This window comes from Sturnira hondurensis, unplaced genomic scaffold (genome assembly GCF_014824575.4).
Source record: "Sturnira hondurensis isolate 20B ecotype Veracruz unplaced genomic scaffold, ASM1482457v3 Scaffold0001872, whole genome shotgun sequence".
In the NCBI taxonomy this organism is placed as follows: Eukaryota; Metazoa; Chordata; class Mammalia; order Chiroptera; family Phyllostomidae; genus Sturnira; species Sturnira hondurensis.
Genome location: NW_028074503.1, coordinates 30,316,794 through 30,796,739, shown reverse-complemented (window position 1 = coordinate 30,796,739; position 479,946 = coordinate 30,316,794). Strand labels below are relative to the sequence as shown.

Genomic DNA, 479,946 nt, shown 5'->3' with positions numbered 1-479,946 from the left:
ACCAGCTCAGGTCCAGATACCGGGTTCCAGGGTGGCCAAGTGTGAACCTGCGTTTAGCCATTGGAGGTGGGGGGGGAGCGGGTGGAGGGGCTGGGAGGGTGGCAGGAGCAGCACCAGGAATCCTGTAAGCGTTATGTGGGGGCAACTGCAATTGAATCGCAGTGATTTTTCAACCTTTTTCATCTCGTGGCACAGATAAAGTAATTACTAGAATTCTGCAACACACCAAAAAATATAGTCTCCGGCAATCTGGCAAAAAGATAGGTGTAATTTTGATACATTCACAGAGGATGGCTGTCATGTCGGCTATAGTCCTTTTTTAATTTGTCAGTCTAAGGGAAAAGAGATCAGTGGCCCTGACTAAATAGTCAAGTGTTGCATGTTTTAAAAATTCTTGTGGCACATCAGTTGGCTATCGCTGACCTCAGGGACTGCCCAGAGGAGCGAAAGAGACGTGTGTTTGTGTTCTTGGGCCACCGTCACAAAGCACCACCACCAGGCACTTAAACAACAGAAACGTATTTTCTTACACTTGTGGAAGCTGCAAGTCCAAGCTGGGTGTCAGCAGCGCCCAGACCTCTGGAGGTGCTGAGGGAGAAGTGTTCCCAGGCCTCTCTGCAGTTTCTGGTGGTCGCCATCCACCCCGGTGTTGCTTGCCTCGGATGTCACTTGTCACATGCTGTTCCTCCAACGCGTCTTTGTCTCTGTCTTCACATGGTGGTGTTCTTGCTGAGACGTCACCCTATCCAGGGTCACTTCATCTCAATTTAACCAATTGTATCAGCAGAGATTCTGTTTCCAAATGTCACATCTTTGGGTTCCAGGTAGCCATGAATGGAGGGGGTAGGCACTCCAACATGGTACCAGAAGGAAGTTTTCTCTCTCTCAATGAGTCCTTATCACCCTGCCTATTTCCTTTAGTAGGAGTTTTCCCATCTGAAATTTTTATTTGCTCACTTCACTCAGTAAAAACGTATGGAGGGCCAAGGGTGTCAGGCAGTGACAGCTCAGAGTCCCTGCTCTCACGGAGTACAGGTCCTGGTCCAGGAAAACAGACATGTGTGTACTCATCCAGGTTCCAGAGAAATGAGGCCAGTAGGATGGATGCCTGTGTACAGGGTGGGGCAAGTGTAGGCTGACAGTTGTTCCTATGGAAAATAGCACGTAGTCACACAAGAGTAGCCCCTGTGTTTCATGTACGCACAATTGTGAGTGTATGTTTCTACTATAGGTGGATGGATAGCTATAGATGTGTGTGGATTTATTTCTACAGAGAGAGCTATTTTTTTTAGAGGGGGCTATTTTATGGACTTGGTTAATGGGACCGTAGAGGCTGGTTCCCAGACATGGGAGGGCAGAAACAAAGTCCCCACCCCCCATCGGCGCCGGTGAACTTGCTTCGCCTCCTGTTCCCGCATGGCGCGGTGTCTTCACCCGCATGCCCAGGTGACTGAGGGACTGCTGATGATCGCCCATGTCTGGCAAGGTGACTATGTGGCGAACTCTCACTTCTCCGCCAGCCCGCTGTCTGTGACTTTTCACACTCTCCCATCTCTGACGTCACTGCCAGTCACCCCAGGAGTGGGGCTGGGGGGAAATGATTAAACCAGAGGGAGAGTCATATCTGTGGAGTCCCGCTTTGCTTTGTAAGTAGTGTTTATGATATATGAGGATGGAACTCTTTCCAAAGTCAAGTTCTGTTGTGTTGGGGGCGGTTTTCACCGAAATCCACGGCGTTCTTGGCTCTCGCTGCCTGGCCTGTCTCCCCCACAGAAACCCAGTAATGTGCTGGACCTGCCCTGAGTCAGCTCAGGGACAGCTGTCAACCTTGTTCCCCCGGCACTCTGTGATAACACACGGCATGTTGCTAGACTGCCATCGCACCCTGTAATTGAAAGACCGTATAACATGGGATACTTCTACTCTGTCTGTACAGGATCACTGATGTCAGATTCAGTAAAAGTCTCGGACAAACCAGGGGACACACAGGTGACTGTAGAGAGCTGGAGGCAGGTTACAGGCCTTCTGAAACAGGGCTGGGAGAGAGAAAGGAGCCACAAATTGAATTAGGCTCAGATCATTCAGAAATAAAATAACAGCTGGAAAACATTTCAAAAAGAGGTCTCTTCAAAACAGGCTGCCCGGGACAGCGGCCAAGTACATTTTTCTTTCCGGGCTGATTCCATGGCGCTGCTGGCAGCTCAGCTCCACCACCACCCACCAGATTGACACGCTTTATGTATAAATATTCACACAGGGTGGGAGGAAAGCCTCTGGGTTGATATGATTTGGTTTTAGTGTTCAAAAAAAGAAAGAAAGAAAGAAAGAAAGGATTGACTGTTCCAGTTGCACAGGCGTCTCCCTGCCAAGTTAAGGTAAAGCCCGGGATCACGAAGCAGCGTGCTCTCTCTCAGCGAGCCTTTGTCGTCATCGACACCCACTTGGTTGCTCCTGGGTGTTCTGGTCAGCGCCACTCAGTGGCCTGTCCATGGTCAGAGGGGTCTGGAGGGTTGCAGCCATGCTGTCCTCCAAAACCCATTTTGCAGAGAGGTCACAGGAAAATTAGTCTCTTTTGCCTTTTTCTTGATTCCCAAGTCTCCAGTGAGACCAAGGAATCTGGTGATTGTTCTCAGGGGAGAGTTGCCTGCCCACCTCCCCAGAAAATCTCTCAGGACTAAAAGGGGGATCCCATTCCTCTGCCAAGAAGGAGAGGGCCACCATCTGCGGGAATGGGAACTCTGCAACTGACAACCCAAATACCAAGCCCTTTGTTAAGAGTCTGCCTCAAGTCTACAGTCTCACCACTAACTTCCCTTCTTAGGGACCACTCACTGGCGCTGCAGCTTTTGGTTATGAATACTGGTTTATCCATTAACCAGGGGGTCCGTGGAGAAGTTAATGACTCCATATTAAGACCCAACAGAAAGCAGTTTTAGCCCTGGCTGGTGTAGCTCAGTGGATTGAGTGCAGGCCTGCGAACTAAAGGATCACAGTTCAATTCCCAGTCAGGGCACATGCCTGGGTTGCAGGCCAGTTTCCAGCAGGGGACACACAAGAGGCAACCGTACATTGATATTTCTCTCCCCATCTCCTTCCCTTCCCCTCTAAAGGTAAAAATAAAAAATCTTTAAAAAAAAAGAAAGCAGTTTTATGGGAATTGGTGAGAGAAGTTGAGGAGAAAGAAACCGGTCTCACCTGAGAGCTAAACCCAGGCATCGCTAGTTCCCAGGGAAGGCGGGTGGGTTACAACAGGCCAAGAAAACAACCCATGCGCTTTATCACTTCAAACGCACTTTCTCTTCCAGTTCAATGACTGGTCTTTCCACTGACCACATCTAAGGTCTGGGGGTTTCCGGCTCACTTCCATTACTAGCTGGGTGACCCCCAGGTTACACGAGAGGAATATGAAGGAAGGACTCAGCCTCACCTGAAACCACTGGGATCACTCTGTGTCCAGGCAGAAGCTGTGCAGAGGGTCCTCCACCTCCCACTCCTTGCTGGCTTCAAAGGCGGGGTCCTTACTTTCTTCTGAATGAAATCCGAAGGCTCTATGGGTAGGTAGTTGTGCCCATCTGTCTCCTACCCCATCCATAAACTTCTTAAGACCGAAATTTTATCTTAACCGCCTTCATAGCTCCTAGGTAACCTAGAACAATACTCAGTGCACAATAAGAGTTCAGGAAATGTTCTGAGGAGGCAACTGATTGCTAAGAATACAGCCACTAATGGCCCCCATTACTTCTATCCATTCAATCACCAAACGAGCCTGTACTGCCTGCCCTGATGTGACATACACGTTCCTGAGCACCGGAAATAAAGTAGATACCAAGACCAGCACCAGTCCCTGCGTGTATGGGATTACAGTCCAGTGAATGAAGTCACATACCTGTATGACTACACACTGTAGCCCTATCACCATTTTCATTTTTCTCTGTACAGAATTTCCTCAAGAATCTTTATTTTACAACTCAAAACTGGATTCTTCATCCTAGATAACCCCACCTGTTCCGACTTTCACCCTTTTTAAGGAAAAGGAACCACCTTTACACACTGGCCAATAAGATAAGGCTTCTCCTCCGGCTGCCTGTTCCTCCACCAAGTACCTACTGCAGGTGGGTTTAGCAAGCTGCAAGGCCTTCCCACCAATTTTATTGGAGAGCATCTTGTTTCATCTTTGAAGCCTGCCAGGGTCCAGTCACAACCTAATGCAAGTGCCCAACAAGCTGCGGATCTGCAAATGTCAACCCGTTCCTCCATCTTTGTGACATACAGCCTCTTTTCGCCATTAGCGCCTTCCGTGGGAACTCTGCACTGTTTTCGGAGGGAGAGAGAAATCGCCGCTCTAGCTGTTCTGGCATTTTCCAGCGTGTGTTGCCTAGAGGGGTGCACGTGAGGAATTCCAGACACAGGCAAAGATGTCCTTCCAATGCCTGGGCAGCGAAAATGAAGGATGTGGACGGCAAACCAAATGTTGAGGTTATTTGGTTTCAAAATGGGAGGGACACATGCATGTGTGGACTTGCCTGCAAAGGTTCACAGTTTTTGGAACTTTGACGTAGGGGAAGTCCAAATAGCGCCCTACTTATTCCTGGCCGAGATGACTCACTCTGCGGGAAGGTGCAGGGAGAGGTGGGGAGGAGAAAAGCAGATTTCTTTCTTTGGCCGGGCTTATCTAATTCTGATTTATGAGTTTAGGGAGGTCAGTCCCTGACACCATTGAAACATATACGACTTATGATTTTAAAACTGTTAACCTTTTCAACCTCCACCTGAGAATATATTTATCGATTTGAGAGAGAGAGAGAAAAACATCGATCAGTTGCCTCCCATACACCTCCCATCCAGGGATCGAACCTGCCACCTACATGTGTGCCCTGACAGGGAATTGAACCCGCAACCTCTTGGTGTATGGGATGGTGCTCCAACCAACTGAGCCACCCAGCCAGGGCAAAAATATTTTTGAAATATTTTAAATGTTATGATGTCTGTTACGTGATATCTTTAAAATAATCCCATGGGGTGGAGGGAATGGGTGTGGATACAGATAAAATCAGATTGTCCACAGGTTGATAATCGTGGGTGGTAGGTGCATGGATGTTGATTATAATATACCCTCTGTTTTGGGATATGTTTGAAAGTGAAAATGTCTGTAAGAAAAGGTCTTTCAAAATTGCATGAAAACTTCGTAGCTTTAGAAACTCAATGTTGGTTAACAAATGGAAGCATTATTTATTCTGAGGTAGAGAATCGAGGTTGAGCATCCACCTGGGCTGCAGGGACCCGTCCCTTGAGGGCAGCTCTGAGCCCTCGCCCTCCTTAGAGCAGTCCCCATCTGACAAAGCTGGCTCTGTCCCAGAGAAATCAGAGCCACCCACTTTGGTTGAAATGTCCCATCTCTCTGTGTTTTCTTTTCTTACATAATGAGCCCAATATTTGTGGAAGAAGCTGAGTTGTGTTCCTTTCACTGCCCTGTGTGGGCAGGGGTTTTCCTCTAAGAATTTCTAGTGGGCGAATCTATTTATGTGGGGATTGGTCACAGTCATTTCCTGACCTTCCCTGGGCCACAGGCAAAACACTAGGATTAGGTTCGGTTCCTAGAGAAAAGAATTTCTCAAGTCCTAGCAAGTTAAAAGTATTGACCTGGAATCTGCCGTGGGCCTTTTTCCACACTACCAGGCTCCTCGGGTCTGCGGCAGCTTCTCCCCACTCCCGCTGACCCTGGACAAAGGGTGCGTGGTAGAGTTAAACTTTGGATCTCATTGGGAAAGATTCCAAAAGATTTTCCATAGCTTTTTCTCATTCTATCGGTCAACTCAGTAAACTCTAATTATTCTAAGCGAATTAGATACTTTGGTCTTCTGTAAACAAACACAGTATCTGCGGTGGCGAGAGGGCGTCTCTGCTGTTGATTATCCAGCAGTTCTTCCCCTCTGGTTACAAAATCTGCTTCCCTTGGGAGCTCCCATTTGATAGGGTTGGAGTATGGCCGGCCCTCGCTTGCAGCACAGAGCGGGCCATGTACTTGACCCAGACCTATCTACATGGCATCCCTGATGCCAAGCAGTGCATAGAGCACACAGGTGAACAGTCATAATTAAACGAAGAGGTGGATAAGATTTTCACTTGTTCGTGGAAGAAATCTTGGCTCCAATGATTGATTCATTAGTAAGTATGTATCCTACCAGTTCTTAAACTTTAACACCTCAACACCCTGTCATAGTTTTACCTACCATTGAGGACCCCAAAGAGCTTCCATTATGGCAGCAGGTCATCCTTTCTGCCGCACAGAGAAGCCTGCCTGAGAATGAAGTCACCATAGAGGAGAACAGAGGTAAGAGACTGAAAAAAAGAAACGAAACAATATGATTTGAACACCTGGGACAGACCCAAAGTGAGACCTACCCCAGTGGTTTTTAGTTATGTGAACTGGTAATTTCTCTTGTTGCCTAAAATAGCTGAATTGGATTTCTGTTGGAGTTGGTGGTTGCTGCAGAATAGCTTAGGCTACATCATCGTGACTCCTTCCCGAGTGCGCTCTCCTGGGTCTAAGTGAGCATTATGAACGGGTCCACATGGCTGCGGCACTTACAGTGAAGTGGACCCTAGGGTCTCTAATATGTGCTGGCTGCCACTGGAAGTTTGAGACATGTGTGAGACGTAATGTTTGTGAAACATAATGAACCAGACCAAAGGCTGGGAGTAGTGGTTAGAATACAGTGCAAAGGCATTTTAAGAATAGGCAGGCTCAGGGACAGGGTGATGATGCTAAGCTACGTTCACAAATGCTAAACATTAGAAGTTGTTTTTGGACTTAAGGCATGAGGGTAGAAGCTTTGAGTGGAACTGTCTTAATTCCCTAGAACACACGTGACGGTGGGTAGAATCCAAGCCAAATTCATGATCGGATATCTATGACCCAGCAAAGACTGTTCTGCTTTCATGTTCTGACAGGAAGAACTATGACAATATGCCCTTTTCCAGGAAACCACAGAATAATTCTTGTACCTCCAGAAGTCTCCAAAGTGAGTTGCATAGAATAATGTAAAGAATTAATAAGCAATTGTGAATTTCCTCACTAGCCAAAAGACCCACGTGATTTCCTTCAGTTGGTGATTCTAATTAGAAGAAAAACAGAGATAAGCATATCAGCACAACAAGGCCCAAAAAACTCAAGCAAGAGCCAGAAGTTATGGAGTTGTGACCAACAGCCCTTATGTTTGGACCTCTATGGAGACTGTTCATTGTCCTTGACCTTCTAGATCCTTAGTAAGAAACCCTGGTTTGTAGCTGGGCTCATGTCCATCCTCAAAGAAAACTACATTTCCCAGACTCCCTTGCAACCAGAAATGTCATATGACTAGGTACCAGTAAGCAAAATTTTATGTTTAACTTCCAGACCTGTCCTTAAAGGAAGGAGTGTGCTCTTTTCCTCCTCCCTGTTGGCTGGACCATAAATATAAGTTTGAGAACTTAGGCAGCTATTTTATACATGAATTGGACCATTAAGGATGGTAAAGTACAAAGGAAAAGGAGCCAGAATCCCCAACAAGCATGGAGTCATTACACTCATTTTTGGCTGCCTGCCTCTGGCCTTATATGTGAGGAAAATGAACATGAATTACTGAATTCCTGATATTTTTTTGTTGTCTGTAATATGCAGTCACTTAATCTTACCTGATAAAACCCTCAACAGACAAGTTCGTTGCAAGAGAAAATTAGCAAGCCCTCAGATCCAGTTAGGAGACCCTCAAAAAACCTGCCTCAGGTCTGGGATGGTCAGCATTTCATAGCATGTTTCCATGGAGAAGAGACAGTCAAGCCTCACCTTTTACCCAGGGTTGGTGAGATCGATTCTGAAAAGGTGGGGACTGAACATATCCCACTTTCTTTGATGGTGGCATTGAGCAGCTTTGAGCAGCTGCTTGCTCTCAGATTTGCTTTCCTTCCCATCCAAAGGCTAGTCTGGGAAGCGGTGGTGGGGAGAAGCCAAACTAACAGGTCCGAGTGCTGCTCTTCGGGAATCACTCTCTCCAGACCCAGCATTTGGAAGAAAACGCTCCCGTGCCCATCAGCACCTTCAGGAGCTGCAGCCAGCCCCAGTAAGAGAAGAAAAGGAGAAAACGGAGACAGGAGCCCTGCGGTTCTCAGACTTGGGTGAGCATCCTAATCACCTGAAGAGCTTCTCAAAAACAGACCGCTAGACCCCATGCCCAGAGCTTGCCATCCAGCAGGTCTGGGGCGGGGCCAGGACATTTGCATTTCTAACGAGTTTCAGGAGCCGCCCTTCCAGCACCCCTGCCTTCCACTATCCACAGAAGTTACATACAGGTGGCTCCTTTCAATATTGGTTTTCTCATTAACCAGTGGAAGTGTAACCAGACAAAAATAATGAACAGGAATCAAGGTATTCTACCCACAAGCAGAACTGAAGATGAGAAGGGTGAACAAAGAGAATCTTTCAGAGTCTCATTCTTAAAAGTACTGAGAGTGGGAGGAAATGGTCCTTTCAAGAGGCTCTGAGGAGGCATGACCAAGGGAGAGAGGTACAGTTCTGGGGACAGGGCAGTGGGGTGGGGAGGGGAAGGGGAAATGGGGGGGAAAGCTAAGGATTAACTATGTTATTGTGAATCTTTTAAATTGTTAAAAGGCAGCATTTCTCAGATTCAGGAAGCCAAATAAAATTCAATTAAGCAGAAAAACTACCTATAAATAGTAAAATTGAAGAACTCCAGGAAATTCAAAACGACAAATGTAGGAAAGACACCCAAACTACCATTATTCACCAAGTGCCAGCCGTGAGCAATAAGATAATTTTTTTTAATATTTTATTTATTTATCTTTAGAGGGGAAGGGAAGGAGAGAGGAAGAGAAACATCAATGTATGGTTGCTTCTCATGCATCCCCTTCTGGGAGTTGGCCTGCCGGGAACTGGCCTGCAACCCAGGCATGTGCCCTGACTGGGCATCGAACCGCGATTGTCTAGTTTGCAGGCCCGCAATCAATCCACTGAGCCACACCAGCCAGGGCTGCAATAAGATAATTTTTAAAAGATTCTGTTCACCATAGCAACAAACATGATTAAGGATCCAGGAATAGACCTAGTGAGAAAGGTATGTGGCCTTTATGTAGAAACTATAAATTTTCCTAACATTTAAAAACAAACTGGTCAAATGATGACAAATACATGTTCTTGGTAAGAAGAGTCAATATTGCAAGAGTTTCTATTTTCCAAAAATTAATATATAAGTTCAAAGCAACCTCAAACAATATTTCAACATAAGTTTCTTCGAACTTGACAATCTCATCCTAAAACTTCTAAAGGAAAGTGAAAGCACAAAATTGGTCATGGCAATTTTGGAAACAAAACAAAAATTTGTCCAATCAAATATGAAAACATATTACATAGCTACATGATGAAAAGGGTTCAGTGTTTTTATACTGATAAAGGAATAAATAGAAAAATCAATCAAGGATATAATTGGTATCAGAAATAGACTTATGTCTGTATTGAAATTTAGTCTAGCCCTGGCTGGTGTAGCTCAGTGGATTGAGCGTGGGCCTGTAAACCAGAGGATCGCAGTTTGATTCCCAGTGAGGGCACATGCCTGGGTTGCAGGCCAGTTCCCAGCAGGGACCCATGAGAGGCATCCATACATTGATATTTCTCTCCTTCTGTCTCCCTTCACCTCTAAAGATAAATAAATAAAATCTTTAAAAAAAAGACATTTAGTCCATAATGAAATTTCACTTCAAATCATTAGCTAGATCATTAACATATGCTGTTAGAATATAGGCTTTCTATTTGGAAAAATGGTTTGGTTCATAACTTCACATCACTAATCACAAGTTAAATCCAATTAGATTAAATATAAACTTAACTCAAAAGGGTTAAAAGATAATGTTGTATGGGAACCTATAGGTTATAGGTGGCAAATACAAGGCCCCCAGACTGAATCCGGCCCTCCACCTTGTTTTATCCAGCCCAGCACCTTGTTTCTCCCCAGCGGCAGCACCAACTTTCTTGCCCCTAGTTAAGGAGCAGTTACATTTATACAGTCCTAGAATTACATTCGGCCCTTTGAAGGCAACGGTGAGGCTGATGTGGCCCCCAGTGAAAATGAGTTTGACACCCCTGCTATAGGTAATGGCCTTACAGTATGTGAAGCCTTTTAATCAACCTATAAAAAATTAAGACTCACCCTGGCTGGTATAGCTCAGTGGATTGAGCACTGGCCTGTGAAGCAAAGGGTCACTGGTTCGATTCCCAGTCAGGGCACATGCCTGAGTTGCAGGCCAGATCCCCAGTAGGGGACACATGAGAGGCAACCACACATTGATGTTTCTCTCCCACTCTTTCTCCTCCCCTTCCCCTCTCTCTAAAAATAAATAAATAAAAGATAGTTTAAAAATCACAGCCTAGGTATTAGCTACAATTTAAAAAAATAAAATAAAATAAAAGTTAAGACCCACAGAAGAAAAAGTTTCATTTGACTATATTGAAGTGCAATACTTTCCTTTAAATAAAAAAACATATATATAACGATAAAAAGAAGAGTGTTTTATGGAAAGAAAGGCAGAATGGGCAGGTCAGGACAGGACTGGCTGATGAGCAGGATATGCCCAGACTCACTAAGAATGGGAGAAATGCAACTTGTGTTTAAAACTCGAGGCAACCTCACGCAAAATAATGCCAAAGTTTTAAAGTGACAACAGCAAGAGTTGGCAAAGCGACGGGAAAGGCACGCGTTACTGGTCAGTGTATGCCGATTGGAAGGGCGATTTCACTCTGCCAGTATTTAAGGTGCACACCCTACTGCCTGGCAATTCCATCCTGTATTCGTCCTCAAGAACCGTACATGTGGGCACGAAGAGGTGTGTACAATGACTTTCAATGCAGCAACATGTATAACAGGAAAAACAACCTGGAAGCAAACTCAATACCCATGAGTGCAGACACAGTGTGTGTACTGTGCCGTAGCCATTCCAAAGAGCACATGTACACTGAAAGAACAATGAGGCTGACCTGCACACTCTGGCAAGGAGAGGGCTCTGAATCATATAAAGTTGGGGCGGAGCGGGAGAAAGCAGTGTGTGGACTTTGCATTGTTTATGTAAAGATACGCAGAATGCAATTCCATATTTTCAGTTTTGGAAAGCAAATGCATAGGAAAAGATTGTAAATGTACCACATTTCCTCCTGGGAACTGTACTTGGACAGCGTGGAGGGGATGTTGTGGGATGGGGGGCAAGTGACTTTATCTGTAATTTTTTCACTTGTATAAAGAAAACATACATGTGAATGCATATGAAATGTATTTTTAATTGAAAGCAAATGCAAAGTACAAAAACCCATTCTTATGAGAAGCTAAATTACAATTTTATTATTTTCTGCAACAGGACTGTTTCCAATGGAATTTGTTTCAGTCATGAGCCTTCTTCCTAAAGCATTCGGTTCACCCTGATTCTGTTCACACGCGTCTTCTCTCATTTACGTGTGCTGTGCGAAGCAAAGTAGATCCGCTCATTGGACAATGGTGAGAATCGCAGCAAATCCAGAATTAATACAGTGGTGCGGTCCTTGTTTACAGGTGTGACATTATTCTGTCTCTATTTGCTCACCTTCCCCTCTGCGTGTGTGAGGGCCAAGCTTTGGCAGCAGGCAGAACGCTGCTGTTCAGTGACTCTGGGACCTCAGGCAAGTTATCTCACGGCTCTGCGTTTCAGGTTCCACCTTTCTCAAAATCAGGAAAACACGGACTTCAAAGGCTTGCTGTCCTAAGTAAGACATTAAAAATGAAATTATTTAACCTGGTGCCTGATCATACTACAGTGAGTGGAAGGCCTTGAAAAATCAAGCATGCCAGGTAACAGGAGTGTAAACTGGAGCAAAGGAATTCAACTTCTCTGTCCCAGTTTCTTCATCTGTGAAATAACTCTAACATATTTTCCTTCTGTTTATGGGTTTCTCTGTACAATAAATGAACAACTCTATGTGGGACCATAGTGTTGGAGATCTTGTCATTCTGTTGCCTTTTTTTGCTGTCTCCCACTTCCCTTCTCAAGCAGCTTCTGCATTTCCTGGCCGACGCGGCAGGCGGAGCGATTGAATTGCAGGATGAGCCTCCACACAGCTGGCCGGGCCCAGCAGCCGCCCTGTGCTCCTTCCACTGGGGCCAAACCTACGATCCTTTTTCCTTTTAGGATATATGAGAGTCCCTCACACATTTTAACACATTTCTTTTTAAATTTTTTATGCGATTATAGTTTACATTCAGTATGATTTTGTATTAGTTTTAGGTGTACAGCATAGTGGTTAGACAATCTTCTACTTTACAAAGTTCCTCCCCTGGTATTCCAGTACCCACCTGGCCTCGTACACAGTTATTACAACATTTATGACTTTATTTCCCTGCACTGTACTTTACAACCCTGAGGCCTTTCTGTAAACACCAATCTGTACTTCTCAATCCCTTCACCTTTTTCATGCCTCCTCTAAACTCCTCCCGTCTGGCAACTGTCAGCCTGTTCTCTGTATCTATGAGTCTGTATTTGTTCTCTTTGTTCATTTACATTCCTTCTAGAATGTCTGTCCAATGAGGACACCTCTCCCAGTGGGAAGAGCAGTGTCAAAACACATTCTGACATTTCCAGGAAACACGCAGCCACCTCCAGCTCCCATAGATGTGGGTCAGCTGACCTTCATGCCTGGGCCGTTAAGCCAAATACCTACTGCTTTTCTGCAGGCTCTTGGGCAAGCCTCAGACGCACTTCTTTTCTTTTCTTGTTTTTAACCATTTTATTTATTTATTTTTAGAGAGAGGGGGAGGGAGAGAAAAAACCATCGATGCATGCATGAGAGATACAGCAACCAGTTGCCTCTCCCACCCCCCAAACTGGGGATCTGGCCTGAAACCCAGGCATGTGCCCTGAATGGGACTCAAACCAGTAAACTTCTGGTTTGCAGGCCGGCACTCAAACCACGGAGCCATGCCCCCCAGGGCACACATGCGCTTCATTAGGATCCAACTTCATATCAAGAATTATTTTGTCTCTTAGGAAGACTCTGTTAATTACCTGGGTTTTGTGAAAATTGTTTTTGCTTTTGGAATCAAGCAGAATGTTTGGCTCCCCATTTTTCGGTCTACTTGGGTGAAGGAAAGTGGATGTTCTAGGTTGGACACAGACTAGCACAGGATATTCAGAGGCAGCTCAGTATAAAGGGCCATCTTTCCCACGCCAGTCCTCAGAAGTTCATGCACTTGAATGCAGCACCAGGGTCCAACCACATCCTGGTCTGCCCAGTGCCAAGGGGCTGAGTGAGCCCTGGACCCACCTGAGGAGTCAGGGACACCCGTGTTACAGCTGCGGACCATCCAGTTCATGCGTGGTCACCACCGAGAGCCAGGGCAGAGCCCCCAGCAGTAATAACCCAGAGCACAGCGGATTCCAGATTATTCCAGCACAGCAGAATTGCTGGGGGCTGCAAGTCCCATTGGGATAGCACTTCCCCACCCTACCAGACCCAATGCCCCCTTTCATAACAGATACGGTATGCCTCTCCCCTATAGTGCCCTAAAATGAAATGCACAGATACAACTCACCTACACAGGTAATATCCTACTCACTCTAATATCCTAACAGCACTACAAAGAACAGACAAAAACAAAGTCACTATAATAAATTAATACTCTTTGAATATGGAAATGCTGAGGCATGATTATAGGTAGGAGACATGGGGAAGTAGTCTGAGTCCTGTGCCTGCTCACAGACTCACACAAATATGACAGCCCCCAACGGAGAGTAGTGGGGTGACCCAAACACCACGAACTGCATTGCACTGGTGAATAACTCTCAGTCAAGTTCCAACTGAATGTAAGTACAATCTTTCCTTAATTTACACAGCTATTATTGATTAAAGCCATAAAAGATAAGTTGTGTGTATATGTAAAAAAGTTTTTCATAGAGAAAAACTAGAGACAACAATCTAGTTTTTAGACAACAATCTGTTGTCTCTCTACTAGAGACAACAATCTCTCCCTCTCCTCCTCCTACACACACACACACACACTCTCTCTCTCTCTCTCTCTCTCTCTCTCTCTCTCTCTTTCTCCCCCCCCTTCACAATTCCCTCAACAACCCCTAGGAGGCAGTATTGCCCAGTGTTAAGAACACTGGTGTGGAAGGCCAGGGAGTGCCATTAGCTGCCTTCCAGAACTCCTAGAAAACATCAGAGTTGCCAGATAATTAATTACCTAGCATCGGTCTCAACTGCAAAACCCAACACGTTTGCACACCTGGTGCTGGATTTGATTACAATGCAGAGGGGAGACCTATCTCAGGTGGCTGTGCCCAAGATCCTTGTATGAAGATGCAGCTATGATCTCAGACCTCACATAGAAACTGCAGCCCACCTCAGTCACCCTGGAAAATGCAGGGGAAAGGGGACACCTGGTGTATACCCTGAGCCACCTTCCACCCCACTCCAGCTTGCCAGGCCACCAAGGAAAGGCCTGGAAGCCGGGCCTGTAGCAGATTCATTCAGAAGAGGACTCGCCTTGGCCTCCAGCAGCCACTGCAGGTAGTTGGGAACCTGGGGCCCGGCTGCTTTGGGCTCTAGTTAACTGGGTGCTCTGGTCACTTGACAGTGAATATACAATTCTGTTTGCTTTGATCCTGGTAAAATATTTCTAAAATTCATGAACTTACCCTTCACCAAAGCACCAAAGGTAATGTTCCTCTTTCCTTCCTCTCTTCCAGTCTCACATAATGGGGTTATAATATTTCTATATTAGTAGAAACGCAGTTAGTAAATACCCGAGCCCAGTTTCCTGGCTTTTTGAATAGTACGTACAAGAGCCCCGAGCTTTGGTCACATTTAAGAATACTGAAATTCAGGCTCCTCTTTCTGGACAGTTCGCACCACTGAAGGCACCTGTGGAGGCATCAGAGGTTGTGTTTATGTGGATTCTGATCTCAGGAAATCTCCTGGAAGCTTAATCAATTCTCTGTTTCAGTTGTCATGTGTGTTCCTGCCACACTAAATTTTTTCTGCAGTGAGTATAGTGTGTGCGGTGGCAGCCAGCATTCTCAGAAGCAGATGCAAAGATGGAAGTCGGTGGCCCTGGGTTCTACTAGGGGAAAGGCCCCTAGGAGACTGTGAGGAAGGAGCCAGCACTGGTTGAGAGGGGTCAGCCGGGATGCCAATGTATCACTATGTAGCTAGTGAAATATGAACTAAATCTGGGAACAGATGAGTGCATGAAAAAAAGAAACCAAAATTGAACATTTTGAAGTCACTTGGTAAAAACAAATATGTAGTCACTAAGACATATTTTGATCAAATCAGATACACTATCAAGTTTAGGGGAAATTTGTTAGTATGTAGTGAAATTCTGCACTGTTATTATGTTGTAGTAACTCCGCAGTCTAAAGAAACCAAAACCAGACATGATAGCCAACACGTTAAGGATATGATTTGTGCTCATGATAAAGAGTTCTAATCAATGGATCTTTTGCAAAGATGATGGGCTTACATCACAAGATCATTGTGAGTACACATGCCTGTGCTCTAAGTGAAATGAAGATGTTTATTTTTCTAGAAGTCTGTGACTTGATGGACTTTCTCAATTAGCCGACCGACTACCCTGACCTGGGAGGCGTCTGAGTGTGTTACACACAGCACAACAGCATTTACCACTATTTTTCGCACGTGAGATAATAGCGAGGGAAAAAACCAGATGTTTCTGGGACAGAGAGAGTACGGGAAGGTCAATTTAGGGTCAAGATTAGGTCCTTTCATTCCATAAATACTTGTTAAGAATGGTTTTAGGACCTTGCCAAAATCATAGCTGGTCTTCTTTGATTCCATAGCAAAGGTATATGTGTATACATGTACGTTTCAAGACCCCCAAAAGATAGAGACAGAGTTTCTCTACTCATACATTCTCTACCCAAAGACATGCTACGGGATGTTCAGGCTGCCACCAACATTACTCTCTGCTGAAGGATTAGTTTAAAAATTTGATTTATCGAAGGCCCACCTCCAGCCCCAAACTGTTTTCTGTGGTTAAGTCATTCATGCAGAATGGCCTGCAAACCCCTAACTGTGCCCCACTCTCCCCGCCCCTGCCGCCCCGGGTGGCATGGGGAGAACACACGCTCTGGAGCCACACAGACCCGAGCCCCACAGCCTGCCCCTGCCACCCAAGGGTGGGTGGTGTGATCGGGGCAGGGCCCTTTGCCTCCCTGCTGCTCCAGTGCCTCAACCCTAAACAAAGGTCCTCATGGCCCCTTTGAGGTCTTAGTCTGAGGTTCACGGAGACCGGTCGTTAAAGCTCCGGGGTCACTCTGAACTCCAGGGGTAGATGCGCCCTCCTCGCTGGCTGTCTCCTCACAGCACCGCACAGTTCTGTTCTGGAAGAACCTTGGTCTTTGTCCCCTGGGCAGACCTCCCTCCCCAACCTCTAACACACAAAATCATATTTTATCAATTCTTCCATGGCATGCACACTGTTTCCCACTTTAACATCTACAAAATCATATGCCCTTTACAAACCAAAGGCATTTATAATTGTCGTCAGCCAGGTACTTGTCATCGCCTGTGCACCTGCCAGCTTACCCACAGCTGTTCACATCATCCTCTCTTCCACGGAGTCACGTGTGTTCTTGGTACTCCCAGGCCCTGTAGGATGGCTTCGAAAAAATCCAGTCTCAATCCAGACTCAATTCTGAAACAAAAGAGTATCGCATCCGCATGAAGGCACAGAACCAGAAGCGCTGGTGTGAATTTGCTATTAGCAAAGCAAACACTCTTCGATGGCAGTATGATCAAAATTCTACATTTTCTTGCAAGTCACTTTAGAAGATTTAAGAAACGTACATACCCACAAACAAGTGAAGCTCTGGTGCCTTTTGTCTACTGAGATACAAGCGAAAAGGTTGCTTATCAGGCTCCAAGAAATGCAGCAGAAGTCAGAAGAAAGGGCCAAATTCCTCAGAGTACATGAAAGAAAGGTCAAAGCCATAGGGGCCAATGATATCCACTTTTGCATTGCAAAGGACTGTTGTTAAAATGGTATCAGGGCAGTGGTTTTGCCTTTTTAGTGAGACTTAAGTCTTGTCATCTAAGGCATCCTAGAATGGGTAAGGCATGGTACTTTCCTGTTTCTAAGGAAAATAAATGAAGTCAGCATGATGTGAATGTTCTGAAATCACACCAATACCCCCAGATCACATGAGAGGCGGAGTTGTAAACCATGCTGCCCCAGAAGGAGTTTGGGGTGCAGGGGAAGAGGAAAAGAGGGCCTCTTAGGATTTCTCTTCCCTGTGAGGCTCAGCTCCGAGACATCTTTTTCCTTGTAATAACTCACCCTTTCACTCTCTCCGGTGATGGGGCTCTGCCTCTTACCATGATAACAGTCTTGCCACGCCATGACTGCTGCATGTATAGCCTCACCTATTGGCCTACTTCTCCTGTTCAGACATGGCCTCTTTCTCAAGGTATGATCATGAGTTCTACTGGGCCACCCACCGCCTCTTGTGCCGGCTTCTAACTGCCAGCACACGAAGGTGGAAGTCAGCAGGGAGCAAGAATCATCCGCATGAGACTTCCATGTATGTGCTCTCTAGGAATCACTCAGGCCCTCTCCACTGACAGGCCTGTGGTTTGGGGTGAGATACTGCCATTTAGCATTTAAATAATCATTTAATATAAGTCAAGGACAACAAGTTGTATGATGTGACTGAGTGAGAGGTGGTCTACTTAGGTAAATATCCTGATTATTAGATAAATACATACACAGAAAAAGGAAAAAATCAGAGAACTAGACAAAACAGTTTATTCTGAGCACAGGACGTTACCACTGCTTTTTCTAATACCAGTTGTCTTCACCCAGTAGGGTTAAAACTTCAGGTCTAATAAAGAGGCCTGACTAATAGAATGCCAAGTAATCAGCGTTTCATATCTGGGTTTTGGAAGAAATTTCTGGGAGGTTATTTGTATATTTGGTGTGCCTTTCATTGGTTTCAAGCTTTGTATCTCTTCCAAAAGTAACATGAGGCCCCAGGTCATTTCCCTTCACCTGTTCCCCACAAAACTGAAAGAGCTCAGAACACCCCCTCCTCTCTGAAGCAGGTCCCCATTGCCGGGGTGCAGGCTGGAGATGCAGTCCTCATTTCCAAAGAGTGAGCCCTGGCTGCCCACTGACTATTCGGAGCCGGGCAAGCTCAGGCCAGCTCTGAGGGCAGGATCAGGGCACAAGCTGCTGCCGTGTCTCACTGTGGCCACCACAATTCCAAGGGCATGGGGCAAGCGGGAAAGACTGGGACTGAGGGACACTTCCAATCACTGCTCATGGTGGGTTTGAAAGAGCTGGGGGCAGGGCCAGTGGGGCCAGACCCGGAGAGTCACTTGGTACAGGGCAGGGTGGGGCGCTGCTAAGAAAGCCAAGTGTTCCGGCCGACTCGGAGATCAGGAGTTCCGACCCTCTCAGGAGGAAAAGGATGTGGCTGAGTGCGCACTGGAGCACACTAACGCCCACATGCAGAGTGGATGTTTGAGAATTAAACCACCCATAAAGCAAGGCATTATGAATGCGCTGTGAGTGTGGCAAACATTTGCTTTGGGCCACAGAGGTCTGGGTTTGCTGAGTGTCACAGGTGAGTTGGTGACAGGGTGGGAGCCAAGGAGGTAACCAGGGCCTCCTCAGTGCTCTGGAGGACCTGCAGGGCAGGCAACCCCGCCCCATTCCCGGCCTCAGCATGACCTGGCAGCCAACTAGGACAAGACACACACACACACACACACACACACACACACACACACACACACACAAAGAGGCTCCAGCCTAATTCTCTTTTTCTATAAAGTTGGGTGCCTGAGGCAGGGGGGTTCCTAGGAGAAAGTTTCATGACGCATTTGTAGCAAATTATAAATTCCACTTAGGAATCAAACAGAACAGTTTGAACGCGCTGCTTTCTGAAGCTGGAATAGGCCAGTCAGGGCCGGCTTTGCTCACCTCCTCAGCGCAGACACCCGCCTTCCCCGGGAGGAGACTAACTGCCCTGCAGATGCTGTGGCCCCCGCTCCCTCTGTGGGAACCTCCTTTTCTCTCTTTCCTTCTGCCCTCCCTTTATGTCCACTTAGTTCCCACCGGCCTCCTTGATTACTATTTCAATTGGTTGGTGCTGACCTATGCTTGAATCCAAATATTTGCCCTATTCAGTGTGAACTGTGCATTCAGCCAAATGCTTGATTATGTCCGTGCCCTTTGGTGCACTGAATGGGCTACTTGACTAGGTGATGCCGATACAGCCTGGTCATTAGTGGTGTTTCTTAGAATTGACCAGATGCAACAAGGAAGGAAGGAAGGAAGGAAGGGGAGAGAAGAGGGGTTTGTGTTCGGCTTTCCTTCCACGCAGCCACAGTGAGGAAGTAAAATTGTGTCTTTCGAAAGCATCGTTATAAAGTTGCCCCCTGCTTTCCGAAACAAACCTCTGGTCTGCTGTGAATCAAGCAGGCCAGCAAGCAAAGGAGGCGGCTCCCCCTGAAGGCTCGCGGTCTCATTTACTCCTTAGAAAAGGACGCCCTGTGAAAGGAAAGTTGTGTTTCTTTAGTGGTGGCGAGCATCCTTCTTTTCTTCTTTGTTGATTGTCCTCAGTTAATGCCATTCCCTATACTGCCCTGCAACCGTGGCATTTTTCTCTCTAGACAAGCTGAGGTTTTTATGAGCATCAAACGTCACAGGACTACACAGTTTATAACTATGATATGCCAAACCGTAATGCGTACAATTATTTATTGACCTACCAGGCACCCCGTGCTGAGCTACGTTGTAGAAACGCTTCCTGTGGAGTGAGCTAGAATTCTCAGCTCTGACCCAAGGAAGGAAACCAGAGCCGATCCAGCAGGGTTTTGCTGGAAATAAGAGTGATTTTGAAATGGGCAGGCATGAATTTGGCCAGGGGCCAAGAGCAGGGAATAATAAGAATGTACCTGTGTGTCTGTACTTGCCCTTGAGGACACGGGAGCCAGACACAAAGTGATCTGGTAATTATGGCCCAAAACGAAACATGAGTAAAAGGACTCCTGCCCTCTAGGCGCTTACTGTCTGCTAGAGAAGCTCATTCATGGACACAAGGAAACAGCGTCCAAGGCCAGCGGTGCTTAAAGGGACAGCAAGGCCACACGAGTACTCAGAGCTGGGAGAGGTCACATCCAGGTGCCCTGGGCATGCCTAACCTAGGCTTTTGTCTAAAGAGTTTACAAAACTCTTTCAGCACCTCCCACATGCCTCTTGTATCACAGGTGGATTTGCTGCCTGGCCTCTGCTTCTACTACAGGGATCCCAGTGCCCTGGTGGATAAAAGGGAGGCCCGGGGAGGAGGGAAGTGAACGTCCCTGAAGCACCTACTATGTACCAGCTGTTGAACTAGACACCTTCAACTTTGTTTCTCTTATGTATGGGGATTTTCACTTACTCCTCAGTTCTTGGTTCTGTCAATGCTGTAAGTATAATTTCTCCTATCATGTTGGAAATGTACATATTATCTTAATTTGAACGCAAATGGGAATGGCTTCCTGTTAATGAGAAGGTCACCTGATGGTCAAGAACCCCACAGAGTGAAGCAAGACAGGGAATGGGCCTGTGTACATGCTGTGTGATTTGGGAAGTGAGGAAGGAGACAGTGTCAGATGCTGCCTTGGAATATTTTTTTATACATATCTAGCAATGACCAAACTGTTATTGCTTAAAGATCTTTGGGAACAAAAGATTATATGAATAAAAAATAAGTTATTATTCTAAGAAAAGCATATGAACATGACGTATATAATAAATCACTGCATTACTGATTATCATGACATAAAGGCAAGGTCCAGCCCTGGCTGGTATGGTGCCGTGAATTGAGCACAGGCCTGCAAACCAAAGGGTCGCTGGTTCAATTCCCAGTCAAGGCACATGTCTGGGTTGTGCAACAGGCCAGGTCCCCAGTAGGGGGCATGTGAGAGGCAACCACATATTGATGTTTCTCTCCTCCTCCCTTCCCCTCTGTCTAAAAATAAAGAAATAAAATCTAAATAAATAAATAAATAAAGGCAAGGTCTGGCACTTATCACAAGGTTAAATGATAAATTCTAAAAATATTTGCATTGAACCTGTATTAATTTCCTCAGTCTGCCAAAACACAAGTTGGATGGCTTCAAAGCAGAAACTTACCCCCCAATGCTGGAGGCCAGAAGTCCAAAGTCAAGGAGTTGGCCGGGCTGCGATCCCTCTGCAAGCCTGTCTTCTAGGTCCGGGGTGTGCGTCAACAGTGTTCGGTGCTTGCAGATGCATCCGTCGCTCCAATCTTCTGTCTTCATGTGGTCTTCTCCCTGGGTCACCATGTCATCTGTCCTCCCTGTGAGTCTGTCTCTGTGTCCAAATTCCCCCTTCTAATAAGGACACCAGCCACACTGGATTAAGGTCCACACTGTTCCCCGTAAGACCTCATCTTAACTGATCACTTCTGCCATGACCCTATTTCCCACTACGGTCACAGTCCAGATGCTGGGGGTTAGGACTTCAACAAGTCTCTTGGGAGGAACACAAGTCCACCCATAACAGCACCTGTTTTCCAGTAACTTTGGAAAATTTGGTATTCCCCAGCTGTTCCAAGACCTGAGTGTGTGTTCCATGTTTTCAAGTCCAAAAAATAAGAGTCTCCACCAAGAACACTGTGGCCGTTTCAACAGTGCCCAAGCCTAGTGAATGATAACCAAAAGCCAGGGAAATGCTGGTTCTCACATGGGCAGGATGGATTACTTTCTAAAACAATATTATATTAATTAAGGGAGATACCTTGCTTAGATTATGAAAAAGGTTTACAAACAACATACTTGGCTGTAACAACAAAAAAGAGGTTAAATATGTGTGAATTATGTGAACGAATCACATCGACTTGATGTAGGAAAATACATTGTTTCCCCTGGTATTTTCTACAAGGTCAGAACTCTTGTATTTGATGTTTGTTGCCTAAATCTCAAGTTCTCAGAAATGTATAAAGTATTCCAATGCCATGCTTAGTATCTGGTGGATATAAAGTAGTAAATGATGATGAAAGGAAACTTGACTTTGAGGTGGTGAACACATGATACAATGAAACAGATGATGTATTAAAGAATTGTACATCTGAAACCTATGTAATTTTATTAATCAATGTCATGCAAATTAATCCAATAAATAAATAAATAATAGTTCTACTTAAAATATTGTCTCATAAATACTAAACACATGAAGTAATGCAAAAATACATGAATTAATGCATCCTGAGTCTTTTCCAAGGTGTAGAAGGCATTTAACTTGGTTCAATAAATGGTTAAGCCACTGTGGCATAAAAATTTTTTAAAGATTTTATTTATTTATTTTTAGAGAGAGAGGAAGGGAAGAAGAAAGAGAGGGAGAGAAACATCAATGTGTGGTTGCCTTTCACATGACCCCTACTGGTGACCTAGCCTGCAACCCAGGCTCATGTCCTGATTGGAAATCTGACCAGCACCCTTTGGTTTGCAGGCTGGCACTCAGTCCACAGTAGGCATACTAGCCAGGGCATGTGGTGTAAAAATTGGGGGGGGGGGGGCGCTGAAAGCATTTAAGGTCCTGCAACCCTTATCTGCCTAAAGACAGGCTTCTAAAAGAACTTAATTTTCATAAACCCTCTTCCCAGGAGCAGCCAACCTCTTCCCAGAGAGGAACTTCTATCCCACCCAGACGTTGTGAAATCACCACACCCCCCACCGATTCTCCCAAGGGCCTGCTCATCTTTCCAAAAAGCTCTGTCGTGGTTCATAACAGCCTTTTCTCCCTCTGCCCAACCCTGTTTCTCAGAAGTCACTTGTTCTCCCAGCAGCACCTCTCTGCCCTTCCCCACTCACTATTAAAAGGTAAACCCCAGGGTTCTCCTTGAGTCACAGTTTTCTATAAATAAAAATGTCTTTTCTCTTGGTAATCTACCCTTTGCCAGTTTTATCTGCAGGCCTCAAGCACAGAACCTAAGAGCGTAGAGCACAGGTTTTTCCCTTTGCAGTACCGCTTACTCTCTGACACTCACAAGGGACTACTTGTATATTTACCATTTTCCTGTGTTATCGTATCATCACCAGTGGGTTTTATTATCCCCAATAAACAAATGGGGTAGCTCAGACTGAGACACGGGAAGTGAGCTGTTGGTGGCAGAGGGGGATCTTTAAAGCAGACCCGTCTGCCCCCAAGTTCCACCTTCTTTCCATCGAACCTCGACAGTGTTCGGTGCTTGTGTCACATCGTTGTGGACCTGGGCCTCTTTCTCGGTCTCTTTCTCGAGTTGCTTGTGCATAATGATCGAACACCACTGTGCACCCAGAAAGACCTACTCCATCCATTCACGATTCATTGACATGTAATGAACTGTGTGTTATGTGATTTTATGTATGTATGTGTGTGTACTTTTATTCCAGCTAGAATAGTATTGCCTGATACTATAGACTCTTTATATACAAGTTGAGACTGAGCCAACCCAAACATGCCTGATGCTCCAGGGGTCACAAAGAAGCAGTGCTGCCCTCCAAATCAGAGCCTTGTGTGTCCCCAGGGCTGCAGTATGTGGCCTCTGGTCCTGCATTTGCCACTCACCGAGAGTTTTGAGGAAATTCCCCAGATGCTCTGAACCTCTGCTTTCTTCATGGGCACTTCATACCTAGTCCCAACTTCACAGGATCGTCCTAGCAAATGAGAAAATACCGTGGAGGCGTTTCTTAAAGGCTAAATCCCCGAAGGGCTGCTTTGGAAATCATTACGAAATATTATGATGGTAGAGCCCACATAGCTGACTGTGGAGCTGACCGAGGTGTTAGGGCAGCCACCCACTTGCTCAGTCTGCGCACTTAAGGGTTTATTTTCCCCTAGAAACAGGGGCCCGCGTGGCGCCCCTTCAAAACTCATGTTAGAAAGCCCGGATAATAAATTATTAAGGGAACAAAGGCTGCGCTCATCGAAAAGCTATTGCTCTGTGGGTAAATACAACCCCACTGTGTATTAAACAAAAATTAAACCCCGTTTTCTTTTTCCTAGTTAAGTTGCCATCAATTCCAATAGAGAGAACAAGGCCATGGACACAGTTAATAGTCTGCGGACGGGCCAGGCAGGGCTTTGAAAGCAGCTAAGCCTCCCTAAAGTGCTGCTTGTGCCCAATTATAACTCACTACTTACCGTCTCCATAATTTAAATCTGTCCACCCCTTGGTGGGGGGGGGGGATTTTTTGCTAATCAAAGCCATGAATGCACCTTTTTCCTTTTGACAGCATTAAATTAAAGCTAAATGGTTGGGTTTGAATGAGTTACTGTGAAGAATAAAGGCATTAATGAGGTAATTTCATTACGGAGACTCATCCAGGCCTATGTGAAAACGAGGGAAGTAAGTGGAGGGAAAGCTGTGGAGGAAATTAGGGTTCCTTCCACCCTAATTAATGTTTGGGGGCATTTAGGACAGGCACCAAATTAACTGCTCCAAAGAACTCTCATTGGGGGAAAAAAAATACATTGTGGCCGTCCCGTGTAATTAGAAGACAGTACAAGAACACTCTGTGAGCAGAAAGCCTCTTTAGCCGAGTCCGCTGCTCACAGGGAACCGGCCATTAGGGAGGCGGAGGCTTAAGGAAGCACTGGGCAGACAATGTAGGATTGTGTAGGTCCTTGAGCCTGGGAGCTGTAAACAGGTAGCCTCTGAATAAGGAATTATGAGATTCCTGGGAGGCCTGTCTTCCCAGCAAAACAGTCTTAAATGCATCCAAAAGGAAGAAAGAAAGGTGAATGGGCCCAGCGCAGTCAGCAGAGAGAATGCTCAATGCTTGTCTTAAGTGATTACATGAGGTTGTGCTGGCCTCTCTCACTGAGTTATCTTTACATGGCTTTTGTCTGCTCTAATTGGAGCTGATGAGGCGCTAATTGGAGGCCTTCGTTAAAAGCCCACTACTTTAATCATTGGAGAATCTAGGGAGACTGAGGGAGTGGAGTTAATGAGACAAAGAAAAAAGGAGAGACAAAGAAAGAAAACTTACCAAGTGTAGCTTGACAAAAATAAAGCTACCGTTTGTCACGTCTGGGGGGGGTGAACAACGGGAGAGAAAGGTGAACAGCTGAGATATTTAAAAATCTTTCCGAAGCATCTTTTTAAAAAAACTTTTATTGTATTTTTTATTATCATTTATCTACCTTACACCCATCTCTCACAATCACCGCAATGTTGTCCATGTCCATGAGTCCTTTTTCCTTTTTGCTCCATCCCTCCCCACCTCAAACCGCCCCTCACTAGCCGTCTTCCTGCTCTCCATCCGAGTCTGCCTCCATTTTCCTTGTTAGTTCAGTTTGTTCATTAGATTCCACATATGAGTGAAATCATATGGTATTTGTCTTTCTCTGACTGGCTCATTTCACTTAACATAATGTTCTTCCTTTTTACAGCCGAGTAGTATTCCATTGCGTAAATGTCCCACAGTTGTTTTATCCACTTACCTCCTGATGGACCCTTGAGTGCTTCCATATCTTGGTGAAGCACCATCACAGGTTAGCTAGACTAGGAATAATCTGACTGGTCCAGCGGTTTCTTCCTTTTAATCCTCATATTCTGTTCTCCTAATTCTCTAAATTCAGGCTCAAGCGCTTAGGCTCAACTCTCTGGCTCCTTTTCCGAACTGGAAGGAGAGAGCGCTTGGAGCCAGGCACACACGCTTCATGCTGACCTTGCCCTTCCTCTAAGAGCAAAAGTCCTTCTCCTTGGGTGTCATTCCCCATTTCCCCAGGCCACAGAGAGAAGCCTTCCCTGCCTCACTGGCCTGAAACGAAGCATGCTCAGGAAAATGTCTTTAAAGCTAAGAGTTGGGGAAAGAGGGCAGGATCAACTTCCCACAGTGCCTCCAAGCGTTGCATGTGTTCTACTTTTGTGGTGGTGGCTAGGGGAGGACTTTTCCTTTATACTTTTCTTGCCTTCTAAATCTTTAGCATGAGCCTGTACAAATCTTATCACCAGAAAAAATAACATTTTAGGATCTCCATTTTAAGTAACTTTGTTTAAAATGTGTAAGTAGCAAAGGCGTCAGAAGGAATGTGCAGCAGCGAGAAGAGAGGTGTGCTGGGGAGGGGGGGGACACACCCTCAGGACACGGCGCCCATTCGCCTGAGCCCACGGAGTAACAGTAACAGGGCCGCATGGAAGGTAAGGGTGCCACAGACAGGCACAGAGCAGCACCAAGCCAAGGGTTCCTCCAGCTCACACTCAACCCTCCCCTGACCTCTTGGCAGATTTATGCCGCATGCCAAAGGATTTAGCTCTGCATATATATAGTACCTCTGATTGTTGTCAAACACTTCCTGAAGGTTAATTTCCTGGCACATTGTAACTTACCTTAGGTGGTGACCCTGCCATCCGTCTTCCGTCCCTACCTAAGTATTCAAGTGCTTAAGTTACTTAATGTAAAATGCAGCCATGCTATAGACCATCAATCAAAGAAATATGAAATCGACAGGCTGCCAGTCAAGCACGTGATGCAAACCCTAGTGGGATCGCATTTCATCCTTTGCAAAATGAGTTGATACATGTCAAGTACTTGGAACAGTGCCTGGCACACAGAGTTAGGAGTCAGTAACTTAAAGCTGACACATGGAGACTGAGAGTAAGAGGCAACCCTGGGAAGCAGACGGAGCCCTAAAGGGCAAGAATGACGTGCAAGGGAAAAGGAGCCTTCATTTGGTTTGAAAACTGTAAATCTAAGGGAGAGGCTGGTTCACGGGGAGACATTCAGAATGAACAGGATTGACGGCATTGGTGGGCTGAGAAGGCAGCCTGCCAGTATCTTGGCTCCAGGTCAGGAGACCACACTCCCCACGAGGAGAATCTGAGGACGACAGTACTACAAAGATCCCTGCAGGTGCAGCTGTTCTGCAGACAAAGAAGTGATGTGCTCACAGTCACCCAGGTCACCAAGCGTGGCCGACTCTGCACCTCCCCGGCCCATGCTTCCATTGCCCCATAGGACCAGGAACCAGCCAGCCTCCTGCTCCAAGGCTCCAGAGAATGTTAGGTAAGGACAGGAGGGCTCTGGTGTCCTTGTGCGCACACACACACACACACATTTGCACACATATATTAATATCTAGACCTCTTTGTTGGCCCCAGTTTGGGGGGAAGTTCTTCTTTGAACCCACATGGACAATTTGAGAAAGTCTGCCGTGTCTGGGTGGCTCTTCAGTCACTGGTGCACCCACACATTCAGCATCCAGCAAATACTGGGATACCTGCCATGTGCCACACCCTAAGCTGAGTACTGGGGACCCAAAGGTGAAAAAAGCTCCACACAGCCCGACACAGCCTGCCTTCGTGGAGCTTCTCACCCAGTGCAGGAGGCAGGCATGGGGCCAAGATTCGACCAGGGAGTGCTCCGATTCCTGGGTATCTCCGATGCTCTGCTGAGTGCCCCGGACCCCGGATGGAAAGTGCAGTGTGATGTCAGAGCAGGGAGATGTTGTAAAACAGTCATTTACCAAGGTCTCCAAGTGACGCTGAGGCAGGTGCCTCGGGAACCCTGAGCTACAGTCAGCAGACAGGAGAACCCCCCTCCACCCCCAGCCCATTAAACCAAATTAGAACAGGAGAGCTCTGATGTCTAGTGAGTTAATGAGCATCCTGCAGATGGAGGGTGAGGAGGCTGGGGTGGGGGAGCCGCAGCAACCTGAGAGCCTCGGCAGATGCCGGGGCAGGAGGCTGGAGGAGCGACTTGCCCGTTGGCCGCAGCTGCTGGAGGAGCCGCAGAGGTGTCCGTCCGTGTGGCCGCTACCAGGGCAGCGAGCATATCCTTCAATAATAATTTTAAAATACAGAACACATAACCTAACAGATTGTTTCATTTTACACATTTCCAGAAGGTGGCAGGTTCAATTCCGGGTCAGAGCACATACCTAGGTTGCTGGTTCGGTCCCTGGTTGGAGTGTGTGTGGAAGGCAACCCTATCAGTGGTTCTCTCTCTGGCTTCCTCTCTCTCTATAAGCAATGACAACAAAAGTCCTCATGGAAGAATTTTTTTAAATGTGTTTAACTTAAAAAAAAAGATTACCGTCTTATCAAACCTTGTGAAATCATGGATCGGGGAAATAACCGTCAGTGGTTGCTGACGGAAGTACACATTCCCCACTGCCTGAGAACTGTTCTTGCCCAAAATTCCGGCTGGGTTGGCCAGTGCTCCTGATGGCCCGGCATGCTCCAACGTGGCCTTCATCCAGGCCTTAGCAGTCCTTCCTGTTTTGCAACAAACTCCCAAGTGATCCGCCAGCACGTTGTGGTCTTCGAGTCTCCTCACCTCAAACCTCCAGGGCACTCCCTGTAAAAGTATATTCAATGCCTCTCTCCTCTGCTCTAACTGGTCAGTCCCTATTGTGGGTTGAATTGCATCCCCTCCCCTCCGAAACCTAACTACCAGCACCTGCGAATGTGACCTCCTTTGCAGATACCATCCAGTTAAAACCAGGCCATCCTGAATTAGGATAGACCGTAACCAGTGACTTGGGGGCCTGAAAAGAGGAAAGATATTCAGACCCAGAAACACCGAGGGAAGATGACCCAGTGAACCCAGAGATAGAAATTTGAGTGAGGACATAGCCACAAGCCAAAAAATGCTTTCCTGCTCATCGGCAGAACCCCTCCCTCCCACCCTGCGCCCACTGCGCCAGAGCTCCACACGGGAGCCAGGTCTTGCACACCTCTGACCTTTGCACACTCAGTTTTCTTTGGCCACAGTGACTGCCATCCTGCCCCTGATCTGCTCAGATGCCTACTTGTAACAGGGTGCAGCCAGGGGTGGGGGGCCCCAAGGAGGGATTTGTAATGGGGTCCAGAACTCAGGGTGTCTAGGAAATGTGTGTATATATATATATGTGTGTGTGTGTGTATGTATATATATATATGATGTGCTCACCCCCACAAGTCTGGGCTGGGGCATGGGACACATGGAGTGGGGCCATTGAGAGCTGTTTTGAACAGCAACAGCTTTGCAGCTAACCTCTAGAACGGTCATTTAACAAATCTATAACCTCTCACGGGTTTCATCGATTTGTTAAACAGCTGTGGCCTTGCTTTGAGCCAGGGGGATGGGACTGACCTCAACCCTTGACGTAACTGGGAGGCATCTCCCTCTGGTTACAGAGCCTGCATAAGAGCTTAGACGATTGGTTCCACACCTGCCCAGTAAAGCTAGAAAAACACGGGAATGCTGGCAGCTGTGGACAGTTGTGGGTGGAGCTGGAAATTGTGCGACAGAGGAACATTGGCGCTGGGATTTAAACCCAGGTGCGACAGCCATGAGGGGGCTTTTTGGGACCATGCAGCTTGGGCAGAATAGAACCATGGACTTCTATTTCTTTTTCTGAGATACGGTACCTGGGACTAGGCAGAGGAGGGAAGGAAGGACTGTGCGTTTGTGGGTATTCTAAAGGATTTTGGGGTCTCAGTGAAGACGTTAAGTTATTACTCTTAAGTTTGTATAACGCTTAAAATAAATAATCCCTTTCCTTTTCGCTGATCTCTGGCATTGAGAGACGTCTTTCCCTGGTGGCAGGCAAGGTGAACCCAGTACGGGGTGGGGGACCCCCGAGCACAAGGGTGGGTCCATTCAGCAATAGTATATCATTCACACCAAATCCCCAGGTCTGTTCTGTAATATACTCACGTTTCCTCCTGGGCAGAATTAAAGCTCTTCTGGGAGACAAAGGCACTTGGTGCCCACCTCTTCCTTTGTATTTGCCAGGATGCATGGCAGCCCATTCCCCACCGGAGGGGAGCTCTGCCATAGCAGGAAGAACACCTTACTCTCTCCACGATCCCAGTGCCCCACTGAGTAGCAGTAATTGCAGCTACTAGGGCTGAGTGATGCCTAGGTCCCAGGCATTGTTCCGAGCCTTTTTCATGTATTGACTCAATTATCACAATGCTGAATCGTTATCCCCATTTTACAGATGGGAAAACAGAGGCACACAAGGTTATGTGATTTACGCAGTGTTTCCTGCATCACACAAGAAATAGCAGTGGTGTGGGTCAAGATCTCTGCAGACACACAGCTCTCATGCTTTACTGCTTCTCAGGACGCAGAAAGGCTGGATGCTGGTGGGGAGTGGAAGATAAGCAGATGGATGAATATGCAACACTTCTCCTCACAGGCGTTCATAATCAAAGTCTAACCAATTCACGGTTCCCAACTCACCCCAAGCTGGAAGCACAGTTTGAGAACATGTCCGAGGGACTCTAAGTGGAATGGCAAGGGACCCCAGTGGTTTGTAGGTGACGTGTGGTTCACCAGTACATGAATCCAGTTACTGGGGCCGGTTTCTGTCCACAGTGCTCTCTTTCGCCCTGCTCGCTGACCCCTCAGGGCTTTTGTGGGATTTTTTTATCTCTTATACTTTTCTCACCTTCCCACCCTCAGCAACTGTTCAGTTCCTCTGCTTGACCTTGTTGAACTGCATTCTACTTGATTCTGGCCTAATTTAGCCAAGTTCATTTTAGCTTTCAGCCACATGCAAATAGGTCTACCAGCTTGATGGTTCCTCAAAGCAACATAAGTGCACGTTAAAGTTCTAGGATCCTGCTCATCAATGGGGTGTTACGACATTTAAACAGTCAGCAACTACACCCCACCCTCAAGTGGCCCTTGCAGAAATGCCATCTGGTGTGTTTTTCACCCTTGTTCTTCACTGTCTTTTTAAAAAACTTAATATAATACACATAACATAAAATTTACTATTAGTGACATTTAATACATTTACAGTGTCATACAACAATCACCACCGTCTAGCCCCTAAACATTTTCCTCACTCCTAAAGGAAATCTCATATCCATTGAGAAGCGACCCTTCAGGAAGGCCCCCGCCCCGCCCCTGGCAACCACCAACCCGCTTGCTGTCTCAGTAGATTTGCCCATTTTGAATGGTTCGTATGAATGCACCCACACGACCTGGGGCCTCCTGTGTCTGACTTCTCTCGCTGAGCACAGTGTTTTCAAGGTTCACCCACATCATAGCACGTATCAGCACTCCATTCCTTCTCTGGCTGAATAATGTCCCACATTTTGTTGACCCTTCATCAGTTAACGGACATGCGTGTGGTTTCCACCTCTTGGCTGTAGCAAATCGTATCGTTAACCATCAAGGACACCTGTTTTCAGTTCTTTTGGGGATGTGCCCAGGAGTGCAGGTACTGGATCATATGGTAGGTTATGTTTAAGTTATTGAGGACTAGCCAAGCGGGTTTCCACAGCGACTGCCCATCTCATGTCCCCACCTACAACATACAGGGTCCTGATGTCTCCCCACCCTCACCCACACTGACGTCCCTTTCTTAAAGAGATTAAAGCCATCTTAAGTAGGTGTTCCTTAAAGTTTTTTCAAAGCATTGATATGATTGTAGCAGAGCCTCTCACAGCTTCGCATACCTGTGGAGCCCTTGAGGATCTTATTAGAACACAGGTTCCAATTCAGTCTGCCTGAATGGGATTGGGATTGAAATTTTGCATTTCCAACAAACTCCCAGATGCTGCTGATGCTGTGGCCCACAAGAGCCATTTATTGGCAGAGATCACAGAAGCCAGACTACAGTTGCTGTAAGTGCCCCAGTAGCTGTCATCAGTGATTAGAATATAATTCGAACTCCTTGCCATGTTCAGAAGGCCACCCTTCCAGTCTCCCCCTCGACCGTCCTCCAGCTACTGACCACACTCCAATCATTCTGGGTTTCTCTTCTGCTCCTTGAACAAGCCATGGCTTTCCTGCCCCGAGGACCTTGTCCTTTCTATCCCCTCTGCCTGGGACACTCCACCCTGATCCTCACCTGGCTGCCTCTTCGTCCTTCAGGCCTCAGATCAGATGCCCCACCCCCACAGAGAGGCTTCCCCAAAGCCCTCTCCCCAAGTGCCCACCCGCCTGCCTACCCACCCGCCATCACTCTCAGTCCCATTGGATGTGTCTTTGTTGTCTGCGCTGTCGGTTGGTGGGTTATCAATGTCACAACTTGAATTTTTCTTTTTAAAACGTGTTGGTAGCTTTATTTTTACTCCCGCGCTGGCATGTACAACAGTGTGAGACCAACGCCTCCTCTGTCTGACTCCTTTTTTATCCCTAATGTTTAGAGTGGTATTCAGCCCACGGGGGTGCACAATAAAGGAATCATTAAGTGAATTAATGCATCGATCGCAGTTTTAGGCCCTTCTGGCCCATCTCCCTGGTTGTCGGATGTAGCCGTGCACATCTGAAATTTAACCCAGAGATGGTTATCCATTACTACCATAATTACAGACGTGAAATACCTTCCCTCAAAGTTCCAGGCCATTTGCACAGTCATCCCACCAGCAGCTTCAGTTTATCTCCACCTCCCAACCCGCTTCATCGCTGTCTCTGCTCTCAAACCCACTTGCCTGCTCCCCCCAGTCCTTTTCCATCTGCTTACGAGTACTCAGAGAAAGGAAAATAAGGTACGTCCCTTGTCTCTGCTTCTTCCATGTCCCTTTGTAAGTGTCCACAGCTGTATGCACAGCTCTACCGAGTGGCATCTCTCTCCAGGAGGGCTGTCCCTCGGGGCAGCCGACAACGTGGCGCTATTTCCCCACTACAGGAGGGCGTGCTCTTCATATCCTTTCGAGCCGGCGGCTCTTCTTTTTATTTATTTATTTATTTTGCCTTTGGACCTGAAGACTCTAAATTTGTTTGGACCTTCCTCGGGGCCCTATTTCTAAGTCGGTGATCTTATTCGGGTCTGAATTTCCCAGAATATTCCCTCCCTTATTCTATGAGGCTTCCTTTTGTCTGGTATGCGCGCGCACATACACACACACACACACACACACACACACACGGACATAGGGTCAGGCACAAATAATGCCCCTTTGTTGATCTACACCAAACCTTTCATTACAAAAGCATGAGCATGTCATTCAGTAACATAACAATGTCACGCTCGAGCACACCATGTGACATTTTAGGTGAAACGTCCAAATTGCCGTCCATCTTGTGTGAGATGCCACCAGCCACACTCAATGGCATTCGTTACTCCTGCCAGACCCTGTATGTGTGTGTGTGTGTGTGTGTGTGTGTGTGTGTGTGTGTGTGTGTAACAACAGTGAGTGTTCATCCCTTTCTCTTTAAAACAGTTTCCTAAATAAACATCCAACCTTCTTAAGTCCCACCAGGGTTTGGATCTCTTTCAGGAAATCTTACGACCAGTTCCCAACTAGACTGTGAAATCAGTCTGTTTCCAATGTAATGTTCAGTTCAACGCAAGTTGTCTCTTTCCATTTCCTGTCGCCTCACCCAGGTCAGTTTGGGATCACTTTCCTCCCTCACACACTCAAATCGGTCCTGACGGAAGAATTAGCTCAAAAGGCTGTGCCCCTCTGGGGTGCTGGAAATGTCACACTGGTCTTATTTTCCTGGTGATGAGGAGGACGTAAACCTTCGACACCGTATCTTCCTTGCTCTTTATCTTTTCGTGCCTTAACCCAGAAGTTCCGTGCTCTGTGCTTTTCCTCTGTTTCTTGATTTGGTGATTGAATCTTCACTGCCAGTAGTTCCTAAAACTCTTTCTTCTGGTGCTGGGTTTCAGTCAACCGTGCTGTCAGCCTTGGTGATAAATTGTCTTTCGTGTTACTAGGTCTCCTTCTTGTTACTGAATCTCCCGAGAATGTTCAGCACCAGATGTGTGTCTGGCTGTTGCCTCCTCCTCTCTGAGTGGACGGCACACTTCTGCTTGCTCACCTGCCTTGCACTAGGACTGAGCACCTGCTGCCAGACGCCACACCCCATTCATCGCTGTGTCTCCCACACCTAGCCCACTGCCCACCTCACAGTCGACTCTTAGAAAATGTCCATGGAATATTGGACACACAGACCACACCTTACAAGCCAAGAGACATAAACCGGTGAGACTATTAATGAACACTGAGAAAAGAACCTACAGGTGAGTGTGAAACGAGCTTTGGGAAGTGTTCTGAGAACTGGAGGAATAAGGGCTCCCAGGGTGTGTGGAAAGCTTCGTGGGGCATGTAAGGCCCAAGCTTGGTCGTTGGTGAACAAAAAGGGAGAAGGCGATGAGGAATCTGGGAGGGCACTCGAGTCCCCCTCTCTGCCCCTCCCAGGTGTCAGCGTGGGGCGGCTACCTTTGTATTCCCCTTTTTGATCTCAGCACTCTCTCATTAGGTTCCCTGCACGTTCCTCCTCCACCTTTACCAACCTGGTCTAAAAACCTCTTCTGTCCTTCTCTGTGCAACCTTATCTTATTTTCTAGCCCAGCGAGAGAATCAAAGACTCTGATCAACAATGCCACTTTTGTCTCCTGTTCCAAAGGTCCCCAGGGCCAATCTCCCAGCCTGGTGTGGTTGCTGAGGCTGTCCCTCTGGAGAAACAAGGTTGTGGAGTAATTAGGTCATAGGAAACACTGAAACCAGTGGATTCAGCTGGAGACCAGGCTAAAATTCATAAATAAGGATTGGCATAGCTGGAGTTCAAGATAAGCTCATTTTAGCTCTGTAGGCTTGGTCTAGCAGAACAGTGACAATTATATCCTTTCTCTAAATGTGTCGCCTCCCCTGACTTTTGAAGCGTTTATTTTCTATCGCCGAATCATTCAATAGCCATATAATTGCTATTTCCATTTCTCTGGCTCAAATGGGTCTGGGAGGCAGTTACCACTCCCAGTTCATTAAGGGACTGGCCTTAGCATTAGCAGCCCCCTCCATTGGGGGTTGCCTTGGAAACAAAGCTTCCTGTGGGTAATCCAAGATTATCTAGCTCTTTATCCTCCATGTGACTCTTAATTACTTGCTAAATTAGAATGGTTTTCTGAAAATCACAAGTGGAGGTTAATATGTTCTTCCAGAGCTGGTCAAGCTAAGATGACACCGAATTCGCTGGGAATTCAAGTTACATGATCCCTGAAGGCGCCTCTTTGAGTAAGAAGATGAACTCTCCCCCTGGGGGGTACTGCCCCCCCCTATAAAGGCCCTGTCACTCACCATTCCTCCACCAGCTTTTCTAGCTGTGGTTTAATCTTCCCAGGACAATTCACTATGTCAATATTGAGCAGATTCATTCTGGTCAGGATCCTGCATCCATTTGTCTTTGATAACTGCTTTAAATTTAAGGGCCTATTTTTTAAAATCATAATTGCAGGGTTTTGCTCTTTGCATTTACACAATTACAAGGCTTCACGTACCAGTTTTGGACAAACAAGGGAACTGATGAAGCTACTCTTAAAAAGTAAATAGGAGAAAAAGTTTGGTCACTAGAGTGTCCTGCCTAACCCGTTACATTCTCAGAGGGGGGTCAGTGGGAGGGAGGGGCTCTTAGAATGCACCTAATGAGTGTCTCTTCACATGGTTTTTGCAAATAAGTAAAATATGAGTCACTGCAGGTAGTGATTGGGAATTACCATAAGAAGTTACACTTAGTGTTACTTGGTTTTTTATTCACCTAGATTATAATGAAATGATTGACTGTAGTTCCAGGAGTCAAGAAAAACGCTCTTAAAATTTCAAATGTTATGAACAATCCTCAGCATTATAGTATCAAACTAGAAATAGCCCAGAGCCTGGAATCGGGAAGGCATCCATCTGAAACATGTTTAGGAAACTGACACGACCTGGATGTGTTCGAAATAAATAATAAACATCGGTGACCCAACACCTCCAAATACTTATTCAGATTTCAGAAGGAGTCGTTAGCAAATCACTAAAATGCTATTCAGAATGCTTGGCTGATTGCATATAAAGCTTTGTGTGTGCATGATTATATCCTTCAGCTGTGTACCACCTTTAAAAATACTTAAACATCTATTGTGTATAAGACATCGTGCAGCCCTCATTTTGTTCAACTGCAGTAGCCAGAGCTAGAATTACCAGAAAAGTCCAATGAAAATCATGTTATTACATTTGCTCACAGCTTAATCCCAGTTATGTGTAAAGCACCAGGAAATTGACTTTGACTATGGCACACTCAGATTATTAGTCGTCAGAGTGAATTCCTTTGAAGGACAAGTTTGCTAAACCTTGGAGTGGTAACCAACAGAAACCAAGATTTTCTTTGGCAGGGTTTTGAAGTACTTGTGTTCAGCATTTCCTGAAGTGTGTTCCACAAAACAGAAGTCCTGCGATCTACTAATCGGTGCTGTACAAAAGGATTCCATGACCAAACAAGCTTAGGAAATGTATGAACACAAAATCCACTGGGCTCTCCCACTAGAGAACTTCCATGAGCTTCTAACACTTCAATGTGCACATGGAAAACCAAGTCGCAAACTTCTTTGATTCTAGAATTCTTGCTCTCGTAGTTCCTCATAGCAACTTTTGGAACCCGTGAGTTTAAAGGAGCACATTTTGAGAAACAACTTTTTCACTTTCTTACCCTGCTTTGGCTCCTAGGTGCAGATACAACTGATTTAAAAAAAAAACTGATGAACCAAGCATTCCATTATCACATCCTCACCTATAAAAAGGTACCTTACTTAAAAGCCTCCTGAGATGAGTTTCAGCAAATCGCTTGCAGCCCTGCCCTAGCAGTTCCGAAATAGACAGGCAGAGACATCTTAGCTCCGTAAGCCAGGAGGAGAGGCGATCCACAGACTCAACCCAGCTCCGTGTTCACCCTCCTCCGACACTTGTTTTCCTGTTTATTAAAACGTGTCTGATTATTTGAACTGTGGTGTAGTCTTGAGCTGAAGACTCTGTTCTTGGATTCATGTTATTAGGTCCTCCTTCCTAACGTAGATCACTCTTGTGTTTTGCATCCTTAATAATAATCTATAAAATCTGTAAGGCCTTACTATGTTCTTGCTTAAACATGCGTAGGAGACACTGTTGGTTGCCTTTCCATCCTTCGTTTCAATCTTCTTCCTGAACTGCTCCGGTAAGATATCCTCCCCTCTCAGACCTCACCCATGTGAGTCGAGAGGCGCGTCTATCCCCATCTCCTGGGATATATCATGATTTGTCTAAGCCAAAAAGAGCAGCCCTCAGACAAGCAGCATTAGCACCACCTGCAGCGTGTTAACAATGCAAATTCTTGGATGCTATCCTCAACCTACTAAACTAGAAATTCGGGGATGGGCTCTGCAGGGGATTCTGAATCATGCTGGTTCGAGGGCCACTGTTCTTTACCACACCTGGTAATTCTGCCCTCTCCACTTGTCATTGATTCAGTGTGTGGCCTTCCCCGCTTACTCTTCATGTTCCAAAGATGGGTGTGTCGCCTAAGTTGACCTCATCAGAATGAAGGGATGAAGGGTGGAACTTGTATTTCAAGGATGGAAGAGCTATTCATTCTCATTCTCTCTGTGTGTGTGTCTCTGGGATCATGAGGAAGGAACTGCCCTCTTAGAACTGGGAGAGAAGCCTGAGGACTGAGTCATGCAAGGTGGAGGCGGGGTGTTTCAGAGATGCCGAGCAGAGCCTGGTCAGCCCTCCCATACCCACTCCTGCCTCTAACCCGCAGTTCTGTGAGATAACAGGTTCCCTATTATTTCAGCTGCTTTGAATTGAGTTTTGTTTTTTTTTAATTCTTGCAGCCTAAAACATCCCATTTACTTAAATATGTATAATAATTTTCTAATTTTTAAGATTAAATCTGAAATCTCCAAGGAGGTCATATTCCTACTGCCTTGTTTCTTAAGTAGTGGAGCACTCGGGGTTTTTTGATGAGTGAATGTGGGTGAGCACATTGCAGGAATGAAAAACAATCATGCATTGAAGGAGCCAGCGAATATATTCATTACTCCTACAAAATACGATTGGTTCAAAGTCACGATGAGGTTCCAGTAATAATTAACCTATGAATGCAAACAGTGAATTATTATGCAACCTTAGTTTTAACACTATTTTTGTCACAACTAAGTGAAACCCTTTCCATCCGGCCTAAGCAAAAATGAGGGTCAGTTACAGGGCTGCTGAAGTGTTTCACAGACCATAGGTTTTACCTCTGACGTTAAGCATCAAGACCGTGTGCCGCCCTAGCCAGTGCGGCTCAGTTGCTTTGGCGTCCTTCCACAAAGCGGAAAGGTCACAGGTTCAATTCCCAGTCGAAGCACATGCCTGGGTTGCAGGTTCAGGCTTGGTCGGGGTGCATACGAGGAGCAGCTAATCTATGTTTCTCTCCTTTCTTCCTCCCTTCCCCTCTCTCCAAAAATAAATAAATAAAATCTTTTAAAAAAAAAGAATGTGTGCCACCAGTGAAGAGAGTGTTTGAGAGCTCCCGTTTCTCTATATATTAGACAATATTTCATGTTGTCATACTTTTAAATTTTTACCAGTATAATGACTAGGAAATTGTACCTTGTTTTTTAAATTCAAGTTCCTATGATTTAATTCACTTAACTTGGAACAAATTTTTTTTAATTCAATTCTTATTCAAGTACAGTTTTCTGTCTTATATTCCCAGCCCTGCCCCCCCCAGTGCTCCCCACCTCCCTCCCATTTCCGTCCCCCACCCTTAGTTATTGTCCGTGTGTCCTTTATACTTATTCATGTGAGTCCATCCCCTTTTCCCCTATGATTCTCTCCCCTCTCCTCTCTGGACCCTGTCAGCCTGTTCCGTATTTGAGTGTCATTGGTCATATTTTGCTTGCTTGTTTGTTTTCTTGTTTAGATTCCTGTTAAAGGTGAGATCATATGGTATTTGTCTTTCACCGCCTGGCTTATTTCGCTCAACATAATGTTCTCCAGTTCCATCCATGATGTTACAAAAGGTAGGAGCTCCTTCTTCCTTTCTGCAGCATAGAATTCCATTGTGTAAATGTACCATAGCTTTTTGATCCAGTCATTTACCAATGGGCATCTAGGTTGCTTCCAACTCTTGGCTATCGTAAATTGTGCTGCTGTGAACATCGGGGTGCATAGGTTCTTTTGGATTGGTGTTTCAGGGTTCTTAGCATATACTCCTACTAGTGGAATTGCTGGGTCAAAAGGCACATTCATTTTTAGTTTACTTAGAAAATTCCATACTGTTTTCCATAGTGGTTGTACCAGTCTGCAAATATTTTAACATTTATTTCTTGGCAATTCAGATTTCCTTTCAGGGATGGCCTGTTCTAATACTTTGTTTTGTTTTGTTAATTATGTTGTATGTTTTATTCCTATTGATTGCAAGGAGTTCTTTTTGTGCTCTGGATTCTAATGCTTTGTTAGGTTTATGTACTGAAGTTATACTCTTCCTGTATGTAATATTTTCTTCCATTTTCTTTAGTATATCTTTTGTTGAATAGAAGTTTTTGTGAATATACAGCAGGTAAATGTATCGATCCTTCCTCCTTATGGGTTCGTGTACGAAAGAAATATTTTCCTACCCCGACGTCATAAATATATTCCCTTGCATTTTCTTCTAAAAGATTTATAATTTTTCTTTTTTACATATTGATCATTAATTCACCTGGAATTTAATTTTCTGTATGGTGGAAGGTAAGAGTCCATTTTATTTTCTTATTTCAAATGAATTGATGATTTTTCCCAGGACCGTTTATTGACTCGTCTGGCACTTCTCTAACACTTGTTAATAAAAACACCACAGGTGCAGAGACATAGACGCAAGGGTCAATGGGCTTTACTCTGGCCTGTTGGACTATTTAGCCCAGTGCCAATACCACTCTGTGTTCATTATAAAAATGATCATAATTAGATAGTAGAGTTGACAGAGCAATCTAACAAAAAAAGTCCTGCTTCCTTGGTTGAGTTTTTTAATCTAATCTTGGATGGTTGGGGCTGGTTGCTCTTCCACACGGACTGTAGGATCAGCTAGTCAAGTTTCGTTTTCCTCATTTATTAAAATTGTTTTTAATTATAAACCAATGGAGAGAGAATAAAGACCTTTATCATTTAAGTCTCCTCAAACATGAACATGGTATATATTTTCATTTATGTAGGTCTTCCATTATATCTTTAAATAATGTTTTTCTTGAAGTTTTTTAACATTTCAAAATGTACTGTTTGATAATTCATAGTTTTTGTCCATAACATAAATGGCATTCTTTCATATTTTCTCATTTGTTATTACTTGGTGTACAGATGGTAACTATCATATTTGTACTAATAGTTTATCTCTGAATTCTCTTGAATTTTCTGTGAAAGCAATAACACAATATAAGGTATAAACAAGGACATTTTTGTGTCTTTCATTCCAATTTTTTTCCTTTGTTTTCTTGGGCAATTGTATTATTTAAAACCATCAATACAATAGTAAATATTAAATAATAAAGGTAACAAGAAGAATATTTTATCATTTCTAACTGTCGTAAAAATGGCTTCTAAAATTTTACCATTAAGAATATAGTGTTTGCTGTAGGCCTTTGATAGATCAATTTTATCAGGGTAAGGAGTTCTCTTTTATTCCTAAACTACTAAAACTTCTTGCCATTAATGAGGCTTATCTTATGGAATTCTTTTCTGCATCTACTGAGATATTACCATCGCTTACTGTGGCAAATTACATTAGTAAATGTCCTAATACTGAAACATCCTTGAATTCTGGGATGACATAGATGATTTAATAAATGATTTATATTCATGCTTTAAAACTTACAGTAAAACTTCGCTCAGCATAACAAATTTTTATTGGAATTTTATTTATTTCAGTTACATATTGTAACAACGATAATAAGTGGAAGTCCAAAGTTGTTTTAACCACCAAGCCAACTGATCTGTAATTACCAGCATGTATTATTTCTCCTGAAATAAACTGGTCTCTAAAATGGGTGGCTTTTTGAAGTAGATTTAATGTGCTGCTGTGAATTTGCTTAGCAACTTTAAATTGCGTCACATTTCAACCCAACTCTGATTTGAGTAAAATATTCTGTGTTCCAAGTTATCAGAGTTTGAAATAATGCATGATTTTACCGTATGTTTGCTGTTTGGGGGAGGGCTCAGGAAGAAACCCCTAATTCTGACCTAAATTGCTTGAAGCATTTGTTTGTCTGGTGGGAGATTTGCATTTCTGGACATTCATTATTGACAATGCTCTCTTTCTAGTGTCGTCTTGCCATAGGTGGCGCCATTAGAACACTGTGGAAGAATTAGATACAAGAATCCTTTACTTCCTGAGCTAGCCAATCACAGACAAGTTTTTATTATTACCTCACCTGCCACTGAGATTTCTTTGAGCTTCCATACCGAATATGCTCCCAATGTATGCAAAAGACTCTGTCTCTAGGGAATGGGTAGAAAAAGGCCCTAAAAGCTCTGGTTCAGTTCTCCGTTAATGTAGTGGAGGCGTGTGATTGTTCCCTGTCTACGTACATGTCCCCTTTCTTCAGATCCAGCTTTGATTCACAGTTTAAATGTTTTGCTTAACCTCCCTTTGACAATCCATTGTCACTCTGCACTGGGAAGTCAATATCTACAAATATTTATTCTGAGGCCAAATGGTGCAACCTATCATTATTTGGATCAGAACATTTTTCTCCCCTCTCCAAACATTTCTTTCTCTCTTGCTTTCTGTTCTCCTGCCTACTTTTACTGCTCCCCCTTTCCCTCTAAACTGTGCCTTGAAGCCCTGGCTGGTGTGGCTTAGTGAATTGCGTGCTGGCTTAGGAACCAAGGGGTCACCGGTTCAATTCCCAGTCAGGGCATATGCCTGGGTTGTGAGCCAGGTCCCCAATAAGGGTGTTTGAGAGGCAACCACAAGTTGCTGTTTCCCTCTCTTTGTCCCTCCCTTCCCCTCTCTAAAAAATAAATAAAATCTTTAAACTGTGCCTTGAGTTTGTTAAAGGAATGAAAGATTGTTTTATCCCAGTGGAGGTATTAAGGGACATGTTACTGCTGACCTTTTCATATATGAAGAAAAATTTTAAAGTTTTGTTTTATAATAAGTGACATACCCTCTTTCCGGTGCCAGCCCTAATTTTAGATTTACTAAGTAAACAAATATATACAGTAAATGTTGGAATGGGGTCAACTAGTGTATCCAAAAATAGCAGGACCAAGAAAAGTATCTTCACATATACTGACTGCATAGGAGAAAAACTATTTGATAGCTTAACCCATACATAACATGTTAACACACAGGCAACAGGTATTAATACATACTGCATCAAATACAGTACCCTTCTCCCTTCTTTTTCCCAACCTAAATTGTATCCAACGCCATTCTTACCTACCTGTTTCATTTATTGATTAAAAGGTAAACATAAAAAAAGTATATTGAAAATTTAATTATAATTGACAAATTCTTTAGCACTGAGTACCATAACATATATGGGTGGTGGGGCTCAGCAGATTGAATGCCAGCCTGCAAACTGAAAGGCCACAGGTTCGACCCCCAGTCAAGGCACATAGCTACATTTTGGGCCAGGTCCCCAGTTGTGGGGTGTGTGAGAGGCAACTGATCAATGCTTCCCTCTCACATCAATGTTTCTGTCCCTCTCTTTCTCCTTCCCTTTCCCTCTTTCTAAAATATAAAATAAAATCTTTAAAATATACCAAATTAATCACATTGGCTCTACTCTGTCCAGATCTGTAGGATGACCCTCGGGCCATTTGTAAAATATCTGCTGCTTACCTAAAAGAAGTTGGGCAGTTTGTGTTTATATAAAGTCAACAAATACTTCAATCCAAATATGGCTGCATTGGCTGTTTTCTTACCTTAAGGAGAAAGTAAGAGATGGACTGTGTGTTGTGATGAGTGTAGCCACGATGTGACTGACTTAATGGGGCTGAGTTAGGCTTGTTGTTGCTGTGGGTGGAAGGGTGAAGAAATGTCACTAGAATAGCTCCTGTTTATTGGAGCTTCCCGGCTACCAGGCACTGAATTCTTTCTAAAATGGAATGGCATAGGTACTCCTATTATCCTCCCTCACCCAGATGTGGAAACCAAGCTTTGGAGAGGTTAACCACCTTACCCAAGACTACACGCTGGGAAAACCAGGATTTACCACTAGTCAGTTGATTCCCAAAGCTTCACCACTGATTTATCATTGCTGAAAACTCGGAGAAGAGCTTTTAACATGTTCAACATGTTATTTTAGAAAAAATACACATATGGATTGAGCACTGGCCTGCGAACCAGAGGATCGCGGTTCGGTTCCCAGTCAGGGCACATGCCTGGGTTGCAGGCCAGTTCCCTGCAGGCCAACTCCCAGCAGGGGACGCACCAAAGGCAACCGTACATTGATGTTTCTCTCCCTCTCTCCTTTCCCCTCTAAAGATAAATAAATAAATAAAATCTTTAAAAAATACACATATGATTTGAGAAAAAGGATTGTTCCTCATAAATGAAACAGCTAGAGCAAAGCCTGATAGTAAATAAAAACCTGGGTTACTTTCCTCTCAATTGACTGAATGGATGTTTGCCACCCAGAACAGTGCCTGATATGTATGTAGTAGCAGTCCATACATGTGAGCTATCCTATCAGGAGTGAAGGTAACAACACTGGAGAAGATGGCTTAAATATGTGAAGGTCTGAAAAAATAGAAGTCTGGAGATAGGCAGAACTGGCCGGCTGGAGAGGCTCAAGGAAATCCTTCAAATAGAGGCTCCTCTGGCTTCCTGGGCCATCATTTTAGGACCTTGGAATTAAATTTTGAGAGGTAAAAGTCTGAGTGCAAATTTATGGAAACCCCCGATTCAACCCCAACCAAAAGATACTAAGGCTCCGAGCACCTAATCCAAAAAAGCTACTGAACAATCGGAATCCCCGCAAAAGGAATGCCTTTCTTCCAACTACTACTGGAAAGGTTTATCTCGGCCATGGAGAACCGATGGGATGGGTTTACAGGTGTTAGGGTTCTAGAATTCCACCACTAACGAGGTAAGACACCACCCTCCGGCTGGCACAGCTCGGGCTGGTGGTGCTCAGTGGGTTGAGCAACGACCCAAAGGTCCCCGGTTCAATTCTGGGTCAGAGCATGAGAAGCAAGCTCTCGCATATTTGTGTTTCTCTGCCTCTCTTTCTCCCCTCTCTTTCTCCCTCCCTTACCCTCTCCTAAAAAATAAGTTTATAAAAGACGCAAGAAAGGGATTCAGGGATTCTTGTAGGTAGGCATGGGTCATCTCCTGCAACACTCAGTTGTCTTGTGGAAAGGGCAGGATGGAACCTTTCCAAACCAGGGATTGGACTAAAGATGGGCCGCACTGTGCTCCAGGTCCCGCCCCCTGCGGCTTGGCCACGCCTACATATGCTCCAGTCCCGCGGCCGCCCAGTTAGGGGAGGCAGGGGGCGGGGCTCAACCTTGCCCTCAGGGTACCTCGGACTCCGCCAATCAGTGGACGCCCTGTTGGCCCTCCGCAGCTCCCTCGCCCCTCCCCCTCCGGCTGGCCTCCGCTTTCCAGAATCCAATATGGCGGGATCCAGGCATAGGGGTCCTGAGACCAGAGCTTGGCTGCTTTTCTGCGCCTTGTTGCTGTCGCTTAGTCAATTCGTCGGGGGCGACGCCATGGGAGGAGACCCTGCGCCCGCCGGTGCCGCGGGCACCCCAGGCACGCTGCCACATCGCCGTTTCGAATACAAATACAGCTTCAAGGGGCCGCACCTGGTGCAGAGCGACGGGACCGTGCCTTTCTGGGCCCACGCGGGGAGTAAGCCAGGGCAGAGGGCGGGAGGGCCCGGGACCCATTCTCGCCTGGCGCCTCTTGCTTTTCATTATCTCCCTGCTGCACATCCTATGCGCAGTGGAGGGGACTCTTCTAGGCAGCCCCTCTTGCAGGTCGGCTGTGGTCCGTAAGGTCCCCTCCACATGCTCCCCAGTCTTTTCCCCATTCTCTCCACCCACCTTCGGCCTGTCTCCTCCTTGATCTCGTCGGTTCTTTCCGTTTGTTCTAAGGGTGTTTTGTTACTTCTTACACTTGCAAGCACTCAAACTCGTTTCTAGGCATCACGTTTCACCCTAACGCCACATCTCTAGAGGAAACGTCCAGCACACCCCACCCCAACTGGAGACGTGTCCAAGCAGCCCACCTGCCTCCTTTCCCGCTTCCCTTCGGCCCTCCCTTGCTTCTTTTGTGTGTGTTTAAAACCCGGTGTTAGCTACGGTTAATGCTCCAGTTTGTACCGGATGCCTCCTGATGGCTCCAGAGATGGCATACGTTGATTTTGTAGTAACACTTTTAAGTTTTTATGTCTGGATACTTCCCACCCCGTTGGAACGAGACTTTAAATTTGCCACTCTTAGTGACTTGGTGTGGTCTTTGATCTTTCCTCTTGTATTAACACATTATGTAACTAATAGTCACATGTGTCCCTTTATTTACTAAACCAAGGAATATATTTTTGATATTATTTCAGAACTTGAGACTAGCATTATATCTACAGCTCTTTTTAACGTTTTTTTTTAAATCAAAATAATCTAAGCTCCGTGATTTTTACTTAACTGTGTGTGGCACTGTTAGTAGATACGAGCTTGGCTTGCTAGACATTTACATATGTGAAAAATGTATCTGTGCTTCAGTGCTGATGTGTCATTGCTGGCTAAGGAATCAGCCATAGCACTTGACAGCTGGAAAATCTGCTCAGTGACCACCAGGTGTGAAGTTCTGGCAACTTGAATTCCATCTTGATGTGTAATTAGGAAGTCATTTCTATGAGCTCTGTATACGTCATTTTAGACTGTCCATACTGGAAAATCTAGAGGTGTTCCATTTCTAGAAAGTAGTTCTTGAATAGGAAGCACACTCCCAGGAAGGTCCATTTCACTGAAATTAATGTATAATTAAAAGGTATAAATTTCAGTCTGACATAATGACCAAGCCATTAAGTATTTGAAGTAGAGTGCAGTTAATTTGTTACTCAACAGGCATTAATTATGTACCCACTCATCAAAGCTATATTCCTCGGCTTTTGTTATCAGAGTAACGTTCTTAGTGTACAAAGAAGATGCCGATGTACTAAACACAATTTTTGGAGTTTTTGGTTTTTCTTTTTGGAATGACGATGAATTTGTTCACCCGTTTTCACTTCCGCATCTCTCCACTGCCTGCTTGCTCTTCTCTTATGCTTGTGCCCCATAATCAGCCAATTAGCAGTGTTAATTAACTACCCACATTAGTTATCATGGCTTTCTTTACAAAGCTTGTAACCAACTAAGTTTGTCACAGAAATGTCAGCTAACATGTCTGGGTTAATTAAAGTTGTATGGCTGGACCAAATTGGAGTGATCAGTGTGTTAGCCCCAGTACTTCTGTCTGCTGACTCTGGAAATCACTGCTGTGCGGATCCTTTGCTTTCACTGTGATTTCATTGCACTCTTTTCTTAACTCCATTGATTACTTTTTACCTAGTCATTTTGCTCTGAGATTTGTTTTTCAAAACAATAGAAATTTAAAACTTAGTTTAAACATGGCCCTTTACATTGATCCCCACATTAGGACTAAATCTGTGGTGTTTCTTTTTTCTTAACTTGAGTGTCCTTTTGCACTCTCTGTACACGTCCTTGGTCCATAAGGGCAAAAAAAATGATAGCAATTTATAACATTTTACAGCTCTCAGAGCTTTCACTTCTGTTCTGACCTGATCCTTAGTAGGCAGGGCAGATGGGTTCTGTTTTACAGGTACAAGATCGATGTTCACGAAGGTTACAGAGCTAGTGGCCGTGGAACAGAACTCAACTTCAGGATCTCTGGTTCTGTATCCAGTTCTCTTTCCAGGATGCTTGCCCCGTCCCTTAAGTGCTGGAAAGTGATGGTGACGAAAGGTGGCCGATCTGACTAAAGTATCTTAACTTTTTGTACATTTTTCTTGCCTCTAAAGAGACAGTGTAGTTATTCCCCAACATGGAAGTCAAAACCAGTTAATACCTGAGAGGGTGTGCTGCAATTGTTCAAATGTAGGCCTGTTGGGTGCTTTAATAATTATTCTGTCTGGTGATAGGAATAGCTAACATTTATGGACCTATTTATATGGATTTATATAGGAACGTACACGCCTCCGAGGTTGTTGGAGAAATGGAGTCACTTGCCTATGATAAATAGCTAGTAAATAATGAAGCTGACTTGAACCTAGCTTGGAGATGCGAACCCCCATCTTGGGCCTCTCCTCTCTGAGAATCTGCTAGTGCTGAAGTGCTACTTATTGACTTGAAATTCAGTTGACCCTCTCCCTAGAAGAATGTATATATATATGCACAGCGTTTTGCATATAATTTTTGGCCTTTTTATGGACATTATTGAGCTCAGCCCCTTCATTTCACAGCTGAGCATACGGTGAGCCCAAGAGAGTAAGAGAACTATTTACTCAGAGCTAAACTAAGACTAGGAGTAAGTCTCTTGATTCCTAGTGGTATGTTCCTTTCACAGTTTGAGCTTTTCTAACATTTGCAAACTAATTTTTAAAAAATCACACTTAAAAGTATTTGAAAAATAATATGAGCATCAAATATTTGGTTTGTCTTTTAAGCCAAAATGTCCTCTCTCCTGCCCCTTGCATTTTTAGTGTGTGGTTACAGCTTTATTTTTATGTTTTTATTTTTTGCAGATATATTTCACTATTCAAAAGTTGAAACTGTCAACATGAAATATTTTCCTAACAGAATTCCTGTACAGGTTACTTATTTAAAATTAAACCTCTATATGTAACAGTTTGGTGATGATCAATTGAGTTTTACCTAATTATAACTTACAGCTTCTTTGTTCTAGATGCTATTCCAAGTTCAGACCAAATTCGAATAGCACCATCTTTAAAAAGCCAAAGAGGGTCAGTGTGGACAAAGACAAAAGCAGCCTTTGAGAACTGGGAAATTGAAGTGACATTTCGAGTGACTGGAAGAGGTCGAATTGGAGCTGATGGCCTGGTATGGTAATATTTTTAACTTAGAAAATGTATATAAATGCATACACCACCAGTCTCTGAGTGTTCCTCGTGTGCATTTACAGGCAGTCTGGTATACAGAAAACCAGGGTTTGGATGGTCCCGTGTTTGGATCAGCTGATATGTGGAATGGTGTTGGAATATTCTTTGATTCTTTTGACAACGATGGAAAGGTACGTGACTTGTTACCCACTTGAATACACTGAAGTCTGCTAACAAAGTTAAACCATGAGAATACAACTTATTTTAACACTGCTGTCATTTTGATAGTAGAGAAATCCCCGAACTAAAAGTGATGACTAGTCTTTATATAGCTGGGAATTTATACATGTGAAGCTGTAAGTTCCTGATTTGTCATACTCCAACTTGGGGTTATAATGGAGCCCTAACTCTGAGAAGTTTGCGAGCCCCCACTCCCTAGCACCCTTTCTGTGCACAGTAATTTCTGTGGATATGCATGGTCATGTAGATGCAGGTAGCGAAACCAGTAGTGTTCAGAGTCAACCATCATAGTTTGTTTTCATGAAAAGACCTATGTGTGTTACTACTACTCACATGTTATTGTCTTTTCATACATTAGTTACTCTTTTTGATCAGCCAGTTTCTCTGATCTCTCCTAAAACAGTTAAGAACAAAGTATACTTACAAATTGGGAACATGAACTTGTGCTTGAGCAGCCGTAAGATCGATGACCTTGGTTCCAATGGATTGTTTCTCTACTGGAGTCAGTATTAGAAATTTAAAGGAGAACTTTAATTAATCCTTGAATGCTGAGGGCTTGTTTTAGCTTCTACAAGTCCCACACTTGTCCCCTGTTCACAGTGTGTCCACAAATACATGTCGAGGTGATTATTCAAAGAGAGAACACATTACCAGTCTTCACTGAGGTGTTAAGTGACTGTTTTTAAATGATTATGTAAGAGTTTACTAAATAAGTAGAAATTTCTTCTATTAATTATTTTTAAATTTTCAGTTGTACAGTATTAGAGATGAAAAAACCTTATAGCATATCCAGAGTGATCTAGAATTCTTTGGTCTAGGGACTTTAATACAAATATATTTTCTTTATTTTTAGAAAAATAATCCTGCTATAGTAATTATAGGCAACAATGGACAAATTAATTATGACCATCAAAAGTAAGTATGTGTTTACATTATTATTAATTTCAGCTTCTTTTTTGGAGACCTTATAAAATACGTTGTTTCAAATATGAACATTTTCCAGATGAAGTAAGATTATTCTTTTTCTTGAGATTTATTTTATAACTTCATGGAAAGGTCTTATTGTAACTTGGTTATGTTTCAAAGTTCTTTTTGTGAACCATGTCAGATTTTAAGGCTAAAAATGTGTTGTTATATTTCACCTAAAATTATATAATACTTTAGAAAGTTAATAAAATGTTCTGGCTTTCAGTGATGCCACTAGTCGTGTTTTTGCATGTCTCTTAAGAAGGGGTCTTTCAAAGTAAAGTCAGAGCCTTGACTAAACTGATGACTAAGATTTTTATGCCACTTTGCCCTGGCTGGAGAGGCTCAGTAGGCGGCCACCAGCCTTCACGCCCGGGGGCTGCTGGTTCCGTTCCTGGTCAGGACGTGTGTCTGGGTTGCAGGCCAGGTGCCCCAACAGCTGGGGGCATGCTAGAGGCAGCTGGCCGATGTTTCCCTTTCTCCCTTGCTTCTCCCTCTATAAAAAATAAACTAAATCTTTAAAAAAAGATATGTATATCACCTATTCACGTTAGAATTGCTATATTTAAAGATTCTTGGTGGGCTACAAAGCTTCTGAGTATTTAGTATATTTGTAACATGTAGTAATTTGGTATCTACATTTACCTTTTAGCCAGTCCATGAACTGTATGAAAAAATTATCTGTATTCCTGTTTACTGAAGGAACTTTTTTACTCTGGTAGTTGCCTGTGGGCCTATTTAAAATAAAGGTGCCAAGGCCCTCCTGTGATAACGATCGTACACTAGGGTAAAGGACTTCTGCCCACGCCATGGCGCATGCTGGCATTGGCTCCTCGTGTTTTCCAGAGTCCTGAGAAGCCACAGGAAACACTCGTGTGTCAGCTTTGTGCCTTCTGAATAAATAACTTCAAACCCCCCCCCCATGACTTCATCTTCACTTGATACTATTTTAATCTTTCTAGACATGAGTCATTTTAAATAGTGAGTTTTAGTCCCCGGCTGGCATAGCTCAGTGGATTGAGCGCGGGCCTGCGAACCAGACAGTCGAGGTTCGATTCCCCAGTCAGGGCACATGCCTGGCTTGCAGGCCGGTTCCTTGCAGGCCAACTCCCAGCAGGGGACGCACAAAAGGCAACCATACATTGATGTTTCTCTCCCTCTCTCCTTCCCCTCTAAAGATAAATAAATAAATAAAATCTTTTTTTAAAAAAACTAACATTTAAAAAAAAATAAAAATAAATAGTGAGTTTTAAATATTGGAAAGCTTACGTTTCTTGTTTACTGTGTTCCTTCCCCCATCCTATAGTGATGGTGCTACCCAAGCTTTGGCGAGTTGCCAGAGAGACTTTCGTAACAAACCCTATCCTGTCCGGGCAAAGGTCATATATTACCAGAAAACACTGACGGTGAGTACCCCGTGTTTAGTGATAGCAGTAATCAAATGAACGGTATCCTGGTGTGACTTTTTGTTTTGAGTCTTGGGTAGGAATTAAATGCATTTAAGTTTGGGTGGTAGTCATGTATTCATCAGGGCTACTGGGAGAGAACAGGAGGGTTTCTTTTTTTTATTTTTTTATTTTTAGAGGGGAAGGGAAGGAGAGAAGGAGAGAAATATCAATGTATGGTTGCCTCTCATGACTCCCTTGCTGGGAACTGGCCTGCAACCCAGGCATGTGCCCTGACTGGGAATCGAACCACGATAGTGTGGTTCACAGGCCCACGTTCAATCCACTGAGCTACACCAGCCAGGGCCAGAACAGGAGGGTTTCAAAGCCTGGTGTGAGTGGCTGCGTGTTCTGACACCTGGCTGCTGGTTTGCATTTAGTCAGTAAGTGTTTAAGCATCCTACTATGTGCTGCATATTATGTGCATGCAAGCCTTTAGGATACAAGTGAGTTTAAAGCAAAGGTCATTTTCCAAAGAGCTTGTAGTCTAATGCAGGAGACACTTGCATGACAGTACTAGACTGTCATAAATGCTACAACACAGATACTATTAAGGGACCCATGGGCTAGAACACTGTAACTGCCAGGTGGGAGGAGGAGGGTCAGGAACAGTTTCTGAGTGCAGTTTGAAGAGGAGTAGGAATTCCCCAGTTGGGGTGCATATTCCAGGCAGAGAAAACAGGCCTAGGGACTGCTGAAGATTTGGGAGAGGCAGTGGTTTGGTGTGACTGGAGGGTAGAGGAGATGGTAAGAAGCGAAATGAAAGGTGGGCCGTAACAAGTCTTGCAGGCTCATCATTCGAGGAACGGTTTAAAGAGTTTTAAGGAGGACAGTGAAATGATCAGGTTTGCAATTTAGGAAGACTTGGGCAGCAGTTTTCTTATAATGGCATTTGTGGGAAGGAGAAAAAGATACAATCATTTAGACTCCTTGACTTTTAATGGGCCGTGCCCTGTGCTGGATACGGTACACACAGTTTCTCGTGTATTCCAGCAGCCCTGGGGGTGGGCATCCCCACGTTACATGGGAAATTGAGTGTGGGAGGTTTTAAGCGACTTAGTGTCATAGCAGTCAAGTAACAGAACTGATTTGAACCAGCAGCATCTTCACTGTAAGACTACAAGGGGTGCTTCAGATTAAGTCATACAGAGAAGATGCTCGGTCCAAACTTTTGGCAAGATGCCTGTCAGTGTGAGGAGTGGATCTCGACGGTATACTCCCACCCTCCATGCCAGGGACTCCTCCTCGGGTGGAGCTGGTGGCCGGGTGGCCGGAACTGACTGGGAGGAGGAGGCCAGGCTGCTGCTGGGCTGGGGGCGGGAGAGCGTGCTCCTGTGCCGCACGCTCGGGGCTTCCTGCGGGTTCGGTGAGCGCCGAGACCCGGTTAGAACATTTAGGGTCATTGCTTCAGAATAGAAACCTGTGTCTTTGTAGTGTTTTCATCTTCTTCCTATTTGGTCAGTACGACTTCTGGCGCTTCTGCTGTCTCTCTGCTAAATTAATGACAGTTTGTATACCTGCCTAATCTAATGAGGAGCTCACTGCTGAGTAAGGTGATCTCTTTAATTTGTGACTGGCTACCGTAAAGATCGGAACTCAGTCTGTTCAGCCCTGCCAGTGGCGCTACAGAACGAGTCTGACCCCTCTTCTGTGTGAGGCATCCGAAGAAATCATGGTTCCCCGAGAATTTTTGAGAAAAGATGAACCATGTTCTGTTTCAGAAAGATTTTCATGGACAGTTAACAATTTTTTGTTTCAGCCTTTAGCACCTAAAAAGCAAAAGCCATTTACTTAAGTGAAATATCTTGTATAATGTACCAGTAGTAAGTGAGGTTATTTAGCGGACAAGAGATTAATTACCCTTTATAATAATGAGAGAAAGCTGATAGCTTTTTGACCCTTAGTTATTAGATCAAATATAAAGATCAAATAGGACCAGTCGTAAACCGACCGACTACTCGACATCCCTTCCCGGTGTCGGCGGTGAAAGCTGCAGCTCCTGTCTGTCTCTCCAGGTGATGATCAATAATGGCTTCACGCCGGATAGAAACGACTATGAATTTTGTGCCAAAGTGGAGAACATGATTGTCCCCGCGCAAGGGCACTTTGGAGTATCTGCTGCAACTGGAGGTCTCGCAGGTAACTCGCTGTCTGCACATGAAGCGTGTGTGACAAGGGGTTCGTTGGGGGTAGTATATTTGGGGGATGGGTGCACTTGGTTACTTTGAACTTCTTATGAGTAGTGTAAGGCTCCCATAACTTGCCGGGCCGTCTTTTTCTCTCTTGGGACTGCTCGTTCTCCCCCACGCTCTTCTGCAGGGATGCGGTGTGTGGGGACACGTGCAGCAGCAGACGTCAGGGCAGCGTCTGGGCGCTGTTTTGTAGAGCAGGAGTCGTGTAAAGTCGAGGCTGTAGAAGGTTGATTGCCGAACCTTTAGGGTCCTGAGAGGTGTCACAACACATGTAGGTGAATTTGGTGGTCTGAGGAAATGTTATTGAGAACTAGACTTCAAACAAGATATGTGTACCATTTTTTCTATTTGTGGGTAAATGAGCTTATCATTTCACATGAATACATCTTGGGTTTACATGGTACATTATATAGTTTTACTTTCAAACATATGACTTGTTCTTACACACACAGAGGGAGGAGGGGCGGGGAGAGCTTTTCGCCCTAACGTTAGCGGGTTTGCCAACCCTGGATTAAAGGACCTGGATCTGAAGACCACGTGGCCGGTGATGGTCAGACCCAGGCAGGCCTTGGTCTGGGTCTCTGACTCCTGGGCACAGTGCTCTGTTACATTGCTGACTGTCCCCGAAGTAACCTGACCCACACGGAACTGTTGCCATTTTCTCTTTAATTGCCACGTGTCTGGATCTCCACGACAGTGGCAGACAGTTGGAGATCGTCACACAGTTGAAATTAATTGCTCTTGCTTTTTGGATGTGACTAGTCAGGATTTAGTTCGATGTTGTGAGGTTGATCTTCTAGGTCCCTGTTTTCAGCTTAAACAGCTTGAAATTAATTAGTTTTTATATGACCTCAGACAAAATTGTTAGTGTCTGCTGTGTGAGGGAAACAAGTGTGAATGCTGTCTGGATGGAGTGATCACATTATCTGAACCTGGGCACTTTGAGAGTAGAAGGCGATGCCCTTAGGAAGGCCAGGACGACGTGTGCGAATCCAGACAGCCCTGTAAGCCAGGGGCGGGCAGGGCCACGTTCCTGACGCGTGGGTGCTGCACGGCGGCCAGGTGCAGACAGAGGTCCAGGAGCTGCGTGAAGGACGGCGTTTTCTTTTGCTTGCCTGAGACGTACCCATGAGGATTTGTGGGGAAACGTGGAGGGACCTCGGTGCAGGCCTAGGAGTTTGGACTTCCTCTGACCCTTCCTTTGCTTGTCCCCTTGTCAGAGACTTACCGAATAGCTGCCTCAAGTTAGACACTGCCAAGGGGTCTGGATTGGGGTTAAGAGAGTGAGTTTCGCTTATCTCTGATGTAAATCTTTCTGATGAATCTTTGTCTAAGCTCACAGAGCACCATTGCGTTGACCAAATTAGAGCTCATTTTCATTTCCCTAATTGATGTTTTTTTAAAGCAATAGCTATGTATAGACTCACACTCATAAAAATGACCTATTATGGAACTTTTTCTGATTTTTTTTTAAATTTATAGATGACCATGATGTCCTTTCTTTTCTGACTTTCCAGCTGACTGAGCCTGGGAAAGAGCCAGTAAGTACAGTTTTTCAGAAAGTTTATTGCCAGTTTAGTGGTGAGAACTTGGGGAGAGTGACTTAGGCTTGGCTCTTGCTTCTGCCGGTCACTGCCTTGTGGCCTTGTGGCGAGTCACTCAGCGCCTCCTCACCAGTGAACCGAGACGTGCGCTGGCCATTTCCAGGCATTTGCAAGTGGTAAACGAGACGGCGCCTCTAGCGAGTACTCAGTGAGGATGTGGCTGTCAGCGTTTTTGTTAGAATTATTCATAACGAATAAATTGGTTATGATTTAAGTAAGAAATAGCATTTTCATGTTAACCTTTCAACTAGTGGTGGAGTAGTTAAGATGAGAAAAAGGACATATACTGAGGTTTATTATTTTCTTTTTTTTTTAATTCTTTTTAATGACCTGTTCTTACACTCCAAAAAAGCCTACACCAGATAAAGAAATTTCAGAAAAAGAAAAAGAAAAATATCAGGAGGAATTTGAGCACTTTCAACAAGAATTGGATAAAAAAAAAGAGGAATTTCAGAAGGGCCACCCTGACCTTCAAGGGCAACCCGGTGAGTTGCATCGCAGCTGTCCTCCGGTGACAGCGTTCACAGTAGTCCTTGGGTGTCCCCGCACACTTCCAGTCTGCGCCTCCTCTCTTGTCTGGGATGTTGCGAGTGTTTTCTGGACACAAGCTTGTGAGCAAGTCTTCAGTCTTGAGGGGCTTGGAGAGTGATGTTTGTACCAGTAAGAGGGCTGTAGCAGAGGGTGTGGTAGGGATGCCCCTGGTGCCCTGGGCGGGCAGCGACCCCTGCAGTGGAAGCTCCATGAGAGCGAAGCTTTGTTGCGTGTACTGCTCTGCCCCCAAACCGAAAAAACCGTGCCAGCCTGGGAGTACAAACTCAGTGATATGTGTTGAATCAAGTCTTCCAAGGTTGATCTTCCTTCTAGTAGCCCGCAAATTACCTTCTTTATATGGAGATAATATTTGAAAACTCAGTTATTGGGAGAGTAATGTGAAATGATTATCTGGCTCTCCTCTTACTACTCAACAGAATTCTGGGCTTTAAAAAGTCGAAAGTTTTGAAATACTTGTCTAAGCTACTTATTAAGAAGTTAAGTGTGCTACATGTCAAAAATAAAATATGTTAAGGCCAGCCTCAGCCAAGTGGCTTAAGTGGTTGGAGCATCAGCCCATGTACCAAAGGGTTTCGGGTTCAACCTCCCATCAAGCACATACCTAGGTTGCAGGTTCGATCCCCAGTCAGGTGGCATATAAGAGGTAACCAGTCGATGTTGCTTTCTCACAGTGATGTTTCTCTCTCTCTCCCTCTTCCCTCCCCCCTCCCCTTCTCACTCGCTCCCTCCCTTCCTCTCTAAAAATCAATTATTAAAAAAAACCCAATAACATATCCTTGGTTGAGGATTTAAAAAAAAACAACCACAACCTGGTAAGGCCCAATAGAGTAACTTTATCCTATTTGCTAGCTTTTGTTAGCTGGTGCTTCCGCATCAGCACAATTGACCTCTTTGTAGTGCATGAGTCCTGGGTGATCACCAGTATGATGCAGACTTAAGCTGAACATGGAAAATAAACTATACTGTTTCACTGGATTTGTTTTTAATATCACATGAGCTGTGAGTATGTTGAAACTTATTGTAGTGTTAGAATGTAATCAGTTTTCAGCCTGATCAGGTATTATAGGAAAATGGGCCCTTCTTCACTCCATTTCTTTTTTTTTTTTTTAAAGATTTTATTTATTTATGTATCTTTACAGGAGAAGGGGAGAGAGAGAGAAACATCAATGTATGGTTGCCTTTTTGTGCATCCCCTGCTGGTAGTTGGCCTGCAGGGAACCAGCCTGCAACCCAGGCATGTGCCCTGGCTGGGAATCGAACCTTGATCCTCTGGTTCGCAGGCCTGTGCTCAATCCACTGAGCTACACCAGCCAGGGCTCCATTTCTTAACCTTTTACACAAGTAAAATGCACAGGTTTGTTTAAGAGTATAGTTTGTTGAGATACTCATTTCCCCGTAACCCAGATCAGCACCCAGAGTATTTTTGTCTCCCCAGAAAGTTCCCTGGTGCCTCTTCTCAGCCAGCCCTCCTCCACAGAGGCAACCGCCGTGCTGACTTCTGTTAACGCAGACTAGTTCTGCCCATTCTTATGAGTAAAATCCCAGTGTATCTAAGAGAGAAGATGAGTTACGTGACAAAATTCAGACCAAATTTATAGTAAATGTGGAACTGCCAGGCATAGCAAAGGCAGAGAGTCACTGCGAACTTACACCACTGCATTGATGATGTTCTGGCTTTAATATGTATTGGCACCTCGGTCACTTACTGTATTTTATAAAGTACATGTGCATAGGTGAGTCTAATAGCTTTAATTTCTAATTTCCATTTCAGCGGATGAAATATTTGAGACTGTGGGAGATCGTGAACTGAGACAAATCTTTGAAGGACAGAATCGTATTCATCTTGAAATCAAGCAGCTGAACCGCCAGTTAGACATGATTCTTGATGAACAGAGAAAATATGTGTCTTCCTTGACGGAGGAAATCTCTAAAAGAGGAGCCGGAATCCCAGGGCAGCACGGACAGGTGAGCTTTCCAAACGTGCGGGTCGGCCGTGCGAGTCGGCCTGGTGGAGGGAGGAGAGGCGGAAAGGAAGGCCACCGCGCTGCGCGCCCTGCAGAAGTGGGTTCTTGAGCCGGCTGCACATTTGTTTTCCGCCAGGTCTCCCAACAAGAGCTGGACACTGTTGTGAACACTCAGCATGAGATTCTGAGACAAGTAAATGAAATGAAGTAAGTATGCAGGGGGAATGTCTTGGTGTTCTGTGCTGCCTTTATTTTAAATGTGTGACTTCTCTGGTGCAAGCTCATTATTGTTGTCAGATTCCTGTGTACGACTAAGAATTAATGTTCTAGATTCATTTAAATAAGGGAATGTCAGGTACAGGAACTTTGGACACTTAGAAACTACAAACATCTAAATTTTTTAATTGTTCTAAGCTAGAAAAGAAAAAATGCTGTAGCATCTTTAAAAGAATAGGTTTGTCACAGTTACTTGATAGCCAGGACTAGTCATGCATTTCTAAAATATAAAAAGAATATGGGTAGTGTATAACAATTCTTTGAAAAATGCTAGGGCAGTAAGCATGCACAGCATTGTGAGGCTGTAATACAAGCATGCCTGGTGTGAGAATTAGGGTGGAATGAAAGCATCTTAAAGGAGATATGCAATGCATGACCACCTCTTTTTCTTTTTGTAAACTGAAGGGGACTGAACTCCACACGTCTGCTACAAAGTAATTCTACAATTCCCTGAGAATATGAAAACCCATCTTGTAACCTAAGAGAGACTGGACAGTTGGAGCAGAGTGGAGAGACTGTGTCCTTGAAACGTTGAGTGCTGAGTTTCTGAAAAGGATTTACTTGTGCAGATCGTTGGTGGCTTTCAGTGCCTGGAGCAGAGAAGGGGCCAGAATGTCATGTTTCATAAGCTCATTTTAGAGCACTGTCCCAGCCAGTCAGCCCTTGACAGAGAAGGATGTCAAGATGCGTCATTTAGGACTGGAAAATGGAGCAGGATTAGGTCAAATAGAAGGTGAAATTAAGCTTCACCAGTTTTCCACCAGTGTCTTTTTTCTGTTCCAAGATCCAGTCCAGGATTTCACATGGCACTTAGTTATTTCTGTTTAGACTTGTGCAGCCTGGAAGAATTCATCTTTCCCTGTGTCTCGTGACCATCACGAGTTCCAGGTGCATGGACTGGGTATTTGGTCCCTGGCTCCTCGGTTTGGGTTGGCTGGTGCTTGGTCGTGGTTGGAGGGAGGCTTCGAGTCTTGGACAAGACTGCAGCAGTGCGCCTCGTTCACGGTGTCTGTGCGTCTCGTTACCAGTGAGGTTGTCTCTGGTGCATTACTTACAATGCTTTCTTCGCAGTCTCTCTACTTGAAAGTTGCTGTCTTTTTCGTGGTGGCCAATAAATAGTTTAGGAGAGATACTTTGAGACTGTAAAGATCCTGTTTCACTTTAAACTTCAGCTCCCTGATTTAGTGTCACTGATGGCTTGCCTGAAACAAGAGTATGGTATTTGCCAAATGCCTTTTTTTCTATTTCTGTCATTTCCACATTTATTTGGACCAGCTATTCCTTCTGCCCCACTTACTTAATCAGTTACTTATATCAGTGTTTATTCTATGGGTTACGATCCAGCACTGTTGCTGTTTACTTACAATGTTGTTTACATTGTCCCCGCTCTGGTCACTAGAAGCCTCTCCCCGTTGGCTTTCATGGTCTTTCAGCAGGCCCCCGTCGGTTTTTGTGCATTTTGTACTTTCTCTTGCTGCCACACTATGTTTCATGCTCATCTTGTATTTTCTGTGCTTCAGCTCTAGAATCAGCCGCTTTAGTGAGCCCCGGTTTCTTGTGTTGGAGAAAGGTGTTAAGAAACCAGAATCTGGGCACTAGGTGTGCTCATTGCTACTGGGACGTCATTGCTTCCAGGCCCTCTCAGTGAGCAGGACTAGGGAACACAAGAATGTGTACTAACACGCACGGGTGCGCACGTCTCTGTTTTTGTGTCCATCAGTTGACACTTGTTTTAAAAAAATCATGGGATCATGTGGATTCTTAGGGTTCTGGTTGGACCGGACTGTACTGCACAGTATAGGCAGTACAAGATTGATTGTAGCCTTCTTCCTTTTCCCTGCTTGAAAATTCTTTCTCCAGCAGGCAGAAAACTGGTTCTTAGTATCTGTAATGTATTTAGTGTGCACATACAGTATTTCAAATTGTTAACACACATGCCTGTGAGAAACACATTTACTGATGGATTTCCATAACATTCATTTTGCCTCTAGCCTGACAGTGTCTAGTTCAGGCACTGTTTTTCCAGATCGTTCAGTTCTCTTCTTCCCCACTCTCTTCATATGTTTATGGTATTTAGTCATAATAAAGTTCAGTGTTTTTTAGTGGCTGCATTCCTTTGACATCTGGTTAATTTTTTAAGTCTGTATTTTGGTGTACGAAGGGTAGGTGACTACTGTGGTTCGAAGAGCCTGTGTGTGTGTGTGTGTGTGTGTGTGTGTGTCTACCCACACATGTGTATTTCCCTAGATTTCCTTCCCTTTGTATGGATGAAAACACACTCTAGATTCTCTTTTGTGATTTGCTTGTCTTACTCAACAGTAACACTAAGAACATCTTTAGGCTCAGTCAATGGTTAGTACACCTTAGCCATCCATTCGAGTTCTCCAGGAAAGCTCTCACTCAGGGTGGTCGGCGGTCCTTGTGACCCCCACTTGCTGAGACCAGGTGTCGTGTGTACAGGAGGTCAACGCGAAAACCAAACTCAGATGTCTGGCTGTGTCCTCCAGAGCTTTTCTTCATGATTACGTTGCAGAGGGAAAATGTAAAGAGATAATATGTGCCTTTTGTGGTCAGGGTGGTTTGTGTCTTCATGGGTTTTCATATTCTCAGGGAATTGTAGAATTACTTTGTAGCAGACGGGTGGAGTTCAGTCCCCTTCAGTTTACAAAAAGATTTTTAAAAGACCCTGAATGGCAAACGATCACAATCTGAAAACAGTCAGAATTTGTTCTCATTATCTCTTCACGTTAAGTGCTATTTCTAGCATATCATAAAGCCATGCCAATTTTTGTTTCATTAATTTTCAAACCTACAAAAAAAAGTTGAGAGTAAGAGCCCTCCATCATCTCCCTGTACCTACTTTCAGCAGTCACCAGTAATAACTCCTGTTGGGGGCCTGGGCCATTCACTGCGAAAGGCCTCATCGCCCACCCCTCAGTTTTCGTAGCCAGTGAGGGCCACCCTTGCATCCGCCACCCCTGCATCCGCCACCTCCTTGGAGGCTGAAGAAGGTGGACACTCTCCATCTACTACTGCCTCTCGGTTCAAACAGACGACTTTTCCTGTCCCCTGTCATCCCGAGCTAGTTCAGGAAAGGCAGATAAAGACCTGTTCTTTCTCCACGCCGCATTGATGTCAGCACCCTGGCAGTCTTCAAGGTCATGGGATGAGGTAGTAAAGGGTGATTTTTTTCTACAACTCAGATTTTAATGTATTTTGTTATCTTGAGCCACTAGTCTTTGTCATTAATGCTGACACCTAGAAAGAAAGACGTTGACTAAAGATTAGATCCAAGGTGTTATTCGGTACCCTTTGGATACTGGCTTCACACAAATTATTTAGTAGTGTTCTTTATGTGGTTAGGTGACCTTTTGTAAAAGATGAAGGCATAATATTAATTAATAGTTTTATAAATTACTTTCCAATGTTGAAGACAATTCAGTTTTCTAAATATTGATACTCTTTGTCGTTTTATGATCTGATACATTGAGCTTAGAAGTGTATCTAACCGTTGGAAATCTGTGACGAAAAAAATCATTTTTCTAGTGGTTCCATTGCCCAAAGGGATTTTCTTTTTTTTTTTAGGATTTTATTTATTTATCTTTAGAGGGGAAGGGAAGGAGAGAGAGAGAGAAATATCAATGTATGGTTGCCTCCCATGCGTCCCCTGCCAGGAATCGGGAACTGGCCTGCAACCCAGGCATGTGCCCAGCATGTGCCCTGAATCGAACCCCGATCGTGTGGTTCGCAGGCCCGCGCTCAGTGCACTGAGCTACACCAGCCAGGGCCCAAAGGGATTTTCTGTTTCAGGAATTCCATGAGCGAAACTGTCAGGCTGGTGAGTGGCATCCAGCATCCTGGATCTGCAGGGGGCGTCTATGAGACCACCCAGCACTTCAGCGACATCAAGGAGCACCTGCACCTGGTGAAGCGGGACGTGGAGAGCCTCGTGCAGCGGAGCGCGGTGAGCACCCTGCCTTCCCACTCTGACAGACAGCAGGGCTTCTCTTAGAAAGGCGGGGCTCCTCCAGAAAAGGCGGAGCTTCTCTAGAAAAGGCGGGGCTCCTCCAGAAAGGGCAGGGCTTGTGTTCCGCTCTGTCCCGCAGCAACTGCTTCAGCTGTTCAGTCAGTGCCAGGTGCCCTCCCTCTCCTGCAAACCCATGGTCGCCCACCCCTGTGCTCAGGTGGGGTTGTTCAGGTGTGTCCGTAGGTTGTGTCACGCTTCCACAGCTTACTGAATAGAATTTTTTAAGTTAAAATTTTTTATTGTTGTTCATTTACAGTTTTCCGTATTTTCTCCCCGCCCCCTCCATGAATAGTTTTTTTCATTGCACTTCCAGTTAGTGGAACCATCAGAATCCCAGGCTTTTTTTTTCCCCTAGATTTTTTCCTATAAGTTTTCTTTAAAAAAAATTTAAAGCAACAATAATATCAGTAACATCTTGGAACAGCTTTGCAAAGGTTAATGTCTGTCTTGACAAACTCTTATGTTGGACGGACAGATGGCACGAGCAGCTCCTACTTCTCTCGGACGCCAAAGAGGCCCAGAGCTGAGGCCAGCGGCAGCGTTCTCTCGGCAGGATTCTCCTCCGGCTCCTTTCCTGTCTTGTTTCATTTTTAAAGCTTGTTCATCTGTTTTGTTTTTGGTTTTTGTTTGACTTTATTGGGTATTTTTAATAGCATAAGCCCCATTTTTTGGAGACTGACAGTAAATACTAAAAATAGATAACTTTTTAAAAATTTAACATGCATAAGAAACAATATTAGAAGATAGACCCCTGGTACTTTTAAGTTTTTTCTTAATTCTTGGCTTTAAAAATTCTTATAAAATTCACAAATGCTAGTGGTGTTTGCCTCTTCCCCTTCCAGTTCTCCACATGCAGCTTAGTTTCCTTCCTGGCCGCCACGTCTCCCCTTAAGCGTTACACCTGCTTCCGTAACTCGGTGTGAGCTTAGCCCCGCCCCGCCTACTGCAGCCTTTGCTGAAAGGGCCCCGCCCATGGTTTGGGTGCTGTGCACAGGCGCCCAAGAACTCTGTCCCGCGGCTGTGAGCATTTTTTATGTGAGCGTATTGAAAACACATCATCTTAGCAGCCGTTCTGTCTGCATACCTCGAGGGAATCTTTGTCCCTGGTACTTACCTCCTTAAAGTAGGAGGAATACTTGGAGAAATAGGGCAAAAACATATTTCAAAATATTAGTTAGTAACACGGGGTGACATGGGGTGCTGGGAGCCAGGGGAGGATGAGAGCCAAGACCGTCAGATGGTCAGGACGTGGCGAACCGCAGGACTCTCTGACCCAGAGCACTCGGCAGAGTGGAGCGGAGCTGAGTTCTGGTTCAGACAGTGACGTGGCAACCCTTTCGAAGGTGACACTGTTAATAATTACTCCAGTACAGCAGGTGTCTGCCGGGAGTGCCCAGGGATTCGTGGTCTGTCACCTTCAGGGATACTGAAATTATTGTCGCTGTGACGAAGATAGGAGCCAGATGGCAGGGAGGCAGTGACTGGACTGTGGGACGGGGCCTGGCCAGGGTCGGCTACTCTTCCGGAAGGTGTGGTGGTGCAAGCAAGGGGGTGGAAGGTACAGGATGGAGAAGCCAAGGTGCTGGAGTCCACACAGTGAACCACGTGTTTTATAGGGCTCCCACGTTTCTTCTTCCAAAATACTGATCTCGCTCGTTGTGATGGAGAGTTCTTTGCCTTACAGCCAGCAAATGAAAGACCAAGGTGCCCAGAACTGCCGCCGTTTCCATCCTGCTTGTCCACTGTCCACTTCGTCGTGTTCGTGGTGGTGCAGACGGTGCTGTTCATCGGTTACGTCATGTACAGGTGGGTCTTGGGGCCGGCGCGGTTCGCGTGGGCCTGTGTGTGCGGGGTGTGCGCTCGTCTGAGTGTGCTTGATGCTTCCGAAGACGCTCTGTGTTTTCATTTTAAGCAATCCTGTTCCTCTCTGAAATACAGTGTATAGAAATTCTGGTTTTTTCTTTCTCTTTTTCCTCAGAACTCAGCAAGAAGCGGCTGCCAAAAAATTCTTTTGACCACCATTTTCATGTGTACGTCATGTATGTATGTATAAAATGTTGTCTTTTTGAGGGACTGTAAGTATTTAAATTGCTTCATAGGCTAAATTATTCAGTTTTGTATAAAATAACTTTGAACATTGATTTGCAGTAAGAAGAGACCTTAAAGACAACCACATGTAAATTTGTGCATAGTACCTAAAATCTATTTAAATTTCAGTGGATTTCTGGCCAGTAGAATACAGCCACTGATCTTCAATATTCTTACTGCTAAATAATAGGGTAAATAATAGAAAATGGGGAAAACCCCAAATATGAAAGTTACCCCTATGTTTTGGATGTTGGAGGTTTCTGTATCTCATAAAACACACTAGCCCTCCTGCCCCCCAAAATGGGAGGTCAGACGAAGAGCATCTCATCATGATTAGTTTGTAGTCCTGGTCTTAAATTTTAAGAGGTCGGAATTTCGTGCTCAAAGACCCAACCCTGCAATCCCGTAATCAAGTACTGTTCCCTTTGAAATTGAAGACTGTTGTCTGAGAGCTTTAGGATCTGGATAATGGGCTTCAGAATGTTTATTGAAGTACTTTTCCCTCTGATTATCAATGAAATTTGTGGGGGGGGGAGGTTAAGAATTGCTGTTTGCCAAAAAAAGAAAAAATTGGTGAACACCTTCCTCTGACAATAGTTGTGGGTATTTTTCCTGGTAATATGTTCCTTCCATGATCACTCAAGCTTGAATGTCTTCATTCTAACATGTCAGTTCCATATTATAAAAATAACATTTTCATCTGCATTTGTAATTTAAGGAACTCCTACCCTGTTGTGCAGCTTCTAAGTTCAGCTCAGATTGCACGTTCAGAGGGTGTCATAGTTCACAAAGCCGCCACTGCGTTCTGGTTTACGTGGCTCGGTGTCTGCGACTCTGCATGCTCCTCTACACCGAGGAGGCTGGCCTAGGAGCAGTGTTCAGATTTCTGAAGGCAAAATTTGGAAAATGGAGTTAATGCTTCTGCTTTTTTTTTTCTTTTAATGCCAGAACTGAGGATACTGTACGACACTTGTCAAAAAACTTAACCCGGAAATGTCAGACTGGAAGGGGTTGGTAAAGTCTTTGTACAGAGTTCCAGGGGTTATAGAAACAGCCTGTCGATGACATTTTAAAATGCACTTCACTTTGTTCTGACAGCTGATGTACTTACTTTCGCCGCCTCCAAACACTCATCTCTTTTAGCTAAAGTCGTTATCTTCCTTAGCATTCAAAATAATACTGTTTTGTAAAATAGTACTTCTTAGTTCTTCCAAGTCATCAGAAATCTACTCTCAGATGTCACGTACAGATTGGGCTAACTGCCCAAAGTCTGCACAAAGATGCGGAAGGGCGCTCCCGCACAGCAGCACCCAACTCGACCTGTGTGTGCAAGCGGCCCTGACGTTGCTCTTCGTGTGAGCACTTGTCGTGGGAGCTGAACAAGGGCCATTTAACGGTCACTGACTCACCTTCGGTCACTTCAGCGTGCCTCGCCAGTGCTTTTCCTTGTAGCGTTAACATTTCCAAATCCTTGTTTCGGAGACATCATCACAGAACCTACTCCTCCCCCCAAAAATTAATGCCTTCAGAAGAGTGATTCAGTTGCAGACTGGACTTGGGAAATCCTTGAGATGAAGGCCTTCAGAGTGTTCAGTATTAAGAAGTTCATGGACACACGAGCTTGAACGTGTCAGAGGACGCAGATCCACACAGTATGTTTTCCAGGCTGAAGCCCCAGAGGTGTCATTCCGGCCACGCCCGCTGGGAACGCAGACGGCTGTTGTGCAAGAGCATGCGCGTGAGTCTGCCCTGCGTGGCACTCCCTCTGCGAAAAATCACTCAGCAAAGTGACTCACACAGGTGTTTATTGTATTATTTGAAATTTGTTTTACTTTCCTCAAAACAATTGACTATAGTTCATTTCTGAAGAAAAATATTTGCTCTCTGGAAAAATCAGTCACTGCCAGATTCTTTCATTTCTGTACTGTTTTGTAAAATTTGTTAACTTCTCTCACACCAGCAAGTATTTTACAGGTGCCTTAGATTAAAACAAAAATGATTTCAAATTTTAGTGTAAGTTTTACTTACGATGCCACTTTTAAACAGAAATGCTATTACATAATGCCCAGTACCCTTATTTAATGTACTTATTGTGTTCCAATTGTTTGGATGTTTTGCTTGGCTTGCAACTTTACTATGAAGCTGCAAACAAGAAACAGTCTTTTGTTCTGTATTAAAGGAATATCGATGTTTCTCACAGTGTGGTCCGTCCGGGTCATGGAGTGCTGGTTAAGAATATAGATGCCAGGGCTCCATTCCAGACCACCTGAACCAAAACTCAGGGGTCAGCTGCAGAATCAGGTTCAGCAGGCCCCTCGGGTGACTCTGAGCACACTGGTGTGTGAGGACCACTGAGAAGGGCGGTGGGGACAGTAAGCGCCGTTAGACTGGCCTGCAGCGGAGCTGAGAGCGGAACACACTGATCACCGTGAGGGCGCACCCGTGCACTGACTCATGGTTTGCTCCTGTTCTTTTTACTGGGACCCTTGGTTTCCCAGCAGCTGCCGACCTAATGCAGATCATCACCTGTGGCTCCTCGAACTTGGGGTGATGGCTTTTAAACGGACAAAATCTCTTCCAGATCATGTTCAAGCCGTGAAAAACTCCCATCTTCATGTCTGCTAAAGCTTCTCGCTCTCCTGATTGGAGTTTTGCAACATTTTATCTCAGACAATTGTACTTTTTGATAACTTGGGGAAAACAAAAATTACTTGAATAAGGGATTGTCAGATCTGCTGCATCGCAGAGACACGGGGTCTTTGTCGAGAACCTAATAACAGTTGTGAGTACTCAGATGTGATCGTCTTTTCCTGCCCGTGTGCTCCTCGCAGGGAGATGGTGAACAGATGCTTATATTGGGATCTTTCTACACATATCCACGATCTAATGTGAAATCGCCACTTGCAACTTTTTAGATCTGTATGTTGCCTTTTTAATATATTTCTTTTAAAGTTTTAAAGAGTTTTCTATCCACCGGTAATTTCAGTTGGGTAACATTTTGTCAGGTATTTTTTTTTTTGGATTGTTATTTGATGCTAGCTGGAATTCCAGAAATGACCTTGACCTTATTCAAATAAAGAAATATTTTAGTAAATTTACCTTTTTCTTCATTGGTCTCGAGTAATAAATAGCTATTTATTTTCCACATAGGCCCTGACTTGTGATAGTATTTCATTTAGGATCTTCTATGTGCTCTGCCCCAGGTGGCGTACCACCTGTGGAACCCACACTTGAAAGCGTAAAAAGTAGAAATAGTAATGGATAAATGCTAACCTTTGCTGGTAATGAAAATACAAATTAACTAAAACAATGTGTTTGATGTTTTCACTTTTAATAACCAAACACTGGTTTAAAAGTAGTTAATTTGGAACTCTTAGCCCTTACAAATGGCAGTTTAAAAATCTTTTAATCTTTTTAGCGAGCACCATTTGAACCAAGTAATCCCAGTTCCCAGAGTCCACCTACTATGAGAAGAGAAGAGTAGAGCTTTGGGCTCAGACGGCCTGGGGTTTGAATTTTGGCTCGGCCACTCTGTGAAGGTGACCTGCAGTTTCCTCCTTGCACTCCTCTCCCAGGTAGCTAGCCTTGTAAGAGAGAATCCTTGGAAAGTGGGCTCAGGAAATGGTAGGCAGAGGTCATGGACCCCTCTTCTGAGACATACTGGGTAAAACTAAAAGATTTCAACACATCAGGTGGGCTTGAAACAAGTTGAAACAAAGCCTGGCGAGCCAGCCCGTGGGGCAGCGTGGTGGAGATGGGCTGTTGCGGATGCCCGAACACTGTCTGGGGCCCTGGGGCCACAGCCTCACGGGCCACAGTCCAGATGTGGGCCTCGATTCAAGCAGGCTGGGAAGCCTTTGAAGGGGTGACCCTTAGTGGTCTCATTTCACGGACCCTGGGGTATTTTCCCTTCCTGGAGGAATGAGCCGACCTACACGCAGCCGCAGGTACAGTTACTGCACGTCACATGAGAAGGCCATTGTAATAAATCGAGGGGTAAAAAGCTGTGCGCATTTCATTTTCAATGGAATTGTCTGCTGGGGAGACGTTGAAAGACCTGGTTTCATAAAAAATACCAGAGTATTCAGTTGTAGCCCTGGTGTAGCTACCACCCGAGGGTCTCCAGTGTTCGCCACCCTCCCCCCACCCACATGTAAAAGGACCAGGCCAGGAGGCCGCTTCACACACTGACGTTCGGGCGTAGAACGCAGACAGTACTGCGGTCAGTGTTTCCCCGTGCCTAGTCAAGTGGGATTTTAGTGGTAGACTTTATAACAATTTACAGTAAAATATAATGAAATGGACTTTTATTACTTTGGGTTTTTCTTCTTTCGGAGATATTCACTGGTTCAGACCTACCAAATTCAAGTTGGTTTGGGGGATTTTATTTCCTGACCAAAACTGTTCTACAAGCCAGATCTTCCACAAATCGACCCTATCTATGGGAAACAAAGCTTTTGTTTTTAGTGTCCTGAGACAGCTGGGCAGCGTTTTCTGAAAAGACTGGTGCTGAACTGAGAAAACACAGAAATACGGGCTCTCGAGCTTTTTATCGTCTGAAAAGTTTTGTAAGACCTGATCAGTGAGTAGCACTCCTCAGTGGAGATGAAATGTAGTAACTCACACAATGGTTTGAATGTGGAGTTCCACGCAGTGCATCGAGAGTGGGAGCGGAGCTGTTCGTGTGCTCCCTCAATTAGCACTGATCAGGCACAGATAAAGTTTCTGTTTTATCCTATTTGTCTGTTAGTCTTTCAAACTGAGACCATTTTAACAAGATGGCAGCATAGGTAAACACAGCTCGCCTCCTCGCACAACCACATCAAAATCACAACTGAAATATAGAGCAACCCTCACTCAGAACCATCAGAAACCAAATAGAATGGAAGTCTGACAACTATGAAATTAAAGAAACCACATCCGTCCACACTGGTGGGAGGAACGGAGATGCAGAAAGGGCTGGTCCCACATCCACATGGAGTGGATGAAAATTCAGGAAGGATACCTTGAGAGCAAGGAGTCCTAACCCCACAAGGCACCCCCAACCGCCGGCCCAGGGTTCCAGCACTAAGATAAGTTGCCACAACTTCTGGCTGCAAAAACCAGCGGGGACTGAGTTGGCGGAAGAAACTTCTGAAGTCCCAAGTAGTTCCTCTTAAAAAACCTGCACACGGACTTAATCAGACTCATTCCCTCTGGGCTCTAGCTCCGGGGTAGCAGCTTGAAAGACAGCAGTGGCACCCAGGAGGAACTGAAGCATCTGGCATCAAGTCAAGAGCTGGGGGACAGCTCTTTCCCAGACAGAAAGGCAGGCAGAGGCCATTGTCCCTTTTCTGAATCCTCCCCCCACATTGCCACAGAGCCAGCAGTCTGGTGCTGTATCTGAGACTGCGTCACTGTGGCTAACACTGTTTGCCCCACCTAGGAGATCCCCAGAGACCCTCTCTCATCCAACTTCCATGCCCACCCAAGCTGCTTTTCCAATGGTTAGTCTTGGCTCATGCTTCACAACTTCCTAAATCCTCTCAAACAAGCAGCAGCTGGCTTCAGTGAGCCCCATTCCCAGATTCACAGCTTGGCTTCACCTGGAAATCCCCAATCCCGGCACAAGTAGCAGCCATCTCTTATTGCTTTATAGCTCAGGCAGAGTGGCCCTGGGCAAAGCACAGATGGGGGCTGACCTTGGCCTGCACCTCCTGGGAAACCCCAGGGCCGGCGCACCCAGTAATAGCTACAGACCACATTGGGGCACCACCTCCCTGCCCCCCACCCCACCCCGCACAGCTGATCCTCCACTGAGGGCTGAGGTTGGTGGCCAGTGGCCACAGCCAGTCCTGGCAGCTGACTTGCATCATTTGCACCACACAGGTGCCAGAAGGAGAAGAGAAAGAGCAAGAAATTGGACATCTATTTGAAAAAATAATAAAGAAAACTCTAATTTGGTGAAAGAAACGGACATGCACGTCCAGGGAGCATAGACAGTCCCAAACAAGATGGATACAAAGATGCCCACTCTAAGATATAATTAAAATGCTAAAGGTTAAAGAGAAAGAGGAAATCTTAAAAGCAGCAAGAGAAAAGCAGTTACCTACAGGGTAATTCCCATAAGACTATCAGCGGATTTCCCAAAAGAAATTTTGCAGGCCAGAAGGGACTGGCAAGAGATATTCAGTCATGAAAAACAGGGACCTACAGCCAGGATTGCTCTACTGAACAAAGCTGTCGTTTAGAATCGGAGGGCAGATAAAGTGCTTCCCGGACAAGAAAAACAACTAAAGGAGTTCATCGTCACCAAACCATTACGTGAAATGTTAAAGGGACTTATTTAAGAAAAAGAAGATCAAAACTATGAACAACAAAATGGCAATAAGTACATATCCGTTAACAATTCAACCTAGAAAGCCAACTACGCAAACAAGAAGAAGAGAGACAGAATCATGGATATGGAGAGAGTTTTGATGGTGGCGAGATGGGAGGGGATGTGGGAGAACCGGTGAAGAGGTGCGGGGAGTAAGTACAAACAGGTAGTTACAGAATAGCTGTGGGGATGTAAGGCACAGTATAGGGAAAGGAGCAGCCAAAGAACTTATACAAAGGGCCCATGGGCACAAACAATGGTGAGGGGAATGCCTGAGAGGGTGGAGGGGGGCCAAGGGGAAAACTTGGGACAATTAATCACATACCAGTTTTTTGGGGACTATAAGATGCACTTTACCCTCCCCCCCAAAATTTGGGAGGAATAGTGGTTGTTAATGCTGCTGTTGAGTTCTGTTTATATTTACATTGGTGAAATATTATGTTATTTATGTTATTAAATATCTTACCACATTTTTTGCTTCAAAAAATTTTTTCCTATTTTCCTCTAAAACCTGGGTGCGTCTTATGGTCCAAAAAATGTGGTAATCAAAAAAACAAAATAACAAATATTGATGATAAAGAGTATAACCCACAGGCAGACCTATACTATAAGTTGAAATAAAATATTCTGAATAAAAAGGCAACATTTTAAAGTAGGGTAGCAAACGGTAGCAAAAAAGCAGTTCTTTAAATATATAAAACAAGCATTTTAGGCAAAAATCCAGATTATACAGTTCTGGGCAATCTGAAGGAGAATCGTCTGTTTCCTGGAAGGGCTTGCTTCTATGGATAAAATAATAAGCGATGACGTAGAGCCCCCCCCCCCCGCCCCCGTCTGCCCCCATCCTGCCAACCCCGGCTTGGAGAGCTTTAATTAGAAAGGTACTATGCAGATTAAAGTCTTAGCCACACTCAACTCCTCCCTCGGCCTGAGGAGCATCACAACCACTGAGAATCTGGTGTGTGACAGGATATTGCCAAAGGCCTTCTCCATGTACACCGTACCCCACCAAGCTTAAAGAGAGCACCCAGGAAGTGGGCTATCTGTAAGAGGGACAGGTGGCCTGTTAACACATCCATGATGCAACTCACGTATGTCCCTGTCCTGTGGATGGAGCACTGAAAGTGTCCAGAGCCTGGCTTCCACGCGGAAGTGTAACAGTTTTCAGTGCAGAAGGCTTGACACCACCTCCCAGACGGAAACCATGGACCCCCTGGGCGCTGCCTTTGGACTTGCCACCCTTGGGCGTTCATGTAAGGGACATGGGAACTAACCACTGAAGCAGGACAGAGTCCAAGCACGCCAACGGCAAAGCCTCGCACTGGACTTACAAGTCCAATGAGAGAAAATGATGGATCAAAGGATTATTTTCGCTTAATGAAGCATCTTGGACTTTGAGCCTCAATGGACTCAGTTTTCAATGGGATATCATGCTCAAGGGCTGGAATTCAGAAATTCTGCTACAGCCATATAACGTCAGCTGTGCTGAGTTTAATTGAAGCAGAAGCCCTGCTGTGCTTGTAATTTAAATTTTAGAAATGGGGGAGGAGGGAGGAGTGGAGAATGGGAAGGACTTTTCCCCCCTCTGAAATTAGCTCGCTGCATTAATCAGAGAGTGGTCGGTCCCGTCTGACTGTATGGCTCAGTAATCTGAACCATCTGCCTCTGCCCACGAGGGAGCTGCCTCTTTAATCCAGCTTACAGCCTGCATCTCCTCCATCAGCACGCCCTGGAAGGGACGCGGCTGTGCATGGTCCTTCGCTCCTGAATGTGTGGCTGTCGTTGAGGCTCTTTGGAGGTTTTTGTCTTTTTTCTTCCTTCAGATTTTGTCTGAGTTTTGGTTTTCTTTGGCGGGGCGCAGAAACAATGGCTTTCTTTATGAAAACTATGATAAGTAACCAGGTAAAGAATTTAGGATTTGGTGGGGGGTCCGAAGAGAAAAAAGAAGAAGGAGGGGCCTCGGATCCTGCCGCAGCCCAAGGCATGACCAGAGAGGAATACGAGGAATACCAGAAGCAGATGATCGAGGAGAAGTGAGTACACGCAGCTTCCTGGCCTTTCCAAAGCAGAGAAGTCCGCACCGGCCTTACCTACCTCGGCTGCCCAGTCTCTTTCTCTTTGCTCTTCCGTGCCTTTCCTCATGCTGTTGGCCTCTCCCCCGAGCAGAGCGCTCGGCCAAAGTGGACGGGTGCCGTAGCGCCAGCCATGCCTATGTTCCACCTGTATGACCAGAAATGAAGACAAGTGAGTCGATATGTCGTTTTTAAGCCGTTTAACACTTTCTGATCTGGGCATATTTTAATTGACCTCAATTTAACTATTCAGATGAAAATTGTGAGCCCATCTATACAGTTTTTCTAAAATTCTCCCTCTTTGCCGTGGATGGGATGACTCAGTGGATTGAGCACTGGTCAGAGAACCAAAGGGTCGCTGGTTTGATTCCCAGTCAGGGCACGTGCCTGGGTTGCAGGAGAGGTCCCCAGTTTGGGGTGCACGAGAAGCAAACACACACTGATGTTTCTGTCCCTCTCTCCCTCCTTTCCCCTCTCCTTTTTAAAAAATAAATAAGTAAAATAAAACTCTCCCCCCTGGCAAGTAGAAAGCTTTCACATTGTGAAGATTCAGGGTTGGCACCTAGAAGAAGAGGGCCTTTAAAGAGCATGTGATGCAAACTTCTTGATCTCCCATGTGAAAAAAAAAGCTTAGAAAGCACAAGGTGACCTGGCTTCTCAAAGACTAGGAATAAATTTGTGACTGTATATTAAGAAAATTTTAAAGCTACAGAAAAATAGAATATAATGAATACCTATATATATATATATATAGGCAGACAATTCTGGGGCCAACAATCAGATGGAACTGACTGCTTTCTGATATTTTGATCTATTTGCCTATAGGTAGAGTAGTTGGAGAGATGATAGAGAGAGAGAGAGAGAGACAGATAGATAAATAGAACACTTTTAAAGTAAGTTATGAGCCTCCTATACTTCACCCCTAGATACTTCAGCCATATACCTCCAAAAAATAAGGACATGCTCCTGGGTATAGAAAATGTAATAAAAATAAAATATTAGTAATAATTTAGGTGGATATTATGGAGTGTATATATCAATAACAATTTTTCACTGCTGAAGACCGATCTTTAAATAAGTGCAATCTATATGTATTTTTAAAGTTCAAGGTAGAATTAATTTAAGAGTCAGTAATCAACTAAGAATCGAGACATCAGTCTTGAGGTTAAATGTTCATTATATGTTACAGAAGAAAAATAACTCTGCCACCATGGCTATTTGCTGACAAGCAAGTACATAATAGCTGCCCGAGTCCAGTTGCTAAGATGATTATAAGTGAAAAGGTTAATGACCTAGAGCAAATTGAGTACAAAGGCCTGCCTTTAATGGAAATCTTGTCTATTGTATTTTTTTCAAAAAGAAAGCATGGCTTAGAAACTACCTAGAATGGTATTATGCTCAACTCTGCAGTAAAGGGAGGCAGTTTAAAAAAGTAGATACAACCATGAAAATGATGTCACTGCTAAGATAATACTTGGCAGGGGAGGGGGGCTCGCAAGGGGATGTTGGGGGGTGGGGCAGAGAAAGCATCATTCCTTAAATATTGGCTGGTTTTGCCTACGGCAGGTTGAAAACCAAGTATAATGAAGAATGAAGAAACAGAAGTAGGACAATGGCACCAAATGGTCTCAGCTCAAGTGGGCTTATAAAAAGAAAATGCTCAGATATTTAGACCACACGCCTGATCCTGTAAAATACTTAATACGCCTGAGCAATCAGTCTGTTGGCAGATAGGACATCTCTCTGATTAACCAATGTCCTGGTTTTCTTTCATTTTATTTCTGGACAGATCAAAGACCAAAACACCTGAATGGTGTGGTCAATCAGTGGATGGGATTGTTTGCCAACTACTCATCTTTGTGTGTGTGTGTGTGTGTGTGTGAGAGAGAGAGAGAGATAAATGTATGTAGTTACCTAATATAAGAAATAATAGCAAGACAGTGGGGCCAGCCTGCTTCCACGTGGCAAGAGGCATGACTTCTCATCCATTGCTCAATTTTTCAAGAGCTTCACCACCAGGAGTGCAATACAAAGAAGCAGGCATCAATATGGTTCACAAGTTACATGTAGAGAGAGCTACAGACATCAGGGTATATATAAGCACTAACATGAATACTAGCAAACAGAAGCCTTCTACACCTGTCCTCATCACTTTAAAAAAAGTGGCAGGATTGCCCTGGTTGGTATGGCTCAGTGGATTGAGTGGCCTTTGAACCAAAGGGTCATCAGTTCGAGTTCCAGTCAGGGCACATGCCTAGATTGTGGGCCAGGTCCCTGGTTGGGGGTGCACTAGAAGCAACCACACATTGACGTTTCTCTTCCTCTCTTCCTCCCTCACTTCCCCTCTCTCCAAAAAATAAATAAATAAAATATTTTTAAGTGGCAGGATTGACTCCACTAACTGTAAACCAAATCTATTAAACAATGCACTCTACTGCACATTCATTTTTATTTATTTCTCTGTTCCAATTTTTTTCGCTACTGATAACATGAATACTGAAAGAGGTCTACACCGAGATAGAATATTTGGAAAGGTGTCAACAAAACCACAATCTGTTTAGCCCTCCATGCGTCTCAGTTATACTAAAACATCCCTTTACCTTAGCTATGGTACGGCAATTGCTCCAGTACCATTTGTGACTTAAACTCTGCTACGCATCACAAGCCAAAACATAAACACTGAAATCATGAAGCACTTTAAGACAGCATAGGATATCTTTGCAACTTGGAAGGAGGCAAAGATTTCTTGGACATGACTCTAAAAGCAACAACCATGAAAAAACTTTTTTGCAATTTTTATTTTTATTTTTTAATTGTTATTCGAGTACAGTTGTCTCAATTTTCCCTCGCACCACTCTCCCCCATCCTAAGAATTTTTAAATGACAAATTAGATGTTATCAAAATTAAAAACTTGTGCCTCAGAAGACACCATTAAGAAGATAAATAGGCAAGACACAAACGGAGAAAATAGTTGCGTAACATACCTGATGAAGGACTAGGATCAAGAATATATAAAGAATTTCTATACTCTATGATAAAAGCAAAATAAAATGAGGAAAAGAGTTGAACAAATACTTCACAAAGATATACAAAAGGCCAATTAGGACATGGGGGAAAAAACCTGGTATTTTAGAAATGAAAATTAAAATCACACAAAGGTATTATTATTACACACCCCCCAGAATGGCTGGATGTAAGTAACTGGAATTCTTCTGGTTACTGAAACGTAAGATAGCGTAACCCCCTGGGAAAAGGTCTGACAGTTCCTGATAAAACTACACGTAGCCAGCCCAGTTACCCTCCCACTCAGTAATTCCATGCTGAGGTCTCACCTCGGATAAGGGAATATACCCATTCACAGAGAGATTGTACAGAAATGGTCACGGCAGCTTCATTCGCAGGAGCCCCAAACAGGAAATGGCCTGGCTACCCAACGGCGGCAGAATGAATGAGCAGACATGAGGTGTTCATAGGGTAGAATATACTCGGTAATAAAAAGGAACTAGCGACTGATAAATGAAGGACCTGGATGAATCTCAGAAGTTTCGTACACTGAGTGAAAGAAGCCTTCTACAAAAGGATGCATCTATAGTGTGTGGTTACATCTGGGTCATGTTCTACAATGGACGACACCAATCTGCACTGGCAAAAAGATGCTGGTTACCTCTAGGACTGAGGAGTAGGCGCTGTTTGGGAATAGGGATGAGGGAATCTACTCAGCTGACAGTGATGTTTCTTATATCTTAATAGGGGTTTGAGTTATAAGCAGAAACAGAATCAATAGGACAAGATGTTAGAGATAGATAACTAATAGATGATAAAACTATCAACAAACACATAACTGTAATTGATGATATGCGTGTTAAAGTGTGGGAAAGAGTACTGATATTTGTAACTTTGAAATGCATCAACAAATAAGGTGGATAAATGCATGGTTAGAGGAAGATGAATACATGATAAAACATGTCTAGTAAGATGCTCATGGTAGAATCTAGAGGGTGAGTATACAAGTTTCACTGTACATCTGACATTTTTCATAATAAAATATTGGGAGGAAAAAACCTCCTGCTTCTGCCCATGCCCCAGGTCACTGACGTCACAGGTAGGTCACTTGCTCTGCTTCCCTCTCCAAACTAGCAGGTTGAACCCAACATTCCCTCCTGCGGGGGGCCTGGCCAGGAGTTCTGCAGGGGGTAGGGGGTTCAGGGAGTGTGCAAGCCCAGGGCCAGCACGGGCAGCTCCAAGTGTGTCTGTCGCAGCCCTGCCTTCCGTCAGCCTCTCTTGTCGTGGTTACGATGATTTCAAAACTTACGGTCAAGAGTAGAAACCAGTGTAGCCACCTGAAAATGAAACCGGGAGTTTATCCTCATGCAAATAACGCTTCACACAAACATGCTTCGCCAAACGCATGAGCAGAAAGAAATCCCATCAGGCCCCACTGGGGCCTGAACCAGGAACCAGGGAGCTGCTGTGAAGCCACAAGCCCTCTTTCCATCTCCGGCCATGGCTTCTGTCTCCACGTGGCAGGGTTGCTCTTCCCTCTCAGCCATCAGGTCTCTCCTCCATCAGTCACCCAGACCACAATGCCCTCCATGCCCACCTGTCACAGCCCCAGCCACCCTGCGAGTCTGTCTTCCTCAGTCCCAGTCCCCAGTTCCCAGAGCAGAAGAGTCATTTACCCAGCTTGGTCCGACCCAGTGCAGTCAGAAAGCAGGGGCATGTTTGTAAACCCGGTCCCCAGCAAGGCACTTCTGGTGGAGGATGGGGGAAAGGGGCAGTACTGTGAACTTTGCCGACGTCCCAAAGGTGACCTCTTATGAAAGCGAGGTAGTTTATTTCAAACCCACGTGATTGTGAGTCCAGTTCGGGGGTCCCCAGAGCACTTCTCAGTCTTCCCCATTTTGTTTGGGATGCCTCCTTCCAAACAGGGAAGGGAACCCCCTAGAAGGAAGTGACAAGGAAGGGGAACGGCCTTCTATTACATCCCCAAATACCACGTGCCTCCAAAGCACCCCCCTTCCTGCGTGTCTTAGCTGGCCAAAGAATTGCTCAGGAGCTTCTTAGAAATGTAGCTTCTGCCCCTCCCTGCACCCCCCTGCACCCCCCACCCCTCCACCACACACACACACACACACACACACACAACCACCCACCCCACCCCCCCACCCCACCCACCCCCATCAGTTCCTCTGAGCAGGGGCTGCCAGGTCCTGAGCTTTCTGTACCCTTTGATCCTTTCTTCTACTCTTTTCCTTTTAGGATGGAAAGAGATGCTGCATTTACACACAAAAAGGCAGAGAGGGCCTGCCTCAGAGTTCATCTCAGAGAAAAGTACAGACTTCCAAAGGTGAGACCACATTTTACATAATAAAAAAATGGAGAATGTTTGGTTATCAGCCAAGGAAGCAAAGGATCATGCTCATGAACACATATATATTCATGCGTGTGTGTATATATATACATATTCATGCTTATATCCACACACACACACACACACACACACAGAGTAGTCCTCCCCTATCTGCAGGTAATACATTCCAAGCCCCCAGTGGATGCCTGAAACTCTGGATATTACAGAAGCCTGTACTGTATACACTATATTTTTTCTCATACTCACAGGCTTATGATAAAGTTTAACTTACCAATCAGGCACAGTGAGTGACTAACAATAATAACTAATAATAAAACAGACCACCTCTAATAGTACATTGTAACAAAGGCCCCATGACTGTGGCCTTAGTAAGTAAAACAAGGGTGACTTGCACACAAGCCCTGGGGTACTGGGACAGTCCCTCTGATGGCCAAGATGACCACTAAGTGGCCAAGGGGCAGGAAGTGTACACAGTGTGGGGACACTGGACAATTACCCCAAAGGGTAATTCACGTCTGAGGCAGGACTAGCGTGTGAGTGCATCACGCCACTCAGAAGAACACGCACATTAAAATGCATGAATTGTTCATGTCTGGAATTTTCCATTCACTGTTTCTGGAGTGTGGTCGACTGTGTGCAACTGAAACCACAGGAAACGAAACTGGATAAAGGGAAGCTGCTGTATATATGTATTCTATACCTATCCATACATATATATGAATACACAAATGAGACATACGCATTTATGTCTTAATCTTAATGGAGGCATTTTGGTGTAAAAAGCAATGAACTAGGGATTCACAAAGACTGGATCCCAGTCAATCAGCCTCTGTGAACTTCCATTTCCTCTCAACAAGATGAAGTTAATACCTATAGATGACACTTTAATGTACATTTATCTACAGGCTATAGGACTGCTATGTGTAAATTCATGATGGGGAAACTCATCTCCACCGCCATTCACGGAGCTCCAAGTGCTGGGCGCTGGTCTAAGTGCCCTGCCCCTTCCGCTTCGTCCAATCCTCTCAACAGCCCTGTGAGGCAGGTTCTCACACAGGGGAAACTGAGACCCAAAGAAAGGGCCCTCCTGCCACAGGCCACCCAGCCGGAGGGCAGAGCCCAGCGTCTTCACGGCCATACTGTCCTGCCTCTCTGTCCAAGGAGTGATTGCTTCCCTCCTTCGGGGAGCGATGGGGTAGGTCTGCCCATCACCTGCCACCATCTCCCTCGTCATGGCTGAAAGGACCAGCAGCACCATGCCCGGTGGCTGTCCCAGGTTACACGTTCCCCTCCCACCTGCCCCCCGGAGGCTGGCCTTCAATAGCCTCCAAGGCTAGAAAGGTGCGCTGGGGGACAGCCGCATTTCCCAGCCCCACGATCAGAGCTCGGTGACAGTTTCCTCTCTGGGCAATGCGGCCTCTCCTGTCCAAGCCAGACCCTGGCTCCAGGAGGAGCGCCCCGCCGCGGCAGCGGGCAGGAACCCGATCCAGGCCCCTTGCGCCCCCTGGTGTCCCCAGTCGCAGCGGGCGCACGCAGCCCGGAGGAAATGCGCCCTCACTGTGACTGTTCTCAGTCCTTCCGCGAGGACCGTGGGTTGTAGCAGAGATGGTGGGAGAGTCCACTCTTTTCATTGCGCGTTTTAGTCTAAAGCAGTTGCTGTGCTAGCAAGCCTGGAGGACCCTGGTGGGCCCTCCTAGGCGCAGTTGTCACAAAGCAGCAGGTGGCAGCCCAGTGAGAGACCTGGGTGGGGGCAGGCTGGGAGGGGGGCTTGGGAGCAACCAGCCCCTCCCAGGCATGGTCTGCCAGGACAGAGGCTTTTGCTGTCTCCATTCAGGGTAACAGGGACAGCAAGGGGTTTGGGAAGGACTAACAGGATTTATGGGACTGGGGTAGGCAGCCCTGAGAGAGGATGACTTCAGGAAAATGACAGCTGTGGCAAGAGTCCTGGCCAAGCTCTGATTCTCACAGGGTGCCAGGTCCCTGCATCTGGACAGGCTCATGCCACTGTGCTTGCGGGACTGTGTTAAGACTTCCTTTGATTTTGCAGAAAAACGCTTTAGAGTGCCATCCGAAAACCATGACGGGAATGGACGTGGTAGGTTTTCATTTCCTAGATGCTCCCAGAAGGGGCGAGGAGGCCCTGGCACACCTGGCAGCGCCTGTGGGCACCACGGTGGCTGGGAAAGCTCGAGATCATGGCAATGTGCCCAGTGAACTGTAGGGAAGGGGAGGGGGGGCTGACCGGCCAGTGTTACAGTCTCGGAGCAGCAGGAGAGGGACAAAGGCCTGGGCCACCTGCTGGGTTGGACATGGGACAACAAAAGCCCAAGTCACTACAGGCATCTCCCTCAAGGGCTGGCATCTTGATGACTGGACTTAAATGATTCCTTATCTGATTTCTGCAACTAAAAATGGCCATCAGGGTGCATATACAAAGGAATATTATACGGACATGAAAGGGAGCAAGTCCTGCCATTTGTGACAACATGGGTGGATCTTGAAGCCATTATGCTAAGCGAAAGAAGTCAGAGAAAGACAAATACTGTGTGATCTCACTTATATGTAGAATCTTTAAAAAATGAACTCATACAAGAAGAGGACATATTGGTGGGGGCCAGAGGCAGGTGGTAGGTGTGGGCGGAATGGGCACAGGGGTCAAAAGGACAAACATCCAAGTAGAAGGTAAATATGCCCTGGGGCTGTGATGTACAGCATGATGGCTGCTTTTAAAAATGGTCATCAAAAGACAGCAGTAGAACAATGGTATTGTCATTAACAATTAGCGATAAACTTCAGGCCGGGCAGGGCTACCTGGGGAGCACACCGGAAGCCCTTCCTCCATCCCACTAAGCCCCTCCCAGCGCAGGCGTGGGCTCCTGAGTCACCAGGGCTCCTTGACCCCAGTGTCTGAGGGTTAGTTCTGTTTTTGTTGACCTTTTTTTACCTACAGAAAAGCACACGACATAGGTGTCCACCCAATGCACAATCACTAAACTCCTGTAAACTGAGGGACTTCCCCAAGGTCGCAAAGCTCACTGTGGCAAAGGAGGCCTCGAGCCTCCTCACCCTCCGGGCCCTTTTCCATGTCCCATTACCCCCACGCCCCCTAACCTGTGTCTCTCCATCCACGATGGTAGACTTGAGAACCGAGCACAACACCTAACAACAACAACAAAATAATCGCTCTGGGCAGAAGGAAAGGGTCACCAGGGTTTTCTTGGGCTCCTGATAATAACAACCTTCCCCTCCCTCAAGCTTTGCAAAGTTTTTAGCCCTGAGCCGTCTTACAAAGTACATGCAACATGTCCTCCAGCTAACGAGGGACAGCCTGGGCACCTCACCCACAATTCACCAGGGTCACGTCCGGGTTGCATAGCTAGCAGGAGGCAGTCCCAGGCCCTTCCCTTTACCCAGGCCCAACAGAGAGCAGATTGGAGGAAGAAATCTTCCCGGGAGCTGTCAGGTCTAATGAAGATAACAATGTCACATTTGGGAATCAAAACTGTATTTTCCAAATTAATTATTTGGCTGGCATTTTCCATGGAAGTGGGTGAGGTCGCCCCATTGCTGACTGGGGAAAGGAAGCTTAGGCTGCAAGAAGGAGCCGTGTGGGTCCTCGCCCCGCGCACACACTGTAAAAGCCCCGCCTCCAAGGTGCTTGCTTATTGTCAGAAGCAATATCGCTTATCATACTCCCGTCTTCTGATGGCCAATTTCAATTGCAGTGATGATGTAAAGAGCCAGGTAGGCACAGTGGTCAGAGGGCAGTGATCCGAAGCCCATCTAGCTAAGCACAATGGTCTCCTTCGTGTTCACACACATGTCCCCGCTGTTGATTTCCTCTGGTTTTCGGATCCCTAGTAATTCAAGGACCTCCAGGTCTACAGGAAGTCATGATGCTTGTGTTAGATTTGGGTCCTCTTCCATTGATCCTGTATTTTCAGGTTTTTCTCTCTGTTGGCCTCTCTTTTACAAAGGAGTTGAATCTCTCCCCACGAAAGCAAGCAGCACTTTTGAAGTAAGCGAGCCCTCCTAGGGGTGGCCCCTAAAGGCCTGGTTGCCTCTGCTCCACCGAAACTTCCCCCTTCAGACTCAGCCAAATCGCTCCACTGTTTTCGGTTTCTCTTTGGTTCGTTAAGCACTGGTCACTGTTCCTCCCTGAAGCCTTCACTGTCCTCAGCTTCTGGATACCACCCTCTGGTTCTCCTGCTCCTTGAACTGTTTCTTCTCTGTCTTCTTCACGGGTTACCCTCCCCGTCTCTGCCCAAATTTGGGAACATTCCAGGTGCCCCCTCGGATGCCTGCACCTTGCTGTTGCTTCCACCTACCATCTACCTGTGTGTTGATGTGCAGACCTTGAACCTACACCTCTTCCTGATTGTCAGTTCTCCTCGGGCCCCCTCCAACCTCATATCCAGGACAGAGTCCTTCCTTATCCCTTCAACCTGCCCTTCTTCGTGCCTTCATTTTGGAAAGCCCTTCCCCCAGCCTGGAAACAGGAAGTCACCCTTGGCTCTTCCCTCCGTCTCCAGAAATCACCAAGTCGCCCCAATTTCACTGCCTAAATAGTTCCCAGCCCCACCCCCCAATGCAGACCTCGTCATTTCTTACCTCTTTTAATTACAACACAGTAGCTTTTCGACTTTGAGTCTTGCTCCCCTTAAAATGGCAGAGCAAGGTTTCCAAAATGCAAATCTGATTCTGTTCCTCTCTTGTTAAAAGAAAAAAAAGGCCCACCATAACTTTTTGGGATGAAGCTCAAACCCTTGGCACCTACACTTTTGTGTGGCTCCTGTGGTTCCAGCCTTGCCCCTCGCCACTCCCTGCCTGCTTGGTTTCCTGTACCCCGCCCCCTGTGTGTCCCTTTTGCTCCTGTAAAACTTTCGTCTAGTGCCAGTTCTTCCAGAACCTTCTGTGACCTCCCTCTCCCCACCATCCTCCTTGCTCAGATTACATGTCTCTTATGTCATTACCACCCTGAATGTTGTCACCGACTAGACAGTGAGCCCCTTAACAAAAAGGGGCTCAGTTTTCCCACTGTTGTGCTCAGTGCCTTGTAAGGTGCCTGGCATGCAGAAGTTACACACACACACACGCGCGTGCAAAAGGTTCGCTGAATAATTGATGTTACTGGGGAGAAGGGGAAAAAAAGAAACCACACCCAAAGAACAAAGGACCAAAACCAGCGGAAAGACTATCTGCCCTAAGAGTCATATTAAAATAAATTTTCATGAAAAGAAGAAGTCTGGATTTAACATTATAATATTATAATACAAAATTATAACTTTATATAAAATGCAAAGGCTCCTTGACATTATAATTAAGATGTCACATTTCTTCAAATAAAGGAAGTAGTATGTTACAAATAAAGCCACAAGATTCTGTCTAAAAACAAAGGGGCCCCTCTTCCTAGCCAGTTCAGAATGTATATGTAAGTCAAGCCAAATTAATAAGACGAAACAGGACCACAGTGACCCCTAATCCTATTAATGGACTTGTCAATCTAGGTTAGTCATTGAAAAATAATGTCATGCCCCCTGCTGAGCGCCGTGATTTAGTTACACCTGGTGTTTGTCTGCTGTATTAAGGGCATCACTCAGTCTGAATAAAGATGAAGCCAGAAGACAGTCTGTCAATAGAACTGTCTTTCAAAGTATCACACTGAAAGCTCCATTAGAATTGACTTTAAAATTTGCCTCCTAAAAAAAAGGCGTGATACTGTGAACCTTTCTTTGCCCTTCTCCTTCATGTGAGGAGGGCTGGGGGCTGGCTGGTCAGCAGGGCACCAAATGCCCTGCTTCTGAGCAGCTGTTTCTGGTGGCCCGGTGGCGAGGCCATCAGCAGCCCAGCCGGGTGCCCTCTGTTCCTCGCTCTCCCCCTCGGGGCCCCAGTTCAGTTTGCTCCTTCTCACACCCTTAGGGCTAAACATCCTACTGGGGCATGAGGATGGGACGAAAGAGGCCCAGCATAGCAGGAATTTAATACATGTTTCTTAGCCACACCAGCCCTCTCAGCGAGGCCTCACACCCATCCTGGAAGGCGGGTAGATATGACGCCACCTTCGTAGATAACCCCAGCTGAGAGAGGGTCAGTGGCTTCCCAAGGTTGCGCAGCCTGTGAATAGCAGAGCAAGATAAGACCCCAACCCTCTCTGCCCACTGGCTGTGTTTTCCTGCTGGACCCAGTCCCCTAACCAGCTGAATGACCTTCATGCAGCATTTGCAGCAGACCTGGGTTTCCTCACCCGTAAGTGACAGGCTCGGAGAAGTGACCTCGAAGAGCAGGTTCCCCTGGGGTGCCTGCATGCAGGGAGAAGCACAAGATGGGCACAGCTGGCTCTAGACACTCTGGCTCCATGCAGGCCCGACGCACGCACACTCTCAGTCAACCCTGAAAACAGATGTCTGTCATTGGAGAAGCCGGATCTATGCTGTCTGTCCCGATGTGGACGTGCTGAGGGCTCTTGAAGTAGCTGAAGAGGGAAGACCAGTGCGAGGTAGCCCTGCATGCAGGTCTCAACAACACTCACACCATCATACAGGATGATTTTTAAAAACTCTATTGTCTGGGCCCCATCGCAGACCACGGGAGCCAAACCTCTGCGGCTGGGGCCTGGCCGTCGGTGTTTGTGTGCATTTCCCAAGGGATTCAGAGGCATGGAGAGCATTGAGAACCACTGTCCTTCGGCACAGAACGTAAACCTGACTCTCGCCCTCTACGGCAACTGGCCAAAACAAGGATGAATTCTGCCGGATCCTGACCCCCCAAACCTCAGGCCTATGCCCCCTGGTCTGGCCCAGACCCGCCCCCCCTACTTTGCTGGCTTGTACTTTCTAAGGGATAGGTGTTTGGTGACTGGCTGTAGTCTTCATTCTATATTCCCACTCACCTAAGGTCTTGTGAGCTCTGGCAGAACAGGAACGAGGTGTCGCTGTCACCATGATTAGAGGCCAGAGCAGCACCCTCACTCATGACCAGGACAGTGAAGGGTGGCTGATGAAGACAAGCGACTGGAAGTCCGTGACACCTCCCCAAGATCTGAAACTATCAAATGTTAGATCTACTTACCACAGTGGAAGAAATCCACTAATCTAGCTGTTCGGTACCCTGTAGACCAAAATAGGTAAACAAACCCCAAACAAGCCAAATCTGCCTAGTATCAAACACACTGGTGTTTGCTTAAACACCAGGCTGGGATGATGACGCTCTAACAACCCTTCTGGCGAGCGCTCAGCTTTCTGACTATCCAACCACCTAAGATAGTTTGTCATTGTATCTCAGCTTTGCTACAAGGTGAAGGCTAGTTTATTAAGACTCAGGGCATAGGAAGTCTGGATCCAGGCCCACACTTACCCTTCAGTGAAAAGTCAGAAATCAGTCACAGAGAATAACAAAGGCAGGATACGGGGCTATTTAAATAATGGGGCATTCAGCACTGGTGATTAAGATTATAAATCTGGTTAAAGACCAACAGATTAAAACTGAGTCTGATCAGCCAGCATAAAAATAATTAGTTCTTAACTGTATTATACAATATCCCAAATTGGTACGATTTCTAGAAATGAGAAGACCTCTGAAACAGAACCTCTAGGAATACAGTGTAGCCTACAAGCCCCCTAATTGTGTGCCAGCTCACTTCATTCATTCATTCATTCATTCATTCATTGTGCCATGGTTCTCAGCACCAAACCTCCCCTCCCTGGAGTGGATTCGCTGGGGCTATAATTGCATTTAATTGTAATTGTAATTTGTGGGGAGTAATGAGGCCTCACCGCCTTTCCTAGATGTGCGAATGGTGCCAGAACAGCCTTGGTCTCCCCAGCCTAAGACCTGCCAATGGGCAGCAGAAGGACCAGACACTGCTTGTGTGGCTGCAGACAAGGCCCATCTGCAGGGCGGCTCCTCAGGCGGGAGGGGGCGAGGCTGCCCAAGGCCCTCAGTATAAACCCCACTCAGACTCCCTAACCCAGGGCATCAGACTCACTGTCACCGGGGGCCACATCAAGCCAAGGGGTTGCCTTCAAAGGGCCCAATGTAATTTTAGGACAGTGTAAATGTAACTACTCCCTAACTAGGGGCAAGGAGCTCCCTGCTGCCACTGGGAAGAAACAAGGTGCTGGGCCAGAGAAAACCAGGTGGAGGCTGGATTCGGCCCGCGGGTCTTGTATTTGCCACCTGTGCCTTGATTGCCTGCTCCGTCCTGGCTCTTTCCCTTAAGGACTGATGTTCCCCCACCCTCTGTCTCTGTCTCCATGCCTGCTGTATCCCAGGGACCCTTTCAGCAGGGGCCTTGACACCAAGTGGCCCTTCTTCCTCTAAAATATGAATAGTCATAGGGACCATTTGTCCCAGGCTCAGAAGTGTATAAATCTGCTTCACAACGTCTCGTTCAGGCTGCTCAGCCATCCTCTGAGGGGCCCTCCCACTGGGCACCAGAAGTGCCAGGTGTCTTGCCCCAGGTCAGGCAGTGGGCAAAAGGCAGAACTGAGACTCGAACCAGGTCTCTTGACTGCAAACCCCACAGACTTCCCATTGTCATAGGCTGTCTCCGTGGGACAGCAGTCTGCATCCATGGCAGCTTGTCACAGTACAGATGGGACCCTGGCCCGTGCCTGTCTTAGGTGTGAGGTCGCTCACTTGGTGAGGACCCAGGGCTAATGAGACCAGGGTCCAGATTTGGTTCCACTGCACTTCACTTTGTCCTCTAGCCACTCACCATCCTTGTCGTACCCTTAGTCGTAAGGTGTCCACAGCCCAGGCTGCAGACCAGGGAAACTGAGTCCAGTGCCAGAGGCAACACTGGAAGCACCTGTGCTGCTGACAAACAGTCCGTAGTTTTGTCCTTCTGGAAGGATGGGCCTTATGGGACTGACCACAACGTACACCACACCCACGACTGCTTTAGACTGGACAACTTGGGCCACCTGCCTTGGACAAATGGCTCCCCTCTGTTCCTCCTTGGGCCACCTTCCTTCAGATGGGGTCAGAAGTCTACAGAGCCAAAGGGGCAGGCCCATCCAGAGCCCACACCCCTCTTTTAGACCACACTCTGGCTGCCCAGGACCCCAAATCCTCTGCATGCATTCCAGGGCCAGCCCAGGTCTCTGCACCTGGTCTCATCCTGAGGGTCCACTGAGCTGCTGGTCTGAGTATTGCTACGGCTGAAGGGCAGGGCAGGGCCCCTGAGAACCTCTTGGGCAAGGTCCCCAGGGAGATATGGGACCAGGGACTGGGGGGAAAAGGCCAGGGGCTGAGCCAGGACCTGCGTCAGTACTCACCCTGGGTTCCACAGCCGTGGGGTGGGCCTGACAAGGGGTGGCAAAGCTGGGTCCTCTGGGTTGTTTTCTCCCAGAGTTGAGGGCCCAGTGGCAAATGGGAGATGGGTAGACCTTGGTTGCCAGGAAAACTGAGCCTACTCAGCAAAAATGGGGCCACTCCTAGGCCAGAGGTGAGGAACAGAGAAAACAAGGCCTCCCACCGGGGCTGACCACCCCTACCGGACTCGCAATCACCTGGTGCAAATCCCACCCCTCCCCTCTGAGGGCTTGCTGACGGCCCAGACATCCTGTCACCACCTGGGGGTGGGGGGGGGAGGAGCGGGGAGGGGAGGGTGTCAGAATTCCCAGGAATGCCTTTTCAAATCAAGCGCATGGTGGTTGAGGTGCACAAGAGAAGGCAGGTGTCCTGTGCTGTTTCCTCTCCTCCCTGCAAACTGCCCGAGGGTGATCAGCAAGGAAGGCCAGCTCTAGACAGGTCAATGAAAAATAGACATGGAGGATTGGCTGAGGGCCCCGGGGATTAGCTAACTAATTAATCCCCACAGCAGTTTGACGAGGAACTAATTAATCCACTAAGCGCTTTGAGAGGCCACAGCCTGGCCAAGTGCAGGGAGAGGCTGCAATGACCTCAGGGGGTGACGCTGGGAGTGGACCTTGTCAGTGGTCTCTAGGAGGACCAGTGTGAGGACCTGCCTGAGGGCCGTGGCTCCTCAGTATCAGAAGTCTGCTCTCCAGCTGCGGATCATACTCTCTCCAGAGAAACAGGGACAAGGAACTCTGTGCAAAGGCCTCCAGCTTCTCTAAGAATCTGCCAAAGAAGTGTGGAGGCTGGGGAAAGGCCCTCAGAGACCCAGTGCACAGCTGGAGAGTCAAGTTGACACATCCCCCTGGCTCACAGTTTGGACCTAGAGACAACCGATGTGTGTTTATAGTTAAATCTCTCTACTCAGCAGCCAGGCAAGGGGTGCCTCTCTGTAGGTGCTGACTTTAACTCCTCCTGGGGTCTCAGCAGGTGTCAAAGGTCTTTCTAAAATCAAATCACTGTGGTATGATTAAGAGGCTTGTTCTATCTTTATGTGATCTGTCATGTGCTCTGGTTACTAATTCCAGACAGGGCACAGCATATCGAGGTGGGCCCCCGAGTAGACCTGGATGTTTCCTGCCATTGGCTTCTCCGACGCTCTCTCTAATCTTATCTGCCCCTGAAGCCCCATTGGCCTCCTGTTACAACTAATCTCAAAGAATAATCTGGTAGCAACCATCTGGGAATGTCAACGGCCCTTACCTTTCCCAGAAAAACTTTTTGATTAGATTCTTCTTTCTCATTGCAAAATAAAGGGATTTTTAATACCAAGTGGCATGCTCTTGGAAATTCGGGAACAGCCGTGGCCAGAACCACAGGTGAAATTGTAAGGTAAACGGTGGCTAGACAGTCGGCATGCTGAGTGGGAGCCATGCCGTCGACCATTCATGTGACAAACAAGGGCTGTGTGCCAGACGGGCTTCCAGGTCCCGAGGACGTAGACTGCGGACCACACAACTCCACGCCCATGAGGGGCCCTGGTCTAGCGGGAGGGATGGCAGGGGCAACCGTTGAGCAGAAGTTGCCCCTCAAGAGAGGTGACTAAAATGGCAGAGTACTGTCAGGCCACTGTGAACCCAAACCCCACCCTCCAGAATAAGATCAGCCAGGGCATGGCCTGGGGGGTTGATAGCAGGCAGAGCTTGCAGGGCTGCTGCGAGGGATTGGTATGGGATTCCAAAACTCCGTATCATCGGCATAACAGAGAGGGCTTCTTAAAACACATATTGCAAGGCCCCACCCTGGTGTGTCTGGTTCGGTAGGTTGGGGGTGTGATCATTTGTCTTTGCAACATTCCTAGATGATGCTGAGGCTGCAGGGTCCAGGGACCACACTCTGAAAACTACTGTGCTTGAGGTTCTGATGCACCCAAGTACACTGGAGAGGGGGTGTCTCCACAGGACCTCTGGCCCCATGATGGCCACCAGGCCCAGCCAAGCACGCCATGCCCTTCATTTCTCACCAGACTTTGATTTTCCTGCTGCTGTGAATGTCTGTCTGTCTGCCTGTCTGTCTCTCTGTCTTGGAGTGGTCTCTCTATCTTTGCATTTGTTTTTCCACGTAGAGTGAAATGGATGAGAACCAAATCCACATGGCCGGAGACGAAGTGGATTTGCCCGAAGATCTCCGGAAAATGGTAGATGAAGATCAAGAAGAGGAAGAAGACAAGGATTCTATTCTCGGGCAGTTGCAGAATCTTCAGAACATGGACTTGGACACCATAAAAGAAAAGGCCCAGGCCACCTTCACAGAGATCAAGCAGACGGCGGAGCAGAAGTGTTCCGTGATGTGAGCGGCAGGCTGGGGGCCAACGTGGGGGCCAGGGCCAGTCGGAGGGGACCCTCTCCTATGGAACGTTTCTGAGTGGCATACACTTGAACATAGTGAACAGGGTCAGAAAAACCATGGTGACAAAACTCTCTCCAAGCACATGCACAATGGGGTGATGTTCTAACTGTTCCTGGTAGGATTTTAGCTGGCTAGCACCTGACAGCAGAAAATGATACTTTCCTTTTGTCGTAAATGCGGCGAAGCGTGGAATTTCAGCTGTGAACAATGCAGAACACACATCTGCGTAAAGATCTTCAGCACAGCCAGAAAGCAACAAAAGCCAATGGGGTTTCCTCTTTGACTCCCTCCCTTAGAAGGTAAGGCCTCAACTCATCCAGTCTTTAGCATGACTCCAGGTCCCTTCAGAGGAAGATATGGAAGGTCGCACTGCCACCAGGAGCCCAGGCTGCAGACTTACCAGCAAGCAAAGATCACACCACATCTTACTCCCAGGCTCCTTGACATTGCTGATGCCTCTCACCCAGTGTGGCCCTTGGACAGTTGGAAGCCAGGGGGCAGTAGTGGGAATGGGCTAAAAGATGATCAATGAAGGCAGAGAACAGACTTTGGTGGCCCTTAGTCTTTGTGGAGGCCATGTGAAGAATGGACTTGGGGTGAAACTAGAGGCAGAGGGGCAACTGGGAAGGTCATGGCTGTTTCTACATTCAGTGTTCTCCCCTTTGGTCTGAACTTGGTGAGAGCAGTGGGAGCAAAGGGGCTGGAAACGTGGAGAAATTCAGTCAGTCTCTCTCTGCCTCTCTTTCTCTCTCTGTCCTCCCTCTCCTCTCTCATTCTTTTCTCCACCCCCCCCCTCCCGCCCCAACCTCACCTTCTTTTTCCTCTCCCATCCCACCCCTTCGGACTAGTGTCCAATCAGTCATTCTGTCATTTGGTCCCACAGTCTCCCAGGGCATACACAGATTTCCTTTTCCTAACATTTGCTCTCTTCCAAAAGGGATTGTCCAAAAGACTTAGAACATTTACCTCTGAGACACTGAGAGCCATTTAATCAAAGCCAATGCATGTTCACAGAAGAGATAACTCTTGAAGACAGATTTTATCAAAAAGATCTGCTATTGGAGGGGAAGGAACTAAAACCACAAAGTTAGGGACCGACCTGCTCCACACCCAGAGCCCCTGAGTGTGTTGTATTGGGAGTTTCATGATATGAAAATATGCAAATAAAACAAATGATTAGGGGTCCAGACCCACCCATCTCCAGAATTTTTCCTTCTCCCCCAACTGGAATTCTGTACTCATTAAACGCTAACTCTCCAGTTCTTCTTTTCCCCAGCCTGGCAACCACCATTCTACGTTCAGTCTCCGAACCCTTTTTATTTAATCTTTGTCATATTTTTCCATTACCATTTAGTCCCCTCATACCTCCTCCCCCCCCCGCCCCGCCAGCAGTCACCACACTGTTGTCCATGGCCATGAGTTCTCTTTCCTTTTCGCTCCATCCCTCCACCCCCAGCCACTCCCCACCAGCTGTCATCTGGCCTCCATTGATGAGTCTGTCTCTGTTTTGCTTGTTAGTTCAATTTGTTCATTAGATTCCATATATGAGTGCAATCACATGGTATTTGTCTTTCTCTCACCAGTTTATTTCACTTAGCATAATACTCTCCAGGTTCATCCATGCTGTGGCAAAGGGTAAAATTTTCTTCTTTTTTATGGCAGATTAGTATTCCAGTGTGAAATGTCCCACAGTTGTTTTATCCACTCATTACCGATGGACACTTGGGATGCTCTCGTATCTTGGTGATTGTAAATAATGCTGCAATGAACATAAGGGTGATTATGTTCTTTCAAATTAGTGTTTTAGGTCCCTTCAGATATATTTCCAGAAGTGGGATCACTGGGTCAAAAGGCAGTTTCATTTTTAGTTTTTTGTGGTATCTCCGTGCTGCTTCCCACAGTGGCTGCACCAGTCTGCGTTCCCACCAACTGTGTGAAAGAGTTCCCTTTTCTCCACATCCTCGCCAGCACTTTTTGTTTGTTGATTTGTTGATGACAGCCATTCTAACAGGTGTGAGATGGTATCTCACTGTGGTTTGAATTTGCATTTCTCTGATGATTAGTGAGGTGGGGCCTCTTTGCACATGTCTGTAGGCCATCTGTATGTCCTCTTTGGGGAAGTATCTATTCAAGTCCTTTGCCCATTTTTTCTGAAATCAGAGGAGATCGGGTGTGTTCAGTGTGGTATGGCTGTGACAACCCTCCCTCCCCATTTTTAATTGGGTTGCTTGTTTTTTTGGTGTTGAGTTTTGTAAGTTCCCTCTCTGAATTTGACTACTGTAGGAACCCCTATGAGTGGAGTGTACAAAATTTGTCCTTTTATGCCTGGCTTATTTCACTTAGCATAATGTCCTCAAGGTTCGTATCTGCTGTAGACTATGTCATCATTTCCTTCCTTTCTGAGGCTGAATAATATTTCATTGGATGTACATACCACATTTATTTATCCAGTCATCCATCCATGAACTCTTGGGTTGTTTCCACCAGATGAGTATTGTGAATAATGCTACTATGAGCATGAATGTACAAATATCTATTCTAGGCCCTGGCCAGGTGGCTCAGTTGGTTAGAACATTGTCAGAATACACCAAGGTTGTGGGTTCAACCCCCAGTCAGGACATATACACAAATTAACCAATAAATGCATAAATAAGTGGAACAAATTTCTCTCCTTCTCTTTCTCTTCCTTTCTCTCTTTCTCCCAAATCAATAAATGTAAAAGTTTGAAAAATGTCTATTCTAGTCTCTGCTTTCATTTTTTTTCAATGAACTTGGGTGGAAGTTCACTCAGAAGGAGAATTGCCAGATCATCCTTAGGTTTTTGTCTACATAAGAAATAACAATTTAAATAGAAAATAATACTGGATATAAAGCTGTAGTTGAAAAATAAAATTTAAATATATATAAAATTAGAAATATGCAAACATTTGAATATAAACTTCCACAGTAGCACTAAGTCCAAAAGATATCACAATGGCACCCTGACTGGTGTGGCTCAGTGGGTTGGGCATCGTCCCCCAAAGTGAAAGGCCGCCTGTTCAATTCCCAGTCAGGGCACAGGCTTGCATGTGGGTTTGCTGCCCAGTTGGGGCACATACAAGAGGCAACTGATCTTTTGTAACTCACTGAGGTGTAATTTACATTTTAATTGCTTTTCTCTATGTGTGTAAGCCTTCACAATACATAAATTGTATATTTTTTAAAAGAGTAGTTTGGGGAGCTATAAAAATTATGCTTGGAGAATGTGATAAAATTGGGTATCATACAAATTAAATTCAGATTCAAAACTCTTGTAATTTTTTGCCTTTTGATAAAACCTTTCATCCAGGAAAAATCCCAAAGCTTACCAAAAGTAGAAATACACATCAACAAATCCCCATGTATCCAAGGTTAGCCCTAAAGAGCTGCTATCCTTGGAAAAGTACACTCTATTGTTACAGCTTCATCTATGAGCTGACCGCCTTATTTTTGGATGGTGTCTGATTCCTGGAGCTACAGAAAGATAGCAGGTACGTACCAAGGGACACAGTGCACTTGTTTCCTTATGTCATTTCAAAAACCCTTTAAAGATTTCCAAGCTGTATTTCTTTACAACTCATTCCCTTAACTTACCCTGAAGCATGTGGTGAGCTCCTGACCCCGGAGTGAAGATCCTTCATGGGCGCAACCTGAAAACCATACTGAAAGCATCTGGTGGTTCAAGGGGCTAATTGGCTTGGTCAGGACATAGAAGATCTGCATTTTGAGGGATTAAGGGGTCAAAGGATAAAGTACAGTAAAAATAGACAAATAGATGTCCATAAAATTGCTGTCAATTGTAAAAGTAGACTAAGGCTATTAGGCTGCAGTCCAGTTGCAGGAGCCACTTTGGAGAAAGAATGGGGTTCTTTAGGACCCTGCATCCCACTCAGAGGGCAGGGGGCGGGTCTGAGGGCACTGGGCTCTCCCTCCACCCACACTCCCATCAGTGCTGAGGCTGACAAGACTGGGGTAGGTGGGACTGGCTTTGGAAAACGAGCAAATGATTTCTGTGGACAATTCGGGGAGGAGAGCAAAGCAGTGTGACATCTTTCAAGCATCTGGAAAACAATACTGTAGAAAAACTCCCGGAAAACTGATTATAAGAATGAGGGGGAAAATGCACACTTGCGCTAATTAACAGCTTGTGAAATTAGACAAGTTACTTCACTTGTTTGCTCACCTATAAAATAGAGTTCCTTGCGGTTATGCATGAAATCAACCACCACTATGCGCGGCAGACATTCTGGGTGCCAAGAGAAAAATTCTCATTCTCACGCAGCTTAGATTCTACCGAGGATACAATAGACGAGTAACAAACAAGTAAACCAATAATAATAAAGTGGTTTTGGAGAGTGGAAGGTGCTATGAGAAAAAGAAAATGATAGTAAGGGCCATGTGGCCTTTGGGGGGGTGGGCATTTGAGGCAGTGAAGATAGTCTGCAAAGGTCCTGGGACAGGAAAAGCCCTGGAGGATTTCAGGGAGAGGAAAAGGCCAATGCGGCTGTAGCTCAGTGAGCAAGTTGGGGCAGATTGGAGAGTAGCCAGAAGTATCCAATGAGGCTCTTTGAGAAACGAGGAAGGGGTGAGTCTTACAGAACAGAGCACAGAATTCGAATCTTACCCCAAGTGTAAGAGTAGGCCTCTGGAGGGAAGTGTGCAGGGAGTGGCACGATCTGGTTTATATTTTTGAAAGGTTATCTGGCTGCCGAGTGGAAAGTGGAGAGTAGGGAGCTGAGAGTAGCAGGCAGGAGACCAGATAGAGGCTGATTCAATAATCTGTCCAGGCAAGATGGGACGATGGCCTACAATACGGAAGAGACAGAGAAGGGTGTCCAGATATGAGAAATATCCCAGAAAGACAGCCAAAGGGGTGTCCTGAATGTGGGTGGGATAGGGAAGGGAGCATTATAATAATACGGACCCCCACAGGGTGCTGTGAAAAATGAAATGAGAATTGGCTCCCTGATGATTTTATTTTTTCAAAACAAATAGGAAAAGAAGAGAGAAGCATCTTGAAGATGGCCAAACTGTGGGTGGGAGTTGGGTCAAGGCTGTTGCAAAGTGGGGAGCCCTGCATTTGTCTTCTTAGCGCTGTGAGAGGATTGACTGGCTTCCAACCACTGTCCCCTTGAGATAAATGTCTCTGGTGCTTCCCCTGGATACTCTGAATTAAATTAGTTTAATTAGGAAACACAAAGAATTATCTTAACATAGCTATGCCCCTAGTAACTCAGGGTTTAAAAAGGCCCATTTTTTTGGCAGGAACCCAAGTTTCTCTTTTCTATTTACATATTCTGAGGTAAGGATGTAAATGTTCTCTTTTTTGGGGGGGGAGGCAAAAAGGTAGACAAATGTCTCTTATCCAATAGATCATGTTAGTTTTAATAATACTACTTTCTGATTTCTTTCCTCTTGAATGGTATGCTACTAAATATTTAAAAGCCACTCATGGGCAGAGGAGGGAGAATGCCTGGATTTTTAGAGTGTGCCTATTTCTGTGGGAGAAATCATCCCACTAGGGTGGACTGCAAGCTCCTAATGTGACATCACTGAGCTCAGAGCTGGGAAGAGGGGCTAACCATTGGTTCTCACAGCCAGTCCATAAGAATATCAGTTGTTTGCCAAGGAGCCATGCAAATCTATTGCCAAAGGATCCTGTTTTTCTTACATAGGCTACTTGGATTCTGGCATCAGCTGCAAAAGCAAGCTCAGGGCTATGGGAATCAGGTTGGTAAGTGATTGGGGAGTCATATGAAAAGTAACTTCATTGTTTGTGTACAAGAAATGCATTCCTCCAGGTACACACAGACTTACTCTGAGTCCTGGTACGGGACATCCCAGTGCAGGACCAGATAGCTCAGCACGGCGTGGTGAAGGCACAGCGGCTGAAGGGAGAGTTGGGGAGTCCAAGATCTGCCGCAGAGGCTCTGTTCATCTTGGGCAAAACTGTTAGTCTCTCTGGGCCCCCATTTCCACATCGATTAAGAAAAGGTGGGAGCTGCAAGTGAGAGACCCCACACCATAATCACCAAGTGTGCCCCTTCTAAGCCTTAAACACGTGCTTCTCTAAAATAACAGAAAACTAAGTTAAGATTAGTTTTATGCTGTTGTTCCCCAAAGAATCATAATTGGGAAGCCACGAGAACATCAAAGGAGGAGATGCCTCTTGCTAATTACTGGCTGGTCTGCCAAGAGCTGTGGCCCCTGTTCTTACACAGAAGGAAGTCTCTCAGACAGAGTCTGATGCTGGGAAACACAACAGCTTCCAGCTGCCCTTGGTTCCGTCTTAGAATCAGATGAGATGTCTGTCTCCATGAGCTTGTCCGAGAGAGTTCTCTGCTCAGCCAAAAATGCCTACCTAGGCCCAACTGCTCATTGATTTGTGTATTTTAGCCACAATGATATGAAGGGTTATTATTTACGGCAGTCTCCTTATATTGACACTTCAATTGAGGCTGAAAATACTAGAGAATATTCAGATTGTCACGTTGACTCAGAAACTGGTGTATAGGAAACATGTTTATCATTTGTGCCTGTTTTATAAATGTGACCAAGGATATTCATTATTAGTGTATATATGCAAAAATGGGATTTCCGATCAGCATCTCAAGAATATATTCTTGATATAGCTTCTCTGGTCCTTCAAGCAGGAAAATATTTCATTGCCTTGGAAGACGGTGTAGTGAGAGATGACGAAGCATAGTGTATTTTATCCCTGAGTTTTAAAGAGAGGGTTTAGTTATTGACTTTTTCTGCAACCATTATCAGCCTCGTATGTATCTTGCCCATGGCATACAATATACAGTATAGTGTAAGGGGAGAATTCATAGCATCCAAGGCAGACAAACTAAATGACATGCATAGGGGCTTCCGAATATATTGTTTACAAACCACTGACAGTGAAGAAACTGGGAACAGAGAGAGAGTTCCCCAAACTTTGTAAGATAGCCTTGGGCAATTAAATAGTACTCTTAATTTATCTTTAAGCATACCTGCCATAATTATAATTGGCCAAATAAATTATAGACTGCCCATCATACTTTGTCTAACACATCACTCAAAACCTAACCCTGTTAGGTCTTATTCCTGTATCTTTTGACTCCCACATTTTCTTACTTTATCTGCTAGTTCTCTTATAGCCACAGAAGAATTAACAGTGTGGATTATACCACATTGGGAGGTCATACACATAGTGGTTAGATGGATACTTTCCTGGACAAACACCCGGGTTCAAGACCCGGCTCCACCTGAAACCAGCTGTGCAACCTTTGGCAAACAGCTTAACCTCTCTGTGTCTCGGACGCCTTACCTGAGTCCAGATGACAGTGTCTACCTCACAGGGTTACTGTGAGGACTAATTAGGCAATCCATGAGAAGCACTGGAAAGAGCACCTGCTGGCAGTTAGTATTCTACAGATAGTAACTGTTGAGTAGGGTTGGTAACTCTAGAAAACGGCATTTGTTGAACATCAGTATGTGTGTGTGTGATGATTAGGTGAGTTGTGTTTTGCTTTGGCTGAAACTGAGGTTGAGCTGCTTTTCCTGGATGAGCACGATCACTAATAGGTGGCAACGGCCCTCTGGGACAGGGTGAGAGCGGCGGACGTAATTACTCCAGGATTCAGGTACACTTCTAAGGGGCTGGGCTACATGCAGGCGGTCATTTCATACACTTTATGAAGTGACATTCCACAGGCCCTTCAATGGACATTTTTTCACCCAAGCCCAAAACATCACCTCAAGGCTGGGGTCAAAGGGCATGGACTCACTTGGTGACCATGGCCCCTGCCCACTCAGTGCACAGGAAGCCCTATCGATGCCCAGTTCTCTCAAGAGCACTGTGGGTGAAGCAGTCTGCCCAGAATCGGTCCTGAAATGGGACCTCCTGCATCCATTCAAGGGGAAAGAGCCACTTGGAGCTACCACGCCACCTGATCAGATTTCGTTTTGCTGGGACTAGCCAGTCTCTATCTCCTTTCTCCCCCAAATCTCTCTCCCAACTTTAATGGTCTGCCTTGTCCTTCCCACACCACACAGAGCCTCCCTCTCTTAGAAACCCCCCTCCCACGCCCCAGTCACCTTCCTCTCCTCTCCGACTCACTGGAAATGTTTCTCTGAACCATGCCTGGTCTGCAGGGGCTCGAGCTGTGTCTCAGTTCAGCCCCCATGGGGGTGAGTGGGAGCGGGGAGTTTTCTTTGATCCACTAATGAATTAATGAATTAAACAGAGGGGGGAGTTCAGAAGCCAGGCTCCCTACTTTTGCTGAAGCTGGGCTGATGGTGAGCTGGCGTAACTGCTAGAAAATTGCTGCTTGGTGCTGGAAGAATTAGGGGCAAGGGCGAGTCCATTCATCTTCCCTAATCGAGTTCTTGGGAAATACACATGTAGATCAGCCCCTAACAATGACCCCCGGCTGATTGCCTGGAGTACCCTCCACGGGGCCCACAATGGTACTGACTAGCTCTTTATGTCGCTCACAAAGGAAGCCCCAACCTCCCCTTGGCCAGCTTTGCCCTGTTCCCCCCACCCAGTCCCTCACCAGTGGCTGTTGAGGTCTTTTCTGCATTCCCCCTGTCTGCACCCCACTCCAGACTCTGAAATAAACAGTAAAAAAAAGCTAACCTCACCTGGACCTATTAGAGCTGGGCAGTCCCAGATGGAATTAACTTTGGAAAACAAGGCCCTAAGCCCCTTAGCGTGTGGGCAGGAGCTTAAGGAAATGCTCGCTGCCAATCTTTGCTTAGCGGTAATTATAGAGATCAATTTAATATTGGGCAAGTTTACATAAAAAGCATTCTCAGTCAGAGAGGAAACAGCAAACACCAAGTAATTGTCCTGAAGGCTGCCCTCTGGTCACCCAGGCGTCCGCATTCCCGCTACCTGGACCATGTAACTGGTACGAGGGCCTTTGGGGGGTGCCCCAGGCTGATGCGGCAGTGCCTTTGCCAGACCATGAAGTCTGAGCAGAGCTCAGGGCAGGCTGCTTCGCCTGGATCCTGGAGGGAACCTCTTCAGTCCTCCTGGACACCCATAGGCCTCTCTGTACGGACTCTGACTTCATTTCTTTCTACCACAGCCTCTTAGATTGAGGGATTCCCTCTCGGGGAAGAAGCAAAGACATCTGTAGGCTAAGCTGTGCTTTGATTCTTTTTTAACACTTCTCCCTCTACAATAATTACTACAAATGAGCTGCAGCCAGAACCCAGGAGGAGACAAGGAGTCAACAGGTCCGAGTTCTAGTCCTGACCCCTCCACTTAATAGCTGTCTGTGTCACTGCGAGGCTCAGTTTGCTCTTCTGTGAAATGAGGACGAACACATCCGTCCTGCTCACTTCACTGGGGTGTGGGGGTGAAGAGATAGGGAGAATGTCAAAGGATTGTGAAAAGTATAAAGTGATCTGCAAGCACTAGAAAGCATGTACCGATTTTCATTAATTTTCCTTGATTCAGTAGCTCAATTTCTGTCTGCTCCTAACTCACATGCTTGCCGTTTTAACTTACCTCTTTATGGCCCTGTTAAAAATAAAGTGATTTGTGTAATTGCCTCCCCTCCATTTGCCCATTTAATGATCCTTAGCATAGTCACATGTCCTTTTCAATGTCCTCCTAATGTCAGTTTAAAGGTGGGAGATCCAAAGATGGGTGGTTTTCTTTTCTGTCTTGTCTTCCAGGCTGGACCTTAAGTTCCCCAAGGCCAGCGGCCCTGGCCTTTCCTTCCCTTTGTGGGGCTGACACGGCCCACATCAGAGCTGGACCCTCAGAAAGAACGCAGTAAACGCTTGTCTGAAAGCAAAGAGCAATAAACAACTAGGGGCAGCAGGGCGGGGAGGGGGGCACCCCTACCTGGAGATCAAGGTGCCTGTCGCAAAGATTTAAAGAATCTCTAGGTCCTTTCTTCTAAGTCCTAGGCTTTTCCTGAAGCATTTAGTTTCAGCGAAGGCCGGGCTCCCCTCTTGGTCGGGTCTCAGATTTGAGAAATGCCAGTGGTCACAGCACTGGGAGATATCGGTGGGGGAGCGGCGTGGGGGCGGGGGGACACTCCCCTCCCCGCAGAAATTATCTTTGCACTTGGCCTCTGAGTCACTCCGGGCCACCCGAAGCCTGGATGGCCCACCCGCCTCCAAAGGGGAAAGAAAAGCAAGCGCCCTCCCCGGAGAAGCTGGAGGCCTCCCCCGACCCCAAAGATCCTTCCCTGCTGGGCCACAGGTGGGGTCATCTCCTCCGCCTGGAGAACTGGTTGGTGGGGAGGGTTCCCGCAGAACACAGGCCGAGAAAGTGAGGAACCCTAGCGGGTCTCTCTCCGGGCCTGGGCCCAGCAGCACGTCCTACTCCGGGCCTCCCAGCCTCCTGCTGGGCCGCTGGGCAACTGAAGTCCCCGGGCCAGCGGGCGCAGATGGCCCCGCCGCCTCCTGAGGCCCGCACTGGAGTGAGGGAGCCAGCCGAGGGGACAGACAAGAGCAATTAAAACACAAGGACAAACTAAATAAACCCGAAGTCGGGTGGGGCTACGGAGCTCAAAGGGAATTTTTGCCCGAGCATGTAAAAAGAGGGACAGAAACGGGAAAATTCAAACAGAAACGACGCGTGGAACTGAATTCCAACGCCATGAAGCCAAGAAGCGTTTCGAAGGGTCGCCCGGGGTGCTAAGCCCGGCAGAGGAGGAGAGTCTAAGGGCCGAGACGAGTCTGGGGTGGGGGAGATGAAGGGGCAGGTGAGCCCCAGGAGGGAGGCAAGTTGAGGGGTGGGGAGGGAGATGAGACCAAGGGCGTCGGCCCCAAAGTGTCAGGACTGGGGGCTCCGACTCCCAGACCCCGGTCCCCAGGCCTGTCAAACATCCCACCGCCTGTCCCCAGCGTTCGGAGTGTTTGGAGCGGATCGACAGGTGGAAGACAGAAGGTTCCGAGTGCTGCCCTCGCCCCGAGTCTGGGGCAGGGAAAGATCCGCCCCGCGGCGGGGGTGAGGGGGTGGGGGAGGGGCTGGGTCCGGAGCCAGAGGGGAGGAGCCGGGTCAGCGGGCTCGCAGGCTTTTGCGCCCTGAGACTCAGCTCCCAGGAGTCGCACCTTCCAACTCCCACAGCGACCCGGGCGGTCGCGGTCTGAGCGTTCGCCCACTTCCAGCACTCGAAGCTCCGCTAGCGTAGCCCGCCGAGCTTGATCTTGGATCCGTAGCTCTCGGGTTGGACGGCTGCACGCGGGAAACACCGACTTCGAGCTTCTTCTCTGTCTCCTAAGCAGACGGCGCTGCTGAGAGCGCAGGTGGCGCCCTCCTGCTTCTTCCCGCTCTCCCCATGCACCTGCCCGGCTGCGCCCCCGCCATGGCCGACGGCAGCTTCTCGATCGCCGGCCACCTGCTCCGCAGCCCGGGCGGGAGTACCTCGCGGCTGCACAGCATCGAAGCCATCCTGGGATTTACCAAGGACGACGGGATCCTCGGCTCCTTCCCGACGGAGCCGGGCGCCCGGGGCGCCAAAGAGCGAGACAGGAGACCTGGGGCGCGGGCCGCTTGTCCTAAGGCTGCCGGGGGATGCGCAGAGCCCTCCCCGCCGCCCGCCCCGGCTCCAGCTCCTGAGTACGAAGGTGAGTACGCAGCCAGGCGGCTGCGGGGGCCCAAACTTACGAACTCTGCAAGAGGAGAGAGATCCTGCCTTAATTTTTATCAAGGCGCCAGGGCGCGGGTTTGGGCGCCGCAAGAGTGGCGGGAGCGTCCAGCTTTCAGAGTCAGAATCCGGTTGCCAGTGCTCAAGGGTGGGCGGGTGGACCCAGGAATACCCCAGGGAGTGTCTCTGACCTTCTGCGACCCCGTCCTCCCAGCCCCTCGCCCCTACTGCCCCAAGGAGACGCGGGAGGCGCGGCCAAGCCCAGGGCTGCCAGTCGGGCCCACCGCGGGCGACGCTAAGCTGTCCGAGGAGGAGCCGCCCAAAAAGAAGCACCGGCGGAACCGCACCACCTTCACCACGTACCAGCTGCACGAGCTGGAACGCGCGTTCGAGAAGTCCCACTACCCCGACGTGTACAGCCGGGAGGAGCTGGCGGGCAAGGTCAACCTACCCGAGGTTCGGGTCCAGGTAAAGAGCCCAGATCGGTCGCCTGGAGGGCCCTACCCCAAGCTGCAGCCAAGGCTCCCTTGAATCCCCGCCAGTCCGTGCGGTTATGACGACACTTTTCCCGTTGGCCTTCCTGTACTTGGCTGGCCCAGAGCCCTAAAAAGGGCGTCACAGATCTTCCATGTGCCCCACGCACGGTCCCTTGGGCACTCGGTTCCAGGTGGCAGTTTTCTTCTCCCTTTTGGGGTCTCCCTCTTCTGAGCCAAAGACAGGAATTGGATATGGCAGGCAAGGCGAGGTGACTGCTCATTAGAGGCAGCCAGGATGGGTGTGGGTGTGTGTTGGGGGGCGGGGGGGGGCGTGAGTACTGAGTAGAGAGAGAATGTAGGGAGCATTTGAGGGTCACCAGACTGGGGCGCCAAATGCCACCCTAGTCACTAGCTGCGGGTACCCTGTTTAAAATGACAACCCTGCCTTCCTGGGAGGAAGGAGCCTGGCACCTGGCAGCTGAAACTTTCCGTGGGTTTATTTCAGGACCTGACTTTTGCTTCTCTGGTGCACATCCACCCAAACTTCCTGCTGCAAAGGCCTTTCTTTTTGCTGTAAAAGGGTTTTCGCTTTAATTAAAGCTGAATTAGCTTTAATCCCTGATCATTAAAATATTTGAAAGCCTTAAATATTTGCTAGTCATCTGTAAAAGTAATCTGGGAGGATTTCCAAATTGGGAGAGTTTAAAGAGGACTGACCAGGAGTCACCGGGAACAAACATCTCTGCCTCTGAAAGACAGAGGAGCCGAGGTGGGTGTATTGTGTGTGTCCAATGAACGAGACTTCCAGGAAGTGAGCTGCTCAGATGTTTGGGGGCTTTGGGCCCTGTCTTAAAAGTAAAAGGGGACAAGCCCTTGCCTTTGTCTCTTCTGCTTGGTTTGAAGGTTTAAAGTGGTGAGTCAACATCATGGTTTTAAAACTAGTTTCCTAATGTGACTCTGGATTAGCCAGCAAGAACAGGACAGTCTCTCCTCATTGGGGGCAGCAAGGCTGCGATGATTACATTGAAGGGGCAGACATATTAGCACCTGCTTTTCAGGGAAGAAGGTGGCAAAGGGAGTTGGAAAGCATACAGGGGAACGATGGAGAAAGAGGAGAGACCACCCTTCCACGGCGGCTGCGGTACAGAGGCACAGCCCATGCAGCAGCTGGCTTCCTACCCGAGGCCACCTCTGTCCCACCTTCCTCTCTCCCTCTTGACTCCTTCAGGTCTTTGGCCTGTCCTTTCAGTTGTGAGCTTCTTGAGAGCAATGTCTGTGACTTTTCTGTGGCCACAGGGCCAGCACAGTGCCCAGCATATGGGGGGGGGGGTTCTTAATACGTGACTGTGATGTAATTGGACAGGGTAGGGGTGCTAGGCAGGGTCACCAGCTGCATTGTGGGCAGCTGTATCAGAGCTGACTGTCCCCATCTTTAGCCCTCCTACTCGGGGTACTGGATCTGAAGAGCATTGCTGATATTTGGGGGGATGGAGTGAGACATGCAGAGAAATGGGCCAGAGGGTGGGGGCCCTCACCCAAGCCAGTGTTTCTCTTTTCTGTATTTTCAGTTTATCCCCTGTTTCTGGGAAGATCAGGGCCTCAGAGATGTAGATGAATATTTTATGGGAAGGGGGCAGGGATACTTACATTCTTTTGTTCTTCCTCCCCCCACCCCCAAATCGCAGCCTTAAACACACTCGCCCTAGCCCAGCTCAGGCGCTGGGTAGGTCTTTACTCAGCTCTCCTGGAGGTGTCCCTCCCCACCTTATTGGCTCAAAACTGCTTTCTCCCTCTGAAGTCGAAACTAATCCATTTCTCTTCATAAATACAACACCAAAGTGACCAGCTTGGCCAAAGTTCTTTCCAGACACCACACTCAGCTAGATCAAGCCTCCATGTGGCTTCCGAGGGTGGTAACTTTCTGGTGAGACCCTGGCTACACCTCATCTTGTGCTTTTATCAAATCAGTAACAGAAGTTGCATCTCTAAGGGACCAGACTCCACTCTGGCATAGACTTGACAGGTGCTCAACAAATCCATCTTCGGGTAGTGGCAGAACTAATTCCATAAAGTAAAAGTAGATGTGATAAACCTACGGCAATCATCAAAAGCCATTTATAAGAAATATCAGAAATCCTAAGTGAATGTCAATTGAACAAAAATGAAAATCTTATCAAGGCAGCAACTCAAATATGCTTGGGATAAAATCAACTCATCCTTTTCTACTAGTTATCACAACCAGTGATTCGTGGAGAGGGCTGTATTTGGGCACCTAATAGAGCCGGGTGCAGGAAGTAGAATATCTGTTCGTACACATGTTTCTAATGGAGACCAAGTAAAGCGGAGAAAGCCTGAGGCAGGGGTGGCCACTGGGAGCTGAGCCTCCCAGGGAGGAAGAGCCCGAGTGGAAGGGTCGGGGGCGCTGCCCACCCGCAGGCCACGAGGATTGGGCGAGATCTGGATTCGGCGGAAGTCCTACGGTCTGATTGCGGGTTAACTTCACTTTTGGGGGGAAATGGATGCAACCACAGCTGTGGGAGAGATGAACAGGGACCAGGGTGGGAACCTGTGGAGGACAAGGATGGGACAAAGAGAAGCGGCGGAAACAAGAGAGGAGGGGAAAGGGACAAAGAGGAGAAAACGGAGGAAAGGATGGGTAATGCGAGTGGGGCCTGGGGGGCGAGAGAAGCAGGTGAGAAACAGTGGAGCCCCAGTATTACTTGGGGCGGAGGAGTCGGGCTGGCTGGGCTGCAGCCCCACGGCCGCTGTGCTGCCTCCCGCAGGTGTGGTTCCAGAACCGACGGGCCAAGTGGCGGCGGCAGGAGAAGCTGGAGGTGTCTTCCATGAAGCTGCAGGACTCGCCCCTCCTCTCCTTCAGCCGCTCCCCTCCCTCCGCGACTCTGGCACCTCTCGGAGCGGGCCCGGGCGGCGGCGGGGGACCGGCTGGGGGCGCCCTGCCCTTGGAGTCCTGGCTTGGGCCGTCGCTGCCGGGCGGCGGCGCCACTGCGCTGCAGAGCCTGCCCGGCTTCGGGCCGCCGGCCCAGAGTCTGCCGGCCAGCTACACGCCGCCGCCCTTCCTGAACTCGCCCCCTCTGGGCCCCGGCCTGCAGCCTCTCGCACCGCCGCCGCCCGCCTACCCCTGCGGGTCCGGCTTCGGGGACAAGTTCCCGCTGGATGAGGCGGACCCGCGCAACAGCAGCATCGCGACGCTGCGCCTGAAGGCCAAGGAGCACATCCAGGCCATCGGGAAGCCGTGGCAGACCCTCTAGGGGCACCGGGGACCAAATCCGGGCAGACAACCTTCCTGGGAGCCGACCCCGAGCCGCAAGCCTGCGTCCCCTCTCCCTGGGACCCCCGACTCGCCCTCACTTGCACCGTGCCACCCGAGGCTGCAGCCAGGTTTGGGCCTTGGATGCTCGCCTGCTTCTGACTCACCGGGACGACTGACCCTGGGGTCTGCCGAGGCCCCTTGGCCACCCCAAACCCCCACCGACCCCCAGCCCTGCTGTTGGTGGGGGTTGCGGAGAAGCAGCCCGGCACTCCCAGTCACGCTCCTCCCACCCCGGGGGCACTGGAGCCTCCAGGTTCAATGGGCCCAATGCGCGGGACCTCGGCCTCTCCGGAGAGGGTGTTGTGGCAACGCCAGATAACAAGTGGAAGAAAGGGGAGGCGGGGAAATAGAGTTTTAAGAACTGTTTGTATACGTAGTTTTAAAGATTGTGTGTGTGGGGGGGGATTAAAGATTTACTTGTTTGGGTTTGACTCTGGTTAAGCGCGCTCAGGACTGCGGTGCGGGAGGAAGGTGTGAGTGTGAATCCGGTGCGGGACGGGGTGGGTAAAGGGAAGCGGAGGAGTGCGCGGAGCCCGGCTCCCTCGAGGTGTCCTCCTGGGGGCGCTGTGCTGCGGCGGGTCTGTGTCCGCATCTCGGACGCTGTGTCCCCATTCCGGTCGTTGCGGGCGTCGGGAACCAGAGGCGCCCCTTTGCTAGAGCGGAAGGGCGCGTGCGCTTGTGTGTTTGGAGCCTAAGGCTCAGCTGGCTGCCTGTGCCACACCACCACAGTCCGGCTGGGGCTGCTTGCTACTTTACAAGACTGGCCCCAACGGGAAGCGTCTACACCACCTTCCCAGGATGAGAGCTGAACGTCTCGAAGTCTCTAGCGGCCCCGCCTCCCTCTTTCCACGCGCCCAGGCCCTGGCCCCTCTCAGATCATTGTCCAGGTCACCAGGTCGTTGCCAGGCCGTGCTAACCAGGATTGATGACATTAGTCCTCCGAATTCTCAGAGCGACTTTTTCTGAGCCCCGCGCCTCTCTCTCGCCCCCTCCCCCAACTCGCTCCGCACCCGCAACTCAGAGGCTCTGTTTAACCCAGGACATGTTAGCCACGGCGCTCCAGGAGTGTGTCCTGAACGGTCTGTGCCCAACAGGAGGGCACAGGGCATCCTCGCAGGGCATCGCGGACAGGATCCGCAGTTCCCTGGTCCTGCTCTGGGGTGGAGAAGGAATCCGGAGGTCCCCCGCGGGCTCCAGAACCTCTAGAGGTTCTCGCGGAATCCCAAGTAAAGGAGGGCCGGGGACTCGCAGCCTGAGCAGCTGCGGTATCCAAAATTGACCCTGGAAGCTGGGTGGCCGCGGGAATAACCCAGATTCTCGCCGCACATCCTCTGGCCCCCTTGCTGTGAATCAACTGGCTACCGTATGTCAGTCGGTAGTTAGCGTGTTGGCAAAACACCCAGAGCCCCCACCCCGCCCCCGTTCTTCGTCTGAATGAACCCCACCTTTCAGGAGGTGGGAAAGACGGAATCAGATCACCTGTAAGTCCTTTGTGTAAACTCTCGATGACCCTGCATGAGGCCACACACACTGCGGGCGCTTCTCCAATTCCTGCAGCATCCTTGCGCTGTGCTTGGGCCCCTGAAACCTGCTTGGGGAGAGGATTACTGTCCCAGGGCTCGAGGTAGAGGAAGTGTCACTGGGAATTCAGGCCTTGCCTCGCGGGTCCTGAGAGGCTCTGGCACAAGCAGGCCCGTGTACCCCCGACCTTCCCCCGGTGCCTTGCACATAGTAGGCTGGCCAATGAGCATTTATCAAATTGGCTGTCGCCCCCAAGATTAGGGAGTAACACGTGCGCTTTCACTCACACGGATGGTCCGGGGGTGGGGAAATGGATGAAGTGGGCCAGGTGATGTCAGCTCTTAGCAAAAAAAAAAAAAAGATAAACTCACGATAAGCGTGTAAGTACAATTCTTTCAGTTTGGCCCGTCCTTGTTTCTTCTTTAACACTCAGGGATACTTTATTCCGAGAACCGGCAAATCCACTGCCCTCCAGAGAGCCCACGCTTGCTCTGCCCTCATTATTCTTATCACAGCCCTGGGCACCTCTCCTTTGCCCTCTCCCTTGCTTCTCCTAGATCATGCGCACCATTGTTCCTTTTGTGTCTCTGCCATTTTTCTCTTTCTTTTTCATCCATCACTCGCCACTGCCTCCCTTTCTTTTACCATTTGCTTTAATCTGAGAGTGGATATTCTAAACCATCTCTTTAGGTATCAACAATTTGAACCGTCACTGGATTTCAGGGACAAGTCCTTGGGAAAAAATGATCGTTAAAGTGCTAATGGCTAAGCATCGCTGAAAACTAGGCGCCAGCGCGCTCGTAAGTAGTTTCCATCTGTCTGTGGACTCATAGGAGCCTCATCAGGAAAATGCAATTAATCCTATTTCACAAATGAGGAAACTGAGGCACACAGAGGTTAACACCCTTGTAAACGGAGCTGAAAAGTTGGGGGCGGCCCACCATCACAGCGTGGGCCCAGGAAGCATTTGCTGAATGAGTGCTCCTTATCTCGGTTCCTGAAAACAGCTCAGTAGACCACACGGGAACTGAAGTCCCGAGGGCTGAGTGCCAGGTGTGGGTTGAGTGCTTTTCTGGGCCTCCTGGGGAAGGCTAGACAATACAGCTTTGCCAGCGCGCCCCCCCCACCCCGCCTCGGGGGTTGCCTAGCAGGGCCGCTCGAGGTCCGAGCATTCTTGCCGCAGACTCTAGAAGCGGCGAAGGTGAAGCGAGAAGCCAGTACTTAACCCAACTGCAGGTGAGGATGGTTTATAATAAGGCGCATTAGAGCTCCGGGCGGCTCCGAAACACGTGGGGCCGCTACTCAAGGTCACGGCTACAGAAAGCACTTTGTAGAGGCGCAGGCCTAGGTGGGGCACGGGCTTCCAAGACTAGACTATGCCGGCTCTGGTTTGGGGCGGACACACCGGACTCCGAGGGAAAGGGCTCCCCTCGTAAGCCTGCATCACTTGGGAAATGGTTCTTGAGCCTTCCATGATGAGCCTGAGGGTCCACTGAAGGGGAACAAGAACCAGCAGCGAGCGGTCTCACGGGGTTCGGGGAGGAAAGGCAGTGGGCTGTTCCGAGCACAGCGACCTAAACGGAGACAGGCCTTGACTCGGGCCCACTTGGGTCCAGTCCCGCTAAGAGGGAGGCCTTGGGCACCCTTTCCCGGAGGACGACGTCGGCTCTGGCCGCCGCAGGTGAGTGAGGACAACAGCTGCTTCTCGGCTCCCAGGCACCGCGCTGGGCTGCGCGCAAACCAGGCGCTCAATCCGCAGCGGCGCGCGGGGCAGGAGGCACGGGATTGGCTGTGTTGGGCGCAGCACTTGTCTGCCCCAGCGGACGCCCAGCCGAGACCCTCCCGCGACCCTGGGGCTCTCAGCTTGCGTGGAACCGGCCACCCCCGCCCCCTCGGCCTCCATCACTCGACCCCGCCGTGGTGGTGACGCTTCAGCTTTCGAGTTTTCCCTGTGGAGGAGCCCTTACTATTCCCGCCCGCGAGGAGGTCGTATACGCGGTGCGCACCCCGGCTCCCTGCCTCTGGTGGCGATTTTTCTCTGCCGCAAAGGCTCCTCTCTCCGGGGCCACGGGATCCGGGGGCGGCCGCAGTCCCGTGGAGCCCTCCTCGCCGGCTGTCCTGGGACCCCGCACCGCGGCCCCAAGGCCGGTCCAAGCTGTTCATCTATCACGGGCTTCCCGCTCTGGGAACCCTGCTGGTCCGCGCTCTCAACTCCGCTGCACCAAGGGCGACCGAGGCTATTGTAGGCGTTGGGAAGAGTCAGAGAGACCCCATAGGTCAGCAACTGAAGTGGGGTGGCCCCTCTTTGTTTACTTATTTTGAACATATGGTTAATATTTGGGGAGATTGGACATGTCAAATCAGGACAAGACAATCCCCGAGGGTCCCCCACCACCTGTCCTAGTGAATCTAGAATCCGACGAGGGGAGGGGTGGGAATCCCGGGTCCCGCTCTCTTCCGGCCAGATTCACAGGTTAATTGAATCTTTGCAGAGACCTTGCAGAACCGGCGTGCGGGAAGCGGGGACAGCGGGGACAGCCGGGACTCCGCTTTCCAGAAGCCACGTCCCTCCTGTGGGCAGTCTGATAGGAACATCCAGTCCCAGCCCCGGCCCCTGGGTGCCACCAGGAAACGAAGGTCATGAGAATGAGACGCTGGCGCGTCCTCCGATCAGGAAACGTGAGCTGCGCCTGGCCTGGGGGCTTGTCCTGCGTCCTAAGGCGCCTGGGAAAGGGGAGGCTGCCCCTAGCCAGGAGGGGCACGCAGGACCCTTCAAGACCCGGATGGCGCGCTTTGTGGTAGTGTCGACCCTTAATTGGGAACTGTCTCTAATAATCTGGCCTCAGCTTGTTAAGTGTACAATAGTGGGCAGAGTTAACGACTCATTAGTGATTAATTTCTTAACCGTGCCTTAATTGCTCACTGTAAAAGCCCATTGGTAAAACTGGATTAAATCATCTAGAGCCCCAGTCACGTCTCACAGCCCTGGAAGACGGAGAGAGTGCGGCGTTCCCCCACCTTCGCGGGTCAGCTTCTTAAATTAAGGTCAAGAGCAGCAGCGCCCGTAGCCTGCAAATGGGAAATCTGGGGTCCAGTTTCCGTGTGACACTGCGTGATCCTGTGACCTTAAATGGGCTCCTCTGGGAAGCTGAATCCCCAAGATCTCCCCCCTCCCCTCATCAACCCATCATAGACGCCTCCAATGCTCAACAGCTCATTTCAGAAGCTCCTTCCTTCTGCTCTGTGTTTGGTGTGAGCCTTCTCCTTTGTTTATCTTAGAGGTTTTGAATGAATTGTATACACAGCTGCAAAAGTGGCCTGGTAAAAGCTCTTTCCAGTGTTAATAGTAGCTGGGTCTACTATCTCCCCATTTGTATTTTTTAAGATAGTTCATAGGGGTTTTTTTTCACTTTCTTAGGTTTCCTGTGATCTTTATGCACTCTGGAGACCTGCAAGGCATGGTGGGTGTGTAAGGACGGGCAAACACCAGTTTCCGCCTTCAAGGAGCCCGGCCCAGGAAGTGGAACTAAGCTCGTGACTGTACGTATGTTTTCAGATTTCTTTACCCAAGCTCTCCTTTCTACCTGGAATATCTTTCCCCACAGCGAATACGGTAAGGTGAGTGCAACTGAAGTTACCCAAACTTAAGGTGCAGCTAAAGCAGTGCTTAGAGGAAATTTTATAGCTTTAATGCCTATATTAAAAAAGAAGAAATCTCAAATCCATAACCTAACCTTTCACCATAAGACACTAGAAAAAAGGAAGTAACTAAACCTGAAATAAGCAGAAGGAAGGAAATGGGAAAGGTCAGAGTGGAAATTATTGAAATGGAGAATAGAAAAACAATAGAGAGCCCTGGCTGGTGTAGCTCAGTGGATTGAGCACGAGCCTGCGAACCAGTTGATCGCGGTTCGATTCCCAGCCAGGGCACATGCCTGGGTTGCAGGCCAGTTCCCAGCAGGGGACACACAGGAGGCAACCATAGTTTCTCCCCCTCTCTCCTTCCCTTCCCCTCTAAACATAAACAAATAAAATCTAAATAAATAAATAAATAAATAGCAATGTATTTAAAAAAAGAAAAACAATAGAGAAAAAATACTTGATATAATTAGTCATCAGAAAAATGAAAAACAAAACCACAATGCAGTACCACCTCACACGCATGAGAATAGCTTGGATCAAAGAGTCAGTGGTAAGATGTGCTGGTGAGGATGTGGGGAATTCAGAACCTCAAACACTGATGCTGGAACTGGGACATGGGGCGGCTGCTTTGGGGGAAAAATCTGGCAGTTCTTTAAATGATCGAATATGTAGTTCCTATGTGACCTCTCAATACTGGCCAAGAGAAATGAAAACAAGCCCAGGCAGAAACTTGAACATGAATGTTTAACCATCATTTTTCATAATAACTAAAAGATATCAACAATCAAAATGCCCACTAACAGCTGAATTAATAAACAAAATGTGGCATAGACATATGATGGAATATTATTTGGCCATAAAAAGGATGAAATGCTGATACACTCTACAACATGGATGAATCTTAAAAACACTCTGTTAAGTGGAAGACCACATAGCATATAAGTGGAAATTCATATGAAAGCCCAGATAGGAAACCCATAAAGATAGAAAGTAGATTCGTGGTTGCTTAGGGCTGGTGGTCAGGGTCATAGGGACAAAGAGGGTGATGGATAAAGGATACAGAATTTCTTCTGGAGGTGATAGAAATTTTCCAAAATTGACTGTGATGATGGATGGATGATTAAAATTGTCTTTGACCTAGCTAAATGAGTGTACTATTTTTTTTAAATTAAGATTATTTATTTATTAATTTTTAGAGGGGAAGGGAGGGAGAAAAGGAGAAAAACATCAATGTGTGGTTGCCTCTGGCATGGCCCCCACTGGGAACCTGGCCCCCAACCCAGGCATACGCCCTAGACTAGGAATCAAACTGGTGACCCTTCAGTTTGCAGGCTGGCACTCAATCCACTGAGCCATACCAGCGGGGAGTAAGTGAGTGTACTTTAAATGAGTGAACTATATGATATGTGAATCACATCTCAGTAAAGCTGTTAAAAAAGTAGCCTTCCCACAAACTCTTAACTGCTTCCATCCATCTCAAGTATTCATATTGGAGTGATTTTTCTTTCCTTTTTTAAAATGAAGTGTATTTCATTGATTATGCTATTACCGTTGTCTCTTTATTTTTCTCCTCCTTATTCCCCTCTTCCCTGTACCTCCCTCCCACCAGCATTTCCCCCACTTAGTTCATGTCCATGGGACGTACATATAAGTTCTTTGGCTTCTCCATTTCTTATACGGTTCTTAACCTGCCCCTGTCTATTTTGTACCGACCATTTATGCTTCTTATTCCCGGCACCTTTTCCCCCATTCTCCCCCTTTCCCAACCCTGCCAATAGCCCTCCATGTGATTCCATTCCTGTTCTAGTTGTTCGCTTAGTTTGTTTTTGTTTTTGTTTTGTTTTAGCTTCAGTTATTGTTAGTTGTGAGTTTGTTGTTATCTTACTGTTTATAGGTTTGATCTTTTTCTTAGTGATTTTTCTGAGTACCATTTTCACCGGGCTGCTCTCTTGCTAGATGACACTCATCCGAGTTGATTAAGATATTGTCAGTTCTGCTAACATACGTTGCAGGCCTACTGTCTTAGGCAGCGGTAGATATACCCGGCTTCTGCAGTTTCAAATCCTACCTCCTCTTTCTGCCTCCAGGCTCACCCGCAGGACTCACTCGTTTCCTTTCCCATTGACCTTCTCAGGAACAGAGACCCTCTACTCTAAACCAGTGATCTTGACAGTGCCCTGCTCTGCCCAGTTCTTCCTCTATACTCTTGCTCAAGGTGAACAACACCTTTTAATCCAATATAGCAGAACAGTCTACAGCACCTGCTCTCCTGAGAAAGACACACTTAGATTCACACTGTAGTGTTTGAGCCTGGCTGGAGAACCTTTTCTGCCAGTGACAGCAGAAAGTGAGTCGAGGACAGAGGCAGGGGGCGGGGTCCCATGAAGATCAGCCAAGGAAAGACAGAGGGCTCTGGAAGAGGGAAGCTAACTGGCCTTACCTGCTGTCTGCACAGGCCCAGGCCTGCTGCGGTGGTACACCTGTCCCAGCCGTCTCACCTGGGCACACCTGTCCCAGCTGTCTCACCTGGGCACGTAGCATATGCCCTCTGTCTAGGTCGCCTTTCCTTCTCTCCTTGAAGTGCTCTGTTCCTAGTTCAAAGCTCATGTCCTTCCAGAAGCTCCCGCAGTTTTACCTGCCCACTGTTTTCTTGCGTTTCCCAGACCAGCCTACGAATCCTTCCCTCGCTCCTCCCCCATGTCCTGCTCTTTTTTTTAGAGCAAACAAGCCCTGGGTGTATGCGACCACCTGACAGCTGACCAAAACCTGCTCAGGCCTCAAGGGCTGTTAGCCTGTAAGGCTTTGAACTTGAACTCAAACAGCAGCCCCTCTGTCTTGTCTCTATTGTGTTTTCTTCTGGACGGGGGAGCACTCCTTTCAGGTTATTGTGATAGGTCATTGGACCCCTTGTCGGGAGAGCACAGGAACCTCAGTCCTGCCCAGGACTTGATACGTGGCCTCAGGCAAGGGATTCTCACTCTGGCTGAAGTTCTTTGCCTGTAAAATGTAGGGGCTGGGCCAAAGAACCTCCCAGCTGCAAAATGCTGATCCCCATTCAGTAACTTGGCTGAGGGTGTCCCCTGATGGCCACTTTGAGAACTGCACCTGCCAATTGTGCACTGGGAGTTTTCCAATGGAAGGGCTCCTTCCTGGGATCACCAGAAGTGACTGAAAAGGGCCTTTCCTAACCCCAGTAATGCCCTGCTATCCAGTCCTCCCAAGTCCAAGGGCTCTACACTGCCCTTTGGGTGGAAAACCCCCTCCTCTTCCATTCAGATTCCTCCACCCCACCAAGGTCAACCCAACCCCCGGATTCTTACAAAACCACCCTCAGAGAAACCAAGAAGCCAAAAAGCTTCTGCTCTTATGTTCTTACGCCCCTCCCCCAACCTAAGTTGGGACAGAATCGCTTCTAAATCATGTGCATGAACCAAACATGATGGACCTGACCTGTTCAACTTCGTACAAAAAAATATTTGCATCTCAATCAAATGAGCCCGAAAGTAGGGCAATTCTTAATTCAAATTTCATTAATTAAGAAAATTACACTAAGCATAGGATTTTAGATGCCTGGGCAGTAAAGAGTTTGATACAGGGTATGTCCTTACTGGTTTCCTTCCAAGCACAGCAAGTGGGTACTAAGTTTAGGCCTACCATCAGACATTATATAGTACAAGAGTTCTACTCAGGTTAGTTTCTAATGCCTGGTACTTCATGTCAAGGCATAAAGGTTTAAATAGCCTAATATGTCAGCCATCTAGAAATATTTACATTTCAAAGGTATATTTCTGGGGGTACAAAGATCAACCCAACAAATAAATCTTGAAGAGTATAATGTAGGTGTGTGAGAACTTGGGTAGGGACATACTTTGAGGCTCAATGACCTTTACAGCCACCGATGAATGAGCACAGAAGGGACTGAGATGCTGGTGATATTTAAGGCTCATAGGCAGGAGAGGAGATTAAGAACTGCCCTAGCCTTGGCTGGTGTGGCTCAGTGGATTGAGAGCTGGCCTGTGAACCCAAAAGTCACTGGTTTGGTTCCAGGTCAGGGCACAAACCTAAGTTGCAAGCCAGGTCCCCAGCTGGGGGCATGCAGGAGGAAACCTTTTGATGTTTCTCTCTCTCCCTCTCGTCCCCTCTTTAGTCTTTAAAACTACATAAAATCTTTTTAAAAAACTGCTCTAAATCCACTCGCTTCCTAGACATGCCCCTGAAAGGGAATTATCTTTTTGGTTCTGAAATATTTGTAGGAGACAGAGTGGAAGTAAAGCAAAACTTGCCTTGGAATTAAAAGAATGGGTTTTGTTCCCGTTTTTCCCATTTGTAAACCAAGTGCCCCTGGTCTTGTTCTTAAATTACATAACTGAGGTTACTGATCTGTATAATGTGCATAATATCTATCTTAAGGGTTGCCCTGAAATACTAAGCAAGACAATCTGTTTGGAATTCCCGTGCGTGTCTTCTGTTCACGTTAACACGGGATTGCATGTTTCGTTTCAATGCACCTCACATGCAGAGTCAGCCCACACGGTCCGGAGGAGAGGGACTATATCGAACACGAAGCCCAGCCTCTCAGCAGAGAGCAAGAGTTGGAAGGGCTGGCCAGAATCTCCTCGGCCTTCCCTGCCCCATCAGGGTTAGACTGGACACGGGCATTTACTGGTGTCTTCAAACATGACAAAGAGATCTCACTTCACCTGTCTCTCTCTCTCTAATATCTCATCCACCAAAATCATACAGAATCATTTGAAGATGCAAGGTCTATCCCTCAATGTCATTATTCAGAGAACACTGAAATTTTGTTAAGATTTTATTGATTTGTAGAGAGGGAAAGGGAGAAAGAGAGGGAAAGAAACATTAATGTGTGGTTGCCTCTCAAGCTCCCCCTCTTGGGGACCTGGCCTGCAACCCAGGCATGTACCCTGACTGGGAATCAAACTGGCGACCCTTTGGCTCACAGGCCAGCACTCAGTCCACTGAGTCACACCAGCCAGGGCATGAAATTTCTATTTGTGACATTCAAGTCCCTAGGCAATGATTGGCTGGTTCTGTGAGAACTGTGCCTTCAGTCTTCTCACATACACACAGTCAGGTGAGGCAGAGCAGAGAGAGGTCAAGCTGGGGCTTGACCACACAAACCACAGGAGCTGGGCAAGGGTCTATGGAGGGTCTGCTCTTCAGCTGGCATCAGTGGGAGCCTCAGCAAATGTGTGTCTGGGAACAGATGGTCTGACCCCGCCCCCTGCACCAGACTCCATCCCCGCTCTGTAGGTGTGTCAGGGACTGCTCTCCAGCAGCGTTTCGGAGTGCATGGCATTGCCTAGCCCCTTCACCTCTTCTTTAGCAGGATTCCTTCCTTATTCCAGTGACGAGCCAGGGAAGGGCTGAATCTTCAAAGGGAGCCAGCAGAGCAAACACCACAGGGCAAACAGCCTTCTACGACATTGCACACACAGGTAAGGAATCACAGGTGTGAGCAGGACAGTAAATGCTGTTGTTGAACAAACCGTGGAATAGTCAGTGCCCTTTCCCTGGGCGTACATAACAGTTGCATGAGGATCATCATCTCAATGCCTAGAGAGGGCAGGCAGGTAATGGAAACAAATAAAGTAGGCAGGGGGCTCACGGGTCTGGTGGGGATTGTGGCAAAGTGGAGAATGTGGGCCAAATCCACAGGGTCAATGCCAGGCACTGGTGGTCTTCAGGGAAAGCAAGCCCAGGAGCAAGTTTCCCACTTTTGCAAAAACATGTAACCTGGATTTGTGTGTGAAATCCCTTGATTTTGAAATGCCTATGGCTAATTCTAGTTTTTAAGAAACTGTCCAGGCAAGCAGCATGTCTAAGGCGGAACCCAACCAGTGGGCTGCCGGTGCCCAATGACTAAGATAATGGTTTTTCACATTACTCACTTTTCTTGTCTCCCTCCATCCTTGGGAGTTAAGTGGGAAGAAAGGACTACAATCAGGTCTGGGCTTTTTTTTTTTTTCTTAACTCAAGTTCACATACGTTGTCCATGTAGGCTGTCTATAGCTAAGGCACCTTGGGAAATTGCTGGGCAAAGGGGAGCACAATTTGAAGCTATTTCCTTTTCATTTCTGTTTATTTCAGCAGTAGAGTCGGAGGAACAATTATGTTGTTACGTAGGAGTAAAGGACGAGAGAGGCCTGGACAACGGAGGGGAGCGGCCTGCTGACCACAATCAGAGCCTCGGTACTTCCAGCAAGAGCAACAGACAATTGCTTGCTCCTCAGGACTCATGGTCTTAAAACCATCAAAAGGACTAGACTCAAGCGTCTGAAAGTGGATAAAACCCAGGATGTTCACACTTAATAGCAGTGACTAGTTTTCGAAATTGCTGCACTGGTAGATCCAGGATTGGGTGGGGTCACAGAAGAGACTTTCATGCGCGTGCGGCAGATGCGGTTGGATGTCCAGCCCAAATCAATTTCTCACTCCTTCCTGACTCAGCCTTGACTGTGCTTAAGTTTCTGTCCGTCCTTCGACATGACTCATTGGTAAATCCCAGTCCGGTGAGGTCGCTGCTGGGATTCGCTTTCATCAGTGATGGGTCTGGGGCAAGCCTGTGACCCGGCTGGTCACTGAGGGGTGAGGGACTTAGAGGCCTCTGGGAAAGGACTCAGGGCGTTAAGGCGAAGATGCAACACCTGGAACTCCAGTAACCACCTGGTGACCACAAGAGGCATTGTCGGCTTGAGGACACGTCTGAGCCACTGGTGGCAGTGTGGGGAGGCCAAAAGACCGTCCTACCTGGAGACAGACATATTTCACTGAATGAAGCTGAACTACACAACCCTGAGTCCCACCTCCCTGTGGAGTCCTTGTGTCTGAGACAGTCATTTGTTTCTCTTTTATGCTGATTTGAGTTGAGGATTCTCTGTGGCTAACAGCCAAAGGGATCCTTCGAGACACAATGTTCATTCCTGAAGGTCTACAGAATAGCCTCTTCCCCACCCAAATAACGACGCCTCTGTCAGCCACGACCTCCTTTTACGACAGTGGTCCCGTTAATATTATAACGGGGCAGAAAACCCCCTACAGCCTAGTGATAGCGTCGCCACCATAAATGTGTGGGGCAGCAGTGCCTCACTCATGTGCTCATGGTGATGCTGGCGTAAAAACCTTGGTTGCCAGCCGCAGGAAAGCAGGGCACACATCGTGGTGTGCTAATAATGACACACGATCATAATAAATAACTGCGCCTGGTTTGTGTATTGATTGTACTTTTTATCGTTATTTTAGAGCTGTGTTCTTTCGTGTTTGCTGTAAAACAGTGTGCCACGCTGCGCCAGCGGCAGCAGCATACCTCTCGTGCTTACCGCGCCCCTGCCGCGCATGGTTCTTTGGTGCTGGTTTCAGTCTCGTGCTGTTCTGTGCAGCAACACGCTGCACAGCCTTGCGGCCCGGGAGCAATGGGCTCTCTCTCTCAGCCGAGGTGTGTGGTAGACCACACCATCTGGGCGTGTGTGAGTGCACTCTAGTGTTTGCACAGGGGTGAAATCACCTAAGACGCCCTTCTCAGAAACTGAATCAGCACATGACTATCTATAGGAAGTATCGCATCTTGTGTTTACTTCAGAAACTAAAGCTGAGACCCTGGCCAGGTAACTCGGTTGGTAAGAGCGTCATCCCAATAGGTCAAGGTTGCATGTTTGACCCCCCTCCCCCATCAGGGCACACACAAGAAGCAATCAACGAATGTATAAATATGTGGAACAACAAATCAATGTTTGTTTCTCACTCTCCTCCTCTCTCTTCCATCGTCTCTCTAAAATCAAGCAATAAAAAACTGTATAAAAGAAATCCAAGATGACATCTAATAAAACCTGATCTGGATTGCAGTCCTTTGTTTTCAGAGAAGAAGGACAGATGGAGCCACGGAGAAAGCACACTGTCCATAACCCGGGGCTTCCTGACACCCCGAAGATGGCTGGGATGCGGAAACTCCTATTGAACATGCAGACCTATTGTCTAGGGGTCTTCCCGGCATGTCAGGCTACAAACAGCGGGTCCCAGCTTGGTTCTTCCCAGAGTCGATCTCGTAGGAGCTGACATGGCAAATACTGCCTACCCAACATCCATTCCTATCTTATTGAGAAGAACATGGGTTTTTTCTTTTGTGTATGTGGCAGGAAGGGGGCACTGAGGAAAGGGGGATGGCTAGCTATGTTCCCAGTTGAAAAACTACATTTCTCATCCTCTTTTGCTGATGGAACTGATCATCTGGTACAGTTCTGACCAAAAGACAAAGGTCAAGGGCTTCTGAGAAAGCTTTATTTTCATAAAATAGGTAAGGCCCCCCATTTTCTGGTTTGCCTTTCTTTTTCCTGGAGGAACTTAAGGTGTGTTGGCTGGATCTGCAGCAGTCATTCTGTGACTGATTATGAAGGAAAAGTTATGAAAATCACAAAGATGTTGGTTCTGAATCCTTAAGTTATTGCACTGGCTCTGACCTTCTAGCCTCTAGACTTCTTATGATATGAGGGAAAATTAAATCTCTATCTTTAAGGCATGGACATTTCATTTAATCTGATTTATATGTATGTCCAAATGCAATTTCTAATAAACGTAGATAGAATTCGAAAGTGCCCACATTTCCCCAAAGGAGAAGGTCTGGGTTGTCCACCATCAGTATAAGTCAGTAGGGTAAATCCCATATTTGGAAGTAATAAATGAGGTAACTAATATTAGGGTAGATTTTTGTATTTAAACATACACATCAAAACAACTCTTAGAATGAATTAAGTTAGGAGACAAAAGAGGATTTTTCAAAATACAAGTGATACGGAATCATGCTCAGAGTGTCATTTTTTTAACCCTCACCCTAGGATATGTTTATTGATTTTAGGGAGAGAGAGAGAGTGAGAGGGAAGCATCGATGGGTTGCCTCCTGTATTCACCCAGACGAGGGATGGAACTCACAACCTAGGTATGTGCCCTGACCAAAAATTGAACTCAGCCTTTTGGTATACGAGACAGCGCTCCAACCAACTGAGCCACCTGGCCAGGACAAAGTGTAATTTTAATATTTAAGTATCTCTTCCAAGATGATCTTAAAAAATCCAGACAAAACTCTTGGGAAACATGTGAAAGAGGAGAAAATTCATGATTTTTACCTGGATGACCTTGAAGAGCAACAGGTCACGTTTCTTATTTCAGAAATGAAGAAACTAATGAAGCAGGAAAGAGGCATCAACACTTATATAACATATGCTCTTAGAGACTAAAAGCCCAACTAACGAATCAAAGAGAGCAAAGCCTTTAGGATGAAGGATAAAAGACCTAAGAAAGAAACCACCTGCTGTTGTTTACCTGGCCGTATGAACATTTCTTCTCACATGGATGCAGGCTCTGTTTTAACAGTTTGACAATAAAACAATAACAGGACTTGGCCCCTCTTCACTCAGCTGATTCACACACCCTGGCAGCAAATTAATCTTTGTGAAATCATGGAGGAGTCTGGTCTTTTCAAGGAGAGAGCAAAGATGGGGGAGGCTGGTGTGAAGAGCTGGTTCTTCTGCCTTTGCCCTGGAGGTATGGCCTAAAGTGACCCCATGCAGCCCCAGGTTCCTCTTCTCTGCTCCCTCCATCTGCCTACAATAATAATTTTATCCTTTCTTTGAGATCGACAAGTAGGCCAGGAGTGAAACGTTCACCAGGGTGATTTAATGATGTCAAGAACACAACAGCAAATTCAAACATTGGGCAGGGCACGTGCTTTGTGCTCTAAAACCGCAGCCACCAGAGACACGTGATTCCAGCGTCAGGGTCTAAAACGTGCTCCTTCTCATTCTGGAGGCTCTCTCAATCCACCTGTGCTTACATCTACCTCTTGTCAGTTAGGCTACACGGTGTAGGAAGTCTGCGGGCTGAGCAGAGTGGAAGGAAAATCAGGGGGAAATAGACGTTTCCGTGTTTTATTCATGTCTAATTAAGGAAGTGATTAATTGAAAAACATGAAGCCCCAGGAGAGGAAGCCAGGAGTGTTTCCAGTGTGCATGATGACCACAGTCCCTTTGCTCTGGGAATGGCAGTAGTTCATTGTCGCGGGTTTCCCTGGAAGCGCTGTTTCACAGGGTCTAATTAAAGCAGCCTGTGGCTGAGAAAATGACTGTAAGTCCCACATTTTGTTTCCATTACTCCCTGCACATTAGAGCTAGGTAAAAAAAAAATGTTCTGAAATGATAAATAACTCCAGTAGGAAGTGAAAGGTGGGCCTTGTGGGACTTGAAATTATACTGCACTGCTTGAAATGCCTGCTTGGTGTGTCCCTGAACCTCTGATCATAAGCAAAGCCGGCCAAATGGCCTGTAGCACTTCACAAAACAACAAATAAGCAACCATGCCTTTAAGGAACAAATCTGAAGGCAATTATTGCTTTCCTCCCTTTTGGATTCTCCCTCCTGATTACTCAGCTTTACTGCCAGGATTTCTAAATATTGTTACCTCCTAAAAACAATCTTCTCTTCTTGCTGTAGGCACACACCTGGCCCTGCTTTCCCAGAATCCCAAGTTGGGTGTTGACTGTTCTCTAGAATAGCAAAGGGGAAAGTAATCAATGAGCAAATTCTTTGGAGGGTGGCAAAAGGGGGAGAAGACGTCTGTTATTTGTGGCTGACCACCATCTTTTGAACACCCCGCCTTCTTTTTAATAGAGTCCCACAATTGTAGTCCTCTCCTCCCAAAGTAGAATCTTAAAAATTACATTTTCCACCCTGGCATGTGTGGCTCAGTTGGTAGAAGCGTTGCCCTGTGGACTAAGGGGTTGAGGGTTCGATGCTGGTTGGCACACATGGCCAGGTTGCAGGGCGTTTGAGTAGGTGGCCAACCAATGTTTCTCTCCCCCGAGCCCCAGCTCGCTCTCTCTCTCTCTCTCTCTCTCTCTCTCTCTGAAAGCAATGAAAAAGAAAGTCCTCAGGCGAGGATTTAAAAAACTCCATTTCCCAGGCTTCCCCACACTAGATACAGGCATGTGATCCAGGTTCCACCAATTAGGCGCAGACTGAAGGCTGATTTGGAAGTAAGCCAAAAGAGGTAGAGGATTTGGGGGATGCAATGCTGTGGCAGAGGCCTTGAAAGACCTTGCTGGCTCCAATAGTCACACAGAATGCTTTTGTGGTGGCCACGCATGCAATCAACCCAATCAGAGGCCTGGTTTTGAGCACTGAACCTGCAAGTCCAGCCTTGAGACCCTATCCCTGGAATGCCCTGCCTACTTCCTCTTCTAAAGGGCTCCTTTCCTACTTAGCCCTAGATGGATCCATCCCGTAATCTGCAGCTGAAAATGGCCTGACCCAACAGGCGCACGTGCACATGTGACTGAACTTCACCTGCAAACAAGGGTTTGAGAAAGCTCTTCGATAAAGGCATGGTGATCATGACCTGGGCTTGGAACAGCGCAGCTCCCTGAGGTCAGGTTTCAGCGAGCTGTTCTGGGCTCTCAGTCAGGACTCATGGAGAAATAAATGGTTGCGTCTAAAACACAGGGCCACATCAACTCTCCTGAGACAAGCAAACAAGTGGAGGATGGGGTTATCCTAGACCGCTGGACATGCCACTACCTGTCCTGTTGGAGGGCGAATCCTTCTGGTGGGGCTTACCCTCAGAAGGATCGCCCACCTAGCAGACGTTCACTGACATGGCTCAGGACTGAGTTCTTGGGAAAGACACCCAGGGAGCCCCAGAAGTGGAAGGTGACCAGTGAAACACACTTCACGTATTTCCCCGAGGCTGGCTCTGTATTTCAGTTGCGAATCAACATGGTTTTAAAAGAAATTAGAACACATCACATCTTATGTGGGTCTTGACAATCAAAACAAGAGCAAGATCAATCTCTGTACAGTTTCTCGCGTGATTTCCCTAGACAAAGGAAATCCACGCATGAGGCAAAGAGCTTTACAATCTGCTGAGGTGTGAATGCCATGATCAAAGTGGAACTGGTGAGTGTCATGAACCACCAATCTACATTCTCTGAGAATAGAAGGGAATCTCTTGAATTCATCTTCTCCTTTTGCCACAGATCTAAATCTGGCTACAGGAACTACTTAAGACCAGAAATGAAATATTGAAGAAGCAGTGCTACTTAAATATACTCAAAGGGAAGGTTTAAAATATGGTAATAAAGAAACTGTTAAATAGTGCAGAAAAATCCGGTGGCTTTAGGCATCTGAATCTCAGTTCCATCTGCTATGTGACACATGGGCAAGTCACTTTACTTATATAATCCTCTATTTTCTTTTTAAAAAGATTTTATTTATTTTTAGAGAAGGAAAAGACGGGAGAAAGAGAGGGAAACATAATGCGTGGTCGCCTCTTGTGCACCACCTACTGGGGAATCTGGTCCACAACCTAGGCATGTGCCCGAGACTGGAAATCAAATGGGTGGCCCTTTGGTTCTCAGGCTGGCACTCAATCCAGTAAGCCACACCAGCCAAGGCTGTTTCCTTATCAGCGAAGTGATAATGCTTATTCCCGGCTTAGCAGACTGTTATGAGGAGAATATCAAGAACCTTGGCAAAATATCTGGCCATGGCTGGGGCTGAAGAAATGGGAACCACTAAGCGATGCATCAGGCCAGCCTCCACCTTCAACTCAGTCCATAGTCCATCTGATGGTAATAATCGAACGTGAGCTTCTAGCAGTAGCCTTTAGGAAGTCTGTAAGTCACTACAATGATTCAGTTAGTTGCTTTCACATGGGAGAACTAAAAATTCAGCCTGCCCTCATCAATGAGCACACAAGTTCATGACCAAGTTTTTTTTTATTAATCTCTGTCACACTGTCCTCTCATTTGGAATTGAAAGAAGAGGACCACCTGCCCTTTGGAGAATGTGTTTAAGCATTTATTGTGAATGGTAACACATTGGGGACTGGAATATAATGGACACATAGCATAGATGCAGAAAGCATTAACTGGAAGACTCTTCATGGACAAATTATTCACAGCAAACAAATTTAAACCAAAAGATGCTGCTTGAAAACCACACATTTAGTCAAGGTGAAAAGATACAGGAATAGTGAAGTATTTTGCACAAAAGAAATCTTGTGGCTGATCCAGTGGAATGTTGCCCATGGAACAAAGTCTCTTAAGGGTTTTGTTTTGCTTCTTTGAAAGAGGCTGTCATTGTCATTGTCGTTCATCTGGGGTTTCCTTCCTTCCTGTTGAGAGTTCAGAGCAGAGAGATCAGCAACTTAAAAAAATGTGAGAAAGAGTTAAGCAAATGTAGTTAGTGATGCCGAAGTCCAACACTGGAAGCAAACCCATTCCCAAAAAACCACCAGCACCACATGAACTAGTTAGAAAGATGAGCTCCTAGGTCACCCAGACCTACCGGACTAAAACCTGGTGGGGTAGGGGGGCAGGGGGCGGCAGCAATCTGGGCTTGCACAGGCCCCTGAATGATTCTGACTGAGTGTGCAAATGCTTGAAGACCACAGCTATCCCTGAGAGAGAAAGGAACTTCCTCTTTTTAGGGAGCCACTAGATTTGGGGGCCTTTTTTTATATTAGCTTAACTTGTACTCTGATATGACTCAGGTATATTTGACTAATGTTAGCAATTAAATATATTATCCCCAGGAGTTGTTACTAAAGTAGGAGTGGGGTATGGGGACTATTAGGGAACATGGAATTTTAGTTCTCACTGGGCAATACCTCATTACACAAATCAAAGCTAGTTTATGGGTCACACAATTATACACCACAAACCCATGACTGTAAACGGTAGTAGAATGGGCAACTTGGGAAGAGAAGGTAATTTGGACTTCTGCCAATTGTAAGTGTATTGTCCAAATTAACTAAGACTGAAGAAAGAAGGAAAGCTATAATTTAAAAATACTTCTACAGAGAGCCAAGAAATAAACCCAAGTCTCTACGGTCAACTAATATTTGACAAAGGGGGCAGCACCATAAAATGGAGTAAAGATAGCCTCTTCAAGAAATGGTGTTGGGAGATCTGGACAGCTACATGCAAAAAAATGAAACTCCAGCACCAATTTACACCATACACAAAAATAAATTCAAGGTGGATAAATGACTTAAATATAAGCCATGACACCATTAAAGTCCTAGAGGAGAACATTGGTAAGAAAATCTCAGATATTTCATGCAGCAACATTTTTACTGATATGTCCCCTAGAGCAAGGGACATAAAGCAAAGAAAAAACAAATGGGATCTCATCAAAATAAAAAGCTTATGCACAGCTAAAGAAAACAGTATTAAAATAAAAAGAGAACCAACTGTATGGGAAAACATATTTGCCAATGATACCTCAGACAAGGGGTTAATCTCCAAAATATATAAAGAACTTACACGACTCCACTCTAAGAACACAAGCAACCCAATTAAAAAGTGGGCAAAGGACTTCAACAGAGTTCTCCAAGGAGGACATACAGAGGATCCAGAGACACATGAAAAGATGCTCATATAGCTAGCCATCAGAGAGATGCAAATTAAAACCACAATGAGATACCACTTTACACTGATCAGAATGGCCACCATAAACAAAGCAACAAACAACAAGTTTTGGAGGGGTTGTGGAGAAAAGGGGACCCTAGTTCACTGTTGATGGGATTGCAGACTAGCACAACCACTATTGAAAACAGTATGGAATTTTCTCAGAAAACTAAACTAAAAATGGATCTGCCTTTTGACCCAGCAATTCCACTGCTAGGATTATACCCTAAGAACCCTGAAACACCAATCCAAAAGAACCTATGCACCCCAATGTTCATAGCAGCACAATTGACAATAGCCAAGTGCTAGAAGCAACCTAGGTGCCCATCGGTAAAGGAATGGATCAAAAAAACATGGTACATTTACACAATGGAAATCTATGCAGCAGAAAGAAAGAAGGAGCTCCTACCCTTTGCAACAGCATGGATGGAACTGGAAAGCATTATGCTAAGCGAAATAAGCCAGGTGGTGAAAGACAAATACCATATGATCTCACCTTTAACAGGAACCTAAACAATAAAACAAACAAGCAAAGAAAATATAACCAAAGACACTGAAATAGAGAATAGGCTGATAGTGTCCAGAGGGGAGAGGGGAGGGAATTTCAGGGGAAAAGGGGAAGGGTTTACAGGAACAAGTATAAAGGACACATAGACAAAAACTAGGAGGGGTAGTTTTGGGGAAGGAGCGGGGAGGGCTGGGTGGGTGGGCTGGGATGGGAGTAAATGACAGAAAACTACTTGAACAACAATTTAAAATAAATAAATAAATAAATAAATAAATAAGAAGTCAAAAAATTAAAATAAATAAAAATAAAAATTCTTCTTTGTTTTCATACAGTAGCCTTTACCCAGTGAGATGAAGAAACACTTTTCATCTAAACTAGAGCTTATTACACTTTTCAAAAGCATAATGCTAGAAATTCTGGTTTCCCAACATCCAGGCTAGCCACTTGTTCCTAAGAGAGGAACCACTGATTTTTTCAAAGTGGTTATTATCTGCCCTATGGCTCAGTTGTCTTGGCCAGGGCTCATGAGGCCAGGGCCTGGGGTTTGAGTCCCACACAAGCCATTTTTTTTTTGTTTTGCTCTCCTCCATGAGCCCAGGATGCACCATTAAGCATTGGCCCACCTGCCTGTAGATGCTGCCATGCATCTGGCATTATGTCACAAAAGGAGCCAGCTGGTGACATAGGAAAGGGTCCGTAGCAGTCCTCCCCCTGGCAGAAAATACAGAATCAGAGCAGTTTGGCTCAAGGAAGAGGAAGTGAGGCTACAAGGGAAAGAAAAACTGTGCATCCCAGGAAGATCAAGGACCGAGAGTCAGAAGGGGGAGAGGAAGCGGAGCCAGGGTGGGGCTCATTCCTCTGTCCTTTCCTAGGAACTGTCAGGGTAATTAGACGATTGTTAGTGGTTCTTGGTTGCAGGTTGCTTTTGCTATATTCAGAGCATCCTTTGGTGTAGTTCACGTATTAATAGCTAACTCCTTTCCATTCTCCACACTGATGTCAGGGGACAGTGGTAGCAGTCCCTGGAAAGTGAGGGCAAACTTGCTCATTTCCTTCCTTTCCACGATGACCTTGGCCCCACATCCCCTAGACCTCTTTTCTGTCCACCAAATAAGAGGAGCAAAACCTAAGTCTGCAAAGAACAATGAACTTCATCAAATGACAAGAGGAACCCAAAGGCCAACTTCAACCTATTTTGAAACTCAGCACAATCCACAATCTCATGCGGGATTATAAACCTCACGGACCTGAACACTGGCCCCTGTCACAGAAACCATAGGGTGAAGTTTCATTCATTTTTGTAAGAAGGGTGCAGTTCAAAAAAAACTAAATGAACCTTGAAAACGATTGGTCATAAATGCAGGTAAAGTTCTGGAGCTCGTTTGCCATGACATCGTAGTCTAGACCCAGTGCACATGTGCACAGATCTTTTCTGAATTAAGTCCATAACTTCATCATCGAAATGCAGGAAGACCCCCAGCACTTCTAACTACAGCTCTGGGAGAGTTGGCAGCCGGACTTGATGTCTTATGTCTAAAGTGGGAGAGGCGAGCATATGTGGACAGTTTCTCATTTTAAGAGAAGCTCTTCAGCCTCTGAAAAGTCCTGTTGCTAATTCTGGCAACGCCTGGGTAAGTCATTAAACTTCTTTCAAACACCCAGAGATACATGAATTCCTAGTACAAACTATATTTTCGTTATGCCCTCTTTGTGAATAAAACAACTGTGAGATGTGCTTAATCTTTAGGATAACATACTTTCGCTGGGGCAGGATTTCCAAAGCCAGGGGAATGACAGGGTGTTTTGGTCCATGCAGATACAAAGCTAACTGTTGAATTTGCTTTTCATGTTACCAGGGGATGTATTCAAAGGGGTAGTACCAGTGTTCCCAAAGCTAATTATTCAACTTGAAGAAGAATGAAACAGGATGGGCTTTCTCAGCTCGTAACAAGAAGAACAAGGCATAATAAGATATAGTAGAAAAGCAAGGCCTGATTGTATAAAGATGACTTTTCAGGTCATGTTGATGACTGATAATATTGTCCCCTTAAAGCATTCACTATCTGAGAGTCCACTCAACCCACCCCACACCGCTGCTGCTCAGAGACCTTGTGGCAGCTATTCTCTTGTCCCTGCCTTCAAGCTTACAGAAGAGTAGTCTTCTGAATATGGTGGGGAAGTTTCCATCCTTGAGGAAGGAGTTGAATTTTCCTAACAACCTGAAGTTATGCAGAGCCAGGTTTGGGATGGTGCTGTTGAGTTCAAAGCAAGGCACTACCGATTAATATCATGATTGTGTGTATGTTTTATGAGTGAGCTATGAAGGTCTGTCTGTGTCAGTGTTTGTAAAACCATTTTAGAGGGTTTTGGGATGGTGATTGGCATTATTCTTCAGACAAAAGAAAAGGCATTGCTGTTGGTCATCCATCCACTGGATGTCCTGCAAAGCACTTGACCAAAAAAGATTTGGCCAACCAGAAGCTAAGAAGTCAATCACAAATGCCTGGGGCCCTCAAAGCCCTGTGACCCACCCAAAAAGGAGGGGAGCTGGTCACACATCATCTGTGATCCCTATCATACAGGTGTGGGCAAGAGGCCCACTCAGGGCTTTATATGGAATTGCTATCTATTTCTGTGTTGGTTGATTTAATCCAGATTTTTTTTTCTTCTCAGTCTTTCTTATAGAGACATCGCCTAATGCAAGAAATGAATTTTGAGTTTGAGTTTGAGTTTAGCCTAAAGACTCCACAGGGGAGGCACAGAACCTCCCTCCAGAGAAGAAGCTGAAGGTTGGCAGAGCCAGCCCAAGCCTCTGGAAGGGCTGTCAGTCAAAGAGTCGGCCCCATGAAAAGGGAAGGAGCCAGCTCCCCGAGCTCCATGGGTGAAAGCAGTGTTGTTGTTTATCAGAAATTCGAGCAGTAAGGCGCTACTGCATTCTGTGTCGTCCTCCCCTGTAACATCACTGCGGACCCAGCCCCAGCAGGTGTCTGTCCTGGTGGCACATTGTCCAGGCAGACAGCATGGGCTCTGGTCCTGGTTTCACCAGTGAAAAGCTGTGTGACTACCTCAGTTTCCTCGCCGAGACTCTGTGGTGGAGAGAATAACAGAACCTTCCTGTGTCTTCCTTCTCAGACTGCTGTGGGCACTGACAGACAGAAAGGAGGCAAGCTGCTTTTCCCAGTGCTTGGGGCATAGTTAACTACTCCATAAAGTTAGATGTTATTATTATTATTTCTAGTGTTCCAATTGTTTTTGCCTCTCCCCAAGCACCTCCCACCCCCACCCCCACTCCCATGCTCACCCCCTCTTCCCAGCAGGTTCTTGATACCTTTGGGTCTTGAACCTACAGCTCTCAAGTTGCTGCTATCCTCGGAATCCCAAGTAGACTGGAGAATACCCAGGGGCACCCCCTGGAGGCAACTGGTGGCTTCGGGTTCCCTTCCCCTCCAGGAAGCTTAGCAAATTCCTTGCAGCCTCTTCCCAAAGAATGTACTCCCGCAGCCGGTGCTTCAGGCTCCCTCCCTCGTCAACATACACGGATTCCGCTGTGCTCTTTTTCCCCATCAAGTGCCCTGTAAAAACCAAGAAACACAAACAGAACGCCACAAATTTAACCCAGAGGAATAAATGAACGAGAAATTTAAAAGGACTTCAATTATGTTTGTGCTGCTTCCTCTTAAATGCAGAATAAATAGCATTTTATTACAAAGAGTTAGTTCAGAAATGACTGTTTTTTGCTTTCTGTTCAAAATGCAAAATGAGCTGGGCAGAATTCAGACCTGCAACTCAGGAGCCCTGGGTTTGGTTGCAGCCCCTCTGCTAACGAACTGGTGACCTCTGCCAAGTCATTTAGCGTCCCCAGTCTTCAATTTCTCAAATACAAAATGAACAGGTTGGACTAGGTGAAATCCAAAAGGAACCATCCGCATCTGAAATTCTATCACCAATTCTGTGTGCGCTGTGTCCCATTCCCAACTGAATGGTGGAATTTAAACACCTTCCCCCAGCCAATTCGAAATTGCTACTGAAAAGAAAGGTCTCCATGCTTTTCATTGTGCGATTAAAAAAAAAGAAAGAAAGATGTTGCTGATCTCTTATCTGTAATACAAATGTACCAAAGGAATTTTCCATTTAAACTTTCTCAGAATTTAGCCAAGGTTGAATCTAGGCAGAGCATCACCTAGAAATTACAGTTTGTAAAGCAAGTAATGAAAAACCAGTTGAAGACAAGTTCTAACCGGCACATGAACACAGCATTTTCTCTCGGAGGTCTAAAATGGTCAACAAACGTCTATCAGAGGCTCCGTGTAAGTGAATAAAAGTTGCTGTGCAGAAGGCTGAACCACTAGAAACACAGACTCATGTATGCAGTGGAGACAGCCACCGAGTCGAAGGAGCTGGGGAATTCAAGGTCACACTCTAGCCTGTTGCTCCAATATACTCACATTATCTTATATGCTCTCTTCAATTGATTTTTCCCATCTTTCTATAATCAGCTATTATAGTGCTTTCAAATTTCTGATATTAATAAAACTATAGTGCTTTTGATTTAAAGTTCACCCAGTAGGAGCTCTCTGTGACTCCAACGTTGACTGGCATGAGAAGTATTTACGGCAAATATCATGGGAATAATGCTTGACAGAAGTCAGTCACACAAAATAGAAAGGGGCCCCTTCCCGGCAGCTCTCTACACAAAGAGAGGCCCTCACCGTGACTTCATGGCCAGCAGGTGATTTCAAGGTACTGTTTCCAGGATGTGTAAATGCAGATCATTCCATTGAATCCACTCTGTAGTAAGTCTGATGACAATGAGACTCGCCAAAGGTCACATACATATAAGCAAAGATACTACTAGGATTAAAATCAGCTCAAAGTCCAGACTCTACAGTATTATAATGCTTTGGAGTCTTTGAACTTCCTAGGAATCATTCTGGGGTCTGGAAATAAGGATAAGGTCCACAAAAGGCTTTCTAATGTTATTTTTTAAAACAGAGATCATAGCCCTGGCCGGTGTGGCTCAGTTGGTTGGAGCACCCTCCTGTAGCCTAAAAGGTCACAGTTGCAATTGCCGATCAGAGCACATACCCAGCTTTCGGGTTCAATCCCTGGTCATGGCGCATAAAAGAAGGCAACCAATCAATGTTTCTCTTTCACATCAATGCCTCTCCCTCTCTCTTTCTCTCTTTCTATCTCTCAAAGCAATGAAAAAATGTCCTCAGGTGAGGATAAAAATATTTTAAAAATAAGGATCACATATCCGTATGCCATGACTCATCCATTGTGTGACTCAGATAACTAATTCTGTGAGTGCTGGGGAGTCTAAAAGTGACATTTCAGTGCATGGCAGTGTGGGAGCTTGGTCCACTCGGTGCCCGGATATCCGATAAACAACCTTGCATTTAGCCGTAACAGTGATTAGGTTGCACAACTTCCCAGGAAGTAACGAAGCACTTGGGTTTATTTATATGGAGGAAATTGAATCATGACAATGGAAAAGCAGGATTAGAACCTGATGCTCCCAGGAATCACCTCGGTGGCTCTTGCCTACCATCATTTCCTATCATCTTGTTAGCATGCTAGAAAGGAGGAAGATACCATAGCAATGAAACAGAGGGGCAATGGAGATGCTTTTACACAAAAGAATGTCATTTTTGTCATGCCTGAGTAATTTTGTGGACTTTGCTAAAAACCATTCTATGATTGATTTAATATAGGTCCTTGGGACATTTTTTTTTAATTCTTAGTATTTGCATATTTGGTGGGTGGGTAGTATTCAGGCCCCCACCCCCAGATCCACAGACTGGTCACTAAGGAAATGGGGCCAACTGTAACGTCCCAGGGAAGCGTCCATCCCTGGGTCCTGTTTCACTGGTGGGCTGGCAACTGTCAACCAAATAACCATCTCCATGGCAACATGGATGATACGCCCACTTCTGCCTCTTTTCCCATCGCCTTTTTTTTTTAATCTCTCCATCATCATAATGGAGACCTCAGCATTGACAAAGACAGGTACTTGAAAAAATAAAACCATGCCCAGAGGGGAAAAAAGCTTTTGTCCTTTATAATTGGTTAAAAAATAGCACTAAAATGGAGCATAAATGAATTCTCTTCAACTCAAAACTTGAAGATTACCCTAACCCAGGAAATGACCCGTTAGGACAAAATGCTGAGTACTTCTAGGAGCTCGTTTTTTCTAAGACACTGAAACCATATTTCAGTCGATGGAGTGGTGCTATGATGTCAAGCCATTCTGTGCTGAGCCCAGGTATTCAGAATTCTAGGGCATGCCTCACGTCAAAGTAAGAGCCACTGCCAAGGCTGGTGCTGACCTGTGTTTCCATCATCCAACCCCCCCCCCAAACATACACACTTCCAAGAACTTCAAGCCAGACAAGAATCTGTTAAGTTTTCACTCTGATAACTTGCCTTCCATGGCCACACCACGCTTCTCTCCACGGAGAGAAGTAATTCACTTAACAAACCGGCAAATTTGTGCCAACAGAAATGCGAAGCTTTAGTTTGAAAATAATTAAAACGAAACGGCGTGTCCTCCATGATTGAGGATGACAGGCATTTACTTAGGACAGTGACAAGCTAAATTTCAAAGTGGACATTATTCAGGCTTGTGAGCGCTGTCCCCAAAGCCACCTTTTGCTCAACCACAATGTCATTTTAGACCCCAATGTGAGTTTCTCCTTCTCCCCCCACTTCCCTCAACTCTACAGCGCCAGCCAAGGGAGAAAGAGGAAAAAGAGTGTGATTAGGAGCAATAAGAAAATTTAAGGCTCTGACAGGTCCATCCATGTGCTTTGGGGTAAGAAATACCCAAGCACCACCAGGAGTGACCACATGCCAGAATGCTAAGTATCTGGGCCAGGTGTGCTCTGGAACTACAGGAGTCAGGGTTGGTTCATCCAGGGAACATGGCTCCAGCTCTCCAGCTAACTCTCTTGTCCTCCCCTTGACCTGCAAGGGTTACCTAATAATAGAGCCTTTTTCATGAAAGATTTTTCTTATTTATTTATGTTTAGAGAGGGAAAGGGAGGGAGAGAGAAAGGGAGAGAAACATCAATGTGTGGTTGCCTCTCGGGTACCCTGCACTGGGGACCTGGCCCGCCACCCAGGCCTGTGCCCTGACCGAGCATGGAACCAGTGGCCCCTTGGTTCATAGGCTGGCACTCAATCCACTGAGCCACACCAGCCAGGGCAAGAGAGCCTTTTTAGTACAAAAAATATGGACGAGCAATAAGAGGTTGGAAATCTGGAAGTTTCATTTCACCTTCCCAGCCACCAGCTGGAGGCCGGACGAGACAATGGCCACTCCCTCTGAGGTCCCAAAAGCTCTTTCAAGTATCAAGTCTAGGTGTGGCTTCGTTAACATCTTGTAAGTGTCCTCTCTTGAGGATGGGTTTTTGCTGTTGTTGTTTTCTTTCAACTTCACATCCCCAGCTGCCCACTCCCGGCCCAAGCCTGAACTCCCATGTCCCTCAGAGATCACCAATGCTCTGCTCCCTGAGGCTGTCAGACCCCTCAGCCACCACGAAAACTGCTGCTTCGATCAGAAGCTTCCCAGTTCTCTGAGAGAAGTGTGCACCGCAGGGAAGAGCTGAGGGAGCGACGGTTCCAGCCTGACCCCCTTCCATGAGTTCACACGGACATCACACAGAGAGGCTGTGTGGCTGACAGTGTCACAGGTTCGGCTGATACACGCGGACTAGCAAGTCCCCCACTCTTAAGTAGATGACTAAGGAAACAGACACAAAGGCCACCACCGCCCCCCTTAAATCTCCTCAGGGAGGACCAGCATCCCAGGAAATGTCAGGGTTGCTGTAGTTGGCTTTATGGGGAGGTTTCTGAGGAAACTGGGCGCTTTGCATTTGCGAGAGGTTATATTTGGCATAGACAGAGCGCCCCTGGGTGACACTGGGTGAGCATGAGGCATCAGAACCACTACCTGCCTTCCAGTTACCCGGGGGTCCTGGGCCCGGAAGAGCGAACCTTCAGGCTGTGCCTGGGGGGCAGGACTTGTTGGCAGAGGACAAGGGAAAGGAGCCAGGGGAGCGGGTGAGGTCGCATGTCTAGACAGGTGGGGAGGAGTGAGGCTGTGGGAACAGAGAGACCGGGACCAGGGTGGAGAGCAGGCGCGATCCCCGGAGCACCGAGCCTGCCGGATAGAAAGATGGAGGGTTGGGCAGAAGGGCAGAGAAAAAAACAATCGCCACAGAGGCAGGAGAAGGACTGAGAAAATTCAGAAGAGTCGCAGTGGCAGAATTCAGGCACTGCTCCCTGAACACATTTGAAACCCAGGGCGGGCGCGCGCGCCACGGGTCCCCCACCTGTGGCTTCGCCAGACGCAAGGGCGCAGCCTGGGTTCACGGGGGACGGAGTCGAGGCCGCCGGGCTGGACCTGGGCTCTGAAACGCGCTCGAAGACCCAGCTTCCCTAAGTTGTTCAGAGAGAGAACAGCGCAGGACAAAAGGAGGGTTTGGGTAGGTGCGGAGGGAAGGTAGTCTTCCTCGACTTGAGCTGGGAGTTTTTGGAGAGCTGCGCGCTGGCCCGGTTACCCTGGGGAAGAGGGAAGACCTAGGGACCAGGACCAGCCTGCTGCTGCTAAGAGACTGACGGCTTCCCAGGATGGGGAAGGGTGGGGTGGAGTTCGGGTAGAAAGATCGGAGCAAACCCAGTCCCCAAAGCCGGACCCCAGATGCTGAGCGATGGAGAGGCGCCACCCCCCCCTCACCCCCCCGCTATGGCTGGTCCCATGGAGGACTAGTGCGCGCCGGACACTCACCCACCGCCCAGTGGTTGCCTCGCGGGTACATCTTGGTCAGTACAGTCTCTGCGGCCGCCGGCACCGGGGCAGCGGGTCCCCGGGGTGCCTGGCAGAGGACCAGCACCAGCAGGACGAGCGGCAGCTCGCGGCCGCGCATGGTCCCGACGGGAAGTCCTGGGAACGCGCCGCGAGGCTGAGTGGAGAGTGCGCTCTCCCAGCCAAGGAGCGACCGCAGGACCAGGACCCGGAGGATCTCTGCCGCCGCCGTCCGCGCCACTGCTGCAGCCTCCGCCAGGCCCCCACTTTATACGCGAGCCCGGGCGGGGGGGCCGGGGACTCCTCCACGGTGGACCGGAGCGCTCTGACGTATCCTTACAGCGAGCCGGAGCGCCTGGACAACCGTCCCCGAAAATCATCCATCTTCCCGCCGGTTAATGAAAAGACTGCGTGTACATTGTCCCTCGGCCTCCCCCACATTAGATTAATTCTCTCCATCCTCGACGCCTTCGCTCCTACACAATTTAGAGAATTCCTCCCTCTCTAGCCTCACCTGGGCGCCTCCCCGTTAGCTGCCTTCTGATCCCGCGAGGGTGAGCGGGTGACCCTGGGGCCCCATCACAGCGGCTGCAGAGGGGTGAACGCAAAGGATGAATTGTTTTGGGTCCAGCTTTGCTGGAAGAGGGTTGAAGCCGGTACTGCAGAGACTTCGGACTGTCAGACGTTTTCCACTCGGTGGACCCCGGCCCTCTTCGCGGTCCCAGTCCACAGGCCTCCAGACGCTTGTCTCCCCCCACCCTCAGTCCCTCTCACCACCACCAGGATCACTACCACCAGCTGGGTGTTCAAGGTGCCCCGGCCCACTTGTATGTGGATGGAGATGGAGGGTGGGACAGGAAGGATAGCTGTCCTACACACGCAGCCCCTTTCACAACCATATTGCGTCTATGTAATAGAGGAAACATTGGTGCAAATGTCCCTCCCTGGCTGCATCTACCGGAAAGCCCACTGTTCCTCAGCGGCTATTCACACACCTCTCCAGAGTTGCCCAACTTCCCTCTGCTCCTTCTGTTCCGGGATGTGAAGAGTGGTCACAGGCCTCCCGCCCTGTGTTCTCAGTGCCATGGATACCAAGGGATGGGCACCATAGCAATGGCACAATAAACAGAAGCTGGTAGGACGCTGCGGCGCCTTTGGCTGCCAGAGCTGGGGGTGGATCTGCGCGCTCCTGCAGGCCTGTTATTTCTCACCAGTTCTGGTGAACTGTCTCTCTGGTGGGCCTGGGCACTGCATGTTAGTGCTGGTGTTGATACCGATGAAACTGAAATCGTAGGATTTTTTTTTTTTTTTTTGGATATCTGGCGATTCGATACCTGTGTGCCATTCTTAGATGGTTACATATACACCTTGCATGACTGAATACTTGGGCTCGGAAATGTTTCCATGCACGTGCCTGGCTAAAACGTAAAAAAACAAAGTCTGATTTCAAGATCACTGTGAGTGGCCGAGGAAACACAGTAACACCGCGTGAAAATCAAAAGGAAAAAGTCTGCAATCAGCCCAGCCTCCATCCTGCTGGACTCCGGCCTCAGCCTCACATCCAGGGCTCAGGAAGCAGGGCTCGGGAGACCACCTGTGAGTTCCTGCCTCCCACTTGGCCATGAGCTTGCTTAAGCACAGGGACTTGGCCTTGTTACTCTGTGCGCCAGCAGAGAGCCTGGATCAGAGGGGTGCTCGGTGAGAATTTGACAAATGAACAATGAACCTGAGAAATGCTCAGGTCTCAATGCCTTCTATCACACAACCCCACTCTTTAGAGGGGCATTAAACCCGTACCTCTCCAGATTAGGTTGTAGAAAAAAAATGTCCTTTCCCCTTAGTTTAATCAACACTATTTTAGAATCTTTAAATTTCTGCCCCATGAGACTGAGGAAAAACCGTTGTCAGTAAATTAGCAGGTGGGAACAATGCTTTGGAGAACATAATTCTGCTAATTCAGGCAATTCACTCTGTGTGTGTGTGTGTGTGTGTGTGTGTACAGCAGGCCAGGAGGCCCCCAGGTCCCTCTGTTGACCTCAGCTCTTGCTCCAAGCACCCCAGCCCCCAGGCTTTCTGCACCCAGTCTCGGATGACTTTTGACTTGCTCTGGTACCCTATAAGGGCAGCGACTGAAGCAGTATTGCTCAAGGCTGCGTCCACAGTGCCTGTCCCAGTCCTAGGCCCAGAGAAGGGACACAGTAGATGTGAATGGCTGCATTGGCCCCTCCCTAGTCCAGACCAGACAATGAACTGCTACCAGTTAGGGAAAGAAATGAATGCATGTTTGGCTCGGCTGGCCCTGAACGAGCCCCAGGAGACCCTGGCTGGCTGTCCTTCTTGCATCACTTTTGAAATCTCCACCACAGCCCTTCCACTGACTTCGTTGGGAGGAGCTAAACTGCCCTAAGGGAGCAGAAAACTCACAGTGCAATGCCGCATTCAAGAAAGAGGTTTGTTTCTCTCTTTCACTGTGGTCCAGGGCACGTGTTCTTGGTTGGCAGGCAGCTCTGTCCCACACGTATACTCAGAAACCTGGGTTCGTTCCCTGTTCATTCTTGTGTCTCTACTCTTCCCCTGGGCGCTGCTCCTCGAAGGGCTGGTCCTTGAGAAGACAAGGAGCTTGCCCCAGCATGGACATCAGTGCACTGCTTCCTTCATTAAGGACCCCTTCCCTCCTTCCATAAGAACCCCTTACTATGGAAACAAACGTCAGTGGAACTAGGCAACGGTCTTAGTGACTTGTGTTCCAGCACAAACTCTTTATCTTGCCATGGTGGAGGACCGGAGTATTCAAGAAGGAGCCACTGGTACATGGGCCACACTTAATTAGCACAGCCCTAGTGTGCTGTCCCCAACTGCGCGACACGGCCGAGAAGGCAGCCGCCAGGGAGGGGAAAGTGACATATACCAGTGGAAATGTAGCACTTAATCTCTTCTGCTCATATTTCAATAGTCAAAAACCCAGCCACACAGTCACAGGTAACAAGGACAAATCCTTCAACCCATCACAGTGCAGAGAGAACAGAGAGAAAATAGATACGAAGAGCAACAGCCGGCGGTAGAATCTGGCCAGTAGGGTGGTGGTTATTTATCTTTGGCAGGGGAGACCTCCAAGGCCACACCCCACAGGCTCTTTGCTCTGCTCTGGGGCGGCATTTTCCTGGAAATTCCATGGCTACTTCCCCTGGCGGGCTTTCTAACTCCACCGGGCATGGAATACACATCATTTTAGATTTATAAAGAATCCAGGTCAGTTTCTATCTTATCTCTTCTGCAGAGCATGACTCTGTGATGTAATTTTTTTAATTTTTGTTTTATTTTTTATTTTACAGAGAGGGGAAGGGAGAGAGAAAGAAACACTGATTGGTTACCTTCCGCATGTGGCCCAGCCTGGACCAATCAGGACCCAAGCAAGCGCCCCCACTGGGAATTGAACTGGTGACCTTTCAGTTTGTGGGACAATGCCCAATCAACTAAGGCACATCAGCCAGGGATCTGTGATGTGATTTTTAAGGGTGTTTCCCTGAAGACTCAGAAGGTCTGGTCTAATCAGGCCCATTTGTGTGCCAGTAAGAGAGACCAGTTGAACTAGCTGGAGCAAGTGGGATTCGTTGTAAAAGCACAATGGGAATTTCAGGAAATTCACAGACAAGGACCAGTGCCGTTCCTCTGGGTCTCAGGAGCTAGGACTGGCCACGGGCCCCCCAGGGGCGCTGCCCATGCAGTGTTTCCTCCTGTCCATACCTGTTCTTTGCTCTGTGGGCTACTGACTTCCCTGCCCACTGTTGAGTTTTCATCCCCATACAACTCCAGCCATTCAGTGGCCACTGTGTCCTAAGGGGACTTTTCACATGACTTCTTATCTTCTGCCCCTGCTGAAGCTGCCTCCACCTCTCAGTGCCCTAACTCTGGTTTCTCAGAAAAAAGGGGCTTGGTTGACCCAGCTCATTATACTGACCCAGTCACACAAGTTAGCAGTTGCTCAACCCCTTACAGATTAGGAAGTCTAGAGTGTCCCACCAACTATGATCTGGGGCTAGGAACACGTGTGACAGATGTGGCATGTCCACTCCACAGGGCACTGGGCAGGGCAGTGTCCCCCTAAAAGAAATGGGCCAGGGAACGTGTGTTTCTGCACAATGGCGCTTCTCCCCAGATCCTCGGGCGCCCGCGGTTTTGTGCCTGATACTCCAGGATTCCTGCTCTCCCCTTTCCACACAGTGCTTCCCAGACTTTTCATCCCAAAGGGCATTTTTTATTTCTCCCATGGGGTTCAAGGTGGACCTTTTACTGTGAAACAAGCCATCTTGTTTACATTTCCCATTTTTGTTCATCAAAGACATAAGGAACCATCCGTCGGAGTTTCTACTTACATTGCGATAACCAGTATTACCACCGAGAGTGGACGTACACAATTTCAGCTTAAATCCACGAAACCCTGCATTTTAGTTCATCTTTCAGGCTTCATCAAGAGAAAATGTATGTTTTTAGGGTGGCTTTTTGAAATATGGGTAGTGACTCCAAGTCAGGGGTCACTTTTTCTGTAACTGGGCATTTATACACTGGTACCTGCAAAGCTTTGAGGGCAGGCCTTGCTGCAGTGAGATGCCCCGGGTCCAGGCAGAACAAAGAAGCAGGCTGAGAAGGACGGGGGATGAGGGGACAGGGGACAGAGGGGTGCTGGCGTCCTGCCCACGCATGGGTTCTAATTCTGCCTCTGCCACGGGGAGCTACTACGATATGACCGCAGACCAGCCACTTAGCATTTGCATCACAGTTTCTTCATCTATAAATGGAGTTGGCAATACCTCTCTCCCTAGGGTGTTAGGACGATTCCATGAGGTCATGTGTAGCTACCGATGGGCAGCTACTTATTTATTTGAATCAATAACAATAAAGAACTCTAACGAGGGCTAGCTAATTTATATCTTAGAGTATGAGTTTAAAGATGGCAGGATTTTCCTGATGAGTACCTCACCCCCTGCCACGAGCTATTTAGATCCCCCGGGAAGATAACCATACACAGAATAGCTGCCGCTTACTGAGCATCTACCATGCACCAGGCATGGCACGTGGTTGTGCCGACACTCGTTTGTGTAGTCGTCACAACTGTCCCGCAAAGAAGATAGAATTTGTCCCATTTTGTAAATGAGACTGAGGCTCAGAAAGGTTAGATAACCTTCGCCCTGGGGGAACAGACAGAGCCCCGAGGACCTCAGCGCCATCTGATTCTCAAGCCCTGCTGGCGGTGCACCTGGTGAAAATGAAGTTCATGGTCCTTCCCGGATTTTTCTGGGAGTTGGTACATTTCATCACCCAGAAAGCGAGAAAAGTATATTTAAAATAATCAGGGATAATTTTCAGAGGACTTTGGGCGAAATCTCAGTGTGGATTTCTCTGCATGTTTTCAACTATTCTCCCCCCATCCCCTCCCCATTCTGCCCCTAGATTTGTGCCTGCCACTTCCAATGTGTATGGGGAAGTAGGTGGGAGCCCATAAATTTGCTTTTTAGGAGTAACAGCCTCGGAGTTTTGGCTACAGTAGGGATGGCCAGAGTCCCAAAATACAGCCCATGATGTCTGAAACTGAAAATACATCTCTGAGATTTGTGTACTTGAATATCCTACTGCACAATCCTCTTTGGAACTGGCTATTCCTGGCATTTCAACAATTATCTTCCATGCTCTTCCGGATTACTGGACAGATTGCAGGGGCCATTGCTGCAGACTCCTGACTTACAGTTTACTTCCTTCAGGGCAGCTCGACCTCCACGCTGTTTATAATTTGGGTCGGGTAATTCTTTGTTATGGAGTCTATCCTGGGCATTGTAAGACATTTAGCAGCATTCCTGGTCTCTACTCAAAGGCGCTAATAGCACCCCCCTCATTCGTGGCAACGCTGATGTCTGCAGACATTGGTAACATCCTCCTGGTGTGGGGTGATATGGGGGCTGAGAATCTTTGATCTAACCTCCCTGCTCATCCTCCTTAGCTGCTTTCTTGCCCAGTTCTCCTTGTGTCCACACTTGAATATCTCCAGGACTGGAGAACTCACTCATTCTCATTTTTGTGGAACACTCATTTTTTAAAACTCTTCCTTATATTGGACCTAAACGTGTCTTTCTAGCTTCCCCCCAACTTGTGGTCCTGTTCTGCTCTGCCTGGTCCTTCCAGTTACTCACTCCCTCAAGTGTTTGCAGACACCGTTGTGCCCGCCCTCAATCTCCTCTACAGCAGATCCTTTCTGTCTCCTCAACACTGCCTCAAGGGCCACGATGGTTCCTTCCCTCCCCATTCTGACTGATCTGACCTGGCCAAGTGGCTCAGTTGGCTGGAGCGTCATCCCACCCCAAAGGTTGTGGGCTTGATGCCTGGTCCGGGCTCGGGGAGGCAACCAGTCCATGTTTCTCTCTCCCATCGATGTTGCTCTCTCTCTCTCCCTCCCTCTCCTTCTCCTCTCCTCCCTCCCTCCCGCTTCCTCTCTCTCTAAAATCAATAGACATATACTCTGGTGAAGACTATTTTTTTTTATCTTTTTAAGTGAAGAACGTGAAAGACAGGAGTGTTGAGTTTGACCACACAAGATCATTTCCTTGAACCAGCCCTTGAGGGAGCCAAGCTGAAGTTCAGTCAAAGGATCTGGTGAGCAAGGGGAACTTTCCACAGTTCTATGCCTGTGTCACCTGGCCTCCTGGAGAGATGAAAGCCACTGTACAAGCAGCTGCCTGCTCCGTGTCAGCCCTGCCTGGGAGGCTGGGAGGCGTCAGGTGCTATCCGCACCCCTCAGGTAGCACACGGGTGAGTGCTGAGGCGGCTGGAGGGCCAGAGCAGAGTCGCATTGAGGCTGGCACCGTTCTGGGCCCAAGCAACCCTGGTTCTGTCTTCTAAGAACCTCTCCACAGAGGCTATACTCCTTCTCTTGCCTTTTTCCTGGGACATTTGTAAGGACAAAAATTTAAAAAGACCATGGATGTGAAATCACTGTATAGACTCTATGTGAAGAGCCGACAGCACGTGTAAGCACGATCGTCTCAGAAGCATCACCCCCAACTCCCCCAGCCAGCTGTCTTCTCCTGGCCAGGCAGAGTCAAAACCAAGTTTAGTAGTGAGTTCCTAAGGAAAAAAAAAAATTGATTCCCAGTCAGGGCACATGCCTGGGTTGCAGGCCAGGTCCCGGTTCCCGGCAGGGGACGCATGAGAGGCAACCATACATTGATATTTCTCTCTCTCTCTCTCTCCTTCTCTTCCCTTCTAAGATAAATAAATAAAATCTTTAAAAAATTATTCTGAACAATCTCTGAAATACCATTAATTTTATCTGATTTGACTTATCAAATCAAAATACAGCTATCCATCTCTCTCGTGGTCCTTCACAATGACGCCCAGCACTGCGGCACCCAGGTATTGAGACGGGTAGATTGCATTACAGCGGAAACGAGGGTGTCTGGTGGGTCAAGTGCACGTGCAGAGCCTCCTGGCACAGCCTCCCAGAAACGCTGGTCGCTTCCATGGGTGTTCAGTCATGCAGAGGAAGAGTTTTCCAGAAGCCGTCCCCACAGACTGTGATTTACATTTCCTTGGATATACTCTTCTGAAACTGAGCAATAGGAACAGGCCGCTCTTAGCCCCAGACTGGTTCACACTTTAGCCAAAAGAGCAATTTTCTACCTTTTCTCATCGCAGGGCACACGTAAACTAATGGCTAGAATTCCATAGCACACTGAAAAATGCATTTTTGGCCCATCTGACCCTCCAGAATGAATACAATCTTGATTCATTCATAGCCATGTTGGAATGGCTATTGGGTCGGTTGTTATCATTTGTTTAATCTGACGATCTAAGAGAAAAGAGTCAGGTATGCCATGTTTTAAAAATTCTCTCAGCACACCCATTGGAAACCGCTGAGCCAGAATGCATCAGCTGCTCAGCTCAAGGCACGGCAGGAGTCTGGGCGCTTGGTGCAAGGGAGGGGAGAAGGAGGCTGTTGCGGGTACATTCAGTCACTTCCCCGATACCCACTTCTCCTTTCCCCCTCGCTCACTCCAGGCCCAGCCTCAGGCAACCGCCCCAACTGCTTAAGCTCAATCATAGCGATCCGTACCCTGCCTTCCCTTCTCTTCCTGGGCAGGAGGGGCCACGTGACCTTCGGGCCAAGGGGACCTTAATAAAAGTCAGCTTGTGGCGACTTCTGGGAAAGTTTTTGCCTTCAAGATAAAGGGAAAAAATGTGGATGGCACCACCCTTCCATCTTCTTCCTGCCTCGAATGAAGACATTCCCCTCCTCCCTGGCAGCTGTCTTTTCAGAGAGAAAGGCCGAGAAACACAGGGGTGTGAGTCCTGACATCGCTGTAGTGGGACGTTGTCACCAGTGCCTGCCCACCTGTCTTCTTGTTACATGTGACAAGTAAACCCCTATTTGTTGAAGCCACTGCTGATACGGTTTTTCCTGGAGCCAAATAAATCCCTAACGAGGACAGGGAGATTCTGAAAGAGGAGGAAGAAGCATGTTGAAGGCAAATGTCACAATTCTTTGACTAGAGCCAACAAATACAATTTGCCTTATAAACAGGATTCGCCACTTCTCTCAAATTTGCTAAGAATCTTCTAGGTTTTCTATTGTTTGTTTTTATTATCTTATAATAGGTTTATTGATTTTAGAGAGAAGAAGAGAGGGAAATATCGACTGGTCAACTCCTATACATGCACCAAGCAGGGACTGAACCCAAAACCCAGGTACGTGCCTTGACTGGGAATCGAACCACCAACCCTTTGGTGTATGGGACGATGCTCTAACCAACTGAGCCACACTGGGCAGGGCTCTTCTAGGTTTCCTCACCAATGCCCCTACTGCAGTTTGTTCTCCCAAGGAATATGGGTTGATAATCTCTTCTCTGCGATTTATTGTGTGACCTTGGGCAAAATCCAACCTCTCTGTGGTTCAAGTCCCTCATTTGTAAAATGTGAAAAATAGTACCTGGTTGTTGTGAGGATTTTTTAAAAATAGCTTTAAAGCACCACTTAAGCATTTTAAAGTGTGTTTTAAATATTTTTCTGTTACCTTGTTTTTTAAGGATTTTAGTGGCAAGTTTTTCCATTACTCTGATCTTTACCTTCTCATTGTCTATTCTGTCACGAGAACTCTGTTCTTTATTATACATGCATGTGTTAGAGTCGCAAATAAATGTTCATCAGCCTTTGTTAGAGTTTTATTTTAAGCTAAAGTTTTTGTAATAGAGGTACTGTAGGAATTCAATAGGGGGTGATGATGAAGGTGACGACGATGATGGTTGTGGATAGGATGGTGCTTTGCAAAGCTCGGAATCACCTGTGGCCACAGCTAGAGTTTCAACTTCATCAGAAAGCTCTACCCCTACCCTAAACAAGGGTTGCAGGGGCCACTGGTCCTAATTACCACTTCCCATTCCCTGCTGCAAAATCTCCTTAAAACACCAGGCACTAAGTTATCAAGCCAGCCTTCCAAGGTGTGTTGGAGGAGTACCAAATTTCCCTTTAGCCTATCTCCCATGACCTGGACCTCCCCACCCCCACGCCACCTAGTGCCCTGGAATTATTCAGACCATCAAGTATCATCAAACTCAACCACGTAATGGTTTCCCATTTTTCATTACATTCCATCTTATTTAGTTCTGACTAAGGTTCTAAAATGTCCAGGTCCTTTGGTAATTTTAACTTTAATTTATCTTCTCTATTTGCCATTTCTCATTCATTTTGCATTTTCCGCAAATTTAATCTAAGTCGAATTTACTTTCTCCTCCAGGAAGTTAATGAGCACGGTGTATTGGATGATATGGTTTCCTGTACCGAGCCCTTACGGGATCCTTCTTGATTCTTATTCACATTCAGATCTAATTTAAGATGCCACTAATTGTTACTTGTACTGACCATTCGTCAACAAAACTCAAAACTACATTACCGTCAAATCTTCCAGGCCCTCCTTCTTTAATTGCTCTATGAATTGCTTGGGTCAGAGGTTTCACATCAAATAAATGTTTAAACAAATTCCCCTGTGGGGTTTCAAATCCTTAATTGTGTTCAAAAATGGCTATGCTGGTATTAGGGAGAATAATTGAGGCTTTTGAATCTGCCTAGTTTGGTGCTCATTAGATTCTCTTTCACCATATGCGGACAGATCGGTTTTCTTATTAAATTTCTTAAATTCTTACCTGGAAGGACAGGCAGACAATGAGAAAGCTCATTTCCTGAGTCATTATGTTGATGAATATTCCTTTGCTGCTGGAGTTTGGAACCCTCCCAGACCGTAAGATGGCGGTTCTCTCCACGGTGTGCACAATGGGTTTGTGTGGCCCCCAAAGTCGGAATGGCCGCCACTTCTGTTTAAACGCTGGACTTTAATGACGCCTTACCTAGTTAGTAGCCAGTCATTAGGTGATCTTCTAATCCAGTGTTTCTCGACCTTGGTCAATTTTCCCCCGCCGCTCACCCACTCACCCCAGCTCCCAGCCCCCAGCCCTAGGGCATTTGGTAATCCCTAGAGACACTTGTTGGTTGCCACACATTGAGGCAGAGAGCAGAGAGATGGGGGGGAGGTGCTACAGACATTGGGTGGGTAGAGGCCCACCCAATGGGCTAATCCACTTACAGTACACGAGACTGTCCCCCACAACAAAGGATTTTCTGGTCCCAAATGTCAACTTTGCTGAGACGGAGGAATCTTGTAAAACCTAAGCTATTCTCAAAGCTGCCCCCTCCACCCCATCACCAGCCCCAAGAAGGAGGGAGCAGTTAACCTTGTTGCAGAGTGAAGAGACCTGATCCCTGCTGGCTGGTCACTTACCTCTCTGGGCTGCAGCCCCATCACCGTCAAGTATGGGTGAGAGTTGGGGGCTGAAATAGAGACCGTATATATCTTTAATTATATTTTATTGATTATGCTATTACAGTGGTCCTGATTTTTCTCCCTTTGCCCCCTTCCACCCAGCACCCCCCACTCCCTCAGGCAATCCCCCACCCTTGTGCATGTAAACAGGTCACGTTTGTAAGTTCTTTGGCGACTCCATTTCCTACACTGTACTTTGCATCCCCATGGCTATTCTGTAACCACCCATTTGTGCTTTTTAACCCCCTCACCTCTTCACCTATTCTCTCTCACACCCCCTTCCCATCTTTTTATCTTTAACCTTTGGCATTTTTTAGATTTTTTAAAAAGATTTTATTTATTTATCTTTTAGAGGGGAAAGGAAGGAGAGAAGGAGAGAAATATCAATGTATGGTTGCCTCTTGTGAGTCCCCTGCTGGGACCTGGCCTGCAACCCAGGCATGTGCCCTGACTGGGAATCAAACCGCAATCATATGGTTCGCAGGCCCGCACTCAATCCACTGAGCTACACCAGCCAGGGCTAACCTTTGGCATTTTAATTATGATGTGTCTTGGGGTAGACCTTTCTGTGTCCATCTTTTTTGGGGACTCTCTGTGCTCCCTGGACTTGTGTGTCTATTTTCTTCACCAACTTAGGATAGTTTTCTTTCATTATTTTTTCAAATAGATGTCCAATTTCTCGCTCTTTCTCTTCTTCTTCTGGCACCCCCATGAAGCAAATGTTAGATTGCTTAAAGTTGTCCCACAGGCTGCTTACACTATACTCGTTTTGGGGGATTCTTTTTTCTTCTTGCTCTTTTGACTGTTTTTTTTTTGTATCTGTGTGTTCCAAAGTATTGATTTGATTCTCAGCTTCATCTGCTGTACTCTTATTCCCCTGTAAATTGTTCTTTATTTTAATTATTGTATCCTTCATTTCTAACTGGATCTTTTTTATGCTGTTGAGGTCCTCACTAAGTTTCTTGAACATCTTTATAACCAGTGTTTTGAACTCTGCATCTGATAGATTGCTTATCTCCATTTCATCTATTTTTCTGGAGTTTTGATCTGTCCTTTCATTTGGGCCATGTTCTATGTTTTAACAGCCTTGTTTTTAAAAATATATTTTATTGATTATGCTATTACAGTTGTCTCATTTCCCTCCTTCATTCCCCTCCACCCTGCACACCCTCTCCCACCCACATTACCCTCCTTTAGTTCATGTCCATGTGTCTTAAGTTCTTTAGCTTTTACATTTCCCATACTATCCTTGCCCTCTCCCTCTCTATTTTCTCCCTACTGTCTATGCTACTTATTCTCTGTACCCTTTCCCCTTCTCTCTTCCCACTCCCTTGTTGCTATCTGTCCATGTGATCTCCATTTGACAGCCTTGTTTTGACTGCCTCCCTGTGTTGGTTTCTATGAATTAGGTAGAATTGCTTTGACTCTGTGTCTTGGTTGTGTGGCTTAATGCAGTAGGTGTCCTGTAGGGTCCAGTGCTATAGCCTCCCCTATCACCCAACCTGGGCACTCGAGGTGCATGCTTCATGTGGGCTGAGTACACCCTCCTCTTGTAGTTGAGACTTGGCTGCTGTTGGCAGATCAATGGGAGGGATTTACCCAGGCCAGTCAGCTGCAAGGACTGGCTGTGACCACTGCCCACCAATTTCTGCCCTCCATGGAGAATCAGTTGTACAGGGATAGGGTGGTGGTGTTCCAACCTGGTCTTAGCTGTATACTGGGTGCGCTGGCCCTGTGGTTTCCCAGGTGGCATAGACCAAGATCTATATTTTGCCCAGGGCCACTCTGCCTGAGCTATAAAGCAATTAGAGATAGCTGCTACTTGTGCTGGGCTTGGAGATTTGCAGGTGAAGCCAAGCTGTGATTCTAGGCTGCTATGGTAGTTCTGGTCCTGAGGCTCACTGTGGCCAGCTATCGCTTGTTCAAGAAGATTTAGGAAGTTGTGAAGCATGAGCCAAGACCAGCCACTCATATGGAAAAGCAGCTCGGGCGGGCGTGTAAGTTAGGTGAGGCAGAGTCTCTGGGGATCTCCAAGGTGAGTCAAACAGTATTAGCCAGGTTGATGGAGTCTCACATAAAGCGCTATGAGAGTCTATCAGCTCCGTGGTGGGAGGATCCATAAAAGAGACAATGCCCTCTGCTCACCTTGATGCCAGACACCTCAGCCTTCCCCTGCACATCACTGGTGCTACTCAATCTCCCACCCTGGCACCAGAGCCCAGAGGGAGTGAGTCTGAGTAGGTGAGTCTGTGTGTGGTTTCTTTAAGAGGAACTGCTTGGAATTCCAAAAGTTTCTTCCACCAACTCAATCCCCACTGATTTTTGCAGCCAGAAGTTGTGGGGACATACCTTCCTGACATTGGAACCCTGGGTTGGGGCCTGGTGTCGGGCTGGGACTCTTTGCTCCTGAGATATCCCTCCCAAATTTTTATCCACCATATGCGGATGTGGGACCAGCCTGTTCTATATCTGTGCACCTCCTACCAGTCTGGTTAGATGTGGTTTCTTTAATTTCATAGTTGTCAGACTTCCATTCAACTAGATTCCTGCCAGTTCTGAGAGATGGTTGTTCTGTATTTTAGTTGTAGTTTTGTTGTGATTGTGCAGTGAGGCAAGCCATGTCTGCCTACACCGCCATCTTGACTGGAAATCCTCCGAGACTATATATTTTTTAACCCCATTTCACTTCCCTTCCTCCCTCCTTCCCTTCCTCCCTTTTTCCCTTCCTTCCCCCCTTCTTTCCTCCCTCCTGTCCTTCTTTCCTCCCTCCTGTCCTTCTTTCCTTCCTTCTTCCTTCTTCCCTGCCTTCTTCTTTCTTTCAACAAATATGTACTGGCTGATAAACATGGGCCAAGCACTTTTAAAGACACTTTATGTACAGATACTAACAAAACAGATGAAATCCCTACCCAGAGGGAGTTGACATTCTAGCTAGAGAGTGAGACAGTACTCAAGAGAAGGCACCTCAGAAAACAGGAAAAGAAGGCAGGGTTTTGTGATTTGAAGTACAACTACCCATTTCAGGGGCCAGAAACCTGATTCTGAAGGAAGGAGGCTGAATGTTTTGCCCAGAGGTGAGTGTTGTTATTATTTTGGTAAGGCTATTTTTGATTATGTATATTAAGGCTTAGCTACTTCCACGGAGAAGAAACTTTCCAGCATAAACGGTGAATTTAAGCTGTACTGTATTTGCACAGTGACAATTAAGGGCATGCAAAATCTTATGGAGACCAGGACAGGGGAATTCAACACCTGGGCTTGCTACTTATGAGCTTTGTGAACTTGAGCAAATTTCTTCACTTTTTTGAGGTTTAGAAAATAAGGACACCTACTCATAGAGCTGCTGGAAGGATTTAATGAGACGATGTTTCTTGAGACTTCAGCATATTTTCCAGTACTTTGCAAAGCTCTCAATAAAGGACTTATTATAATGTTCATATTGGGGGTGGGAGCCTCACGCCCATTTCAGTTGTCTTTGGAATGGTGAGCCACCTCTACCCTCTTCTTCCCCCGGCATTTACTGGGAGGCAGAGACTTAGTAAACACCACTAGGGTAAATGTCAAGGCCTCTCTCCTCCATGGTCATGGCTATCCCCTGGACCACGGTTCCCCACACCACCAGTGCCAAAAAGAAATAGACGAATAGCTGTTAAAGGCAGCAGGCAGATATTCAGACTATGGCAGTAGGAGAGAGTTTTCGGTACAGAACGGAGCTTAACTCTACCAAAATAAAATGTAGGAGACTTCTTAAAACACCGGGTTGTGCTAAAGGGAAGAAGTACTTCAGGGCGTAAGAGAGGGGTGGTCAGTGTGACCAGACCATGTGTGTTTGCTAATTGGCACTGAGCGGGAGGAAATTGGCACTGAGCCGGAGGAGTAGCAAACTTCTTCAATCCTGAAGACAGGAGGTAGTTTTGCAAATTGGGGCAAGACATCCACCAAGTTAGGCTCCTGCCCTCTCTTGAAGGTTGAAGGTCAAGGGTCAAGAGTGGGAGAGGAGGAAGCCATCTCCCTCCAGGTTTGCATTTCATTGAGGTGCCTCCCAGACCCCTGAGGAGACAATTCTGAGTGAGTGATAGAAGATTTACATCTCAAAGGGGCAGAGAAGGTACTGATAACTGTACATTTCTAAAGTAACTACTCTAGGGAAAGGGAGGTCAGGGACCTATCCTCACGTTTCAGCTGAAACAAAGAGTAAATGCTTCTGACAGTGTCAAGCTTTCTCAGATGGGCACCTGAAGGGGGCTGAGTTCATAGTGACATAGTCTTGGGCTGATAGGAACCGTGCCAGAGTCCTGCCTCTTGGTCCTGCCTCTGGTGCAGGGGGGGCTGGACGGAGCCATTTGAGAAGTTTGTGCTTCTCAGTGGGCATGGGTCTCCTGTGGACCAAGCCTCCCTGTGCAGGAGAAGAGTCTTAGAGTATCTTGAGGGCCTAATTGGACTACCTAAGATAACTATCTTCACCCTTCATTAATCCCCATCAACTAAGTGTTTGTCAAGTGTTATCTGCTAATAAATAGCTTCCAATTCAGAGAGAACAGCGTTTTTAAAATCAATTTAGCCCTGGCCAGATAGCTTGGTTGGTTACAGCATGGGTCTGCTGAGCCAGGATTGCAGGTTCGATCCCCAGTCTGAGAGTGTACAAGAGCCAGTGAATGAGTGCACAGGTGAGTGGAACAGTAAACCTTTCTCTCTCTCTCTTCCTTACTCTTTCTCTCTCAAATCAATAATAAAAAATTAAACTATTTAAACATGCTTGCAAAAAAATAGAAAATAGTCTGGAACAGTGAAAATGACCATTCCCCTCTTCCAAGCCCAGCTTCAGAGTTGACTGTCACTAATAGTTTGTCTGATATTTCATCTGAAAGCCTACCACATGCCTGTGAGGTAGTGACTCTATTGTACCCATTCAACAGATGAGGAAAACCAGGTCTCGTTCACAGGTCCGTGCTGGTCAGCTGGTGAGCAGAACTGGGATTTGAACCCGGGCAGTCTGATTGCAGGGCGTACGCTCTTTTCCACAACGGCTGTTGTCAATGCTTTCATTTCCTCCTCTTTGTGTTGGGAGCGTGGTCTTTTCTGAAGCACGCTTCACTCACTAGACAATATGCTGAGGGTGTTTTCCTACCACTACTCAGAAATCTAACTTCTTCCTGAGAGAATATTACCCCTTTGTGTGAAGGGATCATTTATTTAATCTGCTTTGGGTTGATGGGAACAGATTAAATAAATATTTACATTATTGCCCATTTCTTGCTCTTACAAACAACTCTGTAACAAGCATCCTTGCATGACCTTTGTACACATTTGTGAGTACCTTCGTATGCTATAGTCCTAAGAATGGACTTGCCATATTGCAACGTGCACAAGTGTGCACGTGTGCACGTGTGTGTCATTCTACATTTAATCATTACTCCTGTGGTTCCTAATATACAAACACAAACACACTGCCGCCTTACTGCCTCTCTGCCTCCTACCTTATTTCTTCCTTTGCCCAGACATTTCTCAAAGGGCAGGCTGCCCGGCAGCACAATGGGCTCATTAGCCAAAGAACCTCGGCCTCTCCCTGGGGTACCCACGGCAGCAGGACCCAGGAGTCGAGTGGGAGTCAATGGCCACCCCCACGCCACTGACTGCCAGGCTGGGGAAAGCAGAGCTCTATTTGCTAAACATCCAACTTCCACACAGATAGTCTGAAGTCCACAGAGTAGCAGGAAAAAGCCAGCAGGAAACACACATATTTATCCCACTTAACCAGCTGCAAGCACAGCGAGCTGCCATCCTGTCCCCAGCTGCAGTGCAGGCCAGGCTCCCCACTCTCTGCTCTCAGCCGCCGTGGGGTCGCAGCCAGTTGAACCCGCCTCTGCCTGGTGTCTCCAGAGGGTCAGTTGCTGGGTATCGATGACCAGCCTGGCAGCTGAATAACTTCCATTTCTTTCCTGTCTATAAACACCATCTGTTTGAGAGAAAGCAGTAACAGGAAAAGGAGAGTGTGCTCAGTAATTAGAGAAAGGCAAGCCGAGAGTGTGTGTGTCACGGGGAGAGGCGGAGGATCCACTTTGGTTAAGAACAAGCTCCAGAAAAAGGCAGATTGGGTAGGATTTTTCCAAGCAACTCAGATTCTACCAATGAGGCAATGGTGGTGAGAAGCAATGACATTGAATACCCTTCAGTGTGACCTTGAGCACCGTCTATAATCAACGAAGAGAAGGATTTTATGTCAGACGGACGTGAGGGATGCTCACTCCTCCCAGCCCATCAACCATCCCCCACCCTGCTGTATACAGGAAATCTGTCTCCAGGCAGCTTGCTACTCAGGCAGCCCCCCACCACACACCCGCAGTGTCCCAGTCATTGATTCCCCCTTCTGCTGTCATATTGCTTTAGGACACTGTGTTTGGGATACCCTCTTGGGCTCAGTCCTCAGCATCGTGCTTTCCCATTGGCTCCAACAAGTCCATGAGCAGAGCAAACAGGTGCTTGTCAAGGGTGTCAGGTACCCAGTTCTTACAGGAGCAGCTACTGTGTTGGATGACACAGGAACAGTTCAAAATACTCTCCCAGGCTGGAGACTGGGACTGAGTCCACTGGGTGGAGGAAAGAGGGAATTTTACAAGAACTGATGTAAACTCAATGGCACAGAGAGAGGCTACGATGTCACAGCACTTTTGTAAAGCAGACAGAAAGATGCAGGGGGACCACTTACTGACAATCTACATAAGGTGGTAAGTGTCACAAGGCTTCTGAAGATGCTAAGGCCATTTTAGGCTATGTGTGAATAATTCTGATACTTCCTTCCAGATTGCCTGAAGGCGGGGGCAGGCAACCCAGTTCTTCATACTGGTGAGATTCTGGATCACAGAGAGGCTTCGCGGTGCAATAGAAAGGACGATGACGAATGTGAAAGTTTGGGTTTGCACCCCAGTTCTTCCATTCAACCCGTGGAGCCTCAGTCCCTGCCCTGCAGTGTGTGAGTGCTGATGCCTCTGTGGCGGGTTCACAGGGCCGGAGAGAAGATCGAACGAGGGAGAAAGCATGACAAAGGGCTCTTCGCTGTCACTGTGTCATGTCCGGTGCTCAGCAGAGTGCAGGGAGCAGGAGAAGGCAGTCTGGGCTCTGGCGCCCTGTCCACCCTCAGAGTCCACCCGTCCCATAAACAGCATGGGGTCGCCAGAAGTCTGTGTGGCTTTGCTCCTTTTTAAGGTGACCGAGGGTTCCGTTACTTAAACTCCCCGAGCCTCGGTGCCCCTATCTGTGATGTGGAGAATCACAGGGAATCTGAGGGTTGGGCAAAGCCCTGTACGTAAAGCTCTTGGTGTATATAATATTCAAGGATTGCTAGATTCTCCCCTTTCTGAAGGAAGCGAGGATGTGTCACTAGAAGAAGGGAAGTCTGAAGAGGGCCCAGATTGTTGATTTCAAACATTTCAAAGGTTGTCGCACAGAATGAGTAAGGCTTTGGTGTTTCGATGTAGATGCTAAAAGCAGTGGGTGAGCAGGGACTTCTGTTCCGGAGGAGCCAAACACTTTCCGTGCTGCTCCAAGAACTCGGTGCTTCATGAAGGAGTGCCGGCCGGGGTGACAGCCAGGGCTGGGCTCGCTGCCTGCAGGGACACTGTCGAAGGCCCCTGCCTTGGGTCAGCGGGTGGCCAGGGGCTCCCTTTCCACCTTAAAGTTCTGTGATCCTAACCTTGTACTTCTTTCGTTTCCCTCATATGTGTTTTCACTCACAGAGATGAGCTCTCTAGAAGCAATCCCTTCGAGAGTTATAAACAGCTACTTCTGTGTGCCTGTGGCTTTGGAAAATAAACTCCCTCAGCTCTACTCACAGTTGATTGTCAGGGCAATTTAGGGACAGTCCTCTGCCACAGTGTCTAGAGCAAGAAGAGCGTCGCTCCCCAACTCTGGTGAAAAGCTGAAGTCCAGAGAGATTAAGTAAAGCGCCCACGGCCAGAACCAGGTTCTGCCGTGAGAATTCAGGATAAATTTAACCTTGGCAAAATTGCGGTCTAGACAAAAGTATTTTTTAGTACCCTCGCCCCAAGTATTTTAATTCTCTTTTTAAACATATAGAAAAGTACCAAATAATATAATAGATACTTCACGTACATACCAGGCTGACTGAACAAACCTTAATGATATTCTTTCTACCACTTAACCTCAAAGTCATATAAGACTTCCATTGTCCCCCATTGGTCAGGGGAGTTCCACGCCCCCTGTACATGCTGACCAACCAAAGGGTAGGGGCGGCTTCTACTTATGTGCTCAAGCTGTGTGAATGTGGTCTCCCCGTCTCCCAGTACTGGACTGCACTGCGCTCACCCTTCGCATTGGGATGATGTGAGATGACCAAATGCCTACATACTGAGATGGCGGGAGGGGAATGGCGTGGGCACCGTGATGCAGTGTTAGGCTGCTATCCCCCTTCTGACGCTACATCAGGAGGAGGACCACCTGCTGCAGGGGGTGCTGGCTCATGGAACCATGACAATGCCAGGGGCTGGATGTCAGGGGTGGATGATGTCGACGGTTGGGGAAATTCACCGTTTTCAGACTGGTGGACCATGGGTAACTGAAACCGTGCTAGCAGTGCTGTGGGTAAATGGGGACTACTATAGTAACCTTTTTGGCATAAAATTTTCCATGGTAGTCACTAATACTTTTAAAAATTTCTACTACATCTGTTTTTATTCCCTATATTGTTTAGTTTTGTCTCAACTTTATACCTTAGTATTATTTCAGTCTTGCCAGAAATTTTCTATTTCATTTTTCTAAAGTACCTTTGATTTTATTGACCTTCTCTTCTATTTCCTTGTTTCTGACTTTATTCATTTTTTTCTCTTGAGTTTTATTATTATGTTTCTTCTATATTTATTGGGTTTTCCTCTGCTGTCCTTTTCCAAGATTCTTAAATTCACAAAGTCATGTATTTGTATCTCCTTTAGTTTCTTCATATGAGTGTAAGGCTATAAACTCACCTCCAAGTATCACGGTGTGTGGCTCTATCACTGACGTCCAGTTCTCAGCGTCTTGTCACTTCCATTGTGACAAGCACTACTGAAGGATGCCTGGAGCCACCTTTAGCCCATGCATTCCTCCGGAGTGCAGGCTTCAGTTTCCAAGTATGTCAAAAGCTTTATGTGATGTTTCACTTCATTGCTTTTAATAACAGAAGCTTGCTTGAAAATTATCTCCTAATGTATGCCCTTTAATGTTCTTTAAAGAAGTACATATTACGTATTTTTACTGGAGTCAGGCCTCTGTATGTACATCTCCTACGCCAATTTTTTAATCACATGGAACAAAATTTCCATAGACTATTCAATTATTGTTTACTTGATCTAACAGTTTCTAATAGAAGGGTATTAAGACCTTCTATCTGGTTGTGCTTTAGTTAATTTCTAATTATTTTCGTTTTTCCTTTATATAATTCAGGGTTTTCTGTGGAGTGCACACATGCTTGCTGTACCTTGTGGATTGTTTTGTAGCATGTTTCTTTATTCTTAGCCATTTTTCTTTTTATTAATTAGCGTCTATTTTATTTGTCAATATTGTAAAAGCTTCAGTAGGTTAATAGATGCCTTCACTACCAATTCTCAAACTTTTCTTTTTAACCTTTCGCTCTTCCAGAAATGTTCTGGGTTTGGTTTGTTGTTGTTCATTCGTTTTCATCCAGCTCAATGGTTTCTGCCCTTTGATAGACTGAGCCAATTACATTTATTGTGATTACATTTGAACTTATTTCCACCATCCGGTTTCTCTTTATTAGCTTTCCACTGATAGTAGGGATATTTACAGAGCCGGGATCGGAATCAGGCCAGGCCCAGGTCAGGTCCCCCTGGAAAGGATGTCGGATGTCTACATCCTCTGACCCTCCCTCCTAGGCACACAGCTACGGGAGACCAGACACCTAGTCGACGCTGTGGCTGTCTAGATTTTACACGGGGGAGCCCCACCCCAGCTCTGTGTTCAGGCTGAGAGCCCCTGGTTCCATTTCCGTGCTGCACAGCAGACTTGGACTCCTGTGGTTCCCAGACCCCGACCCCAGCCAGCGCTGCCTGCTGAGGACCGAGAGCCCAGCAGGCCCACACCTGCTGGCGTTTAGTGCGGAGGTGGTGGTGAAGAGAGGCGAAGTGTTCACAGCGTGAGTGGTCAGTGCCACCCAAGTCCAACCATCTCCCCGTGCTGGCAGCCTCTGCCCAGACACTCGGATGGGGTGACAATAGCTGCAAAGAGCACGTCCCATCGGGTCTTCCCTCCCCGCCTTCAAAATACACCCTTCTTAGTATACTGGGTGGGCCAAAAAGTCTATTTAGTTTTTTTCCATAAAATGAAAGATATGTTTTTCATTTTCACCAATAAATTTATTGTTTGTATATTTTGAGTATGTCGGCTGTCTCCTGCTATTGGCTTCTGGTGGGTAGAGGCCAGAGGTGCTGCTAAACATTCCCCAGTGCATGAGACAGCCCCACTGCAGGATCATTTGGCCTAAATATCAACACGACTAAGAAACTTCGCAAATCACTTTAGACACGAATGTCAAATGCACCTCCTCCATACACTGCCCAGATCCTTTTTTCATTTCAGTTGCATTTTTACCTTTCTTGAAATAATGAAGCATGATACACCAAAAATGTTGCGTCTTTTCTTCCATCTTCAATATTAAAATGGCTGCACAAAAATTCGCCAATTTTAATACTTTTTTTAAAAAGGCACACTGAAATGACAGCTGTCACAATACAATCTAACAAGATTGTTTCGAATGAAGTTAAAGACAATGAAGCTCTCCTAGAGCCATCATACGGAAAAAAACACAGGAAACTTTTTGGCCAACCCAATCCATCCTTCTTCTGGAAGCCAGGTCTTCTCTGTGTGAAAGTTACCCAGACTTCCCTAATGCCGCCCACCTGGCGGCTGTGAAAAGTTGTGACCGAGGAAGGAGCGGTCCCTGTGAGCCCTGATGATCAGACTTGGCAGTGGATTCCATGATGGAGGGACCCATTCTTAAGGACCAACTCCCATACCCATGAGACAGAATCGCCGATGTCATTGTCGTCACTCCACAGACTTCTGAGTTGCCATTGTATATTATTCACTCATTTGTTTCATTTAACATTTAATTTCAGATACTTAAATATGTCAGGGTTAACATTAGCCTTCGCCTGTGACTGGGGAATTGAAGGACTACGTTCATTAATTAACGTCGTATTCAGACAGTCTGACAAGGATACTCATATGCCTCAAGCAGGAGGTTCGGTGTTTCTTAAAGTCATTGCTACCCCTCAGCAAGTGAAAATGTGTTTACATTTCCCCGGAGAGGTTTCCTTTGCACCTATTGTAGGGACCAGGATCACATTCCACGGAATACTGACTTTGAGTTAATTCACAAGGTCACGCGAAAACCATCTAAAGGTCCTTTGTGCTTGATAAAAATGGGACATGATAGACGGGTTTGCGGTGTTTATCACTGTTTAGTGGTGTTTAACTTAAAATAGCAGTGTTTATCACTGTTATCCTCACAGCCAGTCTTTAGCTATGGTGGGTCAGCATCAGGTACGCACATCACAGCGACTCCCAGCCCAGGTGGGCACAGGAGGTTCGTCTCCAGCACAGGTGGCCCAGGAGCCTCAGGTTGGCAAGCATCGCACAGTAATTCTAATATGATTATAACACCCTCTAGTATTCTCAGTATTCTCAGCCAGCCACGTCTTTCCCCCAACCCAGGGCTTTTAATACGTAAACACTAGTTACACTGATGTGAGTTTCATCTCCCTTCATTTTCTTTCTTTTACCTACATCAGCCAGAAGCAGGGAGAAGGGAAATTCAAGTGTTTGGACCACTGACAGACTAACTGTGCTATGACCTGTCTTCTCCCAGCCAAGTACTGACCAGGCCCGACCCTGCTTAGCTTCCAAGATCAGATGAGATTGGGCACGTTCAGGGTAGTATGGCCGTAGACACTATGACCTGTCTTTGTACAGAACTTAAAATGGAGATGAAGCCAGTGTTTCCAAAGGACCATAAAATAAGGAAATAAGTGTGATGTGTTGACCTGTTGTCATCAAAGAATTCTGACATGGTCGGTGGAAACCAAACACACTTCTACAAATTCCCAGGGACAAAGGCAATCGACTTTCCTGCAGGTTCTCAGTATGGTTTTGTGGGCTTGTTTTCCGCTATGCTCCAGCCTCAGATGCTTCTTCTTCTCCTGGCACAGAAGCTCCACTCTGTCATTCTTAATATTTTTGCTATACTTGGGGCTGTCACTAGTAATTTCCTCGTGGTTGGAGAGGCGAAGAGCGTCAGCCTTCCTCCGCCTTCCTCCGAGGGTCGCCAAGGCCCTGCCTAATTCCTCTGCGGGGGAACAGGCTTAATGAAGAGACGCTGGGATGACAAGAAGCCTGGAAACTTGGCAGCTAAGAAAGCTAGTGTTTGGGGAAGAAAGGAAATCAAAGGAATCCTCCTAGTGGTTGCTGTTATGGTGATGTTTGCATTGCGGGGCCCTGCTTAATATTTCCCGTTCAATGACACCACTGTGTCGTGAGGCTGGTGCTTTGGAAATGGTGAGTGGGATATTCAGTGAATTATTTTGTTCACATGCATGCAGCCGATGTATTTCGGGAGCACTCACTCTCAGCTCGAGGCTTTTATGTGCATTGCTTCCTGCCATCTCTCCGGGAGTCCTAGGAAAACAGTTGGATGGACAGGCGGCAGCAGGGGATTCCGGTGGAATCGGGTCAGCCTGAGCACAGGCGGCTGTCCTCAACGAGCAGGCAGAGGGTGTGGGCAGCAGAGGGGCCACCTGCCATGTTCCCTGGAGGTGGAGACTGATTTTCTGTGGAGAAGCCACACACCTTGGATAACTGCCCAGGAGAGAACACATCTTCTCACGGGGCTCCAGTCTTAGTGTGGCGTCGAGCACACTGGTTTTTGCCAAATCAGTACACTGGTCACATTCTACCCCCACAAAGGCTTCAGGTTCCCCGAGTTCCGGGTAGCCTCACTTATGAAGCCACCTAACCCAGCTGGTCCAGATTGAAGCCCCTCCACTGAACTTCCAAGGACGGGGTGGAGGGAAACAGCATTCTAGGGCCTTGCTATTCCAGGTGGGACCAGTAGCATCAGCCCACCTGGGAAATTATCATTAGAAATGCAGATGCTCAGGCCCCACCCCAAGCCTCCAGCATCAGAAGCTGCATTTTCACAAGACATCCCACGTGAGTCTCATGCACAGTCAAGGTTTTGTTTGTTTGTTTTTTAGATTTTATTTATTTATCTCTAGAGGGGAAGGGAAGGAGAGAAGGAGAGAAATATCAATGTATGGTTGCTTCTTGTGGGTCCCCTGCTGGGAACTGGCCTGCAACCCAGGCATGTGCCCTGACTGGGAATCGAACCGCAATCATGTGGCTCTCAGGCCTGCGCTTAATCCACTGAGCTACACCAGCCAGGGCTCACAGTCAAGTTTTTTAAAAATTTATTTTAAATCCTCACCAGAGGATATATTTATTTTTTTAAGCTTTTGTTTATTTATTTTCAGAGAGAGGAGAAGGGAGGGAGAAAGAGAGAAAGAAAAATATGAGTGTGTGGTTGCTCCTTGAATGTCCCCTAATGGGGACTGGGCCTGCAACCCAGGCATGTGCCCCGACTGGGAATTGAACCAGCAGACCCTTTGGTTCACAGGCTGGTGCTCAACCCACTGAGCCACATCAGCCAGGGCTGTATTTATTGATTTAAGGCAGAGAGGAAGGGAAAGAGAAAGAGGGAGAGAAACATCAATCTGTTGCCTCCCATATGTGTCCCAGCCAGGGAGCGAAATGCAGCCTAGGCGTGTGCCCTGACTGGGGATCAAACCCACAACCTCGGTGTATCAGTACAATACTGGGACCAACTGAGCCACCTGGCCAGGCTGCACAGCCGAGTGTTGAGAAGCACTGACATAGGGGCACTTACGTGAATGGGGAGCAAAGTGCCACCTTCCCTCCCTTCCCCAACTTCTTCCTATATGCCTCAGGTGCCTCCTCAAACACGTCATTGCTGCTGGCAGAGACGGATTTGGGGAGGTCACCCAAGGAGGTGTGTGGAGAAAGGAAGGGCCAACCCCATAGTGAAGCAAGTGCCTAGGTCAGGTCCTCGTCATTCCGGCAGCTGAGAGGGCTAGGGGTCGGAATCTCTCACCTGGGAACACCCTCTGCATGAAGGCAGGATACAGCATAATGGACACTCTTCTCCCATGCAGGGATGAGAAAGATGCCCTCGTGCCCCCAGGCGCGGACCTGGCCATCCATTAGCGTCACCTGGGAGCTTTACCAAAAGGCCACGTGCAATTCCACCTGCAGGCCCTCTTTCAAATGGTGTGGGCTGGATCCCAGGGACCCTGATTGTTGGAAGCGCCCAGAGGACTCTAGTGTGTGGCCAGGGCTGAAAACCACTGATGATGGGGACCCTAGAAATTAAATATAAAAAATTGGGTTAGAAAACTCTCGGCCTGCTCTAGCTGCTTTCCCCATTGCTGGTCCTGTCCCCCACCCAGTAACTGTCCCCCCCGTCTTGGCAACGGCCAGAAGTGGCAAGAGGTGGGGGAGGGAGAAAAGCAGTTCCAAGCAAATGTAGACTTGAAGATTTAGAACCCAGTGGCAGACAGGTCCTGTCACATCTACCCTGCTGCAGGGGGCCGCCTTTCTGATGGGGAAACCCACCGAAGCCCTCGGGGAAGGTGGGGGGCGGGCACCTGAGCTGGCTCACCTGTTACACTGCCCCCAGCTGCCACCACGGAGCCGGGAAGAATTACAAACATTGGTGCTGTCAGACTCCACTTCCACACAGTCTGTTACTTGTCTTTTTTATCTCCAGCTGTTTGTTTTTCAAATTTCCTCTTCAACGCCTTAAATCTCCATTTTACATCTTACCTGCCAGAGTGCCCACTGGGATTCTCATTTCGAAAGTTCCTGTCAGTTGCCTGAATGATACAAATCCATTATCTGAAAAAAAATTTTTAACTGATTTGGACTGAAATTTTAAACTAGGCAATCCATCAAACACCACTCGCATGCACACGTGTGCATGTGCATGCAGGTATGCATGTGTGTGTGTGTGTGGCAGTATGGGGCTTGAGGGGCATGGCAGGCATTTGCCTAGGTCCATTCCCAGTGAGCAGGGGTACTCCATGCCTCCGGTAACCAGACCCGGTCCCTGTGGGATCAAAGCGAATGTGCGATTCGGCAAACTTGAGGATTCACACTCCCCCACAGCCCCAGTGTTGCTACAGTCTCCCAGAGAGTTGCTGTTCTGCAGGAAACAGAATCGTTTCCTGTTATTTACAACTGAGACTGGACAGGCATACTGCGTAACATTTGGCGAGTTAAAAAAGATTAAGTAGAGCCCTGACTAGTGTGGCTCACTTGGTTGGGTGTCATCCTACAAAGCAAAAGTCTGTGGGTTCGATTCCCGGTCAGGGCACAGGCCTGAGTTGCAGGTTCAGTCCCTGGTCAGGGCACATTCAAGAGGCAACAGATTGATGTTTCTCTCTCACATTGATGTTTCTCTCCCTTCCTCTCTCCCTCCCTTCCCCTCTCTAAAAATAAATACATTTAAAAATCTTTAAAAATATATTAAGTGGCAATAAGACTAGGATTAAAAAATAATATCTACTGCTAGCTGAGTTGGGTCAAGATTTATCTTTTCACCTGAAGCAACTAGAAAATGGGTCAAAACAGAGGGAATGACGATTCTCACTCCCTGGCCGGCCGGCAGCGCAAGCCTGGGGTCCCAGAGAGAAGGGAGACGAGGTGAGCCCCACGGTTGCCAGCTTCCTGACAGGGCACAGTTTCCAGACCACAGAGGAGAGAATTTTTCTGGGAGACCCATCTTACTCCACTTAGTTTTTTAATAGCCGAGGTGACTCATGATGACTTCTGATGCAGTTGGCACCTCACTCCTGGGGGCAGGTGGGCACATCACAAGCCAGCACTTGAAGCACTGGAACGTTCTATGTACGTGTAAGGAGGCTTTTTTATGGGCCTTTGCTCAGTTTTAAAATGTTTCACAGTGGTTTTTTTTTCAGTTAGTCATTAAAAATCAGAACATATAAAACTGTTCAAGTATAAAAAAGGTGAAAAATGATCTTTTAATGCTGTTTTTCCATTTTCATGTCCCATGCTGAGTTGGAAAGGCATCTGGTCTGTGGACGATGCATGAAGCCGGACCCTGAGCCAAAGCTTTGCACTCACAGGGATCAAAATATCCCCTTGTAAGGATGACTCGTTAAATTTGAGAATCAGCAGGCCCCCTTTGGGTCGTTTCTCCATTGCCAAGGTCCAGCGGCTGCTCTCTGTGCTCCCAGGTAGGAGCTGTCATGACGGCCTGATTGTATTATGGCCCGTTTTTTTCCTTAGTGAGCAGTCAAAGCCAATGTCTCCGTCTTTAAATCCCCTGATCTAATCAAGAGCCCCTGAAATTGATGACCAGGCGGGAGGGGGAATTCGTGCCCACACACAACAGATAAACAACAGATAAACCGGATGCTGTGGAGGATATCAATCACGTCAGTGCGAAAACAAAAATAACAGAAGAAGCGCTGGTGAATCTTGAGGGGAGAAGGAGGCGGCTCAGATGTTTCTGTACCAATGCACAGATCAGGGATTGTCGACAAAAGTCAATTTGAGATCTCAGAGAAGGCATGAATTCTTCCTCATCAATAGGCTGAGGAATGCACCTTAGAAAGGAATATAACGATGGAAGGTTGTATGGTTTTTCCAAATGTAAACATCTAGTAAAAATCCTGCCATCTGGATATTGGCAAAACGATTCTAAATTTTATATGGATGGACGAGCAACAAAACAAAACAAACCAGAATGGCCAGGTCAATGTTGAAGGACATTGAACAAAATGTCAATTTTGTTCAATTGAGGGGCTGACACTCACGACTTCCAGACTTACCACAAAGCTACAGTAATCAAGGTGTGTGATATCGGTGGAAAAATAGACAAATGGATCAATGGAGAGGATAGAAAGCCCAGAAATAGACCCTGATGAATACAGTCAACTGCTCTTTGAAAAAAAAATAGAGGCAATATAATGGAGCAAAGACAGTCTTTTCAAAAGAGTGTTAAAAGCACACTGAATAGCTACATGCAAAAATATAAATCTAGGCATAGGCCTTTCACCCTCTGTAAAAATTAACTCAAAATGGATCATAGACCTCAATGTACCAGGCAAAACTATAGAAGTCCTAGAAGTTACTGTAGGAGCAAAATCTAGATGACCTTGGGTATGGCAATGTCTTTGTAGATACAACACCAAAGGCATAATTCATGAAAGAAATAAACGACTTCATTAAAATTGAAAACTTCTTCCAAGTGGAAGACAAAGTTAAGAGAAATAGAAGAGCCACACTGGGAGAAAATAGCTACAGAAGGTAAATCTGATAAAGAACTGTTGTTCAAAATATGAGAGGGGACCCCCAAAATGGGATTATCATCTGGAGAGTGAGCCCTCATAGTACAGTCTTCCCCTACTAGGTGAGTGTTCTAGGGACATGTCTGTATCAGTGTACCAGCTGGTGTTGTTGTGAGAGGCTGCCTTTGGCTTCAGTGATTTTTTTTTTCAAAGACTCAACACGTTTGCCCATTTCATGATGGGTGATTTACGAGCACACCCACCCACACTGCAATGAGTGTTCAGCAGTTTTTGACCCAAAAATGGCATGACCCCCATGCTCCATCCTCCCTACTCACCCGATCTCACCCCAAGCACCTTTTTTTGTTGTTTCTCCGGATGAAAAAAGTCCTCAAAGGGAAACATTTTGCCAATGAGGAAGAGCTGAAACAAAAAACCTCAGAAGAACTAAAAGGCATCAAAACTGACGAGTTCGAAAACTGATTTGAGCAGTGGGAAAAAGTCTCAGTCGGTGTATTGCATTAAATGAACAGTGCTTTGAAGGTGGCTGAAGTTTAAACAGGTAAAAATAAATACACTTTTTTAAATAAATAAATTCCAGGGTTTGAGGGGTCCCCCCATATACAGAGAACTCTTCAAACTCAATAACGAAAAACAACACAACAATGCAATTTCAAAATGGGCCAAAGACCTTAACAGACCTCTCACCAAAAAGACATCCAGATAGCAAATCAGTTATGAAGTGCTCCATGCCGCATCCTCAGGGAAATGCAAATTAAAATAACAATGAGATACCTCTATGCACCTGTTAGAAGGGCCAAACTCTGGAGCCCCGACAGCACCGAACACTGGGGAACGTGTGGGGCAGGTGGGGCCGCAGGGATGCTCAGTCCTCGCGGGTGGGAACGCCGAGTAGGAGGGCTCCTTGGAGGACAGTTCGGCGGTTTTTTACAAAGCTAAACCCACTCTTACCATATGACCCTTACTATTTACCCAAATGAATGGGAAACACCTCCCCACAAAAATCTGTGCATCGATATTTATAGCAGTTTTATTCATTATCAAAACTTGGAAGCAACCAGAATATTCTTCAGCAGGTGCATGGATAAACTATGATACATCCAAACGATGGAATGTTACTCAGTGCTAAGAAGAAATGAGCAATCGAGATGTGAAAAGACACAGTGGGACCTTAAATGCATATCGCTAAGTGAAAGAAGCCAATCTGAAACGGCTGCATACTGTGTGATTCCCAGTATGTGACATTCTGGGAAAGAAAACACTGTGGGGACGGTAGATGTCAGACGTGGCAGTGGGGGTGGGGGCGATGGAACTGCTCTGGGTGATGGTCTGGCAATGGCGGGGGCAAGTCACTACTCGTTCATCCAAACTCACAGAGTGCGTGCCACCGACAGCAAACCCAGATGGAAACTCTGGACTTCGGGCGATGATGTGTTAATAAGGCTCATAAACTGTACCAAATACACCACTGTGCTGCCGGAGTGTGGGGGGTGGCAGTGTTGACAGAGGTGTCTTTGTGGGGACTGGGAGTGTGTGGGAACCTCTGGTCCTTCATACTTGGTTTTACAGTGAACCCAAAGCTGCTCTAAGAAATAAAGTCTATTAAAACAATTTCTGCCACGTGGCAAAAGCTAACTGCCTTTAGGGAAACCATTAACCTGACAAGAGGCACATGTGGATAGTTCATGGTGACGACCAAAAGAGCACAGACGCCCCAAGAAAACCCTACAACATAGGGTGTCAGCGCAGACGGCAGGTAGAGGACGCTTCCCAGGCCCGCACTGGCACAGGCCATCACAGAGGCAAGGTCAAGTGTAAGGCCGACTTCTGCTCCCGAAGCTTCATGTGGCTAAAAGCAGTGCCTCCAGGAGAAAGTGTCCCTGTCATAGATGTGTCTGCAACAAGGCAGAGAAGCAGATTAAAAATTGAGGGAAAACATAGGTGTCGTTTCATGGCTGAAGATCATAAAAAGAATGTTCAAGAGGATTAGGAGGTTTAAAAAAATAAACAAACTGCCCTGGCTGGTGTGGCTCAGTGGACTGAGTGCCAGCCTGTGAAGCAAAAGGTCACCAGGTCAATGCCCAGTCAAGGCACGTGCCTGGGTTGCAGGCAGGTCCCCCATGATTTGTGGGTGTATGGGAGGCAACTGATGGATAGCTCTCTCCCTCTCTTTCTCCCTCCCTTCCACTCTCTCTAAAAATAAATAAAATCTTTGAAATAAAAAATAAATAAATAAACTCTAAGTATTGAAATTCAAGTGATCTTGAGGAAGAAAAAGGTAAAGCTCGATTTGATTAAAACTGAGCATCTAATGAATTTCTGACCCGCCTTAACACTAACTCTGGAGATGAGGAAGCTGGGTTGAGTTCGTTATAGACTGCATTTCTGGTGGGTGGAGGCAGGGCTTAAACCTCAGCAAGACCCCAATTCCAGTTTCCACTGCACGCCACCCCACCCCACACCTCCCACGAGAAACTGAAGGGAGCTGCTTAGCCAGAGGCGTGGAGGAGGGTGGCCCTTCGCCTGGAGTTCCAGGGCGAGACTAAGCTGAGTGTCCCGTGAGCCAGGCCAAAGGCAAGTCCAGGTGATGACGTAGGTGCTCAGGCCAAAACCAGATGCCCGTTAAGGAGACATTCACATCAGTCTGGTGTGGGAAATGGGGGTGGAAGTATGGCGTGTTTCTGATTTTGTTCCTGTCATACACATCTAAAAATGATTCCAGGAAAATGAGAAGGAAGCTGTGAACAATTGGGCATCCCAGTCACATTCACTCCCAGCTGATTTCAATGCAGGTGTTTCTCAGCGGTCCTTAGCCCTGGCTGCACACGAGTCCCACCTGGAGAGGGTTTGCTGAGTGCAGAAGTCCGGGCTCGCCATCCCTAACTCAGCGGTTCTCACCCCTTGCTCACCGGCAACAGCCAGACCCCCGGCACTTCGCCCCAATACTTCCCCTGCCCTGCCGTGCTGGGGACAGAGGCCGGTCCAGTGTGTGTGTGTGTGTGTCCCAGACAAGCTGTGTTTGTCTAGTGTTTACAGAAGACCCACACATTCATTGTCAAAGGGGAAGGAGTAGGATCAAAGGCTATGCGCCGGGAAACCAGATGCTCCACCACCGTTTTCAAGAAACTGAAGCTGATTCCCATAGTAGACACTTGCCAGTTTTCTATGGAAACCTAAACCGATCCTCAACCCAGTACAGCAAACACCGTTGAACTTCTTCCTGAGTGTCCTCTCCTAACGCGCTCATCTGTGGGCTGTCCGCCCCTGCACCAGGTGGGGGGGGGGGGCGGGGGCGGGGGCCGGGTTTTGAAATCCTCGCACCTGTTCTTACTTAGGCTTCCGCCTCCTGGGTGAGCCTCACTTGTCCGGCCAGTGACTACTGAACACCTTCTCCTGGGGTGCCGCTCCAGCGGCTGTGCAGTGGAAAAGCCGCCGCCCAGCCCTGTGAGAGAGCGTGTCCCAGGGGCACCGGGAAGCTGCCCGCGGGAGGTTCTCACTGCGGATCGACAGGCAGAGGCTCAGACGGAGCGGCGCTGACTTGGTAGGCTGGGTGGGGGCCTGGTTTTCCTCGCGGAGCTGCAGACAGGGAGGCTGCCCCTGGGCCCCCAGTTGAAAGGACCTGGATCCAGCACTGACTCCCATCACTTTCATTTTATAAAGACCAAGAGGATCTAAGAGGCCAAAAGAGATGGGGCTTTCTAGTGGCCACAATTAAATGGCACCGGCTGAGCACGATAGGGCTCCTCGGGGTCTTTGTAAAATTTATTTCGGAATGTTAGGCATGTTCAAAGAATTACCAAAGAGCTCCACCACCTTAACAGCTCCTTAGAAGTTTATCTTAACCGACTAGAGAACCCCAGGAAGATGATAAAATAATAAAATTTTGACCCAACATTTTTAAGTGCCACTTTTAGTTAAGAAAAATCTGTTTTTCGTAAGAAAAGAGTTTATTAAAGGGCACAAAAGAATGATGTTTTTAGAAAGTATCCTGTCAATTTTTTTTCTTTCACTTTCCTGATTTCGACAGGATGAGGGCCATTATTGCTGCCACAGCCTATTTTCGTAGAGATAAAGGCTGACCTGGCAAGCCACCCCCTGCGGTGCCTCCCGCTGCTCCCTAACCAAGCCAGGGGCTCCCTGGGAAAGCTGTTGCCCAGGGTTCCAGGGTGCGGGTGTGCACCGCAAACGGGAATGCGCAACAGTGGGCGATGTTTATGGAGTCCAGGTCGCACCAGTCGAGCACTGTGCTAGGAGCATTCGGTGAATCACCTGCTTATTACTCAGGACAACCAGGGAGGGGAGGGCCCTTCCTATCCTCTGTTGAGGCCTCTCAAGGCCCATAGGTGGCTGGGTGACTTCCTGGGATGTCAGACTCTTACATCAGGATTGGACAGACCACCATGAGGGAGGTGCATTGGCCAGTGCTGACGGCCAGGAGGCCACCATTATACTGTTTGGTGAAAAGAGGTCATTTAAAAAAAATTTTAAATATATTTTATTGATTATGCCATTATAGTTCTCCCACTTCCCCCTTCATTCCCCCCTCCATCTTGCACTCCCCCTCTCCCACCATTCCCCACCTTTAGTTGATGACCACGTGTCTCAAGTTCTTTAGATTCTATATTTCCCCTACTATTCTTGCCTTCCCCGTGTCTATTTTTTACCTACCATCTATGCTTATTCTCTGTACCTTTTCCCCCTCTCTCCTCCTCCCACTCCCCTGTTGCTAACTCTTGATGTGATCTCCATTTCTATGGTTCCACTGGCTGTCTGCTTAGTTTGCTTTTGTTTTAGGTGTGGTTGTTAATAACTTTGAGTTTGCTGTCCTTTCACTGTTCATCTTTTTTATCTTCTTTTTCTTATATAAGTCCCTTTAACATTTCATATAATAAGGGCTTGGTGATGATGAACTCCTTGAATTTGACCTTATCTGAGAAGCACTTTATCTGCCCTTCCATTCTAAATGAAAGCTTTGCTGGATACAGCAATCTTGGTTGTAGGTCTTTGGATTTCATGACTTGGAATACTTCTTTCCAGCCCCTTCTTGCCTGCAAGGCCAACAAAGACGCCGTTTTTGTAGGACGAAAGAGTGTGTTCGAACCCAGCGCTGGCCGCCCCTGCACTCCTTGTCCCTCTGCCGCTGGGCAGCAACTGCATCCCCAGGTGCACTGGGAAGGTGGGGCCAGGCCTGCACCTGTGGCGCCGCACCTGCGCTCAACCGCAGCCAGGGGGCCAGGTTTGACGCTACCTTTGGGGGGCCTCCCATTTGCTGCAATGCTCTTCCCCAAGATTCAGGTGCCTCATTCCCTTTCAGTTCTCTTAACTCCGCTAACGTCCCCCCTGCATGTCCCCCAGAGGTCTTCCCTGACCTGCTGGGAAAGCACGTGGTCATTCACCTGCCCCGCCCCCCCCCACCGTTATCTTTCCTCACAGCAACTGTCACTCCTGAAATCACGTGTCAGTTTGTCGTCTCTTCCTCCCACTGGGCTGCACACTTCATCCTGGCTGGCACTTTGTGAAGACGGTGGCCAGGACATAAGGGCCTGACAAATACTTTAGGGGAGGACTCTGTAGGATGCAAATAATTAACCACGGAGATGCCCGAGAACCAGCGGAAAGGGAGCAGCCCTTCCACCCTTATGTACTTTTTGCAGTTTTTGAAAGGAGTGCGCACTGTTTTGTAATTTATTAAATGCTTTCAAATAATTTATCCAACCATCTCAAGATGTATCAAACCACCAAAACAGAGCAGATTATGCTTTCCTTCTAAAAACAGTTTTTGGCTTTACTAGATATCAGATACACTCTAATAAATTAGAAACTATCTCTTTTCAAGGGCCTGTTTGTTTCCCCCAGAAATGCTACTGGGTTATGCAAAGAATTTTATTTTTGAAACTCAGACGTTACAAGTCTATGATGCAGACGATGCGCCGCCCCCATCCCACCGCAGCCCAGAGGTGGCTGCCTGACTGCAAAGGCGGGCAGACGGCCCCCCTCAGTGTCACGTGACCCCCATAGGGGCGGGCAGACTGAGCAGATCCAATCAGAGCCCACAAAAGCAAACAATCTGTATGGAGGAGTCATTTATTTGGACAAGACACAAACGTCTCCACATTGTTTCCCTTTTATACAGAAAGTGGAACATTTCGAATATATTAGTTTTTCTCTTTTTCAGTAGAATCCATTTCAATCTGGTCCCAGGAACCGCTTCTCATTTTAGGATTCCCGTTTCAGTAACACGTATGCACCCATTATGGCCAAAAGCGCATACTGCAGAGAAAACAGAATGGAAAATTACTGCGAGGTCTACAAACAAAGTTGATTCGTAAATGCGTTCAGGTGCAGTCTGTTCATGCTGGACCGAGGACAGAATCAAAGGGTGGCCTCTTCCCCTAGGCCTTGTTCTCCACATCAGCTGTTTGATGCCCCATTGTGGTTAGAAATCCAAAAATATACTGAAAGACCAAAGCCCCAAAACACAGCTAATGCACCACTCACTCCTGCATAGGTTTCCTATTGTTTTTCAAGTGTTTTTTTTTTTAAAAAAACAGACACCATTTTCACTCACAATTGGAAATTGGCATTACTGGGTTTATTGTACTTTTTTGGGTTTATATATTTCTAAAATAAAAAGCAACAAACACAGGTGCCATTTTAGAACACACTGTGAACATAGAAGATGTGAGAAGGTACTTTAAATACATAATTGAAATGATTATAGTCGACTACATATTTGTAGTCGATAACAAACTAGAAAAAAGAACAAAACATTTTAAACAAACGAGTCTTTATCGCTGTGCATGGAAAAGCTCCAATATTTTTTAAAGAAACACAACCCCACCACCTGGGATCTGCGGCGGGTCACCACGGTCCAGGGAGGGTCTGGCTGGAGCCCGGGGCTGCGTGAGATTTGAGGACCAGAGCACGTACCACAGAGAAGACCTTTAAAGTGTACTTTTGAGTGAGCAGCTTCATCACTGTCATCATGCAAAGATCAGAGGGGATGTGTCCCAAGGATATGTTTTTGAAGAAGCCTTTGAATACAAGGCCAAGGTAGAAAAGTACAGGGATCCGTGGCTGGTGTGGCTCAGTGGGTTGAGTGCCAGCCTTCAAACCGAAAGGTCACCAGTTTGATTCCCCATCAGGGCACGTGCCTGGGTTGTGGGCCAGGCCCCCAGCTGGGGGTGTATGAGAGGGGCAACCAATCTGATGTATCTCTTGCACATTGCTGTTTCTCTCGTCTTTCTCCCTCCCTTCCCCTTTAAAAGCAAATACATAAAATCTTAAAATAAAAACAAAAATACGAAAAAAAACCCCACTCACAGACACACATAAATTCCTACCTTGAATTTTGGATAGTCATTCATTATTATGGTGACCATACCAACGTATGGTAAAAACCTGCGAGATAAAAGGCGAGAAACATCAAATCTGTTTGCAGTGTGATCTCGACCTTTGAAAACACTGTCAATCAGCATTAGGAAACAAATCTCCCTTGGGAACGCCACCGAGATTGGGGCATCCAGGTAACTGTCACTCCCGTCTCAAAAGGCTTGCTTAGTGCAAAGTGTCAGAGCCAGCGGCCAGGACAATTTTCCCAGCAGGCTCATGATTTTGGCTAGAGATGCTACCTGTCTGCACTTGCTGTATTTCCAATAACAGAATTAAAATGTAGCGGAGCCATTTGTACACACGGGACGGGCAACTTTCATCAACCTGTTCTCTGCTCTTTAGTACCAAAGGGAAACTCAGAGAACCTCTCTAAAACCGCTGTTAGGGAAAGCGTTTCAAGTACCTGGGCAGCTTCCTCTAGAACCATCACCACTGTCATTCCACAGTGCTTTTCAGACATAACTAACCAACAGTGTATTGGGCAGTGAGTACAAATCAATGTGAATCTCGTAACTTCTGCCCAAACACGATGATGACCCCAGAGACAGGAGCTTCGAAGCACCAGCAGGCCGGCAATTAGACCGACAAAATTAATGGCACCCACGGGAAACAAGGTAACACACCCTGGGTCCCCTCCGGCCCTCTTTAAATCAGTACCTTCAACCTCCCAAGTATATAGTCCCTAAAACTACAGGGCTGACCTGCCGGAAGTCTCTCTCATCCCCCACAGGCATTCAAGAGGGAATGCGACAGAGTGAAATGGTTAAAAGGAGGCCAGAGACAGAAAAGGGTAGAAAGAGGCCCTACATCGGGGCATCAGACTCATTTTCACCAGGGGCCACATCAGCCTCGCCGTTGCCTTCAAAGGGCCGAATGTAACTTTAGGACTGTGTCAGTGTAACTGCTCCTTAACTGGGGGCAAGGAGCTCGGCGCTGCCCCTGGACAGAAACAAGGTGCTGGGCCGGATAAAACCAGGTGGAGGGCCGGATTCGGCCTGCGGGCCTTGCATTTGCCACCTGTGCCCTAAATTGTAATTTGATGACTGAAGCGGAACCTCAGAAAATGGTAATCTCTCCAGCCTCACACAGCCGGTGGGATTTTGATGCAGTCTTTAAAAAGGCACTTCTAACAGGGACTAAACATACAAGGGGCACCAAAGATGAGGAAAAGCGGCCATTTTTGGTTTTCTAATAAGAGGATATACCGTTTGCTGTCAATCAGAAGCAGAACTCATTGCTGGAACAATTAAGCAAAGATAATATTGAAAGACTTATCACAGAACTGTTTCTAATAGTGAAAAACAGGAAATCATCTAAACGGCCACCAGAACAGGAAGCCACGATTCCCAGGGGGGTGGCACGTGGTGCAGCCATTCAAAAAGAGACGTAGGTTCGACACCAAAAGCTATTTCCAACTTCCTGCTGGGTAAAAAAAAAAAATCAAATTCGTCTATGTAAAATTATGTTACATATGCGCCCACCTCTGCATGAGATACAGCAAATGCCTAGAATATTCACTGAAGTGGTAAACAGTGGCCGCCTCTGAGAGGATTCACTGTGACTGTCATTTAAGACCCACAAATAACTAATCTCTAGGTGAGGATTTATTTCAAAAATAGAATCTACCCCAGACATAAGGTAATACACTTGCACACAGCTTCAGACTTCAGGTCCTCGGTCAGTTCTGAGTCCCCTTTAGTAATCACGGTCCAACTAGAACCACGTACAGCTCTCCTGACACAGCCTACTTCTCATGAATGGTCCTGTCCTCATTTTCTGAACCTTCTCTGTCGAGAGGAAGGGGCTCACCCTCTGGCTCTTCCCACCACGTCCTTCCTGCCCAGCCAGTTCTGGCCTTCCTTGTACAGGCCTCTGTCGTCGACTTCGTTATTGTCGCCTTTGGTCAAGAATTTGATGTCTCCGTTATCTCTGGAAAGCAAAATATTGTCCTTTCAAAAGTGATTTTCGGCATAGCATCATTACAAAAGGATTAGCGTACCCACCACTGTACAGCCAGATGTGAGCATTTAGAATAGTGGCCTAAGATAACCTGATCTTTCTTGGTCTGAGATGATGGTTTACAGATAACCATTCGTCTAAAGCACAAATCCAATGAGACGTTCATAGACTTACATTCTGAAACACTCCAGTTACCCTGACAACCAAAAAGCAGAGCAAAGCGCAAGGGCACCAGTAAGGCAACAATTAGCTTCCAGCAGCTGTTTCCCTCTCTGAGTCCTCACGGGTGAACTTGTTAACATGGGTTATATTCCTCGTCACTCTAGACATGAACTTGATCTCGGATCACACCAATTCAAGCACAGGGTAAGTCAAATGCAGATGTTCTTCTACCTTCCATCAGACTTACATTTCCTTGCCAACGCATAGTGTGTTAATGCATTATTTTCTTCACCACTGAGCTAAGTGGCGTCCAATCCAGTTTGCAAAGAAACAGGAATCACAAGCGGCATAAAACCGGTGTGTTAAATAGACATGCGGGATTCATTTTAAACACTAAACTGGCGCTTACAGAGCCTTGACACTAGAAGCACAATATTACAGCATTACAGAGCCATAAAGAGTGTTTTCTTTCAATAGGCAAATGAAAAAAAACACTATTCTAATTTGAAAAAAGCTTAAAAGCCCACAAGGATTTGAAACTATACCAAAAGGAGCAAGCTGATTTGCAGCCCTGGTTTTAAAGGAAATCAAGGGGATAAAATCCAGGTGGTCTCTCACAGTTTGTGCAAATCACAGCAAGTTGTCATTATTTCCTCCCCTCTGAACAGTTTCTCATCTTTAGAAATCATTTTTCAGCCAGGGAGAGTACTGTCACATTGTGGCTGTGTGTCCTTCTTCATCGGGTAACAAGCAGAGATCAAGTGACATTACTGTATTAACCCAAATGAAGCAGGATCGTTCTGATGTGTAGAGTAAAACGAAGTGAATATTTTTAAGTATCCACATCTTTGGGGAAGCTGGAGGCAGTGCAGGGAATGGGGCACTAAATACCAGAAATGGACCGACAGTACGGCACACCCTCACCCGCCCCCCGGGATGAGTCATGTGCTGTTCAAAACACAAACACACAAACCTCAGTTTAGTTCCATAGCTCATGCAGGTAAAATGCTCCACTAAGCCTGCACAGGGTAAATGAATAACCAAGTATATAAAATACAACATTTTCATTGGTAATGTGATTGTAGTACCTCCTGGGAACAGTATATTTGAGCTAGAAGTAACTGCTTCTCAAAGCGTGTCTTGCATATCTTATTAAGTCATCACAGGCATTTAAAGGAAAAGCAAGGCTCTTTGGGGGTGGGGGAGAGAATTAATGCAGGATATGCAAGGACCAAGCCCTGGGATGAGTTGGGGAAAGGGATTTCTGTCCACCCAGGGCTAATATTACTGTTGACAATGCCAGTTGGTCCAAAGTAACAAATAAAACAAATGGTCACTGTCTGCATTTCAGAAAATAATTCTCATATCAAAATAATCCTCAATTGCAATGGAATTTTATTTCCCTTGGGACCCCTTCAAATAATCGCAATTATACCATAACACACCCCCCCTTACCATTCCCAAGTCCTTCGGTGAGTGTCAGCTCATTTAATACTTGTGACCACCCACCCGGTGGGTACCTGTGGGTGAACTATTACATTCCCACCGTTGAGCTAAGTAGCAGGTCCTGGGTCGCCCAACTAGCAAACAGCAGAACTAAGAACATAATTCAGTGCTTATGCACTTTCTAATCAACACAGAACACCACCAGAAAGAAGTGAAGTCTCTTTACTTTTCATGAACTTTGATTACTCTGTGAACTATTGGAATGTCTCGGCCTTCCACCTTGAAAACCACGATTTCGCCAGCTCTGATCGGGTCTTCCTGGGAGTTTGTGAGGAACAGAAGGTCGCCCCTGTGGAAGGCGGGCTCCATGCTGCCACTAGGAAGAAACAGAGCCACACCCAGATTACCCCGTGGCCACGAGGGAAGCATTTCAACTCATAACAGATATAACCATAAACATGAGTTCGAGTTTCAGCCATCATCAGTAGTCCAGTAGGTCTCTGAGCTAGAGGACAAGCCACAGTGTGTCCTCCTGACTCCACAGGGTGGCAACATGACGTGAGAAAGGACACGGTGTCTTCTTAGACTGACATCTGGGAAGGGCGCTCGCAGGCCCTCCTGCAGTACGTGTAGAGAAACAACCAAGAACAAGTGGACTCTTTGAAATAAAGGCTGCCATTGCTTAGCTTTAAAAAGTCCACACCCACACACACATTAGTATTTTCACTCAGAACCGCAGGCTGCAAGCTGGTGAATACTGAGGACAATTTTTCCACTTTATGGTGCATCCCCAGCACCCCAGACACAATGCACTTGTCCAAGGAATGAGATACAACAAGTGAACACACTGAGGAAAGTGAGCTATCCGCCAACCAAGCTGAGCATTGGGGAAAAGTTCGAACCAAGTCTTTGGACTCCTGCAATGCCATCCTTTCGACCATATTCTACAGAAAGCCAAATTCTAACCCACGTTTTGAGGTGGAGGTCAATCAGAACCCCTCATGATACAAGTTTAAACCCATGCCAAAAATCCTGGCTGGATTCAAAGTCAGCTGTAATCTACAGGAAGCTGAAATTGTCAAAGTAGAATTCATGTTACATATACTCACGCATTGTTTAATACATGAAAAAATAAGTAAGACTTAGCCATATGGCTATATAGGGCTCATGCAACCAATGATGAGCCAGTTTGTCGAGGACTGGAAGGGGGAGAATGAACCACGTCGGTGAAGAAACAGGGAGCTTTAAAGGAAACCGTGGGTTCACAAGGGCAGCAGCTCAAGAAGCTGGTCCCCCGTCCCTCTGAGTCTGGCCCCTTGAACTTGTCAGCATGCGGGGAAGGCAGCAAGGAGAAGCACAGAGGGGGCTGGCCCGTCACTCAGTGACAGAAACGCCTGCCTGTTTGGTACAAAGAAAACCAAGGAACAGTTTTACATGAGATCTTGAAAAACCAGTTAGTACACGAACAATGCATTACTACCATTCTATTAAATTGTCGTTTTATATGGATTAAAACAGCAAAATACAAAAGCACATTTTTTGCAGTGGAGCACTGACATGAACATGATAAAAGCTCTAAAATGTCTGTTGTAAAAACTAAGATTTTCGACAAAAGACAGAAACAATAAAATATTCTCATACTGGCATCAATAAAGAAGACTTTTACCCCAGTACAATGCCAAGTCCGGACTGTCATGCAGGCTCCCGCAAGGCGGCGCTGCTGCCCGGTCCAGGCGGCGGTGCACCGCCCATGGCACCTACCTCAGCACCACCACGATGGGGCTCTCGCTGCCGGTGAGGACGATCAAGCCCTTCCAGATCATGAGCGCAGAAGACACGATCATGGCGAAGTTTAAAACCTGGTAATAGAGCTGGGACGAGAAAGCCAAACCAGGGTGAAAACCGACGGCAGAGTACAGGCTCACCCTAAGTGTATGTGCTTGTTTAAAAAAATAAAAACAAAAACGCAAAGCTGTAATAACATGAAACTAATTCACACAAACCACAAAAGTAGGGAGTAGTTCCACGTTCGTCCATGTAATGAGCCTTCCTATTTCATCTCTCCTTTGGCGAGAGGAGAGGGAGGGGAAAACCAGAGTATTCCAGGAGACCTGCTTTGTTAGAGCTTTGCTAAGACCCTGCTTGCTTCTCTGGGACCCCCCAGAACCTTCAGCCCAGGAAGGGTCCTGCCACTCAACTTCCGTTGCCGGGAGCTCCGCTCTGGTGCATGGCGCACACGTCGGACCTGAGCACCTGGCACACACAGCGTGATCACCTAGAACCACCCCTTAGCAGCCGGGCAAAGAGACCCCAAGTGAGGTAGCAGTCCTACAGTACCAGCAATGAGTCGCTTCGCTACCTGAAAGTACACTGTAGAAGTCAACGAAACTTTAACACCTGCATGGTTAGCTTTTCCATAAACGGAAAGTCACGTGAGTCAATATGCAATTCTAAGCTGACCTTGCCCCACCTTAGACCACTGACATAACACACACAGGGTTGTCCTTGTCCCTTCCTGTCCCTCACGTGCTGACACACAAGGCTCTTTCTTACTGACAAGTGCCTGCCACACTGCCCATCCCAGGGGCCCAGGGGACAGGACAACACCTGAGCACCTCACAGAACCCTGCATGCGGTGCTGTGGCTGGATTGTTGGCCCAGGTGTCCACTGTCCTCCATGAGGCTATTGGGACAAAAGCCACTCTGCCTAGTACTACTAGAAATGTAAGCCCCTCCGGCCACCTGCCCTTCCTGTCCTGTGCAGGGCTCCTTACTCTGGTACCTGTCTCCTCTTCCTCTTCACCATCCCTAAAGGGGCCCAGGGTGCTCTGAAGAGCCACGGGGAGGCCTACCCAGCACTCGGGCGTCTCATTTCCTGGGCCTCCTGATCTCCAATGACCCTCTCCCTCCACCAGAGCCACCAGCCCTCAGCAGCATACCTGGGACTGTAAAAGTCCCACACCCGGGACTGAAACTGCCTCTAACCCCCTCTACCTGACCGCCTGGCCAGTCTTTTCGGAGACACAGGCCTGGCCAGTCCGTGAGTGTTGAGGACTCTGCAGCATCCATGATGAAGCTGTTCCTCAGCTCCCCANCCCCCCCCCGCCCCCGCTGGCTTAGGATTTGGGCTGGTTCTGGCTGTCAATCACCACTCCTCCTCCTGTTTTCTAGCTTCTACTTTTTGATCGATCTTTCCCGATTTCCTATCTTGGAGCAAAAAAGAAGTAAATGCTTAAAACTATTAGTTTTCCAAAGAAAGAATACAAGTGGTGAATAAACACTTAAAGTATTCAAACCAAATCCTGCCTCCACCCCTGTGGCCTCTGCCATTTTGCCCAGCCAATTTAAAGGCTTTTTGGGTTTTTTTTAACGCTAACGTTCAATCCTCGGCAAAGGCCCACCATCGTGGGGATGCAAGGCCCAGCAGAACCCTTCAGCAAGCAATTTAGTGTCTAAAGGATGTCCTTGGCCCAGTGATCCTACTTCTCGGAATTCAGTCTGAGATAAAGGCAGCGAGGGGACTGTGGCCAGGATATTTATCACAGTCGTACTTCTAACAACAGGAAACGGGAAGTCAACGAGCAACAACAGAGAAATGACCGAGTAAATGACAGCACCACTGCAGTACCTAAAACAATGCACACGATCTTTCAATGACACGACAAACACTAAGGTACGTTAAGTGAGAAGCCCCCAGATGCTAGGAGAGGCTATCTCGGTGCAGTGGAATTATGAATGATTAAATGTTCTTCTCTCAACTACTCTCTCCTCTTTTGTTTAAAGATTTTATACATTTATGTTTGAAGAGATGGGGAGGGAGGGAGAAAGAGGGAGAGAAACAGATGGGCTGCCTCTCAGTACACGCGCCGACAGGGGACCGGAATCCAACACGCGACGCCCAAGCAACTGAGCCGCACTGGTCAGGGCTCTCCTCTATTCTGTAAAATTCCGCCATGAGCATGGACGAGTTCCAAAATGGGGCGGGGGGTGGGGGGGAGTGTTTAAAGGCAGTGCAATTTGACAGGACATTACATGGTATCAAAATTCTCCTTTTGAAGAGTGTGGTGCAACATGAAAATGTATTCTGATGTGATACTAAGGTAGGAAAAGCAGAGCTCAAACCTCTTGCTAATATCACACCTGTGTGAAATTACGTCATTTGAGGTAATTAGGAGAGGGTGTGACTGAAAGTGGGGGCATAAAATGTGAATTAAAATAATGGAGGATCTTTTGATGCAATAAATGAAAACAGGAAAATAAATGTAGCTCAAAATTAAAGTCACACACCATTTTAAAAAACTCTTTGGCTATTGTCTCAATAGCAAATTATGAAACTATCATTAAATTCCCAGGAGGGCAGAAGAGGGGCCTGTGGCGCTGGGCAGTTTCGTGAGGTGGTGGGCGCACTGTTGCTTCTGCAGTGAGATCAGCCCAGTCCCTTCGGTCTACAGCACAGGCTCTCCATGGCCGTTCACTGGAAATGCCTTTCCCACCTACTCTGCCCGACCTGAAGGATTTGATAAATAAACTTTGTTTCATTATGAATTACAGGTCTGATTAGGAAAGCCCCAAGCCAAGGTTTTAAACAGAAATTGTCATTTTTAGAGAGGCTTTCAAACCATCAGGCTCCGCCCCCCGCCGCCGAAAAAAAGCACATTATAAAAACCTTGCCATTTACCTTATAAAGACTGGGGGTTATGAATACATTTTCCAGTATGATTTCCTATGTTTGAAATATTCAACAAGGGGAAGTAAAATCATTTCTTAAAAAAAAAAAAAGTCCTGCCCTGGCTGGTGTAGCTCGGTGAATTGAGCATGGGCCTGCGAACCAGAGGATCACAGTTCGATTCCCAGTCAGGGCACACACCTGGGTTTCAGGCCAGTTCCCAGCAGAGGACACACGAGAGGCAACCATACATTGATGTTTCTCTCCCTCTCTCCCTCCCTTCCCCTCTAAACATAAATAAATAAAATCTTAAAAAAAAATTTTAAAAAGTCCTTTACACAAGGTATCTATTTGCTAAAGAATCTGGCAATTATCCAAAAACCAACAATCAAGCGAAAGGCAGAAGCACAGGTCACAATTCCAAGACTATGTCTTTAAGGGACCTACTCGTCCGAGCCTAGGATGGAAATCCTGGAATTTAGAAACATAACTTTTTTTTATTATTGACACCATGACAGATGTACCCCACTACACCCCCCTTGACAAGCTGACTCAAACAGAGACAAGGGCACTCTGTTGCTGTTCAACTCTGCCTACCAGCTTTGTATGCCCGGCACCTAATAACGCAGCAGAGTCGAGAAGCAAGCCCACACTCGGACTTTGCCAACCAGTGATGGCACAGCCAACGCCTGCGGGTTCAAACAAACATTTGAGACCAGATATTCTGGCTGAGAGAGCAGCAGAAATGCCAGTAGCTGCCTTTCTTCCCCTCTTCTTCACCACAGAAAGAAAGGGGCCTTGTTTTTGCATGAGGCTCTGGCCTTAATGAAGAGCAAGCAGGGGCAGCAGAAAAAGGATGTCCCGCTTCCGCGATCGGTGGAGCATGCATGGCTGACAAGGTGTCACAGCATGCTATTTTGGAGGGGAAAAGAAGCAAGCTAAAGGACAAAGTTGAAACAAACAAAATAAAGTACCGAGAGGGGCTGATTTGAGCTTCTGAATCAGAAACTAGCAGAACATGGGCAATACAACAGCTACTAATAGGCCTTATCGCTGAGAGTGCGGGACATACAGCTTTCAAAATGGCTTAGGGACTGACACATCCCAGACCTTCTCTGATGGTCTGCAACTCTAATCATCCATAATCATACTAATTTTAGAGACACTTTTAAAACCTAGCCAATTAAGTCTAGATTTTTAAATAAAGCTCCGTTTCCTGGAGGATTTTGCGGGGACAGTACCCATGCTCGGGACATCAGCTGCTGGTTTTTCAAGCTAGTGATAATCACAGCCACAATTCATCTCAGTCACCGACACTCCCACTCATCAGCTCTGCACACCTAGCAACACCCAGATTCTAGACAGGGCTCATGAAATGCAAGTCACCAAACTCTCCCACATGACTGCACTAGTATGAAATTCTACTTGGAAAAAAAACATGCCCCCCCCCACAAAAAAAAACATGCCCAAAGGAACGAGTTGTGCCCTGTCAGGGGCACCACCAAGACACCCCTCAACACAGCAGGACAAATGAAACATGATGCCACCCAAACCATGAGAATTAATGCTCTTTTCAAAGACAATTACAACTCCCCAGAAGGAAAGTTCCATTTCTCTCAACACACTTTATTATTAGTATCAATAGAAGTATTAGGGTCCATTAAGATCCATCACGGTATTTGTGCCCTACAGGCCCCCAAAATTCTCTATCTAGAAGCCTAAGCAATCTCGTTTTTCCTGGAGGAGAGAGCTTCCTTTCCAGCCCTCTTTCTTTACATTTGAGGAGAACGACCTAAAGTCAGCGACACAGGCCATGAGCTCACTAAGGAGAGAGCAGAAGGAAGTTTCCTCCGAGGTAACAAAAGAGCGAAAAATCAACCCCAGCTGCCGAAGACCCCGTGCTAATTGCCTCCTATACACTCAAGGTGCAGTCAGAAGGCAGAATCTGAGAGAGGAGTTGGAGATACCAGAAAGTAACATAATATCGTAAGTCAATTATACTTCAACCAAAAAAAAAAAAGCAAAGAAAAAGAAGTTAGAGACTTCTAGAGTCCTTTCTGGAACGCTGACTTGGTGCACAGTGACTGAGCACCTCCTTTGAGTCCCCTCGGCACAAGGGGCTTTATTCAGTCCAGACGCACGGTCGGGTAAACACTTCGCAGAATGGCAAGAAACAGCTCTGGGAGGCACCACCGTACGGTTCCCATCGTCAGAAAGTTCCTTCCTTTCGCCCAGGCAGGCAGCACTCCTCTGGGCGTCAAGCCTCAGGAACTGCTCAGAGAGGTCTGTTCCCCCTTCCACCGGGCAGCCCTTTAAATACCTGCGGACAGCTGTCACTCACGGCCCGGTCAACTCTTCTCGCTTTCTCGAGCACACAGGACATTGACAGGACTAGATTTCATTTTCTTCCCTTCCTGACCCCACTCCCCTAACCAGGCTCTTGTCAGTGCAAGAAAGCACACACACGTGCCCACACGTGGGTCAGCGGATTTGAACCCAGGGCCTATGAGAGCCTGGCGCGACCGTCGCGGGGCGCTGTCCTTGCCAGAACGCTAACCCGGATGCCCTGCAACTGCAGTCGGCCCCGGCCCCGGCCCCGGCCCCGGCCCTGGACCCGGCTCCCGGGCGCGCCCCCCACGCCGGCCTCCGTTACCTGGCGCTTGTTCATCTTTCTCAAGTCCCCGAATATGTCCAAGCCAGACGCGGGGAGGGGCGACCCCACCGCGGCCGCGCGCACCATGCCGGGGTCTCAGGGCCAAGGGGGGCCCGCGGGCTCCAGGAGACACTGACAGCTGTGGAGCTCCGGCCGGGCCCCCGCCCACCAGCCCCGTGGGCTTTCTGGTCACGTGACCAGCGATTCGCTCAGGCTTCTGGGAATCGTAGTTTCGCGAGTCTTGGCCACCAGTGTACCTGGAAGGAACAGGGAGGAAGAAAACTGCCACTCCCAGAATTCCGCGGGGCAAGAATCTAGTCCAGTGTAGATCTAGGTTCCTAGGAGGGCTGCAATGGGGCTTAGAAGGCTCGTCCGACCCTTCTGAGGGGACTTGGGGGAGCGGGTGGTCCTACGTTTCGCAGAGATAACTCGGGGAACTGAGTACTCAAGAGCATCGGAATTTCCCAAGACTCTGGTCAGGCGCCAAGAGGACACCTAAAACTCCCTAGCATTTACCTAGCCGTGTATCTTGGCCATTGGATGACTCCTCGAGGAAGGCGGGGCTTTCTCCACTGGCCGGCGGGCAGAACTGAATCTGGGAGGAGCCTAAAGATGAGCTCCCGGGTGGGCGGGGTTTGAAAGAGGCGGGACTTTTGAAGCCTCTGAGTTCCTTGCTCTGCAAGGGTTGTAGGATTTGAATGTAAAGGAACAAGAGGACACAAAATGTATCCTCTTGTTCATAGCTGTGTCGCAACGGACAGTAATTGAAAGACTAAATAACCAATGAATTTAATATACGAGGAAACAGAGGCCCAGAAAGGTTAAATGACATGGCCAAGGTTAAGTGGCAGAGCCTGAAATAAAATGCAAATTTTAAAATGTGTAAATCCTGAATTACTACATTCCTAACCCTAGATTATCTTAGTTCATTCACTCACTCGTTTATGCATTATTTATTTCATTCATTTATGCACAAATATTTTTGGAGCATCTATTGTGCACCTGGCCCTGTTTTAGGCATCTGAGAAACATTGGTGAACAAAACAAGCAAAGATCCTTGCCCTCATAAACCTTACATTCCAGCAGGAGGACATATAAGGAACTTATACAGTACCTAGAGGAAATAAGAAAAGGCAGGTAAGAGGGATAAGGAGCTCTGGGGAAAGGGAACAGGTTGCAATTTAAAATATCCCAAAAGCTGACTTGCCATGAAGCTAATGAAAGGTGCTTTGAGATGCTTCATTTGCAAGGCCCCCTCCAAAGCCTTGAAGAAAAATGGTCACATGGTTTTGTAAAACTTTCAAAGCAAGATATTTGAATCACTATTGACTGAGTCCTGCTTCTTTTCATCCCAACTTCCTCACCATCGCACTTTCCCTCATGTTGGAGGACAAGGGTCATTTTGGGAATCTAGCTAAGAGAATTTGAGTTAGGGATGCATTTAGTATGAGTTTACTAGGTATATTTATGTGGTTCATGGTCATTTCCTGACATCCTGGTGTAGGAATGGCTTCTGAGAATACGGCCATGCACTGTGCCAACTCACCCGAGATCCTGGCAGGGAGTTGCACTAGAGGGGGCTTCCTGATATAAGGGTGTCCTATAGCACCCAGCCTTGGAAGCAGGTGGGTGAGAAACAAGGAGAAACAAGGTCTTCAAAGTATGGAGCCAGAAGCTAATCTGTGTGCAATTCTTTCAAACATCAGCTGTATAAAATTAAAGTGGAAGATACAGTTCTCTCCACTCCATCAGAACAATACAGTGATAGCTAAAATTAGCACTAAGAGTTGCTTGAATGATTATAGGTGGTAGTGAAGATGTTTAGATGTGTTCAGATTCTGGATGTATTTTGAAGATAGAGTCCTCAGAATTTTTGAAAGATGGAAATAGGGTACAAGAGAAGAAAGGCAGGTAAGGCTGACTCCAGGGGTTTTTCTCTCCTGAACAGCTGGAAGGATAGAGTTGTTCTCAACTGAGATGAGGAAAACTCTGGGCGGAGCAGCTCTGCAGGGGGAAAGTTAAGAGTTTCCATTGCTGTGACCGAAAAGCCAGCCCAGTATCCTCAGGCCACACCCTTTGCTCTGTCTCCAAGCCCCTGCTTAGGCTGAGCACTGCATCAGGAGCGATGCAGAAAGACACGGGGTGGAAACCCCTGCATATGGCCCAACCTGGGGAGAGTTATTACCTTTCATGAGCCCTTTTCCTCATCTATAAACTAAAAACTAGTTTGGTAGCAGCCATTTTGGAAGACAGTGTGGCAATTCGTCACAAAACTAAGCATACTCTTACTGCAAGGTCCAGCAGTGTGTCGCAGAACCCCACCCATGCTGTTCTGGAACAGCTGTGGGGTCCAGCTGCCACCAGGAAGCGTGGCTCCCAGAGCAACAGTTTGATGACAAAGGAAAGGGGTTATTTAAAGGTTATACAGATTCAGGATGGTGGCAGATTTCGGCTGTTAAGTCCCATTTCCCTTTAAAACACCCCACAACACAATTCTGCCTCCTTTGCTAAACTGGACCAGTTCCAGAACATGCCAGTCAGAGGTAACCGTCTTTCAGAAAAGCAAAAGTCTGCAGCCCAGCATTTCCGGTCGCAGTTCAGCATTCCAAGCATCTTCCACTAATTTGTGTTTGGTTGGGCAGGTCCTTGCAGTCCCCAGCACACTCAGCCATGCTGCTGCGTCCTTCAGGCAGGTTTCCCAGTGGGTCTCCTCTCTCTTCCTCCGCCTCTTAATCCAAAACCTCATGGCAGATGCAGGGAGAGGGGGGGGCCCTTCTACATCCTCTCAAACCACACGGCAGCGACCCTCATGGCTGCTACCCTCATGGCCGGCTCCGTTCATGCCTGCCTGCCTGCCCTCATATTCATTGCTGACCCGGAGCTTCCTATGTGACCTCACACGCGGCACTGCATATTCTGAGAGTGACGCGGGCCTCTTCCCTGGGTGGCGGCACAGCTTCCCTTCGGGAAAGACCTGCCCCAGTTACACCTAGTGCCTTAAATGCTGGATCGCCTGCTCTCCCTTTCCCTAGCCAAGGGCTGTGGGGAATATGCTCTATTTGAGGGACCCCTTGCTATGTACCCCGTTTCAGTCATGCTCTTTGGTATTTACCCAGAGAAGTTGAAAACTTATGTCCACGAACCTGTACATAAAACTTGGAAGCAACCAAGATGTCCTTCAGTAGGAGGTAGATAAACAAACCATGGCACAGCCAGGCAGTGGAATTATTCAGTGCTGAAAAGACATCGGTAGTATCTGACCTGTTCCTTGCAACGATCTCACGGAGACGCTGCCTACAAGTCAGAGTGAGTAGGTGCTAACGGTGGTCAGGTAGTAGATGCGGTTTTGGCTCACGCCTGATTCGCAGGGGCCAGTTGGAGTACAGACCCCACTGTGGTTATTTCCTCAGCTCCTGGATATGGACTTGGAGTAGATATCCTTGTCGGTCTCAGAACTCCCACATTTCTCTCTCTCATCCACGGCGGCAGGAAGCACAAACCGGGAGCCCAACACAGGGCCCCCTCTCTACCAACAGAGTAAACCAAAAGCAACAGCCTGTCCCTTGGGGAATGACAGAAATGACTCTTCAGTGTCACACAATTAGCTGAGGCTGGAGGCAGCAAAATACTTAAATTGTGGGACGAGGCTCTAAGGAATAACATTTAAAATAATGGCCAGAAATTTAAACCTCACCAACCCAAAGTAAAGTGGAGAGTGTGTCCCATGTTTCAAACAAAATACTCTATGTGTCCCAGTCATGAGTGATTCCAAAGCCCGAATCACCCCGCTGTGGGCCGCTTTCTCTGTTTAGCATCGTAACGGCTAACACTTCCAAGGGATCCAGAATCCACCTGAGTCAAGTTTCTACCCACCGCTGCCATCTCCTCCGAAGGACAGGACAAGTGCAAAGCCTCTGTTGACACGTTACTGAACGGCTCCTACACTCCGCAGCAAAAATAGAGCTGGGGACATCCACTTACCAAAAATTATGCTCCACACTGTTTAAACTGCACTTCCTCAGCACTAGTGCTTTACAAACCAGAAAAGGAGCTCATTTTATGAAGGAAAGAAAGCAGAGAACGCAACCAGCCATCTTTCCTACCACGACGCCCTGGCCGTGGGCAGGGTCCTCCTCCAGCATCCACATATTCCCTCCGCACCACGTGCCTGTGACAGACACGATCTTGGAGATCCATTGTGGACCAATTCGCGATGCTACTGGGCCTCCAGTCTTGTCTGTTTGACTTGTTCTTACCAAGGAAGCCATGAAAGTCAAGTCTTAAAAGACCAGCAAGCCTCCAAGAGTCTCCAGCCCCACCCTCGACAGAGGCTCAGCCTTTCCATCTCCGTTCTCAGCTCATTTCTCTGTCACAAGCACCACTGTGATGTTGAGCACAGAGTCCCCACTCCTGTTTCCTCCAAAGACCTGGGAACAGGAATGGGGTTTAATCGACTTTGTCTCTACTGCCAACATCTCAGGAGATGCAGCGTAGCGAGTACCAGCATCAAGTCCTCTTCTGCCTAGGTCTCGATCATTGCACAGTTGTCTTTGGGTTACTGTGTATCTTAAACCAAAGCCTAATATTGCTTTATTTTCTCTTTTTCCCACAGAGAAAGAAGCACATTAACTTTCCATAGGAAATCCCTTAAACACAGGTTGACCACACACTCCCTCCTTACAATTCTGATACGCTCACTTCCCTCCAGTGAGATCATCAGAAACAGAGCTTTAAGAAATCCCCCACAGGGTGACTGACTCTCCTATTCGTTGACACATGTGCTCTAGGGGGCATCGGGCACCAGAGGCGCCTAAGACGCAGTTCTCAGCTCCAGTCGAGTTCTCAGATCCTCTGTAAACACGCAGGCATGATGGCCACACAGTATAACGGGGAGAGAGTAGGCCACCCTGAAAGGTCTGCGCTCTGGTTTGGAAACCCCCTCTGCGTAGCCCTTATGAGGAACTACCACTACATGACTTTCAGAGGCAATACCAGCTAACATTTTTGCAAGCTTCTTTTGCATCTGTTACATGCTCTTTTATATTTAGTAACAATTTCATTTTTACAGAAAATCTCATCTACAGACCAGGAATAATAAGTCTCAGAGATGACGAGTAACTTGTCCAATGTCATGGGGCTAAGAGATGATTGGGCCAGAACTTGAAGGCAGCTCTGCCAAATTCAAGGTCACACTCTCATTTGCTACACCACAGTCTCTCCTGGGCCCTTTTGTCTTTTGAACCCTCATGGAATGCATGAGCAAACACTGGTCCAGGTGTGAGTTTCAGCTTCCAGTTTCTAAGTTCAAGTTACTGCCCGAAGACGGGTGGTGCAGGAAGCCAACATCAGCCCCAGTCACTGACATCACAGTCCTGGGTGCACCCTGTGCTTGTCGGGGACAGGTGGGACTCCTTGTTCAATGGAGCACAAACAGGAAGACGCCCGATGGGTGACGTGGTGTTTGGCCGGTCCTTGTAAGAACACTGCAACCTGCCTGGCTGGGAAGGAAAAGGTAGTGTCGTCTCGAACGGTGCCAGACACCAGCTTTCTGAGTCACTCTGTGCCTTCGCTGTCTTTTGCATCTGTGGAAGGATGTGTGTCAGCGGAACCATACTGTTACCCAGGGTGGAAATCTGGGCTGCCTCTCCCTCCTCCGCAGACTGTCTCCCACTCTGCTGCCTAAGCTCTTGTCAAAATAAGCCATTTCTCCAGCTACCACTGTCTTCTATCCCAGCCGACTCTTCCAATTACCTCCCTTTGCCTTACAGCCGTTACAAGCAGCCACAGGGAGTTTTATGCTAAGAAAAGTGTCAAGAATAGGGGAGGGAGGGAAAGGGGGGGAAAGAGAGGGGGGAAAGAGGAAGGAAGAGGAGGCGGAGGAGAGGGAGGAGAAGGGAAGGAAGGAAGGGAGAAAAGCAGGGGGAGGGAGGAGGGGGGAGGAGGAAGATGACATTCACTAACCAAAGATGCGCATTTCGATGCCCGTCCCACACTCCGTGACTGTCATGAGACAGTCAAGAGCTTTTCAAATTTGGCTTCTAAGTTTAACTGAACGCTCCATTTAAAACAAAGTCTAGGGAGGCATTCTCTTTCATTTACTGCCCGGCGTGGCCAGTGCTTTCTGCAGGAGTCTGACAGACACAGGGAGGAGCCTCCGCAGAGCTGGGCAGCCTGGAACCAGACTCGGGCGATCTGGGCTGTCCTCCCGGCTGGACCCCCACATAGCAGTGCGGCCTTGAACCACCCATTGTTTTCCTTGGGCCTTGGTTTCCTCATCCGTAGAAACAACGTTGTGACCTGGAATGTTCTGTGGCAAGTATAAATTTTACAGTCATGGCAGAAGAGTAACTATATTTTTCCATAACTTAGAAAAGTTATATTAAAGCCCCTTTCTGCCTGGTTTGCAGCAACTTAATATAGTCCATTCCAGTTTTAAAACTGGGTCAACTTGAGATTATTTAAAAACTCTCTCATTGCCCCCCCTCCCCTCCCCAAATGGCAACTGAGTAGAGAGATGTATCCCGACTGTCACGGGCTGCATTCGCATCTGCTTCTCCCCCTTGGTCTGCCTCGCTCAGGTTCCAGCATCCTTGCAAAGGCAGCCTCTCTTACCTTGTCCTTAGAGCTGGCCTCTTCCACGGCTCGATCATCACTGCGGTCCTCACTGCCTTCGCTGGCGTGCCCGAGTCCCGTCACAGCCTCCGTCTGCACACCCACGTGCACCGCTGCTCCTCTGACCTTGAGTCCCAGACTTCTGCGGTCCCCTGGTCCTCTCTCTGTTGGTCTTTTCTTGGCAAACGTCCTCAGTGTTTCTGATTCCCGGGTGAGATTTGGTGCCGTCCACTCATCCCTGCACCCTACACCACTGTGGCTCAGGGGGCACGCTTGCACCTTCAGGACTCAGCTGGGAGGGGGTGGGGTGGCCAATGCAAAGACTGCCCTTATCATCTCTACTGATTCTGCTCTAACTGCCCCCCCCCACATCCTAGCTTAGGGTTTTGAAGGGGGGGGTCAAAGAAAAACTGGTTGTGTTTCACTGCGTCTCCCTTTGTATCTTTTTGTTTTGACATCTGAATGGTACTTTTAATCTTACAAATCAAGAATTCACCGCCTGAGCCTCAGACCTTGAAGTGACCCCTGAACCCCCACAGTGGGTGACTTGTGTTTGGCTGTCTATGCTGGGGCAAGGACAGAATCTTGGGGTACAAAGGAAAATATTAAAAGGAGGACATGCAGAGGCGGAGCAAAGCTATTACTAGTACCTATGACCATTCTATGGCTGAACGATTTGACCCTGCTAAGTGTGAATTCTAAGTTTAACATAAAGGGCTTGATGTCCTTAAAGGAACTGATTAAAAATGCATACATTTATTGAATTCTTACTATTTGCATTGTTCTAGGACCTAAGAATTCAGCAGTGCACAAAACAGATAAGGTTCTTGCTTGCATGACATTTTATTAGGAAGATGGACAATAAGCAAATAAATCAATAATTAGAACAATTTTAGAAATTACCAATGTTATGTATTATGATGAGGAGCCAGCTGTGCCATCTAAATCCTAGGAAGATTTACAGGAGTCTGAATTCATGTCTATCCCCTGGGGCTGGGCAGCTCTGGTGTCCTCAGACCCTGTGGCAGTTCCCAGGAGATAGTACAGGACAGCACAGACCTGGTCCAGAGCTCCACATGGTGGAGGACAGAGCTGTGTCCTGGCAAGCCCTCGGCATGGGGACCAATGTCTGAGAACAGGTAGGGGACAGGTAGGGGAGTCTGGGAAGAGTCAGGAGCAGGTTGGCCAACCACATGCAGGAGCAGCCCCTGTGTCCCAATACATTCCTGAGCACAGGCATGGGTCCTGGCAAAGACACCCAACTACACTGGGCCAACCATAGCACCAGCCTCCCACGACCTCGGCATCCAGTCCAGAGGTGGGCGCCTGACCGCTTGCATGGTGAGTTTCCCTTCAGTGTCTGTGGCTACCTGTAGTCAGGTGTCCTCTGGGAACCAGAGAAGAAGAGACACGTGTTTGCAGAAAGAGGGAGAGGAGAACCCGACAGGATGCAGGGCAGAGATGAGAGATGGTGAGTGAGTCCTTGAGCTCACTCAATAGATGTATGCATTTTCAATCAGTTCCTTTATGGACATCAAGCCCTTTATGTTAAACTTAGAATTCACACTTAGCAGGGTCAAATCACTCAGCCATAGAATGGTAATAGGTACTAGTAATAGCTTTGTTCCGCCTCTGCATGTCCTCCTTTTAATATCTTCCTTTGTACCCCAAGATTCTGTCCTTGCCCCAACTGACCGCACTTGAGTTCCATGTTCCAGAGCGTCCACGCATGGCCCATTCCTGTCCTGGGTGCCAGCAGACCCCTGGTGTCTTTGTAATCAAGTCCCTTTTGGGTTTAAGCTGGATAAAACTAGATTTCTGTCACTGGCTACCAAAAAAGTCTTATCCAACACATAACATTCTCACAGTTGTATAGGTAAGACTCCAATGCGAACAGTGGGCATGAAAACTAGCACTGGCTTCAGTAACAGGGAAAATCCACGCGCTGTAAACTTTCGCCTGGTCTTACTTCCTCACCTTCATCCCCACGAGGCTATCGCAGCAGGGCTGAGGATGTTGCCAAGAACCAACTTATTCACAGGCTGGTAAATTGGCCACAGAACAGATGCCAGGCGGAATGTAGCTTAACTTCATTAGCAATTTTGCATTTGCCACACTATGTCTCTGCCAGATGTGCCAGCCTATCAGAGTTTTCTCTTTGTTAAAGTTGAACAAGACCCTGGGGAGTCACAAGCCACATGGCAGATTGCTCCTTCAATTCCCCACAGTAGGGAGGAGACACAGTGAGCCCCGCCCACAATGCTGGGGCTCCCTGGGAGCCTCCAAGCCCCTCCCCGTCCACAACAGAGCTGGGATCTGCCACTGTGATGGCTTTTGGCTTATGAATGACAGCCCAGTGGGCTCCTGACATCCGCACCTTCCTGGACCTCATGCTACTCACTCTTCTCCCCCCCTCCGAACTTACCCTTCTCCTTCCTACCCCATCCTTCCCCCACCCTCTAGGCTTGGAGATACACTATAAGCGCAGATGATGGGAGGCATGTCCTTTGGCCAGCAAGGCCCTGGTTAGCAAAATACAAGAAAGATCTAATTGCTTAAAAAGTCAGTTGGAAGGACTTCCATTTAAATCAATATGGCAAACTGGCTACTCAGAGAGATCTCTTTCAACACAGCACACTGAACTTTTTCTTTTTAATTTAAAGCACAGTGGAACTTTCAGGAAAGTAAAGCAGTTCCTCAGAAAACAGAAATGACAATAAAGCTTGAACTCAGAGGGCAAGCAATGGCATTGCTGGTCCTTTTCGGTCCCTGGTGGTCTAGAACCTGGATTTGAATGGGCCTCATGCACAGGGGAGAGGAATACCCAAGTACACTTCTCCAAATGTTTAAAAAACACTGCCTCATTCAAATATATAGTGAGCACATGTCAAAGTTCCATGTAACTCATTAATGAGAAAACCAGCAAAAGGCAAAAACAGTTTAAGGGCAGATACCCAAAATTTGATTAGATAGATAGATAGAAAAAATATTGGATTGTTGTTTCTTTTTTTTAAATATTTTATTTATTTATCTTAGAGGGGAAGGGAAGGAGAGAGAGAGGGAGAGAGATATCAATGTATGGTTGCCTCTCGTGCGTCCCCCGCCAGGAACCGAGAACTGGCCTGCAACCCAGGCATGTGCCCTGACTGGGAATCGAACCGCGATCGTGTGGTTCGCAGCCCGCGCTCAATCCACTGAGCTACACCAGCCAGGGCGGATTGTTGTTTCTGAATTGTATTTTTTGGAATGGTCTCATATACTACAGGCAAAGAAGTTACAACTTCCAGCATGGTCTCTTCTAAAATCGTTCGCCTCTATCTCATCAGCAATTACTTTCTGCAAACTCTTATCTCACGTTCTGGATTCCAGGTTTTCTGGGCACTAATCAATAGGCAACAACGTTGCAGTCCCCTTTCTAGAGAGTCACATGACCTGTTAGAGAGTCCCCCTAAAATGACAACGAAGTTAGGCCTTTTTACTGGTGACTGTGTCGTACCAGGCACAATGGCATTGATTCACAAGTAGGTCTTAAACTGCGTGTCCTGCCATTGACAAGGAATGGGGTAGAAGTCACTAGAAAGCCCTCTCCTATTGTGACATGGTAACCTCGGCCCTGCATCTACTCACTGTCCTGGAGCATCTTCCTCTCAGTAGCTGAGGATTATCCGTCCTTGGAGCAAACTCACCCATGCTCTCAATGTTTGAGGAGCAGGTCTTCCTGGGTGCCTCTGATCAGCTGAACTTTATTTCCACTTGCAAAATAGCATACTTCTCATCACGTTATTTGCCTTGCTGGTTGGAGGCCCTCGCACTGACACAGTCTTCCAGCTGTTTATCCAGCAAATAAAGCAACCCGACCCTAGGCCTATTTGTCTGCAGGCACCTACTGAAGTGCATCAGCAGAGCTGCGCTCCTGCACTGAAACGAGGAGGTTAGTTGGGACCAACGTTTGCAAACAGCCAAATTCAGCTGGTGGAAAGCCAGGAGGACCCACATTCGCACTTACCTGTTTATCTAGAAATGCTGGGGCTGTGTCTGGAGAGCACCTGTTTAGAAGATACTCCTCAGCCTTCGTCACACCTGGCAGACACCGTGTACCTTTCCCTGCCTCTTCTCACCTCCAGGAAAACAGAAGGTATGGCAAACAAAGCCTCGAGGGTCCATTACACCAATGCTGCATCTCCCCATTGGACTTGGGGACTATCCAAGTTCCCAGTGGCTCCTCTGAAACACTCAGAATCACATTCTTGAATGTGCTTTGGACTCTGTCTTTCCTGCCCAGCAGGTGGATGGCACACCTAGGCCTCACATTGTGAAGCAGGGACATTGGAGCTGGTCTGGATTTGCTGCCTGGTTCCACCTCTTGGCAGGTGTATTGGGTCTGCTAGGGTGGCCCTGCCCAAGCACCGCAAACTAGGGGCCCACCCAACAGACATAGATTGTCCCACATCTCTGGAGGCTGGAAGTCCGAGGTCAAAGTGCCAGCAGAGCTGGCTCCTTCTGAGGCCTGCGAGGGGAACCTGTTTCGTGCCTCCCCCCTGAATTCTGGGGGCTCACTGGCAAGCTGGTGTTCTCCGGCATCTGCTGCACCACCCGGACCTCTGCCTTCATCTCCACATGGTGTCCTCCCTCCGTGAGTGTCCACGTCCAAATGTCCCCCTTTCACCAGGACACCAGTCCTACTGGATTTGGGCCGCACCCAAGGTCAATGACTTCATCTTAACTAATTACATCTATGATGTCCAAATAAAGTCACATTCTGCGGTACTGGGGTCAGGACTTCATCCTATGAAATTTGAGGGACACAACTCAGCCCAAAGCACCAGATGAGTAGCCTGGACCATCTCTCAACCTCTTAGGTCCTCAGCTTGTTACTCTAAAATTAGGAGACTGTGCTTACCTTGTGGGCACCTACGAGGAGTAAGTCAGCACGGTGCCAGGCACAGAAAAGACATCTGAGATTTCCTCAAACAATCACAGGACTCCACATGTCTTATGCCATTGCAGCTGGGTCAGTTTGGCCCACAACAATTTTGCCTACTGGGTTCCAGTTCTGTTTAGAGAAAAGCTCTGCTTGAAAAGACAAAAACACATCGATATAAGCAAAGCAGCACATTATACTGCAAAGAGCCCTACGTGGAGATCAGCAGCACAAAGGCCAATCTCAACGTGGGCAGGCGCTAACCAGCAGGGAAACCCTGGGCTCCAGTGCACTCAGGTGAGAAGCGGCATAACCAGCACAAGCAAACGGAGGCATGCAAACGCCCTCCGTGAAGGCGTACTGTGCAAAAGAACGTCGCATGCCGTGTGGCTGCACTCTGCAGTCAGGAATACGAGAGGGATTCAGCCCATGTTCAGGCCAGGTCTCCCCCATTTGTTACCTCCGTGCTCCATCGATCCCCACACTCATTGCCTCCATTGTTTGTGCTGATTTATGGGCAAGGGAAGGCCCTGAGATGCCTGGCTCACTCATTACACCTCATGCTACCGAGAAACTGATGTAAGGGTTTCGGGAAAGAGCAGAAATCCTCAGAGTCCTCCCCACACCAATAAACCGAGCTGAGTTGTGGCACCTGCTGTTCAATTAGGCCACAAGTATCAGGAAAAGTGAGAACTGGAGGCTGTGAAAGAAAGAAATCAATGTCAAGAAAAGTCAAGATCCCACACTCAAGGCTTCATGACTGTTGTTCAGCAGTGAGTTCTGGGGGCTATTGGAGCAGGAGCCCCAATGATTCAAACTTCTTCCTGCCCAAAGACTCTTTGGGAGTCAGGGACAAGAATCCCAATGCTAACACTGTTTCATTATATTATTTTCCTCGAACAAGGCCAATGCAATTCTGTAAATCAGATGTCTTTTTCGATGATGCCCAAGCGGAGGCAGCGCCTACAGGAGCCTTGGAAAGCAGGAGCCGAGGCAGATCCGGTGTTCGGAGGCCCATGGAGCAGTCAGGAGTGGGAGGCACATGCTTGTACAATGGGTCAGCCATGCTGATCAGAAGCCAGACTTCAAACACCACCTTACTTAGCTTTCAGAATCCACTGAACTTCAGCAGGCATTTCTCTACCCATTTCACTCACACTCAACCGCATGGTTTCTTCTGTACATCCACAGGAGCCCCAGCCGGCTCTTGCCTTGGGTTTTTCTCAGACTTCAGCTCTGCCATTTCTCCGGCTCAGATTTCACCACAGATTGGTGACACACTCTTCCTGACCAAGGCCATTCCCCGTCACCTATCCGCCCACATCGGACCTCAGCTCCAGTGCCCACCCCTGGCTTCAATACTCCTGGTCTGTGTATAATTTCTAGAGAAACTCTTTCCTGAGCAACAGGATGGCCCAAAGCAGATTAACAACCAGGACTCTACAGGCACAAGGGGCTTTGAGGACAACCAGGCAGAACGTTGGGACAGATGTTAGAGAAGGCCATGAACTTCAGACAGCAGGGAAGAGCAGTCAGGGGGTGAAATACAACAGGAATCGTGGGTAAGTGAGGGGCCAGCTGGGCTTCCCTGAGGATTCGGGAAAAGCAGGTCGGGAAACCAGGGCCACACGCCAACACGTACACACTGGTGCTGACTAGACATATGACCCTGAAAGCAAAAAAACAAGAAGACCTTGACCCTAAGGCAAATGTCTAGGCCATCAGAGGAAATTTCTAGAACTCTTTCTCAAAGAAGGGTCAAGACAATGGAGACAGCAGGTGGGTAACTGCACCTGCCTGGACATAAAGACAGGACAAAGGCAGGGACGAAGCCAGGTTGTGGCCACCAGCCTTCCCCTGGGTCCCCTCGGGTCCTTAGCTCTCAGCCAGGCCATGGAGTGCTGCTGGGAACAGCCTCTGTGTGAAGGGAGCCCGCAGCCTTGCTCTGCATGGGGCCGCCCAGCCACCGGGGGTCCCAGCCACTTTCATGTCTCTCTTGGCGCCCCCCCCCCCCGCCAGCTCTCAGGTTGGCATTTTAGAACGAGGCACTGCCGGAAGCTGTCAGCTTTGAAAGCTGTGCCACAGCACCCCTGCGACAGGACGGGCAGGACCAGCACAGGAAAACCTCCTTGCCACCGAGAAACGGGCCACACGTCGACCCTCCCAACTACAAACAGGAACCCAGGGGTAGCATGTTCTGGACATGGTGCCCTTCTACTCCGCAAGCTGCGTGTCCAGGCAGGGTACCATTGGCCTTCTGGTGGGGCCGCCCCTGACAGCTGCCCCAGTGTGGCCCTCGGCTCCTCCCTCCCACGGGGCTGCCTGGCATGGTGCAGCGGCAGCCACCCCACAGTTCAGAGGACCATCCGAATAACAGCGTGTCGGACTCTGCACCCAACCCGGAGAGGCTGTGGGGCCCCACTGCAGCCTGCCCCTTAGTGGCGCGGAGGCCGGATGCTGAGCCTGGGGCCTGACACACAGGGAGAAGAGCTCAGCACCTTCCTTCTGTTCTTGAGCAGAGAGTGGAGCCGGAGGGAGGGTGGGAAGCAAATCCACACCACGGCAGCGGTTTCTACCTCCTATTTCAAAACATGCGGCAAAAATAATAGACTTCGCAGACGCGATGCGCCCGGCTGCCCTGCCAAGGCTAGCTGGCAGCTCGCGGAGTGAAGGCAACGCTGTCCTTGCAGGGGAATTTTGCATTCTCTCCACTTGAATGGCAGCTCTCTCTTGGACAGCGGTCCCAACCTTTTTTTTTAAGGTTTCTTATATCCACAGCCTCTTTCACAGTCTCAGACAACCTCTAGAAATGCCTTACTAGAAACATAAAGGTTTGAAAGGTATCTGCTTTGAAATGTGTCCCTTCCTCCCACAAATTCCTGTGTTGAATGAAGTCCTTCCCCCAGTACCTCTGAGGTGGGAATAGGGTCCTTAGAGAAACAAGGAGTTAGGATGAAGTCACACTGGCGCTGGGTGGGCCCCTCACCCGACAGGACTGGTGTCCTTCTAAAAAGGGCACCCTTGCGCACAGGTGTGCACACACGTGCACCCAGGAAGAGCAAGCGGCTGAGGACGAAGACAGAGGACAGGGCGATGCAGCAGAGGCCCAGGAGCGCCGCAGAGTCCCGCACACCTCCTAGTCGGGCGAGAGGCATGGAACGGGCCCCCCTCTCCGCCCTCGGAAGGAAGCAGCCCCTGCAACACCCTGGACGTGGGTTTCTGGCCTCCAGACTGTGAGGGAATAACATCATCTGTTGAAGCCACTCAGTTGGCTGTTGTTTGTTACGGCAGCCCCACACAGCCAGCACAAGAAGCATGGACACGTGTGGCGGGAAAGGCCACCTGTCGGTGTCTCCGGGTCACCCTGGGAGAAGAAGAGCTGTCTTGGGCCAAACACTAAATACACAAACACTAACGAAAACTGACAAGCCAAATTGTAAGTAAATTTGCTTAAGTTTTAAGTAAATTTACGATTTTGTATTGGGCCACATTCATAGCCACCCTGGGCCGCATGCAGACCCACATATGTGGGTTGGACACCCCAGTAATTGAAGGAAGCTGTCCAGTGCCATTTAAGGAATTAGATAGATTCTGGGTGTGGAGACGGGGTGAGGAGCATGTAATTCAGGGAGAAGAAATACTTCACCTCCCTAAAATGTATTCTCTCACTGAAGAAACAAGATAGGCACTCAGAGGTCAAGGCTTGGGGCTTTAACCAAATTCTGACTCTCATGTCCTGCTTAAATATCATTAATGTGGTGACCTCATGTGTCAGAGTTCTGGGTCCCAGTTCTTTCGTGCACTCAAGCTACATCCCCTGGCCCAAGAACTAGCGGTCAGGTGTCCCAGAAGCTGCCCTCTGAGACTAGGGAGAGTCCCACTCTCCTAAGTGACAACTGAGGAAAAGAGAGTCTAAGTACATTTAGTGTGTCCACCAGCTGGAAAAGCCCCAGCCGTCTGGTCACCCATTGGTCACTGGCACTGCGCCCTATAGAGCTCACTGCGGGAGGGTGATGAACCTGCAACCCAAGGGCAGGTATTAGGGGAATAGAGCTGCCCAGTGGGCCACAGCCTCTGTTCCATCATTGCGGCTCTCTCTGGAGCATCTTTGTCCCCAGAGTCTGTCACTTACTGCCTGGGGACTGCCTCCAGTTCTTCGTTTGAGTACTGGGATCAGCTGGCCTTGGTCCGAAGCTTTCTCTGTCAGTTACTCACTGTGAGACCTCGGGCAAGTTACTAACCTTTCCGAGTCTCACTTTCCTCCAAAAATAGTGGTGACTTTGGGTTGGGTTAAGTAAAATAATCCATCTAACAGGATTAGCCCATCTTCAGGTACATGGTAGGTCATCCACCCACATTAACTCCTTCACAGGCTCCCTTCCACACCTGAGGAAGATACCACCCTGTTCCCCTTCTTGCTTAACCAAACCCACCATCCCAATTCAGAGCATCAAGGCAAACTTCCCGTGTTGTGATGGACCAGCACAGGCCACATCGAACAAGTCCACTGTTAGATGTTGACCAAGCCCATTTCCGCCAGTGGGGTGAAATTAAACCAAGTTCCCCTCTCCCACCTCGAAGGTGCAAGTGCGTCCCTGCAGGTCTGCAGGTAAGAGCACTGGGTAGCCTGTTCCCCTGCGTATGCAGAAAGCATTTTGCCACTTTCACAAGATGCCGAGAAGTAACCGGAGTTAGCTGGAGGAGCAGAGGAACACTGGGCAATTGTCTTCTTCCCAAGCTCATTTGCAACTGAATTGGGGAGGAATAGCATAGCTGAGAACAGATGAAATCAGTGTCAGTGAATTCAGGGGCAGCCAACACATCTTTGCCCACGCGGCCAGCTGTCAGCCGACTCTGCCCGCATTATATGTAACAAACACGTCTGTCTCTCATTGTTGAGTCAAAAAACACTGAGCGCTGCTGAGGCGGGGCAAAAGTAAGTTTACAGTTGTCTGTACAGAAAGTTATGTAATAATATAATAAATACTAACACAAGAATAAACTCTGTGTTTCACGTAGTCACAACTATGAACTTACTTTTGTCCACCCCTGTATTAGCGTAAGTTAAATAAATAGATGTGGATTCCTTGTCAACTATATTAAAGAAATTTTTTAGATATCAACTTTAATTGAGTTTTCTTAAAGGCCTGTCATAATTGGAGGATTTTTTCTTTTTTATGTAAACTCATAGGCAGATTTTTTCAAATACCAAAGAAAAAATTTGTTCTCTATTAACCTTTCAGAGTTATCACTTGTTTTCTAAGGCCCAAGTCACCAACTAAAACATGCATTATGTTAAGACACAAAGTGATAAAATTACTCTGGAAGCCAATTTAAATGACATTTAAATTTGTTTAGGAAGGAAAAGTAAATGTGCACATGTAAAAGTCCTAGACATATATACACAAAAATGTTCATAGGTCATCTTTTTCCTCCTTTGGGTAGCAGGATTGTGAGCAATTTAATTTTTTTTTTGTTCATTATCTCCCTCTGCTTCTATTAGTCTCTCCAGGTTTTCTGTGTTGAGACTGTGTGCTGCTTCTTTTTGGGGACTCCTCGAGAGCAGTTTCAGGGTCACAGCATTACTGAGCAAAGATGCAGCAGGTTTCACTCTGGCTGGTGTAGCTCAGTGGATTGAGCGCAGGCCTGTGAACCAGAAGACCGTGGTTCGATTCCCAGTCAGGGCACATGCCTGGGTTGCAGGCCAGTTCCCAGCAGGAGACATATGAAAGGCAACCATAAATTGATGTTTCTCTACCTTTCTCCTTCCCTTCCCCTCTAAAGATAAATAAGTAAAATGTTTAAAAAAGATGCAGAGGTTTCCCATGCACACTCAGCACCCCCCACCCACGTGCAGAGCCTCCCCCATTATCAACAGGCCACACTACAGTGGTGCACGTGTGATTTGGCAACAACCCACATCTACACTTCATTACATCTCTCAAGGTCCATAGTTGACATTTTAGTTCACTCTTGGCATTGTGCACGGTGTGGGTTTTGACAAATTTAAAATGACACGCACCCCCCATTACCACATCATACAGAATAGTTTCACTGATAAAAAACAAAACAAAACAAAAACAAGAAAACCACCGTCCATATTGGTATTGTGTTTCTGACTTCATGTTCTATTATCCATTGCTGCTATATTGGAAAATAATTTACTTTTGTATATTTAACCTTGCATCCTGCAACCCTACTTCAATTGCTTACTAGTTCTGCTGTTTCTTTTGTAATTAGAAAAGAATGCATTTTTCACAGTTGCTTGAGATTGCTCTTCTGAGATGGAGATGATCAGGTTCGCATTCTCCTACCTTTCTGTTCTTTCAGGTGACACGAGCCCCAGCATGAATGTGCTTGCTCAGAAGTCCCAAGTAGAGCTGGTTCCAGAATCTTGTGGGTAGAGGGAAGGTAAAGATGGAGAAAAAAGGAAGAATGTGAGGCTGTAGACAGGGGACAAGCTAAGGGGAAAGCTGTGTTCATCGGGGCTGTGCAGAGCCTCAACAAGGGAGCACTTTCCAGAGCAAAGAAGTTTCTCTCGCTCACAGGTAAATGGTTGTAGAACGGCTCCCTTCCACACCTGCAATGGCCCCGTCTAGGGTGGGTCTCTGCCATATCCCATGCCCGGTTGCGGGAAGAAGAGCGAGCATCCAAGCTGGTGGCACGCCCCACTTTTGCTCATTGTCTATTGGTGGGAGCTTGGTCACATGGCAATACCTCCAAGGGAGGCTAGGAAACGGCGCCTAGCTGGGTGACCGTGTGTGTCCCGCTGTTAAATGTCTGCTATTTTGAATGAAAGAGATGGTGGATGGTGTTAGTGGACAAATAGCAGTCTCTCTCACAAAGAGGGAAGAGGTGAGAAGATGGCGGGGGAGAACGAAAGGGTGAAAGAGAAATGGGGGTAGAGAAGAAGAGAGAATTATAAGTGGGAAAGCCCCGAGGCTGGATTCTGGGCGGAGCCTGCAGAGCCGGTTGCTGGGTGTCACTGCGGGGTTCGGGGAGCAGGGTGTCTGTGACCACAGCAGGGAAGGAGCCTCGTTGGCCTTACCCGTCTGCGCTCCAGGTTCACCTTGTGGTTCCCCGCTTGTGAGACTTCCTGTTTGTGAGATTGTGTTTCAGCCTTTTTAAATTGTTTTCCTTCTGTGCCCTCTTGTTAGACCCCTTTGGTTAAATAATTGGACCAGACGCCTGGCACAGAAACAGCATCTGGACAGGTGTGACAGAAAGTCAGGTCTCCTGCTTGCCTGAAAAAACACAGAGCCCTTCCTTCCCTTTGCGTGGTGGCTTGACTTTCTTAAAGGCTACAGGCCGAGATAAGAAGTAAATGAAATGATCCTGCCTGGCGCATAGTAAGTGATGGGGAAACTCAAGTCAAGTGGCTTGTCTAACGATTCAGAATCAGGTCTGCTAGCTTCCGATGGCACCGGAGCTCCAGGCACAGATTTTGTGGGCTCCAACTGGACAGGCAAGTGGCCGGCTGGAGAAAATGAAAACTAAGTTAAGATTCTGAAAGAGCACAAACTCTGTGAATTAGAGCAGGAAATTCAAGGAGTGGAGATGGTCGCAACAGCTAAAAAACCCTGACGGTAAGGAGAGAAGAGAGAAGGAACAGAGGGAGAAAGAAGGGCTGTTGGACACACTAAGGCCCTGACCTTCTCATTCTCCAGGAAAGGAGACGGGGGCACAAGGCAGCCACACTCGACTCCAGCAGCTGTGGCCGCAGAAATCTGGAAGGACTCACCGCGTGATGGAGAAGGTTCTCGCTGGGGGGAGAGGTGCTGAGGAGATGTCTGCACCGGACTCAGCCTCCCCGGCTCGTGGTCACATTTTCTGGAATCTTGCCATGGCTGCTTCCAGCTCCAGGCAGCTGGTCGGGCCCCCCTCACTTTAAGTTTACTTTAATCCCACTGGGATCAGGAGAGAAATAACCTTTCCATAATTGGAAATTCCAATAAAAAGAAGCTCTCTCTGAAAATGACAGTGTTGAGAAGGCTTTCGTATTTGGTAGACTTGAAATCTTCTCAGCAGCCCTCCAATTTCTCTGTGTGCTTCAGGCCAAGAGGGGAGTCCTGTTCCCTGAATAAAAGGTCGCTTCCCAAGAGCCGTTTCTAGCCAAATGAGTTTGACATAGCGGGGGCCTGAAGCTCTAGGTTGGCAACTTGCAAACTTTTCCATCTCATGGCACACCAAAAACTATATCTTTTCCCAATCTGACCCAAAAAAAAGGTATAATTTTGATTCATTCACACTGGACAGCTATTGTTGTGTTGGCTGTTGTCATTTTTTCATTTGACAGTCTTGACAGTCTAAGGGAAGAGAGGTCAGCGCCCCTGAGGAGTCAGGTGTTGCATTGTTTAAAATTCTTCTGGTGCGCCAGTCAAAATCACCACTCTAGGTAGGCATTCAGTTGCTGGTAACATACCTCGTGGTTTTCTCACACACCAGGCAGAGGCAGGGAAACTCTTTCCCTCTGCCCTGGCTCGAAAACCTGTTTCTTCTCTGTTTCTACTTCTCTATATTCTTGCTCTCATTTTCTCTATAATTCACTCAAGTTTCAGCTGGCTTTGCAACTGTGACTATTTCTGCTCTCATACTGCTTTGGTGCTTCCAGCTTGAGCCCGCACCGAGTTTGCTGAGGGCCTGCTGAGACACTGACGGCCAGCCCCACCCCCAGAGTCTGTGACCCTGGAGGTCCGGGCTGGAGACTGGGAGTCTGCATTTCTAACAAGTTCCCAGGCGCTGCTGCCGCCCGTTTGGGGACCACACTGCAGAGAAGGACTCTCTTAGGTTAAATTCTGTGGGCTCTGCCTCAGCCAGTGCCATCCAACCTCACTGCACTTTTTCTCCCCGTGTTTCTACGGAGAGCTTGTCACAATATGGCGACACTCCCTTCCACACCCAAAGAGGCACCAGTGAAGCTCCCTGAGGAGACGGGGGCCGTCTGTCTGAGAGCAGAGCCGTGCCCTGGAGCCGGGAGCCTCGAGCATCCAGCCCCAAAGTGGCCCCACAAGAACTCAGACGCTTCCTCACTCTCAAATGGGGTGCGGGTTCCATGTCCACCCTTAGGTTCGCACCATCTCTGGGGTCCCTACAGTTGGCCTTGATCTGAAGTCCCTGGAGCCCCAGAGCAAGCTGGAGCTGAGCAGTTCCCCCAGCTGCCCTCGGACCGAGAATGCCAGGGCCCTCTGAAGAGATCTGTCACTAAGGACGGAGTGCAGCGTTGTCCCTCTGCTGGTAGGGCGGGGGAGGGCGTTCGTCTGATGCATTGGGTGCTAAATATCCAAGAACTTTGAGGTGAAGTCTGACAGGCAGTCCTCATCTTTTTTATTTTTTTAATTTTGTCTCATTCTTTTTTTTTGAGATTTTATTTATTTATCTTTAGAGGGGAAGGGAAGGAGAGAGGGAGAAAAACATCAATGTATGGTTGCCTTTCTTGAGTCTCCTGCTGGGAGTTGGCCTGCAGGGAACTGGCCTGCAACCCAGGCACGTGCCCTGACTGAGAATCGAACTGCGATCGTCTGAGTCACAGGCCCGCGCTCAGTCCACTGAGCTACACCAGCCAGGGCGGCAGTCCTCATCTTAACAACTGAAAAGTAAATGAAACACAGGTTCATTTCAAGTTCCTCAGGAATAAGGATGTGGAAACACTACAAAGATGTAAGCCATTTTCAGTAGAAAATAACATGGGTTAGAAATAATAGTTACATTTCCAAAAGGATTGAATGGAAGCTTATNGCCTGCAGGGAACTGGCCTGCAACCCAGGCATGTGCCCTGACTGAGAATCGACCTGCGATCGTCTGAGTCACAGGCCCGCGCTCAGTCCACTGAGCTACACCAGCCAGGGCGGCAGTGCTCATCTTAACAACTGAAAAGTAAATGAAACACAGGTTCATTTCAAGTTCCTCAGGAATAAGGATGTGGAAACACTACAAAGATGTAAGCCATTTTCAGTAGAAAATAACATGGGTTAGAAATAATAGTTACATTTCCAAAAGGATTGAATGGAAGCTTATTCTGGTCCTTACAACATCCTAAATTTCCTAGGCTGGCCATTTGAGAGGAAACCATGAATACTCTTTAACTTGTAATTCACAGTTCAACAATCCAATTTTTCTAGGAAGTTTCCAGTGCATTTCAACAAGGCCATGGGGCCCTGCACAGGTCTTTAAGTGCTGCCCTCTTGTGGTCTGCTGAACATATGCAGCTGAAACTTTTTGGAGCCTACATGCCTATTTCTTCAAAAGGACGGGAGCAGGGCCTAGGAGCTTACTTCTCCCACCAAACGGGGAACAGCGATGGAGGTTTGCCACACTCAGGTGTTTCCACAGGACCGAGACCTTTGCTTTGATGGCTGTTGCTTTACCAACGTTCTGCACACAGAGGAGAAATCATCGAGACAGGTAATACTGATTTTTCTAGCCGTTGTTAAAGCGAAAATTTTGGAAGTAAGAAAGAGAACAGTTTCATGTATATGAATATGCATGTACGCATGTATGTATGCATGCATGTACCTATGTACATTGTGTGTGTACAAGTGCATGTGTTCTATTTTGCTCCCCTGTCCTGCCCCTGTGGATGAGCAGGAAGAACCGCCTCTGGGCCTCGGCTGCCTCACTGCAAATGACGTCCCTGGAACTGATATAAAAAATATCAAAGCAAGGGACTTAAAGAAAAGAATACACAAATGGGATCTCATCAAAATAAAAAGCTTACGCACAGCTAAAGGAAACAGCATTAAAATAAAAAGAGAACCAACCACATGGGAAAACATATTTGCCAATGATACATCAGACAAAGGTTTAATCTCCAAAATATACAAAGAATTTACACGACTCCACTCTAAGAAGACAAGCAACCCAATTAAAAAATGGGCAAAGGACTTGAACAGACACTTCTCCAAGGTGGACATGCAGAGGATCCAGAGACACATGAAAAGATGCTCCATATCGCTAGCCATCAGAGAGATGCAAATTAAAACCACAATGAGATACCACTTTACACTGATCAGAATGGCCATTATAAACAAAGCAACAAACAACAAGTGTTGGAGAGGTTGTGGGGAAAAGGGGACCCTAGTTCACTGTTGGTGGGATTGCAGACTGGTACAACCATTGTGGAAAACAGCATGGAATTTTCTAAGAAAACTAAAAATAGATCTGCCTTTTGACCCAGCAATTCCACTGCTAAGATTATACCCTAAGAACCCTGAGACACAAATCCAAAAGAACCTATGCACCCCAATGTTCGTAGCAGCACAATTGACAATAGCCAATTGCTAGAAGCAACCTAGGTGCCCATCAGTAAAGGAATGGATCAAAAAACCATGGTACATTTACACAATGGAATTCTAGGCAGCAGAAAGAAAGGAGCTCCTACCCTTTGCAACAGCATGGATGGAACTGGAAAGCATTATGCTAAGTGAAATAAGCCAGGTGGTGGAAGACAAATACCATATGATCTCACCTTTAACAGGAACCTAAACAACAAAACAAACAAACAAACAAGCAAAATATAACCAAAGACACTAAAATAGAGAACAGGCAGACAGGGACCAGAGGGGAAAGGGGAGGGAATTTCAGGGGAAAGGGGGAAGGATTTACAGGAACAAATATAAAGGACACATGGACAAAAACTAGGGGGGGTGGAAATGGGAGGGAGGAGGGCTAGATGAGTGGGCTGGGATGGGAGCAAAAGGCAGAAAACTGTACTTGAACAACAAGTAAAATAAAAAACTTTTAAAAAGTCGAATGCAAACCGTAATTGAAAAATAACTTTTTTTAAATTAGCAAAAAAGAAAAATCCCACAAAAATGAGGTTATTGAAAAGATCATCTCCAAAGTCCCTCCCTGTCCCCAATTCTGATCCTACTTAAAACAAAACAGGAGAGAAACCCTTTGCCAGTGCTCACTCGCGTGTCTGAGCTGCCTATCTTCCTTCTTGCATCTCTTTGCATATTTTCTAGCAAAGGACTCTGTCATTTTGGGTTATTGACACGCTGCCCTCTTATTGCACCCATCAGAACTTTCATATTACACAGTGCAAGTTTCTTTCTTTTTTCTTTTCTTTCTTTTTTTTGAATCTCAGTCCAGGGCCGCCCTCCATCCCAGCGCCCGCAGACTCGGCGCAGCCAGGAAACATGGGCCTGACCTGCATCAGAAGAGGGGAACTACGAGAGCAGTGTCTGTAAGTCCGCAATGAGCACCCAAAGCCTGAATGAGAGCATCCAGTGGCACAGGGTGGGCAGAGGAGACTTCTCTGCTGTGGCCTTTGTGGAGACCACCTGTGCTCTGAGTGGACACGGTGGCCCAGCACCAAAGCAGCTCAGCCCACATCCTGGTGGGAGAACTCCTGAAAGAAGGCGGCATGTTTGGGAGGGCAGCTTGAGGACATGGCGGAGTAGGGGACACTGGCCCCTGCCAGCAGCTCTGGTGGCCCAGCAGGTGTGGGCTACAGAGAGCGAGCTCCATGTGAAGCAAGCAGCAGAGTCCAGGCATTCACCAGACGAGCGAGATTGCCCTGGACGCTCCCAAACAGCCAGGAGGAACTGAAGGAGGGCCGGGGACTTGCATCTCCCTGCTGGAGGGAATTCTGCACTGGGGACCTGACCTGGCCTTACCCACTGGGTGGTGTGTGAAGCTGGAACGTGGATTGCAGAATTTAAGAAGAAGTAGAGAAGGTGCACACCAATGGACGCTTCTCTATGCTGCCTCTAGAAACTTGTTTGGCTCCGTTATTATACAAACTTGGAGCATGTGCAAAAATAGAGAAAATATTATAACGAGGTCCCAGGCACTTAAAAAATTATTACTACATCACCAATCCTATTTCCTCAATCCCACTTCGTCCCACTGTTATTTGGAGGTAAATACCAGATTTTTATAGCATTTTGTCCATAAATGCTTCAATATGCATCTTACAGCTAAAGTCTATTCTAAAACAACAATAAAATAAAACCGCATCACCACAACACCATTATCACATTAAAAAGCCACTAAGTCCCTTATGTCGTCAAACACCCAGGCAGAGTCCAAACGTCTAAGGGCCCCGTAAATGTCAAGTGCCTTTTTACAGTCTGTTGTGGCGTCTAAATAAGTTACACACTGTCTATAAATCTTCAACTCTGGATTGAATTCTGCACTGAAACAAATCTAGAACAAAAGTGAGCTTCTCTATCCCCACTTTATGTTTTATGAAATGGCCACAAGTGAGGATTTTTTTTTCTTATAAAAAGAACTTTCCAAGGCTCTGTTAGTCACTGGGAAGCTATTTCCAAAGGCCCTGGGTTTGCAGCCTCATAACCAGAAGCACTTGGCTATTGGTGCCCAGAGATGCTGGCAGGCGAGTCATTTCCCGCTGGGGACTATGTGGGGCCCCGTTCCTCCTGCAAATGCCTCTGCCCGCCAGCAAGGTCTCCTCTGAGGCCTAATTAAGTCCAGGAGTTCCTGTGTCGGAGCAACCACCAGGAGGCTCCCGAGGAACTCCACGAACTTCAGACTCCCCCTGAAACCCAGCTTGGTGCGTTTTACTACAGGATGAACACGCCGGGGTGGGACTTGTCTCCTCATGCAGGTCGAATTCCGTCGGCAGAGGAGACCAGACCTCAGGGACCTCAGGGACCTCAGGGACACGTGGCTTGTACCCCGCAGGATTTGAGGTTTGCAGCCCCTCCCGGCACAGTGGTGTTCCTTGACTATCCACTCAACAGCAAAGAGAGCAAACACAGATGGGGCGTCCCCAGCTAAGAAGCTCCTGGTCGCCCCATGATTATTGACCATTTTTTAAATTAGTAAGCACACAAGGAGAGCGTCGTTATAGACAATGTCAGACATGGAAGGAGGGGTGGCCGGCGTGAACTGACCCAAAAAGAAACCCAGACTCCACCTGGCCTGTGAGTCTCTCCCCGCCCCTAGGTCTTGTTGCTGGGAACCGAGGGGATCCACAGAAGCCACTGGCCGGGGTCCCCTCCCTCTCCTCTGAGAGTCTTTGTTGCCGGGCTATGTTCCTTTGTAGGGCTGCTGCGACACAGAGCCACAGACTGGCTGGGTGAGAACAGCAGGAATGTGTCGCCTCACTGTCCTGCAAGGCTGGAAGTCCTAAGCAAGGGGTGGGCAGGCCCACGCTCTCCTGGGACGGGAGGTCAAGGTGGGGGTAGTCCTGCCCTGCTTCTTCTAGTGCCTGGCACTTGCAGCCATCCCTGGGGGCCCTGGATGGCAGATGGCCATCGTCTCCCCTCGGTGCACATCTATCGCTGGGTCCCGACTTCCTTTTTTAGAAGGACACAGTCATATTGGATTAGGACCACACCCCCACCCAGTGGCCTCAGTTAGCTTGATCACCTCTGTATAGACCCTCCCTCCAAATAAGGCCACACCCTAACAGACATGGGGGTGTTAAAATTGTATCTTTGTTTTATCCTTACCCAAGGATAGATTTACTGAGGGGGGAGAGAGAGAAAAACACTGATCAGTCGCCTCCTGTATGTGCCCCCATCGGGGATTGAACCTGCAACTTTTGGGTGTATGGGACGACATTCCAACTAGCTGAGCCATCTGGCCCGGGCAGAATTTCATATCTTTTGGGGGGAGATTAACACTTGAACTCAGGGACCAAGCTGTACAAAAGGTAGTGCTCAGAAGACTTGTAACAACAAGCCCACGAATTGTGCACGCTAGCGTGTCAAATCATCCTGAGCGTCCAAGAAAAAGTTAGGAGCCGTGGAGGTGCCATAATACCCCAAAACCAGTATAGTGGGGGAAACTACCCAGTGCGGTTCTGGTAAGAAAAACGAGCATTTGAAGCCAAATTATATTCAATTCATGATATTTGATGTTTTCCTAAGATCACGGATACAGAGAAAACACAGGATGAGACCAAAGATACTCAGAAATATTTTTTTTTTGCTAAAAAGTACATGCAAGGGCAATTATCATACTACTAAAAAGATTATCAGAGAACTCTTTTACACAGTAAACACTGAGCTTTTTTACAGGCTAAACACAGAGGCCTTGCACACTATAAACATTCACAAAATTGGACGGACACCCCTGCGCAGGCACACAAGCTACTGTTAGGTACGGGAGGCCACCCCTGCTTCCGTTCTTCACCACCGGTAAAGGGCCACCAGTTCTTTGGGGTTTTACTCGACCGTCCCTGGTTCTGCAGGCATCGATCCCAGAAGGCACTGCTTCAGATCCTGACACGGTTTCTCAATGAAGAGCGTCAGGGCCAGCCCAGAGATGAAGGTCAACACACAGTGTCCGGAGAAAAGGTAGAACTGGAGAGAGGCAGGGGCAGAGTGGACACAACCTTACTCTCAAAGTCCTCCAGTGTGCGGATTGTAAAGTCTGCCGCCCTGGCTGCAGGAAAGGGATCTGCAGACGAACAGCCCTGACCATTAAAAATGAAAGACCTGGGGCAAGGACAGGATGCTGTGCTGTGACCCTCCCTCCAATAAAACAAAGAACAACAGGCCCCCAGCCAGGACAGCGCCAGGCTTCGAACGGAGCCAGCAGGCTGCTTCGCGGCCCCAGAAGAGAGCAGCTGTGACGCCTCGCAGAGCTGCAGACTCACCATGTTCATGTCCGTGTAGTGAATGAGCGTTTCCTGAAGTCCGTTGTAGAGGATGATAACAATCGGGTGCACCAGGTAGCAAGCGTAACTGATGGTGGCCAGGACACTCCAGACGCCGCTAGAAAGCAGCTGGGCCACCAGACCTGGAGGGAACAGGCCTGGAGTCACCAAGCTGCGAGACCCCGTGGAGCCCGTGAAGGCACCATTGCTGTCGCTGCACCCTCCGGGTGATGCCCCTGAGCCTGTGGACTTCCGCTTGGAAGTCTTCATTCACATTTAAGAAAATGCACAAAGAAAAAAAAACACACCCAACAACCCACTGCAGGAAGATGGAAAAGTAAGAGAGGCTGACACTGAGTTTATAGTCAGCTGCCTTCCCTAGGCTGGTTTCAGACATTCTGCCTATAAAACAATCTGCAGTCTTTTCACTAGTCTGAGTTCTAGTTCAAGGTGCAGCCACCTGAGCTGCTAGGCCTCGACACGAAGCAGTTAACATTGCCAGGCCTTGGACTCTTCATCCAGTATTGGGCGTCTGGCATTCGATCAACTTCTAGGTTCCTTCAAAGCAAATATTCCGTAATGTGGATCCCAAAGAACTCTTACTCCTTTAGAATGGGCCCATCTACTATTAAAGTTTGAGGACCATGGCCGTTGGTAACAGGGCACCACGGAAAGGCTGTAACCGGGGCAGAAACGTGGACAACTCCACAGAATAAGACCCTGGACAGAGGAACAAGCTCAGCATGGTCTGCTTTGTCACCAGCCGCAGCTGACAGAAACAATGCTTTGAGCCTCACCTAAAGAGGGGTAAACTGAGGCCGGGCCGGGTGGCCCTCAAACTCTCATTTCCCACGCTGGGGCTTTTCTCACAACCCTGCCTGTTCTCTCCCAACTTGTAAACCAGCTTCCCTGGAAAGGCCACAAACTTTCCTTCCACACTTTCCTTCGTGTGTACACGAACCAGTGTGAAAATCTCAGCGTATGTGGGGTGTGTTCCCCAAGGAGATGGACAAATGGATATTTCTGAGTCATTCACCAACAAATAAGAGCCCCTCTGTGCACTGTCTCACACTCGTCACCTTCAAAGGGACAGTGTGGGCACACGAGCGTCATACCTCCGTAGCCCTCGTGACACGCAAACACCACCCAGCCCAGGGCTGCCGCCCACAGGGTCCGGTGCAGGGCCTGGTAGACAGCAGCGGCAGCTGGCTGGGTGCCCGAGGTGTCATCCACTGCATACGCCATGGCAACCACCACAAACAGGGTGGCCAGGGAGCAAATCCACCCGAGCACCGCCTGCACCTGCAGGGCGGGAGAGATGCCGCTCAGGGCCCGTGTGGCCGCTGTGCATTTACCTACGTACACAACTGCCTCGGTTTGTATCGTCACTGTCACTCTAGGTGCCGAGTCGTAAACCTCAGTCAACACCCACAGGTTCTGGTTAGTGGTCACCAGGGTCAGGGTGAGGGCAGAGTAGGGTGGGTGTGGCCACGGCAAGTCGGCACAAGGGAGACCCGCATGGTGACGGAGGAGTACTGGGTCCTGATTGCAGTGGCAGTTACACACACCTGCACACCTGATAAAACTGCACAGAACTACACTACCACATATAAAGGACTGCACGTGACACCAGCGTATCTGAGGTCCATGAATGGACTGATGGCACTTCCTGGTTGTGACCATGTCCTACAACTGTCACACGTCACCAATGGAGAACCTGGGTCGAGGCCACACAAGACCTGCGCTGCTTTTGCCACTTGCCGTGACTCTTGAATCATCTTTAAGTGAAAATTGATGAAACAGGAAATCTTACCTTGGTTCTGAGGATGCTTGCCTGGTGGTCTTGGTGCACGTAAATGCTCAGAAAGACGCCCACGAGGAACGGCCCCAGTCGGCAGTAGGGCTTAGTGTAGTACTCCGAGAAATACAGCACGGCTGCCCTTTCACTGAAGAACACAAGGAAACAAGACAAAGGCTATACCTGGCCTGGACACGGAGAAGGGAGTCTCTCAGATGCCCGTGGAGTCCATCAGCAGACCCAAAGTGAAATCTGGGGTGCCTTTGTTCATTTCCTCAGTAGCGATCTTGCTGCAGGCCACAGCTGGCTTGCTAAGGTTCCAAATCCCTTGGGCCCCTCCACCCTGGATCCCAGGGAAATTTGATGGTTGCATCCATTTGCAATCATTGTTTCTGGCAGCTGCTTTGTCAGGATGACTCAAACGATGTGGTTCTCAGAACTGAGCCCCTTCCGAAAGAAATGAATCTTCTCCTGGGAGCTTGTACAAAGTTTGGTGGCCTGGGCCACACCTCTGTGATTCCACTGGTCTGAGACAGTGCTTTCTGGGGTCATCTGTGGGAATTAAAAGCCCTGCAGGGGACTCTCATGTGCATCCAGAGCTAAGGAGCACTGGACAAGGCAGCGGTGAGCCCCCTCTCAGCCACCTGGCAATGCCCACAGAAGCCAATGATGTGACAGAGGTCATGGTGCTCCCCAGATGAAAAGGCCTAGGGTATAGTCATTCATTCATTCGCTCATTTGTCCCTTCCACTCACCAACACACATTGAGCACTCCATGTGCCAGGGATGGTCCTGGGCTATTTTACCTCAGGCGGTCAGCGAAGGCTGCTCTGAGAAGGTGACACCTGTCTGTGACGTTTGCACAGACACCTGCGGGAAGTGAAGGAGCACGCCCTGCCAAGATGTAGATGCTAAAGGGCAAACGTTTTTGTGTAAGGGAGCATCCTGTGCAAAGGCCCTGACGAGGGAGCACAGCTGGTGTGTGGACCTAAGGAGGCCAGCATAGCTGGTCCAGGAGCTGGCAAGACAGAGTGTGACGGACGAGGTCAGACAGGGGCTGCGCTCTGAGAGCAATGGATGGCCACTCGGGGAATTTGAGCAGAGGGCTTCCAGGATAGGATCTTCCTCTGCATCACTAACTGGTGCATTGAGAATAGATTAGCAGGTGAGTTGTACCAGTTTGTCCTGTATAATACACAGGGTGGTTGGTCATAAGGAACCATGGCTAGACGCACCTTACTGAGGAGGCAAAATAGCGCAGTGAGTAAGGTCCTAGGTTCAACTCACACCTATGCCACTTAGTAGCCCGTGACCTTGAAGGGGTAACCCCCGCTTCCTCACCTTTCAGTCTCTGCGTCCAACAGCAGAGGTTTGCCACTGGAGGAAAAACAATACAGCCACATGGGGGCGCTCCTCTCCTCTGAGAAGCATGTTAGTGGCCAGAGGACCCCGTGCCAACTGAAAGGTTCGGAAGTTTGGAAACAAAAGTGCAATCAACTTTCGCAACGGGGCCAAACACTCCCCACCCAGTGTTTCCAGAAGCCACTGTGCACAGCACAAACAGCCTAGCATTCACTCCTAGCCCTCCCTGGGAGGTCCCGGCATTCCCAGAGCGGGTGAGGGACCTAGCAGGGTGGGCTGGGAACGGTGCTTACCTGGCTTCCGATGGAGCTGCCACGGGAAGGTCATGAGCCAGCGTGAGCAAAGCAGTGGCAGTGAAAGACGCCAAGAACAGCATGGCCCCGAGGAGGACAAGGACAGGCTTACTTCTGCAGAAAAGAGAGGACATTGACAAGGGTGCTCTTTCGTCCCCTTCACCGCAAAATCTGCGGCCACGAAAGACTGGAAACCTTGGCAAAGGCTAGGCCATCCTCTAAGAGAGGCTGACATGGAGGCAGAGTGGGGCTGGGTGGGGCTGGGCTGCAACTGAAGGAGCTGAGTTAGGCTTCAGACTTGACTGTTGACCAACGGAAGACCCTGTGCAGGACTTTACTATCCAGAACGGGATAGTAAAGGCATCTTCACCTGCCTCATCCTGAGATTGACTGTATAGCTCAAAATTAGACCAAGCTTGGGAATGTCCCAAGTCACCTATGAAGCGCCATGCAGACATCGTGACCGCTGATTTAGGAGAGAGAGGTACTGTCAGAGGCAGGGTGGGACCCTGGTGCGCAGGTACCCACTCCAGGCCCAGGACGCAAAGACAAATGTCTGGGTGCAAGTCGTTCGCATGGAGATGGAAGTAAGGGATGGGGCAGTAGAACAGGGAACAGAAAATTCAGTGCGAGGATGAGCCACCAAGGTGGCCGATGTGCAAGTCTTCCAGAATGTTCTGCAGAGCTTCATGAAATACACCTGAATGAGAACTGTCCAGGGTGGGGGGTGGGGGTGAAAGAGGGAAGTATTTTTGTACTGTCTTCTACCCTTCGTGGGTCAAGGGTGATCCCACACAAATGAATTCCTGCACGTTTTGGGTTTGCGAGTGTGTAAGACACAGGGGTCCCGAGGGAGTCCCAGCTGTAGGACGTAGGAGGTTCTGGGGCAGGAAATGAGATGTAGGAACACGGGCTCAGAGCAAGGCACCACCCGCTTGTACCAGCTAAGAACTCCGAGGGTTGGGACCAAGCAGTGGAAATGCCCAGCCCAGGTACAAGCCACTCCAGGCATGGCTTCCCCAGGTGATGCCTTTGACAGCCCTATTCCAGGCTTGACGTTGCCATGGTTCTTCATGAGGAAGAGATGAGCTGCCACTCAGTTATCACCAGAGTGATCCAGGGAGAAAAGGATTTTCGTCCAGAGTGCCCATTCTAGTGTAGCATCGATGCTTGGAGGAGAGGCGGAGTCTGAGCTCAGTGGTGCTGCGATCGATGAGTGATGTCTGCGGTGAGTGTGGGCGGGGCAGGCTGGCGGCTGTGCTGCACGTTTACCACCTGTTGCCAGACCCTGCAGCTCTGTGCTTAAACGACTGGCATTCCATGCTAGTTCACTCTCCGAAGGAAATAAAAGCCTACCTTTTACCCCTCCCTTCATTTAAAAGCTCAGTGCAGCTGCACAGTCACAAGCTTGGAGAATGCGGGCTCGTGGCTGAGGAAATGAAATCTGTCTTCCAGGGCAGCTAAGGAAGACGCTGACACTGGGGTCAGATTTCCTCAGTCACAGGGACACTCAAGCAGGTTCCCACCAGGTGTGGCATAGGGAGGCACAGGGAACTGATTGTCCTAGGTCGGGGGTAAACCATCCCGTCTGACCGTCTCACAAAAACCCACATTTGCCCAAATATTTGTCTAACTCCCTGGGGGACTTGATCCCCATCCGTGGCACCTCTCGGGAGCCAGACGAGACTGCACTAGCTAATGACCACTGCAGCTAGACTAACAGTCACCGATAGGCACTGCCTAGATTGGCTAGATGGGCTAGATTGTGTTGCCCCAAATTCTAACCCCCAGCATCTCAGAATGTGACTGAATTTGCAGGCAGGGTCTTTAAAGAGATGATTAAGGTGAAACGAGGTCACTGGGATGGGCCCTAATCCAACAGGGAAAAGTTTATGCCATAAAACTATTAATAAGAAACATACTAAAGTACGTGTACAGAATCCTTCCTTGCATAAAAATCTATACAAAAAAGGATCAGAAGGATAGACACCGAAATATTGACAACAAGTTCACATCTCCCTGAGGAGGAAATGGGTCTGGGGTGATTGTGTTGCCTCTCTTCATCCTAATGCTTTTGTTGTTGTTGTTCTTGAGGTTGTGTGTGTGTGTGTGTGTGTGTGTGTGTTATCCTCAGCTGAGGACATTTTTCATTGCTTTTTAGAGAGAGAGGAAGAGAAAAAGCAACATCAATGCAAGACAGAAGCATTGATCGATTGCTTCCCATATGTGTCCAGACCTAGAACTAAACCTGCAACCTCAGTATGTGCCCTGACCGGGAATTGAACCCACAAACTTTCAGTTATGGGATAACGCTCCAACCAACTGAGCCACGCTAGCCAGGGCCACCCTAATGTTTTTTAATATTTTTTCCAATGTTCTTAAATTTAACAAATGAGGAGAATAAATCTTTTAAAATATGGCATGGATAAGGCACAAACTGTCAGTCTCTCCATGAATGACTGAGGCCTTAGTTTAAAGCCTTCCTAACCCTAACAGAAATTCAGGTGGTAAATCTCTGACGGGGAGAAGCAGGTGTGCTGATGGACGGCTTGGAGTGTCGTAAATCACTTCCCTCCTTCCGGAAAGCAATCTCCCGACATGTCACAAAGTCGTTCCTCCCGTTTGACCTACGAACTGCACTTGCATATATGTCCCCAAGGAAACAACTAAGAGCAAGCGCAGCACGTTCCAAGGCGCTCACTGCAGTGCCATTCACAGTCATGAAAACTTGGAAACGGTCTGGATGCCCAGCTGCCAAAATAATAGTTCATCCTGAAACCGACACGCACACAGGTCCTGTCACTATGTGGAAAAGTTTGTAGGAACGGAGTTCCATGGGAGGCACTCTAGTCATCACTCTGCGAGGACACAGACTGGTTTGTGGGGGACAAAGCCTGGAGGGGGACACAGGCGAAGGTAAACAGTAGAGGGATGCGTGTTGTAGCCCCGTCTGAGAGGTCCGCAGCCCCAGTGCCCAAAGCGCTCTCTCTCCCCAGAGCTGGAGGGCCCTCTCGGAGTTTCGTGGGAAAGGACACATAGGGAGAAAACCTGTCCCCATAAGACTCACTTTCCGTGGACGAAGACGATCACTGGTGTCATGAGGTGGAATTGAAAGTCGTTGGCAAGGTACCACGTCCAGCCGTTGCACTGAAAAGAGAGCAAAGGTGACCTCTCCCCATCACTGACCAGCCTGTCACTGTCCTCCCCGCCTGGACCAGGAGAGGGTTCAGGAGAGAAGTGGGGGGATTTGGGGTCACAGATTCCTCACATGTACCTCACCACGTCTAATCTAGATAACAAACCTGGATGGTAGGTTCCCATCTCTAAAACAGAAATTCATTTGTCTTTCTTGTTTAAAAAAGAAAAAGCTAATCTCCGAGGACAGTTGTGGGAACTAAACTCTATATGTTACACAAATGCAAGGATTAATTATTGTTCTGGGGTGGCTGAGTCAGAAGGAACACTGCGGTTCTTGCCTCCTGGCCTCCCCCACCCTCCCCCACACCCTCTCCTCTAGGAGGAGAGAATGTAACCCTTTAGAGTGGAGGCCTAACACCAGACAAGTTACGTGGGAAACCCAGAGTTCCCACACATGATTGACATGGGACCGTCTGGCCCGAACCACCTCTTCCCACAGTCCGTCCATGTTCGTATGGAAGGAGGCAGCTACCTGTCTTGCTCCTTCTGTGTGGAAGTCCCTGGGGGCGATCTTCTGGCCTCAGCGACAAAAGGCACCTTGGTCTTGCCACCCACCCCCTCCATCCAAGGAAGACAAGATTCACCCAACAGAAGTGACAGCTTTCCTTGTGCCGGTTGGAGACAAGTCCCAGGGTAGGGAAATGGGTGAGGACTCGGATGTGACAGTCCACACCCGTCTGCTTCTGAGGATCTAAGGTGGGTTTGGCCTCAGGGAGGCAATGGCAGCCCCAGCCAGCTGCACCCTCCACAGGACCGTGTCCCAAATGTGGGCCCACCTGAGGGCAGTACAATGGCGACACACGCCCTGTTGGAGCCGCTGGACACTCGTGCGTGGAAGGCAGCGTCCAGTTGGTAAGTGGTCACATGGCCATCGGCCCCACTCTGGTGACCCTCTCTGCGGCTGCATTTGCCAGGCGTATGCAAAGCCAAGGACACGAGGCAGCTACAGCTATCTCACTGGCATTTGCTCCAAGTTCATCACGAGGAAGCTAGGGCTTTGGGGAAGCCGAAGCCAGTGTATGCAACTGTTGTTGCTCTCCCAGATCTGGCTTCAGATGGAACAGAATTCATTCATGCAATGTTCCACCTCACTACAGGCTCTCGGTGTGAAAAGACTGTCCATCCCCCAGGGCACCGTGGACTGGGACGGGAACCGTGAGGCAGCAGGGCCAGCTGCATTCGGGACATGTCCCCAGGTGGCTGGCCACTCCATGCCTAGTCCCCTGATTCTCCCTCTGCCTCTCCCAGCTACTGACCCTGCCGAGACTGGTGTAGTTACCACCCCTCCATCACCAGAGACTGGACTCCCTGCCCACAGCCCACCTTCCCACGGCATCACAGCTACTCCAGAGAATATACCAGGGGGAAGGGGACCAGATACCTCAAGTTGGCCCATGGGAAGTTCATGGAACCATGGGACATGTGTCACGGCCTTTGCTCCCAGATGCACCTCGGGACTCACCACATTGCGGACCGACAGGAAGTTATTTAGCAACAGCAAGTTCGTCCACCACGCTCGCCGGCAGTTGTCCAGGTGGAGCTTCGGCACTTCCCAGACGGGTCCCCAGGGCACGAGGGAGAACACTCCAACCAGCAAGCACACAGAATATATGTGGAGAGGCTGCAGCCTGGGAGGGGACAGAGAGCGAGAGCAGGCGACTCCTCAGTGGGCCTGCTCCCTCCCCCGGCTGGGCACATGGAAACGGGTGAGATTGCCTAACACAGGTAACGTGCTCTAAACACTCGTGGGTTCAAGCTCGTTTCGTGTGCACCTCTCGCGTGCTGGCTCAGGGGCTGCTGATGCCAAATACTGTTCATTGTTCACAGAGCACATCCTACCTGTCAGCCCCTGAGCTGGGACAGCACGGGTGACAGGTGTCCACACGACTCTGTGGCAGGGAGGCACGCACCATTCTGGGTGGGCTGTGGTCAGAGACCTGTTTCTGAAAACTGTGTTTAAAAGCTCGGGGTAGTGCAACCAAGGGCAGAGCACACGGCCCAGGAGCATCTCCATTACCTCCATCACCTCCATCACCCCTGGGTGGGGGCGTCAGGGCCCGGGGTTGGGGGGTGACAGGTGGGAAGGCGAGACTGCTGGAGTGCCCCCTCGGCATCATCACAGGTCAGCAACCAGCCTCTGGTCTGCACTCAGGCCCCAGACCCATGGGCTTCCCTGTCCTCCCCAGAGTGATCAAATCCTTCCTAGGGAGTGTCCAGGAGGGCGGGGAAATGTGGGAAGCAGGGCTGGAATTGCCCGTCAGAGTAGGGCAGTGAGAGCACCGGACTGTCACAGATCAGCTCAGGCAACAGCCACAACGCCCTCCCTGGGTGCTGGGCCCTCCCTGGGGGCTTCCACCAGCCTCCCTTCCCACGGTCTGTCTCCACTCCCTTCCCTGGAGAGTGAGTTAGCCCTGCTCCCATCTGAAGCAGAGCCCAGATCAGACGTCCTCAGGAGGGAGCGTGGTACAGTCTGCATTCCCCCACCCATTACCCACAGCCCTCCCTGGGGTGCTGGTGAAAATGCAGCCTGTGGGGGCGGGGCAGAGGCTGCTGGATGGGCCCAGAGTCAGGAGTGAGGCTGTAGGGAAAGAGCAAGAAACGTGAGCTCTGGTTTTGTCTAAATTTTCACACTGTGAAAATCAGATCACTTCTGTGTGTCCTCTTCTGTGGAAAACACAGGTGATGATTCCTTCTATCCTTCGAAGGGGAGGATTTCTGCCCCTTAGATTTTTTGAGAATTAAATGAGATGAACAAGAAAACAGTTTGAAACATTGAAAGTGTCATATAAATGTACAAATGCTTCAGTGTTTTCAAAGATTCCAGAAGACTCAAAGTCAGAGCAGGTTTTCCAAGATGAAAATGTGCAATACTGGCCCCGTTGAGGAGGTCTGAGAAACAGGCCTCTCAAACCATCAGTTACGCTGGTAGGAATTTACCTGCAAACATGTTCACACAAGGGCACGAATTACGTACACATGAGCATGGTATCACTGTTTGAAATGGCGAAACACTGGGAAATTTCCTCTGTGCCCATTGATGGGACAGGCTGTATGCGTGATGGTCTACCCATACAGGGCTATCCTGGGCCACCTTTTCAACCAGGGAGGCAGGTCCTTGCATGCAAATAGCACATGCCAATGTGAAGTTATGAAGTGGGAAGAGCTGTGTGGAAATACTGCATATAGCATAATCCTAGACATTAAAAAAAGTACATAGAAATACATGGAATGCCTCTGCAGGAATCCACAGGAAACTGTTCACAAAGGTGCCCCGTGCAAAGTGAGGCTGGCAGGGCCCCTTGATGGAGGGGTGAGACCATCTGTTACGGTCAGACGTTTCCATCACAACCTGTCTTTTTAAAACCCCATCGTTTAGATGTAGGCCCCAGTAAGAAGAGTCATGTCATTTTAAGGGTCTGGAGCTTTTGCCCTCCTCCCTTCCCATGAGATCATCTCTGTGCCGAATGAGCCCTTGAAGGTGGGCAAAGGGCTCATTTGCATTTTCTTATGATGTGCAGTAGCTCTGCACTGGCCCGCCGTCTCCTGCCCCTCCCGGTCACCATCTGTCCTCAGCCCTGCTGTCTGAGTGATCCTTGTGGAATGTACATGTGACCACGCCACTTCCCTACAGAATGCAGAAGACGCCCAAGGCTCTTGTCTCGCAGTAAAATGGAAAGTCCCTTAGGTGGCCCCAGGCCATGCAGCACGGGGGCGGCCCACCCACCCGGCCCTGCCCCTCGGACCTTGTTCCTTCCTCTGTTTCCACTCCAGCATCCTCGGGCCCTTGGGGGATCTTCAAACATGCTAACCACACTCCCTCCTCTGGGCTTTTGTACTTGGTCCCCCCTGAATGGACTCTTCTTCCCTCAGAGCATTTTCTTTACTTAGAAGATTTCTTGACAAATGTCACCTTCCCTGGCCACCCTTACAGAGGAAGACCCTGTCTTATTTCCTTCTACAAATTATCACTTTGTGCCACTTATCATCACTGAGTTGTTACAAATTTATTTGCATATTGCAACTGAATGTTGCCTACTTATTTGTTTATTGTCTAGCTCTATTCACCAGAATGTAACCCCCATGCCAGAAGGCACTGCACAGTTTATTAACTGCTAAATTCTCGGGGCTTAGCCCAATGCCTACCACACAGCAGACCCTCAGTAAATATAGAACAAGAGTGTGGACTAATGATCTTACTCCTGCTCCTCTTGGAGGTAAGCAGGCAAGGAACAAATCATAGTTGAGCAGTAACAGAGTTTGCCAGCATGAATGAGAACCTCAGAGGACCTGGCTCCTTTTTCCACTGGGTTTACCTTGAAGAGGATGCCCAAACAGCGGGTTGGTGACATTGTCGAAAACGTTGTCCCAGGTTGGACTCCTTCTCTTCCTGGTCCAATCTGGAATTCTTCCAGACCTCCCTGTCTCAAGAATGTCACCACCATCTGCCATGTCGCTCAGGCCAGGAATGAGAGTGTCCTTGACTTGCCCTCTCTCCATTCCCACTGGCAAGCGCCACACCAAATCCTGGCCCAGGTGGTACAGCAATGTGCTCACGGGGGTCCTTGCCTCCATCTTGCCCCATAATGCCTCCCCACCTACCCTTCTCACCCTGAGCTCTCCCTGTCCCCCACCATGGCTTGATCTGCCTGGAGAAACACGTCTTGCTCTTCAATCCCTGCTCCAGGATTTTCCCTCTGAAGCAAGTTTACTGGGCAGAACCCACCACACTATTAAATGCCCACCACAGACCCCCACCACCCCATCTTATCACGCTGAACCCTCAGCCTGAATGCCGCTCCCTCCCCTCCTGAAGACTCAGGACAGGCAGGCTACTTGACCCAGTGCCACGCGTCCAACTAACAATGACAGAAGCAGCATTCTGTCCTTCCCAGGATGAGGGCTAGGTTTAACCGCACTTGGAAGAAAGCCCACAGCCCCGGTGAAAGCAAATCAATAAAGGTCTCTGCCTTCACTTGCACTCATTCTTAACCTTTTTACAGGAAAAGTCAAATGATAACTCACATTTATTGAAGGCTTGCTGGGTATCATGCACTTTTCTAAGTGCTTTACATCCATTACCCCACTTACTCCTCATGAGAGTGCAAGGAAGTGATGTCATTATTTTCTCCACTTTTACGATGAGAAAACTCAAGCACAGAGAGGCTGTGACACTTGCCCAAAGTCACACAGCTGGTAAGTGGTGGAGCCAGGAAACAAGCCCGGCAGACAAGCTCCAGTCAGTTCCTCCCCATTCCATGCCACTGGCCCAGAAGATGGTTCCAGGACTCCCCTCCTGATGTCACGACAGCACAGTGTGACAGGAGGGCATGGCCCTGAGGAACGAGAGTCGGCCTCTAGTTCAGCAACTAATTGATTTGGAAAATATATAAACGGAGGGGTTGGGTTCCATGAGTTGAAGGGCGTTTCTCTATAAATGTAGACTGTCCTAGTACATGCCTGCCACGCTGCTGTCCCGCCGATTTCATGTTCTGTCCCAATACTGCCATCCTCGGCCCCCGCCAACCACACACTCGTGAAGATCATCACCCTGCCCCTCTCCCAGCAGAATGACCACTGTCCCAAGCATCAGCCAGCCTGTCTCCTGGTTGTATCTTATTTTTATCTTCATCATTACCGTGAATACTCTTATTTACAGGATCCAATTACTACCAATTGCAGGAGCCATACAAATTCTCGGTGCATAAGGGTTCTGTGAAAATCTGACAGTACATTTATTGGAATCTGCTGCCCATCAGCTTAAGGAATAAGGATGTTTTTGCTGGTTTAAGAGAGCTCGAATTTTATTAGGACAAATACCATGAAAACTGGAATCTCCCATTGGCAAAAGCCAGTAAGCCAGGAAAAACCAGCTATATTTAAGGAAGAAAATGGTGTTTCTCCATTTATTTTTCTTTAAAAATTATTTCAAGAGAGAGTCTGAGAATTTAAAGATCAGAAATTACTACACAGCCATAGTAAATCGAGAAATTATACCAATAAACCTACCTTACAAAGCGATTAAAGTAGTATCTCAGTATGATATGAGCAGTTATTCCTTTTTTGGAAGGCTGCTGCATCTTTAAAAATGACTTCACACTTAACCAGCCACTGAGAGGGAAGAAGAGTAACAGGAATTACTGGCCAGCGATACAGCTCATCAGCTGATTAATTTGGTTTCTCAATCAAGGCAGGATGAATGGTGCTTCAATAACAAAACAAGCCTCCAAGTCTTAAAACAACAAGCGTGGTTTTTTTTTCTTGTTTCTGCCACATGCCCACAGCCATCCACTTTAAGGTCGGCGACTTCAGCACTGGGGACCCAGGCTGGTGGAGTCTTCAAGCTTACCAGAGATCATAGCAGAGGATGAGAGAGTTCTGGAGGGCCTCAAGCCAGCAGTCACCTGTCCTAGCCCAGAAAGGCCGTGTTTAAAGCTCTCAGCACGAGGCCAGTACCAGGTCGGACCTGGTAATGTGGCCCACCAACCACTATGGGGCCGGAAAAGGCCATGTTACCAAGTGTCTGGAGGGAGGAGAGCTGGAAATATTGGGTGAATGCTAATCACTGCCATATTAGGCTAGGCAGTGTAACAATGTCAAGGCCTTTTGCTTCTTCCCCAGTCAGGGCACATACAAGAATCAAACAGTGGATACATAAATAAGTAGAACAAAAAAAAATGTTTCTTTCTCTCTCCCCACCCCTCTCCTTCTCCCCCTCTGTTCCTCTAAAATCGGTCAATAAAAATGTTTAATCGTTCATTTCTGTAGTACCACATCATTTTCACAGCACCATCTCTGGGGTTGCTTTTGCATCTTGGGCCTTACCAACCACATTGCAATGGCTTTTGAGTGAATAATCAAAAAAATGAGTAAACAGCTCTGTTAGGTAAAGGGGACTGTATTACCAATCCTGCCTACCTAATACGGATGTTAAGACTCCCAGACTGTTACGTGGGTTGCCCAAGATCCCTGTGAGAATCCCCAACCAGCACATCCTCATGACAAATTCACGAGGGTTCAGTTAAAGAAACTGAGGGTAGGCCTTTCTTTGAGTCATAATGCGATGGTAAACAAGTTTGCGAGTTTCCCATCCTTGGTATATAAATGATCCTTGTGGGCGTTTCCCTCAGGAATGAATGCATTTCCTCTGCAAAAAACCTCATCTGTTGGGTGGGACTTGGAAGGGATCAGGGACTGTTGGAGGACGCCTTCATTCTCTGCCAGCTAGAACTTAGAGACATCTAAGAAAGAGCGCCGCCGTGTGGAATTAGGAAGTCGGTTCTCATTTGGCCTCCTCCAAAGTTCAGGGAAGGAAGAGCCAGGGGCCTGAGCAAGCCTGTGTTTCAGCATGACCGGCTCCCTGTGGCCAGTGTGGTTGCTGAGCAAGGCCTGGGTCTCCCTCTGTGTGCGCCGTCCAGCCTTTTCCAGTCCATGAAGACAGGACAGAGGGAAAGGCTGGCAGGATCATGGGCTCTGAGCAACACACGTGGTTCCAGGAGACCGAGAAGAGTTGGAGACCTAAATGGACTGGGAGAGAGTAAAGTCCTGCAATGGAGAAGTCACCCAGAAAGGCAGAAAGGGATTCTAAAACGTCACTGGTTAACCCGCCACGTCTCTGGTTTTCCCATGTGAACCCATCAGCGACCTCGTGGTTAAGACATAGTTTTGCCACGAAACGAACATTCCACGTGACCTCTGATTCTAACTTTCCCAGCTGGGGGACTTGGGTACGTTACTTCATCTCTGAACACCAACTCTCTCATCTGTAAAATGGGCCTGATATTGGTTCCGGCTCCATAGGTCAATTGGGAGACACGTGCAAGACAGGAGACTGTAAGCTCTTAGCAGAGTGGCCATACGAACTTTCATTCTTAGTAATGTTTCCATTGTTCAAACACAAAGTTCCCTTAAAAGCCTGTATGTACTTTATAAAGTAATAAAATGAAATTGTAAGGGAGAAATAGTTGCTGAGACTGGCAATGAAAAGTAAAAGCAAACAGCGGCGAAGAACAAAGTATATTTCTTTGTTTCTTAGACGGTACTGGGATCTATGGTACAGGAGCAGTTCAGGGTCCAAGTCCTCTGTCCAAGTCCTCACTGGACCTCTGTCTGTAGCAGCGGCAGCAGCAGCTGGACAGCTTGTAGCAGCCCAGGTGTCTGATTCAGTGGGTCTGGGTGGGGCCTGAGAATCTGCATTTTGAACAAGCTTCCGGGCAATGCTGGTGCCATTGGGCAAGGACTGGATGCTCAGAACCACAGATAGCGGGAGGAGCTTTCTCCAGGCTGCCCACCGAGCCAGCTGTGAGGTAGCACAGATCTGCAGTTTCTTGGACATTTGGAATTTCAGTCACCTAGGTCTGTGTTTTGGATACCTTTGAGCTGACCCTATGGCTCCTCTGTTGTCTCGGTTTCCCACCGATGGCCCAGGATGACCTGTGGCCTCTCAAGTCCTTCCCTCCAAGTGGCAATTCTGCCGCTTGAGCTTGGCTGTGGTTCCAGCCATCCTGATCCGTCCTTGCCAGCCGCCCTCCCAGAGCTTGGAGCTCTGCCCACCAGTGCATTCAGCATATGGTGTGGGGTGGGATTTTTCTTTTGTTTTCTGTTTTGGTCTGTTTTTGCCTTGTTTGTATCAGCCTCCTTTGCAGGGAACAGAGTTCTGGTCTTTGCTGGGCTGTAAACAGGCTTTGCTGCCCTCAGCGCCTGCCCTGGGTCTCCTGCAGTTGGGCTTCAACTCCAGGTTAGACTCAGCTGGGCCCCGTTGGGAAGTCTGCTGCCCAGTGGTTCCGTATCTCTGCTGGGCTCGCCGCTGAGGGTGGACTCTGACCCTTGTCTGTCTGGGCTACTGTCTGTTGTCACCTTGGCCACCTCCTAGCATGAGCTGTTGCCCTAGCAGGCAGGCTTCAGCTTATTCGGCACCCTACTTTTTCTGCCCCAAGAAACTGCCACACTAGAGTCTTGAGATAAGACAATTAAGAAATCATTCCAACAATGACGTGTTGAGCAGTGTTACGTGCCTGGCACTGCCCTCGGCACTGGTGATAGCAGCACATGAAACAGAAAACATCCTGCCTTACATCCCAGTGGAGACAGACGAGAGAGGGAGACAGAGAGAGAGAAAGAGGCAGCTATAGTGATTAGATAAAGAGAACAAACAAAGCAGGAAAAATGAAGGAGAGTGCTGGGAGTCATTTTAGATGGGGGACAAGAAAGGCCTTGTCAGGCTCCTTTCCCGGCTCCTCCTCGTATCTCCAGCTTCTAAAGGCTGGGACATCGGATGTCTGGGACTCAGCCCCCATCTGCCATCCCATGCTCCTCCCGCAGCTGACTCGGTCCTGCGGCTTTAAAACCACCACCAGTGTTCCAGGCACTGCACAATTTCCCTCTCCCGCCTCGACATTTCCACTGAGCTGCAGACTCACCGAGGCAGCTGCTTACTTCACATCTCTGCATGGAAGTCTGCAAGGCCCCTCAGCCTTGGCATGTCTAGAACAGGAAGCCAGACTTCTCTCTCCCAAGCCTGCTTCTCCTCTGATCTCTTCCCCGTCCATCGCGAACATCACCACCTGCTCGGTTTCCAAAGCCAAAACCTAGATGTTGGCCTCAACTCCTCCTTGTTCACATTTCACATCCAACCCATCGACAAGTTCCAACAATTCCACCTCTAAAACGTAGCTTGAACGTGGCCTTATCTCGATTCCAGCCACTAACACCCAGTCCAAGCCTTAATCATTTCTCATCTGAAATTCGACAAAGGTCACCCGATTGGTCTTCCTGCTCCCGCTTTGGCCCTCCTTAGATCCACTATTGACCTGGGAGCCAGAGTGACCCTATTAAAATGTCGGATCATATCACCTTCCAAGCTCAAGTGATCCAGTGACTTCCCATTTCACCAACACAGCCGCCCAAACTCCTTGGCATTGCTACAAGGTCCTTTGCGGTCAGTCCCGCCCCCCTTGCCTGCCTTCACTTCCCCTTTTCCCCCACACCTGCACTATGCGTCAGCCTCCCTTCTGCCGTCTCAGTTTCCCACTGAGGGCTCAGGATGACCTGCAGCCTCTGATACCCTTCACCAAGGCTCACTGTCTCTCGACTCCACCCTTTTTCCCTAGTTGCTCCCTCTGCGGGAACTTTCTTGTCCTGGGCTTTCTCCCAGCAGGCTTCCCCTTGCCATTCAGGTCTCAGATGGGACGGCCCCTCATCAGACAAGGCTTCTCCAACCTCACTGAAATGGCTGCCCCTTTCATCTCCCCGTCTAGTTCTTCCCTGACGTTTATCACTACCAGCTTGTTTCTTGTTCATTTCTGTGCTTGTTGCTGGTTTCCTGTGCACACACACACATACACACTCTCTAATGGAAGCACCAGGGGTGGTCCTTCTCTGTTTTACCCACCGCTGTATCTCAGGACCCAGCATGAGGCCTGACAAACAGACATTCACCAGGCTGTGGCTGGCTGGCTGGTGCTTAGCATCTGGTAAGAAGAGCTGCTATCGACCATCATCACCTCCCTGTGGAGGAGGAAGGCACATTCAGCTCAGGAGAGGGAGAGGTGGGCCAACCCCGTGGCTAAAACGTGAACTCCTGAACGCCGGAGTCCGGTGGCTGAGTTTCCATCATAGGACCACCAGGACTGTGCCCTTCCGTCTCAATTTCCTTCTCTTCAAAGTGGAGGTTCTGTGATCTGTCCGTACAGCGGACGGTTACTCAGCCACAGCAAGACATGAAGTTCTGACACGGCTACAACATAGACGGGTGTCAGAAACATCGCGCTAAGTGACAGAAGCCAGCACGACAGGCCACATGTGACACAATCTGTTTCTACGAAATGTCCAAACAGGTAAATCCACAGAGACAGAAGGCAAGTTTTCAGGAATGGGGGGCNCCATCATAGGACCACCAGGACTGTGCCCTTCCGTCTCAATTTCCTTCTCTTCAAAGTGGAGGTTCTGTGATCTGTCCGTACAGCGGACGATTACTCAGCCACAGCAAGACATGAAGTTCTGACACGGCTACAACATAGACGGGTGTCAAAAACATCGCGCTAAGTGACAGAAGCCAGCACGACAGGCCACATGTGACACAATCTGTTTCTACGAAATGTCCAAACAGGTAAATCCACAGAGACAGAAGGCAAGTTTTCAGGAATGGGGGGGGGGGGTGGGGCGTGGCTGGGGAGTGACTTCTTCATGGGCATGGAGTTTTGGGGGGGGGTGATGAAAATGTTCGGAAATAGAGAAAAGTGGTGGTCGTACAACCTGTGTACATGCCAGATGCTGCTGAATTGCTCACTTTAAGCAGTCAATTTTATGTTATGTGAATTTCACCTCAACTTAAAAAATGGGGAGTTTTTTTTGTACAATGCCAGCCCCACACAGCCAGATCTTAGGGGGTTTTATTTATTTGTTTGTTTGTTTGATTATTTATTTATTAAAGAATATTTTATTGATTATGATATTACAGTTTCCCGTTTTTTCCTACCCTCTATCCTCTTCCACCCAGTACGCCCATTCCCTCCAGCATTCCCCACCGTAGGTCATGTCCATGGGTCATACATGTAAGTTCTCTGGCTTCCCCATTTCCTATACTATTCTTACCACCCCCAAAACGGGGATTTTTAACAAGGGTCCCTACCGCACAGGGGCATGAGGATTCAGTGTGGTAATGCTGCAAAGAACTTCACATGATACCTAACGTTTTCCAAACAATTAAGAAATTTTACCTCTTAGTAGTAAATTGAAATAAACATAGCTTTGTGAAACAACAACACCCTTTTCTCTTTTTCCCTTCACATTTCCCTATAGCAAGAACCAGAAACTTTACCATGGATTTGCATCCGTCTACGAACCACATGTGAGAGCCACTAAAATAAATGATTTGGAGAAATAAAACCACGTTTGGTAAAAGGCTTATATGAGAGGGGCCACCCTCGCCCATCTAATAAACTGCGCATACGAGGGAGAGGTGCTTGTCCAGAGACGGACAAAAGCAAAGGCCAGGTGAGCAAAGGTGAGCTGCTCAGTTTTTCTCTCCAAAGGGAGAAGGGCAACACACACACCCGTCCCCAGACGAAGAGCAGCAAGCGCAGCAGCAGAAACGGGCACCGTGTCACCTGATCAGGAAGAACGTGTCGACACCCAGGTAGAACGGGCCGCTCCGGGAGCAAAGGTACAGCGGGTTTTTCAGCACCCTGGCTCTCCAGTCAAGCACATTGTCTGTAACAAACAGAAAAGGCGGGGTCTACTTGAAAAGATAAATTGTGCGATTTATCTTTCCAGGAAAAGCAAAGAGAACACCTTCAACTTTTAGTTGTATTGGGAGGGTTTTATGCCCTCCGCCATCCCCTTAAAAGGACCAAAAATAAAAGGGGTGCCTGAGGTGCCTGATTGTAACTAAGGCTTCACGCTCCTCTGGCCTTTCACAGTGGCCTCAGCCCCCATGGGGCTATAGCAGCACCACCCGCTCGTGGACCGGTGTGGATTCATGGGGGGTTCTTCACACGGCCCTTCCCCACCCGCATTCTGGCACATGTATTTGGCCCCTAGTGAGAGAGTCGCACTGGGTGTGCTTAAACGGGAATGCTGCAGGGACGTCGGGACTGGGAGAAGGTCGAGAAGCATTGATTTGACTGATGCGCAAGATGTATTTATGCTTGCCTGTGTTTCCAGGAGGAAAAAAGAAAGCTAGTCTGTGGCTTCACTATCAGCATGAGAGGGAATGCATCTGTCTGGACAATGAAAATGCAGCACTCTGGTATCACAACCACCTGGTACCCAGGTGCCTGATTGATACCTGAAAGGTGGTAGAGCAGCCACTGGCCACTGGCCAGGACAACTCAAGGATGGGAGGTCGCAACCATGTCTCAGAAACAGAAGGAAAGCTGTGGCCTCCCCTCCTGTGGCCCAACATGACCCCCTCATACAAAAGTGGCTCTCTCCTGTGACTGCTCCCTGAGGCTCATCAGTGGTCCGCACCCAGAGACAGCCACGCAGTCATCTGACCAGTGTGCCCCAACATGATCCAGAGGAGACTCAAGACTCGGATGCCGTTCAGTGCAGAGCACGTGCTTCCTGGCGTCTTGGTAGACCAGATGGCCGGCACAGTCTTCTGCCAAGAAAAGCACTTCAGAGCGTGGTCCACGGCTCCTAGAAACCCTGGGCGGGAGCAAAAGGCATTATTACTGCCTACCCAGAGGCCAGGTCAATCCACAGACTGCCCACAAACAAGAGCCAACACACACACCAGTGATCCTGGCTGTTGCCGAATGCTACTTCACTGTGACCCTGGACCGCTGAACTCAGTTCTTCATCGTCCCCTATTGATCTATAAGTAGATTTTTAAACTTGGTCTCCCTCCCCAATGACCTTGACTTTGCCTGATAGACATGACTTGAGGTTGGAGCCCACACAGCCTTGCAGAGAATGCACTGTCCAAGTGCAGGCCCCAGGATGCCAACGCCTGACCACAGTCCTGTGTTAGAAAGGGTTGGGGGAGGGGAACCCCCCGACACAAGGCCAGCATTTGCTAGAAATGGCATCCCTGGCCCTCTTCCAAGAATGAACCACTTGCACATAACATCCCTACCTGTCAGGGAACAGGTATGAAAACAGAGGCAGGGGGTCCAGGGCTGAGGCTGTGGGCCTTACAGTCAGAGATACTCCTTGCTGAGTCTGGCTGTCACTTATTAGCTCTGACCTTCGCTAAGTGAAATTAACTTCTCTGCATTTAAATTTCCACATCTGCATAATGGGAACCAAAGTAGATCTTTAATCACAGGATTATTGTGAAGAACAAATGAGATAATGTCGCAGCTGCTATGCTCGCCATTTTAATTAAGCCCTATTGCTTTTAAGAATAGTTAATCCCTTCTACTTATTCCCTCTATTTTTTCAATGTAATGTAACTCATTCTGGGAGCCCATTAAGTGGCTAGAATTGTGAAACAGGAGTCTCCAAAGCTCAAGCCGCCTCCAAGAGACTCATATTTTCTCCTGGACTGAGCTTGGTGCCTTGAACATGGTGGGCCCCAGAAGTTCTTGCAGAATTGAAACTTATTCATCAGCGAGAGCCGGCTTGTAACCGAGCTCTGGAAATCCAAGCTGACTTCCTAAATGGGAGCATGGACTTGCCTCACATTCAGAGGCTGCAGCCATAACCAGGCGTTTTCCCACCAGAGTCGCTCCCAAACGCACCTGATGAAGGCACATGGCTCATCGTCTCATTCAGAGGACTGTCCCCTCACCAGGGATGGGCAGAGCCGCAGCACAATGAGCAGTCCCACAGCTCATGTCCCCGGTCCCCTCAGCTCCCCAACAAGCCACCTGACCACAGTGGAGAGACACCCAGCCTGGGCCCTGCCGAGTTCCACCCAGTTTCCAAGCCTCCCTGGGCCTGCTTCCCCACCTGTCGACTAAGCACACTTCCTGGCAGGGTTATCTGTGAGGATTTGAGAATGTTGGTCAAACATCTGGCCCAGTGCCTAACTTGGCAAGCAAATACGGAATGTTTTGCTATCGTTATTTTCTTCCCCACCTAGAGTCTATGTGTGGGTCAACTTAACTAGCAGCAACCTGGACAACCTCCTGAAAAACGGTCACCAGGGAAGACAGCCTGTCTGAGTGCCATTTCACAGACTTGTAAGTGGCAAGAGTTACAAACCCCAGGAGCCTGGGGAGGAGCTGATGAAGCATGCATATGGGCAGTTCTCAAATTGGGGGTCCCTGGACCACTACCTGGGGCTGAGTTAGAGGTGCAGTCTCAGGTCCCACCCCAGACCTACAGAATTGGAATCTTGAGTGAGACAGGCAGCCCTCCAGGAGGCCAGGATGCTCACTAAAGTTCGAGAACCGCTGGCCGTGACCAGGCTTTAAAAGCCCTGGCAGGCCCTTTTGGTTATTCTCTCCATGAGCCAACTGTAAGCAATGAACACAGAGCCAGAGCCCTGGCTGCCGGGGGCTGAGACCCTTAGCTGCTTCCTTCACAAAAGCATCCTGAAACATTCATTCACATTTTTCTCATCTAAATGGCAAAGGACAGGCTCATGTCACGGGAGACCACATGGAGCAAGTGTAGTGATGATTTGGAAGATTCTGAACCAGGAGTGTGAGATACCGATCTGGCTCCGAACCTCCGGAAGACTCGGTGGTCTGAGGTTGATCTGACTCACTGGGGAGTGTCAAAGCGGAGGGAGAGTGATGCAGAGCCTAGGGGGTTTACTCTGCACCTGGCGTTTTACTTTCAAACATTCGGGGATGTGATATTTTACTTTGAGGGTATGAAATACAAAAAAAAAACAATTGCTACAGCAACAGAACATGGAAACCACCCCCCAGCATTTGGGGGCTACCGTTTAATGTAGCTGTTAAAAAAACCTACCATAACCTTAGTTTCCCGATCGTACAGAGTGTCATTTTGGGTGAAGAAGCTAAAGTTTCAGGGGCTAATTCCCGACACCATACCAGGTGGGTCTGCCCTGATTCCTATGATCTGGCCTTACAANCCCAATCTGGCTCCGAACCTCCCGAAGACTCGGTGGTCTGAGGTTGATCTGACTCACTGGGGAGTGTCAAAGCAGAGGGAGAGTGATGCAGAGCCTAGGGGTTTACTCTGCACCTGGAGTTTTACTTTCAAACATTCGGGGATGTGATATTTTACTTTGAGGGTATGAACTACAAAAAAAACAATTGCTACAGCAACAGAACATGGAAACCACCCCCCAGCATTTGGGGGCTACCGTTTAATGTAGCTGTTAAAAAAACCTACCATAACCTTAGTTTCCCGATCGTACAGAGTGTCATTTTGGGTGAAGAAGCTAAAGTTTCAGGGGCTAATTCCCGACACCATACCAGGTGGGTCTGCCCTGATTCCTATGATCTGGCCTTACAAAGCTGGACGCTCGGGATACCCTCCTATTGGTGATCAGCAATGGTGAGTTTTGGCAACTGCAGGCTCCCCGTCCACGTGACAATGAGATGCCTGTAGCAAGTCCCTCCCAGGGGCGGTCCACCTCAGCAAGCTCAGTGTGGCAAGAGGTCTCGGCCCCCACCCACCCCTCCTTCCTGCTTTAACTGAAGAGAATGAAGAAGAGAACGACAAATCAGGATGAGGTAAGTACATTATCTCATTTAATTCCTTCCACAAACCCCATTTTACGCTCCCATTTTGCACAGGTGGCAGCTGAGGTTCCCAGAGGCCCGACAACCTGACCAAGGGCAGACAGAAACCAAGTCGGGTTTGAGGGGGAGCTGCCACGCTCATGCTACTTTTGTCACTTTCTTTTGTCACTCCCTACTCGGCAGCCAGGGAGCTGGTCATGCAGGAAATAATCGAGGGGCTCTGAGCCTCGAATGAGGCATCGTAACTGTCCCCCAAATCTGATGGGGCTGTAATCAAAACAAGAAAGCAAGTAGATTATTTTCTGAGGCCCTAGAGTTCCAAACCAGGGCCCATAGGTAGAAAATACAGGGCAGCCAGGACCAACTCTGGGCAGAAGCCGAACATCAAGCCCTCCCCATCACGATGGGGTCAGAGGGAACCCAGGCCGGTGGCCAGCTTCCGGTCTGGAGACTACAAACGTGTTTTTGTTGTTTTTCCTATTGTTGGGGTTTTTTGTCGTTGTTGGAGGTGTCACTATTGTTTTCGTTTTTGCCTGAAGATCCAAACAGAATCTGATAAAGTCATGACTCTGCTTTTCACCTTGGACGTAGTCCCTGAAACCACTTCATCACATATTCATATTCTTCTGGTCTGTTCATTGAAATTGGGTTTAATTTTTGGCCTCCTACTTAGAGTAAAGGAAGGACAATTGCGTGGCCCTAGAGGGGGGCTGCCAAAAAACTACTTCACACGTTCTGAAGCCATTTGCATGACTAGGCTAGTCTTGCTTCAATGTGTGTGTGTGTGTGTGTGTGTGTGTGTGTTTCTTTGCTTTGCCGTACAGGCAGGTGGAAATGAAAACCACGCTCTTGATTGCTTAACTAAAACACAACCCAGTGTGACTCACTGTGACCCCGCCCTCACTGCACCGCACCGCACCCCACCGCAGGGCTCTCTGTTTCTGGCTCAGACACGTTCTGCCGTGTCTGAATCAGCTGTGTTGCACACTCACTCTCCTGGCTTCGTGTGCCTGTACATCATTTACCTTGGGGGGGGGGGCGCCAGGAAGTTTCTGTGAGTCCTCTGAGTTGTTGTGACACGGAAAACATACGACGCAATCACGGAATTGCTCCTTAGAGGATCACTACAGAGAAAACCAAGCTCTGTGCTGACCTAGTCTTTCTTCAAATAGCTCAGAAACACCCTGGACAATTGTCCCCAAGAAATAAAAGCAGCATTTCTGGTGACCTCGCCTTAGCAGGTGGACGGTCAACAAAGACTGCATTTTAAAGAGCAGAGACCCAAACCTCCACGATGGCGCTTGGAAGCTGTCGGGCATTCACTGGACGCCAGCGCTGCAGAAATTACTTTCCAACTTTGGACTCATCTAAGTCACCTCTCAGGAGTGGTCTTAGTTTATTCAAATGCCTACCTTTTCCTCTGCTCAGGGCTCCTGGCAGTGAGCCAGGGGATGGGCCACCTGTCCCCTGGATTCTGTTTCTGGGTCCACTCCTCTCTGTTTCTCTCAAAGGCAGACTTCCGTATGTGGCCGAATGTGCCCCGTGAGCGGGGGACGCCCTGTGGTCCGACCCCCAGCCCCTGGCTGCCACATACGCAGTCCCAGCCAGAGGGAGGGCGAGGCCGAGCAGGGAGAGGAACCTGCAGGGAGAAGACACACACGTGTGGCCCAGCCTTCCCTCACCCTGACACCCCGACACCCGACACCATGGCCCATGACACCCCAATCCCACAACACAACAATACCACAACACCCTGACACCCAACGCCACAGTAACATGCGGAGAAAACAGCCCAGCAAACACAATCACTCACACCCTCTACTAGAAGAGACATAACTTTTTAACACTTCTAAGGGATGGAAGGAGCTGAGAAAAAAATAAATGAAAGAAATTACAAAGTAAGATATTAATGGATGTCACTAAAGCCCTTTTTATAATTGCAAAAACTAATCATAAACAAACAGCCATGAAAACATCAGAAGATATGACTAAGGACTCATATACTTTATCTATATAATGAATTTTCAAAGCCCATAAGAACCGAAATAACTCCCATGGGAAAAGGAGAGGGGAGTACAAATAGCAGATATATAAACTTAGGGGGGGAAACCTTCATTACCTTTTTTAAAATGTAAACAAAACCAGCTTATTTATCTATGAAATTGGTACCACTTTTATGAAGGTTGCTTTGGATGCAGGGACGTGTCCTACGGGTGGCGGAGGGGGGGGAGTTAAATTCGGGAAAGCACCTTATCCACCCATCCAAGATATGGGTCTGTGATCCCACCAGGTTCCCCTAAGGAGCAACTCGAGATTCCAACAGGAAGCAGCAGGACAGATTGTGGAGGTGTTTGTGAGTGAATAACAGAAATTCATCTTCAGTGGTTGCAGGATAGGAACAGCAGTCTCTGGGGACAGGATACATCTCTTGGTGACCCCGAAACCCAGTCACATTTGGGCGTGGCCAGCCTTCCTCTTGAACACGAGCAATTTCTTGTTTAAGTTAAAGGTGATTTCCCTGCACACAGCGTTGGCCAGACACTATTCAGTGACAGAAAGGCCAGGGGCTCAGTCTAGCTGGTGAGTGAAAAGGGATAAAACGGCCCAACTGGGGACACACACATACACATCCCAACCCCGTCCCTCACACGCCCATACTCACAGACACCCGGCAGCAAACGTGTCCAGGGGGAACATTCCAGTAGCACATCTGGCCACACCCCCACCAGATGAGGGAGACGAATTCGTTGTAAACAGAGAGAGAGAAGGAGCCAAAAAGGAAGCATTTCTGAATCTTAAAATATCTACCAAGAAGGGGCGGGGGAGAAAGAATTGTATTAATAAGAATTCTCTTGCCAAGAAGCACTTTATACCTTTCCAAGGGTTTTCATATCTCTTACTTCAAAACAAAACTTTGACCTTAAAAAGGGCAGCTGGCTTTTACTATGTCTCATCTACAGACAGATGGGTCAAATAAGCCACAAAGATGCTGAAAGTCACAGCAGGACGAGGAACGCTTAGCCCCGAGGGGGTAGATCACAGGTCTCCGGACCTCTCTGCCCAGACTCTCGCATCCTTCCCTAGCACACAGCCCGAGGAATGACAGTCCCAAAGAGGAGTCATTGCCACACTCAAGTCTATTTGCAAACAGGTCCCCACAAGAGCAATCAATGCACTACGAGATGGAATGATACAATGGAAGCCCACACTATGACAGGGAAAGGTACTGCCTGAAACTGAAGCTAAGAAGCACCAATTTAGGACAGTGCTCATTGGTCACACGGATTTATAAAGAGATTAGTGGTAAGACCAGGGCAGTGGTCTCAGCCTGTGCTGTGCCTCAGAGTTACCCGCAGAGCCTGGCAAGCTGATTCTCCCTCTTTTCCTCCCTGCAAGTGCCTGACCCAGCAAGTCTGGGGTGGGGCCTGAGAATGTGCATTTCTAACATGGTCCCAGGTGCTCCTGCTCCTAATTGGAGTGGGTGTTTAAGGGGCCTCAGGTAATCCAGCCAAACTAGGAAACAAGGCATTAGATACTTTTCTAGGTTGAACTGTGTCCCCCACAGAAATGATTCAAACTGCCCTGGCTGGTGTAGCTCAGTGGATTGAGTGCAGGCCTGCGAACCACACAATTGTGGTTCGATTCCCAGTCAGGGCACATGCTTGGGTTTCGGGCCAGTTCCCAGCAGGGGACTCATAAGAGGCAACCATACATTGATGTTTCTCTCCTTCTCTCCTTCCTTTCCTCTCTAATGATAAATAAATAAAATCTTTAATAAAATAAAAACACATTTAAAAAAAAAGAAATGATTCAAACCATATCCCCCACCATATCCCCCAGGAACTGTGCATGTGACTTTATTTGGAAATATAGTCTTTGCAGATATAATCAACTTAAGATAAGGTTATATACTAGGACAGGGTGGATCCTAACTTCATTATGACTGGTGTCCTTACACAAAGAGGGAGGTTTGGACACACAGAGACACACAGAACAGAACCCACGTGACGACAGAGGGGGAGATGGGAGCCACGGGCCTTAAACCACACTGGGTGGGGCACATTGTTCTAGGGTCCTGAAGGGAGCAAAATACGCTGCCACCAAGTGCCTACAATGATTTAGAGCAGGGGCCTGGCTCAGAGAACCAGAGATGACCCATCTGTACGGCACGGCAACCATCTAATGACCACATCTGTGTTCTTCTTGTGAAGTATTCGCCCCACCTTTGAAGTCCAGGCCCCTAACCTATCCCTTAGCCCAAGAGGGCATAGAAGCCTGAACTGCCCGACTTGTCCTTGGGTCTCCCAATTGTATGGGGCTCCCATACATAGGAAATTAAAGATTTGCTTTTCTTTTTTTTAACCTGCTTTGTGTCCATTGAACCATTGAACCAGACCAGTCAAAGAACCTAGGAGGGTGGCAAGAAAACTTTTCTCTCCCCAACCATCCCTAGGAAAGGAAGCACAGTAGGTGAGCGTGAAATATGCAGATAGGAATTGTTAGGGACTGTAACTGGGTCTGTAACCATCACACCCAAATTTTCTCTAGAATCTCAACACCCTGGTGTTACATATTTTTCTTCCCAGGAACCCACACTAAGACTGTTTGTTGAAATTTTACAACATTCTACAGAAAGCACACTGTGCAGTTTTTTGCAATATGGTCTGCTCTGGCCAGTGTTTTTCCCTCTCTCTGCAATACTGGGCTCATTTGGCAGTGGGGCGGGGGCTTATTTTCTATGGTCTCCATGTGTTAGCTGCCTGTCCTCCCACTCCAGATGAGTCAAGTCTGCCCAAATAGCTTCCTCCTGCGAATGCTGAGCTGCTTACCCCACATCTGTAGGGGAAATATTGGCAACTCCATCAAAAAACTTTAAGGAATAGCTGACAAATCCCTTCCAGATGGGAAGCTCTCCCCCTGGGCCGAGGCCTTTCCGTTTCTGTCTGCTGCCTCTGTGCAGAAGCCGGCGCAGTGCCTTGGCAGTGGAGGCTGAAGCAGACCCGCCAAGGCAGCTCTGCTCGCCCTGACCCTTTTTCCAGTTCTTCAGAGAATCATCAAAATATCTTTGTAAAAGAGAACAAATTGGTGGTCACCAGACTGGAGGGGGTTGGAGGATGGGCGAGAAAGCTGCAAGGGATTAAGAAGTACAAGTTGCTGGTTATTAAAATAGTCATGGGAACGTAGTGTACAGCATAATGAATATAGTTGACAACATAAACCCTGGCTGGTGTGGCTCAGTGGATTGATTGAGTGCTGGCCTCGAACTAAAGAATCACCGGTTCGATTCCCAGTCAGGGCACATGCCTGGGGTTGCAGGCCAGGCCTCCAGTTGGGGGCATGCAAAAGGCAACCACACATCAATGTTTCTCTCCCTCTCTTTCTCCCTTCCCTTCTCTCTAAAAATAAATAAATAAAATCTTTTGAAAAACATAAAAACTATGTATGATGTCAGGTAGGTACTAGACTTATCAGGGTGATCACATCATAAGCTATATAAATATCTAATCACTATGTTGTACACCTAAAACTGATATAATATTGTATATCAACTGTATTTGAAAAGTAAACTAAAAACATATCTTTGTAATGATAGTTTCTAACCTCCCATTTTATTCTAATGTCAACTCTAATAAGCTTAGCACTGAGGACACTAGGCTAATTGATTAATCTCTTAAATAATATTAAACGTTAACTCAGATTTAGGGAGTCATTTATTCACTTGAAATGCTAATTTAATAGCAACTCCGCAAATTCATCTTTGTTGCTAGGATATTTATGACTTATTCAACAAGAATTGAAATTGATATTTGGTTTGTAACAACTGGCTTTCTTTTTAACAGCACATAAAAATTTGCCCAGATAACTAGATCATATACCCCAAGCTCTAAGAGAAAATCATAAATTCAGAGGACAATTTAAGGTTATTGGAAACTCACTGCAAAAGACACACTTAAAAGAGGACTTTTAATAATGTGAGCGACGTTGTGATATAACCAGGGATCCATATTTGGTCTTCACCCTGGTCTTTATCCCCAGCTCCTGGTACAGAGCTTGAAAAGCCCTTGGAATTTCCTGAGTACTGGGGATCAGAGGAACATCTGTTGCTACTCATAATGCGCCTTCCACCAAGCTTGAGTTTATGCTAATGAGCTGACTCCTGGAGGATGGAGGCTGGTGGCCTAAAGAACCAACCATATGATTATGGGGGTGGGACTTTCAGCCCCATCCCTCACCTCTGGGGAGGAGAGAGGAACTGTGGATTGAATCAGTCCCCAGTGGCCAGTGATTTAATCAATTGTGCCCAATGGAAACTCCATGAAAACCTTAAGCAAAGGAGTTCAGAGAGCTTCCATGTCGAGCACACTGAGAGGGAGTGCCCCGTCCCACGCACCTTGTCCTGTCCATTTCTCCCACTTGGCTTTCCTGAGTTTTGTCCTGGATAATAAGCCCATGATAATAAGGAGAGTAAACCCTGAGTTCTGCAAGCCCTTAGAAGAAATTGTCAAAGGCAAGGTGGGTGTCCCAGGCACCACTGACTTGCAACCGCGTTGGAAGAGGGGGGTAACCTTGGGACCCACTCCTTCTAGCTGGCATCTGAGACTTTAACCTTCTGGGTCAGCACTACCTCCATAATGTGAGAGTGAAACCCACACCTTTGGTATCAGAAGGGTTCTGTGTGCAGAGAAACAAAACAGTGTCTTCCTTTTAATAAGTCACATTACTTCTTCTTTGGATAACCAGAATAAATGCAAAAGACACTAGTCATAACAATTTTAGGTTTCAAAGCTTGTCCTTTGAAGTTTTTGGAAGAGTTAGAGGAAATCAAACCAGTTTCCATGTGGACTAAAATGTATCTGTTCTATGTGGTTAAGGTCCAAAGTGATGGTTAAGGTCACAGGGAGCTAGACCCAGACTGAAGGTCCTTGTCTACTCCTCTCTGTACAGAGGAAGAGGAGGGAGTATAGGGAGATTAAGTGACTTGCCCAGGATCACATAGCTGAGAGGTGACAACTGGGACCAAAGCTGGGCGCTTACCACTAATCCATTGCCACACTGGCCACACACAATCCTAGTTCAGCGGGGCATTCTGGGTGTGGCCGCTGGCAGATCCCCATGGACCACAGCCCAGGATGCTGGCAATAGGGAGACTAGACACCACCCACGTCCTTTCTTCAAGCCCACCAGGCAGCTGACTGTGCAAGAAGATGGTTTAAGTTTACTATTTTGCTGCACAAAGATGCAGCTCCTTCCTGTCTTCCTCCTCCTTCCTCCGTTCTCCTTTCCAATGTCACCACCCCCATGCCCTCACCTCTCAACACTCCGTTAGTCTCAGCTTATTGCATGTATCACCATGAGAGGTGGGTTTGGTCCTCGAAGAGGGGCCTTTCTTGGCTCCGAGGAGTTGGGGTTTTTCAAACTTTGTGCAGAGACAGTCACCTCACTAGGTGTTCTTTTGGACCTACCCAGCTGAGACAGCGCAGTCACATCGTCTTCCGCACAAGAGTCTGGGACACACACGGCCACGCTGTAGTCAGCTGTGTCCTGGGAAACGCAAGACCACACCATTCTTTAATGTTAGTGATCACGGACGATACACAGGACGGTTTCTCAGGAAGTAACGCCATGTGGCTGCACTGCCCAGGAGTTAAGCACACTGGGAAGGGGGAGGGGCAGGGGAAGGTATTAAAAGAGGAAACGTTTGCTGACTTTTTTGGAGATGGTTTTCGCATAACAGAGTACTTCCGGTGAATTTACAGAACATCAGATGCACTCATATTTCAATAAAAATATGCTCCAAAGCTTAACATAGCTGACTATTGAAGAAAGCGCTCCCTGGTGTGGGAAGTCTGCCCCAGGGCTTCTCCCACACAAAAAGTTAACTCTCCTGGACTTTTCAGCAATGGTTTTCAGCAATACAGCAATATTGCCATTTCCTCCTAGCAGGACAAAAAGTATCAAAGAAAGATTCTACTAATAAATCAAACCCATATTAGCATGCCTGCCCCAATAAAGCAAAGATCAAATTCTAAAGAAGGATGTCTGGGACGCCTCTAAACATATAACTTGCAAGATGTGTGTAGGCCTGACCTTTTGCTCTGAGACCAAAGCCATTCTTCTGCTTTGCAAATAGAATGTGACATTTGTGCACACCGATTATACCCTGAAGCGATCCTCATAACTCTCTGGGGGACAAATGCCACTGGGTGGTAATCTTCCTTCATTAGAGCATTTTGTGCCATTACTGTCAGAGAGCTTGGGCTTTTTATTATCTTATACTATTGCGATTAGCCAACCAGCACTGTTGTGACGTGCACACAATCTATCTTTATATTTAACAGGGGGCTGTGCTTTTACTAGTTTTTTTCCCCCCTCAGCAGTAAAAGAAGTAACATGCTTTGAAGACAGTGAGCCCTGTGACTTCAGACAACTGATTTAGTGATGTAGTCATAAAAGCCCCAGCCCATCTGCTTGGATAACCTCAAATTCCTGTCCTGCAGCTCTGTGTCTGGGTCAGGATTACGGGTAACAGGAAGACCACCCTCCCTTTGATATTTCAAAACCTGATGGTAAGTCAGAAGTTTATGCCCCCAGGGACATTGGCTGGGACTTGACCTTGGATTCCCCACGAAGGTCCTTTAGAGGTCTTGCCCCACATGATACCGCAGGAGGAACCTCGGAAGGCCTCATGTGGTTTGTGAATTTCCATTGCCTGCCACAAAGTCCCACACTCAGAACACGCAAGCAAATCTCTGCCACTGTTTAAAACTTAGTTTTAACATTCTGTAAAACATCTCAATAGTGTTGTTTTTAATGAAGAAAAGCAATCAGTGGAGTCCTAATGGGTTCCGTATGATGAGGTTTGGTTGTCCCTCGAGAGCGTGTGTGCGGGACCCCAGACTCACCTGCTGGATGTGAAGCCTGCAGTACTGCCCCCGGAAGCTCCCTGAGGGCGCGCGAGTGGAGAGGCACTCGCTGTAAGATCCCAGCCTGTCCATGTTTCCGCCGAGGACATTGCTCCCAAGTTTCCCAACGGAGTCGTACACTGAATTTCAAAGCAGGAGAAGTGGGAAAAGTTAGCTTTCTTGTGTCACTTTCCAATGAATTTATAGGTTCCACTATTGAAACCTATCCAAGTTAAACAACCGAAAAGGAGGCAGACACGCCACTCTCTGATGCTGCTCTCCGGGCCTGCACCCTGCAGCCCCAGCCCCTCTCAGTGCTGGGGGAGAGTATGGTGCATGCTCCCGTGTCGTTCGACGTGTACCGTCTCATTTGCAGGTGTCCCCGTTGTGGTGCATTTTTAATGTATCTGCCTGAGTTTGTGCCTCAGCTCCCCTGGGTCTGCATGTGCCATTCAGTGAGACATTTGTGCTGCTAATGGTGCTGCTGGGCTCCTCCGGTCCAGATTCCAACTGCTGTATAATCACCCGTCACCATCTTAGACTCAGCTGTGTGTCCCCAGGTGAACGACACATGGATGGTCTGGGTCACAAGGGACACAAACACTGGGTAGATCCCACCAGACTGCACCCTAGAAGGACTGCCCGTAGGATGCAGGCTCAGATCTCTTCTTTGCGTGGTCTAGCTTTCTCATTTTTTGGCAGTCAATGGATATAAAAGAATATGCAACTGTTTTTATTTTCATTTCCCTAATTCCAATCAAGCCACAATATCTTTGTCAGTTAGCCGTTTAAGTTTTATCTTCTGTAAAATACCACTTTGTATCTTTTGCCCGTTTTTTAGTGCTTCTCTTTTTGATTTGCAAGAGCTCCTTATTTAGTATATTGGTCCTTGTCTACCTGACTCATCGGAAATATTTACTCTCAGTCCGTTTTCTGGCAGTTCTTTATCTGTGGCATCCTTCCTTGGACAGAAATCCATTCTTTTGTGCTTGCATTTTTGGTCTAGTCTTCGAACAATCTTTGTTCCAGTCAAGACTGCCCACATAACTCACAGGGCCAGTGCCAAATGAAAACGCAGGGCCTCTGGTTTTAAAATTATTAAGAGTTTTAAGATGGGGCCAGCAAATCGCACTTCACGCAAGCTTGGGGCCCTTTAAAGGGTGTGTGCCACAGGACTGCAAAGGCCACGGGTCTGGGAAGCCAGTCCTGGCTCTAACACCATGTGGCTTTGTTACCGTGGAGTGTTCTGCCTTATGCCTGTTCTTCCCCCCAAAAGAGGAGCTGATTAGTTGTGGACCATTAAACCACTCATACAAATTTCAAAAAATTATATTCAGAACATTTTCAAAAATTTCAGAAAAAGTTTGCTGAGCTCCTCAAAACATCCAGCTAGAATATTGACTGATATTGCTTCAAATTTATAAATTATATGGCCAGGGATTGACATCATTTTTGTATTAAGCCACATCGGATATCATGCAGTTTACTCAAATATTTTGTGCCCTTATTTATAATATTACATTTTCCCTTGGTAACCTCAAAACAGGTTCCATGACAATTCCTACATAATGAATAGTTGGCTATTTTCCTTGGTGTTTCATTTTTTATTATGTTTGCCAACTGATTGTTGCTGCTATGGAAAAACACTATTGATTTTTGTAATTTGTTCTGGTATCTGGCAAATTCACTGAACTTTCTTATTAGTTCTGCGCTCATTTCTGCCTCTCTAATCCTTATATTCCTTTTTTTTTCTTTTCTTGCCCTATCATCACAGAAGCTGACGTGGTCCCTTAAGGCTGGTTTCTGGCGCTGCTCCCACCTCCCCCTCCCCTCACTGTGACAAGTCATCAACCGTCCCCCAGGACGAGTGATTGAGTCAAAGCCCAAAGCACAGCCCAGCCTTCGTTCGCCTGATGGTGGGCCCCTGAGAGGCTGCGGGATGGCCCCCACCTTGGGGACTGCCTGGAATGACTGTCCTCAGCCTCACAGGTCTCTGGTCCTCGTCTCCATCCTCGAGCTGCCCACAGTTGGCTGATAAACTCTGCTTCTTGCTGAAGCTGATGTTCCCAGGGACCAGCCATGCAAACCCTCAGAACCTGCCCCGGGAAACACATGTGTGCACACCGCAGGGGGCTTGCGGCAGCGGTGATGCTTGACATGGCAAAAAACTGGAAACAAGCTATCAGGTTGAATCACACAGAAATTCCACTTTATGGGACGAAAACAGTTTAATGTAGGCAATTAGTACAGCCGAGGGAAGTGCTCCAAGACATATTATTATGTAAAAAATAAAAAAGTTTAAGAACAGCCCTGGCTGATGTAGCTCAGTGGATTGAGCACAGGCCTGCAAACCAAAGGGTTGCTGGTTCAATTCCCAGTCAGGGCACATGCCTGAGTTGCAGGCCTGGTCCCCAGTAGGGGGCCTCTGAGAGGCAATCACACATTGATGTTTCTCTCCCTGTCTTTCTCCTTCCTTTCCCCCTCTCTAAAAATAAATAAATAAAATCTTTTTTAAAAGTTTAAGAACAATAAATATATTTTTCAATTTTACAAAACAAAATAATAACTTCTAGCTGATAGATACGCACAAAAATTCAAGGAGAAAGTTCCAGAAAGTTCTAGAAACAGATACACCCACTGACAACTGCTATTACCCAGGGAAGGGACTGAGAAACAGATAAGGGAGCAGAAAGATGAGCTCTGCCTCTATTGTTCTGATTCCTTTACAATGAGAATAGCTCCACACATTATTTAGTGAATATAATAGAGGAGCCCCCCCCCCCATCCATAGGGGGACGTGTTACAAGACTTTCCCACTCCCAATGGATTCCTTAAACTGGAGATAGTACCAAACCCTATCTATAGCACTGTGGTTTTTTCCTGCATATGCACATATATGATAAAGTTTAATTTATAAATTAGGCACAGCAAGAGGTTACGAGCATTAACTCATAACAAAACAGAACAACTGTAACAATACACTGCAATACAAGTTATGTGAGTGCGGTCTCTCTTTCAAAATATCTGACTGTGCTGTTCTCTCTCTGTCACTGAAGGAGGCACTTCCTGGCTTCTCTCTGGCATACCCACGCTGCCAGCATCACTATTATTGCACTTTGAAGCCTCATTAAGTCAGACGAGGGTGACTTGAACTCAAACACCGAGATGCCACAAGAGTTGATCTGATAACCTGGTGAACCTAGTAGGCAACTAAGGGGAGGGAGTGTTCACAGCGTCCAGTGTGGAGACGCCACTGGACGAAGGGATGAGAGGCCTCCTGGGTGGGATGGGGCAGGATCTCAGGAGATTTCACCATGTTAACTCAAAATGGGCCAGAATTAAAACTTATGAGTTATGCATTTCTGGAAGTTTTCCACTTAATATCCTGTAGCCAAGGTTGACCGTAGGTGACTGAGACCACGGAAAGCAGAATGAAGGGTGAGGAGAGACCACCACAGTCAACAACGTGAAGCACAAACAGCTGGGACACGGCCCCCTCTCTCACTGACACTGTCCGCGCTGCTTTCACAATCTGCGTGGGGCTCAGAGACGCTGCAAGTCGGTTCTTGGTCACCGCAATAAAGCAAGCGTCGCCATAGAGCGAGTCATGGTCTGTCGGCCGGTAGAAGGGCTGGCCTGCACTGTGTAAAAACTGCGACGTCTGTGAAGCACCACAAAGCCAAAAGCAACAAAACGAGGTGCACCTGTAAGGGATCGAGCAGTTTCAACAGAGGCTGTGTGGCCCACCAAAGCGAAGATTCACTCTCGGGTCTCTTAGGAAGCCTTTGCGGACCTCTTTGCCTAGAGCTGATTCTCTACCCTGGGCACACATTAGAATCACCTGGGGCATATTTTAAAAATCTGAGTGCCTAGGCCCCACCCTTTCAAAGGGTGACTGAGTTGGTCTGGGTGGGGCTTGGGCATGAATTGCTTTTCAAAATCTCCCCGTGATCCTATGCGCAGCCAGGCTTGGCAGCTGTGATCTTGTGGATTAATGCCAGACTCCTGAGCATCGTTTCAAAGGTCCTTCGTGGCCAGACCTATTTCTCCAGTCTCATCTTCCCACCCCCACACCCGTTTCCTCTGCTCCTTGGACAGGACACACCAGGCCCTCATTTGTCTGTCCTCATGCCTGGAAAATGCTGACTCATCCTCTGACTCGGGGCCAAAGGACACGCGTCCCCAGGAAACATTCCAGAGCCTTGCTCAGTGTATCACCCCAAAAGGCATGTGATTGTTCACCAGTCTGTCTCCCGTGTGAGAGAGGAGCCGTGTCTTCATCAATGGGTATCTCAGAAGGGCTCAGTAACCATTTGCTGAATTGAACTCAACTTCGAAAAAAATTAAGTTCCAGTACCCTAAGTCCAATTCCTCGAGTGTAGGTTGAGGTCTTCTCCGTGACAAGATAAACAATTTTGAAAGCTGGGTGTACTTATTACAAATAGACTACATGATTGGCAAATTCCCTTCTCCATTACTGTCTGAGCACCCCAGCTCTGCAGCCTGGAATTTAAGGATCTGGAACTCTAAGAGCTGAAGGAGATAAAATCAAGAGGGGGTCAATACTGAGCTTGTCTTCACCCTTGTAGGTAAAATTGAAGGATGAATACAGAGGGGCACTCGATTCTCACTTGAGAAGATTAAATTCTAGTTGTCTTGCCTGTTGGTGTTTTGCTTTGTGAACTGGTTTTCTTGGATCGGATTTATGGATATTTTGTATGCTATGCAACTTTTCAATTACATTAGCTTCCTTTCTGATTAAAAACGCAAGTGGACAGGTTGCCCTTTTCCTGTCTTATCCTTAATTAGTTTCTGTCAAGGACCTGAGCCGCCTGGCCGTGGGCACCAGCCAAATCATAACCCACTGTGACTCTCCCGGAGGGAGGGGCAGGGTAAACTCATGACTAGTCTCACCTGCTCCTTCCAATCGCAGGGCAGCTGTTCCAAGTTTTCATTAGGAAAAGATTAAAAGCAACTTGTTTCATTTCTGTTGGGCTAATTGGCAGACACGTTTGCTTTCTCACACGATGGCAATGATATACAGGTATTAAAAGGCAGAGTTGATTCATTTGGGGGTTTGACTGGAGGGAAGCAAGACCTTGGCCAATGAGGGGTCTTCAATGTTAAAATATGGATGACGAGTACCACGAAGGTGAAGACTGCAGAAGCCTCTGCAATGCCAAGCTACAGACAGGTCCTGAAAGTGACAATTATCTTCAGCATTAACGGCAAACACACGGATCACTGTGTTATACTGGAGAGCTTTAAAAACGCAAATTGAGTTGTTTTTGCCCTGTGGTTGATGATACAGAGGACACGCGCACACACACATACAATGCTGACCCTCTGTTGCCAGAGGACCCCTTGCTGGCAAGAAAATGAGCAGAATGTGCCAACGACTTGATCTGCCACTTCCTGAAGCCCTGATCTTTGCACACACCTCCTGAAAACACCCCTTGTGTCTGGTCAACCCTTCACCCTGGGCTTGCAGAACAAAGACAGCACGCGTCTTCGTTTTCTGTGACTGCTATGACAAATGTCCACCAACTTGGTGGCTTTAAACCACAGAAACCCAGTATCACTGGACTGAAATCAGGCTGCCACCTGGGCTGCACTTCCCGGGGCTCGAGGGTGAATCTGCCCTTTGTCTCTTCCAGCTTCCAGGGGCGCTGGTGTGGCCACCCTTGGCTTGTGGCCACATCCCTCCAATTTCTGCTTCTGAGGTCCCATCCCCTGGTCCTCTGTGTCTCAAGTCTCCCTCCTCCTCCCTCTTGGAAGAATATATGCAACTGCCTTTAGGGCCTAGCTGGGTGATCCAGGGTATTGTCCCCACCTCAAATTCTTTAGCTTCATTACATCTGTAAAGATCCCATTTCTGTAGAAGGCAGCAGTCACAGGTCCCAGGAGTTAGAAAGTGGATGTCTTTTTTGGCAAGGAGGGGGGTGCTTATTTCAGCCTGCTACAGCAAGGATATCAGAATTCTGGTTAGCCCAGAAATTCTGGGGGGGGGGCACTGTGTCCCCCTTTCTCTGGAACAAGATTCCTTTGGTTTCAGCCACTTTTCTGTGCCCAGCTCCAGCACCTGGGGGGCTGGACAGGCCTGTTGACTGATGGGAAAATAGGCAACTTCTGAGAAGACAAATCAAGTGTCAATTAAGAGTCCTCCACTGATGACCAGAGAAAGACAAAGGCTCAGCTGTGGACAGTGGCCAGCTAACCCTGTGAGAGGCTCCCTGGAAATGCCTCCCATAACAGGGGCATCCACCCCAGGCCTGGGCTCCTGGGATGGAAAAGGAGACACCCGGACAAAAGGCATGGAATAATCTTTCCAGGAGATAAACAATAACACCCAAGAAAGTAGGATCAGGGAGAAGGGACCTGAAGGGTTAAGAAAATTTTGCAGTGAGCCCTAGCTGGTGTGGCCCAGTGGACTCAGTGCTGGCCAGTGAACCAAAAGGTCACTGGTTCAATTCCCAGTCAGGGCACATGCCTGGGTTGCAGGCCAGGTCCCCAGTTGGGGGGTGTATGAGAGGAAACTGATCTATTTATCTCACCCACATTGATGTTTCTCTCCCTCTCTCCCTCCTTTCCCCTCGCTCTAAAAATAAATAAATAAAATCTTAAAAAAAAAGAAAATTGCACAATAAGAGCAGATGCCTGGGAAGATGTCAGGATGTTATGAGGCTTGAGGAAACAGGAAATTAAGAACCCTGCAGGCTGCTTGGGAACCAGAGGCCCCCTCCCCCCGCTTCATTTGTCCCTGAGGAATAAAGTGCAGGAAAAGGCAGAAATCACATGAAACCACGAGGATCCCAGTATGGCGAGCTCAGTGTTAAGTCCACAGAAACAGCTTCATCCTGCAAGGCCCGTACTGTGGACAGTGTCACAAGTGGGTCTGGCTGGTCTTTAAGAAACGGCTGTGGGGACATGTGATCCATCTCAAGAGAAAGGAGTTCCAGGACCCAAGACTGCTTTGTCTTTTTGTTTCCATCTCGGATCAGAAATGCCCGTGTGTTGGTCTGTGTCTAAGACGCCGCAGCTCTCTGTGTTGGTTTCCTGGGGCTGTCCTAACACACTTCCACACACAGGGTGGTTTGGAAAAACAGAACTCTCGTCCCACAGTTCTGGAGACCAGACGTCTGCAGTCAGGAGGCCAGCAGGATTGGTTCCTTCCGGAGGCTCCGTGTCAGGCTCCGTCCCATGCCCATGCGTAACTGCTGTTGGGGCGAGAGATCCTTGACTCTCCTGGGCTTTCTTTTCCCCAGTTTAGAGACGAATCACTCCAGTCTCTGCCTCTGTCATTACATGGCACTCTTGTGAATGTCTCTATGTCCCTCTTATAGGGACACCAGTCATTGGATTAGGGCACTCCTTAATCCAATCTGACCTTCTCTTAATTTGACTGGGTCTGCAAAGACTCTGTCTCCAAAGTAGGCCACGCCCACTAGCACCAGGGCTAGGATTTTGCTGTTTCTATTTAGAGGCCCCAGTTCAAGCCATGGCACTCTCCCCACAGGTCTCCTTACAGGGCTGCTGTCGGCTTGCGAGGCAGGAATGCGGGAGCCCGGGGCCTGGCGCGAGGCAGCCGTTGTGTGTTTGCAGAAGGCATGGAACCCTCACAGAGAGATGAGGTTCCTGGGGGACTGAAGGCAGGGAACACCAACTGCAGTTCCCTTCTGCAAGGCCAAACTCCTCTCCCTGAACTTCCTGGACCTTCTCTTTCCACCTTTACCCTCAGGGCCCCACCCACTGTTAGAGATCCTGCTTCTCATCATCTCGGGTGCTTTGGACTGTGGATGGAGATTCAAAACAGTATGCAATATTTAAGATTGACAAAGCATAAAGAAAAAATATAAGAGACATCTATGTTTAAAATATAAAGCTTGAGCCCTAGCCAGTGTGGCTCAGTTGGTTGGAGCGTCATCCCATAACTGACAGGCTGTGGGTTCCATCCCCAACCCAGGCCTGTATGGGAGACAACCAATCGATGCTTCTCTCTCACATCAATGTCTCTCTCTCACCCTTCCCCTTTCTCTAAGAGCAATGAAAAACATGTCCTCGGGTGAGGATGAAGAAACAAAATAAAATTCAGCCCGTCATTTGAAATCTGATGTGTCCCTGGCTGCCTCCCCACCCTAAGCACCGCCTACTGCAAGGCAACCTCCAGCTAAACTGGGGGGTTTTCATTCCCAGGCATCCCTTCCCATCAGTAGTTTATACTTGTCTCCCTAAGCACTACAGCACCTTCATTTGCATTTTTGAAGACAGATGTATTGCACGTACTCTCCTACAACGTTTTTTCTTGGTGTTCTTTCTGTGCATTCCAGCCGTGTTGATACATGTAGCCCTGCCTTGTTCCTTTTGCGGCTGCTGCTTTTGCTTTGTTTCTCTCATTTCTCGTTTTAGGCAGTGATGGAAAGTACAGGCCAGGGGACAGATGACCTGGGCTCCAATCCTGGCGTTCATTTCAGGCAAAATCCTTTACATCTCTGTGGCTCGTTTTTCTCATTTATAAAATAGAGATGATAAAAACACCCTTCCCATGGGGCATGGGGGTTGGAACCAAATGAGAAAACTCCTGCCTGGGGAACGGTGCCTGTCGTGAGAAAGCACTCTTTAGAGACCGACTCATTACTTTTCCATCCACAGGAAAACCATGCTGAGAACAAAGGTCAGAACCACGCACTGGGCTCAGAAATCAGGCACAATGTCAAAGCAAGGATGTCGAGGGTTTTCTACATGCTAGAATGAAAATCAGTGTAAGAGCTGGAGGTTGCAGTGCCATCTGTTAAGTTAGGCAATTGTCCTCTATTCCATTTGTGTAAATCACTCAGTTCTTCCTCGGACCATTCATCTGAAGGAACTTTCCTTAACTAAAAAAATGAAGACTTTCCATTTTCAGGCCTCTACAGATGGAACAGGGCTAGAGGAACTTTCAAGGCACATAAAGTGCTACCACATAAAGCCGTGGCTGAGGACGGCACCACGTGCCGGCTCCTCGTCACCACGGGTCCCAGCCAGTCATTGTTCCATCTGGATTTTCTTGGCCGGCTTATTTGGCCTGGGCGTGTCAGAATGTCCCCTGTAAATATCATCAAGTGCTGCGGAAACACAAAATCAGTTCCAGCAGGAGACTTGAAAATGGCTATTGCATCAGTTGGATTCACCTTTCCCCGCCATTTCATTAAATTGCAGGACATCTAATCTAATCCAGTGTCGAACAGCAACTGCTTCCAACCAGTAGGAAATCCAAGCTTTTGTCTATCTGTATGATGTATATCGATGCTACTGGGTGTATTCCAATACAAAATAAATGTGTCCAAAATGGAAAAGGAAATTGCGATGATCGATTTTATGGCTTTGGAAAGAGCGAGTTGTCACCTTTTTCCTTGTTAGTGGTTTCCATCCACGATGACTCACTCACCCACGAAGTCACCCCCCTGAAAGCGAGTCTGATTTCCTGACCCCTTCTGGCAGGAAGGTACATGTCCCTTTAGCTAAGAGAACAATTTTGGGAAAACGACAAGAATAAATAAATACGGCAGCCTGATGTCTATCCTTATCACACATGAAGAGGTCTGGTGACCTTAAACTTCTTCCAGCCTGAACCAGTCTATTCACCAACACATGCCTCAGAATTTACTATCAGACACGTAACAGATAAGACTTGCTCCCTGAATAATTCAATCTCAAAGCTAAATGTCTAGAAAAAGAAATAAAGCAAGCTCTCTCATACAACACTGAAAGGTTATCAACTTCGATAATAATAGCAGCAGCATACACTTCATAACCCTTTTTATCTTATTAAGAAGCTGGTCTTCATGAGATTCCTTCTGGCTAGAATTGATACCACTTCCTCATTGCCTTCTGTGAGAAAAATCCCTCTTCCTGCCTTGATTCCTGGCGCAGTTTGGGAACTGAGGCTCGTCTTATGTTCCCCATTTGGTTCTGTGCTTTTAATTCTCAAGAGTTTTTCTAGAATGCCCCAGCACGAACCTCAGCCTGCCCTGCGCTCACCCACCAAACGGAAAACCTACTTACTTCTCAGAGCGTATTCTTTGGGCTCCACTGAATTCAGATCAGAAAGGAACTCATCAGTGTCTTGCATGCACTTGAGGGAAATGTTTCTTGCAGGAACAACAAAGGGCAATTGAAACTGAAAAGAAAGCAAACAAAATAGTAAAGTCGGGACCATCATTGTCCCTTCACTCGTCCGGATGAACTCCCCTCCCAAAGATCCTCATATTTATGGAACACTAGTCTGTTACATGTCGGGGCGGGGGTGGGGGTGAGGAATGTGACATTGCTCAGTCCTTAACACGCAGCGACAAGTTGTGTCTCCTCGGCCACCTGCAAAGCGGCCGGGATGGACAAACCATGGAAACTGATTTACACACAACTCGCTATTGTTGAGTAAAATCGCGTGGCTGTGGGGGCCGCCGACCACCTGGCTTCCTTTAGTCATGCAGATTAACAGGGAGAAGGCTGGATTTTCTCTAGTTTGCCATTCTGGCATATACCTCTGGGTTTAAAAATTATATGTATATATATGTCTTAGAGGTTGGATTCGTACTCATTCTGGGGAAAAAACAAATATTGCCTCAGTGTATATAGATACTGAGGGTGTGAAGTGGCAATATTGGGTTTTTTTCCCCAGAATGAGTACGAATCCAACCCCTAAGACATTTGAATAAGTGATACGCGAAGAAGGGCCCATCTGGGTATTTCATGCATCCGTTCATGTGTTGGCCAGACTCGGGTGCGGGGTGGTGAACTGCCCTCCGGAAAGATCCCCGACGCAGGGGGCCAAGTAAGCACACGCGCATCACACGGGGCTTCCACGGCACATCCGGGGAGGAAACGAAGCTGCAGGAGTCCACAGGGCTGGCGTTCATCTACTTTAAGAAAGCACACCAAAAAATGTGTGGGTCTGGGTGTCTCAGGGTGTAAATACTGTCCTTCCAGAAAGGCTTTGTGTAAGGAGCAGCCTCCCTGATGACATTTCAAAGGGGATGCAAACAAGTCTGCCCCTGTGGGCAGCTGGGGCTCAGCTGGACTTCCGTCAGCTCACCGGCTCCCCAGGGGCCTGTGGCGCCCCAGCCCGGCCCCGCCCCTTTGTTGAGTCCACTGGGGCTGCTGAATAGATCACCCCAGACCCAGGGCCTGGTAAACAACAGACATTTATTGCTCACGCTCTTGGGGCCCGGAAGTCCAAGGTCAAGGTGCCAGCATGGTCATGTTCTGATGAGGACCCGCTTCTAGGTGATTAAACAAACAAACAAAAAATCTCCAAAACCTGAATTTATTTCCAAGTTCGTTGTTGATATGGTATCGTCATTGAAAATAAGAAACTGCTTTTAGAATTCGGTGTTAAATATTCCATCTTTTGTCAACTGAGGGAGCAGGGAGAATATAGTGAGCGGAACACATTCCATGTTCTAATCGTTAGTAATAAAAAACACCAAAAGTGATTTTTACATACCACCTAAATAAAAAGGAAACAGATAATCTTACTTTTAAAAAAATCCTCACCCGAGGATGTGTTTTATGGATTCCAGAAAGAGAGGACTAGAGAGAGAGAGAGAGAAAATATCAACTGGTTGCCTTCCAGCTGGGAATCAAACCTACAACCTTGGTGATGTGTCCTGACCAGGGATTGAACCTGTAACCTTTTGGTGTGTAGGATGATACTTCAGCCAACTGACCCACATGCCCAGGGTGATCACCTTACTTTCCAGAAACTAAATAGCCCAAGGCCCTCCTGCACGTCCCAGCTCAGAAATAAAATCAAGACTAAATCAAGTTCAAAGAGACTCAGTCATTTTGAAGAGACACTTTAAGTACCAGTTTTATGTAAGGCAATGTGCTGGGCATAAAAATGGGGTGGAAAAATACAAAATACCTACCCTGCCTGCAAGCAGGCCTTGGTCATTTCCCAAGGCAGCAGCAAGCAGCTTGCTGATTCTGTCATTAACGCCACGGTCACTTTAGCCAAGGAAGTAGCTCTGTGGGGAAGGAAGAAGCATCAGGCCTCGCATCCTTGGGCCATGAATCTGCAGCAACGAGGATTTGTCTTCACTGAAAAGAATACGGATCAACAGCCTGGTGATGGGAAAACACTACCTAACGGCGGCCAAAGGGAAAACGCTCTGCAATGAGAAAGGCTGGAGACTGCAGATCAGAAAGCAGGCAGAGTTCATGGACCGGCTCAGGACACGTGTCCAGAGCACGGCAGGCTGTCAGCAAATAAGCCTACGCTGGCAGTGGTGAGCACTAGGAAGAAAAAACAGGCGGCGTGAAGAAGTGGAAGAGTGGCGAGGTGCGTGGGGGCTCTTGGTGGGGGCGGACATCTTTCAGCAAGGCGACCCAGAGAAGCTGGCTGTGAGCAGGTGACTTCTGAGCCAACCAGAAATCAGTGAAAGAAGTCCAATGAAAGAAGAGCAACTCAGGGAAGGGCATTCCAGGCCGAGGAAGAGCAGGGGCCTGGTTCTGGAAGGCGGTGTGAACAGTGTGTTAAGGGAACAATCGGGAAGACTGGGTAGAAGGTGAGGCTGGTGAGGGGACAGGATGCAGGGACAGAAGGTGTGCTGGGGTCTCGTGGTTACGGAAGGGCACACACTTCTGTTTACCTCGGTGAGTCTCTTCTAGAGTAACTGATGGTGTCTTATTGCTGGGACGCTGTGTCATTCAGAGAAAAGCAAGTGTCTAGGCCCCGAGACATCCCACCGTGACGTCAGGGCTCCCTGGTCTCAGATGGTCCAGCGGTTCCTGGGAGGCAGTGGGTGGAGAGGCTGAGGAAGGTCCACACTCTCCTTGCCCCTGCCCCACGTCTCGGTCCTTCCCTTTCCTGACCACCAGTACACAAGTCACAAGGTAATGCTCGTCCCTAATCACCACAACCATTGCCACCGTGCCACCAGAATGAATAAACTGGAACCGCACCACTTCCTTGTATCATCTGCTGGAAAGCCCGAGCAGGAGCATCGTATGGTCCCAGTACTGAGCGTCCCATGCCTGAGGTTAGCCTACCAGGGGGTCAGGGACAGTGACCTTCTGGCTTCCAGAGCAGGAGAAAAAGTCCATTTCTTGCCAAGAGTCATGCAATGGCTGATTTTCCAACCCTGGGAAGGGATTAGAGGCTGAACTGACAGAATGAAGAAAAATGCCCATTACCCTAAAGACCTATCTGCCACCCTTCCCACGAGAGGGTCATTCGCTCCCTCTGACACACGCAGCCCTGCTCCTCCTGACTGGTCAGCATCGCACCATCCTCTCCAGTCAACTGACTCTGCCATCTCTGTGCTTTTTCATCAGATAAATGATGTGTGTTCTCCAGAAATAACCAGTTCAATTGACGTTGACTAGTCCTGAAGTCAGAAAGTTACCCTTGGGCTTAAACCCAAACCTCCTGGAACGAGGCTGGAGGTGTGAGGTGGTGGATTCTGATTACAGAGCCCCCCAGATTAAACCGCAGTCTTGCAGAGTGCTGCGTTGGCAGCAGACTTGCCGGGGGGGTGTAACTTACTGAGCGAGGACAGAAGCCCCAGGAAGAGAAGCATGGAGTAAGACAGTAAAGCAAATTGAATCATCAGTTCCTTTAATGCTACGGAACATTAGAAACAGTGCTGCTTGGAGTCAGAGCTAACTTCGTGGATTGAATTTAGCAACTAGTGAAGAATGTGTTCTGGGAACTGCTATTCTGTTTCCTTAAGTAAAATATACAGCCACTAGGGAAAGGCTATAATAAACCTGCTGAGGTAACTAGAAAGAAAACATAAGCACAGAATGCAGTCGTCCCAGCTCACAGCCTGCCCAGAGGTGAAACGCACGAGGACGAAAAGACAGGTCCAGAGCAGACACTTCTGAAAGTGTGTGCTAGGCATCTGCGACCATCGCGATGTCCCCCCACCCCACCCGGCACCCCAGATCCATCATGCACCCCTCTGCCCTGCTGTGCCCTGCTGGCTGACATTACAGACCGTTTCTGGGGCTTCCTTGTCCTCTAGCTTCTATATGGCTTAGGCCCTTGGGGGTTGCAGGCAGGAAATCTTGAGTATGATGGACAGCTTCCTTGCAATTCCCCGCCCACCCTCTCCTTACTTCACCAGGACTCTGGCTCTTACAGAGAGGCCTGGGTGCACCCCTCCAGCTCCACCCGACAGTGACAATGGCTCCCCACCATTGCTAGTCCCCACGGGGCTCAGCATCCTTCATTCCAGACCACAGCTCTGTATATAGTTTCCTCCTTAAGTTCCATGAAGTTAAAGGTTCTCTAGCGTGCCATTCATGTCCTGCTGAGTCCCTAAGTTATGTAAGATCTAACACTGGACACCTTCAGGTCTACCTTTACAAGAACAGCAAATACGAAGAAACCGTATTTAGTTGCATGTGTAACTAAGTGACACAGGGGGTGTTCCACATTTGACACGCCCGTTTTCAGACCATTTTTGGAATAAACTAATGGTTTTCAGTCATATTTTATTTTGCGAAATCTTTCCAACAGTTCTCTTTTCCTCTTCCACATAGGCATTTTACAGAGAGATCGAAGCACCGTGAATATATTAGAATGAAATAACGTCTTAGTCTTTGCCTCCGTTTTCAACAAGAAACGTCCCTGTTGGTCAGGAACATGTCATCTAAGCCCACATCTTCCTGCTTCTCATTTTGTAAGTCAGTCTCACCTTGCTGTTTCACCTGGGCATCCTTCACTGCAACACTGCTACCCACCCCCCACCCCGTGACTGATGAAAACTAGCCCAACCACACACATTCGAACAAGAACACACCTTGTACATGTATCTGAAGTGCAATCTTCACCATTCTCTCACTTTGACTTCCAGGCCTCCAAGTAAAGTAAAACTTGCAAACGTCTATTCAAGCAATCACCTAGACTTGAACTTCCACACCTACCCTGTTTGTTTCTGTCTCCGCCAGCACAAAACCACCTTGACGCCACTTCTGAAGTGCTACTTACCGCCACAGCCTCTGCCCAAGACCACCGGAGGTCGAGTCCTCTGTGTTAGTCCTGTGGTGGTCATCGATGCAGTTCAGATTTGCAGCTTTCTGCCTTCTGGGCACATAGTAGGACTGCACTTCCTGGCCACCTCGTGATTATGTGGGGCCACGTGAATGGTTTGGGCCGATGAGTTGTGGAACATGACATCTGCCCCTTCTGGGCCAAGGCATTTCATTGCCCTTTCCCTCTGCCACAGTAACGGGCAACTTTGGGGACAGTGAGGTGAGGGGACAAGCAGAGTTGGAGCCACGCTTCCTAGTCAACCCACCGTGGGGATGGGATGTGGGCAGGAGCTAAGTCTTGTTGTCACAAGCCATTAAGATTTAGGGTTGTAGCCACAGCACAACATGCTTTATCTTGATTCACTATCCCAACCGCCTGTCCTAAACACCATCACCGATTAGTCTGGTTACATCACTCTCCTGTCCAAAGGACCCATCTCTGCTGACGTACACACTCCTTAGTCCACCACTCAAGGCTTTCTGCAACTTGACCTCAGCCTACTCTGTCAGCCTCAGCAACCTCTTTCCCACCAAAGAGAGGAAATGGGCTCCCTGAGAGTTCGTGAAGGAAGCTCCAGGTTTCCGCCCTGCGTCTGACTGTATCCTGTTTCTCAAACGCCCACACCTACCACCTCACCCAGCATCTACAACTGAAGAACAGGTGGAATTCACAAGTCTCCCAGTGGGTTTTCACTCAGCACGTTAACCAAAGAATTCATGTCTTTCATTGGTGGCTTTTTCTGCAGTGGCCCTTACCAATTCTGTTCCCTCTGTGACCCCATCACACTTGCTAGATCTTCTCATTTGGCTGTCCTTGGCTTCTAATCTCTTTCATGTATTTCATTTCCTTATCTCTGTGGATTCTTGGTAATATCTTCACAATCTACCTTCCAGTTCACCGATTCTCTCTTTGGTCGAACCATCTGGCTATCCTCCCAGGGTGAAGAAACCTGTGCTGTTTTGGACCCCAGGCTTCACTTATTCTTCCTCTTGGACCTCTGGGAATTGTAAAAAAAAAAACTTTTCTGGAGGCTCGACTAGGCATTTATTTAATAGATGCTAATTTCATATTACTAAGCATTTCTGGGTATTGAGGAGTAGATAGACTTCCAGGTTATCTTGTGAGAGCTATAGTGCCACAAACAAAAAATCTAGTATCGTGTTTTGCACATACGTTTTATTTGTTGAATAAATGAGCATTTGTCAATATGTACACAAACACAGAGTGTGAGCACTAGCTTTAAAGCAAGGATATCTGGTTCTAATACACAAAGTCACTTACCAGCTACGAGGGTGTAGGCAAAAAATGAAGAGGCTGTGCTCAGCTTCCTCAACTGTGAGACTAGCCTAGTGAGCCCTATGCGGCCCAACACCCACGTTTACTGCAAAGGCTCAAATGGAGACACGTGTGAAAGCGTACGAATACAACTTAGAGAGCAAGACACGTATAGCAAGTGACAGCCATTGAGTTTCAAGTTGGGGAAGACTCAATCATGCCCCCAGATGACACCGGTGTCCTGATAGAAATTGTCAGCCAGAAACTGACAAAATAGCTGCTTGCTAATAAGGACGAAAATGCCGTCCTTCGGAGTTGGGGTGGGGGGAGGATTCTGCAACAATCTGGAGCCTGCCCCTGAAATTCACCACCTCCTAAACATCCTGAAGATGTCACAGTCCCGCCATCAATGACTCTCTCACAGAAGCACAAGGGCCAAACGTCCCACGTTTATTTACAGATGAAACGCGTGTGATACAGTTAGGACAGATGTGGTGCGTGACCCCCGACAGCAGCGAGACCTTTTTGAGGAACCGAACGTTGACTACAGTGTATCATGCAAGGATCTATACATACACAAACAAATTTCTTTTCTTTAAAAAAAAAAGTACAAAACATGTTTAGGGATAAATACAAGATATAAAATTCCAAAGAAAACACAGAACGAAAACCAAAAAAATAGAACTCTCCCAGAGAACTATAAACGGAAGGGACAGAAGAGCATGTCCGCTGTACTCCCACAGAGCAGAACCTCTGACGGTGAATGTACTTGAAGTGACCGACCTACGCCAGGGCGGCGTGGCGCTCACCCAGCGGCCCCGGCCGCCAACGTGGTGGTTAGAGTTGTGCTTCCCGGACTCTAAGTACCAGAACGTTTGGCAATAGCACCCAGAACAGGAAATGCCAACTCTTCAGACAGCAAAGGGTTAAGTCAACTAGGATTTTTGTCTTCCTGTCAAGAGCCAGAGAAATATTTGATATCTTGTAGGCGTGTCTTGGTACTAGTTAATAAATTACATGACAAAAACTTGACTATAGAAATCTATTGGTCTAACTACGTATTTGTAACGTGTATGGTAGGTCCAGCCCTTTCGCAACTTTATTTCCTTGTGCTCTTGGAGGCAGCCTTGCAGTCCGGCCAGAAAACCACCAGTCTCCACTTTGCTCTTCAGGATAGATACCTTTCTTCCCCGTAAGACGGAAATCAGGAAACCCCTCATCTGTTCCTGGATGTTGGGCCTCGGTTTTTTATTCACCTGCAAGGCTGCCGCTTTCAACACCGTTTGGCATGGCCCGGAACAGATGCCACACGCCGCCGGAGCGCGCATGCGTCCGAGGCGCGCCACCCCAGACTCAGAGCAGGCACGTGGAGGGTAGCGCTAAGACACTTGAGAGTCCCCAGGTGTTTTGAGACCCACGATCACCTACAATTGATGTAGTAAATTCTAAAAATTAAAAACACTAAAAAAGGCATTTTCTTAGCCCATAATTAGTTAACCCTTTTAAATCTGTAACATACAAAATGGTTTATTTGAATTCAGGAACTGCCCCGTTACTAAGAACTCTGCTTCAAAGGAACAATACAAAAAAAAATTTATAATCTTCTCCCCACCAAAAAAACAAATGAACAACAAAAACCAAAAACCACAAAAACCCAAACTCAAAACAGTTCCTACTAAATACTGATACAAACATGTAACAAAGAGTATAAAAAGTTATTTAAATATATACAAACTCCTCTGAACTCGAACACTGTTTTAATACTTATGGAGGATACACACAGAGAAGGTGAAGAAGGGACACTGAGGGAGAATATATTGCAACAGCCTAGACAGTACTGTTAACTCTATTATACTGCAACCTTTCTGTAACAAAAATGTCTTTTTCACTCCCATGTGGACAGGGCTCTTCCTCGTGGAAGGTCTGTGGCTATTTCTCCGCTGAACTCACTCTCTTGGATTTGATGAAGGCCATGCCGTGGGTCCGCATGTGCGCGTTTAAGGCCGCTTCGGTCTCGAACGTTTTCGCGCACACCTTGCACTTCCGGTCGGCCGAGGCGCCGTCGGCCGCCTCGTGCTCGGGGCTGGGCTGGTTCTGCTGGCTCTCCTCGCCGGCCCCGTTCTGCTGGGACACCGGCTGCGGCTCCTTCAGCTTGTGCACGATGAACAGGTGCCTGGACAGCGACACGTGGGACGTGTAGCAGAGGCCGCACTCCCGGCACTGGTGGGAGGAGCCGTCCGATCGGTGCTGCGGGATGTGCTCGTGGAACTGCAGCAGGTTCTCGGTGGTGAAGCCGCACACGGCGCACTTGTGAACCTTAAAAACATTGATCTTTAGCTTTTTCAGCGGTTGCGTAATCGCACCCCTGGGAGGTCTGAACTCTAAAACTGGTTCTTCCAACTTCCGCTTGGGACTGGGAACCTTGGAGAAAGAAACAGACACAACTGAAAGCCATGGGGCTGGCTGGGTGGCCGGTGGCCGGCTCCCTCGAACTCGAGGCTGCCGGGAAAACGTGCGCTGTGAGCTGGCGGGGGGTTGGGCTCTGTCACGGCTGCGAGCCTGCCACCCCGACCGAGGCTCCACAAATCTGAGTGTTCCTGTGGCCCAGGCAGAGCTCCAGCCCAGAGGCCCAGCAGGGAACAAACAAGTCTCTGCCGTCATGGGAGGTGGGCTCCAATGGAGCGTGACAAGCAGCAATCAAGGAGCCAATCACACACAGGAAAATAAAGCAGCATGGAAGGATGGGTGGGGTGGGACTGTTAGGTTGCATGGGGCATGACAGTGGCCTCTGAACCTAAACACGGGGAGCTGTGTAGGCAAAGGCCTGAGGTGGGGCCCGTGCCTGGGGCACAGCAGAAAGGCCAGCGGGGCTGGAGCAGGGCGGCCAGGGAGACACGGGGGTTGAGTGGACTGAAAATACCTCATGGGGGAGAAAAGGCCAGGAATTTTGCCTTTTCAGTCTCTAAAATGGAGAGTCACTGGAAGCCCAGCTGGTCCAGTAACTGCCCTGTCCTGCCCGCTCACCTTTGTCAAACTCCTTCCCTGATGGGTCATGCCTTTCTCCTGCCTTTCCAGCTTTCTAGATCTGAGCCACACCCAATCCCCACCTTTTTTATCTCCAAAAATCCAAGCCAAAGGGATCTCCCTCCTCCCAGTTCCATGGCCTGTTTTCCGCCTTGTTCCCAGGGTGTCTCTCGTGCACCCTGGCCTGAAGCTATGACTACGGGCACCTTACCTGAAGCTGCCCCTCCACCTACACTCTTTTAAATACTTTACTTATTTGTTTTTAGAGAGAGGGGAAGGGAAGGAGAAAGAGAGGGCGAGAAACATCAATGTGTGGTTGCCTCTCACACCTGCCCCACCCACTACTAGAGACCTGACCCCACAACCCAGGCATGTGCTCTGACTGGGAATCGAACCTCTGACCTCTTGCTCCACAGGCTGGTGCTCAATTCACTGAGCCACACCAGCCAGGGCTCCACCTACATTCTTAAATCCCCGCCTCCCACTCCCCTCTGGACAGGATGACAATCTAATGGGACATTGGTCTGAGCAGTGTTCTGATGGGCCTTGACTCAGTGCATAACTCCTTGAAAACACAAGTAGGCTCTACACAGGTCCAATCCAGCCACAGCCCAGTGCCAAAGACAGCAGAGGCTCTGAGACATCTGCTCAGCTGCGGCTTCACTCTAAGGGCACTTGGCCATGCACACCTTGTGCACAGGTGAGTACATACACCACTATCTAATCCAAGTTCACTACCCACTGATGGAACAATAAGGCGCGGATCCGCCATGTTAGCTTCCATGGTTACAAAGAGAAGCTAAAAGGAAGTGCGGCTTTTACGAGGACACTACCACACCCGGTACTGCTGCCAGGGAAAACGAATCTAGCTCTATACATCCCTTCTGGCTAAGAGGCAATTTCTGTGCCTCATCACCGCCATTTTAAATTTACTTATGTAAGCAGATGCCTGCAGCTATTTCTGGAAGGGCACAGAGGAAACGCAACACAGGTTCCCTTTTAGGAGCAAGAGGAGAGGTCAGAATGGGTGTAGAGGGGGACTTCCCTACTACTTCATACCTTCATGCATAGTCTGACTTTTTAAAATCGGTTAACTGCAGAAACTTTTAACTGGGAAAAAAAAAAACCCCCAAGTCAACACAATTTCACCGTAAAGAGAACACCTGAAATATATCTGACCTTGGCATCTTCTTTGATTTCTGCTTCCTCCTCATTGGTGGCTTCTGTCATCTCTTTCAGGTCAGGGTCCTTGATCCCATGCATGAGCTGAATGTGCTTCTCCAGCATCAACCGCTTCGTGAAGGTGCGCCTGGAGTCTGCGCAGTGCCTGCAGGGCAGAGGACAGGACGCCGAGGTGACCCACGTGCTAAACAGGGACTTGCATCCCAGGTGGCCACCGCCACTGCGGGACCGTCACCACCAGCTGCACGCTCAGAGGGGTCAAGGTGATCTCTGTCGGTCAATACTAGTGGCCCGCGGCGACATCGCAAAATTTTGCTATAAATCACATTCTCCGATTTGGGCAAAGAAAAAAAAAATGTTTGCAGCTTTCAGGAAGTTTTCTGTCCATTTTTGTGTCCTCACGGGACCAGTCTGCTTTGGTTCACATGGAATATTTATTTTCTAGGTTTGGTTCAAGTATCACTTAATTTATAATGCTAGGTGGCTTTAATATTAAAAGGGACTAAAATGCTTAACTTCAAAAGTTTTCTTCACCCTGACTCAGAGTGTTCCCTCAGAATTTGCATCACCAGGGACATTGAACTGTGAAGTCCCACCCTGACTCCTTCATGCTAAGCTTAATTATTTCCGACCACTCTGCCACAGCAGAGAGGGGACAGTGTCTCGCCTGGTCAAACTCCTCACCCAGGCACAAATGTGACATGCCCAGTCAGAATCCCAGCACTCAAGTACATGTGTCTGTCCAGAGACTCATGTAGAAAACTATGGACAGATGCCCCAAATCAGTCAATTATTAAAAAGTGTGCATTTTATCTTATGCAAAAACACCCTGTAGATTATGAATATGTTTTTCCTTTGGAAGACATGAATTTACAGTTATCCTAATAAAACAGGCCAAAAAATGTAACAAAAAAAAAAGTTAATGGCCATTGCAATGGTGGGTGCTACGAGCTAGACATCAGAAAGAACGAAGAACCAAATTTGCCGCCTCCAGAAAAGCTCCTGTGGATTCTATGATAATGGGCCCCAAACTCTGCTGATTTCATGTTAGAGACCCAGAACCAGGGCAGCAGTGGGCACCTGCACCAACAAACACCCAGGAACACAGGAAATGAGCCAGACAGTCCTAGCATTTTACTACTCATGGTGACCTCACGGGGAAATAAAACCCACCACGTTCTCATCTCTCCAAAATCTCTCCAAAATCACTCTCAGCTTCCATTGCATCGAAGGGGCGTCCACTACATCCCTGTCCTTCCACTGGAGAAACTGCCCCTAGCTAACCATGCCCCAGCCAAGTTTCGTGAGTCCCCAGAGCCACGTGCCACAGGCTGGCCCTACGGCTTCCTTGTCTTTGAGTTCTCTTTTATGAGAAATGCCTTAAAGTAAGTGGCCTTGTTACATCCACTCACTCCAGGCACGTTCTGTTTGCATATAGGAGAAAGCTTTCTCATTAATAATCACATACCAAGCTCTGGTCGCCACACACTAAGTCGCTCACGGCCATCCTAAGAGGCGCAGTGTGCTGGCCCACTCAGGCCCATGCCTTTGGTCCCCTGGCCAACAGTGTGTGCTGGGACAGGCCACCCTGCAATGGGTGGTGAATGACAGCCACAGGGCCAACTGTCAGGCTCGGGCTGACTCGAGGACCGGGCCCCACCAGGGCCTCTCTGAACCCAAGAATCAGTCAAGTGGAAGGAGACAGATCAACTGGTCCAGGCGGGCAGCTCACGGCACCGCGTCCCTGCGGTCACTCACTTCTCCCGAATCCTCACTGACACGGCGGACACCTCTGGGGAACAGCCGGAGCACAGGAACCTTCCTACCGGGGTGCGCAAGAAACCACGCCTTTCGAGGTCCACGTTTTTAAGTGCTCCCGTCCAGTCGAGACACCGCGTGTCAAAACTACAGGCTGTCATGAAGACACGCAATCCAGAGACCATGGGACAGGGTGGGGATGGGAGGTGACGGGAAGCCGGGAGGAACCTCGGTGAGTGTCTGCCCGGCCGGGTCCCCTCACTGTGCCCCCCACGTTAGACACCACGACTTACGAGCAGGTGTAGACTTTCCTGATGCCTTTGTGCTTGATCCGATTGTGGCGGCACAGGCTGTGCGAGGAGCTGAAGGACTTGTCGCACTGGCGGCAGGGGTGCTTCTTCATTTGCTTCACCGCGGGGGGGCGGGGGAGAGAGGGAGAGAGCCAGGTGAGCGAGCACAGACAGGAAACTGTTAAAAGTTCAGAACTCTTCCCTGGGAGCTGAAGCTAGACGCTCATCATAGCACGGGCTGGGGGGGGCCACGAAGCAGCTAGTTTCTAGGGAATGAAACCGACCTCATCATGACAGTAAAAACACTTTACTTTTTCTCAACAACACTTAGGTTCTGATTTGGCACCAACGCCCAGGTATTTAAAAGAAACATTATGTAAAGTTTCTTTGCAAAACAGATACAATAAACGTTGTTTTTAAAAGCAGATGATATAGGAAAACATAACTCTTCAGTAATTACCAAACCGAGCCATTATTTAATTCGTTTTGTCCAGAAAAAATATGTCACCTCATCCCATGTGCCTTTTTAAATGAAATCTCTGGCTAATTTTAAACCTCTTAACTTTCCCCCACCTAATGATTAAGTAATTATTCCTTATACGAAGAAAGAGTCTTACTGAAGGCTTTTTGTTGTAAATAATACCACGTGGCTACGTCAAGAACACAAACATTTGAAACCACTTTATGGAGACGGGGGTGGGGGGTACAGAGCACAAGAGAAAGCGATCACGAAGTTTCACAAAAACCTTAGTTAAAAATTTCCCGCTCTGGCTAAGACATAATCGTGTCACCTCGACATATTCCCATGGAGAACCTAGGGAGTAAAATTAGTGGCTTAACTTCCGAGCAAATCCTTCGGGTGTGACCAGCACCGCAGTATGTGAACAACGAACGCGTCACAAGTAAACCAGAGCAGGAAAGATTGGGGCAGCGCACAGCTTGGCCGTCGTTCAAAATAAGGCCAGCCCTGGCTGGTGTAGCTCAGTGGATTGAGCACGAGCCTGTGAAGCAAAGGGTCACTGGTTCAATTCCGAGTCAGGGTACATGCCTGGGTTGCAGGCCAGTTCCCCAGTAGGGGACACATGAGAGGCAACCACACATTGATATTTCTCTCCCACTCTTTCTCCTTCCCTTCCTCTCTCTCTAAAAATAAATAAATATATTTTTAAAAAGGCCAAAGCAAGACTATGTTCTCATGGGAATGTGGTCTCTCAAATAACATTACTATTTTGGGCACTAGAAAGAGAGAAGTAAGCAAGCAGTTGTGAGCTAAGTGATAAAGAAATGATACATATTTTACGTCTCCTGACAAACATGTCCTAGTCAAATGGGAAAGCAAATCCAAGTGGCTGCCCAGTTTTCAGACATCCACCTAACCCTAACCCCGCCCCCGACTGTGAGGTGGAGACCACACTTCAGAGGGGGCAGGAGTGGGGGTGGGGAGGCCAAAGAAAAGGTTAACACAGAGCATGAGACACAAGAGAAATCTTCAATGAATGTTTTCTTTTTTTTTAAATTTATTTAATTATTGTTTAAGCACAGTTTTCTATCTTTTACTCTCAGCCCAGCCCACTCCCCCCCAGTGCTCCCCACCTCCCTCCCATTTCACACCCCCTTAGTTTTTGTCCATGTGTCCTTTATACTTGTTCCTGTGAATCCTTCCCCTTTTCCCCTGAAATTCCCTCCCCTCTCCCCTCTGGTCCCTGTCAGCCTGTTCTCTATTTCACGAATGTTTTCTTATTAATAACATATCCAAGTAAAGTTACATATCCAAGGTTCTTTAAAATATATGTATATGTTTATTGATTTTAGGGAGAGAGGAAAAGAAACATTGACGAGAGAGAGAGAAATATGGATCGGTTGCTTTCGCATGCACCCCAACCAGGGATAAAAACCCCAACCTAGGTATGTGCCCTGACTGGGGATTGAACCCGCAATACTTTGTTGTCAGGGCCCAAGTTTCATTTAGAAAGAGAGGGGAATGTTGTCTTCTAAATAAAGCAAACCGGTCTGGTAGGTGTTCCAAAGAGTCCTGAACCAGATAAAGGCAAAGTAGGGAGTTTCTTCTCTGTGTTGAGGACGAACGTGGGACCACAGCCTTTACTGCTTTCTTAAAGCACATAATCTCTGAGAAACACAGGGAGAACAAAGGGAACACCCAACTGGTGCTCTGCAACGTGCTATCCCTTCTCCCAAAGGCCTTCCTCCATAAAAACTGTGGTCACGCAAAGCACACACCGGCAAACCCCAGTCTCTTAGATTTACGTAGCCTGAGAACGACGGCGAGGTTACACTCAGAATCAATCTCTGAACAAGAAAGAGTGAGTCGTGAATGGTTCTCCTATGTTTCAACAAGGTTATTTAAATATCTACTAATATCTAATTCCCTTCGAACTTTGCACGTATAAGATGGACAATATTAAGATTACCTGGAAGAATCAAAACACGAGACACATTTCTAAAAGCCAAGGTGCAGCAAAGAATCCTACAGGACACAGAGCACTGACATATATTCACATCTAACCACACAAGGGGCAAGAGGTCTCAGGGAGATGTAAATTGCCTTTTCTCTTCAGGTGAAGGGCTTAATACGCCTTTCTCTTCGTGCTGTGGTTACATTAGCAGCAAACCAAAATGTTCACAGAGAAGTTTCAATAAAAGCATCCTCAGGAGATAATACATTAAATGAAGAGCAGCTTAGCTGAATCAATAATTACTGTTTTCAAAGGGTTGACAATGTGTGAGATAGTCTTCCTTTTCAACGTCTTTATTTAAAAATGCAGGAATGAAATGTGCAAAGCCCAAAACAATGGAGCAGGGTTTCCAGATCAGTGGCGACAAGAAAATTACAGGTTTAAACACCAGTTTCCAGATCACACCCGCCTCACAAAACAAACGACTTTCTTCTTTGCTAAATTTTAAATACTAACTTACTTAGAGATGCTTTAACCTAATTTATTTTCATAATAGTACCTTCAGTATTATAATAGTTCTCACTGCTACAATTTCTGTCAATCAATCAAAAATGAAAAAAAAAAAAACCACTGTATAAAGTTTACCACTGTTGTATTCTCAAAACTTTGAAGGTCGTTTACTTCCTTCTGGCTCCAGTGGGGTGTAAGCTGATATTGGAGGGAACCATGGCCTTGAGTGGGCTTTTTATAGTTACTTCAGAAAATCCATGCTTCCCCACTCAATTGTCAGTTATTGTGTTTGTTTTTTCCAGCAGAGCTCTTTGAAGAGACAGTGAATTAATGTCATAGGCTGGCAGGTCTGGAAAATTTTGTGACATCTTACAGTAAAATATCAAATCAGCATCTGGGTACATTTCCTAAACTTTCTCCCCGATTTTCAAGCTCTGACTCTTCCCCTCCACGCGCTGGGGTAAGAAAAGCATGGGCTTCCCTGGCCACACTGCAGGCGGGCGGCTGCAGCCCTGGGCTCACGGTGGATGCTGGGGCTAAGCGCTGGGGCAGAAAATGCCTGAGGTCCACTGCATCCAGGTGGCATCTGATGAGTGTATCCTGGGCTGCCACTGGCTTTGTCACAGTCAGCCATTTCCCATGCTGTAACTAGTCCCTTCAAGAAGGGACCAAGTCCCTTGGCTTCAGGCAAGTGCCAGCTTCACAAAGCCAACTGGCCAGACCTTCCCTTCCCCTTTTCCTGGGACTCCTGCCCACACCTCCCCCCCAACCCAGGCCCCTGACCTGCAGCAACATGCAAAACTCCTGATCGACCCCACGCAGCCAGGACCACCCCCAAATTTAAGCTCATTCCCAAACCACGCAGACACACTCTTCAGCTCCATCCTTTCTCATGAAAAAAGGGGAAAACCAACTATGTCCTATACATGTATCACAGCAGCCTCTTTCAGAATCTGACTCCTGCACTCTGGACCCTCCCACTTGGAAATCGATTCTCCAGACACACCCACACACGGTCCACTGGGTTCTGCTGTAGTAACACAACACGCATGCAACATGTTACACATCACTGCACTCTGCGAACCTAGCCAACAAAAACTACAGGGCTTCCGTCAAAAATTAAGCTAGGGGCATTAACACTCAAAAACTCGGTCAGTGGTCTACGTAATAAAACAGGAGCATGATTTTATACGTGTCTACTGGTTAATATATAGATTCTGCAAAATCAAAATGGCACTTTACCTGGAAAACGACTGTTTGCTCATGGCAGTGGGAGTCAGAGGGTGTGGCTTGCTGCGTGTTTGGGAGGTGGTGGGAGAAGGGTCTTCCAAGGGGGGAGGGCGGGAGGGGAGCGGCACGCCAGGTAGGCACGAGCGTGGCTCAGCTCGGGGAGGTGCGGCCGCAGATGGAACTGTGAGGTGAGTGTGTGTGTTGTTTACTGCGACACAGCTCCGTTGCATGGTTTACCGTGTTCACCTTGTGTTTCTCAGGGGTGAGATCACACACGAGCAACTTGACATCGGGGGTGGTGCTGCAGCTGTTCCCTGATGTGTTCACTGCACCGCAACAAATCGGTGTTTTCAACGCAAGAGTTCTGACAGCGCTGACCGTGTACACAAGGTCACTCACTGCAGCAGCACCATGTATACCTGGGGGAACCTGGGGCCATCAAACCACACCATTCCCGCCATGTGGCCACAGAAAAGAACAGAAGGTCTCAATGAACCGGTACGGAAGGGAGTGTGACGTTACCACATGGAGAGAGAACTGGAAAATTAGGTTAGCAAGCTGTGTTCTGCCTTGGAAATAGTAAAAATGAAAACTGTGTATGTGGTGATAAGTTGGGTTTACCGAAGTATAATTTACAAACTGTAAAATTCACTTTTTAATGTATGGTTCTATGAGTTTCGACAAATGGACACAGTTGAGTAACTGCTACTACAGTCAAGATACAGAATGATTCCATTGCACCCCAAAATGCCCACGGTCCCATTCCCAGTCAACCCCTCTTCCCACACCTCACACTGGGTAACCATCGAGCTCGTTCTAAACTCCACTTTGCCGTTTCCGCATCGGCAAATGGAACCAGGCAGTAGAGCAGGTAGACGGCTGGGTCTGGCTCCTCTCGCTGGGCATAATACAATGGTAACACATGATCCAGTCCGTCCACACCACTGAGGATCTAGGCTATCTGCTCCCTTTCACGGTGGAGTGGCTAGTACTTCACAGCATGGATTACACTTCCATTTGTTTGTTCATTTACCAGGTGCAGGGCGCCTAGGCTGTTTCCAGTTTGGGGAAATTCGGAACTACAACGCCTATAAACATGCCTATAAACATTCACGTGCAGGTTCTGGTGTGAACACGTGATTTTATTTCTCTTGGGTAAACACCTAGAAATGGGATTACCAAGTCCTATGGTGAATTAACTAAGACACTCTCCCACTGGCTTCCAGCTTGGCTGTGCTCTGCTTCTCCACCTGCAATGGTGTGGACTCCGGCGGCTCTGCAACAGTCGCCGTGGCTGGTGCTGCCACTTTATTCTGTCGTGGCCACTGCAGAGGGTGGTCCTCAGTGTTTCGCTTTCGATTTGTGTTTCTCTAATGACTAATAGTACTAACACTTAAACACAAGACAACAGATGAAACACCTACTAGTATATACTTCTTCCTCTAAAGAGTGAATCTCACTCCCCAGACATCTCACTGAAAACACGCCTGACCTTCAGCACTCAGAAAACACTCCATCAATTCTCCCTGTGTGAAAGAAAGAATGCACACTTATCTAATGGAACACCACGAGCGGGTTCTACCAAGTAACTCGAGAGGAACACACTCAGGATCAAGTGCTGGATGCAGAGCAAGAACTGCTGAGATTCTGGAAACTGGGGGAGCCACAAGCAAGTTTAAATACCGACTGAGAAAGAGCCTATTTAAAAAAAAAACGAACACAATCCATGAAAATATTGAGGACAAAGACAAGAGATGGGTCAGAGAGCAGGGAGGGATTCAGAGAGAAGGAAGAACCAGGCTTCCGGTGCAGCCGGAGACGAGGAGCCACCCACAGACAGGTGTGGCGCTTATTCCGGTCAGCGGTGGGCGGGTGAGGAAAGGACCGGGAGATTGAAGGAATTCCTGGTCCGAGGCCTCCATTTTCCGATGAAAACTACACAGAGCATCTAGACAATGCAGCCTGCATTTCCTTTCTCTTATCTTTTCCCATTGTAAAAATAACAATTGCTTTTTGCAGAATGAGAGAGAGTATAATGACTGCTTCTTCTCATCTCACCCACTGAAGTCAACTTCTAGCTATATAGCCTTCCCATTTATTTCTCTTCTGAATATATATTTACATGTATTTATCATAAGGCTAGATTATATATATTAATTTGTATCCTGATTTTTTCACACGTAAAACAGAGTTACACATGTTTTGATGGTTCTACATTCTTCTCAATGCATGCGTAGTATTCTCTTGTATAAATGAACCATAATTTAAATATTTTCTATTAATGATTTAGGCTGTTTCAGCTTTTCAGTAATTACAGATGGAAATTTCAGTAGTCACCTAATTGTTTCCTTTGTATAAATTTCTGAACGCAGTCCTTCCGGTTCAGACACTGTAAGAATGTGATGGCTCTCTGAAGCTTCTTGCAGAACTGTCCTCACACAGGACACCAACCACATCAGCTGGAACTCCCCGAGAGTCTTCAGCGCCAGCTCACCGCTCACCGACTCCGCCGGTGACAGGTAGACAACCACACTGCACCATGTTGTTCTCAATGCCCGACGGTGGCCATCTGCCCATACATTCCTGAGCCACCTGGATTTCCCTAGTGAAGGGCCCCATCGCATCCTTGCTGCAGTTTTTGGAGGCGTGAGAGCAGGGAGAACGGCTGGTGAGGACACCGGGCAGCAGACCGCCCAGCCTGGTGAAACCCTCAGCTCCGTGGTGGTGGGCCTTCCCAGCCTATCCAGCCATCCCCTTCTCTCACTCACACCCCACACGACTGCCACAGCAAACCACTGGAAAGGCCCAGCGTATCTCGTTTCTCTAAAACCCAGCCTTGTTCTCAGGGAGTAAGGCCTTTGGGCACGCCAGACTCCCTTCAAACACCCCCTGGTGCATCACCCCCAGAAGGACTCAGTGGCACTCACTTCGCCTGTCCTGCTGATTTGTGCCACACCCACTTCTTGCAGCACTGTACCAGGGCGAACTCCCCTGTGCAACCTCCAAGTAGCCCCTAGGGGTGGTTCTTCCTCTGTGAAGCCTTCCCCCACACCTCCCAGACCCTGCCCATCTCTCACGAAACAAGGGCATTCAACCTCTGCTTCCCTATACCTTAGATGTAAAGCCCAAGTCTTCTCCTCCACGCACCACATACGACCTTCACTTCTCATCTCACTCTGTCCTCCTCCAAACTCTTTAAAAATGGATCTATTCAATATATTCTAACGCCCACTCTGGGTACAGGGCCTCCACAAGGACTGAGCTGAAACCTGACTGGAAAGCACTTTTCACTCACCACCGCGTCACACAGCACCTCGTGGTTCCTCCGACACTCTAGTTTTACACCCAAACTCCTGCCAGTTCTGGCTTTTAAAATATTATTCTTTCTTTTTCCTACCTACTTGTAAGCCGGGCGAGAATTGTACTTTCAACTTTCTTTGTACTCCGCTGTAGCAAACTGATAGATATTTATAGATAAAAAGAAAGGTAAATACAAAAAAGTAAGCATGGTTAAAAGTTCAACATCCCAAAGTATGAATGAATGGGCTTAGTTTCCAAATAGTTTCATAATTGTACAGTATTCTTATAATATTCAAGTATCCAGACACACCAAAGAATAGACTGATATCATGAACATGTTAAAAAAATCGATAGTCATGGCGCTTAGCTCTCCTGCAGAATAAAAATATGCTAAGATTACCTAAAAATTATAACTCAACAAAGTTGATTTAAAAAAACAAATTCCCTGAAAAAAATGGGTAACACCATTAGCATATCTATTTCAAAATAAAAGGTATAATTTTCCCTGTGAGAATTCTTGAAACTTTCACCAGGGTAAATTAAAATACACTGTTTTATTTATCATATTTTTAGGACCACAAGACACACCTAGATTTTAGAGGAGGAAAATAGGGAAAAAATTTTGAAGCAAAAAATGTGGTAAGATATTTCACGACATAAGGAACATAATATTTCACCAATGTAAATGTACACTACATTTACTAGTCAGGTAAGCTACATTCGGACTTTAAGACGCACCCTACTCTTCCTCCCAAATTTGGGGGGAGTGGGTCTTGTAGTCCGAAAATACGGTATCTTTCCGTTTCTTCATCTTTTCATATGTTAGATCTGGATATAGTCAGTATGTACCCCCAAACTGAAGACTTTTAGTCCCTATATGTAAATGTTACCTACAGTTAAAGATGTAAATCTGCCCTGGCTGGTATAGCTCAGTGGATTGAGCTTGGGCCTGCGAACCACACGATCGCGGTTTGATTCCCAGTCAGGGCATATGCCTGGGTTGCAGGCCAGTTCCCAGCAGGGGACTCACGAGAGGCAACCATACATTGGTATTTCTCTCCTTCTCTCCTTCCCTTCCCCTCTAAAGATAAATAAATAAAATATTTTTTAAAAAAGATGTAAATCTTAAGAAATGATTGGATGGGCTACTCACCTAACCCACCCACACCCTCTTAGAAAATGGTCATTTACACACGGGTAGTTAGCCCGCTGTCCCCCTGGAGTATGGAATACTGTGGGTCATAAATTCCAAAGTCCTTACTGAAAGAATTTGATGCCTAAGACGCTTGTGACATTTTTCCAGTCCCTGACTCACGACATCCAAGAATACATAAACAAATGGGTATTGAGACGGGCACAGAATAGGAAACTCAGCTTACGTGCGGGTGCGGGCACCAAGAAAAACAATTTCTGAGTGCTAAAACGATCCCAGTTTCTACAAATTAGAACTGAGTGTTTGGGGGAAATATTTAAACACAGAGAATAAATTTAGACCAGTGGTTGGCCGACATTTTCTGTAAAGGGCCAGATTGTAAATATTTTAGGCTTTGCACACCATAAAGCCTCTGTTGCAACTACACCTTGTAGTTCCAAAGCAGCCGTGGGCAATGATACATAAATGGATGGGCATGGCCGTGGTGTCCAAAATTATTTACAAAAACAGGTGGCCGGGCCGTCAAACACGGTTTGCTAACCCCGATTTAGACCATTCTCTCACGTGCCGTAGAAAACAGCCAGGTCTCCAACATTCAGAACCAGGTCTACTTAAGAAAGCAGGCAATCGACCAAACAGAACACTAGTTGTACCTCTATAGTAAGGAGAACAAATTCTTTTTCAGGTGACACACTCAGAACGTGTCCCGTGCTGTTTAGGTGACAGCGTGCTGAAGACCGGTGCCTGCTTGTTGCTGGGCTTATTTAAAACAACCACGAACAAAGCCAGTCTCCCAACTTTCTGGTTATGAGACCACCTGGTTTGCTGGTGACACTGCACAACCGAAAAACTAAGATACAGAACTGTAGTCCTGGCTCGTGTGGCTCAGAGGACTGAGTGCAGGCCTGCAAACCAAAGGGTAACCAGTTTGATTCCCAGTCAGGGCACATGCCTGGGTTGCAGGCCAGGTCCCCAGTTGGGGGGGCCCAAGAGGCAATCACACATTAATGTTTCCCTCTCTTTCTCCCTCCCTTCCCCTCTGTCTAAAAATAAATAAAATCTTTAAAAAAGATGCACAACTGCCATCAGTGCACAGCAAGGGAAGGCCAAGCCCAGGGCAGACGGACAGAAGGATGTCCCTGGGCAGCTGCGTCGCTCAGGGCCAATAGGAAAAGGCAAGTGTTCAAAAGAATCCTGCCTTCCTGACGCAGCTGCCAGGATCAGGGCAGTGACACTCAGAAAGGCCTGCCCGGACCTTGGCATCTGCCCCGACCTTGGCATCTGCCCCTGATGACCAGGAGTGTCATGCACCAGGGGTTGGGGGGCCTGCTACAGGCCCCACACAGACCCCAGGGCTCCTCTGTCCAGCCGCCCACCCCACAGAAGGCCCACCTTCCCAGTAAACCCGATGCACTGCTCCTCTCCCTCCTCCCCAGTTCACAGCAGGAGAAACTGGGCAGAGGGTGCCATGGGCCACTGTATCTCACTGACTGAGAATTCAGGAGTCAAAGATGACACGGGCCTGGGAACGAAACCTCTGTTGCCAAGTTCTTTTGGGTCTGGCTCATTCCCCTTCTACCTGTAAGAGTTTGCCCCATTTTCTGAGCCTGCTTGGTTCCTAAAACACGTGCCGACAGAGAGTGATAGTATTTCTCTATCATTTCTGTTCTCAGAGAATCCAGTCCTCAAAGAGGGACCACTGGAATACAGAAAATGTTTTCTTCGAATGTGCTTTTTAACACAATCCTTTTGCCCTTTTTAATTAAAAAGCAATCTAAAAAAAAAAAAGAGGTCCTTGGGAATGATTTTTTTCTGACAATCACTATTTTAAATATTGCTACAGAACAAAAAATTAAAATATACCGTCAAAAGACAGAAGTAGATTCTTTGCGATATTATTTCTACAAATCAAGGAAACTAGTCATTCCTTTTAAAGATAATCACTGTGTTTATTTGATGATCTGTAAGAAATCTGTTAATAACGCTTGTTTACTGAAAAGTAAACGAGCACAAATATAAACAAGCTAAGATTAAATCTGAATGATGATGGCAATTTTCTCATCTGTCCCAGTCCTGTGAGCGACACACTGACCTTCCAGCTGTCTAAACCGCAGTGACGAAGCACTGCTGGTCGCTATCGTCGACCATCAGATCCAAAGGTGTGAAGGGGCACGTGATGCCACGAGAGTTACCAGGCAGCCAGTCTGCGCCCCCGTGCGAGAACCAGCTGCCACAGAGCTACCGAAAGGTTCTTCTGTGCTTCTTGTCCTGCTGTTCATTCCAGTTTCGCAATGGTGTGGCTTCAAGTGGTTGTTGAGAAAACATTTCCTCTTTCTTCCCTGACAACCTTCCAGCTCTTTATTTGAGGCACCTCGTGCAGCACGCCGTAAACACGGAATCTCCCACCTCGCCCCAGTCTCACCCCTGGCCCTTCCCTTGCCAAAACAGGCGTTTGTTCCCACTCATAACTTGGGGTGGCTGCTACAAACCCCACACCAGGACCCTGAGCCTGGGGTGGAGGCCCCTGGGTGCTAAGGCAGCCTTCTTCTGTGCAAGCGCTAAAGTCTGAAAAAGGCCTGCAGCCATCTGTAAACTGAGTGGGAACTCACAACCTCTCTGTCACCTTCTCCTGCTGTCAATGTTACGATGCCTTATTAAGTCAACCACGGCCAGAATGACCTTCCACTTCCTTTGACATCCCAGCTTGTGGCGTGTAAAATTATTGCCTGGTTTTGGGGGGCTTCGAAGTAATATCAACTTACAGACACGATTGTGCGCTAAATTCTTAAAACCTGAAATCCTGGTCTGCCAAGTTGGATTTAGGGGCATATTTTCCTAAAGAAAGTACAGGTCAGTGCTGCATTCTTGGGCAAGTCCATAAAAGCCTACCCACATAGAAACAGAACCACGAAATTGGACTGATACTCTAAAACCTGATGAGGCTTCAGCACCCATTTAATGGAAACTCCATAGCAGACAGCAAATCTGGGTTCGTGTCATTAAAAAGGCTACTTTCCTACCTCTTCTCTCTGCCCCATGGGACCCACACTCTACTTGCTAGGGACGCTGGGCAAGGAGGCAACCCGGAGCACAAGGGCAGGGACTTCTGGGGACATCGGTCTGCAGCTGGGGCAGAGAGCAGGGCGAAAGGCCAAGACTTTGCCATAAGGCAAGCTGCCGGTTCTGAACAGCATGAGAAGATGGCAAAATCTAACCTCCGCCAAGCCAGGAGGAGGAGAGGGAGCAAGAGCTAGACCCCAGCATGGCAGCCAAGTGGTGGTGGAAGCCGATAGAAGGCAAACTGCTCGTCTGTGACAGTGAGGGGAGTCAGCCCCTGGCTGCAGGCGACGTTTTTAATAAGAATGTTCTTAAGCCAGTGAGTCCGAGTCCCGGCACATTCACCCACAGCAGAGAGAGACAGGGGTCAAGTCTCGTATTACTCCTGCCGGGAGATGGCACCGGCCCAGCCTCAGGGCAGCCTCTGCCTCCTGAGGCCGAGCTCCCAGTGAGAGAGAAACAGGAAGGGCCTGGGGAGGAAACGTCTCCGTCAGTCTCCAAAATAGCAGCAGCTGTGGCAGGCGAGGCACTCCCTGCAGAAGGTGGCCCGTCTGTAAACACCTTCATCACGGTGGGGGCAGGGAGCCCCGGGCTGCAGCCATTCACTGCTCGCTCACCTCATAGAGGGCAGACTTTTCAGGCTGCCACAGGAGCTGCCCTTCAGGTGCAAAGACACAGCGTGGCACACGTCTGTACCACCAGCACCTCCCGTCATTTCTTAATACCTGCTTCGAGGGTCTGTGCGGACCCAGTCCCTTTGGGCTGGTCACCTGGCCAAAGGCTCCCACCTGCCAGGCGGGGAGTGAGGGGGCCGCCAATGGTTACAAAGAGGAGCGAGCGTGACTGGCCACACCCACAGTCCAAGAAAGCCTAGCTGATCATCTGGTTAATTCACTCTGCAGGATCGACTGAGAGCCTCTGAGAACTCCTAGAGGCAGGCAGGGACCTCTCTCCTGGGCATTTCTCCAGATTACTGAACTGTCTCTCTGCAGGGAGAGCCCACTGCAGGGAGGGCCCAGAGAGCCCACTACTACCCAGCCAGCCCCAAACACCTCCCAGGCAGTGGCTAAGAAATCCATGACTCAAGGTGGGAGGATTTACGTGATAAATCAACGACATCACAGCACTGTTGACTACGACTGCAACTCTTGCAACTCATTCCTGTAAGGCCGTAGGTCCCAAGGGAAGACTATAAGACTGTTACAACACTAAACATTCTTCCAAAACTACAAACACACACTCATTCATTCAACGATGGCATAAACAACTTCAACCGACACAGACCATAAACAACTCGAACCAATTAAAGTGACGATGGATGGAAAGTCACATACTTGCGAACTGTTCCTAATCCATGTTGAAAGATTCAATGAGGCTAAAATCAAGCAGTTTTTCAAACCCTAAGCTTCTCTGCTCTGCAAAGAGCGGACTGTTCAGCGGTGTCGGAGGAGCCTGAACTGAATCCCACGTCTGCTGTGTACGAGGTGCGGAACCAGGGGCAATGAACGACTGAGCCTCTCCCGGGCTTCCCTGCTTTCCTCGTCTGTAAAATGGGAGCAGCGATGGCATCTGTCTCATGAGCCCGTTTTAGGGATGAGTGAGATACTAAATAGTGCATGGCAAGCCCCCAATCAGCGTTAGCCACCCTGCCATCATCACCACATTCTACTGCCCAATTTACCACGTCACCAAAATCAGCCCTCAGGGGACCTCTGCAGCCCACTGCTGCAGAGTACTTACGTACTGTCGTAACCCACAGCGAAACCAGGTCTTTCCAGGAACGTCTCGCCTGGCGACGTAAACAACTACGCTCTCCCACCGCGTTTAGCCACGCACACTTTCCAAACACACGTGTCTAACACCGGAGACCCAAAGAGACTTGAGGCGCCTCCTCACCTCACAAAGAGGTTCCCTGGATGGAGGTGCCTACAACACAGAACACCGGGGTCACTGAAGCATTCAGGACATCTGTCTCAAAGAGGAAGTTCCATCTAAGATGGCGTGATGTCTTCCAAATCAGCACCCATTCTCCATCCAGTCATTTGAGAAATGTTTACTGGCTTACTGTGAGCTCTGGAGAGAAGCTCCCAGAGGCTGTGTGGAAGGGAACTGAGAGAGGACGGAGGCTCAAGTGTCTCACGGGAGAGGCACCCTGCAGCGAGCGGCAAGGACACAGCAGGGAGCACACGCTGCCGTGGAAAATGCAGGCAGAGGACTTCCCTCCGTCTGACGGGACTTGGAACGGCTTTGCAGATGGGCTGATGTCTAAGCTGAGGCCTGAAGGACTAGGAGAAGTTAGCCACCTGAAATGCCCCAGAGGCAAATGAGCAATGTTGAGAGCACTGCCAGCCAGCTTGACCATGAGATATGAGATATGACCAGAGAAAAAGGGTAGACCAAGGGACTCCCAGGAAGCCACTGGACTGAGGGCAATAGGGACATAACACTTTGCACAATCAGAACTGCACAGCGGGGACAATAATCTGGGCAAGAACAAAGATAAATGGGTGAACTAAAGGGTATTAAGTGAAGAGATGGGGAGAGGGCTGGATAGAAGGAAGGAAACACCAAGCCACGTTGGCCACCCACCAAGTTTTGGCTGCAGAAGTTGGGGGAGGGGGCGTGGCGGGCGTGGTAGGTTCTCTGTTCAGTAGGTTTAAAGCTTCTGTGAGTTAGCCAACAAATGATAAGTGCTTGGATTCTGGAGACTGGAACGCAGGTACAAAACCACAGCAAGTGGAGACAGAGACTGGCAGTTGTCTGCACATTTCTGGGAGAAGTGACATTACGAGAGCAACTGACATTCCCCAGAGAGAGTCTGCGAAATGTTTCCAGGACAGACACCATGAGAAAACCCAGGAGAGGGTAGTGCTCAACACGAAGGGCGGAAAATGTGTTTAGGAAGAGTTGCCAATTAGCTGAAATACTGCAGTGGAATCGATGGAGGTCAAGTCCAAAAAAATGTCCACTGGACTCAACAATGAGGTCACAGGTGAAGGGAGTCTGTTGACACAGGTGAAGCTGAAAACCCCAAAGGTGGTCGGTGGAAGGGTAACTGGGAGAGCAAAACACATGTTTGCTTGGCTGTGTGAAAGGAAAAGACAGAGTGGAGAAGATTTGAAATTTGGGGTGTAAATGCAGGCGGGGTCACGTGAGAATTCTGATAGGGAAGAAGAGAATGGGAAGAGACCCAAGTGTGTCTGCAGGCGTCTGGAAGTGGAGGGCTCCAGTCGGCGGAACTCACACGCTGGTTTCCAACTCCCGTTCAACGAACCTCGGCTTCAGTTCACCAGTTTATAAAGACATTTTCTCCCCCTCCCCCGCTGCCCTTCAGTTTCTTCAGGAGGCTGCCTGAACTGAATTGAAACTGTAATCTAATCTGATGTGGCTCATTCCAAAAGCCAGGGTCTCAACCTCTTCAAAGCTAATCCTAAAATCCCACTAAGCCTAACATTTCCTCGGTGATGAATGGCTGAGTATACAGGCCCTGCAAAGCACACTGGCACACACACCAGTCCCGGGCCAGCTCCGTGCCGCCGTCCAAAGCAAATAGTTTAAATAAGCGTTATTTTTCATTTTAGATTCTAGATCCAGTAATTGTCAGATGTGCAAGATAAGGTCAGTTTAGGAGGGAAATAAACAGGAAAAATTCTGAAATGTTCTAAGACGGTTACAGAAGTCTCAAATGTGCAAGAGACGAAAGGACTGGACTGTTAGATAATGACAGTCTGCTGGTGTTTAAATATTTGTGAAATCCAGTTTGGGCGCCAAGAACAGACTTCTAGAATCATTAACACACCAGGCTCTGAAAGAACCGCTGGTATTTACACAGAAGGCTTTTCAAGTATCGACCCTCAAGAACTACCGATACTTAACAATGCATATTGTAAGATGTGTGTTGTGGCCTATTCAGGGAGCCTGAAGTGGAGATGATGAAATAAACAATGGCTACTAAAGCCATGTACATTCCATAAATCACTAATTTGTACATGAAGAGATGCTGAATTAAATACAGTTAGACCGAATCCAATAAAAATATCTTTTTGCAATTTGCGATCACTGTGACTGATGTTCTAAAGCAAGTTTGTAAGATTTGGGAGGTAGCCAGGTAAAACTTTAGCTTCATGACTAGTTCAAATAAATGATTTCAACAAATCAGATTACAAAGCAATGCTTAAGCACTTAATGTAACAAGACTCTAGTACATACTATCAATAATTACAAACTAATTCCTATGCACGCTTTACACAGGTTTCCAAAGTCAACTATTTGGTTTCTCTGGCTTAAGTTAAAGCGGTAAAATGGTTTCTTTAACACATGATGTCTCTGACGCCCGAATCAACCCCGCAATCACTACAGGTGGGACAAGCTGGAAGGATGTTCCTCGGGATGCGTAGCAGAAAGAATACTGCACCTACGATGTGTTCCTATCTAAAAATAATCAACCCGAATGTCATAAAATTTCTAAGAGTTATGGGATTCAGAAAAACAAGTTAAACAATGTCAAAAGGAAGCCATGACCCTAATCCAGAAACTCGGGGGACATGTATACAGTTTTTCCAGCACCTAAATAGCACATTAAAAAATAAAATAAAATTGCTACAGAATTCTTAAGTTATATGCCCAAATGTAAGCAGACTTTTCTCTGGATCCTGACCAGAGCAAACCAATTTTGAGACAATCATAATAATATTAAAAAATTACCTTGCTAGTTTATTAGGTCTAATAAGGAGCATTTAAAATGTTCTCCTTATTAATTGAAGATGTGTACCTTTTTAATAAACAGTTTTATTTATTTTTTTAAAGATTTTATTTATTTATCTTTAGAGGAGAAGGGAAGAAGAGAGGGAGAGAAATATCAATGTATGGTTGCCTCTTGTGTGTCCCCTGCTGGGAACTGGCCTGCAACCCAGGCATGCGCCCTGACTAGGAATCGAACCACGATCCTTTGGTTCGCAGGCCCACACTCAATCCACTGAGCTACACCAGCCAGGGCCAGATGCGTACTTAGTTTTAAAAGAGAAAGACCAGCCCTGGCTGGTATGGTTCAGTTGGTTGGGTATCATCTGGCAAACCAAAAGGTCGAGGATTTGGTCCCAGTCAATGGCACATATGAGAGGCAACTGATCAATGTTTCTCTCCCTCTCTTTCTCCTGCCCTTTTTCTCTTTCTACACCCTCTCTCCCTTCCTCTCTCTCTAAAAGCAATGAAAAAATGCCCTCAGGTAAGGATAAAAAAGTAACACATTTAAAAAATCATATACATATTGCAACTCAGGTTTTTCAGTGACTTTGACTTCTAGAACTTCTCCTAGACACGTTTGAGGAGGAGGCCCCCCTCTCCCCACTACCAAACTCAGGAAATAATCACGGAAGTCATAAAATGCTAGTAGCAGTTTCCAATACAGCCACATTCTTCCTCTCCTGCCTTCCCCTGCACTTGTCACAGGACTAAGTGCTAACCTCAAACATTTTTAAACTTTGGGTCACCTTTGTTCTCAGCTTCCGCACCAATGTGGCAAATCACTCACTGCCAACCTCAGCTGTGTAAGTGAAGGCAGTGATTAGCAAAAAAACACAAGATGATGGGGAGGACTTGGAAATTCCATTTTATAGCTAAAGAAACTGAGGCTCAGAGACACTGAGGCGTGTTTGAGGTCACCTTACTAACCACTGACAGAGCCAAGCCAAGACCCCAAATCCTGGAAGTCTGTCTGTCCTAGAGGTCAACCCATCGGTGCGCTTCCACGTTGGGGTAGGGCATTGGGGGTGGGGTTCTCCCTCTTACCTTCCCGTGCTCCTTCCTCACGTGGGAAATGTAAACGTCTCTCTGCGTGAACAGGCGGTCACATTCCCAACATGTCCACCCAGGACTGGCCAGTTTCTTGGGCTCCATCGATTTCTTCACAGGGGATGGAGACTTCTTTTCCAATTTCTCTTTCCCGTTCATGGATCTGGTATCATCTTTGTTTTGATTTGCTGAATTTTGAGTTGTAGGCTTAATGCTCAAAGGCAAGTTTATGCCCAAGTTTGGAGGCCCTTCAATACTCTTCAACGTCCCATGCATAGACTGCGTCACAAAAACAAAAGAAATATCTATCACAGATCACACAACTAAAAGAGAGCACATGTGGACTCTTAATGTACAGGACAAACAAGACTTTGTATTCATTCAGAAGTATTTAATCGATGAAGAAGAAAACCTAAGCAAAATATATGCTTAAAAAAGAGATAAAGAAGTATTGTTTATATGTCAACTGAATATTCATCTCTAGTTCCAAATTATTCTTGAAAACTTGTTTGTGGCATGTTGAAACTCTTGAAAGAAAGACTTCTGTGCGGAATCCAGGTCTTTCCTGACACTCCAGTGGGACACAGTGGACCTTCTCTGTAACAGACCGTCTCTGGGGAAATCGCCGTACTTTCACATACTGGCAAAAGTGAAGACCCTCAGCTACTTTACAAATACCTGGTACCAAGAGGCTAAGAGCAAACCTTTCTCCCGGTCTTTACACTCTTGGGAGACTTGTAGCAGTCTGAGGTTTGGCTGGGGGTTCGGGGGGCCGGTAAGTGTAATCCCCCTGCACCCTATCTGCACCCATTCCTCTGACAGACAGCACCCAGACTTGTGAACTATATAAACAGACGAGACTCAAAAGGCCTTTTCAAACTGCTCAGCTGTTTATTCTCACTAACCTCAGCGGTGACCTTCAAGTTAAAATCTCAGGATTTCAAATTCCCCCGGGGGGGGGGGTAAAATGAATGCATTTGATTCTAAAGACCAGCCCACTTTGGTTTTTGCTTTGTTTGGGTTCTAGAAGCATGGAGTAAAAAACAAACAAAAAAACAAAGAAGCAAATTGCTCTGTGCCTCAATACACAATTTATCTTTGAATAGGGCCTCCTTTCATTAGCACTAGCCTGCGTTCCTGAGCCGGCAGAAAGACAGGACGTCATGCCCGTTTCCTGCATTAGCACATGCAGGCCTCCGGGGCCCCAGTGGAGCTGAGTCAAGACCAGGCTCCACCGGCCTCCCTGAGCGTCAGAGTGAGAGGCTGGCCCTTCCGCGTACTCTCCAGCCTACGTTCTCAGTTCTCAAGGCAAGGTCTTCTCTCAACAGTACCGAGAAGGAGCCAAGCTTCTCCTATACTGTCTTACCCCAGAAGGGAAATGGGGCCTCTGGCATCATCTCAGGAGTCTCCATTACAGCTCCACCTTCTAAACAGGGCCCGAGCTGCACATCCCATGCTCCTTTGCAAAGAGAAATCGGGTGTGATTTCTGACAGCAAAACTCTGGGCTTTGGCCTCTTTCTGCCATGCAGGGCAGCGGCTTCCGGCTTTTTTCAAAACACAAGCCACATTTTTACATTGTCAACTATTTAAATCCCCCCCGCAAAATAAACCTAAACCCCAAATCTTCTACTAAGCTTTCAATAAGTTTCTAGGCAAATACATTTTTACTAACTAAAAAGGTGATGACAGAATAAAGCATTCCTTTATCAATAGCTTATCATGCCACAGAAATTACAGAAAAGCAGCAAAAAAAATTCTGCAGTAATGAGAGAGCAACAGAATGTGTTCTAGAGAGAGAATTTCTAACTTGCACTTATTATTTTCCCATTATAAATAAAAATAAGATTGTTCACTTAAAAAGTCTTCTGAATAACAACAGAAACACAATTTAATCCTCTCTGGGGTGATTTTCCTTCGCTTCGGTAACAGTGACTTGAATGATGGCACCGTGGAAGTTTCCTCGTCAAAGCCTGCGTGAAGGGCAGGGCCTATAGTGAGAAAAGCTGTGTTTGCTGGAGCTCAGTGATAACTGGGTCAGATTGGCCAACAGACACCTGCCTTTCAGTACAGGTGTCTGTGGAGAAACGCTGTCCCTGTGTTCCATCCTCTTCCTTCCTTCCTCCGACAAACCGAACAGCTCAGGTACTGGGCAAATGTAAAGAAACTCAAAAGAGCTAAGTACATATCTTAGAAATAACAACAGGGTGCCCCCTAACACTTGACCTTCACTCTTCCCCATATCAAACACAGGCAGGATCGTATTTGGAATGCACAGAATATACTTAAAATGAGACTGTGAGTCTGCATTCCCACTGGTTTTGTGCCATGACCCACAGAGATTTGGATGAAAAAAACAATCCTTTCCTCCTTGTGGCCACAAGATTTTACCACGCCTCTCCAGTCTCTATTTCCCGGGACCTTGTATTCCTCCTTCACTGTTAACACAAGGAAGACCCTAACCACAAGGTCGAGGACCCACTTCCAGATAGAGAGAGGAGTTCCAGAAAGCAAATACCTTCCTTAGAAGCCTCTCAAGGAGTGACTTTTCTTCTTGATTCCCCTGCCCCATCTAAGTGTATTACAGTATTTGGGTCTAATTCCAACGTCCCTTCATTTTTATTAGCAGTTTTTAATTTTTCCTGATCCTTCACTATTTGTTGTCAAGATAGTTTTATAATTTTGGCAAAAACCTTTAGACTATCTTAAGAGGACTGCATCAGACTTAGTGAGAAGGATGCACCGTACCACCCATGCACCTGATTGGCGCTAGAACGTCACGTCGCCACGACCTTCGGCCTCTACTGTGCAGACTCCAAGACATGACGTCCTTTGCAACTGGCGATTATGCCGTGCGAGCTCACAGACACCCAACACAGGAAATTTCAAGGATTACCAGGCCATTCATTTAACTACGGTGAGAGCAGGCTGAATACTTCAGACCTGGTTTGCTCTTTAAACTGACCTTTCGGTATACTGCATTGGAACAGAGGTGTAAACTAAGGGGAAAAGACTGAAATTATGACAACACTGGATCCGCTGTTTCTCTTTTTAAAAAGTCAAATCACTTTCATCTCTTGAGAGCAAATGGATATTCTCTCATCACGGGGGAATAAAACTGCTTAACCTATCACAGTGCACAGCTAAGAGGCTAGGATTAAGCTCAGCCCTCGGCGGGCTTCCAAGGCTGGGAAGAGAGTTCAGTGTCCCCTCTGGGGGCCGGACATTTACTCCTTTCGTTAAATGAACGCCCCCCAGGTGCCCAACACTGCTATGTCCTGGACGGACCGTTCCTAGTCAGTGGGCACGCTGATTAAGGAGAAAAAAAAAAAAAAACCAGAACAGTAAAGGGCATCAATTACCATGCAAACGGAACTGCTCCATCTCAAGGGAAATACCTTTATTTTTCTAAGTAATCCAATATGTATACAAATTAGACACTTTGTCAGAGTCTCTCCTTCTAAACCCTACACAAACCCAGGTTTCAAAAAAAAAAAAGTCAACTTCAGCCCAGACCAGTGTGGCTCGGAGGATTGAGTGTCATCCTGAAAAATGAACGGCCACTGGTTCCATGCTGGTCAGGGCACATGCCTGGACTGCGGGCCAGGTCCCTAGTCGGGGGGGCATGTGAGAGACAATCGATCGAGCTTTCTCTCACACATCAATGTTTCTCTCCCTTTCTCCCTCCCTTCCCTCTCTCTAAAAATAAATAAATAAAATGTTTAAAAAAAAAGGAGTAACCGTCACAGTCATCATTTTCACCTGCAGAAGAAAAGAACCCTAATACCTTCATTAGGCTTTTCAAGTCAGCGCACGGGTGTGCCGCTGTGTGTCTGTTGTGCCTCGTGTGGAGATCGGGACTCGGGAATAAAAGGCATCCCTCAGTCAAGCACCCGGATGACAGCACCCAGCTATAACCTGCTCATTCCCCACGACCAGCATCCATGCCCTCCCTCCACAGTCCCCATGGCTCATCGAACCTGCTGCTCGGCCACGACTGGCGACCAGTGCATGGGTCTGGGATTCATGGAAAAGGACAGAGAGAGAGGCGCACACACCTTGATGTGGTCCATCATGAGTTGCTTCTGCGCATACAAAAGAGAACAGTCTGGGCACTTGAAAACAGACACCTTCTGGTTTTCGATGTGTTGGTCAAAGTGGCGATACAACAGGGTTTGCAGGGTAAATACGGTGTCGCACATGGAACACTTATAGATTATTCTAAAACAGAGAAGTGCATGGACACGTCAGTCAGCCCTCGCGGCTCCCGCCAAAGGCACTTTCATCTCAGCTCAGGAATTCCGGAGGCAGCAGCAGCAAGCGCGCGCGCGCGCGCGCGCGCGCGCACACACACACACACACACACACACACACACACNACACCTTCTGGTTTTCGATGTGTTGGTCAAAGTGGCGATACAACAGGGTTTGCAGGGTAAATACGGTGTCGCACATGGAACACTTATAGATTATTCTAAAACAGAGAAGTGCATGGACACGTCAGTCAGCCCTCGCGGCTCCCGCCAAAGGCACTTTCATCTCAGCTCAGGAATTCCGGAGGCAGCAGCAGCAAGCGCGCGTGCGCGCACACACACACACATACACACACACACACACACACACACACACACAGAGTAAGGAGAACAAAACAGTTGAGCTTTAAAATAAACTTCTGAAGGCATCACTCAAGTGCAGATGCATCTTAACATTCTGGCGTAGAAAGAATGAGGCGTATTTCATTAGATGTCTAAATTAAGGACCATTTTATGACTCAGAGATAAACAAGTGATGTTTTTATAAGGTCTTTACTTGTTAGTTACTTTAACACCCAACAAAGCACCCTGGATGCTTTCTTTTTTAGATTTTTTGTTGTTGTTGTTGTTGTTGCTTTTTTTAAGATCAGACAGGGAACACGGCTCCACGGGTGGTATCCTAACCTGAAAAAGGTTTTGATGAACTAATGAGCAGGCCTGCTTCACCCCAGGGAACTGCACAACCTCTCACTCGTTGCAAGTCTCCTTTTAGACTTAGTAGCAATTTTACACTTGAAAGTCAACATTCTGTTCTTAACCCAGAAAGCCCCACAAACAAGAAAAATCCACACTTCAACACCTGAAGGCTCAATGCACTTTCACTGGCTTAAACACTCACCGTCCACAACAAACCACTTCCATGCCTAAAATGTACTACCTACCAAGCAGCCTTCTTAAGTTACTCCTGCAGATTCAACCTTTGAAACATGCCCCATTCCGTCCATCCACAACCTCCCGTGGACACTCAGTCCAGAGTCATCTGGAGCAGTGGATGTTCTTCCTGGTGGCAACCTTCGCCCCCAGCGAATTGGAGGGGCCCTTTGCGAACACACCTGCCCATGGCAGGTCAGTCCTCCTTCAACCATCCCAGGTTGTCCCAGCCCTTAAGGGGGGAACCTAGAAGACCTGTGTCTCCTTGGAGGAGTGATGAGAATTGGCACAAAGCAACCTAGGGAGCAACTAGGAAAATGTCAGAGAAAGAATGACAGAAGATGAAAGTCAGAGACACAAAAGGCGACGCGGAGGTTCCATCCGGTACCTCAGCAGCGACGCTCAAGACAGGAATGCCTCTCAGAGCCACTCGCTTACCTCGCGGGGTCTTTTCAAGAGAGCGATTCTCAGGTACCTTCACACCTCGCTTTGTATCTCTCTGTCCAGAAATGCCTAGTGTAACTGTTTTCTTTTCTGCCCCAGAAGATTTATCAAGTTAATCAGACTGAGTGACACGCGTTTTTACAAGGTCGTGACGTGTTATTTCAGCACAGAGCATGAGCACCCTTGGTGGGGGTGGGGACAGTGTTTCAGGTCACACTCCCAAGTCCTCACGAGCTTCACCAGCTGTGACAAAGACGTTCGCTTCCTCACCGTGTGAAACGGCTGCACTTTTTAACCAGCCCAGGAACATAAGTAGTTAAATAACAGCAACTGTGTGAAAAACGTCATTACGTTGCAGATATATCCCAAGGACATGGAAAGACTTTAATGGAAATCAAAACAACCAGTAACGAGACCGTATGTATGACGTCACATTTTTTAAAGGAGCACAGAAATGACACAGATGGCATGTACCTGTCGTCACCTCTGCAGGGGGATAACGTATGGATTCCCTTTATTGTTTTGCTTGTCTAGGTATTCTGATTTTTCCCTATCATTAGCACAGAGCAATAAGGGGAAAAACAGCCTGAAGAAAAGAAGTAAGATTTACTAGGGAGGCTAAGAACTTTCTCAGAATTCTATTCTTACTTTTTCAGAAATAACTATGTCATGAAAACACACAGCCCGGCTCACTTTATTCCTGCTACATTCCTCTGGAGCGGGGTTTTGTTTGGTTTGATTTGTTGCCTTGTAGAACTTAATAGCAAAGAACAGTATAAAACAGCACAGAATGTATTCACTTGGGCACGTTTCGGAGGAACAGGTTGCTGGTGTTACATCCGAATTCTGCCCCACAGGCGGCTCAAAGGGGGAAATGGTGGTGCCAAGTGCACTAGATGATGGAGGTCCGGGATGGCAGCATGACAAGGACAGGCAGGCACAGGCACAGCGTGTCCCCAGTGGGGTGCAAGGAGAAGAGTCGAGGGTGGCCCTCCGAATGACAGGCTGGCATCCCTGGCTGGGCGGCTAAGGACAGGAGAGGAAGAGAGACTGGGCAGCTGTCCCTGGTGGAAGAGCACTGACGAGACAGGATGATTCAATGTAAACCGGGCTCCCGGATAGAATTTTGTTCCAGAAATTTCTAAAAAGAAAACCAACGAAGAAATATCCGTGGGCTCTATGAGTTGATTGGACAGGAACATGACGAATCCCGACTCGTGACTGGGATGGCAAGTGTCCTCACGGGAACACAGCAGAAAACCCTGACCTATTCACGTCTGGGCACCCAGGGTTCCCCACTAGGAGAACGACAGCTGCTGACAATGGGGGGATCTAGGCGAGGGGATGCAGGAGGGCTCAGGAGGGTTCTTCCTACGTTTGTGCAGGATGGAAGCAATTAAACGATAAAAGCTGGCGCTGAAGTTAAGGCAAAGCCCAAACGAAGGCATGTGACCCTCACAGACATGAACAGAACACAAAGAGGGAGCCAACACAATGGAAGAACTGCAGCAGCATGCCCAGTGGGGGCGGGGGGGGGGCGGTGACACTGAGACCCATGTGCACAGAGTCTGACAAGGCGCAGCGTGGTGAGGAGACAGTGAGAACTCGGTGTGCTAGGTTCCTGGGGGTGTGGCAATGGCAAACCTACAGGTGTGACTTAGTCCTAGACGTGACAGGATTCAGTGAGTGAGAGCAACTAGCCCACAGCCACGGGGGAAGCAGGGGCATGGGCGGGAAGGGCAAGAAAAGAAAGGGAACGCTAGAACCAAACACCCACACTCAGCTCCAACTTGTAGCAACCAGAACTCTCCAGGAAAGAGCTACACCCGAAATGGATGTGAGAACGAGTGGAGAAAGGGTCCTGAGCTCCGCATTCACAACCACAAAACTCCTGCAGCTCAGACTGAACCCAGCTGGGTACACAGCACCGTCTCGAGCACCACCCTGCCCCCACGCCTCAGCCGGCACTTCGCAGAGGGACAGGTACCACAACTCGGATTAAGGAACAGGCTCGGTGGGGTGGAAACCACAGTGACCCCGCAGCCACCGGCTCACGTGCAGCTTCAGCCAGCTCCCAAGCCCTCTACCCTGCCACCACTGCCATGTCCCACATTTTATTCCTTAGGAACGTGTTTAAAAACTCCGTCTCTCTTACCCAGTTCTAAACTCTAGAGTTTTCATTTATCCACTCAGATACATTTAGAGCTGGCAAGTGAAAGGAAGGCCCAAAGCAGCAAAAGAAACTGCTGTTCGTCCGGTGTCAAGGTAAATACAGAGCTGAACAGACACAAAACCAGATCACCGTAGAAGCCTGTAGTGGTTGTTGAGAATGATCTCAAACCACCCAGAGGAGGCTACAGCTAGTCAAAGTTTCCTTTTCCCCAGCAGAGGAGCATGCCTGGCCTTACCCTGGACCACAACCCCTGGAATGACACCTGGTGACCACAGATCAACATCTGCTAAAAATCTGCTATCGTGCTTTTCAAAGGGGGGGAGGGGGTTGCTGGGCTTTAGGGGAAGATTTTTTCAGGCTGCCCTGTGTTCTCTAAATAAAATAGGGATGGGGGAGGGGTTCTGTATTTATCTTTAAAAATTAATGAAAATAATTTGCATAGTTGACTCATTTGCATAAAGCCACCTGCTAACCAAATTCCGCCAGATTTCAATGCCCCAAGTCCCACTGGAGTGGGCTACTGACTTGTTTCAGGCTAACATAAACAGAACAGAGATGGACTTAATGTCAAAGAGAGGCTTTGGGGTCCCATGTAGCCCCACTGGCCCTCCAGCATGGCACAGGAAGGAGGGTGTACAGGAGCCTGAACCAGGGAGAGTGCCAGGGAAGAGTCCTGAAAGCACACTGCAGTACAGGCGTGACAATGACAGAGCCCACGGAGCAGCACAGGTGGCCACAGCCCGCCTGTGGGCGGGGCCTCCAGCGAGCCAGGAGCTGGGCATCCTCCCAAACAAGTCTGGTAACTTAGCGTTCACTGGTTTGGGAGCTTTGCCGCATCTTCGAATCTGTTTCGGCTTTAGACTTAAAACCCAGCAACCGATGCCCATCTTCAAGCTTGGCACTTATTAAAGAACCATGTAGGAAAAAAACATGGTATAAAAAAAGTACTAGAATTATGTTCTCCTACACATTCCTCAAAGTGTTAAAATCATTTGCTGCCCTGTATCTCCAAATAACTAGTGCTCCAGACTTCACAGACATTTCAGCGAGTACATTTTTAAAATCTGAATAAAGAACCAAATCAAATTTACTCACTGGAGGGAAAGGACTACATTAGTGTCCAGAGGCCTTACTACCACGAACACTGAAAATTCACTAAAATTCACTAACGTCCACCTTCAGAACTAACGCGCCGAATTGGGTATGGATTCCCTACACTGTTGTTTGTCGCATTTGAGCATCTACAGAAATCAGAGTGAAGACCCTATTAGAATAAAATTCCATACTATCATAGTATTTAGGAAACAGAATCACTTCTGCATAGCTTCTCCTGAAAATGTGCAGTTGTGGGCAAAAGCACCACAGATATGAGGTGACCAAACCAGCCTCACAGAATCCTCAAATTCCACGTTGCCATAAATGCTACAGAATAAAAGGAACACAACCTCGAGCATCTCACCCGTGTCCTGCCCGTATCTCCTTGAGGGGCAGGGAACTGTGGGGAGGAGCTGCCATTACAGGGCCCCTCACGCTCTGGACACAGGGCTACGTGCAGGGTAGGCGTTCCAAACACGTCACCTGGGTATCGTCACTCAAACCCTGGGACATAAGCACCGCCCTCACTTGACAGAAGGAAACACAGAGACTGAGACAGGGTGAGTGGCAGCCCACGTCCACAGCCGGTGGGTGGGCAGTGGGATTCGGACTCCGGTGCCCACGCTCCCTCCTGTGCTCAGCCGCCTCTACTGCGGGCAGGCAGCCTATAATCACTGGCTGGAGGCCCACTTCATTACGAAAGACACAAAAAAGCAAAAGTTGACAAGATGAAGAGCGAGATTAAGGCAAAAATAAAATTTCTGTACTAATCAAGGACATATACTGGCAATGAAATTAAATTCAGTAACCAGCATCTTTAGTCGACTTCATCTTACAAATGTTACTACAGAAAGTGTATACTGTAAGAAACTATGGAAAAATGGAAGAATGACAGGTTTTTATCATTTTCCTAGAACTTGTGAAAATCATCTTAAGAACAAAACTAATCAATATTCATCTGCTCACTAAAACCTGGCTGGCAAGAGCATAAAAATAAAAAGGGACACTTTTGGACAAAGGTGTCCCTTGGAGAGGACAAAAGGTTCTGGGAGCTATGAGCTGTGCCTCATCGAGCAGCAGAATCGGCCTGGTGGCACCCTTGTCCCTGCCTTAAGTGTGATCCCCCAGAACTCCTACCTCCTCGGAAGCACTCACACAGTAGCGGGGCAGCGGTCAAAGGCGCACGACTTACTTTGGCTCTCCTATCTTGATGCCCGGATGTTGTGTGTAGGCATGGGAGTGTGTGCTTGGGGCAGACTTAAACGCCATTGGACAAATAGGGCACTTGTAGAAGACTTCACAGTGAGAACCTTGAATGTGAGACTTCAGGGCGGCCACATCAGAGTACACAACATTGCAATGTACACATCTGTTAGGAAGATAAACACAGAGTCGTTAGCACGAGACCATTCAACATGTGTAGCTTAACTGCGTAAAAACTGGGTAAAATGAACACATTATAATAGCCCCTCTGGGTTGTTAATAGCTTCCTGGAAGTAGGTTTCATTTTTTCCTAATGAGAGCAGACCATAATATTTTTTATATATGTAAGAAGGAAGATCATGAAGAAGAAACATACACCTCAAATGGCCTGCCTTTTGAGCATCTTTAAAGTGTTTGGGATTGGATGTCCAGACTCCCGACTGTGGCAAGACCAATGGGTCATGGGGGCCATCATCAAGGCCATGAACACAGCAAGACTGGATGACTCCCGGTTTTGGAGAAGACTCTCCTATGTGCCACATTCGGACACTAGGACCCTGTGTTTCCTTCCCAGCCCCCTACCCAAACAGTATTTCCAATAAAAGAGAGCTTCCCTACCTAACCCTCATGCCACCCACAGAGGGGGGCACAGAGGAACAAGTGGGCATTGGCTCTCAAGCCAAGGCCACTTATTCCTGGCTCACACTGGTGTGGCTAATGCATCTGGAGGTTCTGGGGGCCCATCAGGTCAAGGTCAACCACCTAGACTGTATGTCCCCTAAAATATACATTGAAGTCCACTCTGATTTGTTTAAGGAACGACATGAAGAATAACCTTCTGAAAAATCAACATCTCTAAATGAATCACCTGTCTAGCTAATAAGCCACCTTCGTTCCTCATTCAAATCTAGCCTTACAGAAACAAACTTCAAAATTTGGATACATTCCCCCACCCCGACCTCATCATTAACACAAGGACCATCAGCAACACTGAAGAGTGCGTGTGACCCTTGGAGGACCTAACTGCCCTTCCTGGTTTACGCCTGGCTATGTGAACAGGAACGTCGACTTGAGGAATGAGGACCGCAGACAGGGCCACCTTCTAGAAGGCAGTGCTCAGAGACTTCCGGATTAATCTAAGGTGCTTCTACCCTTAGATCCCCCTTTTGAATTCACAGAGATGCTCCCAGAGTCTCCGAGGATTGGCGTGCTCAGAACGACACGTGTACTATAAAGTACGCCTCGTGAAGCTTCGCAAGCATTTTATAAAAATCGCTATTAAGGCACTAGCATTTTAAATGACTTAAAGCACAATGTTCAGCAGTGTCCACACTAAGATCACTCATTAAAAACAGAATAATTAAGAAAAGCTCCCTGCCACCCCATCCTATCTACTTCTGTTTTAGGCAACAGAGCCACACCAGCACACGGAAGCTATTTTGGGTTAACCTGAACCTGTACTCTCTTGAACGGGTTATTATTGATCGTCTCTGGGCAGGTTGCTCATGTGTTAAACGAGATTTTTTTTGTTTTAGTCCTTCCCAACCCTGGAAGCCTGTGATTCCTATGAAAGAAAAAGATTACATAAAACAAAAATAGATGGGTTACTAATGAAATAGAAGGATCCTCGTGAGTCATCAACAAAAGGTTTTTCCCATCAAGGCTAGAAGGGTAGCGTTCAAAGGGCAAAAGACCAAGGAAGGGGCGAAAGGGACAAAGCGCTCACTCTCTGAAGTCACCTGGAGGGAGAGAAAGAGTTAATGCTCAAGAAAATAAACTGGACATTAAAGAATCTACAGCGAATGAAGGAGGTAGCTGAGGTTTGGTCCAGTAAGCATCAAGGAGGCCAAAGGAAATCCCTCTTTAATGTAAGGAAAGAAAGAAGGGAATTGAGAAAGAACTAAGGAAAGAGAAAGTTGTAAAATACCTGCCTGAAGGGGAAAGAAGTTTCAAGGGCAACAAGAGGCTGATAGTGAATGTACGTTAAGACTGAAAGAAATCAGCCCTGGCTGGTGTAGCTCAGTGGATTGAGCACAGGCCTGTGAAGCAAAAGGTTGCCGGTTTGATTCCCAGCCCGGGCACCTTCCTGGGTTGCAGGCCAGTTCCCAGCAGGGGACACATGAGAGGCAACCACGCATTGATGTTTCTCTTCCACTCTTTCTCCTTGCCTTCCCCTCTCTCTAAAAATAAATAAATAAAATATTTTTTAAAAAAGACTGAGAAAAATCAGAGTTTGAAGGGTTACACAGCTTTCTAATGTTACTAAAAATCAGTCTATTCCCATTTAATACACCTGAAATCCTTTATGTTCTCGGTCTTGATCAAGTTTCTCCTCAATGTAAAAACTGTGTACAGTACAGAACCCTAGAATTCCCCTTTCTAGACTGAGAGCCAATAGGTGGAGAACCAGGAAAACTCAGAGAAATATTTGACTTTTACCACATCAACCATTAGCTAGAAGTGACCCCCTCCTCAATATGTGGGAGACTTAATAAGATCAAGAAGAGAGAAAATGAGGCACACTGAATCAAAAAGAGCCAAAGTAAAACATGCAAGCCGTTAGAGAGACTCTTGTGTCTCAAAAACAATAAAAAAAACAAAAACAAAAAAAATTAGAGAGCAAAAAGACAGGGGAAATATACAACACCAAGGGGTTTCTAAGTTCCAGCCAAATATTAGACTGGATAATTATTTAAGACAGTAGGGGGAAAAAAAACTACAGTCAAATTATTTTCTATCATCTAGAAAGGTAAACATGAACTTAACTTCAGAATATACAAACATATACTATTTTTACAGCTATGATAAGCCTTGTGTCTAGGGGGGAAAATCTACACTAAACACAAAAATTCTAGGTAAAATTCAAGGCCCCAAATTTAGGCAACTGTGTGAACTGGTGAACAAGAAAAAAGAAAAAACAGCAGCAAAGAACTGCAGAGTCTTTGTTTCAACCTGGGAAAGACACCAGGAATAGCTCAAATTATAGATGTCTCGCTTCCTGCAGTTGTTCCAAGCTAAGTTTACTTTCAACATATTAGGAAAATAAACTTAGCATCTGAAGAACGTTTGGCATCTGTTAAGAGTGCCCAGAAAACGCCACAGGACTGCTTTCCACCAGTATCAAACAAAGAACCCAGTAAAGAAAGCTTCTAAGCGTGGGCTAAGAACCACTGCGACACTGTGTACAGCTTCCGCGGAGGCAAAGGCACCTCCAGTGCGTACCTCCCCTTCTGAGCTCCCAGCAGGCATGCGTTTTGATGATCCTGTTCTACTCCCTAACATCCCAGCAGGGATGGGGGCAAGCATCCCACCGATTCACAGACAGGGCACCATGGTGCTAGGGAGAACACGTGAAGTGCCGTAAAATTAGTAGCAGGACTGGTACCCAAAACTCTGGTTTCTTAAACTTCCAAACCCAAGGTTTTCTACTTGGATAGATCCCAATCCATTAAACGTTTGTGCATCACAGGCCTGGAGGCATGAGATGAAAATAGGAAAAAAGTCTCTCTCAATGTTGGAAAATGGGCAGAGTCGCCTAGAGACTGGTGATGCATTCACCTCAATGTAACTGAAATAAAACTGTCAAATCTCACCAACTGGACTTTCCTTTCATAAAACATTGTAACTGTATATTATAGCTTAAAAAAAATCACTGCATATTAAGTCTAACATGAAAGATACCAGGCAACCAAACACTTAAGTTCAAGATAAAACACAATACAGTAATACCTCTATTAACAAAGATACCATGTATCAATGACAGGTTTTCTTGGTGGGCCCTTCACTGGATCAAAATAGAAAAGATACAGGAATGCATTTCAGAGGGCCACAGAGTGGAGAGTCAAGGTCAGGCACATCATCAATCGCTATTAGCCAAACTAACATTAGATTTGACAGATGTTGTAAAAGACACATCTGAGCATCTTTGAGGACAGTGAAAGGGGTCACAGCCAAGGTGTGTGAAGAGAGGGAGGGGCCTGGGCACAGGTAATGGAGAGGAAGGAATCGAGGAAGGACACGGACACCTGGGGTGGAAGGCTCTTCCACAAAGAGCAGTGTTAGGAAAGAACCTTCACTCAATCCGTTATTGCTCCAAAATAAAAGGAAGGAACCGCTGCACCCTCTCTGGTTTAGGGGAGAAGAAGGGTTCGGAGGCACAGACATGCACGGTGTTCTTGCAGGGGTTAAAAGGCAGAGGAAGACAATAGAAGTAGGCTAGAAAGGGTGCAGAAAAGAGGCCTGAACAGCCGATCTATGCCAAACCTTGCCACGTGCACACTTCTGCCTGGAAGGAGGGGCTCCCTTTACCCCCAGGTTCATGGGGATCAGAGGGCCGAGAACACGTGAAAGGAACCAAACAGATCACCTCCACCACAAACGAGCCCAGTTCCCAGACGATGTTAATCGGGGTGGCACCATCCGACCCGGACCACCAGATGCACAGACCACTCGAAATGCTGTGCAGTTATTAAGTGAGCGAGCTTTATTTGCACGTTACGCGAGCGATATACTGACCGATAACCAACTCTCCGCGTGTAGTGCAGACAGTTCTTGGTGACGTGGGTCTGGAAGTGCACCGACCTGCAGATGGCCCCGCACTCGGGGCAGGTGTAGGGAGATTTGTGCTGATGGATTCTCTGGTGGGATGCATAGCTGCACTGGTTGGGAAGCAGCATCTGGCAGACAGTGCAAGTCTTCTAGACAAACCAAAGGGGGAGACAGGGTTGGTCCTACGAAGTATTTTCTCACACGCAAAGAAGCTTGGTTACACCTCAAAATCATTACACAGCAGTTATGTCAAATACGATGATAACTGATTCTAAGCCCAAGGAAAAAGCAAAATTGAAAGTTGCATGTTCAATGGAAAAATCCCTTACCCTGTAAAATAAAAATAATGCGTACTAAGTTAGTACAGGCTCATCCCCAAAGTATGGAGAGAATGTCAGCTTTAGGTAGAGGTCCAATTTTGTTACCTTGGCATTTTGTTCAATGTAAAGGAGCAGTATCACACAGGTACTCTTGCAAATTATGCAAGCAAATAGACATCCATGTACAAATACAAGTTTATGGGCATCTATGCTGACTGTAGTCACATTCCCACAACTCAAGAAACTTTCTTTGAAATAATAAAAAAATTAGCTGGAGTCCAGTCCAGTTTCAATGTTTTTTAAGTCCCTCCAGTTGCTCAAAATCAGAGAGACAGGGAAGCAAAAGAATGGCCACAGCAACCAGTTGCTCTTTTTTGCACATTCATTTAATTTTTAAATGGATGAACTGGGTATTACCTGATTTATAATTAAAACCAAGGAAGTCAAGTTCAGGTACATAAATTTAGATAGTAAACTGAAACCTCATATAAAGCTTAAAATCTAGTCATATATAAAAATAAAACTAGGACTGAGATCCTCTTTGGAGAAGGCCCTACATTATTCACTGGCCGGGAAAAACTGAAACACACTGTTTTCATCCCTTAGATGAAAGCACTAAACACGGCATATTTTTAAAACTAAAAGTAAACATGAATGGAGGACTTACTGCTTCCATTCCAAAAATAATTCTAACATGCTGTAAGTAAAATGTGCTTGAATACTATTTGGATATTCATGCAGTAAACGTCTACTCTTTTCTTCTAAAATGTCCAATCTGCATTAAAGTCGGTTTTCTCAAAAGCCTCAAAATATAGACTCTAAGATTTAAAATGATCTTTCATGTTGATGATGGAATTATGACATTTTTAAAAGTTTTTTTTTCTTTTACCTTTTGCATTAAGCCCCAAAATTAAGGGTTAAACTTCTGAGCGACTCAGACTAAGAAAAATCAGAAACTCACTTGAAAGTTCTTTTGTTTTTCTCCTGAAAGAACTAAAGTACAAATTTTATCCCATAAAATGTTTATTATAATCACAGAATAAGAACAGTACAGGCAGCTTTGATGAGGTTATTTAGCATCATTAAAAAAAAATAGCATTCCTTTTCTAGTAACAATATTCCAAAGGTTAAAACAAGCCACAACAAAGAAAACCAATCAACAGATTTATTAATTAATTATAAGACCCTGCTGGCATCTACCTTATCACAAGTAATCATTTGTTTCTCTGAACTAATCTTCTACTTTCACAGTCATTAATCCCAGGCAGTGAATTATAATTATAATAACTGAATTTCCACAAGCACCATAGAATGTCTTGCACTCACTTAGGAGTAAAATCAATATATTCTATACTACAGTGAAGACAAATTTTATTTAGAGAGATAGCGACCCCATTCCACCATAAGCCAAGTGATGAACTAAAGCACTCCAGATAAACACATTTAAATACAACATCTCGTTTCATTCTCAACATAATCTCGGAAGTAGAGAATGTTACGTGCGTTTTACACATGAGGAAATCAGGCTTGGAGAAGTGAAGACAGGACCACGGCTCCACAGTTAGTGGCATTAAGAACCAGGATCTGAACTGGACTGTGACTGCATCCAAGGCCTGGGACGGAGTGCTCGTCAGAGGGGCGTCGAGGGGGGTCACCAGGAATGAACAGACCACAATACACAGGAGAGAAACGATTCGCAAATACACCTGAGTGCCTGCGATGGCCAACACGTTAGGGTCACGGGTGACCCGCTCTCTCCACAGCTGCGTCTCTCTAAAGCGAGGCGGTTCCACCATTTTTTAAAAGGGACAAACGACAACAAAAAGGGGGGTATCCGCAAAGGAGACAAAGCACGTGTTCCATATGAGAAAACTCTTTACATGATCTGTCATCAAGATATAGATATAGATACTTCACAATACAAATACAATTCACAATGAATTGCTTAAATGTTCTCTAATAGACATTTTTACGTTTATGACACATATGTAACTACATAAATAGCTATGAATGTGCTGCTGGGTTTGAAAAGGCTTTGTTTCTAGCAAGTTAACAATAAAGCATCAATATGACTCAATTCCAAATGGGTTTTATAAATTATTCAGTGTTCTTTAGGACAAAAATCTGTGACTGCAAAGGCTGAACAATGTTTTTTGAGAGGAACAGGGTGGCCTACACACCCACATTTCAATGCCAACCTCTCTCCTACCAGTTCTTGGAGAGGGGAGTGTTCCCCTCATGATGGGCTGTGTGGCGGGGTGGTCCCCCAGCCCCCATGGGGCTGGCTCTGTGACAGCTGGTGGCCGCCAGGACCCCCGGCCCCGGCCCCAGACACTGACTGGCTACAGGAACGGGCTCACTCCACCTCCACCGGCTGAGGCTCCCCACCCACCTCAGAGGCAGAAGTTCCAGGAGAAAGTTTGGGCACAAGTACAGAGACAACAACCCCCACAACAGAAATGGGGGAATTCAGTCACCGGGGAATCGGGCCGCCTGAAGACCTGATGGGGTTCAGTTCATGTACCTACAGAGGCGGAGATCTCCGCACACCCCGCACCTACTCCTCCACGGCCGTCTTTGTGCGCCTGCTTCCACTCCTGGTGCCCACTCTGTTCCGAGGAGAGAGCACGCTGTGGGGGTGGGAGGCACCCCTCCTCCACGCCTGGCGGACACCCAGTGTTAAACTCACGTGAGCACGGCTGGCCTAGCTGCCTGTCCTCGTCCCTGCACCTGTTTTGGGTGACGTTGTCCTCCCTGCTCCTGAGAGGGCAGGGACGCATGGGCGGGCACCCCATTAGCTTCTCTGGGATCCTTGGCATTTGTGGCCAGAACACACGGTCTCTGGATTTGGGGGGCGTATTTGAGTAGAGGTACAGGCCGGGGTTTCTGGGGTCTAAAGGAACCTGACTTTTCTTCCTTTTTTTTTGAAGTCTCAGAAACTACCACGTATCTCCAAACTCGAACTCTCTACAAGCTGAGGCTATTTACAAAAGGAGAAAACAATTCAGCAGAACAGTGCCTGCCTTTTGAACAGAAACAAGCGAAAAGTACTTAACTGGTTTTCAGTGTCTTCTGACATTTTATTTGCATCGTCTAAAAAATGGATACATGTTTTCAGTATTGAAGTAACGAACAGCTAATTTCTACTCGACAGGCAGACTCATTTACTCAGAGCACTGCTCCTTTTCCAAAGAAGATAGTCCTTCTCAAAAGTCCAGAAACAGGAGAAGGCTACAGGAAAACAGAGCTGAAGTGTTATCGCGATCCACACCTGACTATTTATTTGTATTGTGCCTCCTCTGCCCCACCCTGGCACCGAAACCAGCACTGCCGCTGTCATGCGGGCTGTGGGGAAGGGGGACAGGAGGTCAGGGGCACCCTCCGGCCCTCTGAAGGCTTCCAAGATGGCTGAGTAACACAGAAAACAGTTCCGCGTGTTCCAATGCAGTTGAGGGAGAAGAACAGCATGGGAAAGGTACAAGGGGGAAGGTGACAAAGGCTAGCGATATGTGAGTCAAGACAGCATATATTTATGCTGAAATTTCAGAGACCAACAACCTGAAACAGCCTGGAACACTGCATCTTATGGTCCAAACACTGCTGGCTCCACAGTCAGCCCACAGGTGCAAAGGAAACTGTTTCTGCCTCATGATCAGCAGCTTCCTAATCTTCTGTCTACGGTATAATTACCAAAAATAACAATTAATAAAGTACACCGGGTTGCTTTCTGGCATTCACTTTCATACGATCTCACAATAAGAACGGAGAGAGCATTTCATTTCAGAACTCACTTCAACGGGAATAAACCAAAGCAAGAATTGCAGTGGAAATCACTCACTGTACCTTTGCTCCCAAAGCTCGCTGGTTGTGGTGGTTTTTCCCTTAAGTCATTCTGCAACGGCAAAAATCCCTGATAAGGGCTGGCGATTAAGTGAGCAAATTTTCAGAAAGCAATAGGGTCTGTTTAGATGATAATCAATGGAGAACACAGTTAAATTAAAGGTTGATGGCACTGGAATACACACTGGAGCAGGCCAGCCCCGACCGGTGTGGCTCAGGGATTTGGTTCAATCCCCAGTCAGGGCACATCGCATGCCTGGGTTGCGGGTTTGGGCCCAGGTTGAGGCACGTGCAAGAGGCAACAAATCGATTTTTCACTCTCACATCAATGTTCTCTCTCTCCCTCTTTCCTTCCCTTCCCTTCAAAAATAAATAAGGTCCTTAAAAAAAAAACTCGGACAGATCTAGTCTAACCAAAACTAAAACTAAGCATTTCAGAGAGCAGGACTGAAAACTACAAGTCGTGAGTCTTCAGCTGGTAAAATGATGTTTCAGGCGGGCAAGGGAATTTCGGTGGGCTCCATGGCTCCCAGGAGCAGCCTGCGCAGAGCATATCCAGAAAGTTCCTGAAACCAGGGCAGATCTACTGGGTGCTGAAAGTCCTGTGCCCGTGGGCTCCATTTCTATTGCATCACGTGGTTCCATGCAGCTGGGAAGGGAAGCGACCCCTCTCTCCACCCCCACAATGTCCTCATCCTGACCTCTCGCTCTGATGTGGGGTAAACAGACAGATGCAGGCAGGGCAGTCTAACCCAGACCCTAGAGCAAAAACTACAAAACTTTTAGGAAAAAACATAGGAGAAAAATTTCTGGATCTAGAACAGAGTTCTTAAGAGATGAACAACAGCACAAGCTCTGGAAGAAAAAAACTGAAAAACTAGACGCCAGCAAAGTTAAAAACTTTTGTGCTACCAAAGACCTTTTAAAAAGTTAAAAAAATTTTTTTAAAAAGCCCAGACAGGGGCGGGGGAGGGGGGGAGGACTGACAACCAACCACATATCCAACAAAGGACTAGTATCTAAACTACATCAAGAATACTTACAACTCAACAGTGAGAAAAACCTAATCTGAAAAGGGCAAAAGATGTGAAGAGACATGTCACCAAAAGGACACGGAGATGGCAGATAAACACACAGAAAGATGTTTGAAATCATTAACTACTGGGGAACCACAAACTACAACCACAATGCGCTCTCTCTACACCTGTTGAAACAGCTTGAAAAAAAAAAAAGACCGCCATCAAAAGCCAACAGAAGATGCAGAGATACACCGGACCACCCATACAACTGCTCATTGGATGCAGAACAGGACAACTGCTCTGGAAAAGAGTTGTTAAAAGATATACATATGCATTACCAGACGAGCCAGCCATTGTGCACTGGGGCATTTATCCCAGGGAAACGAAAACCTGCTGCGTTCACACGAAAGCCTGCACACACATGTTTGCAGCACCTTGACCCATAACGGTCCCAAACTGGAAACAGTGTAGCCACCTGCCCTTCAAGGACCGAACGGTGTGAACGGCTGAACACCCTGCGGGCACCACCACGGAATGGAATCACTCTCCAGCAAGAAAAAGGAAGAACTTTTGATACTTGCAAGAAGGCTGACACATGCAGCCACCAGGGGATGACGCAAGTGAGAAAAGCCAAGGCCAGAAGGTTATAAGTAAATGGCCAGGGTCCAATTACACAGCATTCCTCCACTGACAAATCTGGAAATGGAGACTAGTTTGGGGGTTGCTGTGGCTTAAGAAGGGGCACAGTGGCTCTAAAACGACACTGTGAGAGTTCTCTGTGGTTATGGAAATACTCTATCAACCACATCATTGTCAACCTCCTGGTTATAATACTATTCCATGTTTTTCAAGAAGTTACCATTGGAGGAGGTTGATAAAAGGTATATAGGATGTCTCTGTATTATTTTTCTCAATGAAATGAAAACGATCTCAAAATAAGAGGTTTCATTTTTGAAATGGCAAGGCTTGGGAAGGAAGACCCAGAACATTGGCACAGGACCCTTCAGCACTATCGGGTGAGACTTAAAAATCATCAGGGTAACTGCAGCCGGGGGGACACTGGGCAATAGGGGAGTGAGGGCCACCCCTGCTGCGGGTCAGGGAGTGCACCTTCCTCTGGTCCCAGTCAAGTCAAAAGCTGACTTGAAGGAAGGCAACGAGCAAGCCAAGCTCAGGCTTGCTAGGGCCCTGAGGTCATACACTTGAACCTTCAGGATCACCAGAGGCAGCGGGACCAGTTCAGGAGTCCAAGTGGATGATTCTCAAACCGAGGCTGCTATGCAGGCCTGGAGAGCCCCGCCCCGAGGAATCCTCGGGAACGCTGGGTAAGAAGCAGGAGCTGGCCCTGGCTGGCGTAGCTCAGTGGATTGAGCACAGGCCTGCGAACCAGAGGATCGCAGTTCGATTCCCAATCAGGGCACATGCCTGGGTTGCAGGCCAGGTCCCTGCAGGCCAACTCCCAGCAGGGAATGCACGAAAGGCAACCATACACTGATGTTTCTCTCCCTCTCTCCTTCCCCTCTAAAGATAAATAAATAAATAAAATCTTTAAAAAACAAAAAAAAGAAGCAGGAGCTGCAGGCACAGGGCTTCCATGGCCCCGGGGACCCGTTCGAGGAAGGACCACTGGGTGTGAGCCTCAAAGAGCTGCTCGACTCAGAACTCAGTTAACCAGCAACTTTCCAAGAAAGTGAAGGTCAAGGCGAAGGTGAAGGAGAAGCAGAAGTTGCACATACACGAATGTTGTCAACAACAGGGGAAAGAAGGCACTCAGGAAAGGCTGGTACCCAGTGTGCCATTGGTTCAACTTCTAAATTTAGTAAGGAGACATTGAGCATTTAAGTGCTATTCACGGAGAAGAAACAGTTTGTTTACATAAGTGGATTCTTTCCCCCAACTGAATTGAAGTTCACAGATGGTGAACTAGCCAGTGGTCTGGTGAATGGCAAACCGGAGAAGCTGAGATGAAGAATTTTCTCTCTTCTTCCCACCGTTCTCCCTGTCTCCAGCGCACCTCCCACTGTCATCAGTCCTGATACCACACCAGGTGACATGGGTGGGCGAGGACCACCCCAGCCTTTGCAACCCTGGAGGCTACTCCAGCCAACAGTCAGGCTCCCCCCAAGCCCCTGCCCTATGGAAGCGTCTGAGGTGTGGTCAATGTAACTCAGCATGCTGGACAAGGGACAGTCCTTCCATGGACAGCTGGCGCAGGCTGCGCTGCTGAGCAAGAGGCCAGGCCGCCTGCGGGGGGCTGCACGAGAACCCACTGGCTGAGTGTGAAAAGAATGGGAAACTGTGGAGGAGGTGTTCTGGGCTAGATCTCAGTGAGAGAAGGGGGGACAGGGAGAGTGTACCACGGGGCACGTGTATGTTGCCAGCCCTGTGATGCCTGGATACCAGCCGCTGGAGCTCGCCAAACAGATTCTCTTCTCTGACGCTTAGCTGAGAAATAGATTAGGGGAAGAATGTCTGGCTTCATGCTGATGTGGCCCTAAAGTTATCGTATGCTTGGCCATGACCCACTACTTGGTATTCCAGGTGAGACGGGAGCTGCGCTATATCCTTGACCTGGTGCAACGCAAAAGTCAAGGCAAAGGAGCAACCACACACAGGAAGCAAGGCTAACCTCCTTCCCTGACGAAAAGAGACTCAGCCCTGTTTGACCCTAGCTGGGCGACTGGGCCTAAACAGATAACAGCCTGAAACTAGGGTGGCATGGGAAGAAGGGAAATTTGTCCCCACCTTCCTACCCATGTCCTTCCTCCTTGCCAGAGAAGGAGGGATCCCACGCAGAGCAGACACAGCTGAGGGCAGCTCAAGATGCCAGATACTGACCAGCACACAGGAGCTGGGAGCGGGTGGGAGAGCCTGCAGAAGCCAGGATATACAAAACACCAGTGGATGGGGAAATGCGGCAACAAGAGAAATAGAACTAACCACGTGGGTGGTTTTTCTTCTGCTTCCCCCTTTAAGATAGAAAGAAATACTGCCCTTTTGCTGAAGTGGGGCCAAGATCAGAGGGCACACCCATACAGAGCCCAATCACTGTTCCAAGGACACCCTAGAAGGGCAACATCATCACTGCCTTCTTGAACTTGTTGGCTGCTTGAATCTTTTTGAGTATTTTATAATCAAAGTCGACGAAACATTTAACATCCAATACCGCAAGAGTGCTTTCGAAATTCCTTATCGCTTCCATTTCCACTAAACTGAACACCCAAGAGTAAAAAAGTTATTGAGTTATGCTTAATCTTCTGTTCCCCAAAGTCAAAATCCTGCAAAGAACTTAGTCGTTGCCCTTGGAGAACTATCACGGGGATATTGGAGTCAAATAAAAAAAAAGAATCGGTTTACCACTCAGTCTTCATGAACAGAAGTTTGAGTCCGACTACATTAGCCCAAACCAGTGGCCCCTTCCAATTTCATTCGTTTTCTGGTTAGGATCATAAAACATATGACCTCTCTAAGCTCAAATATGTTTCACTCAACATGTCCAGCTACTCTAGATGACAGAGTATCATGTTATTTGTAAAACACATTTATCTCTTAGTCCAAAACTGGCCTTGCGGAGAGAGGCCAGGATAGGGGTAAAAGCGGACTGATGCCCGTTGGGAAATGTATTTCACCAACATCAACCCAGGCTTCACTGAAACTGTAACAACAAAAAGGCTGCAAACAAATGCAGAGGTATCATATCTAAGCAGGTGGGCTTTCCACCTGTAGCTGAAATTCACTGTAGTAATAAAGTGTATCACTCGATACAATTCAGGACCAAGCAGGCAAACCATAAAATGGGTACGAGTTAGGTATGCTTAACTATAAAAAAAGAGTAATTGTAAGTAAAAACAGGAATTTTTTAAATACCAAAATTGTCTCTAATAGTTAAGGACCATCAGTTATGTACACAGCCCGACTTGAACCCGAGTCAATGGGATGATACCGAAATGGGCTGGATGTCAGACTCCCTACATATATTCCAATGACCCAACAGCTAAGAAGTCCGTGCCTTACCCTAAGTCTAAGGTGCCATAACTCAACTAGTACATAGAGGTCCTATCCATCTAGAAGAATCAGCTACCCCCCAAAATTCTGAGTAAAATTTGTATTTCCGTACTGTTCTGTTCTACGGAAATGACCCTTCCTCCCCTCGCCTATGTGCATACACATACGGCCACACACACCCCCACTCCCCCTTCCGGTAAACTGAGCTCCCACCCGTAAAAGCGAGGGCATGGTATAGAGCACTCGTGTCTACAGATTCATCACCGAAACACCAAAATGTAAATGATACTCTACTTGTCCACTCGTATCTGCAGCCTGCTGGAAATGCGTGGCCAGCGACGTCTCGTCCTGGAAAACTTCATTGCACTCCAAACATTTCAGACTATGCCTGCAGAGCTTGGATGGGTCTTCGTCTAGAGGCATAGCTGGAATGATGGGTGTGCTGGAAGGAGCGGATATGACGGTCCCAGTTATACCAGACTGAATTTTGGTGACAGTGTGTGTGCCGGCCCCCACGGAGCTCGGCAGCGCGGAAGATGAAGCAGAAGTATTGCTTGACGGAGAAACAATCATTTGATCTGCCGGGACGGGCTTTAAGATCAGGTGGGAGCACTGCATCACAACCCCCTTCTCCTTATGCCCGCGGGCATGGGAAAGGAGGCTGCACTTGTTGTAAAAAACGAGGTTCTTTGTACAGTGGTTACACGTTACTTCGATGCGCACGCTGCGTCGGTCGTAGTGTTGAGTCAGACTCTTTTCAAGAGCAAAGGAGTCGCCACACTCCAAGCACTTGTACCCGCGGGTCGGTAACGTGATGCCTGCATTAGCGGGGGGACTGAGGTTGGGGATGTAAACTGGGACGGGGTTGACACTGCTCAGCACCTTGTTGAAAGCTTCCACCACTGAGCTCTGCAGGGAGGACACCACCTGGACTCGAGACACCTTTTTGGGTGGCTGCGAGGCTGCTGCATTGATTATTGCCTGCTTGATTTGCTGCTGAGGTTTGGTGAGCACTTGGCGGAGCTCAGAGGTGGCCTGGGCGCCCTGAGGCAGAAGGTTAAGGTTGGCGAGGTGCACAGTCTTTGGCACGAGTTTGGCATTGGCCAGGCTGGATGCCGGCACCACGACGGTTTGCTGCTGGATGGCGTTGGCAGCTTTAATGATGGCGCTGCTGGCGCTCTGAACAGACGCAGCAGATATGACCGTGGCTTTGACCGTCGTGTTGTTAGCGAGCTTCAAATTGATGACTTGAGAGCCCGCCGTCTTCACAGCGGACACTGGGAGGAAGGCAGTTGCCACAGGCTTAATAGTGACCTGTTTGGGGGTCAGCTCTGCAGGGGCAACTGCGTTGGTGACCATGGCAGACTGCAGAGGTGCTCTGGGGGGAGAGGAAAGGACGGCCGCGGAAGTGGGAGACGACAGAAGGGATGTCACTGATGCCACCACGGGCCCCGTCTGCTCTGAAGGCTTTTTTCCAGAGTCAAGATCGACTTCTGGCAAGACCCTTGTCACTGTTCTCTTTATTTCCCCAGACGATGTCTTAATAGTCTTGATGCGGACTTTGGGAATTGCTGGTGTCGATCCTGCCGGGGACGATGGAGATCCCTTGCTACTGTTTTCACTTGAAATGCTCCTGGGGCTATCTGGCTGCTTCAGGGACACCTTCTTTGTCCCATCGATGAGACTCTGGGATTCAGGAGACTTTTCAATGGCTCTAGGACTATCGTTTACTTCTTTTGGTAATGGAGAGGAATCCCCTGAATTGGTCACTGGTTCTTTACAGGAGTCGGAAGCAGCCTTTTTAGCACTAAGAGCTGCAATGGCAGCTATACAGGAAGAAAGCTTGGAGGATGGCTTTGACCTTGACGGGACCATGCCGCCAAGGGAGATGTCATTCTTCTCGGAGCCCAGTTTCCCGTCATGGACCCGATTTTCAAGCACCTTTTCAGAGTTTTCCTTCAATTTATCCTCCACTTTTCTGACTTTGAAAGGTTCATAAACACTCAGATTTATAGAATTTGTTTCTGTTTCTCTCTTGACGACTTTGTTTTTATCTACATTGCCTGAAGCCGAGATTCCAGTTTTGCTTAAGTTTTCCCCTCCGAGCGCCTTCATTTTATCATAGTCCTGTTGCTGGGGAACGGACGCCGTCAACACGTTCGACCTGAAACCTGAACGCACGTCCTCTTTGTCAGGGGGGTCATCCACCTCGATCTTCTCGTCATCATCAAATTCTTCAGCACTTGAGATGGGGCTGAACTGGCTGAAAGCTGAGTCTTTTAAAGTCACCTCTGAGGTAGGCACATCTCCTTTCAAGGACTTCGATCCGTCTTTACTGTAACTGTCGAGGGACGACGCCGCGAGGAACCCATTATGTAAGCCGTTGCCGGTGGGGTTGTGGCCCTCTTTCTCGGAGCCCTCGGAGGAGTCGATGTTGCGAACGTTCTTCACAATGACGCTGACGCCCACGTCGGACGACGAGGGTGTGTGCGAGTCCTCGTCCCCGTGCGCGTTCTGCTTGACGTGGCTCTCCTGGTCATCGTGTCCCGATTCGATCGCGGCTTTCGGGTCGACCATGTCTGGGATGTCAAATGCCGCCAGGAGGTCATCGAAGTCTGGGGTCTTCATATCCCCCATGGTCATGAACTTGTTCAGATATCCTGTTAAACAAACAGAAATAATCACATCAGCAAGTGGCACTTTGTAATGACAGGATAAATATCCCTCTTACGATTTACACTAATACAGTGATGATTACCAAGAAGAGAAAGTCAATTAACTGAACAACTATTGTAACTATGGAATTCTGAATAGAAGTGAGCAAACATCCAGAAATATATATGTAAGACCTTGGTAACTGTAGCTTCAAAGTAATTCTTCCAGAGTGCCATACACAGCACAATCTGCATGGCGCCTCTCTGATGAGAATGGTAATGAGCAAAGCTGTTAGTTTAAGAAAGGCAGGTTTTGGTGTGACATCTAGAAACTTTGTTGTTTATGACTGGATTCATCATACTGTTTTCACAAAAAGCTACTTCCAAATACATTTTGACCATGACAGCATTTATTTCCACTGGCAAAATTATCACTATGATACCAGCAGATTCAGCACATCAAGTTAAAAGAAATATATTACAAAAAAAAACACAAAACAATTACAGCCTTGGCTGGTGTGGCTCAGTGGTTGAGTGCTGGCCTGAGAATCAAAAGGTCACGAGTTCGATTCCCAGTCGGGGTACCGACCTGGGTCTCGGACACCTACCCAGTAGGGGGCACATGAGAGGCAACCACACTCTGATGTTTCTCTCTCCCTCCCTCCCTCCCTTTCCCTCTCTAAAATAAATAAAATACTTTAAAAAATAAAACAATCACAGGTAACCATTTACCCATAGAAGAAATAAGTATCCCAACACACCATGGCACAGCTACTGCTAAAGCTCCACCTGGGATTTTTTAGAAAACTCCCTAAGGAGCTGATTCCATCAGTTTTTATTTAATCCTAATTTTCTCTATGACGTTAGGGGGGGAAAACGCCATCCTGGCAGACAGTGTAATCTCCCTTCCCTGTCCCTCCCCAGTTCAGCAGTTTTAGTGGTCAAGGTGACACAGAGTGATTACCACACATCCAACACAGCTGGACAAGTGGCTGTGGCAGCGGAACAAGTCCCCGCCATAAATTAACCTCGGTGTGCAACCACCGGGGCCACGGCACGGCAGAGCCCAGGAGGGGAAAGGCCCTCTTTCACCCGAGCTAGATATGGACGGAGAACATTCATGCCCACCAAGCCTTGGATGGTGGGACCATCTTAGAAAAATGGACAGTCACTATTAATGACAAAGGATATATAAATATACAAAATGCTGGGGGCCTTGAAAGGGTGCCCTTGACCCCACCTGCAGAGGATGTGTGATAGGGGGGTGCAGATCAAACTTCCACTGTGAGAGAGAAGTCTCTGCTCCCTGAATCCCCAGAGCACGCTGTCTTATGCTCCTGTTAGACCCTGGTATGCCCTGGAATGTGTGTACTCGTCTCCTCTTACCTACTCGCCTGTCAGCACTCACCTTCACACCATCGACGCCACATAACTAACAGGCCACAAGTCAGGGGCCAGAATGCCAGACTTCTAACAGAGGGACGGGCTAGAGCCAGCTCTGAGACCCTAGGAAGTAAGGGAATCTCTTTGGGTCGGTTCCTTCCTTGCTTCCTACAGGGAGGGAGGCAAGCAAGCAGATGGGAAGAGAAGAAAAGAGAAGAAGGAGGATGAAGATAGGAAAGCGAAGAACAAGAGGCAACAATCCGTGCCAGAAGGGAGGAAGAGAGGGTCTACAGCTGATTTTTGGCAACTTTCAATGGAAAAATTAGCCTAACTGGTTTGCAGACACATATTCTTAAACCTCTTTCTTCTTCCAGTTTCCTGTTATTCCTTCTTTAAATCTGCTTTAAGTCATTAAGAAGTGGTCTTCCACATTTTGCTGATGGATTTAATAATTTATTTTCTTGTAAGATCTGTCAAAGGTCACACATTCCTAAGGAAAGTACCAAGGTCCAGGCTGCACTGTCACTGGGGTGACCACACACCAATGAGAACTCAAACCACGAATCTGTCAGCAGCTGCTGGGACACCTTTGGCACACTCACTCTGGGACACGGCCAAACACTTCTAAGAATTCGGTGAGGCCTAACTACTGTTGAAGGTGAAAATAAACACTCACAGTTCAACAGGAGCTAGAGGGAAAAAAATCACCTCCCGTGAACATATCTCAGTTGACACAGATCTAAAGAAGCCCATGCGCTTTTCTCTACACAGTTTAGTTCACTCAGAGAAAAGCCCCACAGCCAGTCTCCTCTCAGACGGGCGTCTACAACCAGAGAGGAGAACGCATCCCCAGCATCGAACCACAGCTGAGACAAAGGCGCAGAGAAAACTAGACAACACTTCTAAGCTCAGGTCGATCTGAAAATACTGTACAAGGGCAGAAGTTTGTGAGGATTTTTAATAGATTTTATTTATTTATTTTTAGAGAGAGGGGAAGGGAAGGAGAAAGAGAGGGAGAGAAACATCAGTGTGTGGTTGGTTGCCTCTTGCGCACCCCCTCCTGGAGACCTGTCCCACAACCCAGGCATGAGCCCTAACTGGGAATAGAACTGGCAACCCTTTGGTTCACAGGCTGGCACTCAATCCACTGAGCTATACCAGTCAGGGCACAGTTTTCTCTTTAAAATGAAGTCGCACATTTAATCTGCAAAATAAGGGGAACGAAAACTCCATCTGTCAGATAATATGTCTACTTTAGGTCCGCCTACTTAGGATTAATCCTTGAATGTCACCACTTCCACTTGTAAGCATCACACTGCGGTTCTAAATCGAACGCTGACAACAACTGCGGTTAGCACAGCATCCCTGTGGCCTGTCTTCACCAACCACGGTGATGTGATCCAAGGGGGGGGCATTCCTGTTTTCAGAGAACTCAGACACAGAATCAAGAGCCACTCCCAACCCCCACCACCAGGGCTGGAGGTAGACTGTTTTCCTTTTTTAATCCTCATCTGAGGACATTTTTTTCATTGCTTTTAGAGAGAGAGAAACATTGACTGGTTGCCTTTCCATACGCACCCCAACTGGGGACTGAACTGCAACAGGGTATGTGCCCTGACCAGGAATCGAACCTGCGACCATTCGGTCCATGGGACAAAGCTCCAACCAACTGTGCGACACTGGCCAGGGTAAAGGTGTTTTTTTTTCTTAATGCCACAGCCTATTCACAGCTTGTACCAGACTCTGGAAGTCACAGTGGACTTGGGCTCCGCCTAAGTGCCTCCCTCCTCTCTCTTTACAGCTACAAGGGATGCGTCATCTGCCCTCCCTTTATGCAAACGACCTCATCCAGTTTCACGTCGCTCATCCCAGAGGGCTGTCAGCTCAGGAGCAAAAAGATCACGAGATAATTCAAACACTCATCCGTGGTAGGTCCAAGACACAACCACAGGAAATGCTAAAAGGTCGCCATGTGAAACCTTCAATGACTGGCAGTTCAGATGAGCAGTGTGACTGCAGGTATTCTCTTGAATACCTGGAAGATTAATGCCTGATTCTTAGAATCTCCTTCTCCTGTTTACACAGTGGGGACTGGCCTGGCCTGTCCACGCACAGGGGCCCAGAGCACCTAGTAAATCCTGAGTCACCACCCTGCCGTTATCTCTTCCCACCTGCCCAAGTAAAGCGGAGTTAAGGCTGGGGAAATACCAGCCTGCAACCCCCAAGGGGTGAGAAGACATTGCTGATGTGGGGCAACTCCTAATCCAGCTACATGCCCTGCTGTCTCACGCCTCTGTCTCCCCTTATGCTCTCTCTTGAGGGAAAAGGGTGGACCAGTGAGACACCCCTCGGGGTAAGAGGGAACCGGCAGTGGTTTAGAAAGGCAGTGGTTTAGAAAGCCGTGAGTCAGCCCTCCGCGTCCACCTGGCGGAGTCCTGACTGCAAGTGGAAAATGCACAATGAGCATAAAACACTGAGCACGGGGGCCCTTCGTCAGCACGTCACTCTGCCTGAAACCCAAGATCCCGCATGGGGGTGGCCTCGCCTCTCAGGGTTGTATAATTAATGTAACAAACACCACTCTCCGTAACTTCACACTTCTTTTTTGGTTTCTAGAAATGTTTTTCATACCCACAATCACGTCTTATTACCCATGACCTTCCCACATTCAGGAAGATGAGAACAAAGTTTCCACTCAGAGGGAAAAATGTTTTAACTCTCACTTCATTGCTCAGTTATATGAAGTACAGGGAGAAATGTTTATGTTTGCGAGGTTTCTTCATTTTCCCCTAATTTCTAAGTGCCATTCTTTTAAAAATAGATTCCACTGCTTCAAAACATTACAAAAATAAATCTGTCTTCTCTCTTTAAAGATAACATATAAATATGTCAAAATTTGAGCTTTTCTTGGCCTCAACAGCTTGATTTTCAAACAGAATTAGCTTTCGTTATTGTAGCGGTGTCTCTCATTTCATTTATTCACTGTAAAATACATCTTCCTTCCAAGGCACTAACAGCCTTCTCATTCAAGGCTATACCCATTTCAATAACCTGTAACCTACTACGAGCATTTGCACATCACGTGGAATGCCCTTTCACCCACAGGCACTGAGAATATCTTGGGGGGAAAAGCTAGGCCTGTTTACTGAAAAGGAAATTGAAAGAACTCTGGTGTGTCACGTGATCACTGTATTCCCTCCAATGACACAGACAAAACATTTCCTTTCCTACCAAAGCCTCTTAAAATCACAGAAAGCTATTTTATCTTGGTTGGCAAAAGTCAAAAGTTACCAAGTCAGATGAGAAACTTAGGAAAAACCTATTCACCCCTTGCTCATACTCATGCTTTGCAATTAAAAAACAAGACCCAAAAAACTGTGTTAAGGAGCTATTTCCCAATTTCCAAGCAGAGAATGACAGTGAGAAAGGCCCAGGTGTTACGTAACCATGGACGCCGACTTAATCCCAGACAGGCCTCAACCTGGCAGAGGCTCCAACTCCACCACAAACGCAGGGGTAATCTGAACAGTGAAAACCCATCAGCTTCCCTCCCCACTGAAATCCTGCAGAAACAAACATTTTTTAATATATTTTTTAGATTTTATTTATTTCTCTTTAGATGGGAAGGGAGGGAGAGAAGGAGAGCAATGCATGGCTGCCTCCCGTGAGTCCCCCGCTGGGAACTGGCCCGCAACCCAGGCATGTGCCCTGACTGGGAATCGAACCGTGATCGAGTGGTTCGCAAGCCCGCGCTCAATCCACTGAGCCACGCCAGCCAGGGCAAACAAACATTTTCTTTAACAAAAATCATTACAGTCTAAATCATAATAATTCTAAAGAAAACCAAATCAAAGTCTACTGACCACCCTGATAGTATTATACACACTTTCCATAAAATGGTGGTAATAATACGAGGTCTGTTATTCTCTTTGGGGACTATTATTTATCACTATTTTCTAGCACTATCTGGACAGTAAGCCCTTCTTAAAGAAATAATTCCCCCTGGCTGGTGTGGCTCAGTGGGTTGGGTATCATCCCACAAAGCAAAAGGTGGCTGGTTTGATTCCCAGTCAGGGCACATACTTAGGTTGCAGGTTCAGGCCCCAGTCAGGCACATAGGAGAGGGAACCAACTGATGTTTCTCTTTCTCGAATCGATGTTTCCCTGCCTCTCTTTCTCCCTCTCTTCCCCTCTCTCTAAAAAGAAAATAATAATAATTCAACAGATTAATGGATCTCTTTCTCCTTCCCTTCCCCCTCTCTGAAAAAAAAACAATAATTCAATAATTAATAGATCTCATTTATGACCCTTATTGTCTTTCCTTCAAATATAAAATGTTATGACATGTTAATATCATGCAATGTTTCCCATTTATTTTGTTCCTCACAGAAAATGGTTCCAGTGCCCCCGCTTTTTAAATGTCTTCCTGGGATGGGCTTCTCTTGGCCGGGGGCACTAAGGTTCTTGTTTTTCCTGTTACACCAGTACGCAGACCTTGATCTTGTCCATCTCTTTAGTTTCAGGCCCCCTATCATTACATCTCAACTACAAAAAGAAAGGACTGGAGTGGGGAGGAGGAATCACATCTTTCTTCCCAAGCTGACCTTTGCTCTACTCCACTTCCATCTGAGCTGTTCCTAAGGGCAACCATTCTGTCACCATGACGCCTCCAAAGGCACGGAGCAGGTTCAGTGACAGAGGTCTGCCTCATGCCTCTCCACATTTCCTAAACCAGCTGGAAACGCGTCAGTTCGGAGGGGTGTGGTTTGTTTGTTTTAAATTGGAGCAGAAGGTGTCAGCCACTGCAGGTATTAAGAACCTCTGCCTCAGCACATGTCTATGAAAGTGGGTGGGAGATGAGGAGACCGAGCCCCCAAACTGGCGGACACTTAGATTTCAGAATAATACATAACACAAACACATACAGGCACATACATGAATGTCCAAGTGTGTAGAGCTTGGAGGAAAAATAAGCAACAGTAAATGGAACCACAGAAGGAATCTAAGAATTACGTGTCATTGGAAGGCCCAAAGCAAGTGACAAAGGCCACAGAAACAGCTCATTTTATACCTTGTCCTCCATACAATTCAGTCCTGGAGTGACTCTGGACAATAAGTGAGTGAGCACCTTGTAGGTCTTACACTTCCTCTCCAGCTACAGGGAGGAACTGTGACCCACTGTGTCACCTTCCAGTACTGGGGGGGGCCTGATTACACTGCCCAGGAGGGCAGAACATCTTCTGGATGGCACCCACTGGCCAACACGCTGTGTGCAAACAAGTTCATGCACAGATGAAATGAACAGAAGGCACATTTCGTTTATTCTGTATGTTACCAAGAAATTAGTAAATACAACTGCTATGATCCAGAATAATGACTTGCTTCACTAAATTCCTATGGTAGAACCTACCGATACACAGATACTTTGGCCAAAGTAGTGTGCTTCTGCTTCAGTGAATACCTAATATTCCTGACGTGAATGTAACCTACATGGAAGTTCAAGCTGATTCTGGAAATATCAACTCAGAGTCACGTAATCAGGTCACGACCTTGGGGAACACAAGAAGAAAAGCAGCCCCAGACCCTCCCTGTGGTTATTCTTTCCCCCTTCCCACAAGGCCTCCCTGCCCTCCTTCACCCATCACTCCCTAGGGACCCTGGGGACCCAGCCACGTGAGCAAATGGTCCCTATACACCTCAGCCTTTTCAGCTGAACCTGTACCTCCTGGCTTACTTCTCACCCACCCCAGCCCCAGCTCCCAGCACTCATAGGTCAAAACAAAAGCTCAGCCATGGAGAAAGAGCCTTTGCCTGTCCCACTCACAGCTGCCCAGAGAAGGCGGTGCAAATCCCTGCTCTGTATTCCCTGGGGGGTCCTCAGTGTCACTTAAGCTCCACAATCCTCTTTCCCTCCACATTAACTCCCACCCAGCCAGCAGACAGAGGCTGTTTCTAATCTCCTCCCCTTACTTACTCCACCTCACCTCGGTATCTTTCTTTCTGCCTCCAGCTTCCAAGATAACAGGCCCCGGGCAAACCCGCTGCCCACGCCCTTCCTTCCTACAGATCTTGCCGGGTCCTGCAGTTGGCCTGGCCAAACCGATCCCAGCCAAGCTGGTCCTCCTCCACCAGCGTGTTGCCCTCTCCTGTGCTTTTGGTCACTCCACTCCCCTCTGCCTGCTGGCACAAAGAGACCTCCCCTCCCCCAAGCTTCCCCTGGTGGCTCTACCTTAGTGCTGTCTCACCAACACACTACCCTCAGTCAGCTGGGACAGACCCTGTACGTACCAGCTCCTCCCCAGCCCCCCGGCCATCCGCCCTCCCACCAGGGCTAAAAGAAGGAATTTGGAGGAGTGATGAAACTGTTCTTATCACAACTGTGGGAGTGGACACACACTTCTTTGCATTTGTCTAAACCGAGAGAATTTTACTGCATGTAAATTGGGGAAGAAAAAGATAAAAGGCAAGCAAAAACGAGGGGAGGCCCAGAATGAAAGACCAACTGCACCCAAGAACCTGAACCATATCCCCAGTGAGTAACATAACGATGCTGACGAGAGAGAGGAGGGGAGGGAAGAGCGAACCCAGGCAAGTGCAGAGGACAGCGCTGTGACCGTGTATACGGTGAGACCACGGAGAACAAGCCAAGCCTGCGACCCACTGAGCAGCAACACACCCATGCCAGGTCCTCAGTTTCACCACACGTACTATCATCACATCAGGTGGTTCGAGAAAACGGGTAAAGGGAACATGGAAACTCTTTTGTTTTTTACAACTTTCCTATGAGTTAAAATAATTTCAAAATAAAAAGTTAAATGCTACTGAACAGTGTAAAGCTACTAAAGGAAATCAAGCAAGTGCCTCAGGACACGCCCCAAAGACTCCCTTCCCAACCTTTGTCCCTTAACCTGCACTGTTACCTGTGACCTTTCTCTGCACCCGTGGCCTTTTCAGCCGAGTTTCCTTTTCCAGGAATCCTTCCTCTCGCACCCGTCGCCGCATTGCCATGAGCTGACTTCTCCCTGGCTGGTCCTCCTCTCCCGTGCAGGTCCCCCTTCGGACTGTCGTCTACCTTCGTGCTGAGGCGACCTCAGCAACTCCAAAGGTCACACAATCATTAGTATTTACGAAATTCACTTACTTCCGCAGTCACCTAATTCTACCTGAAGAGCCCCCTTCCCAATTGCAGGCTGTACTTCCCATGTGACTCGACCGACCGACCGTCCAATCCACACTAAAGCCCTCCCGCTCCCTCCCAACCTGCTCTTCCTCCAAGTCCTAGCTGTGTGACATCACTGACACTCGACCTCCTCTAGAAAAATATTAAAAACCCTCAGGCAGCACTTAACACACTGCAAAAACAGAGACACCGGTTCTGGAGGTCGTACTGGCCTTCCCACCAACACAGGACGAAAATGCAGAGGAAATGCTGAGCTTTTCTACCGCGAGCAGATTGCGCTCAGGCAGATAAATCTCTGGAAAGAGGGAAGCAACAGTTCCCCAAATTGTTCTGATCCATAAACATACATGCCAAAGTGACTACCTCAAAGGCTACACCAATTTCTGTGGCCATCTTTATACAGTAAGTTACTTTAAGCACATTATGCCCCCCATAACATCCATGGAGGCAAAATGGTGACCTTATATACAAAGTTCTGCATTACTAAGTATTACAAATTTTGAACTGTTCCCCCTGTGACTTGCTTACAAGGTGTCAAAGAAATATTGGTGCAGTGGCCACTTCCAGCCGAGACAGAGGTGTAGGTAGATACACTTTGCTTCCTTGTACAATCAAAAGTATGACAACCACCAATTTAAAAATAAAAAGCAACCAGAACTGCCAGGAAATCAAACTGTATAGAAATCAGACAACCAAAGAGTCAAAGAAAAAACATTCATTCAGACTGGTGGGAGGGGTGGAAATGAGCACCGGGGAGGAGAGAATGCCCAGCAAGGCAGTGGTTGGCAGACCAGGTGGTCCTACATTCAGGTGCAGATACACCAGGAGGAACAACTGGGGAGCAACATAAACCATCCAACCCAGAGTTCCACCTTGGGGAAATAAAGCCTCAAAATTGCTAGCTGTAAATATTTGTGGGGGTTGTGGCAGTGGGAGAAACTTCCAGCCTCACAGGACAGTCCATTACAGGGACCCATGGGGGTCCTAGAACATACATAAACCCACCCACCCAGGAATCAGCACCAAAGGGACCAATTCACTTGTGTGTAGTGGGGGAAGTGACTGAAAGTGGGGGAAGAACCAAGCAAACGGCACTGCTCCCTTTCTGACCCATACCCCACATACAGAATCACAACGTGGCACTGTGGGTTGCCCCACCCTGGCGAATACCTAAGGCTCTGCCCCTTACACTGCAACAGCTACACTAAGACAAAGAAACATGGCCCAAATGAAAGAACAGATCAAAGCTCCAGAGAAAGAACTGAGCAATGAGGAGACAGCCAATCTATCAGATGCAGAGTTCAAAACACTGGTAATCAGGATGCTCACAGAAATGGTTGAGTATGGCCATAAAATAAAGGAAGAAAAGAAGGCTATAGAAAGTGAAATACAGTGAACCAAAGCATCACTGGTTTGATTCCCAGTCAGGGCACATGCCTCGGTTGCAGGCCAGATCCCCAGTAGGGGGCTTGCTAGAGGCAACTACACATTGATGTTTCACTGCCTTTTTCCCTCCCTTCCCCATCTCTCTAAAATAAATAAATAGAATCTTTTTTAAAAAAAAAGAAACAAAAAGTGAAATACAGGACAACGTACAAGGAACCAACAGTGAAGGGAAGGAAACTGAGACTCAAATCAATGGTTTGGACCAGAAGAAACAAATAAACATTCAATTGGAACAGAATGAAGGACAAAGAATTCAAAAAAGAGGTAAGGCTTAGGAATCTCTGGGACAACATTAAATGTCCTAACATCTGAATCCTAGGGGTGCCAGAAGGAGAAACAAAGACCAAGAAATTGAAAACTTACTTGAAAAAATAATGAAGAAAAACTTCCCCAATCTGGCAAAGGAAACAGACATCAAGTCCAAGAAGCTCAGAGAGTCCCAAAGAAGTTGGACCCAAGGAGGAACATACCATGGCACATCATAATTACATTAGCCAAGATTAAAAGTAAGAAGAGAATCTTAAAAGCAGCAAAAGAAAAGGACAGAGTTACCCACAAAGGAGTTCCCATAAGACTATCAGCTAATTTCTCAAAAGAAACCTTACAGGCAAGAAGGGGGGGGGGAGGGTGGCTGGAAAAAAGTATCTGAAGTCTCCACGACCTATAACCAAGATAACTATATACAGCAAAAGCTATCATTTAGAATGGAGGGGCAGATAAAGTGCTTCCCAGACAAGGTCTGAACCTAAACAATGAAAACAACTAGAACAGGAACAGAATCACAGAAATGGAGATCACATGGAGGGTTATCAGTGGGGAGAGGGAGGGAGGAGAATGGGGGAAAACATACAGGGAATAAGTAAGATGCATAAATGGTAGGTAGAAGATAGACCAGGGCGGGGGCGGGGGGCAGGGGTTTAGGAATAGTGACTTGGATCCTGGCTCCTGGGGTCCGCGGTGTTACGGGTAAGACAAGACAAATTCACATGGACTACCGAGTCCTGTGGAGGAAAAGGGACAGCATGGCCACTCTCTGAAGAGGAGAGCACCTCAACCCTTGCCTTGACTCACTTTTATTGTTCAATCCACACAGGAATACAGGGTGCATACGTAAAGCTCATCAATTATTGTCAGGCAGAAATGACTAAACAATAGATAACATTCAAAAAACTCTGAGGGCTTATTCTGAGTCAGGATCAGATAGTTAGAGAGCCATAAAACTTTGGGGAACAAACTCACTTCCTGCTTAGACCCTTATCATTTAAATTGAGGGTATTGGCAAAGTAGGTTTCATAGGATTTTATGCATTCTTTCTTAGGCCTCGTCACCCAGGGGAACCGCCCTTTCCAGCACAGGGCTGCACCTCCACCCAGCATTGTTTCAGGCTTAAGTCAGGCAGGAGAGTAAGGCAGCCAGAGATTAGGAGACTTCTCCCAGACAGAATGAGGACTCAAGCTATGTCAAAGCCGAGGGGCAAGGGTCCATCACCCCCTTTCTTTATAGCCCGAGTCCTTCTCTGAGGGCCCCTTCATGACCATGCCTGTCCTAAGTCATTTCTCATTTGAGGACTCTTACCCACCATTGGCTAACCAGTCATCCACCCAGGGCCAACCAGGGTGAAGAGAAAGGGGGCAGAGGTGGTGCTCCTACAAGGAACAAGCTTTGTCTCCTAAATGGCTTTTAGTCCCAAGGTCTTCTACTCAGCCTTAGCCACGGGGGATTACAGCTCCTGAAACCAGGCAGGGTGACTCCCAACAAATTAGTATAGGAAATGTAGAAGCCAACAAACTTATATATGTGACCCATGGCCATGAACTAAGAGGGATGAGGGGGAATGCCGGAGGGTGGCGGGAGGGTCATGGGGCAGAGGGGGATAATGGGTAGAAAAAAAATGGGACAACTGTAATAACATAATCAATAAAATATACTTAAAGAAAAAGAATGATCAGTGCAGTGACTGAGGAGGGAGGTGATGAATTCCCCACTGACTTCTTTCTGCAGCTCCGAGAAATACCTTACTGACCTACACTCCTGTCACTGAATAAGGAAGAGCACACACAACTCATCCATACAGTTCCCTAAAATGAATGCACTTCCACAGACAACCCCTGGTGAAGAGAATGAGCTCCTGATGTGCCGGCCACACAGACACTGATGATGGCTGGGAGGGCACAGCAGTCCTTCCGGTACCCTCCAGGTCCAACCTGGCATGCCCTTTGCCCTCCGGCTTCTTTGTGTTGGAAGGTTTTCCACCTAAAAAAGTGAGGGTAACAGCATATATCCAACCCCAGGCATATGGGGGGCTGATCTTCAGCTATTTAGAGGGAACCTTGTCATAATGAAACATACCACAGAACAAGCACAGAAAGTGTAAAATTCAAACAAGGACTGGCCAGTGGTCAGAGATTTTCAAAGAAGGTTCCCACTTTCTTCATCCCACAACCAGCCAGGAGTCCCATCTGGCTGAGCAGTCGGGACCGAGTTCTGGAGCAGAGTTTGTGCTCATCAGCCTTCCTTCCTACTCCAGTGTGCGTGGATTTGGGGAAGAGCAGGGAAGAAGCTCAGTGGGCAGCACATTCCGGCGGGGCGGCTGGTACTGAGGGTCCGAAGGTGGGAGGTCAGGGGCTCACACTACCCATCACAGAACCCACGGGCTGGGGTGTGCGCCTTGGTCACAATCAGAAGCTGAGATACACACGACCCACGAGGGGTCAGAACCAGAGAGGTAGACGGAGGAACTGCTCGGACCAGAGGCACAACGGCGCCATCCTCCCCCATGCCCACCTGACCTCCACCACCCCAAACGACAACAGAATTAAAACTTCACCCAGACACAGCGCTTCGCAGGGTGTACCACCACTTCTCACAAACTTCTCAGCAGCGGTGGCGGCTTTGGCTGACAGTCACATCTGGAAGGACCGGTGCCCCTGTGCAGGAGGCAGAGCTCTCTCCACCTGAGATGGGCGGGAGTCCGACCAGGTGAGACCCGAGAAGCCTGCCTCCTCCAATCCTCAGGACGCTGGCAAGTAAGCCGTCCCCAAAGGAGCCCGAGAACTGTATCCAATTCTTTGAGTTTTCAGTCTTAGGGTTAAATTTTTTTAATCAGTCAATCATTAATATGCTATGAGAAACAAAAAAGAAAATATGGTGCCTCTATCTGTTTTGAGACAGAGTTAAGAGTATATTCATGTCAGCTTACAGTTTACTCTCACTTAACAGCAATGAAAGGGTTCTCAGGTAGGGTTTCCCCTAAAAGACTAATATGAAGGGGGGTGTGAAAAGGTTAACAGGGGTCAAATACAGAGTGACAGAGGATTTGACTTCCGGTGGTAAACGCATCATACAATATACAGGTGTAGCACAGAGTTCTATAATGAAAACCTATGGGATTTTACTTAACCATGTGACCTCGATACATTTAATTTGTTTCTTTAGAGATTTTATTCATTTATCTTTAGAGGGGAAAGGAAGGAAAGAGGGAGAGAAATACCAGTGTATGGTTGCCTCTCGTGCGTCCTCTACTGAAAACTGGCCTGCAACCCAGGCATGTGCGCTGACTGGGAATCGAACCACGATCATGTGGTTCGCAGTCCCACGCTCAATCCACTGAGTTACACCAGCCAGGGTGATACATATAGTGGAGATGTTACATCCTGAAGATGTGAATGCTGCACCTTCCAATTGCCTGCACTGCAGTTAATCTCCTCCATGGAACGGCCTCCTGGCCCCCGGCACCCTCTGTGATCTCAGCAGCACCTTGAACCGCCAAAGATCGGTTCGAATCTCCCGGTGCCAGTCCACTTCAGTTCATCTGCTTATTCTGCCTTGATGAAACCACACGCTCACAATTTAATTGGAGTAAGTTTTCAACCATCTCCCTACGGTTCATGACTTTGCAACATTCTTGAAAACTGGCATAAAAGAGACAAATCACAGGCCAAAAATATCACCGAACCAAATTCAATCTAACTTGATACTCAGAGTCCTATGTAGTGTCAATACTGGAACTCAAACCACATAAAAAAAGCCTCCTTCATTCCCTATCTAAGGAATTATAACTTTGCATCAATCTAGTCTTCTAAAAACGTGCTGGCTCTAGCAACCAAATCCAGGCCATCTTGTGTTGTGGCAAGAGCTGGTAAGAAAACAAAGAGAGGGAGTCACGTGAGAAGATGAACCCGGCATCGGTCCTGAGACCCAAAGCAGCAAACACCAGAAACCGAGGAGGCTGCCCAGCACCACTCCCGACTGCAAGGCACCAGGGCTCCTGAGAGAGGGATTCTAGGAATGGGCAGGAGATGCACGAAGTGAGCCTGGAGCACCTCGTGGTGCCAGGATAAGAAAGTGCTCCAAAACAAACAAGCAAGACAGGTCAAAGGGACACAGAGGTCGACGGAAAGAGCCCCCAACGGCCAATGCCGACATAACCAAGCAGCAAATAAAGCAGTTACGGATTATAATCCAAAGTATAAAATAAATGTCCTCGAGTGCCCACTGGTACCCGCAATGGAAATGAGTGGACAAATGGGGAGAGGCAGACATGTTTGTGAGGCAGACCTCCGAAGAGCTTGTGGAGATGCCCCACCCTTATGGAGGTGAAAAATAATGTCCCGCTCCTTGGTGACTTTCGTCCCAAAGAGGACAGTGTAGAAAGGGGAGAGGCATGAATCACTTTACAGAGAAGGGTGACATACACTGCCTCAAGCAGGGGACCAAGGTCATTATCAACAGTGATGAGTCATATGGATGGCAGGTGCCCTTGATGTGATGTTAGGACAAGTTATCCCAGGAACATTACCCCAGCCCAACCACGAGGGAAACATCAGACAAATCCCAACTGAGGGACAATCCGCAAGCACCTGACCAGGTATCCTCAAAATGGACAAGGTCAGGAAAAACCAGAGAAAGCCTGAGAAACTGTCACAGCCAAGAAGAAGCCTGAGGAGACCTGAGGGCTTGATGGGATGCGATACCCTGAATGAGGTTCTGGGACCAGCAAAGGACATTAGAAGAAAACTGAGGAAATCTTGAAAAAGGCATGGGTTTGGGGTTTTAGAAACAGAAAGTAAGACAGAGATGATGAATAACTAGGTGGGCAGGGAAACTTAAAATGCAAAGAAAAGCCCTGGTTGGTGTAGCTCAGAGGGCCGGGCACCATCCCGCAGGTTGAGAGGTCACTGGTTCAGTCAGGGCGCACGCCTGCGTTGCAGACCAGGCCTCTGACCGAGGATGTACAGAGGGCAACCAATCGACGTTTCTCTCACACATCAATGTTTCTCTCCTTCCTTCTCCCTCCCTTCCCCTCTCTCTAAAACAATAAATAAATATTTTCAAAAGAAAAAATGCAAAGTGAAGAGCTGTCAGGAGCAGGAGATGGGAACTGCAACCCTCTGCTTCTGAAGAAGACTGGTGAACACCCACAACAAACGAGAAGTGCTCCCTAAAATGTTTAAATGACAACTCTGTACACACGGAGATTAATTTTCCATTTTATCCTCTTACCAATAAGCTGCTTCAAGGTCAGCCACTGACTAATGCAAACGACTTAGCAACTTTTAAACCAAAGTTTATTAGAAACAGAATTTCCTAAAGTTTGTGTTCTCCATGCTTTCCGGACACAAAGGGATGCAAAGGTCCTCAGCAACAACAGCCAGCCGCAGTCGGGGCCAGAGAAGATAAATGATTATTTGGTTTCTCTTTTTGCCCAAAGGTGGGCAACACGGCAACTGGAACCCTGACAGTTTAATCTACAAAACAAGAGCCCATAAAAAAAAACAGGTCCCTCCTAAAGATGTGGTCGTACAGGTTGGGTGGAAGGAAATGAATTGCTTCCCCCTCTCGCCATCCTTCAGGTACCTTCTAACAAGGCCAGTCTTTCCATGACAGCAATGTAACTGGGCTCTGCCATTCGAAAAACGAGCAGCAGCGAATGGGGACAACTTCCCATGTGATTTCCCAATCATATCCTAACATCCACCTACGTCACCAAGCCAATGTAATTAATGGCCTCCGCACAGGAACACAGAGCAAGATATACACTTATTTTTCCTTAAACAAGAAGTGACTTTTTGTTTTAAAGATTTTATTTATTTATTTTTAGAGAGCAGGGAAGGGAAGGAGAAAGAGAGGGAGAGGAACATCAATGTGTGGTTTGCCTCTCACACGCCCCCACTGGGGATCTGGCCAGCAACCCAGGCATGTACCCTGACTGGGAATTGAACCAGTGACCCTTTAGTTTGCAGGCCCACAATCAATCCACTGAGGACACCAGCCAGGGCTAAGATAAACAAGTAAATTTTTTTTAAAAAGAATTATATGGCTGATCTTTTTTAAAAAATATTTTATTTATCTTTAGAGAGGAAGAGGAGAGAGGGAAAGAGATATCAATGTATGGTTGCCTCTCATGCACCCCCCACTGGAAACTGGCCTGCAACCCAGGCATGTGCCCTGACTGGGAACCGAACCGCAATTGTTTGGTTTGCAGGCCCGTGCTCAATTCACTGAGATACACCAGCCAGGGCTCACTTTTCAAGTTAAGTCCAAACTCTTTGGCCTGAGACCAAGGACCCTGCTCAGCTGGAGCCCAGCCCGCCGTGGTTTTATCTCAGTCCTGCAAGTATTTTTTGTGGGTGCACCTTTCCTTCTTGGGCCATGCTGTTTCTTGACCCAGAATGCCACACACACACACACACACACACACACGCCCATGTGTGTCCATTAATGGAGTATGAAGAGCCCATTTCTCAGGATTTTCTGAAGGAAGAGCCTCAGTTTTTCTTAAAATGGGAACTCAAAGGTAAATAAATGAAATGGGAACTAACAACTAGCCATATAATAGGGTTATTGTAGAAATGAAAATAAGTAATATAGATGGAAGGCACCAAACACATAGGCATTAAAACACTATTTTCTTCCTCTGTTTATTTGTTAAAATACTAAAAAAAAAGAAAAAGACAGTGTTTCTGAAACAAGACAGTGAAGTGGGTCACCAAACTGGGCGGAGGCATGGAGTGATGTGTAAAAAAGGCGACAGGATTAAGTACAAATCACCAGCTATACACAGTCGGGATGTAAAGCACTGCATAGGGAATATGGTCAGTAATAATGGAATAACTGTACACCCTGTCGGGTGGGCTCTAGACCCCCCAGGGTGGTCACTTTGTAAGGTATATAAATATCTAATCCCCATGTTGTACACCTAGAACTCACATGGTATGATTATGTCCACTGTAACTGAAAAGCAAACGTAAGAAATAAAGTGAATTAACGACAACAAAATGAAAGCGACACCTTTCGAGGTGATGCTGGTTGGCCAGAAGGAAAAGGAGAAGGCGCTTTCTTGGGCTCCTTCCACAGTGGCGGCCCTGGTTCTGAGTGACACCTCATCCCATTTCAGAACGAGTGGCCTCTGTCCGACCGTGGCCATGTGTCCAGGCCTCCTCAGGGAGTAGCCACTGGGAGGGTCACTGGGGTTCATACACAGGAAGGAACGCAGTTGCCTCTTAAACGCCAGTGAAGTTTCAGCTCACAAAGCGAAATACTTCAATGTCTCTCTGACGGTCCCATGACCCTTTTACCCAAGTCTGAAACTGTCTTCCCAGCCAAGCATAACCAAGAACTGACTGCATTCTCCGTGGCTCCTCGCCTAACCCTGGCCCCGCCCACACCTCAGCAACACGTGCATCAGTGGGCAGCTACAGACCAGGCCCATGAACGGCTGGCTGTCAGTGGGAGTGGCCACAACTCCTCATCCAACAGTCCAAGAGAAGCTACAGAAACCCAGGAACGGACAGACTGGGCCTGGAGAAAAGTCAAAGCCAAGGTGGGCTATGAAGTCTTTGTCGTGTAGGAGTGTCTACCCACAGCCATCTTGCCCTTCCTGGAGGGAAGGGAGGCAGCCCCGGAGGAGGGAAGGGCAAGACCAAAGCCTGGCGGGCTGCGAAAGCAAGGGGTGAGGTGCGGAGCAGACACAGGAGTCCTGGGGGACCAGGGGAGATGGGGGACAGTGCTCCCAGCAGCAGCCCCAAGAACAGTTAGGGTGCTGTTCATTAGGGACTACTGTATTTTGCCATGTATAATGTGCACCCACGGTTTTGGCCCAAACATTCAGGCAAAAAAACTCCTTTCGTTTCAATTTTATATTTATTTATATTCAGGTACTTGTTTTCTGTATTATAAAGGAATTTTGGCATTTATTTTTGAACATATGGGTATCATTATTGTTTTCTAGAGTTATACGTTTGACAATTAAGTATAAATAAAATAATTAAAAACATTTATACAGACTACCCACGTATCATGTACATCCTTATTTTTCCCTCAAAAAATGTGGGCCAAAAAAGTGCACATTATACTCAGCAAAATACAGTAACTTATGCCTCCACTCCCACAGGTATATTCACCCTCACTTAGAACAGGTGCTCCTGTTTGTCTCTTGTCTTCTCCCCCTAAATGGTTCAGTCACAACCCCAAAATCTGTTTTCTCAAACTGCCAGAGCCACGCTCTCCAAAGAGCAGGTGTTGACAACACGTGAATGCATGCAAGTCAGAGCTGTGGGGTGACTGGGGGTGAACTCTGCTTTCACCAAGCACCCATCCCCTCCCCCTCAGTCCCCAAGACCCCAGGGCCTGGACTCAAATGTAGGCCTTCCAGCTCCCAGGTCAACATACAACCACTCTTCACACTCGGAAATTGCTAGAAGCCAAGAGGACATGATGGCCACCATTGTGGGCTTGGCAATTCCCAGCCCCAAAAGATCCAAGTTCAAGTCAAGCAGAGATGCTAGATAAGGGAGAGGGAAGGAGAGGAGGAGAGAGGGTGAGAGAGGAGAGGAAAATCCCCATGTGTGTCCTCAGTCAGTCCCCAGAACTCGCCAGCAGAAAACAGGCACCAAGCTTTGGGTGGTTCGCTATCCTACACAGGACAAAAACTCGCCACGAAGCACACTGACCAAATTCACAAGCTTCTCTCCCTTTCCTCCTGAAAGTCTGCAAAGATGATGTTAGAAGTATTTTTAAAAAGATAAAAAGAGGCAAACACGTAAGACAGATCTGTGGTTGCTGAGGGTTGGCGGGGGGGGGGGGGGCCTGGGAGAAGTAGGGAGGGAAAGAGGACAGGGCTTCTTTCTGAGGCGAGGAAAGGCCCTCGAGTTGACGGAGAAGGTCACGCCACTCTGTGAACAGACGGCAAACCACGCATCTGCAGGGTGTAAAGAGGCGAACTGTACAGTCTGTGGCTTGTATCTCAATACGGCTCTTGCCACAAAACACTATCTGCCCAAAGGACAGGGCATTGAGAAAAGAGTCATAGCCAATGTGAGTCACCGGTCAAGTTCTGAGAAAGGAAGAGGCCAGTGGCATAGCAGCAGGCTCAGCAGCGTGGAGAAGTCAGCTGTGTCCCAAGGGCCTGCAGGAAGGAAGGGAGCTGGGGGCAGAGGGACCGACAGGAGTCAGAACACAGAGCCCCACGTGTGATCCCCTAAACCTGTGCAACCTAGGACAGCCAGGGACAGGCAGGAGGAAAAATCTCTGGGTCATCCAAGCTGTGGAGGATTGGGGTTCCGAACCCCCACGGGGAGGTAGGAGACAAGAAGCCCGGCTGTCAGGTCTCTCCAGCCCTGAAGTCACAAGCCAAGTTTATTTCCCAGGCAGGAGGGTGGATGAGTCTCCGAAGAAACAATAGCTCCAGGGAAAGGATTCTAGATGCTGACGGGGGTGGGAGGGGGGGTCCTTCAGTGAAGACCACAGAGAGGTGCCCCAGCAGACAGGGCTCACCTGCACGGGCAGAGCTTCCAACCAGCTTTTCGCAGCCTCATCCTTAAGGGAGATCGCCAGACCTGCGGGAAAGCCTCCAACATGAACCAGACCAAAATAAGCCGAAAAAGGAAAACAGAAAGTCGACAGGCCTGCCACAGAGTGGAAGAGTATGATAATCAGTCTCCTCAGAGGAAAATAAGAACAGGAAGTTACAACGAAGAACACAAAGAACAAGAAGGAACTTACAGCAGGAACATTAAAAATGGAAATAAAAGATAAAAGCAGTAAGAAAAAAAGAAAGTCAAGGAGCCCTGGCTGGTGTGGCTCACCATGAGGACTGAAAGGTTGCCAGTTCGATTCCCAGTCACAGCACATGCCTGGTTTCAGTCCAGGTCTCCCTGGTTGGGGGTGTGCAAGAGGCAATCCAGTGATGTTTCTCTCCCTTTCTCCCTCTCCCCTCTCTCTCTAAAAATAAATAAATAGAACTTTTTTAAAAGTCAAGGAAATCAGGGCATCTCTAGAAAAGAGATCTAGACAATAGGAGCAAAAGGCATGAAAATTACAAGTTCAGTCCAGTTGGTCCAACATCTATCTAACAGAATTTCAGAAAGAGAAAATGCAGAGAGCACATTATCGAAGAAAAACACAGGACTATCTCCCAAGACAAGACGAGTGAAGGAGCCGAGTCTCGGACTGAAAGGGCCCTCCCGGGGCTGCCAGGTAACACACAGGCCGCCCGGTTAAATCTGAATTTCAGATAAACAACGATTAATCTTTTAGTGTATGTATGTTCCACTGTTTATCTGGGCATCTTGTATTCTGTTTGCTTAATCTGGCAACCCTCTACCTCCGACAGCCCAGCACAGCAGACAAAGTCCACACCACAGTGAAATGACACCACCAAAAACCGCAGAGGCGCCCGCACAGGGACGGGGCTTGCTGCACCCGGCACAGCGCTGAGGGCTTTGCCTCTGTTACCTCTGAACCCTCACCACAGCCGGGGCCACCGGGTACCTCTGCCTGTGCCCTGGGCACCTGTGCCCTGGGCCTGGGGTGTAGACAACCCACTTGTCTAATAGTCCAACAGACTAAAACACAGAGACTTTTTTTTCTTTCCAGTCTCACGGAAGAAAAAGTTCTGCTTGTTTGTTTCATTTTGGAAACTGGCTGAGTGGGAATTACAGAAACACAGACGGGAAGGGAGATGGTGGGGGCAGATCCCAGACTCTGCCCCAGGGCGCCAGAGCTCTCTGACGGGCCCCTGAACAGAAGGCACAGGTTTGCAGGCAGTGCTTACAACTGCCTGGAAGTCCTCAGTCAGAAACGTTAGATGTGGGGGAGGAGTTCAAGATCATCCCGGAGGGAGAAACCAGCCATCCAGCCTCCTTGGGGACCCTGAGCTGTGCAGACTGCAGCTGGGTCCAGTTTGCCCAGGCCCAGCTCCCCCGCTGGGCTGGATTCCTGCTGCCCCTCAGCTCACAGGGTGGGGCCCAGGATAAGGGTGTCTTCAGACTCTAGGTTTCCAAAGACGCCTAAGGAGGAAGCTCCCAAGCCCTGCGTGGGAACAGGGGCCCGGCCATAGATACAGCTTGATTTAAACCTTTTAAATATTTAGGCATATGGTATATGCCTTTTAAATATTTAAATGTAGCTTTTAAATATTTCATTATGCCTTTTAAATATTTAGCCATCTGGTCTGCCTTTGTACTCTGGCCCCTGCAACATTAAGGGCAGGCCTGGGCCATTATTGTTATCATTATTGTTGTTTTATATGTTAAGCTAAGAAAGCTTAAGTATCTTGGCTCCAGGGACATATGGCCCGTAAGTGGGAGAGGATGGAACAGAACCCAGACCTTCTGCCTCCACAACCCAGCTCATAACCACTATCAGAATACACAGTGGGGAGGTAGTAGGTCAAATTTAAAAAATCCAAATCTAGTCAGAGTACATTACTTAGAAATAAGAATGTCAATTAACAGAAGAACAATTCAAAGAGTTGAAATTAACTGCCTACAGGGAAGAGGACTGGAAAATACTGTTTGATATCTTTAAAAACCCACATACATATTATGACTGACAAAAAAATTAAAATTGTTAAAAAGAGATGAGTAGCCCTGGCTGGTATGGCTCAGTGGTGGATAAGTTACCAACTTAATTACATATCTACTTCCGCAATGAAAACAACTTAAAAATTATGCTGTTTCTCAAGTCTCATTTTTGCACAACTGCATGAAACATACTCATGGCTTTTCCTCATGCAAATGCAAATCTGTCACAGTAAGAAAATAGTTCACTAATTATAACCCTTAGGGTGTTACTGCATTTAGTACAGTCCCAAACTGTTGACAGTGAAATATAGCAAATCCCATTATCTGTCAGAAAATGTTACATAACTGAAACCCAGGAAGAGTCCTTTCTGATTGCAACATTAGGTTCCATGAATCTTCAGGAAGAACTTTAAAATGTGTATGTCTTTTTTAGGTCTCTTCTGCCCAACCTCAATGCAGTTAGAAGACCCTTACTCGGCAGGAGTTAAAAATAAAAGGAAAAAAGAAGCGGAGAAAAGCTTTCCGCATTCAACCACTTCTGTATTATCTACCTATATTAAGTACACAGCTTATAAGATTAATCAACCCAGAAACAGCCAACTGTTGGGTCAAATCTGGCAAATGTAAGAGCATACATAATGCAATGTTACCAACAAGTCTCCCTTAGACCAGATCAATAACAAAGAGAAAGGCCAATCCAGAACAGAGCGGGGAGAGGGTTAGGGGTGGGGGGTCCAGGGGGTGGAGAAACAGGAAGAAAAAAAAAAGATAGGCTTACAACCTAAGACTTGACCCCAGGACAGAGCCCTGGCCTCTGAAGAATGTGGTTCGGGCAGTCTTTTGTGCCCCTAGCTAACCAGGCTGCCCACTGCAGAACATCAGGTCAAAGGCCTGGGGCCTTGGCCTCCGACTTGTTTTGTTGCTGGTTGATCTTCCCATGTTCTACTCTTCATGCTTCTTCCTTTTCAAAGCTTCCTGAAGACCCCTCTCTAACCGATTAATCCCAACCATCCAATGTATTGGTCTTTTCAACAGCTATGGACATCATGTGTTGTTTTATCAGTGTGTGTGTGTGTGTGTGTGTGTGTGTGTGTGTGTGTGTGTAATGCCTAGAAAGAAGGACTGGAAGGGGTTCATTCGGAAGGATCAAGATGTGTGCAATGGGAGAAGAATATAAAGGTACCCACACGCAGAGGCTTATGGCTGAAAGGTGTTCCAGGCGTGTGCTCACCCTTGCTTTCTCCCCTGCCCACCCCAGACACACCAGATAAAAACTTCATATGTGGTGCCTGGAGAAGGCAAGTTCATGGACACTGAAAGTAGAATAGAGGTCACCAGGGGTTGGGGGAGGGAGGGAAGGGAGAGCTATTGTTTAAATGGCTCAGAGTTTTGGTTGGGGGGGTCTCCTGAAATGTTTTGTTGAGGATGACATATTTAATGCCACTGAACCATACACTTAACAAATGAATGGGTGACATGAGAACTATTAGGCTGTGTAGGTTTCAACAGTTTTTTTTTAAACCTGCTATAATAAAGAGGGAAGACACATTACCAAGAATTTTAAAATGTGGGTTTCAGAAATGTATTCTAATGTTTGGGACCCTTTTGCGACCCCTTTAGGGAACTGGGCTGGTAGGTACTGGCAGAGTGCTGGTTACCTTTAACCAGCAGTCTGGGAGTGGGGAACCTGGGGTTTTAGCGTTTATGTATGTACCTGTGATTTACATACTCCCAGTCGGATACATTGCAAGTCACTAAAATCATGGTGCTGGTGGGGCTGAGACAGGTACCTGCAATGACCTGGTGAGCAGGCGAAGCAGTGCCAACTTCCCCAATTCACCTCTGCACCGCCACACCCCTCAAATGTGTCCCTGTTCATGGAGGTCAGGAGGGAAGGAAGAGTCTAGGGAGAAATGGCTGAAGTCTTAACTGGTTTCCTTACCATAACACTATCCCAAACCTCTATCCCCAGCCCTTCTGAGATCTCTACTACAGTGACACACACTTGAATCACAAAGGGCTGGCATACCTAATGCCTACCACGTCCATCTGACCCCCAGACAGAGGCGCTGTATGTCTGCTGGGGAACGCCACCTGCGAGAGATGAGTCTGTTCTTTTGCAGCCGATAAGCAGACACACCAAGGGAGCAGAGATAGCAGGACACCCAAAAGACACCTGCTCCTCTGTAGAGGGCCACCGACACCAGCTGGCGTGTCCTCCTGTTCGACGGGGGCGGTCCAATTCGGGTCCCATTTGAACAACAACATGGAAAACCCAAGCAGAGCGTCTGCGCATGGGCTCCTCACCACAGAAAAGACGGGGAAAGCACAGACGTAATTTCTTTTGGCCTTCCCTGTGGGGTGCTGACTCTTCCCCAAGTCCCACAGTGCATCTCTTATGATTCCAGTAGCCCCCCAAACCTTACTGTACAGGAACTTTAAAATATTTCACGTAGGGCACAGAATTAACCCAGGTAAAACGGCCACAGTAGCTAGAACAACTGGCGTTACTTCTGTACACAAAACGCCAAGGACCACCTGACAACCGAGGGAGACTCCAAGTCCGAGGGAAATTAGTGGGTAAACGGAGGGTCAAAACTGCAGCACTGGCAAATGACTTATTAAGTCCTCAGGGAAGAATCAGGAGGTAAAAAATCTTAACGCCTCGCCAATTAACACCCAAAACTGGCAACAGCCACGGTTGATTAGAGTCGATGGTAAGAATATCGTTTTCCCTTATTTTACGTCCCAGCTTTCCTCCACGGAGAAAAGGTTTCCTATGGTGAAAATCGCGTATTTCTGTGTCTTTGCAAACGTGCGGAGGACGATCAGGCACACGGTGGACAGGGAGAACAAGTCAACCACTCAAAGCTACAGAGGTCCCACAGCTAGGCCAAGACGGAGTAGTGGGCGTGTTGCCCTCTCTAAGTGTTAGAATCTGAACCAAAGAAAATGGCTCCTCTCTGTCACCATCAAAGGCACTGACTTGACAAGAAAAAAGCCACCTTAAATGCAGTGAACATTTTGGGGGCTTTCCAGAAGGATCAGGATATTCTGGACCCACCCAGCTGATTCACAGGTAAAGTAAAAGTGTGACACCGCTCTCCCCCACACCCGTCACTGCTTACACACACAGGAAGCACACGCCAAACCCTTACAAGACAAACAAAATGTCACGGCCAAGCACTTCACAGGTGAGCTAGGCCTTTCGGCGGTTCAAGTATATTAAGTAACCAGCAGGTAGGGCCAAAAAGGCATCCAGCTTCCCAATTATCTCATGTCTGAAAGCTATTATTAACTTATCCCATCACAGGAAAGATTCAGCAACTCCCCGAAACTTCTAGCCCTTCTTCTTTTTCTTTGAAGTACAAATCAGAAATTGCTGACTTGATAACCTGGAATGACCAACTTGCTCAGTTTATTGACAAGCACTTCTTAAGACGTTCTGTGCCCCGAACACAGCAGAAACAAACGGTCAAGAGCCCCATCATTCTGTCCGCCAGCAGCAGAACCCGGGCTCGTCTGTGTGAGTCCGGCTGCAGGCACGGCATCCCAGCCTCTCCGTTCCACTCGCCCACTCAGGGGCCTCTGCGCCAGTGCGACCACAGTCTATGTGAACATTGCTATTCCATTAGAATCACTCTTGAATGCCCAGGTGGCACCACGGCAAAGAGCTTTTATTTGGCCAACAGGCTGCCATTGATTCACAATACTTTTCCTTCGTGGATTTTAACATTTTTATTATTAAAAATAATATATGCTTTCTACTAATACTCTAAACCCTAGAAGTATAAGCAACAGAAAGTCAGTCTCCAGAAGGCCCACTCATCAGAGATCAGTTCTTTGGGATATAGACTTCTAAAGGCACACATAATCACAAATGCATATACACACAATTTCAATGTACTAGATTTGTTTACGTTCCACTGTATCACAGACATCTTCCCATGTCTACGCATGTTTCCATAATGTCCCAGACACATGTCCATGTTCATTCAATGCACACATTCGTTGAAGAGTACCCTTTGAAATTCAGATTGTGGTATTTTCCGAAGACATTTGCCAAAGCAAGAAACCAGAGACCTGCCTTCAAGATTCCTTGCAAAAATAAGAACACTTCAAAAAAATAACCTTTAAGACATACAGTGTGGAGTTTCACCCATTTGCTTTAAAATTCTAAGGATGTATTTTTAACTCATATGGTAAAATGAAAGATGAGGGAAACAGGGACATTAAAATCATTTACTTGTGCTCTTAAATCGTAAACTCTGATGTTTAACATGTCTCAGAGAAAAACTTCGGTTACTCCACCCATCAACAGACTCCAGTCTTGATTTCACAGTAAACAAGGCTTGCTGGTAGACACTTTGATCTCCCACCCACAGGCCGGGGCATTTCAGTACTCTCCTAGTTTCCTTTTCCTAAGGAATCTTACTTAGCCTGAAGGAAATCTCACCTAAACAATAAACTGCCCTGGCTGGGCAGCTTCCTAGTTTAGTTGTTCCAATACACCAAGGTTGTGGGTTTGAACCCCCATCAGGGCATTTACAAGAATCAACAAATGCATAAATAAGCAGAGCAACAAATCGATGTCTCTCTCTCTCAAATAAGTCATTTTTTAAAAAATTAAACAATATGACCTGGCTGGTGTAGCTCAATGGATTGATCGTGGGCCTGTGAACCAAAGGATTAAGGTTCGATTCCCAGTCAGGGCACGTGCCTGGACTGCAGGCCAGTTCCCAGTGGGGGATGCACAAGAGCCAACCATACATTGATATTTCTCTCCCTCTCTCCTTCTCGTCTCCTCTAAAGATAAATAAATAAAATATTTTAAAAAATAAAATAAAAATTAAACAATAAATTACTTTCCCCAACTCAAGGCAAGTGTGAACCCAAAAGTTCCCCAAGAAGGCAATCTGATATAGGCTGGCATTTAACACCCTATCTTGCTGGGAGGAAAAGAAACCAGTATGGTCAACAAGACAAAGAGGATTGTCAGAAGGGCAGAATGAGGAAGCTGGTCAACTTTCTAAGGTGACTTCAGCCAAACTTGTTATAAATAAATTCTCATTTTAAGGAAAAAGTCTTTAAAACACATGCAAAAGCATGACCAAAGCCAAGTATAAGAAACCTTCCTAACCCCATTTATGAAACATAATCTCTTTTATCTGGTGATTTTTAAATGTTCTTTTTTTTTCAGATTTTATTTATTTATCTTTAGAGGGGAAGGGAAGGAGAGAGGGGGAGAAATATCAATGTATGGTTGCCTCTCATGAGCCCCCTGCCGGGAACTGGCCTGCAACCCAGGCATGTGCCCTGACTGGGAATCAAACCGCGATCGTGTGGTTCGCTGGGCCGCGATCAATCCACTGAGCTATGCCAGCCAGGGCTAAATGTTCTTGAGCTACACCAGCCACGGCTAAATGTTCTTAAGTACAAGGGTCCCAGGTCCCTGTATAAGGGAAGGAAGGAGCCCTTTACCTACTGGAAGGGAGGGAGGGGTCCCAAGAAGAAAGAGGAAGGGGAGGGGGAAGGAGGGGGAAGAAGAGGGAACAGTTGTGCTCGCAAAGAAACACTCACATTTACAATGGAGAGTACAGGTAGTACTTGACATGTCATTTCTATCATACTTTTTATTACATTTTAAATTTTTCAAAAAAGAGAGGGAGCAAGGAGAATCCCTCTAACAGTGCTTTTCAGAACCCTGGAGATTTCAGCAAGCAGACACTAGGTACACTTAAAGGTGGAAAAAGTAACCAGAGTCATTGAAGAGGTGATAACTGCTCTTCCCAGCGGTGAGGCAACCGGAGCCCCAGGCACAGAAACTGCCCTTCCTCCAGGGAGAAGGAAAGCAATTTAGATAAGCCCAGGTCAAATGCTAAGTCATGACCATTTCATCTGACTTGGGATTTCTTAAGCACCTGCTCCACATCTGAAGAAATGTCCTTTGAAGTAGAGCGGACAAGTTGATCTGAATGATGTTTTCTGAATAACTGGATTTTTATTTTAAAATGAAAAAATATATGCGAAGAGGCAAGTAAGATTGATATGAAGAAAAAGCAAAAGATGTAATATGGAGATACGTTATACAGCTCAAGAAAGACAACCTGTTTTGGGGGTGGCAGGGGGGTGGGGGGAGACCACATGATGAATGTACTACCTGGAACGGGGAGCCAGGAGGGTTGCAGTCACCTCTACCTGGCTGACTTTGGAGCCTGCGGTTCTCGGTGTGCTGTGTAAAGAGTGGGGAAGAAAGGAAGGAGAATCAAGGAAAGAGAAAACACAGACCTCAATATGCTGACAGGGAAGTGGGAAATGAATCACATACATGCTCACTTTAAAAAAGAAAACACAAGCCCTGGCTGGTGTGGCTCAGTGGATTGAGTGCCAGCCTGCGAACCAAAGGGTGGCTGGTTCGATTCCCAGTCAGGACACATGCTTGGATGGCAGGCCAGTTCCCAGTTGGGGGTGCATGAGAGGCAACCACACATTGATGTTTTTCTCCTTCTTTCTCCCTCCCTTCCCCTCTCTCTCCAAGTAAATAAATAAAATCTTTTTTAAAAAGAAATAAAAAATATGAAGAAAACACAAAATGAAAATATCTAATTAGAAAATCTGTGATGTTGAGCCACGAGAGGGTCCATTCAAAGTGGTTCTTGACATTCCCATGGAGTTGACTGATACTTCATTTTCATTTGCAGTTCGCTAAAATCACATGAAAGTTCCAAATTCCCAATTTTCAGGGATTTCCAGTTATTAATTCCTATTAATAAATAAACTACCCAGGAGTTTTTACCCTAAGTCTCATACAAAATCAAATGTCCCATAAAGACTGTTTTATCATTCAAGTGACTAAATTCCCTTAAAATATGCTGGGCTTTCGTAACTCACATCAGAGCATGATTCCAGAAAGGTCTTAACAGAAGACCCAAAGTCCCCTCTGTCACGGGTCTGATTTCCAGGAGTGCAGGACACCCACACAAGGCAACGAGAACAGAGAACAGCAGAGCAGTAAAAACCCGTTTTTAGCCCTGGCTGGTATAGCTCAGTGGATTGAGCACGGGCCTGTGAAGCAAAGGGTTGCTGGTTCGATTCCCAGTCAGGGCACATACCTGGGTTGCAGGCCAGGTCCCCAGTAGGGGACACATGAGAGGCAACCACACATTGATGTTTCTTTCCCACTCCTTCTCCTTCCCTTCCCCTCTCTCTAAAAATAAATAATTTTTTTTTAAAAAAGAACCCGTTTTTTGAGAAAAAGCACTAACCTAACAAAAAGACCGTCTGTGGAGGGCTCCTTCCCTTCCAAAGCCCCTTGCTCAAAGGAAAATCAATTTGTATACAATTTCTCCTTCTCAGCCCTGTGGGACTCCTGGGTGACATGGCTTTCACAAAGGCGGCCACTTCCTCAGGAAGTGGGACTGACCACAGCTCGCGGCCCCCCTCTGGCTTCAGCATGTCTCCAGCATTCAGAGAGGGACTTGGATTTGGAAGAGGACGCTCTCATCAACAAAGATTAGTCCCTCAGGACAGACCCTCCCTCCCTCATGCTCCAACTTGGGGGTTCTGCTTTGCTTGTGGTTTTCTGGCCCAAACAGGAGATGCCAGACAGGCCCCGTGGTTGCTGCTGCTGCAGCAGACGGGACAGTTTCTTTACCTCCCTCTTCTCCTACCACACGCAGGGTGCATCCTGGATCAGCCTGTGATTACACATGCATCCAGCATCCCCAAATTAGGCAACACCAGTCATTGCACGTGACCACTGTTTTCTTTTTCTGGCTGCAGAGTCAAAAATAGAGCAGTGCTGACTTACCATGAGTGCTAGGATTCTTACAGTGGGGCCTCTACTTACTGAATATACAAAGGTTACCAAAACACATGGCCCTGTGTCTTTCTTCAGAAAGCAGAATGTAAATGGGAAGGGCAGGATTACCTTCAGGTCAGCATGTTGAAAGACGGCTCTGCTAAAAACCAATTAAAACAGGGGTTAAGAGTTAACTCAACACCCAACCACTGCAGGCAGACCTGAACACCTTCCCACCCAAGAGCTTCCTCTGCCCGCACAACTGGGTTATGGAGTAAGCCGCCTAACCCAGTTATGTGGCTGCGTTCTCCCCGGGGGTGTCCTTCCTTTCACCTCCAGGAATGCCTTTGGGGAGCGGGTGCTCTCCCTGAGCTGACCATCTCTGCAGATACCTGGTCTGTGGCAGTCAAAAGGCACTCAGAGCAAGGCTGGTCCAGGTCCCACCTGAGTTTTCGAGCTACTGAAATAAAACACTCAGCTAAAGAGATCACTGCAGAATTCTCTCTCTCCAACCACGCCACCACAACCAATAACCTCGAATCCAGGGGAAAAAAACCTGCCTTTTCCTTAGTTACTCCAAAGAGAAAGGGGCAAGGATCCTATTTGCTGTGTCTGGACACATGGTTGAACTTAGCGCACAAGGGCAATGTTTTCAACCAAAAAAACCCCAAAATCTTCCAAAGTGGGAGGCAAGTATATAAAAATGTGTGGTGAGGTTATTGATTTGTAATACAGCTAAACACTGGGAAGTATGCAAATGTCCCCCAATAGGGAAACGAGTAAGTCAATTATGGTATATTCTTTTTAATTATGATAAAATATATGCCATGGAAAGATTACCAACTTAACCATTTTTATTTTTTTAAAGATGTCTTTTTGGTTTATTTTTAGAGAGGGGAAGGGAGGGAGAGAGGGGGACAAACATCAATGTCTGGTTGCCTCTCACATGCCACCCCAATGGGAACCTGGCCACAACCCAGGCAAGTGCCCTCACTGGGAATCGAACCAACAACCCCTTGGGTTTGCAGGCTGGTACTCGATCCACTGAGCCACACCAGCCAGGGCACACCATAACCATTTTTAAGTGTACAGTTCCATTGTGTTGAGTCCACTCACCTTATTTCTAGTGCATCTTTTTATAGAGTACTACGCGATCGTTAAAAATAAGGCAGAGCTACTCTAAACACTGATGTGGAACAATCAGAATATACCATTTAGTGGGGAAAATCATGTAATAAAACTATACATACACACCCACTACATTAAAATTTTTTAAAAATAGCCCTGGCTGGTGTAGCTCAGTGGATTGAGCACAGGCCTGTGAAGCAAAAGGTTGCCAGTTCAATTCCCAGTCAGGGCACCTGCCTGGGTTGCAAGGCCAGGCCCCCCGTGGGGGACACCTGAGAGGCAACCACACACTGATATTTTTCTCCCACTCTTCCTCCTTCCCCTCTCTCTAAAAATATTTTTTAAAATTTTAAAAAATAAGGACATTACATTTTATATGTTTATATGTAGATAGATAAAATATACCGATATATGCAAAATTCACAGAATGGCTTGTGATAAACATGAAACATTCTGAAAAGGAAAGAACTGTTTCTCAAACTTCATCCACCAAAATGCAGGTGTATTATTTTCAAAATCTCATTATCTACATGGCGGTAGACAGAAGTTTAAATTTCCTATGAACTTAGGGAGAGTCAAAACCATCCATCTTGGCGACTGTCAGGGGTGATTTTGCACAAGCTCCACTTCCCGCTGGACGGACCTCCTTTTAACTAAAAGATCCTTGTGCTGGCGATTTACGAATTTGTCTACAAGAAATACTGGAAAGGGTCTGGGCTGAACCTGTCACCGTTAATAAACCACAGGAAAATCCACGACAGCCTCCCCTTGAACTGGGTTTTTCAAATAGCTTCCCGATGAGAAAGCCAGAAAAAAAAAAAGGCCTAAATTCCTTCACCGTTGGATGTAAACTGCCTCTTTTTTTTCTTCTTTAAACGAAGCATGTCGGTGAATGCCAGTATGTCAGAACTAAGAAACTGCTTACCTCTCCCTTTGAGTACTAAGAGCGCAGGATTCTCAGTTTGGGAGGAAGACTCCTAAGGGTTTAGAAGCTCTCCTCTGGAATTTTATCAACACCACACTTTTTAGTAGCATCTCTACAGTTCTACCTGGAAGCAAAGTATAGGTTTTCTGAACGAGAAGTGGTATTCTGAGTACAAAAAGGGGAACTTCCAAGTAATTTCTCCTTTGTCCCCTGAATAAGCCCTCTAAATTCCTGTGCATGAATCCTAAATCCTTCCTCCCTGAAATGCTCGATCCAACCAGCAGCTCTACTTTTTGCTGTTTCCTTTCTCACTTCACCAGTAATTTTTCTTTGTGTTAAATACGAAATTTAAACTATTTATAAGCTTCCCTGGCTGGTGTGGCTCAGTGGACTGAGTGCCCTCCTGCAAACCTGAAGGCTGCCAATTCAATTCCCAATCTGAGCACATGCCTGGATTGTGGGCCAGGTCTGCAGGTGGGAGGGAGAGTGCGAGGCAAGCAAGCGATGTTTCTCTCACACACTGACATTTCTCTCCCTCTCTTTCTCCCTTTCCCTCCTCTAAAAATAAATAAGTAAAATCTTTAATAAATATATACTTGCGAGCACTGTGGCGACTTCCAACATTAGGAAACACGCAAGAGAAAATGAGTTGCTGAAGGCACTTCTCCACTCCTCTGCAGAGTTTGGAGCTCAAGGACGCTTGCTTGCTTGCTTCCCTGGGAGGGCTTTCTTTTGGAATTTCACTACCCAAAGTTTAGAAGTATTGTTCTTGCTCCAAAGCAACCAGGCGGGTGGGGAGTGGGGGATTTAGCCCCTCCACCACCACTGATAATTAGCGCTGTCCAGAGACCTTTCGTCTGTCACCACTTGGCAGGGGGAGAGGGGTCACTACCGGCATCTAGTGGGTGAGAGAGAGGCGGCCAGGGATGCTGCTCCGCAGGACACCCCCACAGGAAGGAATGACCCAGCCCCAAATGCCAGTGGGGCTGAGGCTGGAGACCCTGCCCTGCAGGCACAGACTTCCTCCTCACCGTCCTGTCCGCTTCCCATCACGATAAACCCACTCCCCTTGGTCACCCACAGCAGAGCCTTCCGGTACAGAGATGGTGGCCAGTCCCCCGCTGCAGCTCACTGCCCCCACCCCCTCCCACCAACGGCGATCACGTGTGGACGAATGGGCTCCCCACAGAGTTACCACAACTCTCTCCACATTTCAAAATGAGGCCGTCACCTAATCACTACACAGTTCTCGCCGGATACCAGTTTCACCTCCAACGTGGGTGGAATTATGAAATATGGTACTTTCATCTACATATTATCGCTGAGAGCATCCCTCAAAGTTACCGTTTACAGCATGCCCACTGGCTGTTGATTACAAATAAGCTTATATAACATCTTCCTGGAGTAGACAGAAAACAAAATAACACAGAGAAAAAGAATTAATGACACTATTTCACCAATCGTTCTCTTCAAAGGGGAAGAATGGAGGACACTCTGGTACTCCTCATAAGGCCCTCTCACGGCCCATTACTTTCATCCGAGACAACCAGCAGCTTGGAGCAATGCTGGCCCAGGAATGCTCCTTCTGCTACTAAACTTCCCACCGAAAAGAGGGAAGAGGGGTTACTACGGGCTACGAATTCGGGAAATGCTGGGTTAAATACACCCACACTTCTTTTCTCAAGGCTTCCCTGAACTTCCGATGTGCATCTCCTCACAGGGATCCCCGCTGAGGGCACCACCCGAACTTATTTGAGGCTGGATGCTTTCGGGAGACTCTTGAAACAAAGTTTAAGAAAGGGTTTTCCTTGAGGAATGGTATTCGGAAACAGGAGTGCTTTCAGAGGAAAGTGTGTGAACAACTCTCCCTCCATGTTTCTCCCGGTAGTTCCCCCGTAGAGGTACCTCTGCATCAGCCCAAGGGAACAAATGTCCAACTATGGAGGAAGAAAAACAAACAGGTATTTCTAAAAGGGCTCTGCCTTCACTTCGATGCCATAAAAATGAATTCAAAACCTTGTTTGGCTGGTTCAGTGAGGACTGTGGAAAGGAAGCCCATTTGTGGTGTGAAATGCACACACACAGAAGCAGGCGCACACGCATCTGGTAAAGAAAGCAAAACCAGGAAAGGAAACAAGGGGTGTCTCAATGTTCACCTATTTTCTGCAGCCACAGCCACATCGGAGGCACGGACCAAGCAAGAAATGCCTCCCAGATCGTGACAACAGGGGGAGTAGTGGTGGATCCAGTGGCTTTGAACCTCCAAGACGTCTATCTGAGAGCCTGCTGCGGACCAGCTGTAGAAATGACACCTGTGAACCACAGTACACTGCAGGGCTTGAAAGCGTGGGCTCTGGAGCGAGACAAACTAGACTGAGTCCTGGCTCCTCCCTGTAAAAGGCACTTGGTTCCGAGCAAGTTCCTTAACTTCTTTAAGCTGGATTTTTCCAGCATAAAATAGAAATCAGATCTACCTCATGGAGTTATTACGAGCATTAAATAAAGTGATCCAGCCCTGGCTGGTGTGGCTCAGTGGACTGAGTGCCAACCTGCGAACCAGAGGGTCGCCGGTTCAATTCCCAGTCAGGACAAGTGCCTGGGTTGTAGGCCTGGTCTCCAGTAGGGGGTGCACAAGGAGCGACCACACATTGATGTTTCTGTCCCTCTTTCTCCCTTCACCTCTGTCTATAAGTAAATAAATAAATAGAATATTTTTTTTAAATCCAGATAGCTACTTACCACGGAACCTGGGATACAGTAAGTTCTTATTATTTGGAGTTATGATACCATCAAAACAAGGTCAGCAACAGGGTTCTAACACAGAGAGGGCCCTACAAGAAACCAAGCCACAACTCTGCTCCTAAACTGGTGACAATAAGACAGATGCCACCAGAATTCCCAACCACCACATGGGGTATCATGACGAGTTTCCTTCACCGAAGTGCCTCTTGTAGAAAGGCAGCCCGGCAAGGTCTTCTAAGATGCAGAACAAATTTGTCCTATCCTCTAGGACCTGAAATTAGAGCATCCTATAACCAAAGAACTTACAACTAAATTTGAAACTCCAACAGAGGTCACCAATATCCTAATGCTCAAGATTAGAGGAATAGAAAGTTTTTCTTTAATTCTATGAGTCATCTACATCAAAACCACTAAAGCGTAATTATTATTACTCAACTGCTGAGCTCTGTGTTTCATCTTTCCCCAAATTAACGCTGGCCACTTAAACTAGACTTGCATTTCACCAGCAGGATATGTACCTGTGAGGGGCCTCAAACATACACACACGCACACACATACATACACACAACACACACCCCTACCCACAAGAGGCCTCACATACACATCTGTGCACAGGCGAGACCGGAACATCAGGCATGAATTACTCCTCTCACCATTCAGCCAAATTTCCTACCCCCCGTATCTCAGTCCAATGCATTACTCAGACACTGAGCATTTACTGTGCATTTACAAAACAAAAATCAAAAACTCAACGCTGTTTTTGTGATGTTGAGTAAACAGAAAAGATTCCATTCCTACACCCACAAGAACTTGGTTCCTCTGGCTACAATACTGAAGGACGGTTAAGAGGTACAGACTGTGGGGTCCAAAAGACCAGGTATGAACACCAACCCCCACACTGACTGGCAACCTAGCCTTGGCACATCTGTTCATCTCTCGGAGCCTCAAATTCCTCAGGCATAAAAGGGGTTAAGAGCACCCACTTGTCAGGGCTGCTGTGAGACCCAACTGCTCAGAAATCAAGTGGGTCAGAACCGTTTCCTCCCCTACACTCGCCCAGGGCGACCACGTCACCCTTCAACTAATCTTCCCTGAGACCTGGGTTTCATCATTTCCTGACTCAAAAATCTCTGTCCTCATCAAAAAGCTACGCGAAACGTCCTCTGTACAATTTCTCCTCATGCCAAGTGTTTAACTTTCCCATCGTTTCCTCCTTTGACCATCCATCCCTCTTCTTTTCAACAATTCTCCCCCAAATTTATCTTTATCAAAATCTCTACTTAGATCCAATCTTTTTTTTTTTTTGTATTCTTCCCCCCACCTCTACCCTTAGAATCCAGGCAAACATCTCAGAAAGCAGTATAAAAACGAAGGACACGAATTCAATTCACTAACAGGTAAGTTATTTTCTGAGCATAATGACTTAAGGCACAGCCACAGGCCCCACCCGCAAACAGCATGGTCATGCAAAAATTCTGTGCCCCGGACTGCAAGGGAAACATAGGGAAGATAAGACAAACCGAGGAAATCCCTCTCCCACGGGGCAACAACGCCATTCTCGTGTACAACAGGAGCAGGCTCTACACGAATGCAGACCCTCTTTCACTGCCTCCGGCCTGTTAAACGTAGCTGATGAACACGTAGAAATCATTCCTCATCGCCTTTACTCACTCACTCGACAGCTCTGAGGATGTCTGCACAGAGGCGGCTATGAGATTTCGCTCATACTGCGACACCCTCCAGAAAGCATGCCACTGCAAAGTACGGGATATCCTGACCCTGGAGATGGCTAAGTGCATCTGCCTACATGATCCGTATCCTACGGACTCCCCAGGGAGTGTCTCACAAGCCCAGTGAGAACTGTCACCCATGTAGGGTTAGCAGCAACCCTGCCCTCCAAAGCCACAGCGGATTAGACCAGGACCAGGGAGATTTTCGGTCCTGAGAACCAAGAGGGGGACTGAGGCATACAGGTGATGTCTCCTCATGCTTTAAATGAGGACATGGATCCTGTCAGTAACGTGGTAATAACTAGGTACTGGATATACCAGAAGGGCACTTTGTAAAGTATGTGAGTGTCTGACCACTCTGCTATACATCCAACACTAACACAAAATAACATGGTATAAACTGTAATTTAAAAATTTTTTTCCAAATACATAAATTTTAATATGTACAATAAACAAACAAATAAATAAATAAATAAATAAATGAAGGCGGGTACGGAAAAATAAGGGCCGTGGGACAGCCATTGGCACGGAGAAGGACCACAGCTCTACCAAGGGACAGGCACAAAGACAATGTAGGGCACGCTGGGTACCCTGCAAAGGACAGAGTACACCGAGTGCAGGATGTCATCGGAGTTCCTCCTTGCCAGTCCCTGTCCAACCAGTAGTCAGTATCAAAACCTCCTCCTAATGACATATTTTACATTCTGTTTGTCGTATAAGCCTTCGAAATCTGGCCTGCGCTATACGCTCACAGCTCATCTCGGTCGGGTCCTGCCACCCTGCATGTACCCACACAGCCCTAAGGGGCTGGCGCCCACCGTGAGCGGAGCAGTTCTTCTAGACAAAGTAACTCCTCCCAGATCCCTCGGGTGCCTTCTCCACTTAATTTTCCATCACTACCCAACCCGGTGAGCAGGACAGGAATACCTGCTCGCTGTGGAGCACACACGGGAAGCGAAGGGCCAAGGGGAAGGGATGGATCAATGGGGGTAGCCAACCGGCCACACGTGCACAATCCAGTTGTTGCAAAAAACTCAGATCAGTGTCAATCCCCTCACACCAACAGGTAGGCAATGCAGACTCACTGACTGGGCTGGATTTTCCTAGAAGCAAAGACCACTGAAGTAGAGGATTATAACCACAAAATTCGCACAAGGTTCTCCACCGACAAATGAAGGTACCGCCAAGTAGGAACAAGCATGCTACCCGCCTGCCTACATTTCACCCACTTGGACCAGACGCAGGGCAGCTGGAACTGAAGACCTGCGGGCACAGCAGGAGGCACTCACTGTGTGTGTTTCTATGGAGCCCCCCCCCAAAAACCCCACTTATAAACAAGATCAAAGGAAGGCCAGGAGAAAGAACGCACTTCTAGACAGGAAAAAAAATGCCCTTCTCTGAAAACGGGGCTGCAGATTTTACAGGAAGCATATCATATACCTGGCACTCTGCTAAGCACTTTTGTATGCATTTGATCCTAATAAACCCCTCAAGAAAAAAAGTATGGCTTAGAATTTAAGTACCTCGCTCAAGGTCACTGGCAGAACAGAGGTTTGTATCATCGAGGATGAGGCAAAGGCAACCGAAAACCTCCGTAGCCTTACCCCCCGGATTTAACTGCAACATGAAGCATACTCCATTCTCAAGCTACAAGCCTCAAACCACCTCTCCCACTCTTGCTGTGTTAAATCGGCAAGTGTTCAGCAGAAGTATTCAGGATCAGCTCATCGGCGAGGACCTGGACCTGCATCAGGCCTCATTCAAGTAACTCATGGTTTCAGCTTCTCATGATATAAGGATTATAATACGAGCTGACTTGCAGACCATCGAAACACATGCGATAAATTTCGGAAAGCAGAGAGACAGTAATGATGCAACGGCCTTCGACTGGGAGCCCAGAGTACTGGGTTCTAGTCCCACACCTGCTATTCAACCCTGGTTGACCCCTCCCCCTCCACCCTAACATGCGCTCACCGTAGAAATGAGAGGCGATCACTGTAAAGGTTTGACTTTTCTCACCTAGTAAGTTTTTCAGCAATCAAATTCTTATCTAGAAAGAATTTGTTCCTCACAGAAGAAAACTATCAAAATCGATACCCATTATTAGACTCTGAGTCAGCCTCTGGAAAGCAGGGGTTTAAGGAAGGAAAAGGCTGAGTTTGAGAAAACACTCAAGAACTACACCACCTTGATTTTATCTCCAAGCCTCCGAATCCTTCAAGACGCCTGGAATCTCTAATTATGTAAAGTTGTAATAATGTTTGACTGGAAACAAAACAATGCAAAGCCTGCTTGGGACAGCTAAAAAGGCCACTGAGTTGGCCCGAAACTAGTGCTTTCAGCCTTCAGGTTTAGATTAAGCAGAATTTGCTCACACACCTCATTCTTAAATAGAACTGAGCCGACTGAAAGAATCCTTCAACCCATGTTTGTTTATTGTCAGAACAAAAGGTTTTTCTTGCCACCACTTTTCAAGTTTACTTTGATTTTTTCATCCTTTTCAAAAAATAAACAAAAACACGTCTTTGTTCCTTCTCCCTTCCAATTTATGCCTTTCTCCTAGTTCCAGTACAAGTTCCTAGTTCCAGTCTGTCTTTTCAACACGCTATTTCTAGCCCTGTCTCTGGTGTAGACACGGATTCTCCCTGCGTGATGCTCATCAGGAAAATCCGGCTAACCACAAGGGCCCATCCTGGGACTCCAACGGCTCCATTACACACTCTCACCCCGACCACCTGCCACTTCTCCCCTGGACATCACCAGCACACTTAGCACTTCCCAGGCCCTCTCTCCGCCCCTCCACCCCTGAACACCCTCCGTGGTTCCCCACGTCCACCAACTGGGTTCCCCAAGGCTGAATAACCTGGGGGTAAGGAGCAGGATCCAAATTCTGCCTCCACCACCATTCATGAGCTGGCACACCCTGGCCAGGCTGGGATCTTGGTCTCAGTTTCCCCACCAGTCCCACAGGGGACAATAGGACGCAGCTCAGCTCAGGGTTTCGGTATGAATAATGTAACACGTGGGAAGGCCCACCACCTCGGCCTGAGGGTATCACTACTGCTATTTTCTGCCTTTCAGGGATTGGCCCTCCCACTTCCTAAAGCATGAGTCTCAGGTTCTTTGGCCACTCCTACTCTGCTTTGGTTTTTATCACATAAACCATTATCCTAGGGGGCCCAGAATTCAACCCATTTCCCACCTTTTTTCTGTTATCTCAGGTCTACCTGAATCCCTCCCAATCATGACCTCCCCGCCCACACAGATCTGAGACAAGGACACACACGCCCACAGGCAACTAAACCGCAGCTTGAGCTTGCTGTATTCAGCCCCTCCACCTCCACCCTCCAAATCTCTTCTGCCTTCTAAATTCTGGATCCCAGCCATAGAAATCACTCCAGCAAGTAACCTCCAAGAGCCCCTAGCCACCCTCCTTTAGTCCTCTGTCCCTCACCAGGCACCCCCCGCTGCACACCTGCCCCCAAAGCAGCCACCACCCACCACCCCATCCCCACTGCCCACACCCTGGATCAGGCCCTGGTCTGCCCTGGTCCCATCACTGGACCTCCCTGCCTCCAGGCTGAACAGCTTCCACGTCATCCTCCCAGGGGCAAACCCAGGATCTTTGTGATTAGAAGTAAATCTCTCTCTATTTTTTAAATTGATTTTAGACAGAAAGAGGAAGGCAGAGAGAAAGACAGAAATCAGCTTGTTCCACTTATTTATGCATCCATTGGTTGCTTCTTGTACACGCCCTGACCAGGGATCAAACCTGCCACCTTGGTGTATCAAGACCACCTGGGTGTATGAGGACGATGCTCGAACCAACTGAGCTACCCAGCCCAGGCTAGAAGGCTTTCTGCCTCGACTGCCTATACAAGGAAGTCCACACACAGATGGATCGTACAGACTGACCTTCAGAAGTCTGGCCCGTGACCGCCTCCTAAGCTTCCTCTATTCGCCCACACTGCACTCTCCCAAACCGCTGGCCACACCAACCCCCTCAGTGCCCCTCCACACGCTGTTGCACAAGACCCTCCTCCCCCCCAAGTCTTGCCTGCCTTACCTATCCTTACTGGTCCTTCACAGTTTGGCTTGGAAGTCACCTCTTCAAGGGCTCCTCTCTGGACACCTGGCATTGGCCCATTCACATTCCTGCCATAGCACCTGTAAGGCTCCTTCCCACTCATTTTTCTCTGGAATTCTCTCCCTCCCGGTGCTCCCAGTGCCTAACACTCCGTAAGTATCTGTGAAGTAGGTGAAATAACCCCCAATGAAGCATCCCTCCCCACTTTTCTGGGCTCTCCCCCTCTGCATCACAACTTTGGTCTGCTGGTCCTTCCTACTTGTTCTCCCCCAGCTTTAAACACTATTTTATCCTCACGCACAAACCAAAAAAATCTACCTCCCAAATCTACCTACTTCATTGCTTTCATATTACGCAACTACTTTCACTTCCTTAAAAGGTATAAAAAGCTGAATAATAACTTCAAATATTAAAACACAACCAATATTTTGGCAGGCGATAAGTCAGACAAATTATAATTATGTTGTTTGTACAGCTGAGATTTCAACAAAGATCTTTGGTACCACTTTCCAAAATTCTGGTTCTATTAGTTTGGCGTCTTACTGAACCTGAAGACAAATGTAAAAACTAAAGTGCCAAAAGTTTCTGAGGAGTTTCAAAATAATTGCTGTAGGAAATAAAGGAGATTTTACCACTTGCAGTTTTTTGTTTCCACTTTTGGCTAATTCCGATTAGTTCTGGGTTATAAAGCATGTCATCCTGTTAGCGAGGGGTCTATTATCACGAACATCTCTCATTTGTCTTCAGATAATGTTCGCTACAATCTCCTCCTCGAAAAGCCTTAACTCAGCTGACAAGGCTAGGTCTTGTTTTGTGAGCTGTTGGAGAGCTGAACGTATTTTCATTTGAACTTCTAATTCTTATGTGCGCGCCATGCGACCCAGCCATCTCACTCCAAAGCCTTTCCCAAAGAGATACAAAAACTTACATTCAAACAGAGCCCGGTAGGCAAATGTCTCAGCAGCTTTCTTCACAATCACTGGGGATAACCCTGATGTCCTTCGGTCGGGGAGTGGGTAAAAAACTGAAGTGCACCCACAGAGAGGTCCACAACTTGACAATGAAGAAGAGCCAAACATGGACACACACAGTAAGATGGAGGGGTCTCAGATGCACTTTGCTAAGCGAAAGAAGCCATCTGTATGACCTTCTGGGAACAGGCACAGGGACAGAACAAACCAGTGGCTGCCGGGGGCTAGGGTGGGGGGAGGAGTCTGACTGCACAGGGACAGCAGGAGGGCAGTTTGGGGGGTGATGAAAGGGTTCCTTATTATGGACAGTGGTGGCTGATACACGGGGTCGTACACTAACCAAACCCAGAGAACGGTCCACCACCGAGTCAATTCTGCCATGTGAAAATTTAAAAAAATTAAAACAATTAATTAGTAAATCGCATTCACTCGCTAAACGTGGTGAACACACAGGCGTGGCTGCTGCCAGCGTTCTGTGGTCCCAGCACTGTGCTGATTAGGGAGAGGCAATGGGGGCAAGAGGAGGGAGTAATCCCAGGTCGTTCCCAGGTCCTTCCACTTCCTCTTGCGCTGACAACCTTTGTGAGGTCCCCCAGTCCGGGTAACCTCTGCCCCAGCTGCGCACAGCCCGATGGGGTTCCACCAAGGACGTGGGGAAGCTTACTCAACACCAACAGCAGACAGACGACACCCCACGGGAATGCTCAAGAAAGCATTTCAAGCAGAAAAAGTCAAGGGGCTGGGCGACTAGAAATCCTAAAATTCTAACTCACCCTGGTCAAAGGTGTAGACGGAAAATTCCATTACTTGTTGGCTGCCTCCTTCCCAGACCCTCCTTTAAACAAGGGTGGAGGGAAGCAGGGAATCTCTTTGTGAGGAAGAAGGGGAAAAGCTTTGGAGAGGCCTTCTGAACCAGGACTCGGAGTTCTAAAAGCCCTGGATCCCACGTTCTTTCACGTGGACAAAATCGTTCTCACAGGAGGCAAATGACAAAAACAAGCAAAGGTTCGACACCCCGTGACACTCTTTCCCGCGTACCCTCTTCAGCCAAACCCACACATTCCTGCTCCAGCGGGAAGGGTCGCCTTGGGGACTGCCGCAGGTCTCCAGGCTCCAGGTGCGGCTGCCTCCAAGGAGACAGGGTGGGCCACACACAGGCCCCAGCCCCAAGTGGGGGTGCCACCCAGCTTGCTCCCTGCCGGCTCCTCCAGGAAAGAGAATGCTAATGCCTGATGCTGCTGCTGCTGCTCTCCACGCTCACATTCACATTCCCAAGCTCAGAAAACTCTGATCCTCTCCCCGGGGGCCCTGGGCTGCCATTGTCAGCCCTCGGCAGGAGGCCGCCACCTGAGACAGACCTCAATCCAAGATGAGCTCCCCGATGGCCGCCCTGGAGAACCAGCTCTCCAACCCTCACACTGCATTTGCAGCTGGAAAGACTGGCCTAAATGCAAAACAAATGCTATTTTCCAGGAGCCTTCTGGTGGAGGGGGAGGAACAAAGCTCCAAACCACAGAGAGAGTAAACCAGAACATTCTGTGACACGCACTGCTTTACAAAAAGGGCTTTTAAACATGTTACATCAAGAAAGAGTCCCCGCAAAGGGTTAGCTGTCAAAGTTAAATACAAGTCACTAGCTTTCTAAAGATGGGAATGAAGGACTCAATTATAAAACAGCTTATTGTATCAAGCTAATGAAGGTTTATCATATTAGCCATCTGAGTTTTCGTTGGCACCAAAAAAGCCGGAGCAGCATATCATGCAACATGGACCAGGACCTGCTTTGCAAGCAGATTCCTGCCCACACTCAGGCACAGCACCTCTGGCCGTGCAGAACATGGAACTGAAAGCCAACGGCAGCAGGGACTTGTAAAGAATTTCGTTTCATTGGTACCCCAGCCCGAGATCCCATTTGTGTCTGTTAAATGCTACACAAAATATTCTGAGCTAACCATGTACACCCCAGGCTCCCTCCACCAGCTTCCGCACACACTGGATGCTCTGCGATCATTCGAACCATTTCCGAACAACAAAAACCCTTGCCTACTTGTCACCCTCCAGGGCAGATATTCTGCCCACCGAATGCCTGCATACAACCAATCTAAGATCCTGGGCGTGTCTGAAAAGGCTCTGTTCTGCTGACCGCGAAGAACAAAATGCCCTCTTCAAAGTAGGGGAGAAATTTATTTTCAACCCTGTCTTGTGTGGGCTCCCCTGGACTGCACTTTTTAGCAAGCCAGAAGACAGAACCAGCTCTGTTGATGACATCACATTGGATGTGATTCTGGAGCTGCTGGTTTCCTGTTTGGGGAAGTGGAAGTTCTTTTCACAAGGAACCCCAAGGCAAAATGTTTAGTGTTCCCCTGTAAGCTCTCACTGCCTTTGTTCTTCCCTTGGCTATACTCATTACTGCTTCCTTCTCTCTCCTCCAAAACGTCTGCTCCTGGGGGGTGCGTAAAAAAAGCCAGCTCAAACTGAACCGCAGTCTCGTAAGGCGTGAGACATGTTCAGCAAGCCAGGGCTGTAAGGCTTGGAGTGAACGGGCATCTTCACAGAGGAAGCCAGAGTGCCGCTTTCCTCTAGGTAATGCATTAGGACTCCACGCTGAAATGTATGCCACAAATAATCCAATGGCAAACTCACCGTCAACAGCCCCCAAAATCAATAAAAGCCATTCCACCACTTGACTCCGAGTGAAAAACCTTTCAGGCTAACACAGAGAGCCCGGTAAAAGAAAGGGGGTGACTGAACAAAAGGCGAACCCACCTTCAGCCCTCTCAAACCCCCCAAAAGCGGCAAGGCTGCCTTGATTTGGCAAAGTCCCGGGGGTTTTTTTGTAATCATTGAGGAAAATGCTGTGTATTGCTTTTAGTCTTATGCAAAACAGTGCATTCTCCACAAGGCCCTGCCGCCTACCATCCTCTCAACTTGCTTCTTTCCAGGCCTGACTCTTCTCAATGACTAGACACCATGATTGCATAAAGTCATTCTGATTTCACCTGGACAGAAACACCGTCGTAAAGTCACCCTAATCCCATTAAACATGGGTAACATTAAGAATCTTTCTTCTCTTCTCCACTCCGAACCCAGCATTATCTCCAGGGTACCAATCCACTGACAGTTTGTGTCTGAATGGATCTTCAAATAAATACTTAAATTCATGCTCAAAATATCGTATCTCACCTTGTGAACCTTGACCTTTGGGAAAGACTTTGGACCAGTGCTCAGTTACTGTCACACAGTTGCATTCTCTGCAAACATGAAAGGGTTAAAAGCAGCCCCAGTCAACAGGCCTACAAGGGAAAAAAAAGACAGCATGTATGCCTTACAGCATCACTGGAAAGCATTCCTGCTCATTTCCTAGAACAATACTGTTACCTTTTGGCCTTCATAATAGTCAGAAGTATCCCCAACACCCCTTAGTAGCGTCTAAAAGGAAAAGCACAACACAGAACATACCCTGCAAGAAAGAGGGGGGGAAAAAAGCATGCAAAGTAGCAATCTCCAGCAACAAACAAACTACCATTGCGAATCCATCAGTTCATTTTGGTTTGGTTTTGTTAAAAACAGAAAAGAGAGAGAGAGAGACAGACTGCATAAACCAGTGTCCCCACCCTGGCAAGTCACATTTTTTTCTTTAATAAGGGTCATAAATCTCAGCTCCTTGTCCATCCCTTAAGCAAAAGAAAAAGGGCAGGAAAAGCCCAAGTAATCTCAGACCTTGCAAACCTGCACATTTTCCCCATCTTCTCTACACAGAATCTTGTAGGACTCCATTAGCCACATACCAGTGCTGTGTGGTGTCTAGTGTGCATTCACATACTGTGTTGGGATGGCACCTTCCTGCAAGCTCCTCTGCTTTTGGCTGCCATGGAGGGAGGAAGCTGCTATCCCACTGTAGTAGCTCAGTGACTGCATTGTGTTCAGGAGCTGATCTGCCTCAAACCAGTTTCAGCCGGTTCTGGTCACCCTACATAAAAAAGCTATGGCAACCCTCGCCGAGTTGCCAACAAGTCCCTGAAAATCATCAGCACAGGGGATCTCACTGGGGGTTGCTTTTCCCTTTTAGGTCTTCCTGAGGAGGGGAAGGTCATCATGTGTCCCCCACCGCCACACAAGCACACAGTCTTGGAAATGCCCACCTCCCAAGCACCCCAGAGCCCCTCAGGGCCCATCCCCCCTACCCTCCACCCGAAAGCCCACCGCAGACACTGTTGCCCCCTCCTTCTCCTTCCCCCACTTACCTCCCACAACCTGGCTCAGATCTTTGTGTACCTGTGTGTCAGTGTGTGTTCTCTGTGTTGGTGGCTGACAAAGAGCCCCCAAGAAAGCAATCTATGTGTCTGCTCACACTGGATGCGCCGGCTGCGGGCGCCGGCCGGCCTCGGCCTCCTGGCTGAGTGGTGCTGGCTTGTTGACCAGGCTCCTCTCTGCCTGTCACCCCCACCCCACCCAGCCCCCTCCTCCCGTCCCTCTCTCCCTCTCTCCCTCTCTCTGTCTCTCTCTCCCAGCCCTGTCACCACCACCAGCAACCCCCCCCCCCCACCAGTCTCCTCCTCCTCCAACCTTCTCTTCTTTCAAGCACCTGGGGGGAGAAGTCCAAATCCTTTCACCTCGGGGCAGAGAAGTAGAGATGCCTAGGGTGGGGGTGGGGGGCAAACGAAGGAGCAGTGGGAAAGAGGGGCACAGAGGCCTTTAAAAATCCTCTATGCACAGCCCGCCCCGAGGGGGAGCAGGCAAGCTCTTGTGCTCACGTGGCCCCCCTCTCTGAACCTGTGGGGCCTAGCAGAACCCGCTTGTCCTCGGGCCCCCCAAGGATGCCGGCCGGGCGCGAAGGCTGGCTCTCCCCAAGGCCAGCGTGGAACAGGCCACTGCAGTCAGGCGAAACGGCCTACACCGCACACGCTCGCCCCACGCCGCGGGGTAGCACGAAGGGCCGCGCCCACAGCTTGCCCCGGGGCCCCCCGCGCGCCCCTTCCTCCACGGCCTTACGCCCCTCGCTAGCAGGCTCCCTCCCGGCACCCGCCCCCCAGGCGCACACCCACCCCCTTCCCAGGGTTGGCCTTCACAGCGGTCAAGCCCGGGTGTCTGGGCCGCAGCTCGGATGACCTCTGTTCAGCGCGGCGCCGCCGGCGGCTGCTGCTGGGGCTGCGGCTGCTGTCGTGGTAGCGGCGGCGGCGGCTTCCATGTTACGGGCGTGTCATCTGCATTCCCGCTGCCGGGGTCTGTGTGTGCGTGTGTGGTGGAGCGGCCTCGCGCCGCAGCTGCCGCCGCCACCGCCTCCCAGGCTCCCGGGCCGACCCGCCGCTGCCGCTGCGGCCTCGCGGTGCGCCCTCGCCGTGCGCCCGGCCCGGGCCCCGCGCCTCCCCGGGCGCCGCGCTCTAGGCCGCGCGGCAGTGACGGGCCGGCCCCGGAGCCCGGGGCCTACGGCTGGAGGTGCGTGCCCAGCGGCGGTGGCTCGGGCCGAGCGGCGAGCGAACAAAAGGGAGCGCGGGAGAGGGGGAGGGGGCGGCCGGTGGGGGGAGGGAGGCTTCGGGAGCCAGAGCGCGAAGCCCCGCGGCCGGCCGGTGCCGCGGCGCGGAGGGAAGACGAGCCCCGCAGACCTGCCAAGTCTCGCCCATCTGGGGCTGCTGGATTGCAGCTTCGCCCCGGAGAGCAGGGTGGTGGTGGTGGTGAGGGGATGGAGGGAGGGCTGCTTTTTTTTCAAACGACATTTCAGGCTCTTACCCAGTCCTCTCCATGGCCCCAAGCCGCAACTTACTCGAGTGGAAGGAAGCAAGGCCTCGCCAAAGATGGTTGAGAAAGACCGTGAGCCTCTACCCAGGATCTTGAAGCCAAGGTGGTGTTTTGTTATCCTCGTAATGGTGGCAAATAAGTAAGAAGAGAGCACGCTATCTTCAGATAAAGTCAATCTGAAATTCTCCCTGGAGGTGCAAGAAGGGGCTGTCTTCGGTTTAGTTAGTGGCTTGGAGCCCTCTTCGCCTTCCACTGAGCCACAAAAGAATGGAAGACACCCCCCGGGGTGGGCAGAAAGCCCTGGTGTAAAAGACACATTTTGCTTGCAAAGAAAAAGCCACTGGGGCCAAATCGAAACATGGCATGTTCTGTTCATGTAGTTGAGTTTTGGGGTTGGGGTGTGTGTGTGTGTGTGTGTGTGTGTGTGTGTTTAAATAGGGGAATGGTATTGAGTAAACAAGATGTAATAGCCCGGTCTTTAAATTCAAGAAGGGAGGTGGTGTACAAAGGTAGCAAGCACATAATGAGCATGCAGCAGTCGGTCCTAGCCTACAGAATACAAAAGGATACATATACCCCGTAAAGCCCACAAAAGTGTATCATCGTCAACACATCCGACAGAGACAATATATTACCACCACGTCAGGTATGCAATTTATCCAGTCCTGTGTCCTGGCTGCTACCTGGTTCAGGGGCCTGCGCTCAGTGGACAGATCTTTTAAAGGGAGAGAGAAACCCCGTATCAAACTGATTGTGCGTACCCTAGAAACAGCACAAAATAGAAGCATCTGAAAAATGTCACCTTACCCTCTTCAAAAGGCTCACCCCTGTTGCAGTGAAAACCCCCAGCATAGGAAGCAGTTTTGTGTTTTATTTTAAATTAGATTAATTGGTTACTATTTGCCAAGTGCTGAGAAGTTGGTTTTGTTGGGTTTTTTTTTTAAATCTCAGTGTGCCTCTCCTTTGCATTAACTTCCACTGAGGAAGTCATTGTTCTCTGTTATGGGGACACGGTATGATGTAAATTGAAGTAGCATTTTTGGTTTTAAAGGCTTTTCATGTAAATGAGCCAAATGATTGTCGCACAGAAAAGCTGCTGGTCTTTCGTGTGACACAGCAACCTGTTTGGAATTGCACGGAAATTGGGACACACGTTTCCACGTGCTCAGAAAGACCTATGTAATCTGCAAATTTTGCCAGCCACGGCCTCACATTTATCAAGTGTTACAAGATGATGAAATAGAAACTCATCCTCTTTTAGCCTGAAAACAGTGCCAGCACTCTGTGGGTTGAGTTTCAGCTTTACCTGGGTTTGATTTCATTTGAGAGGAGGCCTTTTTTCTTCTCCCAAAAGTGGGCCCTTATTAATATGCATGTGAAAACATTACATGCATTGAAAAGTATCCAGAGGCCTGCTTATCAGAAATCTTGATAACACTACACATACTACAATATATGGAATTTCATAATATGCATACCAGAGTAAATCTTGGGTTCCCTAGATTCGAAATCTTTGTTTACTGCAAACGCTCTCTTGCCCCTCCCCCATTCCTTTCGCTTAAGAGTTGAAAGCACAGCGCAGCGGCGTTTGAATGGTTTGCATTGCACTGAAGTCTGGATTGCTTAGCATAAAGTGACTTAGTGTAGAACTGCCTGGAGGCTCCATAATGCCAAATACTTTTTGAGCAGAGCTTGGTGCAAAGCCCAATGTTTTGGTCAAACCTAGGCTGGAGGAAATCAGCTTGAAAGCTCCATTCATCATTTGAAAAACAAAAAAAAACCCCGGCAACATAACAATGCATCTACTTTTAAAAACCATTAACAACCCAAACTAAAAGATAATTTCTTGCCAATTGTCTCAGTTCTGTAGATTTCTTCGGAGGAACGCCTCTGCCAGGTACAGCAAGAGTTAAAAACAGAGCATGCATCTTAGTCCATTGGAGGAAATCCTTCAATTGCACAGCAGAAAAAACAAATTTTAGTGTGGTTTTTTTTTTAAAAAATGACACTACCCCATTTTCCCCCAAAATCAGTGCAAACATTCTTTCTGTTGTTCTGCATATGTAAATTGATCTTGGGCACCACTCAGCTTTGGACAACGACAGAAGTAACTGGGCTGACTGCAAGAACGAAATAAGCTATTATTTGAGTGCTGTAGATAAGAAGGGACGGAACAAAGAAATCATATTATTCTTACACCAAATGGAAACAAAAGGCATTCCAACCCCTTTCGGATTTGGTCATCGATGTTTTTATTGCTAACTCTCAATGTCTGGGTTTTTTCCTCCAATCGGTATATTGCAAAATCCCGGCTTTTTTTTTTTAATCCTTTTGTGGTTTGAAGCGGGCTTTGCAGGTTATATAGATACCAGTGTACACATCACATCCCTCCACCCTCAAATTCCACTATGAAATTGGGAGATTCCTTTGTTAGGCAGAGCACACAAAGGTGCGTTCCTTGAGGGAAAGGAGTAGAAAAAAACAAGAAAGGCCTTTATCCCACCATCAAAAGTCCTCAAAAACCCTCCCCAACCCCCCCCCATAACTTTAAGTACACATTTTTTAGCTCTAAATGAAGCTAGGCCTAGGCGTTTATAGAGAGTTTAATATGTCCAATTTGTTGGCATGTTTTTAAAGGAATTACTACACTGTTCAACACTAGAATTATAAAGATCTGTAGCTGAGCGGTCAGTGAAAAAAATCAATCTTTTATGTTTAAAATCAGAGCAGTAGTATTACTGGGATTTATTTTATTTCCCAAACTGTACCCTTGAAAGACATGATAACCAGATTTAAATTATTATTTGCCGAACAGAAATAAACGGGAGACCTAGGAAAGGATTTCCCTTTTCCTTTGTTAGTCAATTTCATAAGTAGATTTTCGGGGGCCCAGACTCCTCCCCGCTCCTGAGCCTTACTTTGGAAATGCATGCCGAGGCCCTTCCCTCAGCCGCCTGAAGGGGTGGGGGTTGTGTTCTGTTCAAAGATACACTGAGCACATTAAACATTGTAAGAGTTTATTTGAGCAAAAATCTATGCTAATTAGGCGTTGCCACGCCAGAAGCGGTTAAGAGCAGCGGTGGTCGCCAACCTTCTGGGCACCAGGGACCGGTTTCCTGGAAGACCGTTTTTCCAAGGCCCCGGGTGGGGGGCGGGGGGGGGGGGATGGTTTCCGGAGGGTTCAAGGGCATTACCTTCAAGCTTACCTCCTGCTGTGTAGCCTGGTTCCCAACAGGCCCCGACCTGGGGTTGGGGACGCCTGGTTTGGAGCACTCCACCTACATAAGCCAAGGAATCAAGGATGTGAAGAAGATGCAGAGATGAAGAAACGGACTTACTTGACTGCCTGTAGTTGAAAGCCCAGTTGGTTGACCTCAGCGTTTTGATTTTGTAATCATAAAGTCTTTCTAGGCTTAGATTTTGCTGGTGGAGGTCACCAAGACACCGAAGCCACCTAAGTCTGATGGCCTCCTCGTTTAATTAATTCCGCTGTTCAAAGTCGGGCACATCTCAATGACATCCCAAGTGCCGGCTGCTGGATGGATCCAGCATTCTCTGTCTCTAGACGCCTAAACGCTGGGAAGGCAGCCTTGCCGGACGAACGAGAAGGGCAGGGACTGAGGAAAAGGCCCGTTTGATGAACTCCGGAGACTCACAGAAGAGCCAGAATGGGTGGGGTGGGGGTGGGGAGGAGGTCAGCAAAAGATTCTTCAGGTGCTGTGGGCCAAGGACAAGGCCTTTTGAGAATTCTGTAAGGTTCTTTAACCCTCCGTGACTATTACATTGTGTCTGGGCTTCCTTGAAAAGAACTGGGGTTTGGGCTAATTTCCGACTCTTTCAATTCCAAGAAGAGGGGGAAAGAAAGCTAGAAAAGTATCTGAGACAAGGAAAGGCGATCGGGCTTAATCCTACAAGGAGAAGGAGGGAATCCACAGGAAATGGGGACTCAGTTGCACCTGAGAATGAATCTCATTGGTCCCGGGCAGTGAGGAAGCTTCCTGGGAACTACGTATGCGAATATCCATCCTGGCATCCGCCGCCAATATCCGCGCGACTGCACCAGTCAGCACGACGTCCTGCACTCCCCACAGTTGAAACGAACTAGTTGCCTGCAAACTAAGGAATGGATAATAAACCTCCAGGCCCCTAAAAATAAGTATGTCCTAAGGGAAACATAAGATCCTCCGCCACTGTCGTATGTACTGTAGTGCTTTGTCCAGACCCTCTGTTCAGCGTGTACACGCCCAAGCCCCAGTGGCTGAGAACAGTAGCTGCTGACGATCATAGCTGAGCTGCTCCCTGCAAACTGGCTACTGCCTCGTGTCAGACGTTCCTGGGACCTGTCTTGCCCAAGTTTATACCCTTCCAGGGAGCAGACAATGTCTGGCTGATGTAAAGATACAAAAGCTTGGCCCTCTTGCCTTAGCTGGGCCAATTCTGAATGCCACCCTACCCCCTCCACCTCCCAAGTCTCTATGAATAGGCTGAGGTCTCAATCTCTGTAGCATTGGGGGTCAATGTTTTTGTCTTTTAGAGAGAGGGGGAGGGAGGGGGAGAGAGAAGGGAAGAAACATCAATGTGTAGTTGCCTCTTGTGTGCCCTGTATTGGGGTACCTGACCTGCAAGCCAGGCTTGTGCCCTGACTGGGAATCGAACTAGCGGCCCCTTGGTTTGCAGGCCCACACTCAATCCACTGGTCTACCCCAGCCAGGGCATCAACGTTTCCTTCTAATTCTGCCTCTCTCACAGCTGGATTTCCAGAGACTGTTTCCAGGAAACTCAGCCCCAGACTCCGCCACACGGGTCTGTCTCCTCATTGGCACCACTGTCCAACGGCGTTTGCTCCCTGCCACCTCTGCAGGTTCTGCTTCCCAAGGATCTGCTGGTTCTAGTCCTTCTCTCCATGTCCATCATCCTGACTCGCCCTCTGGCCTATCCCCTCAGTTTGGAACTGGTCACTAACTGGTCTCCAGGCCCCCAGCCTGGTCAACTTCCAATACACTCTCCACAGTGCAACCCCAAAGAACCTTTCTAAAGATACCTTGCCAGCCCTCCACTCAAACCTTTCCATATCTCTCTATTGTCCTTAGAAAAGGCCCAGACTCCATTAATAAAAGCGACTTAGAAGGCTCTCCATGATTCCACCCACTTGCCTGTCCACATGCCTGGCTCCTCCCTCCTCACATTCTAAGATGCAGTCTCGTTGGACTTTCTGTTCTTTGAATTCCTGACCGTGACAGCAATCTGCTGTTTCCTCTTTCTGGAAGACTCTCCCCACCCTTCCCCAGCCCCCTTCACCTAACTCCCATTTATCTCCAGGCCCAAATTTATGTCACGTACTTAGAGAAGCCTTCCCTGACCTCGTACAGCTGTGTATAGGTGCCCCGACATGTGTCCCTAAGTTATTCTTTTCTAATGATATTTAAGGTTTATTTGACTCCCTACCCATGAGACAAGAAACCTGTGAGGTCAAGGGCAGTGAAGGACTTGGGCTCACTGAGGTCTCCCCAATTTTATCACACACAGACATTCAAACACTAGGGGCTCAGAACATCAAGACTGATTAAACAACTATACAGGTGTTTTTTCGATGACGTTACCAAATACTTTATAATTTTTGCTAAATGGAATGATAAATTTAATGCCAAAAGACCAAAAGTCACATGGCACTGGGGAACCATTGGTTATTTCTGGAAAGGTAGAAAACACAAATATGAATAAATGTTAAAATATGAAAATCACCAGAGAATGTGACTGCACAATAAAATACATTCATTTGTCAGCAAACAGTTGGAAGACGTTTAGAAAATATTGCTGTAGATTTGAAGAAACATGTATCAGAATAAATTACACAGTGTGGGAGGGTTGCTGTACTGTTGAAAGAAAAGTGTAGCTATTTCTAACACGCCGTTGCTTAGGGTATATGCTTGATCTTGTTCCAACGATGACACACCTGAAAAAAACCTATTTTTTTATGAACCACGAAATAAAGTTTAGCAGAGAAAAGTATATGTTCTCAAAAGTAAATTGTTTTGTTTTGTTTTAATCAAAACAATCTTCTCTGTAACAATTACAACTAAAGAAGCAACTTTTATGCAGGAAGTTAACATTCTGGGATTAAATTACAAAAATTCCAACACACATAAAAACTGTCCTCCCTGAATCATTCATAAATAAGCTACGGTATTGAAGCCAGAAGTTCATAGACAGTTACAGAATTTCATCAGCGAGGCTAATGGCATTTTTAGGGGGCAGAGGTGTAAGGACTGTAACAACAGTCCCTTCCAGAGAACTCGACTGCGCTTTGAAAGATGAGGCGTGACTATTAGGATCTTTTGTATCCCACAGTGGTTTGCTGGTTCTGTCATAGCAAAGAACATTATTCACTGTCTTTTAGAAAAAGTAGTTTCAAAATTGCTGACCTTCACTTTTGGTAAATGTCTATAATATGCTATCTGGCAGATATTTTATGAGAATAAAAATGTTTAGTGTGTCTTTTTGAGGCAAAGATAATATTTAACTACAAAAAACGGCTGCGTTTAGAAAATCAAGTCTTGGCTGATGTGGCTCAGTGGATTGAGCGCTGGCCTGTGAACCAAAGGGGTTGCCAGTTCAATTCCCAGTCAGGGCACTTGCCTGGGTTCATGGCCCCAGATCCCCAGTAGGGGGCGTGTAAGAGGCAACCACACATTGATGTTTCTCTCCCTTTCTTTGTCTCTCCCTTTCCCTCTCTATGAAAATAAATAGATAAAACCCCCCCCTTTTTTTTAAAAAAGAAAGCCAAGCTACGGAGAGAGCATTTTAGAAACAGATGTTGTGAAATCACCATATTACCTTTCATAAGTATCAGATACACTCAAAATATCATAAACAAAATTCTCTAAACTGTTAAAATAAAAAACCTTGCAGATGAAGACTTTCAGTGTCTTTGAGCCCCTCTGTCTAAAATATCTCAATCCAATGCAACATCTTCTCATTTACATTGCAGGAACCATGGACTGACATTAGGAAACCGAGATTTTCCACCCACATTTCAACTACACCGTTGGCATAGTCAGTAGGTGGGGTTAAAAAATGAGCATTATTAAGTAAGCAGTGAAAGGAAACCCACCCCTTCCAATGGCACCTAACTTTGGGAAGCATCTTTTCCCACTATGGCAGCATTTAAAACAACCGAAATTAGAAAAAGAAAATTCAATTTAGAACAAATCTTCAAATCGCTTTATCATAATGTTATATCAAGATCCCCCCCAAAATGCATATTGAATATTAAGAACTAAAACAAGAGCACAATACTTTATTCTGCTAATAAAGAAAAGTGAAAGTTTGATGACTTTTCTTAGTCAATCATCATTTCAGCCATCTCTGACATCTATTTTGTATATAATTTGTACCATACATGAGATCTTAGAATAGGCTTTCTTGCCCTGGCTGGTGTAGCTCAGTGGATTGGGCACAGGCCTGCGAACCACATGATGGAGGTTCAATTCCCAGTCAGGGCACATGCCTGGGTTGCAGGCCAGTTCCCAGCAGGGGATGCACAAGAAGCAACCATACATTGATATTTCTCTCCCTCTCTCCTTCCCTTTCCCTCTAAAGATAAATAAATAAAACCTTTTTTTAAAAAAAGAGTTTAAAAGCTACTGACTATGAAAAATGTCCCTAAGTGGACAAGTTCAACTTTTGCTGAACACGGTGAAAACCTATACTCCTGTGTTTCACTGCATGGACGGCCCAGATGGGGGAAAGTAAACACACTGGCACTGAATAAACCCATCCCAAGTATCAGGTCAGTAAGCATCATCACACCCTTTCCGAGCTTCCACCTCGGCCTCTCCCCAAATGTAACCGTGGACTAGATTGCATCACTTACAGTGAGCTCCAGCTCCTGGATCCTCCCTTCCCAGGAGCGCCTCTTCGGGGAACTTGTCCCATCCTGTCCATCCCAGTCCATCACATATAGGAGCTGAGTCAACGCAACTGGAGCACATGAGAAACGTGGAACATAATCCACAACCAGTAGGCTACCTCAGGCACTAGGCACACTACTCAGCAGCCCGGCAAAGAGAGCATTAAACAGTACAGCGTGTCTCGTTGTGCTGCCCACCTGCCTAGATCCTTTTACCCAGTTCATCCTACTCTTACCTTCTAAACACAAAGGAAGTCAAGAGGAAGCAAGACCCTTTTCCTGCGACACAAAAGACCCACTGGCCCTTTCTGGCCGCCTGCCTTCAGGGAGACTGTACTCTGAAAGGTTTTCCCTACTTGGCGAGTTCTCCGAGGGGCTCCCCACACAGGCCCCTCCTTGCAACTCTCTCTTCCCTTAACTTCCACAGCTCTCCTCTTTCCGTAGAGACCATTCCCTCTCAGTCTTTCCCCAGAGCTGACTTTTCTGCATCCCACTCTTCCATAGGGACTTTTTCAAGGTTCTATCTTTGACCTTTTCTAAATCTCCACTTTCTGGGAAACACATTGAAATCTCAGGGCTTCAAGTCTCTCTCTCTCTCTCTTTTTAAATCTTTTTTAAAAAATATTTTTATTTATTTTTAGAGAGAGGGGAAGGGAAGGAGAAAGAGTGGGAGAGAAACATCAGTGCGTGGTTGACTTTCATGTGTCCTTCCTGGGGACCTGGCCTGCAACCCAGGCATGTGCCCTGACTGGGAATCGAACCGGCGAGCCTTGCTTCACAGGCCCATGCTCAATCCACTGAGCTACACCAGCCAGGGCTTTTTTTTTTTTTTTCTTTTTAGAGAGAGGGGAAGGCAGGGGTAAAGAGAGAGAGAAACACCAATGTGTGGTTACTTCTTTCACATCCTGAACTGGGGACCTGGCCTGCAACCCAAGCAGGTGCCCTGACTGGGAATCCAACCAGTGACCCTTTGGTTCACAGGCCAGTGCTCAGTCCACTGAGCCACACCAGCCACAGCTCAGGTATGTCTTTATTCTGAATTTCCAAATATGGCCCTGGTGTCTCCCCTAACTGCAGATCCCAGTGAACTGCCAAAAGACTGACAACTACTTCCCATTCAGGAGGTCCCCAAACGTACCTCCTCCCGTTCCGTCCTCCATGGCGGGCTCCTTCCTCCAGCCCTGCACGTCACAGTCCGCCTTCCCCACCCGAGAGGAAGTGGCTGCCAGCTCTTCCTACAGCCTTCTCAGAACGCCCGCCCTCTGTGCCTGCCCACATGTACGTCTGACCTGAAGCATAATCTCCCACCTGGTCCCTTACAGACACTCCTTAACTGTTCGCTAACCACTCTTCCACCAACTTCTCCCGCCAACAGTCGGTCACATTAAATGCGTATGAACCACGCTGTTTCTTTCGATTGAAAGGAAAAGGCCTGCTTTTCAGAAGCTGGCTCCCCAGATGTGATCTTCACCACCTGTTGATGCAGCAAAGCTGTGTGTTCAAGGCTTACCGAGGAGGTAAGGTCAAAAACTTTAGGCAGCGTCTCAGAGGGAGGTTGGTAAGGTCAGAATTCATTGAGAATTAGAACTGGGTTTCAGGTGAAACTGGCTAGGAGGTGTAAGACCCAAGGGATTGGTCGAAACAGTGGGGTGAGGACTTCTAAGCAAAGGATTTCAAAAACCCTATAGCACTACAACTGTATTAGCATAACCAATAAAATGCTTTTTTAAAAAGCACCCTATAGGACTATGTTTTTTCATTGAAGAGTTGATGGATCTTTGGAGAACTTTCTAGAACAACAAACCATTTTGGGGGGCAGGTGAGTTCTGGAAGAATTTTAAAATGCTAATTAAACCCTGGCTGGTTTAGCTCAGTGGACTGAGCATGGGCCTGCAAACCAAAAGGTCTCTGGTTCGATTCCCAGTCAGGGCACATGCCTGGGTTATGGGCCAGGTCCCCAGTAGGGGACATGTGAGAGGCAACCACATGTTGATGTTTCTCTCTGCTTTCTCCTTCTCTTACCCTCTCTTTAAAAATAAATAAAATCTTTTTTAAAAATGCTAATTAACATAATAGAAGAGTAAAGTCTGTTAATGTGGATCCTAAAGTGTAGTTTAGGTTTTCCACGTCCAGGCTGGAGTCGGGGGTGGGGATAGGTAGCCAGTCTTGCTTCTGGCCAATTTTGCCCCTTTTAAGTCTTTGCTAATTTGACTCCAGCCTCACCTTCCATCCCACCCACCCTGCCCCTCTGCCCGAGGTCACAGAGCCAGGTATCTGGAGAGGATAGAGAGAACGTACGTACACAGAAGTAACCCAAAGACTGCCTCTCTGGAACCTACTAAATAATAAAACATTGGGATGAATAAGAAAACTACTGATGAAAATGTCTGACCCCTTGATCCTGAGCAAATCCCATCTTGCCATGAACAAGGAAGGAACGTTTGCCACCAGTAACCCCAAGACCACTGCAGGACTACGGCGTGATCCCGTGAGCAGGGCTGAGAGACTCACAGGCAGACCAGGGGAAATAACTGCTTGGGTTTTTATCATCTCGCCCTGGCTATTTTCTGTTTAAATAGTTCTTTGTTTCCACTGGGGAACTGTCACAGAAGAAAAAAAAAACTTAGCTAAGATAAGAATACGTAAGCACTGAGAACTAGAGCGAGCAAATGCCCCTGAACAAACATAAAGCCAGGGAGGCCTCCCTTTTGTCTTAGAGTTGTGGGTCTCTAGGCTGTGTTCGGAAAACCATTCTTCTGGGGGCTTTTTCAAGATTTTTATTTATTTTTTTAGAGAAATGGGAAGGGAGGGAGAAAGAGGGTGAGAGAAACAAGATCAGTTGGTTGCCTCTCGCACGCTCCCAACCTAGGACCTGACCTGCCACCCAAGCATGTGCCCTGATTGGGAATCAAACCAGTGACCCTTCAATCTTTCGGTTCCCAGGGTGATGCCCAACCCACTGAGCCACAGCAGCCAGGGTTGGAAAACCATCCTTTACTGGCATCCAGATCAATGGATGCTATGGCCGCGAGGCGTACGTGCACATGTAGAAATAATAGGGGCCCTCACACTCACACCACCTCTATGCCTGCAGATTGGGGTTTAAAGCAGACCTTCCATCTGACAGTCTCACCTGCCGTTGCAGACTCCAACAGTGCTCTTTAGCACGGAGCAATGTGCTAGCAGAAGGTCCCAAAAAGCCCTTGCTCAAAGGTAGAGACCTTTGAGGCCAAAGTCCATTTCCATGTAGCGCGCAACAGTTCCCCATACTACTCTGCTTCCTTCCCATGCTTTGTCCTTTTCCACCCCTGACCACTTAAAACTTTGATAAGCGTGTTGTCGAATGAGCATCCAATATGAGTGGCTATGAGAAATGTAGACTGACCCACAGTTACGCCAGCCCATTTCAGTGTTAAAGAATTAAAGAGAAACAGGAGACCAAACATGGAGTCACTTGTGCCAAGACCCACTTCAAACCTAGACTTGAAATCTAACCTAGCCGTGGTTTCAGCTTCTCCCAGGAATGTGACCTTTAACTGGTGAATCTGGAATTACCTGATTGGCACCAGTGAAGTCATCTACATGAAAGACTTCCACGTCCTCCCCCAAAGAAAAATGACCTTCCCAGAAACAAGCCACTCTATGACGGAAACTTCCTTTTTCCACCCCTCCCTCCCCTCTCCTATGAGGGCTTTCCATTCTGCACAAGTCCTTGGAGCTTCTTCCTGGTTGCTGGATGGGCTGCTGCCTGATTCATGAGTTGTTGAACAAAGCCCACTTGATCTTCACACTTACTCAGTTGAAATTTGTTTTCTAACATCAGTCATGAAAAGCTTGCTGGTGCAGAGTCCAGATTCTTAATCCTGGAATCTGACCCTGGGGTCTCTGCAGCGCTGCTCTCCCTCCCTTGGACGGTCTTTGCGTCATTATCTACCTACCCAGTTCCCTCCCTTGCTTCAGTCAGGTCTCTGCTCAATTGTCACCATCAGATGGAGCGTCCCTGACCACATTAACTAAAATTGCACCCATCCACCCCCAGCTTTACTTCCCTTTATTTGGCCCAGAGCACTTCCCACTACCCAGCATATTTAAGATTGCCAGATAAACACATGCCATCTTCAGAACCAACTTATACTAAAAAATGATTCGTTGTTCATCTGCAATTCAAATTTAATTGGATGTCTTTTTTTTTTTTATTTGCTAAATCTAGGAACTGTGATTACATTGCATCTGTAATTCCCTTCCCTCCCACGGGAACACAAACTCCACGAGGCAAAGGCGTGGCCTGCTGCATTCACTGCACTGAATTCCCGACCTCTGGTGTTCTGCAGTTTTGTCAGGCACGGCACACAGTAGGCATAGCACACAGTAGGCACGCCTAAGTGTTCAGGAGTGAAGTAAGGAAGAACAAAGCAGTGCAGTGCCACCTGAGGGCTTAGCGCTAACAGGGCAGTGCATGCCAGGTTTCCGTCTGGCTCTGCTGTCTCCTTGGATAATTCTCAATTGTAACGGGGATTCCAAGGATGAAAACGTTTGCTTTCTGGTCCAGATACTGGATTAAGACCACCAGTACGTACCAAATTGGCAAACCCCGGGCAAAGGACAGTTTATAAATCCTACTGATACAAATCAGAAGTGAGCCATACATTTGGCAGTAACTACAATATTTTTTAAACAAGTGTATTTATTTATTTTTAGACTGAGAGGAAGGGAGGAAATGTGGAAGAGAAATATCAGTGTGTGGTTGCCTCTTACCCGCCCCAAACCAGGGACCTGGCCCGCAACCCAGGCATGTACCCTCACTGGGAATCGAACCAGTGACCCCCTGCTTCACAGGCCTGTGCTCAATCCACTGAGCCACACCAGCCAGGGCAGAATCTTTTATTTTTTTAACATCTCCCTGTCCATTCCTTGTCTTCCCTAGTACCTGGCATCTACAGCCACCAGATTTCTTTCCCCAACTTCGCTCACTCTGTTACTCCTCCACGTAGCTGTCACTCCCACAAGTTAGAAAAGAAAAAAAACAAAAAACTCACACCCATCAAATACTGTCCTCAACAGCTAGCCTTTAAAATACTTGGATGGTGGGCTGAGGATGGTAGTTTGGGCAGCCTCATTTGCTTTTCTGACAACTGAGCACTGTTAGTCTTGAGTCAGTTACTTAGGGCAGACTTTGTGATTCTCCTCCGATCACTTGTGTATGTTTACTCAGCTAAGTGACTCTTGTGGCCCGTGGCGGTCCTCTAACGGGTCTTTTCCAGAGGCAGGAAGCTAGGCAGTTGCTTGGAAGCCCGAAAAGCATTTTCCTGCCCAGCAGCAGAAAATAAGTGCCTTTTGTCACGGTTTTTTAAAATTAAAAAATACATGTTTATTGATTTTTGAGAAGGAGGAAGGGGGAGAGAGAGAGAGACATCAATTGGTTGGCTCTATACAAACCCCAACCAGGGACTGAGCCCACAGCCTAGGTACGTGCCCTGACAGATATGTGCCCAGGCTTATGGGATGAAGCTCCAAGCAACTGAGCCACATGGGTCAGGGCTCTTGCAAGGTTTGAACTTTGTTTTCACCCAGAAGGAAACCAAAGTTTTGTTTTATTCAGCCTGTCCCACTTCCCATCTCATTGCAGAAAATAAACAAACAAAAATCCTAGAAAACATCTACCTTTATACAAATAAATTGCCATATATCCTTTTTTTCCTTGCTAATTCCTTTTTAAATTGAATTTACTGGGGTGACATTGGTTAATAAAATCACATAGGTTTCGGGTATACAGTTCTACAACACATCATCTGTACATTGTACTGTATGTTCATACCCCAAGTCGAGTCTCCTTCCATCACCATCTTGCTAATTCCTGAAGCCTGGCCCTGCCTTATCTCATAATTATAAGCCATATATATCTCACTATACCTTGAAGTAAGTGACCAAATACCAACAATACGAAGTGGGACACAAGGAGACAGTGAGGTTCATGAGGACAGATTTCAACTGAAAATCTGCAAAGAAAATTGTAAAGATCTGAAAAACAACCACTAGAAGAGAAAAATCAAAACAGGTGCAAGACCTAGACAGCCAGGTCGGCTGGAGCTGAGGTCTGGAAATAAGATGCCGAACCCTGGGCCGTGAGCCTACTCTGTTCTGTCCAACACTATGTTGTTTCTAAAGCACATGAAACATTCTCCAGCCTTCATGGCTGAGCCGTGCTCTGGACAGAGCCCTTATGCTCTCCGGAGCTGCCCTAGAACATCACGAGGCCTTTAGCATGCCTTGGGTGCACAGGACTCTTAGCCTCTATGCTAATTCAGCACAATTTGCTATGCTCCTGTGGTTCTTGCATCTGCTTCTCCTGGTACATCGATTTTCCTTGAGCTGCCAGGAGTTAAATCTTCCCCTCCAAGGGGACCTGCCATGGGCACCTCCTCCTTTTCCAATCAATTATTGAAACCAAGTAACTGAACTTGTGAGAACCATGGCTCAACTAAGAGGCGGAGCTCCAGGTTTCCGGAGTGCCTGTCCTTCCTCCGGCAGTTGGTAAGCCTTCCCCTCCCCCTACATTCTTCAGACGCATCTTGAATAGCCGGCCACAGGATCTCGGACTCTTGGTGTCTGAGTTGTAGGGACAAGGACAGTGCCCAACCTTTAGGGAGCACTAACTCTGGCCAGGTAATGTTCTGTGTGTTTGCTCTGTACCTATTCTCTCATTTGACCCATTTTTTCATACAATCCCAAGAGTTGAGTCCTGTGATGATCTCAGTTGACGTGTGAGATTAGGTAACTTTCTCAGGCATGCAACCTTTGGGACGGAGTCAGCGCTCAGTTCCAGGCAGTCAGACACCATGGTTGTTGACCACCACTCACGTGGAGTCTGGACTTGAAAGCCCCAGGGTGCTGCAGCCCTCCGTTAGCTTTTCCTCCATGCTCTAATTTTTATTGAGTCTGTGGACCCCCATCTCCTAAACATCCCAAGGCCCTTGGGATAAAATCTGGCTCTTTCATGTGGTTTAACTTAGCCTACCAAATCCAACCATGGCTTACCTCCCAGCCTCTTTTCAGACCCACCCACCCCCCCCACCCCACCCCGGCAAGGTACAATCCCACTGTTCTTCAGGGTCTCTGGTGGAAAGAAGTCTTTCTTGCCTTGAGGGTTTTACACCAGGGCGCTCAGGTCTCTCCCACCAGGATCTCCAATAAACACCCTGTATTTCTCTAATAGTTGAGTTATTCCAAAACCGCAAGGGGTTGCTTGTTGGTCCCTATGCCTCGTGGACTGTAGGACAAGGGCAGAATCCCATGTGTAGTGTTTGCCGTTATTTCCCCACAGAGGAGCAGAGTGCCTGGCACACGGCAAGAGTAATGATAATCATAGGTCAAGTTTACTCATTCACTCGGACTTTGAGTGCCTACCATACACCACACACTATGGTACCCAAGGATGACTTCATCGAACCTTCACAACTCGCTGAACAAGCCACTCCATAGATAATAGGAAAGTAAAATGTAGTTGCTTCTGTTTACAAAAAAAAAAGAAAGAAAGAAAATTTATCAAACGCCACTTAAATATATCTTTGTTGAATGGATAAATGAATGGACCCTGGTCCCAGTTGGAGGTTTCCAGACTGGGAAACCCCTGAATTCAGGAACTTGAAAATAAGGGTAAGAGTTAGGCTCCTTGGAGGTAACTTGTCTTGGGGTGGTAAACACGATACAATATACAGATGATGTAGAACTGCACACCTGAAACCTGTATAATTTTATTAACCAGTGTCACCCTAATAATTCAAGTTTTAAAGCCTAATATAAAAGACCTGAAATAGGCTAAGTCCCCTTAAGAGACAAAGCCTGCCAAGACAAGACTGGATTGTAATCTAATTAAGGTATTAGCATATATAAAGAAAGGATATGTCAATCAGAAGGGGGATGCATTAGTTTAGAACCCTGGGAAAATAAACTCCAGTGGGAAGGCTGCTTTGCTAGCGCCTGACCCAGAGAACTTTCCTGGCAGGAGGTGCCCACTAACGTTAGTGTGGAAGGTGCAGCCTTGCCAGGGTGCCTAGCTGAATCATACCTCCCCGCCCCCACCTGCTGCAGTTCCCGCCCAGCCAGCAGCCAGAACGGACTGGGCTGCAGCCTACAGGAAGAACCTAATAATAGCTCTCTCGTGGATTGCTAGGCATCCTGTGCCGGGCACCTTGGGTACACTCCTTGTTGCATTTCAGCCTCACAGCCCAGCTTCCAGCTGAGCATCCCAGGTCTGGGAGAGCAAGAGGGCTTGCCAAAGGTCAAAGAAGTGGGGGGCGGGGGTAGGGGGAGAAGGAGCTGGTTTGAGCCCAGGCTTGTCCAGCTCCTGGGTGCAAGATTACCTCTCCCCTCCCTTGTTTGTACCGCCTGCAGGAGCATGTCTGGACCGAGGAGAGCTCAGTCCCACTTTGCAGACAATAACCGAGCTGGAGTTTGGGTGTATGCCCCCACCTTGTGCAGTGCTGATTGCACGTGCACCTTCCCTGAGAAGCGAGTTCACCTCGGTTTCTTGAGACTGAAACTTCTACATTTCCACAGCCCTCTTCCTTCACCCCTTAAACAATGCACAAGGACCTATAAATGTGACTGCCCCTGTGTGACTTCCCTGCTTCCTGCCACCTGCCCTCCTGGTCTCTTTTCCTTCAAAACCACCACCACCTTTCAGGGGCACCTGGCATCCTGCTAGGGACAAAAGAAGTAAAGGGGTGCTTTCCTCAAACTATTTAATATCCCAGCTATTAAAGTTTTCGCATGAAAGAAACAATCCATCAGTAATTATGCCAGGAGAGAGGGCATAACCCAGAACTGACCAGGCAAAGAGACATATATTCACCTATGCACTTGGGAGTGACCCTGGCGATGGATCTGAAGCCTCGGCATGTAGCTTGTGTGGCCTTGGAAAACTTCCTAAAACGAAGTTTCGTAATCTGCTAAGAACAACGTGTCGAGTTTCCCCCTTCATGGAGTGCAGAGTAGGTTCAGAAGAAAGAGCAAACCACTGTAGCTCATGCACAGACAGGCAGCCAGTGCATGATGAGACATCTTCCCCCAGATCTGTGACAGACCTGCAGGGAGGAGAGGGCGGTCGTGGAGAAAAACGCCTGCCGAGACCTTGTGACCCGCGCTGTTCATTCCCTTCTCTTGGTTCCTGCTCCGCTCTCCCTGGCTCTTCACACATGTGCCACTGCTTCATTAAAGATGGAGAACCATCCCATTAGGTCCGAATGCAGGGAAACATATTCATGATTATTCAAATGATCCCCCATAATATAATCAGCGTCGCCTTCATAAATATTCATCTTCACTGTGCTAATCACTGTGTAATCTCACAAGAGGGAGTGCCTCTGTAATCCTCTTCCCTTTTACCCTCCCCTCTCTCCTCCCTTTGTCTGATACTCTTCCCCCCTCTCCTAGGCCTCAGAGGTCTTCCAAGGTCTTCCTAGGTCTTCACAATCTCATTCCAGCTAAAGACAGCGCTGGTTCCAATCCAGCATCAGCACTTCCCATACTTCCCCTCACCCCCGGAGTGGATGAGAGCTCTCTTCGCATTTACAGATGGGCCTCCTGGGGGGAGCAGCGTGCCGGCATTGGCTGACCCCCCAGAACAGTAATACCTTGCAGTGGGGGAGTGGGGGAGGATAACGACAAAGGAAACAATGTTCTGTAGTAACATGCACCAAGAAGTACAAGGCAAAACCTAGCTCTCGGGAGCACCTTTGAGGGGGTGGGGAAGGTCCCAGGGTGGGGGGAGCCTGGAGAGAGGGGCAGCTCAGGGCTGGGTGGCATTCAGAGCCTCTATTCCAGCTGCGTACCTGGACAGTCACCCTCAAGGTTTCTTATCCTCCTCTCGGTTTTCTGCCGCTACCCCAACCCGACCATCTGTTGGTGATTGCAGCAACCGTGGGCAAAGTTAGGAAACAGGCATGAATTCCAGCAGGGCCAAACATGAGGAACAGCCTTTGAAGACGGATGAGTCAGTGGAAGTTAATCCCTAAATGAAGCTCCCAAGGAGCATGTTTTCAGTCTCTAGGACTTGGCACGGTGACGAGGAAGAGCCCTAGTTGCAGAGAAGAAAGACGTAAGCACACCCAAGCGCACAGCGAGCAGAACACAGGGCCAGTCACACCAGCCTCCTCTCCCGGTCGCGCCCAGTCAGGTCGACTTGGTCATCCGATGGGAAGGACACATCTCAGCCACTTATCTCATTTGGGGGGAAAAGACACAAGGGAAGAGGAACATTTTTACAGCGAAGGACTTTGGGAATTCTGGCATGGGAATAGAAATAATAAAATAAGAGAGAGAAAATAAGATAACAGAAGCTCATACAACCTCTAGACCCAGATAAAAAGTGTGAGCACTTTGCATTGTGTGCTACCACGCGAGACACAGGGAAATCTCACTGTTGCCTTTAATTTTATATGAGAACCATTTTACTTTTCAAGCTTTTTAGGAAATAAGGAAAACCCACTACTGCTTAAGGTTTCAATAAGAATTCTTTTTCTCTTCAAATGAGAAGCAAATTGCTCCCAAGTAGCAAAAATGTATAGAACGAAAGTGAATTGAAAATACTTCCTAAAGGGAGACTCGGAGGAATTTCATTTGTCTTCTTAAAGGCACGGAGGTAAGACGGCCGGTCGCAGAAAGCCTTGGGGTTCCCTTCGGAAGGGAAAACGGGGGGAATGCTACCTCGGGAGGAAATGGGAGCTACTGACATAACCATTATCAACTTTCCACGGTTGGTTTGTCGGCAGTTTCGGGGAGATAAATAATATTATTTTCTAACCCAAAGAGGTCTCATACCTGAGATTTGCAACATTACTTCTAAAATCAACATAGTTTTCTCTTCCTAGGAACTGTGGCAAAACCCGGAGTCCCTCGTTTGATTTAATGAGATTTACACAAAGGGAGTTGTCAGTAACCACAGTAACAGGGCAGGGTTTTCATAATGATTGTGCTTGAATTGTATGCCAGTGTGAAAAGAGCCTTTTTAATTATAGGGTTTGGGGGCTGGGGGAGCAGGGTGTAAAAGAGCGGAAGGGGTGGCGGGGCGGGGATGTAGTTTTTCATGGCAAGAGACTGCAAACTCTTTTATCTATTTAAAAAGATAGCAGGTGGGCCCACTAACAAGTCTTAACCCCAGGACTTGGCTCAGCCCTAGAGAAAATGGTTTTCATTTTCAACCCTGTGTATTTGCTGGTTCTTTACTTCTTTAAACTGCAAGCTCTTAAAATAGAGCTTAGCAGGCGGGGGGGGGGGCGGGGGGAGAGGAGGGAGGTTCAGCTAAGGACAGCTCGGAGGGTTCGAAATTCCTCTGCATGACAAGTTCTGGAGGTTTCCACTTGGATCTGCTGGGTCCCGGGCGGGCGGGTGGCCTGAGGGGCTTGGAAGCTGACGTTAAAGCCTTAGACTCTGCTTCCTGATTTAACGCCATGGAAGCTGGAATTCTTTTTAAAAAAATAGTATGAGGTAATGGCAGCCCATCTGCATTTCTCTAGTTTGATTTCTCGCCTCCAACCTGAAGACAGCAGTGGAGTTCATTCTCCCAAGCAGCACAGTTTAGTTACCATCACCGTCAAAGCTTACGCAGAGACCTTCCCAGAGACCTTCCCGTAGCCGGAACGAGGAGGTGCTCGCTCACACCCTCTGCTGACCCCCGAGCCCTGCAGAAAGAATGTTCATGGCAACCCGGGGCTACGGCTGCAACAGCGTCTCCCTTAACTTCCTCTTCTCCTCTGTACCTACTCCCTCCATCTTTGTCTGGGTAAGACCTCCAAGTGGCTGACCCGGGCTGCGTGGACAGGATTGCAATCCTTTCTTTGTCCCCAGAAAGTCCTTCTTGGTGACAGAATACCTAACTGACCTGTGTTTTACGGCCGACATTGGGAATGAGCAGCACAGGGCTAACCCCCCCACCCAAAGGCTGGGGCCCGGACACCCTCTTCATGTGGCAGCGGTGTTTGGAGACCCGGGGTCAGCTCAGCACGCCCTTGGGGTCCTGGCTTCTCAGCACCCACCCCACCGTCGCCCTTCTTTCCCCTCGGTGACCCTAGAGGTGTCACGTCCGAGAGGTGAAACTAGAATTTAACCTGGCAGGAAATTCAGTGATAGCCCAGAAATGAGACACCCTGGACTTCTTCCATTTTGAGAGGGCATCTGTGCAGCCCATTAAATAACAATCCGATTGAAACGTGTATTCTTTGTGTGTGCAAATAAGCAACCTGAAAACTCTGAAGGTACCATTCGGCACCCTCAGCATATCTGTGTCACCTGGTACAAAGTGACAGCGATGACTTTGGGCCTACAGCTGCTCCTTACAGGTCTGTTAGGCTAGTATTAGCAGGTGGGTTTCTTTAAATGTTATTTTTATTTATTTTTAGAGAGAGGGAAAGGGAGGAAGAAAGAGAGGGAGACCAACATCAAACAGTTGTCTCTCGCGCCCCCAACTGGGGAGACCCGGCCAGCAACCCAGGCCTGTGTCCTGACCAGGGATCCCACTGAGCCAGGCCGGCCAGGGCTGGCAGGCATTTTACAAACTTGGAGTAATACCTCCCATGAGGTTTGACATTCCTCCTCCTCCTCCACCATAACTAATCTGTGATTTGACAGAGTCCTTATATTTTAAAGATCAAAGTAAGACACACACCTTATCACAAGACGAATCTTATTCAACTTCTAACCATTGCCAACGGGCATTAATAAAATTTTTTCTTAATGTCCTAAGAAATGGAAATGACTATTTGGCCACCTCATTTGGCCAATCTCGCTTCTTGGCCTCTACGGTATAACTGAGTCCTAGCCTTCTCTGTTTTGGGAGTTTCTGTTTCTCCTTCTCCCCTACACCTTCCATCTCCAACTTCAAAACTCAAATTCAGTTTCCATCGATGCCACTTACTCGGTGACCTTGGGCAAGTAATTGAACTTCTCTGGGCCTCAGCTTCCTGATCTATAAGAAACTAGTGATACACTACAATGCAATACAAGACTGATGTGAGAAGTCAATGAAACGAGGTCTTGGAAAGCAGCCTGGCATGAGAGCCCGTGGTACGAGGAGGCCTGCTTCATAGATGTTTGTCTCTTTCCTCTATTACAATAGACATCACTGTCCTTGCTATTTAAAAAAAGAAGAAAGCAGCTCTGGCTGGTGTAGCTCAGTGGTGTGAGCATAGGCCTGTGAAGCAAAGGGTTGCTGGTTCGATTCCCAGTCAGGGCGCATGCCTGGGTTGCAGGCCAGGTCCCCAGTGGGGAACACAGGAGAGGAAACCACACATTGATGTTTCTCTCCCTCTCTTTCTCCTTCCCCATCTCCACTCTCTAAAATTAAATAAATAAATATTTTAGAAAAGAAGAAAGCAGTGTTGCCCATTGTTCTAAGAGGCAGTGCATTAGTACAATAGAAAATTTGAAGTGTAGTAAAACCAACGGATCAGGAAATGACTGCCACGAAAAAGATATCTTACGACAGTTCCCAAGAGGAGGGGGACCCCGTACCATGGTGCCAGGAGGGACATGAGGAAGCCCTGGGTCAGTCAGCAGGTGGGGGTGGGGCGTGACTGTGGGAAATAGCCTTGATGGTGATTTCTGCGGGAAGGAGCAGGCCAGGCAGGGTCAGCAGGTTTAGGATTGGAAAGTTTTATTAATGTCAGCAGGTTCAGGGGCATGGCGGGGGGGTGGGGGGTGGTGGTGTCCTTGGTTGTCTGGTCCCTGCCTGGGGTGATTTAGGGCAGGTAAACAGTTACAGAGTGTGAGCCTCCATAAAGCGGGTGGCTGGGGGTGGGCCCTGGATTGGCTGTTTGGATTTGAGAGTGTGCTCACCCTCTCTTGGAAACTGGCTAAGTCCAGAATGACAGTCCCTCCACACTCAGCAAGGCCCTGGATGTCAAAGCCTCAGAAATGCAGAAAGTAAAAGACATTGTCAGCACACCCGTGTTTAGAAATTAAGATACTTCACATAAAATAATTTGGATTTCTGACTTCTCAGTGTGAAGGTGAAAGAACTTGTCAAGTGGAGCCTGCACCTGGGCGTGGCCACAGCAGGTGGGAGCTGAGTTGCTGTCTCCTAAGAGGGCTCTAAGTTGCTGCAGTCCCTACCATTCCCTGCTGCCTTGACCTGCTTTACTCCTTTCCATGTGTGGCTCCTGTAAGCATTTGAGTCTGATGCCCTTCCCTCCAGAACATGGATTCAAAGTCACCCGGTGGAAGGAAAGTCCCAGGAGGGGCTGAGCCCCCCTGCACAGGTCTCTTGCCCTCGCAGAGTTTTGGAGAAGTTTTCCTTGTGGAGGCCCAGGGGACTGTCCTCAGGGCCCGAGTGCTCTCAAGGGACAGCATGCAACATAAATACCTGCATACATAAATACCTGCAACATAAATACCTGGGATCTGTCTCAAAGAAGAATGGTTTGTAGAAAAGGGGATCCCCGTGGACTCTCTGAAGGGAGTGACAAAGGACAAGAACATGTCCGTGTGTGTCCTCTGTTGTAATGGACTGATGACTCGGCCAGCAGACCCTTTATTTCGGTCTGCTTGACTGACTGCTTAAACTATTACTGGGCATGAGCACTTCAGCATTCTGGTTTATGAACTGATCTGATGAGATTTGGCAGGGGTAAATCTGGTTTCCTCCAGATAACTTGATAAAATTCCTCAACCAAAGTTTGAGTGCAAAGTTAGAGCTCAAAACTAGCTTTCCCTTTCTTTCCTGTCCTATACTGAATTTCTGGAGTTGCCAATGTTAGGGTACAGTGATAGCTCGCCCAGTCGGGGGTTGGAGGTAGGGGAAAGAGCAGGCAAGATGACACCTAGGTTTTAGACCTGCAAGCCAGCAGACGAGCGTTGCCACGCACGGAGCTAGGGAATGCGGAAGGAGGACCGGTTAGGGAGGCGCTCGTGAGTGTGCCGCATTCCGAGCACAGCCCAGCACCGGGCCTCTCTTTCATCATCCAATGTTTATTGCTCGGGGAAGCCACAGCCGGGACTGGTTACATAATCTCCGGGGCCCTGGGCTAAATGAAAATGCGGGACCCCTGTTCAAAAATGGTTAAGAATTTCAAGATGACGACTGCAGAGCCTTAAACCAAGCCTGGCACCTTTCTGAGGTCCAGGGCCCTGGGAAACCACACAGGCATCACACGGGGCAGCCAACCCTGGCCCTGGCTCCGGGAAGACAAGAAGGAGGATGAAGTCTTGTTCTTGCAGAACTCATCAACGGTGGGGATCAGAGAAATGCAAGCAGATAGTTATAAAAGCTATCCTTATCTTTAAGAGACACATGGTCAAATATTTGCAGATGATATGGTATCTCAGCTTTGCTTTAAAATAGTTGGAGAGGGAGGTGGAAGTGGGTGGAGGGTATATTTAAAACACCATTACCAATATCAGCTACAATAAAAACAAAAACAGAAAGTACAGTTGAAAATGCTCTGCAATTACAAAGTCCTATGAAAAGCGAGCCGTTATTACGCCTTTCTTGTCCGTAGGAAGCAATCTCAGCTAAGCTGCGCAGTTATCAATTTTATCACTAACTGCCACCTCCTCAAGTGCTTCACTTACACCATTTGCCACTGAATTAGTAATGATTCAGCTTAGCTGTGAGAGACAGAAAACCTGCAATGCTAGTTGTTTAACAAGACAAACAAATTGAAGATGTAAGCAATCTGCTTCAAGACGTCTTCAGGGGCCCTGGCTGGTGTGGCTCAGTGGATCGAGTGCCAGCCTGAGAACCGAAGGGTTGCCAGTTCGATTCCCAGTTGGAGCACATGCTTGGGTTGTGGGCCAGGCCCCCAGTAGGGGGCGTGTGAGAGGCAACCACACACTGATGTTTCTGAAAGACGACAAAAACAGATATTGCAGGGAACTAGGAGTCTCCATCTTGTAATGTGCTCCTCCAATTCTTTGGACTTCAGCAGTTACATGAAGCAATAAGATACTCTTGGATACTGGCTGGGTAGCTCACTCGATTAGAGCATCATCCCAACATGCCAAGGTTGTGGGTTCGATCCCCATTTAGCATACATAAAAGAATCAACCAATGAATGCATCAGTAAGTGAACAAGTTGATGTTTCCCTCTCCCTCTCTTTCCTTTCTCTCTCTCTCTCTCTAGAAATGAATAAATCAAAATCAAAATAAAATAAGACACTCTTGAATGATCCAAGAATATAGTAGGAAATACTTTGATGGGCGCAGTTTTATATTGAGAAACCTAGTTTTAATACCTTGCTTCACAGCCAAGGGCTTCAAGGTAGCTGAGACAGAAGAACTTGTGCATGTAAGTGTAAACACAGTACGATGACCCTATAAGAGGGAGTTTTGGGAGGCACTGATTCCATCCTGCAGGAAGCCTCCTAGATAAATTCCTCCGTGCCTCACGTCAGGGTACCAGTGTTTCAAAGTTCCTACCTGCTGAATTTTAATGTAGAGAGGGGACTGAGTCACCACAGAGGCCACACCACTGAAAGAAGTTTTTTTCGCCCTGGCTGGTGTAGCTCGGTGGATTGAGCGCGGGCCTGCGAACCAGAGGATCGCAGTTCGATTCCCAGTCAGGGCACATGCCTGGGTTGCAGGCCAGTTCCTTGCAGGCCAACTACCAGCAGGGGACGCACGAAAGGCGACCATACATTGATGTTTCTCTCCCTCTCTCCTTCCCCTCTAAAGATAAATAAATAAATAAAATCTTAAAAAAAAAAGAAGGTTTTTATTACTCACATTTCCTGAGGGAAGAGGGCACGCCACGCCTCGCAGGGCCCCGAGAGAAGCAGTGCCAGGTTTTGGTCAGATGGAGGACCAAAACCAAGGGAGAGCTGAGGCCAGGCCATTACTGTGTACCCGCAGAAAAGGCAAGACAGGGCAGGGCAAACCGCTTAGGATGGGCTAGACTGAACAGTTTCAGCTGGCTCTGGGTTGTAGGGCTGCCTGGAACCCCGCCCTGGGATGATTTAGGACAGGGGACGTGTTGACCCTGTGTGGGGGAGTTGGATAAGGATGTCACTGGGGCCCTAGGTGTGGGATTATGGGTTTCTGTGGGTCAGGAGACCAGACAGGGCACAGCAGGGCTGTCTCTGCTGCACTGTGCCCAGGCCTCGGCTGGAGGACATGAAAAGCTGTGGGCCGAAACCACCTGCTGGCTGGTCCACTCCCATGTCGGAGCGTTCACTCCCACGGTGCTGTCCGTGGGCTGGGGCCTGATGGGTATTGGTCGGAATATCCACCCATGGTCTTTCCACGGAGCCTGGGCTTTTTCACAAAATGGTGTTTGGGTTACGAGGGCTAGGAGACAGACAGAGATCAAGATAGAGATGGGCATACAGAGGGTTAGAGACAGGGAGAGCGAGCCCCAGCCAGGTGGCTCAGGTGGTTGGAGCATCATCACTGAGGTTGCAGATTCAGTCCCTGGTCCAGGCACAGACAAGAAGCAACCAATGAATCCACAAACAAGTGGAACAACAAAACCAGGGTTACTCTCTCTCCCCCTTTCTAAAATCAATAAATTAAATTTGTTTTTTTTAAAGAGAGAGGGAGCCAGTTGGATGCTGTAACTTTTTACCACCTAGCCTCAGACGTCACACGTTGTCACACCTGCTGTGCCCCAGGGGTCAAACCAGGTAGGGGTGGGAGGCCTTCTGTGCCCTCTCGGGGAAGGGGCGCCAATCCTGTGGCAAGGAGCATGTGGCATAGCAGAAATATGTAGGTGTGGCTATCTTTGGAAGACATCAGCTGCCACAGATGGAACCCCACAGACACCTATCAGGTACCTTTATGAGGACTGAACTCCTGGTCTCAAAGAAGGGACAGTCCAACTGCTGACAAACAATGTGGAATCACAGGACTATTGCTTAATGGCCCCTACTCTAGTTCTGTGTTTCTTAGTTGCTGTCCGTACGTCCCCGGTGGTGCCCAGAGGCAGCCTGGACAGGTCATGGAGCTGTCCTGACAGTGAATACTCGTTTGCATCCCCGACATATCCCACTTGTGCTCAGGGGTAAGATGCGTCCTGTGCTGACTCCCCCTGCTGTGGACCCCCCATTTCTGGGCCCCCAGTGTGCACTGGGGGCCAGGCTATGGCCACACAGGCTTAGTTTTAATCCCCTGCTCAGCTTCTCACCGGTTGTGTGACTTTGAGTTGACATACAAGTCGGGCTCTCCAAATGTGTGTGTCCTCCCAGAACGGGGTGACTGAAAATGATCCAAAAGCTAAAGGGTGCCCGCATGTCCTCCCAAAATCACATGGGAGCACTGTCCAGACCAAGGCTCTCCCACCCAAAGGTTATTCAGTGCTCTGTAAGATACACTTTTGTTTTTCTTTCTGTTCACTGAGGACGAAGGTCCAGATTCCCTGAGGTTACAGCTTAACTTGTAGGTTTCCAGCACTAGCGAAGATCACTTCAAAGGCTCTGTTGTCCTGCTCCACGGGACATGAACGAGTTTCCTCTGTAAGTCAGAAAACGGACTCAGGATGCCTTTCCTGACTGACTGCATAGGCCTCTGTCCAGAGAATCCTCCTCTGAGCCGGCTTCCCCGTGCCCCGGCCCCCTGTGAATGAGTAACATACATCGCTGACACCTGTCCACTCTGTGTGTGTCTGACAGAGTCAGGTTTTTCACTCCTTGAACTTCATACTTCAACAGCCCCAAGTCCTATGCACCTCGAAACAAATAGGTAAATAGTGGGCTCAGAATTCCCTGGAGGAAGGGAGCTGAAGAGGCCCAGGAAGGCTGGACAGAAAAGACTCTATAGAAAGATGGTTGAGATCTTGAGAGATGTGGAGAGTTACAGAACTGAGACGGGATTGGGGGGAGGGGGTACCCCGTGTGGAATAGGGGCCAAAGAAGTGTTGAAGTCAACTGAGCAAACCAGAAAACCACGGTCTGGGGAGGGTGATACATAACATTTCAGAGCTAACCCCATGAAAGACTACGCAGCCACTTGTAAGTTACTCAGATGAAAACCAGGTGTTATTATGCATTGAAGTTGTACCTGCTTTTGTTCGTTTGCTTTGGCCACATAGAGGAAGCGGAAGTCTGGTTACTTCGTGCACCAGCCTGCACGGGCGGCTTCTCCGAGGGAGAGTTCTGAAAGGAAATGAAACAGGGCTCTTGGTGTCAACCTTCTCATTTTTGCCCCCGGCCTCTGCAGCATAAACCTGGGAGGAGTGCCTGGGTCAGAGCAGGGGGTTCGGACTACAGGCTAGATTTAGAACATATACAAAAAGAAGTCATTTTCTGCCTCTGAAATCTTTCTCTAGAGCTCAAGCATTTTTTCACTCTGTGGGTTAAAGAGTGAACCAGTGCAAAGCTCCAAACCAGCCAAGCCAATCCGCATGCAGAGATGTTGTGGAGACGGGAGCCCTGTGTGGAAACAAAGTCTTTCATCTCGTTTCTCCCTTTACGCTCATCGCCTCTGCTGCTGGCATCTCTCCCTTCGGCCAGTGCCCTTTCTCTTTCTTTAAGTTGTGGTCAACGCCACAAAACATTAAATTGACTATTTGACCCATGGTTACGTGTGCAGCTCAATGGTACGAAGTAAGTACACTCCCATCGTGGTACAACCACAACCTCCGCCCATCTTGCAAAACTGAAACTATGCACAGGCGAAACAACAACCGGCCATGTGCCCCTCCTCCTGGCCCCTGGCGACCATCATTCTGCTTTCTGTCTCTGTGAACTTGATTGCTTTAGGTACCGTGTGTCAGGAGAGGTGTACAATATGTGTCCCTTCCTGTCTGACCTATTTCACTTAATGTGATATTCTCCAGTTTCATCCACATTGCAGCATGTGTCAGAATTTCCTCTTAGTTTAAGGCTGAGTAATCTTCCGTTGTATGTATACGCCGCATTGTGTTAGCTGACCATCGGATGACAGACACTTGAGAGTTGCTTCTATCTTTAGTCTCCTGTAAAAAATGCCGCTGTGGACATGGTGTGCCAGTCCTGGCACCCTGCTTTTTAAATCGCCACTTAAAAAATGATAGGCATTGTCCAAGAAGCTGAAACGTGCTCGATACCTTCTCTGTCTCACAAGGGACTTCTGCAAATTCGTTGTCTTGTCCTAATCCCATGTTCATGGAGAGGGAAGTCGTAAGCTGTGGTAGCATCTCAGAGAGGGAAGTCGTAGGCTGTGGTAGCATCTCAACGTGGCATTGCTGGTTCCCCAGATCAAATATTCGTGGTTATCAACCTCTGGGTGTTCGGGAGCAGCCTTTGCAGTCCTCCTGGCCTGTTTCTCCATTTCCCACACCCCCCTGTGGTAGCAGACCCGGCTGTCCCTGAGCACAGGGGGTGGGCAGGTGATGAAGCCACACCACTCGGATTACTTTTCCTGGGAATTTGAAAAAACCGGCAGACGGGCGAGCTCTCCGACAGAAGCTCATGATGAATGAGCCTCTACCCTGTGGTCCCCAGATCTGTGCTGCTTCCTGCTTTCAATTTTGTGAGTTGCCCAGTGTCATCCAAATAACATCCTCTTTTTTTTTTGCCTTAAGTTCATGAGTTAATTTCTGTTGCTTTTTAATCAAAGTACCTTGACTGACAAACTATTCAAAGACCGATGCTTGAATTTCTTCAAGAAACATAATACCATAAAACTCATTCAACATGAAAATGATGTGTTTTATTGTGGTCCATTTTTCTCAGCACATCCTGATAGCTATTTTATTTTAAGATTTTACTTATTTATTTGTTTGTTTATTTATTTATTTTTTAAATTTTGTTTTACTTTCACCACTTCTTTTTAAAAAATATTTTATTTATTTATTTTGAGAGAGAGGGAAAGGGAAGGAGAAAGAGTGGGAGAGAAACATCAATGTGTGGTTGCCTCTCATGCGTCCCCCGCTGGCAACTAGCCTGGAACCCAGGCATGTGCCCTGACTGGGAATTGAACCAGCAATCCCTTGGTTCGCAGCCCACACTCAATCCACTGAGCCACACCAGCCAGGCCTGACAGCTACTTTAAAAACATCATAACTGACGAAATATCTGTTCCTTTCTCTGTCTCCTTGTCCCTGCCTTTCTGTCTCTGATTCTCTGTCTGTCTTGCCTCAAGAATGAAAAAGTAGGATTAAAGAAGAAAGCAGAAAAGATAAGTGTTACAGAGCAGAATCTTCGAAGGTTCTTTCCACATAAAAGTGTGGAAACTCCTAGAAGGGAATCTGTTTTCTGCCCCTAGGAATGCACGCCTTGGTGCAAGAGTGTGTTTCCAATTCAATTCAGTGCTGAATTTACGGTCCACAGCTTCTGGAACATCCTCATGGTAAAGATTTCCTTCAGTTGGAAAGTTATTCCCGTCAGAGGGAGAACGACCGTGTCTGCGTTTTCCACATTCGCTTTGTGCTTTTCGTAAACTTGAGAACTGCTCTAGACTCTGAACTTCTCCAAGTGCGTGCGGACTCCTCGCCTCGGAGCTGCGCCTTCCCCTGTGAGCGCTTCCTTCTAACGAGCGGCTGCTGGGAGCTCTGCCACAGAGCACTTCAAAATGTGGTGTTGGTCTCTTTTTTCCTGAACCACATCAAAGAGCACATATTGTTTCCTCTCTGAGAACAAAACTCTTTAATGACAAGAAAGAACGAGAGACGGAGCGGCCAGCCTGCCCTATCACGAAAGACGCTGATAACCCTGACGATGACACAGCACCTGCTCCGGCCGACCCCTTTGGAATTCAAGCCCAAGTACAGTAATTAGGTCCTAGCATAAACGTCTTCAAAATGCAATCCCATTTTCCTACTTTAAAAACTCCTTGTGAACCCAGAGGCATAATTAACCCTCACAGGGTGGTTTCATCATACCTACCCAATATTTAGCACCATTTTTAGCAAAATCACAACTGTTTAGCACATTGCCACTGTTCTCGTTCTTTGACTCAGCAACGTCACTCGTAGGACAGTTGCTGATAAAGTCACTGTAGGACTTTATCCTACATATGTATACGTATATAATCTGTATTATATATATGCCAATATGCAAAACGACAGGTGTTACAGGGTTATTTGGTGCGGCACTTTTTGCAAGAGCAAAATGTTAGCACTGACCTGGTGCTCACGAATGCCTTTCAAATGCCATTTAGCCGGTGGACTAGTCCGCTGCTGTTTTCCTTCTCACAGAATGGTGTGGAAGGATCTTGAAGACACATCAGGGGAAAAAGCTGGCTGCAGAACAGTACGGGTGTGCTGGCCCTGGACCGTGGGCATACCTCAGAATCACCTGAGGGATTAAAAAATACTGATGGCTGCCTTCCTCTCCCAAAGATTCTGATTTAAGCTTTCTGGAAAGCTACCCCAAGGGACTCTAATGCGCAGCCAAAGCTGAGGAAAGCTGGTAAAGGGTTCGCTTCCACATGCTTAAAGAAGAAAAAAGCCCTGGCTGGTGCAGCTCAGTGGACTGAGCACAGACCTGTAAGGCAAAGGGTCACCGGTTTGATTCCCAGTCAGGGCACATGCCTGGGTTGCAGGCCAGGTCCCCAGATGGGGACACATGAGAGGCAACCACACATTGATGTTTCTCTCTCACTCTTTCTCCTTCCCTTTCCCTCTCTCTAAAAATAAATAAATAAGATATTTAAATAAAGAAGAAAAAAATATGGACTTGCCTTCTTTATATGTAAGATAAATATATATTTATCTCTAGAAGGCTACCCAAGAACGCAGTGTCAGCAGCTACCCTGACGATGGGAACAGGGTATAAGCTGTCCTGGTGTCCCTTTCAACTGTTTGGATTTTAGGAGTATATTAACCTCTTTAAAAACGTATAAATGACAGGACAGTTCAGAAATACTCTTCATAAAGGCCAATTTGGAGAGAACAAGTGAAATGTAGTGAGCAAAATGGTCTCCCCTGTACCTTCCACACGTAAAGGTTAATGCAATGTAAGAGAAGGATGCATAAGGAAAGAGTCCATGGAAGAGAAGGGAGCTACCAGTTTTCAGGCAGGGCCATCCTTTCTGCTTAGCCTAGAAATGGAGCTATGCATTCCGACTGTGGGGGTGGTAAGAAAGGCAACAATTCATGTCAACTGTTGACAGTAAAATATTGATGCATGCACCCATCCATGCATCCATGCATCCATGCATGGTTGCAACACTGCAATAAAACGTATGTTGAGCACTTAATCCATGGCAGGCACAGTGCTCCTGCTCTTAAGGAGCTCAGTCAAGCCGGTAGAAAAATATTTTAACCAGTAACAATATAGTGATGGGGGCTACCATACTGATGGGCACAGAATACTTTGCTTTTTAAAAAAACATTTTATTTATTTATTTTTAGAGAGAGGGAAAGGGAAGGAGAAAGAGTGGGAGAGAAACATCAATGTGTGGCCGCCTCTCATATGTCCCCTACTGGGGTCCTGGCCTGCAACCCAGGCATGTGTCCCCACGGGAAATGGAACCAGCGACCCTTTGCTTCGCAGGCTCATGCTCAGTCCACTGAGCCACACCAGCCAGGTCAGAGTACTTTGCTTTTTTAAAAAATGTTTTTTATTGTTGTTCAGTTACAGTTGTTCCCTGTTACTGAACAGGGATTTCCCCCTATTGCTCTCCCCTGCCCTTCTCACATCCCACCTTCCACACTCAACCCTCCCCTGCTTTGTCTTTTGCTTTCTTAAACACAAGCCTTCCTCATTTTATTGCTCTTCGCTTCATTGCGCTAAAAGAACTGGAAGGCACAACCCTCCCCCCCCCAGCACAGTGATGCCATTGACTTGATTGTGATGGTCCGATACTGAATCCACAGCCTTGCTGAGGTCTGCCTGTACTTCAGGTTCCCTGAACCTTACGGAGACATAATAGTGGAAAAGCTCGTGAGCAGAGAGTTTCAAGCTTACTGACACTGTGTTTTCCTATCTGGGACAGGTATTAAAGGGGGGGTTGGTATCTGTGGGAAGGGACACGCCAAAAATAGACAGGGGAAGTGGGTGTTACTTCTCCCAGAAAATATTTCCCCAATTCATCAATTACTTTTACATACTGACAGGATCTCTGTATTCACAGATATGAATTGGATTAAGTTTATTACTGGTTCCAATAGAATTTTTCTTGTCTCTTTTTTCCCCCTTCANTCTGGGACAGGTATTAAAGGGGGGGTTGGTATCTGTGGGAAGGGACACGCCAAAAATAGACAGGGGAAGTGGGTGTTACTTCTCCCAGAAAATATTTCCCCAGTTCATCAATTACTTTTACATACTGACAGGATCTCTGTATTCACAGATATGAATTGGATTAAGTTTATTACTGGTTCCAATAGAATTTTTCTTGTCTCTTTTTTCCCCCTTCAAATTCAGGTGCCTAATTTGTAATGCAGTCTCAACAATTCACTTCCATTTCGCAAACAGTTACTGTCTCCCTATTCAAGGTGCTGTGCTAGGCACTGGGAGAAAGAACTAAAGAGCCCTGGCTGGTGTGGCTCAGTGGATTGAGCACAGGCTTGCAAAACAAAGCATTGCTGGTTCTATTCCCAGTCAGGGCACATGCCTGGGTTGCAGGCCAGGTCTCTGGTAGGGGGCACATGGAAGGCAACCACACACTGATGTTTTTCTCCATTCTCTCCCTTCCCCTCTCTCTAAAAATAAATAAATAAAATGTCAAAAAAACCCCACTAAACTAAATAAGGCATTGTTCTGTAGCAGGAAAGAGAGTCAGGCACTTAACCAGAACTCAGTGTGCTGAGTACAATGCACCAAGCACCCATTCTGCCCATAGCTAACTTCTGAACGAGCAGCCAGGTCTCAATGCAAAGGCTGTCCAAGGCACAAGCAGTCATGCTGGATATCCTGAGGAGGGCGTGATGGATTTGGGATGGGGTGAGAGTTCAGGGTAGAAGGTTAGTGTAGGATCAACCAAGATGAAATTAGAATTTGGGCTTGGGCAGTGTGCAGTCATAAATACAAGGCACAAAGAAAGAAACCCTTGTGAGGATCTGGAGGTAGGCTGGCCATGCACATGCCTATGACTGTCATGTAAGGGTTTGGATGGAGATGAGGTAAGCTGGAATAATATGGGGTCAGGTTATAAAGTAAGTCTGGGCTTATTCCACGGCCATAAGGAGTCGCCAGTGCCTTGCAGGCCTGGGACTGACATGACAGGCATGTTTTTGAAAGTCAAGTCTGGTGTTGCAACAAGAGAGGATTGTAGCTTGTAGCCAAGAGGTGCGGGGAGGCAAGATTCAAGTCTGGACAAACAACTGAGTTATTGGAACAGTGCTGAAGAGTAGCGATGAGGGTCTCGCCAGTGGAAATGGGAAAGAGGTCAAAGAATGCCTGGACACAGCGGAACAGTGACAGGGAGGGGTCACTTCAGAATGTGGGGCTGCGGTGGCCACAGCAACAACAGAGCCAGGGAGCACTGGAGAAGCAAGTCTGAGGGGAGGAGGAATTATTTTGTGTTGAGTCTCAAATGTTCATGAAACACCCAAGAAAAGAGGGCAATAAGAAGTTACAGATGTTGGCCCAGGCTGGTGTGGCTCAGTGGGTTGAGCGCGGGCCTGTGAATAGAAGGATCCTGGTTCAATTCCCAGTCAGAGCACATGCCTGGGTTGCAGGCCAGTCCCCAGCGGGGGATGTACGAGAGGCTACCACACATTGATGTTTCTCTCCCTCTCTCCTTCCCTTCCCCTCTAGAGATAAATAAATAAAATATTTTTAAAAAAAGAAGTTACAGATGTTGGTACCACGCCTGCGTGGAAGACCCCCACCACTCCAGGGAGCCTCTGTGATTCTTGTATTGCACCTAATTTGAATACACTTGCTTCTCCGCTTTCTCGGCTTACCGTAGATTTAAAAAAATAAAACAGCCATTTGAAAGGAAATGCTGACCTGTTGGAGGCAGGCAAGTGGGGAGGGGACAGAGGAAAATTGGAAAACAGACTAAAGCAATAGACAGCCAAGCGGCCTGAGTATGTACGGTAACTTATTGAACTGACTTGTGCTGGTGACCTCAGAGGTCTGGCTGGTTGCTTATTAGCTGATGATGCTGACCCTCGGGAGATGTCCAGGTCGTGACTGGTTTGTTCTATAAGAAAGCAAGGGCAGCCCTGGATGGTGTAGGTCAGTTGGCTTGGTGTTGTCCTGCAACCCAAAAGGTCACTGGTTCAATTCCCAGTCAGGACACATGCCTGGATTGAGGGTTCAATCCCCTGCGAGGGCGCGTCAGTGTTTCTCCTCCTCTCTCTCTCCCTCCCTTTCCCTCTCTCTAGAATCAATAAAAGAAAAAATAATTTAAAAAAAAAGAAAGCAAGAAAGTCATGGCATGCCTAATAAGTTTGAGAAAATTTCCATTAAAAACAAATTGCTTCCAAAGTTTTGGCACTTAAAGGGATAGAGCAAAAAATAAATGTTTAAAATTCACTAATTTATTGTGGTAAAATAGACATAGCATAAATTTTATTTTCCTATTTTACAGGTACAGTTCACTGACATTAAGACATTCACGATGTTCTATAATCATCCCCACTATTTCCAGAACTTTTTCATCATCCCGAACAAAAAACATCCTACCTATTAAACAACCATTTTCCATTTTCCCTTTTTCTTATCCCCTGGCCTCCAGCACCCCGCTCTCTGTCTTCATGAATCACGCTACTCTGGGTAGCACATATAAATGGAAGCGTACAATATTTGTCTTTCTGTGACTGGCTATTTCCCTTGCATAATGTCCTCCAGATTCGCCCACATTGTGGGCTGTGTGGGATGTGTCAGAATTTCCCCCGAATGACGAGCATGTGGACATGGACCGTATTCCTGCCCTTTGGACCCTGGGGTCACTCTGACCATCCGGCTGCTGCGAACAATGTTGTAATGAACACGGGCGCACAAGTATCTCCAAGTCTCTGCTTTCATTTGGGGGTATAATCCCAGAAGAGCGATTGCTGGATAGATGAGAATTCTCTCTTTAATTTTCTGAGGAATTGCCATACTATTTACAATAAATCATTTCATCTTGTTCTTTATTCAACTGCTCCTGATCCTTCAAGCTCCTAATCAAGTTCAATTTATTCCAAGAAGGCTTTAGTGGTCTCCACTCTTCCTGCTTGCGTATTTGCACCACCCAGTTTGGCAGCTGACCCCTCACTGCCCTGTGTCATCTGGACTTGCTCCTCCGTGTTCGTCGTGTGTCCCGGATGGGACCGTCAGTTCCAGGCCGAATCATGCTCAGGACTGCCCTTCTTCTCCATTGCACGCGGCCTGGGGAAGAGATTACGGCAGGTGCTCAGGAAAAACCACGGACCAGCTCTTTGAAGTTCCTTTAGAAGGAAGCCCAACACCATAAACCTTTATATCGACATTTTAGGGGATTTGGCGGCAGCATGGCTAACCTGTGGTAAAAGCCAGGAGAAACTTTCCTCCCCACGCACGAGGCGGGAGATGTGTGTGATAGGGGTGGAGACAAAAAGATTGGAGTCAGTGATGGGGTGGGGGTTAAGGGGTTGGGGGCTTGGGGTGGGCAGTGGGGGTGGGGAGGGACTGAACCAAAAGGAAAAAGAACTCACGGGCAAGGACAACAGTGTGGGGATTGCCAGGGAAGCCTTCCTCATAAGGGCACTAAATGCTAATGGAAAAAGTATAGTGAAAAAAAGCCTGGGGTTAGGTGGGCATTCGCATGGAAACAAAATTGCTTTAAATTTTGGCCTTATTGCCTCCTAGTGTGTCTTTGTGGCTGTGGACAAATTAGTTAACTTCTCAGAGCCTTAGTTGCCCATCAGAAAAATGAAGTTGATGTGCTATCACTTTCCAAGCTGCGGACGAAGCCAAGCTGGGGAATGCCAGGAATCACTGGTCGCCTACCCTTCTCCTTCCCCTTCTTTCTTTCTTCTCTCTCTCTCCCCCCTCTCTCTCCATTTCCTGCACTGAAGGAATAGACACAAGTTTTAGTCCTTCTCTTTCTTACTTACTTCCTGGGAGTGTGTGGGAGAGCAGTGAGATGATTTTAAAACATAGATTTTGTTATTATTTAGAATGGTGAGGCCAAAAGATGAGGGGACGACTGCCACCAGAGAGCTAGTTTGTCACACAAAGCTCCGTGGATACAGGAGGCACGCCATGCCATGGCCCCACCGGGAAATGCCGGGCGGGTCAGGAGGCGGAAAGGGCGAGGGGAAAGCCCGGATGATGGTCTTTAGTGTGGTTTTTCCATCTCCACGGGTTTCACATCCACGAATTGAAAATATGTTTTTTTAAAAAATCTGAGGAATTTCCAAAAAACAAAACTTGAATTTGCCACACACTGAGCACTAAGTGAATCCATGCGAGTGGCAATAAACAGGATACCCTGTTATAGCCTAAATGCAAATATAGATCTCATGCCAATACTGTGCCACTTTGTATAAGGGACTTGAGCATCGGTCAATTTGGGTACCAGTGGGGGTTGTGGAACCAGCCTGCTGTGGACACTGAGAGACAATGTACAGCGTAATACAGCTGATGAGTGGGGAGAAAGGTCATGATCCCTAAGCTCCTGGGACCCTTGGCACAGCCCTGCCCCTTGGGCTAAGGAACCATATAATCTACCATCTAAGAATAATAGTCATTAGGAAGACAGTCTCTCTTTCCCCCAATTCTCCAAGGATCCTGACTGTCCTCGGCCCTACCAGCTGTCTTCTCTGTGCTGTCTACACAGAAAGATTTTAAACTCCGAAAGATAAACATCTCCAAGAGGTTAAGGAAATGACCTCAGTGGGAAGAAAGCAAAATCCCCACTGGAAAATTTCAGCACAGGATGGCTCCCTTTCAAAGAGCAAACTTAAGAAAAAACAGGAATACTCATAAACATCATCATAAAACATATGGTCAAATGAGGGTTGAGACTCAGCTGTAAAACTTCACTGAAGTCCAGTCTTGAAAAAAAGACTCTAAAATAACAAACCTTGCTCCAAATTAGGAACGCCTGCAAATGTAGTAATTTCTACCTTAGAGGCTCTGTGTCCAAACATGTCATTTGAGAGCCCAGCAGACAAAGGGGAACAGCCGTGGAAACAAGGCCGCCATTCAGCCCGCAGCCCAGGGCATTGCATTTCCTCCCCAGGCTCAATGACATTTTCAGCCACATTAGGCACCAGCTTCAAACCTGGTGGGATGCAAATGTAAGTGTCTCTTTTAGGGAAAAACAATGAGAATGCTATATTTCACTGAAGAAAGGAATCCTAGCACTCCTGGATTGGCAGATCTGGGGTCTTAATGGCTAAATTTGACAGCGGCTTGTACTCCTAGGTGTCAGATTTTACAGGCCCCTTGGGGCTGGCAGAGCTTATCCCACAGGGGGCGGTGCCCCAAATCCTCCGCCAAGCACAAGTTTTTTAACAGCACAGCAGAAAATGTCTATTTTATTTATACTTATCTTTGTATTCCCAGGGATAAGTGAATGAATGAATGAATGAATGCATGATCCTGTCATCAGAAAGGCAGCCCAATGAGAGTGATACTAAAGAATAATAGGTTTTAGAAAAGCATAGAGGACTCACTCACGAATTCATTCATTCACTCACGAATTCATTCAACTCACAGATACATACTGAGTGCCACCAGGAGCCAGGCACCCGAGCTATAGAGTTAGAGACCTGTGGGGAGAAATAGAAATCGTGGCATCTGGGGTGGGGAGTGAGAGACTCGCAGGAGCTGCAGAAGAGAGGAAAAGGGGTGGAGCCCTGGCAGGGGATAGAAGACACGACATGGGTAAAAGGGTCTCGAATTAGGGAGCAGGGAGACCTCTGGTTTAAAAAGACTAGGAAACTAAGGATTGAGAATCGGATGGAAGAACTTTTACCATTAAGCAAGGACCCCAGTCCAGTGCAGGTCTGGGCTTTAGGGAAGGAGGTTGAGGGAGAAGTGGACATCTTTCAGAGCTGAAAGACCAGCGACCATCTCTGTCCCAATTTAGGAGAGTGAGGCCGTTGAATGTGGCTGACGGCTTGTTGGGTAAGCCCTGTACTTGCTAGAAGTGACCAGCTGTGGGTGTTGGAGACATTCAGTTCTGTCTACCATGTACGTCAGATGCCCAAATCGGGATCATCATGGTGCCCACTTAGCTTTCATCGTCAGTCGGTCAAGAAGCCAGATCAGCATTTGTTGCGCCCAAGAGGGTGGACAGAAACTGTGTGGGTGGAGGTCCTTCGACCCCAACAGTTCTAGCTTTTGCATATGGTCTGAGACCCTTGTGGTAGGAAGAACCATACAAGGGATTCTCTCTCCCACCAATTTCCTGTTCGAATCCCAGGGTCTTGGAAGATGATGTGATACCATGCCCCGGTTGTGTTACATTACTCACCAAAAAGGAAGTTTGCGATTGTCATTAAGGTTGCTAATCAGTTGATTTAGAGTTCATCCAAAGGGACATGACCTGGGTGGGCCTAATCAAATCACATGAGCCCATAGAAACAAAGAGTTTTATCTAGCTGATAGCAAAAGGGGAAGTTGGAGAGACAGGAAGCAGAAGATCTGACATACCTCTGCTAGCTTGATGATGGAGAGGGTCATGTCCAAGGACCAAAGGGTATCCTCTAGGAACAAAGAGTGACCACCAGCTGACAGCCAGCAAGGTCACGGGCACTAAGTCATGCAGCCTCATAGAGCAGAGTTTTGACAACAACCTGAGTGGAAGGGCTTCTTCCCCAGAGCAGAGCCCAGCCCAGTCGACATCTTTCCAACCCTGGGTTCCCACTGCAGAGAATCCAGTTGAACCCAACCAATAGAACTGAACTTAATAACCGGGTGCTACTTTGAGTGGCTAAGTCTGTGGTGCTTGTTATGGAGCCATAGAAGCTAATACAACTTTTTGAGGATGAGACATTGGGATGGACCCATGGAAATATAGTTGCTGCCTTCAAAATTTTTCAATTTGTAGGGACAGCAGATACAGATTGGTCAGATTGGTGAAGAGAAATGCAGGATTAAAGGCTGAATGACTGAGGCATGGAAAATCTCTGAAAAGTCACTCCTGAAATGTTCTGAGAAGGGAGGGGGGTATAGGCAGTAATGATGAGACATGATGTCAAGAAGGAGGTGGGGCCTCCAACTGTTACAAACCCCAAATGTAGGTGGTCCTGGGGCCGCAAAGATACGCAATGGAGGGATGAGTGTGCCCACGAGAGCAATCCTCCCTCCTTCTGACATCAGAGTCAATGGACAATGAATCTAGAAGTGAGAATTGAGTTCGGGAGAGAATATTGGGCTAAAATGCCCCTTGTTGCTCAAAATTAATGCATTGTCCCCATGGTGTTTATCGCAGATGTGTTCACTGACTATATGTGTTTGGCTGTAAAAGATGCTGCTACTGCCTAATTATCCAAAATTCTGTTTCTTTTCAAGTGTACTTAATAAAAAGACAGCACATTAAAATAAAAGGAATGTTTAGGAACCCAGGGGAGATTAAGCTGTCAGCCAGCTGAGGCAGGCACTCTCTTGGGGACAGATTAATTCCTTTCTTTTTATCTCTGCTGACTCTTCCCCAGGACCCTGTGGCTGAGCCTGTCAGTGGAGAAAATACACTCACTACAGGCTTCTCCCTTCTCTGGAGGGTGAGAGGTGGGGATGGCGGGGATGGGCGGAGCAGGCTGGGCGTTGGCAGATGGGGAGAGGGAAGGGAACTGAGAACCAGTGCTTATTGAAGTATGGCCCAAGAGGTCCCTGGAAACACCCCTCCCCAAAAGGGTCACGTGTATCCTGCCAATGAGCATCTCCAAAGACCTTGATAAATGGATGACAGAAATACTGCTTGGCTTTTGCCAGGTAATGTTGTTTCAGTGACAGTTGGCTTTGCTTTGACAGGAAATTTCCTTCCCAGACCATGAGGAATAATCCAGTGCGAAACATTTGCAACTGCACAAATTGCTTTTCTTAGCCTCCTTACCTTAAATATTGCTGTGGTTTGCATGTTCGTGCCTCCCCCAAATACGTATGTTGAAACCCTAATCTCCACAGTGACAGCATTGGGAGGGGCAGCGTTGGCAGGTGAGTAGGTTGAGGGTGGAGCCCTCGTGAATGGGATTAGTGTCCTTCTAAAGGAGGCCCCAAGGGGCTCCCTTGTGCCTTCTGCCATGTGAGGACACACAGAACAGACATTGTTTCTGAGGGGGCCGGCCCCCACCAGACACTGGACCTGTGGGTGGCTTGTTCTTGGACTCCCCGGCCTCCAGAACTGGGAGAAACCAGTTTCTATTGTTTATAAACTATCCAGTGCGTGGTATTGTGCTGTAGCAGCTAGACAGACTAATGCAAGGATCACAGAAGCTATTTTGGGATTTGGACATAGGTGGGCCCTGAGGGGCACCTGGTGTCGATTCAGTCATTGGGGTGTGGCTATCTGTCTCCTCAAAGGGGCCATGCCTTCCCTTCAAGGTGTCCTGTGGGTCCTTCTGGGCAGGACGTGGCCTCTGCCCTTGCTTCGGTGACTCTCCGTTGCTGCCTGCCGGGAAGTGCCCGCACGATGGCCTGCCACCAATGTTCCTGACCACCCGTCTCGTTTCCGGGTTGGAATTCTCCCCTACACACTGGTCACTGCCGCCACTCTGGGCTCCTTTCTGCCTCCTGGATGCCCTGTGCTCTTTCCCTCTTCCCCTTTGGTACAGCACTTCTGTCTAGAAGCTCCTGGGCACCTCCTCCTCTCTCTTCTGCACAGACTGCTGCTTATTCTTCCAGTCTCCACACAAACTGTAGCTTGATGAAGCTTCCCATGACTCTCTCGAACACGCAGGGACTGGTTTCTCCGCACTCCCAACAGCCCTTCATTGATTGGCCTGTTGTGTCGCAATTGCCTGTCTGCCCGTAAGGCTCTCTGTTGGAGTTGGCCACTTGAGAGAGGGAGATCTACTGTGTTCTGTTCAATGTCTTTTCTTACTTGTGCCACTAACATTATGATACATCCATAAAAAATATTTGACTGAGTGACGATACATTATGGACTGTGACACAGGAAAGGTGGCATTGGAAAGTGCTCTGAACAGTATCTAACTCATCCCTCACAGGTGTTCATTCCAGGCTGGGCTTTTTCTGTGGAAGAGGAGAGATCCTGAGAAAAATGCAGAAGTCTTTAGAGTAGAACTGCCTGAAATGCTAACATACCTGGGTTGGGGCGGGTTTATTCCTGGTAGAAGCAGAACAATAAGACTGAAAAGCACATTGGGTCCTCAGAATAACTAACCTGATTTGTTCAAAGCCATTTCTTGAGAATGCTGATGAGATGCGGCAGGACATTAGCTGCTGTCTGCGTCAGTTAGTCTGGGGTAAACCGCCTCTGTTACAGGCCACTTAAGGTGGTGGAACCTACCGACAATGTTAAGGCATGGTGTGACTGTCCCTCGGAGATATTTGGCTGTTTAGAAGTGTGGTTGGACGGTCCATTAGGGAAGGAAATAGTAAGTGGGTGCCCATTTCCTGCTTGCCCTGGTGCTCCTGTTCAATCTTACTGATTTCAGATGCTGTCTGCTTTGGGCAACACAAGCAGTTAAGTCCTGGCAGCTCCTGTCCCGGCACCTGCACGTGGATGGAGAAGGGGAGGTCTGTTTGCTCACGAAGTCACAGCACTCACGCTCACTAATGACAAGCAAAAAATGTGATGGGGTGTCATTTTCCTTCTCTTTTTAACTCAGCAGTGGAAAGAGCAGGAGATTTGGAGACAGAAGGCTCCCAAAGGCCCAGCCTCGACTCGCCCACTCTCTCTGCTATTGTGACCTCATGCTCGGCGCTCCTCAGTGATGTCATCCTGCTGACGAGGGTGTGACGAAGCCAGCAGTCACGGCCCCACAGGCCCACAGTGACGGCCAAAGGAGATGCCTTAGATATGGTTGAAAGGCAGTATTTAAAAAGCGGTAAAATTAGCACTTTTATACAACTATGAATCAGACACACTCTAAATGAGTTTTATATAATTCATTAATTAATGAGGGGACGGGTCAAATGTTCAAAACAGGTGCAGAGGAGAATCCTGAGAGCAGATACTCACTGTCAGTAATGCTGAATGGATTTACTAATCCAGGCAGCACTGGCTTCTGCTCGGGAAGTGGAAGTGGGAGCATGGATCCCCCCTTGGCTAGACTAAATTCATTTGCATCTCTCTCCAGACGAGAACCACCGCATTGCTATCAGTTTCTGAAACTTACACGATTGTTGGATTGCTCTTAGAGCTGCGGACACGCCGTGCAGAGGGTGGCTCTCTTTTCCCAGCCCCCAGGGCCGTGTCCCACCTAAGCAATGTGTTCAGTAAATGCTTGTGGGAGCCTGTAGGCTTTCCACCTTAAACATCCTTTTAATGTTTGTGTTTTCTTCTTCATCTCCAGGGCTCTTTATTGTTTTTTTTTAATTAACCTGTGTTGAATTCTGATTTTTAAAAGAGTAAGTAACATCATGATGCTTTTGAGAATATAAAATGAAGGAGCATCAAATATTGTATTTAGCTCCTCAGTTAAGTGCAAATCAGTAAGATATCACAATGGTTCAAATGAGGATTAACTTAGGTTTTTATTCTCCACAGGACATCATTCCTCTGCATCGCCAGGGACGGGAACCTGTACCCTTCTCCGGACAGGGGAAATTTATATGTTCAGTTTGCTACTTAATTTCTATCCCCGCCTACTTGTCCAGCAGTTTAGCCAATCAAAAACAAGCAAGAGACACATCTTCTCAGGCTCAAACTCCGGAAGGTCCACTAGAAAACCCCCGGCCCTCAATATGAGGACACGAGGATTCCTTTGTGGCCATTTGCAAGCTGGACAATTTTTCCTGACACCTGACAGCTGGGTATTCCTGCCTGTGAGCAGTCCACAGTTGGTGGTCCTCTCATCGTCCTGACAACTGCATCATACCTCGATCCCATCCCAACCTCTTCTCCACTGGACCAGATCCCAACTCTTTCCCACTGGCTTTAGTGAAAAAGCTGTCCCCTCTTCTTCAAGGTCCTTCTCTTCCAGACCATTCTCCTTTAATGAACTTCCCTCTCTCATTTTTTTTCAATGGTTCCCCTTCTCCTCCACGGCTACATAGCTTAGGGAAAGATCTTCAAATCCCTCTTAATTTAAAATTATGAACAAACAAGCAAACAAGCATAGGAAATGGCTCACCTCTATTTGCACAGTAATGCTGTGTAACATCAAAATCTTGACATTTTGATGGCCTTCAGCATAGGTCGGCAAACTTTCTCCTTAAAGGGCCATGTAGTAAATACCTGTGGGGTGCATATGGTTTCTGTTTCTCTTCACTTTGTCTCTACTTTACAACTCCTAAGAAATATAAAAGCATTTCTTAGCATGTGGACAGTATAAAAAGAGGCTGTAGGCTTGGTTTAGAGAAAAAAGCCTCTGTTTTTTCACTCCTGTCTCTGAGGCAGAATGTAACACCCACCCCTCCCCCCACTGATGTTGGTGTGGCCATGTGATTGCTTGGCTGATGGCGTATTAGCAAATGTGGCAGGAGAAGAATATACCCTGGGTACCTGCTGGTCCAACAGCGATGAAGGACAAGGAGGAGCGGACCTGGACCCAGACGCCCGCTTGGAAACCCAGGGAAGCTGGGCCCAGGTTGGATCAGCCGAGCCTCAGCCAACCGGGGATGTGTTGGCACGTAGATGATTGGTTGCTAAGCAGGAACTTCCCAGAGAGGGGAATTCCCTGATTGCAGTGACTTCTGTTTTGCTGGTGAAAGTCTTACTTTCAGGTGTTCCCGAAAGTGTGATCAGCATCACCTGGGGTACTTGTAAATAGCAGTTGCCTGGGGCCTGCCTTGGAGGTGTGGGGGAGGAATCAACTTTTTCCTACCTTCACGGTTCTTCTGGCTGTTCTAATAATCACATGAGCACGAGACAGGTTAGCAAGAGAAAACAACCAAATTTAATACGTACGTGTATCGGGGAACACCCACATACATGAGAGAGTCAGAGACCCCCCCAATTCCCTGTCCCCACTTGCTCCATGCAGGAGAGGTTCAGAGGCCAAAAGGGAACCTGGAGCAGAAGACATCCTGAGCTGGGGACAACTTATATGCCCAGTGGGGGCCTCAAAGGGTCACAGCAGGAAGATAAGAAGAGAAGACACTTAGTAAACAGAAGTTTAGCCTGCCCTAAAATAGGTCAAAAGAAGTTATCTCTGATAATCTCTTATTAGGGGTAAGGCCCCTTCAAGTTCTTTAGTTAAGGGAGGGGCAAAAGTTTCTCTTAAGCCTTCAGCTGAAGTTGCTTTTGGCTCAAAGAACCCGTGAAGAAAGCAAACGTCCAACACTCTTAGCGTTGCCTGGAGACGGTGTTTAAATTGCTGGGGTTTTGCACCCCCCCCCCCCAACTGGCCAAGATTGCACTCAGTCGTCTAAATCATGCCCAGGGGTCTTCCTTCTCAGCACACTTTCCAGTCTGGTGTTGGTGTTTTTAAATCAAGTTTTGGAAAAGACTGAACTAAAGAACTGATTCACAGACACAAGGCTTTCTCTTTGAAAAAAAATCACAGGAGGAATATATGTAGTTTAAACGAATTCTTTTTTTTTAAGATTTTATTTATTAGTGTAAGTAACTTCTAAAATGGAAAACGGTAAAAAGAAAAAAGTTCACCTGAAATTTTACCAGTCAGGGACACTACCATCAACATGTTGATTAATATTCTTCCACATTTTCCCCATGCGTGTGCGTGCACCTCACATATGGGGGGAACATATACCATGTATTACCCTTCAGCTTACTTTTTGCATCTAACATTACATCTTAACACACCCTTCCACGTTAATAAATATAAATTCACATCGTATTTATGGTAGCTATTAGGTATCCGTGTAGACACTTGCTTTGGGGGAGGGTCTGGGAACTCTGACCTCTTCTTCCACCTGTGCTATCTTGCAAACACCTACTCTCCCCTCGGGTAAGGCCAGAAGGAGGGGTTCATCTCTGAGCCCCGGAGCCCAGCATTCTGCTTCCCTCCACAGAATCCTCAGTGGAAGTCAGCTGCTGTTGGCGGATTCTGGGCAGGGCACATCCTTCGCTGCCATTCTGGGCAAGTGCTCCTGAGCTTCTGAAGGCAGCCAGGGACGTGTTCGGCCACTGTCACCGAACTGGCCGTTTCTGACTCCAAAGCCACTGTGAAGCTGCAGCGCTGAGTTACCCTGAGGGCCCGTCAGGAGTCCCACCCCCACTTCCATCCATGGGAGCCCCCTGGGGCCTGGGTTCAGGGCTGTCTCAGAGGTTGAAACCACAGCCCAGTGAAGCCAGAGCAGGGGAAGTGGCCTCTCTCAGGCTCTCCCTTCCCGTGCTGGCCTCAGGCCCTTGCAACATCGCAAAGTTCAAATCTATGGCTGCTTGGAAGTGCATTTGGGAACAATCAGTGGGCCCCTGACCTCTGACCTGTGACCCCAAGGTCATCCTCTCTGCCCCAGAGACTGGGCTTGAGTCCTTGGAGCCAAAGAGGAGAGAAAAAAAAATGTGTCTTAAGGCCTGTTTTTGAGAGGAAATAAACTTAAAATACAATCGCAAGTAAACTTTCAAAAAAAGGCCATTGAGACAATTAGTTTCAGTCTGAGAGATAAACAAACACCGAAACAAACCCTTTAACCGCCTGCTCAGGGCTGTAAATCGGCGGCATTTGTATTCTCCCGGTGGTTTTTATGACCCGGGGACTGGCCCTCTCTGCCTCTGGACTGGGGCCGCACGAAGCAGCGCTAATCACAGAGCAGTTTCGGAAACGCGGGTCTAGGGTGGAATTTCCTCAACACGCCCTGGGCTGCAACCTCCTCACTGAGCTGCAGGCCCCCGCCCCCCCCTCGCTGAAGGCCCTGGGCCCAGCTCCGGGCAGAGCTCGGGAACAAAGGAGCCGTTTCTCTGAGCTCTCCCGGGAGCCCAGTGAGGCGCCCCGGTGCAAAAATTCAATAAAAGCCACTCTCTGTCCCCTGCCCCATGCGAGGGCTGTCAGAGAAAATAACTCAAGGGCTGCATATTTATGGCGTTGACCATGTGCAAGTGTCTGTGGGGGGAAGAAAAATGGAGATGGCAGCTCGGGGCCTTGCGCTGGAAGAGCTTCCTGCTCATCAGCAATGTCATAATTAATCCCGGCGTGGGGGACGGAAGTCAAGTCCTCACTCCAGATAGCAACTGAATCATTTTGCAAATGAGGGTTACAGGCCTTCAGAGTTCAGTGGATGTGAAATATTTGCCGAGCATCTTCTCTTCCTGACCAGATAGGGGATCGCAAAAATTCCATGGTGGAAACTTGTTTCCAAGGATGGCTGCCATCGCCCTGCAGGTGGTCCAGTTGGTTGGCCTGTCGTCCCCTACACCAAAAAGATCGCCAGTTTGATTCCCAGTCAGGGCACCTACCTACATGGCAGGATCCAGCCCTGGTCTGTGCGTGTAGGGGAGGCGACCGATTGATGTTTGTCTCTTACATCAGGGATTCTCTCTCTCTCCTCCCCTCTCCCTTCCTCTCTCTCTAAAAAAAAATCAATGAACATATTCAGTGAAGATTAAAAAAAGCAAAAAGGCCCTGGCAGGGTAGCTCAGTTAGTCAGAGTGTCATCCTGATACGCCAAGGTTGAGGGTTTGATCCCTGGTCAGGGCACATACTAGAATCAACCAATGAATGCATCAATAAGTGGAACAACAAATTGATATCTCTCTCTCTCAAATCAATCAATAAATTAAAAAAGAAAACAGAAAAGATGGCTGCTGTCAATTCTTTCCTTCCTTGTATGCTTGCTCCACTCCCTTTGGGAGAGGTGAAGTACCTTTTTTTCCTTCCCTGAGCCTGGGCTGGCCTATGACTGCTTCGACAAATAAATATGGTGGAAGTTATCCCGTGGCACTTAGTTCCAGGCCTAGCCTTTACGAAGACTGGCAACCTCTACTGCCTCTCTCTTCCATCCCAGCTGAGTGGCTGCGAGTGGGTCCAAGAAGCCACATGGCAAGTCCAAATGGAGGACAAGCGGGGCTCGAGGACCACAGCCACAGCCGAGCACCTGCCAGTGGCGCCAGCTGGCCAGCTATGTTCGAGAGTCATCTTGGCAATGGACCCTTGCGACCCACTGAGCCACCTCAGCGGGCGCTGCTTGGAGCGGAGAGCAGCGCCCTGCCGAGCTCAGCCTCAGTGGCAAAACTGAGCAAATCAATGACAGCTGGGGCGTTCACGCATCTTCTTTATTCTCACATGACCCCAGAAAGAAGATGCAATTAGTACTGTACCCATTTTGTAGACGAAAGGTGGAGATTGGAGAGGGCAAGCAAATTACACAAAATCACACAGCTAGGAAGTGGGGATGGCGTGAGAATACAGGGTGTGTCGTGGGGTTGTTGTCTACACCCATTAGGCAGGAGTAAGGGATATTAATTAGGAAGTTGTATGATGTAAAACAGGAAGATGGATGGGTTGGGATGGAATTAAGGAGGGAGCCACGTTCCAGGATAAGAACTTAGCACTTCATTTGGTAACGGCTATGGAAGACTTGTGCATAGAAGTGAGTGGCCAACAATGGAATTCTATGCAGCAGAAAGAAAGAAGGAGCTCATACCTTTTGCAACAACATGGATGGAACTGGAAAGCATTATGCTGAGTGAAATAAGCCAGGTGTTGAAGGACAAATACCATATGATCTCACCTTTAACAGGAAGCTAAACAACAAAACAAACAAGCAAGCCAAATATAACCGAAGACACTGAAATAGAGAACAGGCTGACAGTGACCAGAGGGGAGAGGGGAGGGAATTTCAGGGGAAAATAAGGGAGGGATTTAGAGGAACATATATAAAGGATACATGGACAACAACTGAGAAGGGTGGAAATGGGAGGGAGGGGGGAACACGGGGGGTGGGATGGGATGGGAGTAATAGAAAACTGTACTTGAAAAATAATTAAATAAATTTAAAAAAATTTTTAAAAAAAGAAGTGAGTGGACAAAAATAACTTAAATAAGTGGTTCCGTGTAGGGTAGTTTGAAGAGACCAGAAATGGTAAGCAGACTGTCCAGCCCAGAGACAGAATTGTTCAGGGGGGAAGTGATAGGAGGTCCTTGCCTGGGGGGCCAGCAATGGGACTGGAAAGAGATACATGCCTAGACCTTAAAAAAAAACAGTATTAGGGTTCTGTAGCCAGGGGTTACAAACTTTGAATCTGGTGTCCTAAAGAAGGCAGGTTTAGGCAGTGCCACTGAGGAAATGGGGGGGGGCGGGCGGTGCCAGGGAGCATGCCTGTGGGGAGGGAAGTGCATTCTGTGCACTCAAAGAGTCATTTGTGGAAATGGAACAGAATGGAGGAAGATGAATTCTGCTTTCAGTCTGCTGAAACCCAGGGGCTGACAAAGAACAGGGATGTGGAAGTCACACCCCTGCCCTGAGGCCAGTGATAATCCCCAGTGCTCTCTCTATCTTACCTGTACATACACAACCACATGTGCATACACATGTGTGCCCACAGACACGATCACATAAGTACACACATCAGAGAGCAAGTAAAAGTAGTACTTGATAAATAGCAACAAAATGATTTGTAATAAGGAGAATGAACTGCCAAAATATCTAGGTCTGAGAATAAATGCAACGAGCTGTCTGGGAAGGAGAGAGAGATGGCTCAGGAGCACCCAAAGGGGTGGCAGCAAAATCAGAGGAGGGATCCTTCGATAAGACACACTTGAGGACAAATGTCCCAGGGCGTGGAGTGTTACCATAAGGGGACAGCCCACAGTGGGTCCACTTAGGGCCGGATGGGAGTGTGCAGGTTCTTGACCTCGTGCATGAAAGGTTTCACAAGTCCAGGGACTTTCAGAGGAGGTCTTATTAAAGATGAGAACAGTGAGACAAGGAAGAGCCCAGGAGGGGAGAAGCAACAGGAGAGGAACTGGGCGGGAAAACAAGCCTGGGCTGGGCTGGGCTGCTTGAAAGGGGGCCTTGGGGACAGGTGAAGGGGCTAACCCAGGATGAGCTGCTGCTGTCCAGTGCCCCCTGGTTGCAGGTCTTGTGGGGGCCCTTAGGGTTTAGGAGGTGTGTGCCTGTGAGGGAAGGAGAGAGGAAGAAGGGAAAGGCGTTGGTGTGCTCCTGAGCTGAGGGAACACGTGCTGCGTCTTTTGTTTCGAGGGATTTTAAAGGCTGATGTAGAGGTGGGGTGCTGGCTGGTGTAGCTCAGTGGATTGAGCACGGGCCTGCAAACCAAAGTGTCTCTGGTTCAATTCCCAGTCAGTGCACACGCCTGGGTTGCCGGCCAGGTTCCCAGTTAGGCCTTTGGAAGAGGCAACCACACATTGATGTTTCTCTTCCTATCTTTCTCCTTCCCTTCCTCTTTCTCTAAAAATAAACAAATAAATAAAATTTTAAAAAAGGCTGGGGGGTTAGGGGATTTCTTGGGAAGGATCTCAACAGAATATTCATCAGCTTTATGTTGATGATCCCAAACAAGACGGACCCCTTAACTTCTTTCCTTGGGCGTGGTTGGCAAAGGACACTGATCACGTCTCTGCTCTGTCTCCCATGTAGGGGGCTTTGAGCTCTGCACCCTCTGGCTGGGGAGGAGATCTGTAAACCACTTACTCCTAAGTGTCCTTGGCTACAGAGGATGGGGTTTTGCGATTTACCAGGTGGCTGTGAACCACTTGGCCCTTTCAATATCTGCCTCAGTTTCCCTATTCTGCATGTCCTGGCTTTCTAGCCTGATTTGGAGGGCCTGTGGGGGTCAGTGGTAGGCGGGGGCGGGGGGGGAATTATCATAGTCGGTACACGTTCTTTGAAAATGTGGTTTTCAGTGATGACCTCATATTCCATCTGGTGAGTAGCCCCAATTTACTAAGCAGCCCCTGTAAGATTTGTACATTTATGATGAGGTCGGTCATTTTGGCGATTCCAAACAACACTCCAGAGAAAGCCTCTGCTAGTAATTTTTCTTGGCGTGCATGCATGGGGTCGTTTCCTGAAGATGGATTTCTGAAAGTGGAATAGGTGGGCTGAAGGGTGATCATTTGAAAGTATTCTCAATACTCACCACTAAAGAGCCTACCAAAAAATGGCCAGTTCACACTTTGTTCAGCAGCGTAAGGGGCCCATCCCACTTGTTATAATGGGGTAAAAAGCGGACGAAAAGCTGAATACTCCATAGAGCTTTTTGTAAATTATGTGAAAATAGATGAAAACATAATCCCAAATGTTCACAGTGCCTAGCTGGGTGTTGAGATTTATGGGTGATCTTTTTCTTTATACTTTTGTAAAGTATATACTTTAATACATTTCCTAAATCGCCTGTGTTACATTGAAAAAATTTTAAGCAGTAATGTGGTCGGAAGAACACCTTCCTCAAATCTAGACAGCGGGGCTGCTGCCCCAGGTCTGCTGTGAACAGTGACAGCGGGGACCGGCCCCTGGCCCCACTGGGACTCTGCTCCCTCATCTTAGGACCGGCCTATCTTCATCCAAGGTCATTTTTTTCCCCTCATTGCTTTTAGAGAGACGGGAAGCAGGGAAAGAGAGAGAGATAGTGAGACAACGATAGGTCGCCTTCTCATATGTGCCCCAACCAGGGATTGAACCCACAACCTGGGTATGTGCCCTGATGGAACTGAACCCCTGAGCTTTCGGTCCGCGAGGTGATGCTCCAACTGAGCCACACTGGCCAGGGCACAATCACCAGTGACTTTAAAACGTACCTCTCTCCCTGAGTCCCAGTCTACACTAATCGAATCTGCATTTGTAGGCATAGATGGAGCCTGGAAATGAGCATTTAAAAAAGTGACTCATAGTCCTGGCTGGTGTGGCTCAGTGGATTGAGCAATGGCCTGTGAACCAAAACATCGCCTGTTCGATTCCCAGTTGGGGCACGTGTCTGGGTTGTGGGCCAGGTCCCCAACTGGGGGCCTGGGAGAAGCAACCAATTGATGTTTCTCTTGCACATTGATGTTTCTTTCTCTCCCCCTCTTTCTCCCTCACTTCTCCTCTCTCTTAAAGTAAATAAATAAAATTTTCGTGCCCTAATGTGTGATTTGGGGAGGAGACCCCCTGAACCAAAGGCTGTAAGGCAGGCCTGAACTCCACACCAAAGTCGGCTGGGGAGAGCCCCTGACCCTGAGGCGCCGTGAGGAGGCACACCTGCGTGTGTATGTTGGCAGCGCCTGGGCGGCAGGTAGGTGATGTGGCTCATCTCCACCGACACTGATGAGTCAGAACCAAACAAAATCGAGTCCCTCTCTCTCTAAGGCAGCTGGCTCCTCCTTGGTTCCAAGCTGGAGAGAGCAGGGCGGAACAGGGAACCCGGGAGGCAGAGCACCACTTTTCGCCTTCCCTTCCCGAGTTAGGGAAGCAGAACCTCGGTCTCCCTCTTTGGGGGGTTGTGGTTGAGGAGAGAGGGTCGAGGTGGGCAGCAGAGAGAGGGAGGCCCCGGCCCCCCTCTGGGCCAGTGGGGAGCTGCTGCCTCCCCCTGGCTGCCCCCCCCACCCCCCAGCCTCCTTGGAGGCCTAGAGATGAGGGCAATTTAATCCTTCACTCCTCTCCTCTGGCTATTTCTGTGGGGAAGGGGGTTGGGCCGGCTGCTGGTTCCCTCGGCAACCCGCCTGGCCAGGCTCCACAGGGAAGAGGCCCCGCTGGGAAAAGCAGTGGGGGAAGGAAGGGAGGAGCCGCCTTTCCAGAGCCTTCCCTGCTCGGAGGTGGTGGGAGCTGGGGGCACCCAAGAAGCCTTGGTCCAGAAGGGATGGGGAGTCTTGAAAGTCCCCAGCCCCTCCCAGCGAGGAAGGAGGCCAGAACGGGGCTGCGGGCATAAGGGAGCTCATTGTTCCCCGGCCGGCAGGGGAGGAGGTGTTATGTTGGAAAGGGGCTGGAGACGTCCGTCCCCTTTGATGGAGAGGAGGCGGCCAGGCCCTGACAGCCCGGCTTGGCTGCTATCCTGGCCCTCAGCCCCGAGTCCTCACGCTCAGTCGGCGTTTTCTGACCAGCCCTGTCAAAACAACTAGGTATTCTTTTTTAAAAAAATTTTTTTAAAATTTATTTTTAGAGAGAGGAGAAGGGAAGGAGAGAGGGAGAAAAACATCAATGTGTGGTTGACTCTCATGTGGCCCCCACTGGGGACCTGGCCCACAATCCAGGCATGTGCCCTGACTGGGAATCGAACCAATGACCCTTTGGTTCACAGCCTGCACTCAATCCACTGAGCTACAGCAGCCAGGGGAACAACTAGGTATTCTTGTTAGCATTTCTATTCAAGGAGATTCTGCAAGTCTTTTCCCTCCAAAGTCCTCTCTACTGCCAGATCGTCACCCTCCTCTGCTCTGTCTCCTGTCCCTATTTGGCTGTGGTCCCCTCCCCGCCCTGCTTCATTCACGCCTTCTAGTTCATGTCCGTCTCTCCCCTCGGTCTTTCCTTCTTCCCACATTTATCTGTTATCTCCCCCTCTCTCTGCAAATACAAAGGAAAGTGTCTGATCCTCTTTGTAGTCCTAAAAAATTCTGATGGCCCTCTGGGCTGCAGGTTCGGTCCCCGGTCTGGCATGTATCAGAGGCAACCAATCCATGTTTCTTTCGCTTCCTCCCTTTCTCTAAAAATAAATAAATAAAGTCTTAAAAATATAAGTTCGGATGGCCTTGAAGGGGTCCTAAAGACATCAGCAAAATTGGGGAAGTGGACCTCCAGTGCCTTTTAGAAAGTCCCTGTTCTCAGTCACCGGTAGCTGTCTTGGCACTTGAGAATGTGAGCTTCCAGATCTAAATTTTATAGTGGCCACTTTTCCTGACCCTCCCCGAGGAGTGAGGCGTTAGTGCATTTCACACATGTCATTTAATTAAGTCCCTTTAAAATATAAGTCTTCTGGAGGGATGACGTGTTGCTTTTGGTAATTCCCATAATGCCATTTCCCTAGAGATCCTTGTTTCAACCTGGCAAATGTCACAAGGCTAAGTGTCACAGGGAGGGGACTCAGTCACCCACGTTAGCAGGTGACTTTTTCTTTTTTTTCAAATTTTATTTATTTATTTATTTATTTATTTATTTATTTATTTATAGAGGGGAAGGGAAGGAGAGAAACATCAATGTACGGTTGCCTCTCAGAAGTCCCCTGCCGGGAACTGGCCTGCAACCCAGGCATGTGCCCTGACTGGGAATCGAACCGTGCTCGTGTGGTTCGCAGGCTCACGCTCAATCCACTGAGCTACACCAGCCAGGGCTGAAAAATTTTTATTTATTGATTGTTTAGACAGAGAGAGGATGGGAGAAAGAAATATCAACTTGTCGTTCCACTTAGTCATGCATTCACTGGCTGATTCTTGTATGTGCCCTGCCCCCCAGGGTTTGAGCCCATAACCTTGGCACATCGGGACAACACTCCAACCAAGCCACCTGGCCAGGGCCTAAGGTGTCTCCTTCTTGTTGCTGCACCACCAAACACAGAGGAACATACTCAGGGGCCAGTGCAGCAGAGCACGGAAACCTATATTTCACCCCTCCTCAGACCTACCCCTCACCCCACATCGACAAAAAGTCTCCAGTTCATTCCTCACAGTGAGGGAGGAGACCTCAGACCAGCACCTTCCTTACAATAGCCAGCAAAGCCTTCCCCAGACCGTTCAGGTGCCCATGAAACACTAACTTCCTTAGACTTCACTTTCAACCTCTGCAAAATCGCATCGTTGTGAGGATTAAGGTGATCCATGTGCGTTTGACATTTAGCCCAAGCCAGGTGCACTGGAACGACCGCCAGGTGCACAGTAATACTGCCTTTGACCTTTTCGCCTTGGGAGTGTGCCCGTGTAATCTCCAGGCTCCTCGTGAGTCAGCGCACCAGGATTATCAACCTTGATTTGCAGATACTGACAAGGAAGCTCAGGTGGCTTCCACAGCTCGCCCAGGGTCACCCAGCCGGTCAGACACTGCCTTCTGGATTTGAACTCCAAGTGCTCAGCAACGCAAGCTCTCGCCAGAGCTCGGGCTGCCTGGCCTGCATCATGACAGCATTTTAAACGGTTCGCCTGCCCTGAGTCCCTGGGGGTTTGAGGGATGGAGACGAGTCCATTATGTCAGTGCATTTGGAAACTGCTGGAGGCGGTCCTTCAGTGGATGGCTTTTAATGCCCATTAAGCAGGTGGAGAAAGAAGAAGATCAATGACTAGTGATGTCTTTGCTCGAATGTGAGGTTTGCTGTCCTGACCATACTGCCCAGGGTCTGGGGCAAGCCTGGAGTTCAAAGGCCTTGGAGGAGAACTTCACACAAAGACAGAGGAGATTCTGGTGGGGTTTTTTAGGGGCAGGGGCAGTGCGCTCCCGCAGTGTCCTCCGGATCCAGGTCTGGTATGAAACAGTTAAAGTAGGAGAGTCAACATTAAAGCGTCATTCTCTGAGGTTTTGACTCATCTAGAGCTCTCCTTTCTTTTTTTAATAATCTTTTAAAAAACATATTTATTTTTAGACACAGAGGAAGGGACAAAGAGAGGGAGAGAAACTTCAATGTATGGTTGCCTCTCACAAAGCCCCTGCTCTGGGGACCTGGCCCGCCCAGGTATGTGCCCTGACTGGGAATCGAACCAGCGACCTTTTGGTTCTCAGGCTTGTGCTCAACCTGCTGAGCTACACCAGCCAGGGCTGGAGTTCTCTTTCAAATGAATGCACCATTCAAAGGAAATCGCCAGAATGATGGGGCCGCCTTCCTGGGGAAGCACTAAAGCATCACCTGTTTAGGGCTGGAGAGGAATGGGGGGTAGGGGGCTAGAAAACATGAGTGAGGGAGTGAATGGGGAGGCAGAGGAGCGAGGACCCCATGTCTTCCCAAGGCGTCCTGGGAAATGCCTTCGGTGTGGTGTTTGTTTCATGATGTGCTCTGGGCTCTCTTGCTCCTCTCTCCTAATTTGTGCTCAAGAATAAAAAACTTGATGGAGAAGAAGGGGGGTGTGCATGCAGGGGGGAGGAGGGGAGAGAACAGACTCGGGCTGCCGAGCAGAGCGGTGGTGGGTCGATGACGGGGAAGTTGTCTTTGACCCCCAACATGTGTGCACACATACACCACCCACCGCACTCACGCACTGACATGCACACCACACCGCAGCGCACACACCCACCCTTTCACACCCCCAAAGCACTTTTGGAGAGTAACAGTGCCACCCGGTGGCTATGTATGTGCAAAGACCTCCCCCACCCCCATCTTAACCTAGTGAAGAACACAAGTTGTGTTATTCTGTACTTACGTGCGCTGCTGTCCCACAGTTGAAAGTCCCTCTTCTCCCTTTTGTCCTTTTCCAAGAAATGGAGCCAAACCATAAAGGTACTTCTGAGAAGCGCTCGACGCCATTCCTGGTTGTACTTGGGTGAGAAACAATACTCAGAAAGCAGCTTGCAGACCAGTCCTCACTGCCCTACCACCCTGGATGGTACATATTTGAGCAAGAGCCAGGGGGGCCGAGGAGAAGAGAATGAGGAAGAAAAGGCTGGGTCTGAGGAACCGATTCCAGCCGCCAAGCATTGTTACTGTGAATTACCTGAAGAGCAGAGAACCGGGCAGTGTGGATGCCATCGGCCTGAGCTCGTCTGACGCGAGCTCGGCCTCTCCAGTCGGTTGGTCTCAATGAAGACAAATGCCAGCCGTTCAGTCACCGAGTCCCCACCTTGCGCCTGGCCCTGTGCGAGGAGCTCCTCCCACTGTTGGTGACGCCAGGGTCCACGCAAACACAGGCACCGGGCTTTGCGTGTCTCCGGGGACCCCAGGAAGCCCGGGTCACAGGGACCTCTGTCTCCCTAAATCAACAAGATCCTGTCTGTAATGAACTTCACTCTCTGCCTGGTACTTCATTTGCGTTCTGTGACTGCAGCTATGTACATAGTGTGTATGGAATTACATGCACGTAAGTACCTAATAGCTATGACTGGGGAGCAACATGTGTTTTTAAGAACTGTTGGGATTTTATTTACTTATTTATTTATAAAAGTTTTTTGTCTTCTTTTTAAGAACATTTTAAAATTTATTCTTTTTAGAGAGAGGAAGGGAGGGAGAAAGAGGAGAAAAACATCAGTGTATGGTTGCCTCTGGAGTGTCCCCTACTGGGGACCTCACCTACAACCCAGGCATGTTCCCTGACTAGGGATCGAACCAGTGACCCTTTGATTTTGCAGGCCAGCACTCAATCCATTGAGCCACACCAGCCAGGCCAGGGCATGATTTTAAAATGATTCATTACAAGACATCAGATTTTCTAGCCATGAGATTTTTTATTTATGTCTGAGTTCAAAGAGTTCTTTCCAAACGCTAACTCACAGATCCTCACAAAATCCCCCGGAGGTGACTGGCTGGAAAGGACTCCAGTGGTGGCCATTAATCTGAGTAGTGTGATGTTGGAGTCAGGAGCAGGAGCAGGCAGTTCCTTAAAGTGCCTCCACCCCCCACGTCTGGAGCAGGGTATCTCCCTTGTAAACAAGCTGGTTTGCTCTGTATGTCCTAGGTGAGGAAGGCTCCTTATCTGCCCCAAGGTGGGGAAGGAATGGAGTTCTGAAGAACAATTCTGGGCTGGTCAGTGAGCAGGATGACAGGGGGAAGAGTGGGAGGACTCACATCACCCCTTCTCCCCTGTCTCCCCGACATGTGACTATGGCTGAAATCAGGTTGAAATGGGCAACAGGAGACTCTGACAGCGAGGACGCAGAGTGGGTGCCGGGAGGAACCCCAGTGGGCTGTAGGGGTTGTGGGGGGCCGCCCATTTCCTCACCTCTTCAGCTTCCACGGGCCGCCTTTGTTCCTGGGTGTGAGGCCGCACAGTGTCCCTGCAACCCCTGCTTCTGCCCCCACATCTTGCCCCCCCCCACTTTCCTCTCTAGCTCCCCTGATATTCCAGTCGTAGGGACCCTTGTGATGGTGTTGATCCACCACGCAGACAGTCCAAGACAATCTCCCCACTTGAGACAGTTCACCACACCTGCCAAAGCCCCTTTGCCAGGGAAGGTAACCTTCCCAGGTTCCAGGGGTTAGGATGCGGGTGCCTTCGGGGGCCACTATCCTGCCTCCCTCCCTGGGACGCCACGGGGAGGAACTTCTGCCTGATGGCCATCTCCCCATGATGTCAGTCTCTCTGACTCTGCGGCCCATTGTGGGTCTGAAGTGTGCAGACGGCAGCGGCGCCTGTGTCCCCGCACTGGGGGCAAAGGCAGAGGTCCCGGGGCTCTCCTGAGTTAGCTGCAGGTTGAGGTCTCGGAGCGGCACAAGTTCTTTCCTCCAGAAAGCTGGGAAAGCCCTCTGAAGTCCAGCTACACAGGTCAACAGGGAGACGCCCCTGGGGAGAGAGCCTGGGCCGCAGCACGGGGGACAGAGGAAAATGAATTTCTGACAGCCAGAGTGCAGGCGGTTCTCTGTGATTGTCTCCGATAAGAGCGTTTCTGACTTGGGGTTCGAACGTGGAGCTCGGAAAGGGAGCCACATACCCCAAACGCCAGCATTTCCTTCTGCTTCGCAGAGAACCCGGCTCGAGGGAAGAGTTCTCATCAGAGAAAACTGGTTCCAAACGCCTCCAAGCTTGTGAAACCCCCAAGTCAGCTCCATTCAAAGGGAGGGGAGTCTCGCCTCCTCCCAGAGAGTTGAGACAAGGAGGTGGCACCCAGAACCTCCAAGAGGGTCCTGGCCAGGAGTCCAGCCTGTGGTCAGATGTGGTAGTGGCCCCTGAGACCTGTGCTGGCTCCTGGCTGTCCCTGCAGCACGCACCTCATTTATTGCTGCCCTCCCAGTATGTGGCTTTGAAGTCCCCCGTGGGAGACCCCACAGGAACCGGGGCCCCTGGGGTCAGCGCTGAGGTTACGAGGATCATCAGGCCCCCACATCCTGCTGGTCACTTCCCCTGGAGCCCCATTTCCTGCTACCCTTCTCCTTTGAAGGGGTCATTAGCTCCATGGAGACGAAGGTTTGGAAAGCCCCAGGTTTGGGGTAAGCCCGCTTTCCGTATTCAAAGCTCTGACTTTTTACAGAGTCCTTCCAATCCCTTCATTGCACAGGGAGAGGCTCTTCCGAGAGGTGTGTCAGATAAGAATGTGCTGGGCTGCAGACCCCGCAAAGGATGTGGCCAGTGCCGGGCTGGGCAGCGCCAGTGACCTCCTGGGCCAGGCAGTTCTTTGCTGTGCCAGCTGTCCGGGGCACCGTAGGGTGTTCTGTGACATCACTGGCGGCTTCTAACCACCAGACCAGCAATTCTCTCCCCACGCCAGTGCTCCCGGAGGACATTTGGCAATGTCGAGACGTGTGTGGGTGTGACCACTCTCGGTGATGCTGCTGGTGGTATCTAGTCGGCTGCGGCCAGGTGATTGGCTGCCACAAATATCCCAGCGTCCCCGGGACAGCTTCCAACAGCAAAGAATGATCTGTCCCCCAGTCTCAGCAGTGCCAAGACTGGGAAGCCCTGGCTGAAAGACATTGAAACCGCCCCAGCCAGGTGGCTCAGTGGGTTGGAACATCGTCCACTTCACAAAAAGGTTTCGGGCTCAATTCCCAGTCAGGGCACATACTGGGGGCCGCTGGGTGGGGGCGGGGCAACCGATTGATGTTTCTTTCTTTCATCAATGTTTCTTTCCCTCTCTCTCCCTCTTCCTCACTATCTAAAATCAATAAAGACATACTCTTGGGTGAGGATAAAAAAACAAAAAGTAAACAACAAAAAAAGAAACCGAAATGGACGTTTAATTTGGTCCAGTAGACTGGGAGCAGAAAGGCATCCCTCAAACACAGAATTCATGTCGTCTCCTCTCTGCAAAGCACGGGCCCATGCTGACGAAGCCAGAAGGACAAGCTAGCTAAGGGGGGCTCTTCCTGGCAAGGGTCCTGGAGGGGCCCTGCAGCGGGAGAGCGGCACACGCTTCGCTGTAGGGATGGCTGGGTAAGTGTGCCAGGCAGCGGACACGTGGGCACACCACTGTGGCAAGAGGGTCCGCGGAAGTCCCAAAGCCACGTAGTGCAGCCGCATTTGGCAACATTCACACCGACGATAGGGAGGAAAGCCAAGGAAACGAACCTGAAAGGAGGCAACGGGACCACGGCCCACAGGAGATGGCAGGCAGGGCTGTCTTCACGCGCAGGCTCTTTTGTTGTTTGGGTTTTGTGTTTTCAGTACTCAGTATCTGTCGAAACACTCATATCTGGAAGGACATTCAAATCTCACCCACTTGTATGTATGAATGAAAGGACTCAATGATGAAAAATGAGGAACAGATAAGGGGGGGAAAGGAAAGTGTGTGTATTTGTGCCGACACTCGCTGCAAATCAGTCATCCTGGCTGAGTACTCTCAGGGTCAAGTCCCTTAAGAAGATGGGCAGCGAAGTCAAGAATGAAAAAGAGGGACAGACTGAGGACAGTCTTCCACAGGCAGCATATCCCAAGACACGCTGGGTCATTAAAACACTGGCCTTTCTCAGGTCCTTTGGTGACCCCCCCCCACCCCCACACACTGAGGCGTGTGGTAGGAAGAGGGGATGGTTGACGACTGCGGGTGAATCCCCCCAAAGCTCCACGGACAACCCTTGTTGACGGTTTTACGTGGAAATTAACGTGGCCAACCCAATGGACAGCTGTGGGGCGATCCTCGTTCACCAGAGCGGGTGCTTCTGACCTCGTTCAGAGGTGGGAAACTCACCTTTCTGACCCTGCTGAGCCCCAGAGACAGGGCCATCCCGGCCATCTCCTCGCTGCGTTCCAGTACACAGTCGGCACAGGCGAGGTCACAAAGCCACGTCCCTGGAGCCAGTCTGCCAGGGCCCAAACCCTGGTGCCACCCTGGTCCTCCTCTGTGGCCTCGGGTGAATCAGGCAGGCCTTGGGCTTCCATTCCCTCCTCTGGGACAGGCTGAGGACAGCCCCTCTTTTGCCAGGGACCCATGAGCAAGGTCGTTAGGCCAGTGCCAGGCTCCTAGCAGGTGCTGTCTACACGGTACCTGCCATTAGTATTGGGGTGCAGGTTCTATCATGCTCGCTTCCTAGCACATTGAAGACCAAGTGTCTAATGTCTAAGGCATTTGACTGCTTAAAACTTTCTTTTTGTCATAATGTCTCATCACTTGCCAATTACACATTGTACAGATTATTTTCAAAGTGACATTTCAGGGGATCTTGAGTAGCCTTTGGTTCCAAAAGTAGCCTTTTGGAATGTGGGAGGGGGCCCCTTCCAGGGGAGCTGCGGTCCTGTCTGGCCAATGCAGGTAGAGGGGGGCGGGGAGATATGACTGAGATGAACAGGGTGTAACACCCCCACCACTCCCCTGCCCGCGCCCCAGTGCCGGGCAGAGTTGTCCCAGAAATTCATAGGTGCACAGTCATACCACCCTGGAATTCCTTCCACGCTGTTCTCAGTGAAACTACTCCCCAGGTCTGTCTTTTCTCAGAGGTTCACTCGCCGTCTCTCTCTCTCTGCCTCAGGTTCTGTACATGAGAAACCACAGTCAAGTCTAGGGCGGGAACAATGTGACCACACCAAACATTATGCAACTGGATGCTGCAAATGGTGAAGATGGTGCATTTTATCTTAGCTCTATTTTACCGCAATTTAAAAAATCACTACAGAAGTACATGGTTGAACTCAGTTCTAAAAGGCTTGAGTCCTGGGTCACATCTTCTTTTTTTTAAAGTAATTTTTTATTCAGAGTCATATCTTCTGGGAAGCCTTCTGCAGTCCTGGTTCTCTGGCTGTGCGTGGAGGCTTCTCAAAGGTCAGCTGGAGCTGTAGGTTCTTCTGCTCCCCTGACCTGAGTCCTCCCGGGAGGGGCCCCAGGAGGCGTGGGTGGAGGCAGAAGCCTCCCTAGACGGGATCCAGGGACAAGTGGCCACGCCCACGGCCAGCAGTTGGGGCGCTCATTCCTGTTTTTCTGTGCTGTTTGGTGGCAGGTTGGCGGAGGTGAGAGGACAGGGGACAGGAACAGCCACCCGCAGGGCTGGCTTGCTGCTGGGCTGAGCCTGGCTGCCTCCTGCCCACTGCTGCGCTGGCAGCCTTTCCTTACCGGGTCCTTGGCTCCCGGCCCTCTTGGGGCCCCCACCCTCTCCCTGTCTTTGCATCCGGTCCTGGGCTGGATGGGCAGGCCTTCAGTGTGAGGGGAAGCTCCAGGTTGTAAAGACACAAAATTGCCTCCTTGATGCATTTTCCCACAGAAACTTCAGAACCTGCAAATCTGCTTGAGAGCCGGGGACCAACTCAAGCCTGTGTTGCCCTCTGCTGGGCGTCCCAGCTCACCACGTCCCCAGAACTCAGCCAGAGGGAAAGCCCCAGGGAGGCCTGGCCCCAGAGCAAGACCAGGCCCAGGGGGCCTGGTAGTGCGAGCCCTGAAAGGGGGGCCTTGAATCCCCACGGGACCCCTCTGCTCGGAGGGCCTTAGGCCTTCTCACTGGTCTGAGCCCTCCTCTGTGTGAGTGCAGGCGGACACTATTAATACCAAGCCATCCCCGATGACCAGGACTGTGTTCTTTCCCCCATGGGCAAGGTAAGCTTCAACTGTCCCCAGGGTAGGGGTCTTGTCCCTCGCCTCCCTGGGGTTGTCTGTCACGGGCTTGTCTTTGCTCCATAGCCACATGCCCCCGATTCCTTTATGACAGAGCTCTGCCCCCTGTCAGTCCCCATCACCGAGAGGGTCTCTCAAGAGCTCTCCTGTCTCCAGGCCATTCCCACCCGATCCAGGCAACTTCCAGATATTAACATGGTGCTGCCCTGCCCCCTTCTGACCTCTTTCAGAGTCTGCCAATTGCCAAGGGGGTGATCATGAAAGCCAGCCTGAAATACAGAGTCCCGCGAGGCCCGGTTCATAACCACTGCACTCATCCGGGTGCCTGCCCTGGTGTCTACCATGCTTACAAAGCCACCTTTGACTGGGAGTTGGCTGCCTACACAGCTGGGCGTCCAGGGAGTGTGTGGATGGGCCACTGACCCAGTGTGCTGCCCACCTAGCCTTCCCCAGCAAGCATCCTTTGCCTTGGCGGCTGGTGTCCAGGCCACCCCACGCCTAGAAACCGAATACCGCCCACGGCCACCACAGGTCAGGTGGCACTGAAGTGTAAAACTGGGGTTTAAGAAACTTAACACCTAGTTAGCAATAACTGATTCATAGGGGAGGTGTCAGGCGGCACCATCTTGAATGACAAAGAAGATTTGAAGGCTAAGTTTTAGGCTGTCGGCCAGCACTGCTGGTCAGTACCTGCTCACTTGGCCTTGACTCGTCATCAGCCGCTCAGATGGACTGGCTTGTGGGACCCTTCCTTTTAACAAGGAGACTGGAAGCCCTCCCAGCTCGGTGGGCATTTTTCCTCCCCTTCCTTCTCAGAGTTGCAGTCTGCCCGGAGTCCCCAGCTGGTGCAGGGACAGTGGTGGGTGTGAGGGAGGACTCTCAGCATTGGCAGCATCTGGTGAGAGGAGAGACCCTGGTTCCTGGCTGAGAAACTTTCTACGCAAACCCAAGCGGACTGGCACGGGCGGTCTGTAAACAGAGAAGCAGAACTGGTCTGGATGAAATGGAGGCAAGGGGCCCCACACCCCTTCCAGAGAGAAGCTACCCTGTTCAGTTTGAAAACCATGGGACTCTGGTGTGGGGTCCACTGTTAGAACAGGAAGTTGGGGAGGGAGACAAAGTCACTTGTCCAAACCAGGCACAGAGTAGAGGCCAGTGAGGTCAGATGATAAGGTCCACACAGACTCTGCCAGTCAGGGGGACAGAGACGCACATAGAAGGCATTTATTGTCGTAAATAATCAGTCTCTAGGGAAGCCGTTAAGTCTTTGCAAAACAATGATGACCACTCTACCCAAAGACGAAAGTGGTGAAACTAAAGCTTACGAAAGTACTTAAAAGTATTTTTAAGAGCTTCCCCTGTCAGAGCTCTGCTGGGTGTTCTACAACATGGTCTGTAGCCACGTTGCTGATTTCAGGGGAACACAGGCCTTTGGAAAGTTTTGGGACATGGCCCGTGGCTTCCACCCTTAGAGGTGTTAAATTACTTTCTCCTGTAAGACTAATGTTTCAATATTTAAACACGATTTTCATGTACTTAGAATGAACTATTAAGCCATGCGGCTCGCACACTAACGCTGCTGAAAACCGCTGTTGGCTCTTTTTCGGCTGTGTTGGAGGAGCACCGAGATCGCGTGGTCAAATCCAAGAGGCCATTCCTCCTGTTTCACAGTAGGGTGGTTTCTGGCAAGTTTCATTCAAAGATTTCTCTCTTACACAAAATATTTGAAAGCCCACGTGGGACGAGCCTTCAGTGCCACACCCCTGGTGAGGTGATGCAGCATTTGTCCCTCGGCCACGACTGCGTGGCCGACACGCAGCAGCAGCAGCGGCGCCGTGGAAGTGACAGGCTCTGCCCCGGGGCTGCAGTCTTCCCGCCTCTGCCACTCGCCAGCTGGGCTCTCCAGGGCGGACTCACATGGGGTGGGGGTGGGGGGGGGGAGGTAGCCTAGCAATTAGTTTCTTCATCTCTGAACTGCAAGGCGGAGTTTAAATGAGACCCTGAGTGTGAAACCTTTGTACCCGGTTTATAGAAAGTGGCGCACCCACCCCAAAGGCTGGCTTTCCTTCTTTTGCACAAATATTTACATCCTGAGCCTGGAGAACAGGGATGAACCATCCCTTCTACTGAAACAGCGGAGGCAGGAGCTTTCCCTGAGGCTGGGTGCGTGCAGGAGTGAACACGACTCCACCACCTCCTTAGGAGCCAAACTTTGTGTCTGAGGCCAAAATACAATTCACGCTGTCAGGTTGGAAAAAATCATATATGTTTACAGAAATATCCTCATGTTCTGGGTGTATTTTTCTTTACTAATATATTTTTAAAGATTTAATTCATTTATCTTTAGAGGGGAAGGGAAGGAGAGAGAGAAATGTCAATGTATGGTTGCCTCTTGTGTGTCCCCTTCTGGGACCTGGCCCACAACCCAGGCATGTGCCCTGACTGGGAATCGAACCGCGATCCTCTGGTTCACAGGCCCGCGCTCAATCCACTGAGCTACACCAGCCAGGGGCTTTACTAATATTGTATCGAGAACTTCATCATATAATTCAAGGGAAGGTATTATAAATATATTTTAGTCAGGTCTGAATAAGATCCACAATGTCAAACTAGGTACTAGGTAAACAGAGTAAAATGCAAAAAGGTGATTTGTAATTTCTGAGAGTCCAGCATCAAGTGACAGTTAAAAGCAATGGTAGTATATAAACACCGGGGGACTGTTCAAATACCAAAAACCAACAAAATTTATTAGTCCTTTTGTTTAAAAAAACACCCTTATGAAAGTATTTAAAAGACCTGCTCTGGCAGGTGTGGCTCAGTGAATCGAGGGCCCACCTGCAGCGAAAGGCTGCTGGTTCCATTCCCTGTTGGGGCACATGCCGGGGTTGCAGGCCAGGTCCCCAGTAGGGGACACAGGAGAGGCAACCAATAAATGTTCCTCTCGTGCACATCAATGTTTCTGTTTCTCTCCCTCCCTTCCCCTCTCTCTAGAACTAAGTAAATAAAATCTTTAAGAAAAGTACTTAAAAAGTCAGATCTTGTGATCCGAAACTTCCGACCGTCTGTGTGTCAATATCAGTTATCAGAGCGGCAGATACATGATCAGATTTTCTTGAGTTTGACAAGTCAGAACAGTTTGGTTAGTGAAGAGACCACCACCTCGTTGTTGCTTCATGTGCAAGTCAGTGACTTGGGAATAAACGTTGGAGACTGCAGAACAAGCAACGGTGCAAATGCATCTTTCTGTGTTAGTCCGTGTCAGCATTCTCTACGTGCTTTCTTTCCTAGGGGCATGCTTTTGACCTGTTCACCTCCAGATAGACAGTATTTCTATGATAGCATGTATTGACAGTTTTCTTTTATTGAAAAGCACATAACTTATAATGTTGCTTCATAATTCTTAGTTATTGTCTAGAGAGTAAAATATTAGCTTTGGTTTTAAGTGAGCCTTTACCATAATCAATTTCTCATAATTAGTATTGAAAGGTCACCTTGACTAAATTCCACCAAAGTATAAATCCTAGGCTAATATTACAAAGCAATTGGCATAAGAGATTTAAGTAAAAGAAAAGCAATGGCTGGTTGAAAAGACAAAAACTGCACCATCTGTTTAGTTATCTATCTAAAAATGTTTTAAAATGATAGATGCATGCTTGTTTACTTTTTAAATATTTTATTTAGTTTTAGAGAGGAGAATGGTGGGAAAAAAGACAGAAGCATCAATGTGTGGTTGCCTCTCATGCACCCCCAACTAGGGACCCGTCCTGCCTGCAACCCAGGCATGTGCCCTGACTGGGAATCGAACTGGTGACCCTTTGGTTTGGTGGCCAGCACTCAATCCACTGAGCCACACCAGCCAGGGCTGATACATGCTTAGTTTAAAAATTCAAATATATAGAGAAGTATAAAGTGAGGAGTCAAAGTCCCTTTACCCTACCTTCTATCCCCACTTTTCACTGTAGCAAAATGCGGAAGCCATTAGCCAGATGTGGCTAAACTGAAAGGAAAAAACGGAGTTCCTCACACTAGCTACATTTCAATCGCTCAATTATCACATGGCGTTAGAGGCCACCCCATTCCAGTGCAGATTGAGGACATTTCTGCCACCACAGCCTGGGGACAAGTCACAGGCCACTGCTCTGTAAGAGCCATAATTAAGCGCAGCATATATGTATGTGTGTGTTATGTCTTATCATAAAAACTCTTCATATATTATGGATACAAGTCCCTTATCAGGTATGATTTTCAAAATTCTTTTCCCAGTCTGTGGCTTGTCTTCTCACTTAAAAAAAAAGATTTTTATTTATTTTTAGAGATGGAAATGGAGGAGGAGAGAAAGAAGCATCCATGTACGAGATACATCAACTGGTTGCTTCTCACACACCCCAAACGAGGGACCCGGCCCACGTGGCAGGCACATGCCTTGACTGGGAATTGAACGGCAGGCTCAACCACTGAGCTGCACCAGTCAGGGTATCTTTCCACTTTCTTCTTTTTTTTAAAGATCGTATTCATTTATCTTTAGAGGGGAAGGGAAGGAGAGAGGGAGAGAAATATCAATGTGTGGGTTGCCTCTTGTGTGTCCCCCGCCGGGATCTGGCCTGCAACCCAGGCATGTGCCCTGACGGGGAATCGAACCGTGATCCTCTGGTTTGCAGGCCTGCGGTCAATCCACTGAGCCACACCAGCCAGGGCTCTTCTCACTTTCTTGACAGCATTCTTTAAAGCACAGAAGTTGATTTTGAAGGAGTCCAATTTTTTCCTTTGTTGCTTGTGGTTTTGGTGTCGTGTCTAAGAAACCATTGCTTAGCCTGAGGTCACAGAGATTCACTTCTGTTTTCTTGTGTTAGTTTTAGCTCTTCTAATTAGGTGTGTGATGCATTTTAAGTGAACATTTGTATATGGTGGAAGGTCAGGGCGCTTTAGCATATGGTCATGCAGTTTTCCTAGGACTACGTGGAAAAGACAACTCTTTCTTCACTGAACAGTATTGGTACCCTTATCAAAAAGTCAACTCATAAATGTATGGCTTTATTTCCAAACTCTAAGCTGTATTTTATATTCCCTTGATCTACACATCTATCTTTATGGCAGTACCATGCTGTCGTGATTAGTGTAGCTTTGTAGTAAGTTTTGAAATTGGTTAAGTGTGAATCTTTCAACTTTGTTCTTTTTCAAAATTGTTTTGGCTATAGGCCCCTAGCATTTCTGTATGAAACTTATCATCATCTAGTTAATTCCTGAAAAAAAATCCAGCTGGGATTTTGACAGTAAGTGCATTGAATGTGTAGAGCAGTTTGGGCAATGTTGCCACCTTAACAATGTTGCCCTCCAATCCATGAACAAAGATGTCTTTCCATTTATTTAGGTCTTTTAAAATTTCTTTCGAATATATTTTGTTGTTTCATTCATTGTGATACTACTGTAAATAGAATTTTTTGAAAATATCCATTTCAGAATGCTCATTGCTAGTAAAGAACTCAAACTGGAGGGTCATCGCATTGGGGACCACGGTGTTTCCCAACATCCTGCTCACCAGCACCCCAGGGGCTGAAAAGACCACGCTAGACAAATAACTTGTCTCAAGATTAGTACTGAAACACATTAATGAGGGTGATTTAGCTTGAGAAGCCTGATCCCTGGACATCACGGAGTCTGGCACGATGGCTTCGCCCAAGAGAAAGCCAACAGATGCATGGGTGATGGCAGAAATCCTGAAGGCTAAGGGCATGACAGAATACGAGCGAAGAGTTATAAACCAGACGTTGGAGCTCCCCTTCCAGTATGTGACCACAATTCTAGATGATGCAAAAGTTTACTCACGCCGTGCTAAGGAAGCTCCTGTGGGTGTGCGAATAGCAACCCAAGTGTCACGTCGACCAGTTCTTTACCTCTCTTCCCCCAAGAGGTTTTTAATTAGATATTGCAAGGCAAAGAAATCAAACCCTTCTGCAACCGATCAAGCCACATTCGGGCCCTAGATTGCCACCTGATAGATATTGCTTGACCACTCTGAAGTATTGACTTGACTCCTCACATACAAAGGCACCTACTTCTGTGGGAAGAGTAAGTTTTGTGGTTGTTAGTTCAGTCACTAGCAGACCAAGTGCCCTCAGACTTGGCCCACCAGCCCCTCCAGCAGGGGCTCCAACGCCCCTCACGGGGCCAAGGTATACAGTGCAAATGCCCACTCTGCAGTCCCCAGCTGTGACAGCGTTGTTCCTGCAACATCAGCAGTTGAGAACGTACTGACTAATTTGTCATTAACTGGGTCCAAAAACATTCTCATTACCACTAATGTGGTGTCATGGCAAAAATACTGCCAGTGAACCACCAACTGCATTGAAAAGAAAACATGGTGAGGTTGATGACTATGACAATTTGTAACCTAGGCCTGATGTAACATGTGTTTGGTCTTGAGTCCACTGTGGTGAAATTCAACACGTGTGCTGGATGTTTTCAAGTTGTGTTTTAGAAAACCTCGTTAGTATTTAATGAGTAAATATAGTTACCCGTAGTTTCTAACTGAGATGTTGTACTTTCTTTAATAGAATTCATCAGGGTTTTCCAACAGCTTTTAAGTGTAAACAATAAAGTTGTCATTCACACACACAAAAAAACAAAACCCAACTGATTTTTCTATATTGATCTTGTACCTGTTCTATATCCTGTGGAAATCATTAGTTTTTAAATGAATTCCTTAGGACTTTCTACATAACAAGATACCGAGACACGTCATTTGTAAATACATATAGTTTTCTTTTCCACCGTGGTTGCCTTTTATTTTTGTCTTGCCTAACTGCCACGGCTGGGACCTGCAGTGCGATGCAGAGTAGAGGTGGTGCGAGAGAACATGGTTTTTCCTTCCTGACCTTCGGAGGAAAGCGCTCGGCAGTCAGTCCGTTGCCATGAAGTGTGAGGTTAACTGCGGGTTTTTCACAGATGCCCTTGGTCAAGTTGAAGTTCCTTTTCACGCCCAACTCGTTGAGCACTTTTACCGTGAATGGTGCTGAATTTTATTGGATGCTTTTCCTGCATCTATTAACACAATCATGTGGTCATTCTGTCCTTTATGAACATGGTACAGTCAGTCATCACTCATGATTCTGAATTTGTGAATTCGCCAATTGGTGATCCCTAAATCGACACTCACGGCACTTTTATGATTATTCACAGATGTGTGCAGACCAGTGAGGACTCTGAGTTCCCCGATGCATGTGCTCTCAGCTGAGCTCGAACAGGCCGACACCTTCTCGTCCTCACTCTCCCTTGGAGACGACCGGGGGATGGAGTGGGCAGGGACAGGGCAGTGCAGTGCAAGAGGCTCTGGCTCTGGGGCCGGCCGGCTGGGTTCGAATTCCAACTCTGGCACACTTCCCCCAGGGACTACGGCTGCGTACTCTCCAATTCAGTATTATCAGTGACTTTATACGACACGCCTACTGCGAATAAGAATCATTTGCGTTGATTCTTGGATGTTAACTGACCTTGCAACCTTGGGATGAATCTCAATTGGTCATGGTGTATAACCCTCTTTACACGCTGCTAGATTTAGTTTGCTAGTACTCTGCTGATGATTTTTAAATCTGTATCATACACGCTGGTCTATAGTTTGTGACGTCTCTGGTTCCGGGTCAGCGCAACACGGGCCTTGGCAGAGGAGCTGGGAAGTGTCCCGTCTTCTGCCGCGGGCGAGCGCCGGCAAAGGACTGGCCTTAATGTCTGAATGTCTGGTGGAAAACAGCAGGGAGGCCGTCTGCGCCCGAGTTTCCTTGTGGAATGTTCTACCGTTACAAGTGCAATCTCTTCTTTGTTGCTGATAGCAGCCCTTGAAATTCGCTTTTGGGCAGAACAGGTTTAGGAGGAAAGGTGATGAGATTATCTCCCAAGGCGAGTCAAATTCAACAAGAAGGCGCACGTCACCAAGGAAGACACATCCAGTGTCGCTGAGATTCGGGCAGGCGGACGCCAGGGCTTTCCCGGTAGCACAGCCCTCCCCTCATCCCGCTGTCCCGCTTTCCCAGACACACACACACTCTCATGGCTCATGTGCTTTCATGACCTTAGACCGAAAGACTTCCGCGTGTTCTACATAAAATTTACATACGAACCTCTTAACTGACATTTGTTGCCAAGCCCTATAATCACAAACTAAAGCTTGAGCATGTCCGGTTCATGTGCGGTGTGCACGTTTCCACGCTGTCTTGAACCCCATCTGCACACGTGACGACTCTCGAAGCACCGCTGTCGGGAAGGCGGTGCAGCAGAAGAGCCCTGGGGCTGGGAACCTGGAGGTCGCGGTGTGTTGCTCCGCTGACAAAATCCGGTCAAGCCTGATCGTCACAGAGACCCTTTTTCTGGTTCTAAAGATACAGGGATTTATTCTGCAGTAATGCCATTCCCAGTGCTCTCACTTCAGAGCAGTCAAAATGAAAATACTTTTTTATATACAAATGAACATATCCACATCTAAACCTCACTCTCATAGAACCAATCGGCCAGTTCCCCAAACCTTAACAGAGAAAGGACGAGGAAATCTGTGATTAAATAATGAAAGTCCAGCATCTCAGAGTCCTGACCTCGCTGGCCATGGAACAGCTGTTATTTCCTTTCTCTACACACACACATGCGCATGTTAACACATGTGTTAACACCTCACTTTCTACAAGTACTGCTGCTGCATTGGGGGCATGTAGCAATTAGAACTCTCAAAAGCGAGGAGGTCACTTTTCAGAAATCCTGAGCCCGTCGGAGAAGCTGAATGGTATTTCATCAGTCGTCTCCACCGGCACGTTACTTCCCCCGAACTGAGACGAGTACCGGTGTGTGTGGTGACTTGAAATAAAAGCCCCCGCAGTCCGGCTGCAGTGACAAGTGTCTGACGGCGTGACACTGCTGGAGTTCCCGAGATGCGAACGGTAGACACCAAGGAAGGAGTCCTGGGAGGGGTGGTACAGTCCGGCCGGGGTGGACGTGGGGCCTTGGTAAGGGCCGTTGCACATGACGCAGGTCTGAAAGCAAGTGTTCCTCCCCAAGCCCCGGTGGATGTCTAGCTTGGCAATGAGGGGCTTCCCCACGTTCACCTCCTGCTTCTCCTCTATGGTATCTTCCAGCCCCGAGTACTGGTATGACAGACACACCGTGAAGATGAGCTGTTCCTGCAAAGGAGAACGGCTTGTTATTTTTACCAACCGTGGAAGTTTATTGGTCTTAAAGTACCACTGACACAAGCACAGAAAGAAACAAGCAGCGACAACCATCCGCCAGCATTCTCCTTTTCCAGGTCCAAAGCCTCAAGGCCTCCTTCACTGCGCCAGGGCGTCCAGCCCGTGGCCTGCGGGCCACATGCAGCCCCGGATGGCTATGAAGGTGGCCCAACACAATGTCGCAAATTTACTTAAAACATTAGGAGATTTTTTTTGTGATCACAATGTACTGTGTGCCCCAAGACGACAATTCTTCCAGCGTGGTCCAGACGCCAAAAAGCTGAACACCCCTGCCACTTTCCCTGTCCGGAGAAAGGCCAACTATCATCGTCTTCCTCCTCCCTCAACCAATTAACTGATTGAATTAATATAATTCTAGTTCTTATTATTGGAAGGTGGTCAAAATCACAGAGGTCTGGCATTACACTCTTGACAAAGAGTGGAAGGTATTTTCCAAGGGGTGGGGCTTCAGAAACTCTCCGTTCCTCACTACTAGAGACTGGGAATGACCCTTTAACGAAACAGAAATCTGGCTTTATGCCCAAGGCAAAAGATGAGCAGTTTTTAAATACTGTGCCATAAGAATCTGCAACCACAGGCGGTAGAACTGAATCCGAAAGTGGGCTGATGTTCAAAGGTAAAAGGAGAGTGCAGACCAGCTACGACCAGGGCGACCACAGGTCTATGTCCGCCGTCCCTCCGCAGCTGTCCACAGCGCCCACTCCACTCCCCAAGTCCAGCTGATGCATCCCGTGCTCATGCAGCTGTACAGCAACTAAAAACGCAGGCTGGCAAGGACACGCTTTTATGAGAAAGCTCAATTGTGCAGAGGTAGCTTCTGCTTTGTAAGTTAGCAGGAAATGAAAAAAAGATCAAATAATTACCAATTCTAATTTGCTATTTGTTTTGTAGAAAGTCACAGAACTAGGAAGCAATTATTTGAAAATGCTGAGATATTTAAAAGCAGATCACACCCTGTATCTAACTTTTCAACAACACGGAGGGCAATCACATATACTTTCGTGCTCAGACCCTCCAGACCGCGTCAGAAACAGAATCAAACACGAAAAGGGTCACTGCTAAGACTCGCTGTAGACCACTTATCTCTACTTCGACTGTACACTCAGTGGAGCAGCACATCCTAGTACAAGGCTCACAAGCCAAAGTAAATTTTTGCTTTCATCACACTTCCCATTGCTTTTGAACAGGAAAAACAGTGACCTTTAGCTTCTGCAGCGAGCTGAGTCTGGTGTACAGGCAATGCTTGGGGAGCTCCTTTGATACTAAATAGCTGCCGGTCTCTTCAGGTGTCCCTTTGTTTGCATCTTTCGGATCAATATCTAGGTCCTGCAAAAATCAATCGGCAACTGTTAATGAAATCAATGGAAGTCACAGCGTCGTCCGTGACAATAAGACAGTTTAACAGGTCTTGTTCTCTCATGAATATTGGCCTAAATAATCATTTACCCAGGACTAAAGTAACAATGAAAACAACGTTCTAGTAATAATAGGAATTTTAAATTCTGTGACGGAACACTTAAAAAGTTAGCTCTGAAAGGGCAGTTACTTTCTTTTCTTTTTAATTAATTTATTTGTTGTTCAAGTACAGTTTTCTGTTTTTTACTCCCACCCCAGCCCACCCCAGGACAGTTAGTTTCAAACTACCCCTAGAAATATGTCTTCACCTACTCAAGATGCCATTTAATTACAAGCTCCATGCAGTGACTCCTGGATTCTCTCCTTCCTCATTTACCAGCTTTGGAAAGGTGCAGAAGGATTTACGTGACCTCTCTATTTAAGAAGAATAAGTGGGCCTGCCAAAGGCAGCCCTTCCTTCTCCCTTCTTGTGGGGCCAACCTAGCCAAGAGCAGACCCGCTCTGCCCCTCCAGAGAGAAGCCCGGCTCTGCACTGCCCAGCGCCCAGGGAGCCCGTCCTGGCCCGCGCTGCTGTGAGCAGGGCAGACCTGACTCGGGTTCAGTGAGCGCCAGTTCAGTGCGTTACTTCTCACACTAAGTAATGTCCTCCCCACAGGCTTTATCAGTAGCAAAGATGATCTTTCAGATTTGTCTTGCTCCTTGCTTCCTTCTCAACTTCCTACACCCATACAGGAAAGAGCAGCAAAGTTCACGGGCTCCTTTTGGCCAACACACAAAAAATCATGTCTAAGTGTTTGGAAAGAACAGAACTAGGTTTCTGTTCTATCATAACTTGACAAAAAAGACTATTGTAATAACTCATATTGGAATTAACAGTTTTTAAATGTTAATTATTCTTCACATATGATTAGCATAACATTTTATTCCTTCACATTTGATATCCTGTTGAGGGTATGGGAAATTCCTGAGTGAACTTTAGACATTTCTACATTAAAAAAATTTAAAGTATGGTGGCAATTAGCTTTCAAATAACATGACCATTGTTACTAAAAATAGTAAGTATTTATATATGTAAGTACATGTATTTATATATGTTATATATGTACATGCATTTCTTTTACATCTACCAACAACTTCAAGTCTTCCAAAATTTAGTTTTTAGTAAGTGGGGATATGTCATTAGATTTTACATTAAAAAAAGGCGAGACTTACGAGCGGAAAATCCGTGACATAGGCGTCGCACATGATTATATCCGGTGGCTTGTGGACGATGCTCGTGTAGATGATCATGACGTTGGAAAACTCCGCCGCAAATCCCAACTGAATCTGAACGCCACACTGAAACTTCAGACACATACTTTCTGGAAGTTCTGAGAAAGGACAATAAGAATAAGTTATAAGTAATTATTTAAAGAGTGAATTTTGCTGATGGCAAACAGCAAACAAGCATTCTTTATAGGGCAAAATACAGTTAGAACATTTTCTTTAGCTTAAAAATGTTATATAAGTAACATATGAAGGGGGACCCCAAAAAAACACGAAATTGTCTTCTAAAGGGTGGGCCCCTTGTATGTAGTACCCACTAGCTGGGTATTCTAGAAATCCATCTAAAAAAAGAAAAAACAAAACCCCAAAATATTGTTGTTCAAGCAAATAAAAATCTTTCATTTACTGTTTCCTTGTCATTCTTATACCCTCACGTATATAATTTCTATAGCGGCAATCAAAAGTATACATATAATTGCAAATGCATTTTTCCTATTGCCACAATTTACATGAAAACAGTTTTTGATAAAGCATAACACCACCCATGGTTTGTTAAACCTTTCACAGTTATGTTGCTGTTGAATCTGATCTTTCTGGGTTTCACTGTTTTTCTACCATAGGCAATATTTCTTCTTCTTTTTTTTAATCAATGTATGGTTGCCTCTGCCGAGGACACAATGTATTGTGTGTCCCCTGCTGGGAAATGGCCTGCAACCCAAGCATGTGCCCTGACTGGGAATCAAACCGCGATCTTCTGGCTCGCAGGCCTGTGCTCAATCCAATGAGCTACACCAGCCAGGGGCTACAATATTTCTTATGTACACTTAGGGCTTCAGGACTGTCGGATACGGCTATTTGATGGTTTCTCACAATTATGACAGCTCTCCGTTTACCCAGACTATAACTCCCCCGTTTCTCCGTAACATTTCCACAAGCTAATACTAATTTTCAGAAAGTTTACCTGTTTGATGGGGTAAAAAAACCTACGCCTTCACAGATTTCATTTTCTTTTCCATGATTACTATTTTATTTTGCCATTTTCTAATATTCGTTTCTTAATTATTAATAAATTCTCAACTGTGTGAACTATTGAATTTACATCCTTTGATTATTAAGGGGTTAATGTTTTGTTTACTATTTTGCATGAGTTCTTTATTATAAAAAATTATCTACCTATAAAATTTGTTACAAATACTTTCTATTTGACCCTTCACTTTCATTTTATAGAAGGGTTCTGTTTGCTGTTGATCTTTACCATTGCAATTTTGTTACTGCTGATAAGAGATTTTTTAAAGAAAAAAACAATCAATTTTACTTATTTGTCCAATGATCTAGAATGCTAAGATAACATATTTATGGCATTTTACATTTTAATGTGCTTTAACATATTAATGTTTCAAAAGATAGCTTTTCATATATTATCAAAAAGGTTCAACAAAAACAATTATTTTCAATTATCCATGATGAAGAATTCACAGCATAGATATTTGGAACTAACAGAAAATCCAAAACCTTTACTTCAGTCAACAGTCTATTTTTGGGGCAGAGCCGTTTGTGCCACCATGCTGCGGATGCGACTCGGCTGAGTGCTGCCCACAGGCCTGTCCAGCGGCCCTACCTCTCCTCCCACTTTGCAGGTGACACGTTGACCGTGCAGAACCCAGCCTGTCTGATCTTTGAAACAGAACATTTAATAGCTCACATGTAGGACAATCTGAAGGACTGTATATTAGATAAACTGAAAATCATTTTTAAATGATCCCATTTTCATTTCACTAGTGGTAAAAGGGAGTTAAACCATTTACTGCTGCCAACATCTAATAAATCAGCGTAATACCTCTAACTGAAACATTTGTATAGACTTGTGTTTGCCCGCTGGGCTGAACTATTTTCACTGCAAAACTGGGAGGAGAGCTGTGTCCTCAGGAGGAAAACACTTTGACACTCGAGATTTAACACAGCACAGCACTGAGAGCTCAGGAAAAGCAGACTGGGTGTACCGTGCGCCTTGGCCCACTGCAGGTTCCGCACCAGGGACTCGGCGGAATGCGCTGCTCCTTGTATGGGGTCAGTCAGCGCTCTCTTCTCCGACAAGCTGCTTCGGATCTCCAGAGCCTGCTTGCCTTTGGTGAGATGACATTTACCCATATCTACGAGACAAGAAGTCAACATTATTGTTGACCATAATCCTTTCCCATTTAAAATGCTCAGGCCAAGAACTCTCCTATGAATCAGGTTACAGTCCTGGTATCACTTACTCAACAAATAGTTACTAAGCACCTAAACGTGTCAGGCAGTTCCCCGTGCTAGGGATACGGCAGGGGGCAAACATAAAAAAGTGCTGAACCAGCTCACGTCTAAGGGCCCCTCTCTAGCTTTTATCTTCTCCAACTCTCATAACGAATCCCCGAGACCCCCAGCCCAGATTCACAAAGGGCTGGAAAGTGCATTTCTCCACTGACGGGCAGGCACGGCGACTTTACGTCCACGCTCTGCTGAGAAACCGACTCAGTGAGCAGACAGCACTCTACATCTCTGAGAAAGGTTAAGTATCCTGTCTTTACCGCAGATTTCTTCATTTTCTAAAAAGGAAATTAAGTGTTAAAACCACCGGCATGGTTACAGCCCCGCGGCTGCCTGCCCAGACCACCACCCGACGTGCTGCGTGCACTCCCACGCACGCCGTGCGGTGCTGGCGAGTGGCGTGCGTCTGAGCGTTAGGTTTTGAACTTAACACAAACGTTATGCTGTGCACATGCTGGGTGTCTGTCGCCTGTGGGTGAACTGGAGCTTTTCACCGAGTTTTAGAAACAGTTCAATCGTGTTTACAGTGTACACTAGGGTAGCACCCGTTGGGTCGCTGAGGCACCTCCGCAGACCTCAGTTTGGAAAGAACCGGCACAGTCCAAAGGCTCCAACTGCTTTTTAAAGCAGCAGAAACTTTTCTTCAAACAAGAGCTAAATCAGAAGCCCAATACGTAAAGCAGGTAAAAGCAGAACCACTCTGGCTGCAGGAGGCCAGGACAGCCCGGGTGTCTCTTTGACGGGGGAGGCAGCTCGGTGACCCAGCTGGGAGACCTGCGTTGGCAACAGCACGATGACAAACAGTGTGGGCAATAGCTGTTAGTGAAACACTCAGACACCTGATTCCCAAACTGCCGTTTTTGGAACACCTGTGGAATGCCAGGAACTCGCTGGCAAAAGAACTGCCTTCTTTGTGAGATGGCTTCTAAAATGGTATTTCAAAACACACATGTCTGTGGATGTGCTGGTGTCCTTCAGTCCCTGACCCAAGCTCAGCAGCCTATGGGGCCGGCAGGAAATGTAAGATGTGGTGTCAAACCTCCAGGGTCATGGTCATGTCCTTAAAGCAAAAGTTTAAAACCACTAAGCTCATCGAGAAAAAAGCGAACCCAGTTTTTTCCCACCAGGGCCTCCAAATCTCTGTCAAGTTTCATCTGCCTGGCCCTGAGAGATAGCACTGGTTAAACAACTTTGCAAACAAGCAGACGGGCAGCAGCAGGCACCAGGCCCAGAAACACGGGGCAGGGCTCCGCTGATCACACTTTCCTTCTCAGTATGTCTGGGTCGGCCTTGTAATGCCGCACAGGTGACCTGTAGCTGGGTCAGGAGGGAGGGAACTAAATAGCAGTGTTGCTGAACACTGTATTAAAAGCTGTTTTACACAGTATCAATTCCAAACCTGCACAATAGTAGGAATAAAATAATTACCACACAGAGAACCCTGAATAGCTTTCTCTTTACCTTCCGCAACTTCATCCAGTAACACAGTAATTTTCTTGTCTTCTAATAATCTATCTTTTAGAAATTTCATAAAGATTCCATTTGCCAATCCAGAATGCTGGATTTCAAAAGCTTCTGCTCCTTGACACCTTAAAAACAGCAAAAAGAAAAATAATTCTAAAAGCTAATACTCGCTATGTGGGGCTTCTCTACACACTGACGAGACTCCTGCTTGTCCGCCTCTGTGGGATGTCCTAATTAAAGAGCTCATGTTCACGCAGGAATGACATGCTTTGGTGCTTAGTGAAAACAAGGTGCAATCGTTGGCTAGTGTAGCTCAGTGGACTGAGCGTGGGCTGTGAACTAAAGGGTCACCGGTTCAATTCCCAGTCAGAGCATATGCCTGGGTTGTGGGCCAGGCCCCCAGTGGGGGCCACATGAGTGGCAACCACACACTGATGTTTCTCTCCCTCTCTTCCCCTCTCTCTAGAAATAAATAAATACAACCTTAAAAAATTTTTTAAAAAAGAAGGTGACATGATATTTGTCAATTAAGTCAATTATTTAAAATTTGCTGTCAAGAACATAATGGAGGCAAACGAATACCTACATATCTATGGATATTTCTAGACTTTTAAACTACAATGAAAAATTAATGAAGATTAAAGGATTGGGAACATATACATAAAAGTTTCTGCCCTGGCCAGGTGGCTCAGTTGATTGAAGTGTCACCCTGTACACCAAATAAAGGTTGCGGTTCGATCCCTAGTCGGGGCGCTTACAGGAGGCAACTGATCAATATTTCTCTCTTGCATCAATGTTTCTCCCCGTCCACCTCCCCTCTTACTGGCTTCCTCTATTTCTAAAAATCAACAGGAGCTTATCCTCAGGTGAGGGTTCAAGTAAAGCTTCTCACGTGGCATATCCAAACACGATGTTGGCAGTGACCTTCAGTGCGTCCAAAATAGGGATGGTGTCATCGTAGTCATTTCTATTGATTTCAAATGTAGGAGGGGCAAAGGCCAGATATAAATAGAGTTAAAAACATTTAAAAAAAGAGCACAAGTAATAATGTAATAAAAATATGATATAACACTATTCTATCATATATCATTTAAAATTGTGGATTCAAAACTCCTTTATCAAATCACCTACACCAGGGGTGTCAAACTCATTTTCACCAGGGGCACAACAGTATCATGGTTGCCTTTGAAAGGCCAAAATAATTTTAGGACTGTGAAAATGCAACTACTCCTTCACTGTTAAGGAGCTGAAATCACATTCGGCCCTTTGAAGGCAACCACGAGGCTGCTGTGGCCCCCGGTGAACATGAGTTGACACCCCCGACCCGCATATTTACCAGAAAGAATCCAGGGCACCCCCCAGTGCTGAGACAGCGGACAGCCACCACCTCTTTGTCCTCGTTAGCACTAAACCTGGAGTTATATGTCAACTCTGGCACTGGGTTTTGGCAAGTGCTGAACAAGCGAAAACTGTCAATCTGAGGGGAATAATCGCTGGTTCCACCCCCTTGTAACTACCATAGGGGCAGGAACAAGTGGGACCTAGGTCAGGCTCGCTTTCTGCATCTGCAGGAGCAGGACTGGCCGGAGGGACCGGAGGCCCCACGGCTCAGGGGCTGCTGCTGTGCCCTTGTGGAGAGATCAGTGAAGTGGTGGGTGGCGGCGTCTGGGGGGCGGCTTGTTTTGTAGTGTGAGTTCAGTCCCTTACTTTTGTTCCACAGCAAACGGGAAATAGCTAAAACAATTCATTACACATACAGAAAAATCTATTTTCCTCTGCTTTTCACCTTAATCAGCTTAAATCCACACAATTCACAGGCTTGCAGGGCATTTGCAGGCTTGCCCTACACGTAATTTGCCAAGGCTGACATTTAACCCCGACCAGCTTCACCGACTGAAGGCGAAGTGGTTTACCTTTTCCTACACATATCCAACAGGAACACGTTGAGTCCAGTTTCCTTTTCTTGCATCAATTTCAGTATATTTTGCACACACAGACAATTTTCAGACCTATAGGGATTTGGAGCATCAACGGGGACCATAAAGCTGTTTCCAAAGTTTTCATAACCATGTCCCGCATAATATAGTAATCCTGAGGAGGACAAAAAGGGGCAAAAGTTAAATTTTTTACATTGCTTTTTTTTTTAGAGAGAGAGAGAAAAAGAGAGGAATAGCAACTCGTTGTTCCACTTATTTATGCATTCACTGGTTGACTCCTGCATGTGCCCTGACTGGGCATCAAACCCAGTCAGGGCACAACCTTGGTGCATCTGGGTGATGCTCTAAACCAACTGAGCCACCTGGCCAGGGCAAAAGTTAATTCTAAATTAGGCTCCGAACATGTATGCAGCACTCTTTAAAAAAATGACTTATATTTTCTTCGAGTTAACACAAACTTATTTAAGTGATTCCCAGCTATAAATATAGTCAACGTTAACGAAAATGTGCACTGAAAATTGTTTTGGCAAGTGTTCATTCTAGTACCGTATTTTAAACCAACATCAAGATGTTCTCCTGAAGAGTATTTTAATTCACAACACAATGCATTTTATAACCAATGGTGTAATGCGGAATGCACTTTACCTCCCGACGTATTTAAAAAGAGAAAGGCTGACTTGTTCATCTCTTCCATGAGACCAGGAGCACCTTCTGGGCGGGGCAGCCTGCATTTACCTGTGTGTTGCTGGCACACAGCAGGCGCTCAGGAAGCATTTAACAGACGAACGAATAGTCACAGCTTAGATGAAAGCAACTGTAATATCAAGCATAAGAAATTCCCCAGGCATGTGGCCCTGGCTGGTGTGGCTCAGTGGATTGAGTGCCGGCCTGCGCCGAACCAAGTGGTCGCTGGTTCGACTCCCAGCCAGGACTCATACCTGGGATGTGAGCCAGGTCCCCAGTAGGGGGTGTGTGAGAGGCAACCACACATTGATGTTCCTCTCCCTTTCTTTCTCTCTCCCTTTCCCTCTCTCTAAAAATAAATGAGTAAAATCCTAAAAAAAAAAAAAAAAGAAAAATTCCATAGACATTTCAATATAATTGGCAAAGGTTACAATGTAAATGTAGCTTTTTCGAAGCAGAGAAGGGAAATGTGATTTAATGGATTACTTCTTTTTTGTTGTTATGAGATATAAATACTACTGATTCTTCATTTCCAGTCTTTTGAATTAGTAATCTAAAATTTGAGTTAGTTTCAGTAGTCAGTAGATGAGCCATTATTTCTCTACTGAGAAATGATGCTATGAAAACTGTACCAAACAACTCTAAAGATTTTCTTGGAGTTTTGCTTTAGCTGTAAAAACGATACAACAATAACAACAAAAAAATCAGACTGGGCTTTGTTATAAAAATACTTGAGAGAAATACTTGTGAGGACGTATCTCCTAACCTTCAATCTCCAGAGCCCCCTAATTTTGTTATCTTAGAATCCTGAAATGGGAATACAAGACAGAAAACTGTACTTGAACAAGAATTGAATAAAAATTAAAAAAAAAAAGAATCCTGAAATGAAACTTCTTTATATGCTATTCTTAAAACACTACGAAAAAGGCTTTTCGATGGGGAACAACAACAACAAAAACACCAGTCTTTTGTGGTTTTTATAGTTACAGGCTCAACTCCTTGCAGAGAATGTGGCTCTGAACACTTAAACAAATAAAAATGGAAAAGAAAAGCTTTATTTGGTCCGAGTGCAGGATCCAGGTCTTCTACTTTTGTTAAACTCGCATTAGAACAACAAAAGTGGTTCTTTCCTATGTAACATTACAGGTCAAAATGACAAAACGAACCTATATATTTATTCGGTGTGGGTTTAATTTATAACTCATGTGCCCCGAATATAATCACATAGGCACTGCAGGAAATTAAAAAGAAAAAGAAGACAAAGTTCTTGCCCTCGAGGTTCTTGCAACTTGAGTTCTTGCCACAAAGAAAATCAGTGTATAATTAACCCGGTACATGCTGTGGGGAGGCCAAGCCGGTACGACAGGAGTGAAGCACAGAGGGAGTGTCCGGGGAGGGAAGCAGTAATGGATCGTCTTGGGGGAAAGGGGGCAACGTGGAGAGGCGGGGAGAGAGCAAGGACACTGCAGGCAAGGAGAACAGAAGCAGACGGGGCTCGGAGCTGGAATAACAGTGAACAGGAAGACGACTAGGCTGGAAAGGAATGGAACGATCACAGAGGAAAGCAGGAGTGTGCAGACAGGGAGCCTTTTGAAAATCATGACAGAGGAGTGGATTTAATCCCCTAAACAATGAAGGTCAAGTAAGTGATAAGACAACCCACAGAATGGGAGAAAGTATTTGCAAATCACGGATCTATAAGGACAACATGTAGGTAGAATATATAAAAGACTCTTATTTTCAACAATTAAAAGGAGAAGCACCCTAATAACAAATGGGCAAAGGACCTGAACAAACATTTCTCCAAAGACGAGACACAAATGGCAAATCAGCACACGAGGAGATGCCCAGCATCAGTAGCCAGTAGGGAAGGGCTGACTGAACAGAACCGAGGTACCACCCTGCACTTCCTAGGGTGGCCAAAATAAAGCAGACAGTAACAACCGTTGGCAAGGATGCAGGGAAGCTGGAAAACTCCTTTATTTCTGATGAGAATAGCCAACAGTACAGGCACTTTGGAATGATGAGAATAGCCAACAGTACAGGCACTTCGGAATGATGAGAATAGACAGCAGTACAGGCACTTCGGAATGATGAGAATAGCCAACAGTACAGGCACTTCGGAATGATGAGAATAGACAACAGTACAGGCACTTCAGAAAGAGTTAGTTCCTCAAAAAGTAAAGCACAGAACTGTCCTGTGACCTAGCAATGCCTCTCCAAGGGAACTGAAACACATGCCCACAGCCCACACGAGAACGTGCACATGAATTTTCACTGCAGCACTGCTCACAGTACCCAAAAAGGGCGAACCACCTAGATGGTGGATGGTGCATCCGCCTCCTGACGAGTGGATGAACAAAGGGTGGTACAGATCCGTACAATGGAAGGCCGTGCGGCCACAAAAACCATGCCGTGACATGGATGAACCCTGACAGGGTGCTGCCTGTCACTGGGGGCAGCGCTGGAGGCAAAGGCGCACTCGGGAGAGAAGCTGCAACCTGGGGCTTCTACCGCACCCACACGGGGGGGCGGGTGCCCACAGCTCTGTGGGACACCACGCGGCACCTGGCTGAGACGCGGGTGCGGGGTTTACTCCTCACTCCTGAAACACCTCACCTGCCCCAAGCCCAAATTAGTTTACATTTTCTCCTGCACTTCGCTGCTTTTAATGAAGTTTTAGAAACCTTTTCCCGTTTAAGCTGTCTAGACACTTTGAAAATGGAGATACATAATATATAATAATAATCAAACAAGTACCTTATTCTATACCAGAAATATAAGCCAATTACCAAGGAGGCAAACTTAAAGAGTACACTCTATCATGTTTTCATAAGAAAAATGAACAAATTCACCCCCACTGACCACTCCTCACACTCATAAACAAGATTATGTCATTATGTCAGCATAACAGGTGAATCCAAAAGCTGAGGTATTCCTATTGTTGACTCATTCTTGTTATAATTGTAATCCTTATTATTTAAGAAGAATTCATTAAGAGTTTAACACTCTCCCCAATCTCAGAGCAATGTGTTAAATTTAGAAAAAAAACCTTTTTCTTTCAGTAAAAATTCTCCTTCACGATCCATTACCAATCCCACCAAGCTCACCCTAGCACATCGGTCTGATTATAAATAAGGCTAAATTTAGGAGCTACTGACGCAAAAAAACCTGAAAGACCGAGAAACCAAACTGATGCTTTCTGTTGAGCACGGGCACCCTAACAGCCCCCAAACGCCCCCTCCTGGCCATCAAACGCTGCTGCAGCACCGAGACAGTCATGGCCACTGGGACACGGGGCTTGAAAGGGCGCACCGGCAGCCTTCCCACATCTGTGGTGACTCCCATGAAAAGAAATAAATTACAAAAAAATTACTACTGATGGCCTCTTCTGTCTCTTTAGAAAATCATTACTGTAGATGGAGAACTAACGTATTTAAATGAAAGACTGAGAAAAGCCATTAAAAATGCGCTGTTACAATTTTTGTGGAGGTGCACCATTAACTACAGATACATGCAAGTTTGGTTTACAAAGTTTCATACGCCTCATTCACCAACATTCTAGTTTCCACTAACAGACTAGTAAACATCGTGCAATAGCCAGGAAAAAGAAACACACCACGCACATGGGTTACAACCTTTTACACTCCACACACACACACACACACACACACACACACAGAGCAAGACAGTGGTATTTCACATCTACGCTCGCACAATATTCCACGTTGCCATTGTGTACTGTGGCTCCCGTTGTCAATCAAGCAAAAGCAAAATCACCTAAGATTGGTCAGAATTCTAATAAGAACAATGTTTTCAAAACAAGAGACGTGGAAATAAATACATTAAGCGACTTGGTTACTCATATGGAACTATAGTATGAAGGCCAAATCGACTGGCCCCTCCCCCCCCATTCAACAATGTGTTTACTGCACCTTTCTCTGATTTTGAACTCTTAACCCTAACTTGTTCGGTGAAAAATAGTGGGTAATTATGAAAATGAAGATTATGAATATCTTACCATATACTCCCTTGTCTAAAAGCAGCAGAAATTCATCCACGGCATTGCGCATCTCAAATTCAGTCAGGTCCAGCAGGGAAACGACTTTGAAGTCTAGCTGTCTCAACAAGTTGGTCAGTTCGTACACATCCACCAGAGGAGCTTTGAGCTTGGGGTGCTCCCAGTAATTCATATTTCCTATCAGAAGAGCGACCTTGTCCTTTGCTGTGGAAAAAGGGGAGGGAGAGGTTTTAAGAAGGATACAAAGGTTAAAATAAGACCTACAGAAATGGAATCATANTGACGCCAAAAAAACCTGAAAGACCGAGAAACCAAACTGATGCTTTCTGTTGAGCACGGGCACCCTAACAGCCCCCAAACGCCCCCTCCTGGCCATCAAACGCTGCTGCGGCACCGAGACAGTCATGGCCACTGGGACACGGGGCTTGAAAGGGCGCACAGGCAGCCTTCCCACATCTGTGGTGACTCCCATGAAAAGAAATAAATTACAAAAAAATTACTACTGATGGCCTCTTCTGTCTCTTTAGAAATACATTACTGTAGATGGAGAACTAATGTATTTAAATGAAAGACTGAGAAAAGCCATTAAAAATGCGCTGTTACAATTTTTGTGGAGGTGCACCATTAACTACAGATACATGCAAGTTTGGTTTACAAAGTTTCATACGCCTCGTTCACCAACATTCTAGTTTCCACTAACAGACTAGTAAACATCGTGCAATAGCCAGGAAAAAGAAACACACCACGCACATGGGTTACAACCTTTTACACTCCACACACACACACACACACACACACAGAGCAAGACAGTGGTATTTCACATCTACGCTCACACAATATTCCACGTTGCCACCGTGTACTGTGGCTCCCGTTGTCAATCAAGCAAAAGCAAAATCACCTAAGATTGGTCAGAATTCTAATAAGAACAATGTTTTCAAAACAAGAGACATGGAAATAAATACATTAAGCGACTTGGTTACTCATATGGAACTATAGTATGAAGGCCAAATCGACTGGCCCCTCCCCCCCCATTCAACAATGTGTTTACTGCACCTTTCTCTGATTTTGAACTCTTAACCCTAACTTGTTCGGTGAAAAATAGTGGGTAATTATGAAAATGAAGATTATGAATATCTTACCATATACTCCCTTGTCTAAAAGCAGCAGAAATTCATCCACGGCATTGCGCATCTCAAATTCAGTCAGGTCCAGCAGGGAAACGACTTTGAAGTCTAGCTGTCTCAACAAGTTGGTCAGTTCGTACACATCCACCAGAGGAGCTTTGAGCTTGGGGTGCTCCCAGTAATTCATATTTCCTATCAGAAGAGCGACCTTGTCCTTTGCTGTGGAAAAAGGGGAGGGAGAGGTTTTAAGAAGGATACAAAGGTTAAAATAAGACCTACAGAAATGGAATCATAATAGAAAGTGTGCTCTCTACAAATAAGACTTCATTATTACTTAATTTCATCTTAGAACGATCACTTTATGGCACGGGTGGCAAACACAAGGCCCAGAGGCGGAGTCCGACCTTCCAGCTTGTTTTATCTGGGCCGGCACCTCGTTTCTACCCGGCGGCAGTGCCGAGTTCTCGCTTAACTGTTAAGGAGTAGTTACATTTATACACTCCTAAAACTACATTCGGCCCTTCGAAGGCAACTGTGGAGCTGATGTGGTCCCTGGTGAACATGAATGAGCCTGACATCCCTGCTTTACGCAGTGAACCAGTATCCGAGGACCACAGAGGCCGACAAATGCAACTACTGAAACTGAACTCAGTGACACTTCCGAGAACCAGGCAAAGGGCCCTATTAGCTGTCTGTATATGAAGCACAATGTTCATTGATACGTAAGTCAACTTTTCCCGAATTACAAAAGGAAAGATTATTATATTCAGCTAAACTTTTAGAGCAAATTTAAGTAAGAAATGTTTGAAGTTGGGTTCCCATGAATTAGGTTCTGTTTTGCTGACAAAGGAAGAGGCTAAACACAAAAGAAATGCCCAAAAGAGGAACAGGAAGAACTCACATCCGAGCAAGGAAGGGGAAATACCACGGAGGACAGCGAGGCAGCCGCTTACCAAGTCCTGTGTCTGTGCTTCTTCAGTGGAAGAAAAATTTCCCATCCGGGTGAGATGCAGCTACTTTAGCGACGTGTGAAGACCTCCGTATGAACACCTTAACGGCTTATTTTCTGACCTTAGTGCCCTGAGACTTTGTTCAAAGTTGTATTCTCATACAGAGACTTTTTGTCCTTAATAGATGAAAACACTCCCACCCATGCCTTCAAAGGTATCAGCTAGCTTAATCGGGCACGTAGCCTGCCCAAGAACAGCTGTGGAGGCTGGACATAGCTCGGTGCTAAAGAGGTCTTCAAAATCGTACCTTCCCTAGTCTGGGTGCGGTTAAAAGTTCAAGACTTGAGACCACGCCGTGAATACAGGAACCTGTTTTTAGGATGTTTTTCTTGAAGATGCTATGGCACCAGGGAGCAGAGAAGAGGGCGTGGCCAGAGCGTGGGGCTGCAGAGCCATACCGGGCAGGCCTGCAGGCCACCTCCTTCAGACACAGGCCAGGACTAGGTCGCCAACCTCTGTCACTCAGTGCTAAGTAGTGTGTTTAGAGATTATTATGAACACTACTCTTAGACTGTGATAGGCACAGATATTCACATTGCTGACTTGATGTCTGCAATAGTTCACAGAATTTTTGGATGCTTCAAATCATTAAGCTGCTTAAATTTCATCAAAAAATCTGGTGAAATTTCTTCTCTTTCCACAGAACACCTGGGTCTAGAGGTAAACAAGGTCTGAAGAAAAACTAGTACCAAAGAATGTGACTCTCAGGTGGCAGAAAACCCCACTTCGTGAAAAGCTTTACTACTTTCATGTTGTGGTGTCTTTATTCTACATTCACAGCTTTCAGAGATTCCTTGCAAACTGCCCACTCTTACGAGTATGCACATTTTAGAAAAAAACAGCCACTTAAGCCACTTTCTCCTAAGTCACTTCAAGTCCTCTACACATGACAATCTTTTCTTTTATCCAGAAGAAAGGGCCAATCATCAAGACTGTTTATGTAACACATAAGGATTCGACATAAAGCTTCTACTAAACTACCGTTAGTTCAACCAAAAAGTTCAAACTACTCAGGATGGATTTCAACAGGAAGCAGTATAAAACTTAACGTCCCTGTATTTCCTTTTTTTAAAAAAGTTTCTTCTTAAATAACCTAGGCCAAAGTACTCACTGCACAGTAAGACTACCAGCTGGCCAATCCCCAGAAAGGAAACTTTCGGTGCCCTCCTCTGTGAGCCCACCAACCCCGAGAGAACTCAGACCCCGCGAGAACTCAGACCCGACCTCAACACAGGGAAGCACCCAGCTCACTCTGCTGCCCAGGGTTGGGGGAACGTGTTGTCTCTGGCCGATGTCAGCGTGGCCCAAATCAAGGAGACCCCGAAGTTACTCAGGTAATAAAGGGTTTGTAAATCCCAGGGGTGTTTTAGTGGAGTATTATGATAATTTAACTCCAAAATGTACACTAAACTAAGTTTTATCGGCAGAAAACAATGAGAAGGTACGTAATAGGAAAAAAAATACTGGGGTCTTTGGGGAAAAAATCAGTTGTCAAACTATGTGTGCTAGGCTGTTTCCACTGATGCCAATTCTTTATTCGTTGGTTTTGTTATCTGATTGGAAAGAACACTTAGAACAGCTTTCAGAATGCATGAGTTCAATAATCTGAGAACTATGTGCATTTACATGTGTGTATTTATAGTGACCATAACTTCACAATATTTTCCCTAATAATTTTAATAGCTAGTTTTTAAAATGGGGTAGAGCATTTCCTTAAAATAAATGGTAATAAAAACGGTGAGTTCATAAATCTTACCTTGTCCAATCTACTTGTAAAACTGTTGCTGAGTGACAGGTGAACGGGGGAGACTTAGCAAGGAGAAGCAGGCTGCAGTGGGCGAGTAAGAGATGACAAAGACTCATCCCGGGAAATTAGTGGTAGACAGGGAAAGGAAAAGCCAGACTTTAGAGAGGGCGAAACAGTAAAATCTGAAATTCAGAAGAGTTAGGAATGAAAGAATACTTAAAAATAGCAACTATGTAAACACTTGTGATACTTTTCAGGTGGTAACACAAAGGGGAGAAAGTTTCTGTAGAAAGACACTCTCAGAGCCACCCACAATTTCGTGCACACAAGCCCTCTACTGGAAAAAGGAAGCATGAGGCAAGTTGACTAAGCAACCACTTCAGAAAAATATTTAACTATATGATCCCAGACATTTTCCAAAGCTTAATGCAATGTATCTTTAGAACTTGGTACATGTTACATCATTCATTCCATGTCTAGTCATCTACTAGTGTGTTACTCATCTTATCTAAAATGAATTAATACTCATGAGCACTTGGACAAAGGTCTGGAACAAATTCAGTGCTGTTAAGTAAATTCTTTGACTATCTATAAAAATTGAGTATCAGCATCAACTCTAACTGGCTGAATACGCAGCACTTGCTGGTTTCACGCCTAAGATCTTTTTTCACTCCTCACCCAAGGGCATGTGTATTGATTTGAGAGAGAGGAGAGGGCAGGAGGAGACGGAGAAACATTTTCACGTGAGAAACGTGGACTGGCTGCCTTCTGTGTGGGCCTGACCAGAAATGGAACCTGTGACTTTTCGGTTCACAGAACGACCCTCCAGTCAGCTGAGCCTCATTGGCCAGGGCATAAAATCTTTTCATCTCTGTGTCCTACAAAATAAAGTCCAAAATCCTCATTTGGCAAACAAAGTCCTTCATGTTCTGTCCACGCCTGCTCTCCAGCTGTGGTAAAAGGCGGCCCCCAGTGAGCCAGGGTCCCCCTCTCTCATGCAGAGCGGCCACCCACCCTGCCCCCCGTCCCTCCCCACCCCACCATGAATCCGGGCTGCCCCGTGGCTCTCCGGGAACGCCATAATGTGGTGTGACTCCCCGCCAGTTCTGAGTCTGAACCTGAAGAAGTCCGACAGCTTCCAGTTTGGGACATTTAGCTACACGGTGAGACCACGTGGGGGAGGAGGGGAGGAGAGAGAGAGGACAGAGTGAAGGAGACGGAAGGCTCACAACAAGAAAACAGGGCACACACACCAATTTAAAGAGGCAGCCACTATTTAGCCACAATCGACAGCTACCCTTTTCATAAGCACCCAGAAACAGAAATTTTTATATGGTATCTGATCAGTGACAGCTGATTATCATTGTTAAAAACACTGTATGCTCCCCCACCCCCAAAAAGGTGGGCCAGTTTCGTGTCCTTTTCTCTACGGCCTGTAGCAACCTTGTGTTTGCTGCCCTTCGGCTGTAACTTCCATACCTACGCTAATGGCGCTCATCACATATCTCTCATCTAGGCCTCTCCAGAAAGTTCTGGACCCAGGGACACAGCCGCCTGCTGTACATCTTCACGCAGATGTGACACGAACACCTCGAACTGTTTGGTTAGGTCTCAAACTGACAGTCCTCTGTCTTCTGAAGCCTGCTGCTTATTCTGTGTTTTCCAGCTCAGTGGGTGCTACCACCACCCCCCTAGCGGTCCAGGCGAGAGTCTAGAGGTCTTCTGAATTTGTTCTTCTCTGCTGCCTTCTCAGGGGTAACCCTGGTTTAGATTCTTGCGTCTTCTCCAGACCACTGCAACAGTCTGTCAATTCTTGTCCCAACCCCGTGCCCCCACCTGGGTGCACACCGGCATAAGACGGGCCTTTCAGAGAGACGTTTCCTCCAGGGGCTCAGTGAGAAACAGGGCTCTGAAGCTCTGGCCTCACCCTCCTTCTCTCTACGCTCCAGAGCACAGCGTGCTGCTTACAGTGCCCCAGACTCAATGCCCCGTCTCATCTCTGTCCCACGCAGCATCGGGGGTGCGGGCTGCCNACCCTGGTTTAGATTCTTGCGTCTTCTCCAGACCACTGCAACAGTCTGTCAATTCTTCTCCCAACCCCGTGCCCCCACCTGGGTGCACACCGGCACAAGACGGGCCTTTCAGAGAGGCGTTTCCTCCAGGGGCTCAGTGAGAAACAGGGCTCTGAAGCTCTGGCCTCACCCTCCTTCTCTCTACGCTCCAGAGCACAGCGTGCTGCTTACAGTGCCCCAGACTCAATGCCCCGTCTCATCTCTGTCCCACGCAGCATCGGGGGTGCCGGCTGCCTCTGTGGAAGGCCCCTCTCCTACGCTCACTTCCAAACGTGGAGCTGCTGTTGCCGCCCGTCTGCCGCTCTTCCAGTCTAACCCCATGGAGAGATGGTGTTACTCACTGCACGGACACACACGTCCATGGGTTCGCATGCTGCCAAAGTGAAGAAATCACTCCGCAGAAGCTGACTTGGTCCCACAAACTGGTTTCATCCTGTTCTATCATTTCCTTTACAAATATCCAAAATTAACCATGTGGTCTCAAAGTCATTCAAGTACTTAGAAAAGTGGTCAAGTTAAAATGTCTTCATTCCCTTTATGTTCACCATAAAACATATATATACTGTATTCATATTTTGATCAGGCATTTTAGAGCACTACTTACCTAAAGGTTGTTCAGCTGTTTGCTCTTTATTATCTGTAAGAAAATAAAAATGCAAAGATATAAGGTGTTATTATCCATGATATGAGTATCTTCAGGGTTAAAAGATATATGAAAACAATGAATACCATTGGTGACATTCAAAGACAGAATACAATTTCTAATAGCTAACTTATGATTTTAAGATTTCCGGATTCTTTTTTTTTTAGTTCTCACCTGAGGACATGGTTATTGATTTTAGAGAAAAAGAAAGGAGGAGAAAGAAAGAGAAACACTGATGTTAAATACACTAACTGGTTGTCTCCCACATGTGCTCTGACCAGGCATTGAACCCACAACCTTTCGGTGTATGGGACAATGATCCAACTAACTGAGCCACCCGGCCAGGGCCAGGTTTCCAGATCCTTGACAGCAACAGACACGGGGGTGGACGGCCTTGGAAGCACAGCCGGGGATGCCTTTGGTAATGGGCGGCCATAGTGGGGGTCGTAATCTTTAACGGGCTGGGCAGAAATACAGTCTGAAAACAGTGGGTGCTGGGAATCAGCAGCAGCAGCAGAGGGCTTAACATCTACTGAATGCTTGCTGGGCGCAGTTATGGATGCTTTCAGTATAACCGACTAAAATAAACTTCACAAGGTATACACAATTACACAATTACTACCTCCATTATACAGATAAGGGCTCTACGGTGGAGAGAGATTAAGTCACTTGTCCAGAGTTATCGAGTCAGTAAACCTCATTCCATGGCCCATGCTCTCTGCCATCAACTCTCTGTAAAATGAAGTATCTCTCGTGCTGAGGACCATGTGGAAAGAGATATAGGGAAAGATGGAGTTTGATCAGTCATCTGTCTACTACTATAGACAGGGTAACTTTTCTTTGGCATTTGTAACCATTCATATGCTACTGGGGTCTATGAAAAGTTTATCAAGTGTTCTTTTTTAAAACTCAAATTTCTTGGTGTCACCAATATTGAAGAGTAAGGATATAATGAAAGAGGAGGCCAAGAAAATCTCATAAATTCAGTGGTGGTTGTTTGCAAAAGTTTTCCTGAACTAACTTTTTACAGTGCTCACTGAAAGGAAGGAAAGAACACACTGATCTAGGAGGAAAGGATTCTAACCAGGCCATGAGGGGGTGGTTCTCTGACACCAGGTGGGTTTAGATGTTTGGATGTCTCCCTGTGGTGTCCCCTGAGCTCCAGGTTGGCAGGGCAAAAATGACACACAGCTTCTATAAATACATGAGTAATAGGGAGAACAAAGGGTTTATTTTGGATATCTGTAAAAGAAATGATAGAAAAGGGGGCTTACAGAGACTATGAATTCAGTTTACCCCAAACTAGTGGCCTTCTGGTTTGTAGCATTTGCTTATACGTAATCAACACAGCCCAATCATCACTCACAATAGGTGCTTATTTAAAAAATCTGAGCATGAAATAAAGAAACAGATCCTAAATAAAAGAGCAGAAAAAATCTCCAGAAAAAGAACTAAATAAAATAGAGGCAATCAAACTACCAGATACAGGGCTGAAAATAATGGTTATAAGGATGCTCAAGGAACTTCGTGAGAACTTCAACAGCATGAAAAGGTACAAAGAAAGCACAAAAAAGACCAGTCAGGAACCAAAGATACACTAACAGAAATGAAGGATAACTTACAGGGAATCAACAGTACAGCAGATGAAGCCGAGAATCAAATCAGTGATTTGGAATACAAGGAAGCAAAACACATCCAAAGAGAAAAGAGAAAAGAAAAAAGAATCTAAAACTATGAAGATAGTGTAAGGAGCCTCTGAAACAACTTCAAGCATACCAACACCTGCATCACGGGGGTGCCAGAGAGACAAGAGAGTGAGCAAGAAATTGAAAACCTATTTGAAAAACTGATGATAGACAACATCCCTACCCTTGAAGGAAATAGACATGCAAGTCCAGGAAGCACAGAGAGTCCCCAAAAGAGATGAAGCCAAAGAGGCCCACACCGAGACACATCATAATCAAAACGCCAAAGGTTAAAGACAAAGAGAGAATCTTAAAAGTGGCACAAGAATAGCAGTTAGTTACCTACATGGGAGCTCCCATAAGACTGTCAGCTGATTTCTCAACAGAAACTTCGCAGGCCAGAAGCGACTGGCAAGAACTGTTGATAAAAAGCAAGGACCTACAACCAGGGTTACTCTACCCAGCAGGGCTACCATTTAGAGTCAAAGGACAGATAAAGAGCTCCCCAGACAAGACAAAGCTAAGGGAGTTCATCACCATCAAAGTACTACACGAAATGTTAAAGGGTCTTTAAGAAGAAGAAAGAAAAGATAAAAATATGAACAATAATAAAATGGCAATAAATACTTGTCTATCAACAACTGAATCTGAAAAACAAAATTAATAAACACACAGAACAGTAACAGACCCACAGACACAGAGAAAACATTGTGGCAGCTGTAGACGGCTTTTGGTGGGTTGGGTGCAAATGGTGACGGGACTAAGAACAAATTTGTTGTCACAGAATAATCACAGGGTGTAAAGTACGACGCGGAATACAGTCAGTAATATTTAAATAACCATGTATTGTGTCAGGCGCGTATGAAATTTATCGGGATGACTGTAAGTTATATAGTGTCTAGGCATTGGGCTGTACACCAGAAACTAACATAACATTGGACGTCAACTGTAACTGAAAAATAAACAGTGATTAAAAAAATAAGGAAAAAGATGGGCATGAAACTAAGAAAACTAGTTATGGTGCTAAAATGTTGAGCTGTAACATGTCGGGGAATGAAAGAAATCTCTAAAATACAAAATGACAGGACTGCCTTCTTAGCCCAGTCCTGTTCCATCACTGCCTTTCGGAACGCCCACAACCCGGAGATGTCCTCTGTCCTTGTGGGGTCCTCACTGTCACTCTGCCTTCCACCCCAGTTAAGGCTTTCTCACAAGCTGAACTTGTTCAGAAATCTGTTCTGATTAAAATTGGCAATAGAATGATGAATACTCTCGCCCGCAGAAAGTTTCTTAATGGTGACGGACCAGCTACTTATCTACATAATGCAAGGTATTCCCACTAACATGCCTTTTACTTCAGATGAAGACACTCCGCCCAACCAGTTCAGGTGTATTCTATGAATGAGCAGCCCTGAGCAAGGTTCCCAGGGTCTGGCAAGTCTCCAGTTGTTATCCTGTTACTCTTTTGAAGACTGCTTCTTGTCTTTCAAATAAAAAAACCATGCACTTCCCCCATTAACTGCCTTTTTATGATCCAGAGTCACTCACAAAGATAAAAACTACATTCATGTTTTGTGTACCTTCCGTGTATTTTCTACCCTCATACCGTCTTATGATCTAGAATATTTTGAATATTCTGCACTTCATGTAAGTGCTTATTTCAACCCTAAATTATAATACTGTTTTAATAAAGTTACCACCACTGTAACCAGTACTGCTATAACAAAAGATATCTACAGTATCTTTAAATTATTGTACTCAATAACTTAAAAATCTAAAACTAATGTTTTGTTACATTACTCACCAGGATGCCCAAGATGATGTAATTCATCTGAAATGAAATGCAACATATTAGCTTTGAATAATTTAACTGCTTATTTAGTACAAATACTAAGACTAATCAGAGAAGGTTTTGAGCTATTAAACCATGTTAGAATGTTTTAATTAGTTTAAAATTTTCAAATACATGAGAAGCCATGCAAAACCGAAGAGGAAAGAGTACTGTTGTGGATAGCAGGTAGGACTTCTAATCTAAGCTATTATTACTTTCATTGAGTGGCAAAAAGCTAAACCAACTCATTCATAACTCCTTCAAAGTTTTAGGGATTCTGGACGATTACAGAACATAAACAGTCAAGATATAGGTCTGTCTCTGGCCTCAATCATAAACTTCTTGAAACAAATTAACAATCTGATCTTTTAAAAAGTGATCTCTTCCTTTTTTATCTTTTAAATTTTAGAACAGGCTAAGATGTACAGAATCACTGTGAAGATGGTGCAGAGTCCATGGAAACACCCAGAGCTGGCTTCCCTGTTACGTTTGACATCTTAAGTTAAGAAGGTTTGTCTGTCATACCATTAATGCTCTTCTGGTTTCAAGGTCCCTTTCAGGACACATTACATTTGCTTACGGCACCTCAGACACCTCTTTGGCGTGACAGTTCCTCAGGTGTCCCTTGCTTTGGGTGACCTTGATGGTTTTGAGAATTACTGACGAGGGACTGTGTGGGACATCTCTCGGGTGGGATCTGTGACCGACTGGTGCAGCGTGTTTTTGGCAGCACGGTGGTCTCAGAGTTGTTAAGCTGCACCTCCTGGCTAAAGGGCATCATCTAAGCACGTACATGACAGCCGCCTGTTCTTCTGCCAAATTGTATGGAGATAATAAGTTACAAATGTTGTCCTATTCACCAGCCCTTAGGTAAGAACTTATTCTTACATGGGTTGTAAAATCAACTCAGGAGGAGCATCGGGTGCAGTGCAGGGCTATGTACGGTTTTCTTTGCCTTTTATCGTGCAGACCTCTCTCATCTCCCATCACTCAGGCGAGTGCCTGGTTCTTCCTTCCTCTCTTCGGTGGGGCTGCTTTACGCACTTGCACTCAGTGGGGATTCTCCTGTCCCGTTCTGCATTCCATCCTGGGAGATCCCTCCCCTGACCTGCTACTGAACGAGTTCTAAAAAACTTGCATACCCGAACTCACCATCACTGTGGTCACACAGAACAGTGCCACGACCCTAACGAATCCCCTGAACTGCACCTGTGCCTCCTGGCCTCTGTTCCGGTCAAACACCTTCAACAAAATACTGAAAGCCAAACAGGTGCCATTACGTCCCGGGGGTGAGAAAGACACGACATTAGGACATTGCTCATGACACCAGCCCACGGAGGACAAGAGTCTCAACTTTGCAGGACTTTTAGAAAGAAAAGCTGGACCTCATTTTTCCATCTGGAATTTCTGGAGTTGTTTCATGGTTGGACTTTCATCTCTAAGTGTTCCGAACGGATTTCTTTGAAAATCATGATTTGATCATGTGTTTATTACTGCACAAAGGACAGGCAGAGCCTTGCAGACAGGGAAGCACCACAGCGAGGTGACAATCCACAGGCATCGCTCTGAAGCCAGACTGAAGAGCAGGGCTCGTTTTACGTCTCATTTCCCTATGCATTCTCGGGGGTCTCCAATGTTAGGAAGTTTTAAAAGTCATGCAATCAGGCAAAAAGGGAGTAAGAGAAGCAAGAAGAGTTGGTTAGGATTTCTTCACGTAGCCCACCCCCATGCAGGGACCAAGACCACAGAACCAGAACCGAGACCCCCTCTGCAGGAGAACTCCCGTTCAAAATTTCGTGTTGGGGTGAGAATGGTTGTTACAGTATTTCCAAGTGACACCACAGTTCTATAAAGGACAAGAAAACCAGGAAATGTGAGATTTAACATTATTTTCTTTCTCTACCCAAGTAGAATTTAAGGTTATAGTACAGGTTAAAGAGGCAGAAATTGAAAAAATACTTTGCTATCCACAAACCTAATTTTGTAAAACAATGTGATATTATACTAAGGAAATTTAAGTTTTAAAATTTACTCATCGCAACTTATGCACAATGCTTTGGTTAATTAAAACAAATTAGAAACTTATGTTGAAATAGATTTTCAATTCTCTTTGTATGTTATGGTAAAGGTGACATGGTAGATTAATCTACAGCCTTCGAGCTTTAAAAATGGGTCTTATCAGTTTTATATTAAAGCATGATACTTAACACTGGATAAAACATCTGTTAAACAAAACATCTCTCCTGAAACTGTCACAGAAACTATGTTTGCATTGAGAGGCATATTGTCAGGGCTGAAGGACAAAATAATCTGAAAAAACGTAGCCACCTTTTTTCCACAAATTTTGTAATGATAAAAGTTACCATTAAGAAGTGATTGTAAATGTTCACTATTTATAATCTGTTATCCAGGAATTTTATTCTTATATACAGTAGAAAATCAACCGAAAATCCGTTATTTGAATAGCAGGCCAGTTTAAAAATGTCTGTGGTGATTTATAAACCCTCCAAGATGCGGATACAATGTCCTTGATTGAAATGACTTCTCGTAGCTAGTATTTTTTCCATCACTGCACTCGGCAGGCTAGAGAGCTCCAGCAACTCTAAGAGAACCAGCATGCAGGGTACGTGGTTTCAAACCAAAGGATTACACTACCTTCGGTGCACTCCACTGCCTCATCTGTTCTTCCTTGTTCCAGAGAAAACAAATGTAAATACACTGTAATTCATGTCTTAGGAAGGGCAGCCATCAAGCAGAGATAAACGTCACAGAACTATGTTGGCAAACCAACACAGGCATCAACATCTCCTGCTATGAAAAATCTAACTATAAATGCATTCATCTTAAATAGAATATATTCCCAAATTATGAACTTCATAAGGGGGGTTGTTGATTAATCATTATTCTTTCTGTCATATGTCTGTTTTTTAAAAAAATGTTTTATTAGAAATCTTTTCCATGAAATCAAGTCCTTTATAATTAAAGTTTTAATACATTTTTGCCAAAAGTGTTCAAAATAAACTCTAAGCCCTGACTGGCATGACTCTGCTAGCTGAGTGCTATCCTGCCAAGTGAAAGGTTGCCGGTTTGATTCCTGGTCAGGAATCGAAAGGTCGCTGGCTCGACTGGGCTGCGGGCAGGTCCCTGGTCGCGGTGTGTGCAAGGGGTGGGGCAAGAGGCGAGACTGATGTTTCTCTCACACACTGATTTTCCTCTCCCCTTCTTCCTGTTCCCTTCTCTTTAAAAATAAATAAAATCTGAAAAAATAAACTATAAAATTCAAACAAAATAAAAAGATATGAGTAACAAACTTTTTTTTGGTTACGGTATATAAACCTAGATTATGAATTTTTGTATGTGTCCTCTCTGATTTCTATATAGACAATGTAACTCCTGATACTTAACGCACTATTAACTAGAATGGGGTAACAAGGAGTAGCATTTCTGTTGCTTAAATGTGTAATTTTTATAGCTTCTGTTACACCCCATTTGTCAGAACGCTAAGTAACCCTGCTTACCTACGATGATTTCTACCTTCTTGCTATCTTGACTGTCTCGATCATTATATACACGACACCAGTAGGTTCCTTGATGTTCCAAATCCACATAAGGTACCTGTATCAATATTAAAATACACATATATTTCCTCTCAATTTCAGTTTAAATCGGCTTGGATAAGAAGTTATTTTGTATTTAAAAAAAAACCTACAAAACAAAATTGCAGAAGGCTTTAGAGACAATCTTATTTCTACTCCCTAGGTTGGGTACTAGTTTAAGCAAAGGACACAAAGAATCCAATAATGGTGAGTTTGATGCAATACTATAATTTGACATTTCAGTATAAACCCTTAGATGTGGGCTGGTGTTGTTTTCTAACACTTTTGCAAATAAATCAATTAATATTAAAAAACAAGGACCCGAAACAAAAATACTGAAAATACGAAAACACCGCCAACAAACGGGATTATTAATGTTAACCTTCATTTTCAATTATACTATTTTACATATTAGCACAAAAAACACCCTGAAAACCAGCTTCCTACCATGTATATCTTTTTTGTCTCGTGTGCTAACAGGGACTCGTTTCGGAACCACTGGTAGTGAGGGATAGGGCTTCCGACAGCAACGCACTGTAAGACCAGCGTGCTGCCCAGCAGCAGCTTTTGGGACCTTGGTTCAACGCATATTTGCAACCTGGATTCAGAGATGGCATCCAAACTTCCTTAAATTAAAAGAAAAATATTATTAAACATAAATAAAATTTCCCCCTGTAATTTTATTTTATTTTTTAAAGATTTTCTTTTATTTATTTAAATATTTTATTTATTTATTTTTAGAGGGGAAGGGAAGGAGAGAGGGAGAGAAATATCAATGTATGGTTGCCTCTCATGCATCCCCTGCTGGGAACTGGCCTGCAACCCAGGCATGTGCCCTGACTGGGAATCGAACCTTGGTTGTTTGGTTTGCAAGCCCGCGCTTAATCCACTGAGCTACACCAGCCAGGGACCCCCTGTAATTTTTTTAAAAATGTGTTTTCATGTTCATCCTTCATTTTTTATAATCTTTCTTAAAAAAGATTTTATTTATTTATTTTTTAGAGAGGGGAAGGGAGGGAGGAAGGAGAGAAACATCAATGTGTGGTTGCCTCTCCCACGCCCCCTACTGGGGACTTGGCCAACAACCTAGGCATGTGCTCCGACTGGGAATGGAACTGGTGACCCTTTGGTTCACAGGCCAGCACTCAATCCACTGAGCCACACCAGTCAGGGCTATTTTCTACCATCTTTAATAGTGTCTCCCAAACTGTTTCATAAAACAATGGCATTTCTAGAAATATTAAGAAATGGTCTGTGGATAAAAAAATGCTGTTGACCAGGAAGTTTAGACAAGTCTGGGTGAAACAAAGTTAAGCAGATCTGTCACCGCAGGACTTCTCAGCGCTTTCTAAGTGGGAGTACACACGGAGCATGCATGGGGGGGGAACACAGTTCAAGTGGTTTCCAAATGTGCTTGGCTGCAGAGTCTTTCTGTTGAGGGCAAACATCCTGAAACTCCCATTCAACGCAGAAAGCTCTACGTTCTGCTTTAACTTGACTTATCAAAATAAGGAGTTTTGTTATTAGCACTGAGAAAATATGGGCAGGTTGTCACTAGCACTTCTTTCCGAGGCGGATATCAGAAAGCATTCCTTATTGAACACTCACTGCTACTCAAGTTCCTGGAGGACAAAGGGATGTTATGCATCACCAGGTCTCCCACAGGAGACTCTGTCTCACAAATTGCAGGTGATCAATAGTATTTGTTGAATCCTGGCTGGGGTAGTTCAGTGGATTGCTCGTGAGCCTGAGAACCAAAGGGTCACGGGTTTGATTCCCAGTCAGGGCATATGCCTGGGTTGCAGGCCAGGTCCCCAGTAGGGGGTGCAGAAGAGGCAACCACACATTGATGTTTCTCTCCTTCTCTTTCTCCCTCCCTTCCCCTCTCTCTGAAAATAAATAAATAAAATCTTAAAGAATAATACTTGTTGAATGAGTAAAATTCCATTTATAAACATATTGAATTTGATTACACGCACAGAAATATTCAACAAATATATAAATAACTCAACTAACCATTACCCTTTTTAAAGATGGTTTGTTTATTAAGGTGTGGAGGGAAGAATATAAGACAGACTAGAAACAAAAAGCCCATTTCCCTCCTGTTCTTTTTATCTGGCAGAACTGACAAAGGATACGGTCCTGACAGTGTGCGTGAATAAAAGAGGGGGTCTGATGTCCTCCTCTAGAGTACACTGGTTTGTTTCTTGGTCAGTACTAGTTATTGGACTACAAAGGTGAATGGCAAAGAGCAGGAAAACAGTTTGATGAAATGCTTTTTTGGAGCAAATGATACACACTATATGCCCTTTCAGGTCAGCATCTCTTCTAAAATTTTACTCCACAATGCAATTTTTTAGGAGTAATATAGTAGTTTCAGAAGAAAATGTACAGTATGGAAGGAAACTGAAAAGTGAGCAGGACTATATTAGGTTTTTTTTCCTCCTCCAGAACCAGAGACATCATTCAATTCCATGAAAGCAGGCAGAGTGGAAAAGTCAGCAGCAGGGCCAGACTGAGATGGGTTCTGTGTCATACAAAGGCATGCGTGTGTATATGTATATGTGTGTGTGTGTATGAGTACACACACACTTCTCCATAAAGCAGGGAATCAAAGTACACAGGATAAAATCTTAACAACTGGTGACCTTATATTGGGACCAGTAGACATGTGAACTTTCGGTAATCTTTTGATACTTTGAATTTATTTAAAAGTAAACAATTGGAATAAGGTAATTAATTCCCTTCCTAACATTCAACTTACTTACCCTGGAAGCTTTCTTTTAGTTCTGTGACATCACAAACATCCAGCTGCGACCACTGGCTGAATTCAAAGGTGCAGTTATTATTGACTCGACAGACGTAAAAGCCTGCATCTTTTACATGCACCGTGTTAAAAATAAGTTCTGATGCATTTCCATTTGGAATCTGGGAAACAGTCAGAGAACACCAGTAAATAGCCCATCAAAACACGCCTTCCAAAATGTGCTGGCAAAATGTATGATTGCTTTGGAGTTTTGAAAAGGGTATCTTGTTTCCAAGTCTAAAATATTTGTCACTTAAAGAACAAATAACATTTTGAGTACTGTAGGGCTGAAGTCTTAGAGTCTTCCTCAAATCTACTAACCAGAGAGTTAATAAACTCTCCCGTGTACCTTCCCAAAGCTCACGGACAACAAAAGCATCTTCTGGTCATCTAAAACTGTTCAATTGCTGGTATTTGAAGAATCCACAACACCAACATTTTTGAGCTGAGCGGCCATGTGACATGACAAACACCACGGTGGGGTGGACAGTGCACAGGAAGGCAGGCATGGCTACTAACTTCTGTTCTGACCCAACTGGTTATTAGCACACGAGCAAACTGTTTCCCCTCAAGTCCGATTTTCTCACGTGTGAAATTCTGTAAGAGGATGGACTCCTCAACCAATTACACTTCTTTCATCATTCTAGCTTCTAATGATGGGAACTGAAAGACATTTAAAAAATTACCTCTTTATTCATTTTGAACCACTGATATTGTACAAAAGGATGTCCAGTTGCCCGGCAACAGAGTTTCACAAACTGTCCAGCCAAGACTGCCTTTGATTCTGGGTTTACAGTGATCTTTATTCCTTAAACAAAAAAGAAAAAGAAAAAGAAGAAAAAGTTGAGTAAATAAAGAAGTCATATTTTGGAAATAACCTGTATATTCATCCTCATTATAAGTCGCCCACTCAGATCTCCTTCCCCAGAAGATTATGACTTTGTAAAGTTCCAGGCTTTTTAAAACCAGGAGGAGAGAAACTCGCCAGCAGCCTTTGATCTACTGTACTTCCCACAACTGGGGGAGAAAACTGCCTCACTTCTCCAGTTCTTAGAAATATTTTTCCACTCTAACCGGGCTGAGTCAGGATGCACCTACGGCAGACGCCTGCCCACAGCAGCCACGGTGCGTGTGCAGGGCCAGCTTTCTCAGACTCCGTGCCTGTGGGCGCTCGCAGGGCCGGCGCTTCCACTGAGTTACTGCACTACCAGTCATACAAGTGCTGAGTGGAAATGCCAGTAAAAATGTCTACAAAAGACACCCGAATCTCAATGCTATGATTCAGTATTAAAATGGAAATTATTCTGTAAGCAGAAAGGCACAGAACCAGAACCGCAGGATGTAAGTTTGATACATGTGGCACATCTCTCGTTTGAGAAATGACTACCAGCAAGGCAACTTGGGAACCTCTGACAGGAAAACCAAACAAAACCCCAGAGTCAGTAATGAAGAAGACCCCTCTGCCCCGCCCCTCCTCTCTCGCAACCGCTGCCTTTGGAGAAGGCAAGGGGACACTCGGGCAGCCCCGGAGAGAGGCCCCGGTGGTGAGGAAAGAGACAGGGGCCTCCTGCCAGCAGCACGTGAACCGACACAGGAGTTTCCAAACCCTGTCGGATCTCCAGGTGGCTGCAGCCCTGGCCGACAGCTTGATGGCCGTCACGTTCGAGGCCAAAGCGTGAGCCCACATCACCCCAGGAAGCCACTTCTGGATGCTTATCCTCGGGAACCGTATGAGGTATGAACAGTTGGCGTTTTAAGCTGTTGGTCTTGGGGTGATTATTGTGCAGCAGCAGATGGCTGACACAAAAGAAACCCAAGCTAGGGCATTCCACATGGGCCAAGGCTGGAGCACATGGCACTGCGTTTGTGGGCTTTCAGGACCGACGGAGAGAAGATCACGGAAACTTAATTTCCTGTACCTGCTTTTCTTTCCTTTCCTTCTCTATTCTGAATACGATCTCTTAAGAATACCTTTTCCCTCTCAACCACCAATCCAAAGGGAGAAAACAAGACTGCAGCTGAGAGGAGGGTCTGCATAATGGCAATCTTAACACATCAAAGGTACCCCACGTTCTAGGGGAAAAACAGTAGACAGGGTGAAAGAGGTAAGTGAAATCCATGCTAGAAAGACACCAAATAGATCCAAAATCCAAGCCCTGACCAGTGTGGCTCAGTTGCTTGGGCGCTGCCCGCAAAGCCAAAGGTCGTGGGTCTGAGTCCCAGTCAGGGCGGGTGCCTAGGTTGCAGGTTTGATCCCCAGTTGGGGCACAAACCAGACCGATTGGTGTTCCTCTCTCATATCTATGTTTCTTTCCTTCTTTTTCTCCCTCCCCGTTCTTTTCTAAAAAAAAAAATCCATCCAAGATGAGTAAATATTGATGGGTCCAGGGAAACCCTAGAAAATCTTTAGTAAATAGAGTAGAACCTCTCAAAAACAGAATTTAAAACCCCTGCAAAGGGAGAGCTTTTGTATTCATTGATTCTTTACATTGATGCCAAGTTAGCACAGGATGGATGAAGTAACAGTTTCTCTAGATTCTTGGAAACAAGTCCCTGGGGGGTCAGGACACGGGATGAGCGTTCACGCTCACGCCAGCAAACGCACAACAGCGCCTTTTAATGCCAGGAGAGACTCGCAGCACAACTTTAAGATGCAAAGATCCTGATTTTCAAAGTTTAGGTGTGATAAGAGGGAACAAAGTTTGCAACAATAGAAGGGAACAAGTATGAATATGGGAAATACAGGAACCGTGGCTAAAATGGCTTTAAAATGTGCATGTCTTCCGGCTATCTCAGACCTAATGATACCCCAACCCCCAAGCAGCACCCCCCTCAACCCTGCAGTCTCGCCCATCTCCGAGAGAACAGAAGCGGGTTTCTGGCGCCCCTGTGTGTCCAGTTACTCAGGATGGAGTCTTAGCAGTCATCCCCGGGCCTCCTCCTCACTCCCTCTCTCCACCCGAAATCTGTCTTCAAGTCTTGTCACTTCAGCTCCAACCCCCCCGCTCCCCCCATCACCTTCAATGCCATGATCTCCGAGCCCTCGTCAGCTCCTGACTGAACGATCCGCACAGCCTGCCAACTCGTCTTCTCACCTCCGGCCAGCAGCCCGATATCTTTTTAAAACATCAATCCATCCATCTCGCTGCTCTGATAAAATGCTCTCCTGACCTCCATCGTACACACGCAGGAACATCCAAGCTCCTTACTGCACCTACCAGGGCCTGCGTGGACCTCGTCCCCTGCCACTCTCTTCCTCGCTCACCACGCTCCAGGCACTTCGCTCCTCTTTCCTTTGGGAGATGAACATCCTCTGCCGGTCCACATACTAGTCCTCGGCTGGATTTCCTTCCAGCCACCCCCTCCCCCTCATGGCAGATCCTCCAGGTTCTTCGGAACCGTGTCTAAATGAATTCCCTCTGAACTCCCGCTTGGCTCTGTCGCTTCCACCCTGCTTCGTGCTCGCTACTGCACTACTCACCCGAAAGCCCTGTTCCTTGCCGCCTGTCCCATCTGCTAAAGCAGAAGCTTCACGAGAGCAAGGAACTTGTTTCTCTTAGTCACCAGTTTACTGGAACAGTGCCTGGCATGTGGGGACGCAGTGGGTGTTCAACACATATTTGCTGAGTAAATGGATACTACTACTACTACTACTACTACTACTAATTACTGAAGCAGCAATTTTGTTTTATATATGCCAGGCACTCTGATCTCTCACATAACTCTTCAACATAACTGTACGAGTTAAATATTAATTAGATCTACATTACAATGAAAATCAAGTTAGGCTCTGACCACGTGGCTCAGTTGGTTGAGGACGTTGTCCCACAAAACCAAAGGTTGCCGGTTTGATTCCTGGTCAGGGCACATGCCTGGGCTGCAGGCCTGGTCTCTGTCTGGGGCTTATGCGAGAGGCAACTAATGGGTGTTTCTCTTACACACCAATGTTTCTCTCCCTCTCTTTTCCCCTACCTTTCCCTTTCTTTAAGATAAATAAATAGAATCTTAAAAAAGACGAGAAAATGAAGTTCAGTAATTTGTAGGTCATCCAAATTAACTTGGGTAAATTATTTAACCTCTCTGAGACTAATTTCTTTTCAGTGTAAAAATGGCAGAACCAGATACAAATACAGGTTTTCTTCAACTTTAAAATCCTCAAACTTTTGCCCTGGCTGGGTGGCTCAGTTGGTTGGAGCACCATCCTATATACCAAAGGGTGGAGGGTTTGATTCCCGGTTAGGGCGCGTATAGGAGACAACCAATTGATGTTTCCTTCTCACCCAACCCCTCCCTATCCAAATCAATGAACAAGTCCTCCAGTGAGGATTTTAAAAATTATAATAAAAAAAACCCCTTCATACTTTTGTCGTTCCAGTGATGTCTTTTTTCTTCCAACTTTATTGAGGCATAACTGACAAATACACACTGCATATATTTAGCGCGCACAACAAAATTTACTATATGGACACAAATGAAATGACCACAATCGAGGTAATGACACACCCGCCACCTCCCAGTGACTGTAGCGCCTCCCAAGCCCGTCCTGTCTCCTGCTGTCGTGGGCCACTCTCACTGATGGGAGTGTGTGGGCCAGCGCACAGTCTCTGGCCTCCTGACGGTGCTTATAAATGCACCGTGGCAAATATTCTCTGCTAGTATTCTGAGAAAAGAGATGGGGAGAAGTTAAAAGGCTTTCTCTTTCGAGTGTCTTACAAAGGACTATGTGACTTTAGTGGCAAGGGCCTACATGGCCAGAATGTCCTAAAAGGTATCCTTCCCTCCTGTGGGAGACAAGACTAAATGACTTTATTTCATTGATTCATTTTCAGAGAGAGGGGAAGGGAGAGAGAGAGGGAGGGAGAGAAACATTGATGCGTGAAAGAAACACCTATCGGTTGCCTCTTGCACGCCCCCAACCAGGGACCTGGCCCGCAACCCAGGCACGTGCCCTGACTGGGAACCGAACCCTTTGGTTCACGGGCTGGCGCTCAACCCACACGGGCCACATCAGCCAGGGCTAAATGATTTTTAACGTCCATGCAAACTCAAAGTGTACACATCCGTCCTGTACCAACAATTTTGAGAGTCTAGTCTTCAAGAAGAAAGCAGAACATGTGCATAGGTTACTTACTGCTTCAACGACTGAGAACTGAAAGGAAAAATGTGATTTGGAAACCGCCCCTGGAGAGCAGTAGAGAAGTCACAAGCCTCCCGTGTCGTAACCGCACACGCTTCCTCCCTCCCACACAGTGCCGTGCGACAGAAAGCCACGGTCACCCTTCAACCGCGCTTGGGCGCCCACGAGTTGGAGGTGCCGAACGAAGGCAAGGAAAGAAGCCGCGCAGCGCCACGCAGGGAGCACACAAATGAAAGTTCTGCTGTGGAGGGGGACGCAGAGCTTCCTGACAGACGGGCCTGTTTCCAGATAACATCTGCGAAGCAGTCAGAGAGGTCACTCGGTTTCCTGTGAGCTGGGGTGAGCCGGGGAGAGCCTGGAGCAGTGCGATGGCGCACGGGGACTGTGCTCCCCACAACGGGGATGCAGCCTGGGGTGCTTCCCAATGCGACAGAAGGACTCCTCACACATGGGCTGCCTTTAAGTTATGCTCCCTCGCAGTGCACTTAAATGTCGACCTGATTTAGAAACAGCTTTTCCAGGAACAGAGCTATTGTATCCACTACCATGAATGTATTCTCAGAGGCCATGAACCAAAACAAATTTTCCACTGGTTTCCATCTAAAACTCTTCCTCCAAGTTATTCTCAGAGTTTCTAAGCTGTCATTGCAGAGTGCCCTGCAGTGCCCCAGAATAAACACCATTCCTCTTCCTCGAACAGTCTCCCCCATCCCACAACCACAGTACGTCCATGTATGTCCTCTCACAAGTCAGTTCACATCGGCACCTACTGCGGCTAAACCTGGGCGCCTCTCATGCCCGCCCCCCATTCTCCCACGTGGCCCCGTAACCCCAAACAAACACCTGGTGCAGAGACACGTCCCTCAGAGCTCACTTACTGCTCCCTTCCCATCTCTGCCTCTTCCTTGTCCCTGTTCCCAACCACCCGCCTTTGCCCGTCTTCGTATCTTGGTATTTTCCCTCTCGAAAATTTCTATTGCTCCTGAAACAAGAAAAGTCTCTTCTAAGTAAGATATAGTATTTGAGTACTTCTTAATTTGGCAAGAAGAAAAAAAACCGAAGTCCATGGGTCGAAGAGGCAACTGAGGTCGTAACCCCCATCTAAGTTTCCCAAACAACCCTGAAGTTTCCCAGCATGACGGAAATGACGTTGAGTTCAGGTCAGGGCCGGCAGGCCTGGGTTCTCACCTCCCTTTGTCAGTAACTGTGAGTCTAGCCAGACGACAACTTCTGGAAATCTCAGGTTCCACATAAATGTTTGCTCACATTTAAAACAAGTTCACAACAGTACTCTTCTGAAGATACAATGTGAAGTAAAGGTATTTTGGCTACTAAAGCATAATATTCAACCGCCTCTGCTCTTGTTTTAGAGAGTAAAAAAAGTAATGAAAAGTGAAAATAATAGCAAAGACATAATCATGAGTGTGCTAAAAGGGATTAAAAAAGCGAAATGCTATGAAATAAAAGAGGGGCAGGGCGCATGGAAAAGATGCCCCGGAAGTGGCCTCACGGCCCCTGCTGACGCCGTGGGGTGTGAGCCGGCAGGGGCAGCAGCACAGACGGAGACGAGAGAACCTGCACATTCAGCTAATGAAACCCACACGCAGATGTTAATTCTCTCTAAATATCCAGCCTCGGCCGAGCCAGCTCCAGGCCAGGGCACTGCTTCCGTGGCAACCGCTTTGTGATCCACGTAACTCTAATGGACAGAGCCTACAAATATGTACACAAAGGTTTTCACTTAAAACAAAAGAAACAAACACACTTTGAACTGCACATCTAAGTTTATCTGTATTTACCAAGGACACGATGCCAATATTGGTTGATTGGTGACCAGGGTTTTTGAGTCTTTAATGAAAAAAAAAAAGTCTAAGAAACCGTTATAAACTTTTGATTTAAAGAATTTCAGCACATTCACCTAACGCCCCCACCCCCTTCCAAGTCCCACTGAGAAGACCCAGTCACTGAGTGGACCAAAGGAAACGGGGATGGCTACCATCCAAGAACGAAAACGAAAAGCGCTTTCTCTGACCAAGCACAGGCAAGACCAGACTGGGGGGCAAGCTGGCCTACCCGCGGGCTGTGGGAAAGCCCAACTCAGAGAAAGCAGAAGAGGGTGAAACCTCAGTCCTGTGGTGGGTGCGCCTTCAGAAAATATGGTGGGTGTCGGGGCCCACGGAAAGCAAGGCCCGGGGTGAGTCGCCTAGGCTCAGACCTCACGCCGAGTGAGGGACCACTGAGGTCAGCTCCCAGTCCAGGCAAGTGCTCCGGTCAGAGATGGGGAACGTGGCCCCAGCTACTCCTGGACTCCCCAAACAAACACACGAAAGAAACTCGGCCAGTGTCTCAAACACAGAGAAACCCCACACTGCAGCCATCACCCCGGAGACCTCTGGCTTCATCCCACAAACCGCTGGAATGGAGTACGGCAAAACAGGATGGAAAGAAATCGAACGCTTCCTCCGGCCCCTGCATCTAGGTCTGAAAGGCCTGTTCACAGGTTCACAGCATCTTTGACAGTCAACCTACCCAAAACAGACCTCGGTCTCAAGACCACCAGAGCGCGACCACTGGACTTTCTGTGAGAACTAATGTTCTCCTGTGAAACTGCATTACTTCAAACGAAGAGAGAAAACAGTATTTCTAGTTTGTATTTTCATCTAGATTCAGGAATACACTGAAAAGGAAAAACTGGAGATCAGATACAAGTTTCTCTACGCTTTTTTTATGGTTGTACTGGATGTGATCATACAGGCTTGTCTGCCTTACTAGACTGAATTTTCAGCAGGAAGGGACTATTCTTTCAGTTATCTCTGCGTTCACAGTACCCAGTGCCTGGCACAGTAAAGGTTTGGGAGGACAGTAAGTGTTGATCAAATGAATGAGCAAAACTCCAAATTCAGTTGATTCTATCAGAGCTTCCATTTTCTTTAAGGAATTTTTTAAAGACTTTTTATTTATTTATCTTTAGAGGGGAAGAGAAAGAGAGAGGGAGAGAAATATCAATGTATGGTTGCCTCTCCTGTGTCCCCTGCTGGGAACTGGCCTGCAACCCAGGCATGTGCCCTGACTGGGAATTGAACCAAGACCTCTTGGTTTGCAGGTCGGTGCTCAATCCACTGAGCTCCACCAGCCAAGGTTCAGAGCTTCCATTCTTAACATAATTATAATAGTTTTTCTTATCAATATCCTTATTGAAGTATTAAAACTCTCTACAATTCTTACATTTCCTTGTTTTAATATCTGTAAACCCAGTGTGGTAGATGATCCACATAAGATGCAGACAGAAACCTAACCACAGGTTATTTCTCCCTTAAATTACAGAGTTTTGCCAGTTCCCAAATATTTCCTCTTAAATCAATAATTAATGCAAGGAACAGCTGACCCGAATGGCCTATGGCTGATACGACCCTCAGCTGCACAGGGACAGGTGCACATGGTGATGTAGGGACTGTGCTCCTTGTCCTGTTCTCACCTCACATGGGCAAAAGTCCCGGGGAGCCGGCCCCTTCCAAATACCAGAACAATCTGCATAGGAGAACAGTGATGGTCAAGTGCTAGCCCCACCATTGGGAGAGAAACATAAAAAGCAAAAATAGGATTAAAAAAGACTACTGATGTTTACTATAGTATGGTACTGTATTCATGGCTGGTTTGTCAAAAATCAAAATATACTGTTAAAAATATCAGGCTACACATAAATAAACAAGTGCCCCAATTTCAATCAGGCTCAGTTTTGTACATGGGGAACTTTGGAAAACTGGAAACTCAGGCCAGCACTCACGCTACTGGCCCTGAGATGTGAGGCCTCCCGTGTGGTCTGGACAAGATCCAGCAAGGCACTGTGTCATGTAAGTCCTTCGACTCTTCGAGGCAGAGCACGCTGACTCTCGGTTTATAGACACGATGACTAATGGTCAAGGTCATTGAGTCTCACTATTGAAGAAAAAGAGTAAGATATAAAATCATATTTACTTCCCGGAGAGGTTCCTAAATTGTCAGAGGCCCTGGTACTCCGTAGTGTATGAGAACTTAGTGGCTAGCAGAGTACCCCAGACTGGAAGGTTTTAATCATCACAACTGCTGGGTACTATTCCAGGCACTGGGGAACATAAAAATGAATAAAGATCACTTTAAAGAAAAGTTTACTGGTTTTATGTAGACGGGGCTCTGCGTGAGCACCTAGTGGTTCCTGCCTCCTACATCTTGGTATGAGAAGACACTGAGAAACATACACATCGAGCATCTATTACAATGCGTAACACGAAGGAGGCATTTATAGGAGGCCTATTTTGTCATCTACATCAGGCCTTGTAAAGTAGAAGATGATCTGAAAGTCCAAGATTCCCGACCCAGGATCATTTCCATTTGGAATAGACGCTTTGGTCCACCCCCCAGGACCTGTGACTCCCTTCTCCTTCCAACAGGCCCACTTGCGCTTGGCGCTCCATGTGTGGAATCTGTTCGGTGTGGTTTCTGGAAAGCTGACTCAAACCGACTCTACTTCGGGCTCTAGGCCAGGCAAATCAGCACATTCTGTCCCCCAGCCACGGTGACGGGTGTAGGAACAGGCATGAAGGGACAAAATTAGTTGATTAGAGTGAATCTTATTTTTGCTGGGACAAGGATGAATGCGAGAACAAGCACAGATACTTTGTGCCTATGTATAACGTCAGTCTTAGGGGGAAGCCAGTGGAGAAGGAAGAGCAAAGATGAAAATAAACCAACGTTTTGCAAACTGGGCTGGTCCCTGCCTCCTTTCTTGAGGCCCAACCTGCTTCAAGGCTTTTCAGTTAGAAGAACCAACACGCCCCCTTTGTCATGCCACTCGGAGCGGGGCTTTCTGGTCCCTGTAACTGATGGCACACAACTACCACGTGCCCTGCACCCCCAACCCCAGAGCTGACAAAGTCAAAAGTAAGATCTGAATGATAATGTTAGGCTCCTCGTGTGAACTTGAAAACGGCATCACAAACAAGCTTGCTGTGTAGTAAAAACTGTCACATCAAAGGCACGTGAAGCAGACAGCATCGCACGCTCGGTTCTCGGTCCCCTGGCTCCCACTGGAACCATAGCAGCGATCTGGACGTCTGGGGAGAAGGTCTGCGGTGGCACTGCCGCCAGTGACTGAGATGACTTGGCCCCTCCTGCCCGACCCTGCGGCCGCTGACCAGCCCCGTCTGTTTCCTGTCCCTCTCATTACACTTCGGAAGTGAGAGACCTCACTCAACACTGAGAGATTCAAGAAACGAAAAATCGTACGATCGAGACAAGCAACATCTCAAAAGCATCGTGTTGACCAAAAACTTTCAACCATAAATATCTGTCATACTCGCTTCATCTCATTCATGTACATACGTATAAAGAAATATGTATTTATTTTTTTGGCTATAATATTTCAACAGAAATCTTACCCCCAAAATACTTTAGCATTTATTTCCTTGGAATAATGACAGTTTTCTATAGAAGTACAATACCATTATCACACAATTCCCTAGTATCTAATAAACAGGTTATATTTAAATTGTTCTACTTGACTCAAAATGTCTTGAATAGCTGGTTTCTTAAACTGCAAGCCAATTGATATTTATGCATTGTATTTGGTTTTTATATATTCTTTATATGTGTCAACCTTGGGGAAAATTGAGGCTCTGTACATTTACCTTTTCCAAAACATTTAACACAGTTTATCTGGTCTAGTTTCTTCCAGTCGGCCTCCATGACCCACACAGAACATACCCGGGAGACGCCTACCTGGTGGGCTAAGGAGCTGGAGGACATCGGTGTGCTCCAGGGCCTGTAGGAAGTCGCTCAGCTCCGTGACGGTGCAGCCCTTCTCACCCAGGAGCTTCAGGAGACACAGGCTTGGGCTTCCCTCGGGCTCCAAGACCTTAAGGGAACACTGCTCCAAGTCCAGGCCGCTGAAAGCAACAGATTTAATTCAAGTCAACCATTTTCTTCACTATAACATGCCCACTCTATGCCTGGCACCAGAGGTATCATAGGAAGTAAACTGCAAGGTGTTGAGTGCTGAAAAGCTATCTACATTGTGAATGCCACTGTTCTTCCTTCCTCCACCTGCCACCGCTGGGGATCTGGTTGGCATGGCAATGGCGAATACTGCCCACCACCGAATTGTAAAACCAGCGGGTGCGAGGCAGCACACAGGACCCAGGCCTGCAGATCGGCTTTCCCATGGGGAACCAGGCTGGCACTGTACGTATGCTGCTTTAAGGCTTGCTTTTGCTAAAACTCCCTCACCCTGAGTTAAGACTGCAGATGTTTAATGTATGTCTCTGAGGCAACTCCCTAAAGTCTGTGCTAAGCCATCCCAAGGACAGAATGTAACCAGACCAGTCACTTTTATCATTCCCTTACATTTGCAACATTTTTTCTTTGTTATCTGCAAGGAGTAATCACTCAAGGTAAACCTAAGTATAATGAATGAGAACCTTCTTTGACGTAGTGCTACAAGGAAGCAACAAAAGCCTGTCCAGGCAGGGTCGAGGTGCTCTCGGAGAGTGGCTGTGCCGTCCCTGTTTCTCCACAGGACTTCTGCAGTCCCTGTGAATGTGTTCGTCGCAGCCACAACACACAGACCCTGCGGGCTGGAGTCCGCATCAGTGACTCTGACCCAGTCGCAGTGGCTGACCTGGAGAGGGGGCGTGGGCAGCCCATGGCTGGATGGCTCACTCTTCACCACAAAGCTTTGTGCACTACTGAATTTTTACTGCCTGCACTCATTTTCTCAACAATTAAAAAAAAAAGACAATGCTACTGATGTTCAAAGGACTCCTAAGGGCTCAGAAGTACCCTAACACAGGGGCTGGTGCACTGTGGTCTGTGGGCTCAACCTGCCCAGTCACCTCATTCTGTAAATAGACTGACCGGGACACAGCTGCACTCACTAACCTCCATGTTTACAGATGCTTTCCTACGGCAAGAGCAGACGTGAGGAGTTGGTCTGCAAAGCTGAAAATACTTACTATCTGGTTCTTTACAGAAAAGTCTGCTATCCCCTGCTCTACAGAATCTTTATGTTCTTTCTCGTTGTCCTTTTGTTAAAACTATTCTTTTTTCATACTGGTATTTAACACACATATACAATGTCCTTTTCAATGTTACTGTGTTCAGAGGTGGTACACAAAGTCAGAAAGACAGGTTAAGGTCAGCCTGCAGGGGGCCATGAATTATGTGACAAGGACTATAGATTTCAATCATTTCACAGGAAGGGCAAATACAAGTATCAAACATTCAAGAGAAGAAAAAAATCAAACAATCAAAACAAAAACAAAAACAACAAAAAAAACATTTTCAAGGAGACACAACCAATAATAAAGGCAACAAAACCTTTAGGTAATCCGGGACTTCTGCCAAGATGGAGGCATAGGTGGAAACACTGTGCCTTCTCCCACAACCAAGTTTGAATACAACAAAGGTTTGGAGAACAAAGACACAGCCAAAGAACACAAAATTGAATTATACGGAAGTCTGACAACAACAAACCCGTTCAATCTGGACGGTAAGAGGGGCAGAGACAGCAGCGGAGCAGGGTCGGGCAGGAAGGATCCCCCGACCTAGGCGCGCAAGTAGCCCAGACCCAGTCGGGGTGCGGGGCAGACTGACCATGGTCGCACATTCGTGCACAGCGAGACGGACCACGCAGGCCCCAGAGGGTGAACCCAGTGGTGGAGGGCTGACGGTGGTGGCACACTCGAGTGCAGTGGGATGAAATGCGCGGGTCCCGGTGACGGTGGCAGCTGCAGCACCTGTGGGGGCCACGGCGGGAGGCGGCAGACGGGACACCATTGCTCCTCTTTGACCCCACCCCCACATACAGCATCACAACCCAGCAACTGAGTTGCCCTGCTCTGGTGAACACCTAGGGCTCCGATCCTGCTACGTAACAGGCATGAACAGCCCAAAAGATGGCGCAAGAAGAGCTCAAAGTCCCAGAGCCAATAACTCTAAGCAACCAAGAGACTGCCAGCCTCTCAGAAGCACAGTTCAAGACACTGTTTATCAGGATGTTCACAGAACTGGTTGATTATAGTCACAAATTAGAGGAACATATGAAGGCTAAACTAATGGAAATGAAGGGAGATGCACAGGAAACCAATAGCGATGGAAAAGAAACTGGGACTCAAATCAATGGAATGGACCAGAAGGAAGAACAAAACATCCCACCAGAAAGGAATGAAGAAATGAGAATTCAAAAAAATGAGAAGAGGCTTAGGAACCTCCAGGACATCTTTAAACGTTCCAACATCCGGATTATAGGGGTACCAGAAGGGGGAAAGAAACAGCCATGAGTGGAAAACTTACTTGAACAAATAATAAAGGAGAACTTCCCCAGTCTGGCAAAGGAAATAGACTTCCAGGAAATCCAGGAAGCTCAGAGAGTCCCAAAGAAGTTGGACCCAAGAAGGAACACACCAAGGCACATCATAATTACATTAGCCAAGACTAAAATGAAGGAGAGAATCCTAGAAGCAGCAAGGGATAAGGGGACAGTCACCTACAAAGGAGTACCCATCAGACTGTCAGCGGATTTCTCAAAAGAGACCTTACAGGCAAGAAGGGGCTGGAAAGAAGTATTCCAAGTCATGAAATCCAAAGACCTACAGCCAAGATTGCTTTATCCAGCAAAACTTTCATTTAGAATGGAAGGACAGATAAAGTGCTTCTCAGATAAGGTCAAGTTCAAGGAGTTCATCATCACCAAGCCCTTATTATATGAAATGCTAAAGGGACTTATATAAGAAAAAGAAGATGAAAAATATGAACAGTGAAAGGACAGCAAACACAGTTATTAACAACCACACCTAAAACAAAAGCAAACCAAGAGGACAGCTAGATCAGGAGTGGAACCATAGAAATGAAGAACACATGGAGGGTTAGCAACAGGGGAGTGGGAGGAGGAGAAGGGGGGAGAAGGTACAGAAAATAGCATAGATGGTAGGTAGAAAATAGATAGGGGGGAGGGCAAGAATAGTGGGGGAAATATAGAATCTAAAGAACTTGAGACATGTGGTTATAAACTAAGGGGGGAGAATGGTGGGGGAGGGAGTGTGCGGGTAGAGGGGAATGAAGGGGGGGAATAGAACAACTGTAATGGTATAATCAATAAAATATATTTTAAAAAAACCTTTAGGTAATCCCCATGATATATGGCTGAACGAGCACCTCACAGACCTTTGCAGGCACCCCTTCCTCTCTGCCGATTTGAACCACAGACCAATACAAACTCTCGCACCTCCCAGACCGCACCAATCCATCAACCCCACTTTAGACAGTTTCCTAACGGTGCTTACTGTACATACCACAGGTTGGCAAACCTTCCCTTAAAGTGCCAGAGAGTAAATATTTTAGGTTTATGGGCCATAGAGTCTCTATCACACAATCTTCTTTCTTGTTTGTTTTGTTTAACAGTTTTTTAAATATAAAAATCATTGTTAGCTCATTAGCTGTACAAAACCAGGCAGTGGCCTGAATTTGTCCCATGGGCCACTGTTTGCAGATCCCTGATCTGTATGTTTATTTCGACATTATTTTGCTTTAAAACTATGAACTTTTCTTCCATAAGCATATCTTAACTAGATTAAAGTACTCCTTGAAACAGAAACCCCATCATATATATATATATATATGTATGTGTGTATATATATATATCCTTGGCTGTTGCGGCTCAGTGGATTGAGCACCAGCCTGTGAACCAAAGGGTCGCCAGTTTGATTCCCAGTCAGGGCACATGCCTGGGTTGCAGGCCAGGTCCCCAGTGGGGGCCAAGTGAGAGGCAACCACACAATGATGTTTCTCTCCCTCTCTTTCTCCCTCCCTTCCCCTCTCTCTAAAAATATATATAAATAAGATCTTTAAAATATATATATTTAACCCCTCAATGTAAAAAATCTGTCTTGCCCATATTAATTATTCAGAATTGAATGGCTACTGAGTGAATTTCAACCACAACGGAAAAGCCTGGAAGCCTGAGGAGGGGAAGGACCAAACATCATTGTGCCACGGCCACGGCAGAGTTAAGGTCAGCCAGCTTTCACGCGACTCGAAATATCCTCAATCCACATTCGCTTTGGTCAGTTTAATTGAAAGGCTGCCAGAGCATTTACACAGAGGTCACGCCAGACTTGTAATTCTGTGATAAAGTTAGTTATCTCACAAGAAACATACCCAACCAAAATAATTTCAATAGTAGTATCATATCTCACAGGACTGTCAGAATTAACTTAGATAATCCATGTAAAAAAATTTAGCACAGTGCTTGGTAAATAACAAGCACTCAACAAAAGCTCTTATTATGCGACAAAAGCATGGGGATATCAAAAGAATATTAAGGTTAATTTCTTAATCGTGTTTATTTTGGAAACTGTTTTAGTTTTACTTTAAAAATGTTTTGAGTAGCTACTATTTTGGTAGCCTGATACTGTCCTTCCATGTCTCCTATCATTGTGAACAGGTCTTCCTTCCTAAGTGTCCTTGCTACATTTACATACTCAAAGTCTCGTTACACGTGGACCTGCATGGCGTGTGGATCGCCTGCCCCCCCTCCCCGTGCAGACCAGCGGCAGCACAATCTGATGTCCATGGTGGGATACGACGAAAATAAGGACAAGATCGCCTTTTACTCAAAGACTGTCTTTCCTGTATTTCTGAGTGTAGGGTGCCTTTTCTTTTACGAAATAATGGTGAATCCAACAGTAGCAAAATCAAAAGCCGAAGAGGCCTGTTGGCCCTTTATTTTGTAAAAATTTGTATTACGAGTCCTCGTAATGGCCAGGTCAAGGAACCAGGATTAGAGACAACATAAGGGTTACAAACTTTTCAAGCAATGAGAATGTGAGACTGACAAAAAAAAAGATGCTGAATGTAGTCTTCATGATTCAGAAAGGTTACCTGGGCCTGATCCATGAAATTGCGAAGCCATCCTGTCAAACACCACCAAGTCACACTTTAATTAACATTTATACTGATACAGAGAAAATGAAAGTCTTTTTTTTCCTCCCTAAAATAAATAAGTATCAAACTGCAGTAGACAATGATGTCGCTTCCAAAACAAGAGGCCCAGGAGAAAAACAAATTTCTCTGTTTGCTTTCCTTTTACGAATTTTCCACACGAGCACGGGCTTTCAGCTGAGATGATGCTTCTGTGCACCCAACTTTTATTTCTGTTTTAGTTACATTCCTGTAACACTGTGCTTTGAAGTGGTTTCACCAGCCCTAATTTGGAATTTCTGATTTGTGTTAAAAGACTCTTACTGAACAAAAAGACTCTTACTGATACATTTTAAAAAATGTGCCTATACTTATCTTTATATATCTTTATCTCTATGTTTAAAGGTATATAATCAAATAAAACATATTATCCACTCTTCAGGGTACACACTATGGCACTGTTTGTAGGCTCGTCTGCTTCTCTTTTTGACACACTTACTCTTTGGAATATTCAGTCCTTAAGTCAACAACTACTTACTAATCATGTAAAATAGGCCAGTCTTTTTTCCTAGGCTTTGAGGATATATAGAATACTGGCAAACAAAACAAAATTCCCTCTCCTCCTGAATTTTCTTATAGATCACACAGATCTCTCTCTATATCCATCCACCTGATCGTCACTGATGCTGTGGAGAAAAGCAAGCAAAGCGGAGGGATAGGCAAAGTTGGAGCAGAGGGCAGACGTAGGGGCAATTTTAAATAATGCAATCAGACAACAATTCATTGAGGGGTGACTTTTTAACTGACATTAGAGAATAGAGGAGGAGGGAGAGAGAGACACATCAATGTGTTGTTCTACTTATTTATGCATCCACTGGTTGTTTCTTGTATGTGCCCTGACTGGGGATTGAACTTGCAACCTTGGTGGATAGGGAAAATGCTCTAACCAACTGAGCTACCTGGCCAGGGCTGAGAGGGTGACTTTTAAGCAAACATTTGAAGGGGTGAATGAGCAAGTCAGGAGGTCCATCTGTACAGACCAACTCAGGCTGAGCAAACAGCAGCACAAAGATATACAGTCTGCAGGGAGAAGCCAGAAAGCAGGTTTGAACAAGAATAGGGAAGGGGAGGGAGACAATATGGGATATCAGTTCCAAGAGTTAATGTTAGCTAAATGGTGTTTCTGCCCTGCGTTGTGAGCAGAGGAAGGCTAAGGCAATCATTCTTACTGATGTACTGAGAACAGACTGGGGGTGGGACAAAGCAGGAGGAGAAGCTAGGCAGCTACTGGCATAATCCAGGTGAGCGAGAACGGTGACTTGACGTGGTGTTGTAGCCACCAAGGTTGGATTCACAGAAGAGACAGCAGACAAGGTGTTTGAGAAAATGGAAGTGGTGTGTAAAAGCGGAGCCAGGAAAGACTCCGAGGTTTTGGGCCCCAGTAACTGGAGGGATGCAGTTGCCACTGACTGAGATGCAAAAAAACCAAAAAAAAGACCCCTACAAAAGTGGGCCCTGCCTGGTGTTAGCTCAGTGGATTGAGTGCGGGCCTGTGAACCTAAGGATCACAGTTCGATTCCCAGTCAGGGCACATGCCTGGGGGACCCATAAGAGGCAACCATACATTGATATTTCTCTCCTTCTCTCCTTCCCTTCCCCTCCAAAGATAAATAAATAAAATCTTAAAAAACCAAAAAAAAACTAAAAAAGAGAGGCTTCTGTTAAATTTTAGAGATGTTATGTTTAACACGTCTATTAGTTAATCCAGAAGGAATGGCAAACACTCTCCTACACACATGAATGGGGACTTCAAAACAAAGATATGCATTTAAGACATGAATTGAGAGCAATGGACCTAGACAGATGTGAAGTCAGGAGACGAAAGGATAACACTGAGAAGGGGACTAAGTGAATGAAGTGTGGATGACGAGAGGCAAACCCTGAGGCCTAAGGCACTTGGAAGTTCAGAGCCCCCAGAGACAGAAGGGATAGAGATGGGGGCGCGCTCTCCTTCCAGCCTTTCACACCTGTTCTCCTTCCTATCACCAACTCCCCGAGGGCAGGTTTCTGCAGCTACAGGAGCACCTGACACACAGCAGGTGTGCAGCGACCAACTGCTTTCCTAGGTTCAGGTTCTAAGCTTTCCCCTTCAAGGATTTCAGGCGGCAAACTGGCACCTCCAGAAGCTCTGTGGCCTCTGCGGCTCCCGTGGTCTACGCCACCACAGAGTTTAGGTAGCCTGGGCACAACCCTCAGAACCTAGGCCTATGTACACGGACAGCAGAGAGTGTCCGTATCAGCTCAGCCTGGCCTGCAATTAGGCCCGAGTTTGTATTTAGGGCATCTCTGTATGGACGTGGTTGTGAGCAACTAAACTACTATAGGCAAGGATTTATTCTGAGTCATCAGGAACAACCCGAAAACATTTACAATGATTATTTCTAATTCCTGATGGGCAGTTCAGAACAGAGGCTTGTGGTTTCTTTTTTCTCATCTAATTTGAGGAAGGAGAGAGAGTCGGAAACAAGCGAAAAGAACCAGAATAGGCAACTTTTTGAGGTTTTGGGGCTGTGAATCCAGAGACTCGGAAGAAAGCACTTCCCGTTTTTCTGGGAACCGCTACCTACTAGGACTCTCACGCAATTCCTAGGTTTGACTCTGGAGAGAGATACCTCTAGGGCCCTGCACTGTTATAGGTGCTCTCCCGCTATTACTATGAAATGACCCTAAAAGAACTCTTTTTTTTGAGTCTTAAATAGAGTAAGCATCACCAGCTTACCTTGTCCCCCTCAGTTGTCATTCTCTAGCCCTCAAGTTCCCAGCACTAATCTCGTGTTCCATTAGTTTAAGGTAAATTAGTTCAATAGGTAAATGAGCTTAAAGTTCTGCAGTTCTCCAGCCTTCAGGATGCCCTGGCACCCCTCACTGCAACCAGCCTACTATGCACTAACCTTCAGCATCTTGGAAGACTACTGAAACTCCATCTCTTGTCAGACTCCCCACCCTGAAGTCCCCAGATTCCACTTACACAGGCCCTCGTTGCCTGTCACCTCTTCTTGGCAACTGCCCTTTTCTATAGTGTCTTCACCAGACAGCAGAGAAAGCTAACATCATTCTGTAGCCCTTGACAAAATTTGACCAAAGGTTTAGGAAGGAAGACTGAACACCTGATGTCAGGTATCCACTGCTTTTAGACTCCACCAGCTGTGCTTCTGCAGTGGTGGAGCCTTACTTTCTTCTCTCTGCTTCATCACCAAATAGGAACCCTCTTCAGGAGAGCCCGAGGCCTCACGAGAGGACTAGATAATATCACAAATTAACCAATCACAGACCTGGTGATTGGACCCCCAAGGAAGACAACTGTTTATATCACTGTAAGTCTAGAAGCTCAAAAACCTATGGACCTAAAATAATAGTATTTTGGATTTTCTTTGCATAGCAGAAGAAAAAAAAAAGCTATCTGCTCAACTTCGTGAGCTTACCACTCACATCTTGGTTCCATCCTCATATTGTGACTCCTCCGTATGGCCAAATCATCCCCAATCACCATGTTTCTGGTTTAACCCAATGTCTCTGAAACTCAAGGTTGTTGTAAGGGGCAACCAAGATAATGCATGTAAACACTTAGTACATTGGTATGTACTAAGTGGTTAATAAAATCATAAAAATTTGTCATTATTTTCATAACCAACATAGCATTTTACATGTTACTTGTGAATGTTCCAGAATGATAGTTCATTCCTAAGCCCTTATGAATAGGAACTAAATACTCATCATCCTTTTATTTTCTGGAACTTCTAGCAAAATAACAGGCCCTCAGTAAATGTAATTTTGAATGAGTCTCTCTCCTCTTCGTTCAAAAGTATTCAGAGTGTCTGAGATAGGTTCTATGCATGATACACAGAATCTTAAGTAATAATTCCTGTTCTCAAGGAGTTTATAAAGAAGTACGTAAACAATATATAGTATAACACAAAGTTCAGTGGTATGAGAGGTTAAAAAGCACTGCAAAAGAGACCCAAATCTTAACAACGGTAAAGAGCAGGGATTCTTCCACGTGTGGTCTGGGATCCCTCTGTGCAGGTGTGGAGGCCCTTTCACAGGATCCACAAGGTCACCCCGATTTTTCAAAGTAACACTACGTTATTTATATTTTTCATTCACTCTCCCCAGGAGCGTTCATTGGAGTATCTGGCGTTACCTGGGCTGCGATAGCGCAACAAACCAAATGCAGAAGCACATAAACGGAGCCAGCTCTCTGCAATGGAGCCAAGACAGGGAGATCTGCAAAATGGCAAACAATGCCACTTTTCTAATTGTCTTTGTTTTGGAAAAGTTTGTTTTGCCACAAAAACATGTTATTTCTGTTAATGTGCAATGGGTTATTTTTTAAAAGTAAGTCAATACTTTAAGTTTGTCTTAGTTTTAATTTCTAACATGGCAAAAATCAATGTGTTGTATGTATGTAATATATAGAACCCACACAAAACTCTGGGTCCTCAATAATTCTTAAGGAGTTTTCTCAGGGGCGTCCAACCTGTGGCACAGGATGGCTGTGAATGTGGCCCAACACAGAATCGTAAATTTACTTAAAACATTATGAGATTTTTGTGTGTGTGTGATTATGCATGGCAATATATTTGATGTGTGGCCCAAGATAACTCTTCTTCTTCCAGGGTGGCCCAGGGAAGCCACAAGGTTGGACACCCCTGGAGGAAATCCTGAGACCAAATGTTCAAGAACCACCAGTACAGCGGTTCCAAGCCTGGTGACAGGAAAATGGTTTCACTTATAGTTTAATGTTCATAGTGCAGTCAGTCAAGAAGCCAACTTGGTGAGCTGGTTTCATGGAGAAAGATGGGGAGTGTAGCTTCAGTCTTTCCCACCATCTTTTTCTCCCCATATAAGAAGCTTCATCATGAACGCCTGCACCCCAAACCCTTCCCTCTCATTATCTCTTTACCTGCACTTCTTCCTAACTGAGGTCTCCCATGCCTGTGTCCAAATCCCGTTGGTTTGCGCTTTAAGTCCTTAGGAATTCTGCCCTATGATAATGGTCTCCACAAAGCCTTCCTGTTCTCAATATCCTCCTTGGTCAACCTCCACTTCTCTTTCTAGGCCCCAGGGGAGAAGCAGAGGGAAAGGGTGTCAACATCGGGGCCCAATCTCAAACCTCTCGGACGCTCAGCACTTTCCTGAATTAAAGCTCTCTCTGCAAGGTTACCGAAGTGCTCCCCGAGTCCTTTCCTTGGCGCTCCTTCCACACCAGCGGCCCCTGCACGTCCAGTGTGGCCGCGGCGCGCTTCAGCACCAGCCTCGGGCCTCCCATCCCAGCGCCCACCGCAAGGTGCTCGCGCGCCCCCAGTCCGAGACCGCCGCCGCGTGACCCTGCCCCTGAACCCCAAGCAGCTCACCTTAGCCGGAGGCGCCCCCGACTCCCTGCAACCTCCGCCAGCCTCCTCCAGCCCCGACCCTCGGGTGCTCGGTCCAAGCTTCCGCTGAGCCTCCGCAGCAGCGGCTCGGGAAGACGGTTGATCGTCACGCTGCCCGGAGAGGGGAGCTGCGGCCCCGAAGGTGCTACCAGAGGCAGCTGGGAGACCGGGGGCGACAGGGCCTGCTGCGGCTCCCCACACTGCGGCATCTCCCGTGCAGGCGACCCCGCGACTGCCGCGGCTCCCGCCGGCCGCATCGCGGGCGTGGGCTCCAGCGCACCTTCCGCTCGTCCCCTCGCTCGCTCAGGCGCGGCGGAGGCAGGGGCGGAAGGACAAACCGGCGGCGCGGCACCGCACACGGAGGAGGAAGCTCCGCTCCCCGCCCGGGCGACACAGGTTTGCTGCCGGGAGCAGGGTGGACCGGCCGCGCCAGCGGTGACGAGGAGGAGGTGCTTGGGCGGGGGCGGGGCCGCCCACTGCGCGCGCGTGCGCGCCGCCGCGTTCCTCCCTCGCGCTCCCTATCAACTCCGCCGGGCGGAGGCGCGCGCTTCAAACCCAGGGAGGTGGAGTCCTAGTTCAGCAGGAAGGTTCGGGCGGTTGCCGCTGGAGGAGGAAGCGGTGGAGGAACTACGCCCGGGCGGCTCCTCTACGGCGGGGAAGCGTGCGGAGTCGGGGCTTCCCGAGACCGTGGGAGGAGGATTGCCCCATGCCCAGGAAGGGAGCGCTCGGGCTCTCAGTCGCGGGCCCCGGCCCCTTGCTTCAGCGCGGCGCTCCGCTGATTCAGTGACTTGCGTGTGCCCGGCGACGTCACCACTCCCGCGTTGGGCAACCTCAGCTGAGGCTTCCTTGTTTTAGGGATTGACGTGTGTGGCATTGTTCAGAGAAGTGATGCTAGACTCCAGATACTTAATAGAAATTGTCCGAAATCTGCCTAGACATGAAAAACGAGACGAAACAAAACTGGGCTGTGGCGTATTTTAAACATCTTGGAAATTACTATTATTATTATATTTTTTAGCAGAAATCGCCTGTTTCCTCCCAAGTCAGATTGCCACCCACAATCTTCATAAGTTAAAGCAGGCAACCTTATAGAGATCGCCCTCCCCTGGAAGGGTCCGGGGTAGATGAGACAAGCACTGACTGCACCTAAGCTGCTCTCCCAATCGTAGCCATCAATGTTCAAGGTCGTTGCCCCGTTGAAAACTATAGTGTCGTTTTGGGACAACAGCAGCAATTTACAAAGTGTGAGCGGCCAGATAGCTCCCGGACCCAAGGTTTCCTGGCCCAGTTTCTGGTGCCTTAGCTTTTTCATCTCAGGACAGCAGGATTTTCTGTAGCACCAAGTTGTACACTCAAATTCTCACCTGTTGGCGAGGTAGTTGCTTCATATACAGCCTCCCCCACATTTTAGCACAATTAATGTACTTTTTCATCACTGTTAACTACAGAGTTCGGAATGCAATATAATGGCTAAGTGCATGACCTTTGGATTCAGGAAGATCTGCTTGATTCTAGTTTTAAGACCCTGAATAAGTTTCTTAGTTTTCTGCTTCATCTGTTAAAATGGAACTGAAAATGTAGAGTTGATACCAGAATCGAAGGAATTTTTGTATGTAATGCACTTGATACTGCTTGGCACAGAGCAGCTAATAAATGATAGGTAGGTATTATTCTTGCAAATGCAAAAGCTTGTTTCATATTCAGTTTGCCTTAGTCTGGGAGAAGTAATGCACTGTGTATTAGTACTCTCAAAATTGCCACATTAATTTTGGGAACACTATAATAAGCAGCAATTCAGCTTCCTTTTCTATAGACCAACCAGTATGTTTATATAAATATAAGAGAAAACCAGACTGGATATCTGGCTTTTAAATGCTCCTTAAAAGTCCACGCATGCCTGTAGATAATATACTTGGGAGTTCTTCCTCATTAGCTCAAAGTGACACAGATCTTTGTGATTCCATTGGCGGGAAGCTTGTGGTTTCATTCTTTGGAATCCACTGATGTAATCTTCAAGACACTCACAGATCTGGAAACTGACTCAGATTTCTTTTTTCTTTTACACAATTTGTCCCTAGATAGTACTTTAACTCTAAAAATGCCAAACCAACATACTAGCTCCTATCTGCATAGGTTTTCAGTGGCCCAGCTCAGGAGAAAACCTGGAGGTCTTGATACACTACAGAGGGAAAGGACACATGGGTCTTGTGACTTGAACAGCATTCCTGGTCTCCCTCTTTTATTCGATGCCCTGCACCTGTGTCATCTTGGACTCAGCCTCGGGGTGGAGGGTGCTGAGTCCACTCTCAGCCACAAGGATCTCCACATCCCTTACAGCCCATTCTTGCTGGCATCTCCCAAAGGTTGAAGGGAATTTTTTCATTTTGATTTTGACTTTGGAATAGTACCTAAGTATTTCACTAGTATTTCACACTTTTCCTCCACAATGAATCATGCGTGGCAAAGACTAATGCAAAGACTAACTACGTGCACTTGTCTACATTTATTCACTCATTAACAGATATTTACTGGGTGCCTACCTGTGCCAGGCTCTGTACCAAATGCTGTTAAATGGTGGTTGGGAGAAACATCAATGGGCTGCCTTATGTACACACCTGACTGGGGGCCAACCCACAAACCAGGCATGTGCCCTGGCTTGCAGGATGATGCCTAACCAACTGGCTGGGGCTGGGCTTTATTATTTATTTATCTATTTATTTAAATATATTTTATTTTTTAAAAAATATATTTTATTTATTTATTTTTAGAGAGAGGGGAAGAGGAGAGAAAGAAGGAGAAAGAAGGAGAGAAACAACCATCAGCTGCCTCTCACATGTCCCCAACTGGGGACCTAGCCCACAACCCAGGCATGTGCCCTGACTGGGAATTGAACCAGTAACCTTTTGGTTTGCATGTCAGCACTCAATCCACTGAGCCACATGGGCTGGGGCTATCCTTTGTTTTTAAAGAGCAGTTTTAGGTTCACAGCAAAATGGAGGAGAAGAGATTTCCCACATAACCTCTGCCCTCGAATACACATAGCCTCTCCCATATCAACACCTCCCATTAGAGTGGTATGGTGCATTTGTTACAACTGATGAACCTACCCTGGTACATTGTAATACCGTAAGTGCATATTTACCAGGTTCACTTGTGGTATACATTCAATGGGTTTAGACAAATTTATAGTGACATGTATCCATCATTATGCTATCCATCATTATGTTCACTGTCCTAAAAATTCTCCATGCCCTATCTATTCATCCCTTCTCCCTCCCAACCCTTTCAACCACTGGTCTCCATATTTTTGCCTTTTCCAATGTTATATAGTTGGAATCACACAGCCCTTTCAGATTGGCTCTTTTCACTCAGTAATAGGCCTTTAACTTTCCTTCATGGAAAGTAATAGGCCTTTAACTGTCTTTTCATGGCTTTGATAGCTTATTTCTTTTTAGCACTGAATAATATTCCATTGTCTGGTTGTACCACGATTTATCCATTCACCCGCTGAAGGACATCTTGGTTGCTTCCAAGCTTTGGCAATTGTGAATGAAGTTACTACAAACATCCGTGTGTGCAGGTTTTTGTGTGGGCAAAGTCTTGGACTCGTTTGGGTAAATATCAGGGAGTATGATTGCTGGGTTGCATGGTAAGAGTACCGTATTTTTCAGACCATAAGACGCACCTAGGTTATCGAGGAAAATAGGGAAAAAATTTTTGGAGCAAGAAATAAGGTAAAATATTTAATAATAGAAAAAACATAGTATCTCACCAATGCAAATGTAAACAGAACTCAACAGCAGCATTAATAACCATTATTCCTCCCAAATTTGGGCCTCCCCACCACTCAAGGTGTGCCTTATAGTCAGAAAAATATGGTATATTAGTTTTGTAAGAAACTGCTAGAATGTTTCTGCGAAGTGGCTGTACTCTCGGGCATTCCCACCAGCCGTGAATGGGAGTAGCAGTTGCTCCACTAGCCCGCGCCCATTCGGAGTTGTCAGTGTTTCAGATTGGGGATAGGACAGGGTTTTTGTTTTGTGTTCTGTTGTTTTTTGTTTTTTTTTAAAGAAAGTTAAAATCATGACTTAAACAAATGTACCATTAAGACATGTCACAGATTTTATTTAGCACATCAGGGAACAAGGGAACCAGAAAGCTGTTACGACCAATTCAAAGGAGAATCTAAAAAGAAGATAAATATGCAAACCCTGGAGGACACTGAAATGAATTAGCTTAATGGATGCAAAACTGGCTTTTCCCACAGTCCTGGAGGGATGTCAGTTACACCTCCCCTGAAAGAATTTACTTACTTAAAATTAAGTATTACTTGCGTTAGTATCACTTTTTTAAATACCTTCTGTCTCTCAAAGTTGCAAAATAGCAAGTCAAAGGCAATGAAGGGCATAGATTAATCTGAACAGATGAGATAGTTAGGATACCCAATTATACATTTCAGCCTTTGTCAAGTTTCTTTCAGCGCTTATAGTGCAAGTTGGACTGATTCCACTCTCTGCTCCTGGCAAGGAATGGGACTGGTGAGCAATCTGTTGGCAGCAAGAAGGAGTGTGAAAATACCGAGGAAAAAGTACCCTGGGGAGCAGCAAGGAAACCAAATTGCTCACAGGCAGGGTAACTCCCCAGGGCTCCCAGTGATGTTCAGCGGTGCTTTCTGAGGTGGAAGACTTTCATACGTGCAACACCCTGTCTTTCCTTCTCAAGAAGACACAGCTGAGCTCTACGTTATGATAGAATCATACATGATATCATGATGGACATGGCATTATGATAGGGAGCCTCTTGAACCCGGTCTAACTTATTATCTGCAAAGCAAGTCATCCGGAAATTCTGATTCTTAAATGATCAGTACTGCCAGATCCCTGGGGACACCTGTCAACTAAAGGGAGGAACTACAGTTGAGGTGAGATTTCCGATGGCCGTGAGTTGGCGGGGTTTTCAAAAGGGCACCAACTCCATGAATCCACCCACTGGTCTTTTGACTTTGTGGCAATAACAACAGCATTGGGCTATGATGCCACTGATGAGGAAGTTCATTCAGTAATGCTTATCAACTACTACCAATCAGAGCTCTTAGAATGTCAGAGGGACGCTGGCCACAGCAGTGTTCCTTCCGATTGGCTACGCATAAAAATCACGTGAGGGTATGATGGTTCCTCAAGAAGTTAAATATAGAATGACCGTATGATCCAGCAACCTCCCTTTCTTTAGCATGTGTCAGAATTTCCTAAGACTGAGTGATATTTCACTGTGTGTATACAGCACCCGCTGCTTATCCACTCAGCTGTTAGCGGACATTTGGGCTGTTTCTGCTCTTGGTCACGATGAATACTGCTGCTGTGAATATTGGTGTACAAGAATCTGTTTGAGTCCCTGCTTTCGGTTCTTTGGGGTAAATACCCAGTATGGATAAACCTAGAAGCCATTAGGCGAAGTGAAATAAACCAGTCACAAAAGGACAAATAGCACAGAATTCCACTTATATGGGTTATCTAATAGAGGGAAATTCACGGAGACAGAAAGGAGACCAGAGGTTACCGGGGGAACTAGAAGAGAGGAGTGGGGAGGTGGTGTTTAATGGATGTAGAGTTTCTGTTCGGAGTGATGAAGAAGTTCTGGAAATGAACCAGGGTAATGGTTGCACTGTAAATGTGCTTAATACCGCTGAATTATATATTAAAAATGGTTAAAATGGTAAATTTTATGTTATGTAGAGTTTCCCACCTACACGCAAAAGAATCACTCAAGGAACCTTGCAAACACTGAGACCCAGGCGGCAATCCCCAGAGACTCAGATTTTAACAGGCCTGGGCTGGGGCACAGGCTACGGCAGGCTTTGAAATCCTCCAGGTGATTCTATGGTGCGGCTCAGCCTTGTCTGTGCATTAGGATACTCTGGGGAGTCTTAAAATTTTCTGATGTCTGGGTGTCCTACCCACAATTCTTATTTATTTAAAAAAATTTAAATATTACTTTCTATATTCAAGTCATAATGATTCCTACTCTTTTTTTAAAAGATTTTATTTATTTATCTTTAGAGAGGAAAGGAAGGAGAGAAGGAGAGAAGTATCAATGTATGGTTGCCTCTGGTGAGTCCCCTGCTGGGAACTGGCCTGCAACTCAGGCATGTGCCCTGACTGGGAATCGAACCGCAATTGTGTGGTTCGCAGGCCTGTGCTCAATCCACTGAGCTACACCAGCCAGGGCCCATGATCCTTATTTAATTGGCTTGGGGATGCTGCCTGGTTACTGGAGTTTTTTCTTAATTCCCCGTCTGATTCGGTTACTATGAGGTCAAGATGAGAGCCATGTCTAGGGCAGCCATTTTCAACCTTTTTTCCCACATGTGTGTCATGAGGGAAAAAAATATTGAAAATCGCTGTCCTAGGGAGAGCTTAGCATCCCTGCCTTTCATCTCACCTTTGGAGAACAAGAACTTCGGTTTGTCAGGGATGCGATCCAGGGCATAGTGGGAAAGGCACTCCTGTTGGTGGTCGGAGGGCACAGTTCTCCAAGGCCACTTGGTTCTCTTTCCCTGCCCTGAATCAGAAGGTTAGAAGTGGGAGAGGCACAGAAGATCAGTACAGGGCCCAGGAGAAGGGGGTGAAGATC

At 47.2% G+C, this 479,946-nt stretch overlaps 8 protein-coding genes, 1 long non-coding RNA gene and 1 pseudogene across 25 annotated transcripts; 5 read left to right on the top strand and 5 right to left on the bottom strand.

The window, feature by feature from the left end:
* Positions 1–44,323: 44,323 nt before the first annotated feature.
* On the top strand, positions 44,324–66,226 carry LMAN1 (lectin, mannose binding 1). Of its 6 annotated transcripts, none has more exons than XM_037035235.1 (14): positions 44,324–44,593; positions 47,645–47,799; positions 47,882–47,989; positions 48,892–48,953; positions 50,311–50,410; positions 52,465–52,588; positions 54,124–54,182; positions 54,598–54,730; positions 56,569–56,762; positions 56,898–56,968; positions 60,848–61,001; positions 62,749–62,870; positions 63,043–63,094; positions 64,251–66,226. In XM_037035235.1, exons 1-13 carry the CDS (start codon positions 44,356–44,358, stop codon positions 63,077–63,079), a joined length of 1,557 nt encoding a protein of 518 aa, XP_036891130.1. In that variant the 5' UTR covers positions 44,324–44,355; the 3' UTR covers positions 63,080–63,094; positions 64,251–66,226. The 6 variants fall into 6 exon arrangements, with proteins under 6 accessions (XP_036891130.1, XP_036891115.1, XP_036891124.1 ...); XM_037035220.1 differs by having other exon boundaries at positions 63,871–66,226; XM_037035229.1 differs by having other exon boundaries at positions 63,043–63,103.
* Positions 66,227–71,060: 4,834 nt separating this feature from the next.
* CPLX4 (complexin 4) lies at positions 71,061–89,440 on the top strand. The gene is made up of 3 exons (XM_037035190.1): positions 71,061–71,543; positions 76,843–76,930; positions 88,380–89,440. Exons 1-3 carry the CDS (start codon positions 71,377–71,379, stop codon positions 88,605–88,607), a joined length of 483 nt encoding a protein of 160 aa, XP_036891085.1. The 5' UTR covers positions 71,061–71,376; the 3' UTR covers positions 88,608–89,440.
* Positions 89,441–99,706: 10,266 nt separating this feature from the next.
* RAX (retina and anterior neural fold homeobox) lies at positions 99,707–104,523 on the top strand. Its single transcript, XM_037035181.1, has 3 exons — positions 99,707–100,261; positions 100,496–100,749; positions 103,541–104,523. Exons 1-3 carry the CDS (start codon positions 99,973–99,975, stop codon positions 104,024–104,026), a joined length of 1,029 nt encoding a protein of 342 aa, XP_036891076.1. The 5' UTR covers positions 99,707–99,972; the 3' UTR covers positions 104,027–104,523.
* Positions 104,524–122,021: 17,498 nt separating this feature from the next.
* GRP (gastrin releasing peptide) lies at positions 122,022–133,544 on the bottom strand. Its single transcript, XM_037035168.1, is given in 4 exon segments — positions 122,022–122,462; positions 127,564–127,648; positions 127,650–127,807; positions 133,027–133,544. Coding segments are annotated over 4 exon segments (618 nt in total). The 5' UTR covers positions 133,166–133,544; the 3' UTR covers positions 122,022–122,226.
* Positions 133,545–141,708: 8,164 nt separating this feature from the next.
* Positions 141,709–151,520, top strand: LOC118980440 (uncharacterized). Its single transcript, XR_005065106.1, has 3 exons — positions 141,709–141,777; positions 146,927–146,976; positions 151,378–151,520. It is a non-coding gene; the product is annotated as an uncharacterized LOC118980440 (long non-coding RNA).
* Positions 151,521–167,385: 15,865 nt separating this feature from the next.
* SEC11C (SEC11 homolog C, signal peptidase complex subunit) lies at positions 167,386–180,000 on the bottom strand. Of its 2 annotated transcripts, XM_037035151.1 has the most exons (6): positions 179,598–179,799; positions 174,040–174,149; positions 172,505–172,654; positions 170,521–170,640; positions 168,663–168,720; positions 167,386–167,589 (listed from the first exon to the last, which is right to left on the bottom strand). In XM_037035151.1, the coding sequence occupies exons 1-6, from the start codon at positions 179,682–179,684 to the stop codon at positions 167,536–167,538; spliced, it is 579 nt and encodes a 192-aa protein (XP_036891046.1). In that variant the 5' UTR covers positions 179,685–179,799; the 3' UTR covers positions 167,386–167,535. The 2 variants fall into 2 exon arrangements, with proteins under 2 accessions (XP_036891046.1, XP_036891052.1); XM_037035157.1 differs by lacking the exon at positions 172,505–172,654 and having other exon boundaries at positions 179,598–180,000.
* A 26,068-nt stretch (positions 180,001–206,068) lies between these two features.
* On the bottom strand, positions 206,069–251,444 carry LOC118980237 (O-acyltransferase like protein). Its single transcript, XM_037036746.1, has 16 exons — positions 251,391–251,444; positions 248,403–248,517; positions 238,362–238,501; positions 236,922–237,000; positions 232,121–232,262; positions 230,871–231,097; positions 226,319–226,498; positions 225,457–225,559; positions 219,359–219,460; positions 214,815–214,980; positions 213,222–213,301; positions 210,155–210,268; positions 208,515–208,647; positions 207,817–208,003; positions 206,702–206,844; positions 206,069–206,405 (listed from the first exon to the last, which is right to left on the bottom strand). Exons 1-16 carry the CDS (start codon positions 251,442–251,444, stop codon positions 206,268–206,270), a joined length of 2,103 nt encoding a protein of 700 aa, XP_036892641.1. The 3' UTR covers positions 206,069–206,267.
* A 3,640-nt stretch (positions 251,445–255,084) lies between these two features.
* ZNF532 (zinc finger protein 532) lies at positions 255,085–351,628 on the bottom strand. 10 transcript variants are annotated; one of them, XM_037035072.1, is made up of 13 exons: positions 351,088–351,628; positions 350,609–350,679; positions 349,421–349,502; positions 349,226–349,335; positions 302,486–304,851; positions 292,975–293,156; positions 288,449–288,625; positions 282,745–282,835; positions 282,420–282,491; positions 278,361–278,642; positions 260,913–261,025; positions 258,859–259,006; positions 255,085–257,076 (listed from the first exon to the last, which is right to left on the bottom strand). In XM_037035072.1, exons 5-13 carry the CDS (start codon positions 304,832–304,834, stop codon positions 256,585–256,587), a joined length of 3,906 nt encoding a protein of 1,301 aa, XP_036890967.1. In that variant the 5' UTR covers positions 304,835–304,851; positions 349,226–349,335; positions 349,421–349,502; positions 350,609–350,679; positions 351,088–351,628; the 3' UTR covers positions 255,085–256,584. The 10 variants fall into 10 exon arrangements, with proteins under 10 accessions (XP_036890967.1, XP_036891004.1, XP_036890995.1 ...); XM_037035109.1 differs by having other exon boundaries at positions 350,628–350,679; XM_037035100.1 differs by lacking the exon at positions 350,609–350,679.
* LOC118980230 (transcription initiation factor TFIID subunit 9-like) lies at positions 336,470–419,411 on the top strand (annotated as a pseudogene).
* A 156-nt stretch (positions 419,412–419,567) lies between these two features.
* On the bottom strand, positions 419,568–473,779 carry MALT1 (MALT1 paracaspase). Of its 2 annotated transcripts, XM_037035038.1 has the most exons (17): positions 473,299–473,779; positions 462,689–462,855; positions 452,484–452,605; positions 451,760–451,919; positions 449,439–449,617; positions 448,914–449,010; positions 448,051–448,083; positions 445,369–445,395; positions 441,841–441,873; positions 436,423–436,626; positions 430,555–430,732; positions 429,534–429,608; positions 428,639–428,766; positions 426,874–427,023; positions 424,820–424,977; positions 423,452–423,577; positions 419,568–422,182 (listed from the first exon to the last, which is right to left on the bottom strand). In XM_037035038.1, exons 1-17 carry the CDS (start codon positions 473,571–473,573, stop codon positions 421,748–421,750), a joined length of 2,547 nt encoding a protein of 848 aa, XP_036890933.1. In that variant the 5' UTR covers positions 473,574–473,779; the 3' UTR covers positions 419,568–421,747. The 2 variants fall into 2 exon arrangements, with proteins under 2 accessions (XP_036890933.1, XP_036890944.1); XM_037035049.1 differs by lacking the exon at positions 448,051–448,083 and having other exon boundaries at positions 473,299–473,778.
* Between the last annotated feature and the right edge of the window lie 6,167 nt (positions 473,780–479,946).

Coding starts and splice junctions, on each gene's coding strand:
- LMAN1 (XM_037035235.1), top strand. CDS start 44,356: ATGGCGGGATCCAGGCATAGGGGTCCTGAGACCAGAGCTTGGCTGCTT. Junction 47,800..47,881: donor GAATTGGAGCTGATGGCCTG/GTATGGTAATAT, acceptor GTGCATTTACAG/GCAGTCTGGTATACAGAAAA. Junction 54,731..56,568: donor TGACCTTCAAGGGCAACCCG/GTGAGTTGCATC, acceptor TTTCCATTTCAG/CGGATGAAATATTTGAGACT.
- CPLX4 (XM_037035190.1), top strand. CDS start 71,377: ATGGCTTTCTTTATGAAAACTATGATAAGTAACCAGGTAAAGAATTTA. Junction 71,544..76,842: donor AAGCAGATGATCGAGGAGAA/GTGAGTACACGC, acceptor TTTTCCTTTTAG/GATGGAAAGAGATGCTGCAT. Junction 76,931..88,379: donor AAAAGTACAGACTTCCAAAG/GTGAGACCACAT, acceptor TTTTCCACGTAG/AGTGAAATGGATGAGAACCA.
- RAX (XM_037035181.1), top strand. CDS start 99,973: ATGCACCTGCCCGGCTGCGCCCCCGCCATGGCCGACGGCAGCTTCTCG. Junction 100,262..100,495: donor TCCAGCTCCTGAGTACGAAG/GTGAGTACGCAG, acceptor CCGTCCTCCCAG/CCCCTCGCCCCTACTGCCCC. Junction 100,750..103,540: donor TACCCGAGGTTCGGGTCCAG/GTAAAGAGCCCA, acceptor TGCCTCCCGCAG/GTGTGGTTCCAGAACCGACG.
- SEC11C (XM_037035151.1), bottom strand. CDS start 179,684: ATGGTGCGCGCGGCCGCGGTGGGGTCGCCCCTCCCCGCGTCTGGCTTG. Junction 172,655..174,039: donor CCCATCGTGGTGGTGCTGAG/GTAGGTGCCATG, acceptor GTTTCTTCCTAG/TGGCAGCATGGAGCCCGCCT. Junction 167,590..168,662: donor ATGACTATCCAAAATTCAAG/GTAGGAATTTAT, acceptor TTTTCTCTGCAG/TATGCGCTTTTGGCCATAAT.
- LOC118980237 (XM_037036746.1), bottom strand. CDS start 251,444: ATGGACTTTTTCTCCTGCTCTGGAAGCCAGAAGGTCACTGTCCCTGAC. Junction 225,560..226,318: donor GACTGCGTGGCTGTCTCTGG/GTGCGGACCACT, acceptor TGTTTGTTACAG/ACAATGTGCTTGACTGGAGA. Junction 210,269..213,221: donor ATCGTCTTCGTCCACGGAAA/GTGAGTCTTATG, acceptor TCTTTTCTGCAG/AAGTAAGCCTGTCCTTGTCC.
- ZNF532 (XM_037035072.1), bottom strand. CDS start 304,834: ATGACCATGGGGGATATGAAGACCCCAGACTTCGATGACCTCCTGGCG. Junction 259,007..260,912: donor AGGAAAGTCTACACCTGCTC/GTAAGTCGTGGT, acceptor TCTGCCCTGCAG/GCACTGCGCAGACTCCAGGC. Junction 257,077..258,858: donor AAATCAAAGAAGATGCCAAG/GTCAGATATATT, acceptor TCTTTCTCCAAG/GTTCCCAGTCCCAAGCGGAA.
- MALT1 (XM_037035038.1), bottom strand. CDS start 473,573: ATGCGGCCGGCGGGAGCCGCGGCAGTCGCGGGGTCGCCTGCACGGGAG. Junction 428,767..429,533: donor ATCGTGTTTGGATATGCCAC/GTGAGAAGCTTT, acceptor GCTGTTTTTAAG/GTGTCAAGGAGCAGAAGCTT. Junction 423,578..424,819: donor ATGTCACGGATTTTCCGCTC/GTAAGTCTCGCC, acceptor TGATTTTTGCAG/GACCTAGATATTGATCCGAA.